Consider the following 576,716-nt stretch of genomic DNA (forward strand, 5'->3'; position numbering starts at 1 on the left):
GTTCCCATAGCAGTCCCATCCACTTCCTTTATCCATTTAAGCTTCCCAATCTTGCCTGCTGGGCAAGAAATGGGAGGTTGGTTTTTAAATTTAGTAATGATACCACACCACTTCCCTCGGTCAGAGAAGGGGTCTTCAGAGGAGACCACAGGTTAATCACAACCTTATGAGACTTTAATCACAGCCTTATGAAAGACCTTGAGACAAAGGCACTCAGCTAAGCCACACCCAGATTCCTTACAGAGACTGATAGTAAATACTCATTGTTTTAATACTTAAGTTTTGGGGATAAATAACTTTGCAGCAATAGATAATGAATACCAGGTCTGAGAAAATTGAGTGGGAAAGGAGAAAGGACAGCAATTATGATCAGAAAATGGGATGTCTTGAATATACAGTTTTAGCCATGGAGCACCTGTAATGTTTCATGGTCCTGAAAGGGTGGCTAAACTGGTGCAGAGGTCAAGTTCATCAAAGAAGAAGTCAAGTTCATTAAAGATGAAGTCTGGGAATTGAGAGGCCAGAGTATTGGATAAACAAGGCTCATAAATTTTTAAGTCATTTAGGATCATTGAACAGAGGAGAGTGTGCAGGAGGTGACAAGGTGAATTTCAGTTGGATGACAAGGTGGTACTTGGGGCATACAACCACTTCAGTGTGATAGAGGGAATGATCCCCTACAAAGATGTTTTTTAAAGAGGATGGCTAAAGGCATAGAAGAGGTACTGGGAATCTAGGAAAGATGCTGACCCCAAAACTGGACCCTGGGCTTGTGAAGTAAGGAAGAATAAGCAGACAATTTCTCAAAAGGGCAGCAGAGGAAGCTGTGTTCTCACTGTAAAGGCAGGTTTTAAGATTAAGATGAAATGGCAAAATATATAAGGTCCTTGGCTCCCCGTAGCGGGCACCCGATGTATACGAGCTGCCTATAAACTTTAAACATTTGCATCACCTTGTTCCCGCTCCCAAGCTCCCGGCCAATCCTAGAGAGCAGGGCTAGGTGAGGGAGGGGACCTGGCGGTTGGGGGAGGCAGAGCTCAGCACCCTAGGTCAGGGGCTGCCTCCCCCAGGCCCAGGGAAAGCGGGTCGTGAGGTTTTCCCTGTTTCCCTGGCCCAGCTGGCAAGAGCCCGAAGAGGGAGTCACTTTCTCCTGCTCACGGGACACACCACCGCCCTAGGAGAGCTTTATTCCTTCCATTCACAAACATTTACTCAACTTCCCTGCAAGTGCTAGCGTAACAGGGTGGTCCCCAGGAAAGGGGGAGCTTCCACGATGCCACCGATGGCAGAACCTATTTAGAGCAGGCAGGTTTGCAGGGTCTGGGGTGCCTCTCTCCCTGCCCTGTTGTTGCAGAAATAAATTCTAGCCTTTTACCCAGGCAGGGGAAGAACAAGCGGTACTTTAGGAATGGTGAGGTCAGGAGAAGCTTTATTACTCATGCATGAGGTCTCAGACCTGGGTAGTCCCGTAAGGTCTGAGCACTGGTCTAGAGACAGTTTCTTTTATACACAACCACTTTACATTGATCAAGCTGGTTAGTTAGCATACAAATTCTTGACACAGGAAAAGGGGAAGGATACAGCTCTTCCAGGATGGCCTGGGAGATCAATCAGCCTAGCAGCTGCCAGACCTTGTTTAGATGTGCTTATTAAGGAAGCAAACTTATTATTTACTTTACATTTCCAGGTCTATGACTCTAACAGGGAAAGATTTCTTATTCTTAGCAGTTCCCTTGCTCTGTAACACCGCACCGGGCTGCTCCATTCAAAGCGAAACACCCTCTGGACTAGGGGAGGGCGCGTCCCGGGTCGCTGCCAAGGTGGGCAGGAGCCTCCACTCTGCTCAGAGTTTCCCAAGCGCTCCCCACACTTTGCGGGGTGAAATGTGGGAAGTGTGCGGCCCCAGGCTCCCCGCCCGCACCCCCAGCCCCGGGCGCCCTCCGGGAACCCCGGGGTCCACGTGGGTCTCCCGGCTCCCGGCGGGGCGGGGCGCGACGGGCGGGGCCGGACCCGAGGGCGCGGTGGGCCCCGCCCCCGGGGCTCCCAGGGCCCCCAGCGCCCCGCGGCCAGATGCTGACGTGTCCTTTCCTTCCCACTACACCTCCCGACACTACCCTCTGCGGCTGCCCCGGAAGTCCCGCCTCGCCCTGGGCCTGTCACCGCAAATCAGCGCTTCCAGCGCTTCCTGGAGTCCGCCGCCCGCGGGGGGGCCAGGGGGCGGGGCTGCGCGAGCCGGGCGCCGATTGGCTCGCGGTCCGGCGGCTGCTGGGCGCTCATTGGCCGGAGGGCGGTGGCGCCCCGACACGCCTGCGCGGCGAGTAGAACGTGTGGCGGCGGCAGCGATCGCGTCTCCTCTTTCGATCCCAGACCCGCTGCTGCTCCCGAGAGCGCCCGGCGCGTCCGTCCAGCCCGTCGCCCGCAGCCCGTCGCCCGCCCGCTGCTCGCCGCGGCCTCGCACCGGCACCGACACCCGCACTGACACCTCCGCGCCGGCCCGCCGCCTCCCTCGCTGCCTTTCCGGCTCCACACATGGCCTCCTCCGCGCAGAGCGGCGGCTCCGGGGGACCCGCGGTCCCCACCGTGCAGCGGGGCATCGTCAAGATGGTGAGCGCGGGGCCCCCCGGACGCCGGCCCCACCGCCCGCCTCCGGGCGGGAGTCCGGCGCTGACTCCTCTCCCCCCCCGCCAGCCTGCATGGGCGCCCAGATCGCCTTTCCTAGGTCCCCTTCCTCGGTTTCGCCACTCTCGGGACCCAGTCCCCAGCCGGAGCTCGACACGGACGCCCCCTGGGGCGCTGCCCCTGGACACCCTTGCTTCAAGGGTCACGGTGATGGCCGGGGGCTCGGCGCTCAGATCTCCTGGCCGTTTCCCGGGATAGATCAATTACCGATCGAGTGATTGATTGATTGATTGATTGGCGGGGATAATGCATTGATAACGCTCGCCCCTTGCCCCCGCCTTCCTGTCCATTTTGACATCTGCCGAGCAGTTCGCAGTTTCCCGAGATCCTGACATCCGCCCTTCCCTGGGACTCCAGGCGCACTTGGCCATCTTGGAGCTTTTCTGTTTGCACCGACGCTCAGTTGCTTCCAAGTTTTCTCGCTCACTGACCCTCCTCTCTCTCCACCTCTTGTGTCGTCTGTAAGTCCTGGGAACTCATACTGTTTGTGCGCTTCCCTCCTGCTGGCCCGTAAAATGTTAGACCGGTAGGAATCTTGGCAATCTTTGTGCCCCCACCCCTTGTAGATAAGGAGACTGGTTTGAAGAGAGCCAGTGACTTGCCTAAGGTCACATGGCGGTTTGGATGAGCGCCAGGACAAGAGCTGAAGTGTTCTGATTTCAGTCTAGGGTTCTGACACTAGATTCTGCCTCTATACTCTCTCCCTCCCTACAGTCTTAAACTTTGACTTTAAAACCTTGCAAATTTCAAAAATTTTACTCCCAGAGTCAGATGATTTTGTAGGTTAATTTCTCTTTCTCACGTATTTCCTCGATTTTTCTGCCCCACGACCTCCCCAAATCTTAGAACCTGGCACTTCTTAGTTGTCACCGAACTTTTTGGTTGTGATGGCCACAAACTTCTAGGTTTAATTTCAGATTGCAATTCTCATTTCCATCTGGAACAGCAAATGATTAAGTGCCATAGTTTTTTGCTGTTGTAGAAAGTTTAATTTACATTCTATTTTCTTGGGTGATTGTCTTCACAGGATTAAAATGTTCTTCAGTGTGTGTGTGTCTGTGTGTGTGTGTGTGTGTAAGTTAGAGTTCAAGAAATTTTTCCCCCTGATTCTCATGTATTCATTACTTAGGTGATATTCTGCCTCTGGCTGAGGTTCCTAGAGCTTTCAATATTACTTTTCCCTTTTGTTTATATGTAAATGAAGAGTCAAAATTCATCAGAAGCTGAATGAGAAAGGCATTTCCAAGGTCCACATTTCTTTTTCCATTCTTGAAATATTGACCTGACCTACAAAAGGATTGTCCTGAAGTGGTTCTTACTAGCGATTTCATTCATATTGATCTGTCCCTTCCTTCACCATAGGAATAGATCATCACTTGGCAGTTTGGTGGAGAGATAGGAAGTATTGAGTGGCTCTTTCTCACCTTTCTTTTGCTCAGGCTTGAGTTTTTTTTTTAAACACCCCTTCCATATTTATGGTGGGGGTGGAATGAGGCAGAACTTCTATCAGTGTTGGAGGTTTTCAGGGCCCTGGAGCCTATGAGGTGACCGTATCTGCCTGTTACCTGCATGACTACTGAATATCAACAGTCACTAGTTTATTAAGCGTCTTCTTGTGCTGAGTATTGGGCTTATGTGATCTCATTTGTAACACCTAAAAGATATGGGCTATACTTTACAGGTATGTATAAGGTTCAGATATGTGTAAGAATTAGTAGTTTACCTAAGGTACTTTTTTATTGGTAATAAGAGGCAGAGCTGGGACTTGAACCCAAGCTTGTCTGACAGAGTATATGCTGTTCAATATCATGCCTTGATGCCTCTGACTGCAGGGTATGAATTTATAACGTGGCGGGCGGTGCCGGTGATGTGTGGCTGCAAAATTGCAGGAAAGTGAAAGCTGACTGTAATTGAGGTGAGGGAAGATTAGCTGTTACTCCTTTTCTTGCCCTGGAGCTGCTATTGTGGTAAGTGACTTCTTTTGGTGCTCATGGTCTTGATGCCTTAGGAGTGTGGTACGGAAGATGTGCAGGAGACGAAGAGGAGGCAGCTTTTAAAATTCAGTCATTGAGTGGTCTATACTGCGGTTTTTCCGTGCCCAAACTACAGGGGGTGAGTGGGTGAGTTCCAGGCAGGGATTAGGGGAGGGAAGTGTGTGAACTACAGAGCAACAGGCAGATTTGTGCCAGACTTAGAAGCCTTGTCTGGAATGAAAAATTGACCACTGGCAAATTGCTCTGTGTGAAGCTCTTCTGGTAAGCAAAGTTGTATTTTCCTGGAGAGTAATTGTTTCCTGGGGTACTTGGAACTGCTTCTTAAGACCTCTAAAAAGGAAGATGGAACTCCGTGACAGGACACTTAGAAAGAAGGAGTTTGACGACTAAGAAAACAGTCATCACAGCTTCTCTGCCTTTTGGGAGAGGGGCAGAAAGTGGAACACTGTCTAGCTAGGGTGTACTTTTTAGGGTAAGCCCTTGAATTTGGACTCAGGCTGAGCCAAAGTTCTGACGTGGTGTAGGTTTGAGGTTTGCTGCAGTGCATAGCAGTCCTTCTTCCTCTTTTTTGGTCAAAAGAATGAGTTGGCCACAGAAGCTGTAGATTTCTTCTGGTCTTTGCCTTGCAATCCTGGGGAAAGTCTACTTTACCTTTTTTGGGAAACAAGTTGTAAAAGAATATCTTTTGCATTTGACCAGTTTTTAAAAATGACGCTAATGGGAGAGGCTGCTTCTGCTACTGCGAGTGGGAGCAAAGGGACAGAGTTGGTTCTGGAATGTGTTTAAGGAGGAAGTGGGCAGTAAGTTGCACAAGCATTTTGGAGCTGTTCTATTACTGAAAGGCAGTAAGAATGATAGAAAAACTGAAAGTGGATTTATATTTTCTGAGTTAGAATGACACTGGCAAGTGTGTGGGCAGACAAAATAAACCTGGAAAAGTAAATGTCACTGTCAAATAAGTTATTATTTTCTCAAAATCCTAAAGGTTGATTCAAGCACAGGGTTTCTTTGGATAATTTGCTAGACCTTCCTTAGCTGCAGTAGAATATTGTCAGCAGATGTTAAATAGACAAGATTGGAGACCTATGCTACTTAGTATAAAATCCAGTCCCCCCCAACCCCCCTTAGCAGCTACCTAGAGATGGCTATTTTCTGTTTTTATTGACAGAATAAATTGGGGCCTGGAGCCCTTTCCTATGTCTTTCATTTTGCCTTTCCTGTCTGACTTGGTGTGTTTGTGTGTCTTTTCAAGCAGAGACACCTAGGCTGCTTTCACCACAGCACAATAAATCGGCCACAAATCTTGACTCTTCTGTGCTTATCAGACGCAGCATGTCTTATCTTGCTTACTGTGTAGAAGGCCAAAGGGAGGACATTGTCCAATGCCAGTTCCTATTGACCCCCTCCCATTTCCTCTGAAGGAGAAAAGGAACCCCTCTGCCAGTCTTTGCTCTTCTGCTGAGAGCCACGATTCTTACTAAGTGTGTAAGGCAAAGGGGCAGCTAAAGGTGGAGGTGGCCATCGGCAGTCTCCTTCAACAGGAGTTTGCTGCAAATTGTTGTGAAGTGGGGACATAGACTCCTACTGTACGACCTGTAGGAAATGCCACCTAATGTAGCTGGTTGCAGCGAAATGTTTCTTTCAGAACTGAGAAGGTTGTGTCTTTCCAGAGTGTGGGGGGGACAGAGTGGTGGTCTGTCAGGCCAGCTTCTTATTATGCACACTTAATTCATGTAGACTGAAAGCAGAAAAATCTTCCCTAAGCTAATTCAGATGCCCTTATTCTACTCAGAGGGATAAGGTTGTTGAAGAACAATATTTAAGTAAACCGAGGAAGTAGGTAGAAAGGATGGAGGACTTTCCTCCTGTAGTCAGAAAATAGCCCACTCTTTCGCTACTAAGCATGTAGCTATCACGCAACATGGTAAGTCAGAGAACACCCAAGTTTTACTATAGTTGAAGGCTTTCTATTATTTTTTTTTCTGTGTGAAAAGGAAGTATTCATCTGATTCTTGTTAAGCTAACAGTGACTTCTGCCTGGTACTAATGATGTAGAATGATGAGCGAACATATTGCCTTTCTTTCTTGACCAGATATTTATTGGTCATCTGCTATGTGTCAGGCTCTGCCTGGGTATTGGAGAAAAGTGGTAAAAAAGTAGATCAGGTCCAATCCTTGCGGTTCTTAGATAAAACCGACAAAAACAAGTAAACAAAGAATACTCATGAGAATATAGGATAGTGATTCAGGTAAAGAGTGGGATAGCGTGGTTGGCTATAGGGGAGGGCTGATTCCTATAGATAGGATTTTTGGCAAAGACTTCTCCCAGTGATTGTTCTGAGAGCCAGTGAACATCAAAGAACTAACTGTGGGGGAAGTGTTCCTTGCTGAAGGAACAGCAAGTGCAAAGTGCAAAGGCCCTAGGGTCTCCATTGATGATTATCTTCAGTGTTTTTTTTGCATAGAAAACTGGGGTGTAGGCCAGAGATGAGGGGTGGGGGAAGGTGAGAGCATTCACCAGAGACCAAGTGGGGAGCAGGACAGGTGGGTTTTTTTTTCCCCAAAGATTGATTTATTTATGCATATAAGAGCTGTGGTACAGGCCAGAGGTGAGGGAGGATTCACCAGAGACAGAGTGGGGAACAGAACAGGCAGACTGACTGAAATACACTGCTGAGGGGAGCAGTGGGCGAGACAGGAGAGGTCTGTTGCTCCCTGGCTGGCCGAGGATCGAACTTGTGCTGCAGAGGCTGCGAATTGCTTCATAGTGCGGTGCTTAACCCTTTGTGCCACCAGGGAGGCCCAGGACAGGTGGATTTACTGAAATACACTGCTAAGGGGAGCAGCAGGCAAGACAGGATAGGTCTGCTGCATCCTGTGTGGATCAGTTCCCTGGTTGGGGATCGCACTCAGGCCATAGGGGTGATAGCACTTTGAGACTTAACCCCTAGGACACCAGAGAGGCCCTCTTCTGTGTTTTTGTAGTAGTTCTTTAGTTTCTTCAAGTTCAGTATTCCACATAAGTGGATGGGTTTAACTTGTGCTATTAATGTGTAATGGTGATAAAGGCAAGAAGGTAGTAGAGGTGGTTATTGTTCTGATACCCTGGCGGGATTAATAGCTGATGTTAAGACCACTGAGTATTTGTAAACAGTGGGGGGTTAATAAAAAGTACTTGTTCTTGGTCATATTAATGTTACTTACAGGATCAAGGCTAAGGGGTTTTTTTGCTTCCTACCAGCCAATCTTGTATATTCCCAAGGTCACTACCTTTCACTGGTAGGGACTTGCTTGAAAATACAAATGCCAAGAGCAAACTCAGTGGAGTTAAATAGCATCTAGAACTTGTTAGTGTCCACACTGACAATGGTTGGTGCTTTATTTCTACTTGGAGTTTACTGTTTCTCTGGCCTCTGGCAGCCCAGCAAGCTTTAGCCAACAGTGTTGGTGAGAGCAGAGTAATGTGCTTCTGAGCTTGAACTTATGGCTGGCAGGAACTAGCTCATGCACAGCATGACTTATTAACATGGGTGGGACTTCTGAGGTCGAGTAGTGGTCAGTACTGATAACAATAATTTGCTGAGTCTATGCCCTAATTTACTCGGAGAATAAAATTTGGGAAATAAGCGAAAGTTTTAGATTCCATTTATAAGTTGAAAAGAGAAAATTGGCCAGGTTTTAAACCCAGGAGTGCCTGTTGTGCATTCACTTCTCAGCATGGGCCAGCTGTCCAGCTGATAGCTAGGGTGCTAGCAGGGGCTGTAGCAGATACAGCTTTTGAAGTTTGGTCTTTGGATTTATTTTTTTCATTTCTCCAAGGAAGAGCATAGCTAAATATTATGGGAAATCCTTTCCCTTGGCAGGGACAAGGAGTGAAGTAAAGGGATTCACCTCTTAATGTGGCTTTTTCCGGGGAGACCAATCCACACCCAGTTTCTGTTGCTGTTCCTCTTTTGAGAGACTGACATATGCTTTTGTTTTTATAGCAGAAATTGATGCAGAATCACAGGTTGTGAACATTTGATGCAGATGGGTTGTTGTAGAGTTTCACTTAGACTCAGTATGACAAATTAATGTTATATTTTTCTCACTTAGCTCTAATGTTTAAGAAAAAAAAAAAGAACAGTAGTTTCAGTTAGTATTTTAAAAAAATTAGAAGTTAAGTAACTTACAGTGAAAATTAATGAAAATTTAGATGACATTTTCAGATGTGACTTTGGAGATGTCCAACCCAGGATATACAGATTGGCTTGGCACATTTGCTCCCTTTGTGTGGTGAGCAACTTAAGGGGTCATCTCCTTTCTCTTTTTGTGCTGTACCACATTTTGAGGTGCAATAGTTCTCTTGATGGAAGAAGTAGTCTGCTTGCCTTGTAGCACCAACTTCCCATGTAATAGGAGGAACTGAGATTTGTGGAGTCTGAGTAAGCCTAGTACGTTAACATTGTCCCTGGCAGAGAAGAGAGAGCCCTGGCCCAGGATGCAGGGGGTTCAGGTTCTCCCCCTGGGTGATAAGAGGGTTCACCTCTAAACTCTTTCCTTTTCTCTTAAATGAAGTGATTGGATTCATCATCTCTAAACCCTTTTTAGTCCCAAAAGACTGTGATTATAGAAGAAACCCTCTGTTAATTGTCTCTTAGGCATGATGAAGCAAAGCTGAGAAATCTCATACCTTCATTGGTAGACTTCATTTTGAATTGCTGCTTGTCCTCCATGAAACATGTTTTCTGTTATGATTGCTTGTTTTTCGGGGGAAGAGGTTGGGTGAGTTGAAATACGGTGGCAGTGAAATATGGTATGAAGTAGTGTGGAAGACCAGAGAGTTAGAATTTGAAATAAACTGATTGGCTGGTGGAATGGGTGGAGGATGGTAAGTCAAGCAGCGTCCTGGTTTCAGTGGGGGCATCAGGATAGACTAGGAGCAGTTGCTTGAGGCCCAGAGGGAACATCACTAGGTGGGTTTTATTCATGCACTTCAGAACACCTTGGCATTATTCTGGGGTAGCAGGTCTTACCTGAGAACGGTGGGGGTGATGAGGGTATATTTGTAGTGCATGGGAGTTTATTCTGGCCCTGCTCTTGATTGGGGGGAATTTGGCAAGAGTGTAGGATTCTGATCTCTGCTTTCCATGCCTTGAGGCCAGAGCCTCTTCCTCCAGATTGATCTTAGGGTCTTTCAGATCTTTTCTACTTCCATTTAATGTGTAAGTATAGGAATCATCTTCACCTGTTCCTTGTAGTTCCTCACATGGTTTCGTTTGAGTTTATTTTTTATGTAGGGCTTCTTAAATCCCTGCCGTGAGTAGATTAAAAAAGAAATGAAGAGCACAGTGATTTCCTAAGCACTTGCATTGGGTCCACCTAGGTCTTTCAGAGGTACCGCATTAGAATCTCTGTAGGTGTCTCCTGGGAATATGTATTTTTTAAAAAAAAGTATTTCTAGACGATTCTGAAAGGTACAGTTTGAGACTGATTGATGGGCTGGCCTTTGAGACCCACTGATCATGTTTAGCTCCCATACTGTATGCACTTGCAGAGGCAGGACACAGATGACAGAAGTATATGGTTGGCAGAGTGGGTGCACCAGAATATTATATGAGGGGAAGACAGTAGTTTCCCTCTCCCTGTCCTTTTCACACTTGAGTTGATTGTTCCCAGGACACTTTGCTTTGCTTTGCTTTTAATCAGTTGAACAATATTGGATCGATGTCCTCAGGGGTCCATTTACAGTGACTCTAACATCCTATTCCTGGGTCATAATTGACAACTGAGAAGTTATTGTTTTATGTGCCTGGTTTAGGCCATATGCTCATTTTCACACTCATCTGCCACTTTTCTTTCCATTTGCATAGATTCCCAAGATCTTCCTGTAATCTGGCACCAAGAACTTGGCATATTCTTTCTACGGAAGTGTAGTGTCATCTACAAGCATGAAGTTTCTCCTCCTCACTTTCTGCGCTTATTATCCTCAGGAGCCACAAACTTTGGCTTTTTGGTTTAATTGTCCGTCTACATCTTGTTTCTTGGTTATAAGTCCTATTCTTGACCACAACAACTGTAAAATTCAAAGTGACTTCACTGGTGATCTTTATTACTTTTCATCCCACCGGCTTATCTAATAGGGAAGTAAGATTTTCTTGTATTCTCAAGTCTTTCAAGTCCTATGATTCAGGTCACACTTGCATTTCTCTTTGTAGCTTTTACTTATTTTGATCAAAATGTTCAAGTGAATGCCACCAGTATTAGTAACTTAATACTTACTGATATTTAAATTTTGGACTTAACAAGTTGCTAAGAGTTCAAGTGGTCTAGAAGTATGTAAAGTTAAATATAAAAAGCTTGCTCCCTCTGCCCTCCTTCTACAGTTTTCTATTATTTATTATCATTCCCTTAAGTCATTGTACTTCCAAAACTTTTTCATGAAGATATGTACACCGTTACTTTGTTTTAAAGACACAAATGAGGTCATGATAATGTGTCCTGCAACTTTTTTTCAATCCATTGTCATAGCAGTCTGTCGTAATTATAGATCTACCTCATCCTTTAATGGTTGAGAAGCATTCCATACTATGGGTGTATTTGCTTTTCTGTTCTTTTTTTTTTTCCTTTTGATATGCATTTTGGGTTCTTCTCCATTGTAAATACCAGTAAGCTACTTGAGTGTCCTTTTGTACATCTCTGTTCTGTGTTGGCATTTTCCAAAGATAGATTCCTAGAAGTACAGTGATTGGTACCTTTTAATAGTCACCTCATATTTTTGGTTGTTGTAGGGGGCTTTACTTACATGTCGCCTGTTTGTTCCTTACCAGTTTCATCTCAGATTAAAATTTAGGGCAAATTACAGCTTAACATCTCCTTACTCATAAATCATTTCATCTTTGGTAGTCTGTCTCCCCAGTCAGAGTAGCTTTGAAAACCACTTTGTCTTTTGTGTGGAGGGCAGAGTCCAGCTTCTGGGGATCATCAGAGAACTACTTAACTGCTAGAAAGCCTCGATGTGTTTTAAGTCTTAACACTTAAAGATAGAGTAAGCTCTGTAGGCTTTGGCCTCACTTGATTTCCTTGGGTTCGAGAATGCTCGACAACTCAGGAATGTGTAACTAACTAGTGAGGATGTAAAGAGGTGAGAGGCAACCTCATGTGGGAGATTTGACTTTTTTCCTGTAGGTGGACTCAAAGCTCTCCCCCACTTCACCTTTTTTTTTTTTTTTTTTTTTTTGGATAAGGTGGGGTGGTATGCTGCGGTGAGTGTGGCCACATCCTGTGTTGTTTGGAGAGTCTGAACCAGGGGAATTTGTTAGCAGCCTTTTAGTCCAGGGCTGACCCAGCCCTGTTAATGGTTTGCTGAAAGTTTCCCTGATGTACGTGAGCCCCCTCCCTGCCCCACCATGGTTTTGGCAAATTGGGACACAATCTCTACTTTTATTTACTGTGAAAAATCTTTTTTATTAATCAGCTGATTTTTCAATTGAAATATTATTTTAAAAGGTGACTAATTTCACCTTATTGAAAATGCAAAACCAATATTACTGGCGATAACTAGAAAGTGCCTTTAAGAAAAACCCACAATGAAAACAAAACAACCCTTATTAAATTCTAGCTAGGTCCTGCCTCTTTAGCAAAAGTCTCTGAAGGAAGTTTAACAAGTGGTTTATCAAATTCAGACATTTTTGGTGACTAAAGGCTTCCTGTTACCAAACTGAAACCCTTTTCTGAATTTAATAAGAAAGATTGAAAGAGAATTGAAAAAGGGACTGTTATGTATGTGAACATTTGAGTAAGCACCCAAGAAAGTTCCTGATTTTTTAAGCCAGTCCACACTGGGGAAACAGACATAACTTCTGTCTTGAGGCAGGGCTGAACTGATTACCTGGGGCATCTGTGATTCGAATCTTTTAACCTTACTGTTGACAGGACATCTAACCTCGGGCAGGTAATTTTACCCCTTTAAGTTCCAGCTGTGCCTGTAGCTGGGATCATAACTACCTATGATGGGATTGTTGCTGATAAATGAGAGAAGGCCTATATAACATGTTCTGCACTGAGTCTGACGCCTGCAGTGTTCAGTGACCAGTAGCTGCTGTTAGCAGTCCAGCAGTTTCCACGTCAGATGGGGGGTGAAACTAGAACCGAGACAGGATGAGAGGAATAAGGCCACCCAGCAAGTTTTTATGATGCTTAAGTTCAGCTTCAAGGATAGGCCTTAATTTGGAGTTTATATTCTTATTACTTTATTTTTTCCCCTAAAATATCCTTTAATAACATAAGCAAATAGTATTTGCTTTCCTAAATGCCCTTGGCAAAAACAAAAAGGTCCCTGAGTTTTGGGCTTGGTGTATGGAGACTACTGCTCTGAAATTCAGTCTGGGAACCCCCTGCCGTAGCTGAAGCATGTACACGGGCCATTGTGTAACTCCTCAGCTTCAGAGGTAACGTCATTGAGATTTTAGGAAAGCTTGAACACATCAGGTCATGTCTGTGAAAGTACTGTTGTGTGTGTGTAAATAGTGGTTGTTAGTGGCACAGGTGTGATAGGCAAAAATACAGAAAGCAAAGAAAGTTCTGGCTCTCTGTCCCCCACCCTTCCGGCAACCCTCTAGCCTCTGTTACTTCTGGACTGGCTGGCATTTCATCTCACTCCAACATCCTTCACTGCCCGCCCTCCTCCACTCCCCAGTGCCACCAAAACTTGAAGTTGACCTTTCATTACCATGTAAAATGTTTTCTCTGTGCCCCGAGGGGGGATGAGGTAATCCAAATATGTTTGGGGTGTTTTGGCCCTCTTTGCCAATTCACTGAACTGGCAGTCTCCCAGGAAAGGACACTGTGTAGAAATAGCCCCTTCCTTACCTGGCCTTGGCACCTGTCAGGACTGGGTGACTTGCACCCCAGTCTGCCGAGGGCTGTTGTGGTTCACGCCCCTTGCCTCACTCGGCATAATATAAGTAACACTCCATTTTCACCTCAGAGTTTCTCGATTTGAGTGTAAAATGTGGGTTAAGTGGGTTTCATGAGAACAGTCACTCCTGGGAGAAAGAGTTTGGGGTGGCCCCATTCAGAGGCCTTATACACTGAAGGTAGTATATGTTCTGGAAACTGAGCTCCGAGGATGACTAGGAGTGTCTCATGGCTGAGAAGAGTACCTTTTGTGGAGAGTAGAAAGCCTAGGCTTCAGCTGTGTGCTTGGCTTTGGGTACACCTGTGGCCTGTGGCATTTCAGTTGAAATTCTCATTAAAATGCTGCTGTTAACTAGAGGCAGGTGGCTTTGTTGTAGGGTAGAAAGGAGAACTTGTGAATTTAAAATTACTGATGGTTTATTGGAGAGTGGAAGGGGTGGAAAAGCAGACGTGGTATTTTCAGATCACTATTTGTTTTAAAAATCTTTTCTGGGAGACGGTGAAAGTGACAGATTTTGATAGAGGCAAAGGAATAAAATGCACGAGGTAAAAGACAGCAGCAATGAGTAAGCCAGGCAGGAAGAGTCAGACAGTATCTAAAGCAACTGCGAGCAATCTGGATTCAAAGTGCAAGGGTAGGTGCCCAGTCACTAAGGTTTGCTGGAAATTCGTAGTAGAGAAAGGACCAAGAAGTAAGACTTCTCTAAGTTTTTATTTCCTGTCTGTGGAATACCCTGAGGATATGTTAGTGGACTTTTAAACTCTGTGAATTCTGTTCCAGGAGAGGGAACATCCAGTGTTTTATAGCCCTTAATACCAGGGACATTTTGAATTTTGGCAACAACCATAACAGGGATGCCAAGTGTAATTGATCTGCTTATTTAATAGGATGCTGCCAGGTTTTCATGAAAAGCAGTGTGTTCTGTTCCCCCCTTGCCTTGTCTCTGTAAGGGAGATTCCCAGTACCTGGGTCCTGGGATCCCGCTGAGATCTATTATCCTGTGTGCAGTAATTGCTTGTGTGATTACTCTTGGCAGGTGAGTCCTTTCACAGCCCAGAGGCCAGGAGGCTGCCTCTATTACTTAAAAGCTCAGTTATCTCGTTAAACTCCTCTCTTGTGAGAGCTTCATAATCTCCTGAGATCTCCCACAGGTTCTCTGTGGGGCACAAGCCCAGCTCCCATTTAAGCCTGCCCTGCCCACTTCAGTCAGGAGATTCTAGCTCTAGAGGAATAACTTTCCCTGCATAGCAAGCAGTGGCGGCTGCCCGCGGGCCTGCTCAATTTCCATTTAATTCTTAAGCATTCCCGTATCATGGTTCTTAATGAAAGTACCTCTCTTGCTCATGTGTTTTCTTTGACTATCAACAGGAAAAGCTGAAAGCCAGTGTAGAGAGAATAAACTTGGGATTCAGATTATTTGAGGAACAGGAATTCAGAAAATTGATTTTTGAAAGGGTTGATGGCAGAAGGCTAAATGAAGTAACCCCCCAGTCTGAGCTGTCATAAACTTTGATGTGAAATTTCAGTGCTTTATTAAGTTAAAGGAAGTTCATTAACTTGGTTATTCATGAAAAAGCATGCCTCCCTCACCCTCACCAAAAAAAAAAAAAAAAAAAAAAGGTGAGGGGAATCACAGAGCTGGGCTTTAGTGATAGATAGTACAGGGTAAATCAAATATTATGGATGCTTTTAATGAAAATGGATGTGCAGTCTCTTCTGGCCAGCGTGTGCAGTGAATATATCATTTCTGTTTCACCTCTTGACTTGGTGTGCAGATCCGCATGCGATGAGAGGGGCGGGTGGGCTGCGGGTACCAGTGTAGTGGGGAGGGAATGACCACTTACCTTGGGCTGTCAGCTTTGCTAAAGGATTAGGAACTTCAGTTTTTATTTCTTCTTGATAGTCTCCTTTAGGATTTGAATAGTAAGGAGAACCATTTATCTCTGCTAATTTGGCTTTAAAGGGCCCTGAGATGTTTATGGTAGATTTGTGATTTGTACTTCTTTATTTTGACGTCTGAAATTGACTATCAGCATTTCAAAGAGGAAGTTTTCAAACAGGTTTGGGAAATAAAAAGCTGGGAAAATTAATGCTTTTCATGGGTAGCCTAGAAACGGACTTCCTCCAGTTCTATAGTCAGTCCTGTGTATAAGCCCAAAAATATATTAGATATTCTTTAAAGAAGATTCACTCTGAGTACTATTGCATATTATGCTGCTCAGTAACCCATCATCTCTATCGCTGTGTCCCTCCCTGTTGCTGTAAAGTTCTCAGGAAAAAGGCACTTGTCTTTATGGAAACAAGCCTGAGGGATAGTAAATGCTGCAATCCTCATTTCTCTGGGAGATTTCAGGCTCACTGGTATACTTCCACTTAATGCTGTCTGATAGGAAAGCCTCCTATCCCCTCATCATCTTTTGTGGTTCGATATCTTGCATGGTGTACATTTTGCTCAGGGATGCAGTGCTGGCAGGAGGAGAAATACAGTGACAGCAGCTTTAGCCTCTGTGGCTGGTGATTCAGTAGCTGCTTTCTCCCCTCCCTGGATCAGAAGTGCAGGGATACTTCTTCCTCTGAGCGCAGCAGTGGGGAGGAAGAGTCAGAGTTGGGGTGGGGGTCCTGGACATACAGACCCAATTAACAGTAGCTGCTGGAATGTAGTCTTGGGCTTCTCCACCCTGCCTGAGGCACCACTGCTTCACCTCCGTATGCCCCTGAAGGGAGCAAGTGGGGGGAGTCTGGCCACCAGGAACACTTTTTTCTTGGGTTTCCTAACAGGAGGTGGGGAGGCTCCTGTCCCTGCAGTGCCACCACATACATTCAAGAGGAATAAGGTCTTCAGCCTTCCTCTCACATACACGCCCACGTGCAGCATCTGAAACCCAGAGTGAGCCTGTATATAACATGCATGTGGACGAAAGCCACATTGGTTATTTGAAACCCACAAAATAGTGTGAGGCCAGATACTGTGGGACTGTCTTATTTTGAAGTGTTTAAGAAAACAATTGGTGACTTTTTCATGTGCTTTAAAATTTCTCATACAGTAGTTCCCCCTGATCATGGGTCCCCCCAGTGGATGCCTGAAACTGCAGATAGTACCAAACCCTAGCTATTACTTGTTTTTCCCTATGCATGTACACCTATGATGAAGTCTTTAAATCAGGCACAGTAAGAAATTAACAACAATAATATTACATATAATTATAAATAATAATAATAATAATACATCAATATCCCGTAGTAAAAGTTAGGTGAATGTGGTCTCGCTCACAGTATCTTTGGGCTGTGGTTGACCGACTACTGCTTGGTTACTGAAGCCACAGAAAGCGAGGTGGTGGATGGGTGTTGGGGGGGTGGGTCACTGTACTTCCAAAGGAAAATCTTTGGACTAGGGCTCCAGTCCTTGATTGTTTGGGAAAAACTTTTACAGATAGGGTTGTGGAAAATATTCAGGAGGCCCAGCCCATGGAATTGTGAACCCTTCTCACGACAGGCACAAGAACACCGCTGCATATTTGGTGCTTATAAGGGCTAAAAATAGACTCTTCATCCAAGTCTTAGAATGTGGCATTGGGTGTTTTTTTTTTTTTTTTTAGATTTATTTACTTATGCATATAAGTAAAGGTACAGGGCCTCCCCCTGGTGGCACAGTGGTTGAGCGCCACGCTGTGAATCTGTCCACAGCCTCTGCAGCACCTGTTTGATCCCTGCTGGCTGGCGAGGGTTCCACATAGTGCAGCAGACCTCTCCTGTTGAGCCTGCTACTCCCTTCAGCAGTGTATTTCGTAAGTCTGCCTGTTCTGTTCCCCACTCTGTCTCTCGTGAATCCTCTCACCCTCCCGCGTATCTGGTCTGTACCCTGGTTCTTGTATAAAATAAATAAATAAATCTTTAAAAAAATTAAAAAAAAAGAACTGGGGTACAGGCCAGAGGTGTGGGGGTGAGAGGATTCACCAGAGACAGAGTGGGGAACAGAACAGGAAGACTGACTGAAATACACTGCTGAGGGGAGCAGCGGGAGAGTCAGGAGAAGTCTGCTGCGCCGTGTGGGTATCTCCATGACCGGCTAGGGTTTGAACTCATGCTGCAGAGGCAGTGGATAGATTCATAGGTTGCATCTTAACCCCTTGCACCACCAGGGAGACCCGGCATTTGGTGTTTTTAGTAACCGTAGCGCTCCATCTGGCATCTGTTGGGGGAGGGAATTGGGGGGAGTTAGGTTATCTTCTATCAATCAGGTCGAACCTGGCTCGATGCAGCCTGAGACTGTTTCTGCCTTCTCCGAGCACACCACTCCCTGTCATGTTATGTTCTTTGATCATCCACTGATATTTTTCTGGAGCGCCTTCCCTGAGGATACAAGGAAATAATATTATTTTCTCATTGCTATCAGTTAGTCATTCAGGTATGTTTTTGTTACTTTGGTATTTGCAGATAGGTTTTTGGAGGTAAATCTACCAAGAGATTCTTGGCTATTAAATAAGAAAAAATATAACAATCATAGTGAATAGAATCATTGCAGAGATAATAGCATTTGCTCAGACAGGGTATCCCTTTGGGGGATTTAGGAAGTGGCTGAGGAAAGGGGAAGACAATTGAATATTGGACAGTTAATTGGGAGAGTCTCCCAATGTGGTCTGGGGTATAGATTGAAGTGGTTTCTGTAGAGAACAGAGTAGACGTGACAGCTCACAGGAAATAATTAATTGAGTGGTTAGAAATGAGTTAAGGCATTCTTGAAGGAGGTAACAAGGAAAATTCGACATTTCACAATAGGAGGACTGATGAGGGAAGCAGGCTGAAGAAAACATTCCCTGAAACAACGTGGGCTTCCTCGGGGGAACGAAGTGCTGTTGAAAGAAGTTGGAGTTGCATTGAGGGGCAGAGAGACTGTGGGACATGGTGTGGCGCTCTGGGCGGGGGCGTCCTAGCTGAGGGGAGGATTAGGTGAGAGCCTGTCGCTGATGGCCGGGAGCTGGGAGGTTTTGCAGAGCGTTTAGACTACCTGTTGCTATTTGGCAGAGAGATTGGAAAAGTGTCGGTACAGCCTGTGCTCTTAACGGCTTAGCTCTTGTCAGCCTCAACAAAATTCCCTAAGCCACCAGCAGCTTAAGGACAAGGGCTGAGTTTTGTTTTTGTCCCCTCTGTCAGAGTCCAGCCCCTTGCTTGATGCACACCAGAGCCATTCATTTTCCCGAACATGCTTATCGATGAGATGCTCACCTTGTTTCTGGTCTCATTCTGGGCTCTGGGGTGATGCCAAAGATAGACGTGCTTGTTTTTCTTACAGAACTTGCAGTATAGGAGAGGAAATGAACCAAAATTTACATATTTAATGTTGTGGATTCTCTGGGAGAGAAACTGTGGTCAGGGTGTTGATAGTGTATATCTCACTAAGTCTGGGGGAGAACCTCTTTGAGCAAACAGTTTGAGCCGAATTTGCTGGAGAACATATATTCCCAAGCCAGGCAATTAGAGTGAGGAATGAAGATGTGGAAATTATCGCATCATGCATATCTGCCCCCTGAGGATCTTGTTAAAATTCAGATTCTGGTTCAGTAGGTCCAGAGTAAGTCTTAGAGTTCACATTTCTAACAAACTCACTGGTGATTGCACGTCTGTAATTTCTATCCCAGGCTTTCTGTGCGACCTTCTCACTTTTGCCTTTTTTATTCTTTTGTTTCAGTTGAAAGATGATGGTTTCAACTGGGGTATTATTGCCCTGCCCCCAGCCCCCATCTGTAGCCATGGTGGCTGCAGTGATCTAACTGCAGTTGATTAGCAGTAGAGACTCTTATTCCTGTCTCATTTACACACAGGCTGAAAACCCCCTACTGCCTGGCACTTTGACCTGGGCAGCCTGTGTTGTAGAGCACACCAGAAGTGTGGAGACAGCGGGAAAAAAGCTTAAATTTTGTAAGGAAAAAAGAAAATAAAATCCTAAATTTACAGTCCAATCCAGTGCCTTGCAAACTGGCATAGAGAATTTCTCTTGGTGTTTACCCAAACATCTTTCCTCTTATTTCTTAAGTTAGAGTGGGGGACTTGGGCTTTGGCGTTTGGTAATCTGATTCTTTGATAATAAAGATCAACTCCCAGGGGTAAAGAGATGACAGGTCTTCCCATAAGCCAAAAATATATTTGGTGCTCTTGCCTCTTATAGAATGTTCTCACTTAGTATCACTGAACTTCCATCAGGTGTTTCTGAAAGTGATTGAGATAGTAAGAGGTTTCTGGCTTTTCTGAAAGTAAAGCCTGGTTAGGTCACATATGTACTTTTTTAACATTCCCGCCAGATAACTAACATAGGAAGGAAGAGGGTACCTTTCTAAAATCCAAGATCCTTTTTGGAGGTGGTAGCTGTTGTCAGCTGTGAAATCCCAGAAGGTATGAATTCTGGGATTTGAAAGTGTCTAGCATTTTATTTTCTTTGGAAGAAGCAGTGAAGGGATCACATTGAAAAATGTGGTCTTTTGCATCACAATAACAGTTTGATACTCATTTTCCCATAAATTGTGTATGGAGAGGGAGGAGAGAGGGCAGGGAAGGAAGCAAGACATACTTTCAGAAACACCAGTGAGAGAGTAGTATTAGATTTTGTTTTTTCATGAGGTCCTAAAGCAGCCTTGTGAAGTTATTTTTAAAACTATTTTGATTTCAGACTTGCAGAAAAATTGCAATAATAGTGCACAGTAATTCCAGTACAATTTGCACCCAAAGTCCCCAATTGCCATGCCATCCTCTGTATTTATGACATACAGTCATTATTTGTGGTAGTTACATTCTCTAAAGTTGTAGATGCTGAATTAGTAAGCAATGAACTACTTTTCCTTTAAGAAATACAGGGTTAAATTCCTGGGGACCTCTACCTATGTTTTCATCTAGTGCTAGATGCATAACCTTGTTCTGTGTTTCTGTTTAAAGACACCTTATTTAATATATATCATTGATCCATTAACAGATAACTTATAACCAACAGCACTGTAACTCATGCCTCAATAAAAATCATCTAAAACATACTTTTTTGGGAGGACAAGTCTCCAAACTTTCTTTGTGTTTAGGAACAAACAGCTTGGGACTGTGGGGGCCAGGTGAAATCAGGAAAAGCCTGGAATACTGCAGTAATTTTTCCTTAATAGTCTGAGTACTTGACCCTAACCATTTTGTCATCTATTAGTGATAAGCTTTTTTATGTTCTGGACTCAATTTTTGGTTCTTTCTTTGGTAATTTTTACACATGAATGTTGCTCAGTCTGAAAAAGTTTTCTGTGGAACACGGGAATGGATTTCTCTGAAATGACACTTCACATTTGCCTGCTATACACTTCTTCCTGAGTTTTCTTAGAAAGAAGAGTAGCTTCACCTTGGTCTGAGGTGCTTGGCAACAGCGGAGCTCAGCAAGGGCTAGCAAGGACTGGATCCTGCAGAGACTGTCATCCTGGGAAGTCCTGGTTACTGGCTTTCTGGAGTTCAGCTCCTTCATATTGAGGATTTATTTGTCCAGGAGCTAAGTTACAGCTTTGGTGTTCTTGTATGTAAGTCACCAGGTTTTTTTTGACTTACGGTTTTCATATATTTAGTAAATGGTGTTTATTTGGAAGTACCTTGGAAAAAGTTGTGTCCTAGCCCTATGCCATAATCTGATGTTGCCACTACTATCCAAATGAGAATAATGGTGCCTGCCCAACTTCCTCAGGGCACGGCTGTGAGGAAGGAGAGGGAAGAGAGTAGGAAGGGAAGGGAAGAGAGATGAGTGTTGTCTTAACATTTCTGGAGTACTCACTAAATCCTACCAACCAGAGACGACGGTAGTATTACCATCCTCATTTATAGATGAGGGACTCTCACAATGTTTGGAATGATTGTCACTTGAATTTCTGTGCAAACCCAGGACTCTCTGATGTCATGGGAGGCTATGTTCAGGACCGACTGAAGACATAATGTTTACTACCACTGAGGAGGAGATTTGGCATAAGCACTTACGTGGAGGGGGCATCTTAGCTAACTCAATTTTAGGTTATTTAATTCTTTCTGATTGAATTCAGTGGTCGGAGAATTTATTTTGATACTTCTTTTAGATCTCCAGAGGAAATGTTTATCTTTTTCTGTTGTACATACTCTCCCAGTCTTTACTACAGAACACACTTAGAGTGATTATATATAACAACAATATTGCCTAATGTTTATTGGGTTGTTGTTAACTTAGATTTTTTTATTATATATTTTTTAAAGATTTATTTATTTATACAAGCACTGGGTACCATCAGAAGTGTGGGAGGGTGAGAGAATTAATCAGAGCCAGAGCGGAGAAGAGAACAGGCAGACTGACGAAGTACACTGCTGAGGGGAGCAGCGGGCGGCAGGAGAGGTCTGCGTGCCATGTGGGACCCTCGCCTGCGGACGGGGATCGAACCGGCCCTGCAGAGGCTGCGGGCAGCTTCGCAACCCAGCGCTCAACCACTGCGCCACCGGGGAGGCCCTGTTAACTTAGATTTCATTCTATATTTGTTTTATAAATGAGGAAACTGAGGCTAATAGAAAGCCAATCAAATGACTTTCACAGGTCACTGCTGACATTGGTTTGATTCCGAAACTAAATTCTTACTGCCATATGCCACTATTCCTTCTCCAATTATAAAAACGAGCAGTTTGTATAACTTGAAGTGCTAGTCCAGAATTTATTTTTGCTGTGCACTTGCTGTTTAGACTACCATGAAACCAGTTTCATCTCACTCCCTTGTCATAATGTTTTATATAAGGGGTTGGCAGACTTACTCTGTAAAGGGCCAGGTAGTAAATATTTTAGGCTTTGCTGGCCATACAGTCTCTCTCAGTAACGACTCAGTCTCTGCTCCAGGGCAAATACAGCTAAGACAATTATGGAAATGAATGAGGTTGGCCATGTTCCAATAAACTTTATTTATGGACACTGAAATTTGAATTTCATACTCTTTTCATATGTTATGTGATATCCTTCCTTTGGTTTCCTCCCTTCCCCCCACACCCAACCATTTAGAAATGATCTTAGCATAGGTCTTTTTAGCTTAGGCCATACAAAAACAGGTGGTAGGGTGGACTTGGCTAGTAGGCTGTAGTTTGCCAATTCTGCTTTTTATAATTTCTTCCTTTGTGTCTCCTATTTGGTGATTCTTTTGTAATTTTGGATTCTGAGTCTCTCTGCTTGCCTTGCATATGGTAGTATTTAATAAACGTTGGCTTGATTTGGGGGCAGCCAGCTCATGGAAGCTTGCTAAGCGATTTAGTCTCTGACACCTGCTCCTCTGGCACATGTAAGTGGAGATTTTAATTGGGGAAAGATTGAATCAGTAGATAGCCTCCGATACTGTTTTAACACGTCAGTTCCTCAAATGCTTGTCTGTGCACGTGGCCAGTGAAACATTGGAAACAGACACTTCAGGTCTAGTTCTTGCTCTGCCATCAATACATCGTAGCCTTAAGCTACTTACCTTGCTTGTCTTGCTTGCAGATTCTCCCTCTGTAAAATATATGAAAGGGCCCGGAGGAGATGGTGTCTCTAGCTGCCCTCTCCCTGCGGATGGCAGTTCTAGTCCTTCTGAGACTTACACTCCCCTGTTTCCAGACTGAGACACAATTTGCGGCACAGCTGACCCAGGAGCACCACTTAATGCATGTGTCTGCTGAAGGTGTTAGCACATCCAGAGCAACAGAAATGGCAGCCACTAGGCTGTGACTCCAGTTCATTGTGTTTGAGTGCTGGGCCATCTAATTTCAGTTTGCCTCTTGGCCTTGCCAGAAGAAAGAAAAAGCTGGCTGGGTTGGCGAGTATTCTGGGAAAGACCTCCTGGACCACACAGCTCATGTTCTTTTGGGTTTGCTTGTTCTTTGTCTAAATGACTTCTTAATTTTCAAGAGATGGTTCTTCCTGTGGAGGAAACAGTTCTGGCTGCCAGGAAGCTTTTTTTCTGATAGACTTTCTGAAATTTCTCCCAATCTAGTTTCTGTTAGCTACCCTTGCTTTAATTCTACTTTCTTTGTGAAAATGTATCTAGTGAAAATCTTGCCTGCTCTTCCCACAACCACTTCTCCCCCTTCCCCTGCGGGTATTTTCAGTGCTGCCTCGGATGGCTCTGCAGACCCGGACCTTCCAGCCTGGTGACTTTCCTGGGCCTCTTTTCTGTGCCCAGGAGGAAAAGAGGGAGTTCATTCTACCTGCTTTACTATCAGAAAAAACTTGTATTGTTTTCAGCCATTTATAGCCTTCTTGGAGCTTTGTAGATTTCACAGAAGTTCTTCTTCCTTCTGATGACTTCTATCTTGTCATTTCTAGAAAACTTGCAAGTTTATAGTAGCCTTCCTCTCTGCTGTGAATCGCTGTGCCTGATTTTTGGCTCTCAGTTAGCTTCCTTTAAAAAAATTCTTTTTTTTGTTAATGTCATTCAGCTAAGCATCTAATCCTCCTGAAAGAATTCGGACACCTTCTGAAGTGAAATACACATTGTTTTCGAACTTCCATATTGCACCATGAAATATTTTTAAAATGAATTAAAATCACATCCCTTAAAATGAATCCCTTTAAAATATATAATTCATTGTTTTACTGGATTCATACAGCTATCGCCACTGTCTAATTCTAGAACTTTTTTGATACACAAAAGAATAAATAAAAACCTTGTACCCACAGCAGTCATTTGATATTCTCTCCTCCAGTCATCCCTTGGGAACCACTGATCGACTTTCTGTCTCTATGGATTTGTCTATTCTGGACATTTCATTTAGTGAAATTCTTCATTATGTGGCTTTTCCTGTCTGATTTCTTTCACTTGGCATTATGTTTATGTTTTCAAGATTCATCCGTGTTGTAGCCTCACCCAGTACTTCATTTCTTTATTTCTGGATATTCCATTTTATGGATAGCTTACATTGTATTTATTCATTTATTACTTGATTGACATTTGGATTGTTTCCACTCTTTTTAGCTGTTATGAATAATTTTGCAGTGAACACTTGTATACAAGTTTTTGTAGGGACATACATGTTATTTCTCTTGGGTGTATACCTAGACGTGGAATTGCTGCTCATAATAACCCTTTGTTTAACTTTTGAGGGACTGAGGACTGTTTTCCAAAGTGATTGCATCACCAACAGTGCATAAAGTTCTAATTTCTTCACACCTTTGTCAACATTTGCTGGTCTGTCTCATTGGCTGTAGTCATCCTAGTGTCTGTGAGGTGATGTGTTATTGTGGTTTCATTTGCATTTCCCTTGTGACTAATGCTGAATATCTTCATATGCTTATTGTTAATATGTATATCTTTGGATAAATGTTTATTCAAATTCTTTACCCATTTTTAATTGTCTTTTTATTATGATAATTTTTTATTTAGATACTAGATCCTTATTAGAGCTAACTCGATGTTCTCAGCTAAATAAGATTCCATTCTCAGGCCAAGACGACTTCTGTTCTTGGACTGTGAAAATATCACTGGCTTTATTGATATACTCATGGAATTCTGTACCATCACTTTCTTTGTTTAAGAATAGTGTGGTCAGGCTTTTATAAGAAATTTTCTATTGTTTTGGTATCTGTGGTCTGGGGATTTAAAAGCTCAACATACCAAATCATTTATCATTATCTAGTGGTAGATTTAACTTGGCGTTCCTGTTGCTGGGCAACATTTTAGTAGCTGCCCATAAAGTGTCTCTCTGTAGGTAAATCACACAGTGCAACTAGAAGTGGGTTTGAACAGTTTGAGTTCCCATTTTCCTTCTCAGCTGGGCTTTTCAGCCTTTGTCACCATCCAGCTTGTGCCCAGGAGCCAGGTCCTCTGAATCACACTGCGTCCCCCAGCAACCTTTATTGGCAGAGCGGAGAAATGTCTAATCCATAACCTCAATCAAACTAACTCATTGTGACAGCTGTTTTCACAAACCTCCTGCTGTATCAGGTAGGACTAGGATCGTTTTTCTAGAATATGTCATTTTATTAATATAATTGGATAAAGCAGTTACCATATGACTTGCTTTCTATGCCCTATAAATTAGCAATTAAGGATAATTACCACATCCGTGAAGTTTGTAACATGAATCAGTACTGCTTTGGCAGAACAATTACCCATGACAGTTTCCTCTCAATCTTAACATTATTCTTCTGAAATTAAAATTCTGATAAACAAACAATATATTAACTTATTATGTTGGTTGTTGCTGTTTCCCCCCCGCCACTCTCAACCCCCCTCTTCAGTGTCAACTCTCCAGGAGAAGACAGTTTTGTCTATTTCATTTCAGTGAGGTCTGGCTCATAGTAGCCACTCAGTACATTTGTGTCAAATTAATCAATGAAGACATGAGTCCTTCAGTGAAATGAAATTATAAAAATAGCTTTCAGAAAGGAAACATGACCTGTTTGGTGCTATATGTGATAGAAGTTAGATATGTAGATCTCTTTCATATTTTACTTAATGACATGTTAAGTATTTTTTTCCCCCAGAAGCTATATTGCTCCTTGGCTTTATTTGGTGGGGAACTGAAAGTTAAGAGAAGGCCATTCAATATTACTCAGCTATCAAAAAAGATAAACACATGCAGTTTGCAGCAACATGGATGGAGCTAGAAGGGATCATGCTCAGCGAAATAAGCCAGAAAGAAAAAGAAAAATACCGGATGGTCTCACTCATAGCCAGAATTTAAAAAACCTAAATAAGGGATCAGGAAAAAGACTAATTAATGCAAAGTAAAAATCAAAATCAATAAGCAACTATAAACCAGAGACACACTACGGGGCGGGGCGGGGGGGCGCGGTGGAGAGAGGAAGGATTAGGGTCAAAATAAGGAGGGGTGTGCAATTGTATGGGGAATATAACCAAAATGAAAATGCATACATTGTGCAAAAATGAAAAATGATGTAAGAATTGTATAAAATAAAATATTTTTTAAAAAAGAGAAGGCTATTCAATTTTTTTATTGAGGAAGAGCTTGAGTGAAGACTTCACAGGGAGGGGACTTCCTCCACCTGGAGGAAGTTTAACAGGACCTCAAAGATGAAGTGGAGATAGCAAGAAGTGGCGCAGTGTGTTTTGATCTAGTAAACTAGATTCCCTGGGGAAGGATGGGTCTATTTTAACTCTTATAAATAGTAGGAAGGAGATGAGTTTCTTCTTGTAGATGGGTTTCTCCTTTCATAATGGTGTGCAGCCAGCCTTTCTGCCTCTCCACAAAGGCTAGACCACGAGGAGAGTGGTACAGAGGAAAGATTTATACCTGTTCGTCCTTTCTTCTTGGGGGAGTAGGCATAGCTACCAGAGTACATGCCTGTTCTTGTTTAGGAGATTGAATTGGTGACTGCTGCTTGAATTTATGTATGCAACAGTAAAAACGATGTAGAGCAGTTTATAAGGAAGTCATCTATCTCGATTAATAATTCCAGCATTGACTCTGGTCTTGCATGTGGTGAAGCAATGCAAAGTTCTGACAGATTGTGTTCAGAATAGTATTCAGGGAGAGGGGAAGTTTTATTGGTACAAAGGAAGTTTTGGAAAATTCCCGCCAAAGTCCCTAATGAGACCAGGATATTACAAACTCATTGTTGCAGGGATCTAGTTTACTAGATAGCAATAATACCTTTTTAAGGGGAACGTGGGGTTCTTCTCATCAGCCATTTTGTTCTTGAGCGTTCCAGTGCCTTTTGTTATACTTGAGAAATAAACACTGTTTCCTAACTTGGGTCAATGCTCACTTCTCAGTCCTCATCAGCCAAGGTGATTGGTCTTGTAAAAAGGCCTTAACTCAGGCCTCCCTGGTGGCGCAAGGGGTTAAGTTGCAGCACTATGAAGCTATGTGCAGCCACTGCAGCATGAGTTCAGTCCTGTTCAGGGAGCTACCCACATGGTGCAGCAGATCTCACCTGCCTCACCCGCTGTTCCCCTCAGCAGTATATTTCATTCAGTCTGCCTGCTCTGTTCCCCATTCTGTCTCTGGTGAATCCTCTCACCCTGCCCCCCCCCCACACACCTCTGGCCTGTACCCCAGTTCTTGTATGCATCAATAAGTAAATCTTTAAAAAAATAGGCCTTAACTCTTCTACTTGGACTTCCCAAGAGGTACTAGGAGTGCTCTACCTTTTGTGAACTCTAGCAAGAGCAGGCATCGGAGACAGGTGCTCTGGTTTGTATGCTGTGTGTAGCTTGGCTCTCCAAGCCCTGTTTGGAATTTGTGCATCAATGATTTCAAGTGCAGGTGGGTATTTTGCAACATGCTTTTTGGCTTCTGCCACTTATGAAGAATTGGTTGAGTGAATCAGGGTCAAGTTCTTTTCCGTTTCATCCTTAGGCCCTTCTTAGTTCAGGAACTTCAAGCATCCTTGCCATAGTATACCTGTCCTTTCCTGGCTTCACTTTATTTGAGAGCTTGTCTTTTTAGAACAACAGTTCCCTGGGATGATGCCCAGTGCATGGGGTTTCAGGAAAGGCTGTTCACGAGGATATTTGGCTGGAGGCATAGTTTAATTTCTGGCAACACTTGATCAGAAAGGGTAAAAATGAAAAGCATGTCTTCTAACTAAGGAAAAGTCTTTTATCATGGGTGTCACTCCGTAGTCAGGGAGGAGGAAGAGTGCATTAGACCAGGGTTTGTGTGTGTAAGGTACTGGGCGTACTGAGACATGTAGTCAGAGCACTGTTAAGAAAATGGAATGTGCTTATTTGTTGGACAGTTTTTATAAAAAGACAGAATGGATGAAGTGAACGGTGGCACATTTCTACGATGGAATACTGTGCAGCCAGAAAGTGAATGAACTAGTGTTTCACATCAGCAGGAGTGTTTCACACACACATACCCCCACCCCTAAATCAAGTCTTGCTTGGTCCATACGGTAGACGGAACTTATATACAGGATTCAGAAATAAGACATGAAAACTGTATCGCGTAGAGATAGATGCATAGATGTAACTGCACAGAAAAGCAAAGGGGGGAGGGGTGGTTGTCATGGGTCAGGATAATGGGGGTGGTCAGGAAGAGGGACTGCAACAGAGGGGCACAGGGAATCGAGGTCCCGGCAGTCTTCTGCGTCTTCACTGCGTGGTGGTTATTCAGTTGTTTGCTTCTTCTTCTTTAATATGTATGTGTATTTTTTTTTTAAGATTTATTTATTTATTCATACAAGCACTGGGTACAGTCAGAAGTGCGGGAGGGCGAGAGAATTCAGAGCCATATCGGGGAGCAGAACAGGCAGACTAATGAAATACACTGCTGAGGGGAGCAGCAGGCGCGGCAGGAGAGGTCTGTCGCGCCATGGGGGACCCATGCAGGCGGCCGGGGATTGAACCGGTGCTGCAGAGGCTGTGGGCAGCTTCGCAACCCAGTGCTCAACCGCTTTGCCATCAGGGGAGGCCCAATATGTATGTATATTGTAAGGCACTTCTGTATTTAAATTTAACAATTTAAAGCATCAGGTGAGGTGGAGCGGTAAGGGGGAAATGCCTGCTAAGCCAGAGCGCACAGGAGGGCCTTTCCTCTTTCTTCCTTGATCCTGCTCCCTTGCCAAAGACGGTTCTGGGCTCGTCTCCCACACAGCTCTACTTTGGCAGTCCTCGGCCAGCTTTCTAGCTTCTCACCTTGCAGCAGCAGTTCTTGTTCTGAAGCATGCAGGTGAGCGTCTTCGGGATCTAGTGAAGCCGGCGTTGGAGCCCACCTGTTCACTAAGTCATGCCTCACTGAGCAAAGACAAGTTGCAAAGCTTGGAGTTTTTTTTCTGTACACTTTATTTTCTCCTATTTGATTTCATAGTTCTTTCTGCCCAGTGGATATTTTTTTTTTTTTTTTTTTTATAGAGGCATGCTTTATTTATTTGTTTGCTGGTTTGTTTGTTTGTTTTTGTTTATACATGCACTGGGTACAGTCAGAAGCGCGGGAGGGTGAGAGAATTCACCAGAGCCAGAGCGGGGAGCAGAGCAGGCAGAAGGACCGAAGTACACTGCTGAGGGGAGCAGCGGGCGGCAGGAGAGGTCTGCACGCCATGTGGGACCCTCCTCCGGTGGCCGGGGAGCAGCCGGGGATCGAACCGGCGCCGCAGAGGCCGCGCGCAGTTTCGCAACCCAGCACTCAACCGCTGCGCCACCGGGGAGGCCCCCAGTGGATATTTTAATGATAAATACCAGTGAACTTCAGAGCGTTTCACAGTAGTAAGTGGGTTCTATGCCTGCTCCTTTGGTTAGAAGAACAAAAGGAGCAACTGTGCTAGGGAGCCTTACCTTCTTATTTTCTCATTCAGTCATCCAGTTTTAGATGCTGGCTGTGTTTTTTGCTTGGACTGGCCCAACAGCCCTGCCTGCATTTGAAGTGCTGGTGCTGGGTTCTGGCTGCACTGCTTCCTTGTGGGGTGCATTCACCCCCTTCCAGTGTGTGTGTGTGGACCTCTCCCTTCAGCTTTGTCCTTGAAGCCTCCTGTTGCCTGCTTCCATCCTCAACTGGAATGTGTGGATGGGGACGCTAACTTCTTAATAATTAAAAGGAACCACAGGTGGTGGCACTGACTGGGGTGCAGTGACAAAGGCTGTTCAGCTCCGTAACTCACGTGCCTCCTTCCAGTCCGTTTTCTGACTTTTAATTCCTGCTTACATTTCTGGGCCCATTATTTCAGAATTTAACCTAAAGTTTTATATAGGCATTTATCTTATAAGATTAAAAATATGGCCTCCCTGGTGGCGCAGGGGTTAAAACGCAATCTGTGAAACAATCCGCAGCCACTGCAGCACGAGTTCGATTCCCGGCCAGACAGGGAGAAACGGTGGGACAGACCTCCCCTGTCTCACCTGCTGCTCCCCTCAGCAGTGTACTTCAGTCTGTCTGCCTGTTCTGTTCCCCGCTCTGTCTCTGGTGAATCCTCTTGCCCCGCATGTCTGGCCCGTACCCCAATTCTTGTATAAAAATAAATAAATCTTTAAAAAAAAGATTAAAAATAATCCTGTTCACATCATCTTTTAACAAGTATTTGAGTGCCCTCAGGGTGCCTAGTACTGTTTGAGACACTAGGGATATAGTGGTAAAGGACTTTATTGAAGTAATACTACCTGATAGTGCCGCTAATTTCTCTTTTTTCCTCCCCCTTAGGTCCTGTCAGGGTGCGCCATCATCGTCCGAGGGCAGCCTCGTGGTGGGCCTCCGCCTGAGAGGCAGATCAACCTGAGCAACATCCGAGCTGGAAACCTCGCCCGCCGGGCAGCAGCAGCTCAGCCTGATGCAAAAGATACACCTGATGAGGTAGGTGCAGCCTGGGCCTCTTGACCCTGGGCTGAGTTAAAGCCCCCACTCCTTGATTAATACACTCATTTTTTCCTGTGTATTATCGGGGACTGATGGCTCTGGACACCCACAATGTCTTGCATCACTACACATTCACAACCTTCTGCTCTTTGAGGTTGCATTGGTTCTGGGAGAATTCTTACCAGTTTGCTTGAATTTTTCATTCACAGCCAAAATGCAGAAGGATACTATAGTAGGGCAACCAGGTACAGGGCGGGCATTGGGGACAACCAAGCCTCCCAACCCCCTGTGAATCTTTACACTTTTTCCCTGGGTTCTCTCTGGCGTTCTCACCTCTTTTGTATTCAGGCATCCTCTCGTAACTGTCTTGCCGCCTGGGTCTCTGAGTGTCGCCGCCCTTATAGCGCTGATCTCTAGGCTCAGCTGTGCCCACTTACGCATGCCCACACCCATACTCCAGGTGTCTGATCCCAAGCACCTTCTGCAGCAGCAGGATCAAGGCTGCAGGTGATAGGCACAAAGGCTAGTGGCTTAAAAAGCTGATTAACTCATTTACCCTATAGTTATGCAGTGAAAAATCTAGTTTGTCTCTAGTCTTTCTCCCGAGGGGCTGCTTATGGTTTATGGGTGTCTTGTGTCTCCTTCCAGAGATGTTATCTCCTACATAGGCACACTTATTGTCATCCGTGGAAGCCTTGTAGAAATGCTGGGCCTGTGCTTTATTCTACATTCTTAATCTGGGATCCATGCATCCTGTAAGGTATCTGTGAACTCCATCCATGATTGTTTGCAAAATTTTTTACGGAAGGGATTTTTACTCAGTTTTTCAAGGCAACTTGTGACACAGTAGCAGTCAAGAACCGTTGTGTTAGTGATTTGAGAACTTTCTTCTGAGCTTTTGCCCCACCACCCTCTCCATTCCCTGTGCCCCAACCTCCAGTGGTTGACCACCTTGCTGCCCTTGTGGTCTGCCTTAGATGCCTTACGTTTTTGTCTCCAGGCGGCTGCTGTGAATCCTGATTCTGGCATTTAGTAGTTACCTTGGCTCTTAAACTTCGAAACGTCAGTTCTTGTCTTCTTTAGTAATGCTTTTAACTATCAAAAATGAAATTTGTAGATTCTGATTGTCTTCTGTCCCAACTTGATGGTGTTGGGCGAAGAGTTTCCTTCTCCTTTCTGCCAAAGATATGAGGAAGAATAAATACTACAACTAAGGGGGCTCTTTTATTAAAGGAAAACATTTGTTATTTTTCCCCATCACACTAATGGGCATTTTGTTTGAATTAAGAGGAAGGTAGGGGATGGGCAAAAAAAGGTGAAGCATTGTTAGGGAAATTTACCCATATTTCTGCTGATAACAGTAATTAGATTGTTGGGCTAATGACCAGATCAAAATAATTTCTTTTTCATTGGTCCTCCATTAGCGGCCAAAGGTATTAGGAATAATGATGGTATATATCTCAGAGTTACTCAGATGACACAAAATGCTGAGCACTTGCCTGTAGAGAACGTAATAAATGTTATTGGTGGCATTCGCTGCTGTTATCTGTTAATTTCTGCTACTACAGCTACTCCCTAATACTGCCAGGCCAAGTGCAGAAAATTGAATCCTCCCTCAGCACTTTTTAAATTTTGGATGCTAAGTACTTTTCTTGACCAACATTTTGAATAGTTCTTTTCTTTTCAATTTTGTGTTGTATAATGGCCTGACTGCTTCTGAAAGAAGAGTGTTGACCCTGGCTGGCTGGAACTGATCAAGTTCATCTCCAGAGAAGATGAAGAGGCAGTGTAGCCTCAAAGAAAGAAGGGTTGAGTTTTAATTTCCTGTTTTGTGGATGAGAATCTAGGGCAGAGAAACACAAGGCCAGTTGGAACTTGTCCTAAAATATCTTAACTGTATCCTATGTAACAGTACAATAAAATCTTACCAGAACTATCCTAGCTACAAGAACACCATGTAATCTGATCCCAGCTCTCACTGTAGTTTTATATATTTATATAGTTCAGTGTTTTTTCTCTTCCAGAGCAGTTTAGTCTAAGTTTCTCTGAGTAACTTAAAGGTCCCTGCAACATGAGGTATTTGCTAGCTACATATTTCACTTTTCCTCAGCATTCCTCTGCCCTAAGAACCCACTCGCTCTTTTTCCTGCTGAGCTGCTTTTCCTCTTAGCATGCCTCTGAAGCTGCCTTGACTCAAGTTAGCAGCGATGCCAACTAGTAGCTTGAACCTGGTTTCCCTCCCCCTCTCTCCAATATCAAGCCTTCATCAAGACCTAGAGTTTCTGCCTCCTTAAAACCTCTCTTCTCCATTCTTGAAACTTCATTACTACTCCTATAGTTCTTTCATTCAACCCTGATAATGTGCTTGGAATACAGAAATAAATCTTGTTGCTTTCATTCCTCTTCTTTGTGCCCCCAGATCTTTTTGAAACATAATTTCATTTATTCCTTTGCTTTGTATTACAGCTGCCTCAGTGATTTTCTTTAACTTTTTAAAATATCACATTTATTGTGATTTTTTTTTTTTTGATTGAGGAAACCTTATAGTAGAACCTAAGTTTCAGATGTGCATCACTGAAAAGCAACATGTCTTTGTGATTCTGTCTGCGATGGATCTTAGTGCCTTCACCTGAGATAGACGCCCATTTGACTTTTGGTCTTCTCTTTTTGAAGTGTCTCTGGGATGCTGATTTCCAGCCATGAGGAAGTCCTCATTGCTTTTCCAATGCTGAGGAGTCTTGCCCACTTACTTAAACCTTGCTGAAGCTACTCTGTCCTCTGGGGTTCCTTTTCCACCTGTGTCCTGGTGCAGTCCTGCTCTCTTAAGACTCGGCCTCATGAGACACGACACCTGGCCTCTCCTGTCATTATCCTAGTTTTGTGCTGTCACACATTCAGAGCATTTCGTCCCATGTCCACGTGTCTTTCTGTCATAGATTGTAAGCTCCTCGAATGGAGGGATTGTATTTCTCTTCTCTGTTCTTATGCCCACCATTGCCTGACATGAAGCAGGTGTACTGTGAATAAACATGTAAGTGAATTATGAGGGGGAAAAAACCTGAGCTTCTCCTTTTTGGGCATCAGTCAATGGTGGAATGAGCCATTACTCTTTCTCTCTGACTTTCTTTGTTTTGGAACATGTTTTTCACATTCGAATGGAGCCAAGGACGTTATCGCCCATTGGCTTTCTTTGTATCACTGTCCCAAATATCATTTACTTGACTATTCCCTGCCTTCCTTCGCGATAACATCTTTCAGAGACACTCAGCTCTCTCCTAAGTCCTGTGACAATAAAAGCAGCTCCACTATATGTCCCCAGCCGTCACTGCCCTGTTCCAGGCTAATCCTCGGCGTTGCCTAGCTACTGCAGGCAGCCTGGATACTGCATTGATGGGCACTGTGGGAATTATGTATTTATTTCTCACAGATTTATTGAGCTCTTACATGTGAAACTCTGTGTTGGTTTCATGGAAAATCACAGTCCTACATTCAGTGGGCCTTTGAGAATTGGGGTGATGGGAGAGAGATAGCAGAGGGTTTACATTTATAGCTGGCAGTGGGAAATAGAAGAGAAGGAGGGTCAAGAAGTATTGAGCTTTGAGCCATGTACAGAAGTAGCTAGTTTAAGATTTTATATTGTCAGGGATTTGATCTTGTTCAGGTAGTTCACTTTTTGGGTATCTGGCCCAGAGAAAACATTGGAATTTAAAAAATCCCATTTCATGGGCCTCCCTGGTGGCGCACGGGGTTAAACACCACACTATGAAGCAATTCGCAGCCTCTGCAGCACGAGTTCGATGCCCAGCCGGCCAGGGAGCATCCCACATGGTGTCTTGCCCACTGCTCCCCTCAGCAGTGTATTTCAGTTAGTCTGCCTGTTCTGTTCCCCGCTCTGTCTGTGGTGAATCCTCTCACCCCCCACTCCTCTGGCCTATACCCCAGTTCTTGTATCCATAAATAAATAAGTCTTTAAAAAAAATCCCATTTCACTGTGGGAGACATCAGAACCTTGATAGGGTCTAGAGCACAAAGCAGGCAGCTGGATTGCCTCGTGTTGGGCATTCTAAAGGGAAGAAAAAAATCTGGAGTCTCAACTACTTTGAGATAATTGCTTCTTAGATGGAGCTCTGAAGACCACACCTACTCTTGTGAGCCATTCTGGACCTTATTTGAGAAATGCTGTGAGCAGATTCCCCTATGCTTGACTCTTAGTCTGATTCTGGGAGATTCTATGGGACAGTCTTCAGGACAGGTCACTGTCCTCTGTGTTGGATACTTGAACGAGAATTTTCACTGGGAAGTGCTCAGTCATCCTTTCCTGAGTCTCCTGATCAGTTATTAAATTTGTTGAGCCCTGATGTACTACAGATTGAGAAGGCTGGTGTGAGAAAGGAAGATTACAGAAACTGGAATCTTTTTCTTCAAGGATTAGGTATCATCATTATGTCCTTTCAAGACCCCCTAGTGTGGCTTTCTCTTAGGGGTCAGTGCTAACTGTGAAACATGCTCCTGCAGTACGCCTTCTAAAAGGCTTTCAGCAATTCTGCCTGGTTGGTAGAAATTGGGGGTTTCCACACGCAGGCTAGGTATTTCCTTGTGGACTAACCCTTGATAAATGAAATTTTACCAGTCTTGACTTCCTTTAGGAGAACTTGTTCTGTTAGAGCTTTTCCAAGTATTTCGGAAAGCAGGTGTTACTGAATTTTACATTTTAGCAAAACACTCAAAATGGAATCGTAAACACGAGCTCTCTAGTTGAGGATGTTTATAGAAGTAATAAAAATGTAGGAGGCTGTTCAGTACTATTCCCTTATGTGAGTGGTAATTGGTCAATCAATTGGTAATTGATTATTTATCAATCATCAGACTCTTTAATTTTTGGGGGTTGGGGCACAAGGTACATTGAGACACAAATCTGGAGACTCCTTATTGCTGAATGATTAGTTCCTTTGCTCTTTGGTGCTTTGAGGATATAGCAATAGATGAGTGAGTACAAGCTTGTTAGAGCCTTCGGGATACCACCTCAGGACCAGTTCTTCGTGGAACCCTTCACAATGGATGTTATATAGTAACAGTGAAGGTTTTGTGAGGACCGGCCCAGTGAGTTGGTGGACTGCCACATTTTGACAGGTTTCTGGGAAGTCATTTAGATTTTTTTTTCTTCTAGAAAACTTGTTGGATAACCCCATGGAATAATCTCCATGAGCTGAAAAGGTTAGCAGATGCTTCCTTCAGGCCACAGATGTACTATTGTGCCTTTTCTGTGTGTAGCCTGAGTTCTGTGGCTCCAAGAGATAATAGATGCCACATGCCATGCTTCCCTTTTATACTTTGAGTTTTTTCTGCACATGAGCTCCTACAGATCATTCACTCTTTGAATTCTTACCCCTTCTTCCTCATTTCTGTTCTAAGGGAACTTTGGGCGCTAAGCTAAGTCCAGACATAAATTCAAATGCCAGTGGCCACTAATTGTGACAGGGCTACTTCATAGGAGACATATCTTTCTTTGTACCATTCTAGAAGTGATGGGGCAAAACCATCCCTTGCCCATTATCTTTGAGATGCATAGAGAGCTCCTTCCCACTGTGTGGCTCTGTGGTTTGCTCCTTGTGTCAGGGTCTTTAGTGGGTGAGAGGGAACAGCCACTGTTGACGAGATGATCCCTTACCAGGGCCTGGCACTGGTGTTCTCCTCAAGATTCTGGTGCGGCTTCAGACTAGAGCAAAAGTAGAAGAGGCAGTGTTTTGGGGAGAATGGTTCTTGCCCTTCTCAACTTTGTTGCTGTCCTTTTAACGGGGGGTGGGAGTAGCATATGCAAGGCTCTGACTTGAGCAGGAAGCTCACTCTGAAATAATAATAGTGTTAGAACCTTGTCCTTACTCCAATAGTGCCTTGAACTGGTTTCAGTCTAGTTTAATAGTCAGAGAAAGTGCTTTGTAAACTGGAGAGCAGCAAACAAATGGAGGTGGTAGTTGTTATTTATGACTTGCCTTTGGCTGCCTGAGCTCCTGGTACCTGGACTTGCCATTCAGAAACAGGTTGATAAATATAATGCATTGGGAATAGTGGCCAGCACATGGTTAGTGCTATAAAATTATTGGGCATTATTCACAAAGTAAACTATGACTCCTAATAGGCAGTGTTGGGGGACAGTACTACCAGCAGCCTCTGGGAAACGATGAGGCCTCTTTTTGGGCCTCCTGTCACCCCTCTTTTTTCTGAGCCCCATACATGTACAACCTGCCATTTGTGCATTTCACTTTTATGTTCTCTTCAGGGCCTAGTACAGGGCCAGGATATTGAAGGAAAGAAGTTGCTGGAATGCTGTTCTAGGCAATTCTCATGTTACACATTTGTTTTGTCTTTCAGCCCTGGGCATTTCCTGCTCGAGAGTTCCTTCGGAAGAAGCTGATTGGGAAGGAAGTCTGTTTCACGATAGAAAATAAGACCCCCCAGGGACGAGAGTATGGTATGATCTACCTTGGAAAAGGTGAGTAGCAAGGAGGAGAGGACTCATTTCTCCGAGTTGGTATCTCTGAAGTTCAGCTTTCGTGGGTGGAAGACCAGCCTGAATTTTGGTGGGCGCAGCCCTAGGATGGTTCCCAGAGGTCTAATTGGAAGTGTTTTGGGTGTTGGAGCTCATGGCATGTGGCTGCAGAGCCCTGCCCCGATGTGCCTGCTCCTTGTTCACACCTGTGCATGCTTTCTTGGCCTGGCTTTAGGAGTTCACAGTGCAGCAGAGTGTTTTCCCCTGACTTTAGGCCATCAACTCTTGGAACTCAGTGGCTCTGTGCTTCTAGGTTATAGTGCTAATTGAATTCCTATAGATTTCCTTTTGCATCTTTTATTTCCTCTATCTATCTTGTGGTTTTTCTTCTTCTGAGAAGAAGAGACTGCCTATTAGGAGTCATAGCTTAGGGAAGAAGGTTTGTATAGGGCTTTTTTTTTTTTTGCAAGCCATGTGTTCTGTCATGGAATGGAAGGAACGTGGACTTTGGATTTATTTATTTGTTTATTATTATTATTTTTTAAAGATTTATTTATTTATACAAGAACCGTGGTACAGGCCAGATGTGCTGGAGGGTGAGAGGATTCGCCAGAGACAGAGCGGGGAGCAGAATAGGCAGACTGACCAAAATACACTGCTGAGGGGAGTAGCAGGCGAGACAGGAGAAGTCTGCTGTGCCATGTGGGAATCTCACTGGCCGGCTGGCCAGGATCGAACCGGCGTTGCAGAGGCTGCGGACAGCTTCACAGTGCTGCGCTCAACCGCTTGCACCACCAGGGAGGCCCTTGGATTTATTTAGATGCGGCTTAGGCCCTGACTCTTCTCCATTGTACCCTTACTCAGCTCTCAACTTAACCTCTGCATCCCTGTTGTAGTTTTTTCATTTGTAGGTTATTGAGAGAGTCTGAAGAGATAGCATATGTAAAGTACCTTGCTCTGGCGTGGTGTGTGCGCTTAATAAATATATATATATGTGTATGTGCACATCTGCACCTATTGTTTAGCTGAGTCAGGTGGCTGTGGGATGGTATTCTGATCTTTTTTGGATTGGGTGGAGGAACAGTAAGATTGAGAAATGTAGTTTGAACTGAAATACTGAAAGATTTGGTAGAATGTTCTTGATAAAAGCAGCCAGGGGAATATACAGTGGTAGTTGTGTTTATATTGACTTATTCGGGGAGCAGATTTTTTTTTTTTTAAAGTTTCCTTGATTCTTTGATAAAATGACCTCCTAAATGAGCTGCTTTAGGTGATCTGTTTGACTTGGGTAGCCAGTAGACTGGAAGTAAGCAAGCAGAGTATACGGCAAGACTAACAACATCCTCTTAAGATTCTGGTTTTAATTGCATAGTCTTAGAACAGTGAGTTGGGGATGCCCTTGGCACTGTTTTGTCCAGTTTACCCAGTAGAGAAATAGCCTCCCAGACAAATGGCTTCTTGGTTGAATGGGAAATTATAGAAATATATGGAATCTTTTCAAAAAGCAAAATTGCTTTTTATACCCACAATTCAAATAATATAGTAAGAAATAAAATGTTTCAGCATTATTGTTGGGTGGTTACTGGTTAGGAAGAAGGTAAGATTAAAAAAAAACTGCACTCTTCAAAATGCAGTTGTCTATTACCTAAAATATTCCATTTCCATGAAGTTGCTAAGTCTTTCGTTACCCTGCAAGAGACCTCACTGGACTACAAAAAGCTTCAGACACAAATATTTTGGAAGAGACCACCTCTCAGAGTTCATTTAAATAACCTTGGTCTCCAACTAAAATGGTTGACTTATTTATGTTAATTTTAAATGTCAGCTTCTCTTTAAGGTTATCTTCTAAAAGTTCATTTTTTATTTATTTTTTATTTTTTATTTTTTTTTAATAGAGGCATGCTTATTTATTTATTTATTTATTTGTTTGTTTGTTTTTGTTTATACATGCACTGGGTACAGTCAGAAGCACGGGAGGGTGAGAGAATTCACCAGAGCCAGAGCGGGGAGCAGAGCAGGCAGAAGGACCGAAGTACACTGTTGAGGGGAGCAGCGGGCGGCAGGAGAGGTCTGTGCGCCATGTGGGACCCTCCTCCGGTGGCCGGGGAGCAGCCGGGGGATCGAACCGGCGCCGCAGACGCTGCGGGCAGCTTCGCCAGCTTCGCAACCCAGTGCTCAACCGCTGCGCCACCGGGGAGGCCCTAAAAGTTCATTTTTTAAAGCAGACCTAAATTACAAACTGCATATAATTCAGTGTGTTTATGTAGCGTTGCTGAGAAAAAACCTGGCACATAGGAAGTGATCAGTAAATACATACCAAAAGACCAATTAGATTTTTCTTCGTCTTACACTTCTAAAGACGAAATGACCTAAAGTTTAATGTTTCCCTCAGATATTATAACTCAGTCTCTTTAACCAAATGCCACTTCTAATGAAAGGGACCACTGACTTAGATTGATATTATTCATGTGTTATCCTATTTCATGATTATTCTCTTTAAGATGGAGGAGAATGATTGAATTTGAAGATTTGTGGTTGACTTGCAACCTAGTAGGAAAAGAGATGATTAGTCTTCCGACTTTTAGAGAAAACAGATTGCTCACCTGCTCTCAAGATGTGACTTCCCCAGATGTGACTTTTCACATCATGACCTGCCACAGTCTGTTTCCATATGCAGTGGTTATCACGTTCGCCTTAGATGATATAGAACATGCAAGACTCAGATTCTTACCCTACAGATTCCCTGTTTTCAGTATTTTACCTACTACATTTTGTTGCCTTCTTTGAGAGTTCAAATCAGGTGAATGTATTTTTCTCCTGTTTTGAAGAAGCAACCTGAATTTGCATGTTAGAAGTGGGCTAGGCCACGACCATTTCTGAGCACTGTGGGCCCAGGAAGTGTCAGCGCTGTTGGGGCTGCTGCTGTTGACTGGCTGATTGGTTTGTGCCTGGGTTTCGTTCTTTGTTTCCTCTAACCTTTGGGCATCTGACTGCTCATCTTTTCTTTGGAATATAAATCCTTTCTTTTGACTTTTCACTCTTTGGGATTCCTGTTGCTTTGAAAGTACCATTGTAATATTTACTAATGTCAGATAGCTGTGTGTGTCCAGCTGGCCTCGGCAGTAACCTCAGTGGAAAGGTTCAGGTAATCCTCAGAACCTGAGCATTCTTTGTATAAATATCATTAGCTCAGCTTTTCTTGGTAGGAAAGGGGCTTACAATTTTGCCTCTGCAGAAATTTGGGGATGTTAATGGCAAGGCATTTAGGTTGGGTTTTGGGAATTTGGGTGTACTTGTTACTGCTTGCAGAAGTCAATGTACAGTGTAGTGAATATAAATCTTACAGAATTTTATTCTGAACTGCCATTACCTATCAGCTAGACTGCTGTGTTTCAGTTTATCTAGGAGCTTGTTCTCTGCCATATTAAAGATTTTTATGCAGTGATTCCCTTATAGATATCTTTCTTTATCGTTTTGGTTGACAAGCAGAGATTTAAGAGAACACACAGAGCCTAAAAGCTTTTTCCAATAACATGGAAATGCAATTAATGTTTCAAGTGCTCAGGTAGGACTTAATCAGGTTGGGTGTTATGCTTAACTTCATTTTTCTTGCCTGCAAGAGAGATTAGGAATCTAGAATCTGTCTCAGTGAGAGCAGGAAAAAGTCTTGTCAAATGATGTAGCTGGTGTGGTGTTGTCTTGTAGCAACGAATATGAATAGGACATCCTGAAAGGAATTGGTCCCTGGTGTAACAAGTAAAAGACAATCCTAAATGAATCGCCTGTCTTATTGTGCAGAGTATGGGCACTAACTTTTGATTTGCTTTGATTCCTGCTATACATTGTGCTTGGTGATTTACAGATATTATTATTACTTTTTAATCTTTTACATGCTTTGAAATGTTATTTTTTTCCAATTTTGAGAAATCATTGACATAAATCATGATGTAGGTTTAAGATGTACAGCATGATGCTTGATTTACAAATACTGTGAAATGACCACAGTGGATTTAGCTAACACTCATCTCATACCGATACAATGGAAAGAAAAAGAATAGTTTTCTCTTTGTGATGAGAGCTCTTAGTATTTTCTCTCCAGACCTTTCTTATATCTCTTTCAACAGTGTTCCTTGCAGTCTTCACATTGTACATTACACCCCTGGAAGTTTGTACTTTTGACCACCTTCATCTAGTCCCCCCACACCTCTTCCCTGGCCACTGGTAACACAGGCTGATTTCTTTCTATGACTTAGTTTTTTGTTTCTCAGATTGCACCTATAGGTGAGATCATACAGTATTTGTATTTTTCTCTCCGACTTATTTCACTTAGCATAATGTCCTCAAGATCCATCCATGTTGTAGAAAACAATAGGATTTCCTTGTTTTTCACGCTGAATAATATTGCAAGAGCCTGACTCAGCAAATACTCTCCTCATTTTACAGAGGAGCAAATTAAGCTGCTGAGAGATGTTGTCTAAGCTCCTAAGTGGTAGAATTTGTATTCAGCTCCACTGTTTTCCTTCGGTCAGTTCTCTATACACACAGCTGCTGAATGTGTCCGGCTTTCCGTAGTTCCTGAGGCTGCTTTGGCCTGGGAGCAACACTGGAACCTCAGAAATCAAGTCCTGAAAAGCAGACTTAAGGGCTTTTGGCAAAAAGTTTTCAGAAAAACCCAACATGGCATCACTGCCTCGTCCACTTCTTGCAGCGTTATTCTCCTTGAAGGGCTAAGGCTAAAAGCGGTCCCATTAGCACTTTATTAATGGGGGGGCAGATTTGAATCTTGTGTTTAATTCCCCCTTTCCTCCTCAGATACCAATGGGGAGAACATTGCAGAGTCTCTGGTTGCAGAGGGCTTGGCCACACGGAGAGAAGGCATGAGAGCTATTAAGTAAGTAGTCCCGATTCTTCTGACCCTCTGACTTCCTTTCACTCCCCCCGAGAGCTGGAGCTTGAGTAGTAAACTCTACTTTGGCTTTGCTGCATTTCCATTCCTATGCCCTGACATAAAATGAGTAACTTCTGTCGATCTCATGGCTTTTAGAAATTCCTGCCCATATGTGTCTTATTCTGAACCTAGAGGCCACTAATCATTAGTGGCAATTGATGTATATAACTCCTTTAAAACTGGACTTTGAGAATAGGGAGCTCTGCTCTTCATATTCATAAGCATCTTATACCATAGGTATTCTATTCTGGATTATTTGTCTAGCCATCCCAAACAGATTTATTGAGCACTTACTATGTGCCAGGCTGTGTTCTAGGCACTGAGAATATAGTAGTGAACAGATTTAGCATCTGCTTACTTTTTAATAGGGAGACGGACAATAAACCAAGACAAATTGATGGTGTATCATGTGCAAGGAATGACTGCAATGAAAAATAAAGTGGTATGATAAATAGAATTCAAAACAAATTCTGCTGCTTTAGGATGTGGGGAAACAGACAAGGATTAAATGGGAAACTCATCTTTCTCCAAAGCCTCTGAAGTTTGTTTTGGCCTATGGATCTATAGATACTGAAGTAGTTGGTAAAAAATAAATATATGTGGTTAGCTAATTGCTGTGTGACTTGTTAGAAGTGTTAGGCATGTCAGGTTTGCAGTATATTTATCATGTTCAAGTTCACCAGTGCTGCCTCAGTAGGATGGATTGCAGCTGGTTTTAATTAACACTTTAGACTCTGAAAAGTGATTTGCCACATCACTAATTTGGAGGTTAAAAATGCTGTTTAAATCATTAAGTCCTTGCTGCAGCACATGGCTGTTGGAGCTGTAGAAAAGGCTTTCGATAAATATTTGCATAAACTGTTCCAACTATGGGCATGAGCAAAGGCAAAAAGGTACTTACTGCATTCTTCCAGACTTTGTGGGCTTTGGGTGCCGAGTCATTCACCATGTACTTCTGTGGTCCTTTTTGACCAGAAGGAGACATTTGCTGGAACTGTTATTGGGGTGTGGGGTGCGTGGGAAAGTGTTGATTAAGAGGTTTGTCTTAGGTGGTGTTTTTGGAAGCATGCTGAAGGTATAACTCAAGGAAAATTGCTGACTTGACTACCATTGCACTATATTTGGGAAATCCAGTTTAAACCAGAATGAAGAATTTTAAAAGCCCACAGCTATGTATCCTGTACCATCTCAACTAAGAAATCTCCCCTGGAGCCCCAGTCCTTTTTTCTCCAAAGTTGTCTTAACCTAAAGCCTCCTTTTCTCAGATTCTCTGTTTGCTTCTGTCTTTTAGGCTACATATTTTCATCAAATTGTAGGGGCAATTTTGTATCCCTGGGGATGTGATTATCTTTTTGGTGGGGAAACAAAAGAGCAATATTGAAGATTTCTGGCTTGAGAGGGGGCAAATCAGTGCTCCCTGCTAGAAATCTCTACTGCTAAAGGAAGGAGGTGGATTTTTGCAGACAGACGGCAACGGGGCCGGGATTTGAGCTGGTGGAAGGACTTGCAGCCACTGGCCACATTAGCTCAGAGATGTGAGCAAAAGAGCCATTTCTGCTTTTGTTTTTTGGTCCCACTACTGTCCTTTGGCAGCTCTTGGATGTAGTTTGTTTGCTTGCCTGATGAGGGAGGGAAGAGACTTCTGTTTCCAGATTGCTTTTGCTTAACTGTCCCTATTGAGTATAAGTAGTTTGGGGGTGACATTATCTATAACACCAGATTTGCTCTACCTTCCCTAGCCCTGTTCTAAAGACGACAGGGAGGGAGGGTGGTTCTTAGTCATTTTCCCTGTGCTGTGCCCTGCTGAGCTCTGCCAGGATTCTGGTTCCTGAATCTGGGATGGTTAAATGAAGCTGTAACCCCCTGGAGCGGCTCCCTCCTGGGCTGCCAACTTGTTCTCTTGTAATCACTGACAATGGAGTCCCCAAGATGTGTGTTCTTTGGATCTTTTCATTAAATGCTTTTAGGGTTGAATCTGTCATATTGGGGAATAGGGTTGGGATTTGGAAATTGTATGCATGGTGGTTCTGGTTCAGACTGGGGTCTGAAGCCAGAGAGCTGACACAAGTGCTTGGTCTCTTCATGGGAAGAAGATACTGTAGAAACCCAGATTCAAAGGAGAGCCTGATATTTCCATTGTTAACTCACTTACCACATGCTTAATGTTTTCATCGCAGTCCTGAGCAGAACCGGCTTTCGGAATGTGAAGAGCAAGCAAAGGCAGCCAAGAAAGGGCTGTGGAGTGAGGGGAATGGCTCCCATACCGTCCGGGACCTCAAGTATACCATCGAGAACCCACGGCACTTCGTGGATGCGCACCACCAGAAGCCTGTCAACGGTGAGGCTACTAGCACAAGTGACTCTGGGTGATTTCTTCCTATTTGCTCTCAAGCTTCCTGAGGTTTACAAAACTGTCTCACTGATCTAGCATCCATGGGCAATTGTCAGGTGAAGCATTTTGGGCAGGAACTTGAATCTATTTCATAGAGGTTACATTTGATGCATTTTGCAGAGCTTAGTCCTTGCTGGGAGCAGGGCACTAAACTGCTGCTATTTTTGCATGATGGGAATCCTCCTGTTCTCTAAAGGATGGCTACTAAATGCCAGCCCCGAAACATTGAACTAGAAACGTGTATACATCTAACACATACACAAGTCACACAGATGTCTGTTGGCTAGTTATTGACCCTATTTGAGAGCAGTTAATGATAGACTTAGTAAAATGAAATCATTATCATTCCTGAATAGAGACTAAATCTTTTTTGTGGGTACCCAGAGGTCAATAAGCAGCTTGGCTTGGGGGTCGCAAGCCCATAGGTTCCCCAAAGTTCTGCAGATGGAAGTTGGTCTTCTTGATTCCCAGGCATAGTTTGTTGAAGAGTCTGCTGTGTGAACACTCAGGTTATGCCAGTGCTTTGTCACCATTGCTTCTTATAGGGAGGCTTTCTGAGGGCTTCGGGAGAAGAACCCTGTTCCGGGCAGTTTGATTGGGCACTGGGTATCCCTGGCACCGCTTTCACTTATGACTTAGCTGTTTATTCTGTCCTCAGCTATCATCGAGCACGTGCGGGACGGCAGTGTGGTCAGGGCCCTGCTCCTCCCAGACAACTACCTGGTTACCGTCATGCTGTCCGGGATCAAGGTCAGACCATATTTGGGCTATGGGGTAGATGTCGGGTCTCTGGAAGTGCTCAGGATAGATTCTCCTACTTGGGAACGTGGGATCCACTGTTTCTTTCTAGTCTGGACCATTAACATAGACTCGAGTACTTTAAACTTTGTGGTAGGACAATTCTAATGAGATCAAACATGATCTAAAATTTTGTTTTAAGTACTTGTGGGGAGGGGGCATGTTGAGAGGCTATTAAAACCCAAAAAGGGGGATGGGATGTTTTGAAGTTTGCTGAGTAGGGCTTGTCTTTATGTAAAATAGCCAAAAACCCCCCCAACAAAACAGGGATGTAAAGCGAGGGACTGTGAATCTTCTTGGCACGGGGTTATTTCCAACTATAATGAAAATTACTTTTCCCATGATGTGAGTTTTATTGTCATACCAAGAAATCTGAGATATTATTTCCAATCACTTTTATTACCAGTGTGTTTTTTTTTCCCCCCTAAAGATTTATTTATTTGTTTATACAAGCACTGGGTACAGTCAGAAGCTCAGGAGGGTGAGAGAATTCACCAGAGCCAGAGTGGGGAATAGAACAGGCAGACTGACGAAATACACTGCTGAGGGGAGCAGCAAGCGTGGCAGGAGAGATCTGGCACGCCATATGGGACCCTCACTGGTGGCTATGGATCGAACCGGCGCTGCAGAAGCTGCGGGCAGCTTCGCAGCCCAGTGCTCAACCGCTGCACCACCAGGGGAGGCCCACCAGTGTGTTTTTTTTTAAGAAGGTTAGAAGACCCAATTTGAGCCCTTCCCTAGTTTAGCTTTACAGCGTTTGTGCTTTCTGGACAACTGTGAGTGCCTGGAACTCACCTTCAGGCTTCCGTGCTCACCTGCTCCACTTTTACTGTAGTGCCCAACCTTTCGACGGGAGGCAGATGGCAGTGAAACACCAGAGCCTTTTGCTGCAGAAGCCAAATTTTTTACCGAGTCTCGACTGCTTCAGAGAGATGTTCAGATCATCCTGGAGAGCTGTCATAACCAGAATATTCTGGGTACCATCCTTCATCCGGTGAGTGTGCTGTATAGCCAGGACTGTGTGGGGCTAGGGATGCTAGGGGTCTGATAAACTGTGGTTTGCTTCTCTTTTTCCTCTTTGTTTAAGAGCCATTAAAGTATTCGGCAGGATGACTACTGATTTTGAGACAGTTTCCAGGGAGATAGTAGTTATCTGTTAGAATTGGACACATCTGTGCAACTTCTCACTTTTAAAAAAACTAATTGCAAATGCTATTGGACTTGAGGGAAAGAGGAACTTTTATCTCTTATTTCCCAAGTATAGGTTCTAGAGATTACCAGTAAGGAAAGCGTGAGGTTGCCACATTGACCAGAAGTGGCACCCAAAACTGTAGAATAGGGTTAGTAAAGTTCATGTGAAGGTCTAGTACTTAACTCTTGGGGTATTGGTAGAACTATGATGAGAAAACCTTTCTGTGGAAAAATAGAAAAATTATTATTATATTTTAAAGATTTAATTATTTATACAAGAACTGGGGTACAGGCTAGAGGCGCAGGAGGGCGAGAGAATTCACCAGAGACAGAGCAGGGAGCAGAACAGGCAGACGACTGAAAACACTGCTGAGGGGAGTAGCGGGCGAGACAGGAGAGGTCTGCCGCACCATGTGGGTATCTCCCTGGCTGGCTGGGAATCAAACCCTCACTGTAGAGGCTGTGGACAGCTTCACAGCACTGCTTTCAACCCGCTGTGCCACCGGAGAGGCCCAGTAGAAAAATTATTCTGTGTGTTCCAGGCCTTATCAAGTAACCTCCTAATTCTGTTTTTGAGTAAATTCAAAGATTCTTTATATCTTGTGGTTCTGACTATTGAGGACTTTGGGGGGGGTATTCTTGGATAGGAAATGTTTGTAAAACTGAGTTTAAGTAGATTTTCATTATCACCCACATCCCATATAAACTACTGTTATTGATTAGAGAATTCTTTCATGATGGTGCTTGTGGAAGTCTGGGAGGGTTGGTTTGGACTGTGCCAAGGTCATGTCTGTTTCTTCTGGAGTGCTAGCTGTCTGCCGTGCCCTGCCAGATGGCTTTGTCACAGTAGAATGTGAATTTAATGCATTGGGCCAAATGTAGCTTAAGTTATTCCTTCACCGCCTGTTCCTTAGCTTTCCCCATATGAAAAGGGGAGTGAGGGCTAATCTTAGGGAAGGAAATAATAAGGTATAATCTCTACTAAAGATTAACTTCCTCCTCTGCCCACAAGAAGAGCTATTGAAAAGTCAATTCCATTCAATGCCACTAACGTTTATCCTACTCCTGTTAAGTGAGAGTTACTGAGCTGGGTGTTGGGCTAGAAAGCCAAGGCTGTTTAGAGGCATCCCAGAATGCTGTCTCCTGTCTTAGGGGTGATTTTTAATGAGAGAAACAGCTCTGCCTTTTTTTAATGACCTGTAGCACAGATTGTGTCTATGTTAATTGTGTCAGAAGTCTAGAGAAATGGATTCTCTGACGGTAGAACATAATCTCTGTCTTCTCTTGTGCTTTGTTTTTCAGAATGGCAACATCACAGAGCTGCTGCTAAAGGAAGGCTTTGCACGCTGTGTGGATTGGTCGATTGCAGTTTATACTCGGGGTGCAGAAAAGCTGAGGGCAGCTGAGAGGTAAGGTCTGTCTGGCAGAGATGCCTTTAGCCTAGGGTCTTGGTAATGCTTTTTAGGGAAAGGAATGTAGTGATTTTCTCTCCCCCCATCTGTGTCAGTATTTTATTTCGGTGAAAGGATTAGGAAATTCTAGAAGAAGCTAGGATCTCAGAGAGGATAACTTACTTAGATTCGATATTATTACTCTTTAGGTTCAGTCTAATTTAGTGCTTGATGGTAAGGGGTTAGATTTACACTCAGACTTTATTCTTCATTTGATTTGATTTTTAAATATTTCAAGGGTCTTTTTTTCTCCTAGGCCCCCCACATAAATTTCTGGCACTAGTCGCTTGAATGAAGTAAACTTGAGGCTCATTTGAAGGTTACAAAATCACTTAGTTAGCTACCACTATACAGGCAGGCTGCAGCGGGGATATGATGGAAAGATAAGCCTGTCCTAAAATAGGATGATTCAGTGTTGTCGTTGGGCCTGTGTCCTCATTTATTTAAACATGTGCTTTAATTATAAATGCTAATCCACTGAGAGGTGCTGCTGTCATGGTTTTTGCTAGATGCCTCCTGGTTAAGGCAGATGTAGAAATCACTTGTTTCCAGAAGAATGATCATAGAAATTTCAAAGATGGGTGGCTGTTTCAAGCATCTAGGTTGAGCGTTTCCAGTTGTAGGTGAACCTTGAAACTTGATAGGGGTTGATGGAAGAAAAGGAAGCAAGAGTAATGAATAGAGGTGATGTTCAGGAAAATTCCAGCTACCGCTTCCCTGGATACCACAGAAGACCACAGACTGTTGGCCGTATTCCACCATCACAACTTCTTGTTGTATGTCTTTTTTCAGAACTATAAATTGTAATGGTCTTGATCTCTTCATGTCGCTACTTGATAACTTTGAGATACTCACCTAAGAGATGTTCAGGAACATGAATTGAATGACTTCAGCTTTCTCTCCTCTCTTCCTTTCTTTTCTAGGTCTTTCACATCATTCTGTATCTGTAAGCAGAAATATTTGCAAATTTAAAAAAAATAAAAGTAGATTTTTATCTGACCATTTGACATGGCATGTCTGACAAAGGTAGATTACCTGATTTAAAAAATGAAATAATTGTGTTAGTCTTTGTGTGGTACAATTAAATTCGAAACAAATACTGTTCTTATCTGGTACAATGCAGTGTTCCAAGTAACCTCTGATTATTTGGTGATGCTTAGCTTTTTGTTGTTCAAATCCTCTAAGCCCATTATTCTAAATTATTATTTTGGTTGATAATTCTTCTTGCACTGCTTAATTCCTACCTTTCTTTGAGAAGGCTGTTGCAATGAAAGTACTACCTACTTCTTTTATAACATCTATAGAAGAGTTCATGGAATTTTTAGAGAGTGCTCATCATTAAAAAAATAGTTTAGATCAGGGAATGCAAATCATTTTGATAATATGATTACTTGCTGTTTTCCGTGCTGTATTTGAACTGCTTGCACTTTTGGGAAAATCTCTATCCAAGTATTTCATAACTCTGACGTGCTGTTTTGTCTTTTCTTCACTTCAGTGCTTCTTAAAAAAGAAAATCCTGCAAATCTGTTTTCAGAAATAATAGTTCCTTTCCCTTGCACACATATTCATCTGTCTGTAAATACTGTGAGGATCGCTGTTCATTGATTTATTAATTTATTATTATTATTTTTAAAAGATTTATTTATTTATACAAGAACCGGGGTACAGGCCAAATGTGCGGGAGGGTGAGAGGATTCACCAGAGGCAGAGCAGGGAACAGAACAGGCAGACTGGTGAAATACACTGCTGAGGGGAGCAGCGGGTGAGAGAGGCGAGATCTGCCGCGCCATGTGGGACCCTCGCTGGCTGGGAATTGAACTGGTGCTGCAGAGACTGCGGACAGCTTCACAGTGCAGCACTCAACCGCCTGCGCCACCAGGGAGGCCCTAATTTATTATTTTTAAAAACCTTTGCACGCTGCCCATTTCCCACTGTTAGTCTGACTTAAAACAATGACTACTGGGCTTAGTACTGTAAAACACATTTCTACCAACTTGATTTTTGAACTTCAGTGAACTATTGATGTTTGTCCATTTTTCGTATTATTTAGATGTATTGTAGTGACCATTTTATTCTTCTACATAGAATTTGAGTAACTGAATTTTTATAATTCAAATGGCGATTAAGCGGACTATACTTTTTAGAGAATGTATTTGTTCTAAGAACCTGTGTTCTTCCTATTTAAGACTAAGCTGCTCTGTGTTTGTTCTAGAGCCTCATGTATATTAGTTATTCAGGGGATACTGGATAAGCCAAAGAGCTAATTGCCAAGGTGAACTTGTACTGTCCAGACTTAAAAAATAGCACACCTAGGTCCCAGTCTACTACCCATGGGGGTGTGTGTGTACATTTTGGATGGGTCCAGTTGCTACACACTTTTTCTTGTGACTGTCACACTTTGTTCTGATTTGACTGGTGGCCTTTCTCCTGAGTGCCTTGTCTTTGAGGTAGGGTTGGATTCTATACTGTTTGATCCCATGGGGATATTGGATTCCATATGCTGACCTAGTCTGTCTGAATGATTTGCATCCTTGTTTTATTGCCAGGTTTGCCAAGGAGCGCAGGCTGAGAATATGGAGAGACTATGTGGCTCCCACTGCTAATTTGGACCAAAAGGATAAGCAGTTTGTGGCCAAGGTGAGTCATTCTTGGTATCTTGAGATGCCAAATGGATGTTGCCAAGCTCATGATAATACACAGATCTGAGCAATCATATACTTCAGCTCTTGATGATTCCAAAGCAAGCCAGTGCTGTGTGGATGTGCAGGCCTGCTTTTGCATGTGTCTCTTTATATGGTAGGGGACTTAGAAACCCTAAGAGCTTGAAATTCTGCTGTAAGTTACCATATCTTCATTAGAAGTTCACGTGTTAAAGTTGTGGACATTGTCAGCTTGAGATATACTCTATTTTCAGAGGGTCTTTCTGTGTCTGCTTAGCACAGCACACACCATTCTCTTAGATTTCCCATAACCAGGAATATGTGACCTCATTTCTCTTATTTCTGTTTTGTGACTTTGAACGTTTTCCAACTTGATGTTTTTCTGAATTTTCTTCCATGATATGTCCTGGGATGGGTGTGTGTGTGTGTTTTATTGTTGTTGTTTGTTCATTTATATATTTTTATATTGTTCATTTTGGTACAGTGTTTGATTTCTCCTCTCAGGTGTTGTCCCCATAAAATTGCCACTACCAAGACACCCCTGAACCATCACCATAGACTCTTGTGCTCTTCCTGGGGAGGGAAAGGGATCAAATTGGGATGGTGGATTTGAAGGAAACTAGAGCTACGAAATAGCAGATTGGTTCCATCAGGGAGACTGTGAGTGTTTCCCTAGTTGCAGGGTTTGGTTCTTTGAGTGGTAGGTCATTCTCCTCACTTTCCAGAATTCTATGTTTTTCATCTTATTTTTACTTTTGGCAAGAGATTCTGGAAACTTGGTCTTTATGGACTAAAAATGGTACATCCATCTTGGACTAAAGGTGGCAGTTGCATTGTCGGCTAATGGTGATTTTTTAATGTGAAATGACCACTAGGTGGCATTGTCTGCCCGAGAAATCCTGGACTGGTTTCTCTTACAATGATAAAATTTTAAGTCTCTGAGGAATTGGGTGAATTTTTTCTTTCTTTTTTATGATGCCCAAAGCAATAGGTCACAGAGTGCTCAAGTGACCTTTTTCCCACTTCTAGCAGGTTATCTCCAAGCAGATGTCAGGTTTACTATAATCTCACCTTTGAGTGGACATTAGTGGCACTAGTCCCTGGTGGGATATACTTCCCTATTCCTCTTCCAAACCTTTGTATACAGCAGAATGGACACTGCTTCTTTTCTGTGTGAGGACCATGCTGGCTTGGAAAACTGAGCCTGGACTTCTCTCTCTATGTGGAGCTCTCTTGGTAGCGCTTACATTTCTTGTAATCTCTTCTTTTTGGAGACTACAGTCACACAATGAAAAGATCATTCACTCAGCAAGGGAGGAAGACCTTCCATTTTTCACCATCTTCACTTCAAGGGCTTATGGCCTTTGCAATGTTGATGAGGCTTGGCAGAGCCCCACTACCCTCTGGTGTCCCTTGTAGCCCCTTTTCCATTGAAACTGAGCTTGTAGAAAAGCCTTCGGAATTTTGAAGAATTTTAGGGTCTTTGCTGATTGGGGAGCGAAGGCATTGCCAAAGAGAGAAAATCAGTGATCAGATAATTGAATCAGTAGGTTTGCACTTACTTTAAATATGATTTTATTGCTAACTAGTAAAGGGAAAACTCCTTTTGTAAAATCCAGGATCTGGGGTTTTTTTGTTTATTTTTTTTTCTTTAGCTTTTTGTGTTTTATTTTGAAACAAGATGAGGTTTTTTTCTCTACAATGAAATTTTCTTTATTACAATGCTAGAGTAGAGAAGATTGCCATTAGAAGTTATCTGATAGAGGATTATGAGAAATAACCACTTTCCTGAAGAATCTGAGACATAAATTAGGTCATCTTGATCTAGATCTGCTTAGTAAGTAAAGAGAAAAATGTACTTGTAGGTAGAAAAATGGTTTTAAAACTTCTTGGGTTTTTGAAATTCAATATTATTGTTTTTAAAACTGACAAATGCATACAAAGGATACAGGAAAAACTCATAGTAGAGGAAACTATGACATAGCTCTTTTTCTTAACATTTTAGAAACTTTTTTTTTATTGTGGTAACATTGGCTTACAACATTATGATTCAGAGGTATAAGCGCCCAGTACTTCAGATGTATGTCACCACACCACACCCACCACAAAGACACCATTGTCCTCCATTGTGGCCCATTGGGCTCCCTCCCCACTTCTCTGTACACCTCCCATATCTTCAATTTTACATTCAAACTTCTAGGGTTCATTTTTGGTTTGGTTTTGTCTGACCCTTGTTTTGTTTCCCTGTGTTCCACATATGAGTGAAACTATCTGTTTTTTCTTTATTCTTTTTTTTTTTTTTTTTTAAAAAAACCTAAGTTGATTGCAGTTAATTTAGTATTCTAGGACTGGCATACTATGGCATGTGGGCCAAATCTGGCTCACTACTTGTTTTTGTATGGCCTGTGAGTTGAGAATGTATTTCACATAGAGAAAATATTTTTTGGCACATGAAAATATATGAAATTCACATTTCAATGTCATGAATAATTTGGGACATACCATATCTGTTCGTTTATATATTGTGTATAACTGTTTTCCCAGTACAAAGGTTGAATAGTTGTGAGAGAGACCATATGTCTTACAAAATCTAAAATATTTGCTATCTGACCTTTTACAGAAAAGTTTGCTGACCCTTGATCTATACCAGTCCAATTCAAAGTGTCTTGGTATGATATAAAGAGTTTGAGCCAGAATGTAAATCAAGGCATTGCTTCTTTCACCAAGAAAATCTTGCTGCAGAAAAATTGTCAGCAATGTTCTTAGTGATGTAGTTGATTTATGGTCTGTTGCAAGTTCCTTTTATCAGTACAGACTGGCAACCACTCTTGAATGTACTGATATATACTCTTGTATATAATTTTTGAGTTTGTAAGTTTTTTTGTTTAGTACAAAGAAATTTAAAGAATTCTTTTGGCTTTTAAGAAATATATTAGTCTGTCTTCTGTCTTTCTTGATACGACATTTTTGTCTCCTGTCTGTCTAGATCGTGGAATGAAATGTTTCTGCTCTTTATTAATCTTTCACTTTTAGGCATAACACTTTTCCTTCACAGCATGGAAAATCAGGATTTAGCATTTTTACTCATGTGCATATACTCATGGGTGTGCATATACCCTTCCCCAATTCTTTCTGTGACAGTGTCATAATTTTGGTTGGATTTGTATCCAGTGTATATGTTTTAAGTGCTAATTACTAGTGAGCCACGCAGCATGTTATAGCTACTTTTCATTTTCTGCACAATGCTTTGTTTTCTCTGGAGTTAATAATTTTTAAAGTCCATATATACTTTTTAGGTGCTTATTCAACCCTCAGACTCTACCTGTCTAAACCTCCTTTTGAGACATTGAGTCCAATGGTTAGTTTTATCTTCCTCAATAATATTTTCAAGGAGTCTTGTGATGTGTACCAGTCTGGAGTAGTTTGTTTTTTTCTGTGATAAAGCTGTCATTTTAGGATTTCTTCACTATTAATCTGTTTGGTTTTTTGTTTTCCTCCTGAATTGAACTACATTTGGGCCCCTAGACTTCTTTGTTATGATTAATTATTTTTGTCATGCACATTGTGTAACATCTTGGGAAAAGAGTGGTTGTAAGGTAAATATTTTGAGACCCTCATGTCTATTTTATAATTACTTTTGGTTGAACACTTCAGCTGGGTATAGAATTTTATGTTTAAGGTTATTTTCCTCCAGAATTGTGAAGGCATTATTCTACTGTCATCTAACTATTAGAGATTTTGTTTTCTTGTATTTTTAGAGGTCTGAAACCACTCTGATTCCTCATCCATATGTGATTTTTGTTCTTTCTGTAAGTTCTTAGCAACTTCCTTATTCTGAAATTTCCCAATGTTGTGGGTTTTTATTTATCATGTGTGAACATATGTGTTAATTTTTAGTCATTAATTTCTGAAATCTTGACTATTTTATTTGTGCTTTCCATCTAGTTACTCTGTTCTCTTTCTAGAACTATTTGAATATTTGACTTTATGGAATGGTTTCTCATTTCTTTTTCCGATTTTTCATTTTGTCTTTTTCTTGGTTTCTTCCTGTTTTAATTTCTAACAGCTTTTTCTGAATATTTCTCATTTATGATACTACTATTTTAAAAAATAACATAATGCTTGTTTCAGAAATGAATATCCTCTATTTGTTTCTGAGGAATGTGAGTAAAAATTTTTTTTTTCAATTATACTTACTTATATAGTCTGTTTTCCAAGTTTTTAATTTAAGGGGTTATTTTTGCCCCATATTTTTCACATTAGAAACTTTACTGAAATATTTAGTGATCCTTGGTTGTCTCTGTTATTGAAGAATAAAGTATTGAATGTGGGGTTAAAAACAAGTCATGTACGGCACTAAGGGTATATATAAATCTTGAAATCTTGATGCTTATGAAGTTGGTTTGAGCCCAATTCTAGGTTTTGGCCCTATTTTCACCCCTACTTGAGATACCTGATTTGATAATTTCTGAGTCATAGTTGGCTATTATGGTTTCCACTGTTAGGTCAGGGTTTAGGTTTTGTGAGTTTGTGGAGTCAGTTTCCACTTTTCCTTCTGCTTTCCAGTTTTAAAGTTTTGTTGTTGTATTCTTCTCTCCCAATATCTTTGTCCTTTTGTGCTTAATGTTTTTTTAAAAAAAAAAAAAAGGATTTTTTTTTTTTTTTTGGTAATAGAGGGAAGAAACCAAAATAAATATTTGGGGTTCTTTAATTTGTGTATAGTGTTCCACTGTAAGATTGCACCATAATTTACTTAACCTATCCCCAGTGGTCAATGTTAATGTAGCTTATAATTTTTCCATTATTCAGAAAATGGAATAAATCTCTATGTAAATGACAGTTATTTCCTTAGGAATATTTTGGAGCATATTTGCCAAATAGCTCTCCAGAAATGTTGACCAGAGTGTACTCCTATGTGTATGATCAGTTTTTAACATTTTGTAGAACAGAGATGAACTTTTTCTTTCTTTTTTTAATTTTCTTTATTTATTTTTGCATAGGCCAGAGGTGGTGGCAGAGGTGAGAGGATTCATCATAGACAGAGAGGGAGCAGAACAGGCAGATCTACTGAAATACACTGCTGAGGGGAGCAGTGGGCAAGACAGAGGAGGTCTGCTGTGCCCTGTGGGCTAGCTCCCTGGCCAAGGACATCAAGTTGGTAGCACTGAGACTTAACCCTTAGGCAACCAGGGAGGCCCTGATTAACTTTTTCTGAAAGGACCACATAATAAATATTTTAGGCTTTGTGGACTATGCATTCTGTGTTACTACTGTGCAAATCCACTACTGTAACAAGAAAACAGTTAAAGACAATATGCAAATGAAGAGGCACAGTTGTGTTCCAATAAAATTTTATTTCCAATGCTAGGCATGGGCTGCTTGACTGTTGGGCCATCATTTGCCAACCCCTGGTTGTAGAACACTGGATATCAGCATTCAATGTAAAAGGTCAAAATAACCAGAATGTCTTTACATAACCTGGAGCCCAACTGCAACTTTGTAGTTGTTTTACCTCATTTTATTTATTTATTTTTTAATAATGCATCTCCTTGACTTTTTTTAAAAAAAGATTTATTTATTTATGCATACAAGAGCTGGGATACAGGCCAGAGGTGTGTGTGTGGGGGGGGTATGTGTGACTTCAGATTCACCAGAGACAGAGTGGGGAACAGAACAGGCAGATTGACTGAAATACACTGCTGAGGGGAGCAGCCAGCGAGACAGGAGAGGTCTGCTGCACCATGTGGGTTGTTCCCTGGCTGGCTGGGGGATGGAACTCATGCTACAGTGGTTGCGGACAGCTTCATAGGTTGTGTCTTAATCCCTTGCGCCACCAGGGAGGCTACATGTTTTGCCTCATTTTAAATGTTTGTTCATGTCAAAATACTATTTCAAGGAACCTGAATAGGTTGCGTTGTGCCTCCTCAAATGTATTCTGATAGTCCTAGAAAGTTTTCACTGAAGGGTTTTGCTCTAAGGTGCGTGTGACTCAGGTCTGAACAAATAGCACTTCTCTCTTCAACAGTCTCCCTGCATCTTAGGAGTAAATTATATAGGACATAGCCCAACAGACTGAAAATACTGCAAACAGTGACATATGAACTCTTTAACTGGGTGCCTCTGGGGCCCTGTAGGTGATTTCTGCAACTGCCACCAAGTTGTAGGTCAGAGTGTTGGCCAAGGAGTCTCACTTCTTAGAAAACTGCAAATCAACAAAGTACTCTCTTGATACATGTGCTTACTGAAAGGTGGGCTTCCATCCTGTTTAAGTGGTTGCACTTCTTGAGGAAGGAAATGCAAGGGAGGGCTCTTCTTGTCTCTCCAGGTTAGTAGAGAAGCATGTTCACTTCACACTGATTAGCTGAGCTGAGCTGAGCCTGCTTGAGACTTTTGTGCCTGTCGTGGCTTGCCAGTTTCCTGCCTGCCTTCCCTGTGGCGTTTTAGCTGATCTGTGCTGTTTGTAGCCATATGGTCCCCTGAGCACGTGGCTTGGCTTCCCTGTCCCTGCTGCTGGATACTTGGGCCTTGCAGATTTCACAGACCCGAGTAGCACTGTGTTGGGGGGTGTCGGGGGCAGTAGCATGACCTCAGGCTATAGAGTGTCTCACTGGCCTGCCTGGTTAGAAGTCTCTAGTTTGATTCTCTGTACTTACTTAATTGTTCACATGGGACACTGAATTTTAGGTGCTTTGAGAAGATGCTGAAGATGCAGAAGATGGCTCCTGCTTTCAAGGAGTTTACCTTCAAGGGCTCCCCTGGGGGAATCACCTTGGAAAGTTAACTGTTTGGTATTGGTGGTGGTGCCACATTTTGGAGGTCAGGCTATAAGCTATTTATAGATGCAGTGGATTCTAGAGTGTATTTGACTTGGCCCTGGTCATCTTTGGCTGTACTTCATTCATAGCTCAGAGTGGAGTTTATTATCCCATCTCTCTAACAAGGTTTTTTTTTTAAGCAAGGATGCATCTTTTTTTTGGCCTCATCTAGGCTTTTCCATCATGTTCCCATTTTGGTTTTGTGGAGAGAACAAAATATACCAGCTACCTTCTTGATTTGTCAGAGGACTTTCAGGTGACTGGAAGTACTGGGAATGGTCTGGGCAGGAAGGTGGCCTCAGCTGCACCAGAAAGAGGTTAAGACTTGGTTTATAGCTTAAGTCAGCAGACTGATTTGCCAAAAAGATGAAGCGATTGATTTGGGAAAGATTTTTAAAAGTGTCTAAAATTAAGATGTTATTTAAAAATAAGGTTTTTTTTTTTTTTTTTAGAACAGTTCTGAATTTACACAAACATTAAACAGATAGTCTACCCAGTTCCCACACCACCCCTCGCCACCCATTTCTCCCCTGCTGTTACCTTACCTGAGTGAGGTACCTTTACTATAATCAGTGTACCAATGTCAACGTGCTGTTAGCAGCTAAAGTCTATGTACTGGTCAGAATTCCTTAGTTTTTCACTAATGTCTGTTTTCTATTGTGGGATCTTATCTACAACAGCTTGTTAAATTTACTTGTTGCATTTGGCTCCTCTTGGATGTGACCATTTCCCAGACTTCCCTTGCCTGGGTGACCTTACCAGTTTCGAGGAGTACCTGTTTGGTGTTTATAGGATCCACCTCTGCTGCATTTGTCTGATCCCTGCTTTACTTTTGAGTAGCTACTGTAGTGCCCAGCCTGTTGGAGTGTGCTTATTTCCCCAGGGATATTTGCATCACAATATTGTGCTTAATATTTTGTCTGGGGCCTCCCTGGTGGCACAGGCGGTTGAGCACCGCATTGTGAAGCTGTCCGCAGCCTCTGCAGCGCATGTTCGATCCCGGCCGGCCAACGAAATCCCACATGGCACAGCAGACCTCTCCTGTCACTCCCGCTGCTCCCCTCAGCAGTGTAGTTCATCAGTCTGCCTGTTCTGTTCCCTGCTCTGTCTCTGGTGAATCCTCTTACCCTCCCCCGCATCTGGCCTATACCCTGGTTCTTGTATAAATAAATAAATCTTTCAAAAAATTTTTTTGTCTGGGCACTGTACCTTCCTGGGGACGCAAGAGAGATTTGTGGAGCTAGTGAGCACAAGCCATTGCTGACATGCTTATGCTGTGCTTACTTCCCCCACTTATGGCGTTGCTTTGGTATTGTTTCCAGGGTTAGCTTTGGGGACCATAGACACAGCAAACAGCCTTAAAGAGCAGGAGAAACTGTCAGTGTCATGATTTCAGAGAGGAGAAAGGGAGTCTGATGGCCCGTTGCCAGTGGCCCCATCTCGGGCATTCCCTGGTGGTACCCACAAGAGCCCCATGTGGTCTGATGGTCTTTTTGTTACTGTGTAGTTGTGATCATTTAGGCAGCTTTGGGAATATTGGCAGTTGTGTCTGGGGAGCTCTTCTGAGGGTCTCTCTAGCTCAGGAAGCTGTTGCAGGACTCTTTTTAGTCATTTAGCATGGGCTGCAGGCCTTTAAGAAGCTGAGCAGCAGCAGCCCTTCAGCACCCAGTGAGCACGGTAGATGGACTCTGCAGGTGGTGGGGGTGGCAGGAGGCCAGAGTCAGGGAGGGAAGTCCCTGGCCCCCTGACAGAGTGCTCGTTTTCCTGATTTGTACCATTCCTTAGCCTCCACTCATCATCATTAAACCTCTAATTTCCCCTAGTACAATTGGGCTTCAAGAAATGGAGAAGGAATTGGAGCTGCTCTATCTTGAGTCCACTTAGTGACTTTTTTGTGTAGATTTCTGCTCGTATGCTTCTGGTAATCTCCTGGACTGTGGGTTTGGTGGGTGTGGGTTGCGGTGGATAGATGAGGGATCTGTAGCTCATGGAGAAAGTGAGCAGTGTGGGCATACTTAGCATTATCCTGATGAAAAGCATCATTAGAAATATCATGGTTATAAATGTGGTTCGTGATGGTGCTGATGGCATACTTTGGATAGTAATCTGCTCTGCATTTCAGTTACTGTGTGCTACGTGACTATAACCACTGTTTTATTGCTGCTTCCATGTCTCTGCTCAGGAACTGCTTGTTCTCTGGACGGTAATGACACAATTTACAGAAGAACAAAAAACGATAAACCCCACTTACATGCACACACACACACAGACATGCACACACGCACGCACGCACACACGCACTCACTCACTCACTAACCACACACCCCTTCTCCAGAAAGCCAAACCTTGTTTAACTGACAGCGTCAGGGTGAGCAGCTCCTGAAGAGGAGGTTTCTAATCAGGGAGATGCTGAGCAGAGAGGGCCTGCAGCTGAGGCCTGAAATTTACAGCTCCAAGAATCCACTGGCTGTTGCTGCTGCTTATACATCGTAAAGGCTGAGGAATTGTAGTGACTTGTCACAGGGGTGTGCTTACATCTTCATGTTCCATAATTGGAAGGTGAAGGTGCAAGTACCAGGATACTTTACCTGGTTTTACTTCTCTGAGCATAACTAGGGAGTGGAGAGTATCGAGATATTTCTCATGTCTTGATGATAGGAATTTCCCTATGTTTTTGGCAATTGACAGTTTAATAAGAGTCAGTTTCAGTGTTGAGAGATTTGTGCTTTGCCCTTCATTGAGATTTAGGAAATACTGTGATGTGTGAGCTTTGGAGATACCTGGTGATTGTCAGTACTGTATTTTGGGCAGTGGTCTGTACTTTGACGGAGGAACAGTATTGATTTGCTCTTCTAGCTGTTGTGCTTGGTAAAGGCTTTGTGCAATTTTTTCTTCTCTTTGATTTGTAGCTGAGGTGGCGGAATAGTAGGTATCCATTTTGTAATACCTGTTCTCTCACGTAAAGGTGGGATTTTTAGGGATAAGGGATCTCATTACCTGCGATCTTTCGATTCTGTTCACTTGTCCAAGCCATTGTGGTATCTTTTTTTTTTTTTTTAATTTTCTAGAGGCATGTCTTATTTATTTATCTATTTGTTTGTTTGTTTGTTTGGTTTATACATGCACTGGGTACAGTCAGAAGCCGGGAGGGTGAGAGAATTCACCAGAGCCAGAGCAGGGAGCAGAACAGGCAGAAAGACCGAAGTACACTGCTGAGGGGAGCAGCGGACGGCAGGAGAGGTCTGCGCGCCATGTGGGACCCTCCTCCGGTGGCTGGGGAGCAGCCGGGGATCGAACCGGCGCCGCAGCCGCGGGCAGCTTCGCAACCCAGCGCTCAACCGCTGCGCCACCTGGGAGGTCCTGTGGTATCTTTTTTTTTTTTAAGATTGATTTATTTATTCAAGAATGGGGTGCAGGAGGTTGAGAAGATTCACCAGACACAGAGTGGGGAACAGAACAGGCAGACTGACCGAAGTACACTGCTGAGGGGAGCAACGTGTGAGACAAGAGAGGTCTGCCACGCCATGTGGGACCCTCGCCAGCTGGCTGGGATCAAAACTGCGCTGCAGAGGCTGCAGACAGCGTCACAGTGCGGTGCTCAACCGCCTGTGCCACCAGGGGAGGCCCCATTGTGGTATCTTAAGGGGGCAGATGCAGGCACCACCGGCATTTTCACTGGCGTTACTGTGTGCAGATGGTAATGGAATAAGACCTACTACTCTTTTTCTTTCCATTCCTGAATCTATATTTTTGGTTGTACCTCTGGACTGTTTTTAAGTTCCATTTCATAGACATGTTTCTGTAATTGGGCTGGCCTGTGGGGCTCTTCAGTTTGGAGGATCTGGTTGGTACTGCCCAGATGCAGGTAACCAGCCCTTACCTTCTCTTGCCCCCTGTGGCACCACAGATGATGCTTTTTGATTACCCTTGAACTTCATTAAGTTTTTCCGGTCAGGTGAGTTTTGGGTTCTGGCTGGCTAGGTTTTAATACTGAGCCTTTTTGATTCGCACATCTGTCAAAAGGTTATAGCAGAATGGCTGTATTGATTAAGACTGGCTTTTTTTTTGCTGCTTTTAGGGTTGCAAGTTAATCTTATATATTGTGGAAAATGAAAATTAATTTCTCCCTCTCTTAATCTACTTAGTTCTCTTTCAGACCTTCATTGTATTTCTGGTTGAGGGCTCGTTTTTTTCTACACTGCTCCATTACTTGAGGTGGAAAAACCCAGGGATGTCTTCCACCCACCAGCCACAGTCATCCTTCGGCACTTAGGCTTGATTCCCAGGGTCGTCTTTCTTTTTCCATTCATTCTGTTTGACGGCTCTTTCCTCCTGTTGTCATGCCTGTTGTTTTTGTTTTTTCCTTATATTGTCCCTTAATATATTTTTTACTTATTTTACTGGTGTGTGATTGACTGCTTCTTTGGAAAAGGGCTGCAAATAAATGGGTGTATTCTGTGCTGAAAGATGTGAGGTCCCCTGGGAAATATTGTGAACCCTTTAAGATATCAGTGATTCCCACCATGGCAAAGAAAAGCAGGGCTGCCTTTGTTTCATATATCAAAGGGAGGGAATTTTTTGAGTCTACTCTTACTTACTTACTTATTTATTTATTTTATTTTATTTTTTAAGATTTATTTATTTTTATACAAGAGCTGGAGTACAGGCCAGAGGCTCGAGGATTCACCAGAGACAGGGTGGGGCGCAGAACAGGGAGATCTACTGAAATACACTGCTGAGGGAAGCAGCGGGCAAGTCATGCGAGGTCTGCTGTGCCATGGGGGTCACCTGCCTGGGGCTGGGGATTGAACTCGTGCTGCAGAGGCTGTAGATAGCTTCATAGTGCTGCCTCTTAACTTGTGCCAGCAGGGAGCCCTCCACCCCCACCCCGGTGTACTCTTAACTGTGGCAGCTGACCCCGTCGTTCATCAGGCTACCTGTTTGGGGCCCGATTGAAGCCTGGAAGAATTGGTTTTGATTAGAAGATAAAGTGGATGGTGACAGTGTTTTGTAGTCAGTAGCTACTGTGTTGTTTGAAAATACCAGATAACCTTGTAACATCAGGCTGTGAATATAATTGGGTGAATTGTAGATGCTGGCCGAATTATGGGTTGTGGTTATAACTAGTTAAACTCTGATGTGCTCCTTGCCTGGTTTCAGTGGAATTTGATCCTGTATAGCATTGATGGAGTGCTCTTACTAAACCTCCATGGATGAAGGGACATTGCTGTATCTGTGCTTGTAAATTACCCCAGCCTGGAAGTTGATCTTTTTCATCCGAGAGTGGGATCCAAAGTGATTCTGGGCTCCAAAACAAATCTTTATATATATTTTTTTATTTTTTATTTATTTTTTTGTTTTTTAAAGGTTAACAACAGATTTATTACAAGGGAAGGGGAATGAGGAAATGTACAATTCAGGGAGAGAAGAGGGAAATAAATTCTTAAATGTGTCCTACCCATTCCGCTGACCTGGAATCCCAAATAACCCACCGAGACCAAACCTGCCTGGCCAGGAGCACAAGCCAAGTGTGCCCGACCCCACTAACATGGCTGGTTTTTATTTACAAACAGAGAAAATGGCTGCTTAACTCTACCCTTAGGTCCTCGCCACTTCCCTTGGGGGATCCTGGGATTTGTCAAAACAAAGAAATCTTTAGTAGTGCTCTGAAAAAGTGTCTTTCTTTCTGTGTAGCTGAAGCGATATCTTAGCAATTTAATGTTTCTGCCCATGATATTAACAGCTGAACATCTCCTTTCCTCTGTTACGATGACAATTCTTTTGTCCTTCATTGCCTTTGATTTTTTTTCTCTACTGGGCCATTCTATTTTGGTTCTTTCTCATCTAGTGCTGGTACCTTCTTTTAATCTAGCCCTTGTCTCTTTTCCTAGACATTGAGTTAGGGATCATGATTTTAGATTAGAACTGTTTCCAGTAAAATCTTTAGTAATGTGTAGTGACTAAATTTCTTTATTTACAATATTTACACACATGTTGGTCAGGACAAAATATAAACAAGATTGACTATCTTTATGAATGGTAAAGATTCCACCTTGTTGAGAAATCACAATAAGGTCTTTGGGGACTGATAATTATAGCATAGTTTTCTCTAACATGGTTGTACCATCAAGGATGATACTGGGTCTACTCAAGTGGCATCGACTTCTCCCTATTACTGTTTTTTTTTGGGGGGGGGGATTGAAACAGGGTTAAGCATTGTTTTCTTGTCCACAGGTGATGCAGGTGTTGAATGCGGATGCCATTGTTGTGAAACTAAACTCTGGTGACTACAAGACCATCCATCTGTCCAGCATCCGGCCACCAAGGCTGGAGGGGGAGAACACACAGGTGAGCATGGGGAAGCAGTGGAACCTCTTCTCAAAAACTGAAAGGAAGAAGCTGGAGAACTAGTTCTGTATGACATATATATGAAAATGTAAAAGGACACTCATTTTAAATCTCAGAACTATTATATACAAATATTTGTGGCCTAGCCGTCACTGGGCAGGCTTTAATTTCTCCTGTGTCACACACTCTGCTGCTATACTTTATTTTGAGTGGGCATTCCCTCATAGGGGACCTGCGAGAAGTGAGGGTTGGCTTAATTGAGATGGCGGATGAATTTTTATTTGTTAACAAGGTCATATTTCTTTGAAAATAAGAAGAGGAAAAAGTCTGTATCTCACATGCAAGTAGTTGGGTCTGTTCTACTTATTTATTTATTTATTTATTTATTTATTTATTTTTTTAGTGGATGTAAACCTTTGACTTCCATCTTTGTTAATATTTTGACAACATAGGATTTGTCCCCTTAGGTGTGGTCATCAGCTCCCACCATAGTCCACCAATCTCTTCCCTCCCCCAGCCCTTCTTGTCCCGCTCCCCCCACCCTCTCCTGGATGCTTCAGATCTGTGGTCAGTTTTCAAAGATTGGTTTTATAGTTTGTCTCTGTCTGACCTTCTACTGATCATTTTGATTGGGCAGTTCATATGGTTTTTGCTGTAGGGAAGAAATGAATCTTTATTCTATATACTCTGGGGTCACCTCATCTTTTGTGATAACAGTGATTATTAGTTACACTGTTTTTGCTATTTATTGTTCCTGGCAGCATAGGTGCTTGTTCAAACAATATGTTATGATTTAGGTACCAATTTTGAGAAATTAATGCTTTGAATGAAAACTACAAGAGTTGGTAGTCTGCATGCCTACATAAGGCAGCTTTTTGAAAAAATTTTGTGGCCATTTTCTTTCTATCTTTGAATTATGCGAGGTTGGGGACAGGGATTGAGGTTGAATTTTTTGTGTGTGTTTGGTTGTGTCTTGTTTTTACAGACATCTTTCCAACTCCTGTTTTTGCCCTCTCATATCTAAAGTGTGTAACTGTAGACTGGCTATAGAACTGGGTCCTCCGGGAAAGCCAGTGCTATTGGTGAGTATTTGGACAGTTTTCCAAAATGAACAGCATGGTTAACATTAGTGCTCTACCTTTTTAATTTATCCCTTTTGTAGTTCGAAAGATGTGAGATTTGCTTTTCGGATGTTTTTGCACATAATACATGTCTTGGTGCATTCGCGAGTTGAGATTCATGCCCTGCTCTCATTTGTGTGGGAGATTAGAGACATCCCCTAAGAGTAAAATAAAAATATCATGATTGTCTTTTGAATCAGATCATGCATAAGAAACACATACAGGATGGGTTCTTTGAATGTCTGGCCAATCAATTCATTTTCTTCCTTTTTTTTTCCCCATAGAGGAAGCAATTTAATGCAGCAAACAGTATTGTGGTAAGGCTGAGAATTTAAATGCACGAAAGCCTAGAAATGCCAGAATAAGGTTCTCTCAGTATCTGTAGCTCTGCCTCATTGCACAGAGTAAATATACATCTCCAATTTTATCAGTATTGGGAATAGTCCACAATTCTGCATCTGTGCCATGCTGTTAGAATTAAGGTTCCCACAGCAACCACAACTTTGAAATTCTTGAACGTTAATTTTTGTGCCTGCATCATCAGGCAAAGTATTATGTTAATGTAGACTTCTGTTGCTGAATTTTAAACAGTTTTTCGGGGGGTGGGGTGTTAGAGCTTAGGTAGGATGATAGGCTTTCTAGAGTAAGAATTAAACTACTAAGAGTTTTTCATTTTTCGGTATCCTTTGAATTATCCTTTGCATAGATTTCCTTTAACCTAGTAGATGGTGGGAAGTTGTTGGAATATATTTTCTAGTTTAGGCAAGATTCTGTTTATAGATTTCTTGTTCTTTACCAAGGTAGGTTACTGCTTTCTCTCACTTTTTTTTTTTTAAACTTCTGTTCACCCTGAGATATCACTCCATTTTAAGAAAGTTCTAAGTAGGGCTTAGCTCTCTGAGTCTGTACCATATGGCTTTTGAGCAAAGTGAGGAATGACTTCGCTTATTTGTTAAATTCCTTTGGGTGGTTTTAGTGAGGGGCCACATAGGAAATACATGTACTACTCCCTGGTAGAGGGCACTGTGAAGAGGCCAATTGTAGTGGGTACCAGGGAAATCTTCCCAGGAGCTGCTGGTGTACATCTTGAGTGTTCATGGATGAGGAGAAGTTAGCAGATGGGAGAAAGGGCACCCTAGACAAACACTGTCTAGTAGGTAGATAATACCAGCCACAAATGCAAGCTTCGTTTATCTTAAATTCTCTAGTAGCTTTATTAAAAACCAACACTACTTTAAATGCATTTTATTCGATGTACCGTATCCAAAACTATCATTTCAATATTTAATGAATATTAAAAAAAAGTGTATTAAAATTTTTTTATTATTAAGTCTTTGAAATCAGGCATATCTCATACATTTGCTCTAGCCTGTTTCTGGGGCTCAGTAGCCACATGGGTGCAGTGGCTATTGTAGTGGACAACACAGCTTTAGAAATTCAATTGAATGAGTTTGTACCATTGTGCCCACTTTGCACCAGATACTTTGCTGGGAATTCAGCAGTGAATAAACTCTTGTGAAAATTTGAAGTCTAGTAGGGGAGTTACACAAGTAATTTCATTTATGTGAAATGCTATAAAAGTCTAGAATTCATGAGAATGTATAATCTGGGAAGGCTTCTTTGAGGAAGTAACATTTAAGATCTGGAGGGTGATTCGGAGTTAGCTAGGTAAAAAGTGGAGAAGACAGTTTCTGACTAGTTCATTGTCAACGAAAATGTCAAAGGTGTGCTCTGGGGACTGGTCTTGTAGTTGCAGAAACATGTTGCACTTGAGGGTTGTTTGGTGATGGACTGTGGAGGGTCCCTGAATGAAACACTCAAGGAGATTGCTTCAGTTTAAGTTGGGACACTTTCTCTGCTCAGTGGCTTTGAAATGGAGAAAAAGATAACCTGACAGCTTGTGGTTCTGGAGCTCACTCTGAACAAAAGAACAGAGTGTGAGAGGGCGCAAATTAGGACGAGGTGAAGAGGGAAAGTCTTGGCATGCACTTCCTCAAGGACAGGCAGATGGCGTGCAGAGACTCCTGCTGAGGGCAAGGCCTCCTCACAGGTTCCCAGATGACGACTCAATGGGGCTTGCCCTTCAAGTAAGGAAGGGGAGATTCTTTTAATGTTTATCTTTTTCAAACCCTAAAAACTGTAATAACCTGTCAGCAACTAATACACATCTTCTATATCTTGTGTGACTAGGATGGCAAGATGGGTTTTCCTTTTCTGTACACAGGACAAGTTCATTTCTTTAAATTATACATGAAGGCAGGGAGTATTGCTCAAGGCTACTGTATGCTTCCACTCCCCTTTGTGGGTGCTTCCTAATTGCAGCCAGAGGAAGGGCTCTGGACAAAACGGCATGATCAAAGGAACTGTTTTCACTCTAGGCAGCTGCTTCCCAACAGTACCCAGGAGTTCATGGGGAACCGCTGCTCCCAGATTTGGACTAGAACTTACTAGAAAGTGTGATGGGAGAGTTCAAAGCAAGGGTGAGGAATGTTTTCCTCAGAAAAATTGCAATTGGATGTCTGATGCTGTTGTCACAGTTTATGTGGGACCGTACTTCTGGATTATTCAGTGAATCTGAATAAGTCAACTCCAGTGTCGGTCTGGAGATGTTAATTCCATCCTGCTGAGAGCCATATTGGATGCTGATGCGTGGCACTCCCGTGCACCTAAGGGTGTGTCAGCATTTCTCATAGGCACTGTTTTTTTGTTTTATTCAGTTATTTTGTGCATAGAAGCAGGTGCTGAGTCTTGGAGAAAGGCTATGAGTTTTCTAAGCTTCTGCCTTAAAGGCGATAACACATTGTGTCATCTCAGACTTCCTGGAGAGCAGAAGGCTTTGATCTGCAACTGGAAAACCTCACGCTCTATTGCCCGGTGCTGCTGGTGCTGCTATGGGCTTTGTGTTACACTCAGAGTGTTAATGACAAAGAAATATAGCCCCGGGGCATCCAGTGAAGGGGCTGACTTTTTCCCCCAGGAAGTCAGCTCCTGCAGAGCTATTTAGTGGGCAAAGAGAAACTGAGTTGAAATTTACCTTGAAAACAAGTATATAATTTACCCACCCCCAGGTGATAAGGCTAGAAGGCTCACTTTCAGCAGTGGACCTTTTCCCTTTCCTTTTCCCTGTCACACACACAGCCCTTCAACTTGGACCTCTGGGAAGTGTACAAATCTGCATGTGGGGCCTTTTGCCTCATCTCACAGTCCCCTGCCATCAACTTGGATTCATTTCTATCACTCTATTTTAGCCATCATCCTGGAATTTATTTCCCACGTAAATGTTCTTTCATAGCAGGGCTTCTAAATATTCAGACCTGGGCACTAAAGGATCAGTTTCGTTAAAACTGTGCTCTGCCTAAGCTCCCCTGTTGCCTTTTGGCGGAAGTGTTGTTTCCCAGACTTGACCCCACTGGGTCTCCTGTGTAGGCAGTCGAGGGTAGACGGAGCTGCAGGTAGGATCATTATTAGCAATGCCCTGGCATTCTTTAGGACCTTTTGTCACAGGCAGGGCACTTTCGGGTGCTAATAACTCCATTCGTTGTACAGGGCCCCGGAGTGCTTTGCCATTTAGACACGATTAAAAGTGGTTCTCAACCTGTTCCCTTCAGTGTAGATTTCTGAAAGCGAGATGACTGGTCCCGCTGGACCCGAAAGCAGACGATGCTGCTACTGAGATGCAGGCCCACAGAAAGCTGTGGGGCTGCGGTCTCAAGTGAAGTAGGGGCAAACCGATAAACCCACGGACTGTGATCCCTCACCTGTCACTGGGAGCATAAGGCAAACAGCAAATTAGATGGGGACTCCAGCTTGGCATTAAGGACCTTGGAGAAAAGCAAAAGCTCTTTGAAATGGATATAGCATTTCACCGGTTTCCAATAGAGAGATTTGGGGACTGCAGCAACGTGATCAAAAGACATAGAATGTGTCAGCGTGCTGGCAGAGGCATTCTGTACCAGTTTCAGTTTGTTTGATATGAGCATTTTTGAGAAGAACGCTTGAAACTGTCTTTGTTAGAAGACTGGGTGGGTCTTAGCTCATCTATTTAAGATTTCAGGATGCATATAGCCTGTCAATTTTTAAAGCTTAATATCTGGGTACCGTCTGTTTCTCCACTAGAGAGGTCATTGGGGGCAGGCCTGGCTCCTCATGGGGAGGTCAAGATGTGGTATCTGCTGAGTTTCCTAAAATGTATGTGTCACTGATCTTTATAAGCAAATCATCACCTGGAGATGCCAGCAAGTGCCTCTTACTCCCCTTTGATTTATTTTCTTCTCTCTATTACAAATTACATTTCTCTTGTTTCCTTTAGTTAAAACATCCCCTTCCCCCCAATTCAAATGAATTCTGTGGGATTTTAACAATCTCCTAGTGGGCCTTGGTTAGTTCTTTCCCACCGTGTGCATTTATCTCTTTCAGCCCGTCCTGTCTACGCTTCTCTCTTTAATCATCACGATCGCACAGGTTTATATTTTCAATGTATCTACATCTTCTTGTTCATATTTCTTGCTGCTTTTCTGTCCTGTGAGCTGCTGGAATTCTGTTGTTTTTGGAACTGCTGTCTGGTTTCCATGTAATAAACTGCAGGACTGAGGCAGCCCTCTTTCGTGCCTGGTTCTTTTTTATAGAGGCATTTATTTTATTTTATTTTATTTATTTGTTTGTTCATTTTGTTTATACAAGCACTGGGTACAGTCAGAAGCGCGGGAGGGTGAGAGAATTCACCAGAGCCAGAGCGGGGAGCAGAGCAGGCAGAAGGACCGAAGTACAATGCTGAGGGGAGCAGCAGGTGGCAGGAGAGGTCTGCGCGCCATGTGGGACCCTCCTCCGGTGGCTGGGGAGCAGCTGGGGATCGAACCGGCGCCGCAGAGGCTGCGGGCAGCTTCGCAACCCAGCGCTCAACCGCTGTGCCACCGGGGAGGCCCTCGTGCCTGGTTCTTGATGACCCCTTCAGGACAGAGGTCTCCATGCCCACAATCTTTCCTTCTCAATCTCACCCTCTGTTGTTTATTTATGTCCTGACCTGCTTTCCACTGTGAAGCTTTAACTCCACTGAGGGCAGGAGTGGCCTGGTGTTCTCGGCTTCATATTTCCTCTCTTCTAGACTCTTGTAGAATCCTGTGAATACACTAGGCGTTTAAGTCACATCTGCTGATATTTAAGACCCAATCCACATAATCCCTGGCATATTTTTACCACCTCCTAAACCATTGCTAATCTCTGAGATTGCTTCTGGCAGCCATTCCAGCTTGAGCAGTGCATTGGTGTTGAAAGGAACCCAGAAGGGAGTTTTTGCTCTCCTGTTGTTTCCCACTTCCTAATGGGATTGCTTTAAAGGATGGTAGGTCTCTCCACTTCCTCACCCCGATTTCAATCTAGGGGCTGCCATTTGGATTGAGGAGCCCTGTCTCTGAGCCTGGTTTTCTCTTCACGGTGGTATTCTTCATTTTTTTAAGATTTATTTATTTATACAAGAGCTGGGATACAGATCAGAGGCATGGGAGGTTGAGAGGATTCACCAGAGTCAGAGTGGGGAGCAGAATAAGCAGACAGACCAAAGACACTGCTGAGGGGAGCAGTGGGCGAGACAGGAGAGGTCTGCCTGGGCATGTGGGCTTCTCCCTGGCTGGCTGGGAATTGAACCCGTCCTGCAGAGGCTGCAGACAGCTTCACAGTGCTGCGCTCAACCCGCTGTGCCACCAGGGAGGCCCTCATGGTGGTATTCTGTCCACTCTGTGTAGACTGGACTCAGTGTGCTAGAATTTGCTCATTTCCGGATTTTAAGTCCTTTTGCAGATGGGTCCCCAATTGATTCTCTTAGCCTCTCGCCTCTTCTTTAGGCTTTCCCAAATGCCCTTCCTGCCTTGTAGTTCCCATGTCTGGATCCATTGATGTTTTTAGGTGCACTCCCCCACTCCCAAGGGGTGTATATATATATATTTTTTTTACTGTTGTCGACCTTGTTGGTTGTCAGATTATTTCTTTACTTGGAACTAATTTTAAAATCAATTAGGGAGCTTTCCCTTCATCTTTCTCTCTTTATTTATGAGCTACTGATTGCAGAACTACCTACACTGTGTTTAGATAAATTACCTTTTTTTTGCATAGCATTTATATTCAAGGCAAGTTGAGTGCAGTCATCCAGTGCCTTGCACTTTTGCAGGCCAGGGCTGTAGGTTTCATTCCTTAGTGGGCTAATTAGCTTTGTATTGGGAAAATTTTGTTGAGTTCCCAAACCAAACATTTCAGTTCCTCTTATATTTTGGGAACGATGGAGCTGGGAAATTATTTTTATTAGTCAAGTGTTTTTAATTTTTGAAACTAAACCTCCAATCCTGACCAGTTTGTGTATTGGTGGTCATGGATGGACTTTAGACTGGGCGATAGGTTATGTTTGGAGCAACGTTAGTTCATGTCACTGCTTTAGAAGAGGCTTTTCACAGCTGAGACGAGAAGGAGAAGCTGAAGGACACAGATGCTTGCTCTTCCCCCCTCCCCCCCAGCAAATGACAGGGCTACTGCTTAGGCATATTTTTGATGTCACTTTTCATTTTAGCCATCCTTTGAAGATCTATGGCTAGTTTATGGGTTGGTTGCATTTCATCGGACTTAATCTCCCCCTCCAGTATGATGTCTGTCTTAGTTCAGCTGCACCTGCCTTTGCTTGGGTCTGTGTGGTGTTGGTGCCCACCTTAGCTTATTGCTGCTTCATGGTAGGATCTCTGTTCAGTTCAACTGTGAAGACAACCAGAGACTTGGGGTTTCTTACCTTTTCCTCTGTGTGGTAGAAGCCAGTTGATGTAATCTCCTCCATCCTTGTTTTACTATATTGGGCCCTTCATGAGGCTAAGCAGAAATCCCCTCTCTGTTGGCTTATGTTGCATCTTTGTGTTTAGATGCTTGTCCTCAGAATTTGGTTGCTTCTGCTGTCCTGCTGATTCTTTATAACCCACATAATGAATGCCTGTAGTTTCTAGTTTCTGTTTTAAAATGCCTTTTATTTTTTCCCTTCCCCAATCACTTTGATTTTTCTGGGTCAAGCAGGTTTCTCATGTCTTCAAATGTATTGATAACTTAATCCCTAGCACATAGTTGAAACTCGTATGTTTGTTGTATAATTTTGATTTCATCTTCACTGACTCTTTACTTGTCATTCATAACGACAAGTGGGCAGACTATGCTGACTTTTATTTTTAAAGATTTATTTATTTATGCATACAAGAACTGGGGTGTAGGCCAGAGGTTGGGGGGGGCGGCGGTGAGAGGATTCACCAGAGACAGAATGGAGAGCAGAACAGGCAGACTGACTGAAATACACTACTGAGGGGGAGCAGTGGGCGAGTCAGGAGAGGTCTGTTGCACCATGAGGGTCACCTCCCTGGCTGGGAATCGAACTTATGCTGCAGTGGCTGCGGATTGTTTCATAGTGCTTACGCTTAACCCCTTGCGCCACCAGGGAGGCCCTGCGCTGACATTTTGATTCTATCTCTACCATTTCTTGGGCCTCTTCTCAGGACTAGGGAGCCTGGGAATGAAGCTCAACTTTTTCTTCTGTGCTGTTGTCTTTTGTGAGGTGGTCTGGAATGAGGAGAAAGCCATATTCTTATTCATATGGAGCTGCCTTTGGCATCTGCTTATCCAGCTGGAGGGGCTTGTTTTAGAAACCCAGCCATGCAGAAGCTGGAGGTGGATCTCTGCGGAGGGGCTGCTGATGTGCTGCCTCTCCAGCCTGCCTTAGGGCTTCCTCTCCAGTCGGCCTGCTCCCTTCGCCTCTGGCTGGTGGCCTGGTCGTGATGGCTGGGGGTGCAGACTCTACTGCCCACCCCATTCTTAGCAGACCCTTGTCTTCTTTACCTCACAGTGCAGCTGCCTGGGAGAATTGGCAGGCAGCTCCATTTGCCGGTTTTGGCCATTGGGAGAGCCGGGATTATTCGACCAGTTTGTACTTTAAGAGAGGGAGACTTGACATCACTCCAAGCAACTTATTTCTTCCTTCTTGTATAGGGGAAGGAACTTATCCCAGCCCTTTGCTATTCCTTTCAGTGTGTATTAAACTAATAGTTCAGCATTTTCCATCAGAAAACATCCAGGGTTCCTCCCTGACATTTGAGCCAAGCTTTTGCCTTTGCAGAGTGCTCTGTGGTGCCCGCCTCCTTGCTCTTAAAGCTTTTTGGTTCCCCCTCCCTCCCACACCCGCCCAATCCTCTTCTCTTAGAGGAGTGAATGGTTCTTTCAGTCTAGACACTCCTGTTTGCATACCAAGTTACATTGATTCTGGAGGTGCTCGGAGTCCGTAATATCAGTGTTCAGGAAGGTGTAAGCGTCTCAATTGAGAAGCCACAGCTGCTTCAGTTTGTAACAGCACTTGGGCCCGTTGTTATCGTTAGAAATCCATAAAATATAGCAGGTAGAGAATCGTCATCAGGGCTCTGTCAGAGAGTGATGCTTCTGTGCTAAGTGATGCAGATTAGTCCCAGGATCCCTGATGTAGCAGATAGAACCTGACAAACTGAGAATTCAGTGTAATAAAATCCTACGTTCTTACATCTCTCACCCCCATCACCCAATAAGAAATGAACTCCCGGAGTTGCCAGTGTTTAACGTCTGTAGCTGGACAGGGTCAGATGTGCTCCGGCAGAGACACCTCCCTTCTTGCTTCCGTGCCCACCCAGAAGCTCAGGTTTTGGAGACTTGGGGCAGATTCTGCCCTTTTCCCCCAAGTATACTATCTTTTCTGCCTTGGGGTTCTCCAAAGTTTTAATATAAGCGGGTGGCTATTTTGCTTCTGTGTTTTGACTTGGAAGTATTTCTGGAAGTATTAGAATGGTAAATTATAGATTTCTGTTGCTACTACTTTAGTTTTAGTTTGCGTTTCCTTCACTTACCTCCCCACACCCACTGTGGTTCCTCCGATTCCTCTCTCCACCCTCCCTCCTGGGATGCAGAAAGGGGGTTTATAAACTTTGATTTGAAAGACAAGCTCACTCATGGCCCGTGAAATTTGGTCCTTCTATTGCTTGTTACCGTAGGCCTCACAAAAGAGCTTGTAACTGTCCTGTGTCCCCCACATCTTGAATGTTACCTCAAAACCATTTCATTTGGTTGCTGCATGAGCCTGTAAGTGCATATTTAGCTTCATTGTATTTCACTCTTGCCCTTTAGCTGCCTTGGTATGGGTTCAGCCAACAGCAGTGCCTTCTTTAATCTTAATTCACTACTTCAGACCTCAACACAGCCTAACTGAATTGCTCTAGTTCCCTTGGATAACCACATTTAAGCTGCTTATTAAATGTGATTTTATGTGCTGGAAAACTACATTTGCACAATTTAATCTCCGCCAATATCCTTCTGCTCCCAGAATTTTCGTAGACTGATAGCTGAATTGGTTAAATCTCGAAATCTGTGGCTGGTAGATACTAATTTGAGGAAGGGCCTCGCTGTTTGCAGTAGTCTTTGCCTTTGAAAGGGGGCTTGAGCCTTTCAGAGGGGCTGAACTTTCCTCTTCCTGACTTGTTTGTGTTAAAGAAAAAGTTGTACATTATGCTTGTGAAAGAAGAGTAAGGAGCACATGATAGTGTAGGGACCACTGCAGGGGGCGTTGCCTGGGGAGAGATCAAATTAACAAGGAGAGGTGTCATGTGATTTAAGAGTCCAGGAGCAAGGTAGAGGGTGAGGAGCCCAAATAGACAGCCAAGGTGATGAGATATTGAGGGTGGGGGATTCTGACTGAACTAAGCAGGATTCTTGTTATTGGTGGGAAAAGGTGGGATAAACGTGGAAACGTCAGGGCCTGCTTGAGAAGAGAAGGAGCCTGAATAGAGTTTGGTCAAGAAGAGACTCAATGTTCTTTGTGATGTTAGATTTCAACCTTGGTGTTTGTAACTAGTGCTACAAGGCTTCGCGACTCTCATTCTGCAGAGCCTGGCAGCCTGACTTCCCTGTGGGCCTGTGGGGGAAAGCAGGCCTTGACTATTGCTGCTACAGATCCTCTTCCCAGCTTGCTTCTTGCTCTGCTTTCATTGCATGTTTACACCTTCCCCCATCTCCCGCTTCCTGGCCTGGTTCTCATTAGTACCAGCTTCGGTGATGGTCAGTATTATGTAAGAGGGAGTAGACAACTAAGAAGAGAGTTTTATTGCCCTTCTCCTCTTCCGTTCACCTCCTGAGTTCCACATTGCTCTGATTGTGTCTTCTCTGCCCGGTTGTAACCTAGTGCCACAGCGTTCAGGACTGTCGAGCCCCTCCTAGTGATAGTGAACTAAAATGCAGCAGGAGACTTCAAGCCCATTAAATCTAGGAAGCAGTTTTTGAGTCTCCCATCTTTCAGCTTGTATGTCTTATAGCCTTCTGGTGATGCTGACGTGATTTGGAGTTCAGAAGCTGGGGAGTAGGGACTCATTGCTATTTCTGGCTGCTATTTGACCTTGGTACATCTCTCTTCTACCTCCCTGTCCCCTTCTCTGCTAGGAAAATGATGCTCATATGTGTGGTTCAAAGGCATCCCCTGATGGAAAGTTCTACAAGGTCAAATCATTTGATGGTTAACTGTTAGATTCACTGCAAATATGGCTGCCAACATTATTGCTTTTCATTTGCTGCAAATGAACTCTGGTCCTCTGAGTTTGCACAGGACTGCTCTGAGGACAGAGATTAAGTGGGGCTCTGTTGATACCATGTCTTTTGATTGAACAGCCGACTTGCTAAGTGTGTAGGGGTCTGCCACTGCCCTTCTCTTCGTGGTTTCCTCTCCCCCTTCTTGACACAAATGCATGTGCAAATCTGTGTGCCCTGTTGGCTCTCACAGGTGAGAACTTTCCCCTTCGTGCAGGGCCTTAGATCAATTTTTCTTCAGGTGCCTTTCATAAGCTCCTTATGTTAGACTCTGACATAGAACCTGCACTGTGCGTTTTGCATAATTGCCAGGTGTTCCTAAGGCACATCAGCTTGAGAAGCACTGTTCTAGATGCTGGTTCTGCAGTGGGGAAGTGGGGCGGTACCAGGCTGGCTGTCCAGCATGTCAGTCTCTGACCAGACCGTTTTTCTTCTTGGGCCAGACTTAGCCACAGTAATATCTCTGCTGTTCCTATCTGAGGTTTTCTCCCCTCAGGTCTCAGAGACAACTGGTATCCAGACAGCTCTCTTCCTAGCGTGGAACATCTCAGGAGGATTCCAGTGAAGGAGATAGGAGAGTTCTGCCTGAAGACATTTATCTGCTTCAGAGAACAGGGTTCTCTAGGGAGCTGTGGAGTTTCTTTGGGTTCATAACATACTCTTTGAGCTGATGTTTCTTGTACGTGGGCCTGTTAATGGTTTCAGGGTGAATTTCATTTCATGATAAAAAGTGAAAAGGTTTATGAAGTGGTGCTTTGTTAGATGTGGGTTCACACCTCAAGTGCCGTCATATTCACTGAACTTGGCAATGTGGAGAAAAGGGTGCAGTCTAAAGAATGCACTGCCCTGGGCTGTGCGAGCAGCCTCCAGTGGATGCAAGAAAATACAGATGCGTTATGGCCTATGCAGAGGGCCTGGGAGCTGACAGCGGCTTGGGACACAGCACCACAAAATCCTGAAGCACCTCCTGAATCATGCCATTTCTTCCCAATTTAAAGTAAACATTCATTTTATAAATTTTGGAAAATTTAAAGAATAAAATAGTACATTGTGTGGGTTTTGTGGTGGGGGATGACTGTGTTCAGAATGAGGAGGACAGAAGCTTGTCCTTTTTTAAGGACATAGTCTTCTGCTCCGTTCTGCTTTTTAGGGCTCAGCTCTGAGCTCCACGGGCTAAGAAATGCTGTCTGTTCACATCATTTATACAAATACGCTTAGGAAGATGTGATTTAAAAGTCAGCTTGTGGATATATTAATTTAAGATGCCAAGTCCAACTGCCAAACAGACCAGAATGTTCTGAGGGGCAAAACATTCCTTCTCGTGGAGGAAGATAGTTGATTATTTACAAAATCGGAGTAAAGAAGGTTGCTGGGTATGAGGAGGCTGGGTGGCCCAGCACGCACGTGTCACCCAAGCAGAGCACGCGCTCTCTTACTCCTCTCACATGAGGAAACAGACTTGGAAAATTTCACAACTTGCTCAAGATGCCTTTTCTGCAAGTGGAAGAGCGAGGATTCTAACTGAGGTCTGTTCTGCTTGCCTTTAAATGTGCCACATGGCCTGTCATGGTGGTTGGGGAGCTTGGTGGCCCCTTCCTCAGGTGCTGTTGGGTGGACTTCTCTTCCAGCTCCTCTTTCAGAGGTTCTGCCATCCACTAGAAGCTGCAGTTGGTTGTCACACAGACTTTCTCATTTAATGTACTTTTACAAATTACTTCATGCAACCATTTTAGAGTCATCATAATTTATATGAAGAGAAATTCTAATTTACATTTCTAATGGGTTTAACTTTTAACTTCAGAAAAGTGGGTGATCCTTATCTCTTTAATAGTCTTAACTCCTTTATGAAGTCTTCCTGCCAATAACCTCACTGTTTAGAATAGTCAGGCCAACCCTATGAAGAGATTGGATTTTCCTTTTTAACAGTCTCATTACTAATCATTTTGGTATAGGCTTCTGAGCCCTGTGAGCATCTGTTCCATTATCAGTTTAATTTTCATACCTTAACCCCATTTGATACATGGGTTACACATATGATTTCTTCTTTACATATATTTTCTACCCTAGACATTTTTTCCTGATTTAAAATGAAACATACATTTTATGAATTTTGGAAAAATTGAAAGAATAAGCTATAAGTTCTCACATCTCACACCATTCAGGGCCAATAGCACCACTTTAAAATCTCATGGCCTTCACCAATTTCTGTGTTCATGTTTTATAACTGAGTGTTTCTCTTGGCCTTTAAGTAATTTTCTAAACATGACTTTCAATGGCCAGGAATGTGGACATACCATAATTTATATAACTAGTTGTTAGCAATTTTTGGATATCTACATGATTTCCAGTTTTTACAGTTGTTACACCTTCATTCATCAATGAGAAGATTTGCCCTGAAGTAGAGTGTCTCAAATTCTGTTATGGTCTGAAGTAGCTCTTGGAAGTGCTGTGCCACAGTGCGGTATAAGATAGTCTTACCACAGACACATGTTCCCAAAGGGGCTGATATTTAGCCCCCCTGGCAGGATACTCTAATCACCTAATTCCTTATTTGTGTTATTTAGAAAGAGGCTGTGATCCAGACCCTTTGTGTTTATTGCCAGGAAGGCTCCCTCCCCTCAACAGCTGAACTTGCTGCTTCTGAAATAAAGGGTAGGGTAGATGGTAAATCTTCTCCTGGGGACCACTGCTCTTTCCTGATGCCTTGGCTGGGACATGGTGAGACACTTTAATGGGAACACAAAGGCTCCCGTGGCAGCTTTGTGAGTGCAGCCTGCGGTATTTATGTGTTTCGTCCCACGCACCGCTCTGTCAGTGACTTCCATGGTGCCATGCACTTGTGAGCACGCACACAATTACATTGCACCCCATTGTGATAAAAACCATTACTCCCAAGTAAGCGTATAGAAAGCAGTTATATTTAATTAAAAGACAGCCACATTGGTGACCAGTAGATTATTAAAATCACTATTGCTTCTTTAAAGGCCTATATACCAGACCCCCTTCTTGAGGAGGGGGGCAGCCAGTTCAGGGTTAGCGGGAAGTGAGACAGAAGTGGGTTCTCCACAGCCACTGTCTGTGTGTGAAGCCTGAGCACTGGCAACAGAGTCTTGTTTTCTCTCCCTTCAGGTCTTTAGAGGGAGTTAAGGCTCCAGCCCCTGACGTACTGAGCTACAGTCGTCATCTCAGCTGCAAAAAGACAGCCTTTGACGAACGCAGACATGGTCTTGTACCATGTGCTCTGTGGCACTCAACACTTGAGGTGTGGCTTTCTTTACTTGGCTACAAACCCCGGTGCCTTGGGAACACACAGCGTATTACTATATACTAAGCCTTAGTTGCGCTAAGTACATGGTCAGCATCTGTGTGGTGTAACTGTAAGACACTCAGATCCTCTCAGTTGGTCACATGCACACTTGGGCATTCTTTTTTCTGATTATTTTTTGAGTGCCTTGTCTTTGAGGGGTGGCAGGTCCTTGCCACCCTTTCTTAGCTTAGCCGTGCCACCCGGCCCCAGCTAAGGACTGGCACATTGCTGTTGCTCACTTCCCATGTGTTCTCTCAGCCACTGGCCAACTAGCTTTGGCGGAGCACAGTGAAAGCTGTTCCTTGAAGAACCAGCAGCTTATCTGGGAGAAATCCATTAGCAGGAGGCGAGAGGGCCCCAAATGAAAGTTGCATCTATTGACTGATTTTTAAACAGTGTTTTCCTGCATCTCCTGATCTTCTCTTCAGATAAACATGGTCCAGGGATTCTCGGAGACCAAGAGAGGGTGGAGGAATGAGAGCTGAGTCACTCTGACTGTCCGTGGGAGGTCTCCCCACCTTCTTGGTTCTGCTGGTTTACTTGCTGCCTGTTTCACTCTGACTGGCTCTAGAGAATGCAAAGGGTTTTGGAAGGACGTTCCCAGGGTTAGTTGTAACTGATGCATGGGACGTGTGAGTGGAGATATTTTAATTTGTGCACAGGTGTGTAGCTTGGAGCGACATGAGCTCCCTCTGGTTCGATTTTAATGAAACGAGAGCGGTGAGTTTGTGCTGAAATGTGCCTGCAGTTTCAGGAAGGAGAAGAATGGATCTAGGTCTGGCAATCATTTAGTGATAGCGGTGTCACTTGTATGGGTCCTTCCCGTGATTCCAAAGAAGAAATTAGATCTTGATCATTTGAAAAAGTAATTTTAGCTCATAGACTCCCTGCCACACTTGAGTAACTTTTGGAAAGTGCAATATTTTACCTAAATCCCATTAACTGTTAGGCATTCCTTCTATATTCCCTTTACTGTCCTTTAACTGATTAGTGAAATATTTATGTGAACCCAGAAGGCTGATTTATTTATTTTATTGTCTTCTTTAATAACTTGCTTCTCCCTAGTGCTGGGTTCTTCCTGAAGGCCTGGACAACCGCCATGATTTCTTGGGTAATAAGCATTTGCCTTCCCCTGGCCAGTGTCCCCTAGGGACTGCTTTGTGCTTTCTTGGCTTGAATGAAGTCTTTTGACCCACTCCCTAGTTGGATGGTAATAAGTTTACCCTCAATGCCCCTGCCCAAGGTCAGTGTAATTTATTTTAAGGTCTATGGCAGGTGGGTGGGTAACGCTAGCATCCTGACCCTCAGGTCTCAGGGACAACCACAGAAAAGTAGAAATGAAAATATCACACATCTAATTCAGCTCGGGGCTCTTGCTCTGGGATCTTTTCTGTCATGGGTGTGAGCGTTTCAGCCACGGTTAATGTGCTGACCAAGGTACCTCATTTGGAACTCTTGAGCACCTGCCAGTGTGAGTAGTTAGGCAATTGCTAATGGGTATGATCTCCAAGCTGTTGCTTTGGAGATAGATAACTGATCTTGGGGTTCCAGTCTTCAAATCATGATAGTAAAAGATTGGTTAGAAGAGAGGCCGTGAGTGGGGAGAGACTTGGTACATCCCTTCCAGGCTCTGTTTCACTGCCAGCATAAAGCACTTGCACACCATCTTGGCAGGCCCCTTTCTTGGTGAGTCTGTGCGCAGGCTGCCTCTCTAATTCAGGTCTCATTGTTGCCTGCAAGCGTAGATACCAGGTGTTGTTTTAAGGTTCAGGGCAAAACAGGCTTCTGCCATGTCTCCTGCTCCAAGGGTAACTGGCTGCATTTGTTTGTAATGAACACGTGCCTGGCTCTCTCTTTGAATGTCTCTGTGTGTGTGGGGTGGAGGGGGGAATATATTTTATTCATCAAGCCTCTTTTGAATTCAAAGGGCTTGTGAAAAAAAGACAGTGGCTTGGGCATTTTTTAAACATTTATTTTTTATGTGTCGACTTGGAATCATGGAATGAAAAGCACACATAACTTGGAATGCAATAAAAGATTAATGAGAAACAAAGCCATGGACTCATCAGGGTCTAAACTCTTCTGAATCACATTAATTCATCTGTGTATCGCGCCACAGCACTGATGATTGCCTGCTTTGGGTCTGACTCTGTAGCAACATGGCGCAATCAGTAGAGCAACACGGAATGAAAATGTTAAGTGTCTATACTTTTAATACAGAGGTTCTCAACCCTCGGCTGCACATCAGAATCACCTGGGGATCTCTTGAAAAAGTCATACGTGCCCCTAGGTCTGCTGAATCAGAATTTCTAAGTGTGGGTCCAAATAGCTTTTCTTTCTGTTCTCCCCTTGCTCAAAGCTCCGCAGATGCTTCTAATGTGCAGTGAGGGGTGAAAATCACCCTTTTTTGGTGTCCCAGGTGGCTGTGGAAGTGGAGAGCTGGTGGGATTGATTCTGGGGGAGGTCTTGTGATTAAAAGTTATGGCATTAACCCACGAAAATCTTGTAAATGTAAATGCTGTTAAACTTGCCTTAAGGATATTTTGAAGTAATCATATTCTTTTATACTTTGGGGGAATTTTCTCTTATTCCATAATAAAGATGTCATAGCCACTCATTTCTTAAATGATGAGTTTAAATATTTCCCTTCTGGAAAGTTTTTCCCTATAAAACATTATTATTCTGTTTCCTCAGGAGGTAGGGAGAGAAAATCATTATCCTAGTTGTGATATTGTGATTTATAATAAGTATGCATTTAGTTTTCAGCTGTCTCTAGCATAGAGCACTTAAAACCCTAGGAATTTCCAGTGATGAGAGTTATAAAGGTGTCTGTTATCTGGACAAGGTGACTTTTGGAAAGCACCTGAGGTTGGAGGGTGGTTGCCAGGTGAGCCAAACCTATAATCAGAGCACTGGAACTTGGAGTCTTGCCCTCTGACCTCTGGTGAGGGAATGGGACAGGGCTAAACCAGCAGCTAATGATTTCATCAATCATACCCATGGAATGAAACCTTAAAAAACCCAAAAGATCTGGTTTTGGAGAGCTTCCAGACTGGTGAAAACATGGAGATTGGGGGACAGTGAATTGCTCTGAGAGGGATGGAGGTTCTGTACCCTTTCTCCATGCCTTAATGCCATTAATGGAGCCCATGGAGGAATTCTGTGACTGGGTGGTCAGAGGAACAGATAACAATCTGGACTTGCCATGGGCAACTGAAGTTGGGGTGGGGCAGGGGGGAGGTGCAGACTTACAGGACTACTGGTTAACCTGTAGAGTCTGACGATATCTCTAGGTAGGTAGTGTCAGAATTCAATTAAATTGTAGGATACCCAGTGGGAGTGTGATAATTGATTGGTGGTAAAACTGCTTTCTCCTCCCCCCAACACACACACACACACACACACGTCACCACTATACCCTGTATGTTAGAGTTGGTATCAGAATTATTAGTAATAACAGTGTCTGTGCAATGATCTGGACCAGTAGTTATGTTGAAAGTTGTAATGTGGCTTCATTTGTGACCATATAGGAAAACCTTAATTATTCCTAAATATTGCCAGTAACCTATCCAAATAATCTGGTAGGTATTTCATCCCAGACTTGACCTGCTCTCTATATAATTAACCTTCAAGAAACAAAAATGCCTCTTTTAAATATTGAAATATAGTTTTATTATTTTGTTTTTCTCTTGTATAAAATGTCTCCATGAAATGCCCTTTTCCTTTGTCTTCCACCCATTTTTTAAAATATATTTCTTACATCATTTTTCATTTTCGCACATTGCTTATTGTTAGAGCATTACCTTAAAATGACCTGTGAACTTCAAAAAAACGTAATTCATCCCCACGCTTCAACCAGAACAATTAAACTTCCTGGAAGTGGAGTGCAGGTGACGAGTTCTCAAGTAGGCCTGCACAGCATGCGTATGAGCACTGCTGGGGGCTGTGCTGCTTGACCAGCCCCTGCTCCCTTGTCCTCACTCTTGGCCAGTGTTGCCTTCAGCTGTGTGTCTGCTTGGGAGAGATACCTCATCATTTCTCTTTGCCAGGTGACTTGAAAGACCCTCTTGTCAGAATGGAACAGAGTAGATCCCTCTGCTTTTAAACTTGCTTCTAATAAGTGATAACATGGTATGCTTATTTAGTGTTCTTTTGGGGGAAGATCAGATCTCTCTTAAAGCCTTATAATTAATCCTCACAGTGCTTCCCTTGAGTCAGGTAAGGGATTCCTTATTGTTAAATCTAATACCCTGAAATTGCTAGGCTCTGCTATCTTGTTCTCAACTTGAATGCTTCCTCCTATGGGGTTGGGGCGAGTTCCCAGATTACATTTCTGGTAATGTGAGCAGTAAGATTGACCACCTAGCTTTTCTTTAGCCAAAAATCCTGCAAGGACTTCAGAAAGGTATTCTTTCTAATCTTTGAAGGGGTCTACTTGGTGGGCAGGTGGTGGTTCATCTTAAATGAAGGATGCTGTGATGTAGGGCCAGTACGTGAAAGTGGGCATGAAAGCTGGACTAAGCCAAGGCGGAACCAACGAGACCAGAGGACAACATGTACCACCAAGACGTGTCTTTGGCTGATGTTTAAATTGCATTAAATTAAAGGGTATTTCTCATTCTCCATTGTGGTGTCACCAAAGGGCGGAATTAGTGTCATTTTCAGCAGCTTTGAGCTTCTGCAACTGTCACTCTCCCTGAGGGTCACTAGGGGTAGTAGCTTAGCATTGCACATTCTGAAGAAGAAAGAAACTTCTCTGGAGGACTTTTCAGGAGAGTTGTCATTCTAGTTCCACTGAGCCTTACTCAATTTTGTTTTTCCTGCAATGCTTTTTAATAAACAAAACCAAAAACCTAAAGGGAAAAGTTCCAGGGTGGGGGGGTGGGTAGGTGCTAGGGTGTGTTGTGTGGGTGTGGGGCAAGCACCATGTATTTTTTTTTTTTCTCTTGTCTGAATTGGGCCACAAAGCATGGGTCCAGTCGTTTTCTAGCATTATAGTTCTTGAGGTGGCTGCTTATTCCTTCCTTTCAATGTATGTTGTGTGGAGGATGAGGAAGGCTTCTGAGGTATGCGAGATGAAGCCCCACGTGTCAGGAATTCACAGTCTGAAAGTGGGAATAACTCAAGCACGTGTTAAACAAGCCAACATATGCTGCATGCTGGGAGGGATACAGCCCAAGTGCTGTGGGGATTCAAAGGAGAGAGAAAGCTTATTTGACTTGTTCTTTACCACTTGGATTCTGGCCATGCTCCTGCTTGTAGCTCTTGGGAGGTAGAAACTGAAACACAGGCCTTTCAGAGATTCTATCACTCATCAGGCCATGGAGGTGAAATGTGCTGTTTGAAAACCCTCCACCCCCCTTTTCCCAATTTTGTTCTTAAGTTCAGGGGTTTCTTTGTTATTTTCCTTTTAAACCTTTCAGTCAAACTCAGTGTAGCAGGCACCAAGCTCATATCCAAACAAACAACTGTTAAACTTTGCTCTTGGGGAAAAGAAAGGGGAAGAAGATACGTTCCAAAGATTGTTCCTGAAGAGCTTGATTCTAGGGATGGACCTGAATTGCAAGCTGGCCAGGAGCCCCTTGAACCTGCCAGTGGCCAGTCACTGATATGTTTTCCATTGAAGAGGTGCCCGTGTGTTGTTCGAGGTGTTTTCCTTTGAAGCTCTGCTCTTTACCTAGGTCTTTGTGGAGGCCACTCCTCAGGCAGCCCGTGTTGTCTTGCTGAATGTCAGCAGCATTTACTGTCACAGCCCGGATGCCATGGAGGAAGGTGATGCCTTTCCTTTCTAGTGAATAGCCTCTGGCCTGTGGCAGCTCTCCATTTAAAGGTCAGCACCCTTTCTCTCCTTCTCTTGTCTCATGTGTCCTCGCTGTCATCTTTATAACCCGTTTTCTGGAAAGCTGGCTTTGTACAAAGCTCTGGAACTGTGTTTCAAAGACAAGGGTTTCAGTAAGGCTGCAGGTTCTAGTTTTGATGATGAGCTTGCTCCTCTGGACAATCTTATGGTTTCTGACAATTGAAAGAAAGTAGTAGGTTTGTTGTTTTTTTAAGGAGGTTGTATTTAATTTAAAACATGTATGGGCTGTCATTCTTGGACTACTGCACTGTTTACATATTGTACTTTTGAACAGTTTTTTAAAAAATATTTATTTATTTATGCATACAAGAACTGGGGTAGAGGTGCAGGGGGTGAGAGGATTCACCAGAAACAGAGTGGGGAACAGAACAAGAGATTGATTGAAAAACACTGCTGAGGGGAGTGGCGGGTGAGTCAGGAGAGGTCTGCTGTGCCATGTGGGTCACCTCCCTGGCTGGGGATCGAACTCATGCTGCAGTGGCTGGCTATTGCTTGATAATGCTGAGACTTAGCCCCTTGCGCTGCCAGGGAAGCCCATTGAGTAGTTTTCTTATTGAAATTGGCCAGGTGGCTATAGTAGCAGATTTCTCACTTGCTCTTGAGGTCCCATTTTATTTCCCAGGCCTTGCACCTGTCTTTTTCAACCAACATGTAAATTGCACATATATACAAATATTTTTCAAATGTAATGATGCTGGTTCTAATGAAGAATCTAGAGTTGCTGTAAAGCCCTTTTTAAATTAAGTTTGTATGTGGTGATTTTTAATGATAGTAGATTATAATATATCTTTCATGATGGTGATTAAGTTGTAAGTTTAGTCAAACATCTGTTTATTTAGCAAAGTGATCATGAATATTCCCTTTGCAATTAACACTGATTTAGAGAAGATCTATATTTATAATTAATAGATATTGAAGGTGTGCTAAATATACTTAGGCTCCTGTTCTTAACTATTTCTTCCATGTTGTTTTAATTCATTTTGTTCTTTTTGATGGTCTAAAGATATTCTACACTTAGGTTTTTTTCCCTTCATGCATGTAAGTTGATTAAAAATTTTTAAAAATGTACTTACCCATCAATTACTCATTTGCTAAGTCACAGTTTTTAATCTTGTCCATGCATTGGTGGCCAGGATCAGAGGTGTTGCATGTATAGTGAGCAAGTGAGCATGAACAGGTTGTTGTTGTGTGTAGGGCCCTTCTCCTATATCTTTCTTTTTTTTAAAAGATTTATTTATTTATGCATATAAGAAGTTGGGGGTACAGGTCAGAGGTGTGGGGGGTGAGAGGATTCACCAGAGACAGAGTGGGGAACAGAACAGGCGTATTGACTGAAATACACTGCTGAGGGGAGTAGTAGGTGAGACAGGAGAGGTCTGCTGCACCATGTGGGTCTCCTCCCTGGCCAGTGACTGAACTTGTGCTGCAGTGGCTACAGATAGCTTCATAGTGCTGTGTCTTAACCCCTTGTACCACCATGGAGGCCCCTCCTATGTCTCTTGACCTATCCTGCCCTGGGGGAGGAAGCAGGGTCTAGGTAGGACAGGGGTATGCAAGGAGTGGAGACAAAGCCAGGATCATTGCTAGTCTCGTTTATTCAGGATGTGTACAGTGTTATATAGGTACAGAAGAGAGGGTCTCTCATCATCTCTGATAAGGAGAGACAACCAATACAAACGAGCCACAAGGAGCAGGCAGGGGGCAGGGTTTAATCGTCATAATAGGGCCTCCCTGGTGGCGCAGCGGTTGAGCGCTGGGTTGCGAAGCTGCCGTGGCCTCTCCGGCGCCGGTTCGATCCCCGGCTGCTCCCCGGCCACTGGAGGAGGGTCCCACATGGCGCGCAGACCTCTCCTGCCGCCCGCTGCTCCCCTCAGCAGTGTACTTCGGTCCTTCTGCCTGCTCTGCTCCCTGCTCTGGCTCTGGTGAATTCTCTCACCCTCCCGCGCTTCTGACTGTACCCAGTGCATGTATAAACAAAAAACAAACAAGCAAATAAATGAATAAATAAATAAAACATGCTTCTATTAAAAAAAAAATTGTCATAATAGGAAACTTGAAACTTAGGCTAGCATTCAGTATCTGCTTCAGGCAAGAACCCGGATGTTCAGGTCGGGGCCTCTACACTATCCTGCACAAGAAACAGTTGGAACAGGACCAGTGGATGGGCTTCCCCGGGGATGATATAGGTGTGATAGGCTCATCCAATCTTTTCTCTCAAAGGAATCACCTGTCTGTGCTCTAGAAGATAATATACTTAATAAAGTTCTTTGTCAGATGATAACTTTTAGTCTTGGTTCCCTTCTTGTAAATTTATAAGTAAAAGTGCAGGAAATTTCTGAGGAGCACAAAATAAATCATGGGAAGAGAGCGTTTAGAGAGATAGTAAGTATTCCTGTTTGTAAAAATATTCCTGCAAGTCTCCTGAGTTCTTCAGTGGCGCCTGGAGCCGGCCCTAGGATGACCACACCTGCAGCAGATGTCTGTCTCCTGTGTATTTTGCAAATCATGTAATCCCTAAGCCTGGTTTGCTTTTTAAAACGTCATTACCCTCATAAATTGATATTTAAGAAGATTAATTCCAGGAACCTTAAACACTATAAAAATAGCACTATTAATCCTGTAAGTATCCTTGATAAGTGAAAAGGCACACGTGGGAGGAGACAGCTGCCTACCTGGACGAGGATCTGGCAAAGGATAGAAGAAACTAGGTGCTCAGTGTGTCCCGTAGATTCATTTTTAATTTTCCTGGTAGCAGTTTGCTATGTAGTGTTTTCAGAGTTTTACTGTGGCTACCAGAATCTTTTCTGCATAGTATGCCTATTCTGTTAGCCTGCTATCAATGACTCCTGACGGGGAGGAGACGTGGTCTTAGGCAAGGGCATTGGGGATCTTTGACCACCTGTAAGGTTATAATTGGTGAAAATGTTTTGCTCTCCTGAGGGATGTCACAAACTCACCTAAAAGTGATTCTGTCTTGTGAGCAGTGAGTGTCTCCATCACAAATATAGGAAGTCAGATCACTTGCCAACTCATGTAACCTTACATAGTCATGCTGGCTATCCCTGATGGCCCAGGCCCTTTAAAGGTCTGAAGATTTGAGGGGAGGTATGAGGCCAATGGGCCACCAGTAGAGTCCCTGCCTTGAGCTGCTGTCTTTCTGTCCACGTACTGCGTACCTAGGATATTGAGATGACTGTGAGACCATTTGGAGTACTCTACTCTTGCCTGCTGAGGAGGAGGAAGCCATGTGCACATCTGTGCATGTTGATGTTGTATGTTACTCATGAGCCCCTGCGGGGAAACAGTAGGCAGTACTTGAAGGAAATGGTTGTGGTGAGAATTGTGCATCTTTAGAAATCCTTGTTCTCTCTGTTTATAGCATCATTGCTACCTGCTATTAGGATGCATTATAATTTTAGAAATTCTTAAATATATACATAGTTTGGCTGTTTCCTTGTCTCGCAGAATCAGGCAGAGGTCTTTAATTCTTACAGATTTCATTCAGCTCTTTCTTGCTGATTAAACTACCTTTTGAGCCATAGCCCTGTGGTCTTATATTCATTTCCATAACAACGGGGTTGTTGTGCCCCAAGCTCTAGGGATTGTGATTTGAGGTGGGAATGAATAGCAGGAAGCAATGAATGCTTAAATGAGAAATTTCTTTGTAATGTCACAGACTCATCAGACAAGGGCATGAGGATGGAAAGGAAGAATGGAAACACTGATACCCTGCTGATAGACTGCACATCTCCCTCCTTGCCAGTTTGCTGTAGCTTATTTCATTGGGGAATAGTTAATGACCGCTTTATGTCGCTGGCCTTTTCTTACTAGTTGATTCATCCTGTGAACATTCATTCTTTGAGTGTGGTGTTGCTTTAGGCTAGACAACAGACTTCTGGCTTTCACAGTATAAAAATACCTCGCTGTACCCTGGTGTACGTGACTTTACTGACTGTGGCACTGACCGAGATGGGCCACTTTGAACCTGTGGTTAGTGATTTGCTGAAATGGCTTCCCAAGTCTGCCTACGTTCAGTCTTAACATCGAGTTAGTCAACCTATGCCAGTAATGCTTGACTATAGAAAATCAAGGTGATTTGGAGGCAGCGTGCTCTGGACTTCTTTGCCAGCATATTTTTTTTTCCATATTTTCTTTGGTATTAAAGTAATTTTTCATACTTTGGATAGAATAGTTGACTTCGTATTCAGTACACACAAGGTGTCTTTTGATTGTCAATATAGAGAGCGATTGTTGCTTGGGCGGTAGAGTTAGAGCTATAAAATCTTTATATAAGATGAAGGAAAAATCTGATTTGCAGGGCTGCATTCCAGGTTGGGCAGGTTCTTCAAAGTGATAAACATCAATATTCTTTGAAAATTACAGACGTGCTGGTGACATGCTGGTGTGCCCTATCTTTAAATGAATTGCCCAGAGTCCTGTATCCTATGCTTTGGGTAAAAGTAGCACATGTGACTGTAGAAAGGACTCTGAAGTGTAGGTTTGCTTGTGGCGATGCCTACCCTGCCCTCTCCAAGGTATATCGACTTGACATCATTTTTGTTTCTGTTTTTCACTCATATAGATAACTGCCACCCCTCCCTTCCCCCTCCACTTCCCTTTTCTTCTCCTCTTCTTCTTCCCTCTTGGCATAATGCATTGTTTCTGTTCAAGCCCACAGGTTATTCCCAGGAGTTGGCAGTAGATATGTTTCTGTAAGAATGGGTTCTCTGGACGTGAATGATTTCTCCAGCTACAATCTAGGTGGGGAATTGTAGTCAGATAATTCAAAAACTTCATGTTCAGATTGGAAGAGCCTTAAACAAATTTTTTTGCCAACAGCGTAAGTTATCAGAGCCTAGTTACCACACATTTGATAATGCTATCAGTGGCTTGAGGAAGTGGCTGTTTTCTTATGATGGCTTATTTTTTTGGACCTGCCACCGTAATACTTTTTAGTGGTGTTTCCTTTTCTTTCCATTGTCAGTGTCACTAGTGACACTTGGGTTTTCTCTCCATTTTTGCCTTTTATTTAACTAACGTAGGAAGAAAATGTAGTTGACAACGGGGGGGGGCAGTATATCTTGCTAATTGTAGAATTGACATTATTTTTGAATGATGAAGGCCCAAATGTAGTTATAGTCCCCATCCTCACCTTCTGTGTGTGTTTACTAGAGGCAACTTTGGATTCGGAAGCCTCTTGTTCTTTTAGATCTTATATGTTTGCTTATCAGTTTCTTAACAGTTGTGTTAGCTTGTTTCTTTGACCTTCTTTATGACCCAGTGGAGACACAAGCACAAGTAAGAACAGGACATTGAAGTGAGAATCTAACACTCATAAGAGTCATTCTATGTTGGTTGGAATGTGTCCAGTGCTTTGTTTTGCTTTCCTGGCCTGATGACCTGTTCTTCTGTGTTGACAGCTTGTTTTCTGTCTTCTGAATCCATGCAAACAGACCATTCTCCATGGTGGTATGATTGCTCTGGCTAGGTCTTTGTACCTTTTCTTGGGATGTCTCCTGTGAGCAAAGCTGCCACCAGAGCATGCCTCACCCCTTTGAATTCATGCTGGCAGTTATTTGTCTGGATCAGTAGTCACAGTGTATGTTATTCCTCTGATAATGTATGGCAGAAGTTATTTTATTTATTTTTTTAAAGGTTTATTTATTTATGCGTAGCAGAACTGGGATTCAGGCCGAGGTGCGGTGCAGGGGGGTGGGGGGGAGGGAACAGGGTGAGCGGATTCACCAGAAACAGAGTGGGGAACGGAACAGGTGGATTGATTGAAACACACCACTGAGGGGAGCAGCCGGAGCAAAGGAGAAGTCTGCTGTGCCATGAGGGTCAGCAACCTGGCCGGGGATCAAACTCATGCTGCAGTAGCTGCGGGTTGCTTCATAGTGCTGACATTCAACCCCTTGTACCACCAGGGAGGCCCCCAGAAGTTGTTTTAAAATCAATTTAGAAATTTTAAAAAGATTATGATAGTATGTGTAAGAATCAGCTGGTGAGATGAGAAAAAGATTTAAATATGTCTTCTAACTTATAATCTAATGGAGCAACAGGCTTAAATACAAAAGTTTTTAAAAATATGGATTATAAGACATTATTAAAGTAGAAAGTAATTTCATTAGACAATATGAATTGGTTGTTAGAAATTACTGTAGTTGTTAAAAGGCAAGAGATGGTGTTTCTCGAGGGTAGGAACAGGTTGACTTAATAGAAGAAAAGGCATTTGAGCAGAACTTGACTGGGTTTTTGAGTGAAAGCTGCAAGGTATACATGGGTTTTGGAAGTAAATTTTTCTAGATCAATGGCTCCCAAATCATGAATGCAGAGGGAATCCTGTAAAAGCTTTAAAAACAAACAACCAAAATCAGGGAAGCAGCAGCAACAAACTGTCTGGTGTGGCACATACCTCACCCTTCCACCCCTATTTAAACAAGAATATTTGGGGTGGGAGGGCAAAGCAGACATGGTTGTATCTCTGAAAGCTCCCTGTTGATTCAGATATGCATCTAACACTAAGAAGAAGAGCCTGGAAAGGGTCAGAATCGAAATGGAAAGTTCTTCTTCTTTTTTTTTTTTTAAGATTTATTTATTTATGCATACAAGAGCTGAGGCACAGGCCTTAGAGATGCAGGGGTGAGAGGATTCACCAGAGACAGAGCGGGGAACAGAACAGGCAAAATGACTGAAATACACTGCTGAGGGGAGCAACAGGCGAGACAGGAGAGGTGTGCCTTGCCATGTAGGTTGCTCCCTGGCCGGCCGGGGATTGAATTTGTGCTGCAGAGGCTGCAGATTGCTTCATAGAATGGTGCTTAACCCCTTGTGCCACCAGGGAGGCCCCTGGAAAGTTCTTGAAAACCACTCCGGGCTAGTTTAGATTTCATTCTGTGGGTTAAGACTGGTTTTTGAGTAGGTGTTTGTTGTCGAAGAAAGGGGTTAAAAACATACATCTTGTGGCAGCGTACATTTTAGCTGGGTGGAGAAGATGCTGGAGAGGAGGGTCAGTGAAGCCTTTGGGGGGGATTCTTGATGAGGTGTGGAAAGTTTGAATTACGTAGTGAACATGGAAGGAAGGAAAGGAGGCAAAATGTTCACTCCAGGAAGACAGTATAGTTTGTAGATGGATTAAATTTCTGGGGTGTGGTTACACTGTAGATCAACGGATGTGAATTATTAAGTGAGATTTAAAATTTTGATACAGGGGGATAAACATTTAAGCAATGAAAACAGAGTTGGGGCTGATTTGGAGATGGGGTGGCCATAAGAAGTTTAACTTCCCACAGTTGGAGGCACAGCCTACTGTTGGATATGTTGAAGTAGGGAGTTGGAAATAAGTGAGGTGTAGCCAGAGAAAATGGGTGGCAGCCAGGTTTTGATTCATCTGTGTAGAAGTTTATTGGCCATCCACTAAAGGGTGACATGCTGTAGGTAAGTTTTTTTTTAAATTTAATTTATTTATTTATACAAGAACCAGGGTACAGGCCAGATGCACGGGAGGGTGAGAGGATTCACCAAAGACAGAGCAGGGAACAGAACAGGCAGACTGACGAAATACACTGCTGAGGGGAGCAGCGGGCGCGACAGGAGAGGTCTGTCATGCCATGTGGGACCCTCGTGGGCCGGGATTGAACTGGCGCTGCAGAGGCTACGGACAGCTTCACAGCGCTGCACTCAACCGCCTGCGCCACCAGGGAAGCCCCCCTGTAGATAAGTCTTGAGAAGACTTGAGGGATGCCCTGAAGAATCTGGAGGCTCTCAACTGCTAGTTCCTGTGAGTGGAAAGACTTAGGGCTGACCACTAGAGGGACTGGTGAGGGAAATTAAAGACAAAAAGGCCCACAGTCCCTTGTCAGAAACCCCTATGGTCAAAAGTTCCTGAACTTGGAAGTTTCTGGATTTTAGGAGGTTATTTGGTACAGTTGTGGTATATTAATTACCTACCCCCCTCAGGAGTTATGGATAGCAACCCCATAATTAAATGCACTAAATATATCTGCAGTGAAACATGAATATTCACACTAAATGAGATAAAGACTAAAGTAACCTCACATCTGTTCAGGTGAGGATTTTCAGCAAATAAGTTCAGATAGGTTATGTTTTCCTGTCAAACGTGTTATAAAAACAATCTTTGGGTGTTTAGAGTTATTTGGAATTCCCAAGCGTTAGGTAATGGATTTTGAACCTGTAGTTCGAGGCTACTTTGTTAGAGCGCTCAGATCAGGAAAGGATATCTCCACTACCACCTACTACCCGTGTGGTCCCCAAAGTAGAGACAGCCAGAACGCCAAGTGTAATGTAGGAAAACCTTTGTACTAGTATCTTCGGATACCCCACGTCTCTTCCATTCAAGTTGGTCTTCATTCTGGGATGTATGTAATGGTGACACGTACCTTGCTGGTGTCACTGGTAGACTTTTCTGGTTTACCACTGTTTCTGAAGAAGTAGACCATTCTAGGTGGCTGATGTTAAGGGGGCCCATCTAAAAAGTTAGGCAGTAAGTGAAGGACTCCATTTTAAATGTTAATGGTGGTCATGTGTTGTGTGTGTCATGTCATCCAGCCCCCACCCCCACCCCTGACTTTTTTGGTTAAAATCCATTCATTCTCCCCGCTCTTGTTGGAAGGGGCAAAAATCTAGTTAGACTTTAGATTATGGATGGTTCAAAGGAAACACTTTTCTCTGGGGGGCATTTGCAGATCTTGGCTTGGATCTGAGCACTGTAGACATTTGGCATAGGAGACCATTGGCCAGCACTGTGTGTTGAAGTCTGTTTGGATGATAGAGTAGTATGCCTGACTTAGGAAACCAGGTGAGGCATGCAGACTTGCCTTTCCGGCTGTGCTTTGCCTATGTCAAATTCTCTGTACCACCCTTAGGATTTTCTCTGGTTTTATATATATGTGATTTGAGGGATGGGCTACAATAGGGAAGCTTTTTCAAGGCAAATTAACTTGCTGATCTAAAAAAACAGAGAGGAACTTGGAGGCAGGAACCTTAGGTTATAGCCTTCATTTGGCCCAGGGGCATTCTTTCTAGAGACACTGGCCTCAGTGTCCTCATTTGTCTGCAAGATAATGGTGTGGAATTCTGTGTGACTCACAGCTACAGCCCTGCTCTGGCAAATGGTTGGCTGGGGCAGGACTTAGAAAATAAGGAGTGTCCTTGCAGTTTTCCAGGACTGTTGCTACTAACAAATGACCCTCTCGCATTCCCTGGTTCCTCAACACCCTCTGGACACTGGCCTAGTCATGGGCAATTGGCTGTCCAAATAGCGTGTGTGGGTTTGCAGCCGGAGCCCTTAGTGAGGATGAGGCGCAGCACTGCCCCAGCTGACTGCTCGCGGGAGCATTACCCAGTGTGCAGCTGTTGCCTGAATCACAAGTAGCATCGGAGAGTGAGGCCGGGCTCGCCCGCTCCCCTTCCTCTGCTGCTCTGTGAATATCTGTCTGATCGATGGGGCCGTGTGTTGGCTGGGATCCAGCTAAGCCAGCCATGTTGTTAGATGTAGCATTTCAGCCTCTCATCTTCTCATCTCCTAGTCTTTGTCAACATCCTGGGATGTTGTTTTCCTAATAGAGAGTTTATTCCTGCAGGATTGTCCTGGCTGTGCTGGTCTCCATATAAATTAAGAGTGGTTTTCATTCTGCTCTCTATGGGTTTCTTGCAGTTTCTAAAAATGAGCATGTGGAAATTTGGAGCGGTAGGCGTGTCAGTACACACTGTGTGTGCTCATGGGTCTTTTTCAGCTCACTGGTGGAACAAAAACAGGTGGCAGCCTCAACATTTTGGTGGGGGGAAGGTTATTGAGCCCCTGGTGCGAGATGTTGGCCATTGCTGTCTGGACCTGCCTCAGTCTGTTGTCTCTGGAGTGTCTTTTCGAAGACTGGCTTAGACATTGATCAGATGCTTTTCTGGGTTTGTTTTCTGAACTCTTGATTGTATAGTTTGGCAGCTTGAAGACACACACGGTATTGACCCAGTGATTTTAAATCACTTTCAGTTATTTTTCGGGGCAAATAGTGCCCCTCTTCAGGGCTGCAGAGGACCGAAGATGCAGTGCCTACTCCTGGATGATAGATTCCTGTCCAGTATCTTTTTTTCTTTTTTAAAGATTCGTTTTATTTATTTAGGCATAGAAGAACTGGAGTCTAGGCTCAGAGGTGCGGGTGTGTGTTTGTGTGAGAGAGAGGGGGGGGGTATTCACCAGAGACAGAGTGGGGAGCAGAACAGGCAGATCTACTGAAATACAGTGCTGGGGGGAGCAGTAGGCGAGACAGGAGAGGTCTGCAGCTCCATGTGGTTCACTCCCTGGCAAGGTATTGAACTCATGGCCCCAGTGGCTGCCCTGATATCTTGATAGCACTGAGACTTTAACCCCTGTGCCACCAGGGAGGCCCCCTTCTGTCCAATATCTTAACTCATGGTTTGGTGTGGAAGAGACTATGCTCAGACAGAAGAGTTAAATTTTGATTGAAGTGGTTTGTGATTTTGGGAGAGTAATTTGAATGGAAATTTTGACTAACAGCTATAGCAATAGAACACAGTAGATTTTAATGTCTAGGGAGCAGAGGCTCTGCCCAGCAGACCTGTTGGAGCCTTGGATGTTGGCAGCCAGATGCTGTGTATTGGCGTTTTGGACATGAAAATTAAGATGTTGATTTTCCTTAAACTTATTATTTTAAATGGAAAATGTCCCTTCCCCCTTTAATCTCTGACTGCCAGTCCCTAGCCAAATCCTTGTTTATTCTATTATGATTAGACAAACACAGGTTTATGGGATGCTTAGATGCATAGGACATCTTGCTTCTGATAGATCTTTTGGTGCTTTGACAGAAAACCCAGCATGAATAAACAAAGTTAAGTCAAAGAGTGGTCTGTGGATTTTCCTTCTGTTATTATGCTCATTAAAATACTATCTGTTGTATCCTGCTTTCTTAGTACTCTGAGGAATTCTTTTGACACTGAAACATGTTTCTTCCCTTATTATATCCTATCGCTTCAACTCTGCACAGCTAATACAATTTTGTAACAATTGCTGCTAAAATGGTTACCTACTTTTGTCATACTTCACCTATCCCTATCACAGTGAAAAAGCAAAACTTTGATTCCTGAAGAGCCAGTATAGATATCTTCTAAAAATGAGCTTTCAAAAGAACCACCTTGAACACTCAGAGCCTGTTTATTCATATTTCATTCCATTTATCCCAAAGTAGATTATCAATTAGAAGTGAATTGGATATAGCTGCCTTATAGCAAGATAGGAGACAGAGGAAAATAAAATAGATACCAGACTCTGAATATGATGTTTCATTTTGTACCACATATTGAGAATAGAAAATGGTTCTGCTGTTGAAATTGTATAGATTATCTATTTGAGTGAAAACGGGACTCAGGTTGAAGAGGTTGCTTTCCTAAAGTGAGCCATCATTTTTTGGAAGATCCTCAGTGGATGTTCTACTGCTTTTGGCTGCAGCATCAGTATCCTTGCTAGAACCAAATTTCCTCTAGACTGTGTTTAGTCCATTTAAGCAAAACTGGGCTGCAGTAATAAAAGCTTGGTGGCTTGTAACAATAGAAGTATATTTCTTACTCCTATAACTATCAAAGTGAGCTGTGGCTCTGCTTCATGTTTTCTTCACTTTGATCGCAGGCTGATCGAGCACTAATTGCCTGGGGTCTTCCCAATATCATAGTGAAGGGAAAAGAGGCATGATGACCAAGAGTTGACTCATCTGGTTTGGTTTCAGTGGCCACTCCAACTTTGCCAGGACGGTGATAGGAAAGGCGTTGTAAATATATGAGCAGACTTGATAGTGAAGTGGGAGATTGTTATTCTCTGCCATAGAGAGACAAAAATGGTTTGAAACAATACCATAGACTTGATGGATGGCCAGTGTTACCCATCCTAAATGGAAAATCTGTATTCCTTAATTTCGGGAGAAAAGTTGAAATCTACTTTTTCCCTGTAAACATTTATTTGTATCAGTAATTGTAGCATTGAAAGCCTAAGGGATTGCAGTTGTGGGTTTTATTTTCATTAATATTTTCCCCGAAACTTCATTTCTTTTAGACCTGAACAGGCCCCTTTGGGTCCATGTACTTGTTCTAATTTGCAGAACTGTATTTAGCTCCAGGGCCAGGTTGTAGAGGCGCTCTCTGTAACCTGCAGAAACAACTGGCACTGTTGTCATTTGCCACTGACATGCATTTTGGGTAAATGATGCCAGGAAGTGTTTTGTAACTGACATCCACGTCCTGCTACCTGAAATACCTGAGTGGATTCAGGGCATCGTTGCTTATACTGGCAGCATGGAGGCCAAGAGGTGGAGCAGCTCTTCCTCCCACAGCCAGGGGACTGACAACTCTGCCTCCTTTCGTGCCGTGGTAGCGTGCAGGCATCTACTGAATGAGCGGAAACTGAACTGGGTGCTGTTCAGGACGGGTTCACTTCCCTTCCCCCATCTTTGCTGGAAATGAATAGCATTTGGCAGTTTGATGTGAGCCAAGTGCTGATGCTAAAACTCATTGTAAAATCTGACCACATCTTTTATCCTTGCCAGCTAAGCCGAGAACCTGAAGAAGTTGAATCTGCCTTGTTCCAGAGACTCAAAATATTGTCCTGCTGATGGCAGGCAGCAGTAGGTGCATTGGGGAGTGAAGTACACACTCTTGTGCTGCCGGTGAACAGTAGGGTGTGTGTGGAGTTTGAGACTGTGCCCTTGAGTGTGCAGCAACAGCCGGCTGCAGACGCCGGTCTCATTTGATGTGGCGGCTCCCTCTGAAAGCGGAAGCTGCTGGTTTCAAATCGGCTCCCTGTAGGATAATGAATTGTCATGCCTCTGCTGATTATCTAACAAGTTTGTACAACGTGTAACACAAGCTGACAAGACAAACAATTTTATTAATTTAAGCCTGCTGCTAATGGGATTGAAGCGCTATATGAAACTAGGTGTTTTCTACACAAATATAAGAGTATTTTGTCCCACAGATACTTGTATTCTAGATTTAAGAGTGGAATAGCCTATTAATTTTTTTTTAAACAATGTTTGGTGTTTCATTTATCCTCCATAAAATAATATTCATTTGGATTCGAATTGAAAAATACTGTTGAATGATCATGAATTTGTGGTGCTCAAATGAAATGAGTTGTTGTATCAGCCTCTGAAGTATTAAAACTGGCAAGTGCCGGTGGGCAGTAGATAAACTTGGTTTGCAGAAACTAATTACAACTAAAGAGGCTTTTGTCTTAAATGTGTCTAGAGTTTGATCTTCCTTTGGGAAAGGGTTGTAGTGGGGTCTGTGGGGAAGTAGATTTTATTTTTAGGGCCTCTGACTTTAATTTCAAATTCTCACATTCTCTTCTGGGAACTCCGTAGAGGTAGTTGAATCTTGAATTGCTGGTTAGGATGGATTAACCATGTTTATGAAAGGAATTCATCATGCAAGAGAAACTGGGCTATAGAGAACAAAGAGGTTTCCTATGAAATCTGTGGTCTGATTCTGGGTTCTGAGAGATGTGTTCCCATCATAGAAAATGATCCAGGTTAACCCCTGGAAGCCTCAGAACCCCCTAAGAGTGGGTAGATGGCGGGCTCACTGCAGCAAGAGGGATTTTATTTCAGAACTTTGGAGCCACGCACAGTGGGCTTCTCCTTTCAAGACATTGTAGCAGTGGAGCAGGCTCTCGTAACACGTGTAGCCTACCAGGAAGCGGACAGTTGGAGAGCGCAAGATCGTGCCAAGTTAATGTGGCAGGCAGTCAAGAATTTAGGGCATGGGTATAAAAAAAGTCGCTTAAAAATCATCTTAGTAAATATAAGACAGCAAGTGCTGAGGGTTCCATCTTAGTAGTTTGTGGGATTGTGTTGTGGGATCAGTCACTATTTGTACCCCAACATTACGTTGCTGCCTGCCAGCCCCTCCCTTCCCCTCTACCGGGTGCCCTCAAAGCATCTGCTTTAGTAGCAGCATCTATACTTTCGAGTTGTGTTTTAAAGCATTTGGTATAATTTTTAAAAATCACAAACTAGAGAATAGTTGGGTATGTTTTCCATGTTGTCTTCATTTTTCTAAAGCAGGTGTTTTCCCACAGTGTAAACCTAGTTCTTTCGATGCCCTGCCCCTGGCCTTATATGCCTGCATGTCTTCAGTTCCTCTCTTTCTCCAGCCTCTGCTTTGGCTGTTTCTCTGGGGTTCTTGCTCTCTAATGCTTGATCTCCTGTCAGGGCCAGTGACAATATAGAATTTGACTTCCTCAACCCCATGGCTGCCCCCAAACAAATTAGATGTACAGCTTCATTTTTAAGACGTAGAATTGCCAGCTGCAGCCAAGAATAGTAATATATTTGCGTAGTGGCTCAAATTTCAAGTAATTTCCAGTTCTATTCCCAACACTAATAAAAAGTTATTCTTCATTTAAATGTAAATGATATTACTCTGCCTGTCTTTGCCACTTTCGGAAAGTTTTTTAAAAAGAAACTTTTTTTAATTGAGGCTGACCACCCAGTCATGTGTGTAGGGTGCTGTCATCTTACAAGTGCAACTTGATGAATTTTTAGATATGTATACACCCATGTATGTATCACCCAGATCAATGCAGAACTGTGGTAGCATCCTAGAAAGCACCCATTTCCAGACAGTAATTTTTATGCATCGAGGTAACCACTCTTCTGATATCTATCATTAGTTGTTCCAATTCTTGCATTTCATTAAATAGAATCATATGGTAGGTATCCTTTAGTGTCCGACTTCTTTCACGCAGCATTATGTCTGTCAAGATTTATACATGGTGTCTCATAGTGATTTTTTTTTTCTGTATAGGATTTCATTGTATGAACAGACTAAAATACGTTTATCCATTCTCTTGGCTTCCAGCTCGACTCTGCTATGATAAGGCTGCTAGTGAACATCCTTGTATATGTTCTCTGAAGCCGTGTGCATTTGTTTCTTTCAGTGTATACCTTGGAATGGCATTGTTCAGTCATAGGGTAGATGAGTATGGATGAATTTGGGCTCTGTTGACTTTAGAGCTTCATGAATCTGTCTTGTTGTTTGTTATGGGAGAGAATTGATTAATGGAAAAGAGACCAACTTTAAAAGATTGGGTTAGTTGGTATCTGAACCAGACCACCACTAGTTCTGAGACATTGAGGATACTAAATTTAAATGTTTTAGAGTCTGAAAAATGGATATTGTGATGACTTTTCATAGTTGTTTGGTAAGTGAGGTAGGGTAAGATAATATGTAGGAGACATTTAGGAAATATTCCTGTAGGTTTTTTTGTTTATTTTGTTTTTAATCTAATAATCTGATCACTTGCCTTATAGCTTAATTAAGGGGAAAATATCTAATAACAGTAGCACTTACGCTTTCCTAGCTTTGCCAAGGACAGTGTATATGTGACAATTGCAAAATTTAGTCAAGGGGTTAATGTAGAACTTTTGAAGAGGCTCAGAGGGCACTTCTCTGCTGTATTTTTTGGCATTGTTAAGGTTCAAACCTATGTGAACTCCTTTTTAACTAGTAATCTCTATTTCCTATAGTCCTTTTAGGTATAGGCTTTTTGTCTCATAGCTTCTTCTTTCTTTGGTTGTTCATACTTTTAAGCATTGAGACCCTACTGTGTGTTCAGGCATTTGCTAGTTGCTCTTACTGTAACAGTATACAACTTGATAAACTTGGAAAATGCATTATAATTGCTAACTGTATTCTCAGCAAATTTGTAGGTCATCGGAATTTCAGTTTATAGCACAATATAATTTTTAGAACACATTTAAACAGTCTAAAACAATTTCAGAAATAGATTTCAAGTGGTTTATTGCTCTCCATATATACCTTAAGTAGGACTTCTGGAAAGCACTGTTTTCATCACATATCCATATGGTTTTCTAGGCCATGTACCCACTCCCATTTTGGCCATCAGTTATAAGATTAGCATGCTGAAGAATTTGAAATATTTGGCCTATCTCTAATTATAATTCCACTTCTTTACTTCCGCTTAGTTAATAATTTCTTTTTGTGTGAATGCTGAAGGTTTTGGAGAGGACTGGACTTTTAACATTTATATGTAAATTCCTTTATAAAGTAAATCCTTAGATCTGAAGAGTTATTAACTAACAGTCTGTAGTTATCATTCCACCTATCGTAGTTGGGGTTATTTTTGTTGAACTTTAAGGTACCAAATCATCTGTATATTTGGTGCTTTAACATTTGGATTAGCTGACAAAATGTCAACTAAGGGACAAAAGTTAAATGATGACAGTTACTTAGCATGGCAAGGTAGAGTATTTATAAAGACGTAGATTTTAAAATCAAAACAATCATATTTAGACTATTGACACTCAACAGTCTTTTCCAGCCTTTTCTCTAGATCTTCAGTTTTGAGAACCTGAAAGTTCTAGTTTTGATTCAATTTATTTATCTTCTGGTGTAATGGTCAGTTGACATCATTCTTAATACCCATCTTTCCTTGACAGTTGTTGAAATTAGCTTCCCTCCCTGTCAGAAGCAAATCCTCCCTCTTACGTCTTCAAAACTCATGTCTTTAAATTATTCTGTTTCAGTTTTTCTTTTAAGGCACATTTTTTATATAGCCGTATGATTGGGCTATGTTTTATTTATATGTATATATATATACACACACACACATAGTTGTTTTATATATGTATATATGATATATATATTATATATATAGCCATATGATTGGGCTATATAATACATTGTTATTTAAAACTACTGGCTGTTTTTGAGCATCCTCAAGAATTGTGTTCCAGAATTTTATTAAAATTAAGATTAAATCATGCGCCTTTGATATTGATACTGAGAAATATCTGTTTCTCATTTCTAATTGCTCTTGTAATGTAGTGTAAAGAGCTTTGGTGGGAGAGAAGAGATCTAGGTTCTCTTTCTTGATCTGCCATTCACTTGCTAAGACTGGGTGAAAACTCAACTGCAGTGAATTTTGATTATATATAAATGGAAGGCTCTGAACTAGATAGGAAAAAACCCAGAAATGTCCTCCAAGGTCAGTTTGGTTATGGTTTTAGTTTACCAATGCTGCCATGACAACATTCCACAAACTAAGTGATTAAGCAACTGAAGTTTATCTTATAATTTTGGAGGCTAAAATCCAAGATCAAGGTGTTCTTGGGTTCAGTTTCCTCTGAGGCCTTTCTTGGTTTCAGGTGGCTGCCCTCTGGGTTTCTCTTCCCATGGTCATGCCACTGTATTCCACCCTGGTGTGTTTCTGTTCAAAACTCCTTTTAAAAGAATATCACTGTCGGGTTGGATGAAATCCATTGCCATTTTAACTTAATCACCGCTTAAAAGGTCCTGTCTCTGAACAGTCACATTTCTGACATTTGGCAATGAATTGGATGGGGGTGGGACACAATTAGCTCATGATGTGACCTAAAAAGATTAGGCAGCTCAATCTAGCAGAGAGGAGGCTTGCTCTAGACTTTATGCAGAGTCTGCAGCTATGACTGAGCCCTGAGCTTGACTTGACAACACACGATGCCAAGTCTCGTCTGCAGCAGGATTGACACTCCTGAGTGTCAATAACTTCTAAATTGAATACATAGTTGTTTCACACTTGTAGAATCTGCTAATTTTATATTAGAGAAGTAATGAAAGAAATTAGATATCTATGGTATATTTTTTGCTTTTAGGACCCAGCATTCAACTTGGCTAAAGATGTCGGGTGGATTCATTATTAGAGTATTCACCACCAGAAAGACTTTTCTGTGGAAAGGATTTTAGAACCAAGCTTTGTACTTGAAGAACCTCGCTATAGCTTCATTTCTCAGAAAAGATAGAAATAATCTAAATAGCAAGAAGTAGGGATTAGGCTAAGTAAACTGAAATATCAATGGCCCTTTAAGATTATTTTAATTGAAGTAAAAATAATAAAAATAATTTTAGCAAAATGTAGGCATCATAAATGTATAGTTAGAATTTTACAGATGTATATCACTATGCATTCCAATTCTTTATCAAAATTTAAAGATTATGTCTCTGGTGGGGAGATTTTTTAGGATATGGTGTTAAGTGATCAAAAAGGTAAAGATCGTTCTGTAGTACTATAATTATAATTGTATAGAACTCTGAGTATATGTTAAGACTGAAACAAACTGCTTTTAGAGCAATTCTAAACAATTGTGTTTAGAAAGAGAAGAGTGATTTTTTTTTTCATTGTAATTTCCCTTAAGGTTTTCTTTTTGGCAGATTTGTGTATAGAAATGACTCCTTTTTAAAAGATGATTTTGATGAAAAAACTTCACTTTAAGACTTTTCTGTATTGAACCTCTTTGCTCTTAGCAACTGTAGCTTCTCTTTTGCGTTCCTCTAAAACAGTGGTTCTCAACTCTTTGAGGACTCTCCTGTATGCTATTAAAATTATCGAGGAGGGAGTGGGAAAAAAATAAAATTATCGAGGACCCAAAGAGCTTTTGTTTATGTTGATTATATTAATTGATACATGATATATTAGAAATTAAAACTGAATCATTTAAAAATTGTCTAATTCACAGGAAAAAAGACTAATTATAATAAAGTAAAAATCAAAATCAACAAACAACTATAAACCAGAGACACACACTACGGGGCAGCGGGGAGGAGGGAGTAGGATCAAAACAAGGGGGGGGTGGGAATTGTATGGGGACTATAACCAAGATGAAAATGCATGCATACATTGTGCAAAAATGGAAAATGATGTAAAAAACACACAAAAGAAAAAAGATTAAATCGGAAAAAAAATTAATTTCACTGAATAAAAATGAGCAATGCATACCAAAAAAAAAAAAAATGTCTGCTAAGTTAAACTTTCAGATTATTTTACAGTTAGTTTTATTTTATTTTCTCTTAAAAGTAGTTTCATTTTCCTGGTTCTTAATTTGTTAGTTAATGTTAAGTCCAGGTTATTTGATTTTAGTTATGGAGATTAGATTCTGATACTTTTCTCTGATAAATCTTGTCTCTTTAGTTTTAGCAAGCATTTTAATTTCATTTGGTACTAGAACCAAAAACTCAATTTCTTGTGTAGCAACTCCAAACTCAATCCATTTCATTTGTTTTTGGCAAACTGTTTTTGAGTCTGTTCTGCACATGGATAGTCAAGTTATTGAGAGTAAGAGCAGATAGAATTTGGAGATCCCCATCCCTAACCAGTTTTTTACAGGGTGCTCCCTCTCTCTTCAGTAACTGGTTTCCTCAAATGTGAGTGAGGGAGGAGCACAGGGGACTGAGGTGATGGTGCACGTGCTCATTGGTGAGGGATATTCTATGGGGACTACACCTGGGGGGAGGGGAAGCAAACATTGTTTAAAAATGAACAATCATGTAAAAAATGTTAAAAAATAAAAATAAATGTGATTTTTTTGGGTTCCCAGAAAAAAAAATAAAATAAAGATGTCTAATTCATTAAAAAATAACAAGAAACACATATTAAAGTATGTAACATAAAATAACTATTTTAAAAAAATAGCAAGTGGCAGGTTACTCCTCTCATTTTTGATGGGGTGGGGGTAGATCTGTTTTGCTAATGTGTGGCTTAGTAGAATATAGCTGGAAGTTAATGTTGGCTTCAGTTTTTTTTTTTTCTTCCTGTTTTAATATGCTATTTTGGTTGAACTCTTTGAAGAAATTCTAGCATTACACATGTTGGTAGTTGGAAAGGGGAGAAAAGAGCACAGTAGTCTTCAATCTACATTTTGAGAACTACTGCTCTGAAAAATAGTATTTTTCAAGTGACACTGTGAATCACATTGAATAAAGTAGATAAATCTTGTGGAAATGTTGACTTGAAGTGTGTGTCTCTATAGGTTGTGGGTGGTGCTGTTGATAAAGAAAAGCTACCATCTATAAATCAATATCTTTCGACAGTCCACTTAATTTGTTCACTTACAGTTGGAACTTAGATCCAGTCCTACCCTGAAAGAATGAATATATGTTTCTAAGTACACTTAAGGAACATAAGAAATCCCTGGAATCTTTAGCCTACTCTCATTATCAAAGAACAGAAATACTGCATATAGAATGGTGTATCCTGTGAGCCCTTTTTTAAATAACTAATGGGAGCTGTTTTTCTGAATATCTGAGACTCTGCCACTATTAAGTTTTATAATGTATCGCAGACACTCTAATGTGTTCAGGTGGCAAGACTCCTAGAACTCAGGATAAGTAGAAATAGTTAATACCATTATTGTAACTTGGGATTATTCTACAGCTCAAAAATATGTTACGCTTAAGTTATATAAAATCAAACCTATGTACAGTATACCAAAATATGCATTCTATTGATAGTAATATAAGTCACTTAATATAGGTTGATTTATTGACATTTGATAGCACTTGCTCTTTTTTATTAAAGAAAATGGTTAAAAATCCCAAATTGAGACTGTTCTTTTTACTACCTAGGTTTTGATAACACTATTATTAGAAATTAGTGATGATGGCTCTTTTTCTACATTCTGTTCTAAGAAGCATCAATATTCTAGAAAGGCATACATAGAGATCTGTTAAAATATATTGTCAAGGTCTAAACATACAACTTCTAGCAATGGTATGATTGTTTATGGGATAGCATTTAACTTTGATCAACAATTATGATCTTAATAGTCATCTGAAGGTTGGGACTAATTCTTTGCCTATTGATTTTAAAAAGTGTTTCATTTCTTTTGCTAGATGAGCTCTCTCCTACCCTTTGCTCACTCCTACCTATTGTGTACTTTCACATTTCTTTTAGTTAGCTCCATTGAATAGGTGCAATGTGTGTGTCTGTGTGAAGTACTTTAGTAGGGCGATTTGGCTTTTCATGGTCCTTAACTTTGAAAGGAAGACCACATCCTCATTAGGTTTCTGATGTTGCTGTATTGCAGATGCTGCTGAAGGCTTCTTCTTCCCTGGGCCGCCATCTTCAGTGTGCTTGGTGTAGATTCGAATAAAACCAAACCAAATCAGTACCTAGACTTGCCTTTAGCAGGCTGTGCTTTTCATTGGAATGTCTTTTAATGTTTATGTATTTGAACCTTCACTGAGCTAATTTTCTGAAATCCTGTCCTTATTTCCTGTTTGCTTTTTGTGTCAAAATGAAGGATTTGGGATCAGAAAAAGAATAATTTGTAAGTTGGTACCAAATGATGTTTCCAGGACTGGTTTGTAGGATCAGATGTGAGTTTTTCAAATTGGAACCTTCTCTAATGGGCCCCTGGGAAATGTCTTAGCTAAATTGCAACAGTGACTGGTGAAGTCGATCGAGGTAAATTGCTCCCATTGCTGAGGGTTCAGAAACCAGGCAGTCGAAGCTAAAATTCCAGGGGAAATCGGGCAGAACTATTGCAGATGGTTTCCCCCTTGAATAGAGAAGGGGGCTGATGTCGCTGTTGATGAATGGGAGGAGATTAAAGCCTGGTTTTGCAATGAATTGGTAACTTGCTCTTTGGAAGACTAAGGAGAAATATAGGAAAAGGCCATCAGAATCAGTTAGGTGATTCTTTTCAATATTGGCTACAAATGACATCTAAGAATGTGCCATAAAAATCACTGGGCTCTCTAGTAGTTTGTATTATCAAAAAGTAGCAAGATGAAAGCTTTTTGCCATGTGTAATAGCTTCCACAATAAGAAATTTTCTGTCCTGTAGACCTGAGCTCAAACATTGAGAGATTCCCTGGGATATTTCTAATTTCTATTTCATAGTAAACTACTGAGCAGTTTTGATTAACATTGAGAAAATGAATCTGACTGGTTTTGACTGTTTTTAGTGTGTATTAAAATAGAGATCATCAAGAAAGTATATTTGATTGGCATTCTGGTGACCTAGGTTATGTCTTCCTCATACACCTCTTGTGTGTTTGAGAGAGACCTTTAAGTTTCCTATAAAATGAGAATAAGACAACAAAATTGAGTGACAACATCAGCTCTTTTGCAGTGGATAAATCTCATCACTAACGTGTCCATTATGTTAAATGTCTAGGAAGTACAGAGAGCACTAAAGTGAGGACAAAGCTTAAATCCTTAAACATTTCCAGGCTGAGCCCTTTCTGAGCTGTGACTCATTGAGTGGGTGGGGTACTTGGGAAGGTGTGGAACACAATTTTCTATGCATTCTCTCAGTAGAGAGAATTTCTTATATTTAAGTTCTCTGTGTTGCTTGGAAATTCTTCATTTGCAGACATTTTAGAAGCTCAACTCTTTTACTTTTCAAGGTGGATGAAAGACTTGGTGGCTCCCTTAGTTGATGAGAGTTGTGTCACCATCTCTTGTAAAGGCTAAACTTAATATAAATAATATCATTAAAAGGTTTATAGCTCTCCCAGGCCCATCATAAGATCATATTTTGACCTATTTTTCTTCCCTAGCATTTGGATGCTTATTCACATATTAATATTATTTGGATGAACCTGGCATCATGTGATTAGAAACCAGAATTTATATTTAATAGTTATACTATGGAAATTGGCATTGAATTTCTGTGATGCCATCAACTCTTTGCCTTCAGAATCTAGGCTTTGTATTACTGATGGGTTTATTCTGGTTTGTGTGAACTCTTTTTCTACAGATCACTGCTAGATAGTCCCCTTTTTACTGCCTCCCAGAATTATTGTTACTAAGAAATTGGTGCAGCTAAATACTTCTGTTTTCTTCTCTACTCTGTCCATGTCTAATTTAGGCTGAGTTTCTCTAGGCTCTAGTGCCTGTGTTTTGTAGTTTGTAAAGTGGTATGTACTTTTATAGCCTCTATAAATAACAAAATAAAACTCATGGCAATAACACTGTGGCACCCTACCCCTTTAGAGAGTGTTTTAGAGAAAAAGACAGAGACATACATCTTAGGTACAAATGTCCAACATGCAGAGCTATTCATCACCTCATACTCATCAGCACTGCTTCTGATTATTTTGTTTATGTTAGTAAATGGCTTCCTTTGTCTCTGGGACTTTTCAAGATAGAAACTAGGTGTGACGCTATTCCATTACTTTCTCAACTACCTTTCCCCCTCTTTAACATAGTAGAGAGGAAGGGCAGAAAGGCAGGTTCCCAGCATGGTGAGATTTCCACCCAGATGCTTATTTGCTGGAGCCCTAATCTGGTTTCCCTGTTTTGTTTCAGCGGATCACCACAGATGTCATCACTCATTTGGGAGATGTGAAGCCAGGAGCTAGAAGCTATTTCTATTACCTCTGTCAATATAGTTTGATAAAATGCAAATGTCTTAAAATGGTAGACTTCCAATTAAAAGGCTCCAGCAGGGAGCCTGTTTTGATAATGAAAGTGATTAAGCAGGCTCTATTTTTTTCCACTAGTATGAATGTTCAGCTAAAATAGCTTGGTGTTCTCTCTTTATTTGGGCTTTGCTAATGAGGGTCTAATAACTGAGTTTCTAATAATGATTTCAATACTTCTATTAGCTATCTTCAGTGATCAGTTCTGGGGACCGGCAAGGCAAGCTTTCAGGGTGATGGTGGTGTAGAGGGTTCTTAGTGACACCATTTCCTTTTCTTCCTTATTTTAAGAAATCAATACAAATTAATGTTTATTTCCTTTAATTCTGTAATCTGGGTACATCTTAGATCAAAGGTAAGCATACATAGATGATTTATCAGAGTTTATATCTAGAATTGCCTTCAAAACCTACAACTTAAAAAAGGCCTAGAAGCTTTGGTTTAGGTGTGTAAAGGGGAAGCACAGAATAAACAGCCACAGAATTCATTGCAGATTAGGCCCTATCTGAAACCTAGTTTTTAGAGAGTTCAGTCTCTTCAGAACCTTTTTTCTATACAAATAAGGAACAATATGGAAGAAGATTTTCTGATAAAACTGGATTGAATAAGTGAAGGAACATACTATACCATAACCTGGTACATATATTGAGCTAGAATAGTTGTCAGAGGGGGCTGTCTTGTTTATCTCTCAGTATTTAATTAGCAGCCTGTCGTCCTTCATTTTTGCTTATTAGGGTAAATGTGTATTCTCTAGTTGTAATAAAAGTGTCCTTTCACTACTGTTTTTCTGTCTTGTTACTTGCTCAGTCTCAAAGGACCTAGGTGTGTGTTTTGTATCACTTTTCCCTTCTAGCAACCTTGTGAGATAGACCATGACTCTCTAGTGTGAGAGGACTGCAAAAGCATTAGGAAAGTAACTGTCCTGGGGATGCCTGGTGACTCAGAATGGTCACCCAGTTTGCTTTGACACTTACCTTCTTCATTTCTTTTGGGGGGCAGCAGAGAGGGAGCGGGTAGAGGAAATTAGAATTTGATCCAGGGACCTCTTCATTTGTTGCCCATAATCTCTAGTCTTAACTATTTTGGCCTTGACAGTGTAGCCATCTGATGGAATCACCATGGACTATTAGGGAACAAAGATGTTTTCAGGGGTATTTTTAAATCTGACTAAAGATTTGTAGGTGATGAATCTTGTCTGTGCATAAGCATTCCTGTGGTCGGAAGAGCTGTCTTTCTCTGGGCTCAGACTTGTGCAGATGGTGTTCATATTCTCCGTAGCTAATCAAATATAGGGGAGTTATGGTGTTCTTTTTTTTTTTTTTTTAAATTCAGAATGACAAATAGTAGTAGGGTTATATCTTGCAGGCTACAGCATGAGATAAAAATTGCATATACTGAAAAATGTGCACCAAAAATCCTTTTATTGTCATTTCAAATAAACAGAAGTGTTTCAGGTTGATCAGTCCCATTATCTAGAACCAGGAAAAATTTAAAATCAGATCTTCTCTGAGTAGAATTGGGAAGGAACAGGGATGGATAGATTGCTAGTAATATAAAGTTGACCCTCCTCCCCCATCCTTCTCATGAGAGAATACAGTTACAGTACAGTTAAGTATGAGGTAAATTCTTCATCTTCATTGTACTTATGGAATTTATAAGGAATTGCTTTCAGAGAACTAAATCCCTTAAGATCTGTGTAGGCATTGGAGATTTATTTGGGGGATTGATAGGGTGTAGATTCTGCCAGTGAAAGTGTATTGGCTGCAGACCCACAATTAACAGAGCTTAAGAGGAAAGGCTTGGTTTTGTTTCTGGAGACCAGAAGCACTGGTAAATGTGTTTTTAAGAAGTGCCAGTTCTGAACAACTAAACTCAGCTTCCTCAGGCTAGTGACTAACCAGGAGCCTGGGCTGTTTGTGTACAGGCCAGCCAGCTTTTCTGTACCCAGGGCAGGATGTAGACATGCTCGCCCAGCTCTCTTGGCTTCTTTGAGCTATTACAAGGTGACTTTTTCCTACCTAGAGTATTGAGTTATTGCTGAATTCTGAGGACTGTTTTGCTTTCACTCTAGAAACTTGTCCAATTAATTCTAGCTACCTTTCCTGGTAGTCCCTCCTTGGGGACCATCAGGTATATTATGATCAGCTTATATTTCCTGTATAGAAGGTTCAGGGTTTCTTGTTACTGAGCAGGACTTTTTGAAATGTGTCTTGTCCATCGCTTATATCAAGTTGGCAGAATCTTTTTAAAAATTTTCTTTTGTATAGTTGTATATACATATATGTATTTCATATGGAATTCTGTATGCACCCATCTTCTCGTGTCTTCATCCTTTTTGCATTACAGAAGCAGCTGTATTAACTGAAACAGTGCCCTTTCATAGCCTGCTATGGAGTGTGCCTTGCTTAATCCTCTTCTTGCTTTTTAAACTCTCAGCCTCTAATGAATTAAATAGTTTTTGACTCTCCCTGATAAGGATATTTATGGATCAGGTTGGCACAATTCCACAGAAGCACATTAGTGTTTCCTTTGAGTTGAAGCTTTTATGTAAGTCATTGTCCGAAAGGAGGAAAATGGAAATGGTTTAAGTCCTCTCACTGCCTCTGGCTTGCCTAGCCTTCCAGCTCTGTGCTACTCACCTTCACCAGCATACAGAACGGCAGGCACTGAGCACCAGGATTTCAACCCACAGAACATGTTCATTCATGCTTCATTCATTCATTGTCCAGATATTTCTGTAGCAGCTCTATAAAGCTGAAATATTTTTCAGTGTATCATTAGTTTCTGAGGGGGCCAATGATGTTTCTGAAAATAGACGAGGATATGGTGGCTGAGTCAATATCAAATATAAATACAATGCAAGGTAGAAAAAAAGTGTTTTAGGAGAGTTACAAAAGCAAAATAAAAAAAAAAATTCAGTGAAATTCAGAGCAAGAAAGAAGCTTGAGGATTGGGAAATGCATAGCTTGCTGACATTATATCTGGTACTAATGATAAACAGCACATACATTTTGCATCCTTACCTGCTCCAGGCACTGGGTAGGAATTTTGCTGCACTGTTTGTCTCTACACAAGGCCAAAAACCCTATGAGGTGTGAGGGCTTTATTGTCCTCATTTTGCCTGTCAGGAAACTGAGGTTTGGAAAGGTTAAGTTACTTGTGCAAGGTCAAACAGCTGGTAAGTAGAACCCTGGGGAATAAAATCCAGGCCTGGCCCGAGAGCTGTGCTTATAACCACAAAAATCTTACTGTTTAAATTCTCTTGATTTTTGATTCTGTGCTTTATCTGGGTCACCAGTTCTTCCAATTAAAAAAAAAAGTATAGTGAAATGAATGTGTTGAGTAATTTGTGTTATGCTGAATGTTTATTGCTATTTCATGCTATACACTTAATTGCTTCTGTATGCTTATTGCTTAATTACATGAAATGCAGTAGTCCCTTTATCATCTTTCTGCAAAACTGCCCCTTGTTTACTATGACTTAAGCAGATAACAAAAACAAGAGCATGATGCTAATTTTTCATGTTGGTGGCCAGATTTCCTTTTGCTAATGTTTTCTTTATGAATGTACCAGTAACCTCATTGGCTAAAGCTTGTCTGGTCAGAATGCAGCTATTCAGCGTGGAAGTGTCTAACAGCTGTCACAGTGCAGCATCTTTTCCAGGCACCAGGTTGACATCTGGACTCAGTATTTTGGTGTAAGAGAAATGGTTTTTGCTAATCGTGCTGTCACAGGATCATACATCAAACAGAGCTGGGGGCTGTGTGTCTCTGCCAATTGCCTTCTGATCATTATTCACCCTGAGTTAATGTGAAGAAAATGATCAGTATGGGGGCCACAGGCTAATTCTTGGTATACACATGCTGTTGGTTTCCCAAAGGACCCCAATTTAGTTCTTTTCCCTGGATTGATGTAAATGATTTGGATGGGTGATGATTGGCCAAGCTGTAAGCTCATTAGGTGCCTTCTATGTTCATGTTCTCCCATATGGTTGGGACAATGTGGTCTTAACTATTTGCGATCTTCTTGCAGGTAGAGTGATAATTAATACTTGAGGTGAAAGATACATAATGAATGTCAGGGGTGGGAATAGCTAGGAATTAGTTTTGCCAGTAAGCTTTTTCAACTGTAGTAGATGAAAGCCTTGCATTTATGAAATAGAGCTTGCCTTCTTAGTCTTATTGAAAATGTACCACCTTTCTTTAATTCTTAAAAGATACATCCTCCTCCACCCCCCACATTTTACCATCTCTGAGTTGGGGATGAGACTTACAATGATAACTGACAGCTGTATTTTAGTGCATATGTAGAATATTGCATCTTACTCTAGGTGGAATTTTAGATTTGAAGAAATATCATGGCTCCATTATGCATCATTATTTGGTTCTAATCCTCATTGTCATCCCTATTTCTATTGATTCAGCCAGTTGCTTACTAGATTTGGAATACCTGAATTCTTTGGTTCTAGCTTAGCCATTTAAGATGATGTGTTACTCACTGTTCATCATTGGTGCTTTCCTACACTTTGGATAATTTATGTAACACTTCAGAGTTTATGTAACATTTGAGAATTGTGGGTGGTAGAAAAGATGGTGCCTAATTTAAATGCATCGGAAGCGTAGTCTTTACAAATATAATCAATGCAGAGGGACATTAGAGGAGGGAATGGAGCCTATATTTCAGTGATAGCCCATTTAGATTTTAAGCTGTTTACTTTCTCAAGATGAAGAAAAAGCAGTAGCTTTGTCCTTGAATTTTAGATGTAGGCCTGGAGGGTCTGTGAGGGAATGTGTCTCATGCTAGTCAAAATTAGATTTGAGTACACCGGATGGATGGTCCTTTTCCGGGTGAACGAAGGTTTAGTCTTTTCTCACCCATTCTGTAAGAATATTTCCTATGCTTGCAAAACCTTTCCTCTAGCTAGTGGGTTTTGTGCTCTTAGTTCTAGTGAGATGGCTTCTTAAAAAAGCTTAAAAAAACACACCAAAAACAGGTGTAATGTTTTTGATTTTCCTCCCTTCCCTTATAAATGGTAATATTTAGGATTAGAAAAAAAGGTGTGTGTTAGATCAGATGTCTGTTTATGCTAAGTTTAGGTTCTTTCCTAACACATTAACCATATTTAGCTCACTATTAGAGATCACAAAAAAAAAAAAAAAAAAAAAACACACCACCCCAGTCCCAGTTCCTCATCTGTTCCACCACAATGCTGACAGATATAAAAAAGGGCCATTTGACACTGCTGTTTATATACTGCCTGATAATTATGAGACATGTAGCTTCCGTTTCTTCAATTACCAAGTAATACACTAAACAGACATCTTCAGGCATTGTCTGGCAAGCATTTATTTGAATCATTTGTTTTGATAACAAGGTGAGCCCTCAGGGGTTCTCTGGTGGCGCAAGGGGTTAAGCACCGCACTATGAAGCTATCCACAGCCTCTGCCGCACGAGTTTCTTACCTGGCCAGCCAGAGAAAAAAACCACATGGCAAAGCAGACCTCTCCTGACTTGCCCTCTGCTCCCCTCAGCAGTGTACTTCAGTCAGTCTGCCCGTTCTGTTCCCCACTCTGTCTCTTGTGAATCCTCCCCCCCCCATCTCTGGCCTGTACCCCAGCTCTTGTATGCATAAATAAATAAATCTTTAAAAACAAAAACAAGGTGAGGCCTCAGTCGTTTGTCACCTAGTTGTCCTTTTCTGAGAGGTCATATGGATCTCAGATGACATATATCTTCATCTTCAATTTCTTGGTCCAGTCTCTTAGTTGTAGTTACTAAGTACATTTTACATTTAACAGTGAAACTTTTGTTTTCAATTTGATAATCTAGATGACAGCACCAAATTTTTCTTAGGTTAGGGATGGTGTTAAGATTATTTGATTGACATCCATCAGACACTGAGTAAAACAGAAGAATGAACAACAGTGAATTCCTTTACTGTCAGCCCTGAACTAACAGTACATTTTAATAGTTGTGATGTGTATATTTGTATACAAATATATACAAAACACACATTAAAGAACATAAAACACCTTTGGTTTTCTTACATTTTAAAAGGACAGGTTTATTAGGCAAAGAAGAAAGAAAAAGAGACCATAAAACACCTTTATAAGGTTGATGACTTGAAAGGATAAAACTAATAATATCCCCTTAGGAGCAAATTTACTTCTGAATTAAGACAAAAGATTGTATTTACTTTTCCTTTCTGGTATAAATGTGGTATCTCAGCCTCCAAAATTCAAGCAGTGTATTTTGAGAATGAAAGTTCTTATGTTTTAGAGGACATCATGGAGGGAGTATAAGTCGGAGATGTTTATTACAAATAATTTTGAAATTAGGAAGTAGAGAAACTGAATTTTTCATTTTGTAGCCATTTTTAGGTTTCACAAGTGTGATTTAGATGTGCAGATAATTCTTGCTACATTAACTGAAATCTTTAGTCTGTCATTCTTGCCTCCTTGAGAAGTTTTAGACTTCTGCCACCTGCTATGGGTTGTATTGTGTTCCCCAAAAGATGTATTAAGGGTCTAATACTAGGTACCAGGTGGCTGATGTATTCCACGCACTCCTGTGCTCTCTGTCCTCTGCACAGGGGCCACCCTTTGCAGATCTCGGTGGTTCTCTATCTAGCTCCTCTCCTCCTACTACTTGGTACCATGGACTCTTGCCACCTTGGTCTCCTCAGTCCCATGCCCCTTCCCACTAGAAACTTGAGGCAATAAGCTGGGGAGTTGTAGGTCTCACATATGTCCTGTCGTTTTGGGATAATTGTCATTTGTTACCTGTTACCTAGTGTTATAAAGACCATATTTCAAAATTTTTTTCCAGTTATTTTTTTGGTTGTTTCAGGTAGGAGGGTGGACTTGGCCCTTGTATTTGATTAAAAATGGAAATTCCATCTTTTTCTTTAATTATAGCCCTTTCAATTTCTCTCTCTCTCTCTCTCTCTCTCTCTCTCTCTCTCTCTCTCTCACACACACACACACTTTCATGTTCTGTTATGCTAATATACTATTTCTTAATTATTCCCTTGTTCCAGATTTCATTTTTTCTCAACAGCGTTTAACACATACATTTTCTTCCTATTTAGGATTACTTTAGAACTCGGTCCCTGAAGTGGGTTAATAGGTCAAAGGATATCAGCTAATTTTCAGATTGCACCCCCAGAAGTATTTAAATTCTCCTATATATAATCCAGTTTTATTTTGTCACTATTTCTGTTAGATTTCCTAGATTAACAGGACCTTAGAATTGTTTTAATTTGCATATAATATTGCTAGTAAGGATATGCATTTTTCATGTAATTTGCATTTTATTTCCCTTTGTGTAAACCATTCATCTCCTTTGATTACTTTTAAAGTAGGAGAATTATTTTATTGGCTGTATATTTGCATCTTTCATGTGTGGCTTTCAAATGTTTTTTACCATTTGTTTTTATATATTTGGATATTTTTTTCAATACACATAATTTTGTAAAACTTTTAAATTCTAGACATTGATCTTGTCTGTGATGTTGCACAACATTTAATGTCATAGATCTGTTGTCTTTCAGTAGCTGAGTTTAAATCTTTATCCTATTCCCCATTTCCTTGTTTAATGCTTAACTGTGGTACAACTGGAGTTTATTGCAGTACATAGGGAAACAAGCCAAGTTCCTTCTGTAAACCAAGGCTCTTATAGGAGTCTCTGGTATTACAGTTCATTCTAGCCTTGCTCAAACCATCATTTAAACATTGCTTATTGAAATTAAGGATTTTTTCATTCAACAGGCTGCTTCATTGAAATAGTGAAACACATGTTCTGGAAGCCTAGTGAACTCTGAGACCTTTCTAGCCACAAAACACTTTAAGCCTTGTGTTTATTTAGTGCAGAAAATCGATCATATCTGAAAATGCAAATTGCCTAAACTTGGACACGGGGAGCATCCCATGAGGTGTGAGGGGATCTGGTTCGAATGTCCTGCTTGGTTCTGTTAATTTAAATGTGAATACATGTGAGGAGAGTGTGTGGACCTGCCCTCAGGTTGTGAGCTGTTGCTGCTAGAACTCATGAGTAGCATAGGTTTTTGAATAGCACCTCAGAACTTCCAGTGTGCAAGTACTTGACATACATTAGGGATTTAATCTTAGTAACCATTTGTGATTGAAAGGATTTACTCTTCCCAGGCACAGATGAGGAATGTGAGGCACAGACATTTCACAAGATATTAGTTCTAGTAAGTGACACTAGTCAAGTGTGAAGAAACAGAATTTCTTCTCTGACATCATACCCCATTTTGAGTCTATGACCGCAGTGTAGAAATCCAGTATAGATGGATGATTAGCTAGAAAAGTTTATGTTTATTCAAGGAAAAAAGATGGAAAAAATTTACAGTAGTCACAATGCCCAGGCTTCGTGTCTGTTAGCAGGTGGGACTATATTGAATGTGTGGAAATGATGCTGTTGATACATTGTCAAGTTTGAATGATGAAACACAAATGTCCCCTACTACTTCAGTTTTCCTTTGGAGCTTAGAAATTTTATTATGTAGGAAACCAAACATTGTTAGGATTATGAATTGTGTCATAACAGAAATTTGCTGGTCCACATAATCGAAACTTACTGGTCTATATAATGAACAGATATTTCAAACTATATGTTATAATCACCATATAAACTTATATCAACCCTTTCATCTTTTGACCCATCTAACATACAATCCTTATGTTATGGGTGCCTGTCTTATTCAGGACAAAATCTGGTGGAATCAGAGTAATTCATTAGTTTGGGTTGGCCTTAATTGCACAGCATAGCTGTTAATATATTGTTCTAATAAAAGGAACTGCCATCTTAAACTCATGAGTTTTAGTGCCAACTTCGAAAATCTATTGAAACTGAAGTTTAATTTTAGGTGTTTTCTTCTTGAACTTAAGATTCCTTTTTAAGACTCTGTGTTTGGGATTTTTGTTTGTTTTGCTTTTCAAGAAGATGGGAAATACAGGGGGTAGTGATGCTTTAATTAGAAGATAAGTATGTTTGATGAAGTTTTGTATTATGGAGGCCAGACCATACAGTATGCAGTTGCCTGGGCAAAATAGGGGATTATGCGAAGCAAAAGAAGTCAGAGGAGAAAGACAAATGCTGGATGATTTCACTCATAGAATATAAAGAAACAAAACAAAGGAACGGACAAAACTAAACCAAAACAAACTGGAAACCTGACTGCAGAATTGAGGCTACCAGGGTGGGGGCGGGCGGGGTGGGGGAGTTGTGGGCAGCCCCAGTAGATGGTGGTGGAGGATGATGAGTGCTTGGGTGGTGGTGTGTGGTGTTTTAACATACATCTGAAGTGGTATTAATCTGTACATTTGAATCATATACAGTGATTTTTTAATATAAAATATTACTATTAGCCAGTAAACATGTAATAATTCTTGGCTATAGAGAGATTTTAAGAAGACTCGGGGGTGAGGGCAGGGATTCCAGATACTGTGCTGTTTTCATATCCAAATACAGGGGGTGGTAGAAAACTGTGGGTATTTCTTAAAATGAAGGGTTTAAGGTACATACGGTCAAGTCACAGGAATGCGGCTATTGGGATGGCGTTCACTTTTCCAGACTAGTGCTTATGCTAATGAGCCGCCGTTCAGCTCTAACCCAGAACGGAAATTTGTGTTCAGGGACAAATTAGTTTTAAGGATTTAATGGCCTCTTACCCTTTGGGATCTGTGGGTTCAGGGCAAGTATATTCCTCTTCTGTTGTCATCCACAGAGTTGCAATACTTTTCCTCCGTAGTCTTCTGTAAACTGGCCTCCTAATTTTTAGCCGCTAGGGTACTTTTCATCCTTGTTCACAAATAATGACTTTTGTAGCTGTTAAGATGTTATCCACTGACCTGGCTAGGAGGAGAGCCAGTTGTTGCAGCTTTGTCTTATGATCATACCCCTCAATGCACCTCCTCCCTATAACGAGTAAAATTCCTGTGAAGAGGAAATGAAGACTTCTATAGCAGAAAAGTTTGCATTTCAGAATAAACTATATTGTTGTTCAACTCGTATCATCTTATTACATCAAAATACCCTGAAGTTGGCAGAAATAAATGTTGAAGAATTCCCAAGAGTTGATAAAGTTGTGTAAAATTAAAGAAGGATTGGATGGAAGAAGCCTTGTTGGAATTGAGATTCTTGGATGTCTATTTGGAAGTTTGGCTTGACTGCCTCTGTTACCAGATTTGGGAACAGAGGCAGTCAGGAATGGGTAGGAGTGTAAGGACCGCTTCTGTACAAGATGAGATTGGATATTAAGTTCTTGATTTCAGAACCGCATACTCACGGTATACTCTAGAGTAGATATATTACAAGGTGTGGAATGGGAAAACCCAATATATTTGTGAGTTTATGAAAGAAAAAGTTGATTTTGAGATTTTTGTATTACAGAATGGAAATTTTTGGCCATAGCACAAAATATAGTAAGTCTTCAGACATTTCATGAATGAGAGGAGAAACACAGTACTGTATTTCTGTTATTCATTATCTGTACTCCTGCCTTTTACCTGGAAGAGAGCCCAAACACCCTTTTTTCCTTGGTGTCATTCTCGCTCAATTATGTGAGAGAGAAGAGAGAGGAGAGAAAAAGAGGAAAGAGAGAGAGAGAGAGAGAGAGAGAGAGAGAGAGAAAGAGAGAGAGAGAGAGAGAGAGAGAGAGAGAGAGAATACTTTCCCACAAGTATTAGGGTTTCTTGACCCTAGCTGGCCATGTTTGTCTACCTTCTTGCCAGTTCCATTTATGTGTATCTTCAGATCACTTGCCTTGCCAATGTCATAACTTCTGAATGGAGTAATGCGGCGAGTGCATCATTGACAGTCATACCATCCTGCGTTTCAAGTGCAGTTCTGTGACTTAGTAGGGCTGACCTTGAATAAGGTATTTAAAACCTTTAAGTTCTGGCTTCCTTATCTGTAAGATGGTGATATTGATGAAATCTTAGTTTTTGTGGATATTAAATTGGTTTCACGTTGTGCCTATGCCTATTAGGCATTCAAAAATTATTTAATTATTATTGTCAGTCAAGCTTACTTAGTAGCTCTGACTCACTTTGGATCCCTAAATAAGAAGGTACCTAAGAGCAGCCTCTGGCTTTTCATTTATTGCACATCCACCTCACATAGCTGAGAACTGCTGACTCCTTCCCTTAGGTCTGATGGGCTTTTTCCTTTTGTGAAAGACTTATACTAATAATCTTGGCTTTCATTTTCAATGGCCCATTCGCAAGTGTCATTTTAAGTTGATTTGTTATGCTAATACCTTAACAAATAATGTATTTCCTAATTAGTCCAAATGTAATAGGGCAAGGTACCCACCTGCATACTTGAATATAACATTTTCTGTGCAAAAAACCCCCTTAGCTCAGCTGTGCATGATTGGGGGTGGGGGTCGAGGTTTGTTGCAGCTCATAAAGAAATCTGTTCTTTCTCTGATATGAATAATAGTAACATACTACACTAGAGTAAATCATGAAAGCAAGGGATAGATGGTTGTTTGTGTGTTTGAACTTGGTTTGGATAGGGTGCTGTTGAACAGAACACCCTTTCAGCTGCCCTGGTCTAGATGACCCCTTCCTTCTACCACGCTACTGATGTCCTGGCTGGTCTCCTTCTCTCCATTGTCACCCCTCTAATCTAGTTCCAAAGTGACTGATAGACTCATCTTCCTGAAATACACCTCTGATTCTGCCACTCTCCTTAGCCTAAGCTTTTCAAAAAGTCTCGTTTCCTGGAGAAAAGGGTCACGTTTCTGACGTCTCTTGATGTGAGTTAACCTTCCAAACTTATTTATCACAAAATTTGTTTATACTGCTTGATTTTAGAGTGGTGGGTAATAGGGGATGTTTGAAAATGGGTAAGAACATTTTCTTGTGTATGTCCCTGGGGGAGACACTTTCAGCGGGTGGAAACCTGTTGGGTAGGGGCCTGCGGTGCTGCCCGCCTAAGATCTGACCTAGGTGGAATGGCCATGGTACCCCATGGAGCAGTAGGGCACAATGTTGACAAATTGGACTGTGGTTTTCCTACATGCTTTATGCTTTCTTTCCTTGATACTTTTTCTAGTCTGCCTCCAGCCTGGATTACTCTTTCCCTTTGTATGTAGAAAAGTGTTAGCCACTCTTCAATATTCAGACAGACAGAACCAACTCCATGAAGCTTCCTCAGATCATTTTTGTCAGAAGTAATCTCTCCTGCTGAGCTGCCATAGCACTTTATCCATATCTTGTTTTATGGCACCATATTCTGTTTTGCATTGTAGGCACATGTCTCATCTCTATTACTAGAGTTTTAGCTTCTTTGAAGGTTGAATTCATGTTTGATTCATGTTTGTATCCCCAGCATGCAGCTTGGCTCCTTGCAGGTCACGAACACTTGTTTTATTTGAGTGCATGAAGTTCTTGCCTGGAAGCAATGGCAAGTTCAGGAATTGGCAGCTAGTTACTTGAAAATCCCTAGTAAAGGGACTAAATCATTTTATGGTAGTTTTGGTTTCTTAATTGTTTTATAAATACTCTCACATCACACCAACTAAAGTGTGGTAGCTTCTCTTGTGAAATCTAGCCAATATACAAAACAATTAGACGGCTGGTTCATATTATGGTGAGTGGGATCTTGTTCCTTGGAGGAAGCAGTAGGTGTGTGCCGAGTCAGAATCTTGCTCACCAGTTGGAATAATGGAGTTTGAAAACTGTCAGTCTTTTATTGTAGCCGGGTCCAAGCTCCTGATGTTACAAATATCACTCAAGGCCAGCAAGGCCCAGTGAGTATAACTTGTCCAGAGCAACAATATGACTCCCAGTGGAAATAATTTCAGCATTGTTATAGTTCTGTTTTCTTTGACACCTCGAATTTGTACTTAGAATCACCTGCCTCTTCAAAGGTGTCTTCCTTTGTAATTTTTCTTCTTGATATGATGAAAGCCTATTTTAGTCTTCTGTTTTGGATTTCACTCACTAATGATCATGGCACCATTAGTCTTTCTTATCTCTTCTGCTAGAATTGTTTCAATGCCTTAACTGGCAGATGAGACAATGAGAAGGAGAATCCTTAATTTTAGATCCTTTTTATCCAGTTTGGTCATTTAGAATATTAGAGCAACAGGCAGTCTAGTTTATGATGAATGTTTTTCACAATTCCCTGCAGGTTTTGTATCCTTAGCTACCCTATGGCTGAAAACTGAATTCTATATGAGTGTGGCAGCAGTTAGAATCCTATGGAGCTACAGAAAACTCAAGTTTTATAGCCTAACCTATGTTAGGCTGCATTGCAAAGAAACTGTAATAATGCCTAGTAAGTGAGTTTACTAGTTGGTTCTGTTAGACATCAAAGAGAACAGTGGGATCAGTTATAGGAAAACATTTTACCTTAATATGGAAACAGAACTCTCTAAGAAAGGTGTTCAGTGAGAAAATGGGCTGGCCTAGGAAGTTATAATTTCCTTTCATTGAAGGTGTTTATGCATGAACTGAATAACCATGTCATAGGAATAGTGTAGAGGGCTTTGACAAATGCATAGGAGATTAGACTTAGACTATTGAGTTCCCATCCAGCTCACAGACCCTGTGATTATATAGTTTATAATTCATGAAATGATAGACTGATTAATTCACCATGGGAATAATCCACTTGCTCTGACTTTCTATACATTTATTACGAGTTAGCTTGTTCTTACTGCAGCTTCCCACACCATGTGGCTGTGTTCCTCCTTTTTTTCTTCTTTTTCATTATACTAATTCGTATAATTGAACTACAGAATTCATTTAGAAAAGTGGAAACTGGTTTATTGCCTGTGATACTGAATTTCCTTTATCTTTGTAACTGGGAGCAGTTATATCAAAATGCTGGTGCAGAGATAATAGTAGTGTTTTTGACTCCTTAGGAATTAAAGAATAAAACTTGTGCTCTTGAGTTTTTTTTTTTTTTTTTTTTTTTTTTTTAGGATATTTCATGGCTTGAAAAATTTTAAAGTCCTGATTTTTTTTATCCCAGGAAAGTTCTTTTGGCCAACCATAGAGCACATTAGCCAGATGCTTATATTTTTGGTAGGGTATTCCCTTCTCATTAATAATTAAAGTAAAAGAAATAATAATGAAATGTCATTCTAGTGGTAATGAAAATATTCCAAAACATTTTTAGATCTGTAATCTCATTAAATACCTAAGAACAGTCTCCTGGCTTAGTCACCATAATCATTTCAAAATCTGGTAATTATTAGAGGAATATAGTCCAAATTCCTTTTCCCACAGACAAGTTCCCACCAAATGTTTACCTGGGTTATATCCTGCTTCTCTAAGTAGTGACCAGTTTTTTTGGGTATCTTTGTGTTCAGGCTGTGACATCTGTGCATTCCTCCACCCAGGCTGCCCATCTTTTATAAAGGCAGCAGAGAATAGTTTCATGCTCTGCCTGGTAGGATCTTTAGTAACTATTGTTACTCTAATACCTTGCTTACCTGTCTGATTTCCTGTTTCTTGATAGCCTCTCTAGGCCAGGGAGATTAATTTAAACACCCTGGCCTCCTTTGTGGTAGTTAGGGATGATTGCTATTGAGGTCTGATTGTTTTCCAGGGGAAAAGGGAAGTTAATTTTAAAAGATCTTAATCAGAATAGGAGTTTCTGTGATGTATGTGTGGGACTTTGAAAACCAATACTGGCGTGTGACATTGTGACACTGACAACACTCTCTTCTGCCAGGGACTCTAATAAGATCCTGGGTCTTCAGATGAGATGTGCAATTCCTTTGAGGACAAGACACCTTTAAACAGCCAAGGGAGCTTATTTTTCTATTTAAACCTCATTCTGTCATAGGTTACAGTCCTTTGGGGGCATTATGGGTTGTTAGTTTGCTGAAAATAGAACTTAATTGGCTACTGTACAAAGTAATGATTTTTAATTTGGCAAGAGTCATAATTCAATCAGCCTATTAGGTCTTTAAAGTTAGATGGAAGTTAGAGAAAGTCTCTGAAACCCCACTTGAAACAGCGCTTCTTTTCAGCGCAAACCACATCTCTTGACCTCTATGTGTGATTGTAGCTCACCAGCGCAGTGGCTATTGTGCGCGGCTGGAGAGCAGTGCCAATAGCTTTTTTTGGTGACCGGGACTGAATTTTTCAACTCCTGCCATTGATTTGCTATAGAAATGCTAAGGTCTAGAACTGGCCAGCAGGAGTGGTATGATCTTCCTCTTCTTGGACATGAGGTTTGCCTGTTTTGCTAAACAGGAAAGAGACGTGTTGGGGCAGTGTGGTAATGTGCAGGACTTGAATTCAACAGAGGTATTTTGGTAGGGTGGGGATTTGTAAGCATCTGTTCATAGAAAATTGGGGAGGAAAACTATAGGGTAAGTAAAATATCAGGATTTTCTGCCTTCCCACCATTAGGATTGATGCTGGATCCTTGCAGTCCGGAATGCATGCCTTATGGTGGGCACCTGGAATAGGGTGTGGGCATATGTAGATGGGATTCACCTGGGCTGAGAGACTGGGCTTATAAGGCGGCGTCATGGGGATGCCAGCAGAACGAATGGAAGAGCAGAGAAAATCATGAGAGGAGCAGAGAAGAAGGCCACGAGAGAATGCTGGAGAGCCCAGATAGAGTGAAGACTTGCTGGGGGCTGGGAGGCCTGACAGCCCCCCGGCCCCCCAGCACCCCTGCCTGCTGTGTACCTGGTAAATCCCAATAAAAGTCTGCAAAAGCCGCCAAAGGCTGGTGGACCCCTTCACCCATCTGCTCGGATCATAAAGAAACCTGCCCTGTGTCATCCTGCCCTCACAGAAACTCAACTTTCAAATCAAACATTTCCTTTAAGGGTAGTTATCCCTTCACCTTCCCAGGCATGCATGAGTCACTTTCCAGTGTGACTCCCTTTTTAGTGTGGATGTGGAGAGCTATGGTTATAGTTCCCGGCAGGCATCAAACCAGATGTGCTTGCTATTGCTGAAGTGAAATCTGACAGCTGTTACCTAACCTCTTTAATATCCTTATTCTATGTACTTCAGTCTTTAGATTTTTGGAGCCTTATTAGATATGAACAATTTTTGCCCAAAGGGAACAGACTTCCACTCCCCAGCGATTGACAAGATACCGGTCAGCTGACAGTGATTAGCAGAACGCTGTGATTTTCCTTTTCCCCTGATAAATAATGTGTTAACAGACAAGCACAGCTTTGTGCTGTGGCACAGTTGATTTGTGTCATAGGGATATAAATTTCCTTCTACTGCTAGCTCTTTTATGCTTGTACTATTATTAGGGAGTTGGGGTGCTCTTAACACAATGATAATTAAGGCTGAGGAAACTGAAGGGAGTGGGGATGGGTATCCTGTGCTTGCATGTTTCATATGCCTATTAGTGGACTTTAGCCTAAGTCTCTTGTTAACTGTTTTGCTTCATGAAAAAAATTTCTCTTTAATCATCAAGTATTTATTGAACACCTATTATGCCCAAATCTTTTTTATGCTCTGTGTAGAAGACCTGTTACATTTTTCCCTAGCAAACATTTTCCATTTGCTATGACTTATGTTATAAATAAGAATGTTTGTGTTTATGTTAGTGTTTGTTATGATGGCAACATATTATTTTGATATATTTGTTGTATTAAGGACTGTTAAATTGAAACCTGGGTTCTAAGATATTTATGACTTAATGCAACCACGTATAAAGAACAGAAAGATAGTGACTTGCTGAGTTTCTACATCTGGTCACGCTGTGTTGACCCTAGCTCTTTGAAAGTATTGACAGATTTAGATTATCATTCAGAATATTATTTTAGGATTCTGTGTACCCTGCCCAACTGTGGGAGCCTTCGTCACTTTTACAAGCTGTACAAACTTTTTGGCTTCCTGTTTCAAGCATCACACTCTCCATTCTATTCCACATTTCTGCTCATGTGGTCTTCCTAAAATTCAATCACATCACTGCCCTTCTTAAGTTTTCTTCATTTCTATATTCTACAGGCTACCAGGTCTGACAAATAATGCCACACACTTGATGATCAGTCCCCTATCCAGTTTTACCTTCCTTCTGAACTTTCCATTCTTTTCTATTGTTTGTCTCTCCTCGATACCCCTGGACAACCCTACCTAATCCTTCATGACTGAAAACTTGAGGAAAGAACCTCTTCTATTTGATATCATTTCTAAAAAGAACTAACAGCCAGTTTCAAAAAGCAAAAAATTGCAACTTCAGAATAACAGACTGTCCTTTAATCTGGAATAATTTACAGTAAATTTGTTTAGGTCTGGACTCTCCAGCTTATTTTTTTTTTCTTTTTAATTTTTTGGAAAACTTCACCACAGCCCTGCTCTAGTAACGACATTGACAGGAGACTGGAAATGTGAACAGAGTAGGAAGAAAATAGAAAAAGGCTTTGTTTATTGAATTGTGAACTACTGAAACAGAATAGATTCTAGAGAAAGTCGTGAGCAGTGGCTGGAGAAAGTCATGAGCAGTGTGAGCACCAAAAGAACCAGAGGAACCTAGCTAATCCTGAGAAGGGGACTCACTAAAAGGAAGCCTTTGAATTGACTTGTGGAAAGGAGGGAGGGGAAGTCAAAACAGAAATTAATTAGAACATGAACAGTGTAGGAAATCAAGGATGAGGCATGAAGCCCTCCTCTGTGATTGTCTAATGGCTGTTTAAGTTGTGTGAGTTGATTCCTGATGGAAATGATGTTGATTCGCTTTATGAGTTCTGATGCATGGTATTCAAAGAAGAAAAACAAAATTATTTTTTTACAAGTTTATTAGTGGTGAGATGACATTCTTTAGAGAAACACCATCCATTGTGGCCACTGGGGAACTTGAGCCATTAAGCCTTTTGGCCTAAAAGTAATTTAACGATTCAGTATCTTTCTGGGTGACTGTAATTGTTAGATGTTCGATAGTCCTGAAATTTGGTTAGCATTCTTGCTGTGAATTGATTTTTAATGTTTATTTGCAAAACCTCAAATATGTGTTCAAAGCCTTGAATGCTTTCCCAGAGTTATCCAGTTATCCATTGTACACTCCCTAGATATGAAATATCAATTTTATAGGCTAGCAAAATGGTATTTAATGGTGGCTGACAGGATAGTGTTTAAGGACAATATGTATTGGATACTTAAATTTTTCTATTATCTGACTCTTGGCACAGATCATTGAATTTAAGTTGTACTGAGATTGCAGGAGATGCAAGCTGCCTTAATAACCCAAGCTATGCAGCATGTTTATTTAGTCCCAGGACTTTCCTTTCCCTTTCTGCTTTCTAAGCATGCACAAAGGAAAATAAAACAATTTTGGTTTCTACCTTCACACCTGCTTGCATTAGGAAAGATGTCTAAAACAATGTGGGGGATATTTCTGGAAGCCTGGAGCATACCAGCATTATGTGATTTGTTGACATTGGGTATTTTTTTTTTTTAATCCCTCTCTAATTTTTGTCTTCTGTGATTATACTTCAAGATACCTGGTTTTAACCAAAGTTTTACCCATTTCAACTTAAGACTTGTAGGTCCAATTTAGTAAACCTACTGCTGCAAAGAATAGTCTGTTTCATACCCATATCATTTTGTCTTGAATTTCATTTTATTAAATTGATCACTGCATTTTAGGCATAGGCAATGTCTTCTTAATAGCTTCTTGGATAAAATACATTGTTCAGTTAGATAAGTAAATGAAATCCTCTGGGTTACTGAGCGTGACTCACTTAAAATCTCATTTGGAACAATTTCTCTGTCCACCCTTTGTTAGCCATATCCTGCTGGTTTGCAGTACTTGAACTTTGCACAAGAGTTAAAATAAACTACGATGATCTGGATTTGGGGTAACAGCTCTCTCCTCAGTAGAAAGACCATGGATCTCTTTCTGCTTTCTTTGATCTGTTTTTGGTTTTACTTTTATGCATTGCTATAGGTGTTTTAGCTCCTCCACCATCTCCCCTCTCCCCAAAATGTTTGAGTGCAGGAGTTAACCTACAGGGAATTTTGGAATTGTTAAGTAGATGTGATATATACATAATCCATATGGGTTGTTGAAATAACAAGCCCTATTTATGATAGGCCCCAGTTTGCATATTTGCTTATGGTTTGTTTTGTTAATGCACAACTGAAAGGGCACCCAGGGACCCCAAACTGTTAAGGGGTACACTCTTGAAAAGGAATTCTGTCATCAGCTACACAAAGGCAAAGGAAGCAGTCTCTTAAGTATGATAGATCTTTAACAAAATTATACATAAAGAGAGGAGGAAAAAAATGATATTCCTAATAAAAGTTCCCCATTCAAACTCTTAATATTTCCCATGCCCCCATGGGCAAATGTCTAGCCAAACAAGGCCTGCCCAAAGAGGCCTGAAAACTTGCCACAAGTCTAAGGCACCCTCTTTCGGTGGAGAATAGCAAGAAAGGAGTAAGGCAGGCCCCAGAAGGCTGGGACAAAAGGAGAAAAAGAAAATGCAAAATCAAAGTACAAATCAAGAAAACAGCAGCCATTATCTCCTCCGAGGACTAGGAGCAACCCCCTCCACGTGTCTCCTTCCATGTCTCTTCTCCAAGACCCTGGGTGCATGTCAAAGCCAGAAAAGCAAGAACCCCAGAGCCCACCTGCTGCGGACCAGCACAGCAGTAGACGATGAGGCCACCTCAGGGTTGAGAGAAGCGTGCAGGGTGGTCAGGGCGTCGGTGAAAGAAATGACAAACAGACACACTTCAAGAGTGAAAATCTGAGTGTAATTTTCTTTGAGTTTGTGACCAATATATATATGTTTTCCATAAGCACAGGGACAATGAATATCAATGAAATCAGCTTGCTCATGGGCTCAGTCTATCACCATCAGGGAGGTGATCTACATAACAAGCAATGACTTTATAGAAGAAAGAAGGAAGTTTAGAAAGACAAATAAGGGATTAAAGTTTGTAGTTCTAGAAAGATGGGATAAGATTTTTAGCATTCTTGTAGTGGTTCCTGGTGGTCATTATCTTTTGATAAGCTTCTGCCTTTTCAGGGAACTTCTGCTGTACTTCCTCTGCTTCAGGGTGTTATGCTGTTCTCCCCCTGCGTGATGGTTGCCCAGCTGGACCTAGGGACGGTGAGCCCTAAAGGTCACTGCAGGGGGAGGTGCAGCACCCACCAGCCTTCCCTGTTGTGTAGATTTCACCTGGACACCCAGCTCCACCCCTAGTGCCCCTTACCTCCCCCATTCACGAAGTCTGGTTTTTGACATATTAGGGCCTATAGTTCAAGGCAATTGCATGTCAGCACGGATTGGCAATATAGTGTCTCTCCTTCATGGAGATGTAACAGTCTCTTCACCATATCTTTGTGTGTGTGTGCCCTGGTACACACCATAAACTTCCCATCATTGTCATGCATTTGCCTCCTACAGTGGAACACTTTCTACTTACTTCTAAGCCTCTGCCCCTTTTAATTCCTGGGTTATAACCTCAGTGTGAAAGAGAAGGAATAAGAACTGTCATCACTGAACCCCATATAAAGCTGTTGAAAAAAATAGGATGAAAAAGAAGAAAAGTCATATTTTCTTCTCTATTTTCTTCATCAGTTTAGCTTTACTCATGCCAAATGAGATAATGATAACTTGTTAAATTTACAGAGACACAGTTTAATGGAATTGGAAACACAAAAGGTAAAGGTATAGCTCCTTCTTAAATATTCTTGGAATGCTGCAAATAAAATTGACTATTGGGAAATCAATTTACATTTTAGAAACGCTGGGAAAATAACTGTAGAGAAACGATTTTTAAAGTTGCTATGTGGAGAGAGAAATCTTTGTAACATAGGTAATCACTATAACATTTTTTCTATTAATCTGGGTATTTTTATTTTTTGCCTGCAGTCAGTTTTAAACAGTGCTACTTGATTTCAATTTGAGCCAATCGACAAAATAGTCAACTAAATGCTTGTGCATCAGTATAGAAAATAGGTCAAAGTAATAGAATTTACCAAGTGTGAACATACCACCATTCGGGGATTAACTATGTTTTTTGAAAATTATCCCAAGCAAAAACTTTATTGCTCTAACCACTAACTTAAATATTTCCTGTAGATTAAGCTAGTGCCAATTGTTGATATCTCTCCCATCTGTTCAAAATTCATGTGGATGGAGTCCAATTATTTCATATTTAAGTTCTAATTTTGCAGGTTGAATTAAAAGTTTTAGAAAAGATTGGGAAGATTTGAGGGACCAGTGGAGGGTATTTGGTGTGGAGGGTATGGTGGTGGTGAGTTTATACCTTTGTCTTAAAGGTACTACAGCTCTCTCTGACTCCTGATTTCCCCTTCTCCCCCTCAAGGGAGTTAAATTTATGATGGTTGAGCTCACATCACTGCCTCATCAGAGTCTTAGTTATATTATTTCTAGTTTTTCACAGTAATGTTGTAATTATGAAGCTGTGTGACTTTTTTGATGGTGATGGAACATTGGCTATCTGAGTATTCTGAGAAGCTATTGGTCAGCATTGATGCTTTAATGTTCCGCAGGTATTTCTTCTGCTGTTTTCAGATTGAGGGAATATCTCTACTACTGAGGCTTGGCGCCTTTCTTTTTCTGCTCTGCTCTTCCTTTCCTGCTTCCTTAGCTCCCAGTTTGTATTAAAGCTTAAATAGCTGAGGCCTAGAAGACAAAAGACATTTACACAATTGCAGATTTATTGCTTTGAATTTTAAAAAATGAACTTTTAAAGGTTTCTTTTACATTATTAAGATTTCTAAGGAGCACCCATGTCTGTGCAGACTGACAATTACATTGGGAGAGGAGAGGGCAAGAGAAATCCACTCATGAAAACATTTTCTGAAGAAATCTATCTTCTATTTCCTTTCTGTGACCCGATTTAATGAAGATATTTCCACCTCAGAGGAGAATCTCAAATATCATATACTCTCGTTATTAGGCGAATGGATGCAGCTTTGACGTTCTCATGTCCTTGCTTGAATGTGAATGTTCCAGTGTGGCACATTTTCAAGGAATCATAGGGAACTGACCCATTTTATGTAACATTTACAGACTGATGGGCATTTAGAGCTTGAAGGAACACCATTTAGATCCAGGCATTTCTCTCTCACTCTTTTTTTTAACAGCGAAGGAAATTGAAGCCCAGAGAGATTAAGTAATTTTATTCAGCAAACATTAATTGTGTGTGCACCATATGTCAGACCCAATACTAGGTGCTGGGGGCTACAGAGATGAATAAGTTTAAGTCCCTGTTGGAGATAATAAATACTTAGTTCTCAGATCATACAGTTTTGTAATTAGCCGGTCAGGAAGCAGAATACTAGTTATGAATCATTTATAATCAAGTCTTTATTGATATGACAAAGATTATGTCAACCGTTTGTCTCTTCCCCTACTTTTAATATATTACTTCAGTGATGATTTTCATCGGTGACTTTAGCAATTCTTTTGATGATCACTCATTTTTTTTTTAGCGATTAGTGTACGCTAGTCATCTACGTTTTATCAATTCTTCAGCCCATTAAAAAGGACTGGAATTGCTCTTACTGAAGTTGTTGCCACCTCTCATGGGCACATTTCAGTCCTTGTTATGCCCCTTTATAGTGTGTTGACTCTCTTTTCCTATCTTGCTCCTTAAAACGGATTTCTTTTCTCATCTCATTCACTTGACATCTCATTCACTTGATCCTCCAACTTCCCCATCTTTATTTAGCTTAGACTTTCAACTCCACGTTTCTTTCTACCCAAATGAGTCCTACTTTTAACACACCTCTGTAGCAACTGGTCATCTTTCAAGACTTTGCTCAAATATCACCTCCTCTTGAAGGTGATACCTGACCTTTTAAAGAATATGGGCACTACCGTGTCTTTGCTTTTCTTACAGCACTTTGTATATATTTTCTCATTTTGTGATCTGTATGTGTATCAAGATTCTCCTTTGATTTTCTTTTTTCTCTCTTTAGGACATTGGCAATTTCTTCCAGCAGTCGATACATGACAATGTTTTTTATAAATGTAATTTAACCCAGAATGATTTCACACTAGATCACACTGCTCTGTCCCTTCCCAGCAGTCTCTTTCACCAGCTCTCTACTAGGTTCTTAAGAGTTGGGCCAATACAGTGCTGCCAAGAAACAGCCTGGGCTCTTTTACATGGTAGGTTTGTAAGTCTATTAATTGTCTATTTTAATTCAGTTAAGAAACCTTAAACATCATCCTTAGTTAACTCAAATCGATTGGCAAACCTTCTTTAAAAAATACATAAATTCTACACGCATATACTGAGACTATCCCTTCCTGATTAAATGTGAGTTCATAATTAGTATAAGACAAATAATTGAAAATTTTTACAGTTAAACAAGTTTAACAGTTCTTACTATGACAGTAAATAGCCAACATAATTGTGTTGTTTCCGTACTTAATTATGACCCAACATTTGCAGTCATTAGTATACCTCGTAGCACTCCATCCTGTAGAAGACAATTTCTTGCCTTTAAGGAAATATAGTGAACTGCATTAACAAAACCCACGCAGATTGGTTTTCCCCGGTGCCTAATCCTCTACTTATACGGCCGTGATGATTATTTTGTGGCTGTTACCAGGTTTATTCATTTCCTGGGCTACAGTGTTTTTTCTCGTTCCCCCAGTTAGTTTTGGTGGGCGACCTTTCATCCTTTGCTGTATACTTGTCCTGAGTTAAAATTAGATCAATAAAGCAAAATCAAGTTAAGAAGAAGAATAGCCTCAATAGAAAACAGGACCATATATCACCATTAAACTGCTCAGAAAGAAATATTCTGTTTTTGGTTTTGGTTTTACTTATAGCTTTTTCTTATATATCTGATTTGTCTAATGACAAATCTTATGGGTTATACCTTATTTTTTGAAAGTATGGAGTCAGTGATGTGGATTTTTAAGCTGGTGATTGTGAATTTTTTGTTTGTTTTTTTCCTGTAACCTCTTGATCTTGGGTTGTGTTCAAATCTGTAAGATTTATTAGGGGAACATTCTCCAGCTCCATGGCAAGATGTTCTGGCTTCTCATTAGCAGCAACCCTGGACAGTTTTCGCGCATTCAGCAACATTTATTAGGAACCACCCAGCGTCCTTGTCATCTAGTAGTGAGGCCGAGTTGTGGCTCTGGGTGAGGAGGTCACCTTGTGCCCACCTCCCAGGGGCAGCTTTGTAGGGAATGCTCAGGCCAGCTGTACTGTCCTTTTTCTTTTTGCATATGAACTCTGCTCTTGCAGGACAAAGAATTTAGTGTTTGGAAGAAGGAAAATGGCTCTTTCGCTTGCCCTGAGCTGTTGGAGAGGTATCCTAGGATCATTAAATGCCTTGTGATAGAATCCAGTGGCCATGGATTTAGAGTCAGTTAAATTAGTGTTCAACTTTTGCCCTGCTAGTTTCTACTTGTGTGACCTAAGTTCTAAATTACACTGAACCTCTTGCAGAACTGAAGCTCTAAATGCATTAAACCTTTTTTTCTCCCCCTTCGCTTCAATCCCTGGTAACTACTGAACTCCACTTTTTTTGACAGCTGGCTTAGGAGAAGTTTCTAGACTCTAGTCAGCATGATATGATAAGTGGTGGCAAACCTGGTGTTATTTCCTTCATTTTTCTACTGTAGAAAAATGACATTTTGTTAAGGGATGGCCCCTTGGGGGTTGGCCGTCTTTACTAACTATGTCCCCCCAACTCTCACTCTGTGCATCATAGTGACCACCTTGAAGCTTTTTACTTTTCTGTCTTTACTGTGATTCCAATTTAAGAATGCAGCCCGCTTCTTGTTGGGCTTTAGGATCACTAATGATTCACTGCTCATGAGAGTTCAACAACATATCAGGAAAAAAATTAGGGTATATCATTCATTCATTCATTCATTTATTTATTTAAAAAGATCTATCTATCTATCTGTCTGTCTGTCTGTCTGTCTGTCTGTCTGTTTGTTTGTTTGTTTATACAAGCACTGGGTACAGTCAGAAGAGCGGGAGGGTGAGAGAATTCACCAGAGCGGGGAGCAGAGCAGGCAGACTGACGAAATACACTGCTGAGGGGAGCAGCGGGCAGCAGGAGAGGTCTGTGCACCATGCGGGACCCTCCTCCGGTGGCCGGGGAGCAGCCAGGGATCGAACCGGCGCCGCAGAGGCTGCGGGCAGCTTCGCAACCCAGTGCTTAACCGCTGTGCCACCGGGGAGGCCCTATTCTCTTATTTAAATCTCATAACTTGCAAACATTAAGTATTAGATACAGGTTTGAAAGTCTTTTTACTCTTGTGTACTGCTTGTCTTTCTAGTTGAATCTTTCAAGAAGCCCTCCAGTTTTAACTGTGCAAGATGGTCTTTCTGTCTTTTGTGGGTCTTTTGTGCACATTTTTACATTGTATTTCATACTGCTGTATTGGAGACTCACTAGGCAGAGGTAGTCTGGAATAGATAAGAGGCAGTATTCTTTGGAGATAGAGTTGGTTATCAAGAGAGGACTGCTACCAGTTGGACTGCTGCTAACTGGTAACTGCAAATGACTTTGTTAGCTACATAGAGAATGCATTGGCCACAGTGTTAGGAGATAGAAACCACATCAGTTATTTTTACCAGATAGTTACTACACTAAGTCCTCAGTTAATGTCATTAATAGGTTCTTAGAAGGTATATCTCCAAGCTAAGTAACTTATAACCAGACCTGATCTGACCTAAATAATCTTTAGGTCAGGATTCTTTTTTTGACTCATCAGTGTATACATGGGTAATATGAAACATTATTTGAGGGACTTCTATATAAGGGATTATTTATCAGGTAGAAATACCGAAAAAGGCTAAGGAAGAACCCTGGCATGCTATCGGACTAACCTACCATCCATAGGGCTGAAATATGAGATTGAAAATAAGAAAAGTTAGAAACTTTAGAGCTAAGTCCCATGAGAACTGGGGCCCAGACCTCTTGTTGAGTTGCTGTTTGAATTTCAAAGCTTACGAGAAGTAACTCCATGGAGCTGGGGCCCAGACTTCCCAGTAGGGACTGCCAGTCGATTGGGTATGGTGAATCTGAGGAGGTGTGATGAGACTGTTTCTTGGAGTGTGGAGAAAACTGTAAGCTGGAATCAGTTGTTGCTACTGGAACAAAATGCTACTGCTGAGAGGAAGAAGTATTACTCCAAAGCAGGTGATGGGAATAGGAAAGAGTTTGTCCCTTCGTCTTCTTGTCCATTCTCCCTCTAACTTTCCCTGTTGGCAGAGCCTAACAGGAACCAGCTGGCAGAGCAGAAACGTGGTTGGCGGTGTTCCCACCCCGGCATTACAAAGTGGAATTTAAAAAAGGTTAAGTTTGAATTTGAGTGACAATAGCTTCATAACTGGCACACATACTGTGTCTAACTTAGTTAATCTCCACGTGCTTCCCAGGAGCTGGTGGCTTTGGGTGGGCATGCATTACTTGTTGAAATTAATTGACCTTTTTAAGCCCCTAGGAGGTTGCATGTGGGACCAGATGTGAGTGAAAAGCCTGTGGGTAACCTGTCAGTTCTTGCTACTTTAGTGGTTGGGAAGCAGATAAGAGAGAAACTAGTGTAGGGCCAGGCAGTTCTTTGTTGGGGTCTTTTGCCCTGAAATGTGTTCCCTTGGGTACATTTTCTCTCTGTGTTACTGACTGTTCATTCAAGCAAATTGCGGTCATTCAAGCAAATAGCTTCAGCTTTATCATATTTGTGGGGAATGGAAATAATAGGTTTAAAATGCCAAGCACATAGTAGGCACTCAAATGGTTAGTGGGGTCTATTTTCCTTTGTAATGAAATGTAGAAATTTAGTGTGGAGCTACCCCTTGGTTAAGGGAGTGAAATCTGAAGGCTGCAATAGGAAAGGTCCGTGTGCGGTTCACACTATGGGGCTGTGCAGTGATTGACATCACAACACTGTTAAATAGGCAAAATTAAAGTGTCTTTTATGGCTATAAGAAAAGGGAGTTTAGGGTGGCATTTCCTAAAGCAGTAGCTAAGCCTGCATTCTCACAGACCAATACCCTGTCTCTGGTGCCCTTCATGCCCTGTCAGCCAAACAGCTGTGGATGACAACCGCTGTCACAGAGTGAGAAGCCCCCACTGCTGCCCCCATATCACCTGACTGTCCTTGAGGCCTGGTTACTTGCCTGCTTGTCTCCTAGGTGAGCCAATAGTAAAGCAAATGGTGCAAATTATCCCAGCGCATTACTCCGTGTGTGTATTTCAGGTTTGGGTGAAGGGACAGTGTTCCCCAGGAGCAGCTCTGGCAGGTGTCCGGCTTGTTAAGGTCCTCAACCCCCCACCCCCCCAGCTGGGGGCTGCACACACTGTATGTGTAGATAATGAAATTGCCATGCCAGTTGGTACTAGATCCCCTTGAACGTTTATAGTTCTTGGAACTTCATTTGCCTGTATTTCTTCGTGGTCCTGGTGTGTGATAGATGTTGTCCTTGTCTGATTGATGACATGTTGTAGACCGTATGGTAAAAGAGAGTTCTCTTTGTTCTCTGTGGTTAAAATGGCATCTGTCCTGAAAGGTATAAGCCTCGTTTCATTGAATATTTACGCACTGGCTGAGAGTACTTTGAATTTGGTGTATAAAATATGTGGCACTAGACCTGCCAGCTGATACAGACCTTGGACTGATGCAACTGGCAAAACAGAAATTCAGTGTCTAAAGGGAGACCTTAAGCCATGCACGTACATAATTCAGTCTCATTTTTTGAAATGCACCACAATTTGCTGCACAAATTTGACTGGAAATCTGGCTCAATTGAAGGTTCCACTGGCACCAGCTAAATAACGGTGTCATATCCAGCATCATTTTCCCTTCTGTGTTGTTCCAGGAAGAAACCTTAATAATTATTATTTTTTAATATGGTGAAGAAGGGAAGACATTCACAAAGAAGCATTTCTCTAACAAAACATTATCTTCTGAATGGGCTCACCCAATCTTGCTGTCTGTTACAGAGAAAATTGGTTCCCTATTGTGAGAGATTTATTTTCTTTTCCTCCTGTTCCTCCGCTTCTAGAACTGTGGGAGTGCTTGTGGCACATCACTGTGCTGGATGGGTTTCATCTGGCTGCTCGCCTGTACTTTAAGTAACAGGGTTGTCTCCTAGAGCCCTGGCTCTCCATTTTTAGCCTGGGGATGAAGGGTAAGAAGTGTGGGAGAAGATTTCTCCATTACTAGAAAACATGATTTGGGGCCAACTGGTTAATTATGAGCTTCCAGTGAAAAGGAGAGAAGTTCCAGAAGGGCAGAGCCAGTTGTGATATACTGGTCTCTGCTGGTTTCCATTACCTCCCAGATCTCTGGGGCTGCTTTTGTCTTTGAGGATTCTTGCTCCGCGCTCCTTTTTCCCTCCCACTTGTGAAACTTGGGTTTCTTTTTTTTGTGTGTGTGTGTGTCCTTTTCCAATGAAGGAGGGTCCTATGTTAACATTGATTTCATGTCTGCAGTATATCTTCAGAACTGTTAGCTCAGAAGTGAGAGGCCCTTCTAGAGAGACACTAATTATTTTTTTTTTCTTATTTCCATATGCCTTTTGGAACAGAATAGGAAGACTGTGTCACTCAACAAAACTTCTCACCTGTCAGCTTTATTTCAGCTCATTAGCCTTTCTCAAACAAAGGATGGGCCCTATAATTACTACCCTTTTCTTTTAACCACAGAACACCACCCTGGTGAATACTGTTACTTAGGTTTAAGTTTAATCTTAGGCTTAAGTTTAATCTCAAATTCACGCCATTTCAGGGGAATACTGATCTCACATGAGGAAATTAACCCCTTAATATTTTATCTTCTGATCATATTTATTTTAGTGTTAAACTGTCACACACGAGATATTAGAATATCATTTCAGCTTTTTTGAACTCTGAATAGTATTAAATGTGTTCTGTAAGGATTTCTGATAACTATTCGGTAATGACAGCTTGAGGGTATGTGTTTTTCAAAGATCATAAGTGATAGAATTCATTATGTCAAACTTGGAGAGATAGCAGAAGATTGCTTTAAAGTCTTAGCCTGGTCAATAGGCTTGTTTCTGTTTTATAAATTTGTTTTTTTCTAACATTACATACTGAAGCTACCCAGAGTACTAATTTTGCATCACTGCTGACAGAGAGCCTAGATTTTGCTGTTGTGCAGTGAGATAATGTAGTCTGGAATCTAATTGTCATTCATTAATTTACTTCTCTTTTTGCTGTATTTGATAACAGTAGCCAGCAGGTAGAAGCGTTGGGGAAAGTCAGCATTCAACTAGTGTGTTATAAGTGGCATTCGTTAGCTTCATTTGCTAACAGTGGCATGAATCTGCAGTGATATTGCCTCCCTACCTTTTTAAGAATTCACTTTGATATTTGTTAACCACTTTGATTTATTCCCATCATTAAAAAAGGTAGTTTTGAGTTTTCAGAAGTAAATTTTTTAAATGGGCCCTTTTGGTTCCCCCAGTTTATTCTTTCACTGTATTACCTTTTTCCAGGAATATGGCACAGTGCTAGGCACTTTCTAAGTACATATTAGGGAGATCTTTTCTCTCTTGTACACCGTCCCTTGCGGTCTGGTAGGGAAGATAAGACCTATATGAAGTAATTAATTTACGGTATTACAAGGCTGAACGTGATTAGTGCTGTAACTTTGGCTTATCTCTTTGTCTCTTGACATTTTAACTCTTGTTAACATCCGTGTTAGATGTTATAAAACTTAACTAATTTTGCTTCTTAGTAACATTAAATTTGTAGGTTTGGTTTTCCAATTTCCTTGAATGTGAACTGAGGGGTGCTTTTATCTGTGTTAATATATTTAGTAGGCTTTTCATGATTTTTACAGGGTTTAGAAAAATGTTGCCTGGTACTTTACTTTGGGGATGTGGAAGTTCCTGTGGCACATAATCATGTATAATGACAGCTGATTCTTGAATTGATAAATCTTAAAGGAAAGTAAGGCAAGCCAGGAGCTGCTGTGCCAGTCATTGCTTAGAACCGGGGCCTCTTCTCATCAGCAACAAGCTGTCCATTACTCGTGATCATTCACTGCCATCTACTGCTTGAGGAATGTTTGCTTTCGAGGTCTTTGTGTGTCTTCCCAAGGGCTGAAATTGAGCTTTGTTCTCATGAAGGATCCTGTGCCTCTTCTGGCTCCTTTATCCCTGTCTTAGTGCTTGCTGCTCACTGTTCCTCTAGGAACGATGGCTCAGAGTTAATGTTCATCCTGGGAGCAGATTTTTATTTTCATAGCACTCGGTGTGGGTGGGAAAAAGGTTTTTTCTGTGACTTGTTGGAAGGGGTCCTTATGCACAGAAATGAAGTTCGGGTGTAGTCCCAGAGTCTTATTTTTGATTGTAGTCCTGGTCCAGGAGCTCCTTTGCTGCTGGCTTCACAGCTTCCTGTGTGCCTTCTCTTACCTTGGTCTTGAGCTCTGTAGGGGGTTATTCCCCTCTTTTTCCAACACCTGCACAGGTGTTTGTAGCTACATGGACAGACCCATAGGGTTCGCTATGTGGACAATGTTTTGGGAGACCTTAGAGCCTATCAAGTGCTCATTCTCAAAGTCTTCATAAGGGCCTTGGGTTGTGGGGATGGGGTCCTCATGTTGGGCCTCCTTTCCTTCCCTTATCTTTATTGCATCTAAGCAATAAATAACAAGTACTTCTCAAAGAGCACTTAGTCGGCTAATGTAATTGAGTAGAAGAGCTGTCTCCAGAGACAGATTTTTGTTCCCCCCTTACATGATGGTTTTGGAAATGGTACTTTAATTTTGGGATGTGGAAGTTCCTGTGGAACATAATCATATGCTGTGCACTGCAGATGACGGCTCGAGTCCCTTCAAGGACATGAAGCTGCCTAAATCTGCTTTGCTTCTTTCGTCTTTGGATTCTGTGAAACTGTTCTCCTTCTGGCTGGTTGCCAGGAGACATTTGTAACTGGGACTGTTTCTTGCATTTGTCACTTCCTCTTCTTTTCTGCTGTCACTGTGGCCTGTCTAGGCCCAGACCACTGTGGATGATGGTGGGCACGCAAGAGGCTCTGCCTATTTTTGCTCTTCCCTGGCACAGGCAGGGAGTTTTTATCTCTTGATTCTGACTGCATTCTTCCCATGGTCGGGCTGGAGAAATATTTGTGGATCTTGTTTTGCCACTATTACTAGAGTGTTTTAAGCTGAAACTCAGGTCTCGGTTTATTTTCCTTTTTATTTGGTTTCACTTTTGATATTTTACTATTTCTCCTTTGGTTCCTGCAGACTTATATGAAATGTATGATTGGAGCGACTTTGGGTCTTACCTAGACCGTCTTTTCTTCGTGCTGTTTTTAAATATCCGTGTTTATTTTTCCACGGTATAGGATTTCACCCCTAGGTGTGGTCACCATAGTTCTCCCACCTCCAAAATGCCCACAGTCCTCCACCACCCTGCACTGTGCTCCCCTCCCCTGTTTCTCCACTCTCCCTCCCCCCATCCCTCCTCAATGTCTCATATCTTTGCAGAACATGTATCTTTAATAAACTCCTATTTACATTTAAGAGGCATTTGGATTGGGGTGATAAAATTCAGCTAACTAGGAAGTGAAGTTTTTTCTCTGAAACAGCTCCTGGGGAAAGATCTGACTATGAATCTTCTGTGTATACTCCTGTAGGTACAGTTGTATAAGATACCTTTCTTGGCCAAGGTGGTTCAAATTTTAACCTTTCTAGTATAGTTTTCTAGTTAGTTGGCCTACCTTTTATAAAAATGTACTAGTGCATATATTAAGGTTCATAAAACAGTGGATATTCCTGTGGATTCTGTCTCCTGGCTGCCAAGGGAATTGAAAAGTCCTTGATTGTAAATATGCCCAGGGCATGTGGTAATGTTCCTATTTTAAGTCTATAATTCAAATGGAAATCACAGCCTTTGTTTACTAAAATGGCATGTGTGGCAGGCCTCTGGGATGGTCCTTTATTTACTGTTAGAAATTTTACCCATTTTAATCTGATCATGTCTGTTGTTATTTAAATTCAACAGTCAGTTTTAAGACTTCATAGAGTATGATTCTGTTTGGCCACTTTAATTAATACATTATTGTTCAAGTCTCGTTTTAAGAAGTCAAACTTGTTTTTTGACCCCGGTTATTTGAGAGTATGTTTGTAGTTAAATTATTCCCTTCTGTCTGGTAGACTACATCAATGAAGGAATCTTTTTTTTTTCCTTTCGAGGCGGGGGGTGGGGGGTGGGGGGGTGGGGGGTGGGGATAGGAATATAATGCATTTCTCAGGACAAGAATGGTCTGTTATTCTGCTCCAGAGGAATAAAAGTATGCAATATTATGAGCAGTGTGAGCAAAGATGACCGAAGCTAGGAGGTTTCCTGTCCTTAGACATTTTGGCTTAAAATCCAGTGCTCTAGAAAAATATAACAGACAGTCCCTCGCAGCCTTGATAGACTGCATTTGCTTTAGAGTCTTCTTTTTTCTTTTAAAGAGATAAAGCCTTAGAGTCTGTGTATTCTCCTCAAGTCCATTCCGTCCCCTTCTTTACCCTTCCATTGCTGTGCTTCCCACATCAGTAACCGTGACCTTTCATTTCTGTTCATTTTTAAGCTGTTACTACTTACCTAGCTCTATGAAAATGGCACTTGTGTCTGTTTTTTGTTTGTATCTAAATGGGATTCTACCTGATCACTTTGCAACTCTTCATGCTCAGTACTTTTCAATTTGTTCGTATGTGATGTCGATCTATTCAGCTTAACCATTTTGTAGAATTCCGCCGTATGGCTGTACCATAAATGTGGTTAACATGAACACTGTCATACATGTCTTGCACATGCAAGCCTTCTCTAGGGTCTTTACCTGCTTGTAAGTGGGATTCCCCACTGTAGGATGCATGCATGTCTTCAATTTTAAAATGACCCCAAGTAGCGCCATGTTCCCATCAGCAGTTATAGGGTACATCCTCCTCCTTCTACATTCTTACCTTTCAGACTTTTGCCAGTGTAATGGATGTCCTGTAGTATCTATTTCCCTGACATTAATGAAGTTATATTTTATTTTCATGCACTTAATGTCGAGTTAGACTTATTTTCTGAAACACCAGCGCATACCTTTTGCCAATTCTTTTATTGGGTTGTTTGTCACTCTCCCCATTTCTTTTCTGAGTAAATCAGAAGTGATCTTCTAGCAAATCTCACTGCCATATCCCCCACCTCACAGTTTCTGCATCGACACATCTGAAGATGTGCTGTTGATGCCGTTATAATATGACAGCTGTTTCCTCCATGCCTGTCTAAGGACACTGGCTTTGCAGTTTCCTCCTCTCTTCTACATTATCACCTAAGTGTCTTTCACTTAACTGTTATTTCTCCCATCTTAAATAAAAACACCTCTCCACCCTGCTACCTCTGCCTGCTGCCACATTATCTCTTCCTACTCTTCTGGCACAACTTTGACAAGAGTGGCATGTACTTGCGTTCTCCAGTTCTTCTCATTCCATCCCTGGTTTCAGTGGGTTTTGTCCCTACTGCTCCACCAGAGCTATTGTTGTTAAGGTATTCGTGACCTGACCGACACTTAGCTTAACCAACATACAAATCTCAGTCCGCCTCTTCCTTGCCTCACTTGGCTGCAGTTGACCCAGTTGGTCATTTCTCCCTTCTCACTTCACTTTTTTCCCTTGACTGTTAGGACCCAATACTCTGGTAGTTTCCTCCTGCCCTCCTCACAGATGGCTTGCTCTTTCCCCTTCTCTGTGGATCCCTTCTTATTCTTTACCTTTTAGTGTTCTAGCACCTCAGTACTCAGTCCTTTTCCGTCTTCTGGCTTTAAATACCACCTGTATGCCAACAGCATCCAGATGTATGTCACCAGCTCAGATGGTTCTTGAAACTCCACACCATACAGCCGACTGCCGCCTCAGTATCTCCCCTTGGCTCTCAAGCAGTAGGAGCTTACCTTGTGCCACCTTCTCTCCCTCCAGCTACTCTACCTGTGGCCTACCCCTTTGCACTTGTGACCCCGCCCACATTTCCCTTTGCCCAGATAACACATTTTGGCGTCACCTTGGAGTCTTTCTTTGACGCTTCACACATTCCAACGATTTACTTTGGGGCTATTTCCAGGTTGCCTCCCTCTGGCTACCACCTTGATATCGTCTGGCATCATTTCCTGCCCAGATTACTGTCACAATCTCCGAAATTGGTGTCTCCTTACCCTACCTTTTCCTTGCTCTAGTGTCTGTTCACACAGTGACCAAAGTAATTCTTTGAAATGTTAAGTAAGATCTGTCTTTATCGCCTCCTGCGGTCCTTGGTGCTCTCTGCTGCAGCCCAAGCTGTATCTCTGCGCCTAAAGTAAGACTTTTCCTACTGACTGTTTTCTCTGCCTTTCTCCGGGTGACTATGTGGATACCTCCTTTGACACTTTGCGCCAAGATAATCTTCTCAGTGAGGAGGACCCTGATCACATTACTGTTGCGTCCCTGCATCCCTGTTCCGGCTCATCCAGCTCTACTTTTCAAGCATTTTGCTTATTGACTACTTTTGGCCTTTCACTTCATTCATGATTTCTTTTCACTAGTCATTACGAAATTTTAGTGGAATACATTTATCAGTCTGTTTTTTGTGTTGTGTTTATTCTGTCCTGGGTAAGAAATTCTGCAGTACACCAAGGTCATTAGATTTTTTTGGCTACAGGTTGTGTTGTTTTTTTTTTTTTTTTTTTTTTTTTGGGCTAAAGGATGGGTTAGATAAAATTAGACCTGAACAGGGATTGAGAATGAGACCTTGATTGGCGCTCCCTCCATTCCTTCCAAATGAGTAATGACCGGCAACCTCAGGTTGGCGGTCAGCCAAAATGAAGATTCTGTTCCAAAACCAGGTGTGTCTTGAGATTCTGAGAGTTGACTGCGGGGGCTCTTCCCAGACCAGTGAGTGCTACTAATGACTGACATGACTGACGCTCCATCTAATGCGAGTCCTCCCAGGGCCTACCGACCGTGGCATTTCTCAGGAGGAGCCGTGATGCAGCACATACTGGTTTGTGTGTTACCCACCCACCAGATAAAGCAAGCATTCTTTTCTATTTTTATTTTTTAAAAAATATTTCCATGTAAATTAGAATCTAAACGAGACAGTCCTTTTCAGCAGGCAAGATTCAACTGAAGTCCTGTTTTCACAGAACACATTCCATACCTCAATTGCCTCTTAGAGATTTCAAAGGCTTTTTATGTACCTGGTAATTTGGAAGAATTGCTTTTATTTTGTGGTTTCTTAGGGACTTCTAATATCTCTCTTGTAAGATGTTTGCAGATGTCAATAGCTACTAGCTCTGAGGGTTAGAGTAGCAAGATCATTCCGTTTTCACTTCTGATATCTTGCTCTCTGTTTGTGCTATTAGTTCTTTCACAGCTTTGTGAGCAACAAATAATCAGACTCTGAAGTTTTCCTGTTTTTTAATGGGATGTTGGCTGGTGTACTGTTTATTTTCTTCGATTCTTTTGCGTGGATTTTGACCAGGCCTGCTCCTGTCCGGTGTCCTAGGGAGGCTTGTCTTGATGTCCATTTCACACATTTGCCTGCACCACACCCCACGCTCTTCATGTGAAGCTTGTGGAGCTGCATTTCTTACCTTTTGTTCACTGTGTCAAGTCAGCTGACATGCTTTTGCATCTCTGCGGTGTATTAGAATAAGACAGGTAAGGCCCACAAATTCAGGTTCTGTGAAAAATCATCAGGGGCTGCAAGATAAATATTTTGTGCAGTTCATTTAAAAAAAATGTTATTCGGTTAGACTGGCATGATCACACTCTGTAAACAGATTGTCCTGTATTGCTTGGTGGCTATGAATACATGGGTATCACTTTATTCTTGGGGGCTGATTCTGGTAACCATTGATTTTTGTCTTTATTAAAATCCTGTTCATGACCGGCACCTCGCATCTTCTATCTAGCAAGATTCTCACTGAGTCACTGAGCAGCATCATAAACTCTTATTTTAGGGCTTATTTATTATACTTAGCTCTGCAGTAGTGACCCTGTTTTCATTTGGCTGCCCGGACGTTTATAAAATATCCATAATCATGTCCATCTGTCTTTGTGTTACCTAACTTGCCTCCTTCTCGCCCAGGCGCCTCTCCTGCGTCCCATTTTCTTTGTTTCCTATAGGAAAATCTAAGTGTTACATTATTCCTTTCAAGATCATCAAGTTTAGGGCCATCTCTCATTTTTTATACAGAGATCATACCTCCCCAGGACTTGGATTCGAACCTGGCCATCCCAGCTCCTCGTGTGCAGAGCGTGCATTCCCACACGCTCTCTGGGGCAAGGAATGGAGACTGGCCTTCATCTCTGCAGCTGCCTTAACTTCCTAGAAGAGCGGGGAATGATGCTGCTGTGTTTGTTTGTTTTAAAACCAGAGGAAGCAGAAGATAGTTGGATGATGAATATGAAGCTCAAACTCAAAGAATTATCTATATTCTCATGTGAGATTTTCCTGGTGATACCAAGTAGAAATGTTTAAATGTTCTGAATTCTTGGGCTTTGTTAGGGCCTAGGAGGAAACAACTATTCTGATTCCTTTATCCTCAACTTTGTCATTAGGATTCATTTATTTTTTTTTTTAAATTTTTTTTTTTATAGAGGCATGTTTTTTTTATTTATTTATTTGTTTGTTTTGTTTATACATGCACTGAGTACAGTCAGAAGCGCGGGAGGGTGAGAGAATTCGCCAGAGCCAGAGTGGGGAGCAGAGCAGGCAGAAGGACCGAAGTACACTGCTGAGGGGAGCAGCGGGCTGCAGGAGAGGTCTACGCGCCATGTGGGACCCTCCTTCGGTGGCGGTGGCTGGGGAGCAGCCGGGGATCGAACCAGCGCCTGGGAGGCCAGCAGCTTCCCAGCGCTCAACTGCTGCGCCACCAGGGAGGCCCTCATTAGGATTCATTTAAATATGAATCCTAGGTATCAAAATGTTCTTTTGGGGGCACATTTGGCTATTTAAGCAAACAAAAAAATTGAATACATTTTTGAGTGTAGATTGGATCATACAGATACTGTGTTTTGTCAGGTGGAGGCCAGGGAGGCTAACCACACAGGATGAGGAAGCAACATGGTGCTCCTAGGGCTGAGTTAGTCCTAGATTTTCTCCTTTGTTTGTTTCCCACCCCCGCCCCCCAATGTTATCTGGGTCCTGGAGAGTCCCAAATTTGTGGCTGCAGTCCTGTTCTTCTGGCATTCTTATTCTTTGTATAGCATTCTGAATATTTCATCTGTAGTTATTCCGCCAACTATTATTTATTGAGTGTGTGCTCTAAGGGAGGTATTGTGCTTGACTCTAGTCACAGAGAACAATGGAAATGGACAGGTTCTCTGTTGTCATGGAAATTAGGGCACATTGGGAGAGACCTTAAAGTAGTCACACCAACACCTCCCTCTTTCTTGTGTATATCCTCCAGCCTTCCATACCCCTTCTTGTGCCTGTCATCATGACTTAGAATATTGTGATCTTTCTCTTTTATCCCCTCTGCCTCTTCCTTGTTGTTCCTTTTAATTCATTCCTTAAAATGGTTCTCATTTCTCTTATGTTGTTATCCATTCACACTTTTAACACTGTCTACACCCTCTCTATCATCTCCAAGTTACATTGCTTAAAGGAATAACCTCAGTAGGAGAAGCCTGGGTCCCTTGAGATGAGAGAGAGAGAGGGCGAGACATTACACTGAGATATTTATTCTTCTCTCCTTTTTGCCTGCTTTGCTTTTTTTGTTTTCATGTCTAATTTTTGTCTTGGTTCTTTCCTGTCTTGCAAATTCACATTAAATCCCACCTTGTTAGTGAAACATTTCCTGATTACCTTTTTCTTTCCACTTCCTTGAACTCTTGTAGCACTTAGTCCCTAGTCTCTGTTACGTAATTTAGCACGTACTACTTCGTGTTGCTAATTCATATCTGTAGGATTTTTTCTATTACTGTGTAAGGTTGTAAGAATTTTGAATCCAGGATTATGACATATATAGAGTGCTTAGTATGGGGCTAATGGTTGGTGCTTAATAAAGACTTACAAGAATTCAATTTATAGCACATCTATAAATATTTCAAGGTTCATAATACTTACTGGGCTTCTTTACTGCAGTTTATATAGAGATTTCCTTGTTGATGAACAGTTAGCTTGGTTCCAGTTTGGGTAATTACAGACATTCCGTTGCTTATCTTTGAGCCTGTCATGGAAAAAAAAAAGATTATCTTGCTCCCTGATAAACATTCCAACTAAATATTTATTACTCATTTACTATGTATCTAGTACTTTGGGATCCTGGGAGATTGAGAACTTATTTCAGATGCATTCCAGTATCTTGTTCCCTTGGTTATGTTCTTTTTCCCCCATTCATTACTGATGTGATATTTTCTTTTGCTTTTAGGATAAGAACAAGAAGCTCCGTCCTTTGTATGACATTCCTTACATGTTTGAAGCCCGGGAATTTCTTCGGAAGAAGCTTATTGGGAAAAAGGTATGTGCTGACAAACATTTACAAGTGGTTGGGGAATACTTTGAGCTGGGCCCCAGTGCTAGAATACGTGAGACTAGCAGATGACACCCCTCCACCAAGTCAAGTGGAATTACTTTGATATGAGGAAAGGTGTGCCTATTTATTAGGTATCCCTTGGGAGAGGTTTCAAATTGGGGCCCTGACCACAGTGTGATTGCCAAAGTTCTCACGACATGTTCTTTGCCGGGTCCAGGCTCAATTCCAGTTTCAATAATTGCATATTGCCCTGAGCTCCATTCACATGGCTCTCTTGTTCTCTCTGGCCACCTCCATTTAAAAGACCAGTGCTGTGGGATTTACCAGTGAGGAAAGGTTTCTGCTTTTTTTCTCTCCTAATATGGAGGAATAGGATCTCTATCAAGAAGAGGGGCTGTCCTGGAATTGGAGCCTGCCTTCTGAAATTCACCATAGTGTGAATGCCATTCCACTTCTGACTTGTCAGATTACCTACAGCTTCCTCTGCAGGTGCTGTGAAAGCCAGGTCGGGAGGGGAGTGCATGGTTTCCTGGCAGTTCCTGGGGCCAACTGTGTAGCACAGCGACTTTCTATTCTAGCTCAACAGCCCAGTCTCTCTGAGTGCATTTCCTTGTATTCTGTTACCAGCAGTTCTGTGAGGCTGAGAATGAACCTCTGGACATTCACTTATTTTCCCTGATCTTCTCACCCTAAATAGCCTGGGCAGGACTTTTTGTCCTTGATAAACAGAGGAAATGAATGGGATCAGGGACTTGATGGTAATTGAGGGGAGGGACTGTGATTTGTCTTTTCCTTACTTTGTTTGTTTCACTGGGGATTCTTCTGGGAAGCAGCATATTTTGGGTTGATGCTTTCAATTTTGTCTTTCGAAAGGCAAGGCCATTCTGCTCTGTGTCTGGCCATAACACTTTATTTTTAGTTATTTTTATTTTTTTTTAAAGATTTATTTTTAATTATTTATACAAAAACTGGGGTACAGGCCAGATTCGCGGGAGGGTGAGAGGATTCACCAGAGACAGAGCAGGGAGCAGAACAGGCAGACTGACGAAGTACACTGCTGAGGGGAGCAGCGTGCGTGACAGGAGAAGTCTGCAGCGCCATGTGGGACCCTTGCTGGCCAGCCGGGATCAAACTGGCACTGCAGAGGCTGCGGACAGCTTCACAGTGCAACGCTCAACCGCCTGCGCCACCAGGGGATGGCCATAACACTTTAAAATCACATTAGTGTTCTCTATCTAAATGCAGATTTTGAAATTACTGGTAATGTGTTAGGTTGGATAAGGCTCTAGTTTTTTAACGAAGGCCAAAGTTGTGTATCATAAACATAGCCAGTATTATTATGCTCAAGTCACTAGAATGATCAGTTGTAGCAAAGATTTTGAAATTGGGCATGAAATGAAATTGTTAATTTTGAGTTAGAAAAACCAAAGTGGATTCCCTAAAATGAGTATAAAATCTCCTCGGGTTCTTTTAGAGAACAGGCTCATTTGTCATTGTATAAAACTTGACAGAATGTTGTATTCATTCCTGAAGTATAGTGCGAATGATGGCTTTAAGCCTCTTTCAATTTCTAGATCTCCTGTTATCTGATGGAATGTCTAACAACTCTTTTTCACCAAGTTGATATATCACTCATTTACTGGCTCATAAACAATAGCAGAGAGATAAACAAGGGATTCCCTCACAAATGTGCACTTCCACTGAAATCCATCCAAAATCACATAGGCAGGCACAGGAGTGTGTGTTTGTTTCCAGGCAGCCAGTGGTGTGGTCTGAGTCAGGGCACCCACCTGGTTCCTTTGACTGTTACCCACCCTGATTCCATGTCATCCCTGGGGGCAGAGATCACAGCTTCCTGCAGCAGCTGCTGAATGGTCCTGGAAGGTTAGACCAGGGCTTTGCTCGCCCTATACCACTCCCCACACTTTGTAAAGTCCTCTATCTCAGGATAAAAGAAATGACCTCAACTGTCAGACTTCGGGTAATTCTTAAGCAATTAGATTCCTTCTTGGTGGGAAAAGCCTCGTTTACTGGTTTCTCTGCATCAGAGCTGATTGGATTCTATTTGTGCTGAGCCCAAGTTTTGTTCCCCATGGTGACATCGTAAAAATGATGAATACGGTATCCCTGCGAGGGAGTAGGATGCAGCTCAGCTCTGCTGGGCTGGAACATTCCTGATGCAAACTGCTTTTCCTGACTCACCACCTGAAACCACTTGCCTGTCTTCTGAGCCTGGCAGTTGCGACAGCGAACACCCATGTGCTCTGGAGTCTGGGAGCAGGCAGGGCACTTGCTGCCTCAGGGGGGTGGCTAGCACATCATTGCACATTTCTGCCAATTCCCGTCAGACCTCTGCAGCTGTTCAGCGTGGCACATGGTGATTAAGAGGCACCGAGAGGGAGCATGTGTGCCTGTGTGCACGAAAGCTGATTAGGGCCGCCTGTCACTGGGTAAGCAGGATAATAGAGGTAAAACCATCTTCTCTACTCAGACTCTTACTTGACCAGCCCAGAGAGGAGAGTCTATAGTTAAAAACAGTTTTGAAGGGGTTTCTACTATGTGGATAAAAAAGATTGAAGGCAAACTGCTAAGGACCTGTGTTAGATTCAGTGTCCTCCATTTCATTTGCGGAAATTCATTTTGATTCATTTCCAAGATTTCATTCTGGCGCTGAAAGCCTTAATGAGAGGAACCATGCACCTCCCTAGCTTTTGTCACCTGGGAGAAGGATTTGCCTTCCTGCTTGGGGTCTTTAGGAGAATTCGGGATAGTACTGGTCTTTCATGTTTTTTTCAGGTTGCAGGACAGTAAGGTGTGGACAGTAAGGTATGTAGTTTGTAACAGGGTTTTTTTTTCTGGGTCCTTCATTTTTGGTTCTGCAGACTTTCCTGCTTTTTTCAGTCCATTATGCAGATTTGGGTGATACTAGGTTAGATGTGGCATCAGGGTTCTGGTCTCCAGAAATGAAGATGTGCAGCTGCTACAGTGTGTGTCGGTCTGTGTTTTCTGGTTTGAGGGCGACTCGAAGGATACGTGTGTATCCAGGATGTGTCTCAGAAGCTCCCTGAGTTGCCACACTGCCAACACCCCCATCCCCGTTTATCATCTGCCATCTGTTCTTTCACTAAAATCTTGACTAAGGAATATTCACGCTAAAGAACTGTCTTGCTAATATCTTCGGGTTCTTCATGACCCTTGTAACATAAGATGGAATTCATGGAAACTTCAGCACATCTTTTTTTTCCAGAATGATATCTATCCAAGAAGTGTATAAATGTGATCTTGATGCCATCCTAAAAGGATCAAGAGCTACAGCCTGCTTCTAATAGCAGGAAGAGTTTCTTTCTATGTGTATAGACTTTTTTTCTTAATGCTTAGAGCAGGTCAGCCCATAGAAAACAAGAATTTGTGCCTTAATTATTTTATTCTCCTTGGAATAAGATACTAATGGAGATCTAAACTGGGTTTTTTCCCCAGACTATCTCAGAATTTCTAAAGTAGAATCTGAAGATATTTTTAATCCACATAGTACAGAATTTCCAAATGACATATGAATCACTGTCACTGCTGTCCCTTAATGGTAGAATTTCTGTCACCATGGGAACCATTGTGTTCAAAGTTGTAACTTGTTTGGACAATTGGAGGGTCAAAAATGGTGCAAGAGATGGAGTCACAAGAAGCCAGAGTACATTGAAGATTCAGCCCTGACAATAGATGCAGTCCAGGCTTTCCTATTTCCAGAAACCTCTGCCCCCAAATACATGTCTACCACCTAAATATTTTTGCCACTGTTTCTATTGAGTAAGCCATTTGGGGTTAAGACTTGTGTGCAAAGTAATGGCTGACTTTGGTTTTCAAGCCATTGAATTTTTTTTTAACTAGACTGATTCCTCTAGGCACTTATAATTGGGCATATTTCTTGAAAAGTATAATACTTGGGAAGTTTTGGGGCTATTATCAATTTAGGGAATAGTTTCAAATTTATGTTGCTTTTGGTGTTCTACTTTTGAAATATGCCTTTCCTGAGGTCCCTGTTTTGGGGGTAGATAGTAATGATCTCCTTGTGTGGCAGCCTTACTCCAAAGTATCCTCAGAATAACCTATCGGAAGATGTGGTGTCCTCCAGTGTTGCGGGAATCACACCACCCTCTGTTACCATCAGAGACATCTCTGGCGCTCTCTTCCGTCAGCCCTCTTGTTCCATTGCCTCACCAACTCCTGTTGTGTGTGTGGTGTATCTTCTTCCCACCGCATTGCACTGCCTTGTCTTATATCTCCATTCATCTAGAATCTTGTAGCCTTTTGCTGGCTTTCCTGCAGTCATTCTTTCTCTCTTTAGTCCACTCTCCACCTGCAGTTAAAAGGAGCTTCATAGATGACAGTCACAGCATGCTCCTCCCCTTCCATTTCTTCCTTTGGCGTACAGGCCCAACATAATTTGGTTTGACTCTGCTTCTCAGATGTAACCTCAGCCCCTCCTTCCTTTTACTCACCTTCTGGCTTTCACGAGGCTTCTGTTGCTCTCTCCAACCTTGGGACTTTAGTACTTGCAGTTTCTTCTCTTTGGGATCCCTTTTAGTCCTCATCTTCCTCATTTCCCCACCCCTGTTTATCTTTTGGTCATCCTTAAGATCCAACTGAAATATGACTTCCTGAGGAAGTCTTCTGCAACCAACTCACTGCTTCCAGTAATTTACCCCAGACTAAGTTTTGCAATTTAAATAATGTGTTTGAAAGATTGTATGTTAATATTTATATCTCTTTTTAAATGTATTATATTTGAGTGATTAGAGTCCACACCAGGGCCTATGCCATAGTGTTCAGAGGGAAAGTTGGGCCTTGAAGGGAGGGTAGAAATCACGCTACCAGATGTGTCTCGGATTAGCCACATGAGCAACAAATGGGGGTAAAATTGCCTCTTCATTTTGGGACTTCCATATCGGTCTGCAAATGGTTGATATTCTATGTAGTGATACTGTTTCTATTCTGGGTTAATGTGCTTTTATGATCCAGGTTGGTAACCCAACTCCTGTCAATAGTCTTGTGTGATAAAATGTCTAGGCCTAATTTAGAAGTTGGAACTCAGTTGTTTGGTGTGCCCACCTTCATATATTTTTCATGCCATTCCCATTTATGGTGTGAACCAGACAAACTTTTTTTAATGGCCCTTTATCTAATGTTTATTCTAATTTAAAGGGCTGGGGCTATCATTTATTGAATTCTCTTTTCTTGGTAAGAGCCACCCTGCAGGATATATGTATCATTCCTATTTCTACAGGGAAAGAGCTTCAAGTTCATGGAAATGTAAGAGTTTTATGGAGATAACTATGTTATCATTGCACTCTGAAATTCAAGGCCCTGTGGAAGGCCCACTGCCCTGTTGTGTGGACTGTATCGTGTATACAGCCAGGGTCATGGGCCTTGTGGGATAATGTCACTTTTTATATCTCACACATACCTTACATGCTGGTTCTCTTCAGCCACATTATCTTAGTCCACAGGAATCAGCAGGTGGTGATAGCAACACACATCAGCCTTCCGAATGCTCTCAGCCCTCTAGACATTATCTCATTAGTCAGTCTTTGAGGTGTACCTGCAAAGTGACATTTCATCAAATTGTTCCTCAGAGAGACTGGTGTCAGATTACATGTTCTCTTCCTAGTTACACAGACAATGTAAAGTCATAGGCATCTCTGCTAACCCAGTGCTGCAACTTGATTTCCTTTCTTTTTGACCCCTTGGCATTGGTGGACCTTTTGGGAGAGGCTGGGAGAAAGAGAAGGACAGTTTGATTTTTATTCTTGATCCAGAGCCAGAGTGAGGTTGAGGAGACTCAGTGTTCCTTCCCCTCCACAAGGCCAGACCAGTTAAGGCCCCAGGAGTGCTGTTCCTCAGCTGCAGCACCTTCACACTCAGGGAGTGAGCCGCTGAAGGCCATGGGGCTTTCTTGAGTAGGATCCCTTCACTCTTCTCTCTGACTGATTAACAGGGTTGTCATTTCCTCAAAAAGTTCCATTTTTTGCATTGTTTTACTTAATCTGCTTTACTAAGTTCAAAGGTGGCAGTCTGGGGGTTCTTATTATTAGTGACCTCTGATGTATTTTAGTTTGGTTTTTATAAACATTCCCTTTGCTGTACCTCCCTGGTGGCGCAGGCGGTTGAGCGCAGCGCTATGAAGCTGTCCGCAGCCTCTGCAGTGCAGGTTCGATCCTTGCTGGCCGGGGAGATATCACATGGCGTGGCAGACCTCTCCTGTCTCGCCAGCTGCTTCCCTCAGCAGTGTATTTCAGTCAATCTGCCTGTTCTGTTCCCTGATCCGTCCCTGGTGAATCCTCTCACCCTCCCACACATCTGGCTTGTACCCTGGTTCTTGTATAAATAAATAAATCTTTTTTAAAAAAACAACAAAACATTCCTTTTGTCATCTGCACATTTTTCACTTCATATTAACTTGATTCACTCACACTATGGAAAAGTCCTTTACATTAATGATCAAAACCAGCTCTCAGGTTGCGAATACATTGTGATTTAAATTGACAGGTTTATGTGAGGTTGCTTGTCCTTGTCTTTTCAGTGCCAGCTGTTACCATCGATGTGGCTGTAAATTTTTTTTTTAAATAAATGAAGATATCATCAAATTGAGAGGTGTTTTGAATGACATAATTTTTGACCATGCCTTTTTCTAGTAAGACTTCTCCCACTTAGACATGGCAAGAAATGTCTCTGTATTGAAGACCAGGGGTCATTTTAGACACTCTTTACTCATTGGTTTTAGGGAAGGATCCCAGTCGTGTACCCCTTACGTCATTCATTCCCATGTCTGCTATAGGAAATTAACAGAAATGCCTCTAGAGTTGTTTGTGAAACTTGACTGTTCTCAGCAAGGTAACTTTTCTCCCTGCTGCCACCTCATGCTCTTTGATGTTAAGTTTTTTGTTGCTGTTTTCTCTTTTTCAAATCTGCAGATTGTGAAACGTGTCTGATTCTAGGGGCCACAAGGGTGTTGAGCTGAGTACACAGGTCTTTGGTGACGTGTGGATTTGTGTTCTATGAATTGTAATAATCCTCTTCAGAAAGCATCTTTAACTTGGATGAAGAAACTAGATCTTTCAGCTCCATTCCTGGAAATTTTTCTATGTTCACCTGTGGGAAATGAATTATTAGCTACCAGAATCCTGAGAGTCTCATACCTCTGAGTAATACTCTTACATTGCTTTGCTCATTATTAAAGACTTTGTTCCCTGGACTCCCAAGTTGCTCGTAGTTTTCTGGTGAAAGTTCTTACATTTATAACATGATTTGTGGTCAGCTTGTGTTAATCCACCCACTCCTGATCTTTTCAGTTAGGTTTCTGAAATGTCGTCCTTGGGGTGGAACTTTCCATGCTTATGCTCTGCAAACTGGGATTTTATTTTAGGGGGAGATTTGTGCTGAATCAGCTCAGCTGTGTTTGGGGGTAGGGAGAGGACAGGCTTTTTTCCCACTTTAAAAATAACCCTTATGTGCCAAAAACCCTATAAAATGTGCTGAATTGCAAATCTTCCAACTTCCTATACCTCCTGGTTTACAGAGAACGGAGTCTTTTGAGCTTGGGCTCAATGATAGTGTACAGAATATCTTATGTTGTAGATGAGTGTAAAGTGAGATTTGGGTACAGATGTGTTCGATTGGGATGGATTTTTTGCCCAGCATTTTCATTACTTTTTGTAGGGATCTATATAGGGATTGTGTGTGTGCGTACCTATGTATCTTTTCTAATCAGAAAATTCTTTTTCTTGTGTACTTGTAAAATAAGACATTTCATTCAGAAGTAATGAGTCCATTTTTAAACACCAACTTTCTAGACTTCTTTGTGTGGTCTCTGTTTTTGATATACTCAGGAGGTGAGGCTGATACTTCAGATTGCTTGAGTGATTTTTCCCCAAGGGAATGAATGACACCCCCGTGCTTACTGCTTACACAGGAAAGTAGTCCGCACAGGTGCTTGTTGTTTTGAAGCTGGAGAATTCATGCTGCTGTAAGTTCAAACGCTGATCTCCTTGTTTTAACATGTTTAAAATATGAGAAAAAGATTTTGCTCTCACCTGAAATAAGTTGTTTTGCTGTACCTGGAACTGCCTTCTTGCCTTCACTGGCATTTATCTTTTGTCTGGCAAAATTTCTGATGTTCGTGAAATGCTGCAATTCTGTCCAGGAGGGTTGCTGGCGTAGACATCTCTACAGGTATTTTCATGATGCTGTAACATCATGAGGACCACACAATGGACTGAATAATGTTCCCTCAGTATTCATGTCCACTTGGAAACTCAGAATATGCCCGTATTTGGAAAAAGGGTCTTCACAGGTAGTTAAGTTTAGAAGGCTGCACTGGAGCAGGGAAGGCTCTGAACACAACGACTGCCACCCTCAACAGAAGCTGTCATATGACACAGAGACAGAGAAGGAGTCCATGTGACAGTGGTGGTGGAGAATGAAGTGATGCCACTGCAAGTCAATCAGCACCCTGCACAAGGGCCCCAGAAGTTAGGAAGAGGCGAGAAAAAATTCCCTAGAGCCCGCAGAGAGGGCACAGCCCTGCCTGCAGCTGAATTTTAAATCTGAAGCTTCAAGAACAAGTTTTGTTTCTGCAAGCCAACCTTTTTATGGTACTGTGTTACAGCATCACTAGGAAAGTAACATGTAAGAAAATAGGTTCGTTTTGTCAACTAGATGACTACTGGACTCTTAGGTGGAGTTCTCTCTTCTTGTACCAGTAACAGTTTCAGTTGCAGGAATCATCCATAGCACAGGGTTTGATGATACTGAGTTCTTTCACCCTGTTGTCATCTTGTTCTTTCTCTACTTGTTGCATTTCTTTTTGTCATTACTTTTCCTGGAATTTAATGCTCTCCTGTCTCCAGATCTGCTGTCTGCTGCTGTAGAATAATCGATACTTGAGCTCATGTAACTAGTTCAGCCCCTAGGCTCCCTCTCAGACTTTGTTCTCTTACTTGAAGGAGGATGAGTGTTGCTGTCCACTTCAGCAGGCTACCGTGCCCTGTGGCATCCTAGCCACGGGCCTTCCATCATTTCTACTCCGATAAAGAGACTTGTTTTTAAAAAGATTTATTTATTTATACTAGAACTGGGGTATAGGCCAGAGGTGCGGGAGGGCGAGAAAATTCACCAGACACAGTGGGGAGCAAAACAGGCAGATGGACCGACAGCAGGCAAGACAGAAGAGATCTGTCGCACCATGCGGATATCTCCCTGGCCGGCCGGGAATCAAACCCATGCAGCAGAGGCTGCAGACAGCTTCACAGCGCTGCGCCACCGGGGAGGCCCATGAAACATATTTTGAACTTTGATATATCCTGGGCCAAATCATTCCTAGAAGGGGCTTTTGATGAACCACACTCATCCATTCAAGGGTGATAAACTAGGAATAAAGAGCATAGCCGGGGTTTTCGAGCAGTATGTCTAACATTTTGCCCATTTACAGTGCTCATTTTGCAGAGCTGTGCTTGGATTTTCTTCTGTAACTAGAAATCCCATGTTTTGTCTTCAGTCTGGCCTTTGGGACAAGCTGTTTGTTCTGCATCATTTTCTTTTTTTGGCTTCAAGTGTTTCTGCTGGGCTAGGGTGGGCTAGGATGAGCAGTTAGTCCTCCTGAAGATAAAGGTTGAGCAGCTGGTCATGTTTATTCTCTTTGAGGACACATCCTTAACACATGTATCACATCTACGCACTTTATGTGTTATGGACACCTAGTGAAATCAGGTCATTTTTATTATTCATTCAGCCAATATTTTTTGAACTGTGCTCTGCCATATACTGTTCTAGGTGTTGGGGATCGAGCCTTGCAAACACCTATTCTTGTGGAACTAATGTTTTTGAAAGGGCACATCTGGTTGTTGAGTACTTTTTTGGAGGTAAAATAAAGATGAATAAAATATCATCTCTGTCACAGGTTGCTTACACTCTGACTGGGGTAAGATTACATCAAAAACGTATGAAGTTGAAAAAGAACATATTTGAATAACCAGAGAGAAAACAGAAATATGTCCCTCGGCAGTATGGATTAATATTAATGTGAATTGTACAGATCATAGCTGTATCTCAGAGACAGGAGGGGTCTCACCTGCTCTGTGATCTTATGTACTTTATGGTTTCAACTTTCACACATACTGTTGAATATTTCCACTCCTGACTTCTTCCTCTGCCTACACATTTGTTTCCAGTTGCTTGACTACTGGAATACCCAGATACAGATTCCAGTAGAGAGCTGACATCTGATTTGTCCAAAATGTAGTTCATAATTTCCATATGATTTTCTTCCTGGCTTCAGACTACCTGGGCTACCATTTTTGCTGATCTTAAATGTCATCACCCACCCATTGTACACAGCTTTAGAATCAGCAATCACTTCATCCAAAGTTCTCTTGATTCTTCCTCAGTTACCACTTCCAAATCCTCATGACCCCACCACATCTCAGGTGCCTTTTAGTCTGTGTGCTCCTTAGCTCTCATTTTAATTATTGTAACTCCATGTTAATTACTTCTCCTTTTCCTTTGCGTGTATGCCATCTTCACATTACTGTCAGAATTGCTTTCTATGTCAGTTGTCAAGGAAAAAAAGTAATAATGATTCCCGATCATTTCACAAAATCTGCAGAAAAGCACCTTATTCCTTAAGTGAATATAAAATTAAATAAATGACAGTTGTATATAAAAATATCATCATTTCATTTAAAGATCTTGCTTACACGTCCAGGCTTAGTTCCTGTTGTATGCTCCATATAGTCTGCTACAAAGAAATTTTCACTCTTCCATAGACATGCCAAATCCTTTCATGGCTGCTTGTCTTCACACTTACTTGACATAAGAATCTTAACGTTCACCTCTGTGCCTGGCTCCAATGTCATGTCGGGCTCTCTGTCCTTCCATACTCTTGTGTCCATTTCTGCAGTAGCAGTTCCCAGGTCTGCCCTCCCTGCCCCTCCCTTCCAGGCATAGAGCTTGCCTTGCCTTTCTCCAGCTCAGAGTTCCTGATGCTGGGAATCAGGTTCGGATCACCAATAAGTCTTTACAGAGGAAGTGGGATTTGTGCCTTGGAGGTCTTAAGAAAGATTGGGGGATTTGGTTGTGGAAAGGGAGTGTAAAAGCTATAGTTCTAAGCTTTCCTTGTCACCTGACTCTTTTCATTTCCTCACAGCAATGGTAGACTTTCAGAGCCCTTCACAGACGTATTACGGTCTGACTGAAATACAGACCAAGGTCTTAATTGTAGGCAGAATAAATGTTTTTGTTTTCCTATTTGTGAATTATGGTTAGTACCGTTTCTCTCCCCTGAAGGGTGACAGCATGCTGGTTGCCTTGTGGGGTCACAACTCATTGTCCTTTGAAGTCTTCATGAGGTGCCCTTAGCCTCAGCACTTGGAGTTCTGGTTTGGAACCATTTCTGTGTCTTGTCTTCATAATGGAGAGTGGGCAGCATTTGCAAGTTGGTTTTCAAAAAGAAATCAGAGGGATTTACTTAACTAGTAGGCAAAAAATATATTTTTTTTGGTCTGGAATCCTTCATTATTACTTTAAAGCTCTAAATGACAGAAGCTTGATGGATCCTGATTGCTCCTTGCTGTTTCCAGGCACCCTGACGTGGGATATACAATGTTCCTATTCTCCAATAATGGTCCAGATGAATTGGAAGTACATAAGTGAGCGACTTGCTCCACTTTGCCGTTTCTGCAATGTGTGGGGGAACCTTTTAGCCTGGCAGGTCGCTGCTGAACCCAGCTCCTCAGAGCCTGGTGGGCTGACTTTGATGCATGGTGCAAATTTGAGAAAGGAGATGCCAGTTAAACTTCTGATTTTTCCCCACTGGGCCAGGTTTCCACCACCTCTAAACTGCTTTTATTTTAAAAGAGAAGGGAAGGGAAAATAAGCATTGGAAGAAAGGCACAGAAGTGACCTAGCACTGACGAGAAATTAGCTGAATGTGTTTTGGCGAAATGATGCCACCTGCAGCTGGGGCGCCGGGGAGGCTTCTTTAGTTTTTTCGTTGGATCTCAACAGCTGAGAACTGTAATCTTAAGTGTATGGTCTGAACATTTGCAAAACCTCTGTTTATTTGTCAAATGGGCATATTGTTTTGACAGCTGTGATTCCTGAGGTGTGGTACATAGGGAGGGAGTCGAAGCAGACAGCTGCATTGGGAGTCAGTTTTGAGCAGGGCAGAGAGAGGCTGTTTTTTAAGTTTGAAGATGGAAATAGAAACTGGAACCTCAACTACAGATCTGCGGCCTTGTCCACAATTTCTTGGCTTCACCACAGTGAAAAGATAGTGCATTCCTGTGACCTCAGAGGCAGCTCAAGGTTGTTTTAAGTTCAAATTCTTACATTTAGGATGAATTCATTTCTCTCGGGTCCCTTATTTTCTTAATTTGTAAAATTAAAAGAATCTTAATTTGTAAAATTAAAAGAATCTTCCCATCCTCTAAAAAGATGATCTTAGTGAAGAATCCAGAAGTAGTCGTCTTGGTATCTGCAATCAGACTCTGATGTAATATTTACTGATCCATGTGTAGTTTTCCTTCTAGTGGCTGGGGAGGGCCACCATGAAGAGTAAGGCTGATGTCCACTGCCTGGCACTGGCCCCACCTCCCAGGATGGGCTGCAGGTGGACCATTCCGGAGCCTGGAGACCCCGACCTGCAGTGCATTTAGTCTTCACCTAACTTGTGATCTGAGATGGGCCCTTTTATTTTGATCCTGAGTTTCCTTATCTGTAACGGGACTGAGCTGGCAGTCTCTAAAAATCTGTCTTTAATCTGTGTAGTCAACGTTTTTTGCCCTGCTTTACACTGATTGACCTACTTGAGCCTTTTCCAATTCTGAAAGTTTGATCTTTTGACCCAAAGGAGTTTTTTTTAGACATCAGTGAATATGAATGCCTGTGTTAGCCAAAACGACAAGGTTTGAGCATTGTGTATCTGTGCGTGCAAGAGAGATATGCTCTCCCATCCCGGTCCTGAGCCCACTTGGTGACTTGACACTGACTAGGAGCACTGAGTGTTAGAGGCCTATTTGTCGAGGGAGTGGTAATAATAAGATCTGCCACCTCTCTAGAATGGCTCCACTTATTTTACTGGCTAGTCTCCCCCCTCCCCCAGAGAAAGCTGGGAGATTGAAGCCATTCTTTCTCCTTCTCTGCTTATGTTCCTGAGTTATGGTCAGAGCATCTTTTATATCATTTCATCTGAAATGTTTAAATTGTTATGGTTGGGGTTGTCGTCAGTTTACTATTGGGGCCAGGACCTCTTTTCTCCTTTTCGGGGACCTCTGTCTTCAAGTGGCGTTTGTTTCCTGAGCATCATTGGTCAGTTCACTGAATTTTAAAATAATGGCTTTGGAACCAAAATCCATCAGAATGATTGACTCCTTGATGTCGGCCAGGTGCTTTTTCACATTTTCCACCAGTTTCTCCCATTGCCAGCGGTGCTGCCACCTGCATGGAGGGAAAGCAGCATGCAGTGTGAACTCCCCAGCATGTGAGAGTTTTTGAAGATGAAAGACAAGGATGAGTTCTGTTGCTGCTCTTCAGTATTTCTGGTTTGGTGGTCGCTGAGCACAGCTTTCCAAAGGGAAAGTGGTTATTAAATCACAAAGTCTAAATAGACGTATGTCTCTTAACCAGTCAGAAACTGAAAGTGGTATTGTTTATCTCTGGATTCCCTCCTTGATGGAGAGAAACTCCTCTTTCTTTTCCTTCGGTCTCTTTAACATTCTCGTTTTCCTCCCTACTTGCTTATCCTTCCTTTTGCCTCCTGTCCCTGCGCCTTCCATTTTCCATCACTCTCTGTAAAGGTGCTTAGACTTTCAATAGGAACAACTTCAAGCCTTAACATTCTCAGCTTGTCATGGTTCTCATTTCCAACACACATACCCCATCTGCCGTAACTGGCTGATTTGGCCGCTGCAGTGGATCCCTGGGACCTTTCTGGCCTTAAGAAAAAAGTGATTTGCAAAATGCCATCTTTTTCTTGTTTCTGTTCTTCCTCCCAGCAGCATGAAATTTGGTTCAGTTGACAACCAAAGTGGACAAAGCATTGGCTTCTCTCAGTTTGCGGGATGGTCCAGTTTCCCCTTGGGCTTGGGTCCTTGTGGATGAACACATTTTCCAGACTAGACACTATTGCGGTCCATTAAAAAGTCTCTTTCCATTTTAGCTTTCATTTTAAAAGAGAAAACATGCATGAGGAAGGAATTGCCAGCCACCCCATTTAGTCCAGATTTCCCTTTCTTGAGGGATTCTAGCTGATGGGCCCAGCTACATGTGTCCTTTTGAGATGGGCTAATGCCACGTCAGCTTGATGCTGCCCCAGGCACAGTGGCACTGGGGTGCTTGGATGTTGTTTCTGCTTATAAAGGAACAACTTGTGTGGATGGCACTGTGACCTCCTTCAGACACTAGGGAGGTTGTTTTTTTCTGCCTGGCCTCACTTCCTCGGTTTCATATTCCTATTGGGTTGTTTTTCCCATCGCTCCACGCCATCATCTTGTCCTCCAGCCTGTGTGTTGAGTAACACTGGAAGGTTGATGTCTTTGTTTCCTTGTTCCTTCTTTGTCTTTCTTACAGTGATGGCTTCTTTCATGACTCCTTATCTTCTAAACAATTTCTGTGACTTCTATGGCAAGGCTAAGATCCTTTCCCCTACTGTAATGCTTAATTTTGATTTTTAAATAGCCAAGAAGACATAATTTTTTGTTTTACATAACATAACATGTTCTTTTTAAAAAAATAGATGGTGATAACATTTTTAGAAAGCACATATATGGATGAAGCAGTGATTCTTTTTCTATTTTCTCCTGAAAATTTGCAAAGTCAGATCAAGAGACTAAACACTTTTGGTTGTTTCATTTGCTGAAACACAGGTTTTGACGTCTTTTGGCAGGAAATCCAATGTGGAAACATATGATATTTTTGACGAACTATTGTATAAAATAGGCAGACATTTAAATTAGTTAACATATCTTTCAGACACTTTTCTAGAAAACCAATAACATTAAGGTATTCTCTATTTTTTAGTTAGGTGTTTATTTTTTAATTATTTTGCCTAGATAACACAGTCACTTCCAGTTCAAATCTCAAGTGGTAATAAAGAGGGTTCAACTGAAGAACTCCCTTTTGCCAGGGTCTTCACCGATTCAGTTTATCTCCTCTAATGTGTATTACCATTTCCCTGTGAATTTTTCCAGAGATATTTTAGGCCCATATAGGCAGATGTGTTCGTGGGTGGGTGGATATTCTTCTCCCTTTTTACACAAATGCCAGCGTCATAAATACAGTTAAAATTTCATACAAATAACCCAAAATAGTATACTTGCTTGAGCATTTCATTTATACATGCTTAAAAATACTAAGGGGTTGACATTGTTAGCTTTCCCAGTGGTGTGCAGGTCAATACTTAGCACACAAGATTTCAACCTAGTTTTCTCTGTGGACTTAATTTTCCTGTTAGAAAATGCAATTATGAATTTTAATGTGTTGATATTGTCCATTCCACCCTTTATGGTGCTGTAATTTGTTTTTGCTATTTTGTGCTAAGTAGCATTTAGTGTCCATTTTATCCATCACAAAGCTATACTTGTTCATTCTAAAAATATATTTTTTGAAAAAAGAGAAGTTAAAGCAAAAAAAAAAAAAAAACCCACACCACTCCCACCCAGGGGTAGCATCTGTTAATACTTGAGTGTATATTATTCCAATTTTCATCTTAGGCATTTGTGTATCTGCATAATTTTCAACTTAACTCCTAATTATATGATACTTAGTGTTTTATAACCTTCAAAATGATGGTTTGATGGTTTTCCTGTGTCATTAACTAGATTTCTTTGTAAGGTACTTTTATCACTTACTATCCAGTGAATATTTAATCAATATCTTATTGTTGGCTATTTATAGTAGTTTTGCTTATAGGTATGGGAACCAAACAGACATGGGTTTGAATCTCTGGGGTAGCATTACCTAACCTCAGCCTGTCATAAGCATTAAATGAGGTGATATATGTTACCTTAATTAAGCACTTAGTGCAATGCTTGGCACATTGTAGGAGCTCAATCAATAACAGCAGAGCACTGAGTAAGGGCTTAGGAAAATTTAGACTAGAGAGCAAAATCTAATATGACAAATAAGATGAACTTGTTCTAATCCATGGCCTGAAAATGTTGAATAAGAGAGAAGGACAAGTGAAAAGGAGCAGTGGGGAGAGAGAACCACGTAAAGGTGGCTAACATTTTACTTTTCTTTAGCCCCTGTAGCCTTCAAAACCAGTCTAAGGAGATTGTAGTCTATTGCTTGTCCTTAACACCTTTCTGATCCCTGGGGATTCGTGGCCCCACTGTGGATCTGCCTGATGCACAGAGTAAGTAGGAGAGGGCCGCAGGAGTGGGCCTGGAGGGGAGTCAGGAGAGTACTCTAACAGCTTGTTTCTCCTTTGCTGGGATTCCTGGCTTATTTTCACAACATGATAGGGTTCCCATGGGAACTGCCAGGACATCTGATGAGAACTTAATTTACTGTTTCCCAAAGAAAGCTAAATAAAGGGCAAAGACTGCCCTATCTAGCAGGAATTTGTTTGTTTGTTGTTTACTTCCAGTCTCTGGAAGCCCCCAAATTGAAGCTCAAAATTGAAGACTCTCCTGATCTTATCTAGCCAATCACAGCTCTTTGTTCATCAGTTAGAAATAAATGTTGGATACCCTGCTTTTCAACTTCCCAGATGAATGCTCAATTAATTAATCCAGCTTTCAAAATACTCTTTACTTGCCAATTTGATACATTTACTTTTAAAAGCTGGACTGATAAATTAAGGAGTCATTAATGAATTTTAATGTTCATTAAAGTGGAGGTGTTTCTATGAAGTGGGTTTATTTCTAATCCTGTTGGCAGCATATTTTGTTTAAAGAACTTCTTCACATGATACTTCAGGTGAGAGATTGACTCTGATTTGTATTATTGAAAATGATTCTTGCTTCCTCATGTCATAGTCAACATTTAAGCAACTAAGAATTTGGCTGGGGGCCTCCCTGGTGACACAGGGGTAAAAAACAGCACTATCAGACTATCAGCAGCCACTGTAGCACGAGTTCGATCCCTGACTGGCCAGGGAGGTGACCCACATGGCGCAGCAGACCTCTCCTGTCTCGTCCACTGCTCCCCTCAGTGCGTATTTCAGTAGATCTGCCTATTCTGCTCCCCACACACTCTGGTGAATCCTCTCACTGCCGCCCCCTGCACCTCTGGCTTACACCTTGGTTCTTGTATGCATAGATAGATAGATAGATAGATAGATAGATAGATAGATAGATAGATAGATAGATAGATAGAAATAATTTGGCCTGGTACTAAATATGGGGTACATTGAAAACAAAGTGTTGTGAATATCCTGTTTGTTGAAACATATTGGCAAAGAGGTTATGTACTGTCATTTTTCTGTGGCATTGACCTTTATCTTTCCACTGATTTTAAATAGTATCCCTTTTACAATGAAGTAAATATGAACCAAAATTTTGATTGAAACAGAAGACCAGATTTTATATATAACCTCAGCACTGCTGGTACTTGTCACCCAGAGCAATCATCTTCCAATTCTTTGAATATTTCCAAGAAAGGCTTTTAAAGAAGAAAGTCCCATTTTTTAGGAAAGTAATGAGTTTTTATTTGTTTTTTTATAAACATCTGAGCTGATGTGATAAAGCTGATGTAATTAAATCTACTTCTTTCCTTGGTTATTGAGAGATAGAAGAAGTGTTTCAAGGTCACCTCAATGCTTTTCCTTCCTGTTACTGAAGCTTCATAAGCATGTTTCTTTAAGGACTAAACCAATTTAGTTTTTTAGGCTTTACATTGGCTAAAGAGCCTAGCCTACACAAATTCTAATTTTTATCCACGTTCATTGCGTTTAAAGCTCTTCATTCTGTGCTTGCCTTCTCCCTAATAGAAGCAGCATTTCTAATGTTTGGAAACCATGAGTGTTTCTTTGCAATTGCCACTGACACAAATCTTCTTATATGTTCCCTTAGGAAGGATTATTTTTAAGTTGCTTTAAAAAAATAATTGAGCAATGGAATATCTTCATTCTTGTAGTTCAAACTATCATGCTTCCATGTGCCATCTTATTTCCTTAGTTCTTGGCATTGGGAAGCTTTGGAAACCTTTGCTTTTGGCCTATCTTCTTTGTGAATCACCTTCATTGATTTGCATCTCAAGTTGTGTATTGCTACTTTTTTTTTGAATAATAAACACAACTACTATAGATTTTAAATTACTTTGGAAAACAAGGAAGTAGGAACATGCTGGAGAGTTAGAGTCAGGAAATCTGGTCTCCCCTACTGTCACTTACCCCCAGATAATTAAATGACATTATCTTAGATTAACTCTAGGGTGATGTCTTCTTTCTGTGCTGTCCCCACTTCTGATTATAAAAGTCATATGTTTGTTGTAAGTTTGGAAAGTAAAGAGAAAAAAGTAATTCAAATAACTTAATTCCATGATTGTAGGGTAATTTTTTTTCACCAATTTTTCAGAGATTTGGGAAGATCTAAAGTTTAGAACTGTTAATGACAAAAATTTTTTTGTATGTATTAATGGTTAATGAGTACTTTTTTAAACAGGCTTTGGTGACCTACATGTAATACTCTCCTTCCCCCACCACCACACACACGTACATACACACACATACACATATACCTTATCCTTATGTTCTGTGTATTTTATCTCCTTTAAAAAGTCAACATTTTACTTTGGGTCTATGATTTTATTTATTTATTTATTTATTAAACATTTATTTATTATGCATGCAAGAGCTGGAGTGTAGGCCAGAGGTGCAGGGGGGTGAGAGGATTCGCCAGAGACAGAGTGGGGAGCAAAACAGACAGATCTATTGAAATACACTGCTGAGGGGAGCAGTGGCCTATACAGGAGAGATCTGCTGTACCATGTGGGCCACCTTCCTGGCTGGGGATAGAACTGGTGCTGTAGTGGCTACAGATAGCTTCATAGTGCTTGAGACTTAACCTCTTGTACCACCAGGGTGGCCCTAGATCTATGATTTTTAATGTTAATTTTATGTTTTTCTCCTAAATTTTATTCAGCCTAGTTCTTACTGCTTAATTTCTCAAACCTTTTTTTACTTCAACTGTTTTATTTATTTGTTTTTTTAAGATTTATTTATTTATTTATACAAGCACTGGGTACAGTCAGAAGCGCGGGAGGGTGAGAGAACTCACCAGAGCTAGAGGGGGGAGCAGAGCAGGCAGAAGGACGGAAGTACACTGCTGAGGACAGCAGCGGGCCGCAGGAGAGGTCTACGAGCCATGTGGGACCCTCCTCCAGTGGCCGGGGAGCAGCCGGGGATCGAACCTGCGCTGCAGAGGCTGTGGGCAGCTTCGCAACCCAGCGCTCAACCGCTGCGCCACCGGGGAGGCCCTACTTCAACTGTTTTAAAACAATCATAGCACTGAAATAGTTTCTTGATATTTTTATTTTTTGCTTTGCTTTTATATGTGTCAGAAGGAGGTATAGTATATCTTGGGTAGTTTGGGAGAAAACCAGAGTTAATAACATAAATTGAAGATATCTGGCTCTCAACCTCCTCATAAGCTCCTCCTTCAGACACCTATATTGTATCATCTATTTATTTTAAGAATAGCTTCTACGATGGCTTGGCCTTGGGGAATATCCTTGGACTTACCCACCTAGACTTTAATTCTCTCTGGACATATAATGGACTTTATTTACTGAAATGTCTTAATTTCACTGGGATTACCATTCTCATCCTTTCAGCTGTTATTTGCTCTGGTATTTTGGATGCTACTCATAACTTACATTGAGTGACTGGTAAATTTGGGGAATTTACCTAACTACACTGAATCTGTTTTATATATTAGCATATGCTCGTCCTGGTGATAGCTGTGATCCTTTCATAGTTATCATTCATGTAACCCTTTAGGGCTGCATTAACTAATTAAGAGTTTTAAAATTATCAGTTGTAATAAAAATATTTTATAATACAATGTAAATATATAATTTTATAATGTAAATGCCGTAAATATCTCAGACAATTGTTTAAAAATGTAATTATTACAATAGTTATTTCCTATTTTCATTCTTTATAAGCTACCCTAGTTCTAAATTGTGTAACTGCCATTTTGTGTTACAGAAGACTCTTCTTGCATAACTTTTGGACAAATTAATCTCTCCACATAACAATCATTTTTGTACATGTTATTAATGTGATTTCTCCCTGCTCTATAGCCCAACCCACCCCTAAGTAACTGAAAAAACAAAAACAAAAAACAAAAAAAACTTCCTGTGTTCAAAAGAAGCTAAAATAAGAAAAGAAGATACTTTAAGGCCCTCATTCACAGATAAGATTGATTGCTGATATATTGAGCAATTATTAAAATTCATTAAAATGAATCAATATTATTAAATTCCTTCATGTTTAAGGGTTCAAAATACCATTAAGTCTTTTCTGTTTCCCTTCCCATTTGCTCCATATCACAAGCTGTCTCTATCATGTCTACATTTTTCCCAATAATTTGAGGATGTTTTTCTAGACTTTTGCACCCCATACTTATCATTAAATATTTTATTATATTGTGTATTTTACTCACAGAAATTATCAGATGTCAGTAATAGAAAGCCCATTTTATTCAATATGATTCAATATTTCCATTAATAGCCTGTCAGTTATAAACATTTCTTGCATGGGTTGTATTTATAGTATATCACTTTTATTTAATCTAAACATGCTATGCATCTTGCTTTGTCTTTTTACAGAGGAAATAGATAATATATTACAGACCCATCCTTTCTATTTCACACATAATTAACCTAGAATTTCATTGTTGCTCTTTAATACATTTATTTGTATTACTGTTCTGTTGATTTATTCTTTACATGTCACATTCTTTTTTTTTTTATAGGGAGTTTGATTTCTATTTTCTACATCTTATAGCTTATTCTGAAATGTCCTTTTTAGAGAATGCACATTAGATGGTTCTTTTGAGATGACTGAAGTCTCTCTGTTGGGTAGTTTGTGTGAGGATCTCAGCCAGTGATTCCAATAAACCTTGTCTATATTGGAAATTTCCCTTGCTGATTTTCTAGTATTTGGACGTGGTACTTTGTGGACGATCTTAGTGGTTGCATGAGAATGTTTCTCTCATTCTTCCCCTTTGTCTCCTAAAGCTGCTGGGCATTTTAGATTTGTTCTTTTCCATGAATTTTTCCATACTTCTGTGTTAATTCTATAGTGGCAGAATATTTTAAAGTATCACTGTCTTCTTAGATCTTCTTAAGTAATTTATAGTTTTAAAAGTTAGGAGGAAACCTACTTTCCAGTACTTGTATTATCTCATGTGCTTAAAGTCAGAGACTTTTCTTCAGCAGCACAAGAATAAAATTATTCTTTTCATGCTAAACTATAGAGGAGAGCTTATGGGGCCTTTCTGATTACTCTTTTACTACTGTGCTGCAGAAGACTTGACCGTTAGTCTTTCCACCATGGACTCTTAGAGATGGAGGTGGGAGAGGAACACAGCAAGCTGATACGATGCGCATCGCATGGGGATTCCCACACATGACATGTACTGTGTGTAGTTGGATCTGCTCAAACAGCCTGAGGAATGGAGACATGAGAGTCCTTGACACGTGAATCACAGTCTGGTTCATTTTAAGCAGTGAGTGTCTACAAGGAGGCTTGAAAGCAAATGCTACAGGCAAGGATAAAAGCCTGTAGGGATTATCCTTTTTGACAAAATTTTCCCATAGTTTCTATCTGTATCATTTTGGCATCCTAAACAGTGGCCGTGCTGTTTATCCTGAGGAAATGACCCACTGTGAGGAAGTCTGATTTCCTCTGAAGTGACTGGTTGACTTGTTGATTATTTGGAACATCCCCTGAGACTTAGGCACTGAGAGATTTCTTCCCCATTATGAGACAGTGACTTAAAAAAAGTTATTCTCTGAAGTAGACAGATTAGGAGATTTAAATATCTTTGTTATGTTTCGACTCTAATGGCTTTGTTGTGTTTACTGATGATAGCTCTCCTGCGTGTGCTGTTAGCTCCTCTCTCAACTGATTCTTAAGGTACTTTTCTCATTTTCTAAAAAATGACATGATTATTTTATTATTTTAATAAAATCTTGTAATTAAATTGGTTCTCAATACATTTCGTCTTACTGTGGTTCATTGTTCCAAAATACATCTTCATGGGTAAGGGAAATTGAGTGTATGCACACAGTATGTACACTCTGCCGTGAAAGCAGGGGGATGCTGATATTTGACACAACAGAGATGAATCTTGAGAGCATATGCTGTGAAAGAAATGAGAAAAAAAGATCACTTTGTATTTCCTTTTATATGAAATGTTCTGGACAGGCCAACCCAAAGAGACTATAAGTAGATTGGTTATTTTTGTTTTTAAAGATTTATTTATTTATACGAGAACTGGGATACAGGCCAGAGGCACAGCAGGGTGAGAGAATTCACCAGAGACAGAGTGGGGAGCAAAACAGGCAGATGACCAAAAACACTGCTGAGGGGAGCAGCGGGCGAAAACCGGAGAGGTCTGCTGCACCACGTGGGTTGCTCTCTGCCCATCCGGGAATCGAACTGGCTCTGCAGAGGCTGTGGACAGCTTCACAGTGCTGTGCTCAGCCTGCTGCAGCACAGTCTAGGGGAGGCCATAGATTGGTTATTGCCAGCACATGGGGGAAGAAGGGAATGGGAAATAACTGCTTGAGGGGTTCTGGAATTAGATAAGGAGGACGGTTGCATAGCATGGGAAATACACTAAAACTCACTAAATTGATAGACCCAGAAATGGCTCGCTGGAATGGCAGACACTATCAGTTTCATCTCAGTAATGGAAAGGTTGACTTGCATGTTGGTGCAGTGGCTACTGACTGAACCACAACAAGGAGTTGGTGTTTCTTTCTTGGCACAAGTGCTGTTGTTCGGACTTAAATGGTGAGGGAGAATGGGGGTGGCAGCTGGAATACTTGAGGAGTCTCCTCTAAGGGAAGCATATACTCTCTAGTGACTTGGGAGTTCCTGGAAAGGGCTGTTGAATAATCAACTTGAAGTTCTCTTTACTAATTGGAATATGAGGCATTTGGTTAACATGTTTGCTTGATTTCAGTTACTTTGCTAATCCATTGGTGTTCACTATGACCTAAATCTGTTTTACAATCTGCTCTCTCCCTTTGGAAACTAGTTCCTAATTTGTTGACCAGATGTAAATAGCAAGCCTTATATTTTGAGATTCTCTCGTCTATATAGATATAAATATATGGCTTAGAGTTCTAGTAGGTCAGGTGACTGGAGGCAGTTTATCAGAACACCACACATATTTTACCATATTTTATTATCTTCAGATTCTCTCCTACATCTGAGATATAGTTCCGTCAGCATAAATGTTTACATTATGTTCGTTATATTAGACTATAAAAAGAAACTTCAGTTTTTATTGGCTTTACTGTGATAATTTAGGGAGACAGAGTAAATTCAGTTTGTCTTGATGGGAAATCTCAGCTCCTTGTCTACTAATGGGAAAACAGGATCACAGGACATGAATTGGGGATTGGGCAGATAATAGTAGCTCTTGGCCTTAGAACTAGAGGATGAACAGCTGGCTAGTCCCCTGCAAAATGTTGGGGCATAGTGAATGGTCATTTGGCAGAGTAACATTTTATCTCCTTCATCAACTGTTCCCCAGCTATAGGAAATGCTGCAGCTAGGCATAACAAACATCAACCAATAGTATCAGACTTGTCAGTGATCGGCATGCCAAAATGCAATTCCTTGTTATGTGACAAGTAGAGAAAACATATGGCAGGCAGGTGGTGGTGGCAGCATCATTATCAGCTCACAGTGAGATTGGCAGTTCATTTGCAGATAGTGAGGCCCACCTGCCATGGCAACAGTACACCACTGGGCAGCCGGAAGCCCTCAGAAATGTGTCCTTCGAACAGTGTTTAGCCTGGCCTGCATTATCTTTATTGGTTGGCAGACACTGCTGAGTGGTGACCCCGGCCTCAGCCTGGGAAACTAGTGTAATGAAATAGATACTCAACATTGAAGTCTCGTTGTTGTAAGCAAGCCAGTTGTTTGTTTATTTTTTAAAGATGCATTTTCCTTATTTATTCCATTCATCATTTATTTTTGAAACTTAATATTTCAAATACAATTAAAATTTTTCAAATGCAATTAAAATTTTTAATTGAAGACATTTATAGTGTGAAAATCTCAAAGTACCCTGTGTTTGGATATTTAAAGGTTAAGCCCTTCTATCAGTGTTAGGTATATTCTCCAGATTCTGTTTCTATGTATGTCTTTGGATTTTATTTCCCCAAATGGGATTATATGTGCCATTGTGCATTTTTTTTTAATTTGGACATATTTCCTTAGTAGAATGTATAGATCTTCTCTATTGTTCCCAATAAATATATGTCTAACTGTTAAAAAGTGCTGGTAGTACCCAAGTGGGAGATAATAGCCATGGTGACCGCCAACTTGGAACTCATAGGCTAGTGTGAGCATTAGATCACAACTTGTAATTATGCATTTATGGTAAACTATGATGACTGCTGAGGACAGGGTGCTTGTACATACATTTTTATTTCTAGATTAAATCCCTAGGAGTGAGAATGATAGGCCATAGAATACACACAGATTAAATATTAGTACAATTGGCAGTTTGACCTCCAAAGATGTACCAATTTAGGTTCCTGCCAAGAGTGAAAATACTGCTTAGAGAAGCACATGAAAATTGAAGTCTCATTAGACAAAAACATGGACAACAGTGATTAGATTTAACTGGAAAACTAGATAATGGTGGGAAAATTATGGTGGGATGCAGTGAAAATTCCCCCCAAAACTGTGGATTTGCATGTGGCACATCCAAGAGAGGCTTATCCCTCATAGAGGGAATGTGTCACATCCAGAAACATTTGACAACTTTATAGGAAATCAACAAGCTATTGACTGCTCTTTCTCACTCTGTGGATGCCACTGGAAAAGGATGAAGCAGATACCTTTTAGGCTTGTGGTACCTAGACATGCAACTTCATTTGGCTCTTTCAGAAAGTACAAAAACAGAAAAAGATATTTTATACCCTGAGAAAGGTAGATTAGTTTGTCCTCCCTGATTCCCTGAGACGTGTTATCCTCCATTAATTATTTACAGGGCTTCCAATTATTGTGGTCTTGGGTAAGTAGCTATTTTCCTGCGAATGTGATGGAAGTATCCTCTTGAGTTCCTTAAAGAGGTTCTGGCATTAGCTGGATTTGAGATTAAATTTGTCTGGCCTCTACCATACTCAGGCTGCTAAGTTATTGCATATGGAATATGTGGGTAGAATAATGTAGGCATAAAATAAACAAACGTACTATACAGACATACCTACCTACATATTTAATTGTGATGAGATAACACACAATAAAATTTACCATCTTAACTGTTTTTAAGTGTATATTTCAGTAATGCAACCGGTCTATAGATCTTTTTCATTGTACAGAACTGCAGCTCTGTACCCAATAAAGAACAACCCTATTCTTTCCTGCCTCCAGCCCCAAGCAGTGCCATTTCTGTCTCTGTGAGTTTTGACTCCTGATACCTCATTTACATTAAATCTTACGATATTTGTCTTTTTTGTGACTACCTTATTTCACTTAACATAATGTCCCTGAGGTTCATCCAACTCATAGCATGTGTCAGAATCCACTTACTTTTTAAGGCTAGATTATGTCCCAGTGTTTGTATATACCACATTTTGCTTAACATTCATCCATCGATGGACTTTTGAGCTGCTCTCACATATTTTATTTATCATTAATAATGTTGTGATGAATGTGGAGCACAGGCACCTTTTTGAGTTATTGCTTTCCATTTTTCTGGATTGAAAGTGCCTGATGTAGTATTGCTGAATATTGTGGTAATTCTGTTTTTGATATTTAAACCCAGATATTTAGGATATTTAGGAACCAGAGCAATAGTTTTGTGTGATTGTGTGATGTCATTGATAACTAAGCAGTGGAAACTTGAGAATTGTGTGATGACTTCTTTGTTGATACAGCTGCCTTGAGTTTTCTTACTTCATGAATTGAGGCTATTGGGGATGTAAATGCTGAATATGACCTATGGTCATCTATCAGTGCTAATCACCTCACTTGTGTTTGTGGGGTGATAAGGTAGTTGTGTGTATGTGTGTGTGTGTGTGTGTGTGTATATACACACACACACACACACACATACACATACTTTTTTTACCCCAAACAACACAAAGACTTGAATTTGGAGGTGGACACAGATGCCATGCTGGATGGTCTTTGATCAGTGTCTGTATGTAGTTTCAAACATTGACCTTAGGTGTTATCGCTCCATGCACACTGTGCCTTTGATCAAGGGCTCCGTTTCATTTAGTAGGCCTCTATCTTCTGTGTGAAATAAAGGAAGAAGGTGGTTTGTCTAAGGGAAGAAAGGCCGATGATGTTAACACCTGATTATCTTGGAATCTTTTCTTAGCAACAAAACCGAGAACCATTTCTGTAACAGAAGAGCTGTATCCTTGAGCTTTATGTCTTTGTGCTATTGGAAGGCATTCCTTACGAATTACTATATTTTTCTTCATAATTCTCCTTTGAAGTTACGATACATTTCTATTAGTCAAATTCACCATTCTAACATTGGCCTTTAGTTTTAACTTACCAGAATATATATTTCCCTTCTAAGTGACTTGTAAACGCCAGCTCATGGACATTATGGAAAAATGGATGTACTCTGAACTGTAGTGAATGCAGTGTGAATTTTCTAGACTGACTGCTTACTCAAGCAATACCTGGCCCCCAGAGCAATAGGAATTTGTCGGAACCCTTAACAGGATGAACACTTAGTACCCACTTTTATTGCTTAGTTTTCCAGTTTGGCCTTCTGGTGAGTACAGCCATTTCCTACATAGACTGGCATATATTTGCAGAGAAAATGTAATGTAACCTTTTGTTTTTATCCATGTCTTAATAATATCCCTTTTCCCCCATGCAATTTGCCATTTATCAGATCCCCTTTCTCATATCCCTGAGCCTCTCATCTTAGTTTCATTATTGCTGTTGTTTTAAAGACTGGGTGACATTGTGTATATTCTACACAAAGGCATGAGTATCTTTGTGTATTTTGTGCTGCTTGTGTGGCTGGAGCTCCTCCAGGGAGAGTTCTGGACGAAGTGATTTAATTTCCCCCGACTGCTGCTGACCTTGGAATTTTGGGACACAGATGACTGTGATTGACACTTGTATAAAGGAGGGAAAAAAGACCCATGCTCACTGCATCCTCCAGAGGAAGGTGGTGGAAGATGGTGGCACTGATGAAGAGTTAGCAGAGACATGCTGGGGACACAAATGACAGTTTCTGGTAGTGCCTCTGGGCCCCTCTGGCATTCTTTCTTAGGGACAATGTGGTATTAAAATTAGGTATTGGGTTGAGTGCTAAAATTAGGCAAGACCATGCAGTAAGAATAACATAATGGTCAGAGTGTTCACCTGAACACAGTTTATACTTTATAGATCAATTTGTGGGTTTATTAGGACTAAAAGAATCAAAGATAAATGAAAATACTGGCAGCTGTGAGATTAGTTTCAAATAGTCTGTGTTTTTCTCTTATCACATTTATTTGAAGAAGTTTCAATTATGAAATTTGTATTTCCCTGATGATTTTAATGTGTACCTATTATTTACTTCATACATAAGCTGAACGGTATACATTTATTCTCAGGTTGTTACCACACCTTCTAGAAATCTTTGCCAATCTCTCATGGCCCCTTACTGAAAACGTTTTCATGTAAATTTGTAGCTCTCATGCCTGTTTGTGCTTCTAATTAAATATTTACCAAACTGAATCGGTAAATCAGAGAGCATCGCTGTCCACTTAAATGGATGCCTAATGTCAGATAGAGACTCTAAATATCTCCACAGGTACTGTCTTAAGCTGGATTTTACCTTTACCCTCCAAACACGTAAAGGTACCTGCTCATCCAGCAAGAGAATGAGATGTAAGGGATTCATTTGGTCAGGAATATAGCAAGTAAACTGGGCTTTTAGAGGTTTGTAAGCACCTTAGGTTAACTAGTATTCCATTGATGAAAATGAAATGTGCTCAAAATAGTTCTGACTCTGTGGGGGAGGTGGGAAGGGTGATTGTAGATGGGAGAGCAGAATAAATACATGTGAATAAACAACCAGCCTTAGCACCTAATTACAATGATTTGGAAGGAGGTGTTAAAAGAATACATCTAGACTGGATTGGAGGAGTAGGAAGGGAGCTCTGGCTTGTGTCTTTATCCTTACATTGTGGCTGTGTAATTTTATGTCAATGTATCAGTAAAAATTGTGTTAATTTAAGAGATATCAGGTTTCAAAAAGGTCATAATGGAACATATAAATTTAAGCTTTTGATTGTTGTTATAAAAATAAATAATTCAGGGCCTCCCCAGTGGCGCAGCAGGTTGAGTGCAGTGCTGTGAAGCTGTCCGCTGCCTCTGCAGCACAGGTTCAATTCCCGGCCAGTCAGGGAGATTCCCACATGGCACAGCAGACCTCTCCTGCCTTGCCCACTGCTACCCTCAGCAATGTCTTTGGTCTATCTGCCTGTTCTGCTCCCTACTGTGTCTCTGGTGAATCCTGTTACCCTCCCGCACCTCTGGCCTATACCCCAGCTCTTGTATAAAAATAAATAAGTCTTTAAAGAATGAATGAATGAATGAATGATTCACATCTACCAATTGCTTACTTTTCCTCTGATATCAGTACTTGGTGAGCACAATAATCATTGCTACAAAAGCAGATATTTCTTTAACCTGAGTTTCCTGTCATATCCATTCCTTAAAGTAAATTTTAAACACTGTGGCGCAGACTTACAGAATTATGTCAGAGAACCAAGAATAAAATCCTTCCATCAAATTGGTAGCAGTCCCTGGAAAGTATCTTCACCAAACTATTAAGCAGAATGTATTTTACGATTGTAATTATAAATTAGAGGAATTATTTTTTTCTTTGTACAAATGAATTATCCCCAAATTGTTGTTTTGGAGTTGAAAAAAATAAATAGATGCATCTTCCAGTCTAATCTTTTAATAGACTTTTAAAGGAAGAAGAATGGTAAGTATGCTATTTTCTTTTATACTTGACTCTTTATGCCATTCTTTTTTCATGTTTGGTTTTAAGAGCTTTTACAAAGAGTCATGAAATATAAGAGGACACAATTCCTGTGAGAAAATAGCAAAGTCAGAACCACAAAAGGTAAGAAGATCGTATTTTGAGGAATAAGGCCAAGACTCCTATGCCGTAACAACAGCCTAGGCATGCACAGTTCAGTATGTGAAATACTGGAGAGCCACATTGAGGTGTCTGTACCAGTTCCTGCACATACAACTTCTGCACCTATTTTCAAAGACTTCACATCAACAAATAAAATAACCTTGGTGTCCTTTTAATGTTGGTTAGATGATAATATACTGTTCTGGGTATTTTGAATTACATAAGTACTGTCAAAAATATTGCCTCTGTTTCCTTTTTCAATGTTGCTACTAGAAAATGTAAATGTGCATGTGTTGCTCTCAGCTGTAACTTTCATTTTTTATATACTGTGCAGTCTAGGAAAAGGTAAGTTTCACATCCTTTTGTGAGAGTTGAGTAGCCCCACAAGTGCTTGTGTTCAGGATAGTTTGTTTAGAGGGTAGATAAGCCGAGAGTGTAATATGCCCAGTGGCAGGACCAAGAGGCAGCTTTTAGCCTTAACAATTTGTTTTGACTTTCTTTCTATACCTAGATGAATGGGTAATGAAACCAGTTTTTAAAATCTCTTTTGTGCATTTTTAGAATAATTACATAAGGTTCTGTTTTATTTTTATTTTTTTTTAAGATTTATTTATTTATTTATACAAGCACTGGGTATAGCCAGAGGCGCAGGAGGGTGAGAGAATTCATCAGAGCCAGAGAAGAGAGTAGAACAGGCAGAGTGACGACGTACACTGCTGAGGGGAGCAGCGGGCGGCAGGGGAGGTCTGCGTGCCATGTGGGACCCTTGCCCGGTGGCCGGGGATCGAACCGGCGCTGCAGAGGCTGCGGGCAGCTTCACAAGCCAGCGCTCAACCACTGAACCACCGGGAGGCCCTTAATTTGTTTTTAAGCTGAGAAAAGGAATCAAAAAATACAGGAATATTGAGAATTGTTATGGAAAGTTCTGTTAAGTACAACACATATATTGTAGAAACTTGGTCTCTATTTTATTGTCTTCCTAATGTAGTAGGCAAGAAGTTGTCCCACAAATATCAAGTCAACCTATTACTCGAGATGATTCCTCCACTCTGCTTCAATTACCTTTGGTAAATAAAATCTGCAATAACTGATACCTGCAAAGTTAATCTAGAAAATGTCTAAATAAATACCAATAGTGTATCATTCCTTAAAATAAGCCCAACTTATCTCTAAGTTGGGATGAATATGTATGAGGTACATATTCTTGTTTGCTGTCTCCCAGTAAGGAGCAAAGTGTATTTAATTGAGTCTTTCTGCTTAATGATTTCAGTAGACTAATGATTTAAGTCAACATGTCTCTTATTTGTGCATATATGTATGTATGCATGTATTCATTTAGCTCTTTGGATACTTATTTAGCATTTACTTTTTGCCAGGCTTTCTTTTAAGAAAATTAGTACCTGTTTTCCTAAAAATTTACCAACACATACAGCTTTCCATACATCAGACCTTGCTCTATATGACATATATAATGAATTTCTTCCTATAACAGGGAGGTAGGCAGAGGTATGCATGTAACGCCGAAGCATGAAGAAGTTAGGTAACATCCAAGTTCACACAGTTCCCATGTAGAATGGTTGGGAACCATACCCTGTGGCTGGCTGCTCTAGATTCCCTGCTCTTGGCTAAGTTATTTTTGTCTCTCAACCACACTGTTGTCTTTTTTGTAACCATAGTGCATGGATGCTTTCCATAACTACCTGGAGCTTCTGTCATGAGAGTGACAGATCACAGAAGAGCTTATTTCAAGAGGCAGGATATTTATTACAGCTCTTTGTGAATTTATGACTGGCCATGTGGATTAGTGGGTCAGATTATACAGTAATTACACAAAATAGACTCCCATAACAGCTCCACCATTAAAATTAAACTCAGCCTGAGGCCTGGAAATGTTGTAGAAATGCAGTTCATTTTTTCCCTCCGTTATTTTTCATCATAGGTAGTTCAGATTTTGTCTTTGCATTATCACCAGCAGCATCATAAAAGTCTGTGAAGTTCTTTAATGCTTTGACATTAGAATATCCATAGATCCTCAAAATTTCTTAGGTGTGGCCTAAAACTAATCTATTGGACTAAACTGCTTCCATTGTTTGAGATATAAGAGATTGAGATATAAATTTGATCTGAAGTTCTCACTTTAGTTCCTCTGAAGGGTCCTTGAAATTGCTTTCAAGGAACATTCCACAATCTATTAGAGCGAAGGAGTATCAGATTGTCTGCTTCCCTCTTTTTTCTTTGAGAAACAAGTATGGGAAATTATATATATTTGCTTAATCTATTACAGGAATGACTTTGATGAAACTACCCCAATTACAAAATACTCCTTCCTTTCTTTAAATGTTTTTGTTATATAAAGCAGTAGAATGGTCAACAGCTTGACAAAGTGGTTCTCAGAATCCTTAACCTCAATTCCAGAGTGTCCTTCATAATTTTATGTCTGAAAGGGTTCCTGATTCCATATATTCTTTTTTTTTTTTAAAAAAAAAAGATTTATTTATTTATTCATACAAGAGCTGGGGTACAGACCAGAGATGAGGTGGGTGAGAGGATTCACCAGAGACAGAGTGGGGAACAGAACAGGCAAATCGACCAAAGTCACTGCTGAGGGGAGCAGCAGGCGAGTCAGGAAAGATCTGCTGCGCCATATGGGTTGCTCCCTGGCCGGCCTGGGCTCGAACTCATGCTGCAGAGGCTGTGGATTGCTTCATAATATGGTGTTAAACCCCTTGCGCCACCAGGGAGGCCCCCCATTCCATATATTCTTAAGCATCAAATATTTAGTATATTCCCTCCTGTTGTACAAGCCCTCTGGCAACAGTTTCAGTAAATAAAAGACATAATTTACCCTTTTCTGGAGCTTACAGTGTGTGTTTCAATATATTGTAGTAAATATATGATAAGAACTATGAACATCTAAGAAAACTCTATAGAACATAACATCTCTGACTAAGTTGTCTTTTAGAATTTTAGAGTTCAGGGATGCTCTGCGTGCTAGCTTTAGCCTAGTGTGCTTGTTTTCCAGGTGAACAGGAAGTGAGACCTAAAGATTTGCTGTGATTCATTGTAAGGGAATGACAGGTTGCAACCAATCAAGAGCCCAGGGCTCCTTGTGGTAATTACTGCAAAGAGGGGTCAGGTTCTGCCTTCGTTATGTACTTGTAACATACTAATTCACCAAACATTCCGGAAAGATCTGTTAGTAAATGAGGAACACCACATCTGCATTACTTCCGTGAATGCCATTCCATGTGAATTTACCCATAGCACAAAATTCAGCTTATTTATTCAGATGAAGGCACTGATAAGATTTGCCATTTTAAATGAAACTGTTTAAACCGTAGTTCTTTTTCAAGTGACTGACAGGTCAGTGATGAGTATCTCGAGATAAAAAACTCCAAGGTAGGGAAATAGATTCCAGAATCCACAGGAGAGGGACACAAATGCTAATTACACATTGACTTTAATTCCTGGTTTGTCATAGCTGTCTGCTGGTGTGTGTCTTGGCTGTGTGCTATTCTCAGGGCCTTATTTGTATTTGAGATCTTTTAATAATGTTGCCTCCCTGATGAGCTCCTTAATCTCTGACTCATTTTTAGTTCTTTCCCTAGATATAGGAAAACATTCGTTGGCGGATGAATGTAGGTTCTTTGGTTATTGAGGATGATTTTTTGGAGGTATGGGAGAAACCTTCTCATTGATTCCCCTGAAAGGCAGCTTTCGAATAGCATGTCTTTTGGTCCTGTGAACTGGAAGAAACTCAGGTGTTTTTTGTTTGTTTTTTTCTGTTGTTGTTGTTGTTATTGTTGTTGTTATCATTACCACCCCCATCACCACCACCACTGCTCAAGTGACCTTGGTGAGTCTGGGTAGAGAGCTAATGTTACTCTGTGCAGTGTATGTTCACAGAAAAGCTTCTGTCCTGCTCCTGTTTGCTGAGGAGGCTTGGTGCTGGCAGGTGCAAGGTAACCTTGAGGTTCTCATTCCTTTTAAGGAATTTTTTTTTCCCCTGGTAGTAGATTTGAGGACTTGAGCCTTTTGGATAGATAGGGTGAAAACACAGATACACGTGGAGCTCTTCTCTCCTCTCTCTATACTGTTGGCTTCCCACGGAATGCCCCAAATTGGATCAGTAACTGTGTTCTCTTTAAACTTTTTCAAGTTCTTTTATATCACATGATGTGGGGACCGTGAGGTGTTGCACCTGTACACTTCTGGTTACCTGTGTGGTTTTTGCCTGGACTTCAGCAAATAACCAAGTGTTCTCCTAACCCCCTCCTGCATCTGGAGGTTAATTTTAGAGCCTCGTCGCAGGAGAGTGCCGGTGTGTGTCCCAGTGTGGAGAGAACTCCGCAGCCCCAGGGTTTGAGTCAGCCCTGCTTCTGCTTTTGTTGCCCTCCGGTTCTTTCCTCATCCTCTTTGGCCCATACTCACTTCAGCCAGCTGCATGCTGGGAAACTTTGTTACAGGTACTAGTTGTTCATTCTGCCCCTCCCACCCATCACACTCCTCACATTCTCTTCAGCTTTAGACAAATTAGTAAGACCTAGCAATAATTTCGGTGTAGACATCTGACTTCAGGTGTCATCTTCAGGTTTTCTTCTTTTCTTTGTTGTTGTGTTATGACATTGCTTCCTGTGATTTGCCTTACTTTCTAGCCCTTAATTGACTTTCTCTGTGATATGGCTCCTGGTTGCTTTTAAAACCTGAGTCGATGGAGTGTTCAAGTGAGTGATCTGACAGTCGGAATTTTCAGGCAGCTGTCCTTTTCAAAATTTCCATATTCATTTTTAAAATGAGTTTTTGAGCTACAGACAGTTTGAAAGGATTTTAATGGTGCTTACCAGCAGTGCAACTGAACTTGATGCTCGTATAATATGCTGTCTTTAAGCTGATCAGTGGTAACTAAAGATCTTTAGAAAGTGGAATTCTCAACTTTCAGACTGTGGGGATGGCTTCAAGCAGTTTGACCAAATGTGTCTTTTCAGTGCAGGTATGTAAACCTTGGTCATGACCAAAACCGAGCAGATGCTTTCATTTTAATGATATCACATATTTTTTTTTTAAGATTTATTTATTTATTTATACAACTACTGGGTACAGTCAGAAGCACGGAGGGTGAGAGAATTCACCAGAGCCAGAGCAGGGAGCAGAACAGGCAGACTGACAAAGTACACTGCTAAGGGGAGCAGCAGGTGTGGCAGGAGAGGTCTGGGCGCCATGTGGGACCCTCGCCAGTGGCCGGGAATCAAACCGGCGCTGCAGAGGCTGCGGGCAGCTTTGCAGCCCAGCGCTCAACTGCTGCACCACCGGGGAGGCCCCACATATTTGTTTCTTATGAAATGTATTTTCATGAAAGATTTCATAAAGGAGAGTACTGCCCAGTGGGTCCATAAGCTTGGATCAAACGACTTTCCCATTCTAGGCACCAAGCTTCATAGCCTATTTGTATACATACCCTTTCTTAATTCAAAACCTAAACCTTGGGCCTCCCTGGTGGTGTAGCAGGTTGAGCGCAATGCTGTGAATCTGTCCACAGCCTCTGCAGCATAGGTTCAATTCCCAGCCTGCCAGGAAGATTCACACATGGCACAGCAGACCTCTTCTGCCTCACCTGCTGCTCCCCTCAGCAGTGCTTTTAGTCCATCTGCCTGTTCTGCTCCCCACTCTGTCTCTGGTGAATCCTCTCACCCTCCTGCATCTCTGGGCTGTACCCCAGCTCTTGTATAAATAAAATAAATCTTAAAAAAAAAAACCAAAACCTAGACCTTGTTTTCAAAATTTCCTAACTCCAACTGTGCAGGCAGCGAGTATATTTAGTGATGTCCATTTGACTCACATACTGTGAAACTAGTCCCAGGCTTTTTTTGTGATTATTATCTTGTTTATTATTCCTCACTTGGTCTTGGAAGTTACGGCCTACCAAAACCACGTGCAGTTTTTCTGTAGGGACATTTCATAATTTAAAAAAAAAGATCTTCAAAGGAATCTGAAAAGGTTAAAGAACTGCTTCATCATAATGTCTGAAGTCCTGGAGGAATATTGCAAACCTTTTCTCTATCAAGTATAATTTCTCTGGGGCCTTAAATGTTCAGCCACCTTTTTCTTTTTTTTTCTAAGGAAAAAAAAATTAGAGCAGTTTTAGGGTCACAGTAAAATTGAGCAGAAAGTACAGAGTTCCCATCTGTGTCCTTCCCCACACATGCAAGATTCCCCCACTATCAACGCCTCTTAGCGGATAGTTGAACCCACCTTGTCATATCATTATCACCCAAAGTGCACAGTTTTCTGCTAGGGTTTGGTAGGGTTCACTCTCGATGGTGTGCGTTTAATTTAGAATAGTTCCATTGCCACAGAAAGTCCCGTTCTCCACCCCTTTGTTAAGCCTTCCCTATTCCCTGGTAACCACTGCCATTTTACTCTCATCATAGTTTTGCCTTTTCCAAAATGTCATTTGGTTGGACTCATACAGTGGACAGCCTTTTTAGATCGCCTTCATTCTCTTACTAATATGCACTTAAGATTCCTTTGTGTCTTTTCATGACTTCATAGTTCATTTCTTTTTAGCACTGAATATACTCCATGTACTCCATTGTCTGGATGTACTGCACTTTATTTATCCATTAACTTATGAAGAGCATCTTAGTTGCTTCCAAATTTTGGCAATTACAGATCAAACTGCTATGAACATTCATGTCTTTGTGCAGACATAAGTTTTCAGTTCAATTGGATAAATGCCAAGTGGCATGATTGTTGAAACATACAGTGAAAGTGTGTTTAGTTTTGTACAGAACTGCCAGCCTGTCTCATGGTGGCTGTGTTGCCTTGTCTGCCCGTTACCAATGAATAGGAAATTCACTTCTCTCACATCTTCACTTGCATTTGTTGTCTGTGTTTGGCTCCTCTAGTAGGTGTACGGTGGTTCTCCATAGTTGTGATTCGCATTTCCTCGGTGCACATGCTATGTAACATCTTTTTATATGCCTGCTTGCCACCTGTATGTCATAGTGAGACATCCGGGTCATATGCCCATTTTAAAATCACATTGTTAGGGCCTCCCCGGTGGTGCAGCTGTTGAGCCCTGGGTTGCGAAGCCTCCCACAGCCTCTGCAGCACTGGTTCAATTCCCAGCCACTGGGCGAGGGTCCCACATGGCGCGCAGACCTCTCCTGCCGCCCGCTGCTCCCCTCAGCAGTGTACTTTGGTCCTTCTGCCTGTTCTGCTTCCCGCTCTGGCTCTGGTGATTTCTCTCACCCTCCTGTGCTTCTGACTGTACCCAGTGCTTATATAAATAAATAAATAAATCTTAAAAAAAAAAAAAAAAGAATAAAGTATATAATTTAAAAAAAATAAATAAATAAAATCACATTGTTCCTTTTCTTATTCTTCAGTTTGAAGAGGTCTTCTCCTTCTGATTGAGGATCAATTAAGGCTTTGGCAACAATTTTTTTCTGAGTGTGATTCTGCTGTCTTTCTTGTTTGTTTTTAAATCTTAGACCCAGAAAGTCAAATTGTGAGTGAGATAACGCTCACAGTTGTGCAGGCATGTGGCTTCTAGTGAGCTATGATGCAAACTCTGAACCCTAACTCATTTGATTCTTTATTTTCAGGTCAATGTGACTGTGGACTACATTAGACCAGCCAGCCCAGCCACAGAGACAGTGCCTGCCTTTTCAGAGCGTACCTGTGCCACGGTTACCATTGGAGGAATGTGAGTGTTCTGGCAGGGACTGGGCCGTAACAGAGACTTCTCTCCTCCTTCAGGTCTCTCTGCCTTTTCACCCCATTCTCTTTCTTATTCCAGACATAGTGGTTTGTAATTGTCATGTGCCTCTGTACTTTATTATTACTCATTAACTAATCACAAAATTTCACTGTTGTTGTTGTTTAAGATTTATTAGGCCCTGTGTGCTTTGCTCTATGTAGTTCGCGATATCACTATTAATGCTGTTTATTGCATGTCATTCAGGCCTTGGGTACTATCCAGAATTAGAAAGGTTCTCTGCATATTAGGTTAGGAAGTTCAGTTGTGTCCTGTGATGTCTAGCACTGGGCTCTGATCACCCTGGAGGACACAGTACCCCCCAGGACCTTTAACTCTTGGGGTTCTGAGGGGCCTTGGTTTTAATCTGCACTGATTTCCTCCCCCTCTCATCCAGCCCCCTCCCGCTAAAAAAGGAAGTTTAATTATAGACTAATAAAAAAAGGGAAGAAGGGAAGTAGAAGAGAAGTAGGTGTTTTCTTTGTGTGTAGCTATGTCACTGGTAGGTGACAGGGCCTTCCTCTTCTCCTGCGCTGTCTGTGTCCTGCGTATATTCCGTAGTCTTATGGGAGCTTGTTGATGAACAGAGTCTTTCAAGGGAGGTGTCTGGTGGCGAAGGAGGAAGCCTGCTGGGCCATGCTTCCACAATAAATATTAAAACAGTCAGTCAGCCCCCACTAGCAATTTTTGCTCTGTGTAAAATATACCAGCATGATAATTGTTTCCTTCTCTCTTTAACAATCTTAAATGCTGTTTGTTACCAAACTGGTATTTTTCTTTTCTTTTAAGGGGGCATAGTGGAGGGGAAGAAAAGAATAGGTTTCTCATCAAAACAGGGATTGTCTTATTGAAAGTACAATGAGGTGGTTAGGAGAAACACCTCTAAGCTGCAGAAAGCCTCTTGAAAGGAATGAGGAGCCTGGAGCTAATTTTCCTTCCAGAAGCTCTCCTACCAAGCAGGAGCCCTTCCCTAGTGCTGTCATATTTGGAAATAACTATTTTTAGCCACTGTTACCATTCCTATATTTATGTTACTGCCGATAATGTTCACACAACAATTGGAAGCTTCAGCTTTGGGGGAGAAGAGCTTTTGTTGTTATTACCTCAGCATCATCACAGGCGGCAGGTTTTATTAGAAGCAGGTTCCTGACAAATCAGATCGTATTTTTGAAATGGGGGCAACTAGGACATATATTGGTGACAATACAACTTAAAATAATGATTGTTACCAATTTACCTCCACTTTCTTAAGAACTAGATGCATGCTTCCCTACTAGAGAGCTAGGAAGTTAGTATTTTCCTGTAGTAAGATTTTTTACTATCATTAATAAGGAGCCATCTCAGTCAGTAACTGTGCCTGCTCTCCCATTGCTGGTAAAAACAGTGTCTCTACTGTGAAAATGCGCGTTTTTATTTTTGGCAGATGGTTTTACTTGTGTTTAACAATAGTGTGGATTATTTTATTTAACTAACACTGAGGTATATCTTAAAAATAAAATTTATACTGCTTAAGATCACATATTCTAGGAGTATCTTGCCTGGGATTTTTTTTTTTTTTTTAAGAAGGGCAATTTGAGACCTGATTTTAAAATTTACCTGGAGGAGGTGGCCATGGCCATGCTCCATGTCATAAAACCTTGAAGTTCAACTGCACTTACCTTGGCTTTGACCGAGATTACTCCTTCAGGCTAGCCTCTCCATTTTGACCAAGGTTTTGTTAGATTTTCAGGTCCTACAAGAAGGTGTGAACCCCTTTTTTCATTTTTGGGAACTAACACTACAGATTGATTAGTCTGAATGGAAAACGTAGAATATCTCTACCTCAGGGTTGTGCCAGAGATGATAAACTTCACCTTTCCACTCCCTGGTTCTTAAAATTGTTGTGTAAGGGATATCATTTTTGTGTGATTTCCCAATGTATTTATCGACATAGCTACTCTTCTGAACAATAAGATTGCGCCCTTGGGTTAGACCATCCTGGCTGCAGACCTAAGAAGCATTATGAATTTCTTCACAAATTGTTTTACTACACTAGACTTCGTGAGTAAATTGCTGGTCTGCAATCAGGAGAAATAAAAGGAATTTACTGATAATATTGAGACCAACCCTCAGTTGATACTAAGCCTCCCTAAAGAGAGGGATTTTTGTCTCTTTTATTTCCTGTCACCTCAGTATTCAATACATGCTAGGAGTTTAATAATTTATTAATGATTTGTTTACTATATTGAAAAATGTCTATAAAGCATAACAGGGAATACTTAGATGTCTCATTATCTGGGACAACTGTTTCTTTCAAGCTATAGGTTTTCCTTTAATCAATATTTTTAAAAAAACTAGTAGCTGTTCATTTTTCTCTTGTTTTGTTATTGAGAGGTAAGGGTCAAAGACCATCTCCAGAAAGTGGACCCAATTAGTAAGCTTTTTGCATTTCTTCCACATAACTTCTCTATTTTCCCTTAGCTTTGGTACTGCCCTGACTCTCAGAACTTCCTAAATGTTTTTGAAAATTATTCCAATTGATACTGTAAAAAAGTCAAAGTATTAAAAACAAGAATAACAATACTCAGATTATATTCAGAATGAATATATTTGAAACACCTTCCTTAGAGAAGGGAATTTTTGAAATGTTTTTTGGGTTTTCAGCATAGTAGTAAAAGTGTTCATACATTTCCCAATCTCTGATATGGGCAGAGTGGATCAACTCTGATATCCTGGTGTATTGTCTAACTTCCTGTTTGAATTGGAACTCAAGATCTTTTTTACATTCTTCTATCGATTAGTCTTCATTCTCCTATTTACCTTGTAGTTATTTTAAAGCTATTCCTCCTATTAAATCTTTTGTAAAGTGTGCAAGTTTTTATAAACACATTTCAGTTATTAATATAATATTTGATTAAGCACAAAATTAAAATAATAAGCATAACTAGAATAAATCGGATCTGGGGGCAAAAACAAATGGTTCAAGCACTTGGGACAGAAATGCACAGGTATATCAGAGTGACCTTCGGTGACTCTCCATCATCAGCCAGTTGGTTTCACTGAGGTCAGAAAATGTGTGGGTCATTTTAAGGAAGGTTAGTTAGAAGTGCTGTCGTACTCCACTGCCTCTCTCAAAGACTTTTTCAACTTTGTAGATATGTTTAGAATTTAGAAATAAGAAGCCATCCATCTGAATTGTGTCTGTCATCATTGATAGGCTTATCCACATTTAGACCTTCATAGCATCTTGGGGCTTTCCTATTACTCAAGACATCTGTCAGGCTTCTCTGATTCTGGAAGAGTTTCTTTCATGCTCAAGGTAGAGGTGGAGGAGATGGAGTCTCACAGAGTTATTTCAAAGCAGATTTTCAGAGGTATTTCACATGCGAAAGCGTGTCAATTATCTGTATTCTTGATAGGGTTCAGCCTGATCTTTTTTTTTTCCCCTCTTAATGTATGGGGGGGGGGAGTCGAGTCACAGTATCTCTGTGATGCCTCTCTCGTAAGATACAGTCTTCAGCTCCCCATCTCTTGCCCTCTGGGGAATCAATGTAAATGAGGTTCATCATTCCTCTAATAGATTACAATTTTTTTCTTGATTAACTTTGCTGTAGAGTTGGAAAGAGTTGTTATCTCTTAATCAAAACAGTTTAAATAAAAAATAAAAAGATCAAACTTTGAGTTGTTTCTCATTCTCTGGCTCCCGAGTTGGGAATTAACTGATCCTTTTAGGCCTGGTTTGTGACATGACGCTGTCAAGATGGCGCTTCCCGTTAATTACTTTTTATTGTATTTAAGACACTTAAATAACTCTTCTTGTGATTTAGCCTTCTATGTAATTAGCTTCAGTGATTAAAATCTCATTCTTTCGTTATTGCCAGAGCCTTTTTGAAGAGTGAGATTTTTCTGGGGTGACCTTTCCTTGTGCTGGACTTCCCAATTACTTTGAGCTCCAATTTGGCAAACCCATATAATCTATTAATTGGTTGCTCATGTCTTTCTACACATCACATTTTCAAAGAAAGGTGTTAAAAGAAAATTTGTTCACATCTATGTAAAAGGGCATCTAGAAATTATAACTTACGGTCAGGTCCAACACACACACATTCATAATTCTTACCACCCAACCTCCATCATTGGTAAAATTGTCACATATCCAGTAGATACCATGTCACTAAGGTGTTGCCCAAGTGCTTCCATTCACAAAGGTGGAAACAATAGACACAGCCTATTGGAAAAACTGAAAGAATGGCTCAAGATGGAATTATGGAGGGCCTCCCCAGTGGCGCAGCTGTTGAGCGCTGGGTTGCGAAGCTGCCCGCAGCCTCTGCAGCGCCGGTTCAATCCCCAGCCACCTGGGCAAGGGTCCCACATGGCGCAGCAGACCTCTCCTGCTGCCCGCTGCTCCCCTCAGCAGTGTATTTCGTCAGTCTGCCTGTTCTACTCTCCACTCTGGCTCTGGTGAATTCTCTCACCCTCTCGCGCCTCTTACTGTACCCAGTGCTTGTATAAATAAATAAATAAATAAATCTTTAAAAAAAAAAAAAAAAAGATGGAATTATGGAGAATAGGACCAGTTGGAAAATGCCTGTTTTCTATACAAGGGCAAATTGTTTTGAGTGGTGATTCATTTTTTGTAGCACTGAAACAGTGTCACTCTACTGCTACCCTGCTTTGTGTCCCTCTTCTTTCCTGCCACGATTCACAAACAGCCATTGCCCTCTCCCCTTTATTCCTGTACCAGTGTGGAGCTTTGTGCCAAAGATACTGCCACAGATGTATTGGGCATGGGCCTTCTAAGTTACCTCTTTGCTTCAATGATTATAATCCACTAGAGTCAAAGTCATCTTTATGAACTTCCTTTGGGAGACTTTGGATTCTTTATAGTTAATTTCACTTTATTAGTTTTAAGGAAACCAGACTGTTGCACTTGCAGGGAATTAGATTTCCTTTCTTTTTTTTCTTTTTGGGTTCAATTTGAGGGGCTGCTTCTTCCCCAGCTGTTTTATTAGTGATGAGGTTAGGTCTTGTCCTTTTTCTATAATAGAATAATCCTTTTCTAATCCTGGTTTGATTTTTTTTTTTTTTCTCAGCCACAGAAGGTATAAGTATCATACAATCCCCAGCTTTTCTGGCTTGAGTTCTGTAGCTTTAAGGCTTTTACCATCAGACCAAACATCCCATCTCTCAGAGTTTTCAAAGCTTAAAAAATAGTAATATCTGACTCTCAAGCTAAACACAGCAAGAAAGTAGCCTCTTGAAACCCTGGTTTCTGGCATAGTTTCCTGCTCAGACTGGACCACAGCATCCGGAAGGCTCTCTTTCAGCACATGAGTGTGTAAAGACAGTATTAATATCAGTGTCTCTGCCAGGAGGTAGATTCTGGGTGGTTGCCAGTCTTTTTCTTCACAGATTTACTGCTTACCCTTCATCCAGTTTAGTGCATTTCCCTCCCAAAATTTTCCTGCTTTGAAAGAAAAAATAGACACCAGAATGAGGGTTTTTTGCTCCCTTAAATCAGAAATAAACACCTAGCTAACCTTCACCTCGAAAAAGAGCACCTTAGATCGTTTTCTGGAAGTCACAGACTTCTTGATTTATATAATTGTGCTACTTCTGCTATGTTAAGTATTATAAGTATGCCTATTCACCATTCTGAGGACATTGGAACCATCTGTGGTGTACTTAGTTTAAAATACTTCGGAAAGAAATAGTTGAATAACTGAGCCTATTTCCTGCTAAGTCGAGTACAGCAATCATTTTAAGAGACTTGTCCCATCAAACACTGTGCAAAGGAATTCGGCTGTTGCAAAGGGTTTTGGGGTGAGAGTTGGAAAATCACCGTTAGGTTTCAGGAAGACCTCTCACACCAGTGTATTGTGGCTGTTTATCTCTGGAAAGCTTATGCGGCCAAGTCATCCTTTTTAAAAACCTCTGGGTTCCAGATTATTATGTGGCAGGTGAGTTAAGCTTTTCTTAATAGAACCCTTGGATCCTACCAATCGGCAGAATCTTTTATTGACTTGTGTGTATTCTTTCTCTTTTCTTTGTTGCTTTTTTCCATATTAAATGAGCAGCGTTTCAAGTAGTGGGTGATTTAATATTTACCTAGTTCATAATTAAGAAGCTCCCCCTCATTCCAAGTATGCCCTGGAGTCTGGAAGAAAGTTAGGCTTTCCCCAATAAAGAAGAGCTCATCATAAGGGAAGAACATTCTGGGATGTTCAGAGATAAAGTATGTTAAAGAGATAAGTATGTTCAGAGATAAGTATGTTAAACGTATTCTAAGTTAGAGCTCTTGTTTGAATAAGTGGAAATGCTGTCTGTTGTGATTTCTGTGGGCCCTCATAAGAGCTCAGCGATGGATTGGGCACAGACAAGGTTTAGGTTGCTGCATCTATAGTTGTCTGCTAAGAACCAATAGTTTTATGTATGTATTTAACAAATATTTGCTGAACACTTATTATGTGCAGGCTCTGGGAATCAAGCAGTGCACAAAGCAACGCTCAGTTCCACGTGGGGAGGCTCCTGGCTGCAGCTCACTCTCCATTTTTTTTTTTTAAACAAACGATTTATTTATTTTATTTATGCATACAAGAACTGGGGTTCAGGCCGGAGGTGTGGGAGGGCGAGAGATTTCACCAGAGACGGAGTGGGGAACAGAACAGGCAGACTGACTGAAGTACACTGTTGAGAGGAGCAGTGGGCGAGACAGGAGAGGTCTTCGCGCCATGTGGGCATCTTCCTGGCTGGCTGGGATCGAACCTGCACTGCAGAGGCTGCACAGCTTCACAGTGCTGTGCCCAACCGTCTGCACCACCAGAGAGGCCCACACTCTCCATTTCTTCTTCTTCTTTTTTTTTTTAAAGGTGTGATTTTTTTATTTGTTTGTTTGTTTGTTTGTTTATTCATACAAGCACTGGGTACAGTCAGAAGCGCGGGAGGGTAAGAGAATTCACCAGAGCCCGAGCGGGGAGCAGAGCAGACAGACTGACGAAGTACACTGCTGAGGGGAGCAGTGGGCTGCAGGAGAGGTCTGTGCGCCATGTGGGACCCTCCTCTGGTGGCCGGGGAGCAGCCGGGGATCGAACCGGCGCCGGAGAGGCTGCGGCAGCTTCGCAACCCAGCTCAACCGCTGCGCCACTGGGGAGGCCCTCTCCATTTCTTCTTGCTGTTTGCTGAGATCTCAGGAGTCCTTATGGGTATTCACTGACTTTGCCACCCACCATTCCTTGTTTATGTAGATTTTGCTTTAAGAAACACAAGTGGCTTGACTTAAACAGGATTCTTTTCTATTTAGGTTTTGTCAGAGACTTTACCACTCAAAAGTAGGTTAAAATGTAAATGAAAAATAATCCCTCTGCTATCTTTATTTTTAGATGAGTCAATAACTTACCTGTCAGTAGACTAAATGAAATGCTCTGGTGAAATTTTACCCACTGAAGCCTGTCTGTCCTGTTCATCCTCACAGCACTGTTCTTGGGTTCTTCAGTGTTAGAGGGGCTCTGTGATCTGCCAGTCACCATGGTTCCCACCCAGCCCCATCCTCTTAGAACCACAGGGGATGACTCCGTCCCCCTGCCTCGCCCACAGAGGCCCAGAGACTCACTTGCCCACAGTATCTGCTTTTCACTTCTTTGGGATGATATCCTTATAACTTTATAAAGTAACACGAGTACTTCTTAAATTTTCAGTTTTCAACAGTATCTTTATTTCTTTACATAAAAGTGAATATTTTTTAATATTTGCATTTTTATTACTTCCATCTAATCCCCAGTTTTTGTTACATTATTTTTGTTTTACTAATAGTGAACTTCACAAGGTTTAATTAATTTGTTTCTGAACTTAGAGTATTCGCGTACTTCCCACTCCAAAAGATTAGGCAGTAAGAATGCTTATTCTTCCCTCCTTTTAAAAAAGTTTTTTTCCTATTAAAATTTATAGCATTTATTGCATTTCTCCTGTCACAGTGATTATCTTCTAAGCTCTGCCTGTTTAAGTTGAGGCTGAAAGTTTACTGTTCCCACTCCCCCTCTAACTGTTGGCCCACGAAATATGATAGTATGGCTAGACCCCGATGACGAAGAGAACTGTTAAGTTGATAAATCCTCCAAGGAAATGTGTGTGTGTGTGTGTGTGTATCTCTTTTTCCTTTTTCATACTTCATACACTGCTGCCACTGATATCTTAGGTCATCCTTTTTGTGGTATTTCTTTTCATTTGAAGAACCTTGATTTTTTATGTGCATTGTAGTTGAATTCATGTGTGTCTGAAAACATCTTACTTTTGCCTATATTCTTGATTGTTACTTTCATTATGAAATTTTACCTTCAAAATGAGATTTTCCCTCACCATGTTGAAGGCATTGCCATTTAATGTTTCAATAATATTGACTTATAAGAAATTCAATTTCTATTTCTTTAAATTTCCTTTTCCTTAAATATAACATTTGTTTCTGGTTCTGGAAACTTACACATTTTCTGCTTATCTTTAGTTTTCTGAAATCTTACTAGAATATTTCTAGGTGTCATCTCCCTCCTAGCCCCCAGCATATGCAGTGGGCTCATTGAGTCTGAGTGGTCATGTCTACAACTCGAGATCCGCCCCTTAACACACACACCCCCGCCCCCTCTCCCCTCACCCCCATTACTTCAATTATTTTCTCTCTTGCAGCTGTCCTGTGCCTCTGGAAATTTTATTAATATTGTCTTTTATACATCATATCTCTGTAACTTTTTTTTTGCATTTTCTAAAAGCCTCCTTTATATTTTTGTTCATGGCGATGTCTTTCAGTTTTATCTTCCAGCTTGATCAACCAGCCATACATATTGACTCATTTTCATTTATTCCCATTCTTATATTCACTCATCTCATTCATTTATGTATTCATTTATCAATAATTTATAGAATGCCTGGTATGTACTAAGCACTGTGATAGGCATCAAGAGAACCTATTGTTAATTCTAAAAGTGAAATGATTTCTTTCTGCCTCCATGAAATTTACAGAGACTATTCCCTTAATCTTTACCCATTTTATCTTTTATTTCAAAACACGCACATTTGCTCTTCAGTTGTCCTATTTTAATAGCTATCTGTACTTAATTTATGAATACAATATTTTCTGATAGTTCTGAGAATATTATTTAAAAATAAAAAGCACCCTCTCATTTTTGAATTATCTATTTTCCCCATGACTAAATGCTCACTTTATTTATTGTTCCTTTTCTTTTCTACATCCTCATATATTCTGTGAAGCTTGCTGTGTCGTTAGCGGGGGCCAGTTGAGGTTGGCATGATGTTCTGCGGTTATGGGCACCTGCTCCCCCAGTATGGCCATGGTATGACAGGATGTAAGTGGGCTGCATATTTCAACAGCAGCCTGCCTTCCAGGGAACCTGAACGTGCCTCTGCCTGGGCAGGCACATCGCAGACCCCACTAATATTTTGAATGCTCTGAGTGCTTTTCTCTGCTGGTAGTAAGCTCTAGTGTATTTCACTGGGGTGGTTTGTGAGAGCAGGCAGGATGGTCTGTGGTGTGCTCAGCCTGCTATCTCCATGCTAGGCCTCTAGTTGTTTTCAGGCCACAACTTCCACCCACAGCTTCAACCAACTTCCACCCAAGGTCCTGTCCCTGAGAAATTGCCTTCCCTCTGTTCTACTCTATCACGTGTTTAAGTAAATTCTCTCATATGACATTGGTAATACGGGTTATTATAGTGGTATAAAGTTTGGTTTATAAGCAATATTCTAAAATACTAAAACAATAAGGAATACGTTTTCTCACCTTTTAAGGGAGCGCTTTAATAACATGAAAGACTTAACATCTGAGCATGTAAAGTTGAGAAATTGACAGCAATGACTTCCTTTGGTTGTGACTACTTTCATAACTTCAAGAATCTTTGTGCTTTCTGCTATTTAAGTGCTTCTGCAAGTGCCTTTTGGAAAAGCTGTGAGGATACTTATTACATATTAAAACTGGATTAATGAAGAAGGGTACACTCTGGATCATATTTTATGTTTTGATTAGATTGGTTAAAACAAAACCCTCTAGTACCACATCTACAAGGAGGAGAAACATGAGAGCCCCAGGGTTTAAGGCTACTCTGCCAGGAGAGATTTGACTGTGTTCCAGTTTTTATTTGGGTTGTTTCTGTGATGCTTTACCTAGAAAGTGGTTGTCCCATAACCATGTGTTTTGTTCAAATCCTTTTTGTTTAGGGTGTTTTGTGTGGTTTGATGGAATGTCACATACTCATATGTGACAGAAGTATGTCTATATTTGGCCGGATGAGTGTTAAGTTTTTATCAAAGGTCAGAACTCTGCGCTTAGCTCTTCGGTGGGCATCATAGGAATAGGGGAAGGGCTGCCCAACTGACCTAGCTCTTCTGAATGCTGTTCCTGATTAATTGCTTCAATGGTGTCCCCAAAGCCAACTCACTGGTGCTTTGTATTTGTTGATAAAGGCCCTTGAGGCATTCCCCATTCTCCACTAATCATCCCATCTGCTTTCTGTCTTTTAGGATTTGGGCAAATTTTCTGATATGTGGTTAGCACACTTTCTTGTTTTCCAACACCATTAAGGCTTTATTCTTTTCCATATCTGTCTTTTCTGTCATTTCAGTGGAACTTGTAAAGGATCTCACGTAGACCTAAGACCTCAGTCTGCCATTCTGACCTCCCTTAAACATTCTTTCTTTATTCTTTTGGTTAGTGCAATTGATGTGATAAGGAAAGGGGACATTTGACATGGCTACCAATAAGAAAAAATTCTCTGTTTTTTATATGCCATTTCTCAGTCCCTTTCTCTTTACAATTCCTATGGCCAGCAAAGTACAGAGTGGTAAGGAAAATAAGAGTAGGGTTTTTATAGATTTTTCTGTCTCCCAGTAATGATACCACTTAACAGGGATTGGGTCCAGGTTCATACTGAGTGATTCTGTAAGAGTAATAAAAATTGAAGTAATGTTTCCAAATGTTTGGAAAATAGGGGGAATTACCCACTTCTTAATAACTATTATTTTGGGGGATTCCTTTTGCATGCTGATTTTTTTTTTTTTTAAGAACTTAATGTAGAAATAGAAAAACTTTGAGATGAAGTTTAGGCAAATAATTGTTGGTTCTTAAGATTCTGTGGATATTCTTTTGGAGGTCAACAGACTGGAGGTAAAACCTCAGGTATTCCCCAAGATAGTTTTGAAATCTTGGACCTTAAGTTTTTTCTTCTGTAAATTAGATATAGTAATCTATACCTTATCGGGCTGTCGTGAGGATTAAATTTGCTAATGGGGACCTCCCTGGTGGCGCAAGGGGTTAAGATGCAACCTGTGAAGCAGTCTGCAGCCACTGCAGCACAAGTTCAATCCCCGACCAGGGAGCTACCCACATGGTGTAGCAGACCTCTCCAGACTCGCCTGCTGCTCTCCTCAGCAGTGCATTTCAGAAGATCTGCCTGTTCTGTTCCCTACTCTTTCTCTGGTGAATCCTCTCACCCCCCGCACCTCTGGCCTATACCCCAGTTCTTGTATGCACAAATGAATAAATCTTTTTTTAAAAAAAAATTTGCTAATGCATTTAAAATACTTAGCATGGGGCCTCCCCAGTGGCGCAGCAGTTGAGCGCTGGGTTGCGAAGCTGCCCGCGGCCTCTGCAGCGCCGATTGGATCCCCGGCTGCTCCCTGGCCACAGGAGGAGGGTCCCAAATGACGCACAGACCTCTCCTGCCGCCCGCTGCTCCCCTCAGTAGTGTACTTTGGTCCTTCTGCCTGCTCTGCTCCCTGCTCTGGCTCTGGTGAATTCTCTCACCCTCCTGCGCTTCTGACTGTACCCAGTGCTTGTATAAATCAATCAATCAATCAATCAATCAATCAATCTTTAAAAAAAATAAAATAAAATATTTAGCATGGTGACTAAGGCATAACAGTCAAGTACTTAAATGAGCCCTAGACTTCTACATTGAACCAGTCATCATTGACCTAATTTCAGATCTTCTGTCTTTTCTCTTTTTGTTCTTTATCTTGTATCTCTGGCCATTTCTAGTCACTCAGATTTTTGTTTGTTTGTTTTGTAAGGATTTTTCTTGATTTTTTAAATCCTATCCTGTTCTTATTCTATATTAACCCATTTGCCAGGCACATCCACTGATAAAACTACTTATAGGATGTCCTTAGAATTAGCTTAAATGATTGATATCTAGATATATGATTGATATATTGATATATGGATATATAGATAACTCTATATAGATCTATAGAGAGATCTCTATAGTTATATATAGTAGTTGCCCAAAAGTTCACTAAAAAACAAAATAAAATGTTCCTTTGGATTATAGTTAGAATTTCATGAGTCCATTTTTATTGTACCATGTGTAGGCACTTCGTTTTGAATTTCAGTTTTCTCACTTTTTCAGTTGTCGTGATGGCTGAATTGCATCCATTTTCCTCTAAATATTGAATGTATATTATGTTCACCTAAGATAATAATGATTGATAAATACTTGCATGAAGGGGAAGCAATAGATGTTTAACATTTATTCTTGAGATGATTTTTAATGCTTCAATAGGTTTAACCCTCACCATTAAGTAGGCACATAATATATCTCTTAATAAATGCAATTTATTGAATAATATCTTTCAAACCAAGCAGTGAGTAACCAACCTACCTGAGTATACTTGCTTTTGGCACTGGTCTCCCTCTCTATTTCCTACCTGTTTATCCGAAGTAGTGAAAAACCAGGCACTACCGACTTAGTGTCTTAGGAAAGACTGTCCTGTCCTCCCACCTTAAAGTCTTACTTCATGTGGGGTTCTCTGGAACTTTAGAATGGCCCTCTCTTCTGTGAGGAGCTTTGTGACTGTTTATGCAATCAGTGAAAAATGTAGTTATAGCAAGTAAAACTTGCAGGGATTTGGTAAAAACTTGGACCATGGAGGCTAATGGCAAAATTTGGAGAGTTTAATAACCTCAGCTTCAGAAAAGTAAAGGAAAGTCAGAACTGCCCTCTATGAGGTTTTCAGTATGTACTTGACATGGAACCTTTTGGGCTTTCTGATATACTTGCTTACATATCAACTGTGATTGAGCAGACTGTTGCCTTAGCGAGAGCTTCTATTGTGTTAAAATTGTGATTTACAAATCATCATGTATCAGGTGTGCAGCAGAAGTACATTGCAGTTCTTAACACCATCTCTTCTCCTCCCAAGATTAAAAAATCATATTGACTGCAAAATCACTTTTATCCTTTACACTAAGAAATTACTATGCAAAGCATTTATTCTTGCCACCACTTTCTTAGAAGCCTTTCTCAGATACTGTTCCTTCATGTGTCACTTAGCATAGCCTATAGTCTTGGAAAAATCAGACTATTGAGGGTCGACCACAGAGGATCTGTTATTGCTTCCTGTCTATCAAAGCCAGAAACCAAAATAACCCTGTGCTCCCTAAAGGAAAGGGGAGAATAAGAAATTTCAAAATCCTTAGCCTTTTTGCTGGCTTTGTTGCCTATAATACTGTGAAGAATCAGCAAGTGAAAAAATATTATGTTTTCTAATTTGTCAGAAAAAATGTTGATCCCTGAAGATATTTTTATTTTGACTTAGCTTTATCAGTGGAGACCCATTACTAGAACTTTTACCTGCAAAAAGTATATATATTCTATATACACAGTGAAAGTCTAAAGGAGCTTCCATAGTCTAGACATGGGCCACACTGACTCTGGGCTTGGTCCAGTTGCTAATAGGTTCTGAGAAACAAAACACCACTCTTCTGTCCCTGCAGTGCCAGCTGGCTGAGTTGTGGGCCATGAGCCATATCAGGGCAGGTATTAGAATTCTTCTTGCTGGCCCCCTTTTTCTTTGTGACAAAACTTCTTGCATTTCCACACTGAGTAGCCAGCTGAGCCAAAACAATTTTCTTCTAACTTATCTAGAATGACTGGACTTTGTAAAAAAAAAAGAAAAAAAAAGACATAGTTATCTTTCCAGTTCAAAGTGGTTTGGTATTTCTCAGCCCAGAATGACAACCTTTTAGAATCTGGAGCTGGTTTTCAACTACCTCCTATAATCAAACCATTGTTTATGTATATTAGCATTTGCATAAACTAGAGATAATTTGAAAATTTCTCTCTGGGGCTACTCCATCCCCATTCTGGTCTTTACTAGACCTCACTGGTTTGGCTGGCTCTACTTTCTCTGTCAGAGCAGATCATTCCAGATGCCATTATGTAATTTTCTGTCTTGGGGTGTGTTTGTGTGGGCGGGTGGTTTTGTTTTGTTTTTAAGTGGTGTTTAATGTCAGGCTAATAATAAACTGGATACGTAGGCCTGGTTTTGTCATAATGGCCATGAGTTTACTTATTTGTCCCTCATTCCCCTGAGAGGCGGAGAACTCCCCCTCCCCAAGTGATGCCTTCATTTTGGAGGGCACTCTTGATATCACAACTGTCCAGTCCATGCGGCATGGCAACTGGCAATTCTATTCTAAAGAGACAAAGATGAGGAATCTTCGCTCTAGTTGTTTCCACAGCCTATTACTGGCTTCCTGTGACCTAAATAGAACCAATAGGGATGCATTTGCTGTTCCTGAAACAATTCCAGAATTTCATCTATTACCTACCCACAATTCTCAGGTTCTTGTTCTTTGAGGAATGCCAGCTTCATTGACAAATTTATCATTCTGGGACCTTAAGCTGTAATACATTACTCTTGACCCCTTGACTTCTTAAAAAGGAGAATCTATAGTTGAGTTCTTTTGTCTGGGCAGTTTTTTGTCTGGGCATATAGTCTGCAAAACTATATGATGAAACCAACTACCATGGACACTGACAAAAAAGAAGTGCCCCAGATTTAAAAATCTAAGTCTTAGTGTGCTTGTTATAAAAATACTGATCTTTGGCACTAAGGGACTGTAGTTTTATTGGTCTGGTGTGAGGCCTGGCATTGGTGTTTTGAATGGTGATTGTGACGTGCGGCACTGTTAATAAGCACTGTCAAAGGAAATCAAGAGGAAACAGGAGGTTCCCAAACCAACATACTCCTCTACTCTTAGATAAGTATAGCGAAAGGAAACACCTGCAATATAGTTAAAGCGAATAGAAGGAATAAATAAAGCTTACAAGAGTACATTTTCTTGGATGGCTTTCAGTCCCTAAGCGTTGCTTTTTACCTCCACTAATTTCTCCCATACCAACCCTACTTAGAAAAAGTACAGAGTAGCAGAGCTATGTGAGGACTGAGGCGGTTGCTTATTTCTAGCTCTGCCTCCAGCTTCTAGCATGACCTTGCAAACATTCACCCTCTTTTCCTCAGGTCTGCATCTGGCCTTTTTTGAAGGTGAAAGTTGCATAAACAGGCCTTAAAATGTCTTTTCTGAGTAATCCAACATTCCTTTAAGCCTGTTCTCACATTGTTAACAGAGGGGGCTTTTTCTAATGGCTGTGTTTAGGGGTGAGAGAAGTGGGAGCTGAGGAGCCACCAGTTTCCCTTTGACTTTAAAGCCTAGGTGTGGATCTTTCCTTTCGTAGTGGCCTTCCCCAGACTCAATCAGAAAAACTAGGTTTACTTGAAAGTCTCTGAACGTCCACGGTCTGCTTACAGTACATGTCCATCATCACTGAAATCAGACTTTACCAAAACAACTAGCTTATTAATCTCAGGCTGACACAAAGGCCTTATTGCTATTAGCTACTGACATGATCTTGATTTACCTGGGGGAGCAGGTGCAGCACTGCTGCAAAGATTCTCTGAGATTCCTTTTCCTGCTCTCTCTAACCGATTATCTAATTCACAGATTTTGTCTGATGGGCAATTATTGTATTATTTTAAAGTTCCCCCCTTACCCGGAATCTTAGGCAGTAAAGAGTTTTAATGTCTTTTGTTGGTGGTAGTATTGCTAACTTAACAAAACTGTGTCTTTTAAATACTTAAGAGGACAAAAATTCAAGTACTATTTATTTGTTTTTGACTCAATAAATACCAGTAGTAGGGTTTATTATGAGACTTAAGCTATTGGCTAACTAGAAACCCTAAAATTTATTGTGTTCTATTTTGGGGGCTCAACTGATGTTTCTGAAATTATTGACATGTATTTTGATGACTGAAGCACAATTATTTGGCAGCCTTGAATCAAACATTCTAGTAGATTTGCTGTTTTATATTGATGCTCTTCTAGATGCAACCCCATTTGTGACCCTGGTTGAGTTCTTCATACCCTCTATTTATGAAAAGGGCTTTTATGCAGCCAGTATTTACAGACAGAACAAACAACCCAGTTTCATATGGTAAATATTTTGAAAATCACCCCTGACAATGACATTTAAGAATTTTATCACCAGGTATTAAATAATCCTTTAAGACTTGTTTTCAGGGAGAGCTATCAATCTTGTTCCCACAGTGGGTTGGCAGAGAGGAACAAGAAATATTCCCATTCTGGCGTGGGTCCTTTGAGTTGAAAATACTTTCTACACCTTGTCCTTTGTTCTATGAGGTTTGTGTGTTGAGAGGGGGTGCCTGGGAATGTTGCAGGTAAAGGGATGTTTTCAGCCTGCACATCTCCTTGGTGGTGTTTGTTTTTCCAACTAGTGTACCATGTAGGATAGAGCCTTAAGAAGTAATTAGAGGTCTTTGGCGGCTGTGTTTCTTACCATCTAGAAACTCTGGAAATTTGGAATGTCTAACGGGGTCACAGCGAGCCCAAGCATGCCAGATGCTTGGTTTTCACCTTAGTTTATCCTCAAAGCCTTGCGTGAGGCCTTCTGTTTCTCATTGGTGGGTGTGGTCATCAGTAAGACTCACTGTGGACTAGCAGGCAGTTCATTGGATCAGCTCAGGTCCTCCCACCATCACTTCCCCCAGTTTGCTAACCATTTTAATAGCTGACTAGTCTTTCTGGAAAGAACTTTCTTTAGGGGTATTCCAAAAGTTTGAGCTGAAATTAGTTCACTCTTCTAGAGTATGCTAAAGGTGGGGATAGTGAGACTATAATTGGACAGTGATTATTCTAAAACTTATCCAGATTTAATTTATTTCCCAGGTATACAGTGTTAACTAACAAGCCCACACATCCCTACCTGTCATCCCCCAAAAGACCCCAAAACAAAAATGGTAAAATTGCTCCCAAGTTCCAGGACTACCTTCTCCCTCTTATGCCTTTCATTAGGAAGCTTATTCACCCCCTCATTCTGTGCCCTGTGATTTAGGGTGATAACTTGCCACTCACCATTCATATCTTCTATGTTCCCCACTCTCACTATTCCCTATAATAATTGCTGTGATAGCTTTCCAACTAGTTTAAAGAAAATATCAGGTAATTCATTTCTAACTCGGAACTTGTAATCAGCCTTGTAATGTATTACAGACATCACTCTCAGCATTGACTGCAGAAGCGATTTAATGCTGGGTTTTTAATGACTCCTTCATTAATCCTGGTATTCTGGGATTTAACACTCGCTGGCCTTTGACCATTGGAAATGATGAAAACTTGGATTTCATGCATATTGGATAACACTGGACTATTGCAGAGCCATGAATCTTGCCTTTGCCTGGCGTGTGTGATTGAGAGTGCTGTGGACGGTTGGGTGCTCTCCCACACCATGGCTGCTGCAAAAAAGGTGAGCCCGAGGTCGTTATCGGCTCAGGGTGACCTCTTGCCGCGACAGCTGGATCGGAAGCAGGAACTTACTTTGATGCTTTGTCTGCTGGACGGATCTCCAGACTTGTAAAGACAGCACCATCTTTTCAGTTCACCTTCTCAGCTAGTTTCTAAAAGATGCTTTGAGAACATGTCCCTTCACATGTCTATAATGTGAATATTTTTCCTTACAAAGTGAGGGAACTTTATAGTAGGAAAGCATGTTGAAGAAGACCCCTCTTTCCTCATTTGATAAATGAGGTGGCTGAGTCCAGGAGGAGTGACATATGCAACTGCGCCAGGGATCATGATAAGTCCAAGCAAGAGTGATCACCAGCACACAGAACGCATACCTATGTCTCAGTGTAATCATTTGCTTTTTCCTCACCGCAGTTTCTTGAGGTAGCATTCCTGGCACAGCAAGTCTGGTAGTCCAGCTGTTTCTCTCTGTCCCTCCTGCTGCTACTGAATGCAGTGATGACAACCTTGGTTGCTTTCCTCATTCTTAATGGAAGCATTGTGAATGTTCTGCGGAAGAGAGAGGTTGGCTTATTTACTATGGAGCCTTGTGGCCAGACTGTAAATACCTTGAATCAATGCCAGGCTCTTCTGTCCCCTCAAAAAATTTATTGCTCAGGAGAGAGGAAGTCACCTTATACTTTGAATCTTCTCACAAGCTCTCTTGACTTAACAAATCCTTCGCTGGTTTATTTTGGACACATCAATTAGCCTGATACAACCTCAAGTGAAGGCTATATGAAGGTCACATCGCAGAATCATTAAAAAGGAGCCAGGGTTTTTTTTTATAACACAAATATAGCAGTTATTCCTGTGAGTATGACCCTTTCACTACAGTGCTGGGTCTCATAGGAAGTGACCTTTGGAAGCTCACCTTAAAGAACTGTTCTCAGACAGGAGTGGCAAACCTTTTCTGTAAAGCACCAGATGGTCTGCATTGCAACTATGTAGTTCTGCCTTTGCAGTGCTAAAGCAGCCCCAGATAACTTGCAAACCAGTGGGTGTGGCTGTGTTCTAATAAAACTTTAATTGCAAAAAGAGGCAATGACTTTGCAAGCCTCCCCCCTTCACCAACTTAAGCTGTGGAGATATGAGTGAGACCCTGTTGAGCAGATGATGAAACCAACAATTCAAATGTTTTGAAATGAGGCCTTACATGACTTAAGGAAAGAATCTCTGATGGCAGATTCATACATAGTTTCCCAAAGAGCTATGTCGAAAAATTTTCAGATAGAGAAATTGAGAAAAAAAAATATATCCAGAACTAGCTCTTACAATGCTGTATTTTCTAAGGCTGAACACACATGTACAGAGTTTAGCTTGAATAATTTTTAACATGTAATTATTTAAACAACAGTACTTCTAGTTAAGTATTATCCATAAATATTTGATGATTTCCACTTACATCAAAGAGTTACATAGCCCAAGTGAGCAAGAAACTCCCAGATTTCTAAGTCTTTTTTAAGAAAACCTGGTGTCACCTGATAGGCTGGTGTGTTTTCTTGTCATCTTTTCTCTTGATTCCTACCAGTAACTCAGATGACTGATGTTAGAAATGGTTTCAATACAGTCTGATGGCTTTTCACTTCCTTCTAACTGACCTGTTTCTATACTGGTCATTGCTGATGGTCTGCGCGCTTCCCTCCAGTGCCTCAGCTGCCGCCCTCAGCTTGCTGGTTATTGTGCTCTCTGGTTATTTGAGCCTATGAGCATGTCCTTGTTTTCCTGTGTATCTGCTCCTCATTTTTTGATTTAATGCTACCTAGGTCTTTCTGTCTAGATCACTAGAATCTGTAAAACAGCAGAGTCTTTCCTGTTAGAATTTTTTATTTTGCTACCCATTGAACTTTCTGGTTTCTTTTGCCTTTCACCAGCTCAACAATGACTTAACCTTTTTGTTGTCTTACCCAGTTGAAATTTGCAGCCTGATCTAGTTTTAAGAAGTCGCTGTCCTGCACAGTAGTTTTGTTGGTCTTTCAGAGACAGTTTTTCTTTTCAGCATCTCCCTTTCAAATGCATCTGGAATAACAGCTGCATTTCCACTCCGGAATAAAACAGGGAAGGAAAAGATTCTCAATGCAAAGCACCTGGACAAGATTAGAGATAAATTCTGGACCAGATCCACTGCCAGCAGGGTGGGAGGACCAGTTTTTATCAGGTGGGGATAGACATGAATGAGAATATGACTGAACTGGTGTGTGTTATAACAGCACCATTTGTATCTGTTAAGTGTAAGGGATTAGATAATCTGTCATTATGCTAATTCTGGGTAACAGATGGTGGATAGTTGTGCCTCTCAACAGCAGTATTCACCATGGGGGAAATTAGCTTGCACCCAGATCAGCAGTCAGGCAGGAATTCCATTGAGAGACAAACACTACTGGTGATTACATTAGTGTGTCCCTCTGAAGACATCCGCACATGTGCTGGGTTTCTTGAATTCCTCACAAGTTTACTTTTTCTTGGCCATGGCCATTTCTGAGTTACCGTACCTCTCTGCTCTTTCTATAAAGAACTTGAGCTGGTATCTCACCATATGGTTCATTTAGGACAACCAGGTTTGGAAGTAGGTTAGATAAATGTGACTGAAAACATGACTGTTTCATGTGTTTCTTCTTCAGAGGAAAGGTACCATACAGATATCAAAACACTGTTGATAATCAGTCTTTAGAAATAAACTTCAGAGGCAAAATGAGAGGTAGGACACAGAAGTGTTTCTAACTGATACACCTTGTCTTTTATATAATATTGAAGTGGGGGGTGAGGAGATAGGAATGATTTAATTAAATCCTTGGTCTTCACGTTCTCTAAGGGTAAATCTTGATTCAGATTTTTTTCCCTCTATAAGTAATTTCCCTTCAGTATTTTAATTCATTGTTTCACCTGTCTTCTGTAGGCTGATGATTATCTACTTTTTCTTTCTCTGCTTATCCATACTCCCCGCTTACCACTGCTTTTCATTTTCATTTTCATGGCCTACGCTCATGTCAAAGCCAGCATATTTCACACCAATGCTGACTTTAAAACTATGACTTTCAAGTGAGCCCCTGAATCACCTGTGTAGTTTATTAAAAATCACCCAGGCAATGAATGGGTGAACCCAATTTTACTAGTACTTGTCCTCTCTTCTTAATTAGTTCTGTTCCTTTTCATGTCAGTCTGTGAGCTTGGGGAGACACTGGGAATCTAGACTGGGGTCAATTTAACCAATTGTTCAGGTTGATTGTACAGCTATCAGGATTGATCACTGCTCATACTGCGTACAGGTCTAGATGTGCCTTAAATAGGCATGATCAGTCAGGTTTAATGGGCTGTTAAGTTGAATTATATGCTTTCATTCAAAAAACAGTATAACCGTTTTGAATTGGGGGACTAGACCATCATAGCTTAGGTTCTCACCAGAAGCTGGAAATTAATAAGGATGTTTGAGCTGCCTGGGGACCCTTGGAGTCTTGGAAGAAAGCAGTTTACTTAAGAAGCTGGTGGTCTAGGTGTTTATTTGCTAAAGAATCGCCTTACCAGTTATTTTCTGTAACATTCCAGATGTGCTTGTTCTAACTGCAGGTGGCCCTTCCCCATTTCTTCCTCATGATGCTGCTGGATTAATTTTCCATAAATGTTTTCATGCAGTTCTCTCAGCACAACAGCTATTTTAAACTTTCACGACCATTTTCGTTCAAGCCCCCTACTCTATTTTCTTTCTTTCCTCTGAGCAATCTCATCTTTATGGAGAAAAACTGACTTACCAGGAAAATGACTTCCACTTCTTATGTTCTCAGCCCCAAACTTGTCTTCCTCTTGCTTCCTTTCTTATCTCCTGCCTCCCCATTTCTGGGGAAGATTTCGCCCTCTTTCTTTCCAAACTGATTTTTCTACTTATGTGTTCTGAATTATGATTCTTTTGATCTCCCGGGGATTTTGTGCCATCAGTTACCCCCTTTGAAGTGATTTTGAAAAGTTATCCCTCATGCTCCTCACACTCTCTTATTACATCTTCTTTTCTCCTTCTTGGATTCTCTACATAGCCCAGTTAATTAAAAGAGTTAACAGAAATTTTAATTCTCTTTCCATTTGTTCTTTGTTCCTTTACCTTGTGTCTTTCACCTTCCACATTATTGAAACTGAACTTACACAGAACACCAATGCTTCTCTCCAGGACATTTCTCAGTCCTTACTTTTACTTGATCCTCTGCAGTATTTAAAATTGATCACGGTCTTTTTTTTTTGCAATTTTTCTCTCCTTTCTTCTTTTTAGTACATCTTACTTGACCAGATTTCCTTCTACAACTCAGAGTACTTTCCCATCTGCTTTGAGTGTTCCTTAAATAGCCTTGTCCTTGCCCCTCTTATGTCTACTTCATTTCCTTGGGTGATGTCTTTCTTCCCTTTGTTTCAATTTTTATGTTAATGCTGCCAATTCTCAAGTCTGTTTCTTTAGCCCAATATTTCCTACCAGTCGCGCCACCAAAAAAATCAGCTCCAACTGATACCACTGCTTTGATGCAGATACTCATTATGGCTAAACATGAGCTTCCCTTTAAAAGTTGTTCCTTAACTCAAATGATAGCATCTTGATTGATTGTGCTACCATTTCCTTCGTCTTTTATTCCACATACCTCTCCTCTCACTCTCCATACCTGATCACCTTCTGATACATCTCAGGTTCATTTTAGCCGGTGTCTCCTACTGGCTGGTTTATATTGTCAATCTAACTCCATCCTTCCTATTTCTACTCTCACTAACTTCTCACCCATTTTCCACACTGCTACCACAATTTGCTTTCTAAAACACAAATCTGATTGTTACTCTCTGCCTTTAAGACCTTCATTAATCATCCCCCAGCCTTTAGAATTAATACAAACCCTTGATCTGGCCTGGCCTACCTCTCCATGTTTATATTTAACATTCCCTGGCTTCTCATCCATCATTTCTATTTAAAAAAAAAAAAGCTTAAAACCCTCTATTGTTGAAGTCAATATGTCTTCTCTGCCTGGGACATGCATTTTCCTTAGTAAGTCCCTTCTTGTTCTTCAGCACTTCACATCTTAGGGAAGCTTTACCTGAGGTTCCCCACCATGCCAGGATCCTAATTGAAGATCTCTATATGTGCCTTTTTAAAAATTATTATTCACAGTGCATGAAATTCTTTCTAACACAGAGAGTCTTTGAGTTCACAGATATTCAGATATCTTCTAATCCATTCATGGATTAGCTCATTCTAAACTGCCTGAGTTAAACCTCAAATGAGAATGTAGTGTGCCTCACATGGAATCATGTAGAACTTTTTTGCTTTTTCTGGACTGTTGAAGTTTAATTAATTAAAACTAGAATTGAAAACAAGGTCTCATGGTTGCAAATCTAAATGAAACTCAACCTTGTTTTTATGTAATCCCCAAATTGCACCTTTTCTTTAGGCCACATGAGCCTAAGATGTTCATTTTACTGTTATTCTTTGGTTTTTAACTTGGGGGTAGTCTCTGCCTTTTGGGGGAGTCTGTTCAACAGATTATTTATAGGGTATACAATATGCTGAGTGTTGATCTTGATACCTGCGATATAGAAGTGGTTCCGGTAGAGACAGCCTGTTCCTTTATAGAGCTTACATTCCAGTGTGGGCAGACAAACACAAAGAAAATATGTAAATGGTCAAAAGTGCTATATTAAATTAAAACTAAGAAGGTAGAGGAGATATTCCAGGGCTGGGAAGAGAGCAGTTTAAGTAGGGTAGGCAGGGAATTATAACTGGGAAGTTATACTGTGACGCTAGCAGAGACCTGACAGGGGTAAAGAGCAAGCGTGAAGGTAAAGGAAACACATGGGTGGACACCTGCATAGAAAGAAAGCATCATGGCTAGAGCAGAGGATGCAAAGATAGAGGGGCATTGAGGGATAGGTCAGCAAAGTTAAAGTAGGGAATGGCTCCAGCAGACCACATAGGTTCCTTGAGCTACTACAAGTATTTGGCTTTTCATTTAGACGAGATTGGAGCCGTTGAAGAGTTTTGAGCAGAGGAATGATGATAAAATTTGTTGACTAGATTTCTTCAAAGGATTATGCTAGTGGAGAATGATTTCTGATTATTGTAACTGAGAATGAAGGTTAGTGTCTTTGGTGCTTTTCCTGTCTATTTTTAGTAAGCTCAGATTCTGTTAACTTAAAAAATATTTTTAACTTCAAACTAATTATAGATCCACAGAAGTTGTGGAAGAAGGGCCCATCCCGTGTACCCTTCACACAGCTTCCCCAATGGCTCTATCTTACATAATTTCAGGACGATATCCAAACCCAGGAATTTGTCATTGGTTTATTGTGTATGTATAGCTCTGTGTTATTTTATTACATGGTAGATTCATGTAACTACAGCCACAATCAAGATAGAAAACTATTTAGTCATCATAAAGATCTATGTTCTCCCTAATCATCTGTCACTAACCTGTTTTCCATCTCCATAATTTTGTCATTTCAAGAACATTATGTAAATGTGATTGTACAGTGTGTAACCCTTTACTTTTGCATTGGCCTAATGCCCTTGACATCTAAACTATTACATGTATCAATCCTTTTCCAGTCAGTATCTGGAAACTGGGGACCAGCTGTCATGGCAAAATAATTGCTGTGTTAAAACATTCGTTCACATCAGTCACTAAATACTATTTGCCTACTCTAAATCTCAGAGTAGTAATCTATAAGATAAGGGGACTGGAATAGATCCTTTCAGCTTTCAACTCTGAATCTAACTAATGGAATCTTCCTGATTTTTCCTGTCTGTGATATGGAAGTCCACCTTTCATTAATATTTACTGGTCAGTAATCTCCTATAATCTTCAGTATATCGTCAAACTCAGGAGGGCTACTCCAGTAACATCTCAAAATTATTTTATTGACATATTGCTGCTACTTCTTTCTGTTTCTCGGGTATAAGCTTGATAAGCCAAAAGAGTACCTGGCAAGCTATGAAAATGTGAAGATAAGTCTTTGATTTTTCACTATTTTTAGTGATAAAATGCAGAAGTAAACTTCCTTGACTATATAATCTAGTGAACTGAAGAAGTAAAAGAAATGTGATAAGTTGCTATTAAATGTCAATTTTACTCTTGAATCAGTTCTCCTCACTCTTGAATCAGTTCTTTAAACACATTTCTACTAATGAGGTACATCAATTTCCTGGGGTTGTAAAAAGCACTTAGCTAGAGTAGAAGGAACTAGCCAGAATCCAAAAGATTGCACTTAAAATACACTATATAATCTATTATTTGTTCATCACTTCCTCCTGTGTTTTTTTTCCAATACCCCAGAATATTTGGGTAATACATTTTAAGGAAGTGGTAAACATTAAAGACTTGAATAAATATCTCCTCATAAATTCATCAAGCATCCTGACCTCCTACCCTTTCCCACCATTATTTGTGTGCACAGAGAAGATAGCACCTTTAGTGACACCGAAGGAAAAACTGGAGAGATTGTGCCTGCTGCCACTCTGCTCCACACGCTATCACCAGAGATGTGTATAAACCCTAAGCTAATAATAAATACATATTGAAATGCTACATAATCTACTTGGCCTTGAATATTATCTAGTGCTCTATGAAGATGTGGATCAAAAGATGAAGATATATCAAATAAGCATGACTATTTACTGTTGATCTGTAAATCCTAGTTCACTTTAAAGATTAGAATATATCTGAGCTGGAAGTATTTAGTAGCTTATTGAGAGCTACCCTCTCATTTTATAGACATGTTAAGATATGCAGGCTTCGCTCCTTTAAACAGCCAGAGCACTAGGGTGAGAACCCAGATCCTCTGTCCTGAATCACTGCTCTGTGCTATGAGTTCTTTATGAAGCAAGCTCATAATTGCTCTCTATGACCGCAAAGGGCTGGAGGAAGTGGGAACATTAAGTGGCTTTCACTATTGAAGAATAAATATAAATGCTGCATGTAACTTCTCTCATTGGTTGCATAAAGGAAATTGATCTACATTTATTAACATTCTTGTTTTACCATATTCATTTGTTTTACTGTGTTCTGCAGTCTCCTCATTTATTTCTTATAACTGAGATGAGGATTTTTTCCCCCTATTAAGGTGCTGATATGAGATATTGTCTCATGTTCAGTACTGCAAATGTCTTCTTTAGAAAGTAGGTTTCCTCTTGTGTACATTTTGGAAAGCAAACAAACAAAATAAATTAAGTTAAAATTGAGTGTTTTTTGTACCTCAAGATACATAATTGTTTTAACTGGTAAGCAGTTTACTGCCTTTGATTTGTTTTTTCCATTAAATAAATGAATGTAGTTAGGCATTGTTTTTGCTTAGATACTCAAATGAAATAACTGGAAGAATCTCTCACTGGCAATTGACTTCTCATTTACCTTATTCATTCATTCTAACAAGCACCTGTTTGGATTACTATACCTGGACAGAGGTATCTTTGTGCAAACACAAATATGTTTTGTTGCCTCGAAGATATTCACCTTCCATGTATTTCACACTTTAATATGGTTGTGGATGTTCCTAAACACTTTTCGGAGTATCTTCCCCCAGTGGCAGGATTCAGAGCCGCCCCACCTCACTGCTCATCTTCTGCATTTCTGCTTTTCCAAAGTGGCTGGAACTGGGCGGATATAGATTGTGAGGGTGCCTCCCTGATCATTAAGAGAGCATATCTAAAAGGCAAAGGATCACTTAGTAATGTGGAAACTAGGGAAGGTAGCCAGCCCCTCCCACCTTCCTCTCTTTCAGGTACCAATGCAGGAGGTTCAAGATTAAGTGCCACCCAACCACCACACTGACCCCTGTGATGGGGTGGGATTTAGGTGATTGACCTTTGCACAGTAAACTTCCAGAAGTTTACTGTGACACCTTTTCTTCACCACATGCCTGAGTTCCTGGATTTTATGGTTTAGAGGAAAGTGTGACCTGTGTAACCCATGCTTAGGCACTTAAACAAATCTTGGGGATACAACTCCATAATGTAAGTCAGTTCAATCCATTGGGGTGTTTTTCATTGTATGGACTTGCAACAGTTGTGACTGCCCTAAACAACAGGGAGTTATAGTGGGAGGTTATGAGGAGCAGCGAGACCTGTGTTTGAAATGTCAGACAGGGAATTAGATGGGGACGTGGGCAGCTCCAGGGCCAAGAAGCAGGAAGCACCTAGTTGTCTTTACTCAGGCCCAGTCTGTCTAGGACCCCTCACCACCCGTGAAGGCCTGACTAGACACCATTGTGAGCGGAGTCTGACTGCCTTCTTTCCTTCGCTCTTCTCCCCGGCAGGAACCGTTGACTGGCAGAGTTGCTGCCCTGTGTCTGCACCACCTGCTGGGGATGGGGACAGGGGTGGGCATCTGATATTCATCATCCATGGTGTATGCCTTCACAATCGGATGTCAGCCTATGTAGAAAGGGCCGTGGCTGTTGTCTGCTACATCCCTTGGCTTTCAGATACTTAGTGAAGACAACGTTGTCCACAGAAGCGAGCGGTGATGACTCTCAGCTTTTGTAGCATCAGGTCAGGTCAGTGACTTGATTCAGGAGTGGAGGTGTGTGGGGGGGCCAAGAGCCCTGAGTAACTACACAAATTCAGTCCATACCCTGCACCTTTCCTGAGGGAGAGGAGCTTGGGGATGTTTTCATCACACACCTGTATCCATGCTCCTTGCACAATTCGTTTGTAAAATATTAATTTCTCAAAAGAAAGTAGAGCGGAGAAAATAAGGGATTAGAAAAACATACATATGTCTGCAGTGAGCATTCTACCTTATGTTGGAATGTGTGCTAAGAGAAAAAGAAGTCGCCAGACATTTCTAATCATTTTTCCCTCTAGAAAAAAGACCTGAGTTCCCCCCACAAGGCAGACAAATTATTATAATTAAATGTTTAATATATATTTTAGTTAGCATTATTAGTATTAGAGTGCTCAAATCTATAATAGGATATGGAAAGATTATTTTTAATGTGCTGATAAATTTTTAATGCATTAAGGACATCTTAGATAATTCATGTACACAATCTATTTATTCCTATTTTATAGAATGGTAAAAGGACAGCAGCATAATAAAGGGAAATAGCCTGTGAATCAGATGCCCATTATGATGTTGTGACTCTCATGTTCCTTCAGAGAACTCATTTAAAAATTTTCAGAATTTCTCTGTGTTTCTGTCTTCATCTGTATATGGAGGTTTTTGGATTAGTTTATCTCCATGGACTCTGCTCAAAAATTTCTATGACTCAGTCAGTTATTACTTTGTTTTCATCTAACAGCCCACAGAGCCCCCTGGGGAAACTCAGAGAGTGAAATCAATCAGCCAGCCAATAAATATTTATTGAGTGCCTACTAAGTGTTTGGCTCTTCTTAGACCGGTTGGGAATATGATCTCGTCGGGAAAACAAGGTCCATGCATGAGAGAATCACATGCAGCAGTGAGAGGGACCTGCCTGAGCCCTGCAGCCAAACGCATGGGGAGGAGACCCGAGGCGTGTCAGGCAGCCATGGCCTGTGGTTGGACTACAGCAAAGCTTGAAAGGGCTTTCGTGGAACAGGATAGAGAGATGGAGGAGGGCTCGATGGCAGAATGCCTTTAAAGTCTGTTTCCCTGCCACTTGTGGCACTGTTTATTGAGAGAAGACTGCATTTGGAACTTAAATAATGTGGCTTCCAGTCTGAGCACTCACGCCTACTAGCAGGATTACTTGAGGCACGTTTCTAACATTACTCTTTTTCAGAAGAAACCACCTCTGAATGGTTAGAAGGACTGACTAGGTGTGTTTAAATGCCTGTGCCAGAATGAACACCCAGTCGATCAGTAGTAGTTCCTTAAATCTGAAATTCTTTGAGGGAAAATCTGAGAAATGGTTCTGTCACTAGATGTTTACAGATAGGGTTTGGATGATTAACAAGATCCACTTCATCCATGAAACACCAAGTCTGTATGGGTAGCATTTCCTGCTGCTTGAGCTCTGTCATTTACCAACTCTGTCATTTACCAGTAACCTTCCTAATGCCCCAAGTTTCTCATCAGCAAAATAGGTATAACATTTGGACTCCATCAGACTTTTGTGACCATGAAATGGATTGATAGCTGTAAAGCATTCATAATAGAGTTGTGCTCAAAAAGTTAGTCTTTGGGCCTCCCTGGTGGCGCAGGCAGTTGAGTGCAGCGCTGTGAAGCTGTCCATAGCCTCTGCAGCGAGTTCGATCCCTGCCAGCCAGGGAGATACCCACATGGTGCGGCAGACCTCTTCTGCCTCTCCCGCTGCTCCCCTCAGCAGTGTGTTTCAGTCAGTCTGCCTGTTCTGTTCCCTGCTCTGTCTCTGGTGAGTCCTCTCACCCTCCCCCACATCTGGCCTATACCCCAGTTCTTGTATGCATGAACAAATCTTTAAAAAAAAAAAGAAAAGAAAGAAAGACTTTTCCCATCTCTGTAACCCTGCCTGCCTCTTCCTTCTCTCTGTCTTCCTTGGTTCCCCTTCTCTCCTTCCTATTATCATTGTTTCACAGATGATAACTGACATCTTCTCTGTACCGGGAAGCTTCAAATAAGGTTTCTGATTGTGATGGATTTGAGAATGGTAATAATTATTTGCCAGACCTGTGCTTTAAGAGGGCTCAACTGATAGAGCTTGGGATTGGCCCAACTTAAGGCCCAGTAGGGGAGGCAGTATGTAGTGAGTGATCCAGGTGAGAGATGGTGGTGGGAGTGAAAGAACAGGGAAGAAAACATTCATGGGAGAAACATGGGAGGTTTGAGTTCAGAGTGTTGAAGGCTCATTTTCTGTAGAAATAGGAGACACGTGGGGCCTAGGTGACTTGGCGGATGATGGTCCTCTCGATAAAGATGTGAGGAAAATCAGCTGATTCACTAAGTTTCAGAAAAGTTAATCTAGGAAAGAAGGGTTATTTTTGAAATACTGAGTTTTACGCGATGAATCATACAAATTCACATGTCCTGCAAATAGTTGGAACTATAAATGCAGGGCATATTTAGCAGTGAGTGGACCAGCTTGGCTGAATTGGAGGCATATTTGTTAGTTTACTTTCTTCAAGCTAGAGCCAGTATGTAATTGATTGTCTTAATTGTTTTTGAAGGATTTATTTGTCTCCTCTGGGAGGGAAGCACGCTTGTCTACTAGAGGGAATGTCACTTTGAGTACATACCCCATGTTCTGTCATATATTATAAGGGTGTTTGACATTTGTCTGTGCAATTTATCTATGTAAAAGATGTTTTCTTCAGTTTTCCTTTTTTGTTTTTAAGAGTTGGAAAAATAATAGATATTTGTAGGTGGCCATTGTTTTATTGCTGCTTACATTTAATGATATGCCTCACACACTTCAGCAAGGCTTCATCATTGTCCCTCATATATTTGCTGACTTGCAAGTGTTATATCAGAAAAGGGCTGGTAGGCCTCCCCGATGGCGCAGCGGTTGAGCGCTGGGTTGCGAAGCTGCCCGCAGCCTCTGCAGCGCTGGTTCGATCCCTTGACGCCAGGTGAGGGTCCCACATGGTGCGCAGACCACTCCTGCTATGCCCGCTGCTCCCCTCAGCAGTGTACTTTGTCGGTCTGCCTGTTCTGTTCCCTGCTTTGGCTCTGGTGAATTCTCTCACCCTCCTGTGCTTCTGGCTGTACCCAGTGCTTGTATAAATAAATAAATAAATAAATAAATCTTTTAAAAAAAGAAAGAAAGAACGAAAGAACAGGGCTGGCATAATAGAGTATAGTACCACAGCTTTCCTTGTCTTATAAAGCCATAACCATGATATTGCTGTATAAATGAAACGATCAAATAAGAGGTGGCAATAAGATTACACTACTGCAGAAATCCTGGGGGCAGAATAAAATTGTCTGTTTAGTAAGCATAACTATTTGATGTTATGTGTCTTTCCCCTCCTTTTCTAAATTGCTTTGACCCATATTTTCAACAATATTCTCTCCACTAGCCAGAAGTATGAAGAGAGTTTGGTGTTTAATCCTACCACTTCCATGTATATCTTCCTTATATTTTCTCAGGGTGTTCTTTCAGGAGATCAGTGGGATACCCCCTACTGTAGGGACATCTTGGAAATAAAGGTAATGGGTGTGATCTGACTCAGAGGAACCTTGGAGGACAGAATTCACTCTTTTTGGCTGGTTGACAATGAGGTGGCATCTCTTCATTGCTCCCTTTGAAAACCCTGCTCCCTGGATATCTTTGGTTCTCTTTCTTTTCTCCCCACACTAAAGGGTGCCCACTGGGACATGGCCTCTAACGCTAGGGAGGCTGGTGCCAGTGCTCAGGAGTGAGCCTGTGTTAATGACGTGTCTGAATGGATGTGTGCTGCAGGGATTCAGGGCCTGCCTTTCTACAAAGAAGTCATTTTGTCGTAGAGTGATTGTTTTTCTTTTCCCTTTCTCCTTCCTTCCCTGCCTGTCTCCTTTCTTTCTCTTTCTTTTCTTTCATTCTACCAGGCTTATCTACAGCTCTCCATTGGTTTCATTCCAGTCATTTGGAGTTCTTAAAATTAGACTTACTGGTCTTTATTGTATTCTTTCCACATCTCCCTCCCCCGAAGGAAGAATGATTAGGATTCATTAATGGACAAAGAGTTCCTTTGCCCCAGAGTTCATGATTTCATATCTCAACTCTAGTTTATAGAAAATACTTATCCTCAGAACAGTTGTGCTTAGAACCTGTACATTTCTGGACACTCTTCAAGAATGAGCTAAAACTTACTGAGGATTTGCTCAGAAGAGGGCTGTTTGGCTGGTAAGGCTATTCATATCAATCCCATTCCTGAGTTTGGCTTTCTGGGGTTGTGCTGTGTATTCTGTTGCATTTAACCCTGCTGATTGGTGGGTTATCAAAGTAGTCGCACTTATTTTTTAGAGCCTGGAGTAAGGATATTCTTGTCTCAGACTGTTTTTCTTAATACGTTCTTTGATAATTGTTGGTTTTCCCTCCTCATTTCACTTGAGTTTCTTACTAAGGAATGTCAAGGCATTTGAATCTCCCTCTTTGTTTTTGATCTGTTATGAATTCTGGGAATGTCGGTAGCGATGGTTTGGATTCTCTGGGGGCTATCCTGGTGACAAGACTCGTTAAGTGGAAAAAGGAGCCATTTAGAGGAAAAGGATCAAAAAATCAATTTGAGTTATTTTTAGAATTGCATTAGTTCAAGGGGGAAGTGAAAAAATAGGGAAGACAGTAGGAGAGAGATTTGGTAAATCTATAAAGGAAGTTTCCAATTATTGATGCTTCCAAAACAGAATCTCCTGTCTACATGTGCTGCTTGGTGCTGTGTGAAGCACCTCATGGATATAGTGAGGGAAAAAGCGAGTGGAAAATCATTTGTTTCAGATTCAGGGCAATTCAACCATTGGTGATTGGAGGATAAAAGACACTGGGCGGGGAAGTGAAGTGTGGTCCCTTGGAGAGGTCAGTGTACTACCCTAGGGACGCTACTTGTTTCTCTGTAGAACTTTTTCCTGGTTTGAGGCCTGGTTGAAAAGCAATGTTGTACTAAAAGATATGTGTTCAGTGCCATTTTCTCTAGATCTTTCATTCAGAATTCCACTTGTCCTTCAGATTTCTTTTGTCCACCTTTGATAACCAAGTCTACTCAAAGAGGAGGGGTAGTAGAGGTATTAGTGTAAACTGACAGAAGATCTAAAAGGAACCTGTCCTTTGGACCTGTTAGCTATTAATCACCCCTCCCCCCCGCGCCCAACTCTCTTTTGGGGTGGAAAGCCCTCATTTTCCATATATATCAGTAAAGGTAGACCTAATATTCTGAAGAAAATACTTTTCCAGTCCTACTTACTTTCCTACCTCCTTGTTGAATTCTGTGGTAGCTTCTCCCTCCTCACTTATCTGTAACCAAGCTGCAAAGAAAGATGTCAACTCCCTGTAGTTCAGCCCCACAGTAGAACATCCCCGTATAGCTTAGTAGAAGTGAGATGAGCCATCTGCTATGTTAGAAATCAATATTGGAACCCTGTCATCTGGGATCTCCATCCCAGCACATGTGAAGCTGGAGCCAAATGTATGAACAAAGTGGAACTACTTTTCCAGTGTAAGATCCTGGCATTTGGAGGGGAGAGGTAAAAGAAACCCAGGCTACATGCCTGATTTCTTGCTCGATCCAGTTCTCTCACAGTAAATAGCCTTAGCAGGTGCATTTTGTGCTTGGGTTTATAAAATGTGACCACAGGACCTTGGAGGTTTGTAAAGAAATTGTGTGGGAAATGTGTGTCTGTGCACACGTGTGCCTCCACTAGAGAAGCTGTGACTGTTTCCAGTGAATTGGTTGGTTAATTATCTTTCAACCCTTTCCTTTAGTCTTGACATAAATAGATTGTCGAGGCATTCTTCATGGGCTTGCTTTATTCTGATTGAGTGTACGCATGTGTATTTGCTTTGAAGAAAATATTCTGCTTTTGTAATCTCCACAGACCCTACAGTGACTGATAAAATGTAGCTGGTTTTCAAGTGGAAAATGTTACGCTGAGACAGCTAGAGAGAGAGCTATGAGAATTATATCCTCAATCATATAGAGGATGAAGGATGGAGAGAGAAAGAGTGTATGTGTTTTACTGTATTATTCTTTATGCCCACTCTTTAGAAATACACATCCATTTAACACAGGTTCTGTTTTATCAAGAGGTTTAAAGTATTCCCTTTAAATTGAGCTGTACTGTTAGCACAAAATCATAGAAGTCATAGAGCACATGCACATGCTCGTGTGTGTGGTGTACACCAAAGGTTTTTCATATAAATAAAGCCATCTTCAGTTTTGGAAGTCGGGTTTCTCACTCTCAGACAAGGGAGTTACAATTGTGTTAGAAAACTCTGTGTCGAATTGGAATTGTAGGTGTCTGTGTGGTCTGCTGGTTCAGAGTCTCTTAGAAACTGAAGCCAAGGAAGGGATTAGACATGTGTGGTAGTGGTTGGAGAATTGCCTTTGGAGGGTAGATGGGCAGGTTGCTGGAGGAGACTGGGAAACCCTCAGACTGCAGTGCGGGTCTAACTCCCATGAACGGGGATGGAAGGAAGAAGGCTGAACTGGACAAGTCTAGGCTGTGGGACTGTTCTAGGCCTTCACACGCTCTTTAGGGATCCTTGGCCCGAAGCTGCCCATCAGAGGAGGCCCGCGTCTCTCAGCAATAGGCCTGCATTAGTATCTCTGCTGCACCTTGTCATTGGCTGGGAGCAGCTGGTGGGAAGCGTGGCCTTGGCTGAGACTCTGATGGATTTTGGAGCACAGCAGCTGGGACTGTCAGTCAGTGATGCTTCCTGCAGTCAGAGCTCCGAGAGGCACATTTTCTTGACTGCCACACATGGTTTTTAATAGTAATAGATATCGAAATAAATGTACAGAAACAAAGAAAGATGGAGTGTGTGCTACTTAGATAAACTGCTGGTTTCAGAACAACAAAAAATCGTACAAGATACGATTGGAACATGTGTCAGAAAGCAGGGAAGCATTCTAGGGATGATGGGGGACACAGCCATGGGGACCCAGAAGCAGCTTGACCTAGTTTCTGCTGGCAAAATTGCAACAATTTCATCAGCAAAATATCCATAGGAATAGATTATAACTCTTTGAATAAAATGAGATTCCATGAGTTTATACTGATATAAATAAATAAATGAGTAGCTTGGGAGTTTGATACAGGATGAAAATTACATTGTACAAAGTGTCTGCTCACAAAATTCCATTAATTATAGAGGAAAAGAGAAACTTTACAGTGAAGGAGCCTGGCAGACACTGTCCTAATCAGGTGATTAGGGATCATGACCCCTAAATTATACATCATTTTATAGGAGGCCAAGGGAACAGTCTAGCTTTTCTTTTATGGCATTCCTGCAAAAATGCTTAGTTCTGGGGCCTCCCTGGTGGTGTAAGGGGTTAAGCATCTGCACTATGAAGCTATCTGCAGCCACCACAGCACGAGTTCGATCCCTGGCCAGGGAACTGACCCACATGGCGCAGCAGACCTCTCCTGTCTTGCACAGTGCTCCCCTCAGCAGTGTATTTCAGTACATCTGCCTGTTTTGCTTCCCCCTCTGTCTCTGGTGAATTCTCTCACCCGCCACCCCCGACCCCTGCTCCTCTGGCCTGTACCCCAGTTCTTGTATGCATAAATAAATAAATCTTAAAAAAGAAATGCGTAGCTCACATGTGATTACAAACAAGGACACATTAAACAAATCAGAATAGTGCGCCTGTAGTCGTCTGAAGTACAGGGCCATGATCTTCTAAGAAAGACAAGGAACTGTTCCAGACTGAGACAGGCAACTACATTCACTGCCTCATTCTGAACCACATCCTTTTCCCACTATGTACTCTGTGGTAACAATTGGCAAGATTTGAGTAGGGTGTATGGATTAGATGGTATTAATGTAGCTCATGATATCCTGGTTCTAGTCATTGTATTTTGATTCTATAGGAAAATACCCTGGTTTGTAGGAAATGCAGAACTCAAGTAAGTGGGGGAGATGGTGCAATGGGTTGGTTACTGTCACTATTCAGAGAAGAGGGGCATATTCTTTGTACAGTGTGGACTGGTCCAGTTTGGGTTGGTCCAAAATTTTACACATATGTTAAGTAGTCTAGGTAATTTTAGATAGTTATCTGACCTATCATATGTTGTTACTGTCTATCTTGGTATGGAATAGTCAGGGTTGGGGAAGGCAGGCAAAACTGTGATGAGACGATGATAATCTTACTATAATTTAAAACCCTGTTCTCATGTCTGCACATGGAACACCCTTTCTTCATGTTGGCAGAATACGAGATCCCATCATTTCCAAGGTATCTTTTAATGGTAACGTGAGCTTATTACAACCTGCTTGCTGGGGAAATGAGTTGGGGGGAGATATCCACTCAGCAGTGGTCTTCTGACAATGCCCATGTGTGAGACTTCTGTGCCTTGTGTTTATGTCAGGAGCACCTGATGAGGCCTACTGGAAACAGAGCCTTAACTTCTTTCTGTTTGAAGAAGCATTTCAATCCCAGCACTAATTCTCTGTTTCTAGCTGATATAGAGATGACTTCCTGTTAGAGAGTCCAAGACTGTTAGGTCCCTTTTTGTGTGCTGATTGTGAATTACCCATTCGAGCCAGACATGTAATTGGAGTGGAATTACTGATACACTCAAGAAAGCAGAACTTACAAATTTGTCTATAGGAGCATAATCCTGGGCAACTCATCAACACACCAGTGTCAGGTTCTGAGCAGTCTTTGACCAGGGGGATAATCTCCCGACCTTTCATTAACAGCCAAAGGAAATGAATGAAAGTCAAGTGCATGGATCTAGGCTAATTCCATTTTCTCTTTCTCCCTTTCATTCTTTTTAAATTTAAGTATTAGAAAATGGGAGGGGGTGGGGTGGAGAGAAAGATAAAAGCTGGTCAGGCTTGTAGAAACCTTTTCTTCTTAATTCTGTGCTGGGCAAGCTTGACTAACAGATGCTTAGGATAATAAATAGTATTCCAATGCTATATTTCCAAAGTGATTAGATGTTTTTCTGCTACATCAAAGGCTTTCTCAAATTGCTCAGGATGTGTTAAAACCAAATTAAAAGACTGTTGTCATTTTACCGTATCAAAATTTTTTTTATTCTAAGTTGGCTAAATTTCCTTCAGATAATATTTACTGTCTACTTTACACCAAGTGTTGCAGCCCTGGATACAGAGCAAGAAGGATGCGCCCCCTGCCCTCTCATACCTCAGGAATTAAGACAGCAAATGAGCAACTGTAATATAGTGTGAGGACTCATAACAGGGACGCATGCTTCAAGAAGGAAATGCACGAAATGTGATTTTTTTAAGTCTGACTTGTACTAAATACCCAATAATGAGCATTGTTGGTGTTTTATGTATTTTTACTCTCCTTACGCTCAGCACTGGCACCACAACTGTTCCTGCAGGCGAAATCTGTAATTATGGATAGGAAGTTAGGAGAACTTGGCTTAGAGTCGAAGGAAAAGCTTCAGAGAGAAGCGGGAGGAAGGTAGTGGGTAGGGTGTGGAGGTGGGGGTCTTACCTGGTTGGTAGACATTTTCTAAAGGGAAGGAGAGGACAAGGACTGTGTAGGACAGGGGAGATTCTCTCGGGTTCTCTGCTGGTTTTGCAAATGCTCAAGAGTTTTATGACTTGAATGGAGCAGCCATAAAAAGAAGAGTATTAAACATTTGGGCTCTTGGGGGCCTCCCTGGTGGTGCAAGGGGTTAAGTCGCAGCACTGCGAAGCTATTAGCAGCCACTGCAGCACAAGCTTAATCCCTGGCCAAGGAGCTAGCCCACAAGGCGCAGCAGACCTCTCCTGTCACGCCCGCTGCTCCCCTTAGCAGTGTACTTCAGTCAATCTGCCTGTTCTGTTCCCCACTCTGTCTCTGGAGAATCCTCCCTCCCCACCCCTTACCTCTGGCCTGTACTCCAGTTCTTGTATGAATAAATAAGTAAATCTTTTTTAAAAAATAAATCTTTTTAAAATAATAAAATCTTTTGCTTTGTGTTCTCCAGCATTTCATAGAGTAGCTTATTTGACTTTTTCCTCATCTGCTCCGTCATCCAGCTTTCTCTTCCACGTATTGACTATAGAATATCCATGTGCAGTAATTCAAACTGCAGTAACAAACAAGTCTTTGTTCTTCTGGCATTTCAAATCTGCAAGACATCTCAACCTGCCGCAAGTGGACTTGGCACCCACTTTTTTCCTTTTCCTCTGACTCCTTGGTGGGTGGAGTCTCTCTCCTGCCCTGTTGGGGCTTATTGGTGACACCTGTTGTTAAATTCTCACCATTTATCAACATCCACAACAGCTGATTTGGGGATGTTGGCATTCTCCAAGCTGCCAAAGCCAGCTCCATGACAGTGACAGCATTTGCCAGCACGCTTATGTGGTGACTCAGGAGACCGGGTGGCCAGCGAAGCAGCCTCTTTGTGGGAGTGGATTTTGAGAAGTGCTAATTCCGTGGCGGGTTGGAGATATTAATATCATGCTGGCAGTAGATAAACAGGCAGCAGAGGGGCACAGAATGAGAAGAGAAGCAGCCACAGCAGCTTTTCCTCATTTCTCTACCCGTATATGTTTTTTCCTTCTTTTAGAAATGTATGTCCTCCTGAGTTTTGATGTATAGAACCCTTACGTGGCTTCACGTGCACATAGACCAGCTCCCAGCCTCTCTAAAACATGAGTTTCTAAGAACACAACTGTGAAGAGTTAACTGCACTGCCAGACCACACTAAATCATAGCATATGGTACCGTGGCCTATTGCTTCCCATCCCCCCTCCCTGAAGGGCTGCTAACCAGATGGTTTGAGTGGGGCCTTTGGTGTAATTATGACAGACAAAGAAAGACATAACCACCACTCTCCCTCAGTAACATCATACCTCTTGTTTCATGATACTCGCTACAGGAAATATTTGAAAATATGTTTGTAGTTTTATTGCTTCACCTCAAGGCTGGGGGGCAGCCATACAAATGTGCTTCACTAGTTTTCTGGGAGTCATTTCCAGTGTGGTCTTCCTTCTTCCTTCTACTTACCGTGGCACCTCTTTCTCATTCTGGCAAAGAAATGATTCAGTAAATATGAGAAGTGCTTTCAACAGGATTCTGGTGTGAATATTGTGTGGTGGGATAAAGGGACCCCAAAGCTGGGCCTCTCAGGTTTGATACTTTTTATTGTACTTCTTCCCCCAGCTCATGCAGTTTTCATAAAGAACATTAATTCTATGCCTAGACCTCTTCCCACAGCCCTCCCCCAGTTCATGCACAGCCTTACTTTCCTTCAGCCCCTTTTGGGGCACAGAGCCCCTTGCTGATGGGCGTTGGTAGAGAAGCACTTTGTAGTGTGTTAAAACAGCGATTCTTACATTGCCAAACTGGAACAAGACAGTTTCGAATTACAGTAGAGGCTAGAAAGGAGATTTTGAGAAATTTAGGTCATGCTTTTATGTGTTTTGTTTTTTATCTGTGTGCCTGAGATTTTAGAGCAGACTTTTCTGGAGGGTAGTGACTTGTTTATAACATTCTGTAAATAGCCTGGCCTAATGTGGGCTTTTTACAGATATTCTCTGCTAGTTTTTATGTATGGATTGATACAGCATCTGACTGTAAGAAGGAAAATGCTGATCTAGGGGACTTTGTTATTTTACATTTTATTTGGATTTCTAGCTTAGCAGCTCATTGGTCTTGAAACCCTCGACTTCTACCTCCCTCTGCCGGGATGCCTTAAGACCTTCAGGTGCTAACTGTTATTATTTCTGTTGACTGAGCCCCATCTGCACCTCCAGTGCTCACTGACCTGTCTTTTCTGTTGCAGAAACATTGCTGAGGCCCTTGTCAGCAAAGGTCTGGCCACAGTGATCAGATACCGACAGGATGACGATCAGAGGTCCTCTCATTACGACGAGCTGCTGGCGGCAGAGGCCAGGTGAGGTGCACATGTTGGGACCCACAGCCCCACTTTTTTCCATTGTCCGACCGATCCCTGAGCAGAATGGTCTGGCAAGTAATACACTGAGAAAAGCTGTATCCTTTTATTATTCCTTTTTCCGCAGGGATAGAAGAGGACACACTTTGAACTTAGTTTACCCTGGATTACATGCACTGGGCCTCCATTTTTTGTATAAGATATGCTCTCCCAGGGTAGATGTTGTAAAAGGAATCAACAAAAAAGTACTAGATAATTTGATTCTCAACGTCCTCTCATCATTCAGTGAAGCCCTGCTGCTTGTGCAGGACTTTGCCTCTGGTTCTTACCTCCAAGGCCTCTGCTCCTTGGCCCCTCCCAGTAATCACCTCTAGACCTTTTGTCATGTATAAAGGAAATGAAAACATTTATTAGGGAATGAGTTTTGGTTTCACACTTCTGACAGCTGGCAGGGGAGCATTTGAGAAGCCCCGTGACATTTTACATTTGTCCTTCATCTCTGTGGCTGGTTGCGCCAAGGACATGCATACTTCTCAGCAGTATTTCTTACCATTGACATTCCTCAAGGCTCATGCTCATATGGAGACTTCTGTCCCTGGGTGGTGCTGGTAGTTGACTGATTCCTAGACTTCTAGGGTTCAGAGCAAGAACTGGGCTACCACTGCTGAATTGACTTGGGTAGCTCAGCAAACCTTTGCTTGAACACAACCAAAATGTAGTTTCAAAGTGATGGCAGGCCCTGGCCTCCCTCCGCCATTTTTCTGTAACCAAGCACTGACTTAATGGTAGAAGTTTGGTCCTTGTCCACTTATGCTCTGCACTTAGACGGGGAATGAGATTGGGCATGTTATCTATGTTTCAGTTGTCGTTAAGATCACTTCTCTTGTTCTTTGGCCGAGACTGTTGCCCTGATATGTGGCATTTACCTCTAACACCATGTCACATCCTGATGGATAAAGCAGCTATAGATTGTCACACAGAATGTAAGCTGAGAAATCAGTCTGTCAGGCTACTGTGCTTTTTGGATTTTTTTCTTCAAGGTTTTTCTCAGGTCCTGTCTGGGACCTTGTAAGGGCAGGACTGGACCAGTGCAGGTTTTCTGTTATCCAGCAGACCGGGTAAAGGAGGAGTCATAGTCCTTAGTGGGTTTTTGCAGGTCTTTTATTGGGGTTCAGCGGGTACGTGGCAGGCAGGGGTGCTGGGGGGCTGGGAGGCTGGCAGTCCTCCCAGCCCCCAGCAAATCCCCACTCTATCTGGGCTCTCTGGCATTCTCTGCTTCTGCTTCTTTGCTTCTCTTTGGCTTCTTTCTCAGCTTCTGCTGGCGTCCCGGTGACGCTGCCCTTAAAAGCACAGTCTTAGCTCAGCTGAATCCCATCTACCTATGCCCACACCCTGTTCCAGGTGCCCGCCATCAGGCATGCATTCAGGACAAGGATCCATCATCTATCCTGATGGCGGGAGGGCAGAAAAGCCTGACATTTTCTTTACCCTACAGACCTGATCCTGGACCACGAAGAGGTCAGTGAGGATACCAGTGGTAGTTAAGGGCTCATTAATGGCCAGTATAAAATGCTATGTTATACACTCATTTAGTACGTTGTCATTGGAGTTTCTCCCTGCATATGTTATCACTAAACCAGGTGGGCAGAGAGCATTTACGGGGGGGGACACGTGCTTCCCCTCTCTTGTGGTGTTTCATCATCTGTCCACTCCCCGCCATGGCCCATGATCTCTGGGCTGGATGCTCAGCCTGCTCTGCTGGTGTTTCAACCTGCAGGTTATGCACCCGGAGAGGGGCAGGTCCCACCCTGGGTTCACTCTGCCACTCATGAATATGTAATTTAGTTCTAACAGGCAGGTGAGCAGGAGAAATAATTGGCATGGCAGCTCTGGATCGTGAGGCCACGCCCAGCTCGGGTGCTGTTTTGTCAGAAGTAGCTGTGTTGTGCTCTGCTGTTAATGAGCAGCACGTTGAGAGTGAGATTTTTTTTTAAGTTTTTGGTTTTCAGGAGAAAGCAGCCTCTTCGTTCAATACTGGTTTTGAGCTGAAGGAATGTAATAAGACGCTTGCCTGCTGAAGCAGTGAGCTGCCTCGAGATAATTGTGTCGAGCCATTGCTTTCAGACTGATGGTGGAAAACTGGCTTCCGGGCCCTTGCACCATTGCAGGTTGAGTAAACGGAGAGAAATTAAACACTTCCTCAAGCCTGTGAAGCTTCCCCATAAGGCAGTGCAGAGCTCATAAAGAATTAGCAGGAATGGCCAACATGAACTGTGAGTGAGTTTTCCTTTGGAGCAGCATTGTCAACAATCCCCGGGGTGGTGGCCCAGCGCCATCAGCTCGATGCTCACCCCAACGAGGTGAATGAAGATCCGATAAAGACCGGAACACCTGCCGGTTAGCAACGGTGCTTAGTAGCCATTGAAAGATTTTCAGTGCAGATTGCTCCCTATTTAAAAACAAGACCACCTAATTTTTTGACACTCTGCTATGTTTTGTTTGCCTTCAGTTCAAAGCTCTCTCTTCACCCATGACACTCTACTCATGTGCCCTCGGCATTCTTCCTGGCTTCTGTCATGTTACAGCTTATCAAAGATCTTCTTACATGCTGATTCTGCCCCTTCTCCTGCCCATCTATTGAATACTCTCTGAGTTTAGGATTGTTTTCCCCTAGATAGATTAGCTGTATTTTTTCCAGTTGAACTCTGCCTTGTAATTTTATGTCCCTGTCGATGCAGTTCCCCCACTACAAGCTTAGTGTCCTCTGCAGATCTCATTAACGAGTTGTTTACTTCTTTCTTGGGCCCTGGATAAACCCCTAGACAAGAACGGCTTTGGTGTTGACCCCAAGGCTCTCGCTGCATATTCTGTCACTTAACTGTCTTTTGTTTATCATCCTTCAGTCACTTTTTAATCTTCAGTGATCATGTACTGAACCAAGCCAATTTGAATTAATTTCCCATGTAAAATTTCTTGAGGTACTGTATCTAATGCTTTAGCAGAGGCCAGATTAATAACATCTGCTACGTTCCTATCAGTCATCCATCCTGGACTCGTTAGGTAAATAATAGTGGTTGGTGATGGTAGCCTAGCGAAGCCACTGTTCCCTTTCGTCCCCCTGTCCCCAAGGGTGTAGATTCCAACAGATTTCTTTGTCCCTGACCCCCAGCTGCTGCATTCTCTCCCTGGTTATCGCCAGAGCTATCAGCGGTGGTGCACAGTGCTCTTCCATTGACTTCGCTTTCCAGAGCACTGCTCGGCCATTAATCCTTTTAGAGAAACATTGTAAGCTTTGGGGAAAGGGCAGCCTGTTAAAGTGTCTGACTTCGAGGGTCAGCGCAGCTGCCTGCCCAGGAGTTGATGAGCTTTCTCGGGGCTCTGCAGCCGCTGCTTCCGCTGCAGGGGGGAGTCTGATCTGCCAGCCTTTCTCAGATCATCTGATGGGAGCCCGTGGAGGGATGCATTAGGCACATTGGGAGACCAGGTGAGATGGCCAATTTGCAGTTTGCTTCCTGCCTTCAAGCACATCCACCTGCCCACCACAGAACAGCCCATCCCCCCTCAGTAGTTTTGTTCCCCGGGCTGACCCTTTGAGGCACCTTCATTGAGATGCCCGTCTGCTTTTGGGAAATATAGCTCATGCCTCAAATACACGGTACATCTAGAGGAAGTAACATTTTTTCCATTTAAGGGAGAAATAAACCCACAGTCCCCACATGCGGCCTTCCCTTTCTAGTTCCATTGTCTGTCATCAGCTGCCTCCTTCCCCGCTGCCTTGTGTTCTGACAAGATAAGGTTTTGGCATCTTTACCTGCACTCATGGGCCTTGTTTCTCTCATAGGCTCCATTGAAAAGCCCTTGATTTTGTCCCAGGATACCAAGAGTCCATTTTTGTAGTAAAATGAACTTAGGTGCAGTGACCCGTACTTACTGACACTCTAGAACTTGACCCCCCTTTTAAAGGTATCATATGCGCTCCTTTGGGAGGGTGACACATCACTTCTTTTCTGTACCATCCTAATTTTTCACTCCTATATTGGCCTGCCAATATTTCTTGTTCTCCTCTTCATTGTCTATCAGCTGGCCTGCTGCATGAGCGTGCTCTAGACACACAGCAGGACTTTTGACTCCTTCAGAGAAGAGCTTCTATATCCTTCTAAGGCATTCGGTCATTACTGCTAATGACTGCCTTCTTTTCTAAGGTGTTATGGAATCTCTCATCTACTTTCTCCTGCGTACCTGGTGAAACAACGTCCGGTTGGATTGCACACAGGCCAGCGTGTAGATTTCTTCACCACCCCAGAGGTCTTTCCAAGTGGGCTTTTGTAGCGCATGCTACAGACACTGAAGATGAGCTGGAAGTGCTTGGCAGCAGATCAAAGCCTGGCTGTGTGCCTTGTTTCCCTTGGACATCCGGACCTCGAGGCGGTCACGTGTGTGCATTCTCCTAGGGCTGCCAATCACATTACTTAAAACATAAAATTTTAAGATTTCCTCAATACATAGCATCTCTGGCTCATTGCAGGAAAGCCCAGAAGCTTGGACTTTATTCCTTTAAGGCACCTTTTAATTCTAAAACTGTTATTTTAAGATAGGATGTATATATTCAGAAAAGAAATTGATGCTCCAGCTTGACTGTGGGAAAGTAATTGTATTGAGCAGTCTGGTGTCTGAGCAGATTTCAGTGGACGTGGTTTCATCCTGGAGGTGAGGGCCATCTGGGCGGAGACAAGGGCAGAATACACCTCTTCACGTGTATTCTGTTCTTGATCGGTGCACTGCACATTGACAAAACTTGGTGGCGTTTTCCCTCAGGGAGTGGCAGCCCCAAGCCACCTCCACCTCAGTCTTGCTGGGCCTCCCTCTCTTCCAAGTCAACCAAGGGAGTCATTTTTCTGATTGAGCAAACTGCAAGCATCCCCTTTCTGTAAAAATAATAATAGCTCCTGCCCCTGCCTTGCTGACTTCTGCACAGCTATTCTCCAGATCCCATAAACACCAGTCCTTGATGAAAATCCCATCAAATATTTCCCGTGACCCAGTAGAGGCGACAGCACCTTCCCCATTGTAGACTTGCCTCTGCTTGAACCTCTAAGAAATCTGTGCTGGCATTTCCATCACAGACTTTGATCAAAAGGCTGTAAACTTGCTGAGTCTTTCCTAGGTCAATAGCAGTAGTCCATATGAAGAGGAAAAATGTTTTAAATAATAATATATTGGTGATGTAGTTAGAGGGTACCTTTGGGCACTTACCAATCAGCATGCATTTGTAGCAGTGACTTGTGAATTTATTTCTCATTTCCACTGAAGTGCTGTCAGTTTCACTGGGAAAGACATGCTCTTGGCCTCTTGATATGGCCAGAGCAGCTCCACTTTTTTTGTGATTTATAGATGACTTTTCTCACAATTTTACGAAAGAAGTAAAATGACACTGCCTTAAAAAAAAAATACCAAAAAAAAAACCCCTAAAACCTTTTGATAGGGTCCTTCCTGTCTGTATATTTGATCTAACTGTCATGTACAGTACTGATTACAAATTAAATATGAAGACTTAGCGATAATTTCTGTTAATCAGAACCTCCAACCTTTGACCCGTGTGTAGAAGAGGTCAACAGCACTACTTTGACAGCTCTGATTTTGTTACATGTCCTGATAAGAGGCGAGTTTCAGCTCCATCCCTATCCAGTGAGAAAACTGGTAATGAACTTGAGGTGTTTTTTTTGTTTTTTGTTTTTTGTTTTTTTTTGAGATTTTGAAACAAATATATCCTCCCAGAGTGTATAGATTACATGAGTTAACCAGTTTTCCAAGAAAACAAATTATTCTTCTATTAGGGAGTCATTTAAGGCTGCTTTATCTCACATGTGATGGCTTTGCCTTCATTTCTTCTCTTTATTCTCATTTTCTTGAGTGTATCCTGGGTCCCAGGCTTTGGGGATAATAGTGGTGAAGACAAAGGATAATAGACTCCAGCCTTACAAAGCATGCGATCTCAGAGGGACAACCATTAGCTGTAATAGTTCCTCTGGATATTGCTATTCCCTTGTTCTTCACTTTTCTTACTTGTTTTCTTAGCCCCTCCTCTTTCTACACAGTCCACCTTACATCTTTTTATTCCACCTCTCATTTCTATTAAATTTTCCCATGAGAGCATCTCCCTGAAAATCATCTTTTCTGTCCAACCTCTGTTCTTATCTTCTCAACAGTTTAATGGCACAGCTTTAAATAAACCAAGATTTCTTACTTTCAGTCTAATGACCTCAAGTGAAACTTCTCTTTGAGTAAAAGTAGATCCTACAGAATACTCTTAAAGACAGAGCTTTGATTTGAAGTTTTTCTCTTTCCTCCACTGTTGAATCACAGATTCCTGGGACATCAGGGCACTGTCAGACCTTTAGCCCAAGCATCATAGAAAGCTGGAGCTGGGTGAACTTTCTTCTGTCCTGTCCACCTCTGCACCCAGCTGTATTACACCATGGCATAGAGATCACAAGCCAGCACAGGGAATGGAGACTTTCCTTTCTCTTTGCTATCTTGCAGGCTTCTTTTCTTTTTAACCCCAGAACTGCATCCCCAACTACATTTGGGATTGCAGATAGGTTTTCCCAGTCCTGGGGCTGCTAATAGGACTCTGCACATGTCATTGCGGGGGTTCGGGGGGGTTTTCTCTCTTGGTTAGGGTAGATCAGCTATTGCGAGTGCATATGATAACAGGAAAATGCATTAAAAGAGCTGGTGTTGGGGAAGTGATTTGACGATACAGCTGAATGTGGGGAAATTTAGCTTTTCCCTTTCTTCAGAAAAGATGATGCACTCAGCATCCAAATAGCAGTAATCAATCTGCATTTAAGGCAGCACAAATGGCCACTTCTGGAGAGCTGTAGAATGTCGCCATTTCCAAATAGTTTTCTCCTTCAGGATATTAAGAGGATCTGATCACTCTTCTCATTCTATCCTTCTCTTTCCTCCCCACCCCCAGTTCCTTCTGATAGAACTCAAGCTGTGACACTCATCTTGACAATCTGTGTGAGGGGTTTCTGGTAAAGGTGGGACCCACTGGTTTGTCTCCCACCGTATAAAAGCTGTGGTGTAGATTGGGAGGTCATGGTCAAATGATGAGCTCACAGGAGAAGTCCTCTTTGCTCCATCTTTTCTGTAATCTTTAGTTTACCCTGGTTGTGTTCCTTCAGAGGAAGTCGTTCTTGACAAATCTTCCTAAATAATTTGGTTTGTTGTGCCACAACTATTTATCTGTCCAGTACACCTTGTTCACTTTCTCACATCCCAGTGTTCTTTTGGTCAAGAGGCTTTTGCTCCTTTCATGCAACCCCTTATATGAGATTTCAAAAACATTTGAAACGACCTTTGACTTTTTGGAATATCTCATAACTCTTTAAATAAATCGATCTCAGAGCGTGGCCCTCAGACCACCAATGTCATGTCATATATCCTTCAGGTGATTCTGAGGTACACTAGAATTTGAGATGCACCACCCTAAGCAGCTCCACTGTAAACTAATCAAAATGTGTGCCCTATGTGGCAAACAAATGAGCTCTGTTATGCTTGGGATTAGAATCACAGTTATTAGTGACAGAACAAGGCACAAAAAAGCATTGCATTTCTTTGTCCTTCTAGTGCCTTGTTTTTGGTCATAGCCATGTGTGTTCCCCACCAAGCTGGCTTAACAGCTCTTTGACTCCTGTCAAAGATTCCCTTTGACTTCTCTCTCTACTCCCTTTGTCGTCCTTTGCATTTTTGCCTCCTTAATTCGATTCCTTCTGAGGAGCCTCCACCAGGCTTGGCTAATTTCATGTGAAATCATCTTGAGTGTTGCTGTGCTTGCTCGATTTGGCTTGTCTGCAGTGTCAGGTATTTGAGTGGGCAGGAGAGTTGAGTCTCTATTATGAAAATCCCCATCTGACTTTTGCTCTAATACTTGGAAATCCCTCAGGAGGGCTGTAGTTCTAATAGTTAATCACTGATACATCAGTGCACAGAAATTCACAGCTCCTTGTGAGGGAATAGCCCCTCCATAGCTTTTTTTCATTTGCAGCATTCTTTGCATCCAAATTTCTTGTAAACTCCCTCATGCATTTCTCTTTTACACTAAGCTGCCCTGGTTCCCCCTCCAGCTGTGGGCCCAGAAGTTGAGAAGAATTACTTCCCATTCCGCTAGCTTCTGCATCAGGTTTAGAGGGCCAAATCTCTAGCAGATGGCAATGGATTTTATCCAGCAGGTGCCAGTAAATATAGTTCATGTTGGAAAAACCATTTTCCAATAGCAGGTCTGTTGCTTTACAAAGGCAACATTAACATTTTCTGATTTTTAGATGCTATAATAACAAATTTTTTATCAGGTACATTGGGGATAAAAACAAACACATGATAGTGGGAATTTGAAAGGGCTAGCAAGTAATTGCAAATTGAATTAGGATAGTGGGGATATGAGTGAATATCTGGGAACACCTAAATCGTAGGGTTTTCCACAAATAGAGTCCTTGAGGCAAGACATGAGAAAGGGAGATGGAAAATAGACTTCCGCTCACTTGCCCTGTGATACAGCATTTCTGCTGGTAAGAATTTATTTTAAGGAATAATTAGCCAGGTGCCCAGGAGTTACTAATGCTACATACTAATACTAGGACACTAGCATTGAAAGTATTATATTCCAGTAATGTCTAGCAACAGTTGATTGACTAAATTCAGGGACACCCATCTACGTGATGGATTCATTATACAGTTACAAAATAAAATGGTATAAAAAATTAAGAATATAGGGACACATTCTTTCAGTGATTCTAAGTTAGTGGGTATGTATGTGTAAGCATTTGGAAATTACGTTAATGATGCTTTCATATTGGACTAGAATCATGGATCATTGTTTCCCAAAACTTCTTTCTGCTGGGCATGCCTTAGTGATTGGAACATGGAGGACTACAAAAACCACTGTCAATGAAGCATCTGAATATCAGCGCATCTAATCCCATGGTTCTGAGGCCCTGTCCTCTCAAGACTTTAGACTGATATACCGCTGCTTATGCTGCCTGTCTTACAGTTCTTGGTCCTGGGGACAGTAGCTTGTGTGTGTTTCCCATCAATCTAGCATCAAGACACCTCTGATTGTGCCACATCGCTCACAGCTCTTCCTCCTCTCTCTTACCCAAGCACTGCAGCTTCCTCTTGTCACACCTGGCACAATAGCGTGTGTCTTCCTTTCTTCTTCGATTACTTTTAGATGAGATGATGGCCTAGCCTTCCTTGTTATTTGCTTCATTGCCTCATAATACCTTCTGACTCATTAGTCCGCCCACCTCCCCTTGACCAAAGGACTCAATTTCCTCATTTCCAGTCTCTGCTCACCTTTTCAGTCTTTCTTATCAGTAATTCTGGTTTTCATTGAAAATGCAGCTGCATCATCTCTGTGCCCCCACCTCCCCTTCTACACCCGTGCCTGCTCTGAATCTTCTTTCTGAGTGTCAGGACCCTCTGCTTCCTCTAGCAGCCCAGGAATCAGTTTCCAGGCCAGAGGAATTGTTTATTGCTGGTGTTTCATTGATCTCTGAATTTGGTTCTTGCTGAAACGCTTTTCCATTAATGTGACCTCAAACACGGTGAGAGGTGCTTTAGAAGCTTCGCAAGTTACTCACTCTTTGTTCTGCTTTTTAACCTTTACTGTCAGAATGATTTTCCTTTCTCCTCCTTGATCCTGTACTGTCTGTCTATTAGGGTTTCATACAATCCTGCCACTTGTTTCTATTGTATTATTTATGGTCATCACTGCCATTCAGATAGTCTCCCGTCTCTTCTAGTTCTAGGAGACTTAGTGAGGGGAATGTGATGCTTTCATTCTTTATGCACTTCTGCTTCTGCTCAGAGGCCAGGCTTGAGCTCTTCTACCCTGGAATCCTTCAAGTAGGCACACCAGTGTGCTGAGACCTGAGCTTATATCATGAAATTGTGTGCCCTGGAGAGCCAGCAAGCCTCGCTCTTATGCCTGACCGTTACTTTGGCATTAGTTGTGTTCCTACTCTGATTTCTTTCTGCATGAGTCAGTCATCAGGTATTTGTTTAGCTTTACTGGGCACATAAGTAATTGAACTAGATGACCCTGAGTTTATGTAACTATATGAACATAGCTCCATTATATACCATAACACACTTTAAGGAAGAATCTGAACCTTCAGAACATCTCTAGTCTGGCTATAGAAAGAAAAATTAACTCTGGATGCAGTTGAAAATAATGTAGCACAGTCTGTAAAATTACATACTGAACTGACTTATACACACTCACCTCAAAGTACAGTTGATCCATGAACAATGCAGAGCTTAGGGGCGCCATCCCCTTGCACAGTCAAAATTCCATGAATAACTTTTGAATCCTCCCTCACCCCAAACTTAACTACTAACAGCCTGCTATTGACCAGAAACCTTACTGATAACATAAACCGTCAGTTACCATATATTTTACATATATTTTATACATACGTATATAAAATTGCATCATGTACTATATTCTGAGATTAAAGTAAGCTAGAGAAAAGAAAAATGTTATTAAGGAAATCATAGATGGACCATCGTAAGGCCTTCATCTCTGTCATCTTCATCTTGAATAGGCTGAGGAGGAGGAGGAGGAGGAGGAGGAAGTAGGGGCTCTGAATGAAGAGGTCTGCATATAATGGACCCGCTTAGTTCCAATTCGTGTGATTCATGGGTCAGCTGTCACTGGAAGATACTCCCAGCCATCAGTAGCCCCTTACCTAGGACTCTAGATTAAGAATTCCTGAAGTGATTTTATGTGGTGAGATTGTGGCTTTCCAGGAACTATAGAAATTCTTTTTATTCTGTAGTATGGGCTTGGGAGGACCCTGCAGGTAGGGGGCATGGAGAAAAGGGCTGAGTGTGTTAGAAGGAATAATGTGGAGCTCACGTGAAGACATGAACTCGGGCCACAGAAGCCCATGAAAGCCAAGTTTCATCATTTCTACTTAATGTCACAGGCTAGTAGTCTTTATTTTGGGGTGCAAGCAGGTAGGCAAAATGGTGGGAAGTCCTATAGTGGTGGTGTGCAGTGCTATATCAAGATGGTGTGTGAAGCAGGTGAATACAACTACATTACTCCTGATAGTATCTTGGAATAAATTGGTGAGGCCTGGGCCCAGGAGCATTCCAGAAAGGTCAAGTGTGCACAATTAGGAAGGACAAAAGTTTTGGATATAGGGAATAAAGCTTTAGCATAGTTAAGCGACATTTTGGTTCCTGGTTATCAAGAAATCATAACTACAAGAAAATTGTGGATGAAACAGAGCATTGGAGGCTCCTGAGAGCCCGCCCTTCCCCACTCCCCTGCCTCCTTGCTATTCTGCACCATTTCTACTTCCCATCACTTTATTTTCCTAAGATCCCTTTTATGTATTAAAATACTTCTTTTTGTGAATTTCTGTTGAAAGTGTCTATTCCCCAGAAAAATTCACATATATAATTCTAGCACCATTTCAGGGTAGTCCATAGATACTTCCAGCATCCTAAATGAAGCTTGCTTATGTCCCGGGGTAAGAATTCCTGGTGTGATAACTATTTTATGATGGGGGTGAGGTTGGCTCTGACTAAAAATCCTTTGACTTTACTGCAATCTCACAAAAATATATGTTCAGAATAGCAATCTACCATCATTGAATTGGAATTGAGCTCATGGCTTCTTTGTTGGCACAAGACCAGCTTTTATTACGTGTCAGTGATGCTAAGTGTCATTGATGTTAAGGCTTGGTTGGTCCTTTTTTTTTCCCCCTGCCTGAGCTACAGACACCAAAACTTAGGAGCAAACTCTATTCCTTTGGAAAGTGCTGTGATTCTAATCCTGTTCTGCTGAGGCAGTGGGGGTGATTTAACATACTTATCTGCCTTTGAAAAGTTGATGGGGTTTTAGTTGCCAGTGGGAAGTCTGTAGCATCTCATACATGAGAATTTCCAAGTTTGCCATCTAAGGATGTTTTGCAGTCAACAAAGCTGATCTTCACCCTGTTTATTCCAGGAAAAGGTTCCTATTGTTAAGGGCAGCTCCTTTCTAACTGGCTTATGGCCTGGCTTTATCACCTATTAAATGTTTCAAATGGCCCCCTGGGGCAGGCAATGTTATTTTCTCTACTTCACAGATGAGGAAATAAGGTAAGAGTAAGGAGAATGGTGCCAGAGGCTCTGAGAGTTAGGATAGAACTCAGGACTTCTGGCCCCAAAGCTCCTGTTCTTGACCACTGGACTTAAGGTTTCACATTTGGAACAAAAGAAATTAAGTGAAGTTGGGAGGAAAGGTAGGGCAGGCATTCCTGGAATTACCCGAGACAATTTAAAAAAGAAGAAAGGGGCGGGGAGGGGAGGGGAGAGTGTTTTCCAGTGATCTGAATGAGGTGCCTCTCTTACACTGTAGCTTCTGGAAGCAACGTAGAAAGCTGAGTTTCACCCCTTTTCTACCCTGGTACCCCTTTGTATGTACGAGAACATAGGCCCTTATTTCCTGGTTGGTGCTGATTTCTGTCCATTATTGACACCACTGGTCTTTGTGCTGCTGCTTCTTGGAGAAGAAAGCTTCTGAAAGGAGCAGGCTGTGTTCTGCCCCACTGCTTCCTTTCTCCTGGCTGGCCTGAGTGCCAGCCTGCCTTTGTGAGAAAGCAGCTATTAAGCAGACACAGCAGGAGGAGTTTAGAAGTCAGGAGTTTCATTCCTTGCTTAATGAAAAGGGATGGTGAGCTGTGGTTTTGCAGCCTGCAGGGAGACTGTGGGGTGGGGAGTTGGTGTTTGCTCTGTGGAGCAGGTATCAGGGGAAACAAACATGCTACCTGCCCAATGTCCCAAGTCTCAAAGACAGAGCTCCCGAAACCCATCCCAGAGAAACTGGGTTGTGTGAGCCATAGGGAGCCCCACTGAGAAGCAGTGACAGGACAGCAGAGCAGGACCTGCCCTTTTGCATTTGCCATCCATCCTGCCCAGCTACTAGTGGACAGTCATTATCTGCCCTTAGACTTCTAGTGCTGAGATGTAGCCCTTTGGCAATGGAACCCACTTTTAGTGTTTGCTCTTTGTCTCTTTGAGGTACGTGAGTGAATTTCTACACTGGCACTTCCCCCCAGTTACTCCCTCCAGGGACACTCTTGTTGTGGCATCAGGTTGAGGCAGGTCTTCTGGGTGAAGCTAATAGCCCCAGGTCATTTCAGCAGCAACACAGAACAGGTACCAGAGCAACATCAGCATAGGGAAGGGGAGACCACGCTGAATCACACCATTGAGTCAAATTTCTCAGCATCACTCAAGCTTTCTAGCTGCGTCTGTATAGTATTTGCACTCAGAAAATGGACATTTTTTTTGTACCTAGAATTTATAAGTTCCAATTTTGCCTCTATTTTCTTAAGAGCTGACACTGAAAATTGGTTCTCAGGTTACTATATTTGATATTACAATACTATTTAATTGCTGCTTTTTGAATGTACCTGAAACTGATCAAATTTAACTTGGCAAATTTATTCCAAAATTTACACCTGAATGCAAATAGGTATCTAATAAAGCCCTATGGCCAAAGTAGAGCATTGATTTAATATTAGGACTTAATTCTGGTTTGTATGTTTTTAAATGTCAGACGTACACTATTACCATGTTCTCTAGTTTGGGGTTTTATGTTTTTCCCTTTGGTTCACAAAGGGAAAATGGTTTAATCTTTGTTAAATCCTGGATTTCTGTTTATGGCACTTTGAGCTTGGAGCTACTTTGGGATCCTAGAACAAAGCAGAATTTTAGTTTGCTACCCACTGTTTTTGCCTTGAGAACCTCTGTTTTCTAACTCATAGGTCAGACTGTTCCTTTTTTCCCAGTAGTTTATGACATACTCTCCAGCCCCTAGGAGAGGCCAGGAGTTCAGCAGTGCTATAACATGAGCCAGTCTGTTTATAGGGCAGATGCACTTACTTTGGTTGTCCTTGATAGAAGGGCATAAGGCCATAGGTATTTTATGCCCCCAAAGGACCTGCAGAAAACTTAGCAGACCTGCCTTTGAAAGGTGGTGAGTTACTGTCGGGGGCAGAACTTGCCATGCCCCACAGAGGCTTTGTTCCCACACTGCTCTTTTGATTTTATGGGAGCAAAATGGGAAGAGCCTGTTAGTGGCAGAGGGTGTAAAACCAGGGTTTTGGATGGTGGAAGGATGGTGGAAGGGTTAAATCTGCGGCTGCCTTCCAACCACTGGTCTCCCATCAAATGCGTCTGCTCATCCTGTACCCTTAGCAGGCAAATCCCAGGGCACCCGTGGGACAGGACATGGAGAATCAGCCTGTTGTGTGTGATCCTTGAAAGCCTCCACGAATGATAAACTAATGACTAGATAAAATTGTTAAAGGAAAAAGTCTGACCCATTTGCAGTTTCTAAAGCTGACGCCCCTGATTCAAATTCAGGAGGAACCTTACAATTTGAGGGATTTGGGAATGTTTTCTTTCCGTTAGCAATTCAGAATGAATGGATACCATCTTTTTTTCTTGTTAAAGATCCTGTATTTTGATCTCTTACCCTCATCATGGCATGGAAAATAGATAATAAGGGAAAGCATTTGTTTGTTGTTTTTGAAAAGAAGACAGAAATTTCAAATCAGTGGAGTGAAAGACAGCTCCCCTGGGATGGAAGAAAGGGTGAGGGATAGAGGATAAAAACCCAAGTATGTACAAAAATGACAGCTCTACTTTGCACTGAGTGACACCCACCCCATTTGTTTTATGTGTTTGATTTAGAAAGTTAGAGCCTAGAAGTAATCTCTGCAGGTCTGTGCCCTCTGCTTCAGGTGGTTGAGTGAAGAAAGGTAAAAATATGGTGGCTATATGAGGACCCAGCATACTGACCCTGCTCTGGGCTTGCTCTACTCTCCTGAAAGGCTAGTCCATGGAGCAGGCATAGCCCTGGATCACTGTTTCTCAATCTCTTAGCTCAAATATATCTCCTGCTTGGGTCTGCAGGCTGGACATACACAGGAAGGTCTTATCTAATAGTGCGATGACTTTTATTCCATGATCCTTCACTGTCACATGTTCTGATCATACACAGGCTTCTTGTTAGACTTCTGTCCCTGAAGCTACCACTCAAGGGATTAGGAGATAAAAGGTAGGAGAATGAAGCAAACGAACCAGTGGTCAGATGTGTGATAGAGTCCCTTGCTAATTACAACTTGAAACTGATTGAAAATGAGACTTAATGTCAGTTGTATATATTTGTTAATTTCCCCCCCACTGGTAAATGACTGTTCTGTAAGATACTGCTTCATTCAGGGCAACTTATCTTTTTACCTGGGAGGAACTTATTTCCATTAGCATTGGCACACTAGCTACATATCTCACATTTAGAATGTTTCATATGATTAAACTCAAACACTGTTTCTGAGGTGTGCGTACTCTTCCAACTGGCTCTTCTTTTGTGTTATAACAATGCCTTTAATTTGGAAACAAGTTAGGGAGCTCTTTCTGATTACTAGGCATACTGTTAGCGGAAACTGGCAGCCAAGGACTGGTAACTGGCTTAATAGAGGCACAAGCTTGTGTTCTCGCCACCAAACACTATTGCAGAGGCTGGCCGCTCAGCTATGTGTAGTGGATTTGTGTCCTGATAGACCCATGTTTCTTCTCTTGTTCTCCTACCCACCCGCGCCCTCCCAGTGTGATTTGTATTAATCATCATCATTTCTTTTTCTTCCTTTACAGAGCTATTAAGAATGGCAAAGGATTGCACAGCAAGAAAGAGGTGCCCATCCACCGTGTTGCAGACATCTCGGGGGTGAGTTCTGTCCCTGGCTGGAGCTGTGTGGCTCAGAGGCACCAAGAACTTGGCCGCCTATTCTCCAAAAGACTTCAGCTTATGTGTTTTCAGTAGCTCGTTTGATATCGGGCACTAATGGTGAATTTTTTCTAGGACTTCTGTTTAGGCATCTATAGAGATCCTGTTTTAGATTCTGGAAAAGCAGAATTCAAGCTAGGGTATAAAACCTCCTTCTGTTTCTTCACCTCAATAGTGATGAGTTCACAGTATGCCTGTGTTGCTTTTCTATTCAAAAGTCCTTATGAATTGGAAGATACTCCCATGTGTATTAAAATGAAATTATGTCTCTTTAAAATCTTTGTTTGATTCTCACTAATAGTGGAAAACGTAATGGAAAGATTGTGAGGAAAGGCCACGTGTAGGTTTTAGGACAAGTTTAAAGAATCATAATTTCCACATCACTTTCTCCTCTAGTTGCCTGTAGATGTCAGAAATGAGTGAGCCTCTTCTTAATACTAGATAGAAATATTGTAGAAAATTGGATGACAGCAATAATTTTGAGCTAAAAAGGCTATGTCCAAATGACTGTTTAATGATTAGGACGTCACACTTGCTCATTTGGCATCTCTTTGGGGCCAATAGATGGCTTTGTTAGTTGAGTTAGTTCATGCAACACCTGTTTATTGAGTGTCTACTGTGCCAGAACCTACTGTAGGCACAGAGAAAACAGCAATGAACAAAACTGATGAAGTCCCTACATCAAGAGGCGAAAGGAGACCTAGCAATGTCAGGTAGCAGCAGCAGCAACTGCTGTGAAGACAAGTAAAACCAGCCAAGGGGCAGTGAGTGGGTCACATGTTGATTGTGGTCAGGTGACCAGGGACAGCCAGCTTATGAGCTCATCAATTCTCTGTTTCTGGAATGTGCACCATCTACTTCAACTCCCATAGTCACTAACCATCAAGGGGTCATCCAGGTGATATGTAGGGGGGACCACATAGCCCTGAGGAGGGGAAAGAGAAAGGGCTCGTAAATCTTGGACACTCAAGGAATGTGCCTTGGGCACTGAAAGAGAACTACATAACACAGACTTCCAGCACAGCCCACAGCCGTGATGAATGAGAGCATATTATCTTCCTCCTCAGTTGTGTTCCCAAGCCTGGCTAAGGGTTTGCCTGTTGGTTCTTGTGGTTGCTGATTATAAATGTGTGGCCAGCTCACCTTTGCCTAGGTATGGTGGCCACCAATTCATTTTAAGCAATGGGATTCTGTTGAGTTTTCTTTATCTGTCGCCAGTGAACCACAGATAACAGATTAAACAGCTTTACCGACATTAATTGGACTTCCATCAGCAAGTTGTATCTCTGTTCGATGCTCAAGACACCTTGAGAAACATTGTTTGTACCCACTAATCCTGAGCACCCCAGAAACCTGATGCTAATGGCCTTTGAGCCACGGGTGTGTCTGCTGCAGCTCATTGTTAACAGGCATGACTCCCAGTGAAATGAGAGCTGGCTGGCTTTCTCTGTGGCTCACCCTGCGGAGTTATTATTTACATATACATTATGAATTTCCATGTGTATCTGCTGCGCCATTGTCAGCAGTATTTTCCTTAATGCCATTCTTTTAGTGAAGAAGTTGGAACAATCAAAGGGCAGTTTTTTAACTGTTCAACTGCAGGGGGAAAACAGTTTTAAATATCTGTTTCTGGAGAATTCAGTGGAAGGCTCTTTTACCGAGGATCAGATATGTCCATCCAAATGCACATCAGATAGACACTCCAGAACCTTCCAGCATGTCTGTGAACTTGAGGCGCGCTGTCTTCTTGGCACCACCAGCATGGTATCCCGGGATCTTTATTGCTACCTTGACACAATTTCTTATTTTTTTGTCTCTCGTGGCCTTGGGCCTTAGGAAACCTTGGTTTTGTTTTTTTACCCCTCCTGAACATTAGCCCAGTTTCATACATATTTATTCCCTTTTCTGTCTGGATATTGGAGAATTAGGTTACTCTTAAGTTATTTAAAAATAAATGCCAGTTAAATCTCCCTTGGTTACCCCATAAATAAAAGAGGAAGGCTTGAGCAAGTGAGAGAGTGAAAGGGAAAAAGCTATTCCATTTAAATAGATGTCAGGATGACCTTGTCTTCCTTCACGACACATTATTCAGCTTAGATCGCAGGGGTATTTTCGGTGCCCTCTGTAATCGAATATAGTCTCCCCCTTTTAACCTAACCTTCTTTCTTAACAGTGTGGTGTTAAGTGTGTTTCCATGTTGGGTACCCTTGTGCCATTTAAGTGAGGTATATGGGTTTTCAGCTCCCGGCAACATCCGGCAATGTCACTGTCTGCAGGACGGGTCGGCTCAGGTAGTCAGACAAGCAAACGGATGAAGACAGAACCCCTGGAGTAAAGGTGGCCTAGTACACCCTACGTAATGGCTTCATAAAGGTTTCTTAATCTTTTTTAATCTTGTGCTGTGTCCCCCACGCACGCATTGATCCCCCTTTTAGTTGCAGGGCATGATAAATGAAAGTTTCTGTTGTACTGACAGTACATACAAAAGACTGCCAAAAGAATTTACTGTGAACTGGTATTTGTGCATAATTCCTGCCCCCACCCTAATTCACATCCTTAGGGGGGGACAAAAGACTCACATTTTATCTCCTGAACACGTTCAAGGTACATCCTGAATAGAAGAGGTTTTGTTGTATTAGTGAAACAAGTAACTTGTAAATTTGTTGTCATCTTAGGGTCTTCCACATTTTGGAGGTGAGTTTCTCCCCAGTGTCCTTATCTCTTCTCTTAGATTTTCAAATGCAAATTTCAGTGGGTAAAGGTCAAGAGTGTATATTTTTTAAAAAGTGCATTAACTTATTTGACCTCAGCAAGTGCAGGATCTGCTTGGTAATGGGGGAGGTATTTGATCCAAGCACAGGAGTTTGGGGGTGACTACCTGCTTTGGCAAGTGGGGCACCAACCTCTGTGATGACTAAACAGGCAGGGCTTTTCCTGCCCATTGATCAGCTCTCACTGGGACGGGCCTGAGCAGGGCAGTTTTTAGCTACTAAACTCATTTTTTCTAACTTTACACCTGCTGTTCCAGCTGTGCCTCCTCCACTCCTTCCCATATGGTCACTTCTTAACATAATGACTTTTCAAAAATATTATGATAGCTTCAACTTTCAGGTTTTGTTTTTTCTTTGTTACTGTCGATGATTCTTGACATTAATGTCATATCACTGTTTGGTTTTCCATAAGGTTCACAAAATCCGTGTGTCAAGCCAACTGCATGAACCCCACCTTTTGGCTGGGGCTTTGTTCAACCTGAATCTTACCACATCAGTTTTCAGGGTAGCTGCGAGAGAAGTCAAGGAAATACTGCGGTTTGGTTATTTGGATAACAAAGAACTTCCTAGTCACCTTTATTTCTAGTTTTTCAAGGTGTGACAGATATGGGGGCGTCACAGGTACTGTCTCGTGTAGTCCTTTCACTAGCAGACTGGTTTTCCTTCAGGTGAGGATGATGTCATGAATGTGAAACCAACTAAGAATTTGACCAGTGTGACACTAGATCTGATTTGATTTCGAGGCAGGTTCTGCAGTGACTGCTTCATTCCAGTACATCCACGTTTGCACTGGGGAGCGTTGTTTTCCCTTGATCCCATCTCCACTCCCTCCCTTGCAGGCGTACAAAAAGTGAGAATGTGCATGTCAGTGGAATATAAGGCCGTTCCCTTATCTTTGCTTTATTATTGTTTTTGCTGCAGTCTACTCTGTAATAAATACAATCTCCTGCAGATATAGGGTAATATAGGCAATGAAATGGGGCTGGTGCATGACTTACGATTGCTCTAGTAAATCAGACAAATCAATTATGGTTCTGAGATGCAACCCCTCGGGTTGCAGCCAGCACAACCGACTTCTTCCTGTGCCTCCCTCCACGCCTTCTTTTTCCACTTTTGCAGGAGTAGGACTCAGTGAGTCATAGTGTCTGTCCCACTCTTTCTCTGTTTCCTGTTGTCTTTGTTCTTTCCTCTCTGGTACACGAGGAGATGATGATGTTTGTTCCTTTGTTGATGGCACCACTAGAGGGTACAACCTCAACCAGCCTCCAGCTCGTTCCTCTCATTTCTAAAAGTCCCAGGACAGATTGCTGGAATGAGGTTGTCCTGAACATCCTTGACTTTTTATGACAACTCATTTGTTAATTTTGCTGTTGTTCACTCTGTACTGCTCTCTTCCTTTTCCATCATGAAAGCCTTTTTTTTGTTAGCTGCTGCTATGCTCACTTGGATTTTGGTTTCTTGCTCGGCTTTACACACTCATTCTTTTTGTAAACTCCTCTATCCATGGCCAACATTGTTGGGCCAGCATAGTGTTACTGATAAAACTGTGTGAGTCAAGACTAACGCTGGGGATGGGCAAGTGTGGAGAGGAGAGACGTAGTCAGATTTTTGGGGCCCTTTTATATCACGGATTATATCATGAATAGAAGACTTGCAGAGCTGACCAGTGAGATTCTGACTTGCAGATAAAAGAATCCAAGTGTTCCTTTGAGGAAGGAAGGTGGCAAGTATATATGTAGAATTTTTTCTAGACTATTCTGCCGTTTGCCTTCAGTTCCTGATTTTCCACTGTGTTCTTGAACCTGAATAGCATTGTCCTCTTTGCTTCAGGGCACTTGAAGCAGTCCTTCCTAGAGAGAATTGGAGACCATTACAAAAGTTTTCTTTCCTTAGCTCCCAATGAAGTTGGGCCTCAGTGGAAGTTTGAAAAATAATTTTTGCTAAAGAGAAATAAAAAAGTGGTTTCCTAGTAAGCCCAAAAGAGGTAAAAACCCATTCACCTAGGGACTTTATAAATTAGGCCTGTGTTAATTACAGTTTTCCTTTCATGTCTTCCGATCCACTCGTTTAGATTTTTTTTTTCTTATTCTCATAAAATTTGAAAGTTCCTTTCTGCCAACTCTCTGTTCTTTCTAATCACTGATAATTTGGTAGCACAAATGCTCCTTTCACTTTGTTCATTGCATGTTCCTCTTCCTTGACTTCAAGTCTTCTCATATCCCTCTTGCGCCCATGGCACGAGGCCTGGCCTAGGTAGGTCTCTGTGACCTGGAAGGATTGCTTAACACTAAGGTTCCCTTCACACCATAGCCGCCGGCCCCATGGCAGAACTCTGTATTCAGCACCCTGGGGAAATCTCAAAGGAACCTGTCTGCTGAACGAGCCCTCTAGAACCAGTGCCATGTGCTCCATAAATAGGGTGGCCTCCGTCCGGGAAGCCACGGCTAGTGCTGTGACAGGTTCCGTGCATCTGTTCTGTTCAGAGCCCGGTTGTCATGTACGTTGAAGGTGCTGCTCTCAGCCCTTCTCCACTGACCCAGAGGTGAGGGACTCCTGCACTCTGGATTGCAGTGTGCAGCTAATGGGTGTGGATTCTTGCTGCTCAGAACCATGTGCTGAAGCCCTGTGGGACCCCACGCCTATGACGCCACAGTGGTAGCTGCTCTGGAAGTTTCCAGCTGTGGGGAAAGCTGAGGCTCTTCTCTTTTTTTCCCTTTCCTTCTTCCTTCCCTCTCCTGCCTCTCTCTTCTCCTTCTGCAAAAGAGTTGGATGTCGTTAAGGTGCTCATGATGGTGTCAGCATCAGCTGGTCGCCCTCCAGAACCGCTGAAGGCATTGTTTTATTGTCTTTCGTCCAGAAGTCCTGTCAGCTATAGGATCCTGTGTGGCCACTTCTTGTTTCTGAAATTCTCGTATTCAAACTTCCCAGAGCTGCAGGGATGTCCCTCTGTCCTTCTGATAAATCGGAAAGCATTTGTGCTTTCCATGGAAATAGGGAACTCCATCTTTCTCTCAGGTTGAACAAGTTTCTGAATGAGAACTGGAAAGAAACTCTTATGGTTTGGGTTTTTTTGGGGGTTGTTTTTTTTTTGTTTTTAAAAATTGTACGTCAGCATCTACCACAACTAGTTAGAGGTCGTGTAAGCAGCTCCTTTTACAAACTTAATCCATTTTTTCCACTGAGTTCCGTTTTGTGTGAGCACGTGCACCATAGGGCACTAAATTTAGGACAGCGTCTCATACCTCTTTATTTAGTAGAAATATCAAGAGGAATTGTCAGAGGTTTTGAAACAGGGATTATTACTGGGTATCCCTTTGATGGATTGCTGGGTGCTGCCTTATATACCCTTTGGGGTTGTTCTATCCGGGTCTGCTCATTTGTTTTTCACTTACGTGGAGAAGAGAATTTAACTTGTGAAGGCCTTGTGGTGATACAAATGATTGCTGTTTGGTACAATTCCTATAGAGATAGAATAGATTTCCACCCTGGGAAAGAATTGACTTCAAATGCTATGTTTTCACTCTGCAGTTTTATATCTCTAGCAAATTCATTTCACCGTTCTTGTTGCCAATATATGTCTGTTCATCAGATTCTCCTTTGAATCAGTTGTAATGTCTTTCTGGTTCCTTTATTAATTGGTGAGTTAAAAGAAAAATGTTGACATGTATCCATTTTATATGTGTCTGTGAGCCATGATTTTACCTGTTGAAAACTTTCCTTTAAGAAGAGAAGCAACTGCAGCAACAAAAAAATGCTAAACCATTTGTAACATTGTGCACTAAGAAATCCTATAATTTTGTGATTTGAAAATTTTCTTTTATTGTGTATTCTTTACCTGTAATTGTGAAGTCATTTGATTTTGCAAGTTCTTTAAAAGTTCTGAAGTAAGTGTCTCGTTCATCTGCAAAACGCCTGGTTGCACGCCTCTCCCTTACTTGATCTACCATTTGATTCACTGATATGACAGACTTCTGTTGTGGAATATTCAGGTACCATAGCAGATTGAGATGGGGGTCGGCATTGGAGACTGAGCAATATTTAATCAGGTGACTTGCCCAGAGGTGGAGTGCTATTAGAGACGGGGATTATTTGTCGCCTCTAGCAGTAAATATTCTTTTTTCCAAAAATAACCGTAGACTTGATATATCACCAGAACAAATTCTGTTTTCAGGTAGTTTTATGCAACACATTTTTCTCGCCCCCTTCTGATAGCTTGTTTAACTATGACTTCACACACAGGAATGAATACTGATGTGCCCTTTGGAACCAGGATCCTAGCTTTTTTCATGTAGGTGTCCTGAGCTGCAATGATTTCTGTCTGTCTTCCTTTGTTCAGAGAAAGCAGAAAGATTTCTGTCTGTCTTCCTTTGTTCAAAGAAAGCAGAAAGGAAATTGAGAGAGTCTAGAAGCTTTTTTTCCAAAATGGCATGTCCTTCCAAAAAGAGTCTCTGCTAGCATAGATTCAGCTCTAGCTGGGTCATGCATGCCGGTTCTCTGGGTGCAGATGGATATTGTTTTGTGATTCTATTTCATGGGTCCAAATTGGTTAAATGAGCCCATTACAGTCTTGGCTAAATGAATGTGAGGGTATTTTGAAGGCAGCTGATAAAATACCTGATTCCCAGGTTCAGGTGTGTGATTAGGTTTTCTGCTCCGTCCCTTGGCTGCTGAATGATGTGATAAAAGTTGAAATATTTCTGCCCAGCCACGGCTTCACTCTTCACTTCACCATCATAACACTACTTAGCCCTTGATTGAACTCATTTTGTCCTGTGGCTATTGCTTATATGAACATCTCAAAGTAAGTCATTTTACTAACTTAGACATTCTGCTTACCCGTGTTTTAAGGTTTTATTTCACATGCTTCCAAAATATTCCCTACAGAATATGTTGTACAAAATTTTGGACAGTGCTTGCACTGTTGATGTCCAAATAAATAATCCTTGACTCAGAATTCAGGGTTGTTTTGGAATATCCTAGTAGTTTTGTACTTTACTTCCTCAGATTATAGTGTTCTCAGAACACTATATGATAGAACGCCTAATCCAATATCAGATTTGGGAGGTGTCTGAGAAAATTAGCTATACCAAGGTTTTGAATTTGGAAGAAAGGGGCCTCCCTGATGGTGCAAGGGGTTAAGCTTCAGCACTATGGAGCTATCAGCAGCCACTGCAGCACAAGTTCGATCCCAGGCCAGGGAGCTGACCCACATTGCACAGCAGACCTCTCCTGTCTCCCCGCTGCTCCCCTCAGCAGTGTATTTCAGTCAGTCCGCCTGTTCTGCTCCCCCCTCTGTCTCTGGTGAATCCTCTCACCCACCGTACCTCTGAGCTACCCCCCAGCTCTTATATGCATAAATAAATAAAATTAATCTTAAAAAAAAATAAAAGAATTTGGAGGAAGACCTGTCTTCTATCCTCCTTTACTACACCATGCCTAGATCCTTCACCCATTAATGTTTTATATCATATTCTGTCTATTCCACTGCTTAAAGTTCTTAGTCCTCTTTCTTTGACCATATTACTAATTAGTTCTTGTGGTGGTGGCTTTTCTTCCTCTTGGAATGTTATCTCTTTTTCCTGACCACACCTTTATGCCTTTTTTAACACTTACAAAATTATTTTTTACCATGATTTTGCACTTATTGATATGTTGATTGTTGACTGTTCTCAAGTTGACATATATGCCGTGTTTTCCCTTAAACCCCTTAGTTCTCAAACCCCTAAGAAAGGGGCATTTTTTGGTATCTCTTCACAGAACCTAGTTTAGGTTTGATTTACCAGGTGGTGGCCAAAAGCAGTTTGAAATTATGTTTGTAGAAGATGTGACCTGGCCCTTAGCTACAGGGTTAACTTTTCTGGTGAATAACTAATCAAAGGATGCAGCAGAAAGGAGGCATACTTTCTAGAATACAGTGTTGTGTGTTGTCATGATCAGTAGCATTGCCTTTAACATCAGGTCACCCAAGTTCAAGTCCTGGCTTCCTGGCTTTGTCACCTTGAAGTTATTGAACGTCTCTCTACCATTCTTACCACATCTGTAAAGTGGGTGTAATAATGGTTTCTTACCTCATTAGGTAAGAGCTCAACATACAGCAATGGTTCACATGGTTTTGATGATTATTAAACTGCTGAGCATTCTGCCTAACCCTTAAGAATCCTCTAGAAATGATAACTGCCACCATTATCATTGGTAGTATTTACATTTCAAACTCTATCCAATTCACATCCCAAATCATACTCCTTCCTCTCCCAAGTTCTTTTACCGCCTCTTTATCTTGCATTTGACATTTAACATATGCTATCTGGCTTGTTTTTTTAAAATGTACTTGTCATGTTGAGTCAGTGAATGATCAAACAATAAGTGTTTATCAAGAGCTTTTTGTACGTCAGACACAATGCTGGGTGTTGAGGATTTAACATTAAAAAAGACATGTGGTCCTTATAGGGCATTCACAGTTCATTATGTAATTACAGTTGTGGTAGAAGTGGAGTCCTGTGAGAGTTTGTACTTGTGGCCAAGCTTATTCCAAGTGGTCAGAGAAAGCTTTTTAAGATATGTTAAAATGAGGCCTAGAGACGAGTTAGCAGGCCTTTTCATCCCTGAAGCTCTGAGGTAGAAATTGCTTGTGTTCAAAAAGTCTTGCCTGAGAAGGGAGGACGACTGGAACTAAGGTTGTGAATGATTGAAATGTTTATACTTTGTGATATGATTAAATGAGTGAATATATGCCAAGTATTTAAGGATGTTGAATTTTGACTGAAAACTGCTGATGTGGGAATGACGTAATAGGTCAGTCAGCATTACACACATAGGCTTGCATGCACAGTGATACACACACACAAGCTGGAGATAGGCTTGCAACAATGAGTGCCTTTTGGACCCTGGTTAGGGAGGACATTGCAGTATCCGCGGGGTTGGCTGAATGGCCACTGGAACCAGGGTTGTGACAGTGGATGGGAAAAGATAAATTTGAGATTCAGTTTAGTAGAAGAACTGGTACAGTTTGGCGATTGCTTGGCTCAGGGATCAAGAAAAGAAAGAGTGAAAGCACTTGTCAGGCTTGGGCATCCTAAGTGTCTGGCACAGATAACTGGTTGGTGCTGCTCCTTTTCTGATGCAGTCAACACTGATGGTGTATCTTTGAAAGGAAAATTAAGGATTTCTGTACATGTTAGAATTGAGGTATGCCTGAGCCATTCAAGTGTCTAGAGCTCATAAAAGTGACCTGGGCTTCATGTATGAATTTAGGACTCTTGCGTTATAAATTGCACAAAACTGCCCAGGAAATACTGAGTGTAGAGTCCCTAAGCATAGCTTTTAATTTCCAAAATGTAAAGATCATACATAAGTGTGAAGAAACTTTCAGAGGCACTTCCTGAGCTGTCAGCAGAATATCACAGGAGAGAGCCACATGGCACAGGAGTCACTCTGCTGCTTTTGATGACAATGGGAACTGTCCAGGGGTCTAGCAACGTGGGCTCCTGGTGCCCTTCATTCAGAGTAGTGTCTGTGGGGCTTGCTAGATGTCTTCCCTCATCAGCAGGAACTGCATTAGCTATACCTTTTGTTTTCAGTTTCCTAACAGTAGTAAACGAGTAAATGACTGTAATGATAGTCTCTCTATAGTTTTGAATGAGTGAGAATCTTCAAAGCATCCATAATTACATATGTACTGACGAAGGTAATGGCAATGATGTGAGATTCTTCACTGAAAAAACAATTTTCTTCTGTTTTCTTGGCTGAAAACTGTCTCAATTCTCTGCCATCATTCATGAGTCCCAGGTACATAGATTTCCCCTGGTGGCCTGGATCCTTTTGTGATGGGCTAACCTGCATGTGATTCCATCCTAACAGAGCTGTAAAGTCACTGGGAGTAGCAGGATTAATTCTGTGTTTTTCCTTAGGAAGAATTAGGATTCCCAATACACTGCATTTCTGACTATTTTTTTTTTAATTTATATAATTCTTACATCATTTTTCATTTTTGTACAATGTATGCATTTTCATTTTGGTTATATTCCCCATACAATTGCAACCCCCCCTTATTTTGATCCTAATCCTTCCTCTCCTCATCGCCCCCCTCCCCTGTAGTGTGTCTCTGGTTTATAGTTGCTTGTTGGTTTTGATTTTTACTTTGTATTAAATAATCTTTCTCCTGGTCCCTTATTTAGGTTTTCTAAATTCCTGCTATGAGTGAGACCATCCAGTATTTTTCTTTTTCTTTCTGGCTTATTTTGCTGAGCATGATCCCTTCTAGCCCCATCTTGCATTTCTGACTACTTTAAAGATACTTTTCTGTAAGTGTAGTTTCACTATGGGTTAAGCCTATTCCATGCACACTTTTCATGTCTGCCCAAAATCCGAGGTACTTTTGTTAAATGAATTTCTGAAACCCCAACACTGGGGCTCCCTGAGGACCCCATGCTATGGCATGACTAGGAATACACCTTTTCCCTCAGATTGTGCTTATGTGTGATTTTGTTTTCCACCCTATTGTTGGCACTCCTTTTGGCTCTGAATCATAATTATGTAAGCCTAGCCTTTATTTTTCATTCCTTAGGAAAAGGGGGTACTTCGATGTCATCACTGCCATAAAGCACTGTGCACAGATGCTGTTTTTGAAAGAATCATGCAGAAAATTCACTTGCAGTTTTAAGTCAAGATGTTTTTCCAAATCAATTTTACTGACTTTGTTATAGTGCCCATAATATTTGTCTTAAAATAATACAGAACAGTTATGAAGAACTCATAATTTTGAATATTGGCTCTAAGAGAGGGGAGATTCAGTTATCTGACCTAAATATAAGTTTATCTGAGGAAAGCTGAATCTCTTTTTAAAAACCAAAACTTTTTTATTTTTTATTTTCTTAAGATTTATTTATTTATACAAGCACTGGGTACAGTCAGAAGCACAGGAGGGTGAGAGAATTCACCAGAGCAGGGAGCAGAGCAGGCAGACTGACGAAATACACTGCTGAGGGGAGCAGCGGGTGTGGCAGGAGAGGCCTGTTGCACTATGTGGGATCCTCGCCAGCAGCCAGGGATCGAACCTGCGCTGTAGAGGCTACAAGCAGCTTCACAGCCCAGCACTAAGTCGCTGCGCCCCAAAATTTTTGGGAAGGCCCCAAAATTTTTGGTTTTAAATGCATCGATATAAGTCAAAATAAGAAAATAAAACCACCTCTCCTACTGCTGCCAGAAATTTTAAAATAAAATGACATCCATTTACTAAAATGTGTGGAGGTTTTTCCCTTACCCCCCATTTTATCTTATAAGAAATATAAGCTTTAAGGTCTTTTTCTGTTTTATTCTTAACTCTACATAATCAGGGCCTTGAAAAGTGTTTTGCACTCGGTTTTGTGCTCAGTTACTTTTCTACATAATTATAACTCTCCAAACTATGAATTTTCTTCCTGAATCTCACTACTTTTAATATCTGCCTAATATTCTGTCTTATGAACTTGATGTCATTTATTTAGTCAGCTTCCTTTTTAAGTTAGTTGGACTGTTTTCTCCTTTTATAAACAATGTTGTATCCTTCAAATCATTGTCTGCATATTTTCTTAGAACAGTTTCATAAAGTAGAAACTTAGGCCAAGGATTATCATATAGTTGTTGTTGTTGTTTTTTTTTAACATCACCATTCTAGGATTCTTTATTGAATAAAATGTATTAGATTTTTATTTTGATGCATTTGTTATTTTTCAAAACATGGCCTTGCTGTCTTAATAAGTTTCTACCATAACGTTTTCATTTTTCTTCATGTTTCAAAAATGAGAACTTTCTCTTCCAAATTTTATAGTGATCTATTTATATTAACTTTTTAATATGAAGGACTTTAAGAAGACTAATTAGACATAATGTGGTTTTTATTTAAGATTTATTGGACATAAATTGGTATGTCTGCAGGCAAAAATGAATGTTCAGAGTACTCTTACAGGGTGCTGAAATTATTTCATTTTTCCTTTAACATTTATCTTGAATTTTTGTTTTATGTCATAGATCGTTTGATGATATTTTTGCTTCCATCCTTTTCTGAAATTGTGATCTTGTCTCTGGTGGGCAGGATTTAGCATGACATCAATTTCCTTGCCCCTGAGTTCTTGATTTGCGCATGAAATGAAAGCTTGTGCTTCATCAGATCATCTTTTAAATTCTTTACTCTGCACATATTATTTTAATTATCTCTGAAGTCATTTTCTGGTTTTCTAATAAATCCTTACCTCTTGCCTATAGAGACTTTGGAAGTGATAAAAATTGATCTAAAACTTTCATAGAAAAAAGTGTTTCACAACTAAGTTATTTTTTAATCACAGACTTACAATTGCTGCCCAGGGTTGTAGACTATGGCTAATAAGCTTTTTCATATTCTCATTATCACATAACTTACTTAAACTATGCTTTTAGACCAGCCTCATGTTCCTTTTCCATAAATGTCCAAGATGTCTGTTGTGGTATTCCTGTATTCATCATTTGATTCTTAGAAAAATACCAGCACACTTGTTAAAAGTCTAAGCAGTGTTTTCTGCTATCACTGCTTGTATTTATCTTTACCAGTTTAAAATAGAAATACCATCTTTGTTTTTAATCAACTTCAGGGTTTATTTGATGTAAATGAATGTCTACAATTTGGGTAAACTATGTTTTTAAAAGATCATTTAGACTTAAAATAAAAAGTATGCCTTCCAGTGTATTAAGCTCCACTGTAAGTATTATCTTCTTACAGTTTCATATTTCTGAACCACTGTCTTTATGTCTACTTTTGCTTTTGAGTAGCTCTAGTTGAGTTTCATAATAAAGTTTTTTTTTTTCTCTCATAACTAAAGCAGCCAGCAGTATCAAAAAGCATAGTGCATTCCTGTGCTGATAGATAATGAAAGGAATTTGTTGATTCAAAGTACTCATGAATAACAGGATAGTCTTTCTCTTGAATAAAACTACAGAGCAGTCCTATATTTAATTTCCTGACCTCAGTGAGATAAAACATTTTCTCCATGAAATAAGAAGAGGATATTTTTTTAAAAAAAGAGAAAGGAATAAACCAAGAGGGAGACATGGATCTAAGAAATAAAATCTAGGAAAGGATGGAAATTCCAGGGTCCTACTGAAGGGGGAATGCCCGGGAGGTGTTGTGCAGCAGAAGTCAGCAGGAATGGGCCTCCCTGGTGGTACAAGGGATTAAGACGCAACCTATGAAGCTGTCCACAGCCACTGCAGGACAAGGTCGATCCCCTGCCAGGGAGCTGCCAATATGGCACAGCAGACCTCTCCTGTCTCACCTGCTGCTTCCCTCCCTCAGCAGTGTATTTCAGTTGATCTGCCTGTTCTACTCCCCACTCTGTCTCTGGTGAATCCTCTCACCCCCCACACCTCTGGCCTGTACCCCAGTTCTTGTATGCATAAATAAATAAATCTTTTTCAGAAAAATTCAGCAGCAAGACAGGAGTGGTCCAGGGAAGGCTGGTCACATAGAGTCTTGTTGGAAAGTTAGGAAATGGGGAAAGGGACATTTTGGGGTAAAATAAGGGGAAAGAGATGATATTTATGAATACATTTTAGTACCCCATAAAGTGAGACTGGACTCTGAGGCAGTACTGAGCAGTGGCAGACCTGAGATGGGACCTCTCTTGCCACCACCTTTGTGAGCTATCACACATCCAAGTTAATAAAAGAAGATTGAAGATAGGAAGAGAGCAAGCTTGTATAGTTGTTACCTTATTCTATGTATATACTGACTTTTGCCTATTTTATATGAAGCACAGATACACCATCATCTGCACTTTGTATGCTAAAATTACAGTACCAAAAAAAAAAATCTTGCAGAATATGCCAAGGGCGTTGTATTTCCTGGTGCTAATAAAATGCAGATTTTCCACTAAAAGGCAATGGCTTCATTTCTAAAGGTTAAATTGAATGGTTCTCACAGCATAATTTCAGCTGGTTAAATTTGGGAAACTGAAAGTCATTCAATAAAAGAATAATCTCTGAGCCTGTATAGAATTTTCATTTGATTGAGAATTGGATATTATTTTATTCACGTTAAGCCATTATCACATGATTTTATTTCAAGGTAGAGACGAAATGTCAATAGACATATGTGCTTAACAGTACTTTTTTCTTTATTTGAACAAAATATTCCCTCTGTAGAGCCAACTGAGGATGGCATCACGCCTTTTTTAGCCACAACCTGAAAATTGATAGACTCTCTTGCTGTTTTGGGAAACTGAGATTTATATTCTATACTCTGCTAATAACCCTTTTAATTCTTCATCTAAACTATTTTCTGTTTGAATTTTAAAAAGTATTTTAATGCATTAGATATTTGATTAGATTAAGGTAGTTTATGCAAAACAAAATTACTGAATGCTTAATTTCAGATTTGCTCTCTGAGTTGCTTATAAATTAGTTGAAAATTAGGTTAAAAACTAAAATATTGCATAATCTACCTACCCAGGCCAGTTCTTTTGTTCACTTAAAAAATGCTAGTATTTATATACAGTAGAATATATCATTGTTACTATGCAAGTCTGAATTTTCATAAACATCGACATTTTCAGAACCATGTATGCATGTAACCATCCCACAGTCTAGACACAGAATTGTTGAATCATCTCCCCCACTCCTGTATTCTTTTGAGTCAACCTCTAGCTTTTTCCCTAGTCCCTGGCAATCTGATTTGTTGTTTCTGTTATAATGTGTAAAAATATCATAGAACTGGTGCCTTGCTTTTGAGATTCACCCATGTTGTTGCTTACATGGTTTTCACGCTCATTGTGCACGTGCCCTACAGTTTATTCACTCTTCTATCAAGGGATACTTAGTTTATTTTCAGTTTGGAATGATTACAGATGAGATCCTTGCCATGTTCTTGGGGTCCCACATGTAGTCCTATAACAGGGTTTGATTTTCTTTTAGTTGGACTGTGTGAGAATGCTGCTTTGCATCTTTTCATTCTAAACACATGCTGTATCTTCTTTTCTTGCCGTTGCCAGGTTCTGGCTTCTTAATTTTGTGGAAAAGAAACAGATGGTGGGCAGGACCCTCCAAATGAAAATATGAATAGAAGGCTGTCCTTTGTCTGGCTCCTGAGGATAACCATATCCTTGAAGTTGTCGAAAATCTTGCTTCTTTCAGGTGTTATTGAGGAGAAATGTTAATCCTCCATATTTGGGACAAGATGCTTCCTTTGCAGTGAGATGCTCTGCAGCTTCCTTTGCTCTGTCCTTGTCTTGGAAATTCCCTCCCCTTTGGAAATTTTGCTTAACCAAGTCAGTCTCCCTTAATAATTGGTCAAGGAATAAAGTCAGGAAAGAAAATAGCAGTTTTTGTTCTCTGTTGAGAGGGCCACCAAATAGAATGCCAGCCTTTCTAGATTGGGATTTTCTCCCACTTTAGTGTGCCTACAAATGCCCTCTTTATTCACGGTCCCAGGAGTGGCACCCAGAGCTTGAAACATGTTTTCACCTACGCTCTGACAGGTTGGCGGCCAGAGCAAGGGTGCAGTGCCAACTAAGAAAGCAATGTGAGGATCTGTAAACGACACTCCCCACTTACTGAGAGCTAGTGACGGCCTAGCCTCAGCACCTTCTCTCTGTTCCTTGTAATTTTTTGTTTTGTTTTGTTTTTCACTCAGTGTTTTCCTCAAGGGTTTCTCATATATTTACTTCCACCTCACTGAAGTTTACACCCGCCCTCCCCAGCCCCCTCACACACACAGCTCCCCATGAAACATTGATAACCAGCCAGGAAGGTTGCATTCAAGTCTTTAAGTGCTTTGTGGTAATGTTGGAGCTGGAGGGCTTTCTCAAGTATCTCCCCCAAGGGCCCCGTTTATTTCAAGAGATTATCTTGCTGTACAGCTGGTTCTTCACAGAGAATCATAAACTCATTCCATGAATTAAAACGTCACTTGAAGCCATGGAGCCCAGACTGTGGAGTGGAGGAAGAGTGTGGAATGATGGATGGCTTCTTTTTGCCTTTCTGGTAGGGGATATCGTTATGATTTGTCTTCCACATAGCTGCAGCTATAATTCTCTTAGTCTGCAGGGTTTCAAACAGATAGGTAACTCTGGCGATGAGTTATCACAGTGTACCTTAAAATCAGAGGGGCTGTTTGCTTTAGTATCCTTAGCTATTAGTTCTGATCCACTTACCCTCTTTACCCGCTCTGTAGCTGTCCTCCTGTACACACAGATTTTTGCCATTTCAATAGGAAGACTGCTTCATATTGTCTTTGAACAATATGGGGGGTCATTTAGCCCTAGGTCAACCCTGTTAGAGACAGGACAGTCAGCTCATAGGGGAGAGCCTTCATGGCTCATTGGAGCAGGTAGGAAGGGACGTGATTATACCTCCAGGAAGCTTCATCACGTTCAATGGGCCTCTTTTGAGATCAGCTTCTCAAGTACTAGTGCTCCCGTGGTCCCATAATAAGCTCTGCGTGTATTTGTTTTTCGTTCTTTTTCCTATGATGTTAATCAAAGAGTGATTGTGATGATGAGAACTAATTAGAAAGCTTCATTATTAACACTTCCCATTTGAGACTTGCCCATGATAATCCTGAGTGGTTAATTGTTAACTAATAGGTTTACTCTGATTCCTGTTTCCCTGTGCTGTTTTGTGTGCTGTGATATTTGCCTCTCACCGGTCCAAACTGTTACTAAGGACTATATGGGTATTTTCAGTAGAAAAGTCATAGGATTAGCTTTGACAACCTAAAACTCTGTTCCAGAATTCATAGAACTTTGATTTATGAATGTTCTGTGATTTGATGGTGCAGGGGACCTGGCTGTCTAAGTTAATCTCTCTAGGACCTCTGTCTTGTGCCTGCCATAAGAGGATTCTGCTTCCCCTGCCTCCCTCACCCCCGAACTTGATATTTCATTATAGTATTTGTGTGTTTGCTCACACAGCAAGGTACTTGGTGGAGCCACTTTGCCATCTCACTGCTAAGAGGGATTTTTTATAGGCATTGACAGTCGTATCCACATCTGGAAGAGGTTTGGTCTGACAAGTCAGAAATGGGAGGCGCACAATGAGGGTGTATAATTTAGGTGTCTTGATGACCTTTCCCTCTCTGAGAATCAACCTGCCTTTTTCAGGGTCTTTCAAAACTGTGTTCTATAAATTTGAGGTATGGATATTAACATCCTTTGAAATGAAGTCACCCTAGGCACATTTGTTGCATCATTACTTTCTCAATTTCAAGGTGCATTGAGGAGGCAGAAACATTCCTTAAAGAGATGCCATCCACAATAGCAGCTTAAATGTAGCTAATGCAACCTTAAATTAGCTTTTCTAAGAGTACAGGGAAATACTTAGTACAGTTTGTTTGGGAGAGCACAGGTAACACAGACTTCCCGGCTCAGAGATACAGTTGCCGCCTGATTATTTACACCAGTGGAGGGGAATATTGGTACAGATAGCAGAAAACCATAGTTAATTTATCAGACTCACAGAGCCTTAAGCCAATATGGTGCCAGAAAACTATGACAGATAGATTCCCGGACCTCATGTAAATTAACCACAACGCAGGATACCCAAGAACCAGAGTCCCCTGCATCTCGTGTCTATTTGTTATTTTACAGTTTTACCTCCAAATGAGCATTTTGTGTATTAAGTCCCAGTGTTGCTATCTTTCCAAATAGGAAGCTTTAATATATTTTTAAAAATACATTTGGGAGTTAAAATTTTCTAAAGAAATCTTTAATTTCATTAAACCTCAGTAAGTTCTGCCTCAGGATCATCAGAGAATTTAAAATGTCACGTTACTGACCTCCTCTGAACTTGATCATGCTGCTCTCCTTATAGTCCTGGCATCTCCACCTCCTCGGTACAGCCTAAACTGGCTTCTGTTAAGCTATTTCCATAATCGCAATTTCTGTGTTTTCCTATTGCTGTAACCTTAGAAATAAGTATTAGGGACTGAAACACATTGTACTTGCCTAGGCTCTTTGGAAGGCAAGTTGTTTAACCACTTTTAGTCGATTTTATGGTGGCACAATCAAAACTCCTAAAATAAATAATCTCCATAGCTAAATTAGCAGGGAATGTCAGGTTTGTAGCTATGCCACCGGAGGGAACTTGTCTGTCTGCCTTACCAGTTTTTTTCTTTGATTCCCTAAAATAAATAATGATTTTAAGAATTTCTGTATTGAAAAGGAACTTGCCAAGTAAAGGAAGCTCTTGAGACGACAGACAGATTCCATTGTGTGCCTGTGACTGCGATTTGAAAGAACTGACAACTTTTGGTGATTACATTCAATTTAATTGACTTTATGAAAAATTTTATTTCTAAAAATCTATCAATGTGGACAAATTTCCATCTTTTCCCATAGTGGATCATCCTCAGTCATATTGTCTTTCCCCAAGCCTGTAGAAGACTTGCCTCAAGAAGGTGAGCTCCATGTCTTATCTTGCAATTTTGCCTCTGGACATCAACATCATCAGTTCTGGAAGGCTTTCAACTTTTGCTTTCATGCCTGCAATTCGTCATTGTTACCTTTCACTTCTAATCTTTGCATTAATTAGTGAATATCAAATATCAAATATCAAATCCACTAAGAAAGCAAGAATATATTTGCTTTCTTCCCGTATGTTGTTTCTGGAATGGGTGTTGTATTGAGACTTGAGGTTTCAGGAACATCTACTGGTTTTTCTTACATGAATAATAGTAAGATCCCTTCACTTCTTGATTCACTGTCTGAGTGTAGGTGTCTCTCTTAATAAGGCAGGTGACTGTTTAGCATATGGAGGGAGGGAGTGCTGCAACTTCTTTTTTAGAATTAACATTCAAGGCATACCTATGTGTGTGTGTTGTTACTCCCGCAGGCTTTTTTTTTTTTTTTTTACCAGATAAATATATCCAAAGACAATGATGAGAAAAAATCTGTCTTTGAATAAAAATATAGATTACTGCAACCTCAAGGAAAAAGACTCTTTTCAGAGACGTTAAGTTCCCTCATGATTTGCGATAATCAATTTGATAATTGTTGTTGACTCACTGGCTCAGCTCATGAATAATGTCCCAGATTTAGACTAGTATGGCAAAAGGATTTTAATCAGGTAGTGCTTTCTTTCCCATGGAGCATTTGTCTTGCTTGACTGTTCTGGACTTCAGCCAACTTGTGAAAGAGGCATTTTCCCACTGTATATGTATAGTAGAATATGTGTTGCTTAAATGTTCTTTGGGGGAGTTTCCAACCCTCTGAAGTTCATTGTTACCTTACCTTTTACCAGTGTGCCTTTAGAGACACTAAGAATGGATGACTGTCTCCTTTTCTCTGCAAATCTGTTTGAAGGAAAAGATGAATCTCATTACTATAAATATTGTTTTCATCCCAGCCTACCTCACTGCTTCTGAATGAGAGGAGCCCCTTTGGCTGCTGTGAAAATCCTCAAATACTTGATGGCTTGTTAAATTTTCATTATCTAATGTGCATTAATTTAGATACAATAGCTCTGTTGCTAGGAGCAGAGTAAGGAAGGAAGAGCTTGGCTCAGTGCAAACTGCATGTGTCAAGGAGTCAAGAAAACGTGCAGAGCTTGCGGTCTTCGGAGCGAGTTTACAGTTCTGCTGGCTGGATTGGAAACCTCGGAAATTCTGACACCCAGTACTATTCCCCCAGCACGCTCGATGTGATATTTTGATGCTTGCTTACTCTGTCATCTGTTTTAATTAACTGGAGTGGCTAAGAGCTCCATAGCTAAGAGCTCTGAGGTTAGAATTGTCCATATTTGGTACTCTTGAGGGTAGGATGTGTACACTTTGCACTGATGTGTGAAATAAGTTTTAACAGAGGGATGTCATTTCTTGTGTTTTTATTGTTTACATAATTATGTGTACTGCCATGATGTGATGTTTGTCCCCATAGAACACGTCCTGTTATTCCAGATTTCTGGGGATGGAGGAGGGAGTGGGGTGCCCCAAGTGCCTACTGCGCATCCCTGAAAAGCAGGCACCTCAGATCTCACTGTCCCAGGCTGCACACTTCCCAGTACTGAGAAACAGCGAGCTGTGAATCTGCAAGACCTATTTAAAATTGAAGATGAACTCCTTGGGGTTTCCTGGAAAGGGTTTTAAGGAACTGAATCACACTTTTTTTTATTGAAAATGAAAATTAAATTTTTTTACATTAAAATTAACCTTTGTAGATTGTGAGCTGTTAGCCTTGGTCTTCTCTCCTCATATTTGTGTCAAAGGGAAATGAACTCTTTTCCTGTCTCAGAGAAGTCATAAAATTCTCATTTAGAAAGCACCTTCCTAACTTGTATATCTACTGAGTGCTTTGTAACTGAACAGAGAGAAGTAGAGATCCCATGAGAATGTTCTGGAAACTAATTGCCTATTTCTTCTGTGAAAGTTACATGGGTATCTTGTCTATGTCAGAGTTTCTGAAATATCTAATTTTCTTTGCCTCATTTTCTGTTGTATACCAGACTTTCTGCCCTAGACCAGCCCGAAAGAAACATTTATCTGGATCACATTACTTTTCTCTACTGATCTTTTCTTCTTTTCTTCACCAGGATACCCAAAAAGCAAAGCAGTTCCTGCCCTTTCTCCAGCGGGCAGGTCGCTCTGAAGCTGTGGTGGAATACGTCTTCAGCGGTTCTCGTCTCAAGCTATATTTGCCAAAGGAAACTTGCCTAATCACCTTCTTGCTTGCCGGTAAGTCTTTGTGCTATATGTTACTGTGAAAGTTCTCCCTGGAGCTGTGAAGCCATCGCTGTATGTCTCATACCTTCCTTTCCCCAGTGTTTTAGACAGGACCTGGAGCTCATGTAGGTGCTAAAATCTCTAATTTGAGATATGAACGCATACTTTCTAGATTTGCTTCCTCTGCACTGCAAACCGAGCACCAGACCCTCTCTCTGCTCTTATTTCCCCCAACCACAAGATGTAGGAGTAGAGTAGTTTAAAAGACAACACATAGCTTCACACAGTCGGAGTGAAGGGAATTCCAGACTTCAAGAAATATTAACGATGGATTTCCCACAGTTGGCATCTCCCACTTGGGCTAGACCGCCCCTGCTGTGTTAGTCATGGGCAGGCTGCAGAGGAGCTGAGACGCCTTGCCCTTGTAGCTCCCCAAGCAGCGCTGTTTGTCTCACTTTTATTCTTTTCAAATGTCATTACAATCCAAATCCTTTCTAAAACCCCAGACTTGACACTACCTCACAGACTCCTGCCTCCATAGTGTTTCTCTGTCACACCACACTTGGCATGCTAGGCCCAACCTTCCTCCTTCCTTTGCTGGCTGAATGTACATCTTTCTCATCTCTCACTTCATAGTCACTTCATATTTCACAAGCCAGCAAGGCTATGTCTGAATTGTGTTCCTTGAGCCATTTACATTCGTGCATTCGAGGAGCAAACTGCTTCATTTCTTCCCCCAAATAATAATAAATAATAAAGCTATTTATTTCCAGTCAGTACTTCACAGAGACGTGTGATCTTTGAGCAAAAGTGTCATTTTACTTCAGCACCCCACACCGCCCCCCCTCCCACACACACAAGCATTCAGTCCCTCACAAAGGACACAGCCCATTGTGTTCTCCCAGTGCACATTGCCTTTTCTGTTGCTGTCCTGTTGCCTCAGCACTTCTTCTGTTCAAGTCATGAATAGAATCTGCCCTAGGAGCCCTGCCTACTGTTCCCTGCTAGATCGCCTCAGCCTCCTTTTCCTGAAGGCACTGATAGTTTCTTCTCTGGATGAGGGTCTCCCTCAGGCCCCAACTAAATGGATTGTTATGTGAGATAAATCACTCACCGAACACATGACCGTGAAGCTCAGCACTACTGCTTAGCCCTCACTGCTCAGTGAGACTCCCTCACACACTCTCGCAGCATTAATGATGACTACACAGCTCTGCAGGTTTTCGAAAGGGACAGATTGTATGACACAGGGCTCAGGAACAGCTGTAGAAACCCAGGGTCTCAGCAGATCCACACTGAACTAGAGGACTGTGCTTTTGTTTTTGCAAACGTGAGTTGTGACAAACTGGGGGTAGGGTGGCTGTGTGTTAGAGCCCTTTCTAGGAGCCATTTGTGCCCCTTTAAGAAGCAGAGAAGGTTCTTAGTAATGAATGCTTGTTACAGAGTTTGAGGTATATTGGCACCTCATCCTTTGCTCTGTACCTGCAAAACAAAAGCTATGCTTTTGGCAGTGGAGAGCTTTACCACAGAGGTATAAAAAGAGAAACAGTGTTATTACTTCTGGGCAACTTGGTCACTGATCTACAGGGGAAAGAAAGCATTGAAGTTCTGCCTTCTCAACTCCAAACTACCTGGATGAGCTGACTCCAAGCTTAGACCTCACTTGGCGAGAGTTTTCCTACAGAACCTTCTGGTTGTAACGTGCTTAGACACAGCAGTCTGATCACTCAACTCTGTATCAGCCAGTTCCTCTGTGTACTTGGCGTTATTCTAAATTTAGCAATTCAAAAGGCATTGCCTGTGTTAACTTACATTCTGAAAGATAGATTACAGAAGCAAATATAGAATCAAAATACAAGCTTTTACATTTTTCTCCTGCCATACTGTATGTGGGTATATTATGCATCTCCTAGTTTCTTTAGAAACCTGGCAAGGATACAGCCATAAAAGAAAGCAAATTTCAGTTTAAACATGGCTCTGCTCAGTACAAGTGACCTTAGGGAGGTTATTTACCCTCTTCAAGCCTCAGTTTATACATCAATTTACTGGAGAAAGTGTCTTCCCTCTTGGAATTGTAGGGTGTTAATGAGATGAGCAAAGGGTTCGGAACAAGGCTACCATAAAGTAGATCATCAGTGCAGATATATTTGCTTTCCCCAGCTCTTGTATGGAATGGCCAAAGCTGGGCAGTGTGTGTGCACATAGATCAAAATCTCCATGGCTGAGCCATAGCTCTCTATTGATGGAAATAAAAAAAGAAAAAGGGTTGTCTCCACAGTACCACTGAAGTCACATGAAAGGTAGAGGCACCTGCTTCAATCCTATGACTCCAAAGGATCTATGGAATCTTGATTTTTTTGTACAAATTAGTGAGTGATCATGTTTATACCAGTATATATTGAAACTGATGGAATTAAGAAGGGAATTATTAACCCTAAGGATTGTAAACTAGTGATCAATGCTAAGCTTGGGTAACTGCTGGCCGTAACTACTTTTCAAGTATGAGGATAAAAAATTAAAATCTGCTCCCATCAAAATTTCAAATGCTTTATCTGTTCTGCTAATTTGTGCCCAGTCTTATAAGTTATCTTGTGTAAACCCACATTATCCATTTTCCTAAGACTACTAAGAAAAGTCATGTAATAGGTGTCAATACAGGTTCACTGTTTCCAATCTTAAAAAAAGAGAGAATTGGACTTGTTCTAGCTTTCTCCTGAATAACAAGTTCACTGAAGGGAGTGCTACTAACTTTTCACTTTGAACCTGTGGAGCAAGGAACTCTGTGTTCTGAAACTTTGTTATACAGAACATCATTAACACTGATAAGGCAGGGTCCTAAGTCTCCAGAAGCTCTAGAACAGAATTTGGCAGGTAAACGAACTGCAGTGTTGGGCACTAGGTGACACAGTAGAATTACTTATACGACATAGAAGTAGCACAAAGAAGGGAATGATTGGTTATTTGGGTGGAGATCAGAAAATCCTCCCTGAGGACCTGATATCTGAGCTGTTTTGAAAGACAAGTAGGAATTTGCAAAATTGAGGGAGGGGAGAAATGTTCAAGGTGGTGCTAACATGTACAGAGGTGTAGAGTACGATCCACCTGATGTCTTCCGGCAACCATGGACCCATTGGCATCAGTGGAACATAAAGTAGAAGAAGAGAAAGGCGGGTGTGGGGCAGAGATGAAGATGAAGACCTAGGAGGCATCAACACCCTGGGAAACTTTACCCCATGAAGAGCGGGCTAAGGATTCACATGGGGCAGGGAGGAGACATGGTCAGAGGATAAGAAAGAGAATCTCAGAGAGTAGTCTTCTGGAAACCAAGTGAGGTGAAAGCACCATGATTTTACCTAAAAGGTCAAGTAGGTAAAAATTATGAAGTGGCTTTATGCCATTTATCAATTAGTAAGTCACAAGCAACCTTTGTCAGTGCAATTTCATCAGAATTGATTCAGCTAAAGGAATATTACAGGCTACTGGGGAGTAAATGTGACAAATACGGAACAGAATTAAAAATAGACTGCTCTTCACAAAAATCTACCAGAATGAAACCAGGAGTGCAGAAAATGGAAAGCAAGAGGGTCAAGGTTCCATTTTGAGGATGACAACACCTTGAGTGCTTTTACAGCTTTAATTCTTTTTCAAGATTGGAGCAGAATGTGGCATGTGTAGTTGGAAAAGCTATTCAGTGTACCCATTATTCTCATCATACCAGTTACAGGATGTAAAACTCAGAAAATCTTCTTGGCAAATGAGGATATAAAAGGATGATGTGAGAAGATACCATAGAGAACACGAGAGGCACTGGTCTGCATTCGGAGAAGGAGCTGAGAAAGGAGGCAAGGGAGGGATTTATAAGAACAGTGACCTAGAAGAGATGGATGCAGGGCAGGGGTAGAAGGAAGGTCCCTGGAGAGAGACCAGCTCCAAAGCTGAAAGTGGGTGTAGATACAATCTCTTACAGATATTCATGCGGTGGTTCTTCCCCCGGAAAATGGACCCATGGCCAAGTTTTGTGCCTCTCTGGCATGCGCTCTACGCCAGGCAAAAATGGCATTCTGCTGGAAGTGATGTCTCTCTGCAGCCAGGAGGGAGTTTGCATTGTGATTCTCAAGGGGAAAGTCAAGATAATTGTTCAGCAGTCCCATATGTGCTGCTCTCATTAATCCCAGCGTTTTGGAGAGCCCTCTGGACTTCAAGGTGGGGTGGACACTTTCCATTTTTATGTGGCCTTTTCTTTTTTTGGGCAGACGGCCCCACAGCTTGATAGGGAGTGGCATTTGGCCCAAGCCAGCTGGCCTCTCTGTCACGGTTCCTGCACCCCTGTATGTGGAATGATTGCTGGTCAGATGGGATAGCAGGTGGGGCTGGGCAGAGTGGGCTGTGGCTAGCAGGTCAGCGCCTCCTCAAAGCTCTTGCCCTTCAGTCCTTTGAGCACCTGGCTTAAGTTTGGTTGGTGAGCAGGTGACCTGACACCATCAGAACTGAGACTGGTCAAGGTCCCTCCCCCTGCTGCTGTGGCCTCCCCCTATGCCTGCTTACTCAGGCTCTGATACCATCCCCATCGGTTCTTGTCCTGAGTTAGCAGGGATGCCAAGATCCCCGGGCAGCCTGCCTTTGTTTCAGAGCATCCTTTCCCCTCACATAGTATTTGGTGAGCCCATACATTTCTTCCATTAAACCAAAGCGGTTTACCCACCATCCCTGTTTTTAGATTATTTTCATTTGTTATGTGTGTCACATTTTACTTTGATTCTTATCTGACAAAATACTGAGGCACTATCTGCAAGTCATGTTTTTTAGTGGCTTCAGTGGGCAGGGACTGTGTCCTCCGGGTATGACCTTTATTGTATTTCCTTATTTTGAATTACTTTCTTAGCTCTAGGGTGGTAAGAATTGTGCAGGGCACAGTTCAGGAAGTTGTCCTGCTGGCTAAGCATAGCAGGTATCAGGATCAGGTTAGTGCTATAAACCAAATGCTTGAGTTATTGGAAGAGAATAATAATTTTAAAGTTTTAGTACAAAGTAATCTAAGGAGTCCTGTCAGATATTTGTGGTCTTCTGCTAACTGACTGAGTGAGCCTACCCTAGATACATTTTCATGTCCTTGATGGTGGAACAGTAATTTGCATGAGGAATTACAGACTGAGGCAGATTTAGAGGGATGTGTGGGGAGGGGTACAGTGGATGTCAGTCACCTTGGCTAGAGTTCACGTACAAACTACCTGGAAGGCAGCAGCCACCTGGCAGGGGGCTCCCATGTGGATCACAGCAGGTGACTTATAATTAACCAGTTACCTAGTCACATGAAACAAGCTAGAAAATGAGACTTCCCTTCGCCTGCCCTTTGGCATTTCTCATTTTTTCCCCTCTCTCTCTTTGATTACATCTCCCCTCTGGAGCTGCATTATGACCAGGGAAGCAATGAGAAAAAGTTCCAGGTCTCTGGGATTTGATAAATGGGTGCCAATGGGTATGTGCACAGTGCAGAGGACTTGGCCGTGTGTCCTTCCATCCTGAATGCCTTTGAAAAAAGTCCCTCATTTCCTTCTTTCTCTTTGACAATCATTTCTCCAGCCAATGCTTATAGGAATATCAACTGCCTGTGTCAACAGACCAAAAACTTCTAATGAAAGAGGAGAGGGAAGGTGAACAGAATATCCTTTTCATCTCCTGGCCCCGGGAATGGTGGATCCCCATTGATTACCAGTGCCTAACCAAATTATACAATTACAGCCAATGTATGTTTAAGTGAGAAAGCCCATTCCGCTATCACAGAGGTGCTAATGAATCAGACTGTTACTGTGGTTGTGTTTGCCGGGTTTCTATCCTTAATTAAGCAATTACAGGGTCTGCTGATACTTATGAATTCCTTTCAGATGCTTTAATTGAATTGCGCCTTAATGGATATTTGTAAACTGGGGTATTCTTTCTCTTGGGACTTCCCAGTTTGATTCTGTCTCCACCGCCTACTTGCTTCCAGTTGGGTCCCATTACTGGAAATGGGCAGCTTGACATGAGACTTTTCTGGGACTGCTCTAGTTCTTAACTTGTAAAGATACCATTCTATGAATTATACAAATTATGTTCGTTTCAGGAGATCCTGGAGGGTCACTTGTAGAAAACATTAGGACAATGAACAGGTTTGGGAGCCATTTTTAATCAGGCCAAGATTTTTGCAAGCACACTAGAATAAGGGCAATCTGGATAGATTGTGGATGATGCATAAGTAAGTGTTTTTGCCTTGAATTGCTTTTAGTCTAGTAGTAGAGAGAGATGTGAGAAACTTGAACAAAGGAAAACAAAAAGGAGTAATGAAAAACATAGGCAACGTAGCATGAGAGTGCAAAGGAAGGACATTTCATTGAGCGTTGGAAAAGACTTCTCAGTGGAAGTGGCATTTGTGCATCCAACAAGATCTGAAACTTAAGTCTTTCAGCAGGCTGAGTGTAGGCAAAACAAGTTGGCCTATATCATTAGTTCTGAGGAAGAGTTGCTTAAAAGAAATGGATGTATTCATCAATCATTTTTCTCTCTGCTTTTGTGTGAGCATGTCATCTCCTCCTCGACTCTGCCCTCAGCTCCCAGGCTCTGCAGGCATACCAGCAACCTCTGGTCACGTGGATGAAAGTGCGCGCCTCCGATTATAGCCTGATTATCTCCCATCTTTAGATCATGAATCATCCCCAGATGAGCCTCATCATGCTTGTGGGTCATTCAGTTGCAAGGCTATTTAATAATTTATTTTATTTCCACTGGGCACTATGCTGGGAATATAGAAATGCATAAGATTGAGTTCCAGCCTTCAAGCAAAGTAGCTGTGTCTACTGAAATATAGACAGGAAAAAAATAACTTTTAGAAGGAAAAGAGTAATAAAGACAAATATCACACAAATGAAAACCATGCTGAGATTTTTAAAAAATAGTGTGAGTAAATATCGTGAGGCTGTCAAAAGGAAAAGGCTGAGGAGGTTTGTTTCCGTAACCCACAAGCCCAAGCTCCAAGAGACTCAGCCTGGGTCAGTGCAGGTCAGTGTATTCCACCTGAGGACCAGCCTTTTAGGAAGGACATCGAGCTTCTGAAGGATCAGAATGACCAGGATGGTAGGACACTTAAAAATAGCAATGCCTGAGCATCAGTAGTAAGCACAGTGGAGTGTTTCAGCAGCAGGGAGTCGGGATTCGATTTGGTCAGGAGCCACATTCATGTTTTTTTGTTTTATGTTGTTTTTTGATTGAGAAGAGTAATAAATAAAGTCGTCAGTAAAAATAAGATTTGTTCGGCATGGCTTAATGGCAGTCACAGACCTTGGAGCTAAAATACTTAAAGATGAATTTTTGCTCTCCTGCTTCCTAGTTAATTATTTCCGTCAGACCAGCCTGCTTATCTTGGTGTGATGCTGGGACCTAGAGGTGAGGGTGACAGCAAGGCCCATATGGCAGTTCTGTGCCAGCCTGTCTAGAGACTCCTGCAGCTGAGAGCAAGACAGCCTCAGTGGTGGCACCAGTTTCCATGAGTCAGTCAGACTGCTGAGGATGGTGCAGCGTCCTAATTGGGATGTTCAGCCCTCGCCATCTCGGTTGGGATTTCTGTGCCAAGAAAAGAAAGACATTGATTTATCTTCAGCTATTATATGACAGGCCCAGTGATTGTCTCTGGTCACAGGTAAGTGGGAAGAATCCTTCCCTCCTAAATCCCGTGACTTCTGCCTTCTTCTCTGGCCTTTAATTCTTTCAGCTTATGAGTTTCAATGTAGATGAGATGAGGGAAATAGCCTGCGTAGGGATCAGGCCTGTTCCGTGCAGAGCCAACAGGAGCAGTGGCGGTACCAAAGGGCAGACCTGTGAGCTCTTTCTCAGAGTGCCTGCTCCTTCTCTCCCTGCTCCTCCCCTCCCTGCTCCTCCCTTCCAACTCCAAGGTTTTCTGTGAGTCTGTCAAGGGTTACCAAGGCTGCCTTCCACCTAGTGGGCTGGGGGATGCAATGGGAAGCGTATGGAAATCTGAGAGCTGCTCTCTACTGGAGGATTTCCAGTGCCAGCACCTGTCACTGGTTGTGCCCAGGCACCTCAGTTCTAATTCCATTCTTGTGGCTTTTCCTGAAAAATGCATTTCAGTATGGATTTTTCAGTGCCATCTTTTCATCCTATTGGCATTGCCCAGCAGCCATTTAGCAAAAGTGGTGGGAAGCAGTAGTATCCAGCACTGGGCTAACCACTGCCCCTGCTCTGTGGGGCTGGCTGTTTGGCCAGCCTAATAGTGGAAAATGGCAGGACCTAGATGCAAGTAAAGGGAATATAAATAGTGTGGTAATTTGAAATTAAAGGAAAATGCTTTGAAACCTGATAATGGGCAGCCCCAGGGTGAGCAGTGCACACTTAATCCTGGTTGCTATGGGAACCACCTCACATTCCCCCATTTCAAAGAGAGATATGACTATTTTTTTTTTTTTTAAATAAAGGAGTTCCTCATCATTGAAAAACTGTCTTTGCCCCCAAGCCCAGGTCATTGCTTTCCTTGGATTCCTTTCAGAAAGTTTTTCTGAGGCTTCCCCAAACCGATGTGCTGAGTTTGCTAAACTAATCCTCTGTATACAATTGGAAAGAATGGCACTTACATGGGAATTGGAACACGCCAGGCATCCAGTGTGGACAGCCTGTCTGCGCACACCCTTTTGTTGTCTCTGAGTGGGTGCAGGAGGTTTTCACTCAAGGAACTGGATAGGACCACCAGCGATGTAACGCACTTCCTCACCCACCCATCAGGGGCTCCGAGGAATGCCAAGCAACTGCTCTCAGCCTGGGTGCCTGGGGTTCGGTCCCAGATTCTGATGAAGGACTGCCAAGTACCGACCTGTAGGACTAAGAATAATTCAAACAAGCTCATTCTCTATGATATTAGAGCTTTTCCTTATTTATCGAAATTACCCCCTTCATCCAGACTTTGTAAGTTTGGATTTTGTTTTTTATACCACCGCCCTTTGCCTATGATAAAATAAATGACCTGCACATCTCTCTTTAGTAGCCTTTGATTTCTGTACATACAGCTCCCTGAAATGTTGGCTTCTTAGTGGACTTTGGAGAAACTTTGTTTAAACTTATTAGGTAATTTAGCCATGTAGTTTTTCCTCATTATATTCATGCTTTACAGTAACAGCTCTGAATAAACCCTAGTAACTCCCATACTTACCCTCACTCTATGTAGGAAGATATTTAAATCAACTAGTTAGTCTACGATGGGTGGAGAAGTTCCCATTTTCCTGCCCTGGTGTGCCTCCTTTTCCTCGGCTTGTACATCTGCTAGTGATTTTTCTAGGGTTAATTTGGGTGTTTTTATTTTTAAATTGGAACATGGTGTCTGTCTCTTCTCTGTGTGTGTTTTGGATGCAGCCCCTGTGCTAGGCATGTGGTTATTAACTCCACTGATATACCAGTTCGCTCATTAGCATTTGCATTTTAAATTACAAGCTAGAGCAGACGACATTTATGCTATATTTGTACCATTGCCTTCTTCATGAATGATGTCGTATGTGCAGGGAATGCAGAAATAACTCTTACAGGGCCCTGATGTATTTTAGTCTCTTGTTTAGCAAACTGCTATTTCTTCTTTACTCCTGATTCTCATTGTTTGACAGGATTCCCCCCCTCCCCAAGTTTAGACCTATTTGTGAGTGCTTCTGATTGGGAAGTGCAAATGACAGACCAGCCCTTCATATCAAAATAGCCATATTGCGTGGAGTGGCCATCTTTGCCTTTCACGTGATGCGCCTGGTAAGCAGTTTGCTATGATTAGAGAGGAGGGAATTTTCTCCTCCACAATTTGGTTGGTTGGAAGATATGGTAACAGGTTCTTGTTCTTGTTTGTATTCATGCTCACATTCTTCTTTTATGGTTGATTAGTCAGAGCTTATTTATTAGCACCTGTTATTTCTTGGTGCTACATGGGAAAAAAGGGAAATAGTAGATGCCTTCAAGGAGCTTATTTTTGTCATGAAATGTTTAGATTGTACTACCGTACAGCACATACATATTCAGGTGTAAAATACCAGATTAAAGATAGGCTTCTTAAGTGAGAATTGCCAGTGGGTAAGGTCCTCTTGAGGGAACTGTTGCTCTTGGCAGATCATGAGAAATCAGAAATGCCCAGTCATAGATGGTAGACCTGGGAATGGAGACTTCCTAGGCTGAGGCATGCCCAACCACACCTAATCTTTGTCTGGTTTCTGGCAGCAGATTGGGGGTGGAAAACAGCTTTGGTTGATAGGTTTGAGTTCATGCCATTGTGCTGTTTCTCTGTGATCCCAAATTTTGTTTGTGAGTTCTGTTGCAGGGACCCTTCCTTTTGATGAATTCTAACTTTTAAAACATCATGAAAATTCTGGGAAAGTCACTCTAAGAATAGTATTCGGGGTAGGCAAGCAAAAATTCTGTGATTAATATGAAGTTTTTTTCTCCCCATCTTCTCATAAAAGGTCTTCTTCTAGATAGTTCTCCTAACTCCTGGATAACCAAGACATGCAGGGTTGCATTCAAGACTCACGATCCAACTCCAAATGACATGCTGCTTTAGAACCTGATCCCACTCAGGTGTGTCATTGCCACACATGTCATTTCATACACAAATGAAAGAAATTACATGATAACGGCCTCTGAGCCCACTCATGTTGACCCATTTCATGTGATGATACTGGCCTCAGGGTGAACACTACCTTGTCATAATTTTTTTTAAAGATTTATTTATTCATACAAGAACTGGGGCACAGGCCAGTGGTGTGGGGGTGAGAGGATTCACCAGAGACGGAGTGGGGAGCAGAATAGGCAGATTGAGTGAAATACACTGCTGAGAGGAGCAGCAGGAGAGACATGAGAGATTTGCTGCACCATGTGGGTTGCTCCCTGGCCAGGGATCGAACTCGTGCTGCAGTGGCTGCAAATACATGCATAGTTTGCATCTTAACCTCTTGCACCACCAGGGAGGCCCACCTTGTCATAATCTTTATTCCCTTCGTAAGTCATCTGACCCATTGGAATGAATAAGTGAGGCTTGGTAACTTTTTTCCTTCAATATAGTGGCACTTAAGCGGTCCAAATCCTACTTCACATTTGATAATGTTCTGTATATTTCCTTTTATTCTGTTAATTAGTCTTGTAATAATTTCTCACCCTAAAATCAGCTGATTGATAGTTTTCAAAGAAGCCATACTAAGCACTACATGCATTAGAGTCAAATCGCCAGAATGGAATCCATAGTCTTATGAGGGATTCCTCTATTTCAAAAGAGTTTAGGGCTAGTTTCACCTCACATCTGGACAGTCATTTCTTTTCTATAGACAAAAATAGTCACAAATTTCTTTCACTGCTTTAGCGCTTTTGTCTTACCCAAGACAAAAGTGACAAAGATTTGTTCCCCACCTCTGCCTTTCTTCCACAGAGATGGTTCATTTAGGGCACAGTGTTTGTCATGCCCTTCACAGCTTCCATGAGCTCCGGGGTCCAAAATGTGGTCCTTTGAGCTGCAGTGTTTTCTTCTAGTCTTTACCTTCATTTGGCTTGTTTCTTTTACCTGGCAGAATCCTTCTCCAGAAACTAAGCTGTGCCTCACAAGGTAAGCGAGTGTAGTAACACAGAGCAGAAGAGTGGAGACTGCAGTGAAGAGGTGGAGCAAGAGGCAGAGTTGGCATGTGTCACTGGGCCGCTCCATGAAGGAGCATTTGGGTCGTGTGGTGGCAGGCACCAAAGTGGCACTCAGACTTCATTCACTAGCATCCTACGTGCTACCTAACGATGCTGATGAAGGCAGTTGAGACAGTTGCCAAAGAGTCAGGAAATCCCACACACTGTCTTTCTCTTTTGCATCATATTTGTTATCCAGGTAAAGAGCTGGTTGCTGACAGGCGCTCCCCACCCTGCTGAGCTGGTGCTCCAGGGGTGGTGGCCGGGGTGACTGTGTTCCCCCAGCTGCCAACCTGTCCAGCCCTCTTTGTGGTTCTCTGTACCTTCCTCCACTGTGTCGTTGGCTTCTGATGGAAACCTTGAATTAAGTGGGTTAGAAATAAACTGCTTGAATGCATTTGTGCAGATAGCTTCTCTCACCAGCTATCTGAAGTGCTTTTTGAAATACACGGGAGCCCTTTGTAAGCTGCTTTATAAGCTGTGAAGTCCATTGTTGCTGCTCTCTGCAGCCAGCGTGTCTCTAACCTAAGTAATGTCTACTTGGCTCCAGGCCAGGGCTCGGTATTGGAAACTCGCGTAAGCAGCAAAGCCGCCCACCAGAGTCACTAGCAGCTGTTGCAGGTTGGAGGATTTGCAGAAATTGAGATTGCTGTTCCCAGATATTGGCACTTGCGTGGTGATGAATGACCGAGTCTGTGCGAGGGGACTCTGTATGCTTTCCTTCGGCCTTTTCTTCTCAGCCCTCTATTGTGGTGCGGGCTCAATGGCTCCGTTGTGGAGGAGTGCTGCTGAATGAAGGGTGAGTGGCCTGCCTCCACTGTCATTCTCTCCCTCAATTGGCCTAAACTGAGACATTCATAATAGCCCTTTGATCCCCCTGAACTGGTTCTTGGGACAGGAGTTTTATGGCACATAGCACAGATGCCAAGGGCTAAGAATCCAACCCCCAAAGGGTAGGGGAATAAACTTCAGCTGAAATAATGACGTGAGCCCTACGTCCATGACTCTGATGTCCTCTGGCCTTAACCCTCTCTTCTGCACCAGAATGGCCAGGAGGTAAAACCAAGACCAGAGAAGGCCTGTTGTGATAAAGTCGTCAATGGTTGGCGTGTTTATTTCTGATAGGACTGTTTTGTATAATTTCTTCTTATCACATATAGTCATGCATATTCATATATGCATATGTGGAAGCATTGCCATTTTACTAGAGATTAAACTGCAAAGAAACAGGTCTGAACTTCCTCTATTACAGAGACTTCCACCCTCCCAACTCCAACCTCTGCCATTGCTCATAAAAGGTCACCTTTTATTTTCTTCATAGCACTTGCCACTACCTGAACTTGTGTAGTTTGTTCATTAATTTGCTTTTTTGTTGTGTCTTTGCATCACCAGAATATAAGATCCTTGAGGGGCAGGGAACTTGTCTACTTTCTGACTTCAGACCCCTGCTCCATAGCCAAGAACAGGGCCTGCCCCAGAGTCAACTCTCAGTAGATAGTTCTGCTGGAGGAATGAATGAACACTGATGTTTCTGGGATAACACTTAGCTTATTTTAAAATTCAGCAAACAAAATAACACACTCATTCTCTGTGGGCATGAAGAGCCACAGCAGCCCTGAAATACAAACAGCACCAAACTGGACATCTCTCTGGAGAACTAGAGCAAGGCATAGACCTGGCCCTGAACTCACACAGGCTGGAGCATGTCTCATAACCTTCCTGGGTTTGGGGTTTTTTCATTGAGTAAGGGATTGGATTAGGTTCCTCTGGAGTCATTCCAGGCCTGTATCTTTAATAATAATAGCTTTTACTTAATGAATCCTTAATTATATACCATGGATTAACTCATTTAATCCTTACCACAGCCCTGTCAGTCAGATATGATTATAGTCTCCATTTCACAGATGAAAAGACAGAGGCTTAGAGAAGTTAATAAATTTGCTAAATAAGCAGAGCACATTTTCTTGATCTTACCGTATGAGCTGCTATCTGTAATGCAGTGTCTGAATTGACATTGAACGTACCTTGCCAAGACCTTACCTCTTCTGTTTCTCCTGTCTTCCATCCATTCTTTGCATCTGGCGATGCTTTCTATGGCAAAGAGTCAATCCTGTGCTGCCTTACTTTTGGCATGACCAAAAGCCAAGCTTATCAAAGGGACGGAGGTGGTGGCCGTCATTTAGGAAATGTAATGATGTGGGTACAAGTTTAGTTGTTTTGGAGTTTGGATTTGTGTTTTATATCCAGAGATGACACCAGTAGGAGCCCATCTAAGAAGAAAGCATGGCTAAGACATGTGATTGTGGACAAAAGAGCGGGTCAGACCTGTGGGATGGGTTTATGAGTCTGGGCGTTTATGGACAAATTAAACTTTAGCCCTGAGTAAGCAAAGTCCTAAGCCAGTTATTACTGCTCTGGCACTTCTAATGGGCCCTATGCAACCCTTATAAATTATTCAGCTGCTTTACTAATAAAAGGCCAAGCAACTGGCCTAGTCCTGGTGATACTTAAGTATAGCTTAGAGAGAACAGGTTAGAGGGACAGAATATTTGCTGACCATCAAGGAGGAACTCTCCTTTCTGATACAGAGATGAAGGGGTTACATCAACTACCTTGAGAAGCAGAGTTTGGGGAGTTTATACATTTAAAAGTGGGTGTGGAGGGCCTCCACGGTGGCGCAGCGGTTGAGTGCTGGGCTGCGAAGCTCTGCAGCGCCAGTTTGATCCCAGGCCACCGGTGAGGGTCCCACATGGCGTGCAGACCTCTCCTGCCACCCGCTGCTCCCCTCAGCAGTGTACTTCATCACTCTGCCTGTTCTGCTTTCCCCTCTGGCTCTGGTGAATTCTCTCACCCTCCCAACCTGTGCTTGTATAAATAAATCTTTCAAAAAAAAACAAAAAACACTACCTTTAAAAAAAAAAAAGTGGGTGTGGAAATGGTAACATGATAGACTAACAGGACTTCGTCTGAGGAAATGCCCCTGAGGTTCCTGTTATGTTGGATGCACATTTCACAGCGTCATGATCATGATGGTTCGACATGTTTAAGGAAATCCAACATGGAAGCATCAAAGGTTGTTGCTTTGGGTTTTTTGTTGGTTTTTTGTTTTGGTTTGGTTTTTGGTTTGTGTTTTTTGTTTGTTTGTTTAGTTTTTTATTTTTCAATAATTCTTAAATTTTTGTTTTGGTATAATTTCAAATTTACAGAAAAGCTGCAAAAATAATACCAAGATTTTCCATTTACCTTTATTGACTTGTTAACGTGTTGCTCCACTTGCTAGCAACATATTTTTAGAATCAAAATTTTGACCAGATGACCTCTCAGATCTGTAAACAGCATAAAATAATCTTTCTGACCCATGCAGAACATACTTTTCAAAAAAACTCATGGGGTCACCATGCTTTTTTCCCTTGTAGCAACTATGACATCATTCCAGTTTGGAAGTTGAGCTGTAGCCAAGTGTACATCCTGACTTCTCCAAGGATGAGCTCTGTTAAGACTTTCCAAGGATGTTCATTGTCAGTTGGTCTTTTTGTTCAGAAGGTAGCATTGTCACAGATGTGGGACTTGCACAGATGTTTCCAGGGGTAAGAGAACCCACCGTAGCACTTAAGTGAGAGTGCATAGCCCTTTCGCGAAGTGCTGGGCACACATACATCCTCATCCTGGTGCTGAGTGTTTGCTGTCTGGTGTCTTCATGCTGTGCTTCTTCAGAGCATTAGAATCTTTATAATCTTACTCCATTTCAGATTTCAGTTAATAGTGGGTCAAAATGAAGGCAAAGTGATTCATTCATGGACCGCTCCAGGCATGTTGGGGTTCTATTTTTTAAAGATACTCTGAGAATAGCAATGATTTCTTGATGAACTATGCATATCAACTGAATTCTACTGTGCTGTATGCCACAGGACACCATGGGGAAAAGAATCTCAAGGCTGGTGCTTCTCAACATGCCAATTCTATTCAAGGATCTGCCTGACCGTCTCACATTCCATTGCACAGGATTTTAGAAGAAAGACTCCTTTCTTTTGGCTTTGCACATTTTGTTATCGTATCTGCTCTTTTGCATCCACTCCCTGTCTTATATCTTTCTGGATTTCACTGAAATGAATACTGTATTTCATGTACCTGTCCTCATTCATTATGTCAACTTCACTTGACTCCGTTATCTCATTTGTTGGTGAACGGCCTTGATTTAGAACAGCCAGATTGTCTCAATATTGATCCTGCCATTATTAGTATTTCTTGGACAAAGTCCCTCCGCCACTTTCCATGTTCCCGTAGAGGACTTGAAGGAGATTGATACCTTTCAGTACAACAGGAAATATTCCACTTAGTAGGGTTGGGATAAAAAGCCTAATTCTGGGGCAATCAAGTAGGTGAGTTTAGAGTTTTTTGTTTTTTGTTTTTTGTTTTTTTTTTTTAAGGGAAGTTGGTAATAGAAAGTTGAAGGAAACTGGAGGCTCTTGTTACAGCCCACTGGATGGTCTTAAACAGAGCTCTCACAAGGTATCTGCTCTCACTTCTCCAACTCTCAGTATCTGTCCTTTCACAGATTCTTCCCAATGATTGTTAACTCTGGCTGTGGTCCCAGCTCTGTGGCCTCGGATTATATTAAATGGTAATGCGGTGATCTTATGAACGCTCCCTTTACTCTTATATTTGAGTTTGAAATCAAGTCAGTTGATCAGTAAGTTGAGTTGATTAAATTTTCACCCTGCCATAAATGTAATCTGTATGAGCAGGAGATGACAGGTAAGAAGACAGCTGGTATCTTCCCTCCAGTCATCAGATTAAACACTAACTGGATGACAGGACTAAGTTTTAAAGTATGCTGAGCTGAAAGGTGAGGTAGCTAATGGCTAATGCTAATACCACTGATCCAGTTTTCAGAAGAGCAATTAGGGCCCAAACAAGATGAGGTCCATGGGCTTCTGGGATAGCTTCAGAGAGGCGTCAAGGAGATTTGCTGAACTGTCTTACCAGCTTCTTTAACTCAGGTTGCCCATTTGGGGTGCTTAGATGTCCATATACATCTTGCTCGTACAGGATGGGCCCTTACATGGCTCAACTCTCTTTTGATCCTAGTCCTCTTCTTGGTGACTTTATAGATTAAATAGGCCAAGTATTAGCTTTATTTTTCTTCACACACCCATTTTTAAAAGCTATGGATTTAAATACATAAGCTGAGAAATACATAAGTTTTCAATTCTGTTAGAATGCTAGTTCGCCTACTTCGCACATGAGGTATATTAAGGATTCACCTTTAGCAGAATCCTAATTAGTAATTGCCAATACTGCTTATGTCTGGTGTGGGACTGTTAACAGTTGCTATGAGAACCTTGTGCATCTCCTGACTCATTTTCCACGAACAGTGCAAATGTGAGATGGGGGAGGGTAAAAGGAGGGGGTATTAGAAGGCACGGCTCTAATAAATGACTCTCTGCCCTCCTGAATCCCTTTGAATGGGAAGTTCTCATTCAGTTCTTTCACTTCCTGCCCTCTTGAAGTTTTGTTTTCCCTAAATCCTTAAGAAGGGAGTAAAATAGTTTGACCTTTATTTGCATCAACCTGCAAATGCAGTTCAAGTTCAATACTTAGCAGGAAGATTGCCTTTAATGAGCCAAGTTTAGAAGAGGTAGATTTTTAATCTCTTAAATGTTTGGAAGAAGATGAGATGTGCAGACACAGTGAGCAAGTAAGTTTACAGCTTTAACTATTACATTCAAAACTGAATCACTCGCCCAGCAGCATTTAAAAACAACAAAACTGCGTGGGTTTCTTTTTCTGTTGTTGTTTTTGTTTTTTGGGCAGAAAGCATCTCATGTACAGTATGTGCCTTTGCGTGGAGTCTTGAATTTAAAAAAATAAATAAATAACACCTTTTACTCAGAAGTCATCTTGTTTTGAACTTTTCCTGAGAATTAAATTCTTGCTCAAACCAAATTCCTTCTGATTCTTCTAAGCACCCCCTCCCTGCTTAAGATTAGGCCACAGCCCCAGCTCAGGGTTAAGTGTGGGTTAGCTGCTCTAAAGAAGGAAAAGGTGCTTCCCTCAGCCTTTGTCAGCAATAATCGCCAGCTGTGTTTAGTGCTCTATCACTCTGTTTTTTTCTTTCCCTTGTTATTTGGTGGGCCTGGTTTTATGCTGAATAGAAGATAAAGAGTGCTTACTTATCCCTCCTCTTCCCTCTCATTCCTCCTCCTCTTACTGCACTTGTCATAAAATTGGAATGCTGGGTCAGAAATTCTTGATTTGCAGTTTGGAGCAGATGCGTTAGAGAGCTGGTAGGCACCGGGACCCGGATGTGAACTGCATGGTTCTGCTGTGGGCGGTGGGTAGTATGTCCTTGGAGTTGCAAGATAGTTCTTTGCACTTGCAGGTGTGACTTGAAGCTCATGTCTCCCAGTGCATCCTAGGATAGGGCTCCCCAAACTCATTCCAAGGTCTGGGTAGCACCAAAGTTTACATTGCCAGGTGACATCACTATGTGGAACTGGCCTCCTTCCCTCTGTCTCTTTTTGCTGCTGATTCTCTTTTTTTAGACTTATATTTATGAAATATCCCTTTACCCACAAAGCCTTAGGGCTAAGAAAACAGGTTTTGGAGACAGTCTCCAGCTAGTCTGAATTTAGGTTCCCCCTCTCAATTATGTGTAATTCTATTTCTCCCTTTAAGAGTGGGAGTAGCATGGTGGTATTATGACCAGCAAAATATCGCTGTTTAATCTATTGATACGCATAACCCTAAGCAGCCTTCCAACATGCACATTGAGCTACCTATTCCCAAGCTTGGTGTATGCTTTGAATTTTGTTGATGTAGTGCCATCTTTATGCCATAAGGCCTATGCCTCAACCTATGACATAGGCAGCTATTGTGATAGGCTTTCTCTCTCCACTGTGAACTGTGGTCCTATGGTCTATTTCCTTTCCTCTTGCTCAGGTCAGTACTGGCTTATGCAGAGATGTAGTGCCTGTTGTGCCACCTTCTAGATTGGTCTGTTGTGGCTGCATCTTGTGAAAGCTGTAAGTGACTTTCCCTGCCTCTGTACCCCTGGTCACTTCCTCTGTGTGGTACACAGAATGGGGCAATGAGCCACCATGAAGTGGACCTAGAAATTATTTTAAGTAGCAGTAGTAGTTGCTGACTAAATCTTAGATGCATATAAACATCCAGACTCTTAGAGAGGTTCTACATTTGAAAGGAATTTCTTCTAGGCAGTAAAGCTAATTTGTATGGGGCAGAATGTGAGAGTTAAAAGCAGAAGATAGATATGTGAGGCTGAATTGGTTGAAATACATGTCCAAGATCAGGGGTCTGTCACAAATCCTGGTCTGCAAAACACCCCCCTGACCACCCCAGTAGTGAGTATGAGAACTTCAGCAAATGGCCTTGTAACATGGTGGTCCCCAGGAAAAGGGGAGGTTCCAGGTTCCTTGCCCCACCCAAAGGAGGGAGGAGCTGAGCAGGGTGGAGAAGAAACTGGAGAGGAGACTCTGGTAGGAAGGAAGCAGGATGGAGAGCAAGAAGGAGACCTGGGGGAGGCACAGGGAGCAGAAAGACATGTGAAGAAGCTGCAGTTGCTTTTTGTTGCTGGGCTGGTTGAAACAGATGTAGGGAGAGACCCGTGGGGAAGTTAATGATGGCAGCTTTTATCTTGATTTTGATTTTGCTCTTTTCCTCCCAGACTTGTCAGGCTATTTCTGACTCTTTTCTATGGGTCCCAGTTGAAAAGTGCTTTAGACTTGTCAGGCTTTCAGGCCTTGCTTTGGGCCAACCCAGTTTGGCTGCATGTTTACTCACGAGGGGATGGGTAACTTTAGGTGCTAGATTTGGAAACTATATTCTTTGTCTTGTCTGTATTGCACACTAATTGTATTCAAGTTCATTCCCGTTAAAGGTCTTAGATGTTTTGTCTTGATGTAGCAGATGGCAGAACCTATTTAGAGCAGGCAGGTTTGGGGGTTTAGGGGTCCCCTCTCCCTGCTTTATAATAGCCCGAAATGTTATCTTGTATGCACAACACTACTTTCTCTTGAAGAGGATTCTTGAGTTCTTTTTCGGCCTTATTTGGGCCTGTAAGTTGGCAAATCCACAATTGCCATGTTGACGCAGCTAGCTTGAAGTCATCATTCACTTCTCAGTTTTAATTCCATTTTCTTCCCAGAGACCTTTGTTGATTACTGTACTAGAATTAGCCCCATTCCTTCCCTCACGGTGTGTTCCCAAAGTCCCCTCTAGTTGTAAGTTATGCTTCCTTACATTTCTCACTGAATGTGATCCTTCTCTGATAGAGTCTAAACTCCTGGGTCTTTTTGCGGTGCTCGTTCGTTGTAGCCCTGATCCTAACAGTCATGGCACATAGTTGTCACTTAATAAGTATATGTCAAGTAAGGAAAAATTTCATCTCCTTCTGAAGCCACACATTCCTCAATGGAAAATAGGGAGCAGGAAAGTTATAGGTGCTTTACACACAAATCCATCATATAGCAGCTTTGATTTCCATTTCTATTGACTAACAGTGCCAATATACTCACGGATTTTTGCTCTGGACTTGTATTTGTGTCACCAAGCATGCACTTGTAGGAGTGTCTTTAGACTATATTCTACCTTCCAGATCAGGACTATACAGAGAGAGCCTCCGTGATCCCCAGAGGGCAGGCAGCAGCCTCACAGGGTGCAAATTGATGGAACAAGCTCCGGGAACAAGAGAAACCATTAGCACCAGGCTGAAAATTAAGAATGCTGTATTTTTTTCAGACTCCATGGATTTAGCAGCTTCTAGAGATTCCTGAACAGATTAGCCACCGAGAAAAGCAACTGTGTTAGATTTTATGGCTGTTTGCTTTAGCTTTCTGCACTAGTAACTCATTTTTGACATGACAGTCTATAACAATCCAGATTTTTTCTGAAGTTGCTTATCAAAATTGAAAATGTCAGATACCCAATATTTTTAGTCCAGTAATTAAGTAGAACATTTTTATTTATGTACATGCCTATAAAACATCTATATAAATATAACCTAGACCTTTTTTTTCTCATTTGGGTGAGTGTATACAAGAAATAAAGACATAGAGTTCAGAGTAACATCTGTGATCAGATGTTTGACTCACTCAGGCATTTCCTCACACACACCCCTCCCAGCCCCAGAGATCTGCTCATGAGAGCAAAGGACCATGTGCTGGAATATTCTTCTCCCTCCTGTTTGACTTTTCCTGCCTCTTGCTCCACCATCCACACTTCTCATTCAAAGAGTCCTCTTTCAATCGTTTATTCCAGTGTCTTAATTTTCCTACCCTTGATTTTTTTTTTTTTTTTTTCCCTGTTTCCTCCAGTAGCAAAGGAGGGCAGGCAGGAAGCAAACGCTGGCCTTGCAGGGCTTGGGAGCCCTCCTTGTGCTCAGTGCTTTCATGTGGATTATGCACTTAATCTCCTTAACTCTGTCAGTCTGCCCTTTACTTAATCTATTGTCAGAATGATACTTTTAGGGGCAGTAATGAAATATCAAGGAAAAGTTTTAAATGCTCTTAGTCAAATGAATTTTCTTCTTCATCCCATCAATGAGTCCTTCTCACTTAGATTGGGAGCGATTGGAAAACAAGTCTTGTTAATTTTCATTTATTCAGAGGCTGCTTATCCAATTTGGCAATTATCACTGCCTTCTCTGCTCTCTCCCCACTGCTACACGTGCCTTTTCGCTGTTCCTCCCTCCCCCATAGGGAAGGAGAGGGGAAAGGAAAGAAAATGTAAGTGTTGCTACTTATTTTCTAATTAGATTATTGTGGGGCCATATGCAAAAGCTGGCAACAATTAGGTTTGGGAAACTGCATTGTCTTTTAAAAAATGGCCTCCCTGGTGGCACAAAGGGTTAAGCACAGCACTGTGAAGCTATCAGCAGCCTCTGTAGCACGAGTTCAATCCCTGGCCAGGGAGCTTCCCACATGGCACAGCAGACCTCTCCTGTTTCACCTGCTGCTCCCCTCAGTAGTGTGTTTCAGTCAGTCTGCCTGTTCTGTTCCCTGCTCTGTCTCTGGTGAATCCTCTCACCCCCCACACCTCTGGCCTGTAGCCCAGTTCTTGTATGCATAAGTAAGTAAATCTTTAAAAAAAAAACAAAAACACTGATTTCTTTTTTTTTTTTTTTTTTTAATTCACTCTCTCACTGTGAGTATTGTGGGCAATAGGCCTTGGTTTGGTGGGCAGAGAAGCATTAGGTCATTGGTGCAGATGAGAATGTGCAGAGGGCAACTAGGTAAGTACCTGTCAATGAAGTGAGTCTATCCCAGCCTGTCTTCCTGCCTGTCCTTCCTCCCTCTGGTAGGCAATTATCAAATGTACAATGTGTCCTGAGACACAGCACTGAACCAAACAAAAGCCGCCTTTGAGGCGATACCCTGGTTCTTGTATGGAGTGGGGTACTTGGGGCCCCCCACATGTGGCACATGGGCCTCGTGAGAGCAGGGGCCTTTGTTGTTACAACTCAGGTAAGACCTCAGCCCTTGCCTGATTTCTGCTTGATTTCTTCTTCTCCGTGATTAGGCAGTGGCTCCCCTGGTCTCTTGAAGCAAGAGTTGAGAGGGACTCTGGGGAGATTGATCTCATCATGTAATCTCTTCTGTCTTCAGCTTTGTTTCTCTTCCCCCTGGGAACTCGGTCTCCATCCATATGACCACACTCCAAGAGCTTTGTATTTGTGTTGGCAGCTCTGGAGAGCAATACTTCTTATGGATTAATTGCCAAAGTAATTATATTGTAAAATAATAACGCGTGATTGATACTTAATATATCCCTCTCCAGGGAGCTGGAGAGCTTCATTGATTTGGAGAGATGAGCTAGTTGCTTGTTTAGGAGCTGAGCTTTGTAGGAAAAGCCAAACCGAGGGCTTGAACTTAAAGGCAGGAGCCGAGGACGGGAGTTGGCTGGAGGACAGCGCGGTAATCAGCAAAGGTATTGTACCAGCAAGGAGCCTGGTGCTTTTCGCACCAGACACCGTCAAGCCCTGGAGGCAGCAGACAGCAAGCAAGGGCAGAGGTAGCATGTTCTTGTGATCAGACTCGAGGCTTGTCCACAAGGAGCTCCCCTAGTCTCTGCAGTGGCGCTGCACCGATGAACTGGCTCCTTCCCCACCCCACAGCCGCACTGGTGTGAAGGATGCTGCTTGGGGAGTGACAGCTCCGTAAAGTCTTTTCCCTCTCCTTTCTTGTCAAGCAGGGCACACACACGCGGCCTCTCCGTGTGGGCGACGTCCACATAACAAGAATGCCTTATTTATTTTGGGTCCATGAGCTTGCGTAATGTGCCTATTTAACACCCTCCTAAAAGCGCTTTTCAGCACATGAGCAAGTCCGGAAGCCCACTAAATCCTGCCTCTTCTGGGCACAGTGGGCTGTCTCAGGTTGCTCCTGCCGCTGGGTATTTATGGACAGGGCCTGGAGTTATGACATTTATCTCTGCTGGTTAGGGCACTGATATATATCTGCCTGCCTCGCCCGTGGAGAGCTGCCCCTTATCTGGGAGAGCGCGATGAGAGCATGCCCGTAACTCAGCTTGCCCAGCTCTGGGGCTGTCATTGTGGAAGAAGCCACTTCACCCCCTGCCGGTGTGTGTGTGCAGGCGGGGGTACTGATTATACAAATGAGGGAGGCTTCAGTGGAAAATTATTGAGGATTTAAAACAGGGAGAAATGTGGCTCCTAATGAGCTCTCCTCAGGATGGCATGTTTTGACCTGCTTCCTGGCAGGCCCTCCCTTTTTTATTTAAAAAAAAAATGTATAAATTCGGTTTTTATAGAGAAACTTGAATGGTTCCTTTTTCTTTATGTTTTTGTTTTAAAGAACTATACAGTTAGTAATGACTATGTGGAAATTGTCAGAAAAATTTAAAATGAATGATCATTTTTACTTCATCCAAACAGTCTCCAACATTTTCATGTAACTTCTTTTCCCTGTGTTCTCACCCTATTCCCTGCCCACTCAAGGAGCCGGGAAAGACCTGGTTTGATCTCCAAATATTATGCAAGAGCCCTCAGTAACTTGGATTAACTTGTCTGTTTCTCTGACCTTAAAATATAGGACTGGTAAAATTTAAAGGAGATTAAAAATAGAAAACTGAATGGCGAGAACTGGATAAAAGCTAGGCTGAGTTCTGTTGTTACATTGTCCTTGGTGCAGGCCCTTGGAATTTGTGGTTGAGCAGAAATTTTAAACTGAAACCCAACCTTTTGAGGACCAACATCTACCCCAATTCTTGGGCATGGGAGCTTAGCGTTTAGAGAACCAGTTTATTCTCATCTTCCTTCCCAGACAGGATCCCAGTTTCTCAATCAGTCATCCTGCCTCTGTTCTCAAGACCCTTCTGGTCCGTCTTCCAAGTCCTTTTCTAAAATGCACATCTGTCCATGTCCTTTCCCTTCTTATAACTCCTCAGTGGTTCTGTTGCTTTTAAAATAAGGCATTTATGACCCTCCGCAATCTGAACCCTATTCCTCTTCATAGCTTTGGCACCCTTCATCACCCCCCAAGTCCTCTATCTGAGCAGAAGCACTTGAACTTTCCAGAACCAGACATGCTGGCCTCAAGGACTTTACACGTTCTGCTTGCTCGGCTTAGAGTGCCTGGCTCCTTGTCTCCCTCCTCCATTAGTCCTTCACCTCCCAGAACCTGACTTTAGGAGTGTGCTCGCAGAGAAGCCTAGTGAGTGTGCTGATTTAGCGCGTGTCCCTCTTTTCCACTGGTTGCGTGCTCTCTGCACACCTCTGTATGCCCAGTGGCTGGCACGCAGCAGGGGTCTGTCCACGTGTGCTGGGTGAAGGAGGCAGTGCATAGGGTTCACCCCGGGATCACCTGCCAGGCCTCTGCACCCTTCTCCTTCATGACTGTGAATGCTCAATGAAGACCAGAGTGCAGGAACCCCACTTGCTCTTGTTGCCCTACTGACTGTGCAGAAGAAGCTCACATGAAAGAGTCATGAGGAGATGCTCTGGAGAGCACGGAGTGTCAGCATTCTGAGGCTAGTTCCTGGTCTGCCAATGCTTGTTTCTGACTGCTCAGTTTAAAGGTAGGAGCAAGCCAGGTTAGGACAACTCATCCTGCCATCCCCAGCCTGAGCGCTACAGTTTGGGTACTTGTGTGTGCAGGCACGTGTGTGCATTTGCCACCTTTCCCTAGCACTTTCATTCTCCCTCACGTTCTTTATTTTACTGCATATCACTCATCAGTGTCTAGCACACTATGCAATTTCCTTGCTTGTTAACTTTGCGCTGCACTCCCTGAAGGCAGTCATTCTCTGGCATAGAATGAAACCTTGCACCCAGAATACTGTCCAGATCATAGTGGGTCTTTAATCTATAGGGCCATTTCCCTACATCGAGAAATCCTTTCCTAGGTTCCTGATGAAACTTAGCCTTTATTGGTAGGCTTGTCATTGTTCTGTGGCCAGGGGAACTGAAAATTATCAAAATGCATAATTCCATAGTTCTGTTCTCAGGTCCCCAAGAGATTAAGTCCAAGTATAGTTTTATTCAAAGGTATTTTACAAGATGGACTTACTGCTTCTGAGCCCAGGGAATGGAGAGGCATCATGCTTGTGGCAGTACACAAACATGACAATCCAATACACAGACTAGTTCCCTGCTGCCACTTCCTCACTGAAGCCTGTCGGTGGGGCCCAGTCCTGAGACTTCTGTGCACATAGGCGGCAGCCCATCCCCCTACATCAGGACAGGGGCCAGGCTGAGACTCACCTCCTGAGTTTCCACTTCTGACCCTCAGGTTCCTTGGGAGGCTTTTGTTTCTATTCTGCTTGGTACACAGTGAGACTGTGGTCTTGTCCTTGCCAATCTTGGCTGTGTATCAGAAGTTCTGGATCTTCCAGGGCAGGGTGGCATTGGAATTCTTAGACTAAATCTAGTGTGATAATAATACTGGCAGTAATTAATTGGGTTGCAACCTGCAAGTTTTCAGTTGCTTCTTTAGCTGGTGCAGAATTCCACATTGAAGGCTAGAGGTCATGAGGATACAGGGCGAAGGATGAACTGAAAGGTCCCAGGAGGATCCGTTGGAAGGCCAGGCTCAAGACAAAGGTTGCCTATTGCAAACTTCCTCCCTTTTAAATTGTATTGGTCCTTGTCACCCAAGCCTTTAGGACAGAATGGTTAACTCTTCTGAATTACTTAAGGAGGTGCTTACTGTTCGCTGAAACTGTTACATACTTAATAGTACATTATCTGATTTAATACATTAATAATCCTGTCTGCATTTTAACTCTAATCCCTGTTTCACATGTGGGGAAATTGAGACCAGTTGCCTGTGGAAATGCACCACAGCACAGAGCAGTGTGTGCTGGACCCGGGAGGCAGAGCTGGGACTAACCCCGAACCACTTTCTCTTTGAGCGTCAGGGCAGGCAGGCATATTAGTAAGAGCCCTGTAATGCTAGCACTCACAAGCTCAGCCCCCTCTGGAAACCACTGAGTAAATGGTAAATCATCTTAGATTGACTATTTTACCACGTTTTCATCCATTCATATGTATCCCAAGCACCTGCTCTTTCTCTGTGAAACTCTATTCCATTTAGAAAGAGGCAAATGGGGCCTCCCTGGATCAGCCTTGCTTCCTGCTGGCCTCTGCAGAATGTGTAGTCAGGGAACAGTACAGAAGAGTAAAGCTCTGGCCTGCATTCTCAAAGACATCAGGCGTGAGCACCAGACTGGAACCAGCGACCTCCCTGCCACCTGGATGCTCTGCACACACAGGACATGCGACCCGGCATGGAGAGAGCATGCAGCACGCTGCCATGTGCACCGGCTGCCGCCCTATCACAGTTGTAAGGCAGTGTTAAATTAGCCAATTAATAAAACTGAATATACAACTGAATATACATTGGAAGCTACATTTGTGTGGGGCTTTCTGTTGTTGTTGTTAAATTGGCTAATTTAACACCATCCTGTAATGGTAGTGATTGTAATAGCAGCAGCCTACGAGTTCAGGAGAAGGTGGGGGTGATTCCCTCCAGAGCTTCCCCAGGCATTGCTGCCTGCCCTATGTCTTTATTCTGTGAGGAAATGGGATAAACACTATCTTGACATCAGCTGGCAGTGGCCCTGGGGAGTGTGCTGCATGCAAGCCAGATCTTCGTGGTCATGGGGATACCACTTAGGAGTTTTTCCGTGGCACACAATGTAGCCTGAGTTTTATAGGAGCTGCCTATGTTTATTCATCCCCGGTGCCCTTCTAACAATAGCTTTCCATTCACTCAAAGTAAAAGCCAGAATTCTTCTTGTGTTCTACAGGTATGGCCTGTCTACCCTACATTGAGAGACATACATATATGTACACATATGTTGTATGTGTGTGTACCTAGCACGTACAGCTAAACTTGGCACATAGTAGGTGCTTGGTAAATAGATATTTGTAATGAACAAATTCTAATAACCACAGCATCCCCTTGTGACCTGGAGATCTAGAGAGGTGTGTTGTGAGTATGGATTTTCCTTTCCTCCTTAGTGCTTGGCCAGTGTCAACCCAGAGGAGAGCTCTTTCACGCTGACCTCCCTCTTGTCCCTCCCCTCTCTGTCCTACTCCTTTCCAAGCCCCCACAGCAATATCTGGCCCAATATTGCAACTGAGACTACAATGAACATTGTTTTTCTCATGTTTCTAGACTGGCTCTTCAGTATGGATTCCAAGCCCTACTAGAGACAGGAGCTTTACCTAAGACAGGTGGTGTAGTCACAGTGTGGAACTCCCCAGATTATTCTAGCAGCTTCCTTCCTTCCAGTCATTGCAAACACCATAAATGTTCCCCACCTATTTCAGACTCCCTTTGGGCATTGATACTATTTCTGATTGAGAACCACTAATCTTGAGTAGAAGAAAAAGGAAGACATTTTATTTCAGTTATCTAGAAGTTGGAACAGAGGACAGTTTTGCTGAGCAGCAGCATGACCTTTTTTTTTTTTTTTTTTTTTGAGGCCCCAGATGGGGTTAAATAAAGAAAGATGAATTAAAAATGAAGTCAAATCAGACTGGTTAAATGACTTATTCCATTCAGCTATGTTTTACAGCCCTGGGGGCATCAATTGCTAAGAAAATAGACATTAAATCTGTATTCATCATGATCCTTCTGTGTTGATCTGGGCACAGGAACGGGCCAGGTTGCCATCTATATTCAGATCTTCTCTGAGATATATTTTAGAAGGGAGATTAGGGCCAGACTCTGAGAGCCTTTAAGGGATTATATCAGATGCTACAGTGTTATAGTGAAATTGGAATGAAAGCTCAACTTCTGAGAGACTCAATACTTGCCTGGCAGCTGCCAGGAATATTCTGGGATAAAGCTTAGGGGAAACCCAAGGGAAGGTGGGTCTTGGGTGAAGAGTTTTCTAGAGCCAGTTGTGTCCTTTCCTTCCCAGATGGACTTGGGAGGCATAGGCAAGTCCCTGTCAGAAGTGTGAGAAACCAAAAAAAGTGACTTGTCCTTCTTCTTGGCAAGGGAGAACATTCATTAAATGCATCTCTGTCCTTTCAGACCATGTAAACCCACTCACATGGCCCTCTATAGGTTTTTATCCAGATAGTTACTTAACTGGGGATGGTACAAAATACATACACACCTGCTTTGCAGACTGAATTACCTACTTGAGTAATTAAGAGGCATAAAAGTTTTAACATATCACCTAAATATAGTTCTGAAATAATCTTGTTATAGTCAATCATTGGCACCTTTTTTTATAGAGTAACTACAAATGGTGTTTCATTATAAATGCTTTTTTTTTTTCTTTTACATGATAGTGAGGTCTAGATTCAGTCATCTTCATTCTGCGCTGCTTAAGAAGCAAGCTAACATGAGAATGGAAGAAACCTTAGGATGATAGCAAAACAAATAAAATTAAATTCTTTGATTGAGTGTTTGCCACTGTACTGAACACGTGCAGCAAGCATTTGTTTTCAAAAAAGAAGGAAAGAAAGCAAAACCTAAAACCAAAACAACCAAAATTTAAATACCACTTTTGTCATATGAAATTGTCTAATCAGCCTCATTTTCTTCTATTGACATCATCAGCTTCTGTTTGTTCTGATGCTTCATTTTTAGTATCTTTATAGGCTTATGAAAGCAGAAAGATTGCCTGGGTTGGAACAGGCTTCTCTACCATTTCCTATGTCTCCATTCTCAACCAAAATAAAGCAACACAAATGCCAATGTCCGTTCCCTTGCCATGCCTTTGAGGCCTACCCGAAAGAAAAAGGGTATATCCTATCAAACTAGGTAAAAGGAAACAAACAAGACCCGTCAAGAACACTGTTACCCTTTGGAGACAGAAGAGCATCTTACCATTATCTTTGAGCGCTGATTGGCTGGGTCGTTCTCCACGTGTAACCTATGGGCTGCAGTGGCTAGATCATGTAAGCATGTTAAGGCTGTATTGCATAACTCTTATTAAGAGAGTGTAAAGTAGAATTAACTACACTGGTGGACATAATTTATGCCTTCCCTCATTGTTATTAAAAAGAAAAAGTAATTCCAGAGAATTCAAATGTACAGCTGAAGTACTTTTTGCAGAAAGGCATGTGATGGATTTTCTCACTACTTGGAATTGCTGTGTTAGAAGGAAGATGGGGAAATGAAATGAATATAGTCAAATAAATTAAGCCTTGAAACCCAAATAGTGCTGTGTAAGCAAGCTGACTACAAATCAAACAGAGAAGTGTTTGCTAAAGAATACACGATCTTAGTTGAGGCTGAACAAAACCAGCCTCTTGGTACATATGTGTATATTTCTCTTGACATGCGCACAGAGTTGTTGTGTTTCCACTCCTGTGGTCTCAAATTTCTTTGACCAAAGGTGTCATCCATCCATGAAGAAGAAAACTAAAGAGCAAGTTTCCCCAAATGGCAAAGAGGAGTCTTTATCAAATGTAGACAAGCCTGTCAGTAAACAGTAAGGAGAACTTTGGTGGTTTTCCTTGTTTTAAGAATCCCTTGGTGATTTTTTTGCTCGTTTGCTTTTGCTTGGTTTTTAACATGTGGGATTTAATATTTTAACATTGTTCTGGCTGGCATAACCTCCCATTCTGGCAGGTTAGGTCATGGTATCGGTGACTACCGTCAAGCCCATGAGTTCATTCTTTAGCCCCTCCAGCAGGCAGCTTCTGATAGCCTTTTGGGGCAAGTGTTGACAACTGTCCATCTTCTTAGCTTACAAATGAGGAAACGGGCACAAAAATATCGAGCGCATTGTTAGGGTCAGGGTCACATGCTGTGTTAATAACAGCAGAGCTTTCATCCTGCGGACTTTTAGCTCCACAACTTGCACCCTGGCATAACATGTTCTTAAGTTAACTCACCTTTTTTAAACAGATTGCTCTGAAGTCAGGGGCCACAGCGAGTTTAGCATCAGTTCACATGACACTGTGATCTCTTGGAATTTATAGAAAACTTTGCAGCAGAGGAAATTTTTCTTCTTAGAACCTCCAATCAAATCAGCAATTACTTTATAGCTTATTCCGATGATTGCATTCTATTTGATCTATTTTTCTCTGAGTTTTTCAACAGCCTTAGGCCAAAATCATTATGTTCTGACCTGAACAAGGAGATTGGGGCAGCTGGATTTGAAACTGAAACGCACAGCATGTACGAGGTGGATGAGCGTAAATGGCGGGTGAGAGAGGCGAGGCTGAGTCGCACATTTCTCAACAGGGGTAATAGTGGCATTTGAAGCAAAACATTTCCTCTTGGTCTGTACTTGCTCCTTTTGAATGTCCTGGTACCCTCTGCCATAAGCTACATTGAGAGTATCCATAAACCCCTCCCACAGTTTTGCACATGCTCCCAGGGGCTGCTGCACAGACCCCATGGTAGATCTGCTGGCTGGTAGCAGTTTTGGAGACGGTACAAGGTAGAAACCAAGGGAACACTGACAAGTGTTCTCCTGCTTTAGGACTCGGCAGTCTTCTCCTTTTCTGTAGGCTCAGTATTTATTGACATAGTGGCAACTAGGGAGAAAACTCCCATGCACAAGTTAGTGACAGGGAGGGGGGCAGTGAATAAAAAAATTTTGCTGAAATGGAAAAAATCAGCAAGGAATGTAATTTCTGCTTTCATGAAACTATCACTTTTGCCATCCAGGCAACAGCGTTTCAGGAGCATGAATAACAGCAACTTGATTTCCTCCCTTCCTGAATTCCCAGCTGTTGTCTGTTCTTCATGCTTCACAAACCTCAGTCAGAAACAAGTCCTGGCATCGAGGAGATACAGCCCTTCCTCCTCCTCAGCACCTTGCCCCTTCTGCTGGTCTTCACTCCTGCCATGTTCTTTAGGAACAGAAATGTTCTATTTATCCAAACTAAATTTCTCTGGTAGTATCCTTTTATCTCAGAGTAGGGTTCTTTGCATTTGCTGGGCAACTAAAGTTGCTAAAAATATCTCCAGTAGGTACAACAGGTGTCTTGGGTCATTTGATCTCTCATCATTGGGATAGCCATTTTCTTTCTTTTTTTTTTTTTTTTTAAGATTTATTTATTTATTCGTACAAGCACTGGGTACAGTCAGAAGCGTGGGAGGGTGAGAGAATTCACCAGAGCCAGAATGGGGAACAGAACAGGCAGATTAACGAAATACACTGCTGAGGGGAGCAGCGGGCAGCAGGAGAGGTCTGCACACCTTGTGGGACCCTTGCTGGTGGCTGGGGATCGAACCAGCGCTGCAGAGGCTGCAGGCAGCTTCACAGCCCAGCACTCAACTGCTGTGCCACTAGGGGAGGCCTATTGGGATAGCCATTTTCAAGCAGGGGTTTAGACCACAGCTAAGCATACCAAAAGTAATCAGGGCAGTTCTCTAAAGTATTGATTTGTGTAACAACACGTACTTTTCCCAGTGTTTTCCCAGACTTCTCCACCTGTGCTAGAGGAGGGCTGTTTTTACTGCCATTTAGCAAGTGAAAGTAATGAGAGTCAGAGACTCTATTGCGTGGACAAGGTCACACAGCCTAATTAAGGATGGAACTGGCACCACCGTACCACCATTTTCTCCCTCTCCTTTTCATGGACTGAGGGAGGAGACCAATTTGGTTTGTCCTCTTTGAATGTCAGAACAATGTTTCTTTTTTTTAAAGAATATTTTAAGCTTTTCAATTCCGATCTTCCATTGAGACATGTTCTTTATTCTTTTGCCAACAAATTGTGACCTCCTGTCAATCAAGTATCTCTGTCCCCCTTTCACCCACTCTGCTCTTGGTTTTGAAAGTTGTCTCAGTAACACAGAGACCTGCAGTCGCTGTTGCCTGATTTATGTATGTAATGTTGGAGAAAGTCATTTCCGTCATAGTGGAGAAGTAAAGCTTTTTGTAGCGTGTAGATGAATTACAAAAGAGTCCACTTTTTACGCTTTCAGTCCCCTTTGAATTTCTCTTCAGAGGTTTGATGATTAGACAGGGAAGAAGAAAGCTATGATAGTGGTTCTCAAACAGATCATACTTTTAATTAAAAAGAAATCTGATAACAGAAAAACCTATGTTTTGATAGTAGTTACACACCATTTGAATAATTATTACCTTTTTGATTTATGAAATTATAACAGAATTTTCCCAAAGAAAGAATGCTTAGGAGCACTTGTGCTTTAGTAAGCCAGCTGCTTGCTCTGACTTAGAAGTGAGTGTTGTGGACAGATTTGGTATTTGCCCTCCCAAGGATAATGCACCTACTGTCCTACATCCTGAACTGAACTGTGGACAGCTCAGATGGAACTCGAGACCCTACCAAGACACATATGTTAATCTATACCTTCCTCTTCCCGTCCCGCAGCACTGTAAAAGCAGCCTTGGCCTTTGTAAATACTGGGAGCAAAGGTCAACCACCCCCACTGTTGTCCTCAATGTCTGTTGCTCTGACTAGTTTTATTCATCTAAGGGTGTACTTCAGGGTGGGCTCCTACAAATCCTTCTTAAGACCTTCTCTGTGATCACATGGCATCTTTTACTGCCTCGTCATTACAGGATCTTTGTAACTACGTGGCCATATCATTGTCTTGCAGTGTTTCTTTGTCTGGACTTTTGATGCATAGACACTAAATAGTGGGTCGGTTGGGTGAGTTGATGATCTATTGATCAACCTATGTAACCATTGCATCCTGAGGAAGCGAGTCACTGGCGAGGGTCCATTTCTCTAGTCAGTCGCTCTGAGTGCCTTAAACCAGAGAAGGAAACAGGGTGTGCAAAACCTCTTCCTCTTCCACCACACATCCTGGCAGGCTGCCTCCTTGTGCAGTGAGTGCTGCCATTAGTCCTCACTTAACCTTGTCGATAAGTCTTAGAAACTATAACTTCAAGCAAAATGACATTAGTGAAACACATCTAATATAAGCATTTCCTCCCATAACATCTTTGTGTTCAAGGTCAGCCAGGATTATTTTATTTTTCATCAGTTTAAACAGCGTTATTGGAATCCCTGCTGGATATAGAAACAGGTAAATGATTTAAGAGACAGGACGCTCTGTGTGTGGTCCTGACTCTACTCCCCCTTGCATACAATGAGAAAGTTGGTCAGAGATAATCCCGAAGCTCTCTCAATAACTCCAGCTTTGGAAATACTGTGATATGCACCCCTTTTTGAGGGAGACATTTTGTGTAGTCATTAAAAATGTGGGTTTTAGAACCACAGGAATAGGTTCCTAATCTGGATCTACCATTTATAAACCAATCTATTGATGCAATAAGTTACTTAATCTCTTTGCCTTAGTTTTCTCACAAGTACATTAGAGGTGTTATTAGTATTAAATAGCATGACGCATGTTTTTAAAAAGTACTTAGTCTGGTGCCTAACACAGAAGCCAGCACTCAGATTGTAGCTGTTATTGTCACACCAATTTCTTTATGACCAGAATACAGTCTCTTGATATACTTCAAAAAACTTTCAATTATTTGTAAACCTGGCTATATTTCCTAATAGATTTGTAAAAAGCCCTGCATAGCCTATCACATTATCTTTCTACTCAGGAAATGACATCCAAAAACAGAACAGAATTCCACAGGCAAAACCCGGACTCCGGCTGGCCCCGTGAAAGATGAGGTGCATTCAGCCTGAACTGATGGGGTACGATGGGAAGAACAAAGATAAGGCTTAGATTTTGTTCTTTATTACCACGTTCTCATGTGACCTTGTATAGGTCATTTATCTTCTGTGATTTCCTGTTGCCTTCTCTATACAAATGCAGAATTTGGACTTAACAATTTCTAAAGTTCTTTCCAGCTGTAAAATTGTGATTCTGTGAATGCCTAAGTGATACATGTAGATGTCTTTGACGTCATTCCCTTTCTTTTTTTAGTCTGGGAAACCTAGGAAAGATAGGCAGTGTGATTTTTCTCTCCCTTTGGGTTCTGTGTGTCATAGAATTGTAGACCATGCATATATTCTCTAGGTCTTTTATACATGGAGTTATATTAAAATTTTCCACCCCTGCCCCGATCTTCTGTTGACATAGACTGTTGTCCATTTTCGGCGCTCTCGTTAACTTTGACCCCTGATTCTTGCCTATTTGAGTCTTTTGTGTTTGTTGTTTGAGCTGCTCTTTATTAACGAAGTAGGTCTTCAAAGTCTCCACCTCCGTTGTGAAGAAATATCCCACACGAGGCCCATGTGTGGACTCTTAAGCAGTTCACTGTTTCACAGGATCACAAATGCAGTCGAGTCTAGTAGTCACATGATGGTTCCTTTGTGTTTACTGAGTTTTCACTCAGCTCTAAGCCTCCCTTTGCAGACAGATTATTTGCTGGAATTCCATTTTGAATAGTTTAAATCTGTCTTTACCATTTGGGATGTGGCCAACCTTTTTCCATGTAGCCCTTAAAGGCTATAGATGCCAGAGAGGCGAGGAGAGAGATTTAGAGTTATCAGCAAGGAAATGGGGGGTTCATGAAAAAGCACTGCTATTCAAAGGACAAATAAGTTTAATCGAACTGGCTTGTCTGCTGCAGGCGGGACTGTAGTTAAAGATTAGTTTGGCAAGTCATGTACCCATAAGCAGCCAGGACAAGATACAGAGTTTTTCGAGTGTCCCAGAGGGCTCTCCCCTGGCCTCCCTCTCAAAGGTAACCAGGATTCTGGCTTCTGTCACCGTTGATTAGTTCTGCCATTTTGAACTTCATCAATAGAAGCAAAGCCTTAGTTTACCCTCCTTTTCGCTGCGATCCATCCATGTTATTAGATATAGTGAAGGGCCCCTTCTTTCCCATTGTATTTTATATTATTAAGAGACCACTTTTCGCACAACATGAGGGTTTGATTGGAAAGGATTCAGACAGATATCAAGGAGGTATGATTGCCACTGACCTGACCAGAGGCCCGGCAGCCTGGAGAAACTGCCACGGGAAGATGGAGAGGAAATAACAGGTCTGAGAACTGTTTAGGAGGATTCTAATCTATAGGATTTTGTTGGTTATTTGAGAATAGAGGATGGGGAAGAGGAGGGTCAGCTTTCTGGCTTGTAAATAATAAAATGTTTATAAGGAAAAGGTCATCCGGTCAATTTTTACACCTTGCATGTTAGATGCCTGTGGATTCTTGTAGGTCCAGATGAACAATAGAAAGGCCCAAAATGCAAATGAAGACTGTGAGCGTCCTCAGCCTATAGTGGAAATGTGACATTCAAAGATGAATGGGTTTGGATTTCACATAGGAGGCCACGATCAGACCACTGTGAAGTTCCGAGGCTTAGGGACAGTCAGGAGGGCAGAAACTTGGTGAGGCAGGAGGGAACCAGGAGATGGGTTGACAAGGAAGACCAAGCAGAGGGTGCCCCAACGCCTTAGGTTAGGACTGTAACCATCCTTATAGGGTTTGGGAAGAGAAGGCATTATGGGCCCTGTGGTGACATATAAAATGCCCCCCTCTTCTCCCCACCAGCCCCATTCCTAGCTCCTGTTCTCCAACTTTGTTTCTCTCTTGTATCTTTGGGTTATGTCCTTGTAGGTACCTGTCATCCACACTGACTGCCTGGGTCCTCTAAGGAGAATCGCCATGTTATTTCCTCCCCTCATTACTTCCCCAAACCCAGCAGAGGAGACGGTTTATGAAGTCAGTGCCTCTAAAGATCCAAATTGCATTTGTTTCCAAGCAGCCCTGAATCAGATGACTGTCCTGTCCTGAGCACCTCAGTGTGCTCAGGGACTCTCTTGCTGAGGGAGTTTGGCCACAGCCACCAGCTTATGGGCCTGCCTTGTTCAGGGGCCAGAGATGCGTTCACAGTGGGCTGTGCAGAGCCTCAGGGACAGCAAGCAGTACTGCTGGCTGGGAACGCCCTCCTCTTCCAGCCAGCTAGATGCCTCCTTCACTTACATAAGATGTGTGTGTTCTGGCAGGAAAGAGCTGCCTGAGTGAGTGTTTAGCAAAAATGATTTGTGTGGAGTTATTTTGAGACCCCAGGGGAGGGAATGGCAGCCAAGCCCTGCAGTATTTTAAACTGCATCACTCATCTACAGAAATTAATACGTTACAGTATCTCAGCCAGAACATTGGTAACAGGGAAATAAGAATGTCAGGGCCCCATCATATTCTAAGTGCCAGCTCTCTCTGTCCACACAAGGTGACTTCTGTGGACTGGACCAAATTCAGTTCCTCCAGATTCTCCCATCCTCCCTTGACCCTGCCTGCCCTGAAGGCAGGAAGCGGATGTGCAGGTGCCCTCTGTGGCTTGGCCTGGGCTTCGTTTGGAACAGCAATTGGATTGCACTCTCGTTCACTGTATAGGGAGCAGATGGGTTTTCTAATAGAGGAGTCAGCCCACTTTTATGGTAACCCAAAATTCTGACATTATTTAGGCGATTGAGCTTCCAGAGTTTCCAGAGTGGCTAGAGGAAATCCCTCCTTCCCTTCCAAAACATTCACCTTTTCTCCTGACTCGAGCCTGAACAGCTGTCTGCTCTGGGTGGGTGCGTCACAGAATATAGGATTCTCCAGTTTAGTGACAATTAGGGGAGACAGTCTCCATACGAAACACTTCTCTTGTTTTTGTTTCTCTTTCGGCTGTTAGGCTGTGAAATTTGCCTCATTGCTCCCCCACCCCCTTACTGACAGCTGTCCTCTTTGCCATTCAGGAGCTGTGTCTCTCTAGGACGGCTGTTTGAGATGGAAAAGGCCTTATCCTTTTCTCCCTGGCTTCACAGTGTGTAACCAAAGGGTTCCTTGTGCCGGGGTATCTGATTCCCTCCCCACCCCGAGGGATCCATTTGGACCAGAAGGCATCTGGGCACTTGCTAGACTGGAGGGAGGGTCTCAAAAGAACCCTGTTCATGATCATGCATTTTATTTCCAGAGAGCATACGTAACTTTAATGAGAGAAACTATGGGAAACACAGTTACATAGAGTAGGCACTCAGAAAGTACGCGGCGGCCGTGAGTCTCCAGATGCCTGCAAGGGTGTGCGGCCCAATGTTCTTTCACTTGAGGTGCTTTGTTCACAGGCCTCCATCTACCCCAGCACTGTCCCACCTCTTCTACTAATCTGTAGAAGTGGAAAGGGGCACACTTTGGCAGAACCTCTGCTCGGGCGTGTGCAAGGTAGTGTGTGTGAGACTGACGCCTGCCACTTTCACCCCAAGCCAGTCACTGCTGTCTAAGAGGCTTCCAGTGATGACATGTCTTTCTGCTGTGATACTGGACAAATCTGGCATGACATTGAGTGGTGCTGGGAGATGGTAGCCAGTGGACAAGGAACAAAACCAAGAAGGCGCAAACACTAGCGCCTATGAAAGTTCTCGGGGTGCTGGAAGGACCTGGCACAGAACAAGGGCTTTGGGAGAGTTGAAGGGCAGGAGGCAGATTAAAGGGGTGGTTCCTCTCTCCTTTTTTCCTGGAATGAAACTTGATTCTCTGTCTGCTCTGCCCAGGAATTCACCCATTCTTCTCTCTCTAGTCTCTGCCACTTAAAAGCCACTCACACTCTGTGCCCAGCAGTAGGTAGGTGCGGTCCTGGCGTCTCTTCCCACAAATAGCACTTTCTGAGCTGCCATGTGTGAGTTGAGTCCTCGGAGAGGGCCACCTCGGTTTCTCCACTCTTGCTCCCTCTCCTCTGCTCCTGCCCTCTGCGCTTAAGTGGGTGTTCACTCTCCCACCCTGGACCTGTGGCCTGGGATTGTCGCAGGCTCCAGAAGTCCTCATCGATGTGCGTGGTGGCGAGCTGTGTGACCACCCCCTCCCTGCACCCTCCCCCGCCACTTCCTCACCTGTCACACCCTTATTAGAAATCATGGCTTTGGCTAGCTGCTTACCAGGGACCGTGCCAGTGCTGTCCTTCAGCGGTGCAGCAGTGAGCACACCAGAGCAGCTCCCCTCTCCCTTGGAGTCAGCCTCAGCCTGATGAGACAGGTTCTTATCTCCTGTCCAGCTACAGAAATTCAGGAAGCTTGACTGTCAGGTGCCTGATTTTCTCCCTCACTGTCCTCCCTTCTCTCCCGCTTTTCAACTGAAGCTTTGTATCCAGCATCACAGTTCAAATCCTGGTGCTTTAGTGCCCTGTTGCCACACTGTGACAGGAGCTAAAAAGCCTCAATTAAGTGCAAGTGGTGCTTTCACTGTCCCACTGGCTGCAATGATGGCTGAAATAGTCGTTTCTGCAATGTTGCCTCAGTGGAAAGTAAAGGATGCAGAAATCCTTTGCTTTCCCTCAGGTCTCCCAAATAGGGAAAATAATCACTTCAATAGAACAGGCTTTCCCTGAATCCTGCAAAAAGTGGATGCTAGGCAGTGGTTTGGATTTGCTGTCCTTTTTATCCCCGAGAGCCCAGTAAATGAGAGGAGGGAATGAATAGACTGCTTGTCACAACACCACCAGGGTCTCCACAGTGCCTGGGGCCGCTGCGGAGAGCCAGAGAAAGAAAGTGGGCTGGAAGGGAGGCTGTGGAGGCAGACAGCCTTCTCCAGGACAGGCTCCGTCCCTCCCACACAGTCCCTTAGGGTTCCCCTTCTCCCTTGGGCCCGGGGATTCCTCCTGCACTAATGAAGCCATCAATCTGCTACAGTGTCCTGCCTGGTCACAGGAAGAGAGTACCAGAATGCAGTCTCCCCACACTCTCCCCAGTGTGCCCATCAAAGGCAGCAAACATCACTCCCTACGCCCCCAAAGCAAGCTGCTTATCGCACACAACCCTCTACCCCATCAGACCTTTCTAAATAAATCAACAAGAAAGATATTTCAAGTTTGAGGAGAGCCTTCATATTCTGTAGAGGAATAACTGTGGCATGGTAGGAAATCAAAACCCATGTCCTAGGAGGACCTGGAAATGTTTAGCCTGGAGAAAATAAGACACAAGGATGAGAGAAATAGATGCTGTACTGTCTTCAAATATTTGAAGGGCTGTCAAGTGGGTAATGGATGTTTTATTTGGTCCCAAGGAATCGGATCAGATCTTTGAAGGCCTAGAATATTATTACGGACTTTTGATTTTATATGGTCAGCTGTAGGAAGCCCCTGAGAGTTTTGAGCCGAGCATTGTGCTTTAGGAAAGTGAATGTGATAGCTCTGTGTAGGAAGAATCTGTATAGAGGAGGAGGCGGGCAGGCAGGTAGGTCAGACAAGAGCCAGAAAATGAATGCAGAGTTGTTGAAGATTGGGAGGAGTCAATAGACTGTGTGAACAACTCTGGAGGTGAAATGAAATAAGATGTAGCCATCATTGGGTTATGTGGATTCTTCGAAATAAATTTTTGAAAAGTGAGGTTTTTTAGACTGGGGGTTGATAGTGCTAAAACCAGGAAAAGGGACTAGGGAAGAAGAGATTTAGGAAGACAATGAGTTTGTATTGGCAGGACATCCGAGGAGAGATGTTTTGGGTATCTTAATGCTGTATTATTTGGTGCATATATATTTGTAAGTGTTGTATCTTCTTGTCATAGTCTATTACTTATTATGAAATCTCTTTCATTATCTTTCTTACAGGAAATCTGTTTTATCTGATAGAATTATAGCTGTTCCTGTCTTTTATCATCCTTTGCTTGTAGGGTTGTCATCCTGCCATTTACTTTAAACCTGTGTTGTCATTAGAGATAACATGAATTTCCTGGCAAAAGGTTTGTTTTATGATGCATTCAGGTTTTTTATACCTTTTTACTGGTGAATTCAGGCCATTTACATTTGAAGTGATTATTGAAATATGTGTACTTATTGCCATTTTGGGTTTTTTTGTTATTGTTGTTATTTTTATAGTTTCTCTTAGTTCTTGCCTTGTTCTCTTCATCTGTTCTTCTGCTTTGACTACTTCCATTTATATTTCCAAGGGGAGATATTTGTCAGACATTAGCGAATTGGGTCTAGAGCTTAGAGGACAGTTTGAGGTTATATGTCTCTGGGATCTGCATGATCACAGTGATAGAGAATGTGAGTATGAATGGGCCTTCCAGCGTGAGAATGGGTAGTAGAGAGTAAAAGAAAGGAAGCCAGGATATAACTGAGGGCAGCAAGAGGAGACACGACAGGTGTAGCTCAGAGAGAAAGGACATGCAGTAGAGAGAAGAAAAGGACACAAAGAATTCCATGAAAGGGTTGGTGCCTGGTATTGAGTGCGATGTGGAGATCTAGTAGGACCGCCTCTAAGAGATTGTCAGGTCGTTGATGAGAAGCTTACTTTTCCAAGTAGTTTTAGTGGAAAGATATTCTGAGCTCATGATCATAGGAGCAGGGACTCCTGTACAAGAAGTGTGATGGTGAAAAGATGTTGTCAGGGACCAGAGAGAAGCTGGTTTGAGGAAGAGCACAGAATGGCAATTCTGGAAATAGCAAGGCTTGAGTTTACAGGGTGTAAGTCTGTGCATGGAGAGTGGGGAAAAAAGGGGGAAAAAATCACAAGTCCTGGAGAGGGGAAATTCATAAAACAGGATACAGGAGAAGAGAGTTGAGGGCATGCTCCTGTGTCCACTGCCTCAGGACTCATGGAGTCCTGTCTCTTTTGCTCTTACTTCCTAGGTTGCATCACTATAGGCTTTTTTAGTATTGTTTTAATTTTTATTATTTAAAACATTCTGTCAACCATAGTAATGTCTACTTCTGGGAAGTTGAACTCTGCCTCCCCTGGTTTTTTGTACCTGGTTTTTTTGTAACATCCTTTAGAATAAGAGCCAGCAAACTTTTTCTCTGAAGTGCCAGGTGGTCCATATTTTAGTCTTTCCCATAGGCCAGAGCTCTACCACTCTTCAGGGTAGAATACAGTATGTCCAAGATCAGCCTGTGTTCTTGGAGATCCTTGCTTTTTGGAACTTCTTTCCTGTTTTGCTTGTTTTTAATGATTTAAGTAAAGTTAGTGGGGTAGAGGACTCTTATTAAGAATTTCTCAGCTCTAGATTTCTATTCATTCTTCTGGGTTTGGGGATCTTAGTATTCCTGACACTTGCTGGTTTGTTTCTTCTCCAGTTTCACTGAGTATACCAATCTCTGGATATTTGGATTTCGCTTGCCTCAGGGAGGAGAAGCTCAGAGCAATTTCCTCTGAGTGAAAGCTCAAGAAAGGCAGTAGTTCGGAAGTACTTTCCACACTTCTCAGAACCATTTTGTTCAAATAACTCAACACAGCTTGGTTTGGAAAAAGTCACTCTAAATTTATGCAAAAAGTAGCTTTTACATTTGGCTGCCAGGTATATGCCAAAATACCTTCTGTAAGCTTATACTTGCCAGATCCTCGTGGGTATTTCCTAAGATTTTCTCCGTACCCTGTAGGTCTTCTCTGTCAGGCTGGACAGTAGATTCAGATTTTTCTGTCTACCCATTGACATGGAATTTAAAAGACCAAGATTGGAATTCTTTGGTGCCAAAAATGAAGAGGAAAAAGAATAAATCTAAGTTTTATATGATTCAAAGATAAAGTTGCATGTTTTAAAATAAGTCAGGGAAAGCAAGAGTTGAGGTTCTCATAGAAACCAACTCCCCCTCGCTGCTCAGACATAGGGTTGGTGCTTGTTAGGTGCTGTCTCCATGGTGCCACGGTGTTACATAAGAGCTTGAGCCGTGTGGCTTTCTTGTCATTGGAAAGATCATGTGGCCCTCGCTCTGACCTCAAATACACTGTTTTCTGCGTAGTGAAGACATGAAATGGTTGTTTTGATAGGGAAAAGGAAGAGAAACCCAAGCAGGGGGACATTTGGAGGGCAGTGTTCTTTCCCATGCCCAGTTGTGTCATTCCGCTCCTAGTTGAGGGCGACGTTATTGCAGCTGCTGCTCACAGCAAACCCGAAATGAACATGTGTATCGGGAAGCAGACAGCCTGCCATCTCCACCACCCCCTTCCCAAACACATCCCCAGAGACAGCCTGGCTGGATGGTTTATGGCCATGCTCTTGGGATGCCACAGGAAGGGAAAGGCCTCGTTAATCAGCAAGAGGTTTTTTTCTCTCTTTAAAAAATCATTGTTTTCAGATCTTGCTCTGCAATGGGGAGAATTATAAAAGGTTATTCTGGTGCTGGCCTGATTATTATCTGCTGCTCCAGCTCCATCCGAAAAAGGTTTTCTCCCTTTGGGAATGATTTCTTGGTGTCTAAAGCCAACTATAAATCAAGCTTGGTGAAGCCGGTTCTGCACCCTACCTGGCTAGACTGAGCCAGAAATCCAGTGTAAGGCTTCTAAGCCATCCCTTCCTTGTCTCTTCCTTAGATGGTGGTCACTGACTTAGCATTTAACACTCACTCTCCTTAAAGTCTTAGATAAGAGTTGCTAGAATTCCTCATGAGTACCAAGTGTTAACTAGCATGCATATGGAACTCCAGCAGGAGATGTTATAACAGGTTTGTTGTATCTATTTCTGCTAGGTTTTCTCCTCTCTGGCATTCATTTAGCAGACAATTATTGCGTATCTTCTGTGTGCCAGATACTGGGGATACAAAGAGAACTAGAATATCCCTTATCCCAAGTAACTCTGGGGGGTAAGGGGGGTCATCCATTTACAGACTAACAACAACCGGAGATGAAACATATGAAGTCACCCCGTTCCTAGGTATAACACTGTGATAACTCCGATTGGAGAAATTTCAGGCATATTTACAGTCAAGGATGGTACCTCCTTTCGGGAGACGTCTCCCCTCCACCCTTTCTTCAAAAAGTGCTGCACTTCCTATCCATTGTAGAGACTAGGCTTTATTCCTTCCGTTTCTAGCCTTTCAACCAATGCATCAAATATTACCAAATCAAAACAATCTAATAAAAGTCTACCCTAAATGACTGGAACTATGAACTACAAACAGCTTCAGTCTCAGCTTTTGCCCAGCACTGGCTCCCCTGACTACAATTACCTGAGGAGTCTGATCTGTTTAATTAGGTCCTCTTCTTTCTTCTTTTATCCCTTTATTCTGATCACTGAAAGAGCTTTAGCAGAGACATGTTCCAAAATTGGCCCACAAGATGCCACCTCCCCCGGGGTAGCAAAGTAGCAGTTTAGAGAACAAGAACGAGAATAAAGAATTTGAGACAATGCAAAATCCTTGTTTCATTTCTGACCCTTTTAATACAACTGGAGGCCTCGTAGCATGTAGAACTAACTCTTAGGAACCAACTGGTCTACCGTTTGCCTGGCTCTTTGGGCCATTTTAGGAACATGAAAATGTCGAGCCAGCTGGTCCTAAGTGGGATGCTTTGCAGTTCTCATTTGTTAACTGATTCATTGACAGCATTTGCAGCTTGAGACCTCCTATTTATTTCAGCTTGAAAGCTTATGAGAGAGAACCAACACTAAGATTTCGGGGCATGAGATGTGTTAGTCTGAGAACCAACAATGTGAACTGACTTGGCATTACAGGTATATTCAGGTGACAGCCACATTCCTTAGAACCAGGCAGATGACCTTTCTGCCTCAGTATTTCATGCCGATGAGGATTTTGTTCTTGACACTTAGGGAAGGAATAGATGTCTAAATACTGTGAATGCTGAAGACTTTTGAAATTGACCTGGACCTAGTTAAAAGTATTGCTTTTGGGTTACATAGAGTTTGTGAGGTGGGTTTTTTGTGTACTGGTTTTTTTTTTTTTGGGGGGGGGGGTTGGAAGGAGGATAGCAAAGGAAAGTATAGAAAGGAACTAATTGAATGTAGGGTTAAAAATCTGAGCATCTGAATTATAAATCGGCCCACTGCAGCAGCAGGAACGCAGGCAGAGGTACTGGAGTGCAGTCAGTGTGACAGGAAGCTTATTTTGGTGTTCTTTCTGGGTTTTGCCTTGTCCTTGATGTTTACTCCAGGGGACTGCATGTAGAGAGAAGAGAGGTGGAGATAGTTTCCACCTGGGGTGCCTTCAGGGCATTCTTATCTAGGGTCTGAGCCCAGGGCAAAGATGCCCCAGTAGATGAGATAGTCTGGTGTCCAGCCCCTTCCCACCTGTCTGTCCCCCGGCCCTGTACTCAGCCCTTCTTTATCTGCTAGCCAGGCATGTGGCTAGAAGATAAAGCCTGCTTTTTGTTCTGAAAGTCCCACCAGAACTGCCATTTTGTCTTTCTAGTTTGATCAACAAAAGCCATATTGAAATTTCAGGGAGCAGTATTTAAAGCAGAAGTGTTTAGATTTGAATATTATTAAAGAAATCTTTCCCTAAATATAGAAAGTAGAGTCCTGGTTCCCTGGTCTGGGTTGCCTGCACAAAGCAGAAGGATGAGCTTAGTGGCTACCTTTCAGCTGGACGATCGAACAGCAGCATTTTCATTTCTATCGGGAAACTTATTTATAACCCAGCAGTCACCCCCATGCTAAGTTTTTCCGATATTCCGTCCAGATTTTCTTTCCCCTAATAATTACACCCCCTGTTTTTCAGGCGATGCATTTTCCCTCCTTTCTTGTGTTTACACCTTTCAAATATTTGCAGATTGCTATCGTGTCACCCTCTTAGTCACCACTTTGCCAAGCTGTACAGATTTAGCACCTTTTATCTTCCCTTTAAAGGCAAGCCTCCCCACCCCTGACTCATTTTCTGCTGTTCTCTTTAAATGTGCTCCAGTTTTCTGCCTTTCCATGTGGCCACAGAGCCTCTGCGGGCTGAACACAGGATCAGATGTGGGAATTGTTTTCGTCCTCAGTTGTACGGAAACTGGGCATCCTTCTTAGTTCTCCCACCTCGGGTCATGCTGACACTGCTGGTCAGCGCCGACCGCTTCCTCTCTACATTGAAACTGCATTTCCCAAGAGTGCAGATTTACAGACCAGTGGAGTAAATGGGTGTAGCTGCATTCCCTTTTTCTTCCTTTAAGTGTTATGTAACCGTGGGAAAGTCAGATGGATGGAGTCAGGGATTCTGCTGGCCCTGATCCTAGTGTTTGCATAAGGTCTACAACCCTGACTGTTTATTAGCCATTCCCTTCTCTCTGTTTACTCCTCAGAAGTATTTTTCATTAGCCAACATTTGTTGAGGATCTACAGTGCCACTGTATGCTCAGCAGTGTATGGAAGCTAGAAAGAATCTGGACATGACCTAGTGCCCACGCTAAGAAGCAATTTCTGCTAAAGTTTTCATTTTACTTGGGTGTCAAATACTATATCGTCATATAGGGGAAGAGAGCAAATTAATGGGACCATCCAAGAAAAGCATAGCAGGTTCCAGGATAAGGTCTGGTTGGCCAGATTCTGGGACCCAAAGGGTGAATGTGGTTCCGAGACTGCCATAGTACCTCAGGGTAGGTTTCCTGTATTCATTGTGCTCTGGAGCCCATCCCACCCTGCTTGCTGCCTCCTTCCTGTGGCACATGATGGGCTTGCACGTTGCCCAGTGCCAGCTCCAGAAAGAGAAACTTTTTTTTAAAATGTATTATGCATCCGAGAACTGGGATGTAGGCCAGAGGTACAGCGAGTGAGAGGATTCACCATAGACAAAGAGTGGGGAGCAGAACAGGTGGATCTACTGAAATACACTGCTGAGGGGAGCAGTGGGCGAGACAGGAGAGGTCTGCTGCGCCATATGGGTTAGCTCCCTGGCTGGGGGTCAAACTCATGTCGCAGTGGCTGACAATAGCTTGATAGTACTGAGACTTTAACCCCTGCGCCACCAGGCAGGCCCCAGAAAGAGACTCTCAATGGCTCACCTAATACAGTGCTCTCTTCCCTCCGCCAGCCTGACTGCAGATGGATGTCCTCTCAGCAGCAGCAGCTCCGCCTCCCTCCCTGTTGTTCCCCATCTTCTGCCCTGACCTTCGCCCCTAACTTGTAGCAGGGAAGAGGACAGAGGCCCAGGTCGAATGCTGTAAACCATCACTGCCTCTAGCTAATGAAGGGTGTGGCATGATGAGCCCTATGACTGACCCGTCTAGTACATTCTACCAAGTCTCCAGGACACACGTGGTCACCTACTGTAATCCAGTTATCACATTGTATTCTTATTGGTGACTTAAATTCAGTCACCTATAATAATAGAGTTTTGGTTGTTTTGTTTTTTTTTAAGATTTATTTTTATTTATACAAGAACCGGGGTGCAGGCCAGATGCGCGGGAGGGTGAGAGGATTCACCAGAGCCAGAGTGGGGAACAGAACAGGCAGACTGACGAAATATACTGCTGAGGGGAGCAGTGGGCGAGACAGGAGAGGTCTGCTCCTCATGTGGGTTGCTCCGAGGCCGGCAGGGATCGAACCGGCACTACAGAGGCTGCAGACAGCTTCACAGCACTGTGCTCAACAGCCTGCGCCACCAGGGAGGCCCCTAATAATAGTTTTATTCAGTGGTAGAGGACAATGTCTTCATACTGGTAGTTAAGCTTTACCAACACAGTCTGTCTTTTTCTTCATTGAGTCATCACCTTCCAACACAGTGCCTGACCCAGAGTAGGCACAGATAAGTGTTTGGAAATGAAGGGAAGATGGCGGCTAACTGCACTGTGGTATTGCTAAGTCTCCTTAGTCGTCGGAAGGCCAGGATGATGTCTGCTGCCTCTCTTGTGCTTCCTTCACTCGGTAACGTCCATGACATCATGGACATGTGCAAATCATGCAATACGTCCCGCTAACTAAGCCTTCTGATTGGTCATTGTTTCAGCTAGAGTTCTGTTTCCCTCAGCTAATGCCTGATCTCTGGCTTGCTGGACTAAGTGTCACTGGAGAGCTGTCCCTTGCAGCCTAGCCACATTTGCCACACTTCCCTTTAGATCCCACCACCCAATCAAGGAAAAAGCAAACGCTCTTTGACCCCAGAGTGTCCATTACCATAAAACCCAACATGCAGTTTGTTATCTTCAGAGCGATACAGACTCTCACATTGCCATCAGTAGAATCTCCTCTATAGCCATTATCGTATCATTAACAAGAATTTGTACTTGCTCCAACGCTGATGACCAAAGGATTTGTGTGAATTGACCTACTTAGTCAATGTCTCTAAATGTATAATTTCTTTTTAATGGAACACTCTACAGCTTAACATTTTACTTTTGAAAGAAGGCAACCTGTACTCAGGGAGTCAAAGCTTGGGAGAGGAATCTCAAAAGGGCATATTCAAAATTGTAGGGTTCTATGACCAGAGGAGACTTTGGAGCACCTTCATTTTATAGACAAAGGCCTTGGGGCCAAGAGAGGTTTTAGCCATTGTCAGTGGCAGAGAACACAGCAACGTGACGTGCTGACAGCTAGTGATGAGCTTTCTCTCTGAGCCATATAAAATTGGTTTGTCTCGGTTTAGTTTTGCTTGAAGTAGTCTTGGTCACCCGTCCTATCCCAGAAAGCTTAGAAAAAAGGTGAGTTATAGGCAGACAGGCCTGTAGGGTTTTAAAGAGGTCAGGGCGCCATATGGAGTGCTAGGGAGACCAGGTGTCTTGCCTGCCTCTTCTCTTGTCTGCCCTTGCTGGGGGTCAGCTGAGAAGGGCCCACAGGGATATCTTTCTTCATGTGACCCTGCCCTCTAGTAGGGAGGGAAAAATTGGCCAAGAATGTTTGGGATTTTTTGGTAGTTGCAGGGTTTTGGTTTTGGTTTTGTTTAATTCAAGCAAAGTGTTTTTGTGCTTTGCGTGGCTTGTGTCAGGGGTGAGCTTGGCACCTAACCTGTACCTGCGGCGTAGGACACTCAGCAGCATTAAGCATCCTTATCAGCAGCAGCCCCGTGCTGGTGCGTTATCAGAAGACAGCTATTAGCGGGAATGCACGATCCAGAATCACTTGTCTGGGGAGAGCTTCTAAAACTCTGGTGATCTCTCACTTCATATTTACTATCTTGGGAACTCTCCATTGCTCCATGTCACCTGCCCGGCTCAGCAACTGCAGCCTCCTATTCACTTTTAAAGAACCCAGCTTTCTCTCCCTTCCTCCATTTTCTTAACTTTCACTTTTTTAAAGTCCATTTTATTGGCACCAAAGCCGCCCAGTAGGGACATCAGCCCAGGACTGCAGTTGCTGTCTGAGTAAAGGTGCAGCATGACCTGGGTTTACCTGCTGACCAAGCACTGGGACAACAGGGCACAGCAGAGCTCTCGCAGCTGACAGACAGCACGAGTCCTCACCTGGTTGTCAGCAGTGACATCTGTCTTTCCAGCTTGAGAATGTTAACACCTGTTTCATTCCTCTTGGTTGGTAGGCAGCATATTTCTTGCCCTGTTCCTTGACTCTTTGGGACACAAAACCAAATCCACAAGCTGATAAATAAATGCTCAGCGTAGCCTTTGAATTCTCCCAGAAGGCCTCAGGGCTGCCCCAATTCTCCCAGCCTTCTGACCTCACACCTCAGTCTGTACCAGTGTTTTTCACATGTGGGTCTTGGCCCATCACAAATCTGAAGTTAATTCAGTGTCAGGGCCAGGGTTACTTTCTTTAATGAAACAGAGCAGAGACCATCAGGGTATAGCACTTCCAACCAAGATTAATCATTGTCTCATGGAAACTTATATGTAAGTGGCTATGCCCATATGTCAGTGTGTATATGGGTCATTCACAATACAAATTAAAAGTTTGAAAAGCACTCATCTTCACAATCCTTCATCTGCAGAAGTAACTTGACTTAGCAGATTTCTGACACTCAGACATTCAATATCATAAAACCCTTTTATGCAGGCCCTGCCCTGGACCTCTGATCTGGTAGTCGAGTCTGCCTGCCCAGCCCATTCCCTAAGTACCTGCCTATGCCAGCCCCATATCTAGGAATTCCCTGGCCAGCACACAGTGCCCACCACTGTGCTCTAGTCCGAGGGTGCCCAAGACTCCACCCCATGACCTCCCCAGGGCTGAGCACCAGGAGGGCAGTCTACACTCCAGCCATGCCTGTGCTCCCAGATTCTGCTCGAGTACCCCAGGACCCTCCACTCCTACATAATCAGCATTATCGCTCTGGCACGCTCAGTTACAGTGTTGTTCACCTCCAAATCTTCACTGTTTCTCACTAGCTTTATTTTTTTTTTTAAGATTTATTTTATTTATTCATGCATACAAGAACTGGAGTCCAGGCCAGAGGTGTTGGGAAGGGATGAGAGGAATTCACCAGAGACAGAGTGGGGAGCAGAATAGGCAGACTGACTGAAATACACTGCTGAGGGGAGCAGCAGGCGAGACAGGAGAGGTCTGCTGTGCCATGTGGGTCAGCTCCCTGGCCGGGGATCGAACTCAGGCTCAGCGGCTGGTGATAGTTTGATAGCACTGAGACTAACCCCTGCACCACCTTTAGTATCTGACGATCTAGGTTATAGGGTTCAGATATGCCACACAGTAACTTTGTGATTTGGTGCGTATGATCCTCATCTGGAAATATCAATCACAGAGCCCAGAGACCTCAGCAAATACCCACTTTTTCCCTCCTGGCACTTAGAGGTGGGTTTTACTCTGGTACCTGTACTCACTGGGTCTGTTTTTAAGTTGCAGCTTCTCTCCATCAGTCCCAATAAGTCATGTTAGCTAAACCGAACTGGAGGACCCTGAGTTGAGATGTGACCTTAAGACTGATTTCAGCTGGGAAGGGGTTTCTTCTGAGGCTACAAGCCAAAGAGAAGTAAGAGTCTGTCCAAAAGAAAAGAAATAATTGATTAAAGTAGGTGTAATACTCTAGTTTGCAGGCAACCTCTATGTCCCCTTTCTCTCCTATCTGTGTGAACGGTGTGGGTGTGCATGGATGTGCTTGCTTTTTCCCCAGTTAAATGGGGGCAAGCAAATAGCCTGCTTCAGCTTCTTCCTCTTGAAGAGCTGGAGCTCCACTGCTGGGAAGCGGATGTCACAGAGGCCTTTGAGTCTAAATAGACTGTTTGGGGTTTGATCACATGGGCCCAAAAGGCTTTCTCCAGACAGATTCTGAATCCATTTCAGCTTGATTTGTTGAACTCCCTGGGCTCAGTGAGCCATCTTGTCTTCTCAGTTTAATCTATTGGTGACCCCCAAGACTCAGAGTGAGCTGGAAGGAACTCTTGATCTCTGAGGTTTCAGAATACTGAGAAAGTGACAGAGGAAAAAAGTAGGTACATCTATTCAGTCATATTCAGAATTTTTTGTGCCTTTTTAGTGAAAATTCTTTTCCCATTTCTCATTGCTCTGTGAGTTAGTTGCCCTAGTCTCCTAATTCTGGTCCCCAAGTGAAAACTACCCCATTCACAGCACCCCAGTTCTGTCCCACCCTGCGGCTGCTTAGCGTTAGAAACAAAGTGAACACTTGTTCCAGCCACATACTCTCTCCTGCAGCAACGCTGGTTCTCTGGTTTTGTGGTCCCAACAAGCTCAATAGAATTGTTTCCTTTTCTCTGACAGTCTGTTCTTGCTTCGTTTGCAGATATAAAATGAAAGTGTTCTTGCTATTGATGTTGTGAAAATCGTGGGCTATCTTTCATTCCATTGTACTCCAGCCCCATCTCTCCCTTCAAGGTGACTCCCAGCTTCCTTAGCTCTCTGAGTTTAATGCTGATACTTTACAAAACTACGTTCTACTTCTCCCTGCAGCCTGGCCCTGAACTGTAGGGCTGAGGCCGCCCCAGGACCTTCTTGCACCACTGGCACCTGGGAGCACCTCCAGCTGTCATGTCTTTGCACGGCCGGGGCCATGGGCCTGGCCACCAGCCCCAGCTGCTCCTGGGCTGCAGCCTGTCTCCTGACGCTGCACTCCTGTCTAGCGTGTCGTTTGATGTGATGTATTCCCTTTGTGAGGCCTTGAGGCTTGGAGCGAGAGCTCTCTTCTTGATCTTCTGAAAACCCAAGGTATAAACTATTCCCGTTCCTCTGAGCTTTATGACCTTGAATCTGTTCTGTGGCCAGAAACATGAACAGCCACCTGGCTTCATCCATAAGAGATGTGCCTTCTGTCCCAGTAGCAGTGGCCCCTCTTCTCCCAGAGGCTCCCCAGAAGGTATTTGCAGAAGGTATTTGCAGTCACTGAGATGCCTGCCACTGTGCCTCCCCACACCACACCTCTGTCCCTTCACCCCAGTTGTTTGTCATAAGCATTCAGAGACTTGGAGCCTGAGTGCATCCTCAGGGTGCACCATTTTGACTATTTCGATCATTTTCTTTTCCTGTGTTTCATTCGGACTTCATAATGCAGCATATTTCATGGTCTGTCACAGAGGACCACTGTTGGTGATAAATATATTTGCAAAATGAATGAATGAATCAGAGAGAAAGAAAAGGCAATGTCAGTTGATTAGTGATATCTGTTTTGTATAAAATACTATCTTTGAATCTGACCAGCCACGTGTGGAGTCAAGATGACAGACTGCGCCTCCCTGGTGGCCTAGGGGTTAAGTCTCAATGCTGTTACCACTAAAGCCTGAGTTCGATCCCCAGCCAGGGAGCTGACCCACATGGCGCAGCAGACCTCTCCTGTCTCTCCCACTGCTCCCCTCAGCAGTGTATTTCAGTAGATCTGCCTGTTCTGCTCCCCACTCTGTCTCTGGTGAATCCTCTCACCCCTAAATCTGGCCTACATCCCAGTTCTATGCCCAAAAAAAAAAGAAAAAGAAAAAGAAAGATTACAAAATTTTGAGCATGGATCATTGCTAATAGTAATAATAATGATAAGGATAATTAGAGTTAAAATGTATTCAACTTTTCCATATGTCAAGCTTTGTAATAAGTATTTTACATACATAGGTTTCCGCGGTCGCTCAACAACCATATGAAGTAGATATATTATTCTGCCAGTTTTACAAATATGGAAACCGAAGCTTTGACTGGTCAGGGTTCCAGAACTAAGAAGTGATAGAGTTGGGAGATGACTCCTGGTCTTTGTGGTTCCATGCGCCCAGTATGTCATCGGTATTCTGTTTCTTCTGTCTCTCATTCTGAATGAGAAACTGTTAGTATCATAGGCCAAAATATAGCCCAAGGACATGGGGGGAAGCCTGTTTGAAGAGGAAAATGATGCTGATTGAGTTAACACTTTCAGATTTGACGTGAAAGTCAGATTGTAAAGAGAGAATGTCTGGGAGCCTGCTGGAATGGATCTCGGGAACAGCATGGCTGAGGCATCAGTCTAATCTAGGTGAGAGCCATTTGTGAGTGACTGTTAAAGCTTTAAGACTGTAGGCCTGTGCGGAGCCAGACGTGCAGATGACAATTCATCCCACATCTCAGTGGATGTGTTCCCTGCACATCTCTGGGGAACTCTCTGGGCTGGCTTGATAATTCCCAAGGCTTGTAGCTGAGATCCCCTGTCTGTTGCTGCTGCTGTGATATTGGTTTTTCTACCTGGGAGAACCAAACTCCTCCCCTTCTCCCTTTCGCAGGTGCTCGCCTTCAGATCTAGGGCCTGCCCATTTGAGTCGTCCGGGCACTGCCCTGGCTGGCAACAGGCCTGGTAGGCCCTCTCCTCATGCCTTCTCCTCTTCTCCTGACACAGGCATTGAATGCCCCAGAGGAGCCCGAAACCTCCCAGGCTTGGTGCAAGAGGGGGAGCCCTTCAGTGAAGAAGCCACACTTTTCACCAAGGAACTGGTGCTGCAACGAGAGGTAAGGACGTCTTCCAACTGCTGCTGGTGTGAGGAGGGCAGAGAAAACGTTTTCCTGCCATGTCAGAGATCAGTGTGTCCCTGTTTCCAATGCTCAGCCTCTACGTCCGTGTTCTGTCTGCCCACATCTTATTTCCTGGAGCCCTGCATCATTGGCCAGCCACCCCCAAATTTCTGCTCCTCACCACTGGTGTCCTGGGATGCACGGTGAAGGCCAGGCCAGGCCAGCCTAGCCAGGATCCTAATGCAAGGAGCTTACAGCTTTGCAGTCCTCCTTGGCGAATTAGCCTGAGCTGCCTGCCTCCAGCTGGATTTAGAAGCTTGACTAACCCTGTCAGGGGCCAATTTTCTTTGAACATTTATTTGTATCTTTGAGTAATTGCATTTTCTGTAGCGGGTTTTCTGACTTAATTTAATTGTATTTCTGTTTCTGCCTATTGGGCTGGCTCTTGCAGGCAGGAGTTAGGCTTCTGGGCTGCTGGTGCCCATCTACCTGCTAATTTGTATCAGGTCATAGTCAGCAAATCCATCTTCTTTCCTGGAGTCTGCCAGTCACTCATCTAGCAGGTGGGTACAAGAAAGGAATAGCAGGGGAGTGTGCTGGACTCAGGCTTAGGATTTTAGATCTGCCTCCTTTCTCATTTCTTTCACGATCAATCCACAGGGACCCTCCAGCTTTCCAGCAATATACGATGCAAAGAGCTAAAAATTGTGGGGCCCTAGAGGTTACCTCACTCATGGGCTTTTGTAGCTCCTTCAGATAAGACATGTGGACTTCTTTGGAATGTTAAGTGAAACAAATATCTGTGTATAAATTTCTGCATCTTTCTTTGGATTGAATCGCCAGTGAATGTGTTCTGTGTGAGCGGTCCGGAGACCAGGCTGGCCCTCCTTGCTTGTGTGGGACGACCCTGGCCTCAAGACAAGCACCACTTTTACTTGTGACCAAGCAGTATTTTGCTGCCAGTGCCTCTTTGGGGTTTCTCTAGCTCTTGCCATCTCATTTTGTCGAAAAAGTAGTGTGGTCAAAGGAATCCCGAGTTCTTCGAGAGTGATGCTTCGCAAACAACTATAACCACCTGGCTATTGCACCTGCTCCTTTGCCAGTACAGTGGTTGGAGATTTGCAGTCTTAACCCCTAAATTTTCGCATTCACACTGCCTCTGGTTGGTTTTTTCATAAATCCATGCATGTGTGAGAAGAAGGAATTCTCATATTGGCATGCAAGGTTCCTTCCCCACGCTCCCTACTTTGTAACTGAACAACATAATTTGAATTTTTATCAGCTAAAGATAGCCCCCTCCTAAAGGAGTATCTTAAGAATCCAACACTCCAGTTGTCTGTCAGTGCCTGTTGGATATTTTAGATGTGACACAGGGATTAGGTAGAGGGGCAAATATTTCAGAATTTCCTTCCATGCAGGTCTTTGAATAATGATAAAGGCAGTCAGGGTCATGACTGGAAGATAGTGATCAATTCTGGTTTGTTGGGCTTCATGTAAAGGGAAGAAATCCCCTCACTGACTTGCCTGAGATATTTGTTAGTAACATTGGCATCATTTAGCTATCTAAAATCCTTTTTGTTTTGTCTCCTATTTCTCAGCAGTCCTCTTCCAATTGTTTCTTTCCTTTTCTTTATCAGCTCTTGTTTCAGAGGTCACACTTTCCTACCTGATCCCATTTCTGGCCCATTGGTGATACCCAAAAGCACCAACGGGTCCAAGAGAATACAGACCCTTCAAAGGCCTATGAGCCAAGCTCCTTGACTCTCCCTTGCCTGATATCACCATCACCTTACCTTTGTATACTTGCTAATACTTGTCTGTAGAAAAAGAAAAAAATTTTCCCCATCTTCTTTGATACCATCGGCAGGTAAGTGAGTTTGCAGATCCTTGGTCTAATCCCAAGTTGATAATTTGTCTTTGTTTGTTGTGCCCAGTCTTTCGGTTGGGCATCTCTTGATAATGAACCTTGTGCATTGTCTTAACTGTCATATGATTGCCCGAGTTGACTGTTTTGAAAGGTTTTCATCCAAAGGAAACACACGGATGGTCTCAACTCGGGCTAACCAGGGAGCTGACTAAGGGAACAGGTTGTAGCCCAGTCTCCTGGGCAGTTCACACGAAGCATGGAAACTTTTTTCAGTAATGTTGGAATGAAGAGAGGTTTTGGTAGAGATTTATTCATTTACTTTAATCTTTATGTATCTTCATTTGTATTCCATATGCCGTCTGGGGAATATTTTTCCTTTCCCGCCTCCCCCGCAACAAGCCTCCATCCCCCCAGGTACAGATGCCCTCCTTACCCTTCAGAGTAGACATGTGCCACCGCACAGCCATCTAGCACGGAGCCCCAGCCCCCCACCTCACAGAGCTCGTACTTTCAGGGGAGCCCTGTGGGCCACATTCTCCAGGAACATCTGGAGAAGAGCTGCTGCTGTGGTGGCCACAGCTGGCCTGGATGTTTGTACCTGTGCCTATTTCCTTATGATCAGACTTAGCTCGGATAATCAGGTTTTAGGAAGATGTTATTGGCCTTGACCCTGCCCCATCCTACCCTTTGAATTTTTCTTTGTACTATCTTATTTTTAGCCAGGATTTCTCAGCCTCTTGAACACTTTTTCCAATTACTATAAACTTGCATTATCATCTCGGAAAGAAGGAAACTGTATGGATTTCACAGTTCTTCTTGGGCGCCCTGTGCGACTCCCCAGAGGCATGCCCTTCAGGTTGGGACACATGTGAGCCTGTGACGGGACTGGAGAGGGAAGGCCCTGTGTGCTGGACACCACCTCTAGCCTGTCCCCTGCCAGGGGGTGGACAGAAAGCTGGTGGGCAGGTGCCTGGCCCTGAGAAGTCACTCCCTGTTTTGAGATGTGTGCTCTTGGGTTTAGGTACCCCATACAGGGTGGGGCCTACTCCTCTATTTTCAGTGAAGAGAGAATTGTAGCCACTCTACAGCATATCCTCACGTGGGGGCTGCACAGCCTAGATCAGCGTCCTCTTGACATTTCAGGTGCACCCCCCGCCCCTGCTGGCCTTCCCTGTGATTACCATGACACCCGCATAGCTGGTCATCATTCACTTCCATTTTCCCAAGTGTCTTCCTACTCCCTTTCCTTGCGTTTCTTCTTTTCTTTCTCCTCAGCCATTGGTTTCTTCGAGCTTTTGTTTCTCTCCCTGACTTGGGGTCTGGGAGGACGGTCTCAGGTCAGCAGTGTGGGTGTCCTGGTAACACTCACAGCCCCATGGCAAGAAGAACAATAAGTTGATGACCTTGAAAGCCAAACCAGCCAAGGAACTCTCAAGGAACTTTACACTTTTCCTCAAAGGAAATTCAGGAAATGCAACATTTCTTCTCAGCCTAACTCAATTGGTGTGTATAGCAGCAGTGGGCAAATCTGACCCTCTGCCAGTTTTTGTGTTTTATGGACGCATCGCCGTGCTAACTCTTTTACGTCCTGTCTATGACTGTGTTCATGCTCAGCAAAGTTGAGTAGCTACAGCAGAAGCCATATAGCCTGTGAAATCTAAAATAGTTACTCTCCCTTTATCAAAAAAGTCTGCTGACTCTGGCTGTACTGGGTATCTGAATTGGGTTTAAATGGTTTGCTGCAGCCCTGAAAAGTGAATTTGCTCTGAGGTCTCTTGCCTTTGAGGTGGGGCTACTTTGGGCCTACGCAACGTGAGAGCATTGTGTCTGTTGCTCCGGCAGTCACTGAGCTGTGAGTGCTGTGCCCCATTGGATGGCTTGTGCCTGGTGACACCCCCGTTGCCCCACACCACACTGCCACGCCCCCCCTCCCCACGTCACCCCCTCCCGCCCCCGCCCACATGAAATGCAGCTGCCTCTTTCAGGCAATTCCTTGCCACACTGCCAAGGACAGGAAGATCTGGCATATTTTCCCAGATGGGGAATTGTGCCTATGGCTTGCATCTTCCCGGAAGCAGTGGTGAGAGCTAGCGTTAGCTGATGGGTGGATTAACCGGCCTGAAAGTGCCAGCATCTGGGCTTTCACACTTCAGTTATCACGTGCCCGGGGTGTGTGATCCTTTCCTGTCTAAAACACTGATCCATCAATCCCAAGCTACCCTCTTTCTTTGCGGCCCTTCTCATGTATCAAAGCCCTTTGGGGTCTGTTTACACCCCCTTGCCCGAAGGTCTGCTCGCCAGCACGCTCTCACCGCCCAGCTGCAGCCTGTCAGCGCTGTGGTCCTGTCAGGAAAACCTGCCCTTTAGAGAGGAGCGAACGGGGCGTAGGTGCTACTAAGAGAGATCAGCCCCCAGGTTAACCCTCTTCATGGCAGTGCGTGTCCCCTGGGCCAAGGGCAGAGTATGAGGAGGCTGGGTGATCACTTCCAAGTCTGTTTTCAGAGACCCTTTGTCCTCTCTGGGGTCTCAGAAACTGCCCTTTGCTACCGCCTGGAAGATGACATCCTCATGCCGGACATCCAAGCTGAAAAACCCGGCTGCTGCCCTGACCTATTTCCCTTCTTCCTGCTGGCATCAGAAGGGAGGATGTCCCCCTGGGGAGCTCATTCCAGCCAGGACACAGTACTGGATTCCCTCTTCCCCACTCCCCCCTGCTTTTTGAGAAACAAAGAAGCATAAAACATTACAAGCAACTGTTGCTGTTGGAATGACACGTATTTATGTTTCAGGGAAATGTGGCCCCAGCAGTGACTACTGATGCATATTTATGGAGGGGTGTTTGGAAAAGAAAACTTAGAATCGAGGAAAAGCGGTTCCATTTGTTTTAGCACCAAGTCTGCTCTACCTTCTCTAAGATAACAGGCCTGAGCATTTTAACGTTGATCAGAATCTGCATTTCCCCGCACCCCTCTGTCTTTCCCCATGACTCCCCATCAGCTCTTCCTCGCCTCTGTCCCCGCCAGTCTGTGCAACCCCTTCCCTGTCCCGGAGACGCAAGGGAGGAGGAACAGTAGCTAGTTAGTTCTCAGATATAAACCATGAGAACAATTCAAGCCACAGGGAAACCCAGGCAAGTAAAAGACACCTGAGGTGGGTGAAGTTGGTGACCCCCTGCTCCCTCATGTCCTGCGTGCCATGCCCCTTGGTGACCTTCGCCAAGCAAAACTTAGAATCTGCTGGGAAAGCGAGCCACTGCCCAGGGATGGTTTCTTTCTTTGCACACAATCTGGATGAGCTCCACTGCGCAGGACAGAGGGGTACAACAGTCAGGTCAGCTCTGCTATCCCCGGTGACATCTCTCCGTTTGTTTTCCATCTAAGGCTACTTTCTTTGAAGGGTGTTCAAGTAGGGGTGTCCTCTCCTAACAGTGGTCAAACTTCCGTATACAGTGTTTCTTTTTAATCTCACAACAAACTGAGGTGCACAGGGACCTGTCTCTGCCCAGAACCTGTTTTTAATAAGATAAATTCCAAAACTCAAATGTCTGTTTCAGTCTGGGTGCACTTTGTCCTCAGATTTGGCCAGTTTTGCTATGAGAAGGTGATGATTCTTTTAACCATACTTAATCATTTCTCAGCCCTGAAATACCTGAAATTAACTAGTGAAGCACTTCTGTGAAGGCCCAGCGTTAGCTGTGAATGGGGCATCTTGTGTGAGGAACCACTGCGTCTGATTCTGGGTACTCTCAAAACTGCAGAGGGGTGTGAGGGGTCGGTGTGGCCATGCCTTCCTGAAATATTTATCTTTGGACTGCCTGAATACTGGACTGCCAACTTCATCTGTTCTTTAACCTTTGTCAACCTTTCTTTTTGTATAATGACTCCTCTCCAGCCTTTCTTCATTGCAGTTTAATCATATATATCCATATTCCTGTTTCTAATTTTTCTTAATAGCCAAGTCTGATTACATGCTTTGCTTAAAAGCCTGTAACTCCCCACTGTCTCTGGCATAAAGTCTAACCTTGTTCAGAGTCCATGTATCCTTGATTGCCTCTAAAACGTCATGTCTCACCACTGCTTATTTCATAACTTGTACCTCATTAGAACCGTCCTTGTTATACTCACAGTTCTCCCTCTATATAATTTCGTTTCATATCTCCCACCCCTTAGGTCAATTGAAGCTTTCCACCTAGTCTATCAGCCATCTCCCTCCATTACCTTCTTTAATTCCTACACATTTTTCAAGGTAAAAGTCGTTTCCAGGAAGCCTTCCATTTATCTCGCAGGCTGGGTCTTAGGTCCACACAGCACCCTCTCCATATACCTGTCGTGCAAAGACCAACAGTGCTGCAGAGATGTGTGGGAGTGCTGGTCTCTCCACTAGACTATTAGCTCCTCGAGGACAGGAACCGTCTTTTCTGTCTTTGGGTTCTTTGTGTGTTGTCCTACTATAAGACACTCAATAGGTAGATATTTGTTCAATCAACTGATTGATTCTCTGTGCCCTAATTCTAGAGATTGTTAAGAAAGTCCGTTTTCCTTTATGCTTCTTTGGGAAAGCACTCTGTGCTCAGGAGCTGCGGGGCAGGGAAGGAGACTGGAATCATGATGCTAGACAACCAGCTGCTCATTCAGGGACTTGTCATTGAAAAAGTCCATTACCAAGACATAAGGGACCTTGACCTCCCTGGGTCTCCAGGTCTGTCCAGCCAGGTGAAGTCAAGCAATGAGATAATGATGTGATTGTTCTGGAAACAATTCCCATGTTCGAATAGAAAGCATTTTTGTCCTCTCCTCACTCCCAATAGAGTTCCTCATCTCTTTCCTTCCCTAATGTCTCTTGTCCTTTGCTTTCGTGCATCAAACTATTTAATGGGTATATTTTGAAGTTTAAGTCAACAAATTCCTGTTCAGTGATGATCTCGTAAGAAGACCAGGCTGTTATCTGCCCACTTATCAGCTCCTCATTTCTGGGATCCTGGCCTTTGCCAAGTATCTCTAAGAGCCCTGGAAGGAGGGCCCTCATCCCACTTCTGAATGGAAATGCTGTCAAAATAGGAAGAGGTTAGGTGAAAATGAAAAAGGGAGGAGCCTGTCACATTTCCTTCATCCCTTTCCCCTGGTTGCTGGGTCTCCCCTATCAGCTCTGAAGCTCCTTGGGTAGTTTAGTCTCCAGTCACCTGTGGCCTTCCCCAAGGAAGCTCAGCAGTGCGCGCTGATGGGTCCAGTGGTGTTCTGGCTCCAGTGGGATTCCTCTCTGCAAAGCTGCTGGCTCAGCGAGGCTGCTGTCTATTTCCCTATTCTTCTGTTTGGAGTTTCATAGCCAGTCAAGCATAGAATTGCATCCATTCTTCTGAAATAGCTGCTGGGTCTAATTTTTCATTGGCTTGGCCAAGACACTATTACCTGTAATTTTTTCATACTGGCTGATTGACCTCACTGCCCTGCAGAGACTTGTGTTCACATCCCAGTCTGGCTTTTGGGATTGGGGGCAGAATTAGGTAGAACAAGGTTTAGGACCACATGAGATTCATCTCCTTGGAACGTGTGTAGGGAGGGCTCCAGGATGTAATTCTCTCTCAGAGAGAAAAATCCTTTTCCACAAAAGAATGTCTTCCTTTCTCTGGGGAACTGGCCCCCTACTATTGTAAACTCTTCATTGAGAGACTTTCATGTTTCCTCTGCCAGTTCAATTTGTTTTTCGTATTGTTTCTACCAGTAAAGGCAATAAGAGGTTTAGTCCTTAGAGCTGACATTTTCAGTGTCTTCCCCAAGTAAACCTTGACAGTGCCAAGGCAGTTCCTGGCACTAAGCTTTCCTCTCCATCTTAACTTCCAGCCCTCATCAGTTCCAGACATAAAATATAAAGGGTTCAAACATGGCTTCCTCTTGCATCTTTCTACTAGAATGGTCCACAGTACTTGCTTTGAACGTCATGGAAATTGAAGCCTGGGAGTCAATAATAGTGGGCAGTGATTGCCTTTGGAGAATGCATTTCCTGGTTTACTCAAGATTACCCTGACAAACACAGGGTCATAAAAATCCTTTAAACAAAGCCTTGCAGAACCCCTGCCACCTGTGGTATTTGATATTGTCTGCCTACCTGACATAAAGTGATTCTCTGTGAGCCATCCCTCTGGAAGACAGCTGTTGCCAGGCACGTTCAGCGTGGTCTACCTTCTGTATAACTGTGTAGAGACTGTGACCCAGAACAAAAGGGGAATGCTCTCTGGAAGTAAGAGATTGCTGGAGTCCTCAGAGATAAGGATTGTGCTGGCAGAGTAGGTGCCATTTATTTTAATTTAGAAGTATTTGGTACCCCCTAGTAACAGTACCTCCTGGTTTCTCTTACTTCTTCAATTATCCTGAATATTTACTGTTTCTTGTGCTTTGATGAAGGCTTTCTAAAAATAACAACAGGGGCCTCCCTGGTGGCACAGGGGTAAAAGTCTCAGCACTATCAAGCTGCCATTAGCCACTGTAGCATGAGTTCAATCCCCAGCCTGGGAGCTAACCCACATGGCACAGCAGACCTTTCCTGTCTTACCTGCTGCCCCCCTCAGCTATCAAAACAAAGGGCTGAAGGAAAACAGCTTGAAATTTTTGCTCTTCAGGTGAAAGCCCTAAATTTTGGAAGCCTGATTTGGAAAGTAGTTCTCTGTTTCATTAGTGTCTTCTGACTAGCGGATCATTTTCACTTTCCAAACTAAAGATGACCTTATACAGACTTGCTATAGTTTCCAGAAGAGCTTCACCCAGGACCCCAACACCCACGTTGACTGAAGTGTGCACTTTCGTGCTGGCATGTTTGGGGGTCTTCCTGCCTTATATCCGTTTCCATACACGCCCACTACCTAAGTATTAATAATTTCCCATGGAATTACGTGATTCTGATGATAGCTGTATAGACCACAGCTCTTACTATACAATAGCAGGGCTGCCTTAACTGACAGCAAAGAGTAAGCTGATTGTAGACTGTACCCCCCACCAAGGACACAGGAGTGACCATCCTGGTAGATGAGCTGACCTTAATCCTGTCCTCTTTCTGTCATTAGCATGCCCACTCCCTGTGTCAGTTGCCAAGGACTGAACAGGAGCCTCTGTATTCCAAACTTGACTTTATTGATGAACTTCCCACTTGCCACTCCACTTGTGACAGTTTCTGGTCAACTGAACCTAAATGGATTTTGAAAATGAAAGTGACCAATGGTCTGTTGTGAAAACCTGTGCTGCATGAAATAAGATTAGGAGCAAGCTTGAGAATTAATAGCAGAGATACCTCACCTGGTCTGAACAACATGTGTCACATTCAGGAAGGATAAGCTCATTCTTAGACCCATCTCCAGAACACTGAAGGGCAGCTTCCCCTTCCCAGCCGCTTAATAAAAACTCTTTTAGTAACATGTACAGAGCCTGGCTTGGGTTCTCATCCTGCTTCACCATTTACTGGATGACCTTGGATATGATCACCAGGGTCATCTCGGCACATGATGGGATTCAGTTTGACTGGAGCCCTGGGGTTGTGCGGTACAGTAGCTCTGTTAAGCCTAATTGCCTCAGCTCTAATAAAGAATACCTTCTCGCTAGGATTATGTAGGATGGGAGTGAGGTGTAGACATACGGCACCCCGCACTGGTACCCCTGGTAGAGAGGAAACAGTGAACAACTTGCATCATCATTTTTATCGTCAATGAAAATCCTCTTTGGCCTTAGCTAATGTCTAGCATTAGTACTCCAGCGTGGACAAGCCACGGTGCTCAGAGTAGTGGGGAGCAGGTTGGGTATAGGTCTGCATGTTGACAACAGCACTTAGTTAGAATCAGGAGAGAAAAGTTGTTCCTCTCTGCTGCTTTTCATTCCCCAGACCTGCCTATTAAGCGAGTGGTGGCAAATGCATACTACAGCGCTGCTGCTTTGGCCTGGGGCTCAGAGCCTTTTCTAAACAGGACTCGTGGAAACTACGACCAGTTGAATGGATTTGGCATTGACACCTATTTGCTATCCTTGCCATCCTTATTTGCCATCTAAGTTCTCAGAAGTGCATTTAAGTACCATTCGGGGTCAGCCAGTCTCTTTTCTAATAAGTAAAATGATGACAAGGTCTCTTTCCTGTACTTCTGCATGGTCCTGGACATACAGCCATTCCTTTCTAGGCAGCACCACATTAAGCGAAAAAGCTAAGGTCTGGATGTAATGCCTAAGCGTCTAACCTAGGCTCCCAGCCTCTTCTAGACATGACTGTTGACATGTAAGGCCAGCCGTCACCAAGCGGGGAGGCCAAGACTCCCAGGTTCCTCACAGACACTTAGTAATGCCGGACACTCAGTCTGCCATTGACGTGTTTGGAGGAGGAGCTTCAGTACTTAGGGCCTCCGTGCTTTCTCTCTGCGTACTTGTTCCCAGTGTCACTGCAAACTGAAAATGAGGGGTACAGGGAAGACTTACCTGGATCCTGGCTGACCCAGGCTTTGCTAGCCCATGGTAGAGTAGCAGTGCTCTTTTTTGTCCCAGTCGACCTTGCTGTGACCACAACAGTCTGATACATAGTAGAACAACAGCTAGAGGGTCTCAAGAACGATCTAGGTATTGGCCAGGACTGAAAGGGATGAGAAAAGGACCCCGAGACAAATCTTTTGGGACAGTTGCTGCAGCAAGAACAAAAGCAATCCATCAGGCCAGGAATGAAAAGTTGACTGGGAAACTGCTTCACTGTGTGCCATTTTTTAAATTTTTTTACCAGGTTAGCAAAATGCCTCCCTCTTCCGCTTTCCCCTTCTCTTGATGCAGTAGAATTCTATTTCATAGTTACCAGAAAAGCACCTTGGCATGTCATGTACAGCTCTCGATGGCAGATCAGCCAATAAGACCAACAGGTCTCTCCATCCCTTACAGTGACCTGCATGTGCCACTTCCCTTCAGAAGTCCCTGCAGCCTGTGTGGCACTGGGATGCCATTACCTCTCCAGTTAAATAAATCTGAAACTACTGGCCCAGGATTTTTATAGCAATGCTGCAAACTTATATGAGGAAATGCAACAAATAGTCCATTACCACTGATTGGATATGGATTTTTGGCCTGGACACCTGCCACTTGGTAATTTTAGAATAGGGTCACTTTCGGAATTGGAAGATTCCTTGTAGGAGGGTACTTGTGTGTCTGCTAAATAGTTGCTTCTTCATGCCCTCTCACCGCCACGCTCCCCACCTCTGAGTGCAGGGCCCATCTCTCCATGTGCCTGGCGGAGAGAGCCGGAGCTCATCCTTCATCAATTTACAGGGCTGCAGACGTGGCCATTTCCGAGTGCCCAGGGTGCACTTAACCACTTCCTCCTTCTAATCTCAGCATTTCCACTCCAAACACATCAGCAGCTTTGTAACTTGCATTTTGTTTTGCTCTCTGTTTTGGCCCTTCAGGTATTTGTGGGAGGAAGGTGGGGACACCAGCAAACTCTGTTGTCACTGAGTCGTTGTCTCTAGAGAATCATTTCAGCAGAAGTGTCCAGAGCTTCTCAACTGTTCCAGGGCTCTCACTGTTTCACACATGGGTTTAGAGGTCAGATCCCTTTTCATATTTGATATGGTAATGCCTGCCAGGATTTTGCCATCTGCACAGTGGGACCCCAAGGCCCCATTCCACCTGGAGAAGGAATGCTGAAAGGTGAATACTGAGGTGTGGTGGTGAGGGTCCTGCAGAGCCCCCGTTATTCCTGCTTATGTAGAAAAGGGTCGCCAGGCCCCAGACGATGAGTTGCCATGACCAAGCTGGGGCCTATGTGATCTGGAGAGGAATCTGGTCAGACCATTGTTTTTCCTCACCAGTATCTGAATAATTAGACCCAGTTCATGAAAGAGGAGACAGTTGGTCCAGCACTGAGAGATCTGACCATTCTTTACCTCATTGGGCTAAATCTGGGTCGATTTCCATTTTTCTCATTGCCATAAAAGCTGTTACATTGTCCCATTCTTGATGTGACTTGGGTTTGAGTATGCAGTATATCCTGAGCGGAGGAGCTGTACCAGACGACTGGGGGCTTCGCTCAGTCTTCCTTACAGTCAACCTGTTGGACTGAATTAAAGCTAAAAAACAGACACTAAATGTCTGTCTTTCTTCCTGTTGTGGGTGGTGCCGTCCACCGTGACACTGCCCCGTCCCTGGCTCTCCGGGAAAGACCACATTATTATATTCAGTGTCTCATTGTGCCCACCTGTGGGTCCTTGTCCTTTCACCCCTGGGTTCGGATCAGACCTCGCACATTTTGACCTGGCCTCTGATGATCTTCATGAGCTGTCTTTCAGTCCAGAGTGTTTCAAAGGACTGGCTTGAAGCTCAGAAGCCAGGATCTTTGTTATTATCAAGTATGATGCAGCAGACAGTTTCACCTGCTTTTGGCTGTTGATCCAGGGTGGGGTTAGTAAGGCAAGAGATTGCCCTTGCAGCTTTGAGTCTTGCTTTCCCATCCAGAATTATACTCAGGTATTGAGACAGCCCAGCCCAAGCCAGCATCGCTGAGCTAAGGCCACCTCACAGATTCATGAGGCCTTGGGATCTGCAGCACCTCTCACCACACAGACTTCTAAACTTGTGTCAAGAGAAGCCAGATGGCTCCACGTGCCCTGGTTCCCTGAGTCGACAGCAAGCACACAAGATGTAGCAGGAGGCCTGACACTGCTCTCTGTGCCCATTTGGAGGTGTGAGATTAGGCTCTTCCCGACACATTCACACATGCACCCAAGCATGCCTAACACCCTGTGCTCGGAGGCCCACTCGGGGAGATAGAGCATTCTCACACCACCCAGGTTCCTTGCATCTGTCCTTCCTCTTTCATTCCTTCCGCCTCCCCCTGTGTTTCTGTAATTTGTACAGTATCATTGAGAGGTGTTGAAGAGATCAATAGCAATTCACCTTTTCCCTTATTGATTAACGTGACGGCAAGTTAAAATGGCAGGCAGTACCAATTCATTCATCATGAGCTATCCGTTTCCCACCAAGCCACTAGTGACTTCTCCCTCTGCCTGTGGTGTTGCTGATCTGCAGCTGGGATTCCTCTTGTTCCTGGGCTGTTTAAAAGGTATGAGAAGAGGACCACTGGATTTGGCTCCTGTAATCAAAGCGGGGTGGACTAGGAGACTGCAGGTCTCGATCAAGAAAATGGCTGTGGGGCCTATTCTTGGCTCTGTGGCTTTTTGCTTTACCCACCACACGGGCTAAACTCTCAAGCGCAGCCTGGCATCAGTTGACAGACACTGCTACCTGCCCTGGCACTCCCCTGCCCACTAATTTTCCAAAAACACCTTTATTAGCTGTTTTCCACAGAATGCAAATTGAGTGTGTGGTGAGTGAAGACCCCATGTCCCCCGTGAACGGGCTGTTTTTGCTGAGGGCGCACAGGTTTATCATTCCCTCCATGAGCCTTCGAGTAGGAACTGGCTCACCCTAGGGCAGTTTGAAGTGCCTCGGGTGGAGCCTGAGTGGAGGGGTGGGGCACAGGAGGAAAGGTTTTGTGCTTAGGTGGGGTCAGTATTCAATAGGAGAGAAGAACAGGGACTGTTCTTACCAGCTTTTCCAACTTGTGGAACAAAAATGGGAAGAGAGAGAGAGAGAGAGAGAGAGAGTGTGTGTGTGTGTGTGTGTGTGTGTGTGTGTGTACATACGTGTGTGTACACATGCATTGCTCTGTTCCCCCTCAAAGGAAATACCTTCCGACTCCCGCCTGGGAAATGTGATGAAGACCTCCACCCTTCGTGGCATATCAGGTTTCAGGTGCCATGCCCTGAAGAACTCATTTTAAACTTCAATGGCAAATGCTCATTACTTCACTCACCTAGTAGGATGACCCAGGGTCTGTGAAGGCCAGGGCTCTTTAAAGAGAAGTTAGCACCTATTACAAAAGCAAAACATGGTTTTCTCTATATGTATCACAGTGTGAATTTTGTTGGTTCTTTGCGCACACACTTACACAGACGCACCTGTTGTTCACCGTGCCCAGGAAGGTCTCTCAGCCCCTCAGTGCTGAAGCCTGCTACCTTGCACAGCATGAGCCAACTCCCATCTGCTTTTGAGGCTTCAGCTGTAGAGAGCTACCTGGAAGCAGACCCTGTTCCATCGCATCTGCTATCAATAGAGGGCGCCACTTACCTGAGTGGACTAATTGTGGTGACTCATGGGAGTAGTTCTGAGCTAGTGGCTGCCCTCAGGGAGCTTGCAGTCTTTTGTGGAAGCCTGAGTGCTTGGCCAGGCTTCTGCAGAGCAACTCTGCCACCATAGTCATGTTCCCTGAGTGCCCAGTGGGTTGAGGCCACTCTTTTGGATGCCCCTTTCCCAGCAGGGAGATTTCACTAGAAACCCAGTGTCGCTATGTCAGGTAGTTCTGTGGTTGCAGATGCCAGGCCTGGAGAAGGCAGCCAGCTCTCTGTGAAGCTGGTTAATTACATGTGAAGCTGCCAGCAGGACGATTGTTCTTTTCCCATGGATCATTAATAAAGCATTCTGGCCGGCATAGATGGGGCGGGGGAAGTCTCTCACATTCCATCACCTTCCACAGCTTTGCTGGACAAGTCTTCCCCCCCCTTTCAGTGTAAAGATTTCACAAGGCAAGGAAGAGGCGAGGAAGGGCAAAGAAGACTCTGTTTGCATTGAATGCATGTGTTTTTTTCTCCTGAGCAGAAAAGTAGCCCCTACTGTCAGATTGCCTTGGCAGCCAAAGTACACAGGGCTCAAGAGGTGCCATGGGTGGGAGGTGCTAGCGGCTCAGCGCCTAATATTTGCAGCAAACTATATAGAGCCTGCCGGTTTGGAGACAAGGCAGCTAGTGCAGCAGATGGCGAACAGTCCTGCTCCACTGGGGCCCGATATCAGCACCATCTTCCTCCTTCAGCCAAGGCAGCCTCATTCCTGCTATGCCCGAGTACAGAAAGCATCTCTGGTTTTTTAGAAACTTCTTTTTTAGGCAAAGATAGAAGAAGGCAAAACTCAGTTTAGTTAGAAACATTTCCATGTCAAACAACCCAAAATAGAACTTTTCCTTTGTTGGTTGGAAGAATTTAGAATGGAAATCTGCATTTCTCCGTAGAGCACTGAGTGCAAAAAATAAGAAATGGATTATAAATAGAAATAAGCATGACCCATTCGGTTTCCAAGGACTTGAGCATACAGCCTGCAGTATCTGATAGCTCTTAGGACTCTAGAGGTTGTGTAGCCAATCCAGAGAGTTCACAGTGGTTGAGAAAACTGAGGCACGAAGAAGGTGATCACTTGGACACGTTCCCATAGCAAGTCACGCGAGAGCTGATCTTGGTGCGCCACTGTATTCCCTTACCTCTCCCGGCAGTGCCTCGCAGACGCCAGCCGCCACCACCTGTTCATCCACTTGCGGTACAAGTATTGCGTGGAGACAATGGCAGTGGCATGTGAGAGGGAGTAGATGTGTATGACACAGCCAGACAGACGAGATCTACACATGCCTATTCTCTAAATTATATCATTTTTGTGAGGAAAGGACACAAGGTGAAGCCAGGAGAAAGTCCTCACAGGCCTCAGCAGCCTGTAAAGACTGTTGCTAGACAGGGGTGCAAAGAACAGCACACAGAATGAGGAGGCATTCCAGAGAGGGAGGAGTGCAGGTGTCTGACAAACCTGGAATTTTCCATTGCTTTTCCTGATAGGCGGTTGTAGAAAAGCTGCTGTCTTTTCATGCCAAAAACTAAGCTTCAAAAGAGCCCAAAGAAATAGCCAGGGAGTGTTAAGCCTGCGCGTGAAGGGGTTTCATTTTTTCCTTTGTGTGTGTGGTAGGGGGCCGGGGGCTACATTGTTTTGCCTTTTTTTTTTTTTAAACTGAGAGTTGGGGAGAGGTGAAATCTAGCTGGGATTGCCCTCGAGCTCCTTGGGCCAGGCTCCAGCTCCTGCTCTCTAGTTCTTGCCTGGGTGCCATCCCTTGCTCCCACCCCCCTGCAGTTAACCTGCTCCCTTGACCCTCGCAGGAGGCTGATACAAAAGCCCTGTCCTGGTATCAGGGTCTAGGCCTGGTTCTCCCCCCACCCCCGGAGCTGAAGCTGCTTACCCGTCTTGTTAGCAGTGACGTCTGTTTGTCTTTCAAGGGGTTGTCAAGTGGGGGAGGAACAAATCACATTTTCCGGCAATTTAATTTTATTAACTCTGATTTTTTCTTCCCTTTTCCAAAGCACAGCTAACTGGAGCTAAACATACACACAAGGGCTATATTTAGTCCTGGTGGTGTGGTAGAGTAGGGAAGGCACAAACATAGAGGTTTATCTGCTACCTAGTAAACACAGGGAGGTGTCGGGGCTGGAGAATTCAATAGTAATAATAAGCATTTATATGGTGCGATGACAACTTTGATACAGGGCATAATTTTCTGGGGGTTGCTATTAATTGTGCTTCTGCCTGTGAGCGGCCCCCTGGTGAGGGGCTTGGAACACCATGCAGAGTTAAGCTATATTAAACATCAATTAAAACAGTGTAAAATAGAAACCAAATAAAATATGCAAAGGTCAGGGTGGCTGTGATCGTGCAGACGAGGCCCTGGGGAGGGGGCTTAGGGCCCTGCGAGCCTAGGACATGGGTGTAGTCGGCCTCCTGCCTGCCCTGGGCTGCTGGGAGTTCCCAGCTTTAGTAGGTTTGCTGGAGAGTTCACATTGGCGCCTTCTAGCTTCCTCAAGTTCAAATCTTTCCCTGAAAGAGTCTCAGAAACTACACACTGTAGTCAGCAAGAGAAGACAATCTGACAGAGTCTACCAGTGCTGGCTAAGAGAACTTTCTGGGATGATGGAAATGTTCCTTAACTGCTCTGTCCAGTATAGCAGCTACAGAGAGACAGCGAGCACTGGGAATGCAGTTAGTGCAACTGAGGCAGGACTCTTTGATAAACTGTCATTTAATTCTGTTTTATACAGCCACATGTGAGCGTGGCCACCGTATTGGACAACACAGCACTCGGGACAGGCCCTCAGCCACACTGAGCCTCTTTCTGAACAAGTCTGCGCTTCCCCCCCCCCCCCATGCTTTTATTTGACTCAATCCTTTCATGTTCCTCACTTATGCTTCCAATTCTCTCAGCCCGGTCACTCAGTGCCAAGGAATAAGAAAAGAGATAATCCTTCCACCAAACCAGATAGCATGGCTTTATCCCTGCCTCCTTTTCTCCTGACAGTCCCCAGTCAGGCTGATTCTAGTTGTTTCCCACTCTCCCTGGCAGAAAAGAAGGGGCTGGCTTTGGATCTCTGGCTGAAGGTCACAGATCTGCGGTGACATCGCTATTCCCACTGAACACCTGATTCAGTCGCTGAGTCTGACCCTTGAGTTCCAGAACCTGCAGGGATTGCAGAATCCCCAGGTCATCCAGGGAACACTCAACTGGCGTACCTTGGTGCTTCTGGCACCTGAGCTGGAAGCAACTTTTCCCTAGCACTTGTTGAATGCGTGCTGGGGCGCGTACTGCAGTGGGGCAGAGCACTGTACCTGGGGCTGACATCCCTCGTTCAATCCCTGGATCCTCCATTTACTAACCGACCTTTAACGAGATCGTCTCCCTTCCCTGAAGCTTCATCTTCCCCATTAAAAATGAATGCACTAGACTTAAAAATGACCTCTGGGGGCTGAGAGGACCCGGAGAAGAAATGCAGAGAAAGAGGCCCTCCTTCCCACACAGCCCTGTACCTCCACTCCCTGTCCCCTTCAGATGTCACGCCTACATCTAAAGCGCCCCTTTCCTGAGGCCACCACCAGGCTTCCCTCTGTCTGGTTAGCAGTCACCACCCCTGGGAGTTGTCCAGCACCTCAGACACCTCTTGAGCCAAACTGAGCAGCATTACCTCTTCTGGACGTTTGCCAGCTCCCTGTACCCAGCACTCACTAGTCACTGCTCCAGGGACTGTCCCCAGCCACCCAGAGCCCCTGTGGAGCTGCCAACACTGCACAGCTCACAAAGGGCCCTGTAGCATCTCTAATTGAGGAGCTGGTGAGCGGACGCCCTCAGCAGAGGTATTTTTAGCTGCAATGATACAGCCTCATCTTTTTGCAGGATGTTTTGTTGTTATTTTTTAAATGAAATAAGTAAAATTGAAGACTATGGTCTGAATCCCTAGTGCCAACATCCAAGAAGTTTTGGGGTACCCACCCCCGCCTCACCACAGGCCGATCTAATTAGTCCTCTCTAAGACCAGGTGCTGAGGCTCAGACTTTGCCAGAATATTAGGCCAGAGAGACAGCATGTACAGAAGCGAGAAGAGCTAGAAATAGAGAGGAAGAATGATGCAGGCTGGCCTGGGGTGAGGTGCTGAGGGCCCCTGGGAGCAGCTTGGGCCCTGGGGACTAACCTCCTTCCAGGCCTCTCAGACCTTTTATGGATCTGGGGGATGGAGTGAGGGGACCTCGACTCCTGAGGATTAGACGGCTTTGTGTTATACAAGGAATTAGCTTCTGTGGCCTGCTGACTTCTTAGTGCTTTTGTTTTCCTTTTCTTCATCCTATTCTGTGGCTGGTCACCGTTTCTTGGCTTTTTTATTACATATGGTGTGACCAGGGGCTGAAGAACATTCGTAGGGCTTGTGTCAGAAGCCACAGCAGAGTCCTGGCTTGCCTGGCCACACACTTGCCTGGAGCCATGGGGTATCTAGAAAAAATACTAATGCCTGGGCCTCCTTCCAGAGGTTCGGGCTTCATCAAGCTCTGGCAAATTGATTTTAAGTTCCTCAAGTAGATTAGGTGATTCCAAGGAATAATTTTGTTGATTGTTAGGTGTGATAATGGCATTGTGGTTAGGTAAGAAAATGGCTGTGTTTTTAGAGAAGCATACTGAAGTATGTAAGGGTGAGATGACATCATGTCTGGAATGTGCTTTAAAACACTTCAGCAAAGAAAAAAAGGGGGTTGGGGGGCAATTATGATAATGGATGGTCAGTGTATGGGAGGGACCATTCTCTGTTTTTACTGTTTCCAAATTTTTAGATCAAAAGGTTTTTTTATTAATTTTATTTTTATTTAAAAGCTCCCCAGATGAGTCTAATGTGCAGCTAAGGTTTAGAGCCAGAAGTTTCAGAGACTAAATTTGGATCCCACATCCTGGATCAACTTGAATTTTGGACTTTGGATAACCCAAGGCTGCACTTACAGGATAAGTTCCCATGAGTAATCAGGACCCTACCCTCTTGGGGAATGAGATGGGCGCAAAAAAGAAATGAGACCTGGGTCTGGAATCTGGATTCAGAGTCGATAATGAGGCAGCCTGTCTCTCCCGCTGCATGAGCTCAATATCGCCCAGCCCTAAAGGCTGTTGTGCCCCATTCTGGGTGCATCGCCTGCCAGCACTCCCTCAGGCCTCTTGGCCACCAGGGAAATCAACGGCAACGGCATTGTAGCGTGTGCCAAGGCAGAGTCCTGACTTCCTCCGTGTTTAGTACTTTATCAAGTGGGATTTTGTTAAAGCTGGGGGGCCAGGGCGCCCCCCCTTCCTAGAAGTCCACATGCTTGCAGCTCGGTATGTATGTGAGGACCTTTCTGTGTCCTCTGTGCCTATTCCAACTCCCAAGCAGTATTTTGGGGCAAAGAGCAGTTTGCTGCAGCCAAACTACATGGAGCTCTGGAGCTTGGGCTAGAAGCTTCCATCTTCTAAGCAAGGTTGCAGGACACTAGCTTAGTAGTTCTCACTTAAGGGCAAGCTGCCGGCTCTTGACTGGTTCATAGCAAAGCACTGGGTGAGTGTGCAAGCTGCTGAGAAGCTCCCGACTGCCCCAGGTCACTCAGCACCCAGCGTGCTGCTACCAATAATGTTTCCTGTGACTGTAGGAGCCCTCCCTCCCTGGGGAAACCAAAGACAGTCCTTTCTGCAAGTGCCAGCTGGAGAGAGGTGCAGAGGTCGCCCCCTTCACTTCTATAGGTCGGCTGGAGTGTCTCCATATTCGCCTTAGAATCAGCCTGAGTCCTACTACTGCCTGGTGCCCACATCCAGAATTCCGACCTCAGCCCAGTCACAGAACAAGCAGCTTCAGAGGCACAAACATGTGCAGACGGACGCCACGTGGCCTGCCCCACATTTCCTCCCAGGCTGTTCAGATGGGCAGAAGCTTCCCCTCCCCCTGTGATGCTTTTCCCCGTAGGTACCTTCCATTCCCACTAGACTCGTAATGGCTTCCACCACTGGACTGAGCTCTTTAAGAGTCAGGGCCGAGTCTTCCCTCTCCCAGGTTCTCTGGCACCTGGCACAGTGCAAGCAACTGCTGGTTCTAAGTCAGCATCCCGGTGACTGAGCAGACCAGTGAAGGGCTGTGGCAGGGAGTGATGCTGGGCCAAGGGTCAAAAACCTAATGTTTATAAAAGTCATTTCTCATTCATTTGGGCTTATGAAGCTAAACTGTGGAGTGACCTTGGGCCCTGCCTGAGCTGACTTGTAGAGTAGCCTCACGCACAGGTCTCCGGCTGGGTATGGCTAGAGAGAAGCTTGCTCTATGGTTTTCTAACCCCTTTCCTTTGGACCAAATGGTAGTCTCAGTGCCTCAGTTTCTCCTAATTACTGCGCATGGGCCCCTGGGCAGTCTTGTCTTCACTCTCTCTTAGGCTGGGACTCTGAGGAGGTGCCTGTCCTTGCACAGAAGGGTCTGCCTTGTTTTTCCAGGGCAGTCACTCAAATGATACTTGGCTAGCTTTCTTGGAAGTTACTCCTGACTGAGTGGAAACCTCAGGGGCCACTAATTCAGCTCAAGCAAAATTTTGTGCAGAAAATGCTTCCAGAGTTGGTGGCAGGCCTGTCCTGCCTTTCAGGGGCCAGTGTGATCACTGAGCCTATCCCTTCAGAGCAAAGGCGCTCATCCTGGCATGCCCTCGAGTCACCTGGTTGTGTTTTAAAATACCAGGGTCTTGTCCCACCACCAGAGATTCTGATGAATTCAATCAAGAATCTAAACATTGCTATCCTTTAACAACTTCCTCAGTGCTGGTAGAACATACTCGGGGCCAAGAACCTCCGTCTCCAGGAGTCTTATCTCGAAGGAGCTGTACTAGCACGTGGACATCCAGCTGCTGGTCCCCCTCCCCCCCCCCCCGGGAAGGAGAAAGAGCCCTACATGTGTGCCTCTTCTGGGCACCCTGGGCTGCCTTCCTTAGTTCTGAGGTACAACTCCCTGACTGATGGTGCAGCCGCCTTCTCCCAACACACACCCCACCTATAGCTTCCTAACCTCGGACAGGTGAGTGGAGAGGAGGTAGGTATCTAGGGACAGTGGTTCGATGTTTCGGAGGACAGTAGTGAAGGGGAACAATCCAGAGCTGTCTCTGTAACTTGCTGAGGGAGAATTTTTAGCATTCTAGCTCAAGGAATCCTCTCTGCGTCCATCCCACCAGCTCACAGTGGCAAGGCGAGGCCAGACACCAGTTGAAATCCCAGACAGCGTCCTAGCCTTTCTCTATATCTTGTCAGATATTTCGGGCTTTAAGTCCTTATTCGTGCTCTGCCTACTTGGCTGGCTGTTCTTGCACTTGAGCGGCTTGTTTGCCTGGACAGGTCCAAGCTGTCTGAGCCATCAGCAGCTGCACCTCCTCCCTCGCGCCTTCTGTCTGAGCCAACCTTGATTCACAGTAGTGCAGATGGCCCCAGCTTATCTAGCGACGTCTGCCACTCCCATCCTGGCCCTGCCCGCTTTCCCAGAGATGCAGGGGGTCCCGGCCTTGCCTGCAGGTCAGTCTGGGGCTAAGATGAAGCCCACTCTTCATCTCTCACTAAGAGCTCCAGTGTGTTCACCCAGGTGACGTGATAATTTTTTAAATCTGAACCACATAGGGCAGAAGGGTAAAGCAAGGAAGGTCTAAGTTCATAGGGTGCGGAGGACACTTTCCAGCCTATACCAGAGCCGGTCTGTTTCTGCAGATAGCCTTCGTTCCAGGCACTCAGCTCCCGAAGTCTTGCTGGGAGCTGAGAGAGACTCAGAGGCAGGTGTCAGAAATCACCTTTCCTTCTTTCCCCGCTTCCCTCTCTTGAACACGCAGCAACTTGTGCCAGCACTGCTCCTCAGTTTCTTAGTTCAAGGTGCTGAAAGGGGAGGCTCTCTCCCCACCATTGTAATCCATTAACTTCCATTCTCCTTGTCCCTCTTCAAGAGCAGGGAAGTGACAGATAATAAATGTGGGTGACCTTGTAATAGCGCTAGGACCTAACCCTGCCTTTCCCTGGGCCCACTCGTGGCCAAGCTGCCGACAAGGCACATCTAGCGGGTGTGGGTGTGCTGAACCAGCCCATGCCATACCCTGACAGCAGCCCGCAGCGAGAGGGAAGGTTGTGGCCACAGTCACCTGTGTAACTTCTGACGGGCCAGACCATGCGAATCCATTGGCTCATTCCAGTCTTATGGGAATGCCACTCGCCACCGCTACTGATATTGGAAAGAGTCACCCAAGGCTTACTTAGCTGTTACATACACTCTCAAGGTTTCTTCCCCTGCTAGAGAAAACTGACCCAGTCCTTGGCTGCCTGAACAGGGAGGAATATAATCTCCAAAGCCAACCCTTTTTATAAGGAAATGTTAGGATTGAGGTTTATTATCCACTGTGTACACCTGGGGTGTCTTCTGGATAAAGGTATTTTTAATCCTTGATAATGCTAAAAATATCTATATTGGCAGCCAAAGACCAATAGCACACTGATTACAGTAGACAGAGGCTGCCGACGAGGTCCCTGTTTCTCTGACTGTGGTGGGAAGCCCGTCATTTGGCGAGTTCGTGACCGTGAGCCCAGGTGGATGGGGTAGGATTAGGGACTTTATTCCAGCCAGATGTCATAGCTTCCTACAGCCTAGGGGTGTGGGGACCACTGTCTTCTGTCTGATTTGGTGAGTAAAGAAAGACCCTTTACCATAGTCAAGTACCTAGCAATTTCTTTATTTCGCTAAAGCCACATTGTATTTCTCACCAATGTGGCCAATGTCCTATCTTTCTGATGACCCTGCCCCCTGGGCTTCTCTCTAGCGTTGGTGTTGCTTTCTGTACCTGCCACAACCGTTGCTTAGCCATAGGAATCATCCATATTCGCCTGGACCCACTGTCTTGCTGATCCACATTTTAGTAACCTGCCTACTTTTGTTCTCAATCCACAAATTCTAATCAAAGAACTGCTGGACCCAGAGTGACCCACAGGCACAGTCCAGGATCTGGAGGGTGAGTCCCAGGGACTTAAACTGACAGTATTTGTTTTAACCCTGAAAGTCATCATCAAATGTACATTCAAAACTTTTAATCAGCAAAATTCTGCAGCAGATACATTGCTCTCTCTCCTCCACTCTAGTCACTAGGAGAACGGCCTTGGAGCTGCTGGGCACTATGTCTGATGAGGGCCGTTGCAGCCTTCCCCATCCTGCCACACCCCTGGTTGCATACGAGCAGTTCAGAGACTTGGGGACTGGCATAAGGAGGTTCTGCCCTCTGTGCTCACCATGGCACTGCCTATGAACCTGCCCTGAGAGGGAATACACAGGGTTGCCAGAGCTGCCTGCACCATTCATATTACCTGGGTGCCTGCCTGGTGCCGGGATGCCTGTCCCCACAGGGCGGCATGAGTGCAATATGTGTCACCCAGATTTTTCCGCTGTCTCAGTATGAGGCCACTCTCAGGCGCCATGTGCCGCATTCACGAAAGTCTTAGACAGGAGAGAGGGCCCTATTCTCCCTGCAGACTTCCTGCATCTCAGCTCCGAACTGAAAAACCCACCAGGTGACCCCAAGCGTGTGTCCCCCCCCCCACCACCACCACCATCACCACACTCGATTCCCCCTCCGTCCATGTCACACCAGCAGAGCTATAACCTTTCTTAGCACTCCGGCAGCAGCATCCATGGTGGCAAACTCTTTATCCTCCAGTTTATTTTGTAAACTGGAGTAATGAAGTCTGAACCAAAGCAAAAATGAAGTGCCCTTGTGCGGTTGACAGGCACAGCACAGCCAGGCTTGCTCAGGGTCGTTGAATGGTTCTAGGTGCTACTGACCTTCCTGGCCTCTGTGTGATGGGCAGGCCGGTGTCCACTGTGGGCCGAGCACATGGGCAAGGGGAGAGAAAGCTTTGCTGCTTTGCGCTGGCAGCTGAAAATGCTTCTCTGTCCAGCGGAGTCGCCGAGAGTGGGGGGCCACTGAAGCAGCACTCTAGGGAATCACCAGGGAGACCCCCCCCCCATCTCCTGCCAAGCTTAGCAAGCCCTGCCCATGTGCAGTTCTGAATCACGGCTCAGCACGGAGTACCTACCGCCCTACAGGAAAGTCCTGGGTGTCAGCAGGAGGCATCTGAGGAGAAATGAGCTGATGTTGGAAGGGGAGTGCCACTCAGTCATCTTTTAAGTAGAAAGGAAAAGGTCATCAGAGCTGTCAGGGATGTGGGGTGGATTATTGTTGATTCTGCCTTGCTGCGGCAAAGGGGCCAGCTCACCGGGGCCAGCACTGGGCACTGCCAACACCATCCAGCTGCTGACGGCCAAGCTCAAAGAAACGCATGCTCTGTGTACACAGATGGGGCTGCATGTCAGCAGGAGCCCATTTTTAGCCCTTGCCCAGGAAGGGCAGCCCGAGACACAGTAATTTAATTAAATTTGCCTCCCTCCATGGCCCACATATTTGAAGAGGTTTGGGGGAAATGAATTTGGCTGAGGAACATTACCCTGCCGCTCTGGCACTGCCCCAGAGCCCGAGCCGCAGTGCCATAAAGGGTCGCACCATCCTGAATACGGCCCAGGGCATCTGTCTGCACTGCAGGCTCTCTGGCCAAGCTGCCTGCCGGCACATCTGGCCAGGCAGCCTCTGGAAGCCATTCTATCTCCATCACAGGGAAGCCATCGAGGACAAAATAAGGGGACTCCCCCCCACCCCTCACCCCTGCTAGAGACCTATTGGCAGCATCTTCAGTAATAACTAGAACCACAGTATTCGCTTTCCCCACCTATTCCAGCATCTAAGAAGGGGGAGGGCAGAATGAGAAGACCCCCACCCCTCAGCTGACACCACAGCCTCGGTAACAACTATACCCCAATTTCAGCGTTAGCCCAATATCCCTATAATTCTGCCTTGGAAATGATCCCTAGTTCAGGATCTGAAATTGATTTCCCTATTCTTGCTTCCAAGGAACTTACTGCCATGCTTCACATTGCAAATGCTCATGAGGCTTTCTTTGGCCACTGTGCCTGAGCTTAACCCACATCCACTCTCCACAGCCCAAAGACCAACCCCTGCCGCCCCGCTAGCCAGCATTTCTCTTGCCTGAGTTCAGCTCCTCGGAGGCACCTAAGCTTTTACTTCCCCTGCCTCCCTCCTGCCCAGTGTTGGTCCTTTCATCTCTTCATTGCCCTCTAGCTTATCTCTGCCTCTTATGTCCTAGGTCAGCAGTAGCAGGCCTGCTAGAAAAGAGCAATCTCTTTGGTTATCTTCCTCTCTCCCCACCGAGAGCACAGCCTCCTGGCTGGCTAATCTCTCCTGCGTAATGATAGCAGCACCTCCGAGAGAAAGGGAATTTCTCTGGCACAGTTCGTCTCAACACCAGCAGAACACAGGCTGTTGCTCAGGAGTGGGAATCATTAGTCTGGCCATTATTGGAGGGGACTGGTCTCTAGGGGAGCCAGCAGAAATTACCGTGGCTTAATAGATGGAAACTCATTTGCTTGAAGCCCCCGCCCTCCTCTTTATTTCTCTGTATTCCCCACCTCCCGTCTCTTTCCAGCTTTGACGTTGAAAAGAGAGGTAACTCCACTGGATCCAAGATGGCAAATTTTTGCTAAATTAACTTGGTTAAACGAGATCCTGCTGAAAGCGGCCATTCTTTCAGAATGCTGCTATTGGGACCTCGCATGAAACCATCATGAAGGAGACAGATTCTAGTTAAGTACAGGTGATGAAATTATAGCCAGCCATGCTGTTTCCCAAGACAGGATTTACTGAGATGGGCGAAGAGGAGACATTTACTGGCTTTTTAGGCCCCTATTCTAGAACAGGCCTCTGGGTCGGCCTGGCTGGCTGAGCTTTCCCTGAGAGCACCTCCTGGCTTACACAGTCCCAAGGCAGCAAAGGGAGGTAGAAGCAAGACCCCAGCTTCTGTTTCTGCAGTGTTCTTCTTGCCCTTGAATGGACCTCTAGCATGATTTAGCCGCTGCAAGCCTTCCCTGCAAGGGGATAGGTGTTCTTTACCTGTCAGCTCTTCCCCTTTGCAGTGAAGGGGCAGGCAGGGTTAGCAGCGTTAAGCTTGCTGAGTACTAGGGCGAAAGGCGTTCCCCTTCTCTCCCTCCTTCCCTAGAAGCAAACTGGCAGGGATCACACCAGCTTGCAAACTCCAAGGGGCACTAATCACTCACTTCTACACAGGGGCCCCCTGGAGTCATGGGGCCTGGCTAGCAGTCAGTAGTACTGGTTGAGAATCCAGGGACCAGAGATTTTGGCCTTTGCATCACTATGGGATGCTAAGTCACAACTCGCTGGACTTCATTTTCCTCATCAGAAAATGAGGGGTCCAGCAAGATTGTCTTCATTAATTTGGAAGTCCCCTTCACTGTCTCCACATTCCCGAAGTTCAACTCCTGCTGGGCTGCGTGTCCACTGCCATCCCAAGGTCGGCCAGCCTTGGTAACACACCCACGATGTGAAAGTGCCCTCAGCTGACATGAGGCCAGTGATCAGAGATGTGAACTCTGGGAGAGGGGTTAAGGAAAGGGGGCGCGTCCCTGCAGGCACCATGGGCTGCCACAAGAAGAGCAGGGAATAGTCCAATTCCTCCAGCATCTTGTGTTCCTATTGCTCTGTGGTTTCAGGACTTCTTTCCTGACACACAACACACTCAGTAGTCGCAATCGCCCGCCACGTGAGAAACAAAATGCGCTGTGAACATACTTGGGCTCTCTCAGTCTTCCCGTGTGCCTCCAATTTCCTTCTCCCCGGTTCTAATTAAAAAAATTGTCTTCCCTTTCCTGGTTCCTATAGCAGTCTCTTCCTTGGCCCTCCTATCTTCCTCCAGCCTCATCTCCTTAAAAAGATGAATTAGAAGAATATGCTGTCATGTCAGAAGGAAGCCAATGTCAATTCACACAGGCAGACACTAATAGGATAAAGTATTATCCGACTTCTTTTAAGTCCAGAAATTAAGTCTTCTTGCAGTGGTAACAGAGTATAACTTGTGACCACTGCAGCTGGTAGGCTGCAGGAACAGGGGGATCGTTTCTGAGGCCTCAGCTCCATTTCTAGGCCTGAGCTGGGCCCTTGGGGAGGGGAGGGATGCCCTGAGCATGCCTACAAACCCAGCACGATCCAGGGAACTGCCTCTGTGGAGAGCTGCCTGTAACTATTCGGTTCACCTACGGCATAGAGTCTGAGTGGGAGATGTTCTCAGTGTGGTCTTAATGAACTTGGATGAGTGGGTAGGTAAAGGGAAGGCGCCAGGGTCTTGATGACTGAGAAGAAGTAGCCCGAGGCCAGGAAACCAAACTTTGCAGAGGGAACAGTCAGTGTGTGAAAGCTCTTCTCAGTCATCCTTGCTGACTCATTGAGCAGGTAGAGTGACTTATCTAGTGACTAAATCAGCACCAGCACAGACTCGGGAAACCAGGGTTGGGACCTTAAAGGAACTTGCGAGAGACTACAGATTAAGGACCTGCCTTGGAAAGGCAGGAGAACTGTCAGAACAAAGAGCCATCAACCTTCTAGACTGAAAGGATCTTGAGGGATGTCCTGGATCCTACCATGACAGACAGTTGTACTCGAATGGGGATTGTGGAGAGGAAAAACCTGCTATGAGAATCCATTGGCGGGCGCTTCTTACTAGTGTGGGTTTACGAAGGTGGGTGGGTGTTAAAAAACAAGTGGGTCAAGGACTCTTCCTTTGGTGCTTAGTAACTGATCTAAACTTGAACACTCACCCTAATGCTGCTCGCCAGTGCCCAGAATGAGTGGACCCGAAAGGCTCAGTACTGCTTAGTCCCTACCCCTGGCACTATAGCAGCTCTTAACGCTTCCCCCCGTAGGTTCAAAAATCTTAAGGGGAGAAGCTATGGAAGACAGCATCATCCGCTCGGAGGCTAACTTCCTTTGACAAGAGAGCCTCTCCCAAAGATACCATCCCCCACAGGCCTAGGCCTAATCTCCGACTCACCGCCCAGGTCCATGTGCACTGAACTCAAGTCATCATTATTTGTATGGGAAAAGACGATTTATATAACACCCTCCTCTGGGATAATACTCTTTGTGGATAACAGTGAGTTGCACCCTCTTCTCTCCCCCCATGACTATGCCTTAGAAGTGAGGGTACTGGTTTGGGGTGGGTCGGCAGGGTCAGGGGTAGATTATAACCCCAGGGTGGGCAGCTTGCCCCAAGCAGCGGACAGCTTCCGGCACAGGGCACGGGACTGCCGTGAGTGGGTGGTTTGGCCCAGTACTGACAGCAGCGCTGACATGGACCAGAGGATAAAACCTGTCATCATCCTAAAATCTAATTCTAGCCTCTCATTAGGAAACCAGAATGCATTCTTCCTTGGCTTCTCTTGGAAAGTTGATCTCCCTACTTTTCTTCTCCTCTCTTCCGTGCCATGAATTTCACAGAGACGGTCCTCCCCTGTCCAGCCAGCCCCTTGCTGACTAAGACAGAGAAATCTCCCTGGCTTCCTGCTTTAACTGCATTGCTGACCCGAGCCTGTGGCTCTGCCACACAACTCCGGTCTGCTCTCACTTGCTCACATGATGGTGCTTTTAAGTCTGCCATGTTCTTTCTCCAAGCCCCAGCAGCCCCCTCTCTGCTGCCTTCTCCTCGTGGTGCCGCTGCCCTTCTCACCCCCACCCCTCAGTGAGGCTTGTGGTAGGGTGATTTCATCACAAAATGTGTTTGATTGTGTCCTGACAGAGAAACAGAGTTAGGCAGAGAACATTCTAGGAAGCTTCCTACACTGGGGCTTCCTCGGTGGCTGTTCCTTGTCCCAGCCCCAGGCTCATGCACCACGGCCAGCGGGAGCCCCGCCTTTCCCTTCCTCTGGCTCACTGCAGGGAAAGGTAATCTATTCCTGGATTCAGAAAGGGCCTTGGGCCAGCTCTAGAGCAGGGTTAGGGGCAGTTTTTTCCTGGGAAGGAGTGACCAACCAGTCTTTCCCACAGTGCTTGGGCTTAGACATGGTGCTGCCCTGCTGCCCCTGACTTCCCGGGAGCCATCTTTCCTCTCTGGATTAGCTCACAAGGTGTGTTCTCTCTTTGGGTCCCGATGAGATTAAGAATACAAATGGTGATGGGGGGCCTCCCTGGTGGCGCAGACAGTTGAGCGCCGCACTGCCTCTGCAGTGTGGGTTCGATCCCGGCCGGCCGGCGAGAATCCCACCTGGCTCGGCAGACCTCTCCTGTCTCGCCCGCTGCTCCCCTCAGCAGTGTATTTCATCAGTCTGCCTGTTCTGTTTCCCCACTCTGTCTGTGGTAAATCCTCTCACCCTCCCGTGCATCTGATCTGGCCTATGCCCTGGTTCTTGTATAAATAAATAAATCTTTTAAAAAAAAATGGTGATGGGGCTGGCTGGTTGATCTGTATATACCCTTGTGTAATTCGTCAGAATAGGCAGTCTGTAAGACATATTTCAGTGCTCACCATACCTGAGGAAGTAGTGAGGTAGATATGAGCATTAGCTAATGTTATGTCCATTTTACAGATGAAGAAATGGAGTATTTGTTAAAAGTCACACATAGCTAGTAATTGATGGAACTGGGATTCAAACCAGGAAGACTGGCTCCACAGTCTCTGCTTGCCAGCATTATGCTGTATTGCTTTGCAGATATAGATACTTATCTCCTCTGGTTCCTGAAGCCTTTATCCCTGCTCCAAGGAGCACTTTACTTCATTTTAATTTAAAGCAAAGATGAAAACAACCTTAATCCACTGCCCAAACCATTATTCCCCTCTTGGGGAAAAGGGGTGCTTTCTGAATGGATGGAGACCAGGAAAGGTACTTCGGGCCAAAACTGCCTTGCAGTTTCGCTGAGGCAGGCTTTAGAAATGGCGTGAACAGTGCCTGCATTAGCCGATGGCGTGGAGTGCCGAGTGCCAGCAGAGGAGATAAAATCAGACATATGTTTGGATATAAGTGTTCTCTCTCTCTTTTTCCTCCTCTAATTTTAAGCCCCTGCTGCTTTGTTGTCATAAAATGTTAGAGCCTTAATTGTGGGCTCTGGCCCCCTGAGGAAGTAGCCTGGGCTGACTAAGGCCCATGTAGCCCTTTGCTAGTCTCTCTCTGTCTCCCCTGAATGAGGCCAGAGCTCTCTTCTATTAATGCCTCTGGCCTCTGGGCCACTTCCCCAACAACAGAAATTGTCTTTCAGACTCTGGGCTACACCTTTCCACCCAGCACCCAGCAAGTTGCTGGCCTCAATACATGTTAAACAGCCATGATGAAGCTAAAGTCTCTAGGCCTTAGGAGCTAGCCTTTCTACTCTACCTTCCTTGATAACAGGACGCAGCATTACACTGAAGAGCCAGAAAAAGCCCTGGAGCACCACAACCGCAGCATCGCACTTAGAGTGAAGGCTGGGGTGCTACAGTAGAAGGAGAGGCGTTAGGACTCCCATCCCGCCCCCATCCTCTCACTCTTGAGCTAAGTAAGCAGAAACCACGCCACTACGGAGCACTTGCTATATAAGTGCATTAAGGCCTCTGTCATGCGTCTACTCTGCAAAGCCACTGAGGTTGGAAGGAGGCCAGGCCACCTCTCGGCTGTGAACACCCTGCCACCCCTCCTTCGCCCTTTCCCAGCAGCCCTCTCCTCTGTGGGACCCTGCAGTTTCTGTCTGCCCTTGAGCTTAAGAACCAGAAGGCTCTGTGGTCTGGAGACTCCAGCTCCTTTGTGAGCACACACAGCCCTCGCTCGGGCCAGCTCAGGGGCCCCTGTGGTCAGAAACTGGAGAGGTTCTGGAGGGCAGTAAAGCTGTTTCTAAAGGAGGTTCAGCAGCTTTCAGAAGAAAACACAGAAAGATCTGTAGGCAGGTCCCATTTTCACTGCCCATTGGCCAGGAAAGAAATGGGTTCTTGACGGCCAGGAAGAGCCCGAGCGAGAAAGCACACTGGCCCTGGCAGGCAGGAGACCTGGGTTTCAGTCCCATCTCTTCTGCTAACTAGCAGTGTGACCTTGGTTATATCTTTTCATTTCTCTAGGGCTCAGTTTCCTTGATCATAAAATGTGAAAAGATTAGACTAAATGATTTTTCATGGCCTCTAAAAAATTCTATAATGAAAATTCTCTAACTCCATACAATCAGCAGCAGAGTCTTTCCCTCTACCGTGTTGCTATAACTACCCCCCTGAAGAGCTACCAGCCCATGTTCCATTCTCAGGTACACCCTACAGCTTGGCCAGGCCTGTGGATGAGTCACCAGCACAGCACTGAAGGTTGCCCTTCCGGTGCTCAGGGGACTCCTCTGAAAAGCACCCAGGTGCCTGCTGCAAAGAAGGATATACCCAACGTGAGGGCCAAGGGGGGGGGGGGTGCTACACCAAAGCTGAACCAGTGCCCGAGTTGAGGTGCAGGCTCTTTGGGGCAAAGGAACTACTTAAACCCAAGAGCCCTCTTCTCGGTCTCCCCCAACTCTTGAGGTTTCTTCTGGAAAGCACGTCTCCCTTCAGATTCCAAGACCTGAATATGCTCAGGCCCCAGGACCATATAAAGAAACTGTTCTTTGGATGCTTCCCCAGGAAGGTTTTAGGGCCATTTCCCTGCCTCTCTCCTTAGACCTTTGTTCAGACACATACCCTCTGTCATTCCAAAACTACTGCATAATTCCCTGACGGCCCAAGAGCTGTCAGAAAAGGAGGGGTGTTAGGAAATTGGCTCCCGCAAGCAGAGCAGCTACTTCCCCCACAATTGCCCCCGATTGTGTACCAGGGAAGCTGTTCTAGATAGCCTGAGTTGTGACTTGAGGCACTAGGAAAGGGAGTCATTTCTTGCTTTTTCAACTGGCCTCGCCAAGTCCCACCCTTTACTCTGCTGCAGTTTTTTGGTTTTTTTTCTCTTTACTGGGGGGAGGGTGCTAAGTGGCAGGCAGAGGGAACATGTCTTCAGAGCCTAGAAATGTGAGCGGCAGTTCCTAAGTGTATGGCCATGCATGCACAATGCCATAAACATTGATACCAAGAAATGATGTATATATCCCCAGGAGGATTAAGAATTGGCCCTTTCTTAGCTATTTCTTAGCCAACTGCTGCAAAGTGCTGCCTGCCTCTCTCCCTGTTCAGTGCCAGAAAGCTCACACCCACTCAGTCCCAATTCCCTGCATTAGTATAAATACTAGCGCTGAAGAGATGCAGGGTCCCTGTTCATGCAGCCGCCCTGGACGTCATTACTCGGTAAGCGTCAGGAGACAGACACCCACCACCACCCAGACATGTTTGACTATTTAGCACCCAGAGAACAGAAGCGACACTGCCTGCGGGAAATTTAAGCCAAACCACATTATTGCAGACCTCTTAAAACCAGGTCCCCAGGGTCCTTGGGTAAAGCTGGTGCTGCCTGACCAGTGGCTTCTGCTGAGGTGGCATTTAACTTCTGGCCAGGTCCCAGGAGCTGAGGCTGACCCATTTCCCCTGCTTTTCCAGGGCACAGGAAATTTGCTTCTACCCTCAGTAAAGCCAGGGGCGAACACACTTCGCTCGTGAAAGGTGCATGGGAATTGGGGTGCTTTTATTTAAGCTAAGGAAAGGTGGTTGACAGCGTTAGCATTTCCCCATCCTTCAGAAGTCATTTGCCATTTTGCCTTCCCCTCCCACCTAACCTCTCCCCTCTCCTCCGGTTCCCTCCCAGTCCCCCCCCCCCCCGTTTTATTAGGTAGAAATGACTTGGTCGATGCTTTTAAGAATCTATAATTTTCGGGTCTTATTCAATTTAACCCTTTGAATTAAAAAGTGAACAATATTTATTAAAATACAAAAATACACTTTTCTCACATTACAATCAGTGTGTTCTTTTGTAGGCATTCCCCCCCTCCCAGCCCACCCCCTTTCAAATCTGAACCCTTTATTTCCTTTTAAAGCTAAAATAAATGAAAGACGGTTACATCATTAAATGGACCAGAATAACAGAGATCTCTGCCTTTCCCACCCGCACACCCCCCCCCCTTCTCTCCCACCGCCACCTGAGGTGGGCCTGGGAGAGGGAAGCCTTCCCCCATTGTGCTCCATCCAACAGGACTCCGTGCAGACTCGCTCGCGTGTGCATGTGTAGCACTTTGGTTTTAACTGGATTTCACATCTTTTTTTGTGAACCATCCTAGTTGGGAAAGGCTCCATGACTTTAAATGAGCCTGTGCCCTTTTCGACTCTCCCTCTTCCTTCTCTGCTCGTGTGCTGCCCCCACCCCATCACCACAACCAGTTGACATCAGCTGTAATAATCCCTAATGAATCAGCATTTAGAATAGTCACCAAATCACAAGCATGAGAAAAGCTTCCACTCCCCCAAGCACCCCACTCTGAGTTCCTCCTCCCTCTCCACCTTAAACCAAACAAATCCTTTTTTAAAAAATCATAAAAAATGCCATCATTGTCTACAATCATGTGTCAGATGCCGGGAACAACAGGTGGATGAGGCACGATGCTAATTTATGGCCTCCTGCGAACACATTCTCTCTGCTGCTGCTCTCCCTTCCCACCCCCTCTGCTGCCGCACCCCCTTCAGGGGCACCTCCTTCTCACGGGAAACCCTGAATAGACACATGCCCTGCACAGAGTGGGTTAATCCCAACTGCAGGAATCTGGTGCAGTGTGAAAGCATTTGACTGAGAGCTACGCCAGCCCCTGCCTTCTCTGCTCCTTCCCGAAGCGCTGTCAGGCGGGGCACACGCGTGTCCCAGTGCACAAACCAAGGAAACCCGTGCACGGGGACAGGCAGCCCCTTTAAGGAGTCATTTGAATTTTGGTGGTTTTCCTATAGAGCACATCTTTATAGAGCTACCTTCTCCGTGGCCACTGAAGAAAAAAATAATTATTGCCTCTCAACATTTCAGCACAGTACAAATTCTTGGTGCTTTTTTTTTTGTATTTTTGTTAAATAAGATAAATCTGCAAAGACAGCTCTCAGCTTAAGAAAGGTGTCTAGAAATGGGTATTCCTGTAGCCTATGAAGCATCTGTTAAAAAAAAAAAAAAAAAAAAACAGACTCGCTCTGCCCCTCCCCACCCGCACCCTACCTCGTTAGGGACAATTGCTGTTCTAGTTTGTTGTATCTCAGCAGTTCCAACCTTATACCAGAAACCCCTCTGGCAGCATAACAAGTTGACTTGTGGCTCCTACCCCACCACATTCCCAAGGTGCCCCCCTCCCCCTTTAAATAGAACTTACAAGTTAGAAAATAGTTTTGTTTTGATTTTTGTTTTTAAATTTTAATATAATCTGTTTCTTTTACCAGCCCATAGATTTAATATATAAGCATATACAAGAAAAAGTCTCTCCCCACTCTGTACAAAAGTTGCTGTCTTTTTTTTTTTTTTTTTTGTGCATTCTATTGCATTTTGTAAGTTTCTGGGGGGAGGGGCGTCATATTTGAGTTTCCTGTACCTTGTCCTTGGTATGGGTCTGTATTATATAAGGTTCAGAGATAGTGGTGACTGTGGGGTGTAGAGAGTTCCCCAGGCTGTTTTCTGTCCAGTGGGCCCCATGTGCTGGTTTGTAGGTGTTGTAGTTAATATGGTCATGAATTGTGGGCAGCACTACTGCCCCCTCACCTGATACACCGGATGGAGCTGCTGTTGCCGCTGCGGAGGCCGCCGCTGGGATGTCTTCATCCACCTGGATAATCTCAACTGTCCGGGCGGCTGTGACTGTACTCCTCTGCTGGTGCCGCTTGCGAAGTTTGTAGAAGACAATCAACATGGCAGCAGCTAGCAGGGTCACTGCCACAAAGCAGCCAATGATGATCTTGGTGGTCTTCATGACTTCATCCAGGCTGGTCTGCATCTTGTCGTTGGTGTCTGTCGCGGGTACTGCCACCTGCTTGGGCACACGGGTGGTCTGAATGAGCACCGTGGTAGAGGTGGTGTACGCTGGCTGGTAACCAGTGGACGTGGTAGGGACAGGCTTGTACTTGCGTGTTGTGTCCTCGGGCGAGATCTCCGTGGTCTCCACTGTGACCGTGGTGAAGAAGCTGTAGTTGGAGGTGTTGAGCTCGGCCGTGCTCACGTTGAGGTAGGCCGAGGCGTTGGAGTTGCCTGCCACGTTGGTCACCATGCACGTGTACACCCCCGTGTCCGAGGGCAGCACATGGGAGAAGTTCAAGGTGCCGTCGTTGAGAACCGAGATCCGAGGATGGCGGGAGGCGTGGCTGAGCACTGTCCCATTGGGCAGCAACCACTTCACAGAGGACATAGGGGGAGTCCGACACTTAAGTTCTGCCATCCGACCCTCGGAAATATTGAGGTCCCGAGGTGCATCCATAATGAAGGGGGCAGAGCACTGGAAGGAGGTCTGGTCCACCTCCACCAGGTAGCGGCCTCGCATGTGCAGGGGAGCATGACAGCGGCCACAGCAGGTGGAATTGGTGGGTATATACTCCCGAAGCCACCAGGCTAGCCACAGAATGTCACAATCGCAGTTCCAAGGATTGTGGTGTAGGTGCAACTCCACCAGGTACCTCAGTGGGGTGAAGAGGTCATGGGGCAGCGAAGAGAGGTTATTGTGGGCCAGGTTGAGCTCCACGAGGGAGGCCAGCCCATCAAAAGCATTCCGCTCGATCAAGCTGACCTGTGAGTTCATGACCCAAAGCTTCTTCAGAGAGCTGAGGCCATGGAAAGAGCCGGGTCTGATCTCAGGGAAGTGGTTCCCTGACATCTCCAGTTCCTCCAGGCCCACCAGGGGGGTGAGATTGGGCATATCTTTAATGTTGCACATGCCCAAGTTCAGGTACTTGAGGTTGAACAGTCCCTCAAAAGCTCCCTCAGAGATGTACTCCAGCTTCTTGAGCTCCCCCAAGTCCAGGCGCATGAGGGAGGGCACGCGGTTGAAGGCATAGGAGGGGATGCTTTCTATGGGGTTGTTGCGAAGCCAGAGCTCCCGCAGCTTGGACAGGTACTCAAAGGCCCCGCTGGGGATGACTGTCAGCCAGTTGTCGAAGAGCTCCAGGGTGTTGAGGCTGGCCAGGCCGTTGAAGGCCCCCACCTCGATCTGCCGGATGGAGTTCCTGCCCAGCTGCAGGACCTCCAGGTGGTGGAGGTGTCGGAAGGTATCGGCCTGGATCATCTGGATGTTGTTTTCCATGAGGTTGAGGTACCGGGTGTTGGAGGGAATGCCCTGAGGGACCTCGGAGAGGCCCCGGCGGGTGCACACCACCTTGCTGAACTGGTTACTGCAGGAGCAGACCGACGGGCAGTTCTGGGGCCCGGCTGAGGCGGCAGCAGTGATGGCTGCACACAGAATCCACACTTGCGCCGTGAGGTAGACGACGGGGAGCAGGACGGCATTCCAGGTGTGGTGCACAGTTACCTGCCACAAGAGCTTCATGGTGTGGCACGTTCATAATTCACCATCGCCTGGGATTTTGGCTCGGAAAGGAGAACCAGCCCTACCCCGGCTTAAGTGAGCTAGGAGCTCCTCTTTCCATCTGGAGAAGGAGGTGGGGAGCGGGCGATTAGAGAGACGGAGCGGATCGGCCGGGGAAGATCAAGCGAAACTGCAGCGCGGCCCCCCGGCTCCCAGCCCCCCGCCAGGCCAGCCCTCGCCGAGCCGAGACGGGCTCCCCCCTCGCGACCACCCCCACCCAGTTCTTCGCCGTCACCTACCTCGGAAGGAAGGAGAGCGCTGGCGTGGTGTCCTCAGGCGTTCTCCGCGGGAGCTGGCCACCTCGTTCCCATTCTTACTTCTTAGTTTTAATTAACAAAAGGGGGGAAGTAGAGGGGGCGGGGAGGGCAGGGGGAGGGGAGGGGAGGGGTGGGGGAGACAAAATGGCTTCTAGTAAATGCGGAGCCGGCGACGGCGGAGCCGCGGAGTTGAGGCGCGCCGGGGAGAGCCGAGGCCCGCGGGCTATGCGGGCGCAGGCCCCCCCCTCGGCCCGAGCAGCGGCGCCCCCGGCGCTTCGCGGCTTTGTCCTTGGCCCCCGGCGCGGGCTGGCGGCAGCCGGGCGGGGAGCCGCTTCATCGCCGGCGGGGGCCCCCGGCCCGCGCCCCGGCCGCCACCCGGCGGGGAGTGGGGGGCGCCGCCGGCTCCAGGCCGCGCCGGCCGCGCTGCCCGTCTCCTGGCGGCGGCCGCTCCGGCCGGGGCCGCGACGCAGCCGTGCGCCCGCGGGGCGGCGAGAGTTAAGAGGCGGCGTCGGCGGCGCCTCGGCCCCCCCCGGGCACACACCCCCTTCGCCGCTCGCCGCTCCGCGCGGGGGTGAAAACGACAAAAACTGGGCAGAGTTTCCCGGGGCGCCGGCGGCCGGCGCGGGCGGCTGGGATCCGGCCGGCCCCCCGAGGGGCGGCGGCGTGGGGGCGGCGCCGGGACCCGGTCCCCCGGCCCGCGACGCCCGGGGTCGCGCCGGCTCCGCGGGCCCCTTCCGGGCGGCCGGGGGCGGGCGGGGGGCGGGCGGCGGCCGGGCCCCGGGCCCCCCGCGGGCTCCGGCGCGGGGCGCAGGGGGCGCGCTCGCGGCTCCGGCCCGCGGCGCCCTCAGCGGCGGCGCTGCCCGCGGGCGGCGGCGGCGTGAGCGGCGGGGGTCGCGGCGGCGGGCAGCGCGCCGGGGCCCGGGAACATGGTCCGCGCGGGCTAGCGGCGGCGGCTGCGGCGGGGCCCCTGCGCGCGGCGCGCACCGTCTCCTCCTCGCGCCGGGCTCGCGGTGGTGCAGGCGGCAGCCGCGCAGACTGCTCTCTCATCCTTTTGTCCTTCAGTCAGAACGTGAATGTACTGCTGACGCATACTGTTCTGGGCGCAGATTAGCGTGATGCGGAGCTCCTCGGTGCGAGCCGCGCTCCCCCTCCGCGCCTGCCCTCGAGGGGTTAACGCCGGCCCGCGCCCGCGCCCCGCGCGCCGCGCCTCCGTCCCACTTCCTCCCTCGGCCCCCCTTCCTTCCTCCTTCCTTCCTCCTTCCTCACCCCCTCCCCCCCGCCCCAGGCCGCTTCCTCCCCGCCCCCTCCGGCCTGGCGGAGCGGGCCGGGCCGCGGGCGCGGAGCCGGGGTGCGCGTCAAGCGAGGGGCGCGCGGAGTCGCGGGCGGCCGCAGCTATTTTGGTCGGGTCGGAGGGAGCCGCCGGCGGCCGCTGATAGGCTGGGGCGGGCGCGGGGCTGCGGCGGGAGAGACCGCGCCGGCCGGTCCCCGCCTCCGCCCCCGCCCGGCCGCCCGCCCCGCACCGCGCCGCACCCGGGCGCGCGGCCCCTCGGGCGCGGGGGGCTCGGGGGGCGCGGCGGCCCGCGGCGGGTGCTGCGGTGGGGCGGCCTCCCGTCCCGACCGCGTCACCCGCACCCCCAGGCTGCTGACGGGGCGCCCGGCCCGGGCAGCGCGCGCGGAGTTCGGCTCGGCGCGGCGCGGCGGGGGTGCGGGGGTGGCCCGGGCGGCTCGCGACCCGGAGCCCGAGAGCCTGGGCCCCGCGCCCAGACGCTGTGCCCCTGCCCCCGCCCTCGCCGGCGGCCTCCCCTCCGGGGCTGGAAATGCTGGTTTTCTTAATGAGGGTTTGCGGGGGCGGCCGTGGAAGGAAAAAGCCCGAGCGCGGGGAGCTGGGGGCTGACCACCTGGGACAGCACCGCGGCCGGCGGGCGGGATCGGGGCGAAGTCCCAGAACCCGCGGCACGCCCGGTCCATTCACGGCGCGGAGCCGCAGCCGCGCGTCTGCGGGCGGCCGCGCTGGCCTGTCCCCTCCCGCTGCCGGGAGCCGCGGGGGGCGGGGTGCGGAACCCGCCGCGGCGCTGGGACTCCCGGAGAAGAGCTGCGCAGCTCCTACCCCGGCTTCTGGTTCGATCGGGGCATCTGACCAGCCCGGCGTAGGAGACTAGCACCGGCTCTGTCTTTCCCTGCCCCTTTCTCTGCCTCGTGGGGTGGGGACGTCTGTGGCGAAACCAGGGGAGCTGGCCTGGAAGAACGTGGCATCACTTTTGTACCCCTGCTCTTCTAGGGCGCCCCCGGGCTCCCCTCCCTCCCGCGCCCACCCTGGCGAGCTCGCCTGACAGAGCCACCCTCGTTACCTGCACGTGGGCTTTTGCTCAGCAAGAGGAGATCCGCGGTTTCTTAGCATGGTGAATGCTAACCACACCCATGTCCCCGAATTTCTGCTGCCCAGTAACCTGACCCTCCTTTAAACGTGCCAGGAAATTCTCGAAGTCCTAGAAACAGGCAGTCCTAGAAACAGGTGGGCTGGCTTCCCCTTTATTTCCCAAGACCTTTTTATACTGCATCTGCAGTCAAGAGATGATAACATTCATAGTCAGTGTTGCCTCGGGCCACGTCGGAAGTGGTGGAGCCGGGGTTTGAACCCTGGCAGAGCACAGATGTCTAGGAACACAGGCGTGAGAGAGATTCCCCAGAGTTTTGGCCCAGCCCATGAGGACGCCTTCCATGAGGATTCCTTTCATTCACCGCAGCAGTCACTTACTTACCGGGATGTTTCTCTACTAGGTGCTCTCCACTGTGCTAAGAATAGACTGATGGCGCCTCTGCATAGAGCCTATCTACCTATTTATATGTGTGTGTGTTGTTGTTTAATCTTTGTTTACCCAGTGAAGTGATTGCCACAGTTGTCTCCATTTTATCCATGAAAGTACAGAGCGGAGGCAGGCAAATAACACGCTCAAGGTTATACACCCAGAAAGCCACCGAGCCAGCATTTCACTCCAGTCTTCAAACCCGAGCCCAGTGTTTTCATCACTGTGACAAAAACATCTAATGTGTCTACTCCGCATGGAGTAAGTGGGGGAGGGAGAGACTATTAAAAAGTTCAGTGCAGGGTATAGGAGAGAGAAATAGAATGAAGGGTAGGAGGGGAGGGACTGGGAAAATAGATCCTTTATTTAACTTTTTTCACTGACAATGACTAATCAAGAGAAAGAATAAGACAGAAATGGAGGTGTCAAACTCTGATACTAGGGTTTAGTTCCATCTGGGCTCTTCAGAGGCTTTTTTGCTTTCCTGTCTAAATCCCCATTGGCACATTCTCAGCTCCTAGCTGTATACTACTGGCTTATAGACCAGGACCTATGGAGGAGGATCAGAAACTTGCTGATGAGAGTTCCTCTCCTTCCTGCAGCTGGCATGGAACAGGTAGAGTGGCAGCACAGCCCTGGGCCGATCTGATTGGCACTCTGGAGTACAGTTGCCCTTCCTTCCCCAGGCAAAAGAGGGGCTGTGCCTGGCCTGGTTTCCTGCCAGTTAGGCAAACTTGGGCCCCATCTGTTCAGCTCCAGGCCTAGCAAATGAAAGATGCTGCCCCCATAGTGTGTGGTGGGTAGAAGGGTGGGCTGCCTTGGATCAAGCCGGCACTTAGTAATGAGGTTGTCTTACGGTAAATATTTATGACAGACGCCCATGATGGTGGATATCCAAGCCCCTGAGAGCCCATGGTGCTCTGGATGGGGCTGCTTTGCCCTCACTCGGCCAGCTGGGGCTGAGAGAGCACTGTAAAAGCTACAAGCTGAACTGAGGATGCTGGGTCTGTCACAGCACACAATCTTTGTGAACTGAAAGTGGCACAGAGCCTCTAATCCCATAGCCCTAGCATCTTCTAGCCGTGGTCTGTTACTCCTCATGGCCCTGGCTCTCACTGCTTCCTCACTGCTTTTAGCGTGGCGCCACCGCGGAATAAAAAGAGAAGAGGAGGGCTTAAACTTTTGAGAGGAAGAGAAGGAGGAAACGCTGGCTTGAGAGTGTTTTCAGTGGCAGTTTCACACAGAGAGACTGCTGTGATAAAGCCAGCGAGAGCTGAGAAGGCAGCCAGTGACAGGGCAAGGCCTGTGTCAGCAGCTTGGTATCTGCATGGAGATTCGGATACTGAGTTCTCATCCCCTTTCTGCCACTGATTACACATGTGACAAATCTTCAAACAGCTCCAAGTCTTGGTTTGTTCCAAATCTTGTTTTTTTTTTTCACTTACAAACTTAAGGAAGTGGACTAGAAAGTTCCTTCCAGCTCTTGTAGTCCATGATTCCCGCCCTGTCTCAGATATGTAGCTCTGTGAAGAAGGTTGATCCTTAGGGATCGTAGCCAAGTCCTGGAAATGAGCCACAAAGTAGAAGAGAATGCTTCCTTCAGTTTAATCTAGAAACCCACAGTGCCAGAGCAGAGCAGATCAGACTGTGTTTTCTCAGCTACTCAAAAGACTCATAGATCACAAAATGTTCAAGCTAAAAGGGCCCTCAGAGATCATCTAGACTTAACCCCTCATTTTGCAAATGTCACTAATAAAGTTCAGAAGGCCATAGAGACCTAAAGTCACATGACTAAATGATAGCAGAGTCTGTCCCTGCTGAGCTCAGCCCCTTAGTCAAGATGGCAGTGTGTGGTAATGGCCATTTAAACCTGGGACTCGAGGATACATTCCCAAATGCTAATCTTCTGTAGTTTTACATACAGGTGTTACCACTATACTGGGATAAAGATGGGTTTTAAGAGAGCTGGTCTGCTCTTCTGAGCGCCTTTGGACCCTTCACAGGACGTGAAAGAAATCATCACCCATGGAACTTGACTCTAAGACCCAGAACTGGCCCCCCAAAAAATTGTTGGGTTCCGGCCAAAGTCAGGCTAGTAGACCACTCCCCACCCTGACTTGCTTCCCTGAGGCATTATCCTGAGCAGCCACTAGGTGTCCATAATGCCTCATAGGGTTGACCAAGAGTGAGCAGGGTACTATCTTGCCTCCTTTTGGGTTTGGGGGCCCTTAAGTTAGGTCCGTCAGTGGCAGGAAGATCACATACTTCCTGCTCCCAGTGCTGCTGGGCTGCCGAACCCCACCTTTTTCTATTTTCATACTGTGCTGCCATTCACACCAAGAACAGAACAAGAGCAAAGGAAAACAAAGGGCTTTGGGATAGGAGTGAAGAATAAGAAAAATAGTGTGGAAATTACCATCCACAAGGTAAGACATCAGTTGATTGGTGAATCAGTGGTGACAAAACAGTATAAGAAATGGTCTGTATGGAAATAGTCACCTCCAACACAGGGCAGTAAACACCTTGTGTGCGTGCGCACCCCCTCCAGGGTCAGCTAGTTGTGAAGTTTCTGTTTAGTGGATAAAGTCACTATTGCAGAAATGAGTAAGGTTCATTTTCTTGCCTGTGATCGTGCAGTGAGGCTGTGGCCAGGCCATTACTACCCACAGTCATGAAGGGAATGAATGTTACTCCTTGAGCCCAATGATTCAAGGTGATACTGCTGTTCTAGAATTACTCACTCTTCTGAGTGCCCTCAGAATCTACTGTTCTTTTCCCTAAGAACTCTGCTCTTTAAGGAAGTCAGAAGGAAGCAGACAAAAAAAGCACTCTCCCTGCAGGTCCCATCCAGAGCAATTTCCAAAAACCTCAGCAAAGAAAAGATAAGATGCTTAATAAGAAAGGCAAAGAGCTATAGAATGGGAGAGCCTTTCTGCTCCCCTAAGGCTAGATCCCTGAGGTTGTTAATGTCTTTGTGGGCTGGGACCTGAGTGAGGGGAGAAACCTTCCAAGTGCTCTGCTGGCTTCTCTTTGTGAATCGTCAGCCTGGAGCCAGATCTAGCCACAATCACCAGGATGAACAAACAGACCAGAGCGGTCTAGCCCAACTGGAGATGTTTACCTCTGCCCCACTGCAGGCCCTATGGTTTAGCCTTCTCTTTAATCATCTTCATATAACAGTAACAATAATGATGTGAATAGCAACATTTATTGATCGGCATTGCGTTCTTACACATCTTTAATCCTCATGCCAGCCAGCTTTGTGAGGTGGTACCATTCAATGTCCCCTTCTGCACATGAATTTAAGAAGCTTTCTTAGGATCACTGAAACTAGAAAGTAACTGCATTCATTTCTGGATGGCCATCATGACAAATAACCACTTATTTGAAAGCATGAGACATGTATGCCCTCACACTTCTGGGGACTCACAGTGCAACCTCCGGCAAGGCCACACTCCTCCCCAGGGGCCTGGGGGAGAATCTGCATCTCGCCTTTTGCCTTATCCAGTTGTGGTGGCTGTCGGCATCCCTTGACTGGTGGCTGCATCCTTCATCCCAGCCTTTACCGGGGTGTGGCCACCTCTTCTGTTTCCCTCTTTATGACTTGTAAGGACACTTGTGGCTGGATAATCTCATCAAAGGAGCCATAATTTAATTAAATCAGCTAAAATCCTTTTTCCAAAGAGGGTAACATTCATAGATCTGGAGACTGGGACATGGAACTTGACTCTAAGACCCAGAACTAGCCCCCCCCCAAAAAAAATTGTTGGGTTCCTGCCAATGTCAGGCTAGACCACTCCCCACCCTGACTTTCTGGGACTTATTCAGCTCAGTGCAGATTCCTCTCAGATGTGTCTGGCACCCATATCCTAAACAGACCACCCCAGTCTCTTCCTCCCTTGAGTGGGAGGGGCAAGAAGGGTACATTTGACATCCACTGGTAGACCCCCCCTCTGCCTGTGCTATGAGGTGGAGAGACCAGTATGAGCTCAACAGCCACTGGCCTGTCCCCCGGGAACAGGATGTCAGCTCAGCTCTGAGGAAACACCACATGGGTCAGGTGCAGGCTGAAAAGACAAACTCTAGAAAAATCTGCCTCCTGTTTTTTCTTTTTTGCATCTTTCATGATAATTTGATCTTTCTTTATGTGACCTCTAGATTTTACTCCAAAGATCTTGCAACATTTAAGCACCTCACCCTAGTATTAGAAGTACCTCTTGTCATTGCTACAAAATTTAATTCAACGGTCCTAAGTCACAGAAATGTTGTACTTCCTACTAATTGGATAATAAGGAATACTCCAAGCTTAGAACCCTAGCAGATACAAATGTGGGACAGAGGGTAAATGGTTTTTCAAGTCTCAAACTTAAATGCATTTCTTAATCAGGGGTAGTGCCTGCAGTTAACCTTTTAACAGACAAGCACTATATATATATATATATATATATATATATATATATATATATATAAATTTATTCATGTTTTGGTTGGGAAAGCCCAAACATTCATCCCCAAACTGAGTCCTACCAAAATATAAGAGCATGAGAGGGCATTACACCATAGTGGGGGTTATGAAAGCTTTCTGCAGTTAGACAAACCTGGGATTAAATCCTGGCTCTGCCTCTTGTATGCTGTGTATATAAGTTACTTCTTTAAGGCTCAGATTCCTCATGTGGAAAGTGGGATTAATAACTGTACTTACTTTGTGGTATTATTGAACTAGAAGCAAGTAAGAGAAATCACAATCAATCCTAGCAAACAGTAATAGTGGTCACAGCTACTATTTTCTAAGATGAAAGTAAGAATAGAAAGAAAATATTTTATCTAAAGGCAATTATTGAGAGAATCCATATATTCCCCCTGGACTTATCTGTTCTTGGGATTGCTTCTATTGTAGACCTTTCTTCAGTCCGGATAGAAGGTGTTTTTCATTGCTGTTTGGTGACAGTAAATTTTTTAAAATGTTGATCAGTTTAGACTTAACAGCAGGTCAGAAATGGTTCCCACGTACCCTTCGGCCCCACTTGCCCTGGGCTAACATCTTATACAACCAGGCAGCATTATTCAGAACTGAGGAATTACCAATTTGAGGAAAAGACTTTCACTCAGGCCCTCCACAGTCTGTTCTCCACAGCCACAGGCGTGATCTTTACGACAGCAGATTATGTTACTGATTTGCTTAAAGTGACCCTGCGTAGTTCAAATAACAACTATAAGCTGCTTCCCATGAGCCAGAGGCCCCAAATCTTCACACCCTTGCCTGCACCTCTGCTCTGGTGTTTTATATCTTCCTCCTTGTTCTTTACACTTCAATTGTCCAACCTTTCTTCTCAGAAAGAAAACACTAAGCAGACTCTCCCATTAGGGCCTTTGTGTCTCTTTTCTCTGGAATGTTCCCCCCCACACACGCACATCTTCAGGTGGTTGACTCCTTGAGACGATCTCAGAGAGATTTTCCATGTCCAAAGTACCTACCAGCCAGTCACATCACCCCATTTTTTTTTTAATTTTATTTACCATTGTCTGAAGTTACCTTGTTTATGTCTTTGCCTACGTGCTCCTTGTATACCCCCCATGAAAGCAGAGGTCCTTACCACCTGGCACCCAATACCTAGATCATAGTGGTGAATTAATTACTTCAGAGGAAAGAGACTACTCTTTGACCCACATGAAGTAGATCAGTAGCCCTGCACTACTCTATAAATCTTTGAAAAGATAGATAAAAACATTACCAGCTTTATTTTGTTTTTTATTACTAGGAAAATTAAGGAGACTCCTTAGGGTTTCTGCAGTCCTCAGTTTTTAGAAGCCAGCCCCTTGCTGACAGACACAGGAGTGTTTTATGGAGGCATCATAAAGGCTCACAGGTCTTGGCGGTTGTGGCTATGTGAGGAGTGAGCAGAAGAGCGAGCGTATAGGTAAACAGACGCTTATCTGTGCTTATGCCCGCATATGCCTGTCATTTTCAAATTTGCTAAAGTGCACTTTCTCCAAAGGGAATGGGGGTTGTGGAGTCTGAAATAGGGAACACCAGGACAGTAAGATCAAATGCTTTGAAAGTGGCTGTGCCAACGCTTTTTGCTAATTAAAGAATGTTAGGACAATCACCAGCAGCAGCAGTAAAGGGCGCCCCATTACCTCGCTTTATGGAGAGCTGGGTAAATTTAAAGGCGGCTATAAATATCCCACTGAGTGCCTGAGCTACAGCACAGTGGTGGGCACCGGACTGGTCTGTGAGAGGGGCCCAGAGCCTCTCTGCCAGGTTCTCATCTCCATTAGCTGTCAGTCCCCCGAATTTGCAAGACTAAAGAATAAACAGCTCCATCAACAAACTCTTAATTTAAAACAGGGGAAGGGGGAGATGAAGCAACCAGCAGGGCCTTGAGTCCAACTGGGAGCCCAGGCCACCTGCGTCCTTCTGCAGCTTTGTCGCTGGCCTTCTTTACCTTTTGCCCAGAAGGATGTTTCTTCATGTCCATTGTGACAGCCTTTTCCTCAAACCACAGGTGTGTCACAGGATTTTGGCTTTTTGCTAGTCATGTGGCTTAGGACTGTTCTCCTAGGAATAGTCTAGGGCCCCTTTTTGAGCAATTCAGTGCTCCAGAGAAGAACTTACAGTTTAGAAAGTGTGAACAAGGTGAGAACATACTCTGTGTATTTACCCTAGGGAATTTCTGGCTGAATTTAAAAAGTGTACTCAGCTTGGAACTTTCCCCATGTTTTTAATCTGTTCTGCTGGCTCGAAACCTGTTGTGTCCTTTTCTGCAGTTTCTCCATGCATCCCTTCCATGGTCTCCAAGCCACCTAAGCCCTGAGCTTGTAGTGTGGTGCCATATTGGCGCTGCCTTCTTGCTCTGTTAGATTTCTTTGTGGATCACCATCTGCGCCCATCAAGCTGCCTCACATAACTTGTTAATTGTTTTTGATTTTATGCTGCCAGCTTCAGTGGTCGCTAGAGTTTCCCTAGTTCCAGTTGGTGGGGCCTCAGTTCTCCCTCCACTATCAGAGTGGGAATGTGGGTTCATTTGTCTCATGGAAGGAGGTTCCGAGGGAGACTTGGAGGACTCTTCATGGAAGGGAATGTTGGCTTGAATCTTGTCTGTTAGTTGCTCCTGTCACCACCCCATCGCACCCCACCCTTAAGCAAAAGGACAGACTCTTCATCCTTAGAAGCAAGATGGGGGCAGTGTAACACTGGGGACACCCGGAGGCCAACCCATGGCTCACGCCACTGGCTTCCCCGTGAGTCATCAGACAACCGACAGGCAGGTTGGCTGGCACCCAGGTTCCTGGATGTGTGCTCCTTTCTCGTGACGATGGGCACCTCTTCAGGAGTTAGCGCCGTGGCCATGTCCCTGTTTCTAGGTACAGCTAGGTTGGAAATGCTTCCAGAGGAAATCCCCTTTGTAGCCAGAAGAGTTTGGGATAGATGAACCCGAAATAAAGGAAAAAGGATCTTCAGCTCCTCTATTAGATTTAAAGAGAATTAGAAGTCCCCAGTTGGTTGCTTGTTCTATTCATACTCACTCTCTTTCACTTAATGTCTCTGTCAAACACAGGTTTGAATTTGGCCAGAAGTGACTGCAGAATTTTTTGTTTTTCAACAAGAGTAACATGGCTCCCTTAAACCTTGCTCCCCAGTACCCCAAAAGACAACCCTATGGCCATGAAACCTCATCTCTCAGTTTTTGCCTCCCTACAGCCAAAAATGTGAAGCAGCATGCCCGCGGGAACTTGTTGTTCTGCTTCATGCTACTTCTGTGAGGTCCACCAGACTGAAATGGTTCTGCTTCCAGTGAGGGGTGCTCTGAATTTGTGGGGCTACCAGGTAGGAATCGGGGGTCGCCTGCTGTGAACACTGGAGGAGCCCTTAATTCTGTGTCACTTTCTTGGTGGCTGGGGCCAGTCTATGTGGCAGCCCGGTGAGGCAACTTGATTTGTATTCAGTGCACAAGCCCTGCCAGCCAATAACTCTGAAAGGATTCTTTGTGTGAGTGCACCGTCCCTGGCTGGACAGTGGCGGCCCTCGCTTCCCCCGCAACTGGCCCAGCAACCAACGTGGTGGTGCTGTGGAGCTGGCATTGGGCCCTTGGGGATCCCTCCCCAAGAGGAGACCATCTTGGGATCCCAGGCACACGGCGCAACTTTAGCTTTGCCCTTCCTGCCTGGCTTCTGGCAGTTTGCCTCCAAATGCCACTTTGTAGTATCTCTTCAGGGCCGTGTGTGTGCATGCGAGACAGTAAGTGAAAAAGAGAGATAGGAGTATGAAAAGCCCAACCAACCAATAAATTGAGGACATTCTGATTCTTCTCTCTGGTGGAAACCCAGAGAAAGATGTTGCCTGTGTCCAACACCCTGCCAGACTGGCCCCTCTCACTCCCTCTGTTGCCCCCCTCCCCAGCAGCACCCTGTGTTGGCCTCAGCCTCTTTGATTTCCTTACCAATTAAAGTCATCTCTCACACCTGTGAGGAGGGACAGAACTAAGACCTGGTGCCTCTGGCAGCTGCAGGGAAAATTCTCTGGGAGGCCAGGCCTGTCTGTGGCCTGCAGCATCACTGTGGAGACAAACCAGCACCCTGGTAATGCCTTATAAGGAGCTGGCTTCCTGCCAGCTCCTATCTCTACCTCAGTCTGTCTCTTTAAGAATGTTACTTGTTATTAATGAGTTTTCTAAACACATAACCTTGACTGACTCACTTAGGTGAACAAGACCATTCTCATTAAATACTGTTTTCTAGGAAGGAAAAGAATTAAGTAGGTGTTGAAGAATTTTCTAAAGCCTCATATGTGAGCCTAGTGGACAGTTGCACTGGGGGGGGGGCGGTGGGGAGGCAGGTGCTGGATGGCTCCACACAACACTGCCTCTCTCAGAGTCTGAGAAGTGCCTGATTGTGTCCCATCGTGTGTCTCATCTCAGGGGTGACACCAACTCTATATACCTCCTATTTCAAAGCTGCTGGGATCTCATATAGGCTGCACCTTTGCCCTAACCTCTGAATATATTGATCAGAGGCCTGATGTCCAACTCTCTGAACAAAAATAATAATTTAAAAAGGGTTCACCCATATGTAGTCCATCATAAATAATACATCTATACAACACACTGCAAAATTTTCTAACACCTTTCCGTTAAGTAGGACACCAGGCAAATACTGTCTTTTACTTAAGAAACCTCTAGAAAGGCTTTGTGCCTGAGAGAGGCTGTGTCTGGGGCCAGGACCTAGCAGGGTACAATCTCCCCAAAAGGAGCAAAGGGGGTTCCCTGCTGAGTGACTCACCCACACTCTTGGTGCTATCCTGTCTGGATGACTGGAGGAAATGAGAGCCCAGTGAAATATTTCCATTCAGCTGGAGGGAGGTTTCTCCCAGACCCACAGCCTGTCGCCAGCACCCACCGCCACACTTGGGCAGCAGCACTCATGGCTCGTATGTTCCTCTCCGCCGCTCACTTCAGTCAGGCAGCTTTTGCGGCCTGACATCTAGCACAGATTTATTCAGACCCCATGCACAAAGGGACAGGCAGGCTTTGTAGACAAATGCAGCCTGCCTGCTTCGCCGAGACCTTTGTCCCCTGGGCATGTCAGGTGAACAGAGATCCTAAAACCAGTAGCTTGGAAGCTGGTACCAAGGATTTTTCTGCATGGGCCCTGTCCATGTTTATTTGCAAGATTTTTCTTTTCTTGCTTTCATTTTAAAGCCGCTCTTTGTTTTTGCCCCCCAAAAGATACTAAAACAGGGTTTAGAATAAAGAAAGGGGTGTGTCTTCCCTTTCTCTTCCCCTACCCCATATTTACTCTCAATTTTACCCCCAAAAGTTACAATTGAAGAGAACCTTCCAGAAGGGACTTGAGGTGGCTTTGCTCACAATTGCTTTTTCCCATGTAGCCTTTTTTTTTTCCACAGTTCGCATAGAACAGACAAAATGCATCTGTTTCTGACTGATGGGCCTCGTTCAGACATTGTGTACATTTGTCTCTGTGGCCTGCTAATGCCATTTAAGTTTCTAAAATCCTTATTTTGCAAATCCACTTGTGTCCTGGGTTTAGCTCCTGATTTACAGGATTAGCAGAGATTATAGGGTCTGTCTGATGTCTTCTCCAGGCTTTCTATCAGATTTATGGCTATGAGTTGAGAAATTTGTACTTTAATGGAGTGGAAACTAAAGGCAGATATGGCAGATGGGGAACAGAAAAAGGATCTCTTGTAAAGAATTGGGGTGGGATTGGACTGATATTTGGATCAGAGGTAGTTAAGAGCCTAGAAACCTAGACTTTCTGACTATCTCTTGATGTCATAACTATGCTAAACTGCCATCCCCTCTTTTTTGGATGACGTTTCATGAACCCTAGTTCTTCCTCCTCCGCCTCCAGACATTGAATCCAGACAGAACTCTAAGCCAATGCTCTGGGTGGCATCCTTTGCTGAGAGTCTTTGTGTCTTCAGCAGTCCTGATGGCCTCCATTTTGTCAGTTCTTATTAGACTATTCTTTTGCTTGACATTAAAGAGCCTTAGAACTGAAAAAAAGGACAGTGATGGGCTTGGGATACAGAGCAGGCTTGGGTCTCAGAAATATTTGGGCATCCAGTTGTATTACAGAGACCAAGATATATGTAACTACAGAAAAGACTCACGGATCACTAGAGGTTACAGGGGTGTTAGACTTGGAGTTAGAGAATTCCAGGCAGAAGATTACATCTCCCATTAAAGGTCAGTCCTAAAGGATGAAGGCTCCAGGCCGGGTTGGTCTCACTGTGGGAGTCAGGCCCCCGAGTCTTTCCTTCTTTCCTGTGTGCCATTCTCTTGGCGTAACCAAAAGTGTCTTTCTTGGCTACAAGATGGCTTCTAGAACTCCAGGCCGTACATGCTCACACCCCTGTCTCCAAAAGCAAGAGAAGCAGCTTTTTGTGACGCTCGTCTAAAATGCAAAAACCTCCTTTCTCACCAAACTGTCACCTGACTTCCTTTTCATCTTGTCCACATTTGGATAACACCCCAAAACCTAGTGGGACCAAGAAAGGGTCCCACTCCCATTCTCCAATCTTCCCATCCCCAATGATGGCCTCAGACCAGGGATTCATGGAGTTTTATGATTTTTTTTATTTTTTTGACAAAAATATTACATCTTTATTTTTATTAACCTCTAACTCAAATCTAGTTTTCCCTTTGACTATGAATGAAAGCAACACATCATAGTAAAACTGGCCTGTGATTCGCCAGTAGAAATCACAGCTAATTTCACATCACATTATATTAGTTGCAGGAATTCCAAAATATTATTTACTCTTATCATTGCTTTGAGAGTACAGCTTTTAGACCTGCTCTCAGATCTTGCTGTTTAATGTGTTAACAAAGGAGCACATATATGGGGCCTCCCCTGGTGGCTCAGGCGGTTGAGCGCCACGCTGTGAAGCTGTCCACAGCCTCTGCAGCGTGGGTTTGATCCCAGCCGGCCAGCGAGGGTCCCACATGGCGTGGCAGACCTCTCCTGTCATGCCCACTGCTCCCCTCAGCAGTGTATTTTGTCAGTCTGCCTGTTCTGTTCCCGGCTCTGTCTCTGGTGAATCCTGTCACCCTCCCATGCATCTGGCCTGTACCCCGGTTCTTGTATAAAAATAAATAAATAAATCTTTAAAAAAAAAAAAAAAGAGGAGCACATATATGTACTATATCCTGATTTTAGGTAGGTTTTCAAAAAACAGTTGAGCAATTTCGGTACAATCAGTTTTCTCTGCAGTCCTACATAGTTTAATTTGTATATTAAAAAAATACTGTTCTGTGAAGGTTGGGTAGTGGGTAAGAATCCAGTGGTTTTCCTCAGCTGCTGGAGAGGTCAGTGGCACCAAAACTAACTCGGACTGGTCAGTGTTTTCCTAAGTCACATACAGATTATCACAAGGAGAAATGAGAGAAATGGCCCGCAGGGAGAAGAGGCTGGGGAGTGCCCCGGCAACCTCCCCTGCTATTGCCCAGCCATATTTAATTTACAGCAATGTCTCCCAAACTTCAGATGTTCATAGGCCATCTAGTTGCCATCGCTAAATCCAAGTACCCCTCTACTGTTATGTCCTTAATATTGTTTTTAAGTCATTCTGCTCTTTCTGAAATTATTTTAAAGAACACATCCCTAAATGGAAATGTCTAACTTCCTGCAAGTAAAAGGAAACTTCAAAAGTAGATACAAACAATACAGAACAGAGTTAGAAAAATTCTGGCCAAATCCGTTTTGCCTACTAGGCTGAGCCTGAGGCCTGCCCTTTATTGTTAAAGATAGGTTAGCAGTAAACCGAGACTTTCTCCTTTATTCAGAGGAGTTGAAAAATAATTGAAAAGGGAGTAACTCAGTTTGTGGTGGTCATGTTGTGCCCTGTCACTGACCCCCTAAAATAAAATAATTCAGTCCTTGGGGAAAGCAGGGTGATGAGATGAGAGACTCCTCATCTCATAGGCTGGTGACCCCACCTACAAAGGAAACGAGGTTAGTCTGACTTAGCTCTCACATGCTTATCTCCCTTCCTAACCATCACTGCTTCCTGAAAGCTCACAAACTACGTTTCAACAACTGATTCTGGGTGTTGGTACAGGACATAACATATTAAGCCTCCTGGCTTGTGGTCCAAGGATTTCCCTGAGTCCCCTCCCCACCCCCACCCATTTTCTCATTCCTTTCTCTCCTTCTTTTTGAAAAAAGGTCAGACTGGCCTGTCGTCTACCCTATCCTTACGCCTGTCCCCATTCTAATAGCATCTCTTCTGTCACCCGTGATCCCTGAACAATGCTCGCTCACCCAGTAACTGTGGTTACTTGGTGAGGCTTGATGTTACTCAGTAGGGGCAGTTTTAGTCTTGGAACCCGATGGCAGAAGAGGGCATCCCCTTTTGGCAAAGTCCAAAGCTCAAAAATCAGCAGCTCGGGCCTCCCTGGTGGCGCAAGGGGTTAAGCACTGCACTATGAAGCAATCCGCAGCCTCTGCAGCACCAGTTCAATCGCTGGCCGGCCAGGGAGAAACCCACATGGAGCAGCAGACCGCTCCTGTCTCACCCGCTGCTCCCCTCAGCAGTGTATTTCAGTCAGTCTGCCTGTTCTGTTCCCCACTCTGTCTCTGGTGGATCCTCTCAGCCCCCCGCATCTCTGACCTGTACCCCAGTTCTTGTATCCATAAATAAATAAACTTTAAAGAAAAAAAAATAGCAGCAGCTAGAGGACAGTGGGCTACACCTGAGCAGTTGTGGCCTTGCTCCAGGAGGAGAGCAACCTGTGGGAAGGAATGACCCAAGCTGGCAGCTCCAAGGAGCAGAGCCAAGGGTTGGAATCACAATCTGGAAGGAAGCTCAGAAATCTAATCCCATCCCCTGGCTAGAGGTGAGAAGACACAAACCCAGGAAGTTCAGTAGCTTACCTGAAAGCCCCTCTTAATGTGGTGCAGAGCTGAGGGAAGAACCAGGGGCCTGACCCCGCGTCAGCTATTGCCACTCATTATCCCATATCACACATCCTGCCCTCCTACTACCCTGGGGGTCAGCCTGGGATCACTCTCCCACCCTCCCCTTTCACCCCTTCTTCCTGTTGGCACCTTCCTCGCACCTTTCCTCACCAAGCCCTTGAGAGCAGAGGGGCACATTCCAAGTCCCTTGTCCATTCCAGGAGCGCCTCTTCTCCTGAGCCCTCATTCCTGGCACCTTCCAGAGCTTATGTTGAAACTGCAAAAGAGGATTCTGGCACACCTTTGAGCCCCGTGCACCCTTCCTTGATGTGATGCTGTTGCTTCCTGGCATCCTTTTTGACGGGAGAGCCCAAGAAGAAAACCCATAGAAGATTTGGTCATCTTAACTCCTCGCCTCTCTCCTACCTCCTCCGTAAAGTTTCTAGTCACCAAGTGGGACGGGGGTGCAAGAGGCAGGAGCTCCAGGTAGGAGTCCACAACTTCAAGTGCCATGCCCTGAATTAGAACCAGCAGTGATTTATTTTTTTGAATTCAGGAAACCCTGTTCAGACAGGCTGGCGCTTGCTGACTACGCGTTTGCAAAATCTCTGCCTGAGCTGTTAGTCGTGAGCATGTTTACACGCTGAGCGTGCCTCGTGGGCATGTTTGCATGTGAGTGCGCACCGCCATCCTCCAGCAGAACGCCTCAGCCAAGATGCTTTTCTTAATGCTTTGAAACGACAAATGTTATTGTCTTTGAGTTAAGTGGTTCAGTTAGCACTGATTGGAAAGAGTGGGATGAACTGGGGAAACACGCAGCCTGTTTGGTGGCAGCCTCAGGAAGGCTGAGAGGCAAGGTGTTGCTGCTGCAGACAGCTTCCAGGGTGGCCTGGCCAGCTGCACGGCCGGGGGGAGAGAGCCACCAGGAGAGGGGTAACGTCAGGTTCTCAGCTGAAACAGCAGGAAGGGGGCCTTCAGCCCTCCGCCATGCGCCATCTGCAACCCTGGGCTTTGCACAGTGACGTTCAGGTAATAGGGAGTGCTCTTTCTGGTATGCAGTTCCGTCCTCCAGCTCTTCTCATGGGTGTTTGCATGTCTATCTTTTGTCTCTCAGGGACGGGGCCTTGGGGGAAGTTAGCAGCCCTGCAGGGCCTTTCAGAGTGCCTAAAAGCAGCTTCTTCACCTTTCCCTTTGCTACCCTAACAAGGGGAAATCCAGCATCATCTCAACCCCCAGAAATTTCCCTTCCCTTTCCATCCAGGTCTGAGTTTCACAGTACTGTGGAGGGCCCCATGGTGGATGGGTGGGTGTGTCGCTCTGCCAAGGTCCCGCAAGGTTCTCTTTCCACCCTGATGCAAGAAACAAGACCTGGCTGCTGATCTCTCCCAGCCCCCTCCTTCCTGGTCCCTGCTCTCAGAGCTGCTCATTTTGTTACAGAGCAGGGAGAGGGGCACCCCAGAACCCCCAAACCCGCCGTTTCTGAATAGGTTTGCCATCTGCTACATAAGACAAAACATACTCTAGTGTATAAGAACTTTAATGGAAAGGAACTTTAGTGCAGTGAGTGTGCAACAAAGAAAAAGGGAAGAATATAGTTTCCAAATCAAGGACCCGAAGTTACCCATCCATGCCTCGTGGGTAAATGTCCAGCCAAACATGGTTGGGCCATGGCAGGGCCTCTGAGGCCCAAAAGCCTGCTACAAGTCTAAAGCATCTTCTGGCGGGGACCCATAGAAAAGGGTCAGAAACAGCCAGGCAAGTCTGGAAGGAAAAGAGCAAAATCAAAGTCAAGATAAACTCTGCCATTGTTAACCTCCCCTCGGGTCTCTCACCCACATCTGTTCCAACCAATCTGCGACCAAGAAACAAGCCTCATTTCTTCACACGTCTCTGCTCTGTGTGCCTCCTCCAGGCCTCCTTCTGGCTCTCCATCCTTCCTCCTTCCTCCTCCAGTCTCCTTCAGCATCTTCTCTTCCCTGCTCAGCTCTACCCTTCCTTGGGTGGGGCAGGTACCTGGAACCTCCCCTTTTCCTGGGCACCCCCCTGTGACAGTTTCCCCAGGCCCTCCTCCCAGGCCTGCCAAGGACAGTTTTCTTTTTGTGTGCTATCCTGACACAGGCTTCTCCTCTTCCTTCCCTTTCCTCTTGTGTCCACCGTGGTCTGACCCCTGTCACCTTCTGACTCATTGATTGGACCTAAAGACTCGAGGCGTGTGAATCTAGGACACAGCAGTGCCACTTAGCAGTGTGGACTTAGGAGTCAGAGACCTGCTTTTAAGGTCTGGTCCTGTCACTTGCTGCGTGGCCTTACACCCAAGGCACTTAACCCTTTAGCCTTCAGTTTCCTCAATCGTAAAATGGGGGTGATGTTTGTAAATAGGGTTATGGGAGACAAGTCTCCAGAGAAGCCTTTGAGGGCATGAATGGATAAACTTCAAGGGTGAGGTAAGGGATGTGAAGGCGAAAGAGGCTCTGAGCTGATGTCTTAAGTTCATCAAATGGAAGGTTGACTGAAACCAAAAAGATCAGGGTAGACACACACCAGAATGGTTCTGTATCAGGAGCTGACCTCAGGGACACCCTTCGTCCCAGGCATGTGGTCTCACTTTCCACGTGACTGAGCCCATCCTGTTTGTATAAGGAGACTGAAGCAGGAGCTACAGTGCAGGTGCAGGGGTGTGGGTGGGGGTGTGTGTATGGGTGTGTGTATGTGTGTAAGCAGTGTTAACAAACAAAGGTTTACCCAGTTCACTTTCTCTCCTTCCTCTTTTTTGCACATGGAGGGCTCATCTGTTTGATTGCCCCTATGGAGACAAAGGATTTTTACAGAAACTACTGTTTCCTGGCCATTTTTACGCATTTTTATATTATCTGTAGACAAATTGAGTCAGTGTGACCCAGCAGGTTCTGAAGAGAAAACTACAATGAGCCTTCACACCTCATTGTTCCCCTCCTCACCCCTCACCCTGGGCAGCCCACCCTTACAACCCCGACTCATACTGAAAAAGAAAGCCTCTGCAGGGTTTACCTCCACTGACTCCAACAATCCAGTGACTGTGTCATAGTAAGAGCATTGCTGCCCAACCAGAGAGAGAGAGAGGACTTTATTACCATATAAAATCCAGGAAACTGGACTCCAAGCCAGTGCCACATACCCCCTCAGATTCCCAAAACTTTGGCCACTGGAGCAGTCTGAAAAAGGCTGGCTCCAGCCTCAGGTTCTGGCTGATTTTTTTAGTCCTCCCTCACACCATTGTCCCCTGGTCGTTGGGCCCAAATCCCTCTTCCATTTATCATGTCACCTGCAAATCCAGCTTCTGTGCTGCTGCCAAGATCCTTCTCTGCATTCCCACAGCCATCCCACAGTCACCTGTGACCCAGCCAGTCTTCCCCAGAGAATGTCTATAATTATTTGAGAGAACCATTGTTCCAAGAAGATAGGCAGAACTGCCAGATGAGGGGCTCTGGAGGGCAAAGCCAAGGGTCTCCCCCAAGCTGAGGAAGAGCATCGGTGCTGAGATAGTTCTAATCTCTTCTTTGCCTCGTCACTACATTTCGTGTAGACTCTTTACCCAGATGGTCTCTGCCTTCATGTAAACAGCAGTAGTTTCCCTTGTCTGAAAACTTGAGGGTGGGAGGCATCCGGAGCTAGAATTTCCGCCTGTCCTCTGGTTCTGCCCAGTATGCCCTGCCTCCAGGGCTTCTTCCAGGGGATTTTCCTTCTTGAGGGTTTTCCTGTGGGCCATCTTGGAGGCCTGGTGCAAGGTTACTTTTCTGCCCCCCTGGGTCTGTCTATCTTTCCTGGGACTTAGGCAGAGGCCCAAAAGGCATACTCATATTTGAGATGAACAAGACAATCTTCTGTTGGAACAGAATATCAAGGGTCAAAATTTCTTACAAGTATGGAGAGAGATGGGCTGCAACTTGCTATGTGAAATGTAATTTACAAGTTGTAACAAATGCCACCTTCAGTGTTTGAGTTCAAAAAATCAGTTACACAATTACAAAATGAAGGTGACCTAGCTTGACAGCAATTCATTTGAAAATTACCCTAGGGGGTTATGTTTACTACAAACCCTACATTAACAGCAGTGCAAAGGGATTGATAAAAATTGCGTTAATAGAGAAATGGTATATTTCGAAGAAGGTAATTATTCTGTGGTGCTTAAGCAACCTCTGGGATGTTGTGTTCAGTTTTGAGCATTGTGATTTTAGAGAGTTCTTGATAAATGGAAGAGCTTTCCTTGGAAGGGACGGTGGTAGAGAATGACTTCATGTCCAGTGAGTGATGGAAACCACTAGGGGTAGAAAAGACAGAGTAAACATTAATAATGGGAATGGCTGTGAGGGAGGAGGCAGGGAACAAACACTTTTTTGTAGACTTGCCATGGCTAAATCCTGTGCTAGTCGCTCACAAATGAGTCTTTGCTCACATCATCCTCAAAAGCAGCCCACCACATTAAGAGACACTGGGCTGGAGAACTTTCCCAGAGTCACCTGCTGGTAAATAAGAAGGGGGCAGAGGCCGCAGCCTTTGCAGCGCGTATTTGATCCCGGCCGGCTGGGGAGCACCCCACATGGCGCGGCAGACCTCTCCTGTCTTGCCCGCTGCTCCCCTCAGGTCCTGGGGAGCTGCGGATGGAAAGGGAAGGCGAAACCTTCCAGGCAGCCATTTCTTCAGCTGGGCTCAGAGACTACAGGCTGTTCATGGCGGCCTGCACCTCATGCCCATTCGCTTGTTTCAGTACTGGGAACATGCGCTCATCTGCAGCCTGTCTGTCAAGGTTGACTCTGGCCCTCCCCTTTGCCTCCACTTCACGGCCACAGTCTCCCCGCCCCAGGATGGGCGCTTTGAGGCGGCGCAATCTTGTCTCCTTTCTCCTTCACGGAGGCATCTAAGGGGGGCGGGGTGTCACCCTTCTGGCCCCAGACAGAACTGTCTCCTGAGCCGAGGATGTTGACGAGGCCTGTGTGTAAATCTGCATGCTCACACCGCAGCCTGATCGATGCCTGTCAGAGCTGCGCGTCAGAGTGACAGCCGCATGCCGGGCTGTTTGCTGAACACAGCTCGTCCGTCAAGGGAGATCGGACGAAATCCATCTCCTTGTCCGGAGTCTGGCCCCATGGGCTGTGTCTGCAATGCCAGTCTTCTGGCCCATCCTATTTTTGTGCCCTGAAAATTTCTGCCTCTGAGAGTTCATTGTTACTCAGATGAGTCCCCTGGGGTCGGAGAATTGTAGTCAATAGAACAATGTGAAGAGACCAATCCCTGCCCCTACCTTTCAGAAACTTCCAGTTTAGAACCAGCAGCTACTGTGTGGACAGTGCAGCCTCGTGTATGCTGAGTTGATGCATAATTATCTTAAATCAATTGGTATAAAGTAGAGCATAAATCAAATGGATTTAATTAAAAATTTTGCAAATATATTTTGAGTTGGGTGTGACTGGATTAAAGAAGTGTGTTAGAGACTTGGTGGGGAAGGGGCTTTTTACAAGATCTCATTAGCGAGGCAATTATGGGGTTTTAAGCCTTTCCAGTTGACAGGGACACGTATTGGCAAAGGTTCTCTGTTTGTAAACCATTTGGGGCTGTGAGCAACTGTCACCCTGTGTCCTGGCAGTAAGCCAGCTAGCTGCTTCTCTTTCTTCTCCTAAAGCCTCTTTTATCCCATACAAGCCTGTACCTGAAACTTCAAGAAGACCCTCTAACCCTCCGCCAATCTAGCACCTCCTGTTCCCACAACCAATGGCTCTTAAGTGAAGACTCCTCCCCCGTTTCCTGCCCCTGTCAGCAGCCGTGCCTGATAATTCTCTCCCCTTGGCCTGCCCTCCCATCAAGGGTCTTGAGTGACTTGCAGGTGTCAAAGAAAAAGGTTGTACACCAGTCACTTTGGAAGATAATATTCACCCCCCACCCCCCACTGACTACAAGACTGGAGGACAAAATTATTCAGTAGGCAGAAGTGGGCTCTCTGGATGGTGGGGAATAGTCAACTCAGGAACAATGGGGTGCAGCGTAGCCACTGATAGAAACGAGGTGGGGTTGTGGGGTCACAGAACTGGTGAGCAGAGAATGAGGCTCCTGGGTAAATGGGAGACCGGGGGGAGTTTTGAAGTGGCTCCTCTTCTGCTGGTCCTCAAAAAGCCTTTTAGACTCTGGGAGGATTCTCTGATGCTGCCCCCTGGGGAGGCGCCTGTGGGAAGCGGCCCCTGGCTTGGACCTTCTCCCCACACCCTGTCCTACTTGGGCAAGCAATGCTCCCCCCCATCACAGGCTTGCAGGGCCCAACGCACAAAGCTTTATTGCCCACACACAGGAGCTGCTCAGCAATAAAAGAAAATAAACCAAGGTAATGGGGATGGCCAGGGCAGGGGGGCAGGCCCCAGGGGATGGGCTGGCTGCCGCCCGTCTTCCCTGCACCACTGATCACGGTTAAGGCCACTGTCAGTAAGTTCTCTGCGGTCCCCTGGGCCTCCTTTCTGGGTCTGAGTGAGTGACCCACACGGTGGTCAGTTGTCGCTGCAACAGCAGCATCACATACATAAGTGTCCTTGTTCAGCGCTCCATGGACACAGGCCTCAGGGCTTTCCCCCAGCTGTCCATGGGCAGAGAGGCCGGGAATAGAAAAAGGCGATTGGGGCTAACCGGGTGGGTGGAGAGGAGTCCGCTCCGAGGTGACCTCAGACAGGCCTTTAGATCCAACCTTTGTGCCTTACCTGGAGTAAGCGCCTGGTAACACAGAAGGGGCTGGGGATGTGGCATGTGAGACCTGTAAACACGCAGAGGGAAGTGGTGGGAGGTGCAAACACCTGGCTGAGTGTCCTCTCGGGGTCTCCACCTCTGCACGTACATTGTTCCGCACCGTGGATATTTATGCCTCGCACGGAGGTTGGCATTAGCTGTGGTTCAGAGTCTCCAATAATTTTGGTTTTGTCATGCGGTGTGTCTGGCCCTTTGACCAGAGAGCTTTTAAATTTCTCCACCCTCGCCCTCTCTCTTCTCCCTCTCCCTGGCTTTTCCATCCCTGGCTTGATCCAGACTTGTTGATGAGCCTCAGCTTTTCCCCCACACACGAGGCACTAAATCTTGCCTGCCTGCCTCGCGACCCACCATCATTTCCCGAGCTCACCTACGCCCGTGAATGCTTAATTTAAAACTTCTGCTGCCGCTCAGCAGTTTGTAATTCCGAGGCCGACTTCAACAGAGGAAACAAAATGGGCTGATGAATGTACTCAGGAAGGTGAGCAGAAACCCATACACATGCCATCTCTGGGATGTGGGGACAGGTTTTCTTAACTATTTTGTTTAATAAGATGGATATCTGCAGTGTAGTTACTCTAATAGGATGGATAGCTGCCTGAACTATGGCCTGGGGGTGGTTTTAAATTTCCTCATCTCCACGGCAATAAATTCTCTAGGCTTTTCAATTATCAACTTAAGTTTTCAGTTGGGGCAGCCAGTAGGATTTTTCTTGAGTCGAAGGATTAAAAAGGCAGGTACACTCAGGGCATTGAGAGGCAGGAAGTCATGCCAGCTTGGACTCAACCTTCATCTTTCCCTCTCCCCAGCGGGTACCCCTCTCCCAGCAGCTCCATGGGGCCAGCTCCCACTTGTCACCTCAGTGTAGCTGATGTTCCCACCATAGGGACCTGAAGGCGCCCCTGTAGCTTCAGTGTAACATTGCAGGTAGGGGCCTCTCTCTGGGCATCTGCTACGGCAGTCCTCTGGAAGTCCGGGACAGCAGGGGCAAAGGAAATCGTGTAGAACCTACTGGCCTAGTGGCAAGGGGGGTGCCAAAGCTTGACCATCCCTGATGCAAGCCCAAGAGAAGGGGTTGCAGCTAGTGGCTCTCCTGGGCCATCGAGAGGTGCCGACGAGTTCTCAGGACTGGGCTCCTGCAGAGCAACCGACAGAGAATGGATGCAACGAGTCCCAAAGGGTAATGAGCCCAGAACACTGCTAACTGGAGTGCTCAGCGTGGGATCATTGGGGAAACGATCTCAGGCAGATCTGTGTGCAGGGGAATCAAGGGTTTCTTAATGACTTTTTCCCTTTATACTGACATATCACTCCTGCCCACGAGCAGAGCAGCCCGGGCTAGCAGGAAGATAGATGCTTCTCCCCAAGCCCACTTCCCGGCCTTTCTCAGCATGCCTTCGTCCCCCAATCCCAAGCCCTAATGGGCTTCCCACTCCTAGGCCAGAGCTTCTGAAAACTGTAGCCATCGGGGCGGATGATTCTCCCAGATGCCATCATTTTGCCCATCGGCTAGTGATAAGAGCCAGGTTCTGCAATCAGGCAAGACGGAGTTCAAATTCTGGCTTCTCTGCTTTTAGTAATAACCCTGGGTAAGTTCTTTAATCTCCCTAAGTTTCCATTTCCTTATCAATAAAGTGAAGTTAAAAATAACCACTTCACAAATGGTTATAAGGATTAACTAAAGCAACATGCGTGTCTGTGAACCTCATTCAGTGTGTGGCACACAGCAGGCGCACTGCTCAAATGTTAATTCCCCTCCCTCTTCCCTGTATTAAGGAGCTGCTGGGCTTTACTTCAGATGTGGAAATGCAAAGTACAGCGCCTTCTTGCCTAGAGCGTTTATAATCCACCCCCTGCCCAGTACAGCCATAGTGGCCCGTCCTCAGAGTAGGCCTTTGCCCCCAGACACTAGATGCCAGGAACTGTGTTTGGATCAGCAATAAAAGGAGGAAAAAAGACCTTGTTTCTCTGAGATTATCTTCCTTTTATGGTCTTTGAACCAAACATTCTTACACGCAAAGAAAAATCAACAGAGAAGTGCCCATGGTTGGCAGCTGGATTTTCTTTTCATTCAGTTTAACAAACGTGAATTGACCTTGTACGATAAGTCAGGTGCCATGCTGAGTCGGGACCACAAAGTCAAGTAAGCTCTATGCTCTGCCATCAAGGTATTGGCAAGCTCGAGAACTTATCAACAACCAGAGTAGAGATTGACACATACTCTGTACCTCAGGATTCTCTTGGAGCACAGCTTGGGGTCCAGAGAAGACTTCCTGGAGGAAGTACTGCTTAGGCCGAGTTTTTAACGATGAGTAGTCAGCCAAACCCAGGGTAGAGGAAGGATATGCACTCCAGGGAGAGAACACCAATACGTAAGTTAGGAATTACATTCGCTAGACTGGCGTTTGCTTAAACAAGATTGAAGTATACTTCCTTCTCGTACAAGTAGTCCAGGGACAGGCAGTCCAGAACTGGCTGGTGCTGTGCCTCCTGGGGTCCACAGAGATCCAGCCCCTTTGTCCTTCTGCTCAGCTATTCTTAGCACATGAATTTCATTTTCAGGGTCCGCAGTGCCTTGGAATTCCACCCAGTCACATCTTCCCTCTAACCAGAAAACCAAAAGCAAAGGAGAAAGTCCACTGATAGCAAATGTTTTCTTAGAAGTCCCACCTCCAAATTTCAGCTAAATCCCAGTGTCATGACCAATGAGAGAGGGCACAGTCATGCTGCAGGCCATGCCAGTGCCTTAACTAAGAAAGCAAGCATGCAATCTAAATGCCGCAGAACAGATGACTGGGTAAGAAAGATGCGGTATATATACACAGTGGAAGACTATTCGGCAGTCAAAAAAGATAGACTCATGACATTTGCAGCAACTTGGATGGAGCTGGATGGGATTATGTTCAGTGAAATAAGTCAGAAGGAAAAAGAAAAATATCAGATGATTTCACTTACAGGAGGAATATAGGGGAACCAAACAAGGGATCATGAAAAAACAAAACTAGCAGACAAAACATAAATCAGAGACATTCAGCAGGGGAGAGGCAGGGAGAGGGATCAAAACAGGGGAGGGAACAGCACAGGAGACTGGTGGTGGTTCACAGGTGACTTGGTGGTGGGAATTCTTTGGGGATTATACCTGAGAGGAACAATGATGTAAAAATAATACACATAAATTTTTAAAAAGCAAGCAAGGAAGCACAGGTTTTGGGAGATCTGTGCCTCAGTCAGCATGTGCAGAGACACAGAGACATGAAATTGCAGTGTCTATTCAGAGAACACAGAGCTCAGATCCAAGCAGCCATGTCATTTAGGGGGATGGGAAGGGGTAGGAAACAAGACTAAGAAGCAAATCCTCATTTCCCTCTAGGTAGTGAAACTGAACCTTGTAGTGCTGGTGTCCAGACTGTGCTGGCCAGGCAGCATCTGCCAAGGCCCTGGCCTAGCTCTCAGGCCAGGACTTAATAGCCTCAGTTCAGACCCTCCTCTTTCTCAAAGGAAAGCATCGCATGAATCCAGAAATCACATAGGCCCTCTGCCTTGCCCAGGCTAGACGTAAGCCAGCTCGAGTATATGGACCAAAGACCTGTCACTTTTCCTTCAGAGAACCAGGGTTTGGTCACTGTGTGACTTAGGTACCCTTAAAATATGTCACTATTCTCAGTGTTTGTGCTTAATGCAATAAAACGAGCCAGCATTTATTGAGTGCTCAGTACGTACCAGCTGTTGTTCTGAGAGCTTTATGTGGATTAACTCATTTAAACCTCACATTTTCCTTATGAGGAAGGTCTCTTCAGCTTAATTACTCCTGTACCATTTGAAGAACCTGAAGTACAGATTTAACAATTACGAGCCTGGGTTTGCTGCATGGCAGAGGCCGAACTTGCACCTAGGCGGTTCGGCTCCAGAATGCTCATTGGTAACTCCTGCGTATAGTTTCGCTAAGTGACGAGGCCCCCACGTGAAAACTTAAGGTGACAGTCGAGGTAGGTGGGTGAAGGTAGAACTAGGCACAGAATGTTTTTGCCTGTGTTTTTAGGCAGGACGGGAATGAAAGCTCTACAGCAACCAAGCTAGTAAAAGCTGGGCTGTCGGCCTCCTCTTTCTGCCTGTCTGTCTCCCCTCTGTGCATTCTGATTCCAGGCAGCATGGTCCATTAGTGTTCCCCTTCCTGCCTCCCAGCTGTTGCAGTTGTATCAAGATATAACTACACCTTCTTTAGGTCTCTGTCCTTCCTTCTTGCCATCCTACCTTGCTAAGAATTGACAGAATCCCCCCCTGGAGTCTTCTGTCCCTGGTCTGCATCAGAGAGCAGCTAGGCCTGACTTGTCCCATCACCCCACCCCTTCAAGTCAGCCCTCTCGAGCGTTTCTTCTCATCACTTACACCTCCTCCTCTTTCTCAAATGTCTGCTTGCACCTCCACTCACCTCAGCCTCTCTGTCCTGAAAATGTTGTCATACATTATTACCACAGCCTGACCCACGTCACTCCGTGTGCTTGTGGATATGTTTGCCTCCTGCCCCCTGGCATGCGAACCTCCTATCCTCAAATGTCAGCCCTGTGAGTTTCCAGCTCTCCAGACCTGAAGCTGGCTCTCCTTTGAACCCCTAAAGTAGTAGCCGTCGCTACCACTCGGTGATCATGTGTTTTGCTTGGCATTTTGTCACTGGATGACACGCGGTGGCTTCATCTTTTCAGCTGTTTTAAGCTCTTTGAAAGAAACATTTTTTTCTCCTCCTTTTGCATCTACTGCAGTGCCTAATGCAATGAATGTCTTTCTGCTTAGTAGATGCCAAAGAACTATTTCTTGGTTGGTTGATTATAATAAGTCCTAAGTCTCTTTACATATCCTTAATGATTTTTATACATTTCAGTTCCTCCAGCATTTGTCTTCCCATTTTGAAGAATCCTAATCATTTTTGGATGCTCGCCTCTCTTTCATCAGCTTAACTGGGCATCCCTGGTCCTTCTCCAGCCCTGCAGTATCTTTCCAGAGATGCAAGGCTGAACCGCTCCATCTCCCCTTGCAGTGTGCATTGTACTCTGTTACAGCTTCAATCTGCTTTAACCTGCATGTTCTGCTGCCTGCTGGCCATGGAAACTGTCTTTTTTAGAGACACTCTGGGCAGCAACCAGGAATATGGGGGCGGGGGGTGGTGAGGAGGGGCTGCTGCCCAGAAACAAGAGGCCCTCCAGGCATTCTCTACTGGGAATCCAGGCTCTTCCATCAGACACCTTTCAGAATCACCTGGGATCTTGCTCTTAGGCACACAATGTGGGGGCTGGGGATGAGGCCAAAAGACACGGGTTCAGCCTCAGAGGGCATAGGGGAAAAGAGAATGGGTTTACAATAGCAAGTTGATTCTGGACAGAACTTGAGCACTAAGATGGGAGGTCTTGCTAGGAAGAGTGAACAAGGGAAAGCTTCCTGGAGGACTAGGGCCATCCGGGGTTGCCTTGTGGCAAATAGCTTCACATATATTCGTTTGCACTTCTGAGCAGAAACTTCCTGAAGGCAGGAGTTGCCTTGGCGTTCCTTTACTGGTTAGCAAACAGACATCTCTGAGTGGCCTTTGTCACCTCATGTCTCCTCAGTAGTGCAGGGACTGATGCTACTCTGACTTTAATAGCCATGATGCAGGGCCTTGGCCTTGGGGACAGACAAGGCTAAAGAAGGCCAGTTGGACAGCTCAAGAAACAAGCAGGTCATCTGGACCAGAGTAGAGGGTCTGTAGGGAAAATAAAGTGGCTTGGGCTCTTTTTCGCCTCCCACTGCTACCCTCCATGGCTACCACCTGCAGCCTTGCTTTCCTCCCAGGATGCATCACGCACACATGCTAGTGTGTTAATGAGCACTTGGGAGCTTGAGCACAGGGAATATGCACCTGTAATTACAGACACCTGGGCCTAGAAGCAAGAGCTAAAAGGGGCTTCTCGGTGCCGTCATTCTGAGGCTGTGGGTTCGTGTTGCTGGTTCTCTGCCTGCTGGGCTGCCGGTACCCGGTCCACCTGCCGCGGCATTAAACTCAAGTTAGAGATACCGAAGACGCCAAAATTCTCTTCCTCTACTCCAAAATCCTCTCTTCCTCTTGCTCCAAAATCCTCTCTTCCTCTACTCCAAAATCCTCTCTTCCTCTACTCCAAAATCCTCTCTTCCTCTACTCCAAAATCCTCTCTTCCTCTTGCTCCAAAATCCTCTCTTCCTCTGCTCCAAAATTCTCTGCTCTAAAATCCTCTCTTCCAAAGCCTGAATCAGTGGAGAACCTGCAGGGGCTGGGGTGGTTGCACAGCAGGGTCCTTGAAGGGGAGTTAGAAGAAGTGAGCCTGTGAGATGGGAGGCGTGGGCATCTACTCGTATACTCTCTCTTTGAGAAGACTCGTTCCTGGTCTCTCCTTTGTCCTGTCTATCCTTCCAGCAGCGTCCCTGTGGTAACCTGCTTAAGCAGGATGGGGGGCCTCCCCGGTGGCGCAGAGGGTTGAGCGCCTCACTGTGAAGCTGTCCGCAGCCTCTGCAGCGTGGGTTCGAGTCCTGGCCAGCCAGGGAGACTCCCACATGGTGCGGCAGACCTCCTGCCTCACCCGCTGCTCCCCTCAGCAGTGTCTTCAGTCCTTTGCCTGTTCTGCTCCCCGCTCTGTCTCTGGTGAACCCTCTCACCCTCCTGTGCCTCTGGCCTGTATCCCAGCTCTCGTACAAAAATCTTTAAAAAAAAAAAAAATGGGGCCTTCCTTCCCTCTCTGCTCCTCCTGACCTTCTTACTCCGTTTTCCTACCGCCTAGCTCCAGGCTTCAGCTCCGCAGCAGCAGGCAATTGAAAGCACCTCCAAATAGCATTCAAAGAAATCAACTTGCTTAAATGATATTTACACTGAGTGGCGGGGTGGTGGCAGGCGTCTGCAAGCTCTTTCCGAGGGCACGGTGGCAGGAAGTCCGGGGTGGGAGAAGTCTGCGTTGACAGCAGTAGCCGCAGCCAAGCTGTCCTCTATCAAAAGTGCCTTGAATAGGCGGCTAGGCTCTTGCCAGAGTCGGGCTCGCTCGCTGTGCTTCCTCCAGACTCAAAGGGATTATCTTTCAAAGCTTAATTGTGACTTCTGGAAATCTTAGCTGGAGACCCTGGGCATCTTCGTTTCAGTACCTGCCCTCCCCAAGGGGAACATGACCCCACGTGGGACAGGGAGCAGGTGTTAGTGGAATTTTGCTTAGTGCAATGAAATGGGGAGGTGATAAGAGTAGGGCAAACAAGGTCACCCTGTCCCCATTTGGGGAAGCGCGAGACGGCTGCTCTCTGCCTGACAATACAGCGAAGTCCGCCTGGGCAATTGTGGGCTTGAGGGGCTAGCCACTAGCTCCTGGGACCTCATTAAGCTGAACTGTATTTGGGACATTTACTTGAAATGGGAGAAAGAAATAATTGTGATTAATGGGACCCTGGCTCCCCTCAAGAAGATAGACAGTCACCCCAACAACCAAGCTGCCGAACATTCTACATGCTGCCTCTCCTACCACGATTATTTCTCTGTCTTGCCTCTGATCTCGCTCCAGTGGCTTTGAGAACTTTCAGGGAGTGATCTATCATCAGGCCCAAAAAGATCTTGATCCTGTGCCGTGAACCTGGGCCCAGTGGAAGACCAGAGAATGTGGGCCCAGTGCAGAGAAGCAGTAGGTCTGCGGCGGCCGTGCTGGCCCTTGCCTGGTGCTCCCAGCCTTTCTCTGGGCGTGGACACCTGGGGCCTGCTACAGAATGAGGAGAGACAGAGCTACTGACTTCCCCAATGGGGCCAAAGCCCCGTTCTGAGACTGAAGTGACGGAACCAGGCGTTGGCTTCCCAATCCAGGCTTTGGGTGCAAACTCCCGCCCACTCTGGGGAATTTGGGAGGGCTTATAGCACAGAAGCTCTTCCCTCTGGCCGTGGAGTAAGGCTGTTTTGTCACTAGCAATAGTCAGTGAGGAAACCCAACCTCCACCCGTGGGAGAGGCTAGGAGCCAGGTCATCAGCCAGGCAGGCCGATCTAGCCTGTGCCCTGCTGCCTTTATCCCAGTGTGGTGGCAGCAAGGCACAGGGCGGGTTCTCCGTGATCTGGGCAGATGGGTAAAGGAGAGTCCTGGAGCCCTCGGTGGCTTTTTCAGATCTTTATTGAGCTTTATACATCATGTGTAGTGCGGTAACTAGGTACATGGTAGGCCTCCCAGCCCCCGGCGAGGCTTCATGCTTTTGGGCTCTCTAGCGTTCTCTCGCAGGCTCTTCTCTGCTCTCTGCTTCTGTTGCCGTTGTTGGTGTCCCCATGATGCCACCCTTAATGCCCAATCTCAGTCCAGTGTGCCCACCTATGCATGCCCACACCCTACTCCAGGCACACGTGTCAGCCCACAGGTGTCTATCACTAATACTAATGGCGGGTGGGGGAGGAATCCTGACAATTTTCACTTACCCTGTCTCTGGTGTATGCACTCACGTAGGAGTGGCTTTGACCCACAAGCTTTTCTTTGCATTACTGAAAGGCCAGAGAGAACACGGGCCCTCCCGTTCACAAGACTGATTTCCCCAGGTGGTGGAAGGGAGAGCACACAACAGCCCTTCCCGGCGGCCCTGCTAAAACTCAAGGCCACAGAGGAAGGGGCCCTGCATCACCACAAAGGGTGATAAGGGTATCTTATTTAATGTATTATAATGGTTTGAAACCAAGCTTGGGAACTTACATCAGAGTAGGGCAAAGTCCCCTATGTGTCCAGGCCTCCTTTGTAGGGAAGAAGAGAGCGTGAGACTCTTATTTCCCCCTCCATGGCCCTTCCCTAGCAGGCTGCTACCAGCCTACAGCATTGCCTTCATGTGAGTCAGAAAAGGGCACGCACCGGGGGAGCACACGCATGCAGTGCTCTGCTTGGTGAGGGCATCAGGCCCCAGCCAGGCTTCCTGCTTGGCAAGTTGAAGGCAGGCTGAGGAAGGAAGGGTACTGGGACAGACTGGGGTGTCCATATCCACAGGATATGGTACCTTCTGAGCCAGCCTGGTGATAAGGGAGGGGTGTGGGGATCCCCTCTGGTGGCAGTGTTCCTTCGTCATCCCAGTGCTTCAGCTGCGCCCTCATATAGTTGATCTGACGTTAGTCAGCATGGGCATTCCGTATTTTTGTGTTGAATGAAACATTGCTTGATCCCAAGCTGAAAGTGTAGCATTTTTATCTGTACAGGCTCTTCTCCCTAGCACCTTTTTCTGGCTTACGGGAGGGATCAGTATCTATGTCCCCACAAGATTGACAATAGAGGAAAAGGAGGAGCAGCAGCACCCCCTCCCTGCAGTCCAGGATACTCAGCTTCATCACGACAGCTTTTGAGTCGTCCCCATAGCCAAAGTTCCATTCTGAGATTGATGTGACAAAGCCAGGAGTTGGCTTCCCAGTCTAAGCCCCAGATTCTCTCAAATCTCACAACAGTTACAGGTTTTTTCATTCTCCTAAAAGGGCATGAAACCTTCCAACCCAACAGGTGGCAGGTTAGCTTAAATTAGGGCCTTTGAGAGGGATGCCATGCTTATCCCCACTTGACCAATAAGAAAATATCTAGCCACAGCGATTAAATCACTCAAGGTCACACAGGTAGTATGTAGTTGAACAACTCTTGAACCAGGCAGCCTGGCTCCGACCACTGTGCTGAGTTGCCACACTCTGCAGCCATCAGTGGGGGCAAAATTGGAGGCAAGGATACCAGTGAGGGGACTGTTCCCCAAAGCTCGGAGCTAAATATGGAGAGTGGCAGTAAGGATAAAGATGGGGAGAATGCAAGAGACTGGAGAAGATTGTGAATGTCAAAAGAGCAAGGAAGATTCCTAAGCTGCTTGTGCTACCAACTAGGATAAGAAACGCAGGTTGAAAAGCGGGTGGAAATGTATCTGATGGAGTTGAATTCAGAAATAGAAATTATGGTGTCTTGTAACTCAGAAAGCAGTGAAACATGGGGACTGACTACAGCTTAAAATAACCCCTGGGGAATACCAGTGTGCAGGGGCATGCTGTTGAGAAAGAATTCACAGCTAAAATGAAGAAAGGGCAGGAGGAAAAAGCCAAGATCGGGAATCTCATAGGCAAAAAAGGGAGGAAGATTGCTTAGCTTTGTCAGGTTATTTGCAAGGGCAAAATGAAACTGAGACAATTGTTAAAATGGCAATGAAAGGGGTCTTGAGTGACCTTTGAGGTGCCTTGGGTGGAGAAGTTAAAGGGACCTGAGCAAGTGCAGAATGGTCTTTGGAAAGAGATCAGTGGATGGGATGTGAGGTCAAGGCGAGTTTCTCCATTGTGGGCAAGATATTTGCAGGCAGAGGTAGCCACTGGCAAAAAACGGTGGGAGTGGTGATAGAGAAGAAAGGATAACAGAAATAGGGGCCAAGGAAACAAGAGTTTCGTCTAGAGCCAGGTTAATTTCATTTGCTCCAGGATGGAAGGGAAAGAATTAATTATGGATGCCAACATAAATGCTGTTTAAAGGCCAAGTGCAGGTCCCCATAGAAACCCACAGCAGTTCAGGTAAAGAAGCCTGAGAATTGGGTTCAGACAAGGAGCGTGCACCTGTCCCCAGCACAGGCCTTGGGATCTGTTATGGACACACAGATGCCTCCACAGGAGGAGCTGATGTTTGAACTTGACCCCATGGGGCAACATTTGGTTACTTTCAGATCACATCAGAGATTTGATAACTTCATGCAGTTACTCCATAGGTCATACACACAATCCCTCCCAAGATAAGAGACCACCATCTTCTTACCCCCAACCCAGTCCTTAAGGAGTCAAGTACATCCTGAGGAGTCTGGCTGGGCTTGGGAGGTCACCCCTGCTCTGACTCCTGGGCTGGAGTAAGAATGGTGTCTGGAGGCACCTGCTAAAGAGTAGTCTCACCCTCATTTTGACCAGGACTCATCTCCACCTCAGCTGGGAGTGTGAGAAGGGGCTGGGCCATTCAGGTGGGCCCCACTTGCCTAAGGAATTTGAAAGCTTAGGAAATCTGGGAAATAGGATACCCTGGGACAGAAGCAGAAAGGAGCAGAATGCCTGGCCCCTGATTCAGCTTCATGCCCTGCAAGAATCTCAGGGAACAGAGAATTCAATCTCCCTCCAGCCTCCAGCCCTGGGTTTTCCTGGGAAGATGAACAGTCTGCTTTCCTTATTGTCTGCACCAAAGGAACAGATTGCGTCAGTTTGTAAACTGTGTTACCGCTAGCAAAGCCTTGGAGTCAGCAGATTTGCTTTTCCCGGCAGGCTTAGATGCTGCTAATCTGTTGGCTGCTGCTACTCCACCTCAGGCAGGACCAGGAGCTGCCCACACTCCCAAGCCCTTCCCCGTCATCCCACCCTCGTCTGGGAGGGAGGGACAAGAAAGAAGCCCCAAGGTTCTAACTGAGCTATCTGCTGCTCAGGCCTTCCCTCAGTTTCCAGGGGCTCCTTCGGCCCTCTTGCCACTGTGCCAACCCATGCCTGATTTCCAGGCATTCCTAGGGCTTTGGCTGGGTTTAGCACACAGACGTCAGAAAAGAGGTTTTCTGGAGAACAGTCAGCTACGTGGGTTGGGCTTGAAAGACTCATCTGGTCTGGAGGTGATGCGGGAATAGGAATGCAGGCGCTGGTGGGGACTGGAGCCACGCTGCTCCAGGGAGGCAGGGAAGATTCAGAGGGCTGCCCGCTTCTAGCCTGCCCACTCCCCACCAGGGCTGACGCTAATGAGACCCAGGAGACATTTCCTGGCACCGTCTCCCTGGCTCCTGGAGCGTTACATTATTAATTGCGTTGTGTTAATGTTCATTGTCCCTGAGAGCCCTTGGTGTGTCTGTATGGTCGGGAGTGGAGGGGACAAGTTGGCTGTGTTAAGCCGCTACTGTTTAAGGGAGGCAGCTCTACAAGTTCGCATCTTGCCTGTGGCAACACCTTTACAGCGACTGGGAAGCCCAGCTCCACGTGGGGCTGACCAGGAGGCTCAGGTTGCTCTGGATCTGGATGGCTCACCTTCTTGCAGAAAGCCCTGGTGGGCTGAGTGGGCTGGGAAGACAGGCTAGAGTGCCTTTTCCCACCTCTCCATCTACCGCCTTCCTCTTTGCTAGTTCTCCTACAGGGCCAGCGGCATTAGTCTGTGTGGCGCCCCACCCGCCCTTCCAGCTCACTGCTCACACTGGAGCATCACCTGCACCCCTCCCCCACCTCTTTAGAAAACTCAGAGCCAAAAAAAAAAACCCAGTTCAAGCAGCGGTTGAGCACTGGGTTGCGAAGCTGCCCCGCAGCCTCTGCAGCGCCAGTTCGATCCCCGGCCACCGGGCAAAGGTCCCACATGGCGCGCAGACCTCTCCTGCCGCCCGCTGCTCCCCTCAGCAGTGTACTTCGGTCCTTCTGCCTGCTCTGCTCCCCGCTCTGGCTCTGGTGAATTCTCTCACCCTCCCGCGCTTCTGACTACCCAGTGCTTGTATAAATAAATCTTTAAAAAAAAAATTTAGAGCCAAGAAATTCAGGAACCTGGTTCAACTCATTTCTCCTTGAAGGAACTGAGCCCAGAGGGGGTGTGATGCCCAGCCCAGAGTGGCAGAACTGGAACCTGCTCAGCATTCTCGTGCAGGGCTTTCTCCCGATCAGTTCCTCCACCTCCCTTTCTTGTTCCCAGATCAACTTCCTGTGGTGCTATTGCTGATGGCTTTGAGGGTATTTAAGGCAGGATTCTGACCAGATAGAATGTGGGAAGGATGGACGCTTCTGCCTGTCATAGGGACGCCTGATGTAGCCTCCCCAGAGGTAGCCCTGAGCACTCCTGCCCTGGGAAACTTGCAACACACACACACACCCCACCCCCCTGGTGCAGGAAGTCTTTCTTTCCAGATGCCCTAGGCCAGGGGTGTTCTGTGCTGCTGCTCTTGCCTACCAGGTATCGCCAGTCCTGCCTTAGGCTGCGCGCTCCCAAGAGAGCCAGCGTCTCCCGAGACTGTTTTCCAGGCACTCCGCTGCCTCCCAGCCTGTGGGGCTCAGTGATTTCTTGGGCTGCCTCAGGCACTGCACAGAGGCACCTAGGAGAAATCTACCCTCTTCATCTTGCTGGCACAGAAAATGGGGAAGGCTGACAGGCATGTGTGTGGGGTCTCCCCGCCTCCTCTCACACTGCTGCTGAATCACCCGTGCTCTCCAAGCCTTTGGCCGTCCTGACTCACCTTGTGGCGCATGCAGCCCCTCCTGGGTCTTCATCTTGTTCAACATTTTCAAATTCCTTTGCCCTCAGTGCCCACACCTGTCTTGTTGAGGCCAGCCTTGGTGTGGGGGGAGAGGGGTTTCTCCCTCCTCCTGTCAGCCCTGATCTCACCGTGACCCAAAGGAGGCTTCCAGAAGGGTCCTGAGTCTTTGCAGCTTTGCCCCAGGCTCAGAACCACTAGGCACCCCCTTGGCTCCTGGAGTAGGAGAGTTAGGATGGCTAAATGAACCCCTAAAACAGAAGTTCCTCTGGTCTCATAGCTGAGCTCATAAATAATCTCCTCCACCCATGCACACATTCTCTCTCCTTCAATCGCTTTGAAAAAAAAGGTTTCCGATCTGCAGGCTGACTGGCTGGGGGAAGCCAGCCACGCTGAGAGAGCAGTGCTATGAGAGCATCGGCCCCTGCCTGGCTCTCGGGGCTCCTTTCTGGAACCCCTGCACATCCTGGTCCCACAGTGCACCGGGGCCTCATTACTTAGGGTAAGAGAATGACTCGCCCCCACTGCCTGTTAAATTGAAGTTAAATGGGACAGACTCCAGACAATTGGGGAAAAGCAGTGTAAGGGTTGGTGGGGGGCCAGAGACGCCGTCTATCTTTCTAGAGGCTAGCGCACTCCAGCTGCGGAGCAAAGGGTGATGGGAAATGAAAACAAATTCCTGGCTGCCACCTTCCTCCCTCATTGGCTCCCAGCCATGGAAAGCTGGGTCTGCTCCACTTCTTTCCTCCACCCCTGCCTCACCTGCCCACAGCTGGAAGGGTACCACCACAGCCCAACTGGGTGGGCACTGAGGTGTGTGCTGCCTGGGCACGGGAGCTCTTCCTCAGTAATTAGGAGACATGCAAATTAACAACCTGTGCCGTTTGTATTAATTTGGTAAATAAGCCAGAACAATTTCATTAGTGGCACATTAATGTGCATGGGAGCAGGAGGACGTGTCCCGCTGTGAGGCAGCAGGGCCCGCTGGCTGCCCAGCCCATAGCCAGTCCAGCTCCATTGTTGGAGCTGCCTCCCCACTGGGCATGGCTGGCTGGTCCGCACCCTTCCTTGGGCCTCAGGGGAAGGACCCCTCGCCACTGAGCAAAAGGCATCTGTTCAGCTGGGTTTGGGGGCAGTCACATTAGCTCTGGTGTCAACCCCCAGTTGCCTTACTGCCCACTCTGTAATTTGGATGGGGACCCCCCGGGTTTAAGAAACCTAACACTTCTGGGGCTTGGGGGAAAATGAAGGAGATTGTGTTTGATCAAGCAAAGCTGCTGCTGGGCGTTCAATCCTGGCTGCTGTCGGTCAGCCTGGGCTGAAGGGACAAAAAAGCAGTTTTACCTCACTTTAAATACACTGGACCCTCTCCTGCTTTTCAGAGTTAAGGAAACAGGCTAGGAGAGGTCATGTGACTTGCCCAGAAATTCATGGCTAGAATTAAAATTTGAACCCATGTCTGCTCATGGCCCAGTCAGTACCCCCAGCTCCAGAGAAGATTCAGAGAATAGAGCAAGCTTCAGTCCCTGTGGAGCTGGCGGTCTAGTTGGAGAATGAAGGCATTTGGAAATGAAATTACTGCCCCTACCAGGAAGTAAATAATTGATGATATGGTGATGAAGCATATGTGTGTCAGGCACTCTTCTAAGTGCTAAACATATTTGTATTAGCTCATTTAATCCTCATTAACAAATCCTTTGAGGGAAGGTACCATTGCACTCCGATTTTATAGTAAACAGAGGCACAGAGCAGCTGAGTGATTCACCAGTGTTGGTGCAGGTGGATTGGAACCCAGGCAGTCTGCCTCCAGAGTCCACGCTCTTCTGTGCTGCCCACTGGCCCGCCACCATGTCGAACAGAGGGTGCGCCCCTTAGTGTTCAGTGGGAGGTTCACCATAGACTGGGGAGCTTCACGGGAAGGTAGTGCTGAGGCTGGGAAGAGCTCAGCTCACAGGGCCTCGTTCCAGACTATGAAACGCCTCCCACTGCACCAGCATGAGGAGCAGAGGGAAGAGGCGCCCAGCCATGACCAGACCAGCAGGAGTGCAGGCAGCCCCACGTGTCCTGACGGTCCAGTCTGACCTTTTGGCGGCGAGGCTCCCCACTTACGCCTCAACCAATAACCACCAGTTTCCTCAGTGGTGCCCTGTTCTCATAGTCTCAGGTAGTTCCTCCTTTGAACTGTTTGCTGGGTATCCTCTCAGCCTGAGCACTGTGGAGGGAAGAATGAAGAACAGCCACCACCCTGCTGACATTGCCCATGCCCCTTTGTACATGCATATGAAGCCCACTCCCAGCCCCTGGCAGGACCAAGACCACCCCCAAGCCTGAACACCCTCTGTCACATGCTGCTATGGAGCCTCCCAAGGTAGCTGAGTCCAGGTCTCTTGCTGAAACACTCCAGGATGCTGAAGAGACAAGTAGCAATCTTGTGTAGTGCTTTGCAATTTACACAGCACTCCATGAGCAGTACTCACTTAATGCTTGCAAGAACCAGTTGGATGAAAAGAGCTTTCTTATATATTTGACAAGAAAGAGCCTCCCCTAACTCCTGTCTTCAGTTTGAAACAACTTGTACGAAATCGCACGCTGCTTGTCTGTAGATGGTCGATCCTCATTCAGGATTCCATATTTGCTAATCCACCTACTTGCTAAATTTTTTGTGACCCCAGAATCAGTACTCATGTTGCTTTTTTGATTGCTTGTCGATGTGCCTACAGAGGCAAAAATTTGAGCCCCCATTGAGCGTGTTCCCAGCTTGAGTTGAACAGGGTGCTGCTCTGCCAGGTTTCAGCTCTCACACTACAAACAAGCTTTTTTTATTAAAGATTTCCATTTATGCATACAAGAGCTGGGGTGCAGGCCAGAGGTGCAGGGGTTGAGCAGATTCACCAGAGACAGAGTAGGGAACAGAACAGGCAGACTGAAATACACTGCTGAGGGGAGCAGCAGGCGAGACAGGGGAGGTCTGCTGTGTCATGTGGGTCAGCTCCCTGGCCTGGGATCGAACTCGTGCTGCTGATAGCTTCATAGTGCTGAGACTTAACCCCTTGTGCCTCCAGGGAGGCCGACAAACAAGTTCTTTTTGTGGTTTACCAAGTGGCACATTTTTCAAAGTGTTTGTGCTTTTTGTTGGCAATTTTGCTGTTTAAAATGGCCTGCAAGCACAGGGCTGAAATGCTATCTAGAGATCCTTTGTGCAAGAAGGCTGTGATGTGCATTATGAAGAAAGTGTGCATGTTAGGTATAAACTATTCCAGTGCGAGTTGCAGTGCTGTTGAGCGTGGGTTCAGTGTTAATCAATGTACATTAAATAAGGTGTGTCCTTAAGCAGAAACACAAAGAAGATTGTATATTAGTAAGTTGATGAAACTGTAGCCAGCATCTCGCAGGAACCTACCCCGATTTTCCCAGGAGCAGGGTTTCAGCATTCACTAATTCAATATTCACAGTGACTTTATAGAGCTATATTTGAGTGAGTGTGTGTGTGTGTTTTCTCAATTAAGGGAAAGTATCAGAAATTTGATCCCAAAGTTGAACAGAGAAATAAAACTTGTCCAGAAATGGACCCGTGGAATGTCACACTTAAGCCGCAGTTGCCTGGCTGTCAATATAAAAGAGAAACATGACAAAGGATAAAGGCTTATCCCAACCTGGGAGCGCCCTCCTTAGCCCTCTGCTTGCTCCCCCATAACTCCCCCAGGGCCAGAAAGGAGAAAGACTTTGAGCTGATCTGAATTCCACGTACCAGTTTAAGCTGGATCCGTCCAGAAGGAGAGCCACAGCACAGGGCTTGGTCTGAGAGACAAGAAGACAAGAGCTGTGGGAACACAAGCTCAGCCCCTTCCCTCCAGTTGAGCTCAGCGCTCCTTCCCTGACTGCCTTTGTTTGATGGAGAAATGACTGTGGTTGCATGGTTGTAATAAAAGGGGGAACAGGGGCCCGTGGGCGACAGCTTTATCTCCCGCTACAGCCTGAGATGGATTCCGAGCAGCACGGCGCCCAAGGCCAGTGATCACTTTCCTCTGCGGCTTGCCGGGCCCAGACACTTGTCAAGAGCACGTTAGCGTATTGATTGCGGGCGGAGCGAGGCTGGGCGAGTGTGAAGCTGGTGCTCCCCAGCAAACGAGCCTGGCTGCTCCCTGGTGGCTCGGGACCTGGTGTGGCTGCCAGTCACTGGGGCCTCCCTCACATGAACCTGGGACAGGCCAGCATCTGGTTAGTGGCCTCCAAAGGTGTGGTGTGAATTTGGAGTTTGCCGTGTGGAAGGAGGTCTGAGCATGGGCACTTTATAGGATGAGAGGGCTGGTGCTGCCAGTCTCTGAGGTTCTTCCATCATCCCAGCAAGTTCAGGGCCAAAGAAAGTCATGTGCAAAGCCTGGCACAGCCACACTGGCCGCCAGAAGAGGGGGGCCCTGTCCCAAGCAGGACAGCCATCCTCAGCTTCAGGAAAGAGCCACCTGCCTGCCAACCCTATGGAGGTCCAAGAGTGAGGGGCCGGGGCACTGTACCAACTTTATTTGCTTTCAGCCAGGCAGAAGGAAGTCTCTCATGAGCCCCCAAATATAGTGGAGCCCACTGGTTTGGTGGTGGGAGCCAGCGTCGACACCCAGACTCAAGGCAAGCCTCCTCCCGTTCTCCCTGCTGCTTCCCCACAAGTCCTCTGAGACCTGCTTCTTGGCCTTAGCATGTCTGATAAAGCTTGGCAAGTTAAGAAAAAAAGAGCCATGGGCTTCCTACCTATCATGTCACCCATCCCTCTTCTTGTCCCACATAGCAAGCATGGCGCCTCTTCTCAAATCTTAGCCCTCCCACTAAAGGAGGGTCCCACTACAGTGACCCCAGGACTCTAGCCCCAGGGCCTTTGCAAGGTGGCAAAAGCTCTTGGGGAAGTCCCTCCCCCATCTTGAATTTAATTGTCTTACTGGCTGGTGAGCTGGGGGGCTCCGTTTTTTATCAGAGCATCATTTTGCCCACTTGCCTTTCACCCCCGCACTAATGCAGGCCTGCTGGTAAATGGCTTGCCAGAACTTGAGGAGAAAAATATTTGACTTTTATAGGAACTGCTGGTTCTCCCTGCTTCTGTCCTTCAGCCATGTGGTGTAGGCCTGGGGTAGACACCCAGCCCACTTACGTCTACCCTGTCTCTGCCAGTGAGGCGCAAGGCCCCACGGTCTAGATGGTGGAGGTTGCTGGAGGGTGCCCCAGGATGCAAGGAAGGCCTGCTCCTGAAACAGCAGGCTGTGGAAAAGGGAAAAGAGGTGCAGGAGGGTCTTTTTTGCTCCCAACTAGGAGTCCGTGTAGAGAAGGGCCGGGGAAACCTGGATTCTTCCCCCAGCCTGCCTTTTACTAGGACACGTCACTTCACTGTGCCTTGGTTTCCCCACCTCCAACATCCGGTTGGACTGGATCAAGAGTATCTTCTAGTTATTATAAACTGCTTAGCCCTTTCTCTGCCACACCCTGTCGAACTGGGCATTTGCACTAGAGTGTGGGCCTCAAGGGTATTCAAGAATGGAAAGAAGCCAGGGACCTTCTGCCCTGGCCCTGCCCCTAGTTTTCCTCCCACTGCCTTCTCTCTGCTCACCCAGCCGCCTCTGTCTATTCTAAGGAGTCATGTCTCCCTGCTGCGTGAGAGCCCCACCAGGTGGGCGGGCCCTCTCCCACCCTCTCCCCACCCAAACCCTCTGTCCTAGGCTGCTGCCACCACTCTGGCCCAGGCATTTAGACATTCATTTTATTGCTTAATCAAGCTTGAAGCTATTTAAATTAATACAAGTCTTTACATTTGGCAGCAACCATTCTTATAGGTCCCTTTAACAGGGGAAGAACCACCGTGAGGCCCAGGGCAGTGAGCCTGCTCTGTTAGGAGCAGAGGCAGTGCTGGGTCTGGGATCCTGGGCCTTCAGGGCAAGGGTGGGGGAGTCTCAATGGAGACAGTCTAGGAGCCTTTGAGACCTACAGTGGTTCCTGAGGTTTCCTGGATTCAGCCTTAACACTGGGCCTCAAGGTCTTGGCTTATGCCAGAGACCACATCCTTCCAATTGCTTTTTCTGGGAGTAACCTGGTAGGGTCAGCCCCTAAGTGCCCCAGGGGTGGTGCATTTCCTGCCCTCATCCTTCAGCCCACCTGTCCCCTTCACTCCTCACCTGGCTTTCTTGCAACCACTTTCATCACCTTTCATGTGCTCTAATTCATTCAGCTCTTCCAGGAACAGGCACCCCTCTCCCCAGGGATTACCTTGCTCCCCAGGGCCTGCCTATCTTCCCAGTGGAGCTGGGGGTGGATGGTAAAGTGTGGGATGTACCCATAACTGTGTCTGCATCTCACCTCACTCCTGATCCAGAAGAGGGGAGCTTTGAAGTTGCTTTGTCAATGACGTATCTATCATAGGTCGAGGATGTGATTGGCTAAAAATTGCAGCCCCGATTTGCAGAACTGAGGTGAAGGGTTCTAAGAGGGTCAGCAGTTGCGGGGGCTCCAGCTCCTCCCCCCAAGGAGTGAACAAGGAGGCCGCTGCCCATGAGCCCCGGGCCTCTGTGCTGCTCCCTCCCTACCCACTACATACCCAGGGCAGCCTCCTACAAGCTGACACCCCCTTTCTCTGGTCCCCAGGTGGAGGTGGAGGTGGAGAGCATGGACAAGGCTGGCAACTTCATCGGCTGGCTGCACATCGAAGGCGCCAACCTGTCCGTCTTGCTGGTGGAGCACGCACTCTCCAAGGTCCACTTCACTGCAGAGCGCAGCTCCTACTACAAATCCCTGCTGTCCGCAGAGGAGGCCGCCAAGCAGAAGAAAGAGAAGGTACATCGCCAGCTCCGAGTTCCTCTCACCCCTCCCCCATACACTGTATCACCAGACAGAGGCGCTTGCCGTCCCGGACACTAGGAACTAGTGCCCAGCTGGTGCTGGTCTCAGACCCCACGCCAAGAACCACATGACCCAGGGAGAGGCCGCCCCCTTAGGCATCCTTAGCCTGTTGTAGGTGGGCCCCAGGCCTGCTCCGGGGGACCTGGAGCAGAAATGTCCCTGGAAGAGGGAGTAACCGTGGACTATGAGAGGAATTACTGGGGAGCAGGAGGCCAGGGAGGAACTCGTCCCTCAATGCTGACCCATCAGTGCATCCAGCGGGCCCGTGGCCTGCAACTCAAGTCTAAGTTTCCTTCATAATTGCCCTGCAGGGAAGCCTGTTTTGGAAGCTGCCCCAGGAGATGCATAAAGCTGTTAGGACAGCAGATTTACAGCCCATCCGTCTCTGCAGACACTGCGTAGAAGAGACAGGGGGGGTGGGTCGGCAAGCAGCTTTTGGAAACAAATTGACGATTAAGGAACCCAATGGCTTGGTGGTAGGAGCCAGGCCCAATCCTCTCCTTGCCTGTCGCCACTGACTTACAACCCAGCCCGGATAATGGGGATAAATCAGCCAGCCACCAATTTGTCAGGGCTTCTCTGAGCTTGAGGAGGATTTCACGGGACAGCCATGCTGAGCCATAAATTTGTGCCAGGAATAAACGTTTCCCTCCCCACGGGACAGCCATCTGGCTTAGAACTCACCTACCAGAGCCAAGGCCCAAACACCTGTCAAAAGGAGTGGGGGGGGCTTCGGGGCCCAGAGGGCTCTGCGTTCTCCTCCAGCCCGGAGCAGCCAGGGCTTGCGTCTCTCTTCCACCTTTCTACCAAGAGGGACTACATCTTTCCCCAGGGACTGCGCCCAGGAATGCTCTCCTGATCTGTCTTGTCTTCCCATCCCCTGGGGATTAGGGCGGGCCCCAGCCCTAATGAAGGTAAGAGGCCAGAGAGGTGGCTCAGAGAGCTAGAGCAGGTGAGAGATCGTCCATGCCCTGGAGGAACAAGCCACCATGTGGCCACCTCAGAGGCCACCCCTTTCCGCTTCACTCCCTACTCAATTAAACCCTGTCTGTGAGTGATGGGGAAGCAGGCAGCCACAGCTCTTACAGCAAAGGAGCTTCCTCTTGGATATCCTGTTTGTGACAGCTGAACTTAAGACTGCCACCCCATGGCCTTTGCTCACTGCCAGGGATGGAGAGGGGTAGTGCTGGGGCCTCATGTGCAAAGGGCCTTCACCAGGAGGTAGCAGCCTCCAAGGCCCATATGGAAGCATCGTTCCCCTGGCCCTGTCCCCTGGCTACTCCATGTGAGCCTAGAAGGTACCACTTCAGATCTGCCCGGGCCTCTGCCCTCTGAGGGTGGCGACCCTAGAGAGGACAGAGGGGGCTCTCCGGGGCTAAGATGGAGGCCTGGGTGCCCAGCCAGGTGCTTAACTGGATATCACTGTTGACTACACAGTAGATCTGTCTGAAAGAGCCCAAGTCATCATTTACTGGTGCCACGTAATGACGCTGAGGATGGAGTACTTGCCGGTGGTTAACTCCTAACGTGGGCTGCATGTTTTTGTTCCAGTCCAATCAGTGCTGGGCACAACTCTCCAGGGGACTGCCTGCCTCCTAAGCCCCTCTCCTGCACACCTTCCCTCTGCTAGGATCCTGGGGGGGCCTCTCATGGTTACACTGGACCTAGTTCCCAGGAGCAGCCTGGGCAGAGCCCTGCCACAGCCCTCACAGCTGGCCCCACCCAGATGACAAGAGTTTGGTGGGGGCACAGAAAACTAAGTATCTGAGGTGTCTATGGGATCCCCAACTTTGCCCTGCTGTGACCCCATGAGGGCCACCTTACCTGTCAAGAGACAGGTGTTTGGGTTTGAGAGATCACAGCAGTACCTGAAGAAGGTAATGCTGCGAGATCTGCACACCAGGAGCCTGCAGAAATCTTTAGGGCGTGTGATTAGGTGCAGGTGTGTTTCTGAGGAACCCCACAATGCTGGTTTCCCAGCTGTAAGAACTTAGCCAGCACCCTGCCAGGCCTAATCTCTCCCTGTCCCCTGGAGCGGGACTCCTCTCCTGGGCAGAAGGCCTCTCCTGGCCCTCTCCTAGCTGACAGAGTGGTCCCCCCCCCTCCTCTGGGATCCCAGGCAGGTTTGGGAACCAAGGAGGGAGCCGCAGCTGGTAACTGTCTCCACTGGCTCCCTCAGAGCCACTCATGCCCCAGCGGGGCCCTGGACAGAGCTGGATTGGCCATTGATTGGCTTTTATTGAGCTTGGCTTCCCCACTGTGTGCTCGAAGGCCTCTGCCACACTGGCCCCGTGCCAGCCCCACCCCCGGAGCCTCCTGAACAGCGATATTAAATAGGGTTTAGAAAGGAAAGGCTCCAGCCAGGGGAGCCTCAGTCCACATTGCATCTCCTGCCAGGAGGAGGCCCTGGGGCTCCCCAGGGAGGGAATAAGGGGAAGAGGGAGGAGGAGACAACCCTCTGGGTCTGACAGGGCCTTCCCTGCACCCGCACAGTGGGCTTCTTCCCCAGGGCAGCGCCAGGAGCCCTGGGATACAGAGGGGCGCCTGAGCAGGACAGGAACTGGCATGACACCCTCCACCCTGGTCCCTGGCCTTAAAGCAGGAGGGACCCCAGTGCAGCACAGAGGTGGCCACTCTGTAGGTGGGCCCCCCAGTCGCCTGCTGCTTCTGCCCAGCTAGGACTGACTCCCAAAGGCCAGGAGTGTTCTCGGCACCCAGCGCTCGGCATCATCTGACTCCCAAAGAACTGGGGCTGGAATCATAGGCACAGACTCTTGAGTCTCTATGCACAATTTCCCTTCCTGGAAGAGGTTTTGGGGGCTTCCTCCTCCTCTTGGAAGAGCCATCCCACTTGGGATTCCCCAAAACAAGCTTCCTGTCAGGGGCCTGAGCTGTGAGAGGCTTAGGGTGGCTGTGGGAGTCCCGTGTCTGACAGGTGTCTCACCACTGTGTCTGTCCCCTCCCACCCCAGCTCTGCAGAAGTCAGGCAGAATGTGCCTGTGTAGGCAGAATGTCCTTCCTGCATGGGTAGGGGCACATGTTGGCTGACCCAGTCCAACAGTTGGCTGAGTCCACAGTTGGCTGACCCAGCCACATTTACCAGTTTCACCAGGGTCCCTGGGAGGAGCTGGTGGCTTCTATCCCCCAGGGAAAGGCAGAACCCTCAGAGCTCCACTGTCCTAGGTTCTAGCTCAGCCCTTTATCTGGAGAGCAGCTCGCCCTCCCCTTGATAGCCCCAGGCTACTAGTGTCTTCCCACTAGTGGACCTTGTCACAGGACCTGCCTGTGCAGCCCTCCCTGTGGCACTAGGGGCCCAAGAACCAGCCCTGAGGCTTTGTTTGCTTCATCCTAACCTGAGCTGCTGCCCACCTGAGCCTGCTGGGAAGGAAGCCCCAGCTCTCCCCCAGGAGGAAACCTGATGCTGTCACCTGAGGTGCTTTCACTTGAGGAGTCATTAGCACTTTCTGCTCTCACCCTGTCAGTCTGTTCCCAATTCATCAACGCTGCCAAGGAGTCTCCTTCCCCCACAGCTTCGGGAAGCCAGGGAAGCAGGGGGCTGGGTTAGGATGGGGCCTAGAACATCTCCCAGCCTGGAGCCCACTCTGGAGCCTGCATAGGTGCCCTGTCCCTGCTCCCTGATAGGGAACGGAGCCAGAGGAGGAGCAGGTGCACGAGGAAGGCCCGCTGGCAGGATTCAGGGTGGGTTCTGGCAGAAGGGGCAGGGAATAGACAGCTAGGGCAGGAGAGTGGGGGGCGTGCTCAGCTCCAGCTCATTTGAAGTAGTGATGGCTGTCTTGTTTCTCAGAGGCGGAGAGTCCCATTGATCCTGGGAGCTGCCGAGATCCCAGAGGGGCTGAGTGGCTCCTTCCCTGGGAGATTTCTAGCTGTCGGGGGCCAAGAGGAAAGCCTCAGAACTGGGCCTTGAATGACAAGCAATTATGGCTGACCCCAAAGTGCTCTCAAAGGTCAACGCCATAGTCTTTGATTGGAAAAACCCTTTAGCGGGGACAAAGCCAGAAGCCTCCTCCTCCATCAGGGCAGGAGGGTCTGCTTGACTGGAGGCAAAGCTGTGAGATGGAGTGCTGCCCCCACCTTCTCTCCCGTGACAGCCAGGTCTTGGCGTGGGTAGAAGCAGCGTTGTCGGGGTGCTGATGACACAGCTATGGGGACAGTGAGGGGTCACACTGTGTGGGTTCAAACCCAAGGCAGATCAGTGGCCCCAGGAGTCCATTGTCCCTTAAGCTGCTCCCTGTGCCACCCAGCCATCTGCACATCAGCCAAGAGGCTCTGTCCAATGGTGTGTGGGCAAACCACTTGCCTCCTCCCTCAGGAGAAGCAGAGTTGAAGCAGGGAAGGCACACATCTCTGGCCAGAGAAATTAAAGGGCAAAATGAAGGGACAACCCACCATCTCCTGCCTACTGCAGGGTCTCCGGGAGACCCGGGCGGTGTGACTTGAAGGGCCCCAGAGCCAGGCTGCCCTTATTCGAATCCTGGTGCCCCTGCTTTTAGCAAGCCCTGTGTGCCTGTTTCCTCATTTGTAAAACTTGTAATGTTAGTCCCTGCCCACAAGTTTGTAAGGGGTAAATAGTAATGTTTGGAGAATGTTTAGAATAGTGCCTGGTACCTAGTAGGCATGTAACTTTGGGGCTTGTGTGTGTGTGAGAGACTCGCGTGTGGTCTGTTCCCCATACTCCCCCCCTTCCCACCACTCAGCTGGAGAGCCCTCCCCTGTTCTGACAGGCCTCACTACTGGGATAATCTCCTGGCCGCAGGATTGGACCTGACGCGCTGTCACCTCCAATCAGCTTCTGAGCCGCTGGAGCCCTGACAGCGCAGGGCCGGGAAGTACAAGAGAGGAAGGGCGGAGGGGAGTGGCCCGGCTTCTGAGCAGTGGTCAGAAGGTGCTGGAGGTGAGGACAGAGAAGGTGCTAAGAGGAGGCACTCCACGCCCCAGGGCGCCGCTCAGACTGCCTCAGGAGTGCCAGTTGGCTCTGTGACAGTGGGGCCCAGAGAGTTCAGAGGGTCCGCTGCAGAGTGGTGTGGGCAAGGCGGCTGGGTCGGAGCCAGGCCCAGGTCCTCACGCTCTGGGGTGCATGAGAGTTGCATGGGTGCCTGCATTTGGTTTTGGTTCACTTCTTCTGGGACCCTTAGGCCTGGGGTGGGGCGCAGACACCAGCATTTTTAATAAGTTCCCCAGTTGCTTCTGGTGCCTGCCAGAATTTGAGATTCTCTGGATCAGATGAGAAAGTTGAAAGTGTTTCCTTCCCCTTCAGAGGTAGGAGCGCCCCAGGGGCCTGGTCCAGCGTGATGTGAGCAAAGTGCTTGCAGTGACCCCCCTCACTCACCCCAGGGGTGACCCTGCTTTGCAACCAAAGCACCTTTCCTGGCATCCTTTCTGACTTCACTCCCTAACACCCCTCCCCTGACCCTGCTGACCACGCCTACAGGTCTGGGCCCACTATGAGGAGCAGCCCGTGGAGGAGGTGGTACCCGTGCTGGAGGAGAAGGAGCGCTCGGCCAGCTACAAGCCAGTGTTCGTGACCGAGATCACCGACGACTTGCACTTCTATGTGCAGGATGTGGAGACAGGTGAGTGCGCAGGCCCAGTCCCAGGTACCACTGCCTTGTAGCTCCTGGCATGGGCCACCCTTCCCCCCTGGCCACTTTGTGCAGTGAGAGAAAAGGGAGCAGCCCAGGGGCCTCCCGTCAAAACAGCTAAGGGCAAATGCCCACCTCTCAGGCCTTGTCACACCACTCTCTGGACCTGAGGATCATCTCGTGGGCCCCAGCATGGGCGAGGCTAAGTGGGTGTTTTGAGGACTGGTGAGGTATCCAGACTTGTCTGGGTGGTGCTCTGTGACTCTTCAGTAATCATCTTACACGCAGAAACCCCTGGCTGCGCTGGGCTGGAGGATTTGTAGCCCTCCACATCTATGACCAGATGGTCTGTCTGGTCAGGAAGCAGGAACTGACCTCACTCAGCCGCTCTCCCTCTCAGCTTCCTTGGGAAGGCAGGAGAGGGGCGCCTGAGCTTGTCTCTGCTGGGGTTTCTCCTTCTCTGGAGGTTACCATAGCCCTGAGTGGTAGCCAGTTGCCATGGAAACAGGCAGCGCTCCAGGGGAAGTCAGCCCCGGACAGACTTTCTGAAGGACCCTCCCTCTGCAGCCTCCTTTCTCCCCCCTCCTGTCCTTGAGGACTGCGCGCTGTGACAGGGTCCCCTAGGCCCAAGACCCCGGGCTTCTGGAAGGCACAGGGCAGGAGAGACAGCTCTCACAGCCCCAGCACTTGGCCTCTCTGGCCCAGCTTCCCACCTCCACCCCTTTACTGTCTCCACTCTGACCTCCCTCCTCTCTCTGCCACCCTGTGCAGAGAAATAATTTAGTTGAGAGCAGAGAGAAAAAGCTCTTAGAGCTGCTTCTGGGTACAAGGAGCTAACTGCTTGCAAGGCTGAGGGGGCTGAAGATGTGGTTGGCTCTCAGAGTAGCTCCATGGATGGCAGGGTGCAGCTCTGCTGGCCGCCTCACCCCCGCCCCAGTCCACTCCAGGTCACCAGCGCGACGTCTCAGCCACTTCCTCTGTAATGCTATTTCCCAGGCAGCTGTTTTTGTGACGATGCCATTTCACCAAGAAAAACAGATTGTTCCTGATCCTGGACTGTCTCAGCTTGGGGGTGGGGGGGAGAAGCCAGGGAGGTGTGGAGGGGGAGCTGACGAGCCTTTAGGAATAGCGTCTTTGAGGTCCACTGCCATCCTGGTGAAAGCTGGTCCAGCCACTGCTGGGACTTGAAGCCAAGAGGCAGCTGGTCTTTAGGTGTGGGGGTGACAGGGAAGGTGGTAGCCCAGGTGGGAAAGAGAGAAGAGGGGCCCTCAGGTCCGTTGTGGGGAAGGGAATGCAGATTCCCGGGCAGGCTCCCCCTGGCTACCGGGTCCTGCTGGGGAACACCCACCTTGAATAAGAACAGGTCCCTGAACTCTCCAGGGGACAAAGTTCGAGAGTTCATGACCCTCCACCAGTGTGTCCTCTCAGGCTTCCTGTGACTGCCCCGTCCCTCTGGGCTGTCCCTGAGAGGACACCAGGACACTACAGTGAGGGGTGGGGAAGGCAGAGAACTAAGGGGGCACCATGTGTTCCTCCAGTATTGGCGGGGGAGGGAGGCGCGTCATGGGCTGCCACCTGGAGATGGTGGCGGCTCCATAAAACCCATGAAAATAGGCCTCAGCCTGCGCAGCCTCCCCCTTCTGGACTTAACATCCCCTCTTGGGGGATATTCTCGCGCCCTGTCTCCCTGCTCTTAATTAAAGCCTGCCTTCGGGAAGGATCTGATGAAATGATGAAAACATTGCCATTAGCTGCAAATGACCTACCAGGCTGTCTATAAGGCCCTCCCAGAGGGCTGTGCCTATTTGCAGGAGGCAGAGTCCTGCTTCTGTTGCCTTGGAGCAAAACATAAATAAAAATAGCCCTAGTAAAGGAGGAAGTTGCCTGTGTAGGGGCTTCGTCTCGGTCCTGAAACTTTACTGTCTGTGGGCAAGGAACACTGTCTCAGGAGAATTAGAAGAGGGTGAGCAGGGGTGTGGGGTGTGAGCTGTTGCCAAAAAGTCCCGGTTCTAAAACGGAGTCTCAGCAGTGCCAGGACGCCCGCGGAGGCCCAAGAGTGGGTACACGTCCTCAACGTGTGTATGCAGAGTTCATCTTCCACACAGTTGAACCATTAAGCACCCTGAACACGTCGGGGATTCTCCTAGGCCTGCAAGAGTAAACAGAAGCAAGTGAGCTATGGTCTGTACCCTGAAGCAGCTCACACTGTAGTGGCAGAAACATAAACCCAGACAAGGAACTTACAAAGCCAACATGTGTTAGGCACCTGTTGCACTGTGGCCTGGGGCCCTGAAAATGAAGAGAAGGAATCACACACTTAGACTGCAGCACCCGGCCATCCTCTCTTGGGGAGGCAAAGAGGGTGTGATGCAGCACTGGACTCGGGCCAGGAGGGAGGTCAGAGGAGAAGCCACGTTACTAAAGCTGGCGACTCATGACCAAGGTCAGAGAGAAAGACAGGGAGGGAAGGATACTGCTTCCCCCTAGTTGAGGGGAGCACTGAACTGGAGACAGGAGGATGGAACCCTCTCCTGGCAATGCCCAAAGTTCAGCGTGTGTCTCAGGGTGAGCAGTCAAGGTAAGAAGGTTTTAATCTCCTGAGGCCCGGCATTGCTTCCAGAATTGCTCCCCATCTTTCATGACTCAGATTCTGAGGCCCTCTCCTTATGCAGGGTTGTATGGGGCCCGTCCTTCATCTCCACCTTGGCCCACAGGATGTTGGAAAGAGCAGCTGCCATTAGCCGCCACCCTGGAGGAACCTTGCTGGCCTTGGCCTTGCTCATGTCCCCCTCTTTAACCAAAGCCGAGGAACACTGAGGGCTTCTGCAACCACAGCCAGTAGCGTGGAGCTGAGACTGGTAGTACTCAGCCTGCAAGGCCCAAAGTGTCAGCCAGTCTCTGCCCCGCTTTAGAAGATAAACTGTTTGAAACCTATTGAGCAGGCAATTAGAGGACTTCCCTGCAGGACGTGGGGGGGCAAGCCGGTGCTGCTGTCACCCTGCAGAATTCCGCATCCTGTCCACTCCCCTGGCCGCCTCTGCCTGCCCCGCCCCATCCAGAGAGGAGGCCCCCAAGTGCATGGACCCCAGGTCTCAGTCCCACTTTCTCCCCACAGGCACCCAGCTGGAGAAGCTGATGGAGAACATGCGCAATGACATCGCCAGCCACCCGCCTGTGGAGGGCTCCTACGCCCCCCGCCGGGGGGAATTCTGCATTGCCAAATTTGTAGATGGAGAATGGTAAGCACTGAGGCCTAAGCCAGACTGGAGTCTTCAGCAGGAGCAGAAGACAGGTCTTTCCTCAGGACACTGGCCTGCAGAGCTACCGGCTAGATTTCAGACCTTTGCCTTAGCAGCCTGGGTCCCACCAGGCGGTGATCTTGGCCAGCTCTCCAGGGAGGCTCTTCACTGCCCGCAGCCCAAATGGGCCTGCACATGGCCTGCGAGTCCCCTGCGTCCAGCCAGCCACCAGAGTAGGGTGGTGTCTCTCTTCTCTCCAGGGAACTCCCAAGGAGAAGGGAGCAGCCCTGGCTGCCTGGGGCTCTCTGACACACCCCTCACCCCACATGGGGGAAAAGGATGTCACGGGTCAGGGGAGTAAGGGCAGTGGCTGGTCCTCAGTGAACCCAGACCAGCCTCTGACCTCCCCCTCTCACTAGCTGTCTGGGTCATGAGCAAGCAGTCACAGGCTTCGGGAAGGTCACTTAGCCTGCTTTACCAAGGGTAGGGCCCGTGGCCTTCCCAGGGTGACGAAGTGACTTGGATGTGTTCCCTGCTGCGGCCTCCCAGACAGATCTGCCGGCTAATTACAGCTGCTGTTTAGTGTGCTGGTTTTAAACAGCAGACATCAATCTAGTCATTAGTCTTGTTGCTTTATGCCCCAAGGACACATTAATCTGCTCCACATGCTCCTTTCTCCCTCCCTCTGCTCCCAGCTATGCTGATTCCATTATATGGTGGCCACAGCGCCCCAAGCCTCGGCCTTCCTGGAGACCAAGTACTGCCCTCTGTGACAGGCATGGGTGTTGGCTCTGAGCCCTGGGCAGGGGATGCTTTGCCCCCTGCCCCACCATCACTAAGGCTCTAGAGAGACCAGACTCAGGCTGTCCCTCAAGCTGTGCCCACAATGCCATTGCAGGTACCGCGCCAGAGTAGAGAAGGTCGAATCTCCAGCCAAAGTACATGTCTTCTACATCGACTATGGCAACGTGAGTGCGGGGGACAGGGAGGGGACCCTCAGTGCTTACTGGAGCCTTTCAACACAGTCGCCCCAGCATCAAGTCCTGTGGTTTCTCAAAAGATCCTCCGCACTTTAGACTCGTGTATGAAGACAGCATGGGGAACATCTGGGCGTCACTGCTGTTCACATAACAAGCTGTGATTCCTGAGCTACCAGGCAAAACAAGCATCTGTGGCCAGAGGCCTAAAAGCACTGCTAGGTCTCCTGTCCAGGCCCACCCACTCCACAATTCCTTTTCTTCCACCCACCTCCCAATGCACCCACAAAGCCCCTGTACACCCTTGTTCCTGGTCCTCAGGCTTCACTGGGTGTCTGTCCCATGTGCTGATCCCTAGCTCACCCCAGAACCAAGGCTTGCTGGAAAAGGGCAGTTACAAGGTGGCACAGTGCTGGCCACCTCAGGCTAGGCCTCGGAGTCCGTCAAAATTGCTGTGATTCCCTGTCAGGGAGGCGGCAAGCAGGAGAGAGCGCTATGGTTCTCACTCCTGATGTGGCAGTGTTGTCTGCTTCCCTGAGGGCCAGTTAGAAGGAAGTCCAGAGCTGGGCCATCCTCCCAACTTAACCCCGGAAGGCCAGGCTAGGGGCTGCCGAGATCCTCATCTTGGTGTGCTCTCCCAGCTAAGCACCTCCTCCCTGTGGGAAGGTGGAACCCCTGCCCCAGAGGAAAGGCTTTGGAAGGAAATAGGAACAATTCAAGTCCAGCTCTCACCTTGAGTATTTTAATGGCAGCCACCAAATGTGCCAGCACCAGGCTCAGGGGAGAGGGTGTAAGTTAAAACCACCCCTGCTGTGGAACAGCAGGCCATGTTCCCTGAGGCCCAGGTGACTCCACCGGCCTGTACATGTGGCTAAGTGGAAGTGGGTCCAAGGCGAGCAGGGAGTCCCTCAGCAAGAATGCCCAGAGGCCAGCCCTGGGAAGTGTGCCATGAGGGCCAGGGGCGTCAGGTGTGTGATGCTGTTGGCCTGGTGTGTCGTCTGCAGAGAGAGATCCTGCCGTCCACCCGCCTGGGTACCCTGCCACCCGCCTTCAGCACGCGTGTGCTGCCGGCTCAAGCCACGGAGTATGCCTTCGCCTTCATCCAGGTGCCCCAGGACGTGAGTGCACTTCCTCCTTCCAAACGGGCCTGGCCAGGACCTCCCAGCCAGTCCCTGGGGGTCCCACGGCCCTCACGGGCTGACGGGAGAAGATGGAAACCATGACCGTGTGTTAGCAGGAGTAGGGAGATGGCTGAGGAAGTGGAGGGAAGCTGCTGCAGAGGGGGTGGCGTTAGAGCATTTGCGCTAGTTCTTGAGAAATAGGTGAACTGGTGGACCAGTGTGTGTTTGGGCAAAGACTAATCCACCGCGGCCAGTTCCCAGGGCCCTGCAGGCAGTGGCAGGCCAGAGATGAGGAGGGAAAAGTACATCAGCGCCTCAGGGGGGCCTTATCCACCCTGGCAGGTAGTTTAATTTTTGTGCCATAGACAGGAGGAGCTCAGCAGGGTGGTCAGCAGAGGTGTGACACGGGCAGATCTGTCTCTGCCAGCTACTGCTGGCAGCATTCTGGAAATGCGAAGGCAGGGAGCAGTGGTGGGAAGATGACTGCAGTGGAAGGCCCAGGCCAGGGAGGACAGCCATGGGGCCTAGCGAGGGCCTGAGGAACACACATGGGCAGCTCTCGGCACCATCAGAGGGGCCGGCACCAGAGAGGCAGCGCTGAAGATGCTCTGGGCTTCTGGGTCACACGTCACAGGCAGGTGACAGGAGGATAGGGTGGGGTGGGGAGGAGCGAGAGCCTGGGGAAGGGTGACTTCTCGCCCCCTGAGGAAGAGGAGCCTGAGGCAGAAGTGTATCCTGAGGGGAAAGAGCGTCTTCGCTCTGGTCTTGGATGCCACCCCGTTTCCGGGCCGGAGAGCAGTCTGCTGTATCCAGGAGGTTCCTTGGCGCCCCGGGAGAGCACCCTGAACAGCGTGGCTGGGGCTGCCGCCAGATGCAGCACCAGCAAGCAAACGGGAGAACAGGCATGAATCAGCATGTAGAATAGCTTCTCCCTTTTCACAAAATCTGTGGAAGGACAGAAGAGAAAGTACAGGAGATGTTGACAGTCGTCAAGGGGCAGTGTGAGGAGAGCAGACCACCCGTGGAGAGAGCCCGTGAAGGCAGAGGGTGGGGGCCATAGCACCGTGTCAGAGCGAGTCCTATGGAAGCAGAAGGATAGGGGTCTGGGCCGCAGCAGCAGGCTTCCTGTTGGGTGGGAATCCACCACTTTTCATTGGAGACACGGGTGGTGGGCAGCGTACATGGGTAGGAGGGGCTGGGTTTATTTGTAGATAGGCCCAGGGGTAAAGGAAGGAACTGGAAAGAGGGGGGACACCTCGTGTCCGGAGCCTGTTTCCTCCCATTAGGATCAGGCCGGGAGTGGCGGGGAGCCTGCCAGGTAGACTTCCTTGGAGGCCCCTGAACAGGACACGGGGCCCCACGTGGCTGACTTTGGCCTGCACTTACTGCTCCCACTGACCGGAGTGTGTCCTTGCCCCAGGAGGATGCCCGAACAGACGCCGTGGACAGCGTGGTGCGGGACATCCAGAACACCCAGTGCCTCCTCAATGTGGAGCACCTGACAGCCGGCTGCCCCCACGTCACCCTGCAATTTGCTGACTCCAAGGGGGACGTGGGGCTGGGCTTGGTGAAGGAGGGCCTGGTCATGGTGGAGGTGCGCAAAGAGAAACAGTTCCAGAAAGTGGTACGTGACCCGGAAGTTGGCCGCCCGCTGTGAGGCGGCCCCTGGTGTCCCTATGCCACCACAGTCACAGAGGGGGGCAGGGACTGCGCCAGGAGCCAGGGAGGGAGCCGGGAACCTACCATCCTGCTGCTCCTGCTGGGGAAAGATAATGGATTTGGGTTTGTTGGGGTTTTAAAAAAAAAAAGGAAAAAAGCTAATTACATCCCAAATTAATTGGCTGCGGGTTTGGCTGAGAATGCAGATGCAAACTAGAGCGGAAAGTTTCCCTTCGCTTGCACCCTCAGGTGACGGGCTAAAAAGCTTTGCCAGGGGTGGCCAGAGAGAGTCAAGGCCCATCTTGTTCTCCCTTCTCTTTCTAAGTCCACAACCAGCTCCTAGCACCAGGGGTCACCCATTGCCAGGGGCCCACAGGGACTCAGCCACAGCACACCGCCAGCCTGTTTGAAAAGCCCCAGGGCTTGGTGCCAGGCCTCGGTCCCACCTCCACCTACCCTGGAGATCAGCCTTGGGAAGAAAGCCTGTATCTCCTGTTCTTGAAATGAAGAGAGCACCTCCTGCCATTTATTCGTTCTTCATCAGACATTTATTGAGGGTCTACATATCGCAGTGAACAAGAAGCAACAACCCCGTAGAGCTTATGTTCCAGCGTGAGGAGACAAACAGTAAAATTAACTATAAGTCAGTGAAATAGAATGTTAGAATTAAGTGCCATGGGAAAAATAAAATAGAATAAAGGCTCTCAAGAGTATGCGGGAGGGGTGGTTGTAATTTTAAAGAGGGTCATTTGAGGCCTCATTAAGAAAGTGATACTTACATGTTTAAGCTCTGAGGCGGCAACACTCCCATATTTAAGATTGGAAGGCGCAGGATAGATGGCCAGGTGGACAAGAGTGGAAGAATATTTCAGGCCAATGGAATAGCCAGGGCAGAGTCAAGAAACAGCAAGGAGACTATCGTGACTGCACCTTGGATACTGTCAGGGAGCTCAGGGTCCCCTGGAAGGTTCTCACCTGACAGTGGTTCTCAGAGTCACTCTGGCTGCCCAGTTGCAAATGCTCCCACCTTGATGCTCCCTCTTCTCTGTCCCTCCAGATCACAGAATACCTGAATGCCCAGGAGTCAGCCAAGAGTGCCAGGGTGAGTGTTCACCTCAGTAGCCCCAGGAAGTGCTGAGTGAAAGCTTGGCCCTCTGGGTCCCAGCGGGTCTCACCTCCCTGAGTGTTTTTCTTGTTTTCTCACAGCTGAACCTGTGGCGCTATGGAGACTTCCGAGCCGATGACGCAGATGAGTTTGGCTACGGCCGCTAAGGAGAGAATGGGGCCCAGCCCATGCCACCCTCGCCAGTACCACCTCCGCTGCTAGAGGGTGTTTTCAGCTCCATACCCCAGAGATGGGGTGTAGATTGGGTCCAGCTTTGCTTCAGTGTATGGAAATGTCCTGTAGGGCAGTGTCCCAGCTGGGGGTAGGGTGGGGGACAGGCCATTGTCTTCTGGGATGACCAGCACTGCCCTCCACAGTTCCCCCAGCTGATTTTCTGTTTTTATTATTTGGGGGTTTGTGGGTTTTTTTTAAAATCGTCCTCCAATCAGGAAGAACAATGAAAGACTTTGTCCAAATGGAAGGCATAATCCTGGCGCCCCTGGCCAGCTGGTACCCCACTTCTGTCCCAGACTGCCCTTCCCAGCTCTCTGTCCAGCTGTTGATTATGTGACTTCTGATACATCCATTCTCAAATGTCAGTGTGTCCACATCTGCCCCTTCGCCAGCCCTCCCCTTCTGTATTTAAAGCTTTGAGACCCAATAAAATAGTCCACGCTATCTGCAACCTCACTGGCCATCCAGAGCCCGAATTTGCAGTGACCCCAGCCAGGAGGAGACCTGGGTACTTGAATACCTCCCCAGACCAGTAGTTACCCACATGCCTGCGCACACTCCCTGGAAACAGCTCACTGGAGGAAGCCAGGCAGCCCTTCAGAGTGCAGAGCAACTTCTGGGGCCTGGTGGTGTCATGCAGAGGGCCGGGATTCTCTGACTCGCCAGACTGCCCAGGACTGTCCTCATGTGGAAGGTTGGGCTTAGTCCTGCCAGGCCCAGGCATGGAGCTGCTGGCCTGCCCTTCACAATCTTGCCAAATTCCCAGCTGGTGTCCAGGAGGGTCTTGTTGAGGGAAATGAGGTGACTTCACTCTCCCTGCTGTGGCAGGAGTACAGGCTGCAGAGAAAGTCTTCAGGTCGAGGGTCCCGCTCCCTGTCCAGCCCTTCAGTGGTGTCTGCTCACTGGAGAATTACAAGGTGCAAGAAAGGGTCGGGGCCCCTAGCTGAGGAGTGGCCTGTCTCTCCAGGTTAGCTCTTAATCTGACTGACCAGCTTTCACCAGAGTCATCAAAGTAGAGCTGGCTGTGGAGCTCAGAAACCCCCAGTCCCTCCTGGCCCCGAGGGAGGAGAGTCCCGTGAGCAGCCCTGTGTTGCATGGTGAGGAGCCCGTCGCTTCTCCCAGACTCCAGGGAGAAGGGGGTACATGAGGAGGTCACCACAGCCAGCACCCATAGCACCCACGGGAGCTGTCTGCCTCCCATCCCCCCAGTGCCTCAGCCCCGTGACCTTCCCAAGCACATATTCTGGTGACACGTGGCGGCACATGCTCCCGGCAGCCTACTTTCCTCCCATTCTGAGCTGAGGGGACATGCCAAGCTGCCATTGGAGCCACATAAGATTGGGCCTTTGATCTGACGGGAAATCAGGGCCTGGGTCCTCACTGACCACCTCTCATTCCCAAATCAGAGGCCCCGGGAAACTCTGGCTCCCGGCCATTAGACCCTCCTACACACTTGTTCAGGCCCAGGGCGTACATGGGGTTCTGCCCAAGACTCCTGTCTTAGCAAAGAGATGTCAGCCTCCTGTACGGGGGTGCAGTCTAGTTAAGAGGTGAAAGCCAGGAGAGCTGAGGGAGGGGGAAATGTTGAGTCGGAGCAGCTCCAGAAGTCCCTGCGCTGCCTTCCTCCTCGAGGACTCCCATCCCACCTGCCAGCCCTTTGGGTGGTCAGAACAAGAGCAGCTTCACTCTCCAACCAGACCCTTTATGGTCCAGTGAGCCCTGTGGCCCTATGAAGCCTCTCAGGGGGCCCAGGAAGCCAACAGGAGCGTGGATGATGGATCGGTGCATCCCTCCCCACCCCTGCAGAAACTGTCCTGCTCCCCGCAGGCAAGCCCACTCGCCCCTCAGTCTCGGGTTTATTTTTATCCATCATGGAAAAGAGAATGCCTGTTTCACTCATTTCTCTCCTGGTAGGGCCAAGAGGTAGGTCGGTGCATGTTCACTTGAGCACAGTTGGCAGTGGGACAAAATGCCAGCCCACTCCTTTGTAAAAGGGACTGAAATCATCTCGCTGTCTTAACAGTTGCCTTGGTTACTTCTGTGCCTAAGGAAAAACCCTCCCTGGTTCTCCAATTGAAACGATGCCTGATCCTACCCACTTCTTACTCTCTCTTCCAAGGCTGGTTTAGACCAAGGTCAGAACGCTCGCCAGGCCAGAAGGCACTGATGCCACTCAGCAGGTTTGAGGCCAGCTCGGTTGTCCTCTCTCCCCTGAGTCCTGGGCTCTGTGCCAGGCAGGACCGGGACTAGGGTGCAGAAGCAGGCACCTCGGGGGGCAGAATGGAAGGAGGTGCTCAGGCTCTGCAGGTGTGCTGGCATATTCTTCACAGTGGAGACTAGTCAGCATCCGCTCTTGGCATAAGTAGTACCAAAAGCCTTTCCAAGGTCCTTCCCCAGGGAGGTACCAGGCCTGTTCCTTGGTGCCAGGACCATGGGCTCTGCTTCCCCATCCCCTTCCCTCTTGCACAGCAAGATCTCCTGAGCTTGATGTCTCCACCAAACACAGATTAAGACCCAACTAATGCCGAACGGTGTCAGGTCCAGTGATGCCAAGTCAACCCCACAGGCTCTCAGGGGGCAAGTGGGCCAGGTGAGGAAGAGGCAGCAGATGCTGAAACCGCGTGCAGGGCACAGCCATGGCTGGGGAGTCACCGCAGATGAGAGCAGCAGAGTTGAGACTAACAGATGGCAGGGAAGCAGCATGGCTAATCTGGGCAGGCTCTGGAAGTTTCCCATCTGACACATACAGCAGAGCCTAGGGTTGGGCTAGCCCCCAGGCGGGTACTAGTGCAGAGACCACCCCCAGGTGACCTTCACATGCCTCCTCCCAGCCAGTGTGTAGGCCAGTGGGGAAGGTGGGCAGTGGAGGCAATTGCTGGCAAGGCGGCCTCCACTTTATTTATGGGTTTGATTATTCCTGTGTCCCGGGGAGAGTCAATGGACCCCTTTTCTTACATTAGCCCATGTTGGGAAGCAAGAGGGAGGGGTTGGAAAATGGGTGCCTCAAGAGTGGTTATTGATGTCCTAATTACAAGAGGATGCTAATTTAATTTGAACCTAATTACAGTGCACTACCCTGGGTGGCATGTGTTTTAATAATTAACGTCCTTCAGATGCGTAGGAGTGTAATAATATTTACACTGGGTTGGCCAGCAGCCTGGGGAGGCGGGCTGGGGGCCATACACCACCCTCCCCCCGGACAGCTTGGCTGCTAGCAGGTGGGGAACATGGCACATGAGTCTCGGTTGGCTAGTATCTTGTCATCCTTCCCAGGGAACATGCTTGGGCCTCCTTCACAGTCACTTCCTTGACCCAGCAGGCACTGCATTCTCGGGCGCTGGGCTGGAACTCTGAAACACCAAGGGCCCACCAGCAGGAAGGCACACTGGGCCCCAGCCCACCCCTACCTGTGAGGCCACGTGGCCGGGTCCAGGGCTGACTTGCTCTGCCTGCCTGGGCCCATCTGAGCAAGGCTTCATTCAGTGGGGAGGAAGGAAAGTCCCCTGGTTTTCTTCTTTGCGCATTTCCTCACAAGTGCTACCCATTCACAAAAGTGCGCAAAGATCTAGCACAAAGCCCGCCTAGGCCTAGCTCACAGCAAGCAAGCACACATCAGAAGATGGGACCTCGCCAGGCCTCCTGAACTTGCTCCCCAGGCGCCATCACCCCTTTTGACTTTCACTCCAGTAGATGAGTTTGGCCTGTTTTGATTGTTTTGGTTTTTCTGTTTTGCTGGACTAACTTTTACATAACGAGCGTGCGGCGCCTGTGCTCCATTGTCTGCACGCGCTGCTCCTCGGTTGCGACATAGATGTCAGTTGCTCTGCAATCTGCCAGTCCCTGCAGAAGAAATCTGTTCATCCTAACTTCACCTGGGCAACCGAGGTAACGCTAGAGAAGGGGAAGCCAAAGGGCAGCACGGAGCGTCTACCCACCACAAGCCTGAGGCCGGTGGTTGCCAGCATGGCCCCCATGCCCAGCCTCTCCAAGCTCCCAGAGGTAGAGGCAGGTCTGGCAGCAAGTTCTAGAAGCCATAGCAGAAGAACCAGGGATTTAAGTAATGGTGGGAGGGAACGTCAGTGTCTCTACCAAGAGACCTCACAGGCCAGCGCTTCACTAAGCTGCCTGGCAGACCAGCTTCCTCAGAGTTGCCCTGGGTGGCCCTTCAGAGGCAGGCAGCTTCCAGAAATAGAGCCAGGACTAGAGCTGAAGGGCATGGGGTGCAATGAGTTAAACCTTCATGGATCGTGGCAGGAAGGCGGTAGGACATAATTACAGTTGATAGAACAAGTACTAGCCTATCGTCTAGCAATAAAATGGTAACCAACAGAAGAAGTAAAAGATGATTAAAAGTGGTTGTAGGTAGCACCGCTGGCAGTGGGGAGGGCTGCAGCTACTCGGGATACTCCAATTTATTCACCCTAGGCGAATCTTTTTCTAATTCATTATCAGGTAAATACATACCTATCCCCTCCCATGCCAGATCTGCTACCCCAATTCCTGGGGGCCAGGCACTTCAACCAGCTTCCAAAGGGATTCTGATGAGTTCTCAAGTTCAAGAATTAGCTATCACTGTTCAAGCTCATTTTACAAGATGAGGAAGGTGATGAAGTGACTTACCCAAGGTCACCCAGTATATTAATGGCCAGGCCAGGAACTGAAGCCACCCCAGGCCTGTGATATTTCTCTACATCATGGTTTTCACCTTTGTGGATGTCCATCGCAGTGGGCCTGGCCCTTAGGGGCTTGAGGGTTGGCCTGGGGTGTGGTTCCATTGAGGGAGGCCAGGCTCTCTTCACCCAGCACAGGAAGGGAGACCCAGACTGCCGCAGGGAGAGCCCTCAACAGCCAGCACGCTTATAACCACAATGTGCTTACCTCGCAGAGCCACAGCAGGGAGGGGTGCGCGCAAACAGCTTTGCTCCTGCTGCTCCGCCAGCAGCAGCAACATCTGAGTTGTTTTCACAGAAGGTCAGATCCCCCTGAACACTCAGGCATTTGGCATTTACTGAGCTCCTTCCCACTAATTCCAGGCACTGTTCCAAGGGCTGCAATTAAAAAAGAGCAATAAGCCCTCCTCATGGGGCTCACAATCTACTGAGGACAATAGATTGTGGCAACAGGAAAATCTAGGACCTCACCCCCAATGGAGAGATACACAAACACGGAGGCCTTAGCTTGTTTAGGTGACTGTGCAACCCAGATGCCCAGGATCTAGTACTTCCTGCCTGGTTCCATGACCAAGGGCTGCTTCACATATAAGAACCCCCTCATCAGAAGTCAAGATGGTCGCTGCAGTTTTGTTCCCACTGACTAATAGCAGTGCCCACTATAAGGCATAGCCACACAATAGAATATTACTCAGCAAGGAAAAATGAATTGGCCACACAGAACAACAGATAAATCTTAGAATCAATAGAGCACATCTCAGAAGACTTCTACCCAATAATACCATTATTGTAAAATTCAAGGGCAACCAATTCATTGTTTAGGTATACACTGATGTTGAATGGTCATGGCATTTATTATCCTAACCGAAATGTTTTTGAGATTGGAAAGGGATACTGTTAATCCCTTGCATTTGGACCACAAACTGGGCCTGCCTTGAGAAGCCAGGACACGTGAACATCTGTGATATATAAAACACAAGAAAACATGGAGTGATAAACACCTAAGTCTGGATGGTGGGGGGAGGCAGGGGACCCCAGAGGAGGGATAAAGGAGCGTTGTCAGGGAGACGTGAGGTACAGAGTTAGCTCTATGCCTCAGCCTGGGAGATGTTTATTATTAAATACATGTTTATTATTGAAAAGGTGGTGTGAGGGCTCACAGAAGAAAAAGCTTCATTTTTCCCGGGAGCTAGGTGGTTATGGTCAGGGAAACTAACAGGGGCACTTCACTCTGTTGTGGAAAGTTACAGAAAATTTCAAGGACAAGGTGACAACTTAAAAGTTTCCAGATGAAGCAAAGGTCAGGTTGCAGCCCCTCCTGGCAGGTGAGACGCCCGAGAAGGCTTACCGGCCAGGGTCTAGTGTCCTGAAAGGACAGAAAACCGAAGACCAAATATAGACATGGCCTTGCCAGCCCTGAGGCCCCTCCGCGCCTTTGGGGAAAAAGCAGCTAGCAAGGGGGTTCCAGAAGCTGACAAGGCCCACACATGACACTTCAGAGTCCCCACATCACTTTTCAAATTGAGGTGTAACCCGACATGTAGGTGCAAAATCTTAAGTATCTGGCTCGTGGATGTTTACAAATCTATAGATCCCTGGCACCACCATTCAAATACAACTATATATAAGATGTCATCATACCAGAAGGTTCTCAATGGCCCTCCCCACAAAGGTAATAAGGTTTTACCTCTGTCACCATTATTTTGTCTTTTCCAGGGTCTTTCAAAAGACTTTCCCCAAAAACAGTCCTGGAGAAGGAAGGGGCTACACAATCCCTAGGGGCATCTAACCCTGGAGCTTACCTTGACCCTGGCCAGGATGGGGCCTCGGAGCCTCACACAGCTGCCTCAGGACCTTGGGCAAGGCCTGCAGGAGGCTCCCCTCCTAGTCCTGAGGGCTTGGGCTATTGCCAGCCTGGCTGCACTGCCCCAGCTTGATGGCATCTTCGGGCTTTGGGCGCCATGGGAGTAGGTGACATTGACATGATTCTGTTGGCAGAAGGCCTTACTCCATAGGCGCCATCTGGGGGACCTGGGCCTAGGGCGAGGCCAGCTCCTCCTCTATTGGGCGCTCCTGCTGCCACCCAAGTGCTGGTGCAGGACAGGCGAATGTGGCCCGGCCCAGGGCGGAGGCTTTAACTTTTCCTGTTCTCGGTTTGTGCAGAAGGAGCTGTGGTTCATCTAACTGCTTCCTCCATTGGACTCTGGGACATTCACAAACACCACTCAGGATGCCCAGGGGAGCCTCCGAGCCCCACAGGTTTCCCAGGGCGGGGGGAGTGGTGTTGCCAGGCAGGGTGCACAGAGGTGGCCTCTCAGGCTGCATCTCCCCAGCCCGTCTGGCCGCAGGAGATTCAGGGTTTCAGAGCATTTCCTGCCAAGCCACCGGCCGCATTCGGAAGCTGAGTCGATAGATAGATGTCAGCCCAATTAGTAAATATCAGGCTGAACTGGTGCTGCTGGAGAACTTAGAAATGAGATTTCTCTCGAGGAGTAGGTGCAGCGTCATGGTGGAGACTCATAGTCTGATCTCCGGCTTGGCTTGTGCTAACGAACCACCCCTCCCAGCCTATTTCCTCACCTGTAAGCAGAAGCTAAAAGCAAAATCTGTCTCTAAAGTTGGTGTCAGAATGTAGGGAGAGGTGTGTCAAGCCCTTGGCAAACCCAGCACAGATTTCATGCTCAATAAGAGGCGCCCTTAGGGTTCGGGGGAATGGGGTGTGGGCCTGCCCATGACCACAGAGCCAGCACAGATGACTCGGGTGGGAGTTAGTACCAAGGCTGCCAAGTCCAGTGACAAAAGCATCCACCTCCTCGGGAGGGCACTGTGGGGTGAGGCCAGATGGAGCGGGCTGTCGGGGAGGAGGGGCAGGTTACTGCGGAGGCTCAGGCTGCCACTCCAGTTGCCGGTCCCTGCCTGTGGGGAGCAGGTGTCACGTGCACACAGGGCAGGCGCAGGCTCCTCCCCACCTGGCCTGGGACCAGATGTGCAGCCCACGCATGCTGCCCACGCATGCTGAGCATCTGTGATGCGCTGAAGACACAGCAGCGAGCAGCACAGGGGGACCCCACAACTAGCAAGAATAATTGGCCATACTCAGCTATGCAGAAGGGCAGCCCCCCAAATTTACACACAGACACCCTCCCTCAGAACCTGAAATCTGGACTTAGCAAGCAGAAGGAGTTGGTGGCAGAGCTGAGCCTGTGTAGGTGTCTCAGCAGCTGATCTAACTGGCAGACCTGATACCTGCAGCAGAAAACGACTCCTCCGGCTGAGGTGGGCGAGGCAGAGTGGCTCCCCAGAAAGCCCTGGGGTGGGGAGCAGGAGCAGGGCTGCGCACACCCGCCCCCAGTGGGGAGCCCAGTGCTGGGGTTTCCTGGAGCCTCACCGTGCAGGGAGCAGGCAGCACCCCACCTAGGACTATCATGGGAATTACATGCACATGTTGGCCCAGCAGGGCCTCCGGGACACTAGCATGCAGGCCTCCTGCTGTGCGAATGGCAAACCAGAGGCTCCAGCAACCCCAAGCGAGCAAAGGCAGGGCAGTGCTGTGCAGAGGGAGCCCTCCAGGTTTGGTGTTAAAATCCACATTCAGGTACCTGAAGACGTCCCCTCCCCTCAAGTTCACTGGAATGCTAGGGTCCAGGGGGCACACTCTGGGACACCTTGTCCCTGGCGTTGGGTCAATTCCCATTTGGCTGGATGACTGTAGTGAGCCACGCAGTGACTCTCCGTGCCCCCTGGGGAGGGAACTGTGTGGGCAAGTCAGGTCTGGGCTGGATTTCACCGCAGCCAGCTGTGAGCATCTGAAGAGGGCATTTTCCAGGGGCCTCAGCTGCACTCACCCGGCGCTGCTCAAGGAAAAGGTGGGAGCTGGAACTGGTTGTCTCCCTGGCCTGATCTGCAGAGGGCAGCTCCCAGGGGGAGGCCTGAGGCAAAGAATGCAAATAGTGCATGTCAGATCGATTGATAGTGGTTCCCTGGGGTGCTTTGTAGAAAAGGATTCTGAGGTCACGCCAGAAAGTGGACTGTAATCAATTATGGATGTCTACCAGGGGCGCGGGGAAGGGGGCTGATACCGCAATGGAGCATGCGCCTCTCTGCCCCACCAGACAGGCTTTTCTCTTTCTGTGATCAGGGTGGTCAAGCGGGCCCCCTGTTTGGTGACACTTGTCTGAATGCTTTATGAAAAGGGAGTTCAGGAATCCACCGACCCCGTCAAAGCAGAGGTCATTTCCACAGCACCCTTCACAAGCAGGCATCGGCTTCTGCTTGAACAGAGGACAGCAAACACCCCCTCAAGGCAGCGGTGCCCACCTAGCCTGCTCGCATCCTATTGACCACTGTGTCCCCATCGCATAGAATGGGCTGTGGTTTAATACATGCGAGCTGAGCACCTACTTTCTGCTGGACACAAAAGACCCTCAGCTGAGCCAGTCAAGCACCTGCCCTACAAGACGGGGAGTGTCATCTGCAGATAATGAACCTGGTCAGCTACAGCAAGGCCAGCTTTCTTGGAGAGAGGCCCTTAGAGGCAGAGGTAGGGCATTCTCCAGAAGCAGGAAGAGTTACGGCCTAGAACCTGGAAGTGTCTGAATTCTAGGGTGGTGGCCATTTCCTGAAGACCCACCTCCCATTTTCTCTGTTGGGAGCAGGACTTTCAGAGCAATAGCCCTGGAGCTGCAACTTCTCAAAATTTAACATTTGACTCCTCTAACATTTGCCTCCCTGGAGGATGCCAGTGGGGTCCACCAAGACCTGGGTTTGGAGGTGGGAAAGAACAGGATGTCTGTTGCCTGGAGCCAGAACTGAGGGAGAGAAGGATCCAGACCCTGGCAGATTTCTGCGGGATAACCTGCTCGCAGGAGGAGTGCCAGGGCCCACCCTGAGTGCTGGCAAAACTACGTGCTAGCGTGTAGGCCTCTCCAGATTATGAGCCCCGGGATGGAGGTGATGTCAGTGACAGCGAAGAACCGCCTGTGCGCTGGGCCAGGCACTTTGTGGGTAGCCCTGGGAGTGGGGGACTTTTGGACCCCATTTTATGGACACCCTCTAGAAGGAAGATCTTGTGTTAGCAATCTGTGTGTCCCTAAGCCAAGTATAGTGTTTATCAGTAGCGCGGATTCAGTGGAGGCCGTGAGGAGTAAGGGAGGGAGGGCAGCTCAGCTCGGGCAGAGAGAGGGTGGAAAATTAGGTCGGCACATCACTGTGTCTGCCTTTTAACCCCGATCTGCACAGGGGACCCTGGGAACTTGTGACCAGCTTTGATTTGTCAGAAAGAAATCTGTAAGCCCTACACTGCTCCACGCTGACGCCTCTCTAGCTCCATTTGGAGAAATTGCAGACCAGGGTCCAGGGTGCCAAGGGGAGCAGGGCAGGCAGGGCCTGACAAAGTTTAGGGCTGGTCAGGCTCGGTGACCCACATGGCCTTGAACATGGCTCTCGTCCCTTATGCCAGGCTCTGTGCCAAGCACGCCACATGCCTGCATGCCATGGCCGCCTGGCCGTGGTCAAGGCAGCGCCTGGGCCACCGGGAGGTCCACTCGCGCGACCACACCGCGCCCTGAGACGGCGCCCCCTAGGGGCCACGGCGAGGCAGCGGGAGGTGGCCTCAGGGGGCCCGGTGGGGGGGTGGGGGGGTAAGGGGGCGGGGGTGGGTGCCCTTTTGTCATGTTAAGCAACCAAGGAGGGGGGCCGGGAGGGGCCATCTTCGGAGGACACCCGCTGTGCGCAAAAGGGGATCCCGGCCTGGTTTGTGCAGGAGCTTGTCTGTGCTTTTTTTTTTTTTAAGATTTATTTTATTTTTATTTTTTTAAGATTTATTTATTTATTTATTTATTTATACAAGCACTGGGTACAGTCAGAAGTGCGGGAGGGCGAGAGAATTCACCAGAGCCAGAGCAGGGAGCAGAGCAGGCAGAAGGACCGAAGTACACTGCTGAGGGGAGCAGCGGGCGGCAGGAGAGGTCTGTGCGCCATGTGGGACCCTCCTCCGGTGGCCGGGGAGCAGCCGGGGATCGAACTGGTGCCGCAGAGGCCGCGGGCAGCTTCGCAACCCAGCGCTCAACCGCTGCGCCACCGGGGAGGCCCTGTCCGTGCTTTTCACACGGTAATTCCGTCCCTGCACCCCCCTCTTTAGCCCCCCCGCCCCAGCCCTGCCCCCCCCCCACCCCGCACCATCCTGCAGGTGAAGAGACCCAGCACCCGGAGAGGCCGCGCCTTGACCCGAGTCACAGAACTAGTCGGGCTGGAGCGCGGGCGGGGCGGGACACCCCCTCGTCCACCCGCGCCCGGGAGGGGCTGCACCCCTGCCGCGCACGCCCACGGGCGGGAGCTGCGCCCTGCAGAGGGCGGCGCGGGGTCAGGCTCCGCCAGGGCGGCGGCCAGGGGCGCCCCGGCCGCGGGGTGGGGGCGCCAGACCCGCCTGGACGCGCCCCGCGGCCAACGCCCGCCCGGCGCGCGCACCTGGGGAAGGTCGCAGGTCCCGGAGGGCAGGTGCGGCCCGATAGGCCCTGCGCGGCGGTGGGGCCCCTCCGGTCGCGGGTGCCGGCGCGGCTCCCCGGGGCTGGAACTCCCCAGGTGACTCCCCGCCCCCCGCGGCCCCTCTGCCACCCGCGCGCTTCCCCGCGCGGTTCCGGCACCTGCTCTGCGCCCGCCCCACGGCGCCCCACCCCGGCCGGGAACGGAGGCGGGCGTTCCGCTGGCTCCCGACTTCCAGCTCGCCGTCGCTCCCACCCATCAGGACGACGGAGAAGCAAATAATCTGAGTGGTTCTAAAAATAGTTCCCTGAGCAGCAGCAGCAGCACTTGGGAACCTGCTAAAATGCAGGCTCCCAGGCCCCACCTGGACACAGAGGAACAGAAACCGCCGAGTCCAGCGGGCCAGGTGTCTGAGAGCCGCTCACCGAAGGCCTTTCGCGTCTTCCTTCAGCACCGGACCCCGCAGGGGGCAGGGGAGCAGAGGCACTCGGACCCAGGGGCCCCACCACTGACCATGCTGAAAATGCTGCCCAGCAGCTTTTGGGTGGCAGACAGAGTCACCCCGGGTTGGTCCAGGGCAGATCCAGGGATGAGGAGCTGGAGAAGAGGCCCCAGGCCTCAGCCAGAGGTGAAAGGCTAGGGGTTCCTCTGGGGTGGGGTGGAGGTGGGAGAAGCCCAGGGCCAGGAGTATAGCCCCCCCACTCTCAAAGCTGTAATGATGGGCCATGACCAGCCTCTGCCTCGGGAGGGTCAGGAATCTGTGCCCTTTGCAGAGAGGAGGCTGCCGGGTGGGCCCAGATGCAGGGCTTCTGCAGGGGAGCACAGTCATTCTTTGCTCCCAAAGTAAGCCCTGCTGTGAGTCAAGGTCCTGAAAGGGAGCTTTATGGGGTGGTGGGTCCCCTGGGTGATGAGGAAGCAAGAGGAGGGACTGTCCCAGGAACCAAGGCAGTGGGACTGCACCGGGCCCAGAGCTGCTCCCCTTGGTGGTTGTATTCCAGAGGGGGAAGGTTGTACACTGGCTCCTCCCTCTGTTAGGTGGGGGTGGGGCCTCTCCCCATTTCCTGCCTTCAGGGAGGGCCTCAAATGAGTGTGAACCCTCCGTATGGTCACATCCCATGGAGCCTGATGCCGTTTGATGGCATTTTGGGTGGCCTCAGAGCCCTCCCTGCCCTGAAGTGACAGCTGTTATTTATACCTGGGCCTGCTCTGATCTCAGGGAGAACATCTCATCATAAGTTGGCATGCCATGGCAAACAATTAAAAGAGAAAAATAAACCTCCATGCAATCTCAGGGTGCTTGGAAATGAGGAATTACAAGGTGGCGGCATGAAAAAATTATATAAAAATCTATTTTTACATCACAATAATGTGCTTTTATACGGGTAGTAATTTCTGGATGTGCAATAAAGTGGCTTTTACATCAGGCAGAATCAGTTTATAGGCAATTGGTGCTTTTATCTGGGAAAATATAACTCACCCGTCCCCACGCTATCCATCCTGCAGGCAGAGCCTCCTCTTCCCCAGCACCATCTTTAATGAGGAAATAATTATGCAATTAACATGTCAGCCCTCCAGCCCCCCATCATCTTACAACCACATCTCCAGCTTCTCTGACTGGCTTCTCCCCAAAGGTGGTCCAAGGTGGGGTAGTGGAGGGGCCAGCATCACCTAGTCAAGCCCGTTATTTTATCTATTGTTAAAAAAAAATCAGTGACTCTCTCATCGGTTAAGGTCCCAGCAGGAAACAGGTGACACGTTTGTGAAGTCCTGTGCAGAGAGGTGTATGTACAGAGGTCAAGGAAATCAACGAGGACCCCCAGACTAGCAAGAGAGAGGCACTGTGCCAGGCCTAGGTCTGGAGAGCATGGGGGTGCATAGGCCATGGAGAAGGCCCTCAACAGGTGACCTGACTATTGTCACCTGAAAGGCTGCGAGAAGACCTACAGGCATGAGTAGGGGACAAAGGAGGCAAAGGAAACCTGCCTCACGCGCCTCCTGCCAGCGCCTCCCAATGGCCACCAGAGATGGTGGAACCTTTAGTGCTTGGCCCAGATGGACCTTCTCCAGGGAGAAGGGTGGAGCAGAGCGATCTGGACATGCAAAGAAAGGCACATACTGGGACTCACTGGGCAGCTTGGTAATTTGGCAAAAACTCCACCATACATCAATGGCTGTGATTAGTATTCTACACGGTGAAGCTTTGTAATTTTTCTCTTCTGGCATTTTTGTTTCCCCGGAACTCTTGTTAACCTTGACACGCGTCCCTGGCTCCAAGCCTGCTTCAGGGCCTGGGAACCTGTATGACATATGTCTGATGCAGAGCGGGAAGGAATCCCATGTGGGAGTGGAGTGAAGCGTCCACCAAAGTGTAGGGTGTGCACCAATATGCCCATTTGGGGAGCGAAGGGGTCCAGAGGCACACAGGGGCTGCCACTCCGATATCCAACACTTCTGCTTATACCCCAGGGAAGTCCCGCCCAGCCTCAGAAGGCGGCAGGTGTGAGGATATCCGGGCAGTATCCCTTGTGGTGATGGCAGGCAGAGGCCCATCCCGGCAGGGAGGTGGATAAATTGTATTAGAAGCAAACCCGGGCACGAGGCAGCGGTCAGATGGCTGTCCACATAAAGGCAGAAGAGTCTTCAAAAGAATGCTGAGCAGAAAGAGCCAGAAAGAGGATGAGGTCCACAATTCTGAAGCACGCGAGTGAGATTAAAAATGCACCCACAAAAAACGTTTTGCAAACACGTTGACAAATCCAAACCCTTTTAGAATGCTTGGCTTTTGAGAGGAGGGGAAGAGGAGGGGAATGGTGTTGAAAGGGGACAAATAAGCAAGGCCCCCCAATGAAAAGACAACAGCATGGACTCAGGAGACAGAGCCACGGGGCGGGAATCAAAGCGGCTTTGGTGTGTGACCTTGGCACAAAACTGCTTCACCTTTAAAGGAATGAAACAGGAATAAATGGATCATGAGGCATGTTTGTGAGGCCAGATGCTCGTATAACGAGACTTATTTTGGGGTGGGGGTCCACAAAGGCCTCTGGCCTGAAAAAGCAGGACTGGTGGACTGCTCGGAGGAGGCGGCCAGGCAGCAGCCGCGCTTGCGCACTAGTACGTGGCTGCTATCTAAGGCCACTGGCGAAGCCCCTGAAAACACAAACCCATCTCACCACCAGCTGCAGGACCCTGAAAAGTCGCTGTTAGAGGTTCCTTTCTGCAACTTAAAGTCTCTTCTCCACGAAAATGCAAAATATACCCCCCCACTCATTTTGTTGTTAGCAGTCTTTAACAGTTTCAGTCATTAACTTCAAGTTGGTTTGAATTTGTTTATTAGGATTAGCTCTCTATCACCTGAGAAGCTGAGAAAAGAAGGCCTAAGGGAATGAGACGAGCCTGCTACATTTTGATGGGAGAAAGGAGAATGAGCTTCTGCAATATGTGAGTGTGAGAACTACTCAAGATGGCTAGGGGAGGCTGGGGTCCCCAGGGAAGGTACGCCAGTTTGAAAGGGAGTCAACATGGAGGCAGGAGAGGTGAAGACAAGCATGAGGTTTGCCCGGAGCTGCCCAGGGCTCCCGAGGTGTCAGCTCACCCCTGATACCTCCGGCTCCTGGGGTGTGGCGGGGCTGCACCCCAAGGGGTTGGTGCCAGGTAAGGTTTCTACCTCCCACCCCTGTTCATTCCTTGTCTCCTGCGCAGGTGATGGTGCACTCTCTAAGGCCACGGTGGTTTCTTTGATTCAATCCCCTTTCTGCCTATTTCTTCATGTTTTTCCGACTTTCCTGCTGTCAGCCTTTGCTCTGCACTGGGGCTCAGGCATTGATTCGCCCCATTTGCTGGAGGGCTAGAGGAAAGTGAGTGGCCGGGCACAGCAGCAGCTCTGGGGGCCTCTGACCTCATGCCCTCTGACCTTGTCACGCTGCAACTTGGGGAGGGATCCAAGCGGCATCTCCACAAGTACTTGACTGTAGTGGGTTAAATACCACCCCCCCCCGCCCCCAGCCCCCTGAGATATGGTCTGGTTCTATATGTACCTGTGACTCTCACGTTATTTGAAATAGGTCCTTGCAGGTGGCGTGAGGTTAGTTACTTGAGTTAGGCAGGGTCCCCGAATGAGATCATCCTGGATTTAGTGTGGGCCCTAAAGCCGATGGCTAGTGTCTGTTTAAGAGAAAGGAGAAGAGAGGGATTTGAGTCTGAGACCCGGGGAGAGTCACATGAGACAGCAGAGCAGGAGAGGAAAAACCATTCTCCCTCTTCCCTCTGCGAGCTTTGCTGAGACCCCTGTCATGGAAGACAGCTTTGCAAGAGAAAAGCAAACAAATTCATTAGCATGTGCATCTCTTGTATACAAGGGAAAGATGAGTAACTTCCCGGGTGATTTAGAATGCAGGATTAAAAGCCATTTTAACAGGAAAATGGGAGTTGGGGGGAGCCTCTTAGAGGAGAAGAATGATTTTTAGGAAAGATGAATAGGCCCTTGGAGGAGCCGATGGGAGGTAGGACCGTTTGTGACAAAGCCTGTCTGGGCCTGGTGTCACTTCGCATCCCCTTTCCTGTGATAATTCGAGCCCCTGGTTGATGGAACTCCCGGGGAGAGAGGACTGATAACAGTCGAGTTCCCTTTGGATCTGTCTTTAGGGGACAGATCAACTAAGGGGCGTTCAGAAAAAGTCTCTCCCTGCATTTCACGTTTTTCAAGTGCCTACGACTTAAAAGAACGAATATGGCAGCGCTGCATATTTTACGGTGGCATGTCCTGAACGTCCACAGTCATATTGGAGGTGGCCAGTTCCACCCTTCGGCACAGAGACACAGGCCGGAGTTATGCTAGCAAAGCAGGGAATGCCAGGGGCCACCAGACACGAGGCAAGAAATCCTCCCCCGACTCTTGCCACTAGAGGCGGCACAGCCCCGCTGTCCTGGTGAAAAAGGGAAACTGAGGCACCTTAACTCTCATGAAGGGCTGGGCCCACAGCAGCACCCGCCAGGGCAGATGTGGGCTGAAGCCGGGTGCCTGGTCTCCCAGTGGACGACGCCTCTTGGTTTGCAGGGCGGAGGGCTTGAGGACAGAGCCCCAGTGAGGCCGGAACCCCCTGCCGGCACCACCCTGCAGCTGTCCCCTCTGCTGCAGCCTGGGGAGTCAAGGGCAGCCCAAGCTCGAACATGTTCCCGCCCCCACCCCCAGATGATTTCATGCTCCAGAAGACGGGCCATCTGAAATAACAGACACACAGCAACCTGCCAGGGGCCTGCGGCCGCGTCACACAGTGCTGAGGTGGCTGCCTGGAAAATAAACCAATTCCCAGCTCTGGTGGGGAGAAATAACAGCATCAGCGAGGAGCAGCAGTGGCCTCCTGGTCTGCAAAGCCCCAGCCAATAAATGGGCTAAAAATAAGCAGCCTCTCCCTGCTGGTGCCCGCCTTTGCCGGGCTTCTCATCTGCAGGCAGGTGTGTGTTGGCGGCACTGCCCCCCTCCAGCCCGCCTGGTGGGGCTGGTGGGGGGAGCACACGCAGAAGGATGAGAAGAGGAGGCTCCTCTGACTCGAGGGGCTCTCTGTGGGGCCTTGGCTCCGTCACTTGGCCCCCGGCTGCCTCCTGTGTGCTGGAGCCCCAGCCCTTGCCATGCATGGGACACTTCCTGCACGCCCCGATTGGAGCTGGGTGCCTGAGAGCCTGAAAAGTAGGTTTCCGGAGGCGCCCCTATCTGCACTTGGCGGGGAGGCGCTAGAAGATGCCGCCCCTCACTGGTTTTCTTTGAACGTGGTCTGGGGCCCACAGAGAGGCGAACCCCAGTGGGGCACAGGGCTGCCCGTTTTTCCAGGCGCCGGTAGCGGTGTCCAGCGTGCAGAGCTGTGCCTCCAAGAGAGTGAGTCGGGTTTTGATATTCAGACAAAGACTGAGCACGTTAGTGAGGAACTGGGTAAGTGGGGGCTCCACAACGCCTCCCCTGAGAGGGGTGGGGCGTGGCTTTATTTCAGTGATGCTGCCATTGATGAAACAAGTTTGGGAAACGCCTCTTGCAGACAGTGTGAGCCTCGCGGGAATCCTTCCTCACACTGTTTTGGACACACGCACACGGAGCCCATTTGTCCCTCCGCCGTGGGCTCTGCACACCCAGCTCCACCTGCGTGCCTTGCCTGGAGAACCGCCAAAGCCTTCCAAGCCCCCTCAGCGACTTGTCCCCTTTAAGCCCTCTCTTCAGCTTAAAAAATGTCAGGGCTTCTCAAATGGTGGGCCTCAAATTCCCTTTCTGAGGCCAACCTCTGCCCTCCCCCACCTGTCCGGGCATCCTGCTCCTCAGCCAACAAGTAGCTTCATCCCCCTGTGCCTTTGCTACAGGCAGCTCCCATTTTCTAGAACACCTTCTCTGCCTTCGCTGTCCCAGCTCACTTGTCTGTCACTCTATCCCCATTTCATCCCAAGGAAAAAGCAGTCGCCCCCTTGCTTCTGCCTAGCCCTCCGGTCAGCTTCGGCCAGGGCCTGCATTTCTCACTGCAGTCACTGTGTGTGTTTCCAGAGCCCTGGAAGCTGGTCCTTGTCTGTGTTACTGGGCCCACCTGGTCCTTGCTTGTTACCCACCCGCCCCCGCCCCCTGTTGTTGAAACCTAATCAACCGAGGCAGGTAAACATGAGACCAGGTGAGGCCCTTGTGAGTTCTTTTTTTGTTTGTTTTGTTTTTTTAAACAAGGTGTTTCCCTTTTTTTTTTTTTTAGATTTATTTATTTATATAATCGCTGGGTACAGTCAGAAGCATGGGAGGGTGAGAGAATTCACCAGAACCAGAGCAGGGAACAGAACAGGCAGACTGACGAAGGAGCACACTGCTGAGGGGAGCAGCGGGCGGCAGGAGAGGTCTGCCGCCATGTGGGACCCTCCTCCGGTGGCCGGGGAGCAGCCGGGGATCGAACCGGCGCTGCAGAGGCTGCGGGCAGCTTCGCAACCCAGCGCTCAACCGCTGCGCCACCAGGGAGGCCCCCTTGTGAGTTCTTCAAGGTCCTGAGATGCTGCTTCCACACTCCTGGCCAACCAATACCTGCTACCCTGCGCCCCTGCTACCCCTCTTGGTGAGCAACCCCTAAAACCAGGCCCCTCGCTGCTCCCAAGCAGAGAGTGTGGCTCAGGGCAGCGCCCGTGCCGCCCCTCCTGCGTGGGCCACCCTAAGCCTTCCTCTCTTGAAACCTGTTATTGGCTCTTTCAAAATGCGTGTGGGAGTCATTGGTGAAAGCCAGACAGCCGAACCGGTGCCATCTTGTACGTCTCCCCGTGGCGGCGAGGTCCGAGGCCTGCCCGGGAACAGTGCACCCAACGGGCTGCTGATAAATGCAGCCAAACTGCGACTGGCCAGCAGATATGATAAGTGTTTTTTTGCTGCGTGTCACGGAGACATCCAAGGGGGGTGCTGCACAGCATCCTTTTGCCAAGAGCTGCGTGATCCAAGGGGTCCCGGAAACGGATGGGCAGGTTGGGGCAGTGGCAGGAAGGGATCCCAGCGGCAGGGGGCGAGGCTGGGCGCGAAGGGTGGTGAAGAGGATGGACACCCAGGACCCAGAGCCAGTCTGTCACTCTTGCTGCGCGGTGTCCCCAATCAACCCAGTGACTCACTTTCCTCATCTATGAACCAGGGATGGTGATAACAGGCGCTGTCTCTGGGGCTGTTGTGAGGAACAGTGAGCAGTGCCAAGCCGGGTGCCTGGCCCGGGGTGACAGCCCCCTAGTGATGGCTGGTAATGATCGGGACTGGTTCTGGCGGATCATCATCACACCTCCTTTCCCCCAGCTGGCCTGCTCCTGCCTGTCTCCACAGCGTGCGCCGTCTCTGTGGAGAGGCGCTTCTGGAGGGAGCATGGGCCTCTGCTCGGGCTCCCTGCTCACCCCCACTCTGATGTTTCCCGAGGGGCGGGCAGCGGGTGCCCGCTCCACCCACAGGAGAACCGAGTGTGGCTCCCGCTCCTCTCAGCTTGGCTTGGAAGGGCAGGGCTAGAAAAAGCAAGGGTCAGGTCTTCCCGGCTCCTGCAGGTCAGGTAGACCCACAACCAGCACCCCCAGCTTCCAGAGATGGGCGAGCATCCCGAAGTCTCTATGGTCACTTCCTGGTTGCTTGGTCAGTGGACAGTCATCCCACATCCCCAGGAAGTAGGAACTGTGGGGATTCAGACTTGGGGGTGGTGCAGACCCTGCCTTCCTGAAGCTTCTGGTCTGGCTGGGGTGGCCAGAGGGACACAGGAAACAGCCAAGCAAGTCACAGCACAATGTTTTGACAGGACTGATCCCCAAAGCCGTCCAGCAGACAATCCCATGAGGAAGGGCAGGGAAGGGAATCTTCCAGGGAGCCCCTGAGGGCCTGGGAGCACAGTAAGGCTGCATGAGTGGAGATGAGGGTGGGCTCGGCACCCTGGCCTCGCTGCCCCTGACTTCCCTGGTGGGGCCAGGCTCACTGACTTTTTACTCCTTCCCGCCTGGACTGGGAATAGTCCCCAGACAGAGCACCCCCTCCTGGGCTGCCATTCCCAGGGATCCCAGTACCCCATATTCAGAAATGGGGGCTGAGGGGAACTGACTCCTATAGTATGTGGTGTCTCCCCAAGCTGGTTGGGGGCCCTTCCAACCCCTCCCCCCTTTGCAGCCCAACAGGAGTTGGGGTGAAGAAGGAGGGAAGAGGGGGAGGAGCATGGAGTGTGGAGCTGACCTAAATGGTTGCCCTGGAGTAACCACCTGGAGTAGGTGGGGAACCCCCACCCCATCTTCCTTTCCTGATTAGGGCCAGAGCAATGAAATAGGGAGACTTGGATGGAAAGTGCAGGGAGGGTTGTGTGCGGTGGATGTCAAGACAAGGCACCTTGCTCCCATTGAGGAAGAATTCCAGACACAGCTGCCCCTAGGCCAGCTGCGCCCATCCCCCTCCCATGCCGGCAGCACAGAGACCAGCATCCTGCTGATAGCAAACACACAGCTCACAGGTACCCAGTCATGCTTCATGTGCACTTGCTCATTTACCCCGTGAGTTAGGCTCTGACACCCCACTCTGCAGATGAGGCTGTAGCTCAGAGTTTGCATAACTTGCCCAAGGTCACACAGCTGGCGAGTGGCGAGGCCAGGTCGGGACCTGGCAGTATTGGTGCCCCTTTCTTGCACTACCTCTGCCCCTCAGAGGCCCTCAGTGAACCCCAGGGAATGTCTGAACAACTCTAGCCAGAACTGGGAGGCTGGCGATGAGGCAGGAGCCAGGACAGCCGTGAAGCAGTTTCCTCTGCCTGGTACTCAGTAGACCCCCCGGGGTGAGAGCAGGGACTGGAGAGAGGCCTGGAGGAGGACGAAATGGACTGAAACCAAGAGGGGCTCCCTAAATTGAGAGCAAATGGGAGCAGGAGGTGAGGCTGGAAGCTGCTGTTTTCAAGATTGTTTTGAAGGGAAGGAACGAGAAGAACACTTGAGAGACAGATCGATGGAAAACGAATGGGCTCAGCTGCCGGCTGCCCTCAGCCGCTCTCCGGGTCTCACCCAGCTGACGCGCGCGCAACACCATGTTGAGGGAGGCCCACAGGCTGGGCCGGGGTCGCGGTGGGTCACTAAGAGCCAAGTCCTGACCAGGGTTGCCGATGCTATGGGCGAGAGTCACTGGGTGCAGGGGGTGCTGGCCGGGCCTGTGGTGGGGGCTTGGGCTGCCACCCGTGTCCGGACACAGAGCCCAGACCACAGTTTTCTGCGCATGCCTGCATTGTGGGGCTGGCAGGGAGCAGCCCTGGCGAGGAGGAGGCCAGCACCGGGACAGGTTGGATCTGCACCCGGCCACGTGTGACTTGTGTTTACCAAATTGGGGGTCTGGGGCCCTAAGATGCATCCCCTGCTGGGGTCTGGTCTCTGTGGCTGGCTGAGGCTGGGATCACCCCACACTTGGCCTTTCTATGTAATCTTGGCTGGGGGTGGGTGTGTCAGTTTGGCTTCTTGGCAGCGTGGCAGCCTCAGGGCATTCAGATGGCTTCTGTGGCAACTATGAATAGGCTTCCAGAGTGAGAATTCAATCCAGCCAGCAAGGTAGAAGCTGTCACACCTCCCGTGACCTAATCTCAGGAGTCACATAACATCATTTTCACCGTCCTCACCAGCGCCACCTTCCAGCCTCGCCAGCCACAAGGGTGTGCCCAGCATCAAGGCCAGGGACACCCCCCCACTGGATGTCCAGGCCACTTGGCTAGAAGAGCATGAGAGGGAAGACAAGGTTGTAGCGATCCTGGAGAGGGCCAGGCCACTCCTACAAAGTGAGGTAGCCCTTCCTTTTGTGTCCCTCAAATCCCTCTGCCCGGGTGTGACTGGGAGTGTCGCAAAGACATTCTGTTACGTCATTGTGTAGGGGAAATTGCCTCTGCACAGCCAGGCTGCTCATCACAGAGGGCACAGGACAGAAAGGCTCCCAGACCAGAAGCTTCTCAAATGGTTTGGCTTATTAAATCAATTAAAAGCACAACAGGAAGGGGCCTCCCTGGTGGCGCAGCTGGTTGAGCTCAGCAGGTTGAGCGCAGCACTGTGAAGCTGTCCACAGCCTCTGCAGCGCGCGTTCAATTCCTGGCCGGCCGGAGAGATTCCCACATGGCGTAACAGACCTCTCCTGTCTCACCTGCTGCTCCCCTCAGCAGTGTATTTCAGTCATCTGCCTGTTCTGTTCCCCGCTCTGTCTCTAGTGAATCCTCTCAACCTCCTGCGCCTCTGGCCTGTACCCCAGCTCTTGTATAAAAATACATAAATCTTAAAAAAAAAAAAGAAAAAATACAGCAGGAAGCAAGGAGAGAAGGGCACGTTAAGGCAGGTGGTTTGGGGTGCTGGCAGGTGGAGAGGCACACCTGGATGCCACTGTTCACACATCCTGTTTCTGCTGCATCAGCCTGGTCACTCATAGTGGCCGGAAGCTGGGGGTCAGGGTGAGCCATGAGGCTCCGGGACGCCAGAGGTACATAGCTGGGCTGGCAATGAACAAAGGCAGTGCTGGCTCAGCTTTGGAGTAACGTATTTTTTTTTTTAAGGGATTATCCCCAGTTGGATTTTTATTTAGATGATTCCAGGTATTTTTCTGTATGACCATTTTTTATTTAAAACATAAAAGAGACTATAAACGGTCCTATTAAATCAACTGAAGGCAACCTCAGTGCACAGGATGGACAAGTCCTTTCCGAAGGTCCAGCAGTGTCCATCCAGAGCCTGGTCTGCATGGTGTCGTTTCTGCATGGAATCACCAAGCACCTGTCCCAGGCTGTGATGTGAAAGCCCACCCCAGTTTTGGCCTAGGTCTTTCTCCAGCATGAGAGAACTCGACAGCTTCTCCCCAACAGTATTTCCATGTCTGCTCCTCCTCTCTGAGAAGCAAATGCTTCCACTGCATTCCGTTCTGCATTTATTGAGCATGTGCTATGTGCCGGGCACCGCCTTAGGCACTGGCAATTCCACAGTAAACAAAAGACAGACTCCCTGGGCTCACGATCCTCATATTCTAATGGGGGAGTCACATAATTACGTGCCACAAAATGACATTTTGGGTGAGGAGTGAACACATCCACCCAGTAGTCCCCAAATTATATTGCCTAGTGACATTGTAGTGTTTGCCTGGCAGCAGCCTCCTACACCTCATGGTTCTTACCTCTCCTGATAACAATTTTTTCCCTTGTGCTTGATTTAATCGCATGCTGTGTTGTTCCTCACACCCCCCGTGGGTATAAAATCCATAACTAATGTTGCATTCAGTGACAAAAATTGCCTAGTGACGCATTTCTCTGAACCTATCTCTGCTGTCAAGCAGTGGGGTACTGATCCAGGGCAAGGGGCAGGGATTATGGGGTCGGGGGCAGAGTGGGGTGAAATTTTAAATAAGCTGGTCAGGGAAGGCCTCACTGAGGAGATGTTGAGAGCTAAGCAGGCTCCTAAGTACATGGCAGTGCCATGTAAGTATTGGAGCAAAGGTGTTCTGGGTAAAAGAAGCAGCCAGTACAAAGGCCCTGAGGTTTTGGCTGAAAACAAAGATATCTTCTAGGTTTTAGACTTTTTTAAAGAAAATCTCTCTTCCTCTGCAAGGGCTGGTTCTTCCAAAGATGAGCGGAGGGGAAGCACCCCCCTCCCCACCCCAGGACAAGCCTCCACATTCAGGCCTCAGGTCAGCAGGTGTCTGTCTTCCCTGGCCAGGTAACACGCACCTAGATGGCTTCCCAAAGTGCTCCTCCCAGGAGCCTGGCCCCAAAAGCAAGTACAGTTTTCATCTTCCAAGGCCTAATTAACTTTTAATCCTAAAAGAACTATCTTTGCAGTATTCCAACATTTTGAGTCCAGTCTTTCTGAAATCCTCTTTTGCCTTTAATTTTTTAAGGCTAATATACCTGTGCAATCCTTTTGGGTATGATTATTATCTCTTCATTTTGTGATTTGGGAACTGAAGTTCAGAGAAGGCAGGCCTATGCCTGAGGACACACAGCAGTCCCTCCTCCCTGCTCTTTGCACTGAGACTGTGTATCTATGTCCAGCCAACGTGGCCTCAAATTTACTCATCTGCGAGATGGGTATAAAGCTACCCTGAGGGGTGTGGTAAAGAATCAATGAGGTATAAAGCTACCCTGAGGGGTGTGGTAAAGAATCAATGAGGTAAGGAGGTTGGGCACATGGCAGATGCTCAATAATTGTTAGTATCTTTTGTTTTCACTCTGGGTGTGTGTAAGGGGCTCTGGGCCCATCAGAAGGGCTGGTCTGCCCTTCCCAACCTGTCTGACCTTGAGGGTCCCCAGGAAAGACATGGGGCTCTGATCCTTTCCCTTCTTCCTTTTCTTCATGAGCTGCAATAATTTAACAACCTCAGGAGTGAAGAAAGATAGCTGGGGGAGCAAGTGTGGAATAGCTTCAATTAAAATTAAATTGAAATAAATGAAATGGGCAGCTTTCTGTGCTCATCTCTCAGGCCAAATGGAGCACACTGGCTGAGCAGAAATGGCCCTGGTCGGGGTCCTGGCATTGTTTCGGGGCTCCCTCAGGGCCAGCAGTGCCAGGGTGGCCCTCGGCCCCCCGAGCTGGCCTCCTGTGTCTACTGCCTCTGGCAACTTCTGCTTGGGGGAGGCCTGGGGGGAACACAGAGGAAGCCAGAGACCCCATCATTAGGGCCCAAGTGGGACTTGAATCTAAGACAAATAATCCCGAGCTCCCGGTCTCTTCACAGAGGAAGTACATCTCTGGGGTGGTGGGGCTTAGAGCTCCCCAAGTTGGCAATAATCTTGCCCCTTGAGTTTCTAAGGCCTAAATTAGAGTGGAGTGGGGTGGGCTGGGGTGGGGCCCCACAGCCCTGGGAGGCAGTTCTCTCCAGCTGTCCCTTACCTCCTAGCTGCTCTGGTCACTCAAGGCCAAAGCAGACTAGGTTCCGGGCAGGGCCTGTGCTTCCTTCAGCTTCTCCTCAAACCCTCCCAGGGTCCAAGGATGCAAGAAACTTGCCCCAGGCATGTAATTTCTTTCAAGTCCCAGTTTTGGGTGAAAAATCCATGTGCATTTTTGCATTCTGTCTCCTAATATATTTGTTTATTTTAATGTAGACTGTTTTATAATATCTGCCAATGGGTAAAACTGACATGCCCAGAGGCTGTGCCCTTGCATCCTGGATCTTGCAGGAGTGCCCGGCCCCAGGCCTGGCAGCCCTGGCATGAGAACCAGCTCCACATTCATCTGTCCACTGCCACCCACTACCTCCCCCCACCCCAGGCTGGAACCCTGGAGGGTGGGACGAGTCCACGTCAAAACCAAGGGCATTTACAACATGCGTGAAACTGAAGGACACTAGTTAAGTGACACAAGCAGGTCACAGAAGGACAAATGCTGAACGATTCCTCTCGCATGAGGTACTCGGACTAGTCAAATTCTCAGAGACTGAAATGGTGGTTGGCCGGGGTGAGGCTGGGGGCGGGGGTTAGTGTTCACGGGTGCAGTGTCAGATTGAAACACCACCCACTTAATGAGAAGAGGAGGAGGCTCCCCGTGGCTCTGTTCACTCTTCCGTGGTGTAAGTCGCCAGGTGTCCTGCAGGCTTGGCGTGAGCAGCATCCCGCAAGGTCAACATGAGCAGCAGGGCCTTCCCGTGGTGCCCATTCCCGGCCCCAGCCAGCTGTGGGGTCTGCACAGGCTACAGAGCCTTGTCTTTTGACATAGACAAATGTCTATGTCAAAATTATAATGCTTAATTATAATGCTTCACTCTCCACCCCCAACTGAACATGCGACACACGTAACATGTATGAGGAATGACTGAGCATGCGCACCCGCCCCTTCTTAGAAATAACAACTTTCCCTGAAACCCAATACATATGTATAACCTCCCTCTGAATATCCTTATAAATATGTATAACCTCCTTATAAAATCAAAAACCCATTACAAGGGGGGACCCTGGTGAGGGTCCCCAAGACCACATGGTTCCTGGCTTTTTTCTTATGGCTCAGACCTGTGTCTTTGTGTTTCCAAGGCCACATACACAGGACAGGAACCTCAGGCGTTCTGCCGGGTTACAGGTGAGACACAAGGCAAGCTAGGGTTATTAGGCAGTTTTAGGGACAGTGCAGGAGGGGACCTCTGAAGAATTTAGGGAGGCTTCAGAGATAAGGAGAACCAAGGGAATGTAACCAATTCCACTAGGAAAAACAAACATCTCAGGACCAAGGACAACACTGTTAACGCTGGTCCTGGTTTCCTTCAGGTGGTAAAGGGAGGCGGAGATTGGAGAAACAGAGAGTGGTTTAATTTGTGGACACATTAGAAGGGCAGCTGTTTAACTTCAATGCAGGGATGCCCATCCAGAGGACTGGGCCATAAAGATAAAGATGCAACAAATGGGGAAAGAGAAACATGTTAAATAAGGAATGTGAAGATCCCCACTCAGTAGCAAATTAAGTGAGACAGCCGAGAACTAACCAATCACAGAGAGACTGGTGGAGCTTTAGAATAATGAGGGAAAAAAGGTCTATATTCCCTGAGACACGACTCCACTTTGGCTTCCTTGCCCCTCCCAGGCCTGGTTCCCTGGCCTGGGAGTCTCACTTTATTTCTGCTCTTTTTCTCCTCAATAAACTTTTTCTTTCTATAAACAAACCTGCCTCTTCTCGCTTGCTTGCCTGAGCGTCTGCGAAGTTCCTGCTGCGGCTTCGTGAGACACCAACCCGTGGGGGTCTAGTGGCTGGGACTCCGCGCTGCCCCTGCAGCCTGGGGTCCATTCCTGGCTGGCAGACTAGGCCTGACAATACCGGTATCACAGGGTTTACAGGTGAGAAGGTTCTGGAGATGGATGGTTCACCAATGGGAATGTCCTTAATGCCACTGCCGTGTGCACCTAACATGGTTAACGTGTTAAAATGTATGTTGTGTTCATTGTGCCACAATTAAAAAACAAAAGGGGTTTAACAAGGGTTAACAAGCCAGGGTCTCATTGAAGGGTAGAGGTCTTCCCTGCTCCCCAACACTGGCTGGAAGGAGCCCTGGGAAGCAATCATTCTGATCTCTGACTTTTACAAATGAGAACACTGAGGCCTGGGGAGGTGAAACCATGTCCCAAGCCACACAGCTGTGGCCGCCCTGGAGAGGTGATTTCTGAGGGCCAGCTGAGCTCTCCTCTGGTGATCCAGCAGCTAGAAAGATCCAGGCAACCCAAGGAAAGCCCTCCCCCAGCACCACCCCCTTACCATTTACCCCCCACTTCTAAGAAGGTGCAGATAACCCTTGCCCCCTCCCCAGGCTGCAGGGAGGCTGGTTAATTAATTAACCCTCGTTAAGTGCTCAGGCGCAGGCTAATGGGCAATAGGCATTCTCATTATTATTTTTAATCATACTTTGCAATTTTATAGCTCCCATCACCCAGGGCTATCGAGTATCTCTGGAAGTTAATTAAGCCTGCCAGGGAAGGGCTCAGAACGGGAGGAGGAGGCCGGGGGCAGGTGGGGGAGAGAGCCAGGGGATCCTGCTTTCCCTCAGGCTGGGCCCAGGACCCGCGTTAGGGGAGGTGGTTGAGGCTATGCATCTCTGTGCTCACAGGAAGGAGCCTGCCCCCAGGGAGGCAGGGAACAAGGAGAAAATGAGGGTCATCAGAGGGCCTCTGTAGGGTAAGGTAAAAAGTATCAGACTTTTCTGCCCTCCCGCCATCAGGATAGATGACGAAACCCTGCGGTCCTGGATGCATGCCTGATGGCGGGCACCTGGAGTAGGCGTGGGCCTAGGTAGATGGGATTCACCTGGGCTACGACTGGGCTTTTAAGGGCGGCGTCACGGGGACGCCAGCAGAAGCTGAGAAGTAGAAAAGCAGGAGAGCAAAGAAGCAGAGAGAAGGCCAGAGAGCACAGAAAGAGTGAAGACTTGCTGGGGGCTGGGAGGCCTGCCTGCCTCCCGGCCCCCTGGCACCCCTGCCTGCTGTGTACCTGGTAAATCCAAATAAAAGCCTGCAAAAAAGCCGCCAAGGGCTCCAGGACTCTTTCCTCCTTTACCCCGGCCTACATGGGATCATAGGAAACGTGCTCCGTGGCCATTCCTGCCCCTACAACCCCCAACCCCACTCGCTGATTCTTATCCAGGGACAGGCCTCCCGCTCTCAGGGTGTGTCACTAAGTGGGGGGGAGAAGTATGAGCTAGAGGCAGGGAGCAGATCTCTCCTGTCCCTCCTTTCATTCTTCGAGGGGCCCGCTTTGAGGAGCACCCCTTTCCTGAGTGCCCTTACCCCTCATCTCATCAGTCTGTTACAGGGCAGGGAGAGGGGCAGCCCAAACCCCACAAACCTGCCTGCTCTAAATGGGTTCTGCCATCCGCCGCATCAACACAAAACAAATGAGACTTTCATGGGAAGGAACTTTAATACAACTAGGAAACAATCCACCAAAGGGAAGGTGACTGGGACCTGAAGGTGGGGTTAAGCAGCCAGGTTTGGTATAAAACCAGACACGTGGGCTTTGGGGGGCCCTTTTTGGCTCTCCACCAGCTCAGGGCTCGCGGCCAGCTGAGAGCGCCTTTGGGTTTCCAGGTCGGCGGATCAGGTGGGACACATTAAAGACTTTATTTCCCTATTTTCTCCCTGAGTTGTACATTTTCCTTATTTCCTTTTCCCTTGTAAATAAACCTTTTATTAACCTTTTGTGTGTGCCTGCAGTGGAGTATTCATAAGGCCTTTTAAGCGCGCGGGTGAGGACCCACAGCCAGGGAACCCGTTTTATATCGGGCTGCTCCGTAACAGGTCCACAAATATAGCTCAGGTGTGTCAGGCCTGGACCCAGAGCTGGAGATGCCTGAGGGGTCCAGGTGTGGCCGCGCCCTCCTGAACTCAGCCTGGCCGCCTGCCCACTACCTCCCTCCCTTCCCAGGCCCCTGGGAGGGGTTTGCTCCCTTATTTCCCCCCCTTTTCCCAGGCCCTTGCTCCTCCTTGGGCCTCAAAGCTGGGGGGAGGAGGGACTATGGGCTAGACGGGCCTGAGGTTCAGCTGGGATGTGACTCTGCGAGGGCCGCACCTGCTGGAGAGACAGCTGTGCAGTCTCTGCGGCTACCAGAGGCTCTGCGGCTGGGCTTCGCTGCTGGGCCGTGTAACCACCACAGGTGTCCAGCCCTTGGAGCCGGCACCAGGGCAGCCCCAGCGTGTGAGGCAGAGATGGCACACCACCTCCCCACCCCAGCGCCAAGCCCTCTCTGTGGGAGCAGCAACAGGAGGAGACGCCACACTTTTTGGTCCAGAATAGACAATTGGGAATAGAAGCCCAGGAGCTTGTTTATCCCAACCCCCCAGGTGGAGCTCCCACACTTACACAGAGGACCCCATCGTGTCTGCTGCCGGGCACAGCGGGTAACTGGAGAACTTTGGCAGGAAAACCCAAGGCTGTGAGCTGAAGAAACGAGGGCAGCTTAGGAAACCAGGGCGGCGGAGCAGGCCCAGGCAGGGGCCGTGTGTGGCCTTCCTGTAATAGGCCTGTGACCTCAGAGGTGCCTAAGGATCCTGCTTCCCTGCTCTGATTACATCGGGATCCAGTGGAATCCAGCTCTTCATTGAAGAAAGGAGACTTTGGTGAAGACAGCAACAGGATTCTTTGAAAACTATTGGCCTGGGGACCCTATCTGTTTGCTGGCAATTAAACACAAATATGCAGCAAAAGCTATGGACAAAGTACAGACTATTTTGATATAAATTTTTGTTTTTAATTACTGGGATTTTTTTTAAAAGATTTATTTATGCATACAAGAACTGGGGTACAGGCCAGAGGTGCGTTGGTGGGGGCGAGAGGATTCACCAGAGACAGAGTGGGGAGCAGAACAGAGAGACTGACTGAAATACACTGCAGAGGGGAGCAGCAGGCGAGTCAGGAGAGGTCTGCTGTGCCATGTAGGTAGCTCCCTGGCTGGGGATCAAACTCGTGCTGCAGTGGCTGTGGATAGCTTTACAGAGATGTACTTAACCCACTGCACCACCGGGGAGGCCCTACTTGGAATATTGAATTCCTTTCAGTTATAAACCAATCCATGGAACCAATTCACCTCAAACATTATAAAAATAAATCTGAAATCTCCCTTCACCAGACTACTTCAGCCCTTGTCATTTCCGGAGGGACTTCCTACTATTGTGATTATACCCGTTGATACATTTATACCTGGTTCATTCCTTGAGGCTGTGATTAGTCATCTAGCCTAAGAGCGCACCGCATCTGACTGGGCCACCCTGCTGTTTTGCTATTTTGAAACCACCTCCGCGACCATTCCTGCGTGTACGCCTGTGTGTGCGTGTGTTTCCACATGTGTGACGGTCCTTAGCACACAGACACACAGTTACTAAGTTACAGGATATGCATTTTCCATTCCCAGTAGAAGGATCAAGGCACTCTTCAAAGTTGCTGCACTAATTAATCCCCCCAAGCAGTTCTACGAGCCTCCCGATTGTCCTAAACGGGGATCTGTATCAGCATCGAGTAACAGAGGCAGACAGACACTTAAAGTAAGAGAACCTTGGAGTCTTCCAGCATCCAGAAGTCAGAGGGATCCAGCACAGGAAGCTGAGAAGGAGAAGCCAGTTAAGCACAAGAATCAAGTGCATCAAATACTACTGAGAGCAAGGCAGGAAGGACCGAGATGTGACTGTGGGAAAGGAGTCGGTGACTGCGTTGCTTCCTTGTTCCAGAAGGTTGAAGAATACAAAGATCCATTCATTTCACCCCTTCCTCCTTTTCTCCTTCCCCCCTCCCTGATTCAATCCTCAAGTCACGCGGTGGGGCTGGACCAGGTAGGCATCATGCTTGGGAGTAGGGGAACAGCCTGGAGCAGGTGTTAGAACTTGAGGTGATAATGATGAAGGCACCTGTGCGGGTGGGGGCTGGGATGGCTGCATGGGTGTGAGATGTGAGCATTGACCAAGGAAATTGAGAATAATGGGATTCAGGTTCCTCATTGGCGGAAAAAATTATAAATGTGAAAGGAAGAAGATTTAGAAAGAGTCCTGTGGTGATGAACGGGAATTACACATCAATATGAACTAATGGCTTTATATGTAATGACTTTATATGTACAAATATGGAAACAAATACAGATGAAGAGACATTACCTTTTTTTTTAATTTTTAAGATTTATTTGGGCCTCCCCAGTGGCGCAGCGGTTGAGCGCTGGGTTGCGAAGCTGCCTGCGGCCTCTGCAGTGCCGGTTCGATCCCCGGCTGCTCCCCGGCCACTGGAGGAGGGTCCCGCATGGCGCGCAGACCTCTCCTGCCGCCCGCTGCTCCCCTCAGCAGTGTACTTGGGTCCTTCTGCCTGCTCTGCTCCCCGCTCTGGCTCTGGTGAATTCTCCCACCCTCTTGCGCTTCTGACTGTACCCAGTGCTTGTATAAATAAATAAATAAATCTTTAAAAAAAAAGATTTATTTATTTATGCATACAGGAGCTGGGGTACAGGCCAGAGATGCCGGGGGGCAGGGGGTGAGAGGATTCACCAGAGACAGAGTGGGGAACAGAACAGGCAGATCGACTGAAAACATGCTGAGGGGAGCAGCGGGCGAGTCAGGAGAGGTCTGCTGCGCCATGTGGGTTGCTCCGCCATGTGGGTTGCTCCCTGGCCGGGGATCGAACTTGTGCTGCAGTGACTGCGGACAGCTTCATAGGTTGTGTCTTAGCCCTTATGCCACCAGGGAGGCCATAGAGAGACATTTCTTAACTACCCACTGAGAGGATCTGCGAGCAGCACCATCCAAAATCAGAATACACTGCAGTGCCCAGATCTTGGTTTCTAAATTCCCGTCTTCCCTAAAGCAATCAGGGTTCCTGGGAAAATGGCTGATTCCAAGGAGGAGGCAGGAAAAGTACAAGATAAGCCGGGAACAGCTTGTACCCGAGAGTAAGGAAGGGCTCTGCTGATGTCAAAGGCAGGACCAGCTGAAAGACTGCTCTGATCTGGGGCTATTTGAGCATTAGATTAAATGACTTAAAACAGATTATAGCCCAGTAAATAAATGGAATCCATGACCCTACACTGAGGGGGAGGGGGGTGAGAGAGAATGACAAAGCCTCTCCTTATAACAAAGTGCCAACTAAATAAATACAGAAGGAAGGATAACGTTAGAAAATCTGGCAACCTCCATAATAACCATGAGCTTGGCCAAGAAACATCAAGCATTTTAAAACTAGTGAGTGAAAGTTTGAAGAGTAACAGGATATTACAGAGCTTCAAAAATACTTATTGATCACCCAGGGGAAATGAGGTGGCTTTCAGAGAGGGAAACTGGCAGCCTCTGCCTCAGTCAACTCATCAAGGTTAACATCCTCGGTGATGGGACAAATTGAAATCATGTACCACCTGCCAGGACTCAATGAGAAGAAGGCAGCAGCTCTTCTCTGATCCTCCTGCCAAAGATGCATAACCTGAATCTAATCATAAGGAAACATCAGACAAATCTGAACAGAGGGATGCGCGACAAATTAACCGCGCTGTAATCTTCCGAACTGGCAAGGTCCTTAGTTCAAGGGCAGCCCGAGGAAGTGCTCTGGAGGAAGGAGACATGACGACGAAGGGAAACACATGGTCTAGGGGTGGATCGGTTTGGTGGAGAAGACATTATTGAGACAATCCGTGAGACGTGAACGGGGCATGCAGATGAGGTGGAAGTGATGTCTGCATGTTAATTCCCTCATTGGGGCCTTCATGTTTGTGAAAGGCACACAAATTCCTGGGGGATGGGCAGGCTCCACAGCAACTCACAGTTCATGGGAAAGAATGGTGTCTATACTGTGCTTACACCTTGTCTTTAAAATTTTCTAACTATTTAACAAACAGAAAACAACAAACAGAAATACGAGAGCGAGCCGTGGCTGGGAAAGCCACGGACAAAGCCAGGAAGTGGGCTGTTGTGTAGAACCACTAACCAGGTTTTTTTCAATATGTCAGGAAGATGAGAAATGAAAGGGCAGGATTTGGGGGATGGACTAATCTAAACAAAAGGGATTTCAGAGACACAAGCAGCCGGTGTGGAGCCTGACTCAACAGATCAGTTCTGAAAAGACCTATTTTAAAGACAATCAGGGAAATCTGAGTAAGGACTGAATATTAGATATTACCAAGCAATTCTTGCTGCTATTCTAGGTGTGAAAAGGCCATTGTGATTAGTAAGACAATGTCCTCGACTCCCCGGGGCACAATGAAGCACACGGGAGTGAAATATCATCAGGGCGGAGGCTAGAGCACTTCAGAAAAAGGGGTAGACAAAGCAGAAAGGGAAATGCCTTTGCTGATCTTTGAGTCTGCGGGAGGGTGCTGGAGTGACAACCTGGGCTGCTTACAAAATGCACAGGCTTCAGCAGCGGGGCTTATTTTCTCCCCCGGGGAAGGGTGGAAGTCCCGGATGGTGTGTGGCGTGTTTGGCTCCTCCAGAGGCCTCTCCCCTTGACTTCAGACACCCCCTGCCCTGTGTCCTCACGTGCTCAGCCTCTCAGACTGTCCTGCGGTGTCCTGACCTCCTCTTTTTACAATACCCCAGTCTTCTGAATTTGCGTCTGATTTTGAATCAGGCCGGAAGGTCCGGGGACCCCTGAGGACTTTCTGGGTTCTTGTCCTCTGAGAGGAAAGAATTCAACATCTCCAGAGTTACAGAAAAGCAAGAGATTTATTGATAGATTCAAGGAAGGAGAGAACTCTAAGCAGAGAGGGGTCCCAAGTGGGTAGCCTAGAAGGGGGTTTATGTGGGTGTGGTAGGCAAGGAGAGGGGGTGTTTGGCGAATGGGTGTCTCCCTGTTGTGTCTCTTGCTGATTGACTGGGGCCGTGGGTCCCGAAGTCTCCTGAGGCCCACTGAGTTTCCCAAGTTACCCGCCTGCCTTCCCCAAACCAGCTTCATTTGTTGCCTCAGCACCGCGTCATTGTGTCCTGAGCTGAACATTCCACTTTTAATTGGGTTGGTGTGGGCGGGGGGGAGACACCCTGATTTCTGTCTGTTGTTCCCCATTCAGTTTGATAAGTGGGCTTGAGACACCTGGGCTTGAGGGGCGCCCTCCTGATTCCCACTGATTGTTCAGATCGATAAATGGGCTTGGGGCACCCTAACTGTTCCTAACTGACAACTTGTAGCCATTTCCTAACTTCCTTATTCAATTTCATTTTACCCTCATTACATGAGCTACCTCTTGGAGGACCCTACCTCCAAATCCAGGCACGGGGTTGGGGGTGGGGGGCCAGGACTCCAACACATGAATGGGGTGGAGGATCTACAACTCTCTGTATATCGCATAGATGGGAGTGTATTCTATTCCCTCACTTTGGTGAATGTTTAACTTTTCATAATAAAAACCAATGCAAAAAAGAAAATGAACACAGACACCACACAGGCGCCTTTGAGGAGTTTTGTTGCAGGAGACAGAAATGAGGTCATGCCTGGAGGTGGGATGAGGTCATGGGCACATCTTCAGTTTTAAAATGACTGTTGCACTGGCATTTCTGTCTGCTGATAGGAAGGATCCAGTAGAGAGAAAAATTGGATGTGCAATGGAGAGAGAGGGGAAAATTACAGAGCAAAGTCTTTGAGATGGCAAGAGGGGTTGGGATATTATCATGGCCTTGGAAGCGCAGCCCATCTCCTCACCAAGGAGACTGCTGGAGCCGGCTGCTCCCTGGCCCTGGGAGATGCTGCAGCAGGAGCCTAGAAATCCTCCCAATCATTTCAACGGTGTAATGGGAAGCAGGGCGCCCATCAGCTAAGAGTGAGAAAGTATTGGAAATTTGAGAAGACATGAACTCTTCATTTAGAGCGTGGAGATGAATTGAACACACTAGGAAGACCAGAAATAAGTGAGCTTTTCTTTGAGGGTCAGATAGATGTTTTGCAAATATTTTCACCTATGTGTAGCTTGTCTTTTCATCCTTTCCTTGGGTCTGTCAAAGAGCAAATGTTTTTATTATTTTTTAGAGATTTATTTATTTATGCATAGAAGAACTGAGGTGTAGGCCAGAGGTCATGGGGTGTGAGAGCATTTACCAGAGACAGAGTGGGGAGCAGAACAGGTGGATCAACTGAAATACACTGCTGAGGGGAGAAGCGGGTGAGACAGGAGAGGTCTGCAGTGCCATGTGGGTAGCTCCCTGGCCGGGATCAGACTCAGGCCATTGTGGTGATAGTGTAACAGGGTGGTCCCCAGGAAAGGGGGAGGTTCCCTGCCCCACCCAAGGGAGGGTGGAGCTGAGCAGGAAGAGGAGAAGCTGCAGAAGAGACTGAGGAAGGAAGCAGGATGGAGCCAGAAGGAGACCTGGAGGAGGCGCGTGGAGCCTAGAGACACGTGAAGAAACTGCGCTTGTCTTTTGGTCGTGGACTGGGTGACACAGATGTGGGTGAGACCCATAGGGAGGTGACAATGGCACCTTTTATCTTGATGTTGATTTTGCTCTTTTCCTTCCGGGCTTGTCCGGTTGTTTGTGACCCTTTTCTGTGGGTCCCCACTGGAAGATGCTTTAGACTTGTGGCAGGCTTTGGGGCCTTGCTCTGGGCCAATCCCATATGGATGGACTTTTACCCACGAGGGGACGGGTAACTTTGGGTGCTTCACTTAGAAACTAGACTCTTTGCCTTACCTGTATTGTTTCCTAGTTTTATTAAAGTTCCTTCCCATTAAAGTCTCCTATGTTTTGTGTTGATGCGGCGGATGGCAGAACCCATTTAGAATAGGCAGGTTTGCGGGGTTTGGGCTGCCCTAGATGGTGAAGATTCTCTTGCTTTATTCTCAATTAAGTCTGTGATTTACTCTGAGCTGTTTTTGAAGATGGAGGAGACTTAGGTCAGCCTCCTTTGCATCTAGACCCATCCAATGGTGCCAGCACTGTTGCTGAACAGGCAGCCTTGCCACCATTTTGCACACCTGTCAAAAATCAGTGTGAGGTGAAGGTGGGGGATGTCTGTGGGGTCTCTGCCACAGAAACTACCTCCTCCTAGGAAAGCTTTACCAGCCTCCCTGATCTCTCAGCGCGAGGCGAGGCGGCTGTCACAAGGCTCCTTCCCCTGTAAATTAGGGCTCACTAGGCTGGTCAGTCATCACTTTCCTTCCAAGTCTGCGGTCCCTAGAGGGAAAGGCATTAGGAGAAAAGTGGGGAGAGATACAGAGGGAAGGAGAGGGCAAGGAAGAGGGAGAGACCGAGAGGAAGAGAGTGTGAGGGAGGGGAGCGTGAGCTCTGAAAGCGGGAGCACATTTTGGGGGGGGATTTGTAAAAGTCCTTGTTTTCAGCAGCAGCACCAGCTCCCCTGCAACCTGACAGATGTCTACTTTGAAACGGGGGGAGGAGGGGATGGCATGAACCTTTGGCCCCCTGTTTCCACCCCCTGCCTGCCCAGCTTGGAGCCCAGGGAAGCTCCAGAGGCTGCCGGGGCGGAGAGACCGGAGACCCGGGTAGGGGAGCTGGGGGCTGGGCTTGGCGGAGGACGCAAGGCGGGCTCACGCGAGCTGTCGGGGGGCAGAGGCGGGCGTGGCGTCTGGAGCGTGGAAAGGGGCCTGGGGCACCTACAGGGACCTGAAGACTTGGCAGGCCCCCGTGCCAGCCTCCGCGGGCGTTGGAGAGCGGGGGTCGCCGCGCTGCGGGGCGCTCCGGGGTCTCCGCAGCCCGGGCGGCGCCGCGAAGTCCCGGCAGCTTCCACGAGGGGGCGCGCTGGCCCAGCGTCTGCGGCGAGGCGGCCGCAGGGCCGGGATGCGGGTGCGGGGGCTGCAAGCCCTGCACCTTAGGAGGGTGGGCTTCACCTGAGAAGCACAGCAGGGCCCTGCTAAACTTGTGCTGCTTGAATGCATGGATGCTCAACCCAGTCACACGGCGGGGGAAAAGGGGGGAGCTTAAATACGTTCTCTCCCGCCCTGCCCCGTCCCCGGCCGTGCACGCATCACAAGCCTGCGGGAGCCGGCGGCGCGCACCTGGACGGCTGGGGACCGTGTCCTTGGGGAAGAAATGCCTGAAGGTTGCGGGGAGCAGCCGTCTCCCAGGCCCTGGGTTACCTGCTTCTGCTCAAGGCGCTGCTAGGATGGCCCCGGGACCCAGGGGATGTCCTCGCCTGGGGGGGGGGGGTTTCCCAGTGTTGGGGGTTAAGGACACCGCCCCGGGGCCAGAGGGAAGGAGAGACAGCCCCCCGGCAGCGCCTGTCGCTTCAGGTCCACCCCCAGGGCACACCCCTCGTCCCCTGCTCAGACGCGGCTTCTCCTGGCAGCCCAAGGCGCCTGGGTCCGCGCCTCTTCTGCAGGAGGCGCTCTTAGCCCGCTCCTGCTGTCGCCACTGCGCGGGGCTTGAGGGTGGACAGACCCAAGGGCACACCCCGTTAGGCTGCAGGGCAAGCCACTTAGTCCTCGGACCCTCTTTTTCTTCCCACTTACACTGAGAGATGGGACGCATTAGGGGACCTGCCAGACCAAGCGCAAAGAGGCGTGGGCATTAGAGTTCAGAACCCTGTTTATTTTTTTTTTTTAATTTTATTTAGGCATACAAGAGCTGGGGTACAGGCCAGAGATGCGGGGGGAGGGGTGTGTGAGAGGAATCACCAGAGACAGAGTGGGGAGCAGGCAGACTGACTGAAATACACTGCTGAGGGGAGTAGCAGGTGAGACAGAAGAGGTGAGACACATCTGCTGCGCCATGTGTGTTGCTCCCTGGCCGGCTGGGGATCAAACCCGTGCTGCAGAGGCTGCAGATTGCTTCATAGTGCGGTGCTTAACCCCTTGCGCCACCAGGGAGGCCAGAACCCTATTTAAATGAAGAGAGGAGGCAGGAATCAACAAACATTCAATTTACACACATCAACAAAGTACTGGGCCCCAAAGGGCCTTGCCAAGTCTGTTTCCACCCTTGATGGAACTAAGGGGGAGGTCCTCCGGAGGTTATTTGGGGGCTTGTTAGTCTTGGATTAGGAAGTACACAGGGGTCTCGCCAAGAACGCATTTTCCAGGTGCCTTCTCTTCTGTTGTGATTTCTGAATAAGCCCATTTTGTTGTTGAACAACTGCTTTTCTTTGGGGTCAACAGCAGCTCTCCACAAAGCTCAGCTGGGCTTGCTGTGGTACCTCATCTTTGAGAAGGTGACTGTCTCATCACTGGTGGGTGTAACCACTTCATGCGGTTTAAGGTTGCTGTGTTCATCTGGGGGTCCTCTATGTGCCAGATAGAGGCTACAACAATAAAAAAAATGCCAGTGAGAAAGAGGGAAAAATACCTGAACAATGAAAACTCTTGCTCAAAGTTGTGAGATCTAAGTGGAATTCTAATGCTAAGAAACAGAAAACAAAATTTACAATCAGAAGACAAAGTTACTGCAGGTGTCACTGATTTTTGAACATAGTTTGACAAATGATTTTAAATAAATGTATTTAAGGGACTCAAGATGATGACTGAGAGAGCGATTTCTATTTAATAAAAATTTTAAATAGAACAAGACATTCAAACAGACAAAATGAAAAAAGGAGAAGACACCTTGGAAATGAGGAAAAAATTAGCTATTGAAAAGTGTGATAGGCTAGATTCCAAAATTGAAACAAAGCACACTGGTGAATTTGAAGATAATACAAAAAGAATTAGGCTAGAATGCAGCATGGATAAATGAACAGATTAAAAGATAGGCTAATTAGGACACATAAATGATTGAAAGACATTCCAATATATGAAAATCAGAGTCTCAGAAGAAAACAGAGGGTTATATATTTGGAGAGAGAAAGCCTAGAATTCCTCAGATTGAAGAAGTCATGAAGGACACCAATTCTTTGATTATAAGTGCACTTTAAGGTGCCAGCATGAATAAAAATAAGTCTACACACAGACACACAGTACTGAAACTGCAGAACACAAAGGATGACAGTCTAAAAAACTATTGTCTTCGTGCATTCAGGCTGTTATAACTAAGCCTTTATAAGCCATAAAGAACAAATATTTAATTCTTATGGTTCTGGAAATCTGAGGTCAGGGTGTTTGCTTTGGGTGAGGACCTTCTTCGGGGCTGCAGACTTCTCATGGCATCTTTACATGGCAGAAGGGGTGAAGGATATCTCAGGAGCCCCTTACAGAGGCGCTAATCCCATTCATGAAGGCTCCGGCTTTACAATTTAATCACCCCTCTAAGGCCCCACCTCCTAGTACCATTACCAGGGGAAGGGTAGGATATCAACATGAATTTTGGGGGATGCAAATATTCAGACCAAGCAGTTATTATAGAGAAAAGATAAACCACGTTATTATAGAGAAAAGCAGTTATTATAGAGAAAAGATTGTCAGAGACTTCCTATAAGCCACAATATCTATTGAAGACAATGGGATAACTGTATTTAAAGACTTGAGTTTACAGGGCCTCCCTGGTGGTGCAGGGGTTAAAGTCTCAGCGCAAGTGCATTCAAGCTATCACCAGCCACTGCTGGCATAAGTTCCACCCCCTGCCGGGGGAGCTGACCCACATGGAGCAGCAGACCTCTCCTGTCTTACCCATTGCTTCCCCTCAGCAGTGTATTTCAGTAGATCCATTTGTTCTACTCCCACTCTGTCTCTGGTGAATCCCCCCTCTCCCCCACACCTTTAGCCTAGACCCCAGTTCTTATATACATAAACAAGTAAAATAAATCTTGAAGAAAAAATAAAACCTTAAGTTTATTTGCAGCCAAATTATCATGTAGGAACAAAGACAAAATAAATATACTTTCAGACAAAGACAGAGAACTTATGTGCCACAGCTGTTCACCACAAGAAAAAGTAATTCAACAAGAAGAGAAATTAATCTAGAAGGAAGATGTAGGATACAATAAAATTCGGTGAGCACCGACAGTGATAAAGTGCTAGTAAATTAAATTAATCACCAAGTTTTAAAAAGAAAGGTTTTGTGATTTTAAAATGGTGAAATAAACTCTAAAAGATAATAAAATTATTAAGTAGGAATTATGATTAAAATGAACTAATGGGTCTGTATTTGGAAGGAGGATAGAAATACTAAATTTTTGACATTGCTAAAATAATTCACAGTTAAGCATACATATTAAATATATAAGTTTAATTATTAAAAGAAAAGAAATATAATCCTTATGATGTTAGTCTGTTAGGCATTCAGGCTGCCATCACAAAATACCACAGACTGGGTGGTTAAAATAACAAATTTATTTGCTCACAGTCTGAAGACTGAGAGCCCAAGACCAGGGGCCAGCAGGACTGGATTCTGGTGAGACATTTCTACTAGACTGTCAGACAACCATTTTCTCGTTGTGTCCTCACATGACCTTTCCTTTGTGTGGAAACAGAGAGAAGGTGCTCCTGTGTTTCCTCATTTTCTTACAAAGACACCAGCCTTATTGGATTGGGACCCTACCCTTGTGATCGCATTTAATTTTAATTACCTCCTTAATGACCCTGACTCTAAATACAGTCAAATTGAATGTTGGTTGTTTAACATATGAATTTTGGTTGGACACAATTTAGTCCCACCAAAGTTCATAACACCTTCCAAATTAGCCGAAAGCATGTAGGAAACTTCACTGATGCAACACAAAAAAAAAGACATAAAAAGAAGCAAAGGAAAAGGATGTAAACATAAATGACAAAGTGATAGAAATGAGCTCAAATACATCAATAAAACTAAATATACTGACTAAATTCATTGGATTGAGTTTATGTTGGTTTTTTTTTTAGTACATGTGCTGCCGAAGCAAACACAGATTGAATTTTTTTAATCCAACTCTATGGTGCTTATAAATGATACACTTAAAACTATAAATCAAAATTAAAATTGAAAACATGAAAAAGATATGTCATAACAATACTAACCAAAGAAAGTCGATATGTCAATATTAATATCAGACAAAGTTGACTTTAATGCCGCCCTGTTAATAAGGATAAAAAGGGACACTGAAAAAGTATAAAAGGAATATTTCACAAGATTTAAAAATTCACATATTTGTATGTGATGAGACTATAATCCTAATGGAGGATTTTAACATAACTCTTAAAGGAATTGACCGATCAAATAATCAAATTAACAAGGGGGAACTCATCAAATATATTTAGAACTGTGCACCAAACAGAGAATATACAGTCCCTTAAAAAAACACATATTAAGTGAATTAAAATAAAAAATGGTATCATGCAGCACACTTTCTCTGGCCACAATGCAATTAAATTTTTTAAAATGTTGTAAAAATAAAAAAAACAGGGCCTCGCCGGTGGCACAGAGGGTTGAGCACTGCGCTGTAAAGCTGTCTGCAGCCTCTGTAGTGTGGGTTCGATTCCCGGCCAGTCAGGGAGATTCCCACATGGCGCAGCAGACCTCTCCTGTCTCACCTGCTGATCCACTCAGCAGTGTCTTTTGTCCTTCTGCCTGGTCTGCTCCCCGCTCTCTCTGGTGAATTCTCTCATCTTCCCGTGCCTCTGACCTGTATCCCAGTTTTTGTATACATAAATAAATTTTAAAAATAAATAAACCAAACAAATACCACCTTCACATTTTAAAAACATCTAAGTAATCTGTAGTTTGAAGAGGAAATCAATGAAAAGTATAAAGTATTTAGAATTGAACCATAATGATAGCACTACCTATCAAAACTTATGAGATGCAGTGAAAGTGCTATTTAATATAAATGAAAAAGCCTTAAAAAACTTCATTAAGAAGCAAGATTAATAATAATTGAGGTGTTTACTCCAGAGAGTTGGCCTAATATTTATAAAACAATGAAGCACTAAGAGACAAGAGTGGAAAATAATGAAATAGAAAGCAAATAACAGACAGAATCAACAAAATTAAAACTGGTTGAGAAATAAGAGAAAAGGCATAAAAAATTAAGAATTAAACATGGTATTAGTGTCACTACAGATCTAAGAAAGACTAACCACTTATCAGACTAGTCAAGCATATTATAGTCTAAAATATAGAACACTTTCCAGACTCCCCTTGGAGTAAGTGTCCACCCAGGAATCCCTTCTGGCCAATGAGATACAAATAGAAATTGTGGGGCCTCCCCGGTGGCTCAGCAGTTGAGCGCTGGGTTTCGAAGCTGCCCACGGCCTCTGCGTCGCAGGTTCGATCCCCGGCTACTCCCCGGCCACCGGAGGAGGGTCCCACATGGCGCGCAGACCTCTCCTGCCGCCGGCTGCTCCCCTCAGCAGTGTACTTCGGTCCTTCTGCCTGCTCTGCTCCCCGCTCTGGCTCTGGTGAATTCTCTCACCCTCCCGGGCTTCTGACTGTACCCAGTGCATGTACAAACAAAACAAACAAACAAACAAACAAATAAATAAAACATGCCTCTATTTAAAAAAAAAAAAAGTGTGTAATCTGACACCTGTCCTTGAAGGGAGGAACTTGACTTTCTCTTTGCTTTTTCTCCTTCCTACTTTCTGGAATGCAGACTTATGGGCTAAAGCTAAGGAGCAGCCATTTTAACTGTGAGAAGTGAGTTGCATTGAAAATGAGAAGACGAAAAGAGCCAGCGAGGTCTCTATGTACTTTGGCGCTTCCAGTCCAGTTTTGTGTTGCTGACACAGAAATAAATTTCTAACTTAGCTTAGAAGCTGCTCTTTTGTGGTATTTTTTGTCACTTGTAGTCAAAGATAAACCTGGGTAATAAAAAGGAAATTCCTTCAACTGATAGAGAGGGCCTATCAAAAACTTATGGCAAACACAGCAGGGGAGGCACTTTAGTATCATTCCCACTAAAATCAGAACTAAGGCAAAGATTCCTGCTATCACATCATCTATTCAACATTGCACTTGAGGGCCTATTCAAAATGGCACAGAAAGAAAAAGAAAAAAAAAAGGTGTGAAGCTTGAAAAGAGAAAAATCTACTTGGTAGATATAATAGTGACTTTCTACATAAAAAAAAATATAGGCTTTCAGGTAAAGTTGATGGGCTCAGAAAATGAATCTAATTTTTCTCCTTCTTGATATGCCACTAAAACAATGGTAATGGGTTTTTTTTAAAAAAAAAAAAAGGAATAAATCCACAAGGGCAAGAAAAAGAGATGTTAACAGCAATAACATTTGAGAAACTGGGAAGCAGATGGATGAGAAGCTGCTGACTTAGCGGGTCCAAGAAAACCATACCCCAAACTGACATAGTTAAGTAGATCACCTGAGTCAGCACCCAGATCCTCAAACCACTCAGAAACTGTTAGCCCTTGCCACTGCTGAGACTGGGTACGAGAGGGGGATAAATAGAAATATTTGGTTGAAAACCGTTCAGAAAGTGATAAGTCCTAGATCTGAGCTTCCCCCCTGCCCCACATTGCTGAGAAATAGCCCCTCCAATGTGGCAAAAGTTTGGAGGATTATTTTTGGAATTTAGGAAGCTGGATATGAGAGTATGGAGACTGTATGCAAGAAAGGGAATGTAGGTTATATATGCTTAATGATGCAAAAGCTGTTTAGTGTTCTCCCCTACTAAATTCTCAAGAAGAAAGACCTGAAAGTCAGAGAGGGACTTCACCAAACAATCCAGCCTGAGGACTCTAAGAAGATCAGTGTTTACACAACACTCCATGGGCTCAGAGATTCCAAATAATGTTGTTGCTTCCCCTTCTTGGTCAGAAACAGACAAGCAAGGATCAAAACATTTGGAGAAAGCCTCTAACAACATTAAAAATCAAACCAGGGCCTCCCTGGTGGTGCAGTGGTTGAGCCTGGGTTGTGAAGCTGCCCGCAGCCTCTGCAGCGCCAGTTCCATCCCCGGCCACTGGCGAGGGTCCCACATGGCACTCAGACCTCTCCTGCTCCCCTCAGCAGTGTACTTCGTGAATCTGCCTGTTCTGCTCCCCGCTCTGGCTCTGGTGAATTCTCTCACCCTCCCATGCTTCTGACTGTACCCAGTGCTTGTATAAATAAATAAAATAAATCTTAAAAACAAAAAATCCCAGCAGAAACAGAAAATGAAAGCAGAAGAAAATAAACAGAAAAAAAATTGTTCTAGGGCCTCCCTGGAGGTGGTGGTGCAGGGGTTATAGTCTCAGTGCTATCAAGCGATCGCCAGCCACAAAGGCATGAGTTCGATCTCAGGCCAGGGAGCTGACCCACATGTTGCAGCCGATTTCTCCTGTATCACCCACTGCTCCCCCCAGCAGTGTATTTCAGTAGATCTGCCCATTCTGCTCCCCACTTTGTCTCTGGTAAATCCTCTTACCTCTGCACCCAGTTCTTCCATGCATAAATAAATAAAAATAAATCATAAAAAAATAAACATGGGCCTCCCCGGTGGCGCAGCGGTAGAGCGCTGGGTTGCGAAGCTGCCCGCGGCCTCTGCGGCGCAGGTTCAATCCCCGGCTGCTCCCTGGCCACCAGAGGAGGGTCCCACATGGTGCGCAGACCTCTCCTGCCGCCCGCTGCTCCCCTCAGCAGTGTACTTCGGTCCTTCTGCCTGCTCTGCTCCCCGCTCTGGTGAATTCTCTCACCCTCCCACGCCTCTGACTGTACCCAGTGCATGTATAAACAAAAACAAAAACAAACAAGCAAACAAATAAAGAAAAACATGCCTCTATTAAAAAAAAAATAAAAAAAATAAACAAAAACCCCCACAATTTTTCTGTCATAAATACCCTCAGAGCAAAAGAGAAGTTTTCTATCTGCGAAAACAGAATAGGATGCAGTTATAGGTTATAAGTTCCAAGAGATGGAATAGCACAACTTGTGGCTCCTTCTCTAGAACTTAATGCTAGTGGAACTGCATGGGAAAACATCTGGGTAATATTGGAATTATTGGGAATTATTGGAGTTTCCCTTTTGTTTCTCCCCTGATATCCCTTTGGGATAACCGTATCTGCCCTATGCACAGCTGGTGTGACTCAGACCTCTGGTCTAGGGGTCATCAGTAGTAAAATTAGAAGCCCAGTACTTGTGAGGAACTGAGGAAAACAGGTAGGAACTAAACTAACTATTCTTGGGTAGTCTCTTCCCCACTCTTCACTTTACAAATCTTCAGGGTTGGTAAATTCTGAGCTTAGAAGAATCACCTCCTAATTCTGCTTTCCCTGGGGAGGGTGTGTGTGTGTGTACACATACATGCACATATGTGCCACCCCCATGACCACAGAGCTAATTGATACTGACAAGTATAAACATCTGGTCTTCTGATTGCCTGTCAGAGTAGCCAATGCCCCCAGGGAAAAATGAACACTACGGAGTACAAATATTTCAAAAGAAAAACAACATATTGGATTTCAGATTTCCTTAGAAGCATAAATATTAGAACAGATGGCCCAAAATGTTCACATTAGCCTTTTAAACAGAGAAAGATAAAGTAAGATATTAGCAATATGAAACAAAATAAGAAAGCATGAAAAATAATTGAGCAGAAACACAGCATTGGGTATGGGAAATGTACAAGTTGCAATACAATACAAGGCTTGGAAAACATAATAGTCAAAATAATGGAGTAGGTAGGAAAACTACAGGCTGAAGATTGACTTGGGGGATCAGATTAAAGAAATCCCTAGAAAATAGAAAAGGAAAACAAAGAGAGAAGGAAGACATTAAAAGGGGGGGAGAGTGGCGATTAGGTTCCAACTTTTGGAAGGAGAAATTATGGAAAATTAAGCAACCCACCACCTAGAGGGTGATTTATTTTTTTAATACACCCTGCTTAGGATAAATGGAGATTGATGTTTTTCATCAATTAAAAAAAAAAACCCCTCTCAGTTATTATCTCTTCAATTCTCTTCTATCCTCTCCATTTTCTTCATTTGGACCCCTCTTATCAGGCATATTCCAGAGTATCTCTTAACCGTTTTCATAGTTTCTATGTCCTAGACTATACTGCATTATTGTGATGTCTTTATGTTAATCTTCCAGTTCACTAATTCTCTCTTCAACTAATTCTTCAATTGGGTCTTATCTGCTCTTAACCACATCCTGATTTTTATGTTTTCAAATTATATTTTTCATTTCTAAAAGTACTACTTATTGTCAGTGTCAGTTTTTCCCAATCAATTTTGTGAGTCATTCAGTGCTAACCCATTTTTATGATTCAATCTCTCGTTTCTTTACAATCATTTATTTATAACTGCTTTATACCCTCTATCTTATGATTTTAGTAGCTGGTATCCTTAAGAACTTAAACTTGTTAATTATTCCTTCTGACTCTCACTTACAGGAGTTTGCTTCCTTGTGTCTGGAGATTTTTTATCGGGAGTTCACTTTAACAGATACTAAGATGTGGAAATTTGGGGCTTTAATTGAGGTTAATTTTCTCCAGAGAAGACTTGCTTTGGCTTTTACTTGACATCAGGAATGTACCAACCAAAACTATGGCCACTTCAGTCATTTTCCAGGGTCCTAGCTTGTTTTGGAGGTTTGGGATTCAGTTTCTCCTTACTGTGGTCACATGTTTAGTATTGCAAAGTTTCTTTTTTTTTTTTTTTTAAGATTTATTTATTTTTTATTTATTTATACAAGCACTGGGTACAGTCAGAAGCGCGGGAGGGTGAGAGAATTCACCAGAGCCAGAGCAGGGAGCAGAGCAGGCGGAAGGACTGAAGTACACTGCTGAGGGGAGCAGCAGGCGGCAGGAGAGGTCTGTGCGCCATGTGGGACCCTCCTCCTGTGGCCGGGGAGCAGCCGGGGATCGAACCGGCGCTGCAGAGGCTGCAGGCAGCTTCACAACCCAGCGCTCAACTGCGGTACCACCGGGGAGGCCCTGCAAAGCTTATCTTGTTGTGTTTCTATGCATGGACATTTGCACCCAGAGCAATCCCATCTTTCCTGCATGCTTGTAACGTCACATTTTACTTTCAGCTCACTTGATCCTTGGAGATTTCACTGACTTCCTGCAACCCCAGCAATAACTGCCACCTTTCAAGCAGGATAGACATGATTGTGGAAACAAGACTTATCAGAGTATTTAGGACACTACTTCTAGAAGTAGAAGTCCCAGGAATACTTTACCATAAAAATATCCATAAGAACAAATAGAACTAGTAAGAGAATGCAGCGAAGTTGCTAAGAGTGGCCAACATAGGAAAAGCCATTCTTTTTTTTTAATTGAGGTGTAAGTGACATAAAACATAATGATTCAATATTTGTATATATAGCAAAATGATTACCACAATAAATCCCCTCCACACAGTTAGAATTTTTTTTCTTGTGATGTCCATACTATTCCTATACATAAATAGTAACTAATCAGAAACTATAACAGAAAACTGTCATCCACAGTTGTAATAAACTTTAAGATATCTAGGAATAAATCTAACAAAAGATATGCAAGACCTTTATGGAGAAAAACCACAAAATATAATAGAAGGACATAAAAAAAGATTTGTGTAAATGGGGATTTTTTTAATGTCCGTGTGTAATATTCATGGGTTTGAAAGATACTATCATAAAGGTGTCAGCTCTTCTGAATTTAATCTATAAATCCAGTGCAGTACAAATGAAAATTCTTGTGAAATTTTTTTTGTAGAACTTGACAAGCTTATTCTAATATTGATGTGGAAGGCCAAAAAGGGGGGAAAAGAGAGAAGAGCTAAGTCAATTGTGAACAGGCACAAAAGGAGTGGGGGAGCTTTATCATAAAGATTTATCATAAAGTGGTACTAAGATAGTGTGGTAGTAGCACAGAGACAGAAAAATAGATTGAAATAGAGTCCAGGAAATAAACCCACTCACATTTGGAAACTTAATAGATGAGAGAGGTTGCATTGCATTAGTGGGGAAAAGGATTATTTAGGGCCTCTCTGGTGGTGCAGGGGTTAAAATCTCAGTGCTATCAAGATATCACCAGCCACTGCTCCATGAGTTCATGAGTTCTATCCCCAGCCAGGGAGCTGACCCACATGGCGCAGCAGACCTCTCCTGTCCTGCCTGTTGCTCTTCTCAGCAGTGTTTTTCAGTCAGTTTTCCTGTTCTGTTCTCCTCTCTGTTTCTGGTGAATCCTCTTACCCCCACCTCTGGCCTGCACCCAAGTTCTTGTACGCATAAATAAATAAAAATAAATCTTTTTTTCAAAAAGGACTATTTAACAAGTGATGCTGTGACAAATTAGTATCTTTATGGATAATAAATCATCATAGATACCATACAAATATTCCATGTGAATTAAAGACTCTAATGTACCATATACATAGTCTATGTGGATTAAAGACTTTTAATGTGGAAAGCAAAACTTTATCATTATTAGAAGAAAATATAGTTGATATCCTCATAATCTCAATTGAGAGGGGGCGGATTTCTTGAGCAAGGTACAAAACCTCCCAATTGCAGAAAATGATCAAAATGATCAATAAACTTGGCCTCATTAATATTTAGAACTTTTGCATAACAAAAGACATTGTAAACACATCTAAAGAAAAGACACAGATTGGGAAAATTGTTTGCAATGCAAATAATCAACAATGAGTTAGGGTCTGGAATATATTTAAAACGCCTACAATTCATTTTTAAAAGAATTCAAAAAATGGCAAATGATGCAAATACCATATCACAGAAGAGAAAGCCCAAATGGTCAATAATACAATCTGAGAAATTCCTAAGCAGCAAAAAGTAATCAGAAAATTGCAAATTAAATATACATCAAGACAGCGTGGTCAGATGTTAAGCACTTTATCAATAAGCATCTACACTCTGAGGAGTATAAACTGGCATGATCACTTTCAAGAGCAATTGGGCAAAAGCTAGCACCTGAGGGGGATAGCCTTACACCCAACCAATTCTACTCACAGGCATATTCCCTGGAGAAATTATTACGCATATGCATAAAAAGGCTCTAAACAGGAATGTTCACCCAGCAGTGTTTGCAATAATGACAACCCAGAAACACAGGAGAATGGCTAAATGGTGATGGATGCAGATAACAGACCCCAGTGCAGCTGTTAGAGTAAATGAACAAGAGCTGTATCTATCAATGTGGATGCCTCTAAAACTAGCATCTAAATCAAGCGAGTTGCAGGAGGCTTGTTGTATGATGCCATTTATAAAAAGTTTCAAAATATGCAAAACAATTCCATCTATTGTTTATGGTTATGGTTAATACATAAATTTGTAGGAAAAGCATAAAAACATGGATCGAAAGTAAATACAACAAAATGTTAAAAATTGATAAAGTTGAATATTTGATAAAGTGGGCACATAGATATTCTCTTGTCTAGATTTTTGAAATACTTCATTAAAAAGAAAACCCAGGCGCCTCCCCGATGGCGCAGCAGTTGGGCGCTGGGTTGCGAAGCTGCCCGCAGCCTCTGCACAGCCGGTTCGATCCCCGGCTGCTCCCCGGCCACGGGAGGAGGGTCCCGCATGGCGCACAGACCTCTCCTGCCGCCCGCTGCTCCCCTCAGCAGTGTACTTCGGCCCTCTGCCTGCTCTGCTCCCTGCTCTGGCTCTGGTGAATTCTCTCACCCTCCCGCACTTCTGACTGTACCCAATGCTTGTATGAATGAATGAATAAATAAATAAATAAATCTTTAAAAAAAAAAAAAAAAAAGCCCAGTGGTGTGGGTGGATTATGAGGGAGCAGGGCCCATTGGCACCTTATGCAGTGGTGGGGGTGAGAGGTATGGGTGGCCTGGAGGGAGAGAGGGGCTTTAGATTTGTTGTGCGGATGCACATCCATTGTTTTTTTTGTTTTTTTTTTGTCTTGACTAACTAGGGGTGAGTCAAAATTTTAAGTCTGACAATTTCAAGGGTTGTGGCTGAGTTGGGGAAATAGTGTCCTCACACATTGCTGCCTGGGTCCTCACACAGTGCTGCCACGCTGTCTTGTAAATCCATTCAGAGACTTGGTTGGCAGTCTTGGTTCTGTTGGTGGACAAGCCCATGGGCAGTGAGACCTATACAAGGACATTCACCGTGGCAGCGATGCCAGCGTCCCATCCAAGCGGGGTGGGTTTAAGTGACCAAGGCATACACACCAGCTGGGCTCCTGTGATACCTGCATTTGGTCTACTTGTATATTTCCTGTGACCCCCGTCAGTCATCAGCTCCTTCTGGGCAGAACATGTACGAGTTGCTCAATGAAAATTTGCAGATGAATGAGTGCGACATCTTCTCATCCCAGGACCTGGGTGTCCATTATCCTAGCCCAGCGACTTCGGTCTCGTGCGCTGAGATAATTCCCAACATCTCAATGTTTTATTCTCCTTTTGGACCCATGACTGTTATTGGGCACCATGAGCTGCTTTTGCAAAGCTGGTAGCCTTAAGGTCCTTCTGCAAGAACCCAAGAAAACAGGTAGTACTTAATCAGTTTCAGGAAGCTATGTCTCCCCTTCTCAGCAGACAGAGGGGCTCCCTCTTTTATTGTCAAGATCTCCAACCCATGTAAAAAGGTTTATCCCCTCTGCATCTGAGTTCTGAGATTGGTGTAAATATTGAAAGTTTCAACTTCTTTTTCTATGTAACAGGAAGTAACCCAACTAAAGAATACATCAAAACTGCAGTGTTTAGACAGGCTGGGGTATGAGTACATAAAATGTACAGGAACCAGACTAGACGGCCTTGGGTATGGCATAATAAAAAAAAAAAATCGCTAAATCTCAGTGTCTGAAAACAACGCAGATTTATTTCCTGCTCATGTCACATCGCCATCAAGGGCTGACAGGGACCTTGGAACATGGTGATCTCTCGGGGATCCAGGATCGCAGAGCAGCAGCTGACTTGAATGCTATTGCCCAAAAAAGGGAACTCCAGTGCTTTATGGAGAAGTGCACAGAATACTTCCACTCCCCAGCCAGGCCCCTCACATGGGCTCAGCTCCTAGTGACCCCAAACAAGGGACAGGAGGTGCAATCCTGCCCTCTGCTTGCAGAGGAGAGCTGGGAGTATTTAAGGAACAGCAGTTGGTGACAGCGGTGGGGTGAAGACTAGAACAGGAGTAAGACCAGGGGAGGAGAGGAGAGGACAAGAAAGATGGGGCCTGAGAAAGAGACACCCTATAGGCTCCTCAAGGCGTCAGTGAGACTAACAACCCCGGTCACACTTGCTTGTTCACCTGAGCTGTACAGCTCTGTGTGTCATCTATTGTCATGGTGTTTGAAAAGCTGATCATGCACTATTCATAGCTCTGCAACTACTCTTTGCTCTTCAACATTTATAGAACCCTTGCGAATGGGAGAGTTCCAGCAATCCGCCTCAGGTAAGGTCATTCTCCAAACTCTTGTTCAGTGAGTACAGGCATGTAATCCCTGTGGGACACAGGAAACCAAGGCACGAACCCTGGGACAGGCATGGTGACACACAGCATGTCTCATGTAGCTAGCAGTAAGAATTGCGAGCAAGGGCCTCCCTTGTGGTACAAGGGGTTAAGTACAGCTCTGTGAAGCTCTCCGCAGCCTCTGCAGCATGAGTTCCATCCCTGGCCAGGGAGGTGACCCACATGGCGCAGCAGAGCTCTCCTGTCTCGCCTGTTCCACTAAGCAGTGTGTTTCAGTCAGTCTGCCTGTTCTGCTCCCCCCTCTGTCTCAGGTGAACCCTCTCACCTCCCCCCACCCCACCTCTGGCCTATACCCCAGTTCTTGGATGCATACATAAAATAAATCTTCAATAAAAATAAAAAAGGGAAACAATAGCCTTGTATTCAGCCCCAGTCTTTGCTAGATCAAAGGAAAGACAGCAACGGGCCAGGAAGACCAACGCACCAAAGCAAATGCTGCTCAAGGTGTGTCCAATTTCCATCTCTCTCACACCGCCCTGCTCACACCCTCCTCCCCAGGGGAGAGGTACAAAAGTCACCTCTAATTGCAGGGTCAGTGGGTGTTCTTGCACAGAGAGACTGTCCAGAGCCCAGGAGATGGCCACTATGAAGGCGCAGTGGTGTTTGGTTGAGCCTAGCAGCTGTCTCCTTTGGAATTTTAAAGCGTTTGGCCCACCTGCAGCGAGAGGAGACAGGACCAGACTAGTAAAGAGAAACAAGCATTATGGTCCAGAGTTGGGCTCCTGACAGCTGTCCTGTTCTAACCCAGTTCCCAGCCATATATATCCCAGACAAGCAAGCAAGCCTCTCAAACAAGCACACGCTTTCCCTCGCGGTGGGCTGAGTGACTATTTGCTCTCTGCTTCAAAAGAATTAAATAATGAAATTCCTCCAATTCAGGGTTTCCCAACCTGTGTGCTAGTGACACCTGGGGCCAGGTCATCCTTTGCTCCAGGGCTGTCCCTGGGCACTGCAGGAGGTGTAGTGGCATCCCTGGTTTCTAGCCACTAGGTGCCAGCAGCACACCCACCCCCTCCCCGCCCCTGCCAGTCATGAGAACCAAAAAATGTCTCAGATATTGCCAAATAGTCCTTGGGAATGGGAGGGGAAATCTCCATTCTCTACCCTCCTTGATCGATTCTCTTATGTGTACCCAAGTCCACCTCCTCTGGCCTCTTGAGGATAAAAAGATAAAAGCAGCAGTTTATTCCTAGCAACATCACAGCTCTTCCTCTCTCTCTTCTCCAGGCTAAATAAAGAGAGCTTTTTTAGTCTTTTTCCTAGAGTCTGTTTCACAGATATTCATGGAGACATCTAAAGATGAGAATGGAGCCATTTGGTGGCGAGGGACTCTGTTCCCTATCTTTACCTATTTATAGAGGCAGGGGGCAGGCACATCCTTGTGACCCCCTGACAGTGCAGTCCTCTGGTCAAGAAGTACCACCTCCAAACTCAGTGCTGGGCCCAACCCATTCTCCCCACGTGCTGATTCAGACCCGCTGAGCCGGCAAACTAATTTACAAAAAAAAAAAAAAAAAAGCAGCAGCAGAAGAAGATGATTCTGCAAGGTCATTGGCATTTGTCTCCTTTCCTCACTCTGAACATTCCAGCTGTTTCTGGAATCTCTACTTGATATTCTCATGAACACTTCAACTCAGTAAAAACCAAGCTCCTTGTCTTTCCCCTCAAGTCCGTGCTTTAGCCAGTTTCCTGCTGCGTGCACCTAGTTTCTCAGATCAGAAGCCTGAGAGCCACCCTGGACGCACTTTTCTACCTCCTACCACACCTAACCACACACCCAGTGCTGGGAATTCTGCCTCCTTAGGGTGCCTGCCTCTCTCCATTCCCTCCATTGTCTGTGCTCCCCTAGATTATTTCATCAGCCTCTGAACTATTTAAATGTCTCCACGTCTTCCTGACTCCCATCTAATGTGACCTTTAAAAAACAAATCGAGATGTGTTTCTTGCCTACCAACTCCCTTCAGCGCCGACTGCCTGGAGATGAAGTCCGAAGCCCTTGCCATGTTAACAAGGCTCCCCCCAGGCACAGCTGCTCTGTGCTCAAGTCTCACTCTCTTCATCCCTCCTCCTTCATTGTTGCTGCAGCCCCCAGGGTCTTCCCTCAGCTCTGCACGCCCCGCCTACTTTCCAGTTCCTTAGGGAGGTGGGGAGGGGGGGGCGCGCCTGCCTGTTCATTAGGCATCACTGTCGAAGGAAACCTTAGGAAATTCAACCGGGTTAAATCTCCTTCTTACATCCTCCCATACTAACTCCATTGTCTGAAGTTGGGTGCCTCAAAAGCAAAGTATGAGTCACACCTGGGTGTGGGTGGTGTATTGGGGGTGCAAATACACAAATCGGGATGAAAGAATGTGGAATGTGAGACATAGACGGATGACAAGTCAGTAGAGGGGAGGTGCTGTGAGGCGGCTGCGTTTGCAGGAGGCTGACTCTTCCAGGACTCCTTCACCTCCACATTTCCAAGAGGCTTCCCATAGAATTGGAGGAGACCCGAGGCAGAAAACAAAAGCCAGTCAGGGCACAAGCTTCAAGAGCAGCGCTGGCAGCCAGGAATAAATCTGGGTTGCGGGGATGGGGGTGGGGGAGGTTTGGGGGTGTGGGTAGGGGCAGGTGGCTGCAGTTGAATCCGAGGTGAGCTGGGGGATCACGTCAGGAGGAAACCTCTTCTCTCAACTCACAATGACCGTGCCTGCTCAACGCTGGTCTTCCTTCCCCCATGAGTGTGGCCAGAGGCCAAGGGAACGCTATCTTCATAGCTGCAGCTGCAATGCCTGCAGAGACTACTCTAGCACACAGTAGGACATCAGTTAGTATTTCCCTATGTAAATGGAATTGAACAGGATGTGGGGAGGGTGCCCAGGAGAGAGGAACCCTGGGGCCCTTCTAAGAATTCAACAGCCTCCTTATTCCAGTTGAGATTTGTACTTAATGTATATAGATTGAATGCCCCTTTGTTTTTTTGTTCTTTGTTTTTTTTTTTTTTTTTCCTTGTTGGTCCAGGGTTTCTTTTTTGCCTTGGAAATAGACATCCTTGCCTTACTTATACCTTCCCATTCTATTTAGTAACCAAGGATGCATTTCTAACTCCCTAAACCAACACTCAAGAGAACTTGATTATTAAAAATGCCAAGAACAAGCTTTCTTGGGCGTGATACTTGGTCCTGATTATAACAAGTACTTATTTAAAGCTTCACACTTCGCATTTGTCCTCTCATTCCATCCACCAGTCTCAGAAAATAAATGTCCCTGTCCTATGGCCCCTTGATCCCATTCTGGAGGGATCTTTATTTATGTACTGCCCACATCTCTGGGAGCTGACTGTCTTCCAGAAGTTGTGTTACTTTCTGTGGCTACACAGTCAGTCTGCAATGTGCTTGCCTTCCAGCGACTCATGAGAGGAACGCATAACCAACTGTAAAATTCTGAAAATACAATAAATTCAGGCTGAGCTAGGCTCAGAGCATTCTTGGGAAACCATGGAGAGCCACCTTCCTCCCCCCCCCCCCCTGCCCCAGGCTGGGGAAGGTTTCCTGTTAAGGTAATGTCTGAATTGAGTTTGGGAGGTTGAGTAGGAGTTAATCAAACCCCAGGGAAGAGGTGAAGTGCATTCCAGATGGCCCAGAGGTGAGTTCACCGGGTGTGAAGCAGTTGGGTAGAGCTGAAACCACATGAAAAGATGGGTGGAAGAGTAGGAAATTTTGGAGCCAGCACACTCGTCAGAGAGGACTTTGTGTGTTGTGCTAAGAGTTTTCGCTGTAGCCAGCATCTCCCATGTCTCAGCCATTTTCTTTATTCACTTTCCACAGTTGACGTGCCTCTCATCATCCAAAGCAAATGCCCTTTTGAAAGGCCCCATCATCTACACAAGTCCTTCTGCGGGTGAGGGATTACCAGCATGTGTAACCAGAGGCTGCAGAAACCTTGGGGCCATCTTAGAATTCTGCCACTATACCCCTCATGTACTGCGCTGCCCTGTGTTTCAAACCCAACATATTCAAAAACATTTTCCCAAATCTACTTCGTGCTTCAAATTCACCATTTAAGGCAATGAGGCGGTGAGAAAGGTTGTTAATTCTCCCCTAGTACCTAAATTCTTCTTTCATAGAAATAAAATCCCCTTCCATCATAGGAGGTATGATAGAATTTTTAACTGGGTCCAACTTTATCAGCAAATAAAGACCATTCTTCTTAGTTTCCCTTGCAGCTAGGTGGGGCCCATGAGGTTGATTTCTGGGTAATGGAATATGAAAGGAAGTGATGAATGGAAGCTACAAGAAACCTGCCTCAGGAGACCCTGGTCCTTACCTTTAGCCAGTTGCTCTTCATTCCTTCCTCCATGTGAAAGCCAGAACCCAGGGCTGGTGCCATGCATAGATTATACCCTAGATTGGCAGATGAACCAACTGTCAGAGCCTGTTTTTGCCAGGACTTTTGGAACAGAGCTGCCTCGCCAGTTTTGAACTGCACACCCTTGGACTTCTAGCTGGTGAGAAATAAACTTCCATTCTGTTTAAGCTACTGTTGACTTGAGTTGTCTGATACTCAGAGTTAAATATAATCCTAACAAACACGAGGGTTATTTCCTCAGTCCCCCTGGACTCGAAAACTTAAATTTATTTTTCTTCCCTCAATCCCTCTAAGCTCTTATGTCCACCAAGGTGCTACATGCTGTTGATTCTTCCTTTGCTCTTCACGTCACACTCACCCCTTCTTTTCAGTTTCAGCTGCCTGTTCTGCCCTCAGGCTATTCTCTTGACACCCTCCAGTCAGGCTGCCCAGCCCCCAGGTTCCTCAGGTGTCACATTCACCATGTCACTCCTCATCCTCAAACTCCAAAACCCAGGGCCCTGTTGTGCTTACTAGGATGAAGCCCCAACATTTCACTCAATCGTGAAACTGGCCCATAGACAGCCCGGCCCCCTCAGCCTCTCTTCCTCTGGTAAGGGATCTTCCCTTGCACCCAGGACAGTCCCCCCCAAACAGCCCATTTGGTCCTGATTATTTTGCCCTCTCTCTCTTTTTTTAATACAAATTCTTTTTTTTTTAAAGGATTTATTTATTCATGCATACAAGAACCGGTCAGATGCCAGATGCACGGGAGGGTGAGAGGATTCACCAGAGACAGAGCAGGGAACAGAACAGCCAGACTGACCGAAGGCACTGCTGAGGGGAGCAGCGGGCGAGACAGGAGAGGTCTGCCGTATCATGTGGGATTCTCGCCAGCCGGCAGGGATTGAACCCATGCTGCAGAGGCTGCGGACAGCTTCACAGCGCTGGGCTCAACCGCCTGAGCCACCAGGGGAGGCCCTATTTTGCCCTCTCTTTAGACAAGAGATCCTCAGCTCTGGTTGCACATTAGAATCTTCTGGATTCTGGAATCTTCGGGACATGACCAGTGCCTAGCGTGTTAGCATTCAACACACAAAAGTGTTATCTCATGGGAGACACTAAACAGCCACGTGGGATATAAATGCTGCTCTTATCACCACCCAGGGATGAGGAGACAAGAAACCATGAAGTCCAGGACACCATTCCCCACAGCTGGCCCATGAAAGAGGACCCAGCACTCCCACAGAGAGAATTTCTCTCTAACCTCTACTTGGTACTATAATAATGGATGAAATAAATACTGTAATATGGATGAATTCAAAAGAATTTATGGTACAATGGCACCTAATTATTAATAAATCATGAAATACAAATGAAGAAATGAAAAATACAAGTGCCTGGGCCTCACCCAAGACCAGAGGGACCCAGGTTTCTTGGGAGTGGGGGCTGAGTGTCTTTATACCATCTTCAGGTTGTGCCTAAGGTGATTCTCAGGTCCAGCAGGGTTAATCAAGTGCATCATGTATTCACTCCCACTATCTGTGGCCCTCTCCCCATCTCAACTCTTGTCTTCTGGGGTTCAGCCCAGCATCACCTCCTTTTGTGGAGCTGGCCTGCTTTCTTCCTCCAAATGTTCCTTTTTCTGAATGCCAGTGGCAAACCTTGTGCACACCAGCTGAACTGGCACCTGTGATACCTCTCGGTGTGAATCCAGCTCTTGGCTTCATGCCTTTGGGTCCTTGACAGGTTTTCCAAACTTAATTACTTGCCACTTATCTACTTCTACCTCTGCCCAAAAGATCAACGAGCACAATCAACCCTCAGTGAGAGAGCAAGACCTGAACTCGGGGTCCTGTGAAGGCCTGTCCTGGCTTGGCTCCTACCACCCCACCAGGGACTGGAAGTAAGGAGGGTGTGGGGAGAGAGTCTGTAGCTAAGGGACAGAGACACCAATGTGGTGGAGAATGAAGGTAGGCAAAGGCTTCCTAAGGCTCTCAGATGCAGATCTGAAAGTTGGCAAGGTGATGATAGGGTGGCAGTGCCTCTAAGAGATGGCTGGCACCCCCAGAATGGGATGTGTTGAGAGCAAAGGCTGGGAAAGGCTTGGGATAAAACCTTGTGGTCAAGGAGCAGGCGCTAAGGGGCAATAATTTGAGCGAAGGTTGCATTGAACCAGCTGAGACTGCTGAATGACTGAATGGATGGATCTTTACCTGTGCTGATGGGCCAAGATTAGGGTGTGTGACATCTTGTCTGATATGGAGACTACCAGACGAGAGAAGCTTAGAGGCATCAGTCAGACAGAGGGCCTCTTAGGGAGGGGAAGCCCTGTGGCTCCCAGAGGGCCAGCCAATCAGAGGTCAATTCCAAAAGGAGGGGCCCACTCTGCCACGGGCCACCCAGGTACAGGGGGCAGGAGACTTTTATTAACTGGGCCAATTTCCACTGAAGTCAAGGGTGTCGCCAGGTCTCTCCATCAATGCTGACAGCGCTGCTTGATTATCCCATCCCACCGATGTATGAAACAGAGTCCCAGGGAATACAATGACTTCATGGCAGTGCTGGGGTTAGAAGCCGTTTCTCCTAATTTCTAGCCCAGGGCTCTTTCTTCTTGACTATGTTTTTGAATCACTTTGCCTTTGTGGGGCTCGGAACTGGTAGGGGCTGTGTGGCTCTTCCTGGCATACCTCTGGTCTTCTTTGTTTGAGCCTATTCCTGCAAACTAATTGGGAATTGAGTGGAACCCGGATGCAAGCGGGACACAGAGCAGCCTCTGGGGAGACAGTCTGGCAGGATCCTCCCTTTTGGGGCCCATGCCATCAGTATCACACAGGTCAACCACTGCTGACTTTCTCGGGCCCCTGGGAGACCAGGTGTGAGCAGCTCAGACTGAAACCTGCCACTCATTAGTTCAACAACATCCTGATCTCCTTGGGCTGGTGGGTGGAAGAAGAGGTCAAGGTCTATTCCAGGGTTCATTAGACAGACCAGCCACTTCTAGCTTCCAGCCCTGAGAAGTTACAACCCAGTAGGGAGATGAACAACTTACTCAGAGAACGGCAATGCAGGGCAAATATCATTGAAATCGTAAGAGCCCTTCCAAATGATCCAGAGGCTAAGGATGGGTTCCCCCTGGAGACCAGAGAGGCCAGTTTGCAGGAGTCAGTATTTGACCAGGCCTTGGAGGCATGTGAGCCTCAGCATGGAGAAATATATCAGAACAGTGGGGCAGGGGCCATAGCTTCCAAGAAAAGGAACTATCAATCTTTGGTTCCCCAACAATGTCAGCTGCTGTGCCAGGCAGTGTGCCAGGAGTTGCTGGGGGAACACAGTTGAGTCCTACACATGCCCTGCCATGTTCCAGAGGGGGCCAGTCAGGTAGATGAGGGATGCAGCTTGTGAGACAGGAGTTGCGGGTGAGAAGGGCAGGACAAGGAGGACCTAAAAACAGTTCTTACAATGGCCCACCATGCAGCCTTGGTGTTTGTTCTGCCAGGAAATAAGCCCAGAGAGAGGCAGGAAGACCAGGTCTGCTCCTGCCCCAACTCCTGCCACCAGCACTTGATTGAACTTGAGTCTGAAGGCATTAGCGACTACAGTCTGCTTTGGGATTTTGGTCAGAGGCTGATCATGTAAAGGAGAAGAGCAGGGATGTTATTCTTTGGGGCACTCGGTGTTACTCTTCCCCCAGTGTCCCTTGACCATCCTCTCCTACAGACGGAGTAAGTCTGTGCTGGGGATGTGGGTTCACTCACTGCAGACAGTCACCTGCAGGGGTGTGGGGGGAGCTGTAGGAATAGGCACGCTCTTTCTCGAGCACGGGACCCTCTCTTGTCATCTTCACAAGAGCCCGCAGAGTGAGCTTCTTGGCCCAGTTTTACAGATGAGGCCAGGTCACTGCAGCTCAGGGAAATCTTGTTCTTTGGTCTCCTTCATGGGCAGCTGGGGGCTTCGTGAAGGTGAGCGCTGTCTGCCTGCCTGTTCCTCACCCCTGTGGCCCACGGGAACAAGGCCAAGAGGAGGGACCTGGGGTTAGGGCGCTGTGTGACAGGCCATCCTTCTCCTGGCCGAGGGAGGCTGAGTTGTGTGAGCCAAATCACTGCCCTGAGTTCTGCACACAGGTACCAAGAAACCTTGGGTCTCCAAATTCCAGAGCTAAGGTGAGAGGAGCCCAAATGGAGTGAAGCTGGAGACCTTTCTGTGTCCTTCACAGGATCCCTGAGTGGCCGCAGGGAGGAAGGGGAAGGGCGGCGGCCTTCAAATGACTCTCCCTGCTCCCCCCACCTACATTCAGGTGCGCGCGAAGGACCCACCGAATCCGCCCAGCGTTGCGCTTGGAGCTCAGCGGCTCTGAGCCGCCTGGGCCGAGGCTACGCCCTGGCTGTGTCGATGCGGAGGAGTGTTCTCAGCCTCGGGGGTCTGAGGCGAGGACCTAGTCTGGGGAGGACCAAGAGCTAGTAAAGAGCCTCTGAAGCCAGGCGCTCCCGCTCCGTCCAATCTCCCTTCTCGGTGCGGGGCCCGCTGAGGGCGGGAGTTGGACGACGCTTGGAAAAGTCGGTTGCCCCCCAGGCCAAACGGTTCTGGAGCCTGTGACAGCACATCTGCCCCCCACCCTAATCTTTCCATCCGAAATCGCTCCTCCTTCGCCTGAGGCCAGAGTCGGGGTGGGGGGGCGCGTGGGAGGAGTTGCAGAGAAGGGGATGGCGGGTGGCGCTGGGGAGGGCCGGATTCACCCCCAGCCGGGATCCCACGGGGCCTGCCGGCTGGATCCCCCCAGGGTTTCCCCAGTGCTGGGGTCGGGCGCCGCGGAGGAGGCCAGCGGTGCGCCCGCCCCCGGGGGAGGACTGGCGGCCTCCGCGGCCCCAGGGCGGGTGGGGGTGCGCGTCTGGAGGGAGGTGCGCGGTACCTGCCGAGCGGAGAGGGAAGGTGCAGGGAAGGGGTTAGTCCTTCAGCCCCAACAGGGCAGGAGGCCCTGACCTGAGTCCGTCCTTGCACGCCCGGGATGTGGAAACACACGCCCAGCGGGTCCCCGAAAGACCCCGAATTCCGGGCGCGTCGGCCGCGGGGTAGAGCGCCCTGGGCGCGCGGTGCCTAAGCGGGTGCGCGCGCGCCTGGGGGTGTGTGCGCGTGCCAGGCGAGAGGGTCTCGCGTCCCCCGCACCCTCTCTCTGGGGTTCTATATTTTGCCTTCCTTTGTTCTCAAAATAGTCTGCGAGCTCGGTCGGCGCTGCCCTCGGAAGGGGTGGGGGCCGCTGCGCGCTGGCTCGCGCGCGCCGAGTGAGCTGCAGGGTTACAAACAGTCTCTCCCTGCTCCCCCGGCCTGAATTAATGTGTTACTATTTTGGGCTCGCCAGTGTTTCCAGGGGAAACCTAATGACGCAATGACGTCAATGCAGGTCAGCAGCAGACTCTCCGGGAGGGCGGGCGGGCTCCCGGCTTTCAGGCTCGGCTCAGTCTACCGGCGGGAGGGCGCCGGCGAGGTGGCCAGGGCGGCCGGCGCGGGGCGCGGGAAGCTGGGTCAGGCCCAGCGACCTGAGGGCGCCCCCTCCCAGTGCCCAGGCTCGGGCAACTTCCAGCCGCTCGCTCGAGACGGAGTTTCTCCGTTGCCCTCGGACCTGAGGCGATGTGGAGGGCAAACGGGGTAACCCCCGCTCCCACCTCGCCTTTACCCAGGGAAAGCCAAAGGAGCCAGCAGGTCCGGACTCGATGCGGGGGCTCCTCGCGGGGCCTCCCACGCGCAGGTATGCTCAGGTCCTGGGGGCATCCGCTGTGGGGGAGGGAGACGCGCTTCTGGCCACACTCCGCTCCTGCTCTGGCACCCTAACTGGGAGTTTGGGGAAAGAAGTGGTGTCTGAGGCTCATCCCCTTGCCTGACTGTCCCTCTTTCTGAGCAAGGAACTGCCTGCTCCCCTCTGGCACCTTCGCAGGTCGCAGACCAGAATTGGGGCTCCCCACTGGCGGCGCCTCTCCTGGAGGCTCCAGCTGAGGCCAGGGAATAAAGTGGGAGGGCCGGCCAGGCCAGACTGGACCGGGGAGCGAGGCTGGAGCATGAACCTGGGCCGTGGGAGGGAGTCGGTGCCGGTGGGCAGGGAACATGTATGGGGTTGTTTGCGTGTGGTGTGCGCCTGTTCTGGGAGTGTGTGCCATGTGCCACGGGGTGTGAGTGGATGCGCTGCTCTGTGCGTGTGTGTCTCCCCGTGCCACACACGGGAGCAGGCCTCACTCACCCCTGCCTGGCCTGTATGTAGAGGACCTGCTAAAAGGCCAGTCCAGGCCGAGTCTTTTCCCTGATAACCTACTGCTGGCCCAGATTGTACCTACCCGCAGCTAGGGGGTGGCCTGCTTTTACCCGGCTGGTTGACTGCAGCTTCTTCTGGGAGCTGTACACTTCTCAAAACTCAATCTGCCTTCTAGTCCCAACTCACTGATGCCTTTCCCTCCTTGGAACGTGAGCAGAGAGGTGGAAATCCTTCCTTTCCTCCCTTCTCACCGGGTTAAAGGCTCAGACCCTCCTGGCTGGTCTCTGCCCTTTTGGCTGCCGCTCTCTGTTTCAGCACCAGCGTCCGGACAGCTCCACGCCTGCACCGCCCCTTTCCTCACCAGGGCTGGTGGGCAGGCCTGGAAGTGGGCTCCCTCCCCCAGACTTTCTGATTTCTAACTAATTCCTGAACCTATCCTAGACCACACACACACAAACACACTTCAGTCTTCACCCCTCCATCCTGGGTCTCGCCAAACTCCTGGGGCAAAACCAGGGCACAGAATCTGAGACTGACTGGCAGGCATCACAGAGTGGCTTGCATTCTCTCAAGGGGCAGTGACTGAAGAGCGACTGCTAACATCCTGCCACAAGCTCCCCCGCGTTAGTTCATTAAAATGAACTAATAAAGTCACATTTTCCCTTAAAGGTGATCCTGGTGAGGTCCAGGATTTTTTGGATTCTAGAAACACAACCATGATATCCCTTGCACACATCCTCACAACCCCACCCATACCTCTGTTTTCCTAAATGCAGGCGTCACTTGGTGGATGGCAGTAGAACTGAGTCCTCCCCACCTGTCTATCTCTCCCAGCAAGCAGAGGGGTTCAGCTAATGCCATGACTTTGGGGCTCTGCGGGGAGTGATGGCTGCATGACTTCTCACCAGAGCTGTGCCCTGGACATGATTTTTGCGGCGACAGAGGTCTGTACAGACCACACTCCTCGGACTATGGCCACACAGAGGCCTCTGAGCAAGCCCAACCCCTACAGCCCCACCCCAAGGGGAACCCAGGAAAGAGCACATCTGCTTGTGGCTCTTTCTCCTTCTGGGTTCCTTCAGGGGTGGATATACTCTCAGACCCCTGTCTCCACCTTGCTCAGGTGTCTCCTCGCTGTCATTTTTCCAGGAAGAGCAGGAAGGGGCTACATGATGTCCCAGACAGTGAGGACTGGGTACAGGAAGCGAAGGACAATCGCCTCTGTCCGTCCTGCCCCACCCAGTCTCAGAGACCTTTGGCAAGCAGGAGATCACTCACCCCTTCCCCTATCTGGCATCACAGCGCTCTTCCTCCCTTAGATATCCTCTCTCAGGCAGCAGAGATTAGCCTAACTTTATCATCTCTCACCGAGAGGCAGATCCAGGTGTTTTCTTTGTCCTACTGAGCCTGGGGTGCTAGTGGAGGTCTGGGCTTGGAAGGGGGGTGTCTCTTTACAGAAGCTCTGGGACCTAGAGGGAGGCTTGCACAGTGTCAGCAGGAAATCAGCCTTTTTTCTGAAGCAGCCATTGTTCTGCTGGCTGCTGATCTACCAGAGAGAGAGAGAGAAAGCCCCAGGCTGGGGCCTAGCAAAGGAGATACAGCCACCCGGTCTGGTGGCACCTCCTTCTTGGAGGGTAGCTCCTCAGCCCAGGTGCTCTGACATCCTCAGAGCTTGTGGGTCTCAAGGGGAGTCAGGGAAAGGCTGTTCTCCCGAATGAATTGATTTTCATGACAGGGCTGTGTGTGATTTAGTAAGGAAGTGGAGGTGTGGGCAAAACATGCAAACGGCAAAGGAATGTGCCTTTCACTAAAGGACAGTGCCCCCTGCCCAGGGTTTCTGCAGTCCAAATTTGGTTCTCTGAGAGCAGCAAAGCTGTCCTCATCTGCCCAGCCCCACTCCTGGCTACTTTCCAAGCTTCCCTGGTTCCCTGGTCTCCTTCTGTGCTCAGCTGGGCAACATCTGGCTGTGGCCTCAGGGGAAGGCTGGCCAAGGTCAAGCAGTGAGAGGGATGTTTGCTTGGTGGATCTGAGCCTGGCTCTCCTCTGGTTGTGCAAAGAAGTCTAGGGAGGAGATGGGGGCAGGTGAACCTCCCCGCGGAGGCTCAGACATGACATTGCACTGGGCATAGGGACAGCCCAAGCTTCTGAGGGTGTCCTTGCCTGACCTATGGGCCAGAGGAGCTTCTGGTCCCCCCCACCCCTGTCAGGTGCTCAGCAGGGAGCTGGACTGACTCAGCACCATTCCCAGCACAAGGGGCCAGATCCTCCCTCATGCTATTTGTTGAAGCAAGGCCTTATGATGAGCCTCAGTTTCTCCATCTGCTTGTTGGGGGTTAGCTGAAGCAGGGATATTACCCACACCTTGAGAGCTGGCTTGTTCTGAGGGTAATTGGCCCTTGTGTTACCATCTGAAATCAATTGCCCAGATCAGCTAGTTCCTTTGTTCACTAAGATACCTGAGTTCCTAAGGGGTTCGGGGTGCCTGGGGCCTGGGATGGGCTGACCCCAGGCCCTATGGTGACTTTATTGCCTCCTGGCCAGGATCTCAGCCTCTCCCTGTAGGTGGAAACCCAGGTTCCACCTTCCAGAAGTCAGGGCCTTCCTGCTGTTCAAGAGGTGCCCATGGAAGCCTGTGTGAGGAACAGCACCAGCCTTCTGCTCGGGGCTTGAGCTGCCAGTCCCCATTATCTGAAACAAGGGCAGGAGGTGAAAGAAACTTAAAGTTCACTCTTGGGGTCAAGAGACTCCCCCATGCAAGGAATCATGTAGAGGACTCCTGACCTCCTCACTGCCCACCAGCTGGACCCCTGGGCGCAGGGGGACTGACAAGGCCAAGTGAGCTGGGGTAAGGTCACTGTATTTGCTTCCCCATGCAGTGCTTCCTGGGGAATATGGGACTCGTGCTCAAGGCCAACCTTTATACTCTGTAGCCCTCACAGAGGTAGGACTGGGAAGGTCGCCTCTGCTTAGGGGAGCAGCCCCCAAGGACAGTGTTCCTGCTACCCCAGAGGTTGCAGGGCTGGAGGTGGGGCGATGAACCAAGCTTATCTCCACTGTCTGTTAGCCTTGGACCAGCCATTTCTCCGCACAGCACAAAAACAGAGAAAACATTGGCCATGACCCTCACAGATGTAGTCTGATGAGATAGACTGAAGACAGGAGCACTGACCCCGAGCCCCTGAGGAGGCCTCAAATTCTGTCCTCCCCACGCTGCCTGGCCAAGTTCTGCTGTCAGGATCCCAGCCACGTCCTGTGCATGGGGGCCCGGACACCACCCTTCAGGAATACCAGGCAGGCCCTCCCCAAAAGGATTTAGACTCTTCGTTCAGCATCAGAGTCCACAGTCTCACTAAGTTCCCTGTTCTGGTCACTTCTATTCATTCCCCTTTGATGAACAGGGATCTCCAGCCCTAAATAGTGTGAGATGGCCAAACACGCTACACCTGACAATGGACAGATGTGATGGGCGGTGTTTTATTTGTCACGTGCCCTTGAAGATTTCAGGAGGGGGACACAGTATCACACACACACACGCACATGAAGGTTGCACTGAGGAGCTGTTCTTGGCGCAGAGTGAGCCAGAGGGGCTGAGGGACACAGGCTTTGGCCGTGTGCTCCTTGATCCCCTCAAGTGTTTAATACTGGCTCATTTTGGTGATTTCTTGGGTTAGCAAAGAGGTGAAACCTGTCAGGTTGAAGACCAGCTGGGGTACACTGGGAACTGGGAACTGGCTGGGTAGACGGTCTTTCTGTTGGGTCAGGGGCATATTGCGAGAGAGTAGGGGATCCCATGTTTGGGTCTTTGGGGCTCAGAGATGTCAAGGAAGCTCTTGGCATTTTAGACCTTCTAGTACAACACCTCAGTTCCTGTGCCTGATCTCATTTCATCTCCAAGATACCCAAGACAGTGACATTTCACAGATGAGGAAACAGAGTCTAGGTTATTAGCCAAGACTACCCAGATCAAGCTTTGCGCCTGGGTCTCTTCAGTCCACACCATGCTCCCTGTGTGCTCTCTGTGAAGGAGGCTGCCACAGACTGCAGCTGCTGCTCAGAGCCGATGCAGTGAGTGGGGCCGGCCGTCTCCAGATGCCCTGGAAAGCCCTTCCCCTTCTTGGGGCAGGATGCTGTGGAGCTTGGCTTCTAGTTGGGTTGTAACTAAAGAGAACTGTCTTTGGTTCTTCTTGACTCTAGGCCGTAGAGCCTGTGAGTGGATAGCATGGTCAGTCATTGACATGGTCAGGGTGGGGACAAAGGCATGAGGTTGAGTTGACCAGATTGGAGGCATAACTGACACCCAGACTAATTTCTCACTCACTGTGTAGATCTGAGTAAACTTGTTCTTCTCTGGGCTTAACCTCAGCAGTACCCGGGGTGGGTAAGGGGGGGGGCTTAGTTGAGCTCAAAGGCTCCTTCAGCTTGAAGGTGCTGTGAACTTCAAGGACTCTGTGGATTACAAGGCTCCCTCCCTGCAGGTGGAGTCACCTGAAAGCAGAAGGCAGGTGGGCATTGGTGTTCTGGGAATGCTGGGAAGAGTCACAGTGACATAGTCCCTTGGAGAGAGTAGATGGTGGATGCTGGGAATTGAGTCAAAACCAGCCCCAGTCCACACCAACCCACAACCTCACCTGCCTCAGGGTATAGGCTGGGTTTTACTGGCAGAAACCTCTTCCAGAAGATGCCCTGGGGACAGAAAAGTTTGTGCTATTTTACCATGTGGTTTTCAGATCTCTGAAGCCACCAGCCCACACTCAATGCAGACAAACAGGCGTCTCCTCCAGACCTGGAGCACTTGCTACTCCCTTCAGACTCTTTCTTCCCCTCTGGAGGGTTGCCAGATTTAGCCAATAAAGATACAGGTTGCCCAGTTAATTCTAATTAAAGAGGGAGGGACTAGTGTCATCAAAGTATCAAATTGACTCTCTCTACCCATTGCGCCCACATACCTTCCTCTTCCCCTCTGGTCACCACCTTATTTTTCAGAGTCTAAGAGTTATTTTGTTGAATTTTGCCAGTTTGTTTGCTTTGGTTACTTATATTCCACTATGAGTTGAAACCACCAGGTAATTGCTTTTCACTTGCTAACTAATTTCACTTAGCATCACCACCTCAAATCTTATTTATGTGGTTGCAAAAGACAAGAGTTCATCTTTTTTAATAGCTGAGCACTATTCCTTTGAGTATATACACCACACCTTCTTTACCCAGGCAGCTGGGTAAAGGCTGATCCCATGCTTGGCAATTGTGAATAATGCAGCTATGAACATAGGAATGATGAATCTTTTCGATTTTTTTCATATTCTTCTAATAAAAAAATCTAGGCATGAAATTGCTAAAGCATATGGTATTTCCATTTTTGTTTTTGTTTTTTAAGGAATTTTGTTGACATTTTCCATACGGGCTGCACCAATTTACTTTCTACCAACAGTGTACAGAGTTCCTTTTCCTTCACACCCCTTCCCCCAACACTTATTATTTCTACTCTTTCTCATATGGCCATTCTCATAGGTGTTAGGTAATACCTCTGTGGTTTTGATATGCATTTCCCTTATAAAAAGTGTTGATATTGATAATATTTTCACTTGTCTGTATTTTTTTTTTAATTAGGAGTTTATCTTGGGTGTCCCATGACTAAGTCTTTTTTTTTTTTTTTAAAGATTTATTTATTTATACAAACACTGGGGTACAGGCCAGAGGCATGAGTGAGAGAATTTGTAACAGGGTGGTCCCCAGGAAAGGGGGAGGCTCCAGGTTTCCTGCCCCACCCAAAAGGAAGGTGGAGCTGAGCAGAGAGAGAAGAAGCTGCAAAGGAAACTGAGAAGGAAGGAAGCAGGATGGAGAGCCAGGAGGAGACCTGGAGGAGGCACGAGGCACATGGAATGGAGAGACATGTGAAGAAACTGCGCTTGCCTTTTGGGTGACACAGATGTGGGTGAGACCCGTGGGGAGGTGACCATGGCAGCTTTTATCTTGATGTTGATTTTGCTCTTTTCATTCCGGGCTTGTCTGGTTGTTTCTGACCCTTTTCTGTGGGTCCCCACTGGAAGATGCTTTGGGCTTGTGGCAGGATTTGGGGCCTTGCTCTGGGCCAATCCCGTTTGGATGGAGTTTTACCCACGAGGGAACGGGTAACTTTGAGAGCTTGATTTAGAAACTAGATTCTTTGCCTTTCCTGTATTGTTTCTTAGTTGTATTAAAGTTCCTTCCCATTAAAGTCTCACATGTTTTGTGTTGATGCGGCGGATGGCAGAACCCATTTAGGGTTTGCGGGGTTTGGGCTGCCCCTCTCCCTGCCCTATAACAAATTCACCAGAGACAGACCAGGGAACAGAACAGACAGACCAGTGTACAGAAGGACCGAAGTACATTGCTGAGGGGAACAGCAGGCGAGACAGGAGAGGTCTGCCACTCCATGTGGGCATCTCCCTGGCCGGCTGGGAATTGAACCGGCACTGCAGAGGCTGTGAACAGCTTCACAGTGCTGCGCTCAACCCACTGTGCCACCAGGGAGGCACCTGTATGTCTTCTTTGGATAAGTATCTGTTCAGGTCTTTGCCAGTTTTTTTGATTGGGCTTTTTGGTTTTTTGTTGTTGAATTGTATGCGTTCATTATATAATTTAGACAGTAACCCCCTTTCAGGTGTTTGTGTGCAAACATCATCTTCTAGTCTGTAGGTTGCCTTTTGTTTTGTTTTGTTTCTTTTGAAGTACAAAGGCTTTTCGCTTTGATGTAATTCCATTTGTTTATTTTTGCTTTTGTTTCCTCTGCTATTGGAGTCAAGTCCCCAATATGTCTATCTTTGAGCCTGATGTCAGGAGTGCAACACCTCTGTTCTCTTCTGTGTATTTTGTGGTTTTCAGTCTTTTCTTTTTTTAAAGATTTATTTATTTTTATACAAGAATTGGGGTACAGGCCAGAGATGCGGGGGGTAAGAGGATTCACCTGATTTAGTGGGGAACAGCACAGGAAGACAGACCGAAGTACATGCTGAGGGGGAGCAGTGGACAAGACAGGAGAGGTCTGTCCCACCATGTGGGTTTCTCCCTGACCGGCTGGGAATCGAACTTGTGCTGCAGAGGCTGCGGATTGCTTCATAGGTTGCGTCTTAACACCTGCGCCACCTGGGAGGCCCTTGGTTTTCAGTCTTTAATCCATTTTTAATTAATTTTTGTGCATGGAGTGAAATAATGATTTAGCTTCATTTTTTGCGTGTGACTGTCCAGGCTTCCCAATGCCATTTGTTGAAAAGGCTTTCCATTTTCCATTATGTGGTCTTGGCTCCTTTAAGTGGATCCAAGAGAATAATTATTTAACTGTCCATGTATATGTGGGTTTATTACTGGGCTCTTAGTTCTAGTCCATTGCACTGTATGTCTGTATTTGTTCCAGTATCTTACTGTTTTGAGGACGGTTGCTTTGTAGTATAGTTTGAAGTCAGGGAACATGATCTGTTGATTTATCTTCTTTCTCTCAGGATTACTTCAGCTCTTTGGTGTGTTTTGTGGCTTTTTATAATTATTTGCTCTATTTCCTTGAAAAATGGCATTGGGGTTTTGCTAGGGACTGCATAGAATCAGTGAGTTGCTTTTGGTAATATGACCATTTTAACAATGTTTATTCTTCCAATCCATGAACATGGAATATCTTTCCACTTCTAAGTGTCTTTTACTTCTTTTAACAATCTATTATAGTTACCAGTGTATAGACCTTTCACTTTCTTTGTTAAGTTTGTTCTCAAGTATTTTATCCTTTTTGATATTATTGTAAATGGGATACAAGCAATTTTTTAATATAAGTGTCTTAAGATTCGTTGGTATTGAGGACTCAATAACAGAACGTGCCTCCAACCTTTCATACTCTGGGTTTCTGATGCCTCCTGTGCCAGCTTGGTCCAGGCCCTTAGTATATGTGCATATGATGCCGAGGTAAGAGTAACAGAAAATTAATGGAAATAAAAATAGAAAAAATAATAATAGTAGTAAATAGAAAAATATATAAAAATGCTAACAGAAATAGAAAATAATAATAGTAGTAACTGAGGAAACCAACTCCAAGCTTATGCAGCCAGGATGACATATTAAACTTGAACCTACATTTTGTGTGTTCATAGTGTGCCCTTTGCACAGCCCCAGCATAGGTTTGCAGAGATAGCTCATCAGAGAGGAGTCTGCTAGAAATCAGCAGGCTCCTTGCCATGGGTCAGGTGGCAGCACTGCAGTGTGTGCTGAGAACAGCAGGTGTGCCCTGTCCCTGCCCATGGCCAACCAGCCCACGTGAAGCATCCAGGCCGTGGGCCAGGCTGCTTTGCAGGGGTTGTGTTTGATGCTACCTTTCAGCTCGCCTACAAATGCAAGTCCTAGTGACTTCCCCTTTGGTGGCCTGGGTTGCTACTGAACCATCTGCTCCTTAGCTGGGCCTGCAGCTGGGAGCTCATGTATGATTGAGACTTTTCCTGGCGATAGTCTCTGAAGCCACCTGATAGTAGGGGAACAAGTGACCAAGTATCAGAGAGGAAAAGACAGGCTTTCCCTAGCTCCATTTCCCTTTCCCATTCCCATTCCAGAAGACTCCACTAAAATTGGGGCAGGAAGCGCAAGTATTCTTAATCTTATTTTAGAGATGAAACTAAGTTAACATCTCCAAGATTATACCACACATAACTGGCGAGCCAGGACTGGGTTCTGACTTCACGCCTACTCTGTATCCCAAACTCTTGATCGCTAAAATCTGTGGCCACTCTTTGGCGGCAGAACCTGCAAACAGTGGCACTTAAGGTTGGCTGCATATCAGAATCATTTGGGAGCTTTAGAAACACTCAGGTCCAAACCCCTGGGATTCAGATTTAATTGATCTGGGGAAGACCCAGACACCAGTAGTTGGTAAAAGCTCCCCAGATGATTCTAAGGAGCATCCCAGGCTGAGAATGACGCTACACTGCTGAACGAAGAGATGGCACAGGCTAGGGACTCCCAGACTCTACTGCACATTGTAGTCATCTGGGAATCTTTAAAAATACTGCTGCCTGGCTTCCTCCCCCTCACATTCTGATGGAGTGTGGCATGCATCCGGGGCATTGAGATTTTAGAAAGTCCTCCAGGTGATTCTAATATTCAGCCAAATTTGGAAAGCACTGGCGTAGGATAGGCCCTTTCTCCTCTAACATGGTCTGCCCGTTAGCAGCATCAAGGTCACCTGGAAGTGTGTTAGAAATGCAGGCTTTTAGGCTTCACACTGGACTTATGGAAACAGTCTGCCTTTTAACAAGATTTCCAGGTAATTTGTATGCACAATCAAATTCGTCCCAGGGATTGATGTGACGAAGAGGCAGGCAAGAACATCATTTTTTAATCATTCCATCTGCTCATTCATTTATCTGGTCATTGTACTGATAATCACAGATAGCTCGCTATATGCTCGCATCTTGTCCATAATGCTTGCTCCAGGATGAATCAGGCTGGGGTACCATGAGAACACAGCTGTGAGTTAGGGCATGTCAGTGCCTACCGAGGCGTAAAGGACATCCTGTACAGGGGAATATGAGAGATGGGCAGCAAAGGGCTCGTCTGGCTGGCCGGGCAGGTGTGTCCAGGGGCTACAGAGGCTAAGGATGGCCACTGAACAGCTGGGCGGGGCAGGAGGGGGCAGGGACTTCTGTGTCCTTCCAAGGAGCCTTGGCTTGACTTGTGGGCATTGAGGTGCTGTGAGGCTGTAGGTGAGAAGGATGTCACAGGTCAGTCTGGCCTTTAAAAGGAGTTGTAGAAGGTGTTTGTCTCCACAAAGGATGTGGCTTTTTTTTTTTTTAAAGCAAATGGTCTTTGCTATACCAGATGCTTTTTTTTTTTTAAGATTTATTTTATTTATGCATAAACTAGCTGGGGTACAGGCCAGAGATGTGGGCGGGGGCGGGGTTGGGGCGTTGGTGATGAGAGAATTCACCAGAGATAGAGCAGGGAACGAAACAGGCAGACTGACTGAAATACACTGCTGAGGGGAGAAGTGGGTGAGTCAGGAGAGGTCTGCCTCGCTATGTGGGTAGCCCCCTGGCCGGCAGGGGATTGAACTCATACTGAGGTGGCTGCGGATTGCCTCATAGTGCAGTGCTTAACCCCTTACACCACCAGGGAGGCCCGGATGTGGCTTTTTAATGTGGGCTCCACCACAGGGGACAAACCATCTCCTCAAGGGGTGAGTGAAGGAAGGTGACAGAGGACAGAAAGGAATGTGAGGACGTGACGTGCATGAGTTTCCTCATCAGTGGGGCTGGAAGGCACTGGCCGTCCAGGGACAGTTAGTCACTGGAGGACCGACGACCTTTCTGGAATAGTTGCTCTCTTCCTGTTATCAGTTCAAAATGACCCAAGGAGGGAACAAAATATTTCCTTAAGCAGGAAGCAACCTACCCCCTGGCCCTGAGGAATGCGGCCCTGTGGCTTCTAAAGCAGGAGTCAGGCCTTCAGACTTGGTGCAGGCCTGACCACTGTCCCTCCTCTTTTTTTCAAAGGATTTTAACCTTCAAATCAAGAAGAGGATGTGGGGGCGTCTTCCTCTTAAACGGCTTCCTGCCAAGGGCAACCTCTTCACCTATGAAAAGCAGGTTTTGTTTCTAGTTCCCACATCAGGGGTGTCTGAGGGCCATGGTGCCACAGAGACTGGAGATGGGAAACTTAACTGGAATTGGCTAAGCTAGAAAAATGCCACCAGACAGTAGCCGCCCCCAAGGAGAAGGGCTGCTGGGATTCCTCAATTTTGCCAGCAACATTCCTTCCAATCACCTGTGAACCAAGTCAGTCATTTAGAGGAGGTGACTTCAGACAGTGGTGGAACCTGGACCTGCCCACCCCGTAAAAAACGTGAAATACGGGATGGACAACAGGGGTTGGACACGGCCTTTGGTGCCCTCCTCTCAAGTAGATCAGTCCAATTAAAAAGATGTGTGTGGTTCCTGGGGGTGCAAACATAAGCAGCCATTTCTAGGAAGACAACTGAAAAACAAAAATGGCAGCCAACGACAGGAATTGTAGTTAAGTGGCAGAACTGGAAGAGAGAGAACCTGGTGGCCTAAGGCTGATGAGAAGCCTTAGAATGAGGTCCAGGTGGGTTTGGAGAGGGGACCCGCACCTTGGGGTGGACAGTGTTTGAGGTGGGAGGGAGGGCAGTTGAGCATGATTCCTGGGTGTGCCTTTAGGCAACCAGAAGGGGGCAGCTTCTGGAGATTAAGGACCCAGGGGCGCGGCAGGGGTGGACAGGCTGAGGCAGCTACGCATTTGGGACTGAAGTGAAGAGGGAAAACTGAGCTCGGCTGTGGCTCTGGGCGTCCATGGCATCCCCAGGGCTGCTGAAGCCATAGGAGCGGTGAGACCTTTCAAAGAGGAAAAGGGAGAGACAGCACGCCAGGACCTTGCTGTTCAAGGGGAAAGTGGAGGAAGCGTGTAGGTGGGGGGAGGAGGCTGGAGAAGTAGGAAGGATCCAGCAAAGCCTGGAAAGAATGGATCAGGGAAAATCATGCTAAGATAGAGACACCTGAAAATGAAAACAGACATGGGCGGGGAGGGTGTGGGAAGCGCCTAGTCCGTGCAGTAAAGGGCTGAGAATATGCAGGAGATGAAGACCCACGACGGGGTTTGATGATTAGGTCAAGAGCCACCCGTGGGCCTGGTGGCAGGTGGGAGGGGACCCGATCGCGGCGGGTGGGCCCAGGGTACTGAGAAAGAGGCCACGAGCACGTGGATTAATCTCCCTCAATGGTGGAAACAAAGGGGGAGGAAGAGCAACAATCTAAAGGAGAATTAGGACTAAGGGGTTTCTGAGAGGAGAAAAGGCTGTTTCTGAAAGAGAGAGGAAAGAGTTCAAGGTGGACACGGATGCAGGGGGAGAAGGGGATCGCTGCGTCTCAGAGGCCTGGGAGGTGGCTTCAGAGCAGAGAGAGGGATTCGCCTGGGAGAGGTGATCCATGGATGTTCTTGTGTTCTTGACCAAGGCACCCCCGCTGCTGACAGCAGGAGAAAAGTAGTGAGCTGGGCAGCCCCAGGAGACACGAGTGGTTCTGGGGGTCGGGAGAGAAGGGGTGGAGTCAGCCAGGTGGGACCCACAGCTGCAGTGGCCTCAGCAGCCTGCACGGTGTTGCATTTTCTCCAGCCACAGAGGCCCAGGCGGTGAGGAGAACATGGCCTTCCTGGACTCCCTATGGGGCTACGTCCCGGTAAGCTTATAGGAAGCTGACAATATTGTCAATATTGTTAAGTCATAAATGCATGTAACACATCTATCCTCCCAAACACCGTCGCTGGGCCGAACCTGCCTTAAGTGCCCCCGGAACACTTACATTAGCCTCCAGCTGGGCAGAGTCATCTAATGCAAAGCCTATTTTGTAATAAAGTGTTGAATGTCTTATGCAGCTTATCGACTGCTGTACTGAGAGTGAAAATAAGATGGATGGTTGCCTGACGACCACCTGGCTGGCTCGGGGCTGCAACTCTCTGCGGCTCCCAGCATCACGGAGAATAGCACATTGCACGTCGCTAGCCAGGGGAAAGATCAAAGTTCTAAATTCTAAGTATGGTTTCTGTTGAATGTTTATTGCTTTTTCACTGCTGTAAAGTTGAAAAATTGTAAGTTGAACCATCATCAGTTGGGGGCTGTCTGTAAAGGCGGCTGTTTTCCTGAACCTGAGCAAAGTGAAGAGGGGGCAGCCAGGGCGTTGCAGAGACCAGCACCGATGCAATCATTATCAAGGTCAAGTTTCCCTGCCCCTCTTAGGCAGGTCAAATGCAGGGGCAGTCACATGCATTCAGCGAACCTCCTTCCTGGGAAGGGGAGCTAATGGGGCTGCTGGCACCTCTGCTGAGCCGCATCTGTTTGGAAGGAAGAAGCCTCCACAGATGCCAGTGCCATGGCTGTGCTGTGTCCACCAGCTCAGGTGGCTCTAGAGAGGGGCAGTGCTGCTCGCCTGCCCTCCTGTTGACTCTTCAGCTCCCAAAGGAATCAGAACATCCTGGGGTTGAAGGACCCCAGTGGTTCAGCAGCAGCGAGCCCAGGGGCCTTCTGGAAATATGTGGGGGCACTTTAGATTTTCACGATGATTACGGGAATACTACTGACATTTAGAAGGTAAACTTGTCCTGGTGCAATGCAGACACCTTGCCAAGCAGTAACAATCTGTTCATAATGATCTATGAACAGGTTTACATATAAACACAGCTGATTTTCTAGGATTGTTGTTGGATATAAATTGAGGCGCAACAGTGTTTCAGAATTGCACTCAGAGTGTGTGTTATTCTGAAAATCCCATCTCTGAAGGCAAAGCGCCCTAGTGTGATGGAGACATTGAAAGCCCAGTATCAATCTGCGTTTGCACCCCTTACATTCATGAGTCGGCTGGACAAGCAAGCCTCCTGCTTTTCATTCTATTATGCACCATTATGCCCGAGCGCTGATGTGTGGTGACACGTTCCTATATTAAAATGATGTCATTTTATTTTTCTAGATTGATTAGGGAATTGGATTGATTTTTTTAAAATAAGCTATTTTTAAAAAATAGACTTTACCCTATTTTATCTCAGCTTAAAAAAGAGGATAGTATCAAATATTTGCTATTCAAGAGGGTGTTTTAACTATAGCAGAGTTAAAAAAGAATCTAATCTAATTTCTCAATCAGTAAGTTGAATGGTCTCTGCAGAAACCCTAATAGCTGGCTGTCCAGATCTGCTTGGACACTTCTAGGACAGGGAGCTCATTTCCTCCCCAGGGAGTCTATTCTTTCAAGGAGCTAGCTGAGCTGAGAGGTAAAAAGTGACTGCAGTTAGGAGCTCACCTGTCACTAGGGAGCTGCCACCTTCTCCTCATGTCCTCCAAGACCACATGGAAAGTGACAGTCTTGCCTGAGATGTCCCTGAGGTCCACAGTTGGCTGTCAACCCATACACATCCCCCACCCCAACACTGTCTTCTCTGGACAAAATATCCTCAGCCCCCTCACCAGTCTGTGTGTGATATGGTTTGGGGGGTCCCTTGTTACCCTGGCCAAGCAGGCACTGTACTACTTGGGAGTATTTCATAGAGACCAGTGGACATCTTGCCATTCATGGGTGTCTGCAGTCTGCTGACCCAGGCCGCTCACTATGCTCGGCTCTGGAGATGCTTTAGAAACAGCTATGTCCTGGGAGCTCCGCCAGGGGCGATGCCGACACATGAGCTGGCACAGTGAACGTAGTTCTAGCTCCCTTCTCTCCCCAGATACCTCTAGACTTATAGAAAGGGGGTCTTCTGAAAAAGACATTAACACACAAGGATGAGGTGAGGACATTAGCAGGTGAGAGGTTTCTACAGATTTCTAGAAGACTAAGAGCACATGGAGAATGGAATGGTCACGTAGAAGAATGGAGGAAGAGCTTAGTGAGCTCAAAGAAGGGCGCATGGAAAGAGGGGGATTATTTGCTCCTGGCGAGCTTCTCAGAACCAGTTCCCAAAGGGCCAGGTGTGGCAGAAGGCAAGGATAAGAGCTGGCGCCAGAATAGGGAAATCATTTGAAAGTTGATTTATATCCCAGTCCACCCCTACCACCACCCAAAATACTGACAGCCAGCCTCTTCACTTTGGCCAGGAGATTGGAGGTTTCTTCTCAGGAAAAGTGAGAGACCCCAGAATACAGGCATGGGGGACCCCACATAATAGCTGGCTCCCACTGAGAACCTAAAAGCCAAGTTCCACCAGGGAAAACCCCACCCATGCACGTACTGCTCCCAAAAGCTATTTTGATGTCTTATTCTAAAATGTATGAAGAGATGATATAGCCAAAGCTCATCCCCCCCAAGGAGAGGCGACCACATAATGAGGGAAGCAGAGAGGAAGAAACCCCCCCTGAGGAAATGGAAATAACGTATGTGACAGAAAAGAACCAAATCAAAACAAACAGCCTCTAATTAATATCCTCGGAGAGAGTACTAACAGGGAAAACTCAGGGGGCAAGAAAATGCTCTTGGAAATGAAAACTTTTTTTAAAGATTTATTTATTTATGCATACAAGAGCTGGGGTACAGGCCAGAGGTGTGGGGAGTGAGAGGACTCACCAGAGACAGAGTGGGGAACAGAACAGGCAGATCTGACCAAAGTACACTGCTGAGGGGAGCAGTGGGTGAGTCAGGAGAGGTCTGCCACGCCAGCTGGGTTGCTCTCTAGCCGGCCAGGGGATCGAACTCATGCTGCAGAGGCTGCATACAGATTCATGGGTTGCGTCTTAACCCCTTGCGCCACCAGGGAGGCCCAGAAATGAAAACATTTTTTTAAATGGCTGCCAGCTTTTTTTTTTTTTTTTTTTTGGCAAAACTGAAGATAAAGGAAATCTCCCCAAAAGCAGTGTAACCATGACCAATGGAAAAGATGATAGAAATTAAAAGGGGCTCCATTTGGTAGGTTCACAATGCAACTAAAAAGAGTTCCAGAGTCAGAGAACAGAGAACATTAAGGTAGGAAATGATCAAATCAAAAATACAGGAAAATTCTCAACCCTGAAGTTAATATGTCTCCAAAGAGTTCACTTGGTCCATCCAGGACAAAGAATAGAAATAGAACACAGCGATGTATGTCAACCTCAAATTTCAGTGTGTCAGGAACAAAGAAAATAATCACGATATGGTCAGGAGAGAAACTGTAAAATGCCAGTGAGCATGAAAGTGGCCTGAAAATCCTTAAAGGTGAAACCAGACCCTGGAATGCAGAACTAGACCTTCAAAATTCAAAGGAAGAGTCATTTCAACCCAAAATGCAACACCCAAATTATCATTAAGCATTAGGGTAGAATAAAGCCATCTTTTTGAGATCTGTAATGACTCAGCACAGTTATGGAAGTTATTAATAATGTGCTCCAGCAAAATAAAAGAGTAAGCCAAGAAAGGCAGACAGCAAAATCCAGAAACAGCAGCTCCAAGCTGGAGAGCAGCCCCAGGCTGAGAGCTTGCAGTGAGCCTGGGGAGCTGCCATCCAATCTGGAGGTGAGGAGGTGGCAGGGGTCTCTGATTAAAAACAAGACTTGACAAGGTACCTGAGGCAAAGGAGGGTAAAGGGAAGCAGGGAGACTTGTTTAAAGGAGATCATGACAACAGTGAAATAAAAATAGTCAGACATTGCTAGAAAATCAAAAATCTACCATCCAGGTAAAACTTTACCCTTGCACCCTGACTGATTTTGCTCTGACCGTGCTTACATAGTCACAAGAATAGAAACACTATTTATTATTTTTAAAAGATTTATGTATGCATACAAGAACTGGGGTGAGAGGATTCACTGGAGACAGAGTGGGGAGCTGAATAGGCGGATCTGCTGAAATACACTGCTGAGGGGAGCAGCAGGCGAGAGAGGAGAGGTCTGCTGCACCTTGGGGGAGTTCCCTGGCGGGGATCAAACTCCTGCTGCAGTGGCTGTGGACAGCTTGATAGCACCACCAGGGAGGTTCTATTTAACTGGAGATGGTGGTAGAATGGGGGAGGTGGGAGTGGGCAGTATAGTAGAACTGCACCCACAACTCTTACATAAGAAGTAAAAACGATTAATGAAATTGATAAATCAAGGAATAGTTTTAACAACAAAAATAAACAAACATAAACACAGAGTAACTGACAAAACTAAACCAAGTAAACCCCGGAAACATGACTGCAGAACTGAGGCTACTAGAGGGGTAGGATGGGGGTGTAACAAAGGTGGGAGGGGCCAGTGGCCTTGGGCAAAGGGCTGTGGCAGCCTGGGTGGTGGTGGTGGGGAGAGAACACACATCTGATGAGGGGTGACCTCATTCCCCTAAATCATATACAGTGTTGTAAGCCAATGTTACCTCAATAAAGGGAAAAAGGCAGGGGAAGAAATAATTTTCTAAACATATATTAGAGAGAGAAAGTCGGTACCAGAAGAAATAGCTGAAAGTGTTAACAGTAGTGACCTCCAGGAAGGGCCTGAGATGGGAGATGTGGCCCTGGCTTGGTTTTTATTCATTATCAGCCTTTTGATACAATTTGATTTCTTAACCATATGCATGACAGAAACATGCACTTTTCTGGGTTTGCTTAAAGATCTCACATCAGAATGTAGGAAGGGATTAGCCACATGCTTTGAGTGAAGATTCACCCACGTTGGACCAGCACGAACTTCACTATAACCCAAACAGAGTCCAAGACAGGCTGAGGGAAGTGGGCCAGCCCCAGGACTTCCCCCTGGTGTCAATGGGGAGCCATTTATTTTAAGAAGAAAAGTGATAGGGTTCAATTCATGTTTTGGAAACACATTTTGACAGCAACAATTGTGGGAGTTGGGTCTAAAAGTGTCGGGAATGGAGAAGGCGTGTCCATTCAGGAGATGCTGCCTTGGCCCAGGTGGAGCAGAATATAAGGACCTGGAACAGGAGAATGGGTGGGGCTGGGGGAGCAACTTAAAACAAATATTTAGCAGATAAGTGTGCGACAAAACCTGCTTGACTGAGGATAGGATGAGGAGGAGGAAGGAAGCTCTATTGGGCAGAAGTGGGCAGATGGAGATGGGCAGGGATTGAGATGATCAGTTTAGTTGTGACTGTCAAGTTGAGGGGCTTGCAGGAACTCAGATGGGGGTTCCGGGGGGGGGGGAATATACAAATGGGTACTCCAGGTTGGTCCTGGAGCTGTGGACTTGGAAGCCATGGTCTGTGGTGGACAATAGTGGTGATGCCCAATGAGGAAGCATCTAGCAAAAAAGCATGAACCAGGGACATCCATCTGGATTTCAGCCTTTAAGGACAGATGGATACTCTCACGTAAGTTAGCATCTTTTCATAGGTTCATGGGCCAGTTTTATTTCTCTTTTGTAAAATACCTATTTTATGTTTTGATTATTTTTCTCTTTCTTTCAAACCCAATTAACCATCTAACTTAATGATAAAACTAAAGAAGAATTCTCATTAGAGTAAGGAGCAGTTAGGTGGAGTATTAACTAAAGCAGTTAAACAAGGGAAAGAAATGAAGCACCAAATTAGAAAACAGGAAGTAAAATTGTATCATCAATGCAAAATGACGCGATTGCATAACCTAAAACCCCCAGAGAGTTGACAGAAAAAAAGCTGCAAATAGTAAGAATTCTCCAAGATTGCTGATGCAAAATTAATGTGGCAAGTTAATAGCCTTCCTGTGTAAGACAATCACAAAATTAAAAATACAATGAACGGGAAGAGTCAATTGGAAGTAAAGACCATATAAAGAATTTTAAAACATTGGGCTTCCCCCGGTGGTGCAGGCAGTTGAGTGCCGCTCTGTGAAGCTGTCCGCAGCCTCTGCAGTGCCGGTTCCATCCCTGCTGGCCGGTGAGGGTCCCACATGGCGCGGCAGACCTCTCCTGTCTCGCCCGCTGCTCCCCTCAGCAGTGTATTTCGTCAGTCTGCCTGTTCTGTTCCCTGCTCTGTCTCTGGTGAATCCTCTCACCCTCCTGCTCATCTGGCCTGTATGCCAGTTCTTATATAAATAAATATATAAATAAATAAATAAATCTTAAAAAAAAAAGAATTTTAAAACATTGCTGAGGAACATAAGAGAAGGAGTCACCAAAATTAGATGAGAAACCTCAATCTTGGACTGGAAATGTTAATCCTAAGTATTATAAAGATGTTAATTCTTCCTAAATTATGATGCTAGGTTATTTTTTTCTTAAAACCAGGCAAGCTTATTTTCATGTTCATATGGGAAAATAAACATGCTAGGAAATTATCATAAAGAAGAGACATGAAAAGAGGCCAGTAGGGGAGGTCTCTGTGCTTATGGGGTCACCCAACAAAAGTCCCATCAAATCAACCGCATAGAGATAACTTACATCTGCATTGGAAAAAAGCACAAGATTAAACAATAAATGATAAATAGCTAGAAGATATTTGCAAACACATATGTCAGGTAAATGCCTACTTTTCACATAAAAAGCTACTACAAATCAATATTGAAAAATTCATTTGAACAGTGGGCAAAGGATGGGAATAAAGTCCACAGATAAAGAAAAATTCATTGTTTTACATGTATGAAAAGATGTTCCACCTCACTTATGATGAGAGGAATGCAAATTAAAATTATAAGGCGATGTCATTGTCATCCATCAAAACTCAGCAAAGATCAAAAATAGCATAGTGTATTGGCAAGGATGGGAGGCACCGAGGCACTATGGGTGGGAGACTGTCAAGTGGAAAAGAAAGGACAGAACAATGTGTAGGGCCTGCTACCTGCCACCTGTGTTAAAGAAATTAAACCCAGATATTTTGTATAGCTAGAAAGTAGCTTTGAAAGGACACACAAGATACAGATTTCCTCTCACCCTCCCTCCCTCCTTTTCTCTCTTTTCTTCCTTTCTCCCTTCTTTCCTTTTAAAAAGTAGAAATAGGGCCTCTCTGGTGGCACAGGAGGTTAAGACGCAACCTATGAAGCTATCCGCAGCCACTGCAGCACTAGTTCGAGCCCCGGCCAGGGAGCTACCCACATGGCGCAGCAGACCTCTCCTGACTTGCCCACTGCTCTCCTCAGCAGTGTATTTCAGTCGATCTGCCTGTTCTGATCCCCGCTCTGTCTCCGGTGAATCCTCTCACCCCCCACACCTCTGGCCTGTACCCAAGCTCTTGTATGCATAAATAAATAAATCTTTAAAAAAAAGTAGAAATAACTTCATTTTTTAATTATTAAAGTAATTATTGTTTCTCGTAAAAAGACTCTAAAATACAGATCAAAGTTAAAAGACAAGTAAAACCACCTTCAGTCTTGGCACTCAGAAAAATCACTATTAACATTCTTCCAAATGTTTTTTTCTAACACCTGTTTTAGAAATGGTATTCTACCGTGCACAGTATTTTTAATCTGATTTTTGTCACTCGATAGTATTTTCTCCATGTCATTAAATATAGATGTACATCATCATGTTTAATGTGTGAATACATCATAATTCACAAAGCTGTCTATTGACAAATGTTTGGGGGCATTTCCAATGTTTTGCTGTTATAAACAATGATGTGATAAGCATATGTGTGTAAACATTTTTGTGAACTTGTTTGAGTATATCTATGAGAAAACATCTTTAAAAATTGAGTCGCTGAGTCAAAGTGTAAGCATATATTTTTTAAAGATTTATTTATTTATGCATACAAGAACTGGGGTACAGGCCAGAGGTGTGGGGGGTTGGGTGAGAGGATTCACCAGAGGCAGAGTGGGGAACAGAACAGGCAGATCAACTGAAATACACTGCTGAGGGGAGCAGTGGCGAGACAGGAGAGGTCTGCTGCACCATGTGTGTCACCTCCCTGGCTAGGGATTGAACTCATGCTGCAATGGCTGCGGATAACTTCATAGTGCTGTGTCTTAACCCCTTACGCCACCAGGCAGGCCCCTGTAAGCACATTTTAAAGCACTGAGATACATGCTCAAACTGCACCTAAATTAGAACAGTTCACACTGCACCCCATTCAGTGAAAAAGCCCATTGCCCTACACTCTCACGTGCCCTAAGCATTATCATGTTTTGTAATCTTTGCTTTTCTTACAGGTTGAAAGTAAAACTCATTTCTTTTTTTTTTTTTTAAGCTTGGTTTATTTATTTTCTTTTATTTTTTTTAATTTATGCAAGCACTGGGTACAGTCAGAAGCGCGGAACGGTGAGAGAATTCGCCAGAGCCAGAGGGGAGAGCAGAGCAGGCAGAGTGACAAAGTACACTGCTGAGGGGAGCAGCAGGCGGCAGGAGAGGTCTGTGTGCCATGTGGGACCCTCGCAGGTGGCTGGGGATCGGTGGCCGGGGATCGAACTGGCGCTGCAGAGGCTGCGGGCAGCTTCACAACCCAGCACTCAACCGCTGCGCCACCGGGGAGGCCCAGTAAAGCTCATTTCTAAAGAAAGAATTGCATTTCTTTGATGCCTAGAACAACTGAATATCTTTTTATGCAATCACTGCCTTTGCTGATTTTGCCAAATAGGGATAGTCAAAATGTCATTTGATTTTGGAGAGCAATTTGTATATTAAGGACATTTATTTTTGTGTGTCTTATTGTAAATATTTTCTGGTTTGGATTTTTAATTCAAATGTTGTCTAAAACTTTTTATTATGGAAAGAAGGCAGAATAGTATAATAGCATAATAAATCATGCAGTTAGCCATTGTCAACACACAGTCAATTTTGTTTGGTCTGTATCCCTCCTTTTACCAGGTCCCCCTGCCATGTTATTTTGAAGCAAATCCCAGACATCATATCATTTTAGCTATAAATATTTCGGTTTTAAAGTGTCTTTGACATATGGAATCTGTAGTGTTTCAGTAAATCAAATCAAATCAGAAGAACATAGTCTTCATGAAATTCCAGCATCAATTCTTAAACAGCATATTCTCTCTCCCACTGAATTGAAATGCCAATTGAATTTTCTATCCCATTCCTTTGATCTATCTGTTTACTCTGACACCAGTACCTTACAACTGCTCTCACTATAGATTTAAAATATATTTGTTCATATTTGATCTGACAAGCAGCAGGGGATACGCTAATCAGTTTCATTCTCCCAATTTTCTTATGTATTTCCTCACATTCATTCATCCAGATTAGTGTTAGATTTATTCTATCAACTTCTACTCAAAAACTCAATTGAGATTTTGATTGCAATTATGGGAGAGGTATAAATGAATTTAGAGAAGATTGACATTTTTATAATATCAAGTCTTCTTATCTTGAACCAAGTACAGCCCTCTATTTATTGGAATTGTTCAGGAAAGTGTGAGAGCTTGTCTTTATGAGGTCCTGAACTCTTCTTAAGATCCTCCCCTGATATTTTGCTGTTTTGGCTGCTATTGTGAATGCAATCCTTTTTCCCATTATATTTTCTAACTAGTCATTGTTATTGCATAGAAAAGATAATAATGAAGTTTTCTGTATGTCTTTTATAACCTCTTGCCTTATTAAACTCTCTTGTTTTATTTATGCTTCGTTGAGCTATAACTAACATGTAATGTGTATTAGTTTGAGTTATACAACACAGTGATTCGGTATACTTGTCTATTGTGAAATGATCACCACGGTAAGTTACCATCCACTTCACAGTTACAATTTTTTTCCTGTGATGAGAACTCTGAAGATCTACTACTTGGCAACTTTCAAAGATACAATCAGTATTATTAACTTAGTCACTGTGCTGGACATTATCCCAGAGCTTATTTAGATAATAACGGAAAATTTGTACAGAAGTGAACTCTCTTATTAATTGTAATTCGTTTCACTCGATCCTTGGGTTTTCTATGGCGTTCATCAGCTTTTTGGCCCTCCCTTTCCAATAATCATTTCCCTTTTCCTTTTTCTTTTTTGATTGCATTGAATAGCTCTTGCTTCCACACAATATTTCATGATGGCACTAATCAGAGACATTCTCATGCAGTTGGGGGGGGGGGGCACTGCTCCGCCTTTGAGCATGGCATCAGCTCCTGGTTCAGATTTGGTCTTTATTCCACTTGGGAATTATCTCTCCATTCCCAGCCTACTGAGGGGCTTTCAGAAAAAGGTGTACTCAAAACAAAACAGGCAAAAACAATATTTCTAGATTTTATTGAATGCCTTTGGAGCGTGCTTCAAATGCTCATATGAGTCCTTTAATATATTCAGGAGGTAAATTGCATTAATAGATTTCTTAATGCCGACCGCCTTCTAATTTCTGGAATCAACCTCACTTTGTCATTTATACTATTATTTTCATCACTCTTCAGCTGGGTTCTATTTGTAATATTTTATTCCTCCCTTTAAGGCTGGCATGTGAGACCACAGATTACTCTTGCAAAAACACTGGGCTGAAAAGGGGAGGAAGAGAAAACAAAGCTGTGGAGAGACTCAGAGTTAAGGAAGTGCCTGTTTCCAGCATTTTCCAGGCTGTGGGACACAGCTGGGAGAGAGCATGTAAGGGAAAGGGCCTGACTGAGGGAACAGGTGTCAGTGGGACCAGCAGGAAGGTGCCCCAGTGGCTCTGAGCTCATGCCAAGACTAAAGCGCAGTGTGCCGGGCAGGCAAGGAGAGGCTAGAGGGCCAGAGCAGCCTTAGGGCAGGGAAGCAAGGTTGTTTTCCTTGTCAAGGAAGCAAGGTTGTTTTCCAGGCTTGATGGGGGAGGGCTTGAGACAAACTGTCAAAGTTCAGAACATTTGCTGAGAAAAATGGGAGAAATTAAAGGGATAACCTGAGGTGCTAAGACCCCTGCTGAAGTTAAAGGCCTTGGGGGTGGGGTGGGGCGTGTGTGCGCATGTGTGGGGGTGTCAGTTTGTAAGAGCATTTAGTGAGTTTTCTGGGAGCATGATGGGAGTGGACAAGGATGGGGACGCTGATGCTGGGTTGGGGTTTGATGGGTGAGGGTAGAAGGCAGACAGTGGGGCCACAGCTCCAGGCAGGACCCCACATTGGCCGAGCCAGGCCTGTCCCTGAGTTGGCTATCGTAGTTTGTCATTGCTTAAATTTTCACCTTGAGGAAATTTTGCCCTGTCACAATTTTTGCCCTGTCACAAAATTTTGCCCTATTTTGCCCTGTCACAAAGCAAACAGAATGTGTCATGTCTTACACCAGCAACTTGTGTCACTGATTTCATGCTTTGCAATGTTTTTCACAGTCACAAAGTCTGTGCTCCTGGGGCCACAGGAAGTGTATTTTAATGGGGGGAGGGGTGATGAAGGGGAGGGCCCTGAGCCCCTGCTCCATGAGGGGCTGATCAGCCACTGGCTGGAGTGGCTCAGCGATCTGGCCTCAGGCCCAGCTGGACAGGGTAAGGGGACTGATGGATACAGGCAGCTGGGCGGGAACCAAGGGCAAAATAATACAACTTTGAGAAGCTAATAGAGGTTATCTTTATGACTTTGAGGCAGGGAGGGATTTCCTAAACAAGGCATCAAAAAAGCACAGACGATTAAGGCGAGGAGTAGTAAATTAAACTACATTAAAATGAAGGACTTGTGTTCATTAAATGAATGGAGAAGATTGAGTGAACCAATAGCCACATACTGGGAAAAAAAATAGCTGCAACACACTTAACTAGCAAAGGCCAAGTGTGGTTCATCTATAAAGATCATCTAGAAATCAATGAGACAAAGATGAACGGCCTCCAATGGGTGAAAGACATGACAAGGCCCTGAGCTGGTTGTCCAGCGTGTGTTTCTTAAACCCTGGCCCATGGGTTTATTTATCGACGGGCAGTCAGAAGAAGATCTCTGTCCTCCTGGTGCTCGCGTCCCAGCAGGGAATACGGGCAATAAACAATGACCACGAGAAACACTCTGGAATGCTAGCGAGCAAGAGGAAAAGCAGAAAGTAGAGATATAGGGTTGGGGGGATCTGGGGGGGCGCCCAGGACCCAGGCTTGCAGTGGGAGAAACAGGATCGGCAGGGGCCTTGTTTAGTAAATTTTATTTATTTGTTTGTTTGTTTGTTTATTTATTTATTTATTTATTTATTTATTTATTTATTTATTTATTTATACAAGCACTGGGTTCACCAGAGCCAGAGCGGGGAGCAGAGCAGGCAGAAGGACCGAAGTACACTGCTGAGGGGAGCAGCGGGTGGCAGGAGAGGTCTGCGCACCATGTGGGACCCTCCTCCGGTGGCCGGGGAGCAGCAGGGGATCGAACCGGCGTGGCAGAGGCTGCGGGCAGCTTCGCAGCCCAGCGCTCAATGGCTGCGCCACCGGGGAGGCAGGGGCCTTGTTTAGAAGGTGAGCCTTGAGTTAAGGTTTAAGGAAGTGAGAGAGTCTGGGATGGCTGGGGGAATAGCATTCTAGACAGAAGGAACAGCCAAAGCAAAACCCTGGTGAGTGTGAGGAACACACACACACAGTGGCCCAGCAAAGTAATGGGCCAAGGGCTTGTTGGAGAAGAGGGTGGAGAGAACTTGGGTGGTCAGGTCATACACAGCCTCTGGGTCATTGTAAAGACTTCAGGGTGATTCAGAGGGAATTGGGGAGCCACTGCCCCAAGCATCAGTGCTGCTGGTGATGGTTCACCCCGTGCAGAGCCCAGAGGAAGTCCTTCACTGCCTGAGCAGGGCCCAGCTTCCCTTCGCCTGCTTGGTAAACACTCTGCTTGCTCCCCATGGAAGGCATTCCAGATGCTAACCGATGTGATCTGACTTCTCCAGCTATGTTTTCCTTTTTCAAAATTGTTTGGCAATTCCAGGGCCCTTTTGCACTCCTGTATAACTTTGGTCATTTTGAGATAGGTTTTATTTTATTGAGGTGCACTTCACATAGATTAGATTCTCTCATTTTAGAGGTACAGCTTAACAAGTTGTACTTCTGGACTGTCCTGTAAGCTCCAGTCATGATCTAGAATTGCTTCATCTCCCTAAGATTTCCTTTATACCTCTTTGCAGCTGATGCCCTTCTGGACCCCTGGCCTCAGGCCACCCCTGATCTGTTTTCAGTCAGTATGGTTTTACCTTTTTTAAGAAGTTTCACGTAAAAGGAATCCTATTGCATGTAGCATTTTATGTCTCACTCCTTTCACTGAGCATAATGTTTGTGAGATTCCCCCAAGCAGATGCATCTATCAGCAGTAGCTCTAGAGTCAAATTGGCTTCCTTAATACAGCAAGTCTACTTGAATTAATACGGTGCCATTTCACAGGAATGCAAGAATTTACAATGGAGTCACTCCACGCTCCCTCATGCTGTGTTACATTTTTCATATATTTCACTTCTATCTCTTGCCAACAATACAATAGTATTCTTTTTAACAATGTCTTCAAAAAAGAATTGAGAAGAGACAGTCTTACATTTATCCACACATTCAATTCCTGGTGTTCTTTCTTCTTCCGGTTCGTAAGTTTCCAACTGGCTCAGTTACTATCCCACTGAAAGCACGTCCTCTATCATTCATTGCACATGTGTCTGCTGGCAATGAATTCTCTTAGCTTCCATTTTTCTGGAAATGTCTGTATTCCTACATTTTTGAAAGATAGTGTCACTGAATATAGAAATCGGGGTTCACAGTTAAATTTCCATTTTAGCCCCTCCAGGGTGTTGTCCACTGTCTTCATCCTCCTTGATTCCTATGAAAAGTCAGCTGTGAGTTGTATGGCTGCTTCCTTCTACGCATGTTGATTCTTTTTATTTTTTTTAAGAGAATTTATTTTCAGTATGCCACATTCTTCAATGACATTTTATTTATTTTTTTAAAGATTGATTTATTTATGCATACAGGAACTGGGGCACAGGCCAGAGGTGTGTGGTGGGGGGTGGTAAGAGGATTCACCAGAGACAGAGTGGGGAACGGAACAGGCAGACTGACTGAAATACACTGCTGTGGGGAGCAGCAGGTGAGACAGGAGAGGTCTGCTGTGCCATGTGGGTAGCTCCCTGGCCGCTGCAGGGGCTGCGGACAGCCTCATAGGCTGCATCTTAACCCCTGTGTCACCAGGGAAGCCCTAGGCAAGTTGATTCTTGAACAACACGAGGTTGAATTTGGTGGGTCCTTTTATAGGCGGGTTTCCTTGTGAATAACGACATAAACTTACAGTATCATTAAATACAGGATTGTAAATGCATTTCTCTTCTTCATGATTTTCTTCATGACATTTTCTTTTTTTTCCAGCTTACCTTATTTTGCAAGAATACAGATATGACCTATAATACATATAAGATATATGTTAACCCACTGTGTTCTCCATAAGGGTTCTGGCAATAGGAGGCTATTAATAGTTAAGTTTTGGGGACATCGAAAGTTATATGCATCTTACTTAGTTGTGGATTATCCACTGTGGAGATGTTGGTACCCCTTATCCTTGTGTGGTTCAAGAATCAATTGTATTTGTGTGTTCTGTTTTTCCTTGCTGGCTGTTTTTAAGATTTTTTCTCTTGCTCTTTGCTTTTCAATTATTTGATAATGAATGATGTGCTAGGGATGTTTTTATTTGCATTTACCCTAAGACTCCCAGATCTGTAGTTTGATATTTTTTTACCAAATCTAGGGAATTTTTACCTGTCATTCCTAAAAATATTTTTTAAAAGATTTATTTATTTATTTATGCATCCAAGAACTGGGGTACAGGTCAGAGGGGTAAGAGGTGAGAGGACCCACCAGAGACAGTGGGGAACAGAACAGACAGATGTACTGGAATACACTGCTGAGGGAAGCAGTGGGCGAGAAAGGCGAGGTCTGCTGTGCCATGTGGGTAGATCCCTGGCTGGGGATCGAACTCATGCTGCAGTGGCTGCGGATAGCTTCATGGTGCTGTGCTTAACCCCTTGCACCACCAAGGAAGCCCTCATTTTTTCTCTTTGCTATGGATCTATGGATTTTTCTTTTGGTCTTAGAGTATGGCACTTACCCTAATGCATGGTTGCTACTCCTAAGATGGTGTGTTTCTGGGCTCACACTGGGGATCACAAGTATTTCACTTGCTAGAATTACCAGGGGGTCACTGCTTTCAGGCTGGAGCCTGCTCAGCTCTGGCCTTCCAGCGGTCACTCTTCTGCTGGGCTTTGTGGCGTTGCCCTGTGCACAGCACCCATGGGGAACCTTTGTAGATGCACAGTCCTTCCAGGACAACTTCCTTCTTTCTGCTATTGTATCAGTTTGCTTGGGCTGCTGCAACTAAGCGCAGACAGTCCAGTGGTCTGCACAACAGAAAGTTGTTTCTCACAGCTTTGTAGAAAAGGAATACAAATTCCAGGTCTCTCCATGTGTCTAAATTTCCCCTTCTTAGAAGCACACCTGCTGGTTCAGATAAGGACCCACCAGGATGACCTCTTTTAACTTCATCACCTCTTTAAAGGTGATTATTTTCAAGCACAGCCACATTCTAGATACTCACTCAGGTTAGAGCTTCAAACTTGTGAATTTGTGGTGGGGGCACCATCCAGTCCGTGACAACAATCCTGCTCTCCAAATTCTGGCCACTTCAGCGGCCCTGAACTCTGATCTCTACAACCTGGAAAGTTCCTGGGTACAAACTGAGACGAATGTGGGCCCCACTTCCCATGTATCCCTTCTCCTGATAATTGCAATCCTGTGCTGTGTGGCCCACTGGAGAGGAAGAGGAGCTTCCTGTTTTGTTGTTCGAGTCAGGAGGGCCAGTCTCAGGACTGAGAGTGAAAGCCCAGCACCAGCTTTTCACCTTCCCTGCCCCCGCTCAGCAGGCAGGGGCCTCACAATGCCTCATACACTTGCCTCCCCACGTCTTAGTCACCCCATGTCCTCCCCAGGGCTGCCCTGGAGCTGCCTCTTGCAAACCTCAAAATGGGGGTTGGGTGACCAATGATTGTGCCTTCACTTTCCCCCCTGCCTTTTCCTCCCTTGGCTTTCTTTCCTGCCCAAGAAGGAAACCAAGGGGACTCCCTGACGGCACAGCGGTTAAGGACACAGCGCTATGAAGCTATCACCAGCCACTGCAGCACGAGTTCCATCCCCGGCCAGGGAGTTACCCACATGGCGCAGCAGACCTCTCCTGACTCCTCTGCTGCTCCCCTCAGCAGTGTATTTCAGTAGATCTGCCTGTTCTGCTCCCCACTCTGTCTCTGGTGAATCTTCCCCCAACCCCACACACCTCTGGCCTACACCCCAGTCCTTGTATGCATAAAATAAACCTTTTTTTTTTTTATAAAAAGGAGAAGAAAACCAAACTTCTACAGGAGGTAGCCTTGCTGGGGAGCCAGGCGGAGAGACAGAGAGGTAGGGACTGAGAAAGAAGACAGAGACCCAGAGGGAAGGGGCCCCTGGAAAGGATCCAAGGCAACACAATACCAGGTGGGAAGCCAGGGGCAGGGCTGCCTGTGCTTTGGGCCCTGAGTCTGCCTATGGACAAGGAACACAAATTCAAGGTCTCTCCATGTGTCTAAATTTCCCCTTCTTAGAAGCACAGCTACCGGTTCGGATAAGGACCCACCAGGATGGCCTCTGCTAACTTAATCACTTCTTGAAGCAGCCAAGCATTCTCCCAGGGGGTACAGGCCTGATCTGACTCACTGATAGGTGAGACAACCTAAGGAGGGTGTACTCCTTGACTGTGGGAGGGAGGGGGTCAGGGGTACCTTTCTGGAACCTGACATGCTCTGGTCTGGCAGTTCCCCACTGCTGAGTCAGGAACCACAGTCCCAGAAGCTGTGCATGTTGATGGAGAACTTCTCAGCAGCCTGGGATGAGGTCACAGTGTGGTGGGCAGGAGGGGGAGCCCTCCACCAGATGCAGGCGCCCCCTGACAACCCAAACCATCTGCTCCCTCCAGTTTCCCCGCCCCCAGACTCCCTCCAGAGACAGCTCCAGCTCCCAGCCCCCATGCACCCCACTTCTCTGCCCCCAGAGCTGCTCCCAGGACTTCTCCAGGCAGGTCCAATAATACAGCTCTCTCCATTGCCTGGGGTGCGATGTGCCCACCCCCACTGTGTCATCTGATGTTTTTTGCACCCCTGACTTTCAGAGGGCAATGCTTCCAGGCCTGGGCTCTGCCTTCCATGGGGAGGAGGTTTTGCTCTATACCCTCTAGGATCTGACCTCTGGGAAAGGCTCTTTCTCCTTGAGGTCAGATCCTGGAGCACCCCAGTGAGGCACAGCAGCTTTCAGATTTTGGGGCCCTCTCTTCAGGGTCCAAGTTCCCAGGTATATAGGCAGTTGCGATGGGTGGAACAGGAGTGGGAGGCTGGATGCCTATTAGCATCAGAAAGAAAGAATCGGAAACCTTACGATTATTAATAGAATAAAATTCTATAAACTGCAGTACCTCGATTCACAAGCCATTCAGGGTATACAATAGCTATTTTTATCTCAATTATTGCCTGAACGAGAATAAGATTCAGACGTTAAATTAAACAACTGTTACTCTATTTAGTTTCATTTCATGGTTAATGAAACCATAAGAACAATAAGAACTTACAATAGATCTGGAAAATATTATTACTGAGCTGATAAAGAGAATGGGCTATAAATTAATGAGTAAAACTTGAATAAAACATATTTCTATTTTAGCGTGAACTAAGGAACAATGTAAATACCAAATGGAGAAAATTACAAGGGACAACGTGTCACCAAATCAAGAATTGGGAAGCTAAAATGGAGAAAGATATAAAAGGTGGTTCAGCAGATGATGAAGTCACCACATAAAAATGCCGTAAGTCTAGCCGGAGTCCTGTTACCCAGAAATAAGTGGGTGTGCATGCGGGGAGACTATTTCTTTAGGGTAGCAGCATTTATTTCCTCTCCTCCTCCTTCCCTCCTTCCCACAAGCCTAGCTCAGGGTGCCAGGCATGGAGCAGCTAACCAGACAGACAAGATATCTGTCCCCAAGGATTTACAGTCCAGTGGGACAGGCAGGCACTAAGCAAGCAAATAAAAAAATCACACTAAGAAACATATTTGCAAAAGGAAATAATGTGCTGGGGAGACGTACAGGGTGCTATGCAATAGCCTAACAGAGTGAATTTAATGTGCACACTCAGGGCAGGTCTCCTAGAAGGCGTGATAATTAAGCCCCCTGCTGCAGGCTGAGTGGAAGTTGTCCAGGTGGAGCGGGAGGTTCCCGGCAGAGGGGAAGACAAGGGCAAAGGCCCCAAGGCAAGCTGGGTGTGTTCGAGGAGCTGGCAGAGCGCCGGTGGCTGGAGAGGGGCAGATGGATGCAGGCGGTGGCCCAGGCAGCTAGGCAGGGGGAGGTGAGCATGCGTGGGTCTAGCCTTTTAAGAGTGGTGAGGAACCTCGTAAGGATTTTAATTCAGGCAGGGGAGGGACATGCGCCACGTTTGCAGCCAGGGCCCTGGGACAGTGCCAGGGAGGTCTCGGCGCTCCAGTGTGGCTCCGCGGGCAGCTTTCCTGCCTTCTGCTTTGTTTCTCCTGCTGGGCGGTCTCCAGCTTCTATTTCTGACTCTGTCCCTTCTGCCCTTCACATATCATGGTCATTATCAAGTCGTATACCTTGAGAGCTGAGAACGAACCTGCAGGTGGTGGGGCTTCAACCCCTGTCTGTTAGGTTCAACTGCATGACCGGTGTGCTGCAGTCGCCTCACCGCCCCATCCGTTTGCACCCCTGGCCTCACCACTGGAACCCCTGACCCGCCCCCAGGTGACCTGTGCATTGTCCACCCGCTTTTGCACCCTCATGAACTGCTGCGTCAGGCCCCTCCGTCTTTCTGGGTTAGATCCTCCCCCTGCCTCGCAGCAGAACTGTTGCAAAGCTGCTGACTTGCCCCACCAGCAGCCTCTCCAGCCTCCAGTCGATTTCACAGTTTTCTCCTGTTCATAAACCTTCAGAGCCGGCCCGTGGTCTGCTGGAGGAAACGCAGGCTCTTCAGCCTGGCAACTGAGGTCAGAGGAGACCCAGCTCTGCCCTACACCCTCACTTCGCCCCCTTCTGCCCCCACACACCGGCCCCCCCTCAGCATGTTCCCACCTGGGCCTCTGCTCTGCCCTTCTCCCTGCCCCGCCAGAAGTTCACACCCACCCTCTCTCCCTGGGAGCTCCAGCCAGACCCGGCTGCGGATGCCTCCAGGTCTCCGTGTCCTCACTCGCACCCAGCCAGGGACAATCTCCCCTTCCTGGACACCCTCACCAAGCTGGGACGCTCCTCAGGACACCCTGGCTGCCTCCCCTGCCCACCACCACGCTGGTGCCACTGGCAGGGCCCCAGGAGGCAGGTGGAGCCCTGGGGAGGCTGAGGGTGGTTTGTTCTGAGGGGGCTCTGGGTGTCCAGGGGCCTTGTCTACACTTGCCTTCTAGCCTGGGAATCCTGGAGGGCAGGTCTGCAGTGAGCTCACCCCCCAACCCCCCATCCCCCTCCCACACACGGTGTGGCCCGCGCAGGCTCTCAGGCTCAGTGGGACAACCAGGGGAATGAGTGACGAGAGGGACTTGCTGCAGGAATTCGGGAGAGGAAGTGAGCAGTTCCTGGGAAGCCCCAGGGAGGAGGTGGCACTGATAGAGATGGAGCCGGGAGAGAATGGGAGGAGGAAGACTTTCTTGGAGAGCAGAGGAGAGAATTCCTCGGGGGAGGCAGAGACAGCCCTGGGGCAAGCAGAGAGCCGGGAGTAGGGCTGGGCAGGACCCCCTGGGGTCTGGGGTCAGTGCGCCCTGGGCAGGCGATATGCCAGACAGAAGAGCTGGAGGGCCAGAGCAAGCCCCAGACCAGAGAGGCTTGGTGGGGACTGTCTCTCGTCAGCAGGGGCCGGGGCTGAGGACAGCGGCTCTGAGGCCCTACCTGGTACACAGCGACCACCCGACAAGCTAGGAGAGGCAGCTGGAGGCCTGTTCCATGGGCCACCTCAGTCTGTGCTCGCCACATCCCAGGAGGGACCCTGGGAAGGTGACACTCCGCAAAGGACACAGCTTGTTGCCAGCCGGGTGAGGGAGGCATGTGGAGCTTGGGGCTGACCGGCAGTGGGGGTACAAGGTGGGATGGCTCCCTTAAATGAGAGTCCTGAGGACTGTACCCCAAGTTGCTCTGAGGACTGTACCCCAAGTCGCTCTACCCCAAGTCAAGGGGAGGGGGGCGAGGGAAGGGCTTTCCTGCTTCTTGAGTGAGATGTTTCCAGGATGGTTGGTCACTGGCCCGGGGCTGTTGACAGCTCCAGGGGCGGGTGAGTCACTAGGCTCAGCAGGTGGGGACAAAAGTGGTCACAGTGTGTTCAGGAGAGAGAGGGACAGGGTGAGCTGGTAACAGACAAGTCTTGCCTCAAGATGGGCAGCAGCTGGAGTGGACAGTGGGCAGCGAGCCCATCTATTCAGGGGGATGACTTGGGGGAGGGGCTGACCCAACAGGAATGTGCGGACGGTCACTGGCCTGGTGTCCCTGAGGTGGCTGGAGGCGGGGTTGGGGGATCTGGGCACAGTGATGTGGGGTGGCTCAGGAGGAGCAGGGTGGCTCTGTGGATCAGAAGGGGTGGAGGCCCGACAGGAGCAGCTGGGCGCGGGTGGGCGGCCCGGGCCGGGGAGCACGCAGTGTCTCCCGCTGACCCGGACACAGCGTGTTATGCCGCGTTGAGAGGTGGAGAACCCGAGGTACAGACAGGCCGAGTGCCCACGACTGGGCAGGGGAGCCAGGACTTGGCCTGAGATCTGAAGGCAGCAGAACCCCTGAGCGAGAGTGGGAGGGGAAAGAGCCAGGGAGGCCAGTCCCGGCAGTCAGGGTGGGTGGGTCTGGGGGTCAGGCGGGAGCGAGCTGCCCGGGGTCAGAGAGGGGCGGCTCAGTTGCTCACGGCTGCAGCCCCTGCCCAGGAGGGGGCACTGGAAGCGGAGCACTGTGCTGGCTCGGAGGATGCACTTGACAAAGTGCCATGAGTCAGCCTGGGAAGAGGAGGCACCGGCGAGGCAAGAGAGGGAGCACCCCGAGGGAGGAGGGCAGCGGCCAGGCTTGCTCCCTGCTGGGCCCCCCACCCTCGGCCCCACCTCCCTGTCCAGACCTCAGGACCTGGCGGCGCCGTCAAACCCACCGAGTGTGGTCCCCAAGCTGCTGCTGCCCTGGCTGCAGCCTGGGAAGTGGGACAGGAGGACCAGGAGGGACAGAGCCCCTGAAGCAGAGCACTGGCCGGTCCCCTTGCAGGTCCCACCCAGCGTCACCACCCCGTGTGGAGTCTTGGCCGCAGGCAGAACATATAGGACAAGGAGGCCTGCTCCTGGGGCCAGAAGGGACCCCTTCTTTTCCCCCAGAGAGAGAGAGCAGGCTCGGGCCCAGACACCCAGCCCCCAGAGAGCCTTGGTCACCCCCCATTCTGGCCCCTTCCCTGGACCAGACTCCAGGGGGCCCCTGCTAAGGGCCACCCTCTTCCACAGGACCCGATGCCCCCTCAGCTCATTCAGGAAAAGCGGGAGACACCCCACGGGTCCGAGACCTCAGGCGGAAGCCCTGGAGTCCAAGCACCTGGGGCCACGCTGCCTGCTCTCCTCCTGGGCAGGGTTCTCCTGGGCCCTCAGGTAAGGCAGGTAAGGCCCGGGCCCATTAGCCCAGGACGTCCAGGGAGCTTTGCTGATGCCCCCAGCTTTGCAGGCACCGTGAGGCCACTAGGCGATGAGGGCCCAGCGGCTCACGATACGAGCAGGAGAGGGCCCAGCAGCCCAGGCCGGCATCGCCCTGAAGCCCTGTCTTCACCATCGCGGCATCTTCCAACAGCCCAGAGACCCGTGCGAGGAAGCTCAAAGGTGTCTGATCTCCGGCCTCTCCCAAAGAGCACCCCCGGGGAGTGGGGTGCACTGAGGCGGCGGATCCATGGAAAGAGCTGAGGCTGGAGTATGCCACCACCCCCTTCGCTGCAGGCACCGAGCCTCAGACAGCGCCCCAGGCCAGGCTGCCAGGACCCCAGCCTCAGCAGGGGACTACGGAACTCCAAGGTGGAGGAGAAAGCCTGCCACGGTGAAGGAGGGACGTGCAGACCCAGCCCTCTGCCCGGACCTGCCGCGGCACCCCCAGACCCGCAGCCTCCCTGCAAGTGAGAAGGTGAGAAGGCGCTGGTGGCCCCGGGGCAGGTGGAGGGGGGAGACTCTGGGAGTCCTGCTCGCGCTTCCCGGAGCGCTTAGCCTCCCGCCAGCCCGCCCCGCCTTCCGAGCCTCCACCCTCCCGCCCTCCCCTCTGCTGCTCTCCCCTCCCTGCCCTGCCTCCGCCTCTTCTCCCCAGGTCTTGCTCCGGATAACCAGGTTGGCCTCCTGGGGGGGGGCCCTGGAGGGGCACCTTGCCCCCCTGCGCCCCTGGCCCCTGCGCCCCTGCCCGCCCCCAGGGGCTGCTGTCTCCTTCGGATCTTTTTGCGGTCTGGGCTTGCTGTTCCTCTCCACAGCAGTCAGGAAGCCCTTACCCCAAAAAGTATCTGCGGGAGACCTTGTCTACGGAGCCGGAGCCGCAGGAGGGCGTCAGGCGGGTCACACCCCAACCCCCCACTTTCCCTCGGAGCCGCTGGTGGCCTCAGGCAGACGCTGAACTTCTCTGTGCCTTTTACCACGTGCTGGTGTCCCCAGCGGGCGCGCCCTCGGGGTGAGGAGGAAGAGGGGGTGGTGTGGGGGGTGCGGGGTCTTCTGCCTGCAGGTCACCCCTCTGAGCTCCTTCTGGGGAGTTCCTCTCCCACCACGGACACTCCCTAGGGACTGTCCTGCCGGGCATCTTGCCCTCTCCTACCCACTGGGCAAGGAGGGGAGCCAAGATGAGCCGTGGGGAGGGGTGCAAGGCTGGGAGTGAAATGACCGATGCCGACTGGTCCTCCGCAGCTGTGCCAAGAAGACCTGCTCCCCTGAATTGCCTGGCGTCTGCCCTTCTTTCGCCTGGACTTTGCTAGGCCCCCTTCATCTTGTGGGCCACCCCCAAAGCCTGCAGATAAAATCTTGCTCAGTGAAGCGCCGCAGCGCAGGTGCAGAGCCCTCTAGAGAGAGGAGGAGGTGCTGCCTGCCCGGCAGAGGGCCGGAGGCCTGGGGGAGTCAGTTACCTTCTGGGAGAAAGGGTGTCTGTTCTCAGGGAAGGGGGCCGGGATCACCCACAGGCTCGGGTGAGGACCCAGGAAGCAGTCCCGACGGTGAGGACAACGTTGGGATAAAGACAGAGAAGGACCTGCGTAGCCTGGAGAAATTGACTCAAAGGTAAACAGGAGCCTCATTTCCTGGGTTGGGGTGGGGGGCTGTGATGAGGGCACTTGGCTGCAGGTTTCCTGTCCCTCCCACCAGTGGCCGGGCCAGAATCGCCTCTGCAGTGAGGCCCTGCAGGTCAGGGTGGCCACACAGGTCAGGGTGGCTCACAGGAAGAGCCTGTCTCATCTTCCACCGAGAGGCTCAAGTAGCTGACGCTCTCCACTCAGGAAAGGCCGATGCCAGCGCCCTCCTATCTCCCTGCCCACCCTCCGAGGAGAGCTGTGCTGGACAGCCCAGGTTCAAGGACAGGGTGTCAGGTCTTCCCTGGACCTTTGCACCAAAGCCACAGCCTGGAAAAGATAAGGCAGCTAGAAGGTTCTTTCTTTCTTATTTTTTTTTTTTTTGTGGGACCCTCGCCAGCGGCCAGGAACGAACCGTCGCTGCAGAGGCTGCTGCTGTGCCACCAGGGGAGACCCTAGAAGGTTCTTTCTTAACACAGAAGCTGCTGTAGGGTAAACAAAGTTATCAGGCTTCCCCCCCACCCTCCCACCAATGGCCTCCATGGTGTGCACCTGCGGTCTTGCAAGCCTTTCCCCCCCAAGATTATGGACACCTGGGCCTAGGCAGCTCAGGCATGCGCATGTGCAAACACATACACCTGGGCCTGGAGGTAGGGATAAAAAGACAGCGTCACTCTGGGGGGTGGGGGCATTACTCTGCAGGGTGGGGGGCTCAAGCTGCTGAATCCCTGCTGACTGGTTTCCCTTGCTTGGTACTAAAGACCTGTAAAAATATACTAAGGGCTCCAAGACTTTCTCTTAGGCTGTGAGAACCAGCAGTGAACCTACCCAGCCTGGGAGGGTTGCCACACTGCTAAAAACAGTCTACACCTACAGCAGAGCTGTGTGGCCCACAGAGTTGGAAGGTGCCGAAGGATCCCGAGTGGGGCTGGGGATTCACTCTGGGGATTCAGGAAGCCGGGCTGGGTTTAGGGGGCAGGAATTGCTGTAGGTAGATGAGATAAACTGGCATGGAGGAAGCCAGCTATCAGTGGGAGAAGCAGGGTGGTGACAAAGGCTGCAGAATTGACTAACATCTGTGACCACCAAAGCTCCTGCCCCTGATGCTGCCCTGGCCCCCACACCCACCCAGCAGTAAAGCAGGTTTTACTCTGCTAGCTGCCCACCGCCATGGGCATGCGGTGGGTCATGCATATGCAGCTCAAGGGCGACACCGTGTGCTCATAATGGGGAAGCGCACCCCACAGCCTCCAAAGAGCTCCCTGCACCGGTCACTCCAACGGACTCTGCTGAGCTGTTTTTAGGAGGGAGAGACTTCAGCTCTTGCCCAAAAGGACGTGGGGTTTCTGCAAGGGGTGCAGAGTCTGAGAGGGGCTGGGAGAAAGGAGAGATGAAGGGAAGAACAAGGTCTAGTGAATGAGAGGGAGGGGCAGTGGGAGGGAAGTTTGCTGGAGAGAGGTGCCCCTCAGTGAGGGTATCTGCCCCCCAAGCTACTCTCCTGGGCCTAGGTCAGCTTCCAAGGTGAATTTCTGGGTTCACATCCCAGGCACTGTTACTAGCACTTTACCTGCACCCCTCAAGCTACAGCTAAAATCCCTGCTCCTCAAGGAGACCTATTCCCAGGGAAGGGCGTGGGGCCCCGGGGAAGGGCATTGTTCAGAAAGGCTCCTGTCTTCAGTGCTCGTGGGAAGAGCCTGCACTACAGACTCAGTCAGGTCTAGATTCAAATTTCAGGTCCTCCTGGGTTACCCAAGCTCTGCTGCCCTGGGAAAGCCCTTTGTCCTCTCTGCGCAAGGTCCTCGTCCATTAAACAGCGCAAATAGTGCCCACCTGGACATGAGAGTCAATGTAGGACAATGAGTGGTCGCTACCGTAGGAAGGAAAAACCCGGAGCCTGAGTTTAGGGGTGTCAGCTCTGGGCTGCTTGCTCCCTGCGGTGCCTGTGCCTTTGTGTGTGTGTGTGTGTGTGTGTCCACTAGGCAATGAGTCCTCTGATTGAAACCAGCCATGACTGCATGGCCCCTACCTAGCCCACCTAGAAGACAGGAGGTGTGCCGAGAGCCAGAGTTTGTGCCCAGCTGTCACCTCAGGTGTCCCAGGGGCCCAAGAGGGGAGGGAGGGGGGCTGAGCCTGCATAGAGGGAGGTAGAAGACGGGGGATAGGGGTTGTGGCACAGAAAAGGCGAAAGAAAGCAAGGAGGAGGGGGAGGAAAATGGGGCGTCTGTCCAAGTGGCTGGTGGCCCCCCTCTCTGGCTGTCGCAGGTGCCCATAGCAGCCGGCGTCATTTGACTCTTGCTGGACCCAGTGTGCTCCTTCCTTCCAGCCTCCTTCGCTCGCCTTGGCTTCTGCATCTGTCAAATACGAGGAAAGTTCTGGATTCCTTGCAGCCCTAACAGTCTCCTAGCACTCAGCAATCTGTTTTATTAAGCTCTCAGGTGGCTCTCGTGCACGCTCAGCCGTGAGAAGCGCTGTCCTGGTGGGTCAGCGTGGGAGTGATGAGAGGGGGGGCTGGGCATGACAAGAGCTGGGTGGGGGAAGGCAGCGAGCAGGGCTTGCCAGGAGGCTTTGGGAAAGGTAAGGAAGGGAGAGAGAAACTAAACCAGGCCGTGGGCCCTCCCACCGGGGAGAGGGGCAGCCAGCATTTGACAAAAGACCCTCCTGGCCAGAGACCAGACTCCAGCCCAGGCATGGAGGAGCTGGGGGTGCTGAGTGCAGCCTGCTGCGAGGGCTCAGGTTTTTCCAGACATCTGGATGAGAGAGACGGAGTCAATTACCCTGAGTCACGAGAGCACAGAATAATTGGCTGGAAGGATGCCGCTTCAGATGATATTTCTGCAACAAAGAAAAACACATTTATAAGCATTTCATTGGAAATACAAGAAAAGGAAATCATGGGAAATTTCTTTCAGGGAAAAGATGAACATGGAAAATCACTGCACCGTCCCCATTATTGCTCATGCAGTGTGTGCAAAGTGCAGTGGGGATTTTCTTTCCCTTTTTCAATTTTGACACATATCAAACACAGGAAAATACAAGGAGTGATATGACAAAAGCTTCGCACCCACCACCAGAAATAACAAATGTTAACATTTTGCCACATTTATGTCAGATTAAAAAAAAAAAAAATCTTACCAACATCGTGAGCCTATGGACCCTTTCTCTGGCTCCAAAGGTGCCTCACCTGCCCTGAGTTTGAAGGGTATTCTCGTGTGTCCACCTGTTACCACTGATGAGCTACAATCATACCTAAGCTAAATCATACCTAAGCCTGGATTATTCTTAATTGATTTGAATGGGACATTCTGGAACTTGCTTTTTCTCACCTAACATGTTTCTGAGATCTACCCGTGCTGGTGAGTAGAGATGTCGCTCACCCCTTTTAGCAGATGAGTAACATAAACTGTGCATAGACCACAGTTCATCCATTTACCTACCGATGGGTCAATTTTTCATTGTCACAAATGATTCTGCACTGAGCATCCCTGCACTTGCTTCTCTAGGGTTTCTTTCTAGAAGTGGTGCTGCCTGCCCCTGGGAGAGGGTACCCCCAGATGAACATGCTTGGCTGAACCAGTCCCCCCTCCCACGGGGTACACATGCCCAAAAGAGTTCTTGATGTAATGTGAGCTTGATTGTGCTTTTTCCTGAATGGAAAACCAATTAAAATGGTTTTTTTCCAGTTCATCCCTGTAGGAAAAATGGGTTACTCAAGCTCTCTTTCACCTCCCACCACTAGCCTCTATGGTTGCCACCTGCAGCCTTTTCGCCACTCAGGTTTCATTGCCCACATTCGGTTGTGTTGATGCAAAAAGCACTTGGGAGTGTGCACACGGGCACTCATGCCTATGATTACAGACCCCTGGGCTGAGCAGCAAAGGATAAAAGGGGAGATTCGTGGAGGGTGGGAGGCTCCATTGCTGCCTCCCTGCCTGCTGGTCTGCCTGTGAGTCTGGTCCCCGGATTCAGCACTTATAAGCATGTTAGAGACACGGAAGGCTCCAAACTTCTCTGTCTACCTGAATCAACAATGAACCTACCCAGCCTGGGGTGGTTGTACAACAAGCCCAAATCTTTCTTCTCCTAACTCTACCTTTAGACACTTGAATTCTTCCATCAAGTGGGTTTTCTGGCATCTGAGCCTAGTCACCAAGAAGGAATGACCAGTATGTGTGTGATAAAGTGGAGGGGTATGTGTGTGCATGAGAGGGAGAGTCTGTGTCTTTCTTTGTAGCTTTGTACAAATGCCAACAAGAAGGAAGCCTGGGCAAGGCAAAATTTCCCCCAAATCCTTTCAACTGGGCGTCAGAACCAGGAGACAGGGCATACACCGTGTGACCCGGACTCAGCATTCACCCTGTAGTTCAATCCCTGCCCCTCCACCCCCACTTTTTGGCATGGGTTATCCCATGATGTCAGCCTACTGCTCTGTCTTCCCTGCTCCAAATACTTCTCTAAGCCCTGGGGGGAGGGACAGAGGTGTGCTGCAGGGGGAGGGGCCACCCATGGGCTCCATCTGGGGGAAAGGGCTGACTTTTTGGGGCTGAGCCTGTGTTCTCTGTGCATGCCAAGGGCTGCCTCCTGCATCTGGGCCTGTTGGGAGAGCTGCCGAAATCCTTGAACTTGGCCACTGACCCTGTCCCTCTGCCCCAGGGCCATGGGACTAGTCTGGAGTTCCATCTCTCCCAGGCCCAAGGCAGGGAGCCTCTGAGCAGACTTCAGAGGGGATGGATAAAGTGAAAGAACCACCACAAAATGACTTGTCTCAAAGGAAAGACACGTCAAGAGGCAGGAAGCCAATGTGAACAAAACCGTACGTTTCCCTCCTGATTCCAAAGCCTGCTTATGGATGAGGCTTCCCTCCTTCCCTACCCCTGTGCTTAAATGTGGCTGGCAGCCACTTTATTTGTAGGGGTGCTTCTCCTTTCTCCAAAAAATAAGGCCTGACACCCCTGGCCTCCCCATTCCACGGTCTTGCTTTGCCCTAATGGCTCCTGGGCACCAGGTAGCTTACTTCATGCTGAAGGACTGAAGGCCTGGGAAGCCCCACCAGAGACCTGGCTTCTCAGCCCTGCCCACCAGCCAATGAAGACCCTCAGAAGTGACCTCACTACAGCCTGGGAGGATGGGGCTGGGGGAGAGCCAGTGCAAGTGATGGACCCACCGCAGATGATGGTAAAGAAATGGTGGAAGGCAAATGAGTCAGCAGTGAGTTTAAGCAACAAGCAGTTGCACCATGGGGTGTTTCTCAAATTCTTGTCTAATTTTAGAAAGTATGCAATGCCATTGAGTTGGGCATCTTGATTCTGAAATAGCTACATAAAATGTTAAAAATGCTGTGGGAAATGTGCCCACATCTACCTCTTGTCTTAAAACAATAGTTCACAGTTGTGCCCCGTGTCCCTAAACAGATCTTTTAACCTGGCTGTTCTTAGGTCCCTCATCTGTAATGGAGGGGAATGCATGAAAAAAATGTCTGGAGATTCCTTTCAGTCGCACAGTCTGTGATTTGAGTCCATGCTCACCTTCTTAATACCCAGACTGGGTCTACACAATGCCAAGACCACTAGCCAGTTCAGTTCATGTGGACAAAATGTTCTCTCCAATCAATTCTTTGGCACAGTGTAGATAAAACAACCAGCTAATTGGCATGATTTTTCATTTCACAACGGTTGTCCTGGAGTCATCTTGACCAATAGCTCCTCCATGGCACTGTCCTGACTCGCTGCATGCCTGGAGCAGTTAGAAGGTGTGTCATAGGCAATTTTGCTATTAATACTAAACTACGGAGGTTTTCAAATGACTCAGGAATTTTTTATAAATTAGCACAGATTCCATGTATCCCTATGATGATGCCTCTGTCACGCACCGTGATTCTGGTATATCTCCCTGTCTGGAAGAGGGAGTGGAGTCACAGTTGCCAGCCATGCATTGCTTGTAGCCTTGAGTCCATGGGGGGTGCCCATGGGAGGGTGTCCTGTGTCATGTGTGTGAGAGACCTCCATCACCTGCAACATGGTATTTGAGACTTCTCATGAAGGCCCTTGACACATGGTGAGACATGAAGTCATTGCAGGCCCAGACCCTGGAACGATCTGGGCCTGATGTGGACAGTATCTCCTGTTCCAGCCACAAGCCAGTGAAGAAAAAGTATGAGCAGAGTACAAAATGAAGTTTCCATATGCCTGTCTTTTGGTCTAAAAAGCATTTCTCACCATAATCTATTCAAAGCTGGGAAGAGGAGAGGGTACAAAATAGTGTTTATTTTGCATTCAGGAGTCTAATCTTGTGTCAGATTCATGGCAAATTTGGATGCTTCTTACCATGTACTTTCCGTTGACTGTCCAATGGGATGGCACTTCCTCTCCCTTGTGGTTGGGAACTTTCATGTGATATTCTAGCCAATGAGCGGAAATGATGTGTCGATTCAACACCAGGACATCTAATCAGTAGTTGTAGAGCCTCCTAGAGCTCTCAGTGCCTCTATTGATAGAACCAGCAAAGCAGCCAGCATCTGTTCCCATCAGCCTGTGCCCTGGGGTACTACGAGCAGAGCCCAACTGTAATGTACAAAAATGAGGAATTACCTGTGAGGATGAAGTAAAACCTGGTTGTTATAAGCCATCAAGATTTGGGGGTTGCTTGTTACTGCAGCACAACCTAATTGTGTGCTGATCGATGCAATATTTTATATAACAAAAAACATCATGGGAAAAGTGAACTTTAGAGTCAAAAAGCCCTAGGTGGAATCTTAATACTGACCTTGAATAAATTCATAACTTCTTTGGATCTCAGCTTCTTCATCTACAAAATAATAGTTATGTTTCCTATTGTGTGTTGTTGTGTGTTATTACGTTTCAGAAATGGCATTTATATAATACCGTGCATAGGATTTGGCACATAATAGATATTCAATTATAAGTATTTTAATTTCATTCCTTTTTCATAATAGGCCTGTGAGTAAATAGAGAATAGATGTATAAGAGAAAAGAGAATTCATTATTGATGTTTCAAATGCCTCATATATTATAGAGAAAGCTGACCAGGGACCCCAGGGGAAAGCAGACTTGTGAAATCATCTGTGCGCATGCTTCCTGGAGTTCAGAGAAGGTCTTGGAAGGAGAGGCAGCCCTGAGGATACCATTTACAATTTAGTCTTTCTATTGCCAGAGGAAAGGCAGGTTCCATTTATGGGAGTGATTATCGATTCCTTCAGCATATAAAATAAGAATATGGCAGAAAGTGGAGCAGTATCCTCCCTGTTAGTTTCACTGAAGCTTGTTATCCAACCAAGCAAAGTGCCGTCCGAGTCTTTCCCAAAGGCCCAATGAGCTAAAGTCTTCTCTTAAATCACCTTATTAGTATTATCATGCCCACTTCAGCTGGTTCACCCGGGACCCAGGAATAATCTGGAGAGCAGAATGCAGAGAAAGGTGGGGGGAGGAGAAGCATGAGGCAGGGGGGATTGAGAGACCCTTTACCTCCTCCTGATCCCCACGTCATCTCCCCTCCCACCTCAGCCTGGTCTGATGGAGCAGCAGGCCGGGGAAAGTTGAGGGAACCATCTCTCTCCTCACCCTGCCAGCAGCTCTGGAAACCATCACATTCACAGACCAAGTTTGCTGCATTCTCCACTTACAGGTAATTTGGTAGGATGAATATGTTACCTCCAAGCTCAGCTTTCTCCAAGGTCTGCTCCCAGATCTTTTTTCCTCTGAAGTGCCTCATCGTGGCCATGAACTTGGAATTGTGAACATTCAATGGCCTGCCCCATAGAGACCCTCAATTCTGCCTCTGGATGGAGGCTCCCTGGATGTATTTACACACATGGAGTGCACACAGTCACTCAGGGCTGGAGGGGATGTTGACCTTGTCATCAGTTGTAGGTCTAGCAGGAAACTGATGGCAGCCTCCCAGCCTTCGTTGAATAAAAAACAAAAAGATGTTTGGTTCTAAGTCACACTCGGGCAGCTTGTACACCTGCCACCAATCTCACCTTGACCTTTGCCTTTTCCAATACAGACCAAGACCCCATGGGAAGGCCCTCAGTGGATGACTGATCCCCAGCAAATGGGTGATTCTTCTGAGTCAGTAAGGTTCAACAGAGCAAGTATTAGTTGTACATGGATTTATAGCCTGTGCTCAGATGTTCACAGCCTGATGAGAATGGAAACAATGTTGACTGCTAACCAGTCAACTTCATTTGATCAAGATCTCAAATTGTACCCCATGACCTAGATTACACTCTACAAAATGGCTTCTGTGAACATGGGAGGGTCAAGCAGTGGCTTCACAGTGGCTCATGAGAGCCAATGTGGAATATTCAGGAACCAGTACAGCCACTGTGGAAGACAGTATGGAGGGTGCTCAAAAAACTAAAAATAGAACTATCCTATGATCGAGCTATTCTACTTCTGGGACTATATCCAAGGGAAATGAAAATACCAAGTTGAAAAAGATCTATGCACCCCCATATTCATCACAGCAATACTAGTCAAGATATGGGAACAACCTAAGTGTCTATGGATGGATGAATGGGTGATGAAATGTGATATATATATATAAATAATATATGTTATATAAATAATTTTGGCTAAAAAGGGAAATCCTCCCATTTTCTTAACAACATGGACAGATCTTGTGGGTGTTATGCTAAATGAAATAAGTCAGAAAATGGCAAATACAGTATGATCTCACATATGGAATCGAGTGGGGAACCCACAGAAAAATAAGTCAAATTTGTGGTTGCTAGAGGCAGTGATGGTGGGTAGGATACTGGGAATTGGAAGAAGGTGGTTAAAAGGCACAAACTTGAAGTTATAAGTCTGAGGGATATAATGTACATGATGACTAGTTAACTCGGCCACATGATACTAGGAAAGCTCTTAAGAAAGTAGATTCTAAGAGTTCTTACCCCAAGGAGAATTCTTTTTTTTTTTCTTTCTCTTTTTATTGTATCAGTATGAGATAATGGATTTTCACTAAACCTACTGCAGTCATCTTTCCACAGTATTTGTAAGTAGAATCATTTTGCCTTAAACTCAAACAGTCATCTTATGTCAAGTGCACTGCAATAAAATGGGAAAAAAGTAAAATTAAACCTGAAGATTAGTGTTGCAACATGTATTTCATGCCCTCAATCCAGCTTTTATCAGAAATAAGATGTTTTGTTTCATGTCTAACTTAGATTTATTCTTTCTCAATTGTTTGCAACGTATATAATGCCAATAAAAGATATTCAGGATCTCCCTGGTGGTGCAGGGGTTAAAGAAAGTGCTATCAAGCTAGCACCAGCCACTGCAGCAAGAGTTCGATCCCTGGCCAGGGAGCTAACCCACATGGTGCAGCAGACCTCTGCCTGCTGCTCCCCTCAACAGTGCATTTCAGTCGATATACCTGTTCTGCTCCCCACTTTGTCTCTGGTGAATCCTCTCACCCTCCGCACCCCGTACCTCTGGCCTGTACCCCAGTTCTTGTATGCATAAATAAATAAATCTTAAAAAAAAATCCAGGGCCTCCCCTGGTGGAGCAGCAGTTGAGCGCTGGGCTGCAAAGCTGCCTGCAGCCTCTGCAGCGCCAGTTCGATCCCCGGCCGCCGGGCAAGGATCCCACATGGTGTGACAGACCTCTCCTATCTCACCCGCTGCTCCCCTCAGCAGTGTATTTCATCAGTCTGCCTGTTCTGCTCCCTGCTCTGGCTCTGGTGAATTCTCTCACCCTCCAACGCTTCTGACTGTACCCAGTGCTTGTATAAATAAATAAATAATTTTTTTTTTTTTTTTTTAACAATTCAGACACTGTGTGAGTCTGTTTTTCAGTCACTGATAGTGTGAAATCTCTTGCATGGGGGCATTTACACTGGAAATCAGCAAACTCTACTCTTTGGGGCTTGGTTGGTTGGTTTAGAATGACCTTATCAAGGTCTGCCTGACTTTTTGCAAAAATATTCCTTTCACTGGAAAAACTATTCCAGGGATAGTGTCAGAAGACTCAGTTTTGTATATGGGGAGAACCTAACCCTCTGGGGGCAAGAAAGAAAGGAATATTGCTAGAAACTCTGACCATATGGAGGGCCATGGGTTCAGTCCCTGTGCTGAGGTAGTAAATATAAAGGCTTTAGCTGAAGGGAAAATGGCCCGTGGGTGTCGAGGTTTATGAGCTGCCGGGCCTTTATTGGAGTCTCTGTGGAACAGGGGTCTCTGATTGATGTGGACTCCAGGGAGGAGTCTCTAGCCCCCATGTTCTGCAGGGAGGGGTTGCCAACAGGATCCATCTGGTTGTGCCCTGTGCTGAATGATCTATGCCATACGCTTGAATTATATCATTACGATTTGAATAATCTGTTGTAGACTTGAATTGCTTCTGCCCACCCCCATTCATTGGTTGAGGGCCTAAGCCTGTCCTCCATTCTCCACGACTCTAGATGGGGCCTTGAAGGAGGTAATTAAGGTTAAATAAGGTCATGAGAATGAGGCCCTAATCCAGTAGAACTGGTGTCCTTAGAAGAAGAGGGAAAGACAGCAGGGGTGCTTGTGTACAGAGAAAAGGCCGTGTGAGGACATGGCAGGAAGGAGGCCATCGGCAAGACTCGCCAGACAGCGAGCCCGCGCCTGCGTCCTCCACTTTCAGCCTCCGGAGTGCTGAACCTGTAAATTTCTGTTATTTAAGCCGCCAGGCCCATGGCATTCCATTATGGCAGGTCTAGCTGACTGGTACACCCCACAGTCCAGGTTGCTTCTGCTTTCTCTGTTCATTGATCTGTTTTGTGGGATGAGGCACCTTCCTGCCCTTCTTGGACATTTTGACCCTGCTTGAGAGGCTCCTGCTCCTGTCACCCAATGTGATGCCAGAGGATGGAGCTGTGTGGAGTGACTGAGAACTGGGCAGGTGACCACAGAGGTGAGGCTGAGACTGCATTCACTCTGGGGCAGAACTCATGCTGGTTGCCTCAGGCTGTGCCTCTGTCCTTGCCTATAAAATGGAGGCAAAAATACTCTCCTCCCTCACAGTATGACATTGCAGATGAAGCAAGATGATGTAATGATGGGCGTTCACGAGCAAAGGCAACCTGGGGAAAGACAGATTGGCAGGTGGAGGTGGGGGCAAAGGGGGTGGGGCAGACGTGCCTGAGAGGAAAGGGCCTCTCTTGGTCTGGTGACCTGCTCCTCTTGGCCCCAAGGCAGCCCCCAGCTGAGATCCTCTGTCCTGATCATCCCCACACAGGACAAGCCCTTCTTCCTCTAGAGAATACTGTGAAGCTTAATAAATAAGATAATGAAGTAAAGATATCACGGTTCGGCCTGGCTCTCAGCAAGCACTCAATAAACGCTAACGATCGCCAGCCACACAGCTCCCACAGGCGCTTTCCACGCCACCTCAGTGCAGCTGTGGCCACAGAACTGAGGCAGTTTGGACTTTTTTCTAGTAATGTCATTGGGGGATTTTATTAACGAACTTGGTTCAGTTTTTCTAGGGGAAGAACTTAACTCACTCCAAAGGTGTCTCCAACTCCTTCCATAACCCTGGGATGAACCATGTTGACCCCCGAGAATGGCTGTCCACAGAGCGCAGCCGGGCCTGTGGCTCTCCTGCTTCCCGGCCGCCCAGGCCACCTCTGCTGGTGGACGATGAAGTAGCTCTCTCTTGCCTCCCAGGTCCAGTGACCGTGAGCAAGAGGGCTTGTGCCCTCAAGGAAACAGAGGCCGACACCTCTCCTGGTACCTGACAGGAGAGTTCAGACCTGGAGCAGGGGCTTGAATTTCAGGGATGCACTTTCAGGTGGCCTGACCCACTTAGCCAAATTCTGTGATCTCCATGGCCCCATGCTTTGAATCTGACTACTAGGGGTACCCCCTCTCCATTACCCCCCCCCTACCACGCCCCATTCCCCTGGGATCATGCTGAGCTCACAGGGATGTCACCTTCTGGTTAAAAAGTACTTTAAAAGTGGGCCTCCCCGGTGGCGCAGCAGTCGAGCGCTGGGTTGCGAAGCTGCCCGCAGCCTCTGCAGTGCCGGTTCGATTCCCGGCTTCTCCCCAGCCACCGGAGGAGGGTCCCCATGGTGTGCAGACCTCTCCTGCCACCCGCTGCTCCCCTCAGCAGTGTACTTTGGTCCTTCTGCCTGCTCTGCTCCCCACTCTGGCTCTGGTGAATTCTCTCACCCTCCCGCGCTTCTGACTGTACCCAGTGCATGTGTAAACAGAACAAACAAACAAACAAACAAATAAATAAATAAAACATGCCTCTATTAAAATAAATAAATAAATAAAAAATAAAAATAAAAAAAAAGTACTTTAAAAGTCATGTTCTGGGAAGGTCTGTTCTGCACCTACAATAGAACAGACTTCACAGTCAGGTAAGATTCGGGGGCAGATGACAAGCTAACCTTATCAGAGACCAGGTTGCTGAGGGACCTTTCAAGGGAGATTAGCGACACCAAAAAGCTGAAGTTGAGAAAGGAGTTCAGGTGAGGGAAACTTCCTGTTGGTCCAGGCAAAGGCAGTCCCATGTTTGGAACATTCTGGAAATACCACATGATCCCATAATTTGCTTGCTTGCTTTCTTTCTTTCTGTAGACTACAAGGAAGCAGGACTGAGACAGACAAAATTGAAGCCTACAGAGAATTGTAAGGGGCCAAGAGGGAGTCCTTAATTAAATACCAGAGACGAAGACTGAGAAAAGATGGAGACCAGAACTCTTGACGGATCCAGCCAGACTTGGCTTATACCTGAGAAGATGAAACAATGCCCCGTCCATTACTTCTCCCCAAGGCTGAGGAAGACCAGGACTAGACAGAGGACAAAGGCACCAAGAATGAAGATGCTGGGCCTCCCCGGTGGCGCAGCGGTTGAGCGCTGGATTGCGAAGCTGCCCGGAGCCTCTGCGGCACCTGTTCGATCCCTGGCTGCTCCCCGGCCAGCGGAGGAGGGTCCCACATGGCGCGCAGACCTCTCCTGCCGCCCGCTGCTCCCCTCAGCAGTGTACTTCGGTCCTTCTGCCTGCTCTGCTCCCCTCTCTAGCTCTGGTGAATTCTCTCACCCTCCCGCACTTCTGACTGTACCCAGTGCTTGTATAAACAAAACAAACAAACAAATAAATAAATAAAAACATGTCTCTATTAAAAAAAAAAAAAGAATGAAGATGCTGCTCTGTGCCTTCCTTTGGCTCTAACTCCACCTACACGTCTTATTTTGAATTAATATTTTACATCCTTTGTTCTAGTTATTTTAATTTTTGGAATCCTCTTTTTGAATTTCATTTAAAGAAGATCGATACCACTAGAAGAGCACGTTTCAGCTACTACTGCCTTTGGGGAACTAAGTAACTCAAACCCAGCGAACTGCCTGGTTTATCCAGAGCCCAGACGAGGAAGCTCAAGGGAAAGATCCAGTCTGCAGTGATGTGGATCTATAAAGTTCTTATACCTGTCATAAGGCTTGATCAATACTTATTAATAAACACCTCCCTGAAGGAACAAAATTTAAAATAACAAATGTAGATGTGGGGAAGGATGAGTAACAGTGAGGGGGTGGGGAGGTCAGACAGGTCATTCCCCTGAGGACACCTGCTGTGCTTTAGGCAACAACAAAACAAAAACAAAAACAAAAGGGAGTAAATGATACAGTCATGATGGCCAGAGGGCAACCCAAGGCTTCTGCCAGACTTTGCTTCTCCCGCTCCATTCATTTAGATGGAAAGGTTGAAATCCATGTGCCCTCACACCCTTGCACGCAGCACTTCAAATCCCACAATTGTGAAGGACACAGACATTCTGTTCACTATAAAGTCAGATCCCGTGGGGATTCCAAGAGCCCAAGGGAGATCCATCGGGTTCTTAGGTATCCAGAACAACTCCTTTGGCTCAAAGAAGCAGAAAAGGAAATAAGGAATGCTATCAAGCCATGACGAAGTGCCTTTGCTCACCCACATTCCCAGCCGTCTTACTGGTCAGGGGCCTTGGGGCTGATAGTGGAAATGACAGGTGTTGCTGCTGGGCTGAGGCAGTTAAGAGTGGACGCCCACACTTGAACTCCCTCTCTCCTGCCTCAGGGGCCCTGGAGGCTGCATGCTGAGATGTCAGGGCAGAATGTGGATGCCGTCAACACACTGTGCAAACACAGCGAGCCTTGGGCATGTCAGCTGGGGGTTTCAGAGTTGGTTTGCTCCTGAGGTCGCCTCGCCTCATCCAGCCTGCACTTACCTCATCACTCTGTCAGTCTCAGCAGTCACACTAGAAGGCCACAGAACCTGACCTGGGAGTTTATGTCAGAGCTCATGGAAGTCACTCTCCCCTCTGGGTACCAGTTTCCTCCATGTGGAAACTTAGCATTCGATAAGCTAACCTTGCTGCTCCGTCACTCTCTAGTTTTGAATTTTTGAAAAGTTCAGTCTAATATGGACTCAACAGTTACCTGCTACCAGTGCTAGTGTCTGTTCCTATCTGTATATAAGTCTGTCTATCTATCTATCTATCTATCTATCTATCTATCTATCTATCTATCTATCTATCTATCTATCTATCTATCCATCCATTCACCCATCCAGCTAGCCTCTATTTGACTCCTGTTTCATAAAATGGGGAACTGGGAATAGTGTTTGGGCTAACTCAGCAGTTAGCCTGCCCTTCTCTACCTCCTGACGAGGCTCCCAAGGACCCCAGCTATCCTTTGCTGTGATAGTTAATGGTGTGTGTCAATTGGGCTGAACCAAGGTGCCCAGAAACCTGGCCAAATTACTCTGGGTATTTCTTGGAGAGTGTTTTTTGGATGCAATTAACATTTAATTCAGTGATCTTTGAGTAAAGGAGATTGCCCACGAATGTGTAGGTGGACCTCGTCTAATCAGTTGAAGGTCTAACTAGAGCAAAAAGAGAGATTTCTCCAACAGACAGCCTCAAACTCAAATTGGAACATCTGCCCTTCTGGGTCTTCAGCCTGCCAGTCCACCCCGAAGATTTTGGACTTGTCAACCTCCATAACCAATGAGTCAATATATCTCTATGGATATGGATAGAGACAGAGAAATATCCATTTGGTTCTGTTTCTCTGCACGACCCTGACTAATACACACACTCAGGGAAAGATAGTCTAGATGCCTGGGCCCAAGTATGGAGAGAGGATGGGAGCCAATTCAGGACCATCTCAATCAGACAAGAACCCCAAATCCATGTGCTAGCCCTCTGCCCACTTTCCACATTGCCCCCCCAACTCACAACTTCTAACAACCAGACTGTTAGGAGCCTGGGGTTGCAGGGAAAATTTCCCCCAAGTCTGATTGCCCCAAGTCAGCCAAATTCATTCTGTGGGTCTTACCCCCAAGACTGAGCCTGCTTCTGTGCTGGAAAGCAGGGGCTTAGGTGGTGGGAAGACACGACAAGTTGTTAACCAGTCCAACCTCAGGATCCTCCCGGGTAGGAGGGGAACAGCATCTCCCTCGCTTGCTCCCGCACTGGCAGCTGGGAGGGTGAGCAGAGAACAATGCATGGAGGGTGCTTGCTGAATGGAAGTGTGCTATGCAAATAGAGGCTCTGTTACCCAACATCCATTCATTTCACAAGCAAGCTTTCTGCCAAGAACTGTGCTAGGGGGTGGAAAGCCAGAGATGAAAGATGCAATCTGTTCTCAAGGAGTTCTCGTCTAGTGGGTGAGACAGACTGAGAAATGAGGGATTCTAGTGGGGTGCAGTGAGTGCTATAACAGAGGCATGGCCCGAGGAGATAGAGGCACAGGCAAGGGACTCCTTCCTCATCCCAGGGAGTAGGTTTCCTGCAGGTGGTGACATTCCTGAAGGATGGGCGGATTCAGCCACATGAAGAAGGGTGGGGGTGGGGGAAGTGTCCCAAGCAGAGGGCCACGCAAGTGCAGAGGTGCAAGGGGTGAGAGAGTTCACATATTGGGGGTTACAGTTGGTTCCAGCCACCAGCAGCCCAAGTTTGAGACAGCAGAGTGAGGAAGAGTAGAAAAGCGTGGGGCAGCATGTGGAGCCTGCTTACTGGTTCTATGAGGACAGGCCCGATCAGCACAACATCCCGATGGCAGTATCCCTCCCTCTCTGCCGACAGTGTCCAGGAGCAAGGAATTGCTGGATTGCCCCTGGCCACAGGTCACAAGTCTGATCCCACAGAAACGTCTCCCCTTTGTACCGCATCCAAGAACAAGCACACATGCTCCACATGCAGACATAGATACATGCCAAACAGTGCATGCACGCGCGTGTGTGTGCACACGCGCACACACACACATACACACACATGCAGGCATTTAGGATCCTGCCCTGAGTTTCTGACACTGCACCCCACACACCCACAAACACCCTGAAAATGCAAGATTTTGTCAAGAGTCCTAGACCTGCACCTCAGAACTATTCCTTCCCCACCTGCACCCCAACCTGCTTACAGCCACCAGTGCCCCCTCAGCTGTCAGGTCTCCCTGCATTGACCCCCGGCCCCCAGCAACAGGGTGCCCCTCCCGGCTGGCTCTGCCAGGTTATTTGCCACAGGATCACTGAGAGTGAGCAGCAATTGTGCTGCCCTCCCTTTGCAACTCACCCCCCAACTCCCAATTCTTTTTTTTCTGGAGAACACTTAGCAGTAATAGCTAATTTATGAAGTCCCTAAAGATATGAACTTTCCGCAGAATTGGCTGCAGCTACTAGTGGGTTAGAGTCAAATTGGAGTGGAGCAGAAGCCAGGAGCTGTGCTGGGTTGGGGGGGGAGGGAAGGAGCCACACCAGGTCAGGGTCCCCACACTGCCCTCCCCCCTCGCCCTGCAGGGAGCAGAGAGACACCCAGGGCCGGGGCTGGGGGCAGGGAGCCACAGGGCACAGGATGGATCCAGGAGGCCAAAGGGGTGGGAGAGCTGTGGTCCCAGTGGCCACCATCATTGCTGACATCCTCGCCAAATCCCAAAACTCCCCAAGCGCTGGAGGCTCCCAAGGTCGCAAGATCAAATCCAGCTTAAGTCCACTCAGATTTCTCATGTCATGGGCTCATGCCCGCCTTGGGGTCAAACATTCACATCCCTCCCCCACCAGGCTCCACGGGAGGGCCAAGGCAGAATTCTGGAAGGGCACATACCAATTACAAAAAGAGGTTTTATTCTCCCTGTTGACCTGACCAGAGAGGCTGCCCCACCCCCCACCCCGCTCCCTTTTCTTAGAACATTTACTTTAGAAAACTTGCAATTGGAAGTACTTTCTGTGTCTCTCTAAAATGTATGTAAATCTTTTCAAACAGCTACATAAGCCTCTTGCCAGTTTTACCAAGACTAGGGAATCAGCTCTTTGAAATACCATCCAGGAAGAGAGCCCCATCTCCTAGTTTCTGGGGGAGGGTCGGACCCTAACTTGGGTTCCACTTTCCAAACCCAGCTCTTGTCATAAAGAGATGAGAAGTTAATTTTTCCTTTGATAAAGGCAATTAGCAAATACAGATGGCCATCCCAACATCCGAGGGAATCTGGGAGGATCTAAGCTGCCTCGTTCTCTTAGCTGACAGTCTGCGGCTGAGTGTCTAGAGAAAAGTCACTTGCTTTCTATCTTTGCAATCTCTTAAGCAGATCACCTGTGACATGCATCACAATCTGGTTTTATGTTCGTTCAATAAGAAAACTGTTTTCTTTCTCTTCTACCTCTATGCAGAGATTTGCTGGATTGAGAGATTTTTGTTTTAGATTATATTTCCCCAGCAATTCCCAGATTTCCTAAGAGAATTCAAGACAATGCCAGCCCTGGGCCCCTGAGTGGAGGGGGAGAAGCAGGTGGATGTGCCAAGGACAGCTCCTGCTGAGATGACACGTGGGTGTCCCGGGACAACCCCACAGAGACTGGGTCAGACTCAGGACCCAGCCAGGGTGGTCCAGCGCCTAGCCTCCCTTCTGACTGGGCTCTTAGCTGTGGGTTCACCTTGCTCTCTTTCATGCACTGATTGTTAAACTTCTTCTGTCTTCCCCTTCAGAATAGTAATCCTATTCAGCAGTTCCTTTCTGCTTTGCAGACAAAGCCCAGGTGGAATAGATGCTGGCTGGAGGTTTGCAGAGTTCCTTTCTCTCTGTCTGTTGAGTCCCTTTTGTTCCACACTGAGCCTCATTTATCTGGACCCCATTTGTGGCCTTTTTTTTTTTTAATCACTTTCCTAGGCAAGACTAAAGTGTACTTTGATTTTTCTGTGAAGTAACATTATGTCAAATAAATTTGACAACAAATTTGCAGGGAAGCAATTAGTTGCCTTGAGAGTGAGAATTGTTTTTTGAGCATTTAATGAATCTGGAAAGCTAGATGATGACTCTTTTTCTCTCTGCCCTTCCTCCCCACAGCAAACTGGAAACCCAACAAAGGAGAGGCCCCTCGAGGCCCTGGTCAGGCTTTCAGCCTCTGAAAGCTAATTCTCAACCCTGGCCACACTTTTATCACTTGGGGAGTTAAAAAGCCTTCCTGCTAAGGCGCTTATCCCATCCCTAAGCTTCTGCCTGAACCGACCTGGTGTCTGGCTGTCTGATCTGGTGAAGCCATATGTCCTAAAAGGTCCTGTTGGTTCCAATTGGGAACCTGAAACTTCTGGCAGGTTCCTTCCTGTGCATTCAGAAGCCTTATTCAGGTGTGGACTGAGCACAGCGAGGTATAGGCTAGGCCTTTTCCACCCTGGCTGCTCAGGGAAGAAACTGGGGAGCTTTTTAAAACTCCTGATACTGGCACCAAGCCTAGAGATGATTTTATTCGGTTGAGTTGAGACCAGGACACCAGGAGCCTCTGGTGTGTGGCCAGGTGAGAACCACCAGGACAGGTTAACAGCCCCAACTGCTCAGGCAGACTGACCAAAACTTGCATTGGGGCTCTGCTGGGTGACTTTGAGCAGGTTAATTAATCTCTCTGAGCTTCAGTTTCTCATCCCCAATATTTGAATGGTTTTACCACCTTGCAGAGTTGACTGCAGCTTCCTCCACCTGCTCAGCACCAGCATGGGTTAACTGTCTCAGTATCTCTCCCATGCGCAGATTTACTGTCAGTGATTAACTGTGTTGCCAACAAAAATCCAACTCTTATCAATAAAAAGGAGCTGCATTTGAGGATGAGAAAGAACTTGCCAGGACATGCCTGTCTTCCCAGTCTTTGGGAAGGGTTATGGCGGTGCCTCTTTAGCCCATAAAACTCTGTCAGGGTAGTGGCACTTTTGAATCAAATTTCAGTTAATTAAATCTGTTACAGACCCCAGCCCCAAATAGTGGGTCCTTTGCCCTCTGGGGAAAGAATGCACCAGAGAGTGCTATGTGTAGTTGAACCAGCAAAGTTTTATTGGAGACTTGTGCATGAGGGAGCCTGCGCCAGAAAGAAGTTAGCCTGACTCCCAGAGGACATAAAGGAAGCATTTAAAGGGTAGGTCCATGGGGTGGGGGCAGAGGAGAGCAGCATCATGGCTTGTTCTGGGTTGGGCTACACCCAGGCATGCGCAGTCAGGTTATGTCCCAGCTGTACTTGTGGGCCCTTGGCCTTCTCCCTCCAGGAAAATAGGATAATCATGAGTCAGGATCCAACGCTTTTGTCAATCACGGTGCCTCATGGTCAGTGCGGGGGCCAGACTGTTTGGAGTGGCTGTCTAGACCATGACTCAGTCGGCCTGATCAGACAGGAGTCGGAGCAGCTCATCCGGCTGGCAGTTTCTCTTACCCAGGTTAGATAAAACCAGGGCAACCCTTTGCATAAAGTCCTACATGCTAGATATTATTGTAAAGAAATAAATTATTTTCCTTTTTTATAAAAGATTTATTTATTTATGCATACAAGAGCTGGGGTGTAGGCCAGAGATGTGGGGGGTGAGAGGATTCACCACACACAGAATGGGGAACAGAACAGGCAGATATACTGAAATGCCCACTGCTCCCCTCAGCAGTGTGAGACAGGAGAGGTCCGCTGTGCCATGTGTGTCAGCTCCTTGGCCAGGGATTGAACTCATGCTACAGTGGCTGGTGATAGCTTGATAGCACTGAGACTTTAACCCCTGTTCCACCAGAGAGGACCCAAAACAAATTATTTTCTATGAGAAATTATCAAATTTGTGTCATAATATAAACATGAAACAACAGGCCAGGAATGAACCCCAAACAAAATCAGATCATGTGGGTCCTCCACTATCTGTGCACCTTAGGTCCCTCATCTCACCCTGCCTACATTTTCTCAAGTAAATTTTATACTGAGGTTCTGCAATAATGGGGTTGAAAATTGTCAGGGTGCAGAAGAACTCATCCTGTACCCCTCTGGGTTCTTCTAGGCTGGCAAATAATCAAACGTGCATCAGACAAATTGATAAGGAAAAAAAGAGTCAAGAAGAAGTTTAGTAATCTGTAGGCCTCCTGGATACGTGGGAGAGATGTAGAAAAACTGAGTAACTGGCTACTTGGCTTCAGACACCATCTTAAATAGCTTAACTAAGACAAGGGAGGTTGCAGGGAGAAAGAGCAAGGCCAGTTAGGGAACTTACCAAAGAAGGCACAGTAAACAAAGGTATGCAGGTTGAGCTGCCTTCTCCATTGAAAAGAAGAAAGATTAGGTCTTCCCAGTACAGGGAGGGAGATGCCCTTCCAGGGAGAAGTCTTTTTCAAAGTCAATCTCCATCCAGTCTTCAGAGTCCCTGAAATGAAACCAATCTTTTGTCAAGGACATATTTTGGGGTGGCAGATTTTTGCTCCCCTACAAAACATTGCTGCTGATATAAAGGGTGTGTGATTCCATAGCTTGTACCTGATGCCAGTGCCAGGAGACAGACAGTACAGTTTCACATGGCAGCTGGTGGGACCAAGACACATTTGGAGAACCTCCTTTTCCCAAGTACACTCTTCCATCAAGCTTTCTGAACTTGCTAGTGGCACTGTGCTCTGCCAAGGGTAGAGTAGGATGAAGATAAAATAGATGTGGATTGCGCCTACGTGCCCTGAATAGGTTTTGGCTTGGGAGTTCTGGGGCACCACGCATCTGGATACTCGGACATGGTAAGATGGCCAGCTAGGAGCCAGACCAGGCTTGCCAGAGGAGGTAGGAGTTTAACTGTCCTGGAGAAGATGAGGAGTTTAGGTAATGGGGTAGGAAATGCCTTCCTCCCAATGCCCAGCTCCAAGGAGCCCTGGGTATGACTGGAGATGGGCTCGGTGGAGGGGCACAGCACAACCAGTGGCAAACAGAAGGAAGAGGTGGGCGGTGGGTCCTGGGTCTTGCATTACTTTAGGATGTTCAAAAAGTGTGCTTGCGGTATTTTATAGCTTTTGGTTCACCTTGCTCAAGTCTTCCCAAAAGGATGCTCCAACGTACACTTCACAGGAGTAAGATGCCAGCAACATTGCCCTAAGTGTAGGGGCCTGAATGGAGGTGGAGCTTGTCATGTCAGTTCCATAAGTATTTACCCCTCAGCCCACAGCGTATAGGGTATGGGGTGCGGAGATGGGCAGACACATCTCTGCCCTCAGGGAGATCCGTCTGGTGGGAAAGTCAGCTCATATATAGCACAGTGCTCTGGGCAAACCTGGAACTCCCTAGAAGGCGAGAAGGAGGTTTCCGAGCAGGAAAGAGCGTGTCCTTTCTGATTCTTCCTCTTTGGGGTTTCTGTTCCCAGGGAGTCCTTCTCTTTCCTACAAAGTACCTGGCCCAGTCACTTTTTCTTCAGCCTGGGGGGAATTTCCAAGGTGCTTAGTGGCTTCTGCCCAGCGCCCTGAAGTGCTACAGCTGGGCCTTCCCATGCCCATGGGGAGAAAAGCTGGCACAGGAGGGGTGGGTATTTCATCCAGGAAACCCTGAGAGAAGGCACCCAAGGTCTTAAAATATGCATTTCTATTCACCCAGCTTTAAGAAATGATCCTAAAGAAGTAAGCATGAACATTTACAGAGATTTATCTATAAGATTACACATGAAAACATTGTTTATAAGAAGAAAAAAATCATCGAAAATGATATAAATTTTTAACTGTAGGAGACTGGTTAAAAATTTATGGCATAATCACATAATGCCAGTCTTATAAATTACATCAGGGAAGAATATTTAATGACATGAAAAGAAAGTTGGAAATAATTGAAAATATCACTTTGCAAAACAGTAGATACTGTCTGATCCTATTTATGATAGATAAAATATTTATATATGTATATAGATACAAAGAAGAGAGAGAAGTGATAGAAACTGTTTCTATAAAATATAGAAAGATTAGTGATTTCGGGGTAGTGGAATTATAAGAAATTGATAGTCTTCTCTGAATGTTTCTACAAGGAATGTATGATACTTAGATAATCAGAACGGAAGATACTATTTTTTAAAGTGGCATCTCCCCAGGCACAGGACAGTCTCTCACACTTGAGACTCACCAGATGGGAGTTGGGTGCAGGGAGCTGGGAGCCACACTCTTGAGGGCAGACCTAGCCCAGGAGGTTCCTCTGGAGCTCCTGGGTGCTGGAGCCCGCTCCTCAGCCACACAATGTTGCACTGGGCAACACCACACAGATAAAGAAACGGGAGTCGTGGAGCAGGCTACATAATGCAGGATGCTGCTGAAGAGCAAGAGCCTGGCCTTTTTATTGATAGAAGAATCATACAGCATCAGTTGTGAGAGGAAAGTGGAAAAAAGGAAAAGGAGCAGAAAGTAACTAGAAAATGTGCTGATGTCATTCAGGTATTGTGAGCTGCTCTCCAGGCACTTTTCATCTGCTTGATGACTCGGTATTGTAATTGAGATCAAACCCTAGTTCCCCAGCCATGGTTTCAATCTTACTGACAAGGCGTTCCACTGATCAGCTTCTGGGGTCCCTTGTTCTATCCGTCCTCAGGGCCCCCCTACCTCCCCCGTCTCGGGCATTCCTGGTCATACCCCGTGATGTATAACCTTCCCAGCGTGACCCAGCTTTGTGCTCTTGACTGATTTGAAAGGCACCTTGCAGGGTTGGACTCTTGTACCTAACTGCCCAGGCTGTTCTGACCTTACTTAGGATTTAGAACTGTAGGTAACAAAATGATGGCCAAACAGACCACTTAGGATTAGCAGACCCACAACACAGAAGGCCTTGCTACAGGACAAATGTCTTTCATGGTCTTGTCTCAGCCCTGGGCCCCAGTACAGGCCAGAATGGGGCAACAGGAAATCAGGCCCCATGTTGCAGAAGAGCAAGATGGATGAATTTTTCTGTCTGCTGTGTTCCACTCAACTGAGAGGGCACACATGACACCTTCCCACTCTCACTACTCAGCCTATAAGAACCCAGTGACCTCTTCAGGGAACCATCTAGACTAATCCCACACGCAGTGTCCTTGTTCTAATTAATTAACATGTATAGAGTGGCTACTGGATCTCTTACTGTAATAACCCACATTATCCTCGCGTGAGAGCTGGTATGGTAATGCTCTTGTAACAGATGAGGAGAGGGAGGCAGACAGAATGGAAATCACATACCCAAAGTCCCAGACTAGTAAATGCAGAGACAAGATGTCGTCAAGGCCAGCCCTCAGAGACACTACGCCATACAGTCCCTCTGGAAACAATAGATGTCACAGGTTTCCAAGGTGATTTTGTGTTGTTCCCAATTTTTTTCTAGAAGACTGTGTGCATGCGTCCTTGAGGGTATGAGCCATACCTTCATGCTTGTGGTATCTCTAGGTACCCAACACATGCTGATGCCACAGTGATGGGGGGCCGAGGCACTGGGCACTCACCATCTACACTGCTCCAGCTGGGACACGTGAGCATATCCTACCCAGCTAGATCTAGCTGCTGAAGGTGTGTCGGCCATTGGTTATGCACGTGATCTAGTAAAACAAGGGACAAACATTGGCTGGAGACTCAGAAGGCTTAGGATGTGTTAGATTTCAGTCTTCTATAGGATTGAAGGCTTTCTGCTGCTCTTCCCAAGCATCCTCCAAAACACCTATTCAGCCCCAGATTCTGGAGGAGGCTCCAGGTCTACCTTAGATCATGCCCTGAGTCCTTCCATTCGAACGGGAAGGGGAGATTAGGGCAGACGAGGCACATACAGCCCAGATGGTCAAGTCAACCTCTTGGTTGCCATTTCTTCAGCGTTTCCAGGTTGGATTCCAACCCAGGCTTGAAGAGGCTGTTACCAAACCTGGGCAAATCCACACAACCATATTAACAAGGCTTATCTCAGTGTGGTGGCATGAGGGATGGCTTTCTTTGTGGCTTTGCTTCTTTGCATTTTCTAATTTTCTGCATCAAATATGATTTTTTTTTGGTGATTAAATAATTCAAGGGAGTGAAAAGTCACTGTTCTTGCTGTGTTCTTCACAGGGCTTTGTCCCCAACCTGCTGGAGACAGCAAAGCTCCAAGTACCCCTCTATTTCATGTGGCTTCCCCAGAGCTCCTCTGATCATTACACCAGCAAATCCCAACCCCACCCTGCGCACTAATCTGCTCAAAACCTTGCAGATTATACAGCATTTCTCAGGCTTGGGTCTGCAGGTGCCCACAGCCCAGACTTCCTGAGAAGTCATCTTTCTGGTCTTTGAAGGCGACCGCTGGAGCCACATCTCTGACCATGGCCCCTCACCTGGATGTCTTCTCCAACTCACTGCTGGAATCTGCCAGCCAGATGTCATAAACAATCACATTCACAGCAAGGATCTTTGTCCCCCCTTCCTGGCTCCCCTCCACATCCGGTCTCCTCCCCAGTTTCTCCACCAGCAGCACAGTCATTGAGCTCTAGGTGGGAGAGTTTATGAAACAAAGGTGCTCTGTCCTCCTAGAAGGGCTGGTGCTCTTTTCTTCAAAATGTCTCTTGGCTCTTGCCTTCCTCTGTCTCCCTGAGCCCCTTCACTCCTATTCCTGAGCCATTGCTGAGGTCCAAGTCTCACTCATTCTTGCCTCTGCAGGATGCCCAGTATAGATTATGCTCTTGGTGTATACTTCCTAGTTGAATGAATGAATGAACAAATGGATGAAACACAATCCTTTATCATCAGTCTCCTTGATTTTGCCTTTCTCCCCTGCAATTCTCCCTCTTTTTAGGCCACCTGACTCTCCCAAAATGATGGCTTAATCATATGAATCCTCTCTGGTGCTTTAATGGCTCTCCCATTCAAAATCCAGTCCCTCTCTACCTTTCTTTGTAACTCCCTGAGGCTCCCACCCCCTGACCTGGCCCTTTTCTCTATCTGGGATAACTTCTCCTGTGGCCCTGGCCTGTTCATCTCTTGCCCTTCTCTGCTCCCAGGCTGATGCTTGCTACCGACTCATTTTGTCATGTATTCTGTACGATGTCCTCTCCTGGGGCCTACCGATTGCTGTGATGGCCCCAATCTGTTCTTGCCTCCCTCTATTGCCATCTCTACCCTCAAGGAGCTTATAGTCTCATGATAGAGACTGAAAAATGTTAATTTTGAAATTAACTGATTGGTTGATCATAGTTTTGATTGGTGTTATGTAGAAGAGTGCCCCGATAGATAGTAACAGGGAGAGCATCAGTCATTAGCAGAAAGAATTCAGACCACTCATGCATCTGAGAGGTGTGTGTGGAGCACCTACAATGCATTAGGTGCTGTGCCCTGGGGGAACTCACCCCTAAGAAGCCAGGGACACACCGAAAGGACCAATGCAGTCCACACATGTTCACATTTAATCTGGGGCGACAACAGAGCCGTTGTTTGCCTGAATCATGCAGCTGCTCTTTTAGTCCAATCTGTAGGCCTCTGGAGACCCTCCTCAATGCAGATTGAAATGGAGGCAGCTTGGAATGGCCTAGAGTCAGAACAGAGATCTAACCTCTGTATGCTTTTCCTCCCCCTCAACAGGGCACCACCAGTTGCTCCACAAAGCACAGGGATCTGGAAACCACCTTCAGATTCTGGCACACCCACACAAGTCTGGGTGATGGGTGATGCCAGAACTCCCCAGAGACATCTGCTCAGAACCCCAGGGGCCTTTTTAACTAATGTATGTAATGTTGCCACTTGCAGGGCAACTAAGTCTGTCAGCCATTTTGAATCTCAAGTTCCCATTGTGGAGATAAGATCTGCTCTTCCCCTTTTTGTGGGTTACTATTAAAATCAAATGAGATCATGAATCTTTTACTTTGAAAAAGAAAAATCTGTATTCAAATTTAAAAGGCTAGAATTATCTTGTTTTTAAGTTGTAAAGGTGGTCAGTGTTCAAACAAAAAGGATTTTTAAGTTTTAGCATTTAGTAACAAGGTTAAATCTATCAACAGTTTAATACACCATAGCTGAAAATAGCCAGCACGACTTGTGGAACCAAGAGCCATTTCTCCTCACCTTCCAAGTTCAGGGGACCCCAGTTCTTTCAGGTTAGGACAGAGCTTCCATTCTTGTGCCCTGATCTATCCCAGTCCCAGGGGCAGAGCTGTGATTGGTTTGATTAATTGGTGATCACATTCCATTTGGCCAGCGATTTGGCATATGTCAAAGAACTAACTGGTCCATGAGAAATCAGGGAACATGTGACTTCCCTCCCATGACTTGACACGGAATTTCGAGTATAGGACAAGGATGTGAGGACATGATGCCTATTTCACTTGTAGCCACAAAACAGTATGCCCAGGACTTGAAGGAAGGATAGCAGATGAGGAGAAACAGGCTTCTTGAGCTGCCACCCCCAGGCTTCTGGTTATCAGAGATAGAACTAAGGGTTGATAATGCTTAAGTTGCTGTTACTTGCTCCCAATTGCAGATAGATTTTATTTATTTATTTTTGCATAGAAGAACTGGGGTGTAGGCCAGAGGTGCAGAGGGTAAGAAGATGCACCAAAGACAGAGTGGGGTGCAGAACAGGTGGGTCTACTGAAACACACTGCTGAGGGGAGCAGCAGGCAAGACAGGAGAGGCGCTCCAGAAGGCTCAGCAACCTGGCCAGGGATCAAACTTAGGCCTTAAGGTGGTAGCACTGAGATTTAACCCCTAGGCCAACAGGGAGGCCTGAAATTGGTGTAATCTTTAAGGAATGTAAGTTATCAATATATTTCTATTTTGAATGCACATACTCTTTGACTCAACAAATTCTCCTGATCAGAATTTCTCCCACATACATTCTCACACAGTGTGCAAACAAGTATTCTTAAATATATTAATTGCAACATTCTATATGTAATAATATGGGTAGATTGACTAGGGTGCACCCATAAAATGAAATATATGCTGACTTTAAAAGATCGTTGCAAAGGGACTATGATGTCTGTTTCCAGGTGATTTGGGGGTGGGAGAATTATGAGGGGAGAAATCAAATATTGTACAAAATGAACAACGATGTAAGAAAATAAAAATTAATTAATAAAAAATTGTATACTAGATATAGTAAGTAAAAGAAATGAGTTTAATAATGGTTGAAATTGAATGAGGGTTACAAGCATTTTCTTGTAAATGTATTATGAAGATTTGAAATTTTCCAATATAAAAAAAAAATTAAAGGCAAAGGGCAGAGACAGTAGTGTGAAGATGATGACATCATTTGTGTGGATTTTTTTTTTTTTAAGAAAATAGACATATGAAGGCTAGAACAAGAGTGCTCATGGAAAGACACACCACAAACTGTAACAAGAGTTACTTTCAGGGTGGGAAGGAAGCTTGGAGGAGACTGAGTTCTTATATTTCTTTCTCCATTTTAAATTTTAAAAGAAAATAATATTTTGTCATATAATAATTTTTATTTAAAAATATAATAATTTCTCAATCAACCAAATGCAAAAAAATAGGTAGGGGATAGATGGCAGACAGACAGACAGGGAGCAGACAGTCCGCATCCTGATGACAGGGTCTCAGGAACTGCTGCTTGGTGTTCACACCATAACCCAGTGCAGTGAGTTCCCCGGAATAGGTAAGGCTGGAACAGGTCACCCAAGGGCAAACAGAGACCCCTGCAAATAAGCTAAATTTCTACTGAGAGTCACAGACCAAGGATGGTGAGGACGAGGAAAAGTTAAATGTCAAACACAATTTTCATGGGAGGTAAACCATTTCTCCTGAACTCACAATTCCATGGTAGATATGTTTTTAAAAACAGTAAAGCAAAGAGAGATTAAAGATCATTCGTAATCCCACCTCCTGTAGTGACAGCCTATATTTTGGTGTGAATGTGCAAGCTCAGAAAACACAGGCCATTTTGTAATCTGATTCTATCCAGTTCACAAAATGTAATTATTTTCCACATAATCAAATGTTATTTTGCAACATAATTATTAATGTGTTCACATTATATGAATGTGGCTTTTAAATCATCTCACCGATTTCCTATGTTGGGCATTTAGTTGGTTTCCTACCTTTTTGGTGGTGTTGTAATTATAAATCATTAAAGTGCTAACAATTTCTGACTTCCACAAATATATAGCACCATTTCCTTTCCCCCTTCCTTTGATTAAACAATTATTAATTAAGAACAAAGCAACCAGTTTCAAACAAAGCAACTATAAAAGACATTGCTGAGCTGTTTGGGGGAATGTGAAAGGAGACTAGTTCGTCCCCGGAGTTAGGAATGACCGTGTGTGATCATGGAAATGCTTCTTCATTTTTTAGACGTACACACGGAATGTTTAAGGATGAGATGTCATAAAGCTTGCAATTTGCTTTAAAATATTTTGCCATCATATGAATGAAGCAAAAAAAAATTGTTCAGTCTGGGTGATGGATATACTGCCTACTATGCTGTAAGGTTGAAATTTTCATTAAAAAAAAAAGTCTTAAAAAGCGAAATACTTTGTGCCAGGCACTGGGATGTGACTAGAGCGACAGCCATGAACAAAACAGACCCTTGCTGTCCTGGAGGAGCACCCAGCCTTTGGGGAGCACCTTTCCACTAGGACGTTTCCAAAGCAAAGCCTCGGTGTCCCCGGGAGCTGAGCGCGCCGGGCTCGCCTTCACAGCTTCCTTGCTGGGCGCGAGCGCGCTCCGTGGCTCCGGGACGAGTCTCCTCACAAGCAGGGGCCATGCGTCTCCCGGAGTCGCCACCTCGGAGACCACCCAAGCCTTGGAACCCGAGTTTGTGGCGCCGGCGCCAGCGTGGAGTGGAAGCAGACCCACCCACCCCCTTTCCAGCAGACCCTCCCGCCAAGCCTGGGCTTCTCGGGTGCCCAGGGCCGTCGGGGGCAGCCGCCCCGCAGTGCTGGCCGCGCTGGTCTCAAGACCAGGGCGCCGTCGGGGCCCCTCTCTAGCCCCGCGTCCCCCGCCGCGCGCCTCGCCGCCCCGGAGGCGAGTCCTGACGCCGCAGAGGACCTCGGGGATTTCTCGTTCCTGCCAGACGCCCCCAAACTTTCAGGCCCTACCCGAGGGGGCGCGCGTGGCTCCTGGCGCAGCCCAGTCCCTCCCTTACGGCCGCGCAAGGGGCGCCCAGCGCTCCCAGGCCCCGTGGCCGCCCGCCCGACGCTGCCCCGCTGGGCGGGGCGGGAGCTGGCTGGCGCTCGGGGTGCGCGGGGGCCTGCCCGGCGGTTGCGCAAGTTGCACTGGGCAGCTATAAGAGGGGCCGGCAGGCATGGAACCCTGGAGGATCTGCGGCGCCAGCAGCTGCGAGGTAAGGCCCGGGCGCGCTCCTTGCTCCCTCTCTGCTGGTCTTTCTTGGCTGGCAACAGCCCCCCACTCCAGCCCCATTCCAGGGAAACTGAGGCTGGCAAAGGGCAGGGCAGTGGCTTGATTCTGGGCGCTGGTAGCTTTGAGGGAAGGGTTCTGGAAGCCGGTGTTTTGGGTTCTGTGCTGGTGCCCACGGGGTAGGAATCTGTGCTCACAAGCCAGCCGGCACCCCAGGAGGCAGTCAGGGCCGCCAGCCCCACTGCTAGGATGCTGTGGAAATTCCCCCGGCAGATCCTCAAAGAGGGGGGTACTCCACTCCCATTTGGAGAGGATGAAGTTGTGGCTGTGGGAGGACATGGCTATGGTCAGGCTCAATTTCTGAGGCGCGATGGAGGTAGCCTTGCAGGTAGGACTTCAGGCATCATTTTCAAGCCAGGTGCTCATCTGAATGGCAGGGACCGTGTCAGGCCTTGGCCTGGAAGTAGGGCTGGAGAGAGAAATTGTCTGGAAGACCTAAGTCACCCAGAGAAATAGTGCCGGGTTCCAACCACCTCTGACCTCAAAGCCATGAGAACTGCCTTCATCACAGGGGTAAACAGGGTTTCTCTGGGGTGACAGAACAGCAAGTCATGGCCAGTACATGCTGTTACTGGCCCCAGGTGAGACCAGCCAGACCCCCGTGGCCTGCCTTCTGTCTGGGTGTGCTTCAGTTCTCACTGCGGGCGTGGGGCCTTTACCCTCCAGTTTCTCTACGGTTAGATCCGGGGGAGACCAGTGGATAGGTTAGGTTGTCTTTTGCAAATCGTGGCTTTGGAGGGGAGGAGCTGAATCATTCCTGCAGGGAAGGTGTCTGGGGGGGGAGGCAGGGCAGAGGACAGGGGCTTGAAGACACCAGCTGCACAAGCTCAGTGCACAAGCTCCGCTGTGCAGCAATCGACCTCTGCCAGCGCCTGCAGGTGCCTTCGGTGGACTCCGAAGTGGACCGTGCTCCGCCGGCTCTCTGGCAAGAGAGACCCAGGCTGATCCGCAGGGCCAGAGCAGCCACTCCCATCGCAGCGCCCTCATGAAGGAAAGGTTGCTCTGGTCTTACTTCTCTCCTTTAGGTGATGGGAGAAGGCCAGAGAAAAAGTGGATGTTTTTAGCTTCTTTCCTTTTCAAGCAGTTGAGGACATGGGGCCCAGGGAAACATTCCCATGTTGGCCAGAGGAGTGTCCTTCTCACATTTTGCACATCTTATGCCCAAAAATAACTCTTCTTGGTATCTGGGGGAAATACTTTCCTCCCCACTCAGTTCCAGGAAATGGCTCCAAGCACCAAGGACAGAGCCAGGGAAATTGCACTGAATTCCTGCGCGTGGCCCCGGGCAGATGCCTCTGTAGCTGAGTGGGCCTGCCAGGTGCAGAGGTGGCCACGGGGGAGATCTCTCCTCATAGAACCTGGGTCATTGTGCCTGCCACACCCAGGGGGAAGTGGGATCAGGTTGCTAGAAGGAGCTCAGGGAGGCAGAGTCCTCGGGGGTGTGCAGCCTTGAATGGCATGCATGTGACTGAGAGGAGTCAAGCCAGATCCCCTGCAGCCAGTCCCCAGTAGACCCTGTCCCCACGGCGTAGGAGTCCAGCTCGTCCTGGCCTGCCAGGGGAGCACCTGGAATTCTTTGTCCATAAGTTTGTCTCAGAGAAACAGAAAGAACGGTTGTTTCTGCCCGTGAAACAATATAGTAGATGCCAGGGACGGGATGTGGTCATCCTTTGCTCTTATTCCACGTGTGACCACAGGTATGTCCTGCTTCTCAGAAAACTGAAGCCTGCAGTCCCCCTGCTCAGCATGTCAGCTTTCTGGAGCTGAGTCCATGATCGATGTCGAAATCGCATTGATCCCAGAGTCTAGTCTCCATCTGTGTGCTGTGCATGTTGTGGTTGTACTGGGGCAGGGACAGGAAGGGGGTACCCAGGAGAAAAGCCATCGGGAGCAGGAGGGGCAGAGCAGAGGTGACCCGGAGCGCAGGGGCAGGAGCCAGTCTGAAAGTGAGACCCAGGCAGGGGCCACCAGGGTGATGGTCAAGGCGTAGCAGAACTCAGGAAGCTGAAGGGCATCAGACCCGAGTGGCGCTGTGGCGGACACAGGAGGTGCAGGAAGATGACCAAGGTCCCCACAAAAGGGAGGCCTGGACATCAAAGCATCACCTTGTCTTCACTAGATAACTTCCCAGGAATTCCTGCTGTGCAAAGTGAATTCTAGGATCTGACTTTAGGATGGGAATGGAAGAACCATCACAGAGGTAGAGTAACCTGCGGAGACAATGAAGATCAGGGATGGGAACTGTGTGATTCGTTCACCAACTATGTAGAGAGCAGCCCCTGCTCTGCACCAGGTGGTGCTTGGGTGACATTGGAACCGTGGCTTACCCACCCGCACCCGGCAGGCCTCACTAATTGATCACAGCGCTCTCTCCCTCTGATCTGGTCGCAGCTTCAGATTCCCCTCCATACGGCACTCCAGGGAGCTGCTGAAAACTGATTGGAGTTGACATGGAAATTGAAATCTATTAGTTATCCCTAATGGGATCAGATCTAAAGGTAGTTTCTAGTGAGCAGGGAGAATAAAGCCCGCACATCAAGCATGTGAATGTGATTTCTCAAAAGAGGCTCTTGGTTGCAAGGAAGAGAAAACCCCTCTTGCTAGCTCAGTGTTTTCAAACTGTGTATTGCAACTGACAGAGACTCTCGAAAGTACGTCACCTACAGTTAAGGGTAAGCTGTATTTCTGGACACTTGTTTATCTTCCATATGTCTATGTCTCCTGGATGAAAAATGTATACATTCAGAAAGATGAAAGTTACTCAAGTATATGTGGGAAAAAGTATCCCTGGAGGACAAGGCGGGCCATTAAGCCTCATAAAAACCCAGCACTAAAAAGGTCAGGAACCAGCAAAGCCAGGAGGGCCACAGGCCGTGACCATAACCAACCTCTCAGGAGCTGGACAGACCTGTTCTCTCCGCTGCTCCCTGCATGTGAGACCAGCGCAAGCTACACAGTCCCCAGCAGAGACACACGGTGCTCTCAGAAGCCCTACTTTACTCCTGGGAGAATTGCTAATTGACCCATTTGGGGGCTGGAGGTGGAAGGAAGAGGAAAGAGCCAAAGAGGAACATTCTAGGTGTCTTGCAAACATGACCTCTAGAGCATGACCCCCCTCACCCCGAGTGCCCCTCCTATATGTGGGATCAAGCCCAGGGCAGTCTGACTTTCCACCCACACACACTTTACCCTTCTAGCACACTCAGTTTTCCCACATCCACCTTGGCTAACCCCGGCTCCACACTGTCCCTTTGCCCTGGAATGCTCTGCTTCCCCTCTTCCCCTAGGAACTCCTGTCCTCAGGATCTCATTTCAAATTCTGCCTCCTTTGCAAAGGTCTCTCACCACCGCAGAGTCACCCTCTTCCTCTGTGTTCCTGGCTCCAACGCTTCCCTGGTCCTACGCTCCTTCCCTTGTAACTTTCACCAGGCTGTGTTCAAATGAGTGTCTAAGCTCCTGTCTGTGCCACTGGACTCTGAGTGACTTAAAGGACCAGGATCCATTCTTCTCTATTTCCCCCCTTGTCCTTTCTTTATTCTCATCTTGCTTCCAACCTGGAGTTATGGAGGAAGGGAAGAGAGGAAAGCATGGGCTCACCATTCTTGTATAGACAAGCTCCTAAATGTTCAAAACCCTTTAGAAGCTTCTAGTGAAAAAAGGCTTTGCCTCCCCCTTTCTCATCCCTTTCCTCTAGCTTTGTAGCTTCTCTCCTCCCCAATGCTCCCCTTTTCAACAATCTCTACTCACTCCTGCCTGTGGCTCCACCAGGCACTCCTGGGTCTACCTCTGCACCCTGTCTTTCTGCACCGAGACTCTTAATCCCGACTGTCAGCTAGACAGGTCCACCTGGGGGCCCACCACTACCAGCAAATCAGCATGTCCTGAATCCTCATTCCCAGTTTCCACCTCCAGTCTTGTCACCTGGGCTGATGGCAGTGACCTGGAAGTGGTCAGGCTCCTCACTTCCACTCAGAGCCAGTCCCTCCCTCCCTGCCAGTTGTGCCCCACACCTCCTGAGCTCAGCAGCATGCTCTGCAGCCTCTGTGCCCTCTGCCACACTGGGCACAAACCCAGTGTGGCATCTCAGTCCCTCGCTTCCATCTTCACAAACCCGATTCTTCCCCACTCTCGGGCCCTTATCAGATGCCACCTCCAAGATGCTGCCTTGATTGCTAGGCACAAGATAGCAGTGAAAACAGCTCCTGTGTGTCATAAAGCTGGCCCTTGACATGTATTATCTCATCCCCCACAACGATCACAGGTGGGAATTGCGATTTTTATCATTTAGCATTTTATAACTAAGAAAATTGAGAGTCAGACGTTAGCTAACTTTCCCAAGGCCCTATCTTCCAACTCCAGCAGTTCTGCGGGCTCTGGAGTCCCTCATTTACACATGGCGCTCTCCCCTGAGCTACCCAAGGCATTTTGCCTGGTTAGTAGTTCTTCCTTGCACTGTAGATTACATAAATTCTTTTTTTTTTTAATTACATAAATTCCTAAGCCAGCTCTTTACTTTTATTTTTAACAAGTAATATGTGTAAACAGATGACAACATCAAACACCTCATTAACTGAGTTTCCTGGGAAACCACCAGCCTTCAGCCCCGGCTCTCCCCAAGCCTGACCCCTCTTGCCTGTGGCCCTGGGTCTCCATCTGTGTCTGGCTCATGGCAGACGATCAATACACGTTAGCTGTCATCCACCAAATAGATGAGTAACCATAGGCGTCAGGGGTGAAGCTGGAAGAGGTCGTGTTTGGCGTCTGGGGTTATCCCGCCGGTCCCCTGTCTTCTAGCCATTCCCCCAACCCTTCTCAGGCTCTGGCGGGCACCACCCAGGTACCCACAAGTGAACCTGGGAATACTCCATGTCCATTCTTTTCTGATGTCCATGTCTTGGTATGTAAGTTGTTAGCACAAGTTTTGCTGTATTTAGTAGAGACCTAAAATAACAATGGCTTAATCAAGACAAAGGTTAAGTCTTTGTCACTTACAGCACAAGTCCAGAGATTCGCAATCTAAGGCCTTTGTGGAACAGAGGTAACTGTGCACGTTGTCCCCAATACGATTCCATGAAACCCTAGCACAGGCGGAGAGGCTGGGGTTAGGCCCCGAGGCAACAGTGGTGGGCTCTGCCTTACGAGCTATATCTCTGGACAAGACACTTATCTCCCTTGAAGCGTCGGCTTCCATTCGTAAAATGGAACTAACATCACCTGGCCCAAAAAGGTGAATGCGATGCCTCTGTAAAGCCCCTGCCCCCTGCATGTGTGCTGAGGGTGGCAGTGGAGGGGGTGAGCTTGTTGTGAGTTGTGTAATTGCTGGACAGGGTTTGAAAGGCTGGGCAGCACTACCTGGAGCCAACCCCAAGTGAAGCATGTGGCCTGTTGCCTCCCCTGGGCCATCTCCACAGAGCGCCTGGTATTTCTGGGTCTTGCCCCAGCAGCACAAGATTGAGTCTCATCCTCTTCTAGAATCCGTGTGTTAATGACACTCTCCTCCCCGAGAGAATGCATTACCAGATTTTCCCCTGTCACAGCTGCTCTCACATAATGGTGAGCCTGGAATATCCAAATGGGAAAACAATGTTATAAGCCCCCTCACCACTGATAATTTGCTCCTGTGGAGGCTAAAAATAAATTGCAGTTTCTTGAAAAGTGAAATTGAGATGCTATTGCTGAGTGAGCCTGCCTAGGAGGACAGGCAGGTGGGAGAGCTCCTTGGGTCCATCTGAGATAAAAGTGATGGAGAGAGGGCCTCCCTGTGGCGCAAGGGGTTATGAGGCTGTCTGCAGCCACTGTAGCACGAGTTCGATCCCCGGCCAGGGAGCTACCCATATGGCACAGCAGACCTCTCCTAACTTGCCCGCTGCTCCCCTCAGCAGTGTATTTCAGTAGATCTGCCTGTTCTGCTCCCCACTCTGTCTCTGGTGAATCCTCTCACCCCCCACACCTCTGGCCAGCACCCCAGTTCTTGTATGCATAAATAATTTTTAAAAAGTGATGGAGAGAACCTGGTCCATAACACACATGCTCACACTAGTTGAGTTGCTAGTTGTCTCCAATATCTATTCCTCTCTTCTTGCCAAGGAATAAAATTCCCAAGTCTTTGATACAGATGAGGCTGGCCAGAAGAAAAGTTACATTTCCCAGCTTCTCCCAACTAGGTCTGGCCAGAGACTAAATCTTGCCTATTAAGTGGAAGGTGCAGCAGCTTTCACATTGGGTGTCTGTGCCTCCCTTTTCTCATCCCTTTCCTCTAGAAAGGAGGAGGCGGCAGCTGGCACGCTGGCGCCATCTTGGCTTGTGGGGATGAGGGTCTCGCCTTAGGACTGGTGGAGGAGGGAGCTGGAGGGCCCCGTCCCTGAGGACTTTGTGGGCCCGAGATGCCATGCTGCTCCCCAAACATTTGGTGGAAATGTTTACTCAGGCAATAAGTAGTGAATAGAGGGAGATTTAACCCTTGAAGAGTGAAAATTAGCACAAAGATATCTGAAGTGCCTAATCTTGAATTGCTTAGTATTTTTCTTTTTTTTTAAAGATTTATTATTATTTTTTATTTATTTATACAAGCATTGGGTAGAGTCAGAAGCGCGGGAGGGTGAGAGAATTCACCAGAGCCAGAGCGGGGAGCAGAGCAGGCAGAAGGACCGAAGTACACTGCTGAGGGGAGCAGCGGGCGGCAGGAGAGGTCTGCGTGCCATGTGGGACCCTCCTCTGGTGGCCGGGGAGCAGCCGGGGATCGAACCGGCGCTGCAGAGGCTGCGGGCAGCTTCGCAACCCAGCGCTCAACTGCTGCACCACCGGGGAGGCCCAGTATTTTTCTTATATGAGGCTGATATGAGGGTACAATCCTGTAACTTTACCCTCAAACAGGTTATTTGTTCCAAAGAATCATGTTACCAGCATCTGCCCTTTGTTGGGCCTGGGGTGGTTTGTAATTGGGGCTTCTCCTTACAGGCTAGAGACAATGGGCGGGGTAGCGGGTAAGCACCCCAGCCTTTCTGGGTTAGGCAGTCCTGTGCAGGTCTCCTGGCTCTATCTTTCCTCTGTTTGACTTTGGGTAATTTAACTCGTCTTCTCGAGTCTCATTTTTTCTTCAGATAAAATTCAGATTAAAAAAAAACATACCTATGATCAAGCATTATAAATAATATATAAACAGACTGCTTGTTTCTATTATCTTGCCAGAACATGAATTATACTAATATTGCCACCTATGGGCAGAAAGTATTTTACCTGTTTTTATCAACACCCAGATGAAGCAGGACACAGAAAGCAGAGATAAACTTTTAGCATCTCCGGAACCTTCATCCTGATATTTACTCAGATTTGATTATTATTTCAGACCCATCCACAAATACTTAGCATGGATCATTGGTCACAGACTCGAATACATTTAATGTTATTACCTTTTGCCTCATGTATCTCATCAAAACTTTGCTGCTTAATCAAGGATCTGCATATTATTAATTTTAGAATTCATGGTTCCATGACTTTGAAAGTTTCAAGCCTTCCGGGGGAACATGTTATAGGTTCTCTTCTGTCTGCAGGCCTTTGCCCCAGCTGCTTCTTGATTTATGGCAACCCCTTTCTACTCTAACTAATCCCTACTCAGTCTTTAATGTCTAGCTCAGCCAACACCTCTTCCAGGGAGCCCTCTTTGTGTTCCCTTGATATCTCACACTTTCTTACAAAGCTCCTGCTTCCTAAGTTAAAATGGCCTGTTTGATTGTTTATCTGTCCTTTTAAACTGTAGGCACCTTGAGGGTAGAGAACATCTAATGTTTGACACTGGAGCCTCAATGCCTAGCACTGTGCCTGACATATTCTCAGACCTCCAATAAGTGCTGGTTGGATTCAGGCTCCCAGTGGGAGAGCAAGGAAGTAATAAAGCAAGTGATAAATGCTGTCAGGAGCTAGCACCTGGCTGCAGCGAGAGTAATGGAGAGGACAGGCAACATGATCTCTAATAATAGGGTAATAATGAGCACATTTCTCAACACCTTTAAAACTTTCGCACATGCATTATCTAATTTGATCCTCATAATAGCCTGGAGATAGGTGTATTGCAGAGGACTGCAGTTGTGCGATCTGCCTAAACTCATGCAGCTAGTCATTGTCTGGATTCAAACCAGACCTTAAAAGCCCATTCCTTTCTCTGAAGCACGAGATGAAGTCCCATCATCACCATGATGTCCATTTGCTCGAGCCCTGGCTTATTGCTCTGCGGTCCTCGGGACACTTCATCATGGTTTTATCGATCAAGCCTTGGCTCTCCCCAAGGGAAAGCATTTTATAATGTATCTCTAGATAATGAATTGTCTTTGACTCTTAGCAGCAGAGAGCTAGGGCAGAGAGCAAATCTCATTTTTATACACATCAGCTGATAATGTGGTTGGTCACAGGGCAGATGGGTATTTCCTGAGATACCAGTGATGTGCAAAGTATGTTTCCTTTGTTTTCAGGCCCAAGAAACACATCCCAGGCAGGAAAATGCGCTGTGGACCTCTGTGCCGATTCCTGTGGCTTTGGCCCTATCTGTCCTACATTGAAGCAGTGCCCATCCGAAAAGTCCAGGATGACACCAGAACCCTCATCAAGACGATTGTCACCAGGATCAGTGACCTTTCACACACGGTAGGGAGAGTCTGGGAAGATGAGGTAGAACTATGGGCTGGCCATGGGGAAACCAGGCCCTCTGAGGTTAACTGAGGCCCGTGTAGCAGAATGTAGGGGCCACCAATTCCTGCTGCTCCTCCTCGCCCTCTCCCCTCCTCCCCCTCACTAGATCTGAAAGTCTAGTGTCTAAGACTAGAGGGGTGCATTGAGGTCCCCGTGTCTCATTGGCAGCTGGCGAGGTCCCAGCAGCATCCCCTCCAGGCCTCTGGGTCCCCTCTAGAATGTGTTTCTTGAGCATTCTGCCTCCTGGCACTGGACCCCAATCCTATGAAGCTTCTCCCCATCACTGCTCGTCCTGCCCTTCACAGAAGAACAAATCTACCCTCTTTCACATCAGCCCTTTGCGTGGCCCCGGGTCTTTTCTCTGGGCTCAATAGGCCTCAACCTTCTGCCATTTCCCAGAAGAGGCCTGTATTTGGAATTCAGAAGACTAAGTGTCAATATTTACACTTCTGTTAGTTCTTAAGCTAGTTCCTCAATGTCTTTGTCTTGGTTACATCATCGAGAATTCAACTCAGTTTTGACACTGCTTATGTAGAGATAGTGTCAGCTTCTATAAGTTTAGGGATTAATTTCCCAAGACCACCCTCCACTTCATATGCCATCAGTAAGCCCCAGGCAAGCCCCAGGGAGTCACCTAAGCTTCTGACCAACCAGCTACAGATGGGAGGTTCCCACAGCCTCCTCCTCTGGTGTCAGAGTCCATCACTGGCCTAGATTATTATCTGTGCTTCTCACCAACTGGTTATAAATCAGAGGTTCCCAGGACACAGTTCTCAGTTTCAATTAATTTGCTAGACTGGCACATAGAACTCAGGAAACACTTGACTCACTAGGTCATGGATTTATTATCATTCAGGAACAGTGAGTTGGAAGAGGTACACAGGGCAAGCTGGAGGCAAGATGCCCTCTTCAGACACTCCATTCTCCCTCAAATCTCCACATAGTCACCAACCTGAAAACTCTCTGAAGCCTCTCCTTCTGGGCCTTTATGGAGTCCTCATTACAGAGGCATCATTGACTAGATCCCTGGCCATGGGCAATGCTCCTGGGGAAGGCTGAGCTTTAGAGAACTGACGTCCTCCCATCTTGCTGAACTCTGTTCTCCCCTTGCTCCTGTACTGCAGTCCGTCTGGTCCAATTTTCACATCCTCTTGCCTCCACTGAGGTCAGGGGCAAGGACTGACAGTTCCACCTTCTATTCCTGTTGGTTTCCCTGGCAACAAGCCCCAGGCTCAGGTGTCTCCAAAAGTTACCTTCATTAACATAGCAAAAGACACCTTTAACAGTCTTAGAAATCCCAAGACTTCTGGGGTAGCTGTGAAGCAGGGGCTTTGAATGAAGACCAAATATGTGCGGGGAAATAGAAAAATATATTGTGGTCAACTGAATGCTCTATCTATCTATCTATCTCTGTATTTATCTGATTGATCTATCTACAACCACATATCCTATAAATGACAATATCACACTTTATAAGGTCGTGATGAGATTCCATCAGATAAAGCAAGTGACCCCACATCAAAAGAATCAAAACAAAGCTTTCCTTTATTAAAAGTTAAGCAGTTGTATTTTTCTTTTGGCCCCCCAACCTTAAAAGCCAGCTCCTTCCTCCTGCATGGACAGTCCAGAGATGTCCACCTCCTGACAGCGGCCTTGGGCATCCAGGGAGAAGTTAGAAGGCCAGAAGCAGGGCCGCTCAGGACTGGATAGTCCTGGGTATACCACAGAGAGAAACCCTTAAGGGTCCTTGTTCTCAAAAGCATCACTGGAAAGTGCCAGTGGTGGACCCAGACAGCCGGCTTGTGTGCTGCAGCTGTGGCAGGGGATGGAGTTATTGGAGCAGAGCAGTGAAGTGAGACACTCACTGGGGGCCTGACCTTCATTCCTAAAGGGGATGAGACTTCTTGGAGATCCTGATCAGGTGGGAGGGGCCCATGGAAGTGGGAAGGAATGAGGATGACTGCGGGGTGGGAGGAGTTAGGGAGGATCTAACACCTGGGGAACTGCATAATAAGTAGTCAGGGCTGGTTTGAAATCAGAGGCCATTGGAGAAGACAACCGCCTCAGCTGGTTGGTCTAGATGGTTGGGAAGGACATGAAGACAGAAGTTTAGGAGAGCAGTTTCAAGGCTTGGCATTCACCTGGGCACAAGAAATCAGGGCCTAGAACAGATAGTGCAGAAAGGGGAAGGAAGCTGCTGGAGAGGGACCCTCCATATTCCCGGAAAAGACTGAGCTTTAGAGACTTGACTTCCCTCCTATCTTGCTGAGTTCTTGCTCTTCCCTTCCTCCTGCACAGCAGGCAGTCTCCCCCAAGCAAAGAGTCACTGGCTTGGACTTCATTCCTGGGCTCCACCCTGTCCTGAGTTTGTCCAAGATGGACCAGACACTGGCGATCCACCAACAGATCCTCACCAGCCTGCCTCCCGGAAATGTGATCCAAATAGCTAATGACCTAGAGAATCTCCGGGATCTGCTGCACCTGCTGGCCTCTTCCAAGAGCTGCCCCTTGCCCTGGGCCAGGGGTCTGGAGACCTTGAAGAGACTGGATGGGGTCCTGGAAGCCTCACTCTACTCCACAGAGGTGGTGGCCCTGAGCAGGCTGCAGAGGTGTCTGCAGGACATGCTGCGGCAGCTGGACCTCAGCCCTGGGTGCTGAGGCACAGAAGGCTCTCTTACCCCAAGGGCCGAAGTTGAGGGACGAAACTCTGGCTTCCTGGTGTCTCCAGGAATGGACATCCTTTATCCGGGACTCTGGTCCACTTCTCACTCACTGCTCTAAGCCATTCTTCCAAAGGCTCATATGAGAGTCCAAAACACAAGACCAATGATACAAACACACAATCCTGTGCCCGCCCCTCCAGCAAGCAGTGGGCTGGGTCTGGGGTCCTCACAAGGCTCCAGCCTGTCCCATCTCCCCTCTCACAGCATGCTTTGGTGGGGCCCAGGGTGATTTCAGGAGGCAGAGCACAGTCTTGGATGACTGGAGCAAGCATCCATCTGTGAATTCTGGGGTGCACTGTGATGGCTACATCCACACACAGCTGGAAACTCCCAAGCAACACAAGCTGGAAGCACTTATTTATTATGTATTTTATTCTGCATGGATTTAAAGCAAAACATTGACTTTTCCAGTCTCATTAGGGTCAGCCAGGGCCAGGGTGCACCTGGGGTGCTGCGTCCAGCCTGTCAATTGGGCCTGGCCAAGGCAAACCCATTTTGAGTGACATGACGACCCTCAAGCTAGTTCTGTCGTAACTGATTTTGTTTCTACTGTGACTGATTCTAGATTACAGCGTTTGCAGTGGCATTGCCCTGAGTGGATTGCCAAAGGCCAGGTTATTTTTAAAAGAAGATGAATTTGCCAGGTGTCTTATATAGCTGGGTTCACCCAGAGGTGGGGGATGTGTTAGTAGGAAGGTCGAAGAATCCAGACTGTATCTTCTGAATAGCATTTGTGTGATGGGCTCTTTGCGTGGGGTGAGGTCACTTTCTCATCTTCTCCAACCACTTACTGTGGTTTTCATGAAAACACTGAAGGAGATGATTCCTTTGGGGCTTGTGGGTTTTCCCAGATGCCCATGAGGGAATGTGACTTGAAACTCAAGGCTGTTTGTGGGGGCAGCCGTGAGCTCCTCTCTTAGAGCCAACTGTTTGAAGGAGGACTTTCTTACCAAAGAATGAGGATCTCACACTGGAGACATAAGAGCGAGGGTCTGGTGTGGACCTTGAATGTTCCAGAGTCAGCCCAGGATGGGTTTGGAACATGGCAGTATCTCTGTTGGAGCTTTGCTGGCCAAATTGTGATTCTCATCTGACTAACTTTTGACCTACCCAAATATAGCCATGTTCCCACCCATTTAGGGTGGAATTTTATTCCAGTGGGAAAATGGATTATCCCAGTGGGAAAGTGGATTATTCCAGTGGGAAAGTGAATTCATAGACTTGGGCCTTTAGCAAGTTGATTCAAGACTGCTGAGCAAGTGCAGAGGGCCCTAGCTCAGGCCCCAGGATCACCCTTCCTGCCAGAGGTCCTGTTCAGTAGGGTGGACAAGGAGGCTTGGTTTCCACTCCTGCCATGCTGACGTGGCCATCACACTGCAGGGTGGTATGTCTGGGGAAATTGACACCAAGCAATCAACTCTGTGCCCACTTCAGGCTCAGCCCTATTGGTGCTGTGGGCTCAAAGCCCACCCAAGAAAGGTCCAAATGCAATCGTGCCCTCAGGGGCCTTGCTTTCCAGATGCTAAAACCTCACTCAGCAAAGGCTGGCATTTCACCATGGCAACCGAGCTGCTGAAACACAGTGCTGCGCTCCGCTGGTGGGAAGGGTGGTGGAGGGGCTGGTGCCCAGGCCCACAGGCTGACCCTGCTTGTACTTAGTAGCATTTTTACTTTCCAGGGCACATCAGCCTCTATTACTGAGCAGCCACATTTCTTTGAAGCAGGACAGCTGAGAATTTAAAAATAAGAAAATATGTCAGACTGTAACAGCAAGCAGGTGGCAAGATGAGGGTAGGACCCAGGTCCACTCACCCTCGAGTGCCCCTGGAGCCAAGTAACAGTCTCTGGAGGTACAAACAGGGTTGGGCAGGGGCGACTAGGAGTGATTGCTGGAAGAAAGGAGTTTCAAGGCAGATTTTGCAGGCGGTGAGGGATATGAAGTGGCGGGAGCGAGGAAGCTGTCTGGTTTGATGCTTTGATGAGCTGAAACACCCAAGTGAAGGTGTGAGCAGTGAGTTACAAAGGAAGGCAGGGGGAGAAAGATGGGAGGGAGAGGGAAATGTTGAAGAAGGCTTCAGAGGCAAAGTTTGATAATTGCAAGAGATATGAGTAGGAACTTCTAGAGCAAGGCTCATGAGAAGCCAGTCAGACCCGCTCTGGGAAACATGACCTGGACAATCATGGCCATCTAGTCCGGCTGAGGTGTTTCAAGCCTTTTGCTTAAAGAAATCTGGCACCCTGGCTCATTCTCAGAGTGTGAAACTTCCAAAATGTAAATGAATGTCTTTTTATTTTTTGTAACTTAAACAAAAATTCTTTTTGTTTTAAAAAATCCAAATAAACTACCCATTCCCCCGGTCCTGCTGCTCTGTCGCCTGTTGTGGAGGGGCTTCGGGAGAGCTGTTTGTGTGTGACAGGGCACGGCCTGGCTGGCCTCCATCCACCACTGGGGTCAGCTCTGCCCGGGCTTGGCCACAGCCAGCCGCCAGTTATTCAGGCTAAAGGATTCCCCCAAAGCACAGAGCTGGCCACATGAGCACATTCTGCACCAGTGTGGTTCTGGTGTTCTTGAGAAACACCAAATTATTCAAAAATACCGACGGCAAAAAGCAGCCCCAAGCAAACAAAAATATGCAGCCCAGGAAAGATCCAACCAGCTGCGTTAGAATGGAAAAGCCAGAGGTTTTCTTGCTGCTCACGTTGGGAACCATGTCTCCAGCCCAGTCAGCACCTGAGCCTGTGAACCCAAGTCCCTGGGAATACTTTGGGGGGCTAGGGGTCTCCTCCATGGGTGATTTCAAGGGCCTCTCCCCAGACAGGTGCCGGTTGCTCTGGAGATTAACTGAGACGATGACCCGGCTCAGCGTGTGGCTTACAGCAGGCGGAAGTGAACACACCCCCCCCCTCCCCCCCCCCCCCCCCCCCCCCCCCCCCCCCGCACAACAGCAACAGGCTTTTAACTCAGTGATCCGGCCCAGGGGTCACAGGCCGCAAGTTCACCTTCAGTGGAGAAGATCCAGGCCCTCCCCTGCCTGTACTAGCTTAGGTGGGGGACAGAGAGGGACTGAGCTCCCCAATGAGGGGAGAGCACAGGAGGGGATAGTCTGCTGTGGCTGGCGAGCCTGAGTGGCAGAAGTGGCTGGCCTCTGTACCAGTCAACACCCCTTTAGTTGCACATGGCAGAAATTCAAGACTTAAATACAAAAGAGAATTTGGGGGGTGCCCATGTTGCCGAGAAGTTCAATCCCTAGTCCATGTCTTAGAACAATTTTCCTGGCACTGTCCCTCAGGACCTGGAAGGTACTGGTGCTCTGAAGGGCCTCAACCCGCATGGCCTGAGATGGGCAACGTGTATGCCCCTTGGGGGCCTCTGGGGCTGGCTGGGCTCTCTATTTCCTGGACAGGTCAAGTCGCCACCGCAAGCAGCTGCCCCAGGGTAACAGGCATCCTGAAGCAGGGGCCTAGAGGTGTCACACACCACCCCCTGCCTTGTGAGGTGACTGCCAGGGACAGAGCAGGAGGCATGTTCTTCAAACTGTCCTCTGGGTTTGTTGCCTCCTCATGCATCCCCCAAGGCGGCAGCTCACATCTGCTTAACGGCTGGCAGAGTCTGGGGGCAGCAGGCGGCGCTCAATCACCCAGAGCAGCTCTTCTGCCGAGTCCAGTGAGAAAAATGTCTGGCCAACCTGGCAGGACCTTTCAGTAAGGTGCAGCCCAGCAGCCTCTATAGCACACAACCCAGAACCATGACGCTCGGTTCTCCCAAAAGGAACAAAGAGCCACTTTTCTAGGTTTTAACAGCAGGATCTATGTCCTGTGGTGTCTAATAACACAAATTCACGGTGATGACTTCACAGGCACTGTCCTCCAGCCCCTCAGGGTCCACCAGAGGAGGGGAGGATCCAAGAAGAAAGCAGGGGTGTAGACACCTGCCCCATCCCCACCTTAACCCCGGCTCCAAGCCCCAGTGCACTTAACCTCTGAGGGCCAATTCCTTGAGCTGGCTCAGCCTCCGCCTGCCTTCTGTACAATGGGATAATTAATAATAGCACCTTCCTCGTAGCCTCTAGATTAAATGATGAAATGGGGGGAAGCTATCACCCCGCTGACTTCTGATGCCTCTGAGTTCTGCTGCGGCTGTGGTAAACACGCAGGCCCTGGCACGGCACTCCACGCCCTCTGCTTGGGGGCTCCTCAGAGTCCTGTCGGCCCACCCCAGGCAGTCTGAAAGTGGAGGGGCGGCAAGGGGCCAGTCTCACCCTCAGGGAATGTAGGACTGTGGACCACCACCCTGCCCCCCACCCTCCACAGGGGCAATGCATGGACTGAGCTCCAAGCACCCGTTCCAGTCACCACATCCTGGATTTTCCTCCTCTCTGCCTTACTCTCCCTGCTCCCCACTCCTGCTTCCTAGGGTCACCTCCCAAATGCACTTCCTGTATCAGAGAAAAGAGGGGCATGAAAAGAGAAGAAATTGTATGTATGTGTATAGAAAGTTAGACATCACCTGCCTCCGTCCCTTCAGGCTGCCATTGCAGAAGATCACTGTGCGTGTGGCTTATAAACAACGAAGTTTTATCTCTTACAGATCTCACGGTCAGAAGTGCAAGCTCAAGGTGCCAGTAGAGTTGGGGTGACCCTCTTAGCTGGTTTTCACCAAGTCTCCTCATGGTGCAAGGGCTGAGGAAACTCCCAAGGGTCTCTTTTATAAGGGTACTAGACCCACTCACCAGTCTCCACCCTCATAACCTAATCGTCTCCTAATACCATTACACTGGGTGTTAGTAGTTAACACATGGTTTTGGGGGGAACACAGTCTATCTGCATCACCTTATGATAACTGATTGGAGGAAAGATCTAATCAAATGAGTCTTAATTACTGAATATTTTCTGCAAAAAAAAGATGGTTTTTTTGTTTACAATAATGGAAACTAATAATGCTGTTCTTCCTTCCCCTGAGCTCCCACAGGCCCTGTTGGACCCTGTGTGAGCTTGCACACGCATGTGTAGGGCTCACTGCACCCTCCCACCCTGGCTGTGCGCCTCGGCCACAGGTCTCCTTGGCCGTCTCCTGGCTGCAGTGTCTGGCACATCAGAGAGCCTCCCTCTAATTTGGTCTCCAATAATTGAGCGAAAAGCTAAAGACAGTCCTAACCACTAAAGGTTAAAGTTGTTATTAGAATTCTGTTCAGTTTTCATTTGTTCAGCAAACATCTTCTCTTTGAATTCAAACATACAGGTCCAAAGCACCTGTAAAAGACAACTTTGAGACAATGACAGAGATTTGCCTCTAGATTCTGTTTTAGATGATGATCGGATTTGATTTGATTATCTGGCACAGTAGTTCATTTTCCTTTTTTGGTAGTTAATTATTTTTAATTATTTCTTAAAGATTTATTTATGCATAAAAGATCTAGAGTACAGCTCAGAGGTGTGAGGGGTGAGAGGATTCACCAGACACAGAGTGGAAAGCAGAACAGGCAGACTGACTGAAATACACTGCTGAGGGGAGCAGCGGGCTAGTCAGGAGAGGTCTGTGTGCCATGTGGGTAGCTCCCTGGCCGGGGATCGAACTCATGCTGCAGTGGCTGCGGATATCTTCCTAGGTTGTGTCTTAACCTCTTGTGCCACCAGGGAGGCCCTGGTAGTTAATTATTTTTAAATGCCTCCTTACTCATTAGCAATTCAAACAAAAAGTTTAGGGTGAAGTGCAAAGATGTCTGGTCTTTGCCTTAAAATAGATATTTAGAGAGATATACACAGATATCTATTCATCAGAGTTTAGATAAATAAGATCAGCAAAGTATTGGTCATTATTCAAGCTGGGTGATAACTACACAAGAGTTTATTATGCCAGACCCTGTACTTAGTGGGGTGAACTTTTTCTAGAATAAACATTATGGGGAAAGGTCCCTTCAGCTCAGCCCCTCCACTGCCTCCTTACTTCCTGCATTCTTAGGAAGGAAGAAGGAGGATGAGAAAATGATGTGGAGCTGATTTGTATTTAACTTTACATTTGATTTCACAGCCTGGCAGATGTCCCAGGGCCTTGGGGGTACAGCAGACTGTGAGTGTGGGTGTGAAACAGTGAACTAAAACAGAGATTTAGCAAATCAAACAAGAGAGTGGAAGAGCCAGCTGCAAGATGCTGGGAAGGCAAGTCCTAATGCTCACAGGAAAAAGCCAAAGGAGCAGAAATCTGGTCACCGCTGCTGCTCCTCAGGGTGCTCCATGAAGTCACATTAGTCCCCTTCCCCCTCCCCTGGGGAAATTACAGTCTCACCACGTGGAGTTATCCCTCCATATTCAACATGCTGTGTAGGGAGAAATGATCAGGCCAGACACGGTAGCTAAAGTCTTGCCATGTGGACAAGACGGGAGGAAGAGCACAGGCCAACAGGTAGAATTTAGCAGAAGACCAACTTTGGTTCCATCTCACAACTGGCGCTTCCCTACAACAAAAGAGCTGTGGGCAGAGGGAGGGCTCCCACGAGTCAGACATCTGACTCCCCATGGCCATAGCCACGTGACAGACACGCTTTGCCCAAAGGGGTAAGGGTAAACAGTATAGAACCAGACGCTGCCAAAGAACTTGCACCTAAGGCGTGTCCTCTCTCAGTGCCGCAGGACTGGCCATGACGGAGCAAGCCCAGGCTGGCCTCCAAGAGCCACCACGTGGACAGAGCCCCCAAACTTCCAGCTGTATTAAGCACTTTTAAATTTTCTGCACTTCCTGATGCTATGATATTTGGGGGATTTGTTGGCACTGGAGAGTCTACCCCTCCCAGAGCTGGCTAATTCCTAGAGGTAACAAACAGCTGTGCAGGGAGCATGCTTTTTAAATGCAGACCAATCAAACCACCAGTCATGGGCTCCCACACGCCGGACCATACTCCGCTGCCCTCAGCATCTCAGGTCCAGGAACCAGACAACGAGAGGCAGCCCTTGTGCCCCAGATCCCGCTGCTGCTGCTCCAACTGGCCAGCTCCAAGTCTGCTTGCTCTTCCTTGCCTTGCTTGTCCCATGTGGTTGAAGCAGACCACACCAAGAGGAATCACTCTCTGGCTCTCAGCTGTTTCCTTCAGTGCTGGCATCATTCTTAGGGGGTCAAAAAATTTACCAGGCTTACATATAAGCTTGGCAATAACTCAGGAAAGAGCACTTTTCCTTTCTAATATTTCCAGCAAAAGTCCCAGGGCTGACTCGCATTGGCCTGACTTGAACCACAAGCCTCTTATGAGCCAATCCCTGCAGCCAGGAAGATGCAGTGCTCTAATTAGATATAAATCATCCCTGAAACTGGGGGGGAGGGGTCCACCCCTCTCGGAATGAGAAGTGGAAGGAGCAGTGTCCAAAGAAAAAGCAGCTTTTTATTACCAAAATGAAGGAGGAAAGGATTCTGGGAAAGCAGAAGCAATAGAGGACCCCTTTAGGATGTGCTAAGCTTCTCGTTGCGTCTCTGATTCCCGACAGCCTTCCAGCGCCTCTGCTTCCTGAGAGAGGAAAGAGAGACTCACTTTGACCCTTTACTTTTTTGTACTAAGAACCCAAACCTGCTGTCATTGGCTCTTAACTTCAACCATACAGCATCAAATAAAAAATAGTGTTTGACCCTGAACTTAAAAGAGAGTGGAGTAATTACCCTTGCCTCTGAGAACTTCTGACACAATTGGGGATCATTTTATAAGGGTTCTACTGGATTGGCTCTTGATATGAAATCATCCAAATTGTCATTGCTTTTGTTGGGGTTCTTTTATTAGTCTCTCTGCTTTGTCTAGGGTCAGTCTTTTCCATTAGGAAAATTGGTTCCTTTCTCCCTCCTTTATAATGGAGTTCGTGTGCTGACACTTTATATTGTGAGGCATGGCTGTGCTGGGCGCTTTACATTGCGTACGATGATCAGAACGGTCCCCTGCAGTGGAATAGCACCTTGCCATCAAGGACTTTTACATGCTTTATTGTATTTATCCCTACAGTGATCAGGGTAGAAGAGTCTTGTGCTCTTTCCTTTGTAAAGGGAAAGAGATTCGGAGCAGTTAAGTGAATGAAGTTCACAGAGCTGTGTTGCCTTGGGTTGTAGAAAAATATTGACAAGGAAAAAGCAAGGCTTTTCAAGGCTTTATTTATTTAACAAGATTACACTCTATTGTTGTAAATCTAATCAGGGCTAATTTCTCAACAGCAGAGTACAGAGGACATTGGCGGTATGCAAATTATGGTAGCTCAGAAGGACCAAAACACACACACACAGGCAGCTGTGACTCTGGCAGCCATCTTGAATACAGCCTAGTGGATTAGCACTTGGGGTCACTCACCAGCAGCTCCAAGAGATGCAGCCCAGCCCACTGGAGAGCATTCTTGACTCAAGACAAGCATCCAGAAACCCACACGGTGGTTCAGCCCTGCTGTAGACTCCCCCACCCTACCCAGGCCCTTCTCTCTTCAAGGAGGGTGGCTGTTGCATTGTGGATAGAACTGGGGCTTTGGTCACAGAGAGGTGTCAGAGTAGGGGGAAATTTCCTCACCCCTCTTGGTTCTACTTAGACTGGACAAGCAAACAAATTAACATTAGACAGATTAGCAGGAGAAAAAGAACAAATACAATTACATATATATGGAGAATTTGCAAAGCTGTAAATTCTAAAGCAAATGGGACAAACAAGGGATTTATATTCTGAGCTGAAAAATGGGGTAGGGGCCTAGGGCCTCAGGGAATGAGAATGGGTCCACATGATGAGCAGGGGATGACTTCATAGGACAAAACCTTGCCTCTAGATGTTTGCACTGGCTTGAGATAGCTTTCTCTGATTAAAAAAAAAAAAAAAAGGCTATTTCTGGAGATGTCCCTAAATCTAGGTAATCTGCATTCTTTAAGTTTCTCCTGAGGCCTACAGGGCCTTGACTGACTTGGTTCTCCATACCAAGGTGACACGTATTGGGGTGCGGCGGGAGGGACTGCTCTGGACACCTTGGGGAAAGCCTGTCTGCACATTTGAGGCAGCCAAGTCTATAGAGAGACAGGTACAGTGGGCTTGGAGTGCTAGGGTAAGCTCAGGCGAGCAGAAACTATAGCCATATGGGCCTAGGGCTTCCCTCCCAAAGACCCACTCCTCCCAGCCCAGTTGCTTGCCCTTTCACTCTGCACCTGTCTTCTGAGTTGAAAAGCCTTGTCAAAGAGACGCTGGTGGTCCTTTGTGGTGTCCACACAACTCACAAATTCTGCTCCTTTATCAAAGAAAAGACAGAACCAAGGTGCCTAGGGGAGACAGGCCTCCTGTGGTGGGAGGGACAGCCTCCGTGGAACTGGGGGTACAGCCCCATTCCCGTGTTGCCTCTAGAAACCTCCAGCACCTCTCCATGATGCAGACACTTCCTGAATCCTGAGCAAACCAGAGGAAACCCAGGTAAGTGGCCCCCACCAGAGTGGACCTGACCACACCCTCCCAACCCTGTCTGTAGAAGCCCTGAGAGCTTAACAGGACAGACTGGCCAGAGAAGTGACCATTTTCAGAGCACTCTGAGACACCTACTCTGTGCTAGTTCCAGTCCCCACACTGGGGTCATTGAGGGTCAAAGAACTTTCCAGAACTGTCTGAGGTGAATGAGGCTAGAAGGGAAGGGCCCAGTCAGCAAGCTCTGCCCTTCCAGGCCCGGGCCAAGCCTTCCCTGAGGATCAAGCTGCGTACTGCTGGGAGGCTTCCATTCTAGAAGATTCCGCCAGGCAGCAGAGAAATAGCAGCTATAGCAACTCATCCATTTGAAAGGATTTGTTTTTCTCCCGTAGGAGAAAAGCACAATCACACCTTTTCCCTGTTGGAATCTCTGCAATTACCCACCCTCCATAAGTGGAAAAAGAATGTCAGGATTAATCAAATGACATCACTCTGGGAATCTAGTGCATCCCAGCACCAATCTTTTTGAAATGACCCGTTTGGGAAGATACAAATTCAATTTGTCTTGTCTAGGGGAAAAAATGAGTTTTAAATATGTTGAATCAAAAATGATATGTACCAGACATTAGTGATCCAAAGCAAATGCCTAGGGAGAAAAGTTACACTGAAAATTTTAAGTATTCAGGTTGCCAAAGAACTGGGAGTTTGTGCTGCAGCCCAAGCACAGAAAGTCCACACTGGACACCCACAGGGCCCAGACAAGTCCCAGAGGACAGAGTTCCTGGTTCCTGAAGGCTGTTCTGGGCAACTTTCCTCACTGACACTTCCTACCCACTCCCAAGGACCTGCAGCTTCAACGCCCTTCTGCTGTGCGTGGTGAACTCTGAGCACCCCCAGGAGACTTGCAGCCAGAGCAAAGTGGTGGGGAAGGGCTGGGGAGACAGAAAAGACTGGTTTCCACTGGCTTCCCAAGCCTGGTGGGCACTGATGCTATTTATGTCAGCCCTTGTTGTTCTCTTCCAAGAGAAGCTGGTGGAGTGGAAAGCTTCAGGGACCGGAAGTCAGAATAGCTGGGTTCTAGTCCTACCTCTGCCATAGCTGGCTGGTGCCGAGGGTCTTAAATCATTTTCCCCTCTCTCCCTCGCTAGTCTTTTAGTTGATGAAGCAAAGAGTGAGATTTAAATGATATCCCGGTGCCTTTCAATTCTAAATATTTAGAATCATATTTAAATATATTTATGATATCATAAGATATCATAAGATATTTAGAATTGAATAAAATTCAATTCTAAAACAAGATATTTTCCTTTTTACTCTGTTTCCAGAGTCTGTAGACCATGGTAAGTAAGAGCACAGTCTTTCAAATCAGTCTGCGCCAGTTTGAATCCAAGCGCTGCTGCTTTCTAACTGTGCGACTCTGAGCTAGTGACTTAAACTCTCTGTGCTTCCATTTTGTCTTTTGTAAAATGAGGATAATAGCATTTATTTTCTAATCTTGTGAAAGGATAAGCCCAGGTAACGTGTGCAAAGGGTTTGGAGCAGCTCCTGGCATGTAGCTATCATTTATTGAGCAACTACTGTATATCAGGCTCTGTGCTAGACACTGGAGATCCAGATGTGAGTCAGGAAGCAAGAGTCCCTGTTCTCCAGGACATTAATTTCTCCTAGTAAAGTGGTGCCCAGGAAAGCCCTCTCAGGGTCACCTGTGCATGTGCCCAAGGGTGGGGTGGTCCTGGCATTCTGCCTTGCATGGAGCAAATTCCCTGCAGATCCCCAGAGCACACCCCAGCTCATCCACATTTCCTTTCCTGCTACTCCCTGTTTTTCAGCTCCTGATTCCACTTGAGGTCTAACTTCAGAAATACTAGAAACAAATAAAATCTCCTGCATAAGAGACTTTTCTCCTCCTCCCTCAACCCTGTCTTGCTCTAGTTTTCTCCCCAGTCTACACTTGTCCATATTGCATCACTTGGTCTCACAGTCTCACTCCACTTACCCCCTTTGGGGAGCAGCAAGATCCTTCTGTGCCTCCCCGCCCTCCTAGGAATACACTCTGGCCTCGCTTTTCCTAGAACTCGACACAGCCATGATCTCCTTGGTTCTCACACTGGCTGTGAGAACATTCCACTTTGTTGTCCCAGGGGATGGGGGTGGAGACCAGAGAAGTTGCTCAGTTCCTGCACTGCCAGCGGGAAGGTAACAGGCATTCATCTAGGCACTGACAGATGGAGGTGCATCCCCACCCAGAAGGAAGCATGAGCGGCTGCTGCCTCAGGGGTCAGCTGCAACCTGGGGAGAAGAAGAAGCTGCTGGCCCAGAACATGTGGCCCCCAGGGGTTCTGTGCAGCCTCTTGGAGGCTGAGCTGCCCTGTCCAGCCTTGCCTGGCCAGGAGCGCTGGTTGATAGATGGCTTTAATAGACAAGCTGGGGAGCTGGCTGGTCAAGTGTTAATACACAAATGCACACTGGCTGTTGAAGGAATTCCCAAATCTCTTGCTGGAGACTAGATTGTGAACAAACATTTCTGGAGGAATCCTGGGGCCTCTTTGCCACTCTGCTCTTCCTTAGGCTGCCAAGGGTGGGAGGGTTAGGAGAGGAGAGCAAAAGGCAGCCCTTTGGCCAATCCTGGCAGGTTCGAGGTCAGGCTGATTCAATCATGGCAAGAGAGGAGCTGGGGTAAAGAGCTGTGTGGCAGCCACTTCTTGAACGCCTACTGTGTGCCAGGCATTGTGCCAGCCTCCAGAAAAACAATAGCAAATAGGAGAGCTGAGAGTGGGCAGACAGCTACACAGAGGGAAGAGAAGACTCCCAGAGCTGGAAAACATGGGGGTGATTTGGGGGGCAATGGCCCCTTACCATGCCCTCCCCCACTCCCTCACATCTGCAAGAGCTACAGTCCTTTACCACTTTTGTGACTAATAAAGGGTTACTTCCTACATGACTTGTTTAAAGAAGAAATTTTTGAAGACTCCAAGCCCTCCAGTAGCAAAGGTGGTTGAGGGACTGTAGTGCAAAGTGTTGGGCATCCTGACAGTTCCGGGGGGCGGGAGGCAATGGGGAGTGCAGTTCATGCTGGCCTGCGTTGGATGAGTGGGGCCTCTTGCTGGGTGACCTGGGCAGTCATCAGAGCTCTCCAGCCTATCTCTGTTTAGATGGCCTGACGTGTGGGGCAGGAGTAAGGAAGCGGGGATGCCACCGGTGGGTCCCCCCTGTGGGGCCTTCCTGTCCCCACCCACAGTGGTGAGGCCTTCCTCCGCACACGGGAGGTGTGTGCTTGCTGCTGTTCACGTTCTTTATATGTAAGTAGTTGCTGAAATAATACAATATTTAGTGAGGACAAACAGATGAGAAAGGACCCTCAGGGTGAAGCGTGTGTGTGTGTGTGTGTGTGTGTGTGTGTGTGTGTGTGTGTGAAGGGGGCTGTCTCTGTGTCACATTCAGTCACCCCACACTAAGGCTCTGAGAAGGCAGCTTCAGGCTCATCTAAAACAGGCTAGATGCCATCCAGGTTGCCAGGAGACCTGGGCAGGGGAGGCCGTGGGTCTCTGATGCCTGCCTGGCTGCCAGTCATTTAAACTGACTTAACCCAGATTTGTGCCCAGAATCTGGTGGCTGCCCAGCAAATGCGGGGCCCTCCTCCTCTCCCCAAACACAGCCATGATGCTGGTGGTCACCGGGCCTCCCGCCTCCCCCAGCCTCCACCGCCAGGAGGCACTGGGCCCAGACATGACACTTCATCTCCTCTACAGCTGCTGGCAGACACCAGACAAGGTGCCTCTTTGGGGGTCCAGCGAGGGCAGAGGTGGTGGGTTCCTACTCTGCCCTTGGACTCCAAGCCCAGCTGAAAGGAGCCAGCAGGAAGCAAGGTCCCCCATTCAGGGACACGGCTGGACTCTGACTCTGACATGGTTGACAAGGGTCTGGATCCCAGACACCTGGATTCTAATCCTGATGCTGGATGCCCTGGACAAACATGTTCATGTCTCTAGGCTCAGCTTCTCATCAGAAAATCCACTTGCTGGACTCCATGTCTTAGGTCTATTTCAGATTTACTGTTCTGCAATCCCATAAATATGGTTCTACCGTATAAGGTGGGAGGATCCCCAGTCAAATCATCCAGCAGCCACAATAATTTGCTTCTGAGCCAATATGCCAATATAAATTTGGGAAAAAAATTTTATTTCCGGAGCTGACTCCCCTCTGTGGGTAGGAGCTAACCAGAGTGTGGTGCTGAGAAGGAATCTCAGCCTTATCTGGGTCCAGCAGGAGACAGGGTGGTTTAGGGTTAAAAGCTGGGCTCAGATGCAGCTGCCTGAGTGCTTAGCAGCTGTGTGATTTGGGCAAGTTACTCAATATCATCCAGCTCAGGAGATGGTAACGCGCCTGCCTCCCGGGGTTGGTTGTGATGAAGAATGAGCAAACGCATGTAATATCCTGGCACGGGGTCTGGCACATAATCACTGCTGGGCAGGGCTGTACCAGTGCTGCCGGGTGGATGTGGGAGGGTCCCCAGGGAAGCGCGCCAGCAGAGGGGCCTGCCTGTCCACATTATCTTGTGCCCCTCATCCCAGAGATCAAGCTTGGCTCTTCGCCTAGCCAGTTTCTCCTAGAAAAGGAGAGGGTTGAGCGCAGCACTATGAAGCTATCTGCAGCCTCTGCAGCGTGGGTTCGATTCTGGCCGGCTAGGGAGATACCCACATGGTGCGGCAGACCTCTCATGTCTCGCCCGCTACTCCCCTCAGCAGTGTATTTCAGTAGATCCACCTGTTCTGCTCCCCACTCTGTCTCTGGTGAATCCTCTCACCCTCCCACACCTCTGGCCTGTACCCCAGTTCTTATATAAAAATAAATAAATCTTTAAAAAAAAAAAAGGAGGTTACGAATCTGAAGGGAATAGAATCGAGTCCTAGAAGGGGGTCGATTCCCAAAACCCCTTGAAACCTCTGAGTTGCTTCTTTGCTTTTCCTTTTGTCCTAGGCAGGGGCAGGGACGAGGTGGGAAGTTCATTTGCAAAAATGCTTTTGCACCTCTTTCTGCGCCCCTGCTCTCTCTGGAAGGCAGGAACCAGGGGTAGTAGCCCCTGCTCCGACTGGGTGCAGGAGGCGCTGACCTCTCGCAGGTACCAGTCATCCCGGGGATTCATGCCCGGGCTCCTGGAGGCGCCTCCGGTGCGGTCTGGGGAGAGAACTCCGCCGCGCGCTGACTTGTTGGGTCTGGGGAGAGAATTCCACCCGCTCAGCAAATTTCCCTTTATTGTTGGTTTTGTCTCTTGGCTTTCTTCCCCCTTTCTTGTATCCCTCTTCCCTTGAGTCAGCAATGCAGAGCCCAGCGAAGCAGATGTGCAGAAGGGGGAGACACGCGCCCCGGGCGCCCCTAGATCCTTTGCCTCTTTTCACGGCAGCCCCACGATGAGGGGCTTCTGACCCTCTGACAACTGAATTCCACCCCTTGAGGGCGGGTCAGAGGGCACTGACCCTGCGGGGCGCTGCGGGAGGGGGTGAGAGGCGGGGGGGGGGGGGGGGGGGCAGGAGGAGGCACAATCACCAGTGGTTCCACCCTGCGGGGTCCTTCCTGCAAAAGTGCCCCCTTTAGGCCCAGCCCGTTGACTCGTAAGGGCTTTGGACCCTTAACAAGTGCTTTGCCTCTAACTCGTGGCCTTCTCACTGTTACCCTGAGAATAGGTCCTTTATTGTCCACGTTGTTCATTAAGGTCAGCAGCCAAACCAAGCAGGAATAATAAACTAATCATCAGAGCGTAGCAAACCAGTACTTTTTCATCTGAGCGTTAAGATTCAAAGGGATATTTGGAAGGTCCCTGCCCACAAAAATATCACCCTACATACAGGTCTAAAAGCCTACCAGTGTTGCCAGAAATGCCGGGACCTGCTGCCTGTCACTACCAAAGTGCAGGGACAAGAATGGAATCCATAAGTGCTTTTATTTTTCAGATCCCTGGCCATTGATCTGGGAGAGCGGCCAGCACAATACCCTGAAGAAACCCGGCCGCCACCGACACTGATTGCGCTGATGGCGGTCATAGTCCTCTGAAGAGACCCTCTGGCATCTCATCTCCAGCTGGGCTTTTTATAATGAGTCATAGTTGATCAGTTTATCAGAACACCCATCGCAGCTGATGTTCCTGGAATTTGGCGCGTTCAGCACCCAGAACTTGTTACCAACCGCCTGGTGATCTTGACCCTGGAACATCTAATGGCCTCGATGACATGTCTTCAGGCATCATCAGGGCGAGGTTCTCAAGAGTTTTAGTTTAAAGAATCAGATCACTCATGATATAGTGAGTCCGTGCAGCCTATGCTGTGTGTGTGTGTGTGTGTGTGCACGCGCGTGCGCGCACAGATGCCTGCACTAGATGCGGTGCCCCCCCTTGCTCCCCAGCCCCCTATGTCAGTATTTAGTATAAGCATAATTCCATGCAGTATTTAGGGTAGACTTATACTAAAATGTATTTGTTGTCCATCTGGGATATACTTAGATTAAACCATGAACCGCTGTTTATCTGAAATCAAGTCTAATTGGGTGCTTTATTTTTATTTGTTAAATCTGGAGATCCTAGCCCTGTGGGTCTGTACTGAGGCTGGAGAGGGGCCTCCCCTGCCTAGAAATGTCCTCTCCGAGGACAACCACAGAAGCCCCAGCTGCTGGGGAGCCCTCAGATGACCTGTTTCTGCTCTGTGTTACTAAGTACAGCTCTGTGCTACAAAGTACAAGGTCTCTTCACCCTCCCACAGTGCTGCATGCAGACTGTGCCCAAATTCACCAGCCCTGTTCCACTCCTGCCCAGGTGCTCAGTCAACATTCTAGAATGTACAAAGGGAGACCCTTGGTATGAGGGCCTAGTGAGCCAATCCCTCTGGGAATTACGAAGCTTGGACATCTCCCCAAGGCCCCTTTTTCTTATCCCACCAGGGAGGCAAGGGGCCCTCCATGAAATATCTGCCCTCTCTCTAGCCCTCTTGAGTAGGGAGGGGGGTGAGTTAGAGACCAGTAAAAGGCTTGCACTCAGTTTGTGCTCCCTCTGCAGAATGTGGCCCACTTCTTGGACAACTCCAAACATTTGGGCCCCCTTGTCTTCATCTGCAAAACAGGAATCCTAATGCCCATCATCTCACCCCATTGTAGTGAGAATGTAGGAGAAACTGGCAATGCCTCAAGAATGTTGAACAATGGGTGAAACATGCAGAGCGTCAACATTCTTGCTGCCTCCCCGCCCCACCCTCCATCCAATTCATTGTCATTTAAGGCTCTATCAAATGATCATCAGGCCATACTTCTAAAAAAGGTGTAAATACTGCCCAAACAGTCCCTGAATTGTTGAGAGTGAGAAGACAGGTTACAGAGTGGGAGAAAAATACAAATTTACATAGCTGACAAGAGACTAGTGACTACTCAAAACTCAACAATGAAAAAACCAAACAATTCAATTAGAAAATGGGTAAAAGGCACAAATGGACATTCTGCTGAAGAGGATATACAGATGGTGAATAGCACACAGGGGATGCCCGAGATCATCGAGGAAAACACAAATGGAGACCACTCTAAGATATCACTGCACGCCTACAAGAACGGCTCAAACGAAAAATAATGGTGACAGCAGATGCTGGCGAGCACGTGGAGAAACTGGGCCACTCATACACTGAGTCACTCACAGATTGCTGCCACTCCGGATGAGGGTACCGGGAATTTCTCACAAAACTAAATGCGCTCAGCATGCAGCCCAGCTAGTGTGCTCTTTGACATTTATCCCAGAGAAACCTAGGTTCACACAGAACCTGTGGAATGATCATGGCCCCATATTGGTAATGGCCAAAAACTGAGGACAACTCAGATATCCTTCGGAGGGTAAAAGTTAAACTGTGGTACATCCATGCCATGGAATGCTGATCCATGGTAAAAAGGAACAGACTATATATATGTAGCCATTTGACCATAAAGTACCTGATCTTTTTTATTTTAAATATTTATTTATTTATGCATACAAGAACTGGGGTACAGGCCAGAGGTGGGAGGTGAGAGGATTCACCAGAGGCAGAGTGGGGAGCAGAACAGACAGACTGACTGAAATACACTGCTGAGGGGAGCAGCAGGCGAGACAGGGGAGGTCTGTTATGCCACGTGGGTAGCTCCTTGGCGGGCTGGGGATAGTTTCACAGAGCTATGATTAACCCCTTGCGCCACCAAGGAGGCCCCAAAGTACCTGACCTTTTGGATCATAAAGTACATAATGCCCTGAGTGAAATAAAGTTCAAGCCCAAAGGATCACATATGGTGTGATTCCACTTACAGAACAGAACATTTTAGTGGTTGCCAGGTGTCAGGGATGGAAAGAAAGAATAACAGTGGTTGTGGCTGGAAAAGAGACAAGCGGAATGACCCAGGTGCTGGAGGAAATGTGCCGAAGCTGCATCATCAGTTCCCTGGCTGTGACCTACGCTGTAGTCGTATGAGACACGACACGCGTTGAGATACAAGGATTCCCTCTGTATTATTTCTTACAACTCCATGTGAAGCTCCAGCTATCTCAGATTGAGTTTAATTAAAAAAAAAATACACTCACAAAAAGGCTCCTTCGTGTTTGATTCCGTTTATCTAACATACTTGAAATGACACGGGTACAAAGATGAGCAGATCTCGGGTCGCCAGGTGTTTGAGGATTGTGAAGGTTTAAAAATGAACAGGAGGGAGCCTCTCAAGGGGGCTGTTCTGTATCTTTATTGCGGGGGTCACACAAATTTACTCGTGATGAGCTACATAGAAGAAACAGAGACAGGGCTGAGTACACGTAAAACTGAGGCAATCTGAGCAAAGCTGGCAGGTTGCAAGACTGTCAGTTTCCTGGTGGGATGCAGTAGGGTAAGATGTCATGATTAGGTGAAGGACAGAAGGGCTTTCTCCATAGTATTTCTTACAAGTACATGTGACTGTATCATTATCACAAGATAAAATGTTTTTAAATTCTGTTAAATTAATTATATTTTAAAAGAGAAACACCAAAGACACAGCTTTCTGGCTGTTTCACAACATTTCACTACTGTCCATGTGCTTAAGGATATTTACATCAGTTGCACCCATGTGCCAGCTAAGTGATGTCATGTTGGTGACTTGACATGGGAATGAGAAGCAGCAAACGCCACAAGTCAGCACTTTCCCTACTTCCTCAGAGCCGTTTTTAGAGCCTGCCAACACCCCACTGGGCTCTCCTGCCTGCAGGGGCAGAGGGGACTGGGCGGGAGCAGTCTTCACAGAGACAGAAGTAAGAGCTCCCTGGAGACTCCATGGTAGGATTGCTGGGCCCAAGGGAGGGTGGAGTTGGGACTCCAAGTGACCCAGCCTGCGGAGCATGTCAAAAGGCCCTGGCTGCACGTCAAGAGTTGGGGTTTTGTCAAGTGAAGGGTGAGGGGAGAGGGAGTTCAGGATATAGAATACTGGTGCTCCGTGCTGGATCTGAGCTGGGAAGGGAGGCACATGCCTGCGGGAAGGACTGAGGGGTGCAGACTGTGTGGAGGTGTCCACGGGTCGGAGGTCCAAAGGGTCTGAGGAACTGGGGTGCTGTGGTGAATGAGCTGTGGAGACCCAAGGATGGGACTGCAGATGTTATCTCAGGAACACAGTCTGGGATGATCCAGGCCCACATCATGGCCCTCAGCACCAGCTGGAGAGGAGGCGGGGCCTCAGGGGAGGAGCCCAGGGTGGGAGAGGTATGGAGTTGAACTGGTCGTTTTCAAAGAGAAATCCCATAACCCTGGGAGTGCGGCAAGACTTGGGGTAGAGGAAACACTGGGGACAGAGAGAGGGGGAGATGAGAAGGAGGGCTGTTTGGGAGGAAATGAGGAAAAAGAAAGTATTCTTAGCAGAGGCTAGAACAGAAGACTAATTACAAAGCTGCAGGGTGTTTGGGGGGCACCATTTAATGATATTAAATGTCTCTATTTTAATCAAAACAGCCAAAGGGCTTGATTGAGAATCTAAATTACCCCAGGGACCAGGCTAAATTCCTGCCTTTGCAATTCTTAAATTGTCTTAAGAGTCTGAAATTATCAGACACTTCAGAGTATGTCTCAAATCACAAAACAAAGGGTAACCGTGAAAACAAAGGGCAGCCAGGCCTTCTCTGGGTGCCCCTCAGTTCCCTGGCCCAGGCCTACTGGCCCCCCTCCTCCCACCCCACAGCTCCAGGCTGTGTGGCAGCTTCTGGGCCAGTAAGAGGGAGGAAGCTTCAAAGGCTAAGGGGAAATCAAGCAGAAGGCAGAGAGACAAGTCTGACTCCTCCCAGGACCCAAATGGAATCCAGGAAACCCCCCACCCCCAAGCCCTGGGAGTGACAGGTGGGAAGGTCTTTCAAGTTGCAGAAACCATGTCATTCTTTCTCAAATTCAGATTGGAGGTACTGCCCCCCCTCCAAGGGCTCTGCGAACATTTGCATAATGGAATGGAATTTATTTAAAGAGAGAGCGAGAGGGATTCAAGCGATAGATTGGGGACCTGACAAGGTCCCCTTCCAGCCAGCCTTTACATTTAAGATTGGAGAGGGAGCAGACAAGGAGGGCAATCAGCTCTGTAGTAGAGCACTCCCAGCTCTCAGGGGAGGGCGTCCTGTGGGTGGAGAAAAGGTGGGGAGGGTCTTCCCTTTGAGTCTCTAATTGCTCCAGGGGTACCCCTACCATCAGCACCCTGGCGACCTGGTCCCTGCTCTCTGTTAACCGGGCAGCTGGCAAGTGCCAGGCGGAGCTGAGGACTTTCCCAGCAGCTGATCCTGTTCCCACCTCCTCTCTGTGGGGTCTGGGAGCCCTGCAGGCTATACCACTGCCAGGGACCCTCAGAGGCTGAGCCCATCACCCCACTCCTGCCCACCCTGCCAGAGCAAGCAGCTCCCTTCCCACCACTGGTCCCAGCAGACAGACTCTGCCCTGTCTGGGCCCAAGCCCAAGCCAGACACATTCTCGTTCTGCAGGTAGGAAGTGGGGATGGAAAAATCCACTGACTCCGCTTTGAAAAGGACTTCATTTTGGGGGCAAGGGAGGGGTAGGAGGAGGAGAGAGGTATAGGAAATGATTCAGAAACAGCTGAACTTTGAAAAACAACTGAAAATTCTCTCAGGCGCTGCAGAACAGAGATGTGCACTTTTAAATGAAGCTGTGCCAAGGGACTGAAAAATTGCTTATGAGCAGAGGACATGGGCCCAGGAGCAGCTGAACTCACAGGGCAGCCAGAAGAACCGCTGGGAGAGCACAAAGGAAACTCAGAGCACACGCTTAATCGTGGGGTCCAGGGGGTCACCAGGTTCCACCACCATTAGGAAGCTGACCGCTAGACGGTGACACCCCAAACACGACAGCTGCCAAGTACTCTGGCCACAGCAGGAAGATGGTGAACACCGCACACTACAGGCATAAACACCACAGACGTGAAATATCACAGACATTAAATACTACAGGCGCTAAATACTACACAAACCAAGTAACACAGGCATTAAATAGAACAGATGTGAAATACCATAGACATTAAATAGTATAGACAGTAAATACTACAGGCACTAAATGCTACAGACGTTAAATACCATAGGCACTGAATGCTACAGATACTAAATACTACAGACATTAAACACTAGAAGCATGAAATAATATAGGCACTGTAGTATAAATACTACAAACATTAAATACTATAGGCGCTAAATACCACAGATGGGAAATACAGACATTAAATACAATAGGTGCTAAATACTACTAATACAAAATACCATAGGCACTAAATAAAACAGGTATGAAATACTACAGACATTAAATACTATAGGTACTAAATACTACAGAGGCTAATACTACAGGCACTGAATACCATAGGCATAAAATACTATAGATATTAAATACTACGGGCAGCACAGAATACTATAGATACTAAATAGTAAATACAACAGACATTAAATACTATAGGCACTAAATACCACAGGCAATAAATACCCACAGACACTAAATAAAATAGATATGAGATACTGCAGGCATTAATTAGTACAGGGACTAAATACTACAGGCACAAAATAGTACAGATATTAAATACTATAGGCACTAAATACTATACTTTATACAACAGACATGAAAAACTACAGGCACTAACTACTGCAGATACTTGATAGTATAGGCATTAAATACAATAGACACTATTGTAGTCACTAAAAACTGTGCATTCTAACTACTACAGGCACTGAGTACTACACACAGACCTATTACAGGCCCTATCCACTGAGGATATTAAGTGCTACAGTCACCAGGTACTACAGAACTGACTTCAGGGTAGCAAAATGAGTCTGGTCGCATCCAGGCCCTCGAGATTTGCTTTCTTAGGTCTCTTCCCTATCACACACACACTGTAGAAAACACGCAAAGTGCAGAAAAATACAAAGAAGTTGAAAAACAGTGACGTACGTGCCATTACCTGAAGCTCTGGCCCACTGTCTTCCGGGCTCTGCCAGTTCCTTAGCAGAGGTCACACCGCACTCTTAATTGTGCGTAATGTTTATCCCCTCAGCAGACTATCAGTCTTACCCTGTGACATTAAACACTTCATAAGTGTTGTTTGAAAGTCTGCATGGGAGGTTAATTTAATTGTATGTGTCAGCTGACTGGCCACAGGGTACCCAGTAATGTTCTTGCTGGGTGAAAGTGTTTCCCCAGGGGTTAGCGTTCCAGTCAGCAGATCCAGGAAAGTAGACGGCCCTCCCCTGGATGGGTGCACCACCCAGTCTGTGGAGGGCCTGCATAGAACAAGGAGCAGAGGGAGGAAGAACATGCCTCTTTATCCTCCCTCACTGCTTGAGCTGAGACACCTTACCTCATCTTCTCCATCTTCAGACTGGTCTTCCCACCACTGGTTCCTCCATGTCCCAGGCCTTGGGACTCAGACTGAATTATACCACTGGAATTCCTGGGGTCCAGGTGCAGCATGGGCCTCTCAGACTCATAATAAATCTAGATCAATGAGAGAGAGAGAGAGAGAGAGAAAGAGAGAGAGAGGTAGGTAGGTAGGTAGATAGATAGATAGATAGATAGATAGATAGATAGATAGATAGATAGATAGATAGACAAGAAGACAAGACAGTTGGAGAGATAGACAGATGCTAGATTACATAGACTGTATAGAGATGAGGGCAAGGGAGAAGCAGAGGCCTGTGGGAGACGCCCATGATGGAGGAGGAACAAGAAGGTCAGGAGACTAAGGTAAAAACAAAGTGAACGTTGGCTTAACCAGTCCTGTAATATTATTAATTTAGGATGTCTGCAATTTTCACTATTATAAATTTAAAAACACTGTCATACATGTCTTGACATCTAAATTCTTTTGTCCACAGTTTTTGATCACTTTATTAGGACAGATTTTGAGTAATGGAATTATGAATTAAAGAACACAGGCATTTTTGAGCCTACCAGAACTTTCTAAGCCCCTATTCACATTGCATTTACATGGCATCCTCCTTCAGCCAAATTCTCTAAATTTATGAGAACTGATTTAGGGAAGGTCATTGATTCAGCCAGAGAGTTAATTATTCATTTGAATTGGTTTGTGCAAAAGGCTCCAGAGAGCCCACAAGAATAAATTGAAAAGCTATTAGAACTAACAGGCGAATTTAATAAAGTGGCTGCATGCAAAATTCAATAGCTTCCTCATCAACTAGCATAACCAATTAGAAAATATAATGAAGGTGGGTGGATGAGGAACGTCATCACAATAGCTACAACAACAAAAATACCTAGGATTCGACATTACCAGCAAACACAGGTGAAGGGAAAACGGTGCCTTAAACATTTGTATTTCTGAAACACATGAAATCATTAATTAGTTTTCTCTGGGAAGAAGGTGCTAGAGTCAACCTGTGGATTTAATACAGTCCAATGAAAAGTTCAAGGAGATGTGTTCTTTTGTTGTTCACAAACACGCCACAGTTTTTCTTAAAACTACTTTCAAAAGCAGGGAGGACTTTCTAAGCCAAAAAAGTGATGAGGAAAATCCAAAGGGAAAATCAAAACTTTTAATATATGAAAAAACAAACTTATGTAAAAAATACCTTTCTGCCAAAGCAGAAAGGTAATTAACAAACTGGGATTTATGTTACCAAGTGACAAGTGAACAGCATTCTTAATACAGAAGGAAATTCTAAAACCCCAATGAGAACTGGGTGAAGAACTTGAAGACAATTCACAGAATGTGCATGACTATAAACATAAATAAATATCTATATTGAAATACAAGTGGTCACATCTATATGCTTTGTCCTTTGTGACCTGTCTAGAAATAGTCTCTCCAGGATCACCAAGGTCACCAAGATATCAAAGCATTATAAAATACAGAAAATTGAGGACCTCCCCTGGTGGCGCAGTGGTTGAGCGCAGGGCTGCGAAGCTGCCCGCAGCCTCTGCAGCGCCGGTTCCATCTCTGGCCTCTGGCGAGGGTCCCCTATGGCACACAGACCTCTCCTGCTGCACCCGCTGCTCCCCTTAGCAGTGTATTTTGTCATTCTGCCTGTTGTGTTCCCCACTCTGGCTCTGGTGAATTCTCTCACCCTCCTGTGCTTTTGACTGTACCCAGAGCTTGTATAAATAAATAAATAAATCTTAAAAAAAAAAAAAAAATACAGGGACTCCCTGGTGGCGCAGCAGTTGAGCGCTGGGCTGCGAAGCTGCCCGCAGACTCTGCTGCACTGGTTCGATTCCCGGCCGCCGGGCCATGGTCCCACATGGCGCGCAGACCTCTCCTGCCGCGCCCCCTGCTCTCCTCAGCAGTGTACTTTGTCACTCTGCCTGTTCTACTCTCCACTCTGGCTCTGGTGAATTCTCTCACCCTCCCGTACCTCTGACTGTACCCAGTGCTTGTATAAATAAATAAATAAATCTTAAAAAAAATAAAATAAAATACAGAAAATTGAAAGTGAGTAATACAATTATATAAGCAAGGGTTCTGTCCCTAGCAGCTTATAGTAGCCAAAGCTGAAAACCAATGACCTTTCAATCAAATAAGGAGGTGGCTGAATATGTGAAGGTACCTTGATACAGCTTTGCAACCATGAAGAAGAATGGACTGGTTTCTATTTTCTCCCATAAGGAGAAATCCTGGTGCAAAACACCATGTGAAATATTCTCCCCTATGTGTATCCAGAAGTTTGTAAATGCAGGGAGTATTTCTGGAAGGACACCCAGTGAACCCTAACAGTGGTACCTCCAGCAAAGTGAACTCACTGGCTGAAGACCAAGATTAGGAGCAACAGAAGTATTGCATTTTTATTGAGATGTTTTGAAAGAAAAGGAAAAAGAAATGTCAGAGCTCTGTTATGGCTGTTACGGATTGAATTGTGTCTTCCAAAAAAATATATTGAAGTCGTAACCCCTGGTATCTGTGAATATGACCATCTTTGGAAATTGGGTCTCTGCGCATGTAATCAAGTTATGATGAGGTCATGGCGGGACCCTAGCACAATACAACTGGTGTTCTTCTAAGGGGAAATCTGGACACAGACACGCAGACAGGAGAACACCTTTTGAAGAGAACAGCCACGGAAGGCTGAGGCACACTGGAGTGATGTCATCGGCGGCCCAGCAATGCCACAGCCAAGGGTTATCAGCAAATATCAGGAGCTAGAAGAGGCAAGAAACAGATTCTCCTGTGGAGCCCTCAGAAGGAAGCACCCTTGTTGGCACCTTCATTTTGGACTTCTAGCCTCCAGAACTGTGACAATACATTTCTGTAATTTTAAGCTACCTAATTTGTGGACTTTGGAGCCCAGGTTTCCTGGCTACACCTCTGACAGAGGCTTTGGAAGTAATGTCTCCTCTCTTTCGTGATTTTCAAATAGAATCTCAAGGTAGAGGGCCTCCCCAGTGGCGCAGCGGTTGAACGCTGGATTGTGAAGCTGCCCGCAGCTTCTGGCAGCACCGGTTCGATCCCCGGCTGCTCCCCGGCCACAGGAGGAGGGTCCCACATGGCGCGACAGACCTCTCCTGCCGCCCGCTGCTCCCCTTCGCAGTGTACTTCTGTCCCTCTGCCTGCTCTGCTCCCCACTCTGACTCTGGTGAATTCTCTCATCCTCCCGCGCTTCTGACTGTACCCAGTGCTTGTATAAATAAATAAATAAGATAAATAAGATAAATAAATAAATAAATCTTTAAAAAAAAAAAGAATCTCAAGGTACAGGCACAATCTCTGGATGTGAGAACCTGCAGGACCACTTGAGTCCCTTCCACTAGAGCCCCGGCCCCCGGGGTTCTTCCCTGGCCCTCCTGAGGGCTCTGAGTGAGGCAGGGTAAGAAGCTGGGCCTGGCTCAGACATCTGGGGTGAGCTCCATGATGGCAGGAAGTGAATTGGGCTCTATTCTCTCTGCTGCTTCTAGAGGATTGCTTGGCACAACATTGGTGCCCAATTAACTCTTGTTGAGTGAACGAAGAAGGTCCAACCTCTCTTGTGCCTCACTTGATCATTAACTAAGCGCTCTAACCACATCCACTCCTGGCCTTGCGAGCATAAAAGATGCCTATGAAATCCTTTCCATGGTGCCTGGAACATACCAAGAGCTCCATACGATTATTAACATCACGTTACATGTTGGCAAAGAAGACTGATCCCTTACAGCAAAATTGGCAAGTGGGTTTCACCTCACATGCCCACTGCAGTAGCCGGGGATGTTGGCCTAGACTGTTACGTTGGAAAGGATGCTGAGGTCAAGTCTGGGCTGGATGGCAGGAGTGCCATGATCAATTAACAACGTCTGCCTTGGGCAAATGAGGAAGTAGGGTGGCCTGGGCGCCCCTTATGTGCATCTTGGTACACTCTACTCTAAGGTCCTCCTCAATGACAGACATCATAGGGAAGAAAGAGCCTGGAGAAAGAGACAGATTTGCTCTCCCTGCAGCTTTGTGGGGAGAAGAAAAGTCTCCGAGAAGAATGGGCAACCGGGGGTGGAGTCTCACCCAAGAGCCGGCCTCCCTGCAGAGGCTGAATTGAGGCCAGTGCTACCTGTCAGGGCCAGGTGGGCTCCCTTGCCCCAGGCAGGAAAGAGGTAACAAGTAGCCAAGATCTGGAGGGGGCTACAGGATAGGCTTTTCCCAGGGCATAGCACCTTAGCCTGTGGAGAAAAGGTCAACGGAAGCCCTCTGTTCGTCATGGAAACTGTAGCCATTATCTTAAAGAATGAGGATTGGGCCTCCCTGCTGGCGCAGGGTTTAAGCACAGCACTGTGAAGCTATCCGCAGCCTCTACAGCACAAGTTCAATCCCAGGCCAGGGAGAAACCCACATGGCGCAGCAGACTGCTCCTGTCTCCCCCGCTGCTCCCCTCAGCAGTGTCTTTCAGTCAGTCTGCCTGTTCTGCTCCCCACTCTGCCTCTGGTGAATCTTCTCACCCCCTGCGCCTCTGGCCTGTACCCCAGCTCTTGTATGCATGGATGAATAAATGTTTAAAAAACAAGACTTTAAAAAAAAAGAATGAAGTCCAGGGTCAATTTTTTTTATGGGAGAACTCTCTCTTAGGTCAGGGCAAACATCTAGAGCATCTGGTCTTGTCATGAGTCACCCCCTCCTCATCTTGTGTCCTCTTTTTGAGATCCCCTGCCCCACTGCCCCATCCCTTTATTAGCCTCAGTCTGTCCCATTGACTTTAGAATTAGCCACGATGTGAACTCTCCATGTGTATGTGATTAAATGTGGCCTTTTTCTGCTCCCAATCTGTCTGATGTTAATTTGTTTGCTCATCCAGCTGAGAAGAACCCAGAGGGATGGGGAATTCCCCCCTGGCCCTCTGGAGTGACCAGGCTTTCTTTTCGCCTCCCAGTGCTAGCCTCTAGGGCTGCCAACTGCGGCCTGGCCCTCCCCCTAGGATCCCTTGCCCACGCGTGATAACATGTTGGTGCAGAGGCTCTTGGGGGCGTGAGCAGGGCATGTGCAGTCAGCCAGGGCTGAGGAGTGTGAGCACAGGGCACGAGCACCGGTAATTACACACACCCTGGCCCAGAGGCCAGCCAGTGGGCACCTATAAGTATGGGCCCCAGGGCGCCCAGTGAGAGCATTAGGGACACAAGATGAGGGGAGGGGAGGGGGAAGAAGAGGGAGAGGGGAGGAAGCAGGGGTGGTAGGGGGGAGGGGGCTCGGTGGGCTTGGGCTCAGTTGCTGTTCCCCCGCCTCCCCAAAATTCTTTTCATAGCCTGGAAAGTCTGGGCACCCGTCTGGTGGTTGGGGCTGGCCCTGGAGGTCCTGATCCCTGTCCCAAGTATGTCCTGGGGGCTGGGCAGACTGGAAAGAGACCCCACCCTGTACCCCCTCCTGCAGCCCGCACCCCTGCAGGGAGGGCAGGCCCAGGCGTGGGTGCTCTCAGTGGTGAGGCCAAGGGGCGAGCGCACAGGGGCTCTGGGTACGGAAGGGGCTCAGTTAACTTGCCCGGGCCCTGGGCCGCGCGCTCCTAGCTCTGTGGAAATGTGCGGGGTGCTTGGGGCCGCCTGTGAGTTTCCTGGTCTCAGGGAGAGAGGAAAGGGCCATTCGCCTTCCCACCAGAGACTGTGTCTGCAGCTGGGCCTCCAGTTTGTGGTTAGGGATGAGACGAGCATTATACTTAGTGGGCTCATCCGTGCCTGGCAGACTGGGTGCTTGGCAGTTGCTGGCTGCTGTTTAGAACTCCCACTGGCGTTAGAGCACTGTCCTTGCGGATGGCAAGAGCAGGGCAAGGGGTTCTTCAAAACACCTGCCCCTTTCACCCACCCCACCCCCCACCACCGCCCGCACCCACACAGCTGGTGGGGGGCAGCCGCGGCTCAGGAGCAAGGGCTGTGATTTCCTGAACAGCCACTTCAACCCTCATGTCCCTGCAACAGTCCACATCCAATAACCCTGGGTCTCCCCAGGGCTGTCATGACTATGGAAAATAAATAGCCGCTGTCTGACCTCTGGGGGCGTGAAGGTGGCGGCCAAATCCTGGGAAAGGCGATTACAAAGCCAGGGGAGCCGCTCCATGCCCTGGTCCTGGAAACCTCCACGCAAACCCGCGGTGTGGCGGCTGGTACCCCAGGCCCGGCTCGCCCTCCAGAGATGTTTGCGTGTGTAACACGGACCTGAGGCTTCTGGTGGCGGAGGGAAGAGCGAGAAGGTACCAGACTATGGGGTGTCTGGATTCCTTTGTTTTGTTTCACTCTGGGGTGGGGAAGAAAGTTGCTAATGGAGCAAAGGTCTTCATTTAAGTTAATTATCATAAAAACTGGACATCGGTTACATGAAAGTTTTAAAAGGTTTGTCATCCAAACAATGTGTAAGAAAGAAAATCCCAGGGCCTCCCCGGTGGCGCAGTGGTTGAGCGCTGGGTTGCAAAGCTGCCCGCGGCCTCTGCGGCGCCGGTTCGATCCCCGGCTGCTCCCCGGCTACCAGAGGAGGGTCCCGCATGGCTCGCAGACCTCTCCTGCCACACCCGCTGCTCCCCTCAGCAGTGTACTTCGGTCCTTCTGCCTGCTCTGCTCCCCGCTCTGGCTCTGGTGAATTCTCTCACCCTCCCGCGCTTCTGACTGTACCCAGTGCTTGTATAAACAAAACAAACAAACAAATAAATAAATAAACATGCCTCTATAAAAAAAAAAGAAAGAAAAATCCCCTTTTCTTACCGTGTAATTTTAAAGAGAATGCCTTCTTTCATCCCTAAAAACATTTAGTGCACCTGGCAAAAATGTTTTCCAATACATTTTCCAATAAGATAGTTCCTTAAGTAGGCCCAGAAACGGCTGTGGGCCAGGCCGGAGCCTTCCTCTGGGCGCAGCTCAGGCGCCAAAGGACCTTTGGGGTGTGCCCAGCCTGTCCCCATCGACTGTGAGACCTGGGCGAGACGTAGCACCCAGGGTGCAGCTGAGCCAGCCTCACGCCAAAGGAGTGATGTCCAAACCAGGGCCTGCCAAGAGATCTTACTCTCCCCCCTCTGAAACCCATGTGAGCTCGCCCATTGCAGGGAAAAGGGAGTTACACTGGGCTTTTTCTGCCTCCCGCCCCTAGCCTCTATGGCTACCACCTGCGGCCTTGCTTTCCACCCAGCTTTCATTGCCCACATGTGATATCATGTTGGTGCAGAAGGCCCTTGGGAGCACAAGCACGGGCCTGCACAGACATGGGGTGGGGGTGAGGGACAGGAAGAGAGGAGGGCTGGGAGAGAAAGCCAGAGAAGCCAGCTTCCAGGACCCCTGCCCACCTGCCTGCTGGTCGGCCTGTACCTGGCCCCCTGCTTCAGCATTAAAGGCCTGTCAAGTCTGCTGAGCTCCAAGATTCCTTTATCTGTTTGCCTGAATCAATAATGAACCTGCCCGCCTTGGGCCTGGTTGTCCTATACCCATGTTTCCTCAGTTGAGCTGCACCCATTTCTTAACCCGCTGGGCTGCCCCACCTGCCTGGGAAGCCTCAGAAAGGGAAATGAGAGGCTCTGCTTCGTGCTGCTCCTGCTGGAGAAAAGCTTACAGCCTGGAGGGGTATGAGGGGCCCACCATTCCGGCCCCATTCACTGGGTCTTGGCTCCCCTCTCCACAGGCTGCCAGCCCCAGGTAGGCTGAGGTGGCGGGTTCAGGATGAATTGCCATTCATTGCCCCAAGCCCTGCTTTTGCCCACTCTCTTGATTCACAGCCTATGGCGGGGCCCTACCCCTTCCAGAACCACAGGCCCTTTCATGGAGGAACTGCTGGAGGCAAGACAGGGCAGTCCATGCTCCTTCAGGAAATTCTTTTGTGCTAACCTAGAAACAGGTCCCACGAGGGGCAGGGAAGTGACAGCAGCGCTCAGGCAACAGCGGCACTGGCTGGGAGTCCAAAGACCTGGGCTAGTATCCCAGCCCCAGCCAGCCTGCCTTCTCCACTGGGGCTCAATCTGCCATCTCCGAATGGAGAGCATGGTCTCCAATCTGCCTAACACGTGATGTGTTCCAGGGTCTGAAGTGAGCAGGAAGGTTGCTTTTTGACTTTAAGTGGACATTGTGACCTTGAACGGGGCCCAAGTACTCTGCCTCTGAGAGTCGTTCTTCATTGTATTTGTGGCCTTACCCACCTCAGCAGTAATAGGGCCTGTTCTGGTCCTCAGAAATCTGCTACAAAGGTGGTGGTGGTAAAGGCTGGCCAACTTCACACACCCTGGCTTTTTAAAAACAAAACAAAACAAAACAAAAACAAAAACATACAAAAGCTGGGGTGTAAGCCAGAGGTGCCGGGAGGGGGTGGGGGGGCGTGGTGAGAGGATTTGCCTAGAGTGGGGAGCAGAACAGGTAGACCCACTTAACTACACTGCTAAGGGGAGCAGTGGGCGAGGCAGAAGAGGTCTGCTGCGCCATGTGGGCCAGCTCCCTGGCTGGCCAAATGGAAGGAAGTACTGCAGTAGCTGGTGACAGTTCCATAGCGCTGTGTCTTGAACCCTGCGCCACCAGGGAGGCCCCCACCCTGGCTTATTGGAGGAAGGATGCTTTCAAAAGTATCTGTAATCCTGACATGAACTACGAAGCACCATCCCATTCCAATATGTGGGTTTTCCCCCACACCAAGCAATTCCCTGACATGACCCGAGTGTCCTGTAATTCAACTCAATCAATTCTGACACGATTTACCTGGAGATGGTGTGAGATCCATGGGCTCAGAGTTCAGTCCTATAAAACTCACCAACCCATGTTAGATGCCAAGTCCAGGTAGTTACCTGTGCTTCTGAGCCACCAGCTATAACAGACGTTCCAACAGCCCTTCTTTGGGTTCAATTAACTTGCTAGGGTGGATCAATAACTCACAGAAACGCTTTACTTACAAGATTACTGGTTTGTTCTAAAAGAATGTACTCGAGATCAGCCAGAGGGAAGAGATGCAAAGGGCAACAGAGGGCAGGCCCTCCAGGAGCCAGCCAATCTTCCCCATCTCCACGTGTTCACCAACCCAGAAGCTCTAACGCCTGTCCTTTTGGGGTTTTATGGCAGCTTCCTTACACAAGCAGTTGATTGAGTCCTTGGTCATTGGCAATTGAACTCAATTGCCCTGGAGGTGAGGGCATGGACTGCAAAGTTCTAACTGTAATACCAAGGTTGTCTCCACTGGGATCCGGTCCCATCCTGGTGCTTTGCAAAGTCATCTCATTCCCATAACAAGACACCTTTATCACTCTCGTCATAGGAAGTGTCAAGGTTTTCGGAGCTCTGTGCCTGGGAGCAGAATGAAGACCAAATACTTAATTCTTCTTATGAATCACTAGATCACGTGATCTTATGAGAAGGGTGTGCCTGAGTCCAGTCCTCTCACTGCAAATAGTAGAGAAACAGAGATCTGAGCTCTCCTACTCCGAGGTACCAAGCACCACAACTGGCCTTCCCCACTGGATTAGAAGACAAAAATAGCTTTTCTGGGAGCCTCCCTGGTGGCGCAAGGGGCTAAGCACTGCGCTATGAAGCAATCCCAGCTTCTGCAGCACGAGTTCGATTCCCGGCTGGCCAGGGATCAACCCACATGGCACGGCAGACCTCTCCTATCTCACCCACTGCTCCCCTTAGCAGTGTACTTTGGTCAATCTGCCTGTTCTGTTCCCCACTGTCTCTGGTGAGTCCTCTCACCGCCCCCAATGCTGGTCTGTACCCCAGCTCTTGCATGCAATAAACAAATCTTAAAAAAAAAACAAAAAACCTGAAAACAAACCATCTACTAGAGAAATCTGGGGGAAAAGTTGCTCCCAGCCGGCCAGGGAGCAACCCACATGGAGCAGCAGACCTCTCCTGACTCGCCCGCTGCTCCCCTCAGCAGTGTACTTCAGTCAATCTGCTTGTTCTGTTCCCCACCCTGTCTCTGGTGAATCCTCTCACCCCCCACATTTCTGGCCTATACACCCAGCTCCTGTATACATAAATTAATCTTAAAAAAAAAATATCTTTTCTGCAGTAACATCCACAGGGAAAACCCTGTCAAAAGCACATTTGAGTATCTTCGGTGGAAGAGTTAGTGGATGCAGACAAGGGTCAGAGCCCAGAGAGTGGAAAAGGTGTTGAGAGAAGGCACATGCTAGAATCAGGCTCACGCAGTGAGGTGTCTGTATACAGCCTTCACCGACCTGCCTGGTGCATAAGTGGTGATTTAGGCCGCCTGAGAGACACTGATGGACTGAGGCCCACACAGCAGAGCAAGATGAAGGGAAAAGGTCACAGGTACTAATGTTTATTGAGCACCTACGATGAGGATGTGGCTGAGTAAGAAAGGAAGGTTGGGGAGATCACAGGGATGACTACGGTATAGCCTCATGTCATCACCCTAAATCACCAATCACTATGAACAGACAGACACACGCCAGGCCCTGGGATTCTGGGCAGATAGTTCTTGCCCTCAGTGGGCTCAGTCTACTTGGGAGGCGAGACTTACAGAAATGAGGTGAGGCACGGCAGCATATGCCTTGCCGAGTGGGTGCCAGTAAGTGTAAGGGGCTGAGGAAGGGATCACCATGGCCTGAATTGGAAGTCTCCAGGGA

At 45.9% G+C, this 576,716-nt stretch overlaps 3 protein-coding genes across 3 annotated transcripts; 2 read left to right on the top strand and 1 right to left on the bottom strand.

Moving 5' to 3' along the window:
- Positions 1-2,429: 2,429 nt before the first annotated feature.
- Positions 2,430-405,958, top strand: SND1 (staphylococcal nuclease and tudor domain containing 1; the record flags this gene model as incomplete). The annotated part of the gene is made up of 24 exons (XM_084230071.1): positions 2,430-2,604; positions 30,658-30,807; positions 37,180-37,300; positions 42,110-42,188; positions 44,423-44,583; positions 45,296-45,387; positions 46,271-46,429; positions 47,929-48,035; positions 50,624-50,714; positions 63,787-63,900; positions 146,367-146,456; positions 183,436-183,536; positions 222,513-222,623; positions 238,347-238,419; positions 259,779-259,920; positions 312,305-312,414; positions 391,836-392,024; positions 397,540-397,681; positions 400,806-400,929; positions 401,828-401,897; positions 402,911-403,024; positions 404,448-404,651; positions 405,744-405,788; positions 405,893-405,958. Exons 1-24 carry the CDS (start codon positions 2,530-2,532, stop codon positions 405,956-405,958), a joined length of 2,730 nt encoding a protein of 909 aa, XP_084086197.1. The 5' UTR covers positions 2,430-2,529.
- LRRC4 (leucine rich repeat containing 4) lies at positions 346,600-348,750 on the bottom strand (the record flags this gene model as incomplete). Its single annotated transcript, XM_084230831.1, has 1 exon — positions 346,600-348,750. One exon carries the CDS (start codon positions 348,748-348,750, stop codon positions 346,792-346,794), a length of 1,959 nt encoding a protein of 652 aa, XP_084086957.1. The 3' UTR covers positions 346,600-346,791.
- A 134,960-nt stretch (positions 405,959-540,918) lies between the features above and the next one.
- Positions 540,919-543,771, top strand: LEP (leptin; the record flags this gene model as incomplete). The annotated part of the gene is made up of 2 exons (XM_084229331.1): positions 540,919-541,068; positions 543,412-543,771. Exons 1-2 carry the CDS (start codon positions 540,925-540,927, stop codon positions 543,769-543,771), a joined length of 504 nt encoding a protein of 167 aa, XP_084085457.1. The 5' UTR covers positions 540,919-540,924.
- Positions 543,772-576,716: the final 32,945 nt, after the last annotated feature.

Source organism: Talpa europaea (genome assembly GCF_964194135.1).
Source record: "Talpa europaea genome assembly, chromosome: 3".
Classification (NCBI taxonomy): Eukaryota; Metazoa; Chordata; class Mammalia; order Eulipotyphla; family Talpidae; genus Talpa; species Talpa europaea.